Consider the following 546,131-nt stretch of genomic DNA (forward strand, 5'->3'; position numbering starts at 1 on the left):
TAGAGAAGGAAAAACAGATCGCTGGTTTGTTTCTTCCTGCCGCTTAAGAGAGATAAAAATGTCTGGCACTTACAGCCTCTTTCCTCCATTTGGAGACCCCTGGCCTTCCTGCCTGTTACCCTCTCAATATCTGATAAGAGATTAATATCAGAATATATAGAGAACTAAAAACAACAAAAACTTGATTCACAAATGAGAAAAGGACTTGAATAGAGGAATATGTTCCAACAAGAATGTTAGTTTTGTAATTCTAAACATTCAATAAAATATTTTCTCAAATTTTGTAATATGTTTTCCCAATGGGGGAAAAATTTGGACTCCATCCTCAATGTTTATATCCCAGCTGATAATAGCTCTTTTCATTATTGGCTGAACTGTTTAATGGGAATATACAGTCAGTTCCAAATCCCCAACCTGTAGAAGATTCCAGGAAATGGCTCCCAGAGAAAATTAAATGCATCTTGATCCAGGACAGAAACAAGAGATGTGAATTTCAGAGTCTCTGAGTGAGCTGTAGACAACTGGCAGAGTGCCCCTCCCTGGGCATTTGCTAAGTTCTGGTCAGTCCCACTCCACCCCAGCCATATGAGTCATTCTGGACACCCTCTCCAGTCTATCAACTTCAACGGAAGCAGGGTCCTCAGGGTAGGAGGCAGAGGGTCAGATACCGGATGCCAATGAAGACTGTAGAGAGAAATGATTGACATTCAGTCCAAATAATACTAAACCCCTTTGCCTAACACGTGTCTCTCCAAGCCTTGTTACTTTGATGTTTCCCTGGTTTACAGTTTGCACAGAGTCAGAACTCACTCTCCTCCCTTTCATCAGATCTCGCTCATACACCCAGAGAACTGAAACCCCAACTCTGCTATTAAATAATAGCATGACTTACCTGCAGCTTTTCTGTAGAAACAGCAGCAAAGAACAGGAGGCAGCCATCAGATTGGACCCAGATGCCACCCCAAGGCTTAAGAGACAGCATAGTTAGTTAGCACACTTGAGATAAAATGAGTTTTTTTTCCAAGTCCTTTCACGGAATCAGACTTACAGGTTTGGGAGTAATGGCAATAACCAGCCAGTTTTGAAAGTGAAAGAAGAGTGTGAAAAAGTTGCCTTAAAACTCAACATTCAGAAAACTAAGATCATGGCATCTGGTTCCATCACTTCATGGCAAACAGATGGGCAAACAGTGGAAACAGTGGCAGACTTTGTTTCGGGGGGCTCCAAAATCACTCCAAAATCACAGACTTTATTTTGGGGGGCTCCAAAATCAAAAGTGACTGCAGCCATGAAATTAAAAGACATTTGCTCCTTGGAAGAAAAGTTATGACCAACCTAGACAGCATATTAAAAAGCAGAGGCATTACTTTTCCAACAAAGGTCCATCTAGTCAAAGCTATGGTTTTTTCCAGTGATCATATATGGATGTGAGAGTTGGACCATAAAGAAAGCTGAGCGCCAAAGAATTGATGCTTTTGAACTGTGATGTTGGAGAAGACTCTTGAGAGTCCCTTGGACTGCAAGGAGATCCAACCAGTCCATCCTAAAGGAACTCATTCCTGAATATTCATTGGAAAGACTGATGTTGAAGCTGAAACTCCAGTCCTTTGGCCACCTGATGTGAAGAACTGACTCACTGGAAAAGACCCTGATGCTGGGAAAGATTGAAGGCAGGAGAAGGGGAAGACAGAGGATGAGATGGTTCAATGGCATCACTGACTCAATGGACATGAGTTCGAGTAAACTCCAGGAATTGATGATGGACAGGGAAGCCTGGCCTGCTGCAGTCCATGGGGTCTCAAGAGTCGGACAATGACTGAGTGACCGAACTGAACTAAACTTACACACACATATCCATGCCTGAATCTCCTCTCCAGCAGCCACCTCCCCTCACCTCCCTGTTTTCTCTTTGGACTCCTCTATTGATGGGGAGCTCATCAATTCTCTAGGCAGCCTATTCCATATCCTGATACCTCTGACTCCAGAAAAGTCAGCAATTTCCTCGTACTATTTCCCAATCCCCCTCATGGGGCCCATATAGATTGTACCTCACTCCTTAGTGTAACAAGCTTTCCTGCAAGAGGGCAGTCCTGTGACTGTTCAAAGTCACCATTTTGAACTGACCATCATGACAGTTAGATCAGATTCCAGCTCCTTGACTTGGAGGCTATTTAAATTTGGTCTTGTTAGTAAATCAAGGAGGAAAGAGAATTTCCAGACAAAGTCCCTCTCAGAGCACCTCTTCCTCTCCCAGGGGAGCCTCTTGACCCCAGGCCGTTGTCAGTCACTCTTAGGGCTCCTGGGGGAGAATGTGGGATGGAGGTATTTTGGGGGAGAGGGGGCTGGCTTCCCAGGACCACCCTGGACTTTCGAATTCTCTAAAGAGCTTTACATGCACCCATCTGTTCACAATCTACGTCTAAAGCCAGGCTGCTTACAATCTGGAGAAAGGTGCTTGCTTCGGCAGCACATATACTAAAATTGGAACGATACAGAGAAGATTAGCATGGCCCCTGCGCAAGGATGACACGCAAATTCGTGAAGCATTCCATATTTTTCACACCTTATCTTTGACAAAGGAGGCAAGGATATACAATGGAAAAAAGACAACCTCTTTAACAAGTGGTGCTGGGAAAACTGGTCAACCACTTGTAAAAGAATGAAACTAGAACACTTTCTAACACCATACACAAAAATAAACTCAAAATGGATTAAAGATGTAAATGTAAGGCCAGAAACTATAAAACTCCTAGAGGAGAACATAGGCAAAACACTCTCCAACATAAATCACAGCAAGATCCTCTATGACCCACCTCCCAGAATATTGGAAATAAAAGCAAAACTAAACAAATGGGACCTAAGGGAAACTTAAAAGCTTTTGCACTACAAAGGAAACTATAAGTAAGGTGAAAAGACAGCCCTCAGATTGGGAGAAAATAATAGCAAATGAAGAAACAGACAAAGGATTAATCTCAAAAATATACAAGCAACTCCTGGAGCTCAATTCCAGAAAAATAAATGACCCAATCAAAAAATGGGCCAAAGAACTAAACAGACATTTCTCCAAAGAAGACATACAGATGGCTAACAAACACATGAAAAGATGCTCAACATCACTCATTATTAGAGAAATGCAAATCAAAACCACAATGAGGTACCATTACACGCCAGTCAGGATGGCTGCTATCAAAAAGTCTACAAGCAATAAATGCTGGAGAGGGTGTGGAGAAAAGGGAACCCTCTTACACTGTTGGTGGGAATGCAAACTAGTACAGCCACTATGGAAAACAGTGTGGAGATTTCTTAAAAAACTGGAAATAGAACTGCCATTTGACCCAGCAATCCCACTTCTGGGCATACACACTGAGGAAACCAGATCTGAAAGAGACACATGTACCCCAATGTTCATCGCAGCACTGTTTATAATAGCCAGGACATGGAAGCAACCTAGATGCCCATCAGCAGATGAATGGATAAGGAAGCTGTGGTACATATACACCATGGAATATTACTCAGCCATTAAAAAGAATTCATTTGAATCAGTTCTAATGAGATGGATGAAACTGGAGCCAGTTTCATCTTATACAGAGTGAAGTAAGCCAGAAAGATAAAGAACATTACAGCATACTAACACATATATATGGAATTTAGAAAGATGGTAACGATAACCCTATATGCAAAACAGAAAAAGAGACACAGAAATACAGAACAGACTTTTGAACTCTGTGGGAGAAGGTGAGGGTGGAATGTTTCGAAAGAACAGCATGTATACTATCTATGGTGAAACAGATCACCAGCCCAGGTGGGATGCATGAGACAAGTGCTCGGGCCTGGTGCACTGGGAAGACCCAGAGGAATCGGGTGGAGAGGGAGGTGGGAGGGGGGATCGGGATGGGGAATACGTGTAACTCCATGGCTGATTCATATCAATGTATGACAAAACCCACTGAAATGTTGTGAAGTAATTAGCCTCCAACTAATAAAACAAACAAACAAACAAACAAAACAATCTGGAGAAAGAGGCGTGGCCTAGCTGAGGGGCAGTGCCTTCATTGCTTGCCCTCCCATGTGAGCACCACCAGGCTCCGCCCACCATCCCTCTACCCCTGGCTCCTTTCTGCACTGCAACTGAACCAGTAATTTTTTTACAAAAATTTAAAAGTTGAGTAGATAAAGATACTCTGTAAACTACAAACCTGGTAGACTGAGTATAGAAAAAAACAATTCAACTAAAATTTACCAGGCACATTAATATATGAATGATAGTGAGGAGATGGTCTGGTAAACAGGTGGTGATCAGCAAGCCATACATGCTAACTGATGGTCCCTGGGACCAAGATCATGGCACATCAAAATCCAATGTTGGGGGAAAATGGAGCAGCTACAAGAACTGATGACGGGTTTGCACCCACTAACCCAAGGGGTAGTAACTAGGCGGTAACCAGGCACCTCTCGTTCCCTCCTGGAGTCTAGACAGATCAGGACAGGACAGTCCCACAGTAATCCCCCATGAGGTTTTGAGGGACTTGCATGGGCCTGGGGCCCCACGGGGCTCTCTCCCTGGAGTCCTTCCCAGCTTCCCTATTCCACAGTCAAAGAAACGGAAGCCCAGAGACAGTAACCAGAGAAGCTCCCCTGACTCAAGTTGAGGGGACTTTGCAGGCATGAAGCTAGGGATGGTTCTTAATCCTGCCACAGAGATGGGGACAGATGACCAGCCAGGGAGACCACGGTGGGGACAGAAGGGACACAGAAGAGAGACTCAGCATTGGATTGTGGCAGCAGGCAGCTGAGTCACTCCTAGAATCCCAGGGGGCCCCAAGATCTTTGCTCTCCCCAAACCCATTCCTACCAAAAGCAGAGTTCAGCTCCTCTGGGGCCCTTGGGAGTGTTCCAGGGCCCACCTTTCTATGAGGACAGAAACAGCTGAAGCTCCAGTGACCACCAGAGTGAGGCACAACAGACGTCGCAGGACTTCAGGGACCCTTCCTGTCCCCCTTCCTCCCTGCTACCCCCGCCCTCACTGGTACAGGATTCTGACTTTGGAGACCCCTCTAAAATCTCCCCTTGGCCCTCTATGGGCTGAATTGTATCCCCCCAAATTCCTTTGCTGAAGTTCTAACCCCAAATATAATGTGCCTGTACTTTGGGGAGGTAATTAGGGTAGAACGAAGTCAGTGGGGTGGGCCTGAATCCAGTGTGGCTGGACTTCTTATAAGAAAAGGAAGTTTGGACCCAGATGTATATAGAAGGAAGACCATGTGGAGAAACAGGGAGAAGATGACTATCCGCAAGACGTGGAGAGAGACCTCAGAAGAAACAACCCCACCAGCACCTTGAACTTGGACCTCCAGCCTCTAGCAATGTGAGGAAATAAGTATATGTTGTTGTCTAATCGCACCCCTCCACCTCTCTACCGCTGCCTGTAGTACCTTGTGTGTCAGCAAACGAATACAGCCCTCACCTACCATCTGGATCTCACTGTTACAGCGGCATCCACAGGATGACGGGCTTGTTCGACAATGGAAGTGAGCACCGGGTCCATTACAGACAGTGGGGGGGCGGTGGGGGGGGGGTAGGCGGGGAGAGGAGGTGAAACGTCACAGCAGACCTAGGGCGTGGGCTGTTCAAGGCAGTGGGGTCCATGCAGATGAATGGGTCCCTGTGTGCTTAGGTGCACGTGTGTGTGCTCGGCCATTCAGTCATGTCTGACTTTTTGCAGCCCCATGTCCACCAGGCTCCTCTGTCCATGGAATAATCCAGGCAAGAATACTGGAAGTGAAAGTAAAGTTGCTCAGTCGTGTCCGCGGACCCCGTGGACCCCGTGGACCCACCAGGCTCCTCTGTCCATGGGATTCTCCAGGCAAGATACTGGAGTGGGTTGCCATTTCCTTCTCCAGGGGATCTTCCCAACCCAGGGATCAAACCTACATCTCTTGTGTCTCCTGCATTGGCAGATGGATTCTTTACCACTGAGCCACCTGGGAGTCCCTGATGTGCTTGGGAGGGAGTCCCAGAAACCCTTGGCCTTTTCCACTGGCACCTCTGGGGCAGAGGACATTGATTCAGAAGGAAAACTGTAGAACTCACAGCTGGAAGAGAGCTCTGCAAGTCCCAGGCTCACCGCTGACCTCCTGGCAGGCAAGAACAGCAGGCCTCTGGCCCAGGGAGAAACCCAAAGGGAAAGCAACCCAAGTAGATCATGAAATCTGTTCAGGCATTTGAATTAGAAAATGACCGTAAAAAGAGAGGCCAAACACATTGGTAAAGAACCTTCCTATCCTTTCACACAGCTGAGACACACATGTTCTTCCTGACAACTTGGAGGGGGGTTGTTGCACACGAGGTAGTGAAATCACCAGAGTAGGAAGGAACCCAGGCCTGGCATGGACAGTCTGAAGCCTGACTCTGACTGTGGCTCCGTGACCCAGGCAAGCTACTCATCCCCTGTTAGCCCCACTGCAGGCTCTGGCAGCGCCCACCACCCCATGAATGGCAGCAGTGGCTAGTTTCATCGTGGTTCCATAGCAATGCGTTCAGGGAGGCTGAGCAGGCCATGTGGCAAAAGCTCGCCCACTGTCTTACACCCAAGTCACAGACTTGGACACCCTGGTACCACCAAGGAGTCTTGGCCACGTAAACGAGGTATCGGCCTTAAAAATCGCCTTCACAGCCCTATTTCAGGATGGTTACATAAGAAAGGCTCAGAGGGTAGTGGCCTTGGGGTCTAGGACTTGGGTGGGGCTTAGGCGGTTTAAGCAACTCTGAAAGGTTGTCACTAGCTATTGAATAAAAGTGGTCACCCTCAGTTCCCAAGCAGAGACACTAATGTACCATAACATCTCGAATTTATTTGGTGTCTTTCTGCCAAGAAGATCAAAGCACTTGAAAATAATTTCCTCTAAACTTTTCAGAGAAAGAAGCCAGTGGGGGGGAAAACACATTTCACCTATGAGTTCTGTTTGACATCAGTCTCTGAGTCTTCATAATTCTATATGCTCTAACAGGAGACTTTTGCACATCTCCTCAGTGGCATTCTGAGCAGTAAACAGGTGAGGCTGACCCCATTTTACAGATGGGTAAGTGGGAGCCCAGGGAGCCTAAACTGCCTTTCCTCAGTGAGGACTTTCCCATCGTGCACTGCTGCACATTGGTAACTCCGTACACTGTCATGTTTGCTAGTTTCTCCTTCCAGGGACTCCCCTGAATTCTTCCTGTATTCTCAAAGCCTTCTGCACTCTCTTTGTCCCAGGACTCACCTTCTTCAATCCTCTGCACCTCTATCTGCCTTTTGCATTCAGCTTCTTGCTCTTCACATGGCCGTGTCTTTGAACCTGGAAAAACCTTCCCCCAAACCCTGCTGCCCCTCCTCTTAGCCCTGCTGGCCCTTCCTCTCCCTGACAAGTTTCCCCTGGACTGTGGACAGTGGTTGCTTCTATCTTTTCACCACATACTCTTGAGCCCACAGGCAAACTTTCACTTCACTCTTTGCATTGTAGCTGCTCACCAGGCACCATTCTGTCTCCTGAGTCATAATAGCCACCAAACACTGAGGGGCCTACTGCTGCAGGCACTGTGCCATCCATCCTTAAATGCCCTTGAGAGATGGATAATGTTAGCCCAGGCTACTGATGTGGTAATGCAAACATTCAACCTATAGCAGAGTAGACATTCAGAGCAGCCCCCATACTTCTATAGGTTTTACTTCCAGGAATCCCACTAAAGTTCTCATGGTGCAAACTGGAGAAAATTCCCCTTGGAGAAATTTCTGGCATGGGATGGGAAAAGTAACTATTTTGAAATAAGCCTGGAGGGTTATTCATAATAAGGACCTTCCAAGGGCAATTATCCAGTTTTGGTCCCCTGTAGACTTTCTGTCTCATGTAAGGAAAGAATGGAAAAAAGCTTGAGAATTGTTTCTGTAGGTCATAACCCCGGAACTCAGTCCTGCTTAAAAAAAAAAGGTGAATGAGATTTAATCATAGGATTTTAGAACACTTACCAACACATTTCCACCACATCAACAGGCTCCAGGACAATAATAGCAGATCACAACTGAAAAAGCTGCAAGTCACAGGATCTATTTAAGAAAGGGTTCCTAGTCCCTCTTACACTGTTGGTGGGAATGCAAACCAGTACAGTCACTGTGGAGAACAGCGTGGAGATTCCTTAAAAACTGGAAATAGAACTGCCATTTGACACAGCAATCCCACTCCTGGGCATATACACTGAGGAAACCAGATCTGAAAGAGACACATGTACCCCAGTGTTCATCGCAGCACTGTTTATAATAGCCAGGACATGGAAGCAACCTAGATGCCCATCAGCAGACAAATGGATAAGAAAGCTGTGGTACATATACACCATGGAATATTACTCAGCCATTAAAAAGAATTCATTTGAATCAGTTCTAATGAGATGGATGAAACTGGAGCCCATTATACAGAGTGAAGTAAGCCAGAAAGATAAACATCAATACAGTATACTAACACATATATATGGAATTTAGAAAGATGGTAATGATAACCCTATATGCAAAACAGAAAAAGAGACACAGATGTACTGAACAGACTTTTAGACTCTGTAGGAGAAGGCGAGGGTGGGATGTTCAGAGAGAACAGCATTGAAACAAGTATACTATCAAGGTTGAAACTGATCACCAGCCCAGGTTGGATGCATGAGACGGGTGCTCAGGGCTGGTGCACTGGGAAGACCCAGAGGGATGGGATGGAGAGGAAGGTGGGAGGGGGGGATCGGGATGGGGAACACATGTAAATCCGTGGCTGATTCATGTCAATGTATGGCAAATACCTCTACAATATTGTAAAGTAATTAGCCTCTAACAAATAAAAATAAATGGAAAAAAAAATAAAGGTCACAATGTTTAACTTAAAAAAAATAAATAAAATAATATTAAATTAAAAAAAGAAAGGGTTCCTAGGGAAACCCAAAGATAACAGGGGAAGACAAGAAACAAAGAAATTAGAGGAAACAATCTTTGGCACCCAGAATGATCATTCAACACAGCCCAGCTTCTACACAGATTACCATAAAGCCTTGTATTGAAAGCTTAACTACCTCAGTTTCTCTCTTTTTTAAAAGATTTATTTATTTATGACTGTGCAGAGTCTTCATTGCTGCATGTGGGCTTTCTCCAGTTGTGGTAAGTGGGGACTACTCATGGCAGTGCACAGGCTTCTCATTATAGTGGTTTCTCTTATGGAACACGGGTTCTAGGCATGTGGACTTCAGTATTTGCGGTACATGGGCTCAGTAGCTGTGGATCACAGACTCTAGGGCACTGGCTCAGTAGCGTGGTGTATGGGTTTAGTTGTCCCACAGCATATGGGATCTTCCCGATCCAGGGGTTGAACCCATATCTCCTGCGCTGGCAGACAGTTTCTTTACCACTGAGCCTCCAGGGAAGCCCTACCTCAGTTTCTCTTGTCAATGCATCATGTCAGGCTTTCAACAAATATGGTAGATATTAATCCAACTATATCAAGAGTCACTTTAAGTGTGAATGTTCTAAGGATACCAATTAAAAGACAAAAATTGTCAAAGTGAGTTAAAAAAAAAAAGACCTGACTACATGCTGTCTACAAGAAACTCATTTTAAGTATAAAGACAAACACAGATTAAAGGTAAAAAGATAGAAAAAGATACACCGTGGTAACACTAATCAAAGTAAAATTGAAGTGACCATGTTAATCTTAGACACAGAGACTTCTGAACAAGGAAAATTATCAGAGATAAAGAGTTTCATTACATACTGATAAAGGGGTCAAGTTTTTTTTTTTTTTAATGCAGCAAGACATGACAAGCAATTGTAACAAATACACTATACTAATGTAAAATGTTAATTTTAAGGAAAATTCTGTGGCGTGTGTTTATGTGTTACGTGTCTTGGAAGATATATGGAGACTGTACTATCTGCTTAATTTTTCTGTACCTCTAAAACTGCTCTAAAAAACAAGATTTACTAATTTCTAATAGGTAATACACATTGATTTTTTTAACTTGGAAGAATCGGAAAAACAGAAAATAAAAATTCTGAAGACTTTATCATCCAAAGACAACTGATATTGACAATTTGATAAAGTGCTACCAGACTTCTTTGTGTAATCTTTTACTAATAGAAATTTCTTTATATCTATATTATACCCTGTACCTTCGTCTATCTTCTATTATAGCTGTCTGTCTCTTCCACAAGGTCTTAAGTTCTCCAAGGGCAAGAACCACATCTTAATTTTCATATTTCACATGGTTGTTGCCATAAAATCTGGACATAATAGGACTTCAACAAATTTTTATTAAACTGAATTTAATAGAGAAGAATCTTCCCCACACCAAATCTATACTTTCTGGGGAAAAAATTTACAGAATGATTAGGGGGGGAAAAAAAAAAAAAAATATATATATATATATAATGAGAAACTCTTATTTTAGAGTTTACACATTTGGATAGATAGAGATGGGCTGGAGACCTTAACACAACAGAACCAAGGAAAAAGAAACACACAATTTACCTGTGAAGACTTTTGAAGGTATCTCAACACTGTTACACTTTGGTGCTCACATTGCTCAGAGGGCTAAACCTCTGACCATGCTGTCCAGGAACCAGGCTGGGGGACTTGTAAAGAGCATGTGGCTCTTCCAGGCTGGATCTGCAGAGCCCACTGTGAATGTATTTCCTCATGAGAACAAGCACCTGATGGCATTTACAGTGTTAACACCCCCTGTCTGTGCTGGCTTCTGGGCAGGGACCCTATTCCTCTTCAGGGACCTACCTAGACTTGAATAAGCACACAAAACCTGTTGAGTGGATAAAACATTCCACATACAAGATTAGGCCTAGTCCTTAGGGTTTTTTCCTTTTCATAGCATGGCAAATTCTGATTTGATTTTCTCCCTTACATACTCAATATGAAGGATCCTCAAACAAGTAAATGAACCTCCTTCTCCCTCTTAAGTCAGTTTGAAATTTAAATTTCCATTTTCAGAAAAAGTGGTACATTTGTCTGGAAGAATTTTCTTTGATAAACTTCGTAATTCTTTATCTGCTCTTGGAATCCAGTGGAATGACAGATTTTACAAATTATACCTGTCATGATTTCTATCAATTCAGGTGATATGTAAGGGCTGCTGACCAACTCCCCCACACACATGCCAAAAAGAGAGCAAAACCAGAGGATTCTTTGGACCTCAGGTCAAATCATAATGACAGTAATAACTGGTGTTGATATAGTGCTTTATATTCAATTCAACAAAAAGTTGGGTAATTTCATAAATGTTCTCACTTGATTAGTGCCCTAAGGTATTGTCTGGTCCCTGGGCACTTTGTCTGGATTCGAATGAGCCCCGTTCCCAGAATAAACAGAACTCTGCTGACATGTCTCAAAGAATACCTAAATTGTAGCCAGCCTGAGCACAGGCTCCTCCCTAAGAGAATAAAGCTGGAGTGAATCAAAGGGAAAATCGTGTGTTTGTCCACCTCCTGGTTCTGGTACCCAAGATGTAAAGCACCTACTGGTGGGCTGATGGCCATTGTTCCAATCCTCCTCTTTGGGGAGTCCCTGCCTATGGTCCCCCGGCTCTCTGCAGGGAGTAGGGCACTGAATGTTAAGCCCAGAAGTCTTGGTACACGGTGTCCTTGCCAGAAAAGGACAGGAGAGGGGGGCAGGTGGTGGTCTGTGCTTGGATAATAATGAGAATAAGTTCTAATAATTTGTGAGGAATTAATAGAGCAGATCTGATTTATTAACTCCTCATAAGCCCTACAGAAGTAGGTAATCTGCTATATCAGAACATTTCAAATGTATGGTGCTTTACACAGTTAATTTTTCACCTGTTAGTTACAAACCATCAAATGAACACTGAACACCGTGTATAATCCATGGCACCTTGTATATTACCGCACTTGCTCCCCACACGCACCCTATCGCTAGGCCCTGAACTGTCCTCCTTGCGCAGCGAAGGGTACTGAGACTTGGAGATGCAGCATCACTTGATCTCACAGCTAAATGAATGATTCAGGCAGGTGTCCAAAAAGTGCCCCACCCTTCCAAAGTCTGGGCCTTCATTCTGCCTCTTTTGACCCTCACAATAACAGAGCGGATAATCACTGCCCTACAGTTAATGAAATTGAAGGCAGGAAGAGAAAGGGACGACAGAGGATGAGACGGTTGGATGGCATCACCAACTCAATGGACATGAATTTGAGTAAAATCTGGGAGTTTGTGATGGACAGGGAGGCCTGGTGTGCTGTAGTCCATGGGGTCGCAAAGAGTTGGACACGACTGAGCAACTGAACTGAACTGAACAGTTGGGAAGCAGAGTCTCAGCTGAGGCAACAGACTTATTCTGGGTCACCCAGGCATTTGACCTACTGCCCACACAGACCAAGTCCTTCTTCTACATGCTCCAGAACACTGTCAGATTGAACAGCAGGACACCTGGCTCCCTGGTACCTTACAGAGCCTCCATCGGGGCTCTTCTCCTGAAAGTGAAGAGGCAAACTAATCAGATTCAACAAAATCTCCAAGCTGGGTGGGATGACTGCTACCCTGAATATTACAATGTGAATCCAAATCACCTTTGTAGGTTTGAGAAAAGGGCAAGCGTGAACGTTCAATAACAAAGCAGTGTGGGCTAAAGGAACAAACAGGGATCCTGGAGTCAGACCTGGATCTTGAATTCAGCTCCGCCCCTTTGAGCTATTGGACTCTGGGTGAGCTCCTCGCCTTTGAGATCCTGTTTCCCACTTCCCTTCCACAAGTGGGCTTCCCACTTCCACTTCCCTTCCCACTTCCACAAATGGGCTTCCCTTGTGGCTCAGCTGGTAAAGAATCTGCCTGCAATGCAGGAAAGCTGGTTTGATCCCTGGGTTGGGAAGATCCCCTGGAGAAGGGAAAGGCTACCCACTCCAGTATTCTGGCCCAGAAAATTCCATGGACTGTATAGTCCATGGGGTCAAGAGTTGGACACGACTGAGAGACTTTCAGTTTTTTCCCTCTTCCATAAAGTGGGTGTCAGGATATCTTTCTCTTAAAGGGATTAAAATATTTACATAAAATATGCAGAAAAGCCTAGATAAATGTTTGCTTTAATTCCTATTGAGAAAGGTTTTGATTAATGCAACTATAGAGGAAAAAATAGCTCAACAGAAGGGCTGGCTTCATAAAAGAATACCAGAAAAAAAATCAGGTGAAGGCAGTAATGGGTGGTTGGTTTTTTTTTTTTAACTGTTGTATTGATATTTCTTTGGACTCATTTGACACATGAAAATCCAACTCCAACTTGGTGGCTAGAGTGAGGGGATTCTTTCCAATATTCTCAGCTCCTCAGGTCTGGTCAAGGATTAATAATGCATTGTGTTGTGGAGGGTCACAGGTGGGAAACAAAAAGATGATTCAAGATCTGACTCTCAGAGTAACTCTTTTGTTCTCTGAAGGTGTTTGTATATATGTGAGTTGTGTTTCTTGTCCTATTAATCTTGCTAATAGATTGAATTTTATTTGTTAAGGGAGAAAATGGCTTAAAACAAAGCCTCCTTATCCTTACCTGTATAATGTTTGTATTGTGAGACTATGAAATTTCTAGTTTCCTTCTGGCTTGAAGAATCTTCATATGAGTGTGAAACAAATACAAATTTAAAACTGTAGATTTCCACAATGGGGCCAGGGCATTTGGAAGCATCCAATGATCCCTTCTTAGGGTGGTTTACGATCATTCAGTTTCCAAGAGAAGACAAGCTTTTATTTCAAAACTAAACTTTGAAATTTAAAAATAAAGGGAGAGGAGTGGGAGGGGGTGGGAGGTGGGAAGGAGGTTCAAGAGGGAAGGGACATATGTATACCCATTGCGATTCATGTTGATATATGGCAGAAATCAACACAATATTGTAAAGCAATCATCCTCCAATTAAAAGTTAATTAAAAAATAAAAGAAAAGGTTTCCAAGGTCAGAAGGAAAGATTTAAAGTTTTGAAGAGCTCACCAGCATTTCAAGGGTAGCGATAAGCCACAGGAATTTACTTTGCTGTTTTCAGCTCACACACTGCCACCCCCAGCCTCCCCAGGTCTCCTCTCCCGTGACTCTGTGTCAGGCTGGGTGGCCACAGCTCTGGGGTCTGAAACTTCCAGTCTCACTCTCCTCTGTTTCTGTTTGTTTATCTGATCTTCTTCATGCTTCCTCTGTTTTCTCCCAATGTCCATTTGTCCATCTTGCTGATGACTTTTTGGCCCCTGCCCGGTGGTGCTGACCTGAATATAGAAATTTGACTGCTGGCTCACAATTTTTTTTTTTAATGGCTAATGAGTTCTCCAGAGTAGGGTTATCATGGAGTATGAGCCAAGGGAAGAGGTGGAAAGAGAAAGCAGAGGAAGAAATTTAGCATGAAGGTCCTCAGGGATGTTGGAGAACACCCTTCTCAGAGGAACAGGTGAAACTAGGAGGAACCTCTGGGTGCCAGTGACTTGTCTCGGCTTCCCTTGAGAGTCACTCATTCAGAGTCACTACAGTCTGTCACCTTCTGCAAGGAAGGGCAGGCTGGAGCCGGAAGAGCTCAGCTTTGCATCAGGTAGATGGGGCCCAGAATAACACGGTTCTGCTGCTCTGAGTCTCGGGATGCGGATCTCCTTGTCTGCAAGAAACGAGCAGTGCTACTGCCATATGTGGGGTGGTGGAAAGGCTCAAATGTGTTCTAAAAACACCTACCTAGAGACTTCCCTGGTGATCCAGTGGCTAAGACTCTGAGCTCCCAATGCAGGGGGCCCAGGTTTAATCCCTGGTCAGAGAAATAGACCCCATATGCTGCAACGGAGAGTTCACTTGCTGCAACTAAAGATCCCAAATGTGGCAACTAAGACCCAGTGCAGCCAAATAAATAAATATTTAAAAACCAAACAAATAACACCGACTAGACTTTCCTCCCTCCCTTTTTATGATAGTCCTTTGCATGCCAATTATTCAGAAGATTACTATAGGAGACTTCCCTGGTGGTTCAGTGGTTAAGACTTTGCCTTCCAATGCCACATGATGGGGGAGGAGTGGCGGGTGGTGTGTTGATCCCTGGTTGGGGAGCTAAGATCCCACATGCCTCAAGGCCAAAAAACTAGGACATAAAACAGAAACAACATTGCAACACATTCAAGAAAGACTTTAGAAAAGGTCGACATTAAAAAAAAAAAAGTTAGAAAAATAAACAAAAAACTCTTAGAAAAAGAAAAAAGCGTGCTGTTAAGGCAATTTGGAACCCCTAACACATTTTCTCATAAAAGCCAGGAGTCCTGAGTTTTGTGAAGGCCCTGACTCCAGCCTACCTTGCCATTCCCCTCTCTTCCCACCTCCATCCACAAACTTGACTTTTAAGCCATGATGGGATCCTCAGCTGTCTTCCCCTCAGCTTCGCTACCCACAGACTTTTACTCCATCCTGGAATCTCAGACTTCTGCTTAGAAGAATCCAGCAAGTCAATATCCGGGTGAAATTCAAATCCAGCTGATGATCTTTCACCTAAGCTGGTCATGGGAGCTTTACAATCAAAGTCACAACATATTTCCTTTTGTGATTGTTATAATGGTAGCACACTGTTCAGTGTTCAGTAACCACTTTTTGTTGAATAAATGAACAATAATAGCTAAATTTTTTGAGTGTATGCTATATGTTAGGTAGTATACTATGCCTTTTATATGCATTTCCTCATGTAATTATCACAGCAAGGTTAAAAGAATGTATTATGGTCCCCACACTCAGGGCTTCCCAGGTGGCGCTGATCAGTTAAGAACTCCCCTGACAAAGCAGAGACGTTAAAAGATGCAGGTTCTACCCCTGCATCGGGAAGATCCCCTGGAAAAGGGCACGGCAACCCACTCCAGTTTTCTTGCCTGGAAAATCCCATGGACAGAGGAACCTGGCGGGCTGCAGTCTATAGGATCGCACAGAGTCAGATGCGACTGAAGCGATTTAGCACACACACATGGTCCCCACACTCTGGGGAGCTAAGGCTCAGATGGACCAAGCAACTCTCTCAAAGTCAGGTATCCAGAAAGTAGAGCAAATATTCTAACCTAGAAATGTGTGAACCCCAAACCCTGTTTTTCTTCTACTTTCCAAGAGATAGAGCCTAAGTTAAAAATACATAGAACTAAAATCAACAACTAAAATCAATAACCTCATTTTTGGATGTGGCTTTTAGCAATGCCCCAGGCCAACAAATAACCTCTAGGCAGCTCTTTTCTGACCTGGGGGAGCAGGCCCAAGAAAGCAAAGAAAGTAGAAGTCCAAACGTGAGGTCCATTAAATGCTGCAAAGAAAGCTTACTGCCACTAGAGGGCTCCCTCCTCCTTAGGCAAAAAGTGCAGCCTGGCCCGTGCAAGTGGACCCAGCTGCCCTGAGCCCGCTCCACTCCACCTCCCTCAAGTTCAACCCATTTTACCCAAATCCCTGGGACAGCAGCAGAAGTTGGCCAGCCTTAGGGGAATCCCTTGGTACTTCCCCAAGCTGGAGCAGTGGGGGAAGAAGGAGCCATTTGCCCCATGTTTTCACAACCACATTCCATCCTCCTCTGGATTAGAGATGCTTTGAGGTTGTCAGTTGAGGCTTCAATACTTTGGCCACCTGAGGCGAAGAGTCGACTCATTGGGAAATACCCTGATGCTGGGAAAGATTAAGGGCAAGAGGAGAAGTGGGGGTGACAGAGGATGAGATGGTTGGATGGTATCACCTACTCAATGAACATGAGATTTTGGAAACTCCAGGAGATAGTGATGGTCTGGGAAGCCTGGTGTGCTGCAGTCCATGGAATCGCAAATGGTCGGAAATGACTTGGAGACTGAATAACTAACAACTAACAATGTTCAATGCAGGAGGCTGGGGGTAAGGGGGTGGGGTGGGGGTGGGGTGGGGGTGGGAGTTGGTCTCCCTGCATAATTTCAGGATGTGAGAAGGAGCAGAAAAGAAAACCTTCCTCCCAGGAGAAGTGGAGGCTCGGCGGTGGTAATCCAGAAGTGAGGCCCAACTCCCAGCCTGGTGGGCTGCAAGCTCTGAGCCAACAGCAAAGGAGTACAGAGCAAGGGACCCAAGGAGACCTCACTCCGATGGGCTCTCTGGAGGCCGGGCACCCTCAGATTTTGCTGAGATGGGGTCGGGGGGTGGGTGGTGGTTGGTGGGAAGGCCTTTGGGTGTAAAGAAGTACAGTTTTGTTTGAAAATATCCTGCCGGGAGAAACATCTCTTGAGGGCATGGTTGTGCAGCTACAGTCAGGGAACTCTCCCATCTTCACCACTTCTCAGGGGCCCTGCTGGGGAGGGGCTTCTGCAACAGCCCCTTGGGGTTCCCCGGGTTGGAATGAGGACTCAACGCTACATTTTAACACTGTATCAACAGCAACGCATTAAGTGAAAACAGTCAAATTACTGAACTGTATCTAAGCTATTATTACAACTACAGGAAAGAACAGATAGCTGGGTAAAGGGTTGAGAGGCTATCTGGAAGGAGGTAAAGGCCTGGCGATCCTCCCCTCTTTAGACTTGTTGATTTTGTTAGATTATGTGTGTATGTAAAAGTTGAAGAAAAAGGGTGAAGCGAAGGTAAATTGAGTTACAAAACATTTCCAAAGGCTTCATTCACCACGCCCTGGTAGGAGGTTTCAGAAATTGGACGGGCAGCTTGGACCTGAGGGCCCTGGATGGAGAAGCGGTAGCCGAGAGCATGAACTCCGGGTTCGAGGCCCCAGAAGGGACAGAGGCGAACCGAGGTGACCCCGCGTGGCCGATCACATTGTATATGGGAACATTTTTCTGTAACTACATCCCGCCCTCTCCATCCTACAATTCCGCCGGGCGCCCAGGGTAGGACTGGGTCTTGGGGGTAATCAGGCGGCCTTAGCCCGGCCTGCAGAGAAGGGCAGGCCCGGCAGCAGCCAGCAGACGGGGAGAGGCGGCGAGGACATTGTTCCAGCCTCTCGGGTGGGGTCCTGCGGGGGGAGGGGACGCGGTAGCCGTCCCAGGGGACCCGTGCATCAGCGCGTTCAAGCGCCCGGGCTTTGTGAAGTGTCTTGAGTCACCATGGAAATACGAAGGAACGCGGAGAAGGGCGCCCGGGGTCGGCTGGTTCTCGGGCCGCGCCCTTCGTCCCCTCTCGGACCCTGGCCCCGCGGCAGGGCCTGTCGGGAGTTGTAGTCCCCAGGCGGTGGCCGCGCGCGGCGCCGAGGATGCAGGGCGCCGCCGGTCCCCGCCTCCCCCTAACCTGCTAGCGCGAGGTGGGGAGCGCTGGGGAGGAGCTGTCGCTCCCGTGATTGGCGGAGGCCTCCTCCAGCCCCGACCCAAGTCCCCTCCCCCGCTCGCGGCTTCCGACTCCGAAGCCCCCGCGCGCCAAGGCGGCGATCAAGCGAGCGCGCGTGCAGCCGCGCCGCCCAGAGCACCCGCAACGCCGGCGCCGCGGCGAGACAGGAGGAGAACCCACCCACCGACAGAACCCCGCAGCCGCGGCATCCCGGAGGAGTGGGTGATGGCAGGGAGGGCGGTGGGCTTATTCTCCCCGGGCTGGGACGTCCATCTCAGACAGTCTGTTTCTCTGGGAGGAGCACAATAGGGCTGGGGTCGGAGTGCGCCCAGAGAACCGGCTGCTGGGAACGCGGCGGGAGGTGTGGTTTGGAATTCGGGGCAGCCTTCTCGGGCTAAATTGGGACCCGAATCGGTTCCTCTTTGTAAGCCCACAGAGTTCCCGGAGCGCCGAGCGGTACCTTATTCATAGTAGGCGTTTAATAGATGCTCGTGGGATTGCAAAGAACTGGGGTGAGGAGGCTGGCTTGGTGGAAGGCGTTCGCTCCTAGCACACAGTAGACGCCCAGCCTCGTCGAGGTGCAGTGAATGGCTGGAGGGCTGGGCGGGAGCTTCTCTGGCCGTGGGCCCGTCCTGCCCGATACCTTAGATCTGCGTGCGGTCCTCTGCCCGCACGGATCACCGCCAACCCGCCGCCCCACCCCCCGCCCCTAGCATACACACACACACACCCTCTGTCCCTCTCGCCTCCGGGTTGGAGTTTGCCCAGCCTGGACCGGACCCAGCGGTCCGCCTATTAGCCGGCCGCCTCTGGAGGCACCTGTCTGAACCACAAAGGCCGCCTTTCGCTGCCCAGCCCAGAGCGGGCGCCAAGCTGGGTCCCTTCTCCCGAGCCCAGCGCGAGAGCCCTCCCGGGGGCATCGATCTTGGCGGGAGACGCCCCAGGCCGGGGGAGGAGGCAGGAGTCCGAGTTGGAGAGGAGCTGAGATGGAGAGAGGCGGAGGCGAGGCCTCCGTTTGAGCAAAGATGCGAAAGATGGAAGATAGGGATGGGTGGGAGGAGGGGGCACTGAAGACAGGTTTGAGGAAAGAGAAGGGTCTGAGCAGGGAGGGTCGGAACTCGGAGCAGGTGGCGCGTAGCGAGGCTGGGGCTGATGAAGAATGTGGAGGGGAGGAGGGATGCGGGAGGGTGGAGACTGCCTGGGTTAGAGAAGAGTAGACGCTGGGGAGGAGGAGACCCACGCGATGAGAGGGAGGGGTCTCCCTGGGGAGGGAGGTCTCCCGGGAAGGGAGGGGCAGGCAGCTGGGGGTGGGGGGAGGCGGGTCTCGGGCCCAAAGACCCTCAGCCCCGGCGAGGGGCCCGGCGGTCCTGTGGCTGGCTGGGCGTGGCTCTTGGACCCGGCGACAGACTCGGGATGGCGGATCGGGGGCCGAGCCGGCTGTCCCTAAGAGGAGCTTTGTCTCCCAGCTTGACACCAGCCCTTAGGGACTCGTTTAGGGTTTTGTGATAATCCGCAGCGCCACAGGCACACCCTTTTCTTCGCAGAGCTGAAAGGCTTGGTCCAGCGGCAGGTGATGCCAGGGAGGCAGAATGGGGGCCGCCTCCCGCCCGGGAGACCCGGAGAACAATAGCCGGCACTGGTGTCCTCCACACCACGAGCTAGGGCACCCCTAGAGCCCGAGTGTGCGGTTTTCCGGTGCAGAAAACACTCCTGGAGAAATCAAAGGGCACGTGCTCTTCTCTTGGGGTTTGTGTTAGGGCAACAAACCCCGCTGGTAATTCTCTGATGTGAGTCGCGCATCCCCGCCCCCCAGACTGTGGGACCCGCAGACAGACGCCGCCCCTGGCTTTGGTACCTTCTGGCTGCGGCGCCGCCCCCTGCCCCTTGCTGCTGACCAACCGCCGAGACGGTCGGGGTGGGGGAAGACCTGTGGAGGTCGCCTCGGTGCTGAGCGGGCTCCCTGAGTAGCGGGCTTTGTCTGACGAGGCGGACGCGTGTGCTGTGCGTTCTGAGAGGGGGCAATCAGGGCTGGTGCGATTTGTGATAGAATGGAGAGAAGCAGTCGTGGAGATCACCCGCCACGGGTGCAGCTCCTGGACTTAAAGCCGGCAGCTAGGGGACCAATGCTTCCCTTTGCCGGTGACCACACCCAAGTCAGTGTATCCATCCTTTGCAAATTTCACTTGTAGTGTCTGCTGACCTAAGAGAGGGACGACTCTGTGATAGGAGGCGTCTTCTTGCCCATGGGAAAGCAGATGGACAGAAATGGAAACACAAAAAGGAGCTCAACAGAGCTTTCCATGCATTCAGTCTTGCTTGCTGTCTAAGCATCTTTCACACCAGGCTAGCAGCGTCTTAACATGTGAGATGACAGCCAGAAACCAACGTTCAGTTTTACAGGTTTTCGTTGATGATTGTTCAGTTGATATTAAAGGTGATTCTTTAGCATAGACTTATACTTTTAAATGGTCATTCATTTTATTTATTTATTTATTTTAAATGGTCATTCATTTTAAAAAGACAAAACAAACAAAAAGCAAGCCAGAAGCATTTTTATTCCAAGAGTGAAGGAAGAAGCTTGGCTCGATGACAAGCAGACCATCATAGGAAAAATCGCTGTGACATATTTGGCCTGAAGTTGACTGATGAGCCTTTGGGCTCTCATAACCTGGCTTTGAAACCTTAGGATTTTACTCGGGTTGATGTATAACGTGAGGGACTGTGATGTGACTGTCGCCTATTGCCCAGCACATATGGTAGCTGCCAATGTGAATTCTTCCTACCTGGGCTGTACCCAGCAGTAGCAACAGTAGGCTCTGCCCTGATGTTTAAAGGATGATGTTTTGCAGAGGTGCCTCTCAGAATTTACAAAGGACTAGCTGGAATGTTGTTCATTGGATGTATTTAACTAAAATAATAGACCGGTCTATCTCCAGAGTAAGTGAAAACCAGGAATCTCTATATTGGATCCCTGGTGGCTCAAAGAGTAAAGAATCTGTCTGCAATGTGGGAGACTGGGGTTCAGTTCCTGGGTCGGGAACATCCCATGGAGAAGAGAATGGCTACCCACTCCAGTATTCTTGCCAAGAGAATTCCATGGACAGAGGAACCCAGAATAAGTGAAAACCAAGAATCTCTATATTAGAACACCCAAAATCTGGTACTAAAGTTTTTTTTTCTTATGAAAAAACTCCCAATGAGACATATTTTGTTGGCTTGTTCTTCTTGAGAGAATTTTATGGACTTAAGGGTGTAATCCTATTATTTTAGAGCACTGTGTGAACATCCAATCCAGTTTTTTCCTCGTGGGGAGTCAGTTCATAGATAAGGAATATTAGTATGACCGGCCCATTTCTGCAAGGAAGATAGAAAGCAGTATCCTCCTACCTGCCCTGTGAAAATGCCTGGGAGACAGATAAGAGAGGCAGGTGGCTGTAGAAAAGAACCTTATGTCCCTAGAATTCTAGAGTGCCCACATGGGCAGCATGTGAGATCTTAGTATCCTGACCGGGGGTCGAACCAACACCTCCTGCAGTGGAGGCATGGAGTCTTAACCACTGGACCACCAGAGAAGTCCATAGAGTGCCATTCTTAACTCCCATCTCCCTGACTTTGGGAACCTCAGCTAGGTATACAAAAGATGTTTGTGGGACATGAACACTTGGCCGTTTTTGGCATAACCTCTTCAGATTTAAGTCAGGGTAATAGTATTCTAAATACACTGCATGTTTCCACCACTGGAAGCAGTTACCCAGCAAGGCAAGTGTGTACAATTGGCCAAAATCAGGTTTGAGGACTTGGTATAGGCTTCATCTGTGGTACCTCTACCTCCTCCTGTCTTTCTGCCATGGATATCTGAGAATTCTCCCTCTTTGATAACAGCTCCTTTGACAATTCAGCTTCAGGGAATGGAACTGTAAGCCAAAGGCCATCACAACTGTGGATAAATTTCTGGAGTAAATCAGAATTTAGTTTAATATTGAGAGCCAGGGGAGTTGGTACTATTAGAAAAGAGTATGTAAGACCCAGTCTATCTTTCTGGTGTCAAAGCTAACCTAATTCTGATAGAATCTAATCCTGTTCACACATTTTTGATTTCTGAGCTATAAGAAAATATTTCAGAAAAGTATTCTAAAGACTTAATTGACAGTCACCTAGAGAAGAACAATGATACAGGAAACCTTTGTCAATGTGAAAACCTGTAAGGAGAAGTTGGTATAAAATGTAATCAAATGAGAGTAATCAAGTAAGAAGGTATTTGATTTTCTTGTACTGCTAGTGAACAAATAAGAAATAATTTCAAGATCACTTTGTCTTAAATTTTTATATGAAAATGAAAGGTGCAAATACTGTGGTATGACTTTAATGAATGTTGATATTTATGTATAAAAGCAGACACATTATATACTTAAAAGAATTTCATGAAAGAATATTGTATATGGTTTGTTCTACTTCAATTTTGGAAATTTCTTCCATCTAAAATAAATGGACTTAACCATAGCATCCCCGACCCTCTCATGCCCTCTGATCAATCACAGCCCAGTTCTGTGCTGTTCCTTTGCCTCCTCCCACATGGACTCCCTCTTTACAATCCAGACTCAGAGGCAATGTACACAGGAAGGAGAACCTGGCTCTGAGCCAGAAAGCTGGAAGTTGAGTCCCAGCCCCAACACTTGCTGTCTGTCCATCCTTTTTTTTTTTTTTTTAATTTATTTTTTTTAAAGATAGCCCTAGGTTTTACTTCATATCTGTGTCCTCGTAGCTCAGTCATGTCCGACTCTTCATGACCCCATGGACTGTAGCTTACGAGGCTCCTCCGCCCATGGGAATTTCCAGGCAAGAGTACTGGAGTGGGTTGCCATTTCCTTCTCCATGTCTGTCCATCCTTAAACGACTAATTTTTATCTTAAGGACTCAGTTTCTTCATTTATTCAATGAGGTTTATATGAGTTAACATATGTATAGCCTGAGAACAGAGTCTGGCCCCTAGTAAGTTCTCAATAAATGTCAGTTACCACCATCAGCACCATCATCATACTCTCACCCCAGAATGTGTGCCCCTAAAAATATTTTGATTCCTTGTTTAATCTTTCATCCCCAGAGGTCAGGGTAAGCTGCTATAGGGTTATCAATAGTGGGAATAGAAAGAATGATTAGGACTCTGTTCTGAAGGTACCACTCTGTAAATAGTAGGAATAGCTCTGTGTTGACTGTCAGCCTCCTTAAGCACAGCTGTTTTGAGCAGCTGAGGACTTGCAGAGTTAAGAATGTTCCAGAACTGCTCTGACCCAGCTTTGCCAAAACTTTCCTGTGTATAGAGTTGGCCTGGCAACTGCTCCTGCTCCTACATCATCTAAAGAACAATTAGGCATCCTTAACTGGTTGAGACAGCTGTTCTGAGGCTGTTCTGTTGGTGTGGGAAAGAGTGATCATGTTTGGTTGATGGCAAATTCTTGGGAATAAAAATATCTCAAGTTTTCTACCTAAGAAATAAACTCAGCAGCACAGAATTACCCATTTAACAAAAACTTTCAAAGTACTTGCTCTGTGCTACGGGTTGTTCTAGTTGCTATGAGTTGAGTACAGTACTGTTATTATCCCCATTTTACAGATGAAGCAAATGAGAAGTGACAGAGAAAAGCTTTGCACCCACGGGCTCTACTCAGAACCTATATGAGTCAGGGTTCTCCAGAGAAACAGACCAATAAGGATTGGCTTATGAGACTGTGGGAGCTGGCAAGTCTGATGTATGTAGGGCAGGCTAGTGGACTGGAAATTTTCAGGTGGGAGCTAATGTTGCAAGGACCCCATAATGGTTAGTCTTAAAGCAGAATTTCTTCCTCTTCTGGGAGACCTTGGTTTTTCTTTTAAGGTCCTTCAGCTACATTCGACTACATTGTATGAGGCCCACCTACATTACTGGGGAAAATCATAAAGTCAACTGGCATAACCATACCTATAAAATACCCTCCCAGCAACACATATAGATGTGTTTGACTGAATGACTGACTACGATAGCCTAGCCAAGGTGACACACACACACAAAAACTATCACAGGGTCCATGCTTTTTTAAACACTACCCCAAGCTAAGAGCCTTATTTGCAATAAACTAAAGAATTAGCAATGGCCTATTTATCCCACTACAAAATGCTGCCCCTTACCTTGTTGAAAATACAATTTGGATCTCTCTTTTTCACCCATGTAGCTTCTAGCACAAATTGTTGCTCACAGCAAGCATTTAATAGATAATATTTCATTTGACTCAAGTGAGTTTGAGGTTTTACTAATGACTAGATTCTAGATTCTCTTGAATCAAGGCAGGAGAGGTACTGCCCTGGCAGTCCAGTGGATAAGACTCACTTCCCCAGCAGAAGGCACCAGCAGGAGGCACAGGTTCAATCCTCAGTTGGGGAACTAAGATCCTGCATTCAGGACCGGCCAAAAAACAAAACAACAGGAGAGTATCTGCATTCTGAATTAGGCATTGTGTCACTCTTCACCTCCCAACATCTGTCCATTTTCTTTCTTTTTTTTTTACATCTGTCCATTTTCATTGGCTCAGCAAAGAGATTGGGTTCTGTCACTGTTTCCACTCCTTGTGAAAGTGTCTTGTACACAGTAGCAGTGCCTAGGACTCAGTCACACTACCTTCGAGCCCATTCAGTGTCCCCTGACAGGCATTCCCTTTGTTGATTTCAAATCCGCCATGGGCTCCCTCCAGTTTCTCAGGCCTTTGGTTTTTATTCTCCCTGCCTTTGTCTGGCTCTTTTTCCTTCCCTTTGTCATCCCCCAGAGCATGACCCACTATTGATGGAGAAGTCGCCTCCTTTCTCATTTTTAGCACTTTAACCAGATTTATGTCTTTGTGGATCAATACATTCATTCTGTTATAAAATTCAAATGTAGCCCCCGATTTTTTCCTTTACTGCTTTTTTTGTTTCTTTACTGCTCTTTTTCAACAGATGTGAAACTCAACTTTAAGGAAGTTACTCAGAATGTTTTTAAGTTTGGCATGTTGCCGTATATATGGGCCACACACTACATAAAATAGTAGTTTGGGGGGCTGAGCGTGTATTTTTAAAGTATTTTCATTTTTTAAACTTTTTAGTAAAGTGTAACAGATATATAAACCTGGAGTGCTGCAGTCCATGGGGTCGCAAAGAGTTGGACACCGAGCACCTGAACTGAACCGAACAGATATACAGAAAAATATACAAATCATAAGTGTATAGCTGACTGAATTTTCACAAGCTGAACATGGCCATGTAACCTCACCTGATCAAGAAACAGGTTACTAGCACATACCCCAAAGCCCGCCTTCAGTCGCCTCCTAGTCACTACTCTTCCAGCGTCTCTAACCACTATTAACATAGATCAGCTTTGCCTATTTTTGAACTTTTTACAGATGGACACTTATACTGGGTACTCTTTCAGAAGGTGGCTTCTTTTGCTCACTGTTACATTTGCTGCATTTCATATGCTCATTTTCATTGCTATATAGCATTCCATTGTGTAAATGTACCACGATTTACTATGCATTATGTTGTTAATTGGTATTTGGCTAGTTTTTGTTTGATGCTACTGTGAATAGTTTTTTTTGTTTTGTTTTGTTTTTTTTTTTAGTTCTGTGAATAGTTTTATTGTGACTATTCTAGCTCACATCTTTTGGTGAACAAACTTGTGTTTCTCTTGGGTATATATTTAGGAGTAGAATTCGGGTCAAGGATATGCATATGTTATGTTTTAGTAGACTGTGCCAAATAGTAAGACTAATGGTGAACTTTTTTAAAAAAGTCAATCCCAAGGCATGCAATGCTGTGATTAAACTGTTTTTAGAAGCCCTAAATGCTGGCATGATTTTGTGGTTTGATCAGAGATTGGTTTTAAACTCTTACTCTTCAGTAAAAAATAGAACTCTGGCTATGTCTGACTCCACAGTAGCTGAAATGAACATTTAAAAACTAATGGTTGTGCTTGGGCTTGCTACAGCTACTTCTTTACTTCTGTTTCTTAAGGAAAAGCTGAGAATCAGGTTATAGTTGCAGTGTGGGTCCAAAGATCATTTAGGAGATGACTAGTCAGATTTGAACAAGATTAACAAGCGATTTTTATTCTGCTAACTTTTCTTATATTAGGTCAAATTGCAATTTTGAATTGTGTGATTTTGGTGACTTAAAAAATTCCTCAAAAAGTACCAACTTGGAATCAGAAAGTTCAGATTTTTTTAAATTATAACTATTTTTTGGCATTTTTCTGTTTTTCTTTTAATTTTATTTATTTGTTTATCTTATTTATTTGGCTGTGCTGAGTCTTCATTTCTCTAGTTGTGGCTACTCTCTATTTGCTGTGCTCAGGCTTCTCATTGCGGTGGCTTCTCTTGTTGCAGAGCACAGGCTCTAGATGTGCAGGGAGAAAATTCAGATTTCTTACTTGGAAATAAGAATTATAGCATATATCCCATTTTTGTGGGTTTTTAAAAAAGACTTAAACTGCACAATTTGGGGGAGGGGGATGTTCATCTTATTTAGGGTTTCTCTGGTGACTCAGGTGGTAAAAGAATCTTCCTGCAATGCAGGAGACCTGGATTGGATCCCTGGGTTGGGGAGATCCTCTGGAGAAGGGAATGGCTATCCATTCCAGAGTTCCTGCGGGGAGAATTTCATGGATAGAGGAGCCTGGCAGGCTACAGTCCATGGGGTTGCATAGTCAGATACAGCTAAGCAACTAACACTTTCACTTTTCACTAATCTTATTTATTTACTTTTTTCTCTCTTTTTAATTCAAGTATAGTTCATTTACAATGCTGTGTTAGTTTAGTTATACAGTAAAGTGATTCTGATAGATCTCTATCTGAATATATATATATATATATATATATATATAAAACATACATATATATTCTTTTTCAGATTCTTTTCCTTTATGGGTTATTAAAAAATATTGAATATAATTCCCAATGCACATTATTTTTACAATAGGATTATAATGGAAGACATGAACAGTAGCCTCCAGATTATAGGCAAATCCATCTCTTCTCCATAGCCGGTCTTCACTGTTGGCCCAGGAGAGATGGCAATGATAAATGTGGCCAATGCAGATCAAGGGCAGTAGTTTAGGTACAATTAGAGGATGGTGGTAAGAAACCTTTGCCACCAAAGGAGTGTGACAAGGTGGTCATGAACCCCTAACTTGCCTGGTTTTTTACGACACTCATTCACAGCCCAAGTTGTTCCTGAAAAAGAATTTTCTCTTGCCATGTAGCCTGCCATGTTTGATTGGTCCTCATACAAGCAAGTGAGATCAGATTTATCCACTGCTTTAAATATAGATTTACTGCTTAATCTCTAAGTCCCTTAAAGACATGGATATTTTCATATCTCTTTTAATATAAGATTTAGTTTCACACTTTAAAATGTATACTCCTCCAATATTTAATCAGTTATAAAACCACTTATAGACCATTTTGCTGGTACAGCTAGTGAAATGTTTGCTTGTTTCATCCAACTCTCATCCATATATACTCAACATAATTTTTACAGAGTTGTAACCACAACATGAATCCACTATTGTGGATACTGTATTTTGTTCTTTCATTTGACATGAGAAAAAAACTTTTCTGTGTCTCTGCCTAATTTAGAAATGTAAACTTTCAATGACTGCCTATTGTTTCATTGAAATGGGCTATATTTGAGTGTTTACTTATGAATATTTAGATTATGGTCGATTTTTAAATTTTTAGGTAGTGTTTACATCATTGTGAACATCACATACATGATTTTTTATCACCCAGCTGATAATATGTTTTTGAGAATCAAGATTCCCTTTAAAAAAAAAAAAAAGGAGTGATGTGGGAGATGCAATTTTAGTCATAATACTGGATAGTTTTCACATGAGGAGAAATGCATAAATGCATGTTAATTCCTTGAAATGGATAATACATGTCACAGAATTCCCTGATCATAGAATGCCTTCTAATTAGTCTTAGCTGGCAAGTTGTTTATCAAAGAATTTGTGGAAAGGTAGGAATAATGTAAGAATTTGTAGAGGTAATCAATCATTTTACAAACAGTACCTGTAATAATAATTTGGAAGACAAAGGACTCCAAGTAAAGCCAATTTTACTAATAAATTCTATAAAATTGTATTATCTTTTAATAGCAGATAGCACCAAAAGTTGGCCATTGTGGAAGAAATCAAATGGTCACCAAGTTGAGAAGAGATGAAACAGTTGTGAGAGGCATCCAATACTTCGTTAAATTCTAAATATCTGCCAGTAGAGTGCAAATAGCCAGGACCCAGAAATGACTGTTGGAACAGCCTGGCAAGTGAGAGGTTTACTCACAACCCAGTAACTGGACTTAAATTGCACTGAGCTGCTTTGGAGATGGGCTCAAACTTCCTCTCACGTATTTTCGTAGTGCCTGCAAGGAACAGTGCAATTTCCAGGAAGGAGCTTGCACATGGGAGAGAGATGGAGTTTGAATCCTGACTGCTACTCTCTAGACACGAGAGACCTTAGACAAAGTCACCTGATCTTCCCAAGCCTCGGTTACCTTGTGATTTAAAGATCATAGCTTTATGAGGAGGACTCAGGGGAAAATATGCAGGGAGCCTCGGGGTCACATCGTAAGTACTCAGTAAGTGGAGCTAATGTATTCTCCGGATGCTCAAGTTAGGTGCTTTTAGATGCATAAAGATATATAACAATATTGTCAAAGTACATGCTTGTCAAGTGAACAGGCTGGACAGCATGATAACTGGTGCAGAGGGAATAGAGAGCACCTGAGAAGTTCAGCCACAAAGGCTCAGTTCCCTCCTCTGTTCAGTGAGGAGGTGGAGACTAGATCCTATCTGGCAGCTCAGATGTTCTGTTCCAGCCATACTGTGCTGCTACCGAGACCTTCGTGATTCCTTCCCAACTCAAACTGGCAGACTTGCAGCACCATGTATTAAAACGAAAACTGCTTACACCCTTTAACACAGCAATACCGCTTCTGGGAATTTATCCTAAAAATGTATAAGTATATGTGCACAGTGAAATATAGGAAAGGATATTGTTGCAGCATTATTAGTACTAGCAAAAAATAACTTAGACCCAACCTAAATTCTCAAAATTGGAGAGCTAGTTAAATACGTCATGATCCACCCTTACAAAGAAATTTTTTGCCCCTCCATATGTGGGATCTTTGTTCCCTGACCAGGGATCAGACCCATGTCCCCTGTATTGGAAAGGCAGAGTCTGGACTACCAGGAAAGTTCTAAGGCAGATAATTTCTGATCTGATAAAGAACAACCTCTAGTATGTATCACTGAATAGGAAGAAAGCAGGCAGACCAATATTAAATGCATGTTGCCATCTGTGTAAAATGTATGTATATATGGACTTCCATGTGGCTCAAACGGTAAAGAACCTGCCTGCAATGCAGGAGACCAGGGTTCGATCCCTGGGTTGGGAATTTCCTCTGGAGAAGGGAATGGCAATCCACTCCAGTATTCTTGCCTGGAGAATTCCATAGACAGAGAAGCCTGGCGGGCTACAGTCCGTGGGGTCGCAAAGAGTTGGACATGACTGAGCGACTAACACACATGTAAAATATATACATATGGGCTTCCCTGGTAAAGAACGTGCCTGCCAATGCAGGAGTCATAGGTTCAATCCCTGGGTGGGGAACATTCCCTGGAGGAGGGTGTGGCAACCCACTCCAGTATTCTTGCCTGGAAAATCCCATGAAACAGAAAGAACCTGGTGGGCTACAGTCCATGGGGTTGTGAAAGAGTCAGGCGCAACTTAGAGACTAAAAAACCACCACCACCACAGTGGGCCAGGTGTCAGCATAGGGTATTAGGGCTAAAAAGAACCATAGACAACACTTAATCATTTCACAGAGGAAGAACCTCCAGGGCAATTTAAGTCCAGTGAGCTGTGTCAGCGCAGACAGTTTCTGATACTCTTTGGTCTCCAGTGACAGGCTAAGAGACCTCCAGATCCTACTACGGAATGAGTTCCCTTGTGTAGACTGTTTGTTTCATTCTGCTTTGCATTCTGGTTACCTGTGGTCATGTTTTCTCTGTAAGGACCATAAAGGCAGACTTCTGAATCCACACCTTGGTGTGGTCTCTTCCTGTGACTTGCTTTTGACCAAGAGAACACTGTCAACATGATGGGGATATCATGCCATGACTGTTACATGATTTAAGACTCCATCTTGTGAGCAGACTTGCTCTAGAGACATGACTTAATGAGTAAGTGGCTGTGCTGGGAAGGCCCGCTTGGCAAAAATTATGTAGCCTCTGGGAGCTGAGCAGCCTCTAGCTAGAAGGCTGTGTCCATGAGGAAATGAATTCTGTCAACCTGAGTGAGCTTGCAATTAAGTTCTTCCCCGGCAGGCCTCCAGATGAGAGCACAGCCTGTCCAACACCGTGACTGTAGCCTGTGAGGCTCTAAGCCAAGAACTTAGGACTCCTGACCCACAGAAAGTGAGGTAGTAAATAGGCGTTGTTTTAAACCACTACGTTTATGGTAATTTTTAAACAGCATAGAAAAATAATTCACAGCTCTCCTGTATCCCTGTTTCTAGTCCATGTTTTCTTCACCCGTTTTACCTCATATGAACCCACTGCTTTTTTATCATTATCTTTCTGAGTCTTTGCTCCCCGCCACCCCACCACCCCACGCCTCCCTCCCCCACCACATGTGGAATCTTAGTTACCAGACCAAGGATTGAACCCATGCCCCCTGCATTGGAAGGCGGGTTCTTAACCACTGGGCCACCAGGGAAGTCCCTTTTCAGTTTTAATTGTTGACATTTTTTCCTTTCTTTTTTAAAAATTAGACTCTCCCCTCTCCCATTTCCTCTCTCTTTCTCTTCTCCATCTAAATACCACCTCCTCACCCTCACTCATGTTTCATTCTTTATACATTACTGTGTATAAACATATGTGTGCCTGTGTCCTAAGTCATTTCAGTCATGTCCAATCTTTGTGACCCTATGGACTATAGCCCACCAGGCTCCTCTGTCCATGGGATTCTCCAGGAAAGAATACTGAAGCAGGTTGCCGTTTCCTTCTCCAGGGGATCTTCCCGAACCAGGGATCAAACCCCGACTTAGGTCTTCTGCAATGGCAGGCAAGTTCTTTACCACTAGTGCCATCCCGGAAGCCCATATTAATATAATATACCTAGGTGTTTTTCACCTTTGTTCATTTTGCAAGAAGAGGATCCTTTTATGTTTATGTTTATGTGTAGATATCATGGATACATAATTTTTATTGGTAAAATATATCATCTATACAACTTGTCTTATTACATCTTAGAAGAACCTTTAAGACAATTGGTATAGCTCTAACTTTAAAAACTGCATGATATTCTATGGTGTGGATAATATGATATTGTGATATAATAAGAATATTTGGTTGTCATTCCTAGTTGGCACAGAGTTCATAAAACTTAATTTTCTGAGTGATTGGGGTGAGAGGAGTGTCTTGTTATTCATAATAAGCCCCTTTCAACCTTACCTGAGTTTATGCTAATAAGGTAACTGAGGCTGGGAGCTGGTTGTCAAGGGAACCAACTAGGTGATTGATAGCTGGAACTTTCAGTCCCACCCCTCAGCCCTCACCCCACTTCCAGGGAGAGGAAAAGGAGCTAGAGATTGAGTTAATCACCAATGCCCATTGATTTATTCACTCGTGCGTTTGTAATGGAACCTCCGTAAAAACCCAGAGGAGTTTAGAGAACTTCCTTATCGCTGAATGCATTGAGGTGTTGAGAGGGTAGTACACCAGTGAGGGTATGGGAGCTCCAAGTCCCTTCCCCAGATCTGGCCCTGTGTGCGTGTCTTCCATTTGACTGTTCCTAAGTTATATCCAGTGCTCTGTTGTGCTGTGGTTAGTCGCTAAGTCGTGTCTGATTCTTTGTGACCTCATGAGCCTGCAGTCCTAAAGGCTTCTTTGTCCATGGAGATTCTCCAGGCAAGAATACTTAGTTGTAAGTTAAGTGTTTCTCTGAGGTTTGTGAGCTGTTCTGGTGAATTAACAAATTTGAGGAGGGCATTGTGGGAACCCCAGATTCATATTTGGATGGTCGGAAGTACAGGTGACAACCCAGGGGACTGGTGTCTGCAGCTGGAGACAATCTGATGGGACTGAGCCTTAACCTGGGGAGCCTGCACTAACTTCCGGTGGTCGGTGTCAGAAGTGTTGTAAGTAGAGACACAGTTTTCCTTTGGAGAGTACCACAGATTTTTCCTCCATTCCGCACTGGTGGGTATTCAATTTGCTTCTAGTTTTCTAGTTTCACCCTACCAGCCATGCTGCAGTGGACTTTCTGTACATGTCTCCTTGCGTTCTTGTGCTTTTATTTCTATGGATGGAACCCTATGAGTGAAGTTGCTGAGTCAGAGATCTTTTAAAAACTTTAATAGAGGCTTTCAGACTATTTCCCAAAAGCATGTAATAATTTTACATTTCTATCAACAATGTCTGTCCAAGCTCTCCCAGCCTGCACCCTCTGCCCCCAAGTCCTGCCAACATCAGGTATCACCCTGGATTTTTTGCCAATTCTAATGAATGTGAAATGATGTCTTATTGTGGCTTTTATTTACATCTCCTTGATTACTGGTGAGGTTGAACATCTTTTTATATGTTGTTGGTCATTTAGATTTGCTCTTCTATGTTACTTATCCATGTCCTGTGGCTATCTTTCTCTTGGTTGTATTTTGCTTATCAATTTGTAAGACTTATAGCTGTCATATGCATTCCACGTGTTTTCTCAGGCTATTTACTGCTTATTGACTTTATTTCTATATCATTTTTATATCAAATTATCATTTTCTGTAATATCATATTTAAAAATTTTATAAAGTCAGAAATTGACTTTTATGGCTTCTTGGTTTCTAGATTGATGTAAAAGGTCTCCCCTGCTACTGGGTTGTACATGTATTTTCCTGGCCTTCCTTCTAATATTTTTAATTGCTTAATATTTTACATTTAAATTAAAACCAGATGGATTACAGATTTGGATATATGCTGTAAGGTGAGGGAGCCTGCTTAATTTTCTTCCAGACAAATAGCCAATGATGCCAGCCCCATCTATTATCAAGTAAATCATTTTCCCCCTGCTGAACTGAAATATCTCTTTTGTTGGATTTAATTGAAACCTGCTACCAAGCACCTTACTCTGTTCCATTTATCTGTCTCATCATATGCTGATACCATATAGCTTTAATTACAGTAATTTCATATAGTATCTTTTATTATTCCAGTGAAGTCCTTTATCTAACCCATAGTGTTTCTTTTCACAATTTTTTGACTCTACTCAATTCCATTATCCATTTCAAAATAAACCCTTTGGGAATTCTAATAGGAATGTTGCTACATTTATCTATCATTTTGCGGAGAATTGACATTTTATAATATTAGCTTTTCCTGTCTGAGAATATATTTGTTTCATTTTGTTTAGATCCTATTTTATGTACTTTGAGAAGATCTATAGGAGTCTGTGCCTTAGTTTTTTTATTCTTGGTCTCTTTTTGTGTGAATTTGTATTGAGATATAACTTGCATACAATAAAATTCATGGATTTTAAGAGTACAATTCACTGATTATTAGTGTATTTAAAGAGTTACGCCACCATCAGGCAATTTAATTTTAGAAAATTTCTATCACCCCCCAAAAATTCATGCCCATCTGTATTTACTCTCTTTCCCACCCTCAACACTGGGCAGCCTCTGAACAAAATAAATACAAACAAATAAAATACTTTATATTTAGATTTGCCTTTTCTCAACTATTCTCAGTGTTTTTTTTTTTATGCTTAAGTGTTTTCCAATGTTTTTCACTACTGTGAACACAACATTTTTTCTTATTTCTATTTCTAGCTGGCTGGCTACTAGCATAGGAAATAATATTTTACTTTTATTATATTTACCTTGTAATTGGTTATCTTACCAATTTTCTTAGGCTTTCTAGGTATACAGTCATAGTATGTGTGTGAAGTCACATCAGTCGTGTCTGACTCTTTGTGAGCTCTCCAGGTTCCTCTGTCCATGGGATTCTCCAGGCAAGAATACTGGAGTGGGTTGCCATTTCCTTCTCCAGGGGATCTTCCCAACCCAGGGACTGAACCTGCATCTCTTAAGTCCTGTGCATTGGCAGGCAGATTCTTTACCACTAGCGCCACCTGGGTACCACATAGATTGTATGATTCTAGGTATACAATCATAGCATAGCTTACCTCTTTTTCCATGTTTATCTTGAGGGTTTAATTATCTTATTTGCATTTTTTAGGAAATTGCAAACATCATTCAATAATTGTGGTCAGAGAAGGCATCCCTGCTTTTTTCCTGATTGTAATCTATGTGTGTGTTCGTCACTCAGCCATGTCCGACTCTTCAACTCTATGGATTATAGACCACCAGGCTCCTCTGTCTGTGGGATTCTCCAGGCAGGAATAATGAAGTGGGTTTCCATCCCCTCCTCCAGGGGATCTTCCCAATTCAGGGATTGAACCTAGGTCTCCCACACTGCAGGCAGATTCTGTACCATCTGAGCCACGAGGATAATGTTCCTTAATTTTGGAACAATAAGCTGAGGGGAGGGAAGTGGGGAGCATGAACTTTGTTTAGGGATGGCTGGGGATGGGATGACCTAACTAGAGGAGCAATATTTAGATATCTTCCTTACCATTATCAGTTGGAGGATGTCCAATATATATTTGTATTCTCTTTTAGTGTAAGTCAGAGCATCAGATGTAAATTTATAATTGGACTATATCACTTTAACCTTCAAAGAAATGTCATTGCTAAATTAAAATTTAATAGAATTTCCCCAGCCTTTTATTGATGTTTGCTCTATATTAAAAATGGCCATTGGGAAAATATTTCTGCACCTTCTGCAAAACTGCAGTCAAATACCTCTATGCTTATTTTCCTCAGAGTAATCCAATAAATTCCTTCTAGAATTATCTACATAGAGAACAGAACTGCTTTCTCTAAAACATTCTGACTGAAGCCTTCTTTTGACTGTTCCATTAGATAGAGGGGAGCAAGAAATTATTGGGGATTCAAAGTGTCTTTCCTGGTGGGTGAATCAGAGCTGCCCTTTTATTCAATAATAAGAGTTTTCACCTTCCCTCCCAAACCATTTCCCCAGTTACTTGAACTGGCAGGAAGCTTGGCATTAAATATAATTCCTGCTAAATTACATCTCTTCTTTTTCTGAGTTCCCTTTAGCAGTCCTTCTTTTTTAATGTGTTTTGTTGCTTTTAGGGTAACTTTGCTGAGGTGTAATTTATATGCAATGGACACAACCATTTTTAACATTCATTTAAGACATATTTATGTACCTGAGTAATCACTACTACACTTGAAATATGGAATATTTCTATTACCACCCAAAGTTTCCTTATGCCTCTTTTATATATATGTATATGTATATATACACACTTTTGTAGCCATACTGCGTGGCATGTGGGCTCTTAGTTCCACACCAGGGATTGAACCCATGCCCCCTGCGTTGGAAGCAAGGAGTCTAGTCACTGGTCCTCCAGGCAAGTTCCCCCTTGTGTCTCTTTCTGTTCAATCCCCTTCCCCTTTCCTCCCCAACCAGTGATGTGCTATCATTGTAGACCTGTGTTTCTCTACCATGGGAGTGGAGAAGGAAATGGCAGCCCACTCCAGTATTCTTGCCTGGAGAATTCCATGGACAGAGGAGCCAAGCAGGGGGCAGTCCATGGGGTCACAAAGAGTCGAACATGACTGAGTGCCTTACTCACACACTCACTCGCTCACTCACTACTATGGGAGACTTTGCCCCTTTAGGGGCCATATGGCAGTGTCTGGAGACATTTTTAGTTGTCACAGCTGTGCAGGTACCACTGGCATTAGTGGGTAGAGGCCAAGAGTACTGCTGAATATCCTACAATGCACACGGTAGTCCCTATAGCAAACAATTAACCAGCCCCAAATTTCATTTGTGCCAAGACTGAGAAACACTACTAAATCTATAGACTGGGCACACAAATGATAGCCCACTGCTCAAATCTAGTCTCATTGCCTGTGTTCATACAGCCCATAAATTACAAGTGGTTTCTGTATGTACTCCAGTATTAGTACTGCTTTCAATAAGCATGATGTTTTCAAGGTTCACCCATGTTTTATCATGAGTCAATATCTCTTCTCTTTTTATTGCTAAATAATGTTCCTTTGCATGGATTTGTGAAAATAATGCTGCTATAAACATTCTTGTGTAAGTTTTTGTGTGTGTGTGTATGTGTAAGTTTTTATGTGGACATATCTTTTCATTTCTCTTGGGTATAAACTGAGAGTGGAGTTTCTGGGTTGTAGGGTGATTCTTTGTAACTTTTTGAAGAATCACCAGATTGTTTTCTAAAGCAGTGTATCACTTTACATTTCTATTGCAGTGTATGAGGGTTCCAACTGCTCTCCACATCCTTGCCAACACTTGTTATTATCTGTCTTTTTTATTATAATCATTCTAGTGGGTGTGAAGTGGTATTGCACTGTAGTTTTGATTTGCATAGCCTGATGGCTAAATGAACATCTGTTCATGTGTTTATTGGCCATTTATGTATCTTCTTTGGAGAGATATTGATTCAGATCCTTTCCCCATTTTTAAACTGGGTTATGTCTTTTTATTACAGAGTTGTAGCAATTCTTTATATTCAGAATTTTCTTTCATTCTACATAAAAAGTAGTGTTTTCATGATTTGTTTGTCCGTTTACCTCCTAGTAGACACTAGGGTGGTTTCCAGTTTGGGGCTATAATGAAAAAAGTTACTACAAGGATAAGTCTTTGTGTGCACATGTCTTTATATCTCTTGGGCAACTACCTACAAAGTGGGCTTGCTGAGCACTATGTTAACTTTATAAGAAATTGCCAAAATATCTTCCAAAAGAACTGCACCATTTTAAATTTCCACCAGCAATGTACAAGAGCTCCATTTGTTCCATATCCATTCTAACCTTCATATTATTGGTCTTTATAATGGGCAATGATATTTCATCATGGGCTTCCCTGGTAGCTCAGCTGGTAAAGAATCCGCCTGCAATGCGGGAGACTCCGGTTCAATTCCTGGGTCAGAAAGATCTGCTGGAGAAGGGATAGGCTACCCACTCCAGTATTCTTGGGCTTCCTTGGTGGCTCAGCTGGCAAATAATCCGCCTGCAATGTGGGAGACCTGGGTTCTATTCCTGGGTTGGGAAGATCCCCTGGAGAAGGGAAAGGCTACCCACTCCAGTATTCTGACCTGGAGAATTTCATGAATTGTATACAGTCCATGGGGTCGCAAAGAGTTGCAAATAATATAAAAACCTTCATATTATTGGTCTTTTTAATGGGCAATGATATTTCATTATGGTTTTAATTTGCATTTCGCTGATAAACAATGATGCTGACATCTTTTTATGTGCTTATTTGCCATCTGTACCTTCTTTGTGATGTCTTTTCAAACCTTTTGCTCATTAAAATTGTTTTTAATTAATTTGGCCACATCGAGTCTTAGTTGCAGCACATGGGATCTTTGTTGTGGTACACAGACTCAGTTGTGTAGATAGACTTAGTTGTGGCGCATGTGCTCTGGAGCATGAGAGCTCAGTAGTTCCCTCTGGCTTAGTTACCACTGCTGGCAGGGAACCCAGGCACATGGCAGAAAACATCAGGTAGAGCACAGTGACCGGAGTGTGGGCATAGGTGGTGAGAGGAGGCAGTTGGTGGCAGGAGTGTACCAACGGGTGGAGGGGGCCTCAGATGCAGATGAGCAGGCCCCAACTCCCAGATAAGGTGATAGGCAACAAGAAGGATGAATACGCCAACCTACTGGGAATGAGATAGGGGGCCCTTGACCAAGCCAGACTTGGGCACAGGGCATTGAGTACTTAATGTGGAATCTGGGGTTCTGACCTCCAGCAGCAGAAGAGGTGGAGCACACAGTCAGGGCTTGCCCCGAGCCAGGTGTCCTAACTGGGTGCCTTAGCATGTTCAGCTCCAGTCTTTAGTCCCCAGAGGTAGCCAGGGACCGGGAACCTAGGGAATCTGGCCAAGCCTTCTGGGAAGGAAAGGCGGGGGGGGGGGGGGGGGGGGGAATAAATTGTGTTTATAAAGGTAATTGGGCATCTATCATCCATTCCAATCCCTCCTCTTTTCTAGTAGGAGCAGGTGAATAAGAAAAAGAGGAAATGCTGGCATTCAGGGTGAATTAGATGGGCAGACAACCAGACTTCTATTACTCCCATTTATTTGCTTTCAGAGATACAGACTTATTCATCCCTTTTGTTGGCAGTTACTCAGCAGGTGCTCCATAGCCCAACAAGGGCTGAAGGAAAAGCTCATTACCTCTTTTTGTTTAAGTGAATGAAGGTATCTCTACTTTTTCAGACTCAGCCACCAGGAAAAGCTTTTGAACCCCGAACAATCCATCACTCCCTCTCTCCAACTGTTCATTCAAGAAAGGCAGCAGCCAGATGGGCTGGGTTAGAGAGGGTGTTCAGCTCCTATTTTGCAGCCATTTGAAAAGATGCTGTCTTGTCTGGGGCCCAGGTGAAAAGAGTGAAAGAAGGGGGCCATTCGCTATTGCCTGTGGAGGTGGCCCCCATCTGCTCACCTCCCTGAGGATGCTGCCCCTGATGCTGGCTTGTCTTTCAAGATGGGGTGTCTTTCACTGAAATGGGGGACACTGGGAGAGGAGCCAGGTGCCAACAAGAGTGTGATGAGTTTTAGATGCGATGAATTTGAAGGGCCAGTGAGACATCTGAGCAGAGCAATCCCATAAGCCACGAGATACTGTACTGATGAATAGTAGTTGAATAAATGTACAAGAGATGTTGACTTGCTCATGGATTGCCTGCCCTGGCACAGACTTCCTCCGGTGCTACTGCCCCCTTGACCAGGGCTATCATCGATTCCACAGCTAGTTTTTTATTTTAAAAAATTTATAATCAAATAGTACAAAGAGATTGAGTCATGATACAATTCTTTTTCTCTAAGACTGCAGCAGTTAATAGTGTTTTATGCAAAAAACTCATTATGTGTGAGTTTATGTACATATATATGAATATTTTGTGAGATTTCATATATATATATGAAATTTCATTTACATGTAAATACACAAGTAAATAACGTACCATGGTCCTGTTCTATAGCCTACTTTTCTTCACTTAATGTTGGATCATAGACAACCTCCCCTGTCAGTGTTTAGAGATCTACACAGTCCTTTACAATGGCTGCATAGCCTTCTGTTGTGTGAATATGCCGTTATTTATTTAAACAGCCCTCATATTGACAGACCTTCAGCTTGTTCTTAAGATATTTGCTATTATAAAAACAATGCAATGAAATACCCACATAATACATTTTTGTGCAATGGTCCAATTATTTTCTTAGAAGAAGTTTTTGGATGTGGAATGCACATTTCAAGTTTTCATATAGATGTTCAGATTTCCTTCTGGTAAGACTGTACCAATTTGAACTGCTGTCTGAGTGCATGCTTTTCTCATTTGTTCTGGGCATTGTTCTCTCTTATTTATAGTAAGTGAAAAATATGATTTCATTGTTTTAACTCACATTTCTGTGATTATTAATAAAAATTAGCATCATCTGCTTTTTAGCTGTCTGTATTCCCCCCACTCCTGTGGGTTACCTATTCATATCCTTTGCCTATTTTTTTTTATACTGGAATATTTGTCTTTCTCTTAAGATTTATAAGTGCTCTTATGTATTATAGGTATCCTTCATTATATGTTGCAAACATGACATAACCAGCTTTTATTTGTCTTTATCATGATATCTTTTGCTGCAACACCATTTTTCATTATTTTAGTCATATCCATATCAATCTTATGTTTTATAGTTTCTGGCTTTGAATTATCCTAAGAAAAGCTTAACCTATCAAAAAATTTATAAAAGTATCTTTCTGTATTTCTTCTATTTTATACTTTTATTTTTTATGTAAAATGCAAATATAATGATGTCACTTCCTTGCTTGCCATATCAGCAAGTCTTCCTGCTGCCCTCAGCATCTAGTCCACCCTCTTGGCATAGCCCACCAGACGGTGGATGATCCGGGCTTTGCCTCTTCTTCATCCTCATACATCACATATATTGACCATCCCAAATGCACCTCTCTCCTGCTGTTTGGAATATGCGTGCTTGTCTTCTCCCCCACCTTGCTGGTGAACTCCTAACTAGCTATCCAGACTCCCCTCAAGGGCACGTCGTCTGAGAAGCAGTCCTTTATCCCAGGCAGTGTTAAGTGCTTCCTGCCCCCCCACCACCTGGCACTGACACAGCTATCATCTTAACTCATATTGAAATTATCCATTTATGAATTTTTTTTCACTACAGACTTGTGAGCTCTGGGACTGGGGGGTGGGGTTCAGCATCTGGCACTTAATACAGTACTATTTAGCAGGTGCTAAGCCTGCCCCTGTGATGTGATTTGCTTCTTAGCAAGCTCAGTACACCAACAGTGTGAAGGCTGGGGGACCAATTAGAAGTATCCTGGTAACAGTGATGTCCTATCCAGGTAGCTGACAAGGGCTTGGACTCAGGGGGTGTGGTTGGAGAAAAGAGGATAAAAAACAGACTTATTGGGTAGAATGGACACTGAGTAGAGTGTTTTGTTTGCCGTATCTCCTAAAAGTTCAACACACAAGTGATTAAAACTGCTAGTCCATTAGCATGACCCACACCTTTTGACTCTAGTATTTTTCAGTGTAGATTTACCCCCACCCCAATTCCTTTCCATGAAGCTGTGTCATCTGAACTAATCATCCCCTCCAGTCTGTCTAGGGAGGTAGCCTATCATCTCCAAGGGCAAGTGTGACATTGTTTTAATTAAATGCCCTGTGTTAAGAGCCTTCACAGCCCCTGACACATAGTACTATTGTTGCCATTCAGTCACCAAGTCATGTCCGACTCTTCGCAACCCCACGGACTGCTGCATACCAGGCTTCCCTGTCCCTCACCATCTCCCAGAATTTGCCCAAGTTCATGTCCATTGAATCGGTGATTCCATCCAACCTTCTCATCCTCTCTCACCCTCTTCTCCTTCTGCCTTCAATCTTTGCCAGCATCAGCACTCAGTAAATACAAACCCACACTCTGGGCTCCTCCACCTCCTTACCTTGGGTGATTGGGTCAGTGGCCATCCTCTGACTGATCTAAGAGATTCCTAGAGAGAGAGGCTGAAATCACTGTTTATTATTGTGTTTCCACAAAGCACAGGCGTGCCCTGACAGCTGGGCTCCATCTGTCCACAGCTCTCTGCTCCCTCTGTTTGCCCAGGCTGCCATTCTTACTGTCATCCCCACTCTGTTTTCCTTTTCCTCCAGAGACCCAGCATGTGGTCCTTCCCGAGCTCTGCTCCTGCCTCTTCTATTCTGTGAGCATCTTGTAATTAACCTACTGCATCCTCATGCCAAAGTCACCACCACTGTCACTGTTCTCCTAGCCTCCATTTAGCCTGTGACAGGTAAGAAGCAGGAAGACCAGCCCCCACATCATGGTTCTACCTCCCAACTGTATTTGGCATCCTTCTCTGAAGGCTCCAGGGCCCCCCAGACCCTCCAGGGCCCTCAGGTCTCATTCAGAAGCCAGAGCCTCTTGCTCTACACTCTGTGACTTTACACCCTGGCTCTCCAAGCCGCTTCCTCATCCCTGCCTAACCTCTCGGCCCCAAGGCAGTTCCCCAAGTGCCATTCCCAGCCCATCCTTGCTTGCTTCTGCCTCTTGTCATTTTTTTCACCCCAAAGAATGCCTGCTTTGTTCTTCTGCCCCCAGGCTTGCACCAAACACCCTCACAACCATCACAGAACTCTCTTTTGAGACCCTTCCTTGCCATCGCTAGCAGCTGGTTCCTGTGGCTAACACTTCGTACTTGTAAAATGCTTTCCCACCACTATCTCGTATGACCAATCCTCCTGCTTTCCTTCAACTGGCATTTAATGATCCTGCTCTGCATTCCAAGCCCTGGGGAGGATAAAATAAGGTATAGGCTTTGCTTTCAAGGCGCTCTAGTCTAGTCCATTTGAATTCCAACCCAATTTCCTCTGCCATAAAATGGGGATGATAATGTTTAATGACCTCATAGGGTTGTTGTAAGATTTATATGAAATTATGTGTGAGCCTGGCACAAAAAGAGCTTAATAGCGCTGGTGTGGGGGTGGTGCTGATGGCCACTTTACAGCTGGGAAGAGGTTCTTGGAACAGTGAAGGATGTGCCCACAGTGACACAGCTAGAGGGGCAAACCCAAGTTTGGTGCTTGTGGCACTGCTCTACCCAGTCCCCACTCCATCTCTTCTTCATACCCTCCCGGCTTCGTTTGTGTCCCACTCACTCTCAGTTGCTGGTCCCTTAAACAGGTCTCTGAAATAAGGACACAATCAGGTTAATGGGATCACTGCCCCCATCAAGGGGAAGCTGGTCATGTTCACCCCTAGTCCTTTCTTTTACCCCCCTAAGTATGCCCACTTGGCCCAACACGCCTAGTGCACGGTGCTTCCCGCAAGTGCCCAGCTGTTTCACCCATGTGAGCTCGTCTCCAGCAAGGAGTTGGTAAGTTTGCAGTGGCTCACCCACCCTACTGTGCTCATCTCTGCAAAGCTGGGTTCCATTAGTCTCTCATGTCCACAAACACTGATGCGATTTTCTTCTCAGGCTCCAGGAATTCTGGATCGGGGTAGAAATATCCATTTGCCTCATGATGGTGATGAGTCAGGTCCATGAGAAGGCAGCTGGCAGAGCAGGCACGGGAAGGGAGAGCTCATTGATTGAGCGGAAGCACTAGTGGTGTAATTCAATGGCTGGTAAAAACATTGCGTTTGGGAGAGAGGGCTAGAAGCACACTTTAAGCTCAAGATGGAATATCTGACTCCTCTTTAAAGGAGTCAGAGAAAAGAAGTGTATGTCCTTCTGAATCTACTTAAGAGTCAAAATAAAGGAGGAGACTGGTTTGTCCTAAAGCCTGGTCATTTTAGGCTTTAGGTGGCAGAAGGTGGCAGGTTGATGGCAAGACTTCCTAAAAAGAGGAACTTTTTCACCTTATGTCAATCTTTTTCAAGCAATACAGAAGGCTGTTGTTTTAAATTACCATATTTATTTTTCATTATAAAATTAATATGGTATTATATAGAAAATTTGAAAAATTAGAAGGGGAAAATCATCTATAATCCCATAACAAACCTTGTTGTTTATTTTCATCTGGTCTATTTTTTGTATGTATATTTTCATCCAGTTGTAGTAATGCTTGATATATCATTTTTGTGTACCAGCATGCAGTTCAGTATTTTTTTTTAATTTTTAAATATTTTGTGAGATACATCCAGAAGAGCACAGATAATACAAGGACAGTTTAAAGAATAATTTAAATTGTCTTAGTTCCCACCCTAGTAAAAGACTAGAGTATTTATAGCTCTCAAGAAACCTTGTGGTTGTCCCCACACATAGCCCCTTCTCCAGGGGATCTTCCCCACCCAGGGTTAGAACCAGCATCTCTTGCATCTCCTGCATTGGCAGGTGGATTCTTCATCACTAGCACCCCCTGGGAAGGATTCTACTACTATATGCCTATAAATCATTTTTGCCTGTTTTTGGATGTTAAGTGACCGTACTTTATGTGTCTTGCATCTTTCCTTCTTTCCTTCAATTATATTGCTTTCAAGACATTGTATGTGGCCGTGGTTAGTAAGAGAGAAAAGCATTTTTATTTTCCTGTTCTATTTCTTTGCAAAATGCAGACTTTATCGGGTAGCCCAGGTCTGTGATGCTTTTACAGTTGGGAAAACTCATTCCTTTCCTCTGTTTGTGTCTTTCCCCTCCGCCGCCTGAGAATCTTGGTCTCAGTGAGAAATGCACTGCCCCCTTCTTCTGGCCATGGACCTGGCCCTCTCTGCCATTTGGCTGGCGTTCTAGGCAGCAGCCACTCTGTGGGCCACTAACTCCCTTAAGCTGCAGCTGCTGTCCTTCCACGGGAGCTGATGGAATTATTTCTGGGGACTGGGGACAGCTGGCGAGAGCATGGACAGCACAGCAGGGCTGAGGAACCTGCCAGAGAGGGGCGACCAGAGCCGGGAGGGTTGTGGTGGCGGTGGTGACTCTACTGGTCGTGAAGAACCAGGTGTTCTCTGGCTAAAGCCTCAATCAGGAGGCAGGAAGTCATGTCTCCAGTGTGTGCGCCCCTTCCTCTGCCCTTCTTCCAGGGTCCTGGAGCAGCTGGGCTCATGGAAGGGTGATTTTACATATACTTACTGGTGTTTGCTGGTTTCAGCCTCCCAGGATCTCGTATGAGCCTCCTGACCTCAGTGAGTCAGTGGGTGCCTAAAAGGAGCTGGGTTTTTGCCCAAATGCAAAGACTGGCCATGCCAGGCCAGGATGCCCACAGCAGGCACATAGAGAAGCCCGTCCTGGATCAGCAATACATACACTCACATGCGCACTCGGCTCTGCCTTCTAACAACTGCTCGATTCTCGTGGCTAATCTCGTTGAACAAGTGGCCTGCAGCTCCATTTCTTACCACCCTCTCATGGCTAATCCTTTGGAATTTCGTTTTTGCCCTCTTATGCTGCTCATGGTGCTTGCTCAGTAAGCCCACCCCTCCGGGCCAGGCTGGGCTGATGAACCCATGGGATTAAAAGCATTTACTTGATCTTAGCTTGTTAAGGACTCACCCCTGTTGGATTCATATATGCTGTCCCAGAAGCCAGGCCTGCCCCTTGGGCTCCACTCATGGCACCTTCCTGGTCTAAGCTGGTAGTTCACACTTTCTCAGGAGCAAGCCCTTCTTCGGTCACCACATTCATGTCCATCATTTGACAGACTGCTTATTGAAGAGGCTGCCCTGGTGCTGGGCTCTCACCTGTAGTCTTGCCCTGTCCTGCCCTACCTGTCCTGTGCTACCTTCTCTACCACATGGTGACCAAGGTGGAGGCAGTATTCCAGATGCAGATGCTTCATGGTCCCCAGTTACAAACATCCTGTTCCAGCTGGCACCTGCCACCCAGAACCTAGATCCTGCTCAGCCCTTGGGTTATAGAGCCCCTGGGGTGTTAACAACTTCCTGCCTGGCCAATTAGATGCAGAAATAGTGTGTTGCTGCTGGATGAAGGATCCAGTGTGTCTCGGGGGTGGGGGTGTAACATCGGCCACAACCACTCTAGCCTCTGCCCTCCCTGTGCTACCCCTCAGACTCACTAGCTCTTCTTCCTGTCCAGGCCTGGAGGACCCAGCCTCCGGGTCCCCACTAGTCTTTGATGAGCCCCAGATGAGAGATGGAGGACCTGCCCTTTTACTTTTCCCAGTTCTTTTGCCCATGGTTGGCTTCTACTTCCAGAATCCCTCAAAATATTTCGCACAAAACTCTGAGGTGCACACCAGCCGTTTTGAACACTGATACTGGCCTAGGTTGGAGAGGAATCCAGGAGAAGTCCCAGATTTCTGGATGGGTGATGGGAACAGTGCAGTTGGTTTTGAACTGATTGATGCTGCCTTGGGACCACTCAGCAGAATGGTCCAGTGGGCCTTTGGATGATGTTAAAGTGCCCCATGTGTGCATGCTCAGTCACTTCAGGCATGTCCAACTCTTTGTGACCCCATGGACTGCAGCCTGCCAGGCTCCTCTGTCCATGGAGTTTTCTAGGCAGGAATACTCAAGTGGGTTGTTATACCCTCCGGGAATCTTCCTGACCCAGAGATCAAACACACTTCTCCTGAATCTCCTTCATTGCAGGCAGATTCTTTACCCACTGAGCCACCTGGGAAGCCCTAAAATGCCTCACTCCTTTGTTACTAGCATAGTGGAGGTTCTCCGATTTCTGCTTCAAGCAGAGAATTAGGTGGTAAAGGAAGCAGTCAGAAGTAGGTGAAGCGTAACTGCGGGATATGGGAAGAGGTAGTCATGGGGTGGGAACATCTGTGATCTTGTCTTTTTTTTGTTACTTGTCACCTAATTGTTATTAGTCATTAGTTCATACAAATCCACTAGAGGAGTAGTTACCTCCGAGGAAGGGGATGTGAGCTGGGATGAAGGAGGTACCAGGATGAATGGTAATGACGATGCTGAGTTCACTGGGGTTTGTGTCATTATTCTTTATATTAATACCTTACACGTAGGTTATAAAATTGTTTAAAATCTACCCAAGAGTTTATAAAGCCAGTTAAGAATTAGTTATAAAATTACACTGCACTTTAAGATTAGTTAAGAATTGTTTAGTGCTTTACTACATAGAAAGCAATTTACTTTTTAAAAAAATCAAACTTATTAATGTAAACACTTAGCTGTTTCCCACTCACCTCAGACTTCCCTTTTTGGTTTTTGTGCTGTGTTGAACCTTTAATTTGTTCTCATTTTTCAACGCCAAGAGAATCCCCTTTCAGAATCATCCCAGGATGCGCTAAGCACAAACACCCCTCCAGGGATGGCTCTCTCATTAGTCTGTTTCTCTTCCCCATGTGCTGATCAGAAGAAGAAAAATAGCTGCATAGTTTTATTTTCCAACCCCCTGACTTATATTACCTTTTGATCCTATAACAAATGTTATCAGCTTGGAGCAAGGTACCAGCCATCACTGTTCAGTGTGTCCCCCATGACCTGATGGCTTCACCGCCCTTCCAGCTTCCACCCCAGGGTGCTCTTAGGGTCGGCTTAAATGCACAGGACCTTCATGTCACAGGGCAGTTGTGTAACTCTTGCATATTACTGGCTCTCGCAGTGACCAATTGTCTCTAAAGATCACATGGTTTCCTGTGGATTCTACCCAAAGGGGAAATGTGAGTCTTCGACCAATGCCTGTTAAGAGGGAATATACATCTTAAACCAATACCTGTTGGGTTAGTTTCAAGGTCTTCCTGTAAGAAGTGTCCCTTTGCGGTGTGTCTTTTGACTCGGATGTTTGTGCCGAGAGCTGGAGCCACTCATCTTCCACCGGCTGAGCGGCTGGCAGGAGGCAGCTGTGCCGGACAGACTGCCGCTCTCCTCGTCTCACACCTCCCTGCAGGCTCGGGGAACTGTGGAAGGTGTTGACAGAAGCAGGCAATTCCAAACGCAGTGTTGGGGTTGGCATTTCCTTGGCAGGACTTACATTGTGCACGTTCTAGGAGTGTGGGGTGTGTGCATTTCATGAATGAAAAGCAGAGCTGCTGTAACCTTGACTGTCCAGTCAGCAAAGTGCCCCCCCACGCCTCACCCAACCAAGCATTTCTTTGCTGGAGCTGTTCAATGACAAAAACTGCAGGAAGGTGGGCAGTGCAGGAAATTCACTGTCATCCTGCGAGATGGTTGTGGGAGAGCAGATAGCAATAATTGTTACTATTTTAAACACGAAGAGGCTTTCTTAAGAAAGACTTGGCTTCCAGCTCACAGCGTTTTTCCCTCCCCACCCGGAAGTCCCTCTTTCCCCAGCCAACATGTCATCTTAACTCTGACCCACTATTGGTTCAAGAACACAAGGACTAGGAAACTGGGAAGATATGAGCTGTGTACACTTGGGTAAATCTTTGCATGTTGGAGGTATCCACCGTCATTCTGAGGAAGACATCATTGCTTCCCTGAATATACTGTAAGATTCTTAAGATCCCTGATATTTGTAGCAGAACACCACCCCTTTAGTTCTGGACTGGTTCCCTTCGATTCAAGGTCCCTGTAGGTAAAGTCCAGCACTGGAGGGAAAGGCAGGGTCCACTTGATGAATCTGTGTAGCTCTATAATTTTATACCTCTGAATTATTTTTTCTAATAGCATTTAACTATCTGGCATTTTCCCCCATTTCTTCCTGGGAGGACAGAGATGTGATTTGAATGTTTTTGTTTCAATAGAAGAGCTGTATGATCAGTTTTTGGTTAAACCAGTGGGAGTGTAGGATATAGCCAGAAGTCTTTAAAGGAGGTGTATTTATTTTAAGGCCCAGTTGTTACTTAATGATGATTTGACTATAATGTTTATTACTATCTAATGTGGTATCTTAGTCAACTTGAGCTGCTATAATAAGAATACCATAGACTGGGTGCCTTAGGCAACAGAAACTCCTTCCTCACAGCTCTGAAGGCTGAGAAGTCCAAGATCAATGTGCCAGTCCAATTCAGTTCCTGGTGAGAGAGTTTCTTGCTTGTGGACAGTCTTTTCTCCGTGTCTTCGTATGGCAGAAAGAGAGATCTCTTGTGTTTCTTCTTATTAGGAAACTACAAGATTGTCATGACCTAAGTAGCTCCCAAAGACTCCAACTCCAAATACCATCACATTGGGATTAAGGCTTCAACATATGAATGTGGGAGAGGTGAGCCTAAACATTCAGTCCATAATGTGTAATAAACCAGCGGGCCAGACTGGCTCTGTATATAGTTATGGGGCTTCCCAGGTTGGTGCTAGTGGTAAAGAACCCACCTGCCAATGCAGAAGACATAAGAGATGTGGGTTCAATCCCTGGGTCAGGAAGATCCCCTGGAGGAGGGTATGGCAACCCACTCCAGTATTCTTGCCTGGAGAATCCTATGGATAGAGGAGCCTGACAGGCTACAGTCCATAGGGTTGCAAAGAGTCAGGTTTTGGAATAAAATCAGTGACTCAAAGCATCATAAATGAGTAAAACCAATCCTGACCTTTTTTACTATGACCACTGATAGGATGCTCTCTGAATATGCTGCCCCAACTAGAGCAAAAGGAAAGACCATCATGGCCTGTAGTATTTGCACTTTTTAAAAGCATGAGTTTCAACAACTGTGCTCAAATCCTTTCTTTTTGAGGGGACTCTCCTAGGAGGTCCGAGGTATCTCCCCATTCACACACACCCCTTGCTTTGTTATGTACATATACACATAGTACATGCATAGACAGCAGGGACACTGTGGGGAAAGATGCCAGTGTGTCTTTCTTTTAGCAAAGACTAGCAGGGAAAACTCTAGGAATGAGGTGCTAATGAGGTTACTGGAGGAGGTGAGAAGCATAATGAATGTCAACCATCACACAAGTCAACAGCAAGGGGGGACCAGGAGGGATGAGACATCTTGGTGATGCAGACCATTTGGAAATATGGAAATGTGTGGGAGGACACTGGTGTAACAAAAGACATCCCTCCCATCACCAACCTGCTGGTCTCACCCAGTCACAGCTCTGGCATCTGGTACCTGGTGAGAGACACCTAGTCTAAATCAAGTTAGACTTAAGGTCTTTAAGCAAGAAGTGTCCCCTTGACACTTTAAAACTTAGTAATGCAATTATTTGTGTCTCTCTCACTCACTAGACTGAGTTTCTTTTCTTTTTTTTTTTTAATACTTACTATTTATTTATTTGGCTGTGCTGGGTTTTAGTTGTAGCATGTGGGATCTAGTTCCCTGACCAGGGACAGAACTCGAGAGCACGAAGTCTTTGCCACTGGACCACCAGGGAAGTCCCAAGACTGGATTTCTTGAGAGCAAGTCCTGTGTCCTTTCAGAGTTGTCTCCAGTGCTTGACACTGGGAAGGAATGAAGTTATAGAATATTTCCTGCACACAAATATTCATTTTAAAAATATAGTCTCCAAAAACACCTTGGGCAGGGAGTTTAAGCAACCATGCTATATTATTATCCAAACACACCCGTCTAGGACTGGAGTGTTCCAAGGCCTTGGTAACCCCCAAAACACTGAAGATTTTCAGGTAGCTGTGATGACAACACCCCCCAATCTGAAGCTGTAAGTCTGCCGGAGGGTTGGAGGGAGCTGACAGTTCTCTGCCAATCAGACCCATCAGTCGGGCCACTATTTACACTGAAGCCATTATTTACAGGATTGGTTTCTGGTGAGGACTCTTTCTGGCTGGTAGCTGGCTGCCTTCTCGCTGTGTCCTCACATGACCTTTCTTCTGGGCATAAGCACGGTTCACGGGGGTGAGAGTGGGTAGGGGAGAGAGGGAGAGCTCTCTGATATTTCATCTTATGAAGACACTAATTCTATTTGATCAGGGCCCCACCCTTATGACTTCATTTATCCTTAAAAACTTCCCGAAAGGCCCCATCTTCTAATATAGCCACTCTGGAAGTTAGAACTTCAGCACATGAATTTTGGGAGGACACAAACATTCAATTCATAACTGCTCTAAACAGGATGGTCTGGCTTTCAAACCCCACTCTGTTATAAGCCAGCTGTATGACCTTGAAGAAGTTCCTTTAACTTTTCTAAGCATCAGTTTCTTTGTGGTAAAACTGGGGGCAATAATAGTATCTATCTCAGGGCATTGTAAGGATCAAAGAAGATAATGTATATGGTGGGCATTGGGAAGGGTCCAGAATATAGTAGATGTTTGCTAATTGTTAAGATCATTATTAGAATCCTCTAAATTCTGAGAAAGAGCTTCCTCTAAGGTAGTCCTAGGAGTCTAGTCCAGTCCGGAGTTCCAGGACTAAAGCAGGTTTCTGTGAATGGGATCCCCCAACCAGAGAAGCTGCAGGACTCCCCGGATTTGTGGGAGCCCAGCCTCTTCAGAGCCTGGTTAGCCTTCAGGGATTTCCAACGATGAAGTGGAAAAGGATAGGGTGAGTCATGGTGGCAGCCCAAGTGTTCTAGAGAAGGATTTAGTGTTACAGCTGTCGGGAGCAGGTCTTTTTTTCATCTCCTCACATAGAGGATGGCAGAGGGAGGGACTGAGCCCACTGGACATTAGTGAAGGGTCATGTTGGATTCTTTCTGGCTTCTTATAGCTTAAAAAACCTTCTTAACACAACTTTTTAGATTTTAAAAGGTAATACAAGTTTAATGTATAAAATCTGAAAAATATAAAAAAACTGTCAAGAACATAAAAATCATCTGAAACCCTTCTACCCAGAGTAACTCTGATAACCTTCCCTGTAAGTCCCAGACCCTGGAGTTGTATGACCTCTAATGGGTTACCTGTTATTTCAAAACCTCTATTTCCTTCTCTTAAAATAGGTCTAATACTTCCCGCCTTGTTCTTACTTCTTGGGGTTGCTGTGTGAATTAAATTCCAGGCACAAAGTGTTAGCTTACTAAGAGCCTTGTTACTATTGAAGAAGACACCCTTGGCTTATGATGATTCCAGCATCACAGCTCAGACAAGAAAGCCCAGTAAATCATTTTCACATCATTCTTCCAGGGTCTCCACCCTCCAGGTGTGTGCTATGAGTATGTGTTGTGGATTAATAAGCAAATCAATATTCTCATTTACCATGCTGACATAATGACTGTGCAGCAATTTCCCAGCATAAATATTCCTATTTTCCATCTTACTTAAAGTTCTTTTCAAAGGTGAGGATTACATATTTGCACAGAGGGTTGTGCATGTCTTATCACCATTATTTCTTGCTGAGAACTTGCATCTCTCCTTTTGTGGCCACTTCTGGCCTTGGAAGGAAGAGATTGCATCTCTGAAGGCTTTTGAGGCTTCCTTTGGCCAGAAAGGTTTTGTTCATCACCTAAGAACCAAGTTCATTTCCTGATTATTGTGTATTAAATTAAAATTCTAGCTTTCAGATTTTAGGACAAAAGTTCTCCTGACATATGTCAGCTTTATTCCAGCTTCAAACAACGGGCTTATTGCTGTGACAGTCCTGGTCTCCCCGTCCCTCTGGCCTCTCCAATTCCTCCCCACTGCCTCTACCCAGTTCCTTCCACACTAGGGGAGGGATCCCTTCTCCCCAAAGGTCAGAATGATGCCTGGCAGGGACCAGATGTTCATGGGAGACAATGTAAGGAAAGGAGGCTTACTCCCAGCCACCTGTCTTATTTTCCAGCATCTCCCAGCAGCAGACCCCAATGGACCAGCCTCTCCTAACAGCAAGAGGACCTGACAGTCTAAGCTGAATTCAGACTGTAAACTTTCTTGGTGTGGAGATTCCATGCACTCCAGCCTGGTCAATTTGACAAAAAAATAAAACAAACAAACGAAAAATAACTGCCTAACCAAGTGAGTTCAGGAGAGCAGGCTAAGCTCTCCAACTGGCTGACTTATTTCCTTACAAGAGTTATTCCTTCAACAGATTGTAAGACCTTTTCATGCTGGGACACAGGCTTCCTGTACTTTGGCTGGTGGTAGGCAAAATAAAATGATGAGGATGAGAGATAAGAGTGTCACTTTCTTTGCTCTGTTCACAGTGATGTGCTGTATTGGAAGAGGGATGAAAGTTGAGCATTATCCTATATACAGAGTTGCCAAATGTCCCAGACAACACATGTGGAATTGGCCTACTGCTTTAAAGCATTTGATTGTTGGGTGCACAAGTATCAATAGAGGTGGCCATTCATTCATTTTTTTTTTCACAGTTTGAATTTCCTGTACTGGATGCTGGGGGTGAGGACTGGGCAGATACAGTGCTCACTACTATGCCTTTGACTTTGAAGACTTAGTCCAGAGGTGGAGACAGATTCCAGTGCCATGAAGTCAGTGAAGATACAGAGGGAGTCAGGGAAGGCCTCTCAGAAGAGGGGACAATTGATTGGATCCTTAAGAATAAGTTTACTGAGTAAAAATGTTGGCTTTCTTTGAGCCCACAATGACGTTGCAGTGTCATTGTGGGAGGGGGGTATATCTCCCTCTGCTTGGTCAGATTTATATTTTCTAAATCTAAATGAAAATCATTTCTATTCAGATATGGAATGGTCAAGAGAGTTGCCAAAATCGACCTGCATTAAACATGTGTATCAATTAGGGGAGAACTGACATATTTACTGTGTTAAGTCTTCCGATCCATGAACATGGAATGTCTCTCCACTTATTTAGATCTTTGATTTCTTTCACCAGCATTTTGTACTTTTCAGCATTCAAATCCTATATGTATTCTTAGATTTATGCCTAAGTATTTCAATTTTCTTGAGCATCTATGTGTTCATTGCTAGTATATAGAAAAACAATAGCTTTATGTATGTTGATCTTATACCTTGTGACCTTGCTGAATTCACTTATTTGTTCTAGGAGATTTTTTTGTAGATTCTTTGGGATTTTCTGCATAGCCCCTATCACATCACCTGCAAATAAGAACAACTTTTATATTCAATTGATACATCTTTCATTTCATTTTCTTTTGCCATAGTGCTAGCTAGGACTTTCTCTATTGAATAATAGTGGTAAAGGTAGACATCCTTGACTTCTTCCCAGTTTAGCGGGGAAAATGTTCAGTCTTTCGTCGTTAATTCTGATATTAGTTACAGGTTTTTTGTTGATGTTCTTTATCAACTTGAGGAAGTTAACTTCTATTCCCACTTTCCTGAGAGTCTTCATCATGAATGGGTGTTGTATTTTGTCAAGTGCTTTTTCTGCATCAATTGATATGATTGTGTGATTTTTCTTCTTTAGCCTGTTAATACGGTGGATTACACTGATTGATTTTCAAAAATCGAGCAAGCTTTGCATCCCTGGAGGTAATCCCATTTACATGGGTGGGGTTTTTTAATTCTTTTACATACTGCTAAATTCTGTTTGCTGAGGTTTGTTAGAAATTTTTGTATCTACATTCATGAGAGATATCACTTTAGATGTTTTATTTATTTATTTATTTCTGGTACCGTCTTTGTCTATCTTTGGTATCAGGGTAATACTGACTTCATAAAATGACTTGGGAAGGTTTCCTTCCCTATTTTCTGGAAGGGATTGGTGTTAATTCTTTAAGTGTATGATAGAGGTCTGTGGCTTTTGAAAAACGGATTCTGGGGGCACAGCCTGAACCAAATAAAGCTGAATCTTAAGGGATGGAGCTTGAGCATGGATGCTTTTCAAAAGCTCCTCGGATGAGTTTATCAATATGCAGTCAGCTAGGGAGCTTCAGTGTGGTAGTGGACTTCTTGATGCAAACACAGGAGGGTGAACTGCAGCAGAATCCATCTGAAGAATGGCATGAATTAAACAGCTGTGAGGCTTGGAGAATTTGGCCCTCTGAGACACGCCCCAGGAGCCTCCGATATCTCCAGAACCATATATGGTTTAGTGGGGACATTCCTCATGTAAGACCTCTGGGTTTGACTTGGCTAGTTAGTAGCCATAAATTGCTTAATAGCAATTTCAGTTTTCTCATCTGTGAAATGCCACTTCTTGGACTGTTGTAGTAATAAAATGGGAACCCAGGTCTCCCACATTGGAGGTGGATTCTTTACAGTCTGAGCCACCAAGGAAGCCCAAAATTAGATAAGATATACGAAAATTCTTTACAACCCCCACAACATCTTGAGAAGCTGAAAACTGATGTTTCTTTGGGTTCTCAGTTCAGTTCAGTTCAGTTCAGTCGCTCAGTCGCGTCCTATTCTTTGCGACCCCATGAATTGCGTTTGGGTTCTAGCTTTACCTTAACTGCTGCAGTGTCCTGATTCCCAAGTAGTCCTGCTGTGAGGTTAGCGAGAGGCCTGTGACCCCAGCTGGCTGTAGGACCCGTGTCCTCAGGCTATGGAGAAATTTCTTCCCCATCCCTGCTCCCTCACCTCTGCCCATTGATTTTGGGCTCTCACAGGAAGGGGTGGGACCTTGGTGACCATGAAAAGGGACTTTGACCAATGCCCCCCTCTCACCTTTCACAGGAACATGCTTGCCAATTCAGCCAGTGTGCGGATTCTCATCAAGGGAGGCAAGGTCGTGAATGATGACTGCACCCACGAGGCTGATGTCTACATTGAGAATGGCATCATCCAGCAGGTGGGCCGTGAACTCATGATCCCTGGAGGGGCCAAGGTGATTGATGCCACGGGGAAACTGGTGATCCCTGGAGGCATTGACACCAGCACCCACTTCCACCAGACCTTCATGAATGCCACGTGCGTGGACGACTTCTATCATGGGACCAAGGTAATGCTTCTGGGTGCTGAAGGTGCTTCCTCGGTGGCTTCCTCTGTTTCTGGGCCTGCTCTAGGCTAGACTCTCATGAACAGGGTGCTCCCACTGTATCGCTCAAAGAAGAAATTTGGCCTTGAAAGGGGCCACTGTGGCAACTAAAACAGGAAATTTTGGGCTAAATGTCATAGATTTCCATGATTATGGAAAAAGGAGGCATTTAGGCCCATTTTGCCAATCTTATCACTTAAGTGAGGTACCGAGGCCAGGAACTGATTTTATTTTTATGTTCTTACGTCGTGTAGTGCCGATCTAGAGGAAGAGAATTAGTTTTGTTTGTTATTGTGCATGTATGTGGGTGGTGGGGGGAAGGGGGTTGGTCTAATGGACTCCTTTATGTATGATAAGCTAAATTAATTTCCCCCAAGTTGTGAAAAATAGATATGCTTCTTCTAGATGATTTTAATGGTAGAAATTATGAAACAGACATAGTTAGCTATCTTCGATTATCTTTCCTAGCTTGTTATTTTTAAAAACAGCTTGGAAACCACTGGTGGTGGGCCCTCTTTCCAGAGTGAATTATCATGGACAATATTTAAGATTTACTGAGCTGGGCTGGAGCTACTTCAATGCAAAATACAACAATTCAGACCAGTGAAACAAATAAATCAGGACAAATTACGTTTTCTCAAAAGCATCACAAATATGTTTTTTTCATCACTTGTCTGTGCTCCAGAATCCTGTCATTGCTGTCATCTCTGCATTGTAATTATCTGTCACATGCAAGCTTCTTTCTGAAGCTCAGACTATGGGCTCCTTAAGGGCAAGGCCTGACCATATTCTTCTGTGTTTCTAGAGCCTGACCCAGACCTAGAATTAGAGTAGCTGACCAGTAAATGTTGTTGAATGAATAAGTGATTGATATTTATCCACGTGGGTCTCTACATCCAACTGTGCGTCAGATTCACCTATGAAGATTTTTTTCAAATGCAGAATTGAATCAAAATCTCAAGGGCCAGAAGTCCCTGGCCTTGGCAGCAGCCCTTTGTACAGTCTGATCTATAAAGGACTTAGCCACTAATGCTCCCTGGATAAAAGTAGTCCACTGGCCACTGGCCCAGTGGCTACGGTCCTATGTCCTACTTTGGCCCACTGCCACAAATCCCCAGTGGCCCTGTACCCTAAAGTCTCACCTCTGTTCTCTCTGGTGTCCTCAGGGAGCCCCTCTCCCATGCTCAGTGCTCTCTCTGGGATCCATATTCCTGGGGCCTTCAGTGCTCCTCCTGCTGGAGCTCCCCAAACCCACCCTGAAGAGCCAGGTTGGGGCAGGCAGAGGCTGGCCTTGGAGTTGCAACATTGCAGACTAGCCCCACCTCAGGCAGGTGGCCCTGAAGATCTCCCTGAGCATATACCTCCTTCCCAGTCCTGGAACAGAAGATCAGACCCCTGAAGGCTGAGATGTGACGAGTCACAGTGACCATGGCCCAGCCTGTGCTGAGGTGAGGATGATATCCCAGGCCACAGCTGCCCACTGGAGCCAAGCCCAGGAAAGAGAGGTGTTTTGTGAACCCTCCCTAGTTTCTCCTCTGAGAATTACTCTGGGGCCCTGCAGGTGATGCCTGACTCGTGAAATGGGGAGCCCCATCCTCATACACACTAGCAGGGTCCTCTCAAGGGTACCCAGGTGGCAGACAGGGCCTTTCTGAAGTGAGTGAGCACTTTCAACTCATCATATCCATGCACTTGAGCCCTGCCAGGCCAGGCCTGCTTTGTTTGTGGTAAATTTTTAAAATTTTTTTAAGTTTTTTTTGCTGCACTGAGTCTTTGTTGCTGTGTGTGGGCTTTCTCTGTTTTGGCAAGTGGGGGCTACTCTCTGGTTGTGGTGCCCAGGCTTCTCGTTGTGGTGGCTTCTCTTGTTGGGGAGCGTGGGGTCTAGGTGCACAGCTTTCAGGAGTTATGGCATGTGGCAGTTGTGGTGCATGGGCTTAGTTGCCCTGCAGCATGTGGAATCCTCCCGGACCAGGGATCGAACTCATATCCCCTGCATTGGCAGGCAGGTTCTTAACCACTGGACCACCAGAAGCCCTCCAGATATTTTTATTGAAGTATAGCAGACATATAGAGAAGTGCACAGATTCTAAGTACAAAGAATTGTCACAACTGAACACACCCTTGTGAACAGCACCCAAATCAAGAAACCAAACATTGCCAGCACCCAGAATTCCCCCTTGTGTCCCCTTCCCAGTCACTACTCCTCACCAAGGAGAACAACTATCCTGACTTCTAATACCATAGTCTTTTTGTTTTGTAAATAACAGCTTAATTGAGATATACACGCCATACAATTCACCTGTTTAAAGGGCAGATGTCAGTGGTTTTCTGTGTATTCACCATAGGTTGGTTTTGACTGTGCTTTATGTAAATGAACTCAGGCAGTCTGTCCCCTTGTGTTAGCTTCCTTTGCTCAGTATTATTTTTGTGAAATTAACCCATGTTGTTGCACATCATACTTACTTCACTTTCATTGTTTACTAGTATTCTACTGTACAAAAGCCCATGTAGTACCCAACCATTCCACCATCAACAAGGTCATTAGTTTGGGGCTATTACAAATGCTGTGGCTGTGAATGTTGCGTACATGTCATTTAGCAAACGTATGTACATTTCTGCTAGGCATGTTCCTGGGGGTTGAGAGTGCCGGGTCATAGAAGACACACATGTTTAGCTTTAGGAGATGCTGCCAAATCACTTTCCAATCTGGTTGTAACAATTGATACTCCCAGCAGGATTCTAAGAGAGGCCCCAGTACTTATCATCAGCATAACTCTGATCACCACACCAATGCATGCCAGGGTCTATTCCGCAGTGTGTACCAAAAATTGTGTGCAGGGTGCAGCCTTGCTCCAAAATTGTAGCTTGCTGGTTACTGTCCCCCCTCCCCCTCCTTGAGAAATCTTTACTCCAGAGTCAGATGCCATGCTGTCACTGCGCTGCCTACCAGCCTCTGGGAGGGCAGGCTGGCCTTCTTTGTCTTCTTTGCCTCATTGTCATCTGCCAGGGCCTCATTAGCCAGGAGTGATGAGTTTTCCTCTGAGAGCCTGCAGCTCTTTATGGCCGGTGAAGACCTTTGCACGTGCATCTTTGCACAAGGTGGTGGGTAACTTTTGATCTTTTCCAAGCTTCTCATCCATGGAAGCAGCTGCCTCTGGAAAAACATATAAAAGCCCCTGTGTGATTTAAAGGTCCCGCTTCTCCCAGTTCCTGCAGGTTCAGGCACCCCCAATCCATGCCAGGTGTTAGTTATAGGAAATGTAAGGCCTGTAGACCCCAAGCCAGTCTGACTGCTTGTGTCACCTAAACTGGGCCTTTGTTATAACCACCCCCTAAGCAAGATCGGACTTTTTGCATGTTTCTCCTTGTGCCCCAGCTCATATTAAGTGTCTGTTTCATAACACAGCCCCTGACCCAGTCCTCCCCAGACCCCTTCAGGAGACCCTGCCCAGAGTCCTTCCTCAGACATCCCAGCCTCTTAAGACCTGGCTTCCTGCCCTGGTCCTCACTCCCCTCCACTCTTGGATTGCTCCTCCCTTTTGGTACACCAGCAGCTGGATTTTTTGGCTTCCTCTTACCTCTAATTCCTGGCAGTCTCCTAGGGCAAGAAGTGCTCTCAGAGGCAATGCTGATCTCTGGATGTGTAGGTTTAATTATTCATATAGCCTGTGGCACTCAAGCCGAGCCTGTGCACCCTGGTAGATCGTCACTGACCTACTTCGTACCTTCTGAGAAAGGTAGCAGTTGATTCGCTGTAAGCAGCTGGGTTTATAATAGAATAATAGCCCCAAGGAAAAGCTCTCCTGTGTGATTAGCCTATAGAGAAAGAGAGATCAAGTTGCACCTTTTTGTTTTTGTCCGACAGATCTGCAGGGCCTTGAACTCTGCACCCCCTGAGCTATTGCATGCTTGTCAATTTGGCGGCAGCAGCCAGGGCTGGGAAAACAAAACAGTTGAAAGGCTGGCTTTTCTGCGAGCATCTGGGACTCCATTGTACTAGGTCTAAAGGGATTTCTCTAGCACTTCTTTAACAAATGCTTTGCCCGCCTCTGCTTCTGTTAGAGGCTGTGGCAGGCTCTGCCTGGCTCCCCAGCCTCTGCCCCCCCTTGCTCACAGCCCGGTCACTTGATCCTCTTGATCCTCCTGTCCGCCTCCTCCACACCCTCCCCACCTGCAGGCCCCACCCTCTCAGAGGCCCAGGACCCCCTGCTTGTTAAAAATGCCCCCTCTGAAGAAGGAGGTTATCTCCTTGGGGAGCCCAGGACAGGAGGGGAGGGAGGAGAGCCAGTGACACCAATTGTGTTAACAAAGGTGTAGGATTTCACTTGGGTCATAGGGGTCTTTTATTATTATTCTGCTTAGCCTACTTATACATTATATTTACTCTTTTGTGTGAATTTAATATTACATAAGAAGAATGTTAATGCAGGCCATTGGGCTCCACCCCACCAATGGCTCTCCATGGTCCGGTGGGAATATCAGAATCAGGCTTTTTCAACTACAGGCACAGCCCCTTCACTAAGACAGTGATAAAGGGGGCAGCCATGGACAATCGGAAAAAACTTCCTGGATGCCTTTTCTGCCTCTCACTCCTCCAAAGATAAATTAAGAACTACTGTCCAGGCCAATGGTTTTCAACCTTTGAAAGCAAATGACAGTAAAACTACTTGGGGAATTTTTTTTTTAAATATATGTCCAGGCCCCTCCCCTCTGCTGTCCCCCACCCTTCACCCAAGACTAATGAAATCAATGTCTTTAGGTCTGCCTCTTCCCCCATCAGTATGTTTTTTGAAGCATCCTTGATGATTCTAACACTCATGTGTGGATTATTAAGGAACTTTCTCGACTGTTTCGAATGGCATGTTGTCTTGGCTGTTAGCCCTGTTGCCCATCTAACCCTCACCTTATGTGTCAGGCTGATACCTGAATCACCATGGAAAGCCTGAGCCTGCCTCGCCTCACCCTTCCCAGTATTATTTATTTGTTTCTCTCCTTCTAGTTACATTATAGGGTCCCATGATTAGGCTCCCAAACCCTAGCCTGCGGCCTAGAACCCCTGTACTTGCTAAGCGTCCCTTGTGCTGTGTTCTGCCCTCCTGTCTGTACCCCAGGAGGCAGCATCAGTGAGCTGGGAGCTGGCCATGGTCAAGTATTATCACTGGAAGTCCAGCTGGGCCTGTCCCTTTTCTTTGAGGACCCAGAATCTCCCTCTTGTCTGTGCCAGAGCCATCTGGTCACAGAGACTGCCTCCCACAAACTAAAAATCTGCAGCAGCAGGATATCTATTCTTGTAGTCAAACCACAAGGGGAACCAAGTCCTAACTGGACAAGTGCTTGGCCAGCATGGACTCAGCCTAGCTGATGTTCAGTGGCACAGGCTGGAATGGCCTCTCACATCCTGCCCCCAGTGTAGGGTCCTGACCCTCTCCCCTCCTCCCACTGCAGAGGACTAAACCTGTCAGAGTCCTGAGATATGACATGCTAGAACATAAATAAATTCCCTTTGGCGTCCAGCCTGCCAGCATTCTTACCAAGCAGCCCATTTATCCATTGGGCAGACTGTTTTTTACTATTATGCCATTGAAGCTTGCTCCTTTGGAATTAAACCTTTACATGCTGCTCACTTCCTTTCTTCTTGACTCCAGTATTCTGTCCTTTTCTGTTTAATTCTAGCTAAAATGTCTTTCCAGTCTTTTAGCTTTGCAGTAATAGTTCCTGTTTATTGAGATCCAGACTCATACGGTCTTGCTTATTAATTGATGTTCCCAAGTTCACTTTATTCCTCTAAAAAGCTGGAGAGACCTTAGAAATCTACCTTAGAAATCTTAGAAGTCTCCCACCCTGGTATTATAGGGAGAGAGAATGAAGGAGTTGCCCCAAGTCCAAGACGTAGTTGGACCAGGATGTAAGTTTCTTAGTCTGAGGCCCTTTTTACCCTATCAATCAGGGACTCCTGAAACCCCAGATCTAGTCAGTCACCCCTTTCAGACAGCCTAGGACCTCTCTGTGGGCTGCATGCAAATAGTTAACTCGACAGTGTATGGCTCCAAACTTGCCTGGACCAGATAAAGGCATCACAGAACCGACGCATCAGGCAGACCGTGGAGTGAGATTTCTGCCTCTCTGAGATGGTGGCTTTATTAACATGCCACTGTCCCTAGAGGAGTAACATTGATGCCAATGCCTTAGAGCTGACTGTTTTTACCATCTGCAAACAGTCGTTATGAGGATTAAACAATATGATGCATGAAAAATACCGCACCCAGTCTCTGGCTCAGAGGACACGCACGATAAATGTCAGTCCCCAGGCTGTGACTACCTGTTTCCACCCTAGGCCTGGCCTTGGCTCTCTCTGGTCTCTTGGGTTAGTTGCTCCAACCACTTGGGCTTTGCAGTGAGACTGTTCTACTGTCCATGTAGTGCCCATGTTGCCTGTGTCCCCGGTTTAGCCAACAGTGTCATGTCCTGCTTGAGAGCTTGCAGTGGTTCCCTGCTATCTAGTCTGGAATCCTGGATCTTCACCCTGGACGGCTTCCCCATCTGACCTTCCTCTCCATTCAGTCCTCACTCCCAACACGTGCCCATTCACCGGGAAAGGGGTTTTCTTAGCCCTCTCCCCTATGGACATCCCATGCTCTCTACTGCTACCCTTTCCCGCCGATCCACAGATAAACCTTCACCACCTACCAAGCTCATGTCACGTCTTTCCTCCAGCTAATTCAGCTCCAGGAATCCACTTTTTTCTCCCCAGCTGAAATAATGGGTTATCCTGGGGCTTTCTAATTGCTTCCCATGTAATGTTTGTCTCTTAACTGATTTGAAAACTTTGAGGGGCAGAGACCACAATTTATATCTAACTTGTGACTCACCACAGACAAATTTAGCTTTAAACATGGAGTAGATGCTCAAGAAATAGATGAATGTCAGCATAGAGTGGCAGTTGTGAGCACAGACTCAGATAGACACACCGAAGTCTGAGTTTGAATTTCAGCTCCACATTTACTGGCTGTGTGATTTGGACAAGTTAATCTGTGTCTTTGTTTCCTGGAAAGTGGAGATTATGATAATACTTTATCGGTGTTACTACTGGTAAAACATTTAAAATAGTACTTCATAGTTCCCTGGTGGTCCAGTGTTTAGGACTCAGCGCTTTCACTGCCGTGGCCTGGATTCAGTCCCTGGTTGGGGAACTGAGATCCCACAAGCTGCCTGGCCAAAAATAAAAAATGAACAGAATAAAAAATATATTTAAAAGATAGTACTTGGTGTTTACTAAGCACTATATGACTGTTTGTTAGATAGATTCTGCCGATTGAGGACCAACCCCTGGAAAATCCATTTGTACAGTCTCCTCAGGAGCTGTTAGACATCAACTAGGAACTTAAGAAAAACTGGTTTCCATCTGTATAGTCAGGGTTGACTCTGTGTTGTGGATTTCAAATGCAGCCTATATAGTACTGGTAATGACTTTTAGATCATTTTCTCTCTCGTTTCTTTCTCTTAGAAACAGAGACAGCCACTCATAAACTCAGCAGGTAGCAGATGCTATTTAAAGATGTCCTGCTTCCAATCAAATATCTCCTGTTAGGAAAATTAGCTGATGACTTTCATTCTAACATCTACATTAACTGGCAGGCCAACATGTAGGCCAGGTGACCCTTCTTAGAACAAATATGGGAGAGGATATGTATGTATCAAATATGTATGTATGTAACAAATATGTATCGTTTCTTACACATTTTTACATCTAGTTTGGGAAGAAATCTCCTATGGTGACCAAGCAGCTCCTCAATTCCTAGAATAAGAGTGTTTGCAAAGAATTGATCTATACAGAGAGATTGTTGCTTTTTAAAATCTTTGGCTCAAGAATGGAGATAAATGTATCCTTTGTTATTAAACCCACGCATCTTGGAAACCTTTCATACCTCATACAGGTTCTGCTTTTATACTCTCATCCTCTGGGGTTTAAAAAAAGATCAAGAAAAATACATCATGTATTGTATGTATACTTTGGTGATGCTGTAGTACATGAATGCTGTCTTTTTCTTCTTCCTTTTTTCTTTTCTTAAAGCTTGCATATTTTGTAATATTTTAAGAAATATTTAAATATGGTCTTATAGAATGGTTCAAAAATCTCAGTGGGAAATATCTCTTCTCCCAACCCTCACTGAGGTTGCCTCCAATCTGAAGTTGCCATATGTCTATGTTGAAGGTCAGGTGCATGTCTTAGAATGGTCCATTGGCAGGTGGAAATGTGTGTAGACACCACATTTTTCTCCTTGGTTGTTTCTGCCTCGTTTTTCTGTAAGCCTATCCCTGCCGCCAATACCTTTTCCTCTCCTTCAGGTCCTTTTTTATTTCTTGTTAGTTAAAAGTTAGGAGCTATAAGATCCCTAATTAGTGACTATATGAGGATAAAGCTGTAGGCCAACTATTATTAAGAACTTTCTCACTTACCAATGTTTATCTCTTACACTATACACACACTCACACACTTAGACACTCTCACATACTCTCACACAGTATCACACTCACACACTCACTGTCACATACACACATATGAACTCACTCGTACACACTTTCAGAGTTGGAAGTGCCATTGCAGATTAGTGAATTCATCGTCTAATCTATAAATAACTTTCTGCTTTAGATTTCAACTCTCTACAGTGGTCTCAATATTTAAAAATAAAATTAAACTTGATATATGTTGGTGAACTTTGTTCTTGGGAAGAGTATGTATAGAATGAAGAAGATCATGATTGGGTAACCCAGGAAGCCACTTTAAAAAAAAAAGGCGGAGAGACACAGATTCGATTCCCTATCTAAGAAGATCCCACCTGCCACAGGACAACTAAGCTTACTGGCTACAATGATTAAGCCTGTGCTCTAGATCCTGGAAGCCATAACTGCTAAGCCCACGTGCCGCAACTACTGAAACCTGTGTGCCCAAGAGCCCATGCTCCACAACAAGAGAAGCCATCACAATGAGAAGCCCTCACAGTGCAACTATAGAAAGTCCCTGCTCACTGCAACTAGAGAAAAGCCCACCCAGCAACGAATACCCAGCACAGCCATAAATAAATAAAAATTTTAAAAAGAGAACTAATGGAGAATATACCTTGATTCCTTTCCCACTTAAAAAAAATCCGATAGAAAAATTCTTTTTAAAAATTAAAATAATTTTTTTTTATATTTTAAAAGTGTTTAACATTTTTTTCTCCAACAACTTGGTTAAGGTATAGTTGACATACAGTAAGTCACATATGTGTTTTTGGCCATGCCTCGAAGCATGTGGGATCTTATTTCCCCAACCAGGGACAGAACCCATTCCCCTTGCATTAGAACCTCAGAGTCTTAACCACTGGACCACCAGGGAAGTCCCCACACATTTTTAAAATGTATACTTTGATATGTTTTGACATATGTATATACTGTAAAGCCATCACTATTAATATAATAAACATATCCATCACCCCCCAAAAGTTTCTTCATGTCTTTTATAATCCTTTCCTGCTCCAAGTAACTACTGATCTGTTTTTTGTCTCTATAGATTAATTTGCGTTTTTAATATTTATATATAAATGGAATACTACAGTATGTATTTCTTTTTTGGTCTGGTTTCTTTGACTTAGCATTAAGTTTTTGGCTATTACAGATAAAGCTACTGTGAATATCTGTATCCGTATGTTTGTGTCGACACTGGGGCTTCCCTGGTGGCTTAGAGGATAAAGTGTCTGCCTGCAATGCCGGAAACTCGGGTTCGATTCCTGGGTCAGGAAGATCCCCTGGAGAAGGAAACAGCAACCCACTCCAGTACCCTTGCCAGGAAAATCCCGTGGATGGAGAAGCCTGGTAGGCTACAGTCCATGGGGTCGCAAAGAGTCGGACACGACTGAGCGACTTCACTTTCACATTATGCTTACTATTCCTTGTGTAATTACCTAGAAGTGGGAAGCCTAGAATATATGGTCAGTGTACATTTAGCTTTTTAAGAATTGCCAAACTGGTTTCCAAAGTGGCTGTAACATTTTCTGTTCCTTCCACGTTTTGTCATCACTGAGTTATGGTCAGTCTTTCTCGTTTTAGCCTTTCTAACAGATGTGTCAGTGGTAGTTCACTGTAGTTTTAAATTGCATTTCCCTAGTGTTGCATGTCTTTACATGTGCTTGTTTACCCTCTGTCTGTCTTTGGTGAAGCATTTGCGTATTTTCCCTATGTTTTGAGTCATTGGGTCTTTTTTTTATGAAATGTAAAGAATAGGTAAATATTTTTTTTCTTTCTGAGTTTAGTTGCTCAGTCACGTCCTACTCTTTGTGACCCAATGGACACTAGCCCACCAGGCTCTTCTGTCCATGAGGGATTCTCCAGGAAAGAATACTTGAGTTGCCATTTCCTTCTCCAGGGGATCTTCCCAGTTCAGGGATTGAACCCAGGTCTCCCACATTACAGGTGGATTCTTTACTATCTGAGCTACCAGGGAAGCCCAAATATTTTTTTCTTTCTAGTTTTATTGAAATATAGTTGATATAAGCACTGTATGAGTTTAAGATGTATAGAATAATGATTTGATTTATATATGGCATGAAATGATTACCCCCAATAAGTTTTGTAAATATCCATCATCCCATATGTTAATAAATACAAAATAAAAGAAAAATTTTTTTCCTTGTGATGAGAATTCTCAGGGTTTACTCTCTTAACAGCTTTCACTTATAATATTCAGCAGGGTTAGTTATATTTATCATGTTGGACATTACATCCCTGGGCTTCCCAGGTGATGCAGTGGTAAAGAATCCACCTGACGATGAAGGAGACTCAAGAGATGTGAGTTGGCTCCCTAGGTCAGGAAGATACCCTGGAGGAGGAAATGGCAACCCACTCCAGTGGGTTGCCTGGGAAATCCCATGGACAGAGAAGCATGGAGGGCTACAGTTCATGGGGTCACAAAGAGTTGGACACCACTGAGCGACTGAGCACAAATATTTGCACAACATTACAACCCTAGTACTTATTTACCTTATAACTAAAAAATATTGCACGCTTCACAAGTCCGTGTGTCATCCTTGTGTGGGGACCATGCTAATCTCTGTATTGTTTCAAGTTTACTGTTGCTGAAGTGAGCACTGTGTGGCTTCTTTTTTTGTTTGTTTTTAATTGGAGGATAGTTGTTTTACAGACCGTTTCTGCCATACATTAACATGAATCAGCCATAGGTGTACATATGACCCCTCCCTCTTGAACCACCACCACTCCACCTCCCACCTCATGTTTGTCTTCTTTTTATTGGGTTGTCAGAGTTGTTTAAACATTCTAGCTACAAGTCGTTTGTTGGGTATATTTTTTGCAAATATCTTCTCTCAGGCTTTCCTCTTGATTTTCTTAACACTGCCATTGGAAGAGCAAAAGTTTTCATTTTGAAGTCAGTTTATAGATTTTTTCTTTCATGGTTTGATTTTTGTGTTGTAACTGAGAAATTTTTTGCAAAATCCAAGGTCATTAAAATTTCCTTCTATGTTTTCTTTTGGAAGTTTTATAATACTAGCTTTTACATTTAGGTCTGTGATTCATTTTAAGTTAGTTTTTAAATATGATATTCAGTTTTTCACATATGGCTATCCAATTTTTCCAGCATCATTTGTTGAAAAGATCATCCCATGTCAAAAATCAGTTGACCATATAAGTGTGGGTCTATTTTAGCACTCTTTTTTCTATTCTTCTGATCTATTAATCCATCTTTATACCAATATGACATATTATAGTTTTACAAGTCTTGAAAGCCAGTAGTACATTTTCCAACTTGCCCTTTATTATTATTATTGCTTTATTACTTTATTGCCCTTTATAATTATTATTATTACTAATATTTAAACATTTTATTTATTTATTTGGCTGTGTCCAGTCTTCATTACAGCACACAGGATCCTCAAACTTCCTGTGACATGTGGAATCTTTTAGTTGCAGCAGTCGAACTGTTAGTTGGGGCATGTAGGATCTATTTCCCCGAGCAGCAACCAAACCCTCAGGTCTTCTGCACTGAGAATGCGGAGTCAGCCACTGGACCACCAGGGAAGTCCCTGTCCTTTTTCAAAGTTGTTTTGGCTATTCTATCTCCTTGGAAGCAAACTTTTTGGTGCCAGCTGTAAACTAAAAACTTAAGAGAACTGTAAAACTGAGTGCATTAACCAAGCACTTGATAAACATTTTCAGCCCTTAGCATGGTCCCTTTCTAAAAGTAAAGAATTTTCTCTAAATTTTTCTAGTTGTTTGGAGAGAAAAAAATCTGTGATGTGTGTGTGTGTGTGTGCTGAAAGAAACTTAATTGGGTGCTGGGGGTTCAGATGAGGTTCATAAGGATGTTGTCTTCTGTGGTACTTGGCTACATATTGATCTTGATATATTATCTTCACAAGATCCAGATCTTTTTGTACAATAAATTGTGATGATGTCATAGGGAAGAGTTTGCTCTGCTCCTTCTTGCTCCCTCTTTGTCTTACATTTAGAGTCAGCAGAGAAGAGACACAGACTAGACTAGGCTAAAACTTCCACGGGCTGAAGCTCTATCCATTTAGCTGTTGCCACTCTCAACCTTTCTCTCTGTCAGGTTTCCAAGCTGTTTGGTACCCTTGTTATCACCAGGCCTAGGCTGTAGCTCTTTCCTGGTGTGCTGCCCTGACTCTCACTTTGCCAGTCTTAAGAAGCTGCATTTTATTTTATTTTTTATTATTTTTTGGCTGCACTGTGCAGCCCGTGGGATCTTTGTTCCCCAACCAAGGATTGAACCCACATCCCCTGCGTTGGAAGCACGGAGTCTTAACCACTGGACCACCAGGGAAGTCTCCTGCCAGGCTTAAGATAACTAGAGCACATATTTGGGCAAGCAGTCAAGCTCTGAATCTCTAAGTCCCAGACTTAGCAGCCCATCAAAGAGTCTATTTTTCCTGCTGTGTGGAAAATACAATGTTCAGAATGGAGCCTGTGGAGCCTCTGGTGGGTTTGGGGCTCCCAGACCCCCAGCTGGCCCCTGGCAGTGCCTGGCTGTCCGTGGGACCTGCAGCTAAGCTTCCAGCCCGTCCCCTCCAGTAGGGCTAGTCTGAGCTGTCAGTTCAGCAGTTCTGCATTCCTTACACCCTTTTCATGATCTTTAAAGTCTCCCACAGGCAGGCCTTCTTTTCCTTCCTTTCCAGGTAGGGAAGCTGAGTCTCAGGGAGTGAAATACCGTGCCAAGTACAGCCATGGGCCTTGGTACCTCCCCAGCCTTGACCCCAGCCCACACTCCCCAACGTCAGTGACCAGGGTGGGCACTGGGCAGCCTCCGTCAGCAGTTTGACACTGTTATCACTGAAATTTGGGACCAAAATGAAGACTCGCCAACACTGGAGTAAATGAGGGAAGAAGAGCAAATGGGGTTACATGTGGTTTATTTCTGGACTGATGATAAACCCCTCCTCTCCGGCATCTGTGGGCAACCTGGGCTTTTAATAAAGATGGTCATGCCCTGCTTGCCTGTAAACTTCCCCTCTTTGGGTTCGGAAGGGGCTTTGCTAAGGAGGAGGATGACAAAAGGCGTCTCTGGGCTCTATTTTAGAACGGTTTTCCGAGGCCCCTTGCCTTCTCAGAAGCTGGCAGCCACTTTCTCTCTGCCACACAACTCCCTCTGAGAATCGTCTCCCGTCTCCATGGTAACTGCATGTCGGGAGACAGCCTGCTCTGTTCTGTGGCTTTGTATTAAACACAATGAATTTAAATCGGGTGCTCGGCAGTGAAGATACTCATTCTGGATTAGAGAGATGCCTGGAGCTCCTCGTTTCATAATTTTAGAAGTTGGCACAATTCTCAGCTTTCGGCCTTGTAATTCAAGCCCAAGCCCCACCTACCCCTGTTTCTAAACTGCAGTTAGATCCAATTTCACTTGGGCTTTCCTCCATCCTTTGACAGAGGAATCTTGGAGCCCGGGAGCCCCGCAGTCATGTGGGGATCGTGTGAAGGAGACGTGGGACTCCAGAGACAGATGGACACTCATTCCATCTGGCTGCGTGATTTCCTCTGAGCCCGTTTTTCTTACCTATATAATGAGAAGAGTAAGCTCTACCCTACAGAATCATATATTTTTAAAAAATTTTTATTGTGATAAGATATATATATATATATGGGGCTTCCCTGGTGGCACTAGTGATGAAGAATCCGCTTGCAGTGCAGGAGATGCAGAAGACTCAGGTTTGATCCCTGGGTCAGGAAGATCCTCTGGAGGAGGAAACGGCAAGCCACTTCAATATTCCTGCCTGGAGAATTCCATGGACAGAGGAGCCTGGCAGGTCACAGTTCATGAAGCCACAAAGAGTTGGTCTCGACTAAGCACACACACAAGATACATATAAGATTTCTCATTTTAACCATTTTAAGTGTATAATTCAGTGACATTAAGTACATCCACAATGTTGTCACCACAATAATCCATCTCCAGAACTTTTTGATCGTTTCCAACTGAAACTCTGTACTCAGTAAATACTAATTTCCATTCTCCCCACTCCTCCCAGCCCCTGGAAAACACCATTTTACTTTCTATCTCTATGAAGTTGATTACTCCAACTTCATAAAAGTGGGATCGTACAGTTTTTGTCCATTTGTGAATGGCTTATTTCACGGAGCATAATGTCCTCAAGATTGAACCATGTTGTAGCATGAGTCATGATTTCCTTCTTTTTTTAAGGCTGGATAACATCCACTTCCACTTTATGTACATACCACATTTTGTTTATCCATTCATCTGTCGATTGACACTTGGTTGCTTCCGCGTTTTGGCTATTATGAAAAATACTGCTACGAACATGGGTGTACAGATATCTGAGTCCTTGCTTTCAATTATAGAGTCATTTTGAGGACCAAATAAGATAATAAATATTAAGAACATTGCACAAAGCAGGCTGTCAGTAAATGTTCATTTCATTCCTGAAAGTGAGTTCAGCCTGGGTGCTACCTGCCAGGGGTCCAGTGGCTTCTGTGGGAGGGGGGTCACCTTGTGCTAGCAGGCTGCTTCTCTATGCCTGGGACCTGTGAATCTATTGAGCCTGGGGAATTAATATAATTCATTTCAGGATTTAAAGGGCCTGTCTTACCTATGGAAATGTGTGTCGTTTCATGATGAAAACCATACATGTTTTCACATTTCTCCCACCATTTGGTATTCATCTATTCCTGATTACAAAGTGAGAAAATGTTATGGCTGATGTATATAATTCCCTATCTCTGGTCTATTTTAAGTATAGCCTCTGGGCGACCCTAAATCTGTGGTGGGATTGCCGCAGGCTATGAGGCTCTGCCCTTAGTTGCTATTGGTTGGTATCAGATCTATTCTCCATGTTACCCAAGAGTATGAGATTTGGACTAAAAATACCTAGATCCCAGTCTTGTTTCATCTCTCAAAAACTGAGATGGTGGAAACATCTGAACAACCCAGTGTTTGTGAAGATTAGGTGAGGGCAGCCTTCGCTGTGCAGGTGATTCTCCTTGTGCGCTTCTTGGGGGCCAGGTTGCTATCTTGGTCTGCATCCCTCCAGGAGAGTTTCTCTGCTGGGGATTACTCTCTTGCTGCCTGGGGCCCCTCCAGGAATGAGAATCCCAGAGCCGAGGAAGCATCTTTCTCTGCCGGGTCCTCTGAGGTTAGCCTTTCCAGATTCGGCCGGAGCTTCTGCCACCAGCCCTGGAGAGGGCAGGCACCTCTTTGTCTTCAGGAATTTGCAACAGAAGGGAAGGGGGAGCGATGAACAGCCTCCTGACCGGTGCCTGACCCAACTGCTCCCCTCAGCTCAGCTATCGGGTCTGCTCTCTATTGATGGGGCTGAAGGGGGAGGGGATGTGGGATTTCACACTGAATCTTGGAACTTTGTCTCAGCAGGCCTGTTCTTGCTTGCAGCTGGTTGTTTTGTGAGCCCAGGGCCTACCTGGGGAGCAGGAGCCAGGCCGGCTTAAATCAGGCTTCCCGAGCGGATATGCCCACTGTCTTTGAGACCTACAGGTTACCCTGCTCTGCTCACCCCTGAGAGCCTGAGTTTCCTGCGAGGGCGTCTTAACTTCTAGGGCAGCTCACCTCTGCTTGAAGCCAGTGAGCCAGAAAGATGCTTGCTTTGGTGACAGGGTTTTCTTGGCTTCCATAACCCCATGCCAGCCTGCCCTTCCTCCTTCCTCTTGGCTCTCCTCCCCGTGGTCTTATCTTTGTCTAGCTCCTCTCCTCCGTGGTTGCCTCTCGGGATCCTATCCCGGATTGCCTTCTCCTCTTCCCCACCTTCTCTCCCCAGGTGATCTGTTACTGAGGACTCTCACATCTGCAGCTACATCTTAGGCACCTCTGCGCACCTGCCCGAAACTCAGCACATCCACCACAACCCCACTCCTCTACTGGGGACCCCTCCTCCTGGGAATGGCACCCCCATCATCCCAACCCAGAGCCCACTTGCTCAAAACCACAGGACTCCTCAGACCCAGGTCCGCCAGGCTCCAGAGTTCAGGTCACTTCCACCAGAGCCTCCTGCCTCCACACACTATCAGCCAATAGAAACGTATCTTGAACAAATGCAAAAATTCAAATGTCACTCTCAGCCCCAACCTGACTCTGCCCTGGGACCCCTCCCTGGTTTTGGCTGTGCTGGACCTCACCTGGACCCCTTTGTCGGCCGTCCCTGGCCCCTGGGTGCCCACTCCCTTGGCAATCCCAGCCTGCTTTCTCTGTCCCTGCTCCTGACTTCACAGAACTGGCCCCCGAACATGGCATGTTCAGTTCAGCCCTCTCTTGTTGATTCTGTAGTGCATTTCCCATATGCTTTTCTTTTCCTCCATCTTGGCTCAGACCAACACTTCTAATTTTCCCAGAACTTTCCCTCCATTTTACTAAGAAGCCTGGGACCAAGGGCCTGGGCACCCTCAGCTCCCCTCCATGTCACCTTGGATCACCTCCTCGTCTATCGACCTCCCTCTAGAACAGATGGGGAGAGACGTCCTTCCCAGTCTAATAGAAGCGCAACCCTGTTTCCTCATCTGAACAATGGGGATAATACATGGATTTCACAGGACTGTTGTGAAAAACAAGCACAGAGCATGTGCGCAGTGGATATTGGTTATAATTAGCAATTTTCACTTCTGCTCCAGTGTCTCAGTCAGCTCTACCTTAAGATGTCTAAAAACTCTCTTCTTGGAGAAGGAAATGGCAACCCACTCCACTCCAGTACTCTTGCCTGGAGAATCCCATGGACAGAGGAGCCTGGTAGGCTAGCTACAGTTCGTGGGGTGGCAAAGAGTCGGACACAACTGAGCGACTTCACTTTCTTTCTTTTCCATTTGAAATCCTGGCAGTCCAACACATACTTTGCTTACAGCATTTCTCAATCCGATCACTAAATTTTCAGCGAAATACTTGATCTGTATTTTGATTTCATAAAATTTACAATAGAAAAAGTAGCTCCATATACCCAAATTGTTCCAAACACACTTGAAAGTTTTCCCATAGCTGAATGAGGATGGCTTTTAAATTTCAATTAATTTAAAGGAAATAAAATGAAAAATTTTGTTCCCTAGGTAAAAAAAAAAAATAAAAACTCTCTTCTGTCCTAAATTTGGAGGCTCCTCTCCTGATACTGTTTTTTCAGCCATACAGTCATAAAACCTCCCCTGTTATTTACATCACATCCTCTTCTGTCATTAAACCTAGCTGCCGCTTCTTCCGAGAAATGGGTTTCACATATGACCTTCATCCCAATCCCCAAGTTGAGGTTCATCATCTAAGCCCTGCAGTTGAGTTTGCACTGCATAGTTGGAGTCATGTTATGGAGTCTGATTTTCATGTTCTGTCTCTTCCCAGAAGCCTGCTGTGACTACAGACATGTCCAAGGATGGGGGTGACCAGAGTCCTTTCTGTAAATGTGCTCCTAAACCCCCACACTCCCGAAGCCCCTCATCACCACCACCTCCACAACACACTTTGCTGACCGATGGAGTCCAAGGTCACCAAGGTCCACCCACTTTGGTAATAATCAGTCCTGCCTCAACCAAACCAGCCAGGTGTTTTCTCTGTCCTCCAGCAGTGTCCCCAGCTCTGCCCACATCATTTCCTGCCCGCTTCCAGCCTTCAGCCTGCCCATCCTACTGTGTCCTTCCCCTCCCCTTGTCTTTTGTTGAACTTGATGATGCTGTCACCATTGAGGAAAGTTATCTTGTGCTGTTTTGTACTCTCGTTATTTTGAAGTCATTTCTATTAGAAATGAACCTTTTTGTCTTATTTGGTTTGCTAACTATACTTGTTATTTCTCACGTAAACATCTTAAGGTAGTTATATTTCTCACTTCTGGAGCATCTGATACACTTAACATGGTGTACACATTCGTGTTACCCAGAAATTATGCTTAGTGATCATTAACTATAATAGTTATAGTAGTAGTGTAAATCACTCGTATTTACTGGGCTCCTACTATGTGCGGGTACCGTCCTTGGTGCTTTACACACATTATCTCATTTAATTCTCATAGTAATCCCACAAGTGGTGTATTATTACTCCCTTTTACCAATGAGGAAAATGAAGCTCAAAGAGATTAAATAACTTGCCCAAGATTTTATAACCATAAGTGATGGAGCTAAGATATCTGTCTGGTTCTTGTCACTCTACCATTTTGCCTCTTAATACAGCATTAATGTGCTTTTAAATGGCAGGCAGATTAAGTGTGGGAAAATGTTCTTTTCCCAAAGTATATTGCAGGTTGAATGTTGCCTGTCTCCTCTGCTGAAAATTCAGAGAAAGAAGGGTGAGTTTTAGATATGGTAACGGCGGGATAATGCATTTAGATATGGTAATGCCGGGTTATGGGTATGGTCGGGAAGTGGGACTGTGCCCTGGACGAGGCAATAGAGGCTGCAACCCAGAAGGTAGGAGTAAAAAGTGAAAGGAAGTTTAGAAGTGCAATTCATTATAAATGTGCAATTTAGAGAAAACCAGTCAGCTGCAGAATGAACTCAACAGGTCAATTAAAAGGCCTGGGAGCTGTGTGCAGCCGAGGAACAGTGGGTGGCCCCAAGGAGCAATCATGCATTCCTTGGTATCTGGGAGAAAAGGTGTTTCAGGGGAGGGTTTGTGTTGTCTTGTTTGTTTTTCAGAGAAAAGGAGGATTTAATGAAAAGTGTTGGGGAGACTCTAAAAGAAAACAGAAGGGGACGTCCCTAGTAGTCCAGTAGTTAAGGCTCTGCACTTCCACTGTAAAGCACACGGGTTCAATCTCTGGTCGGGAATAGGGTGCAACCAAAAAAGGTAAAAATAAATTTAAAAAAAAGAGGGTGGAGCAGTGGTCAGCATTCCAGTGGCCTGGCAGGGAATTATGGCAGAAAGAGTCATGGTCCTGAGCCCTCAACGTGAGCTGGATGAATTGACAGTAAAGCCAACATAAACTTGTTAAAAGCATGATCTCCCTAGATCAGGTCAGTGTAGCTGATAAAAATTTATCATTTAAAAATTATTAAGAATTTCAACATGACAGCAGGATTAAACCGGGACAGAGCCTGCACAAGCTATATACCCATGGAGCTGGCTTTGGCTGGTGGGTGTATGTTTCAGGATGAAAAATGTGTTTACTGAGTGCCAGGCATGGTCCTAAGTACCATCATACATCATCTCATTTGACAAAATGCTCAGGTCCTTCTTTTGAGTGTCTCTCGAATCCCAAGGAGCACTGCTGCTTAAGAGCTGGGTTTCCAGAGGGCCTGTAAGCAGCCAACAGATATCTGAAGATGAAGGAAGTTATTCAGCACAAGGGAGAAACCACTGAGCTGGTTATTTCTTTTCTCTGTACTTAAAGCAAATATGAGTAAAAGATGGAAGATAATTTCAATGTGAAAAGAAAAGGAAATGGTTCAGCAATTCCAAGAGAAGCAGATCCATTCGAACAAGTGATGACTTTCTCAGTCGTGTTAAGAAATGTTAAAATGTTTGCATTGGTCTTAGTTTACAGAGCATATACAAACACTTGTTATTTGAGGGACTTCCCTGGTGGCCCAGTGGTTGAGAATCCCCCTAGCAATGCAGGGGATACAGGTTTGATCCCTGGTCAGGAAGCTAAGATCCCACATGTCTTGGGGCAAGTAAGACCATGCAGCCAAAAAAAAAAAAAAAAATTGTTATTTGACTCTCAGTGCAGGATTGTTCCCTCTGTGAAATTTGAGTTGCCCTTAATCTGTCCATCTAGATAGTAGCAGATCTAGCTCTTCTGATTCCAATAACCTCCCCCAAATACCCCCCTTTTCTGAGCATTAGTATGAAAATATGATCCAGGAAGTCCTTCCCTCATCCCTAATGAAAAACCCCACAGATAAGCTCAGGCCCAAGTGCCTTCTCAACACCAGGGTACCAAGTCTGTGTCTTGACCTGTTGGTTCTTGGCCTTGGAGTTAGAGAATCAAACTTTTTCCTTTGGGGTGCAGAGTGGAGGGGTAGAGAAAAAAAAAGAAAAACATTGTTACTGGGAACTCAGAAATATGTGATCATACCTGCAGCAATGTAGAAGATGGGAACTCAGCAATATGTGATTACACCTGCATCAATGTAGGAGATGCTAGAGAGTGACCCTCCAGATTTGTCCTGACAAAATCAGGAAAAGTCAAGGCACTATTCTATCCAACTCTGTGATATCAGCAAATCAATTACATATGAAATTTCTTTTCAACTTGCTGAGCAGGTCCACGGTCAGTACAAAGACCCCTGAATGCCCACAGTGGTCTGCCCACAGTGGTCTGTAACTTCTGAAGCATAAAGATGACATTTATAACCACAGGTTTAGGTTGAGTTCAGTATGAGTTCCTGCCAAGTATATGCCTGGAAACTGTGTCATAAAATGGATCACTGTTACGTTGACTGGTTTTTCCTTAGGGGCAAGTGGAAGCTACATGACTGGGCATCAAATCAATCCAGATTTACCCAGCAGTATGTCATCAATATGAAAAATAAAATAATGGCAACCCTTTGAAGTAGTAAAATTCTGTTTCATATCCTGCCAAATGGATGTAATGATGCTGTGTCTGCTGGTTAAACAAATGGTCCTAAAGTCCATATTAACTCAGCAGTGAGAGATGTCATGTCTACATTCACAATAGAAATGAACGCCACATGCACAGTGGGGAATGCTTGGCTGGAAAGTAGTTTATGTAAAAAAAAATAAATAAATAAATAAGGGCTTGGGTTGATAAGTGGGCCATTCTGGTCAGCCACCAGGTTCCAGGAGGCCCTGCTGAGTTAGCTGTTCCATGGTCGAGTCTGGCATGATTAGAGATGCTCATGTGTTGGGAAGCAGCAGTTCCACTTCCTGGCAGCATATACCCTGAATGCGGGGACTGCCCTGCTGTGGGTGAGGATGCGCCAGGACCGTGCATAGCAATGTCCCTGAACTCAGTAATGAATACATGCCCAGAGGAGTGTTCATACAGTGAATTAATTAAAGTAAATGAAATATCTGTACTTAAATGAATCTTAAAGATGTCAAATTAAAAAAGCAAGTTGCAAAAGAACACGGGAGTTATAAAACCATTTGTGTACCTTTTTTTAATTTGCAAAGCAAATACAGTGAAAGCGTAAAACATGGATGGGAGAAGTTTATATCAACCTCAGGGTTGAGGGATGGAAATTTTAAGATGAAGAGCTCCTATTATATTGAAAATATTTTCTTTCATTTTTTTAAATTAAAAAATATGTAAGGTAAATACAGTAAAAAGTTAGCATCTATTAAATCTGAGTAATGGGTTCATGGGTATGTGTTGTATTATGTTCTATACTTTTACTATATGGTTGAAATGTTTCATAACTTTAAAAGAAAGTATTTTAAGCACATAAACATGGCTGACTAACTTTTAAATAGCTTTAGTTTCCCTCAAATTTATTTTTATGTATATTATGAAAGTAATATAGTCTAAGAGAGAAATTTCAGAAAATTAGAAAAAAAATAAATTACTCAGAATCTCATCACCCAAAAACAGTCATTGTTAATGTGTTGGTATATTTCCTTCCATTTTGTTTCTTTGTGTGGGTGTGTGTGTATTTAAACACACTTCTAAAGCATCTTGGGTACACATATTGAATGCTGCCTTTTTCACTCTTTATAGCATCACCCCTGTTCCCTGTTGAGACTTAGCCTCACTGAACATCATTTCTACCGATTTCTAAAGATCTTTCACAGCTTCCTTTTCTTGCATAAACACAGTTCTGAACATTCAGCAGTCACACAGTCACATTTCCTTTTGATTATCGTAAACATCATCCTTCTGAAAGCCTCCGGAACAGGATTGGGTCACGCTCTGCTCTTGATTTCTATAAGGGCTGTTTTGTGTGGGATGACAGTAAAAAGGTCTGTCACATCTGTGATACCACATTCCTGTGAAGACTGAGCTTGTTGGCATTCATCCTGTGGGTGGAAGCTGTGCATATTTTAGAAGTCAGCTCTGTGTGTATCTTGCCTGGGAGGAAACGAGTGCTCATGCATCCAGCATCTGCTCTGGGCTCCAAACCTGCACTTGGAGGAATGTTTACTCCTGTTAAACTTGCTTTGAGGCCTGGGGTAACAGCGTAATGACTATTCCAGCTATTTATGTGCCCTTTGCAGCTTATAGATGCTCTCACATCCATTGCCACCTGACCTTCTCTGAGCAGAGGTAAGGCGCAGAGCAGAGCAGACACACAGGATTACAACCAGTAAATGTGATAGTCAGGACCACTGTTGGATGCTTCTGACTCCTTCCAGAACACTTTTCAGTTACTATCCTTGGACCCAGGCAAGAGGAGTTTCTGCCGTGAGCTCTGGACTCCAGGTGACCTCCAGGCCCAGAGCCCACTGTCCCAAAATCCTGGACCCTCTGGAGCCCTGGAATCCACTGACAAAGGGTCTCAGCACTGCCAGGGCCTATATTAGCCTGTATCTGTCTGCTTGGGGGCCAGACCCACGCTGTGTCCAAGTCCCAGGGCAGCATCTTGCAGGGGTGAGCAGAGCTTAGATCTGCAGCTGCAGGACGGATCCAGGGTTGGGGGTGTGGGCTGGAGGCAGACACAGAGGCTGGAGGCCAACATCTCCTGCAGTGTATCTCAGAACTGCAAGGACTCTGAGAACTGCGAACTCAAGCCTGGCCTTCTCAGTCATTATGAAGTTGTATCGGTTAGAGTAGGTGCCTAGAATATATTCTATGTAACAGTTTGTTAGCTTGATCTGAGCCAATCTAAAGATTCAGCAGGTAGATCTGTTCTACTCTCAGAAACCCACAGATATTAAGAACTGTCTTGGCTCTCTTATTCCACTGTGCTGTTTCCAGGTTCCCTTCTTTTTGATACAAGGCCACAGATGGACGAGGGAGTGCAAAGGAAAACAATCTAGAACCCCAGAAGAAGTAAAACAATTTAGTGTGTAAAATCCCAATATACCAGACACCCCCGTGTCCACACATAAAAGCAAGAAATGCATTTCAGGACAAAATAGACAAATACAACCACCTGCTACAAGGGTGAATCAGCCTGGCACCATCCAGCCAAATCCGAAATAGAAGCCAGCTAGTAAAGCTACAATCTGGTGCTCTTCCCCTTCCTCTATCTCTCTGCCTCCCACATCAGGGTTCCTATGTGTGAACCAAAGAACTAGCACCCTCTATTGGTTGCTTCAAGCTATGAAAGAAGTCAGCCCCCTGCGTCTCCCAGGATAACAGGGGGACAAGTCTCACCCACCCAGCCAGGGTCAGCATGGAAAATCAGTGTTGCAAGAGCTTTCATTTTAATTGTTTGTTGGCCACTGAACTAATATTTTTCAGTTCCTTATTCCCCAGCAATATTTCTGATTTGTGATGAAGGATTTAACTGAAGAGAGAAGCATGAAATCGTCAAGACAGTCTCATTGGGCTGATTCCCTCCCATACAGAAAACAGGGACAAACAACTAAATTCTGAATACTTACACACACATATTAGGACAAAACGTTACAAAGTGATGCTCCTCTTGACTTTCACAGCCATCCAATGAGGAAGCTATTCCTATGGTACAGGTAAAGACTCTGCATCAAAATATTTTTAAAATGATAGGGATAATGTTAGTCACTCAGTCATGTCCAACTCTTTGCAACCCCATGGACTGTAACCCTCCAGACTCCTCTGTCCATGGGATTCTCAAGGCAAGAATACTGGAGTGGATTACCATTCCCTTCTCCAGGGGATCTTCCTGACCCAGGGATCACACCTGGATAATTTTTCACTGATAAATCATACAGGGACCTAAAATGCTATCTCAAACAAATAAATGGAGATAAAGTTAATGTTCTTGGAAAAACTGAAAACAAAGATAACGATTTGAAATGTCTATAAAAACTTTGACCAGAATTGCTTAATGAAATGTCAGAGAATAAAACAAAACAATATATTCAAATTAATATTGTATTCATTATGGTTTACATATATATCTGTAACTAAAATAATATTATTATAACTTCATTATGGTTTACATGTATATCTGTAACTAGGTAATATTACAAATAATATTATAAAATTACCTCATCTATATATTCAGGGCTTCCCTTGTGGCTCAGCTGGTAAAGAATCCACCTGCAATGTGGGAGACCTGGGTTTGATCCCTGGGTTGGGAAGATCCCCTGGAGAAGGGAAAGGCTACCCACTCCAGTATTCTGGCCCGGAGAATTCCATGGACAGTATAGTCCATGGGGCCGCAAAGAGTCGGACACAACTGAGCAACTTTCACTTGACTTCACTCATGTATTCAAGTTGGTCAGAAATCATCTGGGGGGAATTGTCTCATTGGCAAATAGAGGCTGAGGAAACACACTAAGTGGTTTTTCCAAAGCACCGAGCCACAAGCTAAGATGAGGAAGAAGCAGGTTTGTGTGTGGGAGCCACAGTAATGATGTAGGTTATACACTGGCTCCTGTGTGCAACCCGGGAACTCCAGCTCCTCCCAGTTTCCTGAACACTGCAGCACTTGGGCCTCCCTGCCTCCTGTGTGGGAGAGTCAGTGGTTGTCCTGAATGTCCACCTGAGGACCCAGTGTCTTCCCATGCAGCGACTCAGATGTGGGTAGAGATGTAACCAGATGGCTTTTCCCGTCTCCCTCAGGCAGCACTCGTTGGAGGCACCACCATGATCATTGGCCATGTCCTGCCTGACAAGGAGACCTCCCTTGTGGAAGCCTACGAGAAGTGCCGGGGTCTGGCCGACCCCAAGGTTTGCTGTGACTATGCCCTGCACGTGGGGATCACCTGGTGGGCTCCCAAGGTAACAGTGCTGGGTGGAACCCAGAAAGGAGAACCAGTGCTCTTGTTGGCGGAGGGGCCATTTGGTGGGAGCCAGCTGTGGGTGACACTCTCCTACAGTGAGGAATGCCCCTCCCGCCAGCATCCTAACTCCCCCAAATGCTAAAACAAAAAACACTTAAGATTCTCTGTGGCGGGGGCTGTCTTGCTTAATTTAAAAAGCCAGTTTTCCAGCACATACACAGGGAGCACCAGCTCCTTGCTCTGACCACCAGGCTGTCAGCGTGCCCTGACGCTTCACATTAGGTACCACTGACACTGAAGGGGTCGCTGCTGAGTAGCGGGGTCAGCCCCCAGGGTCGAATCATTTTGTGCTGGAAGCAACAGCACTGAGGTCTCAGAAGAGAGGGTCCAGTCCTGGCTCAGTGCCACCTGTTAAGAATGGATCTTACCATCTTACCCAGAAAGAATGGGTGCTTCTTTCCTGCTGGGCCCCAGCTCCTGCTCTAAGCGCCCTGAGGCCACCTCCCACTGGGCCCTGTGTCAGTTCGGCCTCTGTGCCCCTGGCTATCCTGACCTCCGGTTGCCCAGGCCCCAGGGCCAGAGTCCAAGCCCCGCTCCTTGGCTTCCCACTTCCTTGTTCTTCCTGAAAACAGATTCACAGGCATTTAGATTTTGCTTCACTTCTGGAGTTTTTACTGCTTATTGCCCCCGGGGACGCAGACCGAATATTCATTCTTTCATCAGGTGTTCATTAATCACCATGTGCCAGTACTTGAGTGGGTGCCCTGGGATCTTAAAAATAAACAAGTATTAAGAGATTTTACAAAGTTCTCCAGCTGGGGACTCTGACCTAAAGAGCCTGATTCCCTTCTGAGCTGGTAACTAAAAGCCTGACTGCACTTCTGCCCTTGAGTATAAGCCTTGATCGTGAGATTCAGCCAGTCTCGCCCATTACTTCCAAAAGGGTGCTCATGAAAGGCTGCAGAGCCACCCACCTCCCACATGAAGACTCCCCTCCTGGTACCGGGCAGAAGATGCCATCTATACTGAATGTCAACCATCCCTTATCTTAGATGGAGGTTTTGTCCAATTCAGATACCCTCCTGGGTGGGTGACCCCTCCCACCCTGAGCCTCTCTCCCTTCCCTCCCCCAGCAAGGAACTGGAATCAAGGATCCACTCAGATCCTCAACATTAAGGCCAAGCCAGTCATCCCTAAGTCCCCAAAGACTGTGGGGATTTTCATGTATCTAGAATTTTAAATTCTTTTCTATGGTAATCAAAAACTTTTTTCTAATTACAGATTTTAAAAACAGAAAAGAAAGGAAGTTCATAATCCAGTCACCCCCAGTACAATGACTATTGCTATTCTAGCTCATTTCTTTCTGGTCTTTTTTCATACCTGCTTTTTAGATAGTAACTCTTTTGCTTTCAGTATGAGCATTTTCCATTTGGCTGCATGGTCTTCATGACCATCAATGCCATGGCCACCTAGTGTTCTGTCAAGTAGATGAATCACAATTTATTTACCTATTGTCAGACCAATGTTTCTTCCATTTTTTCCCCTAGTATAAATAGTATTGGAATCAATCTCCTTATTCACATAGCTTTATTTCATGTTTGGCTTTGTCCCTAAATTATATTTTTCCCTAGGTCTCTGTATTTTTAGTATTAGTATGCCTTCTCTGTAAAACCCCTTCCATTATGGCGATAGAGGGAACTGACCAAGGTATGAAAGTCATTAGTGCATTTACCAACAAGGCTGATTTGGAGACAGAAACATAGACAAGTTCGTGTGATATGAGAAACATGTCCAGATAGCGTTTCTATATTTGTAGCATGCTGGACAATTTTCAAAGCACTTCCGCATCCATTTGCTCACGTGACCTCACAGCAGCCTGTGGAGTGGGAGGAGAGTGACATACTATGAGGTTACGGGTGGTCATGCGACAACTCCATCCACTGAGCTACCTCTGCTCCACGCCGGGCCAGCATCCGCCAGCCAACCTCTTGATAACCTGTACTCACACGACATTGCCTTTGCGTTTTGCTCTCCAGGTGAAAGTGGAAATGGAGACCCTGGTGAGGGAGAAGGGAGTCAACTCGTTTCAGATGTTCATGACCTACAAGGACTTGTATATGCTTCGGGACAGCGAACTGTACCAAGTGTTTCATGCTTGCAAGGATATTGGAGCCATCGCCCGAGTCCATGCTGAAAATGGGGAGCTCGTGGCTGAGGCAAGGCAGTAGAGAATATTGGGCAAGAGGGGGCGGGGCACCAATTCTCAGGGGAATTCCTGACCACCCGTGACCCATCCTACAGGGTTCAGATAAAACAAATTCTATAAGAAACTCTAAAAGAAAGTGTGAGATGTTAACACCCCAGATGATAGCTCTTTGCCCCAAAATCCAAACTTTTCTAGCGTCTATAAAAAAACAAATCTTCCTTTGTAGTTCAAAAAGATTTCTAAGTCTTGAATGATAATGTCTTCATTCTAATATGATATTTAAATTTGGTTACCACAAAGGAATGTGGAGCATCTCTAAGAAGTATTTTTAATGAGATGTGACATACAGAATAAATAAGAGTCAGCCTTCCACTTTCCTGGACCTCCTCAGAGGAGCAGAGGTATTAGAGAGATCTTCTCACCGGGACCAAGACAGACATGCCCCGTTTTACTCCTGGATCTTAAGTAGGACACTTGGGGTGAAAGCTAATCTAGGCATTTCTAGAAGCTGGAGATTTAACTAGATTTCCAGTGAGGGAATTCTGATTTTTCAGATCAATAAAGAGTGCTTGTGTTTAGTGTACCAGGCCTGCTGGCTGATGACTGAACTGTATTTCTAAGAGGAAAAAAATATTTTCAATCATTATGAAGTCTCAGGGGAGCCCTGTATTAATCCTGCCCTTTTTAGAAGATGAGGATTACAGAAGTGAGAAAAGCAGAAAGCTTATTGACATGGGCTGAGCTGAGCATATTTTATAGTCCCTTGGATTATATTTTTTGTATCTCTCTGATTCTCTCTCAATTTTCTTTCTTTCGCTCTTATTCAGGGAGCAAAGGAAGCACTAGATTTGGGTATCACAGGCCCAGAAGGCATTGAGATCAGCCGTCCAGAGGAGGTGAGAAAGACGTCTGCGTTCTTTGTCAATGTCCTTCCTATAGATTTATAGAATCTTTAGGATGCACGAGACATCAGTGAATACGGGTTGTATGGTATTGCTTTCTCCATGGGTGAAATTCCCATCTGGAAGCTTCCCAAGGAGCAGCCTCCTCCACGCTACAGCTGGGACTTTACTGATGGCTCAGATGGTAAATAATCTGCCTGCAATGTGGGAGACCTGGGTTCGATCCCTGGGTCAGGAAGATCCCCTGGAGAAGGCAATGGCAACTCACTCCAGTATTCTTGCCTGGAGAATTCCATGGACAGAGGAGCCTACCAGGCTTCAGTCCATGGGGTCGCCAAGAGTCGGACAGGAGTGTGCAATTAATACTACTATTACGCTGCTGCTATGCTACAGCTGACCAGGCCTCGAACTTCCCTGGGGAAGACCACTTTGGGGAACAGACCCACCTGGGTTGGGTTCTGATCTCAAGGGTCTGAGAGAGGCCGTGTGAGCATGCCAGGGGTTGCAGTGGCCAAAATCAAATTGGGAGAGAAAAGACAGACTGAAAGAGCCTTCGGATGCTAGAAGAAACTCCAGGCTATAAGCCAGTGAATCAGCATTTGGGGGCTGAGATCCCTTTGAGTGTCTGAGGAAAACTCTGGACTGTTCCCACTAGAAACAAGAGGCACATGTGTGTGCTCTCTCCCTCTTTTCCTATTTGTTGCTGAGAATGGTAACTAAGGCCTGCCCTTCCTCTGCCCTCTGATTTTACCCTTGCATGGTTTTGCAGGATGTTGACACAAATGCCCTCCAGTTCCCATTTTCTGAAGAATTTGACTCTGGAGGACCACATTAGATAAATAATGCATTCTTGCCCTATGGCCCTGTTCAGATATCCCCCAGCACTGGTGAGGGGAAAGCTATTTTCTGTTTCTTCAAAGCCTTAAATGCATAGTGGTGGTTGGATGCCCATGAAGGATTGATGGGGAAGCCTTGAGGGATGAAGAGCTGGAGGCAGGATGTGATGGTTCTACCATCTGACAGGAACTAAGTCAGCTTATACTTGGTCAGCCCACCTTACTCCTGCCCTGGGTCTGTCCCTGTCTGTCCGAGCCCTTGAATGTAGCTCCAATCTGGGCACCTCAGAGTTGGTAAAGACACACCAACTTCAATAAAGGCAATGCACTGAGAGCGCCTGTGAGAACAGGGGTGGGTGGGTGATGGGCACAGGACTGCACTTTGTGGAGTTCTGCCAGGAGAGGAGCAAGGCACTGACTGTAGTGGTAATAAAAGCAAGAATTACCACCATCTTCATCTACTGATTAAAGGGGAGCATCTGGGGAGATTTTGCTCCCCAGGGACATTTGGTGATGTCTAGAGATAATTTGTTATTCAGCCACTCAGTCATGTCCAACTCTTTGCGACCCCATGGACCGCAGCATGTCACACTTTCCTGTCCTACACCATCTCCCAGAGCTTGCTCAAACTTATGTCCATTGAGTCAGTGATGCCATCCAACCATCTTGACCTCTGCCATTCCCTTCTCCTCCTGCCTTCACTCTTTCCTGGCCTCAGGGTCTTTTCCAGTGAGTCAGCTCTTTGCATCAGATGGCTAAAGTATTGGAGCTTCAGATATTTTGGGTTATCCCAACTCAGGGGGAGGATGTTACTGGCATCTAGTAGGTAGAGGTAGGGGCTGCTGCTGAAGAGCCCACAATGTCCATTCAGCCTCCACCACAAAGAATTATCTCACCCAAAATGTCAATAGTGTCAAGATTCAGAAATCCTGATCTAGACTAATTTCCAGCTTAAAATCAATCAGTGTTGCTCCTTTGCTACAGTTCTGAGATGGCTGTGGAGAGAAGGCACCAGAAACCAATGGAGATGTTTTTGTTTGCCCTTGTTTTGTTGCCTTTGAATTAAACCCTGAGTAGTATCCAGCAAAGACACGCCTGGAACACTAAGTCCTGGGGTGCTCTCGGTTTGAACAGAGGTGGCTGGAGCTTGATGCCCCGGCTCAGGGTTTCCTCCCAGACCAGTGCCTGTGGGTTCAGTTAGCCCCTCCGGCTCTGAGTCAGACATTCCAGCACTTTCTACAAGGTGGGGTATCAGGCAGAGGTAAGCTTGCTTGAGGAGATGATGAAGTTTGTTTTCTTCCTTTCCTCTGTTCCTAACAGCTGGAAGCAGAAGCTACTCACCGAGTTATCACCATTGCAAACAGAGTAAGTAGACCCCAGCTCACTCTCAGCCCATTCTCAACTCTGGGGTCAGAAACCAACCCGGACAGTGGAGTCCCAGTCTGCTCTGGGTGCTACCACCAGGTCTGGCTCACAGGACCCCAAATGGACATCGTTTGCTAACCGAACGTTGTTATTCCCATAGCCGTGACAGGAGTGCTCCTTGCCACTGGCTCTCTCTTCCACCCCACTGAGTTTACTGGCACCTGGCTCATTGCTTAAGTGGAAATGACTCCCAAGGGAGGTGGGGCAAGGTGGGGACCACAGAGCCTCATGGCAACTGGAACCTCTTGCTTCTAGAGGAACAAAGTTATTTACTTAGAGATTCACGACTCAGACCTCTAGCTCTCGGCCATTCATGACTTTTTTCTTGGTACAGTTCAGGGTAAGGGGTCACTGATGCAGTGTGGTAGTGGGAACCAGCAAGAGACGTAGGGCCTTGACCAAAGACAGGCTTCCGATCACATGCCAGTCAATCAACCATTCCAATAACTATTTCATTGGAGTGATGTTATCACCCACTCCTTACAGGAGGGTTGTGAGGATCAAAGGAATCATGGAAGGAAAAGCACTTTATACCCAGTAGAACACTGTATCAAGGTCATTTCCTCTCCTGAACTGTTGTTAGAGGGTTCCCTTTGCTCAGATAATCTGAATTACCTTCTCTAAAACACTAGTTTTCTAAGTGCGGTCTCTGGACTAGCTGCATCCACACTGTTTATTAGAAATAGGAACTCAGAAACGCAAATGTTCAGGCTTGTCCAGACCTGCTGAATCAGAAACTGGGGGTGATGCCCAGCAATCCATGTTTTAACAAGCCCACTAATGATTTTAATGGGCACTCACACTTGAGAACTTCTCCTCTGGAAAGGCCTGAGCTACCTCGAAGGCTGTGAGCAGAGAGGGTGAAGGGTGTGGTGTTAGGGACACCAGGGGAACACAAAAGTCAGAGGTCCAGTTGGTCTCAGAATTAGTTGGGAAACTTATACCAAGCACCTCAAATGTCAGGCCAGTTCCTAAATTCTCTATCCTCCTAATTTGATAAGAAGGCACTAGAATAACATTTGGGGAAAGTTTTCCATTAGCCCTTTTTAAGTCTTGAAGCTGGACAAGGACATCATTTTACTGTTATAACAATAATTATGCTAGCAATTACTTCCTGGTGGAAACTTACCCCAGAATAAGGAAAGATCTGAACAACAAAAGGGCAATTCCTCATTTTTTAGCTCAAACATATTCCCAGAGAAGTGAGATGGTGGACCATGGTTGCACAGTTCAGTAGAGGAAAAGCTAATCAGTGTTATAATCCAGGTGTCCATTTGTAAGACTCGTCCTGTCTGATGTAACTGAATCCTGAACCTCTTGTGTAACATTCTTCTCCAGGGTAGGGTACATTCTGTCTGCTGATAAAGCAGCCTTCAGATGGCAGGCATCATAATTTTAGATATGGGACATAATACACAACTGTATCTAGGTCTTCACGTTCATGAACAGGAAATTAGAAGTCCCTCATTTTAAATTGTAAATAGTCTTGGTGTTGGCTGGCAGAAAATGTGAGGTTCAGCACTCGAAATCTTACCCAGATTTTCCCCTTGTGGGCTCTGGTGCCAGGAACCACCTGTCCCCTCCTTGTTTTGTGGGGTTTCTCCAGCCTGCAGCCACCCGGCCCACATTCTGTGCAGAAGACCATCAGCCTAAGAGGGTGCTGAGTGATGCAGGGGGAAGTGCTGGGGCCAGGACTAATCTGATCTGGTCATCTTGATGCCTGTTAAGTTATGGGGTTGATGCTCTCTCCTTCCCACCATGTTTCCTGTGTTTAGACTCACTGTCCCATCTATCTGGTCAACGTGTCCAGCATCTCAGCCGGTGATGTTATTGCAGCTGCTAAGATGCAAGGTGAGTCAGTAGGGTGGGCTGTGCTGTTAGCCCTTGTGTGAAGGGCGCCCAGCAGCTCCATGCACTTTCCCTCCCAGCTCCTGAGGCCAGGCCCTGAGCCTGCCCTGCTCTTCTCTTCCCTGCTGTCTTCCTGCACAGGCCTGGGGTCGGTCCTTTAGAATCAGTGTTTTCCTCTTCACATGTATGCATAACAGCTTTACAGAAGTGTCTGTCACCTGTCCTCAGACTGGTAAAATTTTCCAAGTTTTTTAATTCACTCATTAGTTGGTTTTTTGTTTTTTTGTGTTTTTTTTTTTTTTTTTTTTGGTCTCTTGGGTTTTGCTAGTGGTTGCCTTGGTAGCCAACATAAAATCCTGGATGAGTTCCAGCGGACATTTCAAGGGGAAATGCCTGGGAAGTCCTTGGGGAAATGACAGTGTTGGAGCTGGACATCCCCTTCAGGAACCCAGTGTACCAGCCCTGGGACACCTGTGTGTCTGAGCACCTGGCCACACCTAAAGGCTTTGTCCATGCTTGTACTCTCGGCCCGGCTCGGGGTGCCGATGAGGGGCTGATGTAAAAGATCACAGTCACGGACCTGGGGATATAAATCAGGGCCTTCCAGCCCTCCCGCCACACTGCCTTCCGCATCCCGCCTCCTACCTCTCCTCTAGCTAGACCTCCTCCAGGGTCTCACCTGCGCTGTGGACCCAGCCTTCCACCTCTGTCTCCTGGGACCAGGGAGCACTCTGGCCTTGACCCCAGCTGAGGTCTCCAATGCCCAGCCGAGCTCAGGCTAGTTCCTTCCTTTCTGACTTCAGCTCCTTTCCCTGCCCAGGGAGAGGCTCAGACCAATGCTCCCCCAGGTTCACTGGCCTCCTGGTGATGGTCGGACTCCCCTCTTCTTCCAGGGAAGGTCGTGCTGGCTGAGACCACCACCGCACACGCCACGCTCACAGGCTTACACTACTACCACCAGGACTGGTCCCACGCGGCCGCCTACGTCACGGTGCCTCCCCTGAGACTGGACACCAACACGTCAACCTACCTCATGAGCCTGCTGGCCAAGTAAGGCACCTCGGCTGGACCATGATGCAGCCTTGTGTCATAATTCAGGCCATGCTGGGCACTTGTAGACCTTTAAGGTGATATCGTAGAGGCCCCAAATCCAACCTAAGTTTGGTTTCCTTGTGTCCAGAGGATGAGTTTTGCTTTTGTTACCTTCTCCAAAGCCTCTACCATACCATGGTGCTCCTATGACCACTTGACTGGGAGTGAGAGCTTCTGAGGTGACAAGTAAAGAGTGCGTATAAAACTGTGAACAGTGGCTATTCAGAATTTCAAAGGACCTTGCTATCATACACTGAAGACCACTGGGGAGCTATAGGATGTAGACTCTGACTTATCTGAGAATATTTGTGGATCTTTCTCTTCTTTTTTCCTTCACCTCCCCCTCTCATTGTTTCCTACGTGGTTTACTCTCATTGTGTGTCCCTCCCTTCTTCTGTATTGCTCCCTCCCTTCTTTCCTCTTTTCCTTTTTCTTCCACACCTTCTCCCTCTTTCTCCTTAACCTCTTCCTCCAGATCTTCTTTTCTCCAGTTCCTGTTTTTCCAAAACTGCTTTTACCATTCAATCTGAATCTAGATAATATGCTTCAGTGGATGGTCTGATTCTGGTGGGACACAAATATAGAAAGATTTTGTTTGATTCCAGTACCGGCTTGCAAATTCTTTCTTGCCTCTAGTAACCCTTAGGTAATGGTAAAAGCCATGCTTTTTCTTCCCTTTTGGTTATTAAAGTCCAGTTCAGTTTAAAAGTCAGTCTCCTCTCCTCCTGACTCTCAGCTTGGGGAATTTGGTGGGGATTAGGATTAAAGGAGTGGGGGACACTGCTCCACACCCAAGCATGGCCTATACCCCTGTACTAACTGATGCTGCTTCTTCTCTGGAAGAAGGTGATTGGCTTCTGGGGCCCTCCTTGTGCAGGGTATGTGCCCAGATAACGGCTCTCTTGAGCCACTCTCATGCCGTCCTCTGACACAGAAGATGGAATCCAGCTTGACTTCTTTTAAAAAAGAAATTATTTCTTTGGCTTTGCTGGGTCTTAGTTGCAGCACTTGGTATCTTTGATCTTCCTTATGGCATGTGGCATCTTTAGTGGGACCTAGTACCCTGGCCAGGGATTGAACCCAGGGCCCCTGCTGTGGAAATGCAATGTTTTAGTCACTGGACCACCAGGGGAGTCCCCATCTTTACCTCCTCTAACCTGCCCCTTCCCAGCTTCCCTGTGAACAAGAACTTGGGCCGGCAGCTTAAGCCCCATCACCTTCTGCAGGCCTAGAGAAGGCTTACGCAGCTTTGCCGCTCCCTCTGATGGGATTACAGGCTGCCCGACCCCCATGACCTGGCTCTCCTCACTTAGAGGCTCAGGCAGGCCCACCTACCTATCTTCCAAGCAGGGGCCTGCTCCTGTCGCCTCTGTTCTTCACAGGTGAACCTCTTCAAATGTCCCCTCTTGACTCTGAGGTAGGCTAGTTGGGGGAGAGGGAAAGTACCATTCAACTCATGAAAACAGAAAGAAGGGCAAGACCACAGGACTCTCCATTCTACCAAACACCTCAGTTGTTCTCCCTGTCTTCTGCTTTTAAAGACATGGGGGTGGTGATACACTTCTGCTAGAATGATGTTGGGGGTGTTGAGGGAAGTGACTAGCCCCAGTTGGAGGTGGCTGTCGTTAGCTAATGGGGTATTTATGTCATCCATGTCCTTAGTTTCCAGTCCTGGTTGGTTGACTAACAACTGAAAATTTTCCACTCAACATCTTGCTCTGTTAAGAACCTAAAGAGCACTGTGGGGCTTTCCAAATATACCTGGAGTGCAGGTGGTAGGGTTCTGGGTCCATAGTGGCCCCTGGAGGGGTAGGATATGCTGTGGCACAGTGGCAGTAATTATAGTCTGTCCCATAAATTGCTAAGATTCTGAGCAGTGGCAGCTCTGAGAGTTTTAACCAATTTGAGAAAGTAAAGGGAGAAATGCTAGATCAGCTCTTACTTTTAAAAATGCTTGTTTGGGGGAAAAACCAGCCTCCTTTTCACTATTATCAACACTACAAAAACAAACCAGTATTAAGAACCCATGATAATAGTTTGGGCTCCGTTCCAAGGTCAAAGAATCTTTCGAAATACCTCGCAAGCAAATTTATGGAAAGAACAAAAAGGTAATGAATTCCCCAACTCACCCAAATTACAGTGCCCAAACCCACACAAATTTAAATAGGCAGAGGAAGAAAAGTATTATTAATTGAATAATTTCAAGTTTTTATTTCTAGCTTATTTTGTCAAGTGTATTTAAATTATTCAACTAAATTCTATTCATTTAAAAAGAATTATAATTTCATGTGAATAATTATGAGAATAGTTTGAATCCCTTTTTTAATCAGTGCATATTGTAAACTTGTATAATTTTATAGAATTTGGAGCATATTTTTAACATTTTTAGGAATTCATGATTACTATAATTTTGCTTTAATGACATTTCAGTGATAATTGGTATTATGCAAAGTACTTGATAGGAAACCCACGCACTAATTAACGTATTTCTATAAGAAAATATGAGCTGCTTTATAATGATCTATTTTAGGATATGATCTCTTCAGGTATATCAGGGTAAAAAGTACAATCTGTAGATGTCAGGATTTGTCCTTTATTTAAAATCTGACTTCTTAAAGAGACCAGAAATTCTTTCATTTGAACTTACATATTTTTAAAGTGGGCTTCCCTGGTGGCTCAGACGGTAAAGAGTCCACCTGCAATGCGGGAGACCTGGGTTCGATCCCTGGATTGGAAGATCCCCTGGAGGAGGACATGGCAACCCACTCCAATTTTCTTGCCTGGAGAACCTGCATGGGCAGAGGAGCCTGGCAGGCTTTAGTCCATCAGGTCACAAAGAGTCAGATACGACTCAAAGAGTCGGAGCGACTAAGCACAGGTCAGCACGTTTTTAACAAAAGTTAGTGATGTTTTAAACAGTGATGTTTTAAAGAGTAGGGATGGGTGTGTCATATCTCCCAGATTCCTGGCAGCACTGGGGGGTCCCCAAAAGCCCTTCTGGAATGTGCCCCCCTCATTCACTCCTGCCTAGCAAACACTTAGTCGTGTATGGGTCTTTTATGAAAGGCGAGGGCTCAGTTAGACTTGTCAGTTAAAGCATGGGGTCCATGGGTCCTCAGCCCCTGACTCTGATGAGCATTTTCGGATCTGAGCCCCACCCAGGGGTCTGGAGAACACAGGAGAGAAAGTGAAAACTGAAGATTCTGTTCATCGCTGGCAGGTTCTGTGGGTCTGGGAGAGGTGGGGGTCTCTGGGAACACTAAAAGAAACCATCTGCTCAGTGGAGGAGGCCCTCCTGCAGTCTCTCAGGGGGGCCACAGCAGCATCTTTGGCTCCGGAAGCTGCGAGCCCCTGCCACGGAGGAGCTAAGTCATGTCACTGGATTTTGCCAAGGATAGTAGTCATTTGGGGAAAGCCCTGCCAGGCCCCTAGTGGAGGCAGCCCCATGGGCAGCCTGACCCTGAATGTTGAGAGCCTTAAGAATATGCCTCCTCACCAAGCCAAATAATGCCTTCTGCTCAAAGATTCCCCTCTGAGGATGGCATCTTGGTTGGCCCACATGCACACACAAGGCTTGGTAACTCCTACAAGTTAAACTAGACTCCAGGCAGGGCCCCGGCTGTGCCGTCCCCTCTCCCACCAGGTCCCCAGGTTTGAGCTAGACCCCTCCCTGCCCTCTTAGCGTGTTTCCTCCTGAGCCTGTCCTGGTCTGGGCAATGGAGGCGTCCCTCCCCGCTCCCCTTCACCACCTCTGAGGCCTACAGAGACTCTGAACACGGGCCAGCCATCTGCCTGCCTCCTCAGGCAGAGGGTCTGCCACCGTGTGAACTCTCACCGACATAAGTCTCTGCCCCGAGTTCTGAGCTGGCCCAGGAGGCCCTCAAGAGCCCAGCCATGCCTCGCCCACCACAGCCTCAGCAACTATCTGAGGACCATGGTCACGGATGGCAACGGTGATGATCCACTGCCGTGTCATCGCTGGCTCATCAAGCCAGACTTCTCTTCTATCTTGTCCATCCTCTTCCCACAAAGCTTAACATAGAACTTGAGTATTTCACCAAGCATGTGCTTGTTGCCAGCAGGGCCTGGTGGGGGTTGAGCAGGGAGATGAGAGGGACTTGGTATATGTTTCTGGGGAAGTAAAACTTCTTCCACCCTCACTTTAAACTCTTAAGTTCAATTTTTCTCTGTTCGTTCTCTTAACTCTTAAAGTCAACATCTCAAAGACTACTCTCGGCATTCTGTGCCATGGTCAGCACATATTCCCATTCTGCAGATGTGTAATCTGAGGTTCTCACAGATTAACTCATTAGAGGTCATACAGCTCTGAAGTATCAGAGCGGAGACTGAAACCAGCTTTGCCAGGTTCCCAAGTGAAGGCTTTTTCCCATCACTGTCCTTGCCCTCTGGGACCCTGGCCTCCCCTCCCCTTACTGGTCATGTCCTTCTCTTTACCCAGTGATACTTTGAACATTGTGGCGTCAGATCACCGGCCTTTCACCACGAAGCAGAAAGCTATGGGCAAGGAGGACTTCACCAAGATCCCACACGGTGTGACCGGGGTTCAGGACCGCATGAGCGTCATCTGGGAGAGAGGCGTGGTACGTTCCCAGGACCCCACCCGGCGCTGGGCCACAGAAGAATTTTCACACTTAGGAGGGCTGGGTCAACCACAGCTCCTGTTTCACTCAAAAACAAAACAGAAAAGGTCTTTTTTATTTTCCCAATCAGAAAAGTAAGAAGTCCTAGCATGACAATTTGGAAAATACAGAAAAGTACTAGGAAAAAAACATAATTCCATACCGAGAAATCATTAATATTTTGGTATATTTCTTGCCAAGCTCTATGCATGCAGTGTACATTATTTTAATTACTGGGTTTATCTTGTTTTTTTCATATGACAGTGTATTTTGACTGTCTTCCTATATCAGTAAAAGTTCTTTAAAAACATCTTTGTTAATAACTAAACAAGATTTCCTTCCATGGAAGCACCATATTCAGTTACGGCTTCCCTGATGTTTGGAACTTTCAACTGCTTCAAATTTTTGCACTTACCAATAACACTGCACAGAATTTCTTTGTTCATGAGTGTATGTCAGCATTTCTAATTGTTTCCTGAGGACATATTGCTAGAAATGGATTTCTGGGCCAGGGGATATGAACTTTCTTTAAGGATCTTGGTATCTTTCGTCCAATAGTAAAGACAGAGACTAGGGCTTCATTTGAATACTACCTGTTCTGCCCCTGAAGAATAAGTAGTTTGGTCTTGACCTATCACAGATTAGATGCAGTTTTAGGGGATGAGCCCGAAGAAATTTGAAATACACAAGGCTAAGCCACCAGCTCAGGGAAGACCCTGAGGCAGCTCAGGAATCCCTTTTTAAAATTTATTTATTTATTTGGCTTTGCCGAGTCTTGGATGAGGCACTTGGGATCTTTCATTGTGGCTCACAGGTTTCTCTTTAGTTGGGGTGGACAGGCTTATTTGCTTAGCAGCATGTGGGATATTAGTTCCCCAACCAAGGATCAAACTCATGTCCCCTGCATTGGAGGCGATTCTTAACACCTAGACCACCAGGGAATTTCTAGAAATCCCCTTTGAAGAATGTCCGTGGTGCACTCATGGGTGGGGCTACAAGATGCCTTTCCAGCACAGAATATATGTCCCTTCATGGATCTAGGGAAGCTCCCAATTTATCCATAGTGAGCATATGAGTAGATCTGATTTTACAAACAGGAGGTAGATTTGCCCCAAGAAAGCCACTATTTGGAAGAAGGGCCCACCCACCACTGTTACTAGCAGGAGAGAGGAGGAAATGAGCATGTGGGAACCAAGCCATGCAGATTGTCTCATTCGAGATGATGTCCATGGCATTGTCCTTCTCAGCACCATTGTTCGGACCAACTAAAAGCGCACAACGGTGACAGGGGGTGTGAGGCACACACACAGGACCTTGGTTGACCTGACACTTTGGCCATGTTTCAGGTTGGAGGAAAGATGGATGAGAACCGTTTTGTGGCCGTTACCAGTTCCAATGCAGCCAAGATTCTCAACCTGTATCCCCGAAAGGGCCGCATCATCCCTGGAGCTGATGCCGATGTGGTGGTGTGGGACCCTGAAGCCACCAAGTAAAGCCTGCTACTTGTCTCCAGGGCTGGAGGATGGGGTTTTTAAGGACCTTGTGTTATAGAACTCCAAAGCATCATCTTTGCCCTACTTCTAGCATAGAGCAGGATGTCCCTGAGATGTGTTCAATTCAACAAATACTTGAGGGTTTCCCATGGTCCAAGCACTAGGGATGCGATAGTGAACAAGAAGGTCTGAAGACTTGCTACAGGGCAAGCTCCATGTGCACACACTTTACAGTTTTTCACAGCTGCATCACATCAATGATCTTGTTTACTAATCTCACAGCCCTGAGAAGCACTCAAGGCTAGAGTTCTTACTTCCATTTTACTATTGAAAAAACTTGAAGAAGAAAATGGCAACCCACTCTAGTATTCTTACCTGGAGAATTCCATGAACAGAGGAGCCTGGCAGGCTACAGTCCATGGGATCACAAACAGTCAGACACAATTGAGCAAGTATCACTCACTGAAGAAACCAAGAGCAGAGAGTAGAGGGACTCCCCATATCACATAGCTAATAAGAGGCTGAACCAGACCGATGTCCTGACACTCAGTTCCAGACTCTTCCACCAACCCTCTGCTTCCCTCGTTGAGGGTGTGTGTGCATTCTCTCAAGCACACAGCACTTGACACCCACAGCATTTATGAACACAACTTGAGTGAACAAATGAAATGCATCAGGAATTATCAAGCTGCAGGATACAGGGCATCATCTTTACTCAGAGATTTGACTAGTTTTTTAATACTAAACTTCATTCAGTCACTCAACAAATATCTGTTAAGTGCTACCATTTGCCAAGCACTTTTCTAGATGCACAAGCTAACAGTGAACAAGACAAAAATGTGCTGGGATTTTGAAGGTAAAAGGTTGAACGGCAGAAAAAGTTCTCCCTGTGTGCCACCGCCCAGCCCCTTGCCCAGATCCCTGCCCTGCTTCTCCATTAGGGCACTTGAGAAGTCAGATTCTGCATCCAGCCTGGTGCTGGTCCCTGTTGCTCTTGTGGGTCTGGCTGTTAGTGATTGCTGTTGGCAGAAAGACCCCTAGAGCATAGCCCAGTACGTTAGTCAGCTAGGGCGCTCCCATAACAAAATACCACAAACAGGAGGCTTGAACAATAGAAATTCATTTTCTCACAGTCCTGGAGGCTAGAAGTCCAAGATCAAGGTGTCAGCAGAGCTGATTTCATTCTGAGGCCCTTGGTTTGTAGAGGTCATCTCTTCCCTGTGTCTCTACACGGCACTTCCTCTGTGTATGCACTTCTGACGTCTCGATTTCCTCTTATAAAGACACCCATTTGATTGGATTAGGGCCCACCTGTATGACCTCACTTTAATTAGTTCTTTAAAGGCCTTATCTCTGAATATAATCACCTTCTGAGGTACTGGGGACTGGGACTTCAACAGATAAATTTGTGGTGACGTAATTCATTCTAGCCTTTGGGAGTCCTTCCTTTCCACTGAGCATCATCACCTCTTCCCCTGAGCACCTTCCCTTCCGTTGAGCTGTGACATCTTTACCTCCTCTCATAGCGTTCTCTCCCGCCACTGCCTTCCCACCAGGACCATCTCCGCCAGCACCCAGGTGCAGGGAGGAGACTTCAACCTATACGAGAACATGCGTTGCCACGGCGTCCCGCTGGTCACCATCAGCCGAGGCCGGGTCGTGTATGAGAACGGCGTCTTCATGTGTGCTGAGGGCACCGGCAAGTTCTGTCCCCTGCGATCCTTCCCAGACACTGTCTACAAGAAGCTGGTCCAGAGAGAAAAGGTATGGTGAGGGAGAGGAGAGAATACATGTGGGAAGGGGTTGAAGACCCCTGTTGGTGAATTCTTATATGACTATTGTAAATCTCAAAGATGTTCTCACTCTGTTTTTTTCCACCAGAATCCAATTGCCTGAATAGTCACTTTGGGAACAATCAAAATAGTAGAAAAGGATCGCCTGTAACAGAGTAAAATTTATTGGGAAGGGTCCCCAAGTCCCTTGGAGCTGAGGACACTATGAGGTGCTCACAGCTACTCCTGACACCCAGGCTTCTTGTGGTCCCTCAGGGCAGGGGGCTCCTGGCTTAGCCAGGGTTAGCATATTTGCACTGGAAATCCTGTTTCCCAAAACTCCCCACAATTGCCCTGTGTATGCTGTGGAGGGGGTGGGCTTTGCTGATTCTCCAACATTGAAGGGGTCAAGGCAGGTCTGGAATAGCTCACTGCCATGTGGGGGTAGCCTGAGGTCTTATCTTGAGAATTTCACCCAGTACTTGGATTCCATTAGCACCCTAGCTGTTCAGTGAAGCTTGAGGCTCCTTCCTCATCTCCAGGGATACCGATCGCTGGGGAGAGTTTCACCCCAAAGAACTGGCTCTTCCCTCACTGCTCCGGGATTGACTGTCCAGCCTTATCTTTGAGGGCTGCCCTGGCCTTCCTGATAACTCCAGGTGCTGGGAACCAATAGCAGCCCTGGCCTCATGGTGGAGGACCCAAATCATCAGAAAAGAACAAGTCTGACAAACTGACAGGTGGAAGCATCATGCAGTTTCCCCTCTGGCAGAAAGTACTATCATCATGGTTCAAAATGCTGCTGCCTAGCTATCTCCAGATTCTGTCCAGAAATGGTGGGTGTTCTTAGAAACACCATGACCAATGGCCTAGGAGTCCCAGCCCCAATCCAGGTCTTCTGTCGGGGAGCAGACTTGGACTACCCAAACAAAGCATGACTGTAGTTATCCCAGTATTCAATCTGAAGGCAGACTTAGGATGTCTCAGGTAGGTGAAGGGTCCCATCTCCACTATGCTTCCCAGATAGGGACAGTGGCAGGAGGCTTCAGCCCCACCTCTGGAGGATGTGCCAGAAAGAGGTGCAAAAGCGATCCATTCACACACAAGATTATCTGACAGAGGGTGGCAATGACTTAAAATAAGAAAATGGAAAACGTGTCAGTGATGATGTAGAGAAATCAGAACACTCATTCACTGTAAAATCAATTTAAAATGGTGCAGCCACTTTGGAAAACAGTTTGGTAATTCCCAAAAAGTTATAGAGTTGCCAAAATGACTCAGCAATTCCTTTCTTGGGTATGGACATACTCAAGAGAAATGAAAATATATGTCTGCAAAAAATCTTATCCATGAATGTTGATAGCAGGATTTTTTTCATAATAGCCAGAAAGTGGGAACAACTCAAATGCCCATCAACTATTGAATAAACAAAATGTGATGTTAATATAGCCATACAGTGGAATATTATTCAGCCATGAAGTGGAATGGAGTGCTAATATCTGTATACAACATTGCATGAACCTTAAAAACATTATGCTAAGTGAAAGAATCCAGTCACAAAAGACCACATATTATATGGTTCCATTTGTTGGAAATGTCCAGAAGAAGCAAATCCATTGACAGAAAATAGACTAGCGGTTGCTTAGGGCTGGTCAGAGAGAATGGGAGTGACTGCTCATGGGTATGGGGATTTTTGAGGGGTGATGAAGATATTTTGAATTTACACAGTGGTGATGGTGGCACAATCTTGTGAATTACACTAAACACAACTATACTGTATACTTTTAAATGGTGAGTTTTATGGTATGTGAATTATATCTCAATTCAAAAAAAAAAAATCTGTCAACAGTTCTGTGACTTTCCCAAAAAAAGGACATTTTAGTCAAGAAATAGGGTCAAAAGAGGACAGAGAAAGTGTTTGAAGCCCTTCACAAAGCCAACCTCACAAAAATGTCAGACAGATACCAGTTTGTGCTGCTCTGAGGACCAGCCACAGTGAAAGAGCCCAGCTTCTAGGGCTGACATAAATTTAACTCAGAGTCCCTTTATCCAAAGCACTTATTATAATGACAAAGTAAGGTCCTCAAGAAAAAGCCATCTCTATTTCCTATTCTCCGGTATAGCCCTTATGTAACAGAAGGCAGGGCTTCCCCAATGGCTCAGCAGTAAAGAATCCACCAAAATGCAGGAGATGCAAGAGACACAAGTTCACTCTCTGGGTGGAGAAGATCCCCTGCAGGAGGCAATGACAACTCACTTTGGTATTCTTGCCTGGGACACCTCCATGGGGTCGCAAAGAGTCGGACACAAGTGAGTGACTGAGCAGGCAATAGAATACAGGTATGCGAAAAACCTCATTTCCCCCAAATTATAAATAAGCAGTCCCCATAGAGCAGGGTCCTCAGGGAGAAAGCAGCCCTGGGGTTGGGACTAGGTCACTCACCCAGGGTTCACCGAGTCCATATTCCCACCTACACCACCCAGACCCCAAAATGCAGCCTGGTAAAGGCTAAAACACTCCAAACCAGCTTTGACATTCTGAGGGCTGAGCTCAACTACAGATCTGTTGGAGAATACAAAGGAATATGTAAGCTGAGGAGCATTCCAGAAATCACCCATATCTATTGTTTCTCTCAACAAGGTTTTCAATAAGCATTGAGCAGCAAGGAGATTGAGGTTCTGTCTCTGATGAGTGCCTGGGGTGTAGATTATGTATGCTGCTCCTTCAGATCTTATGCACACACTCCAACACACTTACTCTCACAATACCACTTTAAAATGATAAAGCCCCATAAATGACCTATGCAATAATAACAACTGCTGGTACTTTTGTGTCACTCACCACATGCCAGAGCTTTACGTGTTCTATTTCATTTGATCTCATAACAACTCTGTAGTCTTACAAATCAGAAAACAGGCACAGAAAGTTTACTTAACTTGGATAGGGTCATACAGCTTCCAAGTAACAAAGCTGGGAGTGAAACATAGGCAGTCTGGTTGCAGAATATAGGCTCTTAATTCTACTGCTTTCGTGAGTACAAAATTAACCACTATTGCTAGTGGGGAATTCTAATCTTCAAATCAGCTGTATTTATCTCTATTCCTACAAAGTTGTCAGATCGATCCCAGTAAAAGCTCCAGTACTTTGTCCACCTGATGCGAAAAGCTGACTCATTGGAAAAGAACCAGAGGCTGGGAAAGAGTGAAAGCAAAAGGAGAAGGGGGAGACAGAGGATGAGATGGTTAGATAGCACCACCAACTCAATGGAAATGAATTTGAGCAAACTCCAGAAGAGAGCAGAGGACAGGAAAGCCTGGCATGCTGCAGTCCATGGGGTCGCCAAGAGTCAGACATGACTTAGCGACTGAACAACAACAACAGCTTGAGAGCCTGGCAAGTGAAGGGATCACTACTCCATGTGAGGGATGCTCTCCAAAGCTGAATATTTCCAAAGCCTACCTACTGCCTTGGAAAGCGGTGTCAAGGGGGAGCCAGTGGATATCTCCTTTAGGCACATACCTGCACATGCTCACACATATGCCCTGTTTAGGAAGTACAAGAGGATTCTTTACCCTTGGGCTCAAGATGTAGGAAGGCTTTGTCACATGCAGTAATTTGGGTTCTGAACAGAGTGGCAGTGTCTAGACTCTCATCAGCCATCAGGGAAGCTCTGGTGGTGGTGGTTTTTGGCCCTGATGATTGATCGTGTCCATGCTCTGATGGTATCATCTTTTCACTTTTTCTCCTTCTCTGCCATCACTAGACCTTAAAGGTGAGGGGAGTGGACCGCACGCCCTACCTGGGGGATGTAGCTGTCATTGTGCATCCTGGGAAAAAAGAGATGGGAACGCCGCTGGCAGATACTCCAACCCGGCCTGTCACCCGACATGGGGGCATGAGGGACCTTCATGAATCCAGCTTCAGCCTTTCTGGTAAGAGCAAGGGCCACTTGGCCTAGCACTTAGGTCTCCACCACAGTGGGGTGTAGGGAGATGGGCAGAGGGGCCAGGAGTCCCACCCAGGTGGGGGGCTTACTCCACCTCCTCCCTCTGTCTCCAATCCCCTGCCTGGTGATGAGTGCTGGGTCCCCTGTTAGAGACACACAAATACAGGGGATGGGAAAGGAGGGCTCTCCCGATCCACAGGTACATGCCACTCCACCCGGCCACGGCTCTGCTGGGGCTTGCCCCAAGGTTACTAAGTTCAAATGTTTTCATCTCTTGAAACATCTTGAGGGCCCGGCACTTAGGGTGCCCCTAGGGATGATCAGAGCTCAGAAGGGTTAACTGTGCCACATCGGTCTGCACCCCTGTTTCCCACCCCATCCTCACCAGCCTCTCTGAAAGACATGGTGTTTCCCTTATACCCTTTCCTCCCTCATCTTAGCCTGTTTGCTTCTCTGCCACCTTCTTTTCTTGCCAGGAGTTGTCTTGTATATAATATACCAAACAGAAATGTATGGCTGTGTCTATGCTTAGAGACTTTATTGCTGATGGCTGCATGCCTCCCAGGTGCTCAGTGATAGTTAAAGGTGGGGGTCATTGCGGGCATAAGCCGCAAGCCTCCCTGGAGAACAGGCAGAGAGGCCCGTAAGATGCCCTGGACCTGCAAGCAGCTTTGCTAGAAAGCGTGCTGCTGCTGCTGCTGCTAAGTCGCTTCAGTCGTGTCCGACTCTGTGCGACCCCAGAGACGGTACCCACCAGGTTCCCCCGTCCCTGGGACTCTCCAGGCAAGAACACTGGAGTGGGGTGCCATTTCCTTCTCCACTGGAAAGCGTGAGCCCCACGTAAAATGGGCCAGGGCCTGGTCTTGCTGAGTGGCCTCCAGGACTGGCCCGCGTGCAGACCGAGCCTCTGCTCTGCAGGCTCTGTGCTGGGGCCAGAGGGTGAGAAGACCTAGATCCACATGCCTCCGCACAGAGCATGGCGTCTCCTGGGGCCGGGGAGACACCGCCGCAAACCGGCCTAACCTGAGAGGCAAAGAGCTAAACCCAGGGCTGCCAAGGGGCACAGCTGGGTGGCCGCTGAGCTGCTTTTGTGCCCAACCGTGTGTGAGAGCAGCTCAGGCGGCTCCTGTCTGAGTTGCTGACCGGCCTTTTTTTTTTAGGGGGGTGGGGGTCCTCTCCCCACCCCTCCCCCATCATCTCAGAGCCAATCTCACTACAGAGATAACTTCTCCCTCCCTGAGGGCCACTGTTAAAACTCCCACCAGTGACGGGAGTGCAGTCAGAAAGAGGTCCGCCGTGTGGAGTGTCCGTGGGCGCCCCCGCCTGGCCAATCCAGGAGGTGTCGCTCCCCACGGCTGCCTGGGTCTGGCCCCTCCTGCAGGGGTCAGCACCAAGAGAAGCGGCCAGGCCCCAGAGGCGCCAGTCCCCTCGAGCCCCTGGCTTCTGCTCCCACCCAAGTCCGGGTAGAGCCAAGACTGGACAGAACCGCTCTCGGGTGCAGCAGATACCAGGCAGCCTCTCACCTTCCCTCGCCTCAAACCCTGTCTGCTGTGAGACAGGCGGAAGAATGTTCCATGGCACTCCCTGGGGCACCAGGACTTCTTTTCTAAGCCTCGAGATTTCAAGACGTGGGGGCCTTTGGGGGTGCTGTTCTATGTTTTTCCAAGACAACGGCGCCCCCCGCCCCCCTCTCTTGTTCACTGAGTCATATGTACAAAGGCCCACTTGCTAACAGGCGGCTCCATGGTCTGTGTGCTTGACAAGAGACGATACCTCCAGGGCTGGGAGTGGTGAAGGCAGGTGTAGCAAGGCAGTGAGTTAACTGTGGAGGCTCTCAATCAGGAAGACCTGGGTTCAAGTCCAGGCTCTACATATTCATACACTATGGGACAGGGGGCAAGTTAACTTCCCTGAGCCTCAGTCTTCCCACCTGTAAAATGGGATGGCGTTGTGTTGAGGGTTAAATTAAATCTAAGCATGGGAGGACCTGGTTTTATTACCCAGGGGAACTCACCCTCTGCTTCCTTCCTTCCAGGTTCTCAGATCGATGACCATGTTCCAAAGCGAGCCTCGGCTCGGATCCTCGCTCCCCCCGGAGGCAGGTCAAGCGGCATTTGGTAAAGACACTGCCCAGCCCCCCAAGTGAAGATGCACCAACGCCACCAGCCCCACGCCCTCCGGCCGCAGCTGCAGGGGTGGGGCGGGAGAGGCCGCGCTGGACAGCTCACCACCCGAGGGGCCCCGGGACCCCAGGGCCCTCCCCATGTCTGACACGTGATTCACTGTGCTTCGAGCCAACCCTAACAGGCACTTTGAGATGTGTTCCTCCTGCTGCAGTCCTTTCCTGCCTCGGCCCCCGCGGTCTTCCCTGGGGCCCAGGAAGCCCATACTATGCACAGAGCCCACTTGCATAGAGCCTGGCCCCGCCCCTCCCTCGCACCCGCCCCCTGCTGGCCTTGGGCAACCCCGCCCTTAGTGCCCTGCCCCTGGCTGACCCGCCAGTTGTCCAGAGCACTTTAGCAGATGTGTTTTAAAAGAAAAGGACCCCCTCCCCGATCCCCTTCGGCCCCGTGGTCGTTTTCCCCAAGTCAGACAGGTGTTCGCATCCCAGGCGTGCCCCAGGACCTCCCGTTTCTCCCAATTCAACTCCTGCCCCTGTTTGGGAGTGGCTGGGACACGCTGCACCCTTTGCTGGCTGCCTCCTCCCCGAATCCCGGCAGTCCCAGGCTCAGAAGGGCTGGCCGGCGGGCATGAGGCTGGTGCCAGGCGCGTGTATATGATTTCGTTTTGCACGTTTGGTTTGCGCAGTGGTTTGGTTTGACTTGTTCGTGCATCCTGTGAAAACTGACGGTGCTTTGTGTCACTAGCATAGCATAGAAACAGGAATAGATGTGGACCTAAGAGATGCTGCTTCGCCACCAACCAGACAGCCTAGGGCACCAAGGACAGGGGCCAGAGGGGGATACTGGACTCTCGGGGCCCTTCTCTCTATCTGGAGTCTTCCTGTCCCCCCCTCCCCTCCTGGTTTCCTGCATCCTGAGAGGGTGCCCGGAATGCTGGCCCTAGAGACCTTCAGGAAGCAAGGTGGCCTTTCCCATGTGTGGTCCTGGTCACTCCCAGCACTAACCACCCCCCAGACACACACAACTGCCTGTAGGTATCCCCCTGCTGTACAGAGGCCCAGTTGCTCCTCCTGTGTGATTGGCAAGAGGCCTCATGCCTGCTAAGGGGGGGCAGGGGGTGGCGTGATAGGGGGAGCAGGCTGGCTGTATGCCAGGTAGGAGGCCAGGCCAGTAGGACCTAGCTGTAGCCAACAGTGCTACACAGGGTCTGCAGGCTCCTGTAGTCAGCACCTTGCCTTCACCTGCTTGTGGTCTCCATCTCCTCTCAGCTGGGCCTTCCCTGCCTCCAAAACTCCTGGAGGTTTCCATGGAAACACTGGAGGCTGCCCTTGCTAAGCCTTGTTCCCCCTTGGGGAGTGACGTCACATTGCACCTGGACTGACACGCGGCTCCTAGACTCTTGGGCCGGTGGTCATACCCTGTACATTTCTGCAGTGCTCTTCATGTTTTCAAAGCCCTTTCATGTATGAGCTCTCAATTGCTCCTCACAACCACAAAGCATGCATTATTCTCCCCATTTCTCAGATGTGGCCCAGAAAGCTCAGGCCTTCTGACTCCAGAATGGTCCAGACTGCCCTTTTTAGAACTTGGCTGTCTACCCCAGCGGTGGACAGAAGGAGTGGAGTGACATCTCTTGCAGATCCCCCCTGAGAGTTTAACCAGCTAGATGGCTTACTCCCTCAGTAGGCATTCTGCTTTGTTTTGCACAGGTAGATAGATTTTTCTTGTAAACAAACTAATGCATATTCACTATTTGAGCCAGAACTAGTTACATGCTGGAGGCTTGCCATGTGGTTTGAGCTGCCTCCGCATCCTCACCCCTCCCTTCACGCTCCCCTTCCTCACTTAGGGGCTGAGAGGACCCAGATGGTCACCCAGGAAGCAGAGGCAGCAAAGGCACTCATGGAGAGTGGTAGCCATGGGGACAGTCAGCAGGGATCTGAGCCTGGGAAACTGTGACACTGATCCCTTGGTACAGTGCACATCATCTTTATCCCTTTCAGCCCTTGCTGGGTTATGGGCCTTGGGCAGATGCCAAAGAGCCAAGCAGTGGTGATAGCCAGCGGGCAGAGCATCCCTGCTTGGGCCAGGAAAGCTTTACCTTCTCTGAGTGCCTCCGCCCGAGAGATGCGTGGTCCGTGGCTCTGGGAGACCACCTGTTGGTGTGGTCCGTCAAAGGCCTTCCACTTCATTCACCCCCAACCCTTACATAGACTCACCCTTACCCAGGAGCATCTAGATGAAAATCAGAGGGAGGTTCAAGGAACCAAATGAAAGGTTAGCCCTGTCACCCATTCCCTGCCCCTGTGCTGAGTTCCAGCCAGCCCCATCACCAGCCCCACCGGCTCCTGGTTGGAATGAAAAGGGTCTCTGGTTGCACTGAATGCAGCTCTCAAACTTGGTCTTGTACTTGCTGAATAAATACTGTTGTTCTTGCCTTAGCTGCTCTCTAGGTTTGTGGGGTTAAGTTACCAGAAAATTGTGCTATTGTGTGTGCGTGTGTATGTGTGCGTGTGTGTAGTGCTAGGAGTCCACAGTAGGTCTCGGTCAAGGCAATGCCGAGATGAGGGCTTTTCCAATACTGACCCAGAAACCACTCGGAAACCCAAACCCCCTCCAGCTACCCAGGCGGCGGGCACAGCCTGGGGTCGGGATGGAGCCTCGAACACCCCAGCACCCAAGTGACTTCCTCACTCCTCTGTAAACGTCATGGTGCTAAGATTGTGTCAACCCCAGGACGGCACATGGTCTTGTGCTTTGGCCACCCGATTGAGGCAAACACAAAACAGCCCGACTCGTTGTGTTCTGGTGCAGGTTTGTATTAAACTATAGCTACTTCTCGCTTGGTCTCAGTTGTGTTTCTTCAAAGAAGAGGGCGTTTGGTGGGAGGACCTCTTCTTCCATAGTGGCTGGGGTGAGGCTTGAGCCACTAAAAAAATGGCAAAAAAAACTCAGCTTTTGTTCTTTACTTGTGTTGCATGGCAGATGGCAGTTCACTGGGAGGCCTGAACAGAGTTTGAAGATTAAAAAAACACTGAAAGCTTCCCTGGTGGTCCAGTGGTTAAGACTGTGCACTTCCACTGCAAGAGTCACAGGTTTGACCCCTGGTCAGAGAAGTTCCACATGCCTTGCAGTCTGTTCAAAAAAAAAAAAAAAAAACATGTTGAGAGATGGGAGCCTCAGTATCCCATCAGTCCTTTCTCCTGGTGGGAACAAAACAAAGTTTTTTGGTGCCAAATTTCCCAAGACAATGTTGGGTTGAGTTATCTGAAACAGGAATAATTAGATGAAGATGTTAGATACAAAAGGAGGGCAGGAGAAGGGGTTGGACTAGACTTTCCCCACCCACCATTGGTCATTTATTTTCTTGGCTACCATTTTGGAACACCATAGCCTACTCTTCACATTGGAACCCTTGGCTGTTGGAACCATGGACTCACAAAATCACATTTCAAAGGACTGTATGAGGCCAATGTGTCTCTGAGGAGTTCTCAGGCTGCTCTATGGCTCCACTGAGCCCACTGTGCCTTCAAACCCTTCCCTCTGCATCAAGGCTAACTTGGGCAGAGATTGGGGGTTCTCTGATCAAATACTTTCACACTAAAGAGTGAGTGAAATTATTGCTACCAGTACTATGGGGTCTGGGGTGCATGCTGTCACTTCTTCAGTCATGCCTGACTCTTTGCGACCCTATGGACTGTAGCCCGCCAGGCTCCTCTGTCCATGGGATTCTCCGGGCAAAAATACTGGAGTGGGTTGCCATGCCCTCCTCCAGGGGATCTTCCCGACCCAGGGACCAAACCCACATCTCATATCTCCCGCATTGGCAGGTGGGTTCTTTACCACTAGTGCCACCTGGGAAGCCCACTATGGGGTCGCTTGTACTTATTTCTTAGTCTCCAAAATAAAGCCTTAATGAGGGAATTTTAGGTAGAATGGGGAAATAGTTGGCTACAGGGGCACTTTCACAGCTCTCCTGCAAATAAGGCAGCCCATGACCTAAAGAAACACCCAGAGCACTACAGTTAATAATGAAGTGATCTATGTGTAAAAGTTCTACTGGGGCTTCTGAGCCAGATGGAAACACCATTGTCTGATTTGTGAAGGATGCTGAGTTGCTGGGATGGTACTAAGCCAAAACATCTGTTTCCCCATAACATGGGAGCACACCAGAATGTGATTAAATGCCAAAAATCACTTGTGTAAGTGTTTGAATGAAAAATGGCATGGCTGCACATTTGGCAGACCATGTGCATGGTATCAGGAAGTTCATACAGGAAAAAAATAAAACAAGATACCAGGAAGACACTGGTCTTCTTTGCGGTTGTGGATAAACAAAAGACCACAGATTCAGACTTTAAAATAAGGCTTGGTCCTTTATAGGAATCTGCACTTGAAACCTGAACCAGCCAGCAGTCAAGCAACAGTCACCCTCAAATTCTTAACTCCAATTACAGGCTGACTTTTAGATACAGGTACAACTTAACACTCAGAGCTGCCTTGCAGTTAGTGAAGGGGGAAGAGTCTCATGACACCTGACACAAAGAAGAAACCTCACAATACACCAGGAGGGTAGACATTGTTCTAAGTTAATAAAAGGTTATTTGATAGTTGCTAATAACACACTTGAAAGGGTTCTTAGTGCTTTTCCAGTAAAACGTTAAAGGATCTAACATTTGTTGATACTTGATACATCTTACAAAGATGGAAGCTGAGTTCTTCACTTGCTTGCCTTCGTATGTTTACAAACCACACATTTATACCTAGAGGGATCTGTCTAGGTTTGCCCAAACAGTCCTGTTTTAAGTCTGTTGCCCCCAGAATAATTCTTAACAGTGCCCTCTTTCACTTTCAAATATGTCTTGGTTTGGACAATAAATTGTATGGTCACCTTACATATACCTATACATTAGGCTATTAAAATGCTTGTCATGAGTCAAATGTTTTTCCATCACCGAAAGATGGGGGACAGGGCAAGGAAAATGGGTCCTTTTTCATGAGTGAGGACCAGAGTTTTCTATGACAAGCCCTGAGGCTCCACACAGCCTTGGAGACCTCATGACACCTCAGTGGCTGTGGGTATAGCACAGGGTGAAGGCTTGGGGGCACCTTCCTAAGCTTTTCAGTTTAGCTTATAGACTTTATTATTCCATTAAAGGCTGTAAGCCTACCAAATTTTATCATTTACTTTTAAGGGGGCTTTGATTCAATTCATAAACTTAAATACTTTACTTTACTATATTTTAAACTACATTTAAAATTCTACTTCCTTTCTAAGTACCTTTCCCAAGTATTAATTGATTATTACCAATTTAATATACTGATAAATACAGTGAGCTTAGAGGTTTATTAGATATTTCTCTGCCAAGCATAAACATAGTAAGATTTCAACATAACTCATAAGTCTTAAGTTACACATTTTAAGTTAGTTCTGGGGCGCTCACCCTAATAAGCCAAAATTTCTCTTACAAGTACATAAACTACCCAAATATGTGCAGATTCTCTCTCTTTTTTTTAATTGAAGTATAGTTGATTTACAAAGCTGTTTTAGTTTCAGGTGCACACCACAGTGATGTATGAGTGTCTAGACATCATCAAGACATTTCTAAAGAATGGAACTTCTTCCATTCTAAAGAATGCTTCAAGAGCTAGCAAGAGAAAGGCACTAGCTGTGCACAAGGAATTGGACATTGAATGTCTGTCACCTGGCTTGTCAACAAAATGCTAGAAGATGGAAGATCCTGGAGTATGTTTTCTAACTTTTGAGGGAAAATAATTTCCAACCTAGAATTCTGCACCCAGTCAATCTGTCAACCAAGTATCTGTGAAAAGTCATTTTCAGTTCAGTCGCTCAGTCGTGTCTGATTCTTTGCGACCCCATGGATGGCAGTATGCCAGGCCTCCCTGTTCACCACCAACTCCCGGAGTTTACTCAAACTCATGTCCATTGAGTCGGTAATGCCATCCAACCATCTCATCCTCTGTCATCCCCTTTTCCTCCTGTCTTCAATCATTCCCAGCATCAGGGTCTTTTCAAATGAGTCAGCTCTTCACATCAGGTGGCCAAAATATTGGAGTTTCAGCTTCAACATCACTCCTTCCAATGAACACACAGGACTGATCTGCTTTAAGATGGACTGGTTGGATCTCCTTGCAGCACAAGGGACTCTTAAGAGCCTTCTCCAACACCACAGTTCAAAAGCATCAATTCTACTGTGCTCAGCTTTCTTTATAGTCCTACTCTCACATCCATACATGTCTACTGGAAAAACCATAGCCTTGACTAGACAGACCTTTGTTGGCAAAGTAATATCTCTGCTTTTTAATATGCTGTCTAGGTTGGTCATAACTTTCCTTCCTAGGAGTAAGCGTCTTTTTATTTCATGGCTGCAGTCACCATCTGCAGTGATTTTGGAGCCCAGAAAAATAAAGTCTGCCACTGTTCCACTGTTTCTCCATCTATTTGCCATGAAGTGATGGAACCGGATACCATGATCTTAGTTTTCTGAATGTTGAGCTTTAAGCCAACTTTTTCACTCTCCTCTTTCACTTTCAACAAGAGGCTCTTTAGTTCTTCACTTTCTGCCATAAGGGTGGTGTCATTTGCATATCTGAGATTATTGATATTTCTCCCAGCAATTTTGATTCCAGCTTGTGCTTCATCCAGCCCAGCGTTTCTCATGATGTACTCTGCATATGTTAAATAAGCATGGTGACAATATACAGCCTTGACATACTCCTTTTCCTATTTGGAACCAGTCTGTTGTTCCATGTCCAGTGCTAACTGTTGCTTCCTGACCTGCATACAGATTTCTCAAGAGGCAGGTCAGGGACTTCCCTGGTGGTCCAATGGCTGAGACTCCAAGCTTCCAATACAGAGGGCCCAGGTTCATTCCCTGGTCAGGGAACTAGATCCCACATGCAGCAACTAAGACTTGGTGCACTCAAATAAATAAATTAAACTATCTTTTCAAAAAAAAGAGGCAGGTCAGGTGGTCTTGTATTCCCATCTCTTTCAGAATTTTCCACAGCTTATTGTGATCCACACAGTCAAAGGCTTTGGCATAGTCAATAAAGCAGAAATAGATGTTTTTCTGGAACTCTCTTGCTTTTTCAATGATCCAGAGGATGTTGGCAATTTGACCTCTGGTTCCTCTGCCTTTTCTCTTTTTTTTAATGTAATTTTTATTTTTATTTATTTATTTTTTCATTTATTTTTATTAGTTGGAGGCTAATTACTTTACAATATTGTAGTGGGTTTTGCCATACATTGACATGAATCAGCCATGGATTTACATGTGTTCCCTATTCTGATCCCTCCTCCCTCCTCCCTCCCCATCCCATCCCTCTGCCTTTTCTAAAACCAGCTTGAATATCTGGAAGTTCATGGTTCACGTACTGCTGAAGCCTGACTTGGAGAATTTTGAGCATTAATTTGCTAGTGTGTAAGATGAGTGCAATTGTGTGGTAGTCTGAGCATTCTTTGTCATTGCCTTTCTTAGGCATTTTCAGACAGGCAAGATTGAAAATTTTTACCTTCTTTGTGCCCCTTTTTTTGGAATCTATTTGAGGGTATGTCCCAACATACTAAACTGCAAAAAAAAAAAAAAATCAGAAAGACATGGGCTAAAGGGAATAGGAGATTCAGCATAAGTAAGAGTATCAGAAATGGTGTAGAGGGAAACCCCTGGAAGACAGCTGGGCAGCAGCCTGGAGGACAGTTGGACCTGAGGAAGCAGTCCTGAGTTAAATCCTGACCAGGAAGCTAGAAAAGCCACTGGGGAGACTTCCCTGGTGGTCCAGTGGCTAAGGCTACATGCTCCCAAGGCAGGAGGCCCAGGGATTGATGACTGGCCAGGGAACTATATCTGACATGCCACAACCAAGATCCAGTGCAGCCAAATAAAATAAATAAACTTTTTTTTAAAAGAAAAGCCATTTAGTCCTTTATTTGCTCTTTTGTAATAATATGGTATAAATACTTAGCTGAAAGAGGTTCTCAAAACAACCAGAAATATTGCCTTACTCTTGATAAAAGAGAACTGAAAAAGGAAAGATGATTTGCAAAAAATGCATGGATTATGGATTCTCTGAGTTTAGGGATTCTTTACACACATCTAATTTAACCTCTGCAGAAATTTCTACCACATCCATGACAAATCATCTAGCCTAGGAACCAGGACATTTAGTCCAGGGACAGAGACCTACCTTCCCCAAGCATCCTCTCCTAGTCCCCCAGAGCTCTGTTTGTTCAGTATGACTTCCTTAATTGAAACTGAATTCTGTCTCTTGGCAACTCATGCCTTTTGCCCTAGCTCTTGCCTCTGGAGGCACAGAGAACAAATAGCCACCTCATTCACATACCAGCTCTTTCTCTATGTGCCCTGCAACATGGGCTGCATCCTGCTCACCCACTCGTGTTTCCTCTAAGCCGTTAGTTCTCCAACTTAAGCTTTGCATCAAAGTCACTTCCCTGGAGGTTCAGAGGCTAAGACTCCATGTTTCCAAAGCAGGAGGCCCAGGTTTGATCCTTGGTGGGGAAATTACATCCCTCATGCTTCACCTAAGAGTTTGCACGCTGAAACAAACGTCTAAGATCCCATGTACCACAATTAAGACCCAGCACAGGGGAATACATGTAAATCCATGGCTGATTCATGTAAATGTATGGCAAAAACCACTACAATATTGTAAAGTAATTAGCCTCCAACTAATAAAAATAAATGGAAAAAAAAAAAAAAAAAAGACCCAGCACAGACAGATAAATAATTTTTAAAAACTAATAAAATTTTTAAAAAAGAATCACCTGGAGGACTTATTTAAATGCAGCCCACTGGACCCCACCCCCACAGCTTCTGACTCAGTAGGTCTGCTGTGGGGACAAAGAATTTGTCTTATAAGACAAAGACTCCCTGGAGACTGCAAGGAACAGCCTGGGAGGCAGAGGGCCCTGGAGAAGTACAGCCCTAAGAAGTGATCTCCTTTGGAGAGTGAGTGCCTTCAGTTCCCGGGGGGCCGGAACAGCAGCCATACACTGAAAATGCAGGAAGATATTTGTTACCCTGCTCCTTGATGGACTGTCCTCCTCTTCTACCTTGTCTCTGCCTTGTTTGGCCTTTCTCTGCTTCCCAAGGTTCCGGATCCAAGAAATGGCCCCTGGCCACAGTACTACCCACAACGGCCTCCAGGTGGCGCTTTAAGCTTATCAGTGCCTGCTTCTTTGGTTTAACGTGCCAAGGCTGACCTAACCTAATACGCAGAGAGTGTCTGTACATCATGCGAAATGCTGGGCTGGATGAATCACAAGCTGGAATCAAGATTGCCAGGAAAAATATCAGCAATCTCAGATATGCAGATGATACCACTCTAATGGCAGAAAGTGAAGAGGAGCTAAAGAGGCTCTTGGTGAGGGTGAAAGAAGAGAGTGAAAAAGCTGGCTTAAAACTCAACATTCAAAAAACTAAGATCATGGCATTTAGTCCCATCACTTCATGGCAAATAGAAGGGGGAAAAGTACAAACAGTGACAGATTTTAATTTTGGGGGCTCCAAAATCACTGCAGATGGTGACAGCTATGAAATTAAAAGACGTTTGTTCCTTGGAAGGAAAGCTATGACAAAACTAGACAGCGTATTAAAAAGCAGAGATATCACTTTGCTGACAAAGGTCCATATAGTCAAAGCTGTGGTTTTTCCAGTAGTCAAGTATGGGTGTGAGAGTTGGATTATAAAGAAGGCTGAGCACCGAAGAATTGATGCTTTTGAATTGTGGTGCTGGAGAAGACTCTTGAGAGTCCCTTGGACTTCAGGGAGAACAAACCAGTCATTCCTAAAGGAAATGAACCCTGAATATTCATTGAAAGGACTGATGCTGAAGCTCCAATAATTTAGCCACCTGATGTGAAGAGCCAACTTATTGGAAAAGACCCTGACGCTGGGAAAGACAGGAGAAAGGAGAAAGGGGCAGAAGAGGATGAGATGGTTAGATAGCATTACCAATTCAATGGACATGAATTTGAGCTCTGAGAGATAATGAAAGACAGGGGAGCCTGGATTGCTGCAGTCTATGGCGTCTCAAAGAGTCGGACATGACTTAGTGACTGAACAACAACAAGAAACCTAAGAAAGGCCAATATATCCATGTCACTGTGGCCTCAACCCCAGCCCCCAGAGCAGCCCGGGACTAGGTCAACCTTGAGTGTGAGTGAGGGGCCACAGCAGCCTTCTGCTATCAGGAGAACCCCTGGGGAAGTTGTCCCTTTCAAAACCAATCTCAAGGTTTAGGTTAAAGTTGCAAGTTTTAACAAACAAAAATAAAGGATGCTCAGTTAAATCTGAATTTCAGATAGCAAATCATTTTTAGAAATTTTGCATATAGATATGTCTCAAATAGTGTCTGTGGCATACTTATACTGAAAAATTATTTGTTGTTTGTCTGAAATTCAAATTTAGCTAGGCATCTTATATTCATCTGGCAAGTCTAGGTTTACTTTCATGAGTTTGAGATTTTCTATGTAATACAGGCTTATGGAGTATCTGCCAGGCATGTGTTAGATACAAAAATGAATCAAGTGCAGCTTCTGCATTTAGAGATTAATTTGAGGAAAATATATATTGATAAATAATTATAGTACAGTAGACTTAGGAAGCATGGGATAATAGCCATTTGGGTTTTAGTGTTGGCTTTAGTTCAGGCTCTGCTTCTGATGTTCACTAGCTGTGTGATCTTAGGCAAGTTAGTTCACTTCTCTGGGTCTCTACTGTTTATTGTAAAAATGGAAATGATACCAACCTCAGGGGATGACCAGGGCAGTTATAGGAAATGGTACACATCTCATGCCTGGCTATAGTAGCAGCTAAATAAATGTTAATTTCCCCTTTATAAAAAAGAAATGCTGTGTGAGAGAGAGAGACAAATAAAAGTACCAACAAAGAGCTTTACTTGTTTTGGGAAGGTCTTTACAAAGAATATAGTACTCTTTTTTTTGGCTGCGCTGAGTCTTCGTTGCTGTGTGCAGGCTTTCTCTAGTTGCCATGAACAGGGGCTACTCTCTAGTTATGGTGTACGGACTTCTCATTGTGGTGGCTTCTCTTGTTGCAGATCAAGGTCTCTAGGGTGTGCGGGCTTCAGTAGGTGTGGCACATGGGCTTAGTTGCTCAGAGGCATGTGGAATCCTGCCAGACCAGGGATCAAACTGGTGTCCCCTGTATTGGCAGGCAGATTTTCAACCACTGGGCTACCAGGGAAGTCCACACTTCACTTTTTATATAAAAATAATAACAGATACTGTTTATTGAATGCCCACAACCTGGCAAGCACTGTACCAAGCACCTGATAAACAAGATCCCATTGAATCCTTAAGTTAAGTCTCTGAGGTTTTTACTGTTATTATCCCTACTTTACAGATGAAGAAACTGAGTTAAAGAGCTTGCCATAGAGTTAGTGAGTGATAGATTTAGTATTTCATCAACTCAAGTTCTTGTAGCTTCCAAAGCATGCCCTAATCTCTGTCTAACGCTGCCTTTCCACAACTTGGCCTTTGACATTTGAGGAGGGGATCTCTACAAGGAGAAGCCCAATTTGTGTCCATCGAGCTGCAGAAACAGGGGATCAGATGCAAATGCTGGGGCAGACAGAAGAGTGAGTCCTGGGAGACACATGCAGTTCTATGTTCATTGCAGCACTGTTTACAATAGCCAGGACATGGAAGCAACCTATTAATAAATGTCCATCAACAGATGAATGGATAAAGAAGGTGTAACACATATGTATATATATATATACACACACACACACACATATTGAATAGGAAATGGCAACCCACCCCACTATTCTTGCCTGGACAATTCCACAGACAGAGGATACTGGCAGGTTATAATCCAAGAAGAGTCAGACACAACTGAGTATGCACACACACACACACACACACAATATATATATTACTCAGCCACAGAAAAGAATGAAATAATGCCATTTGCGGCTACATGGATGGACCTAGAGATTATCATACTGAGTGAAGTAAGTCAGACAGAGAAAGAGAAATATCATATGATATTGGTTATACGTGGAATCTAACATATGACACAAATGAACTTCTCTACAACACAGAAATAGAGTTACAGATATAGACAACAAACTTATTGTAACCAGGGGGTAAGTGAGGGAAGGGATAAATTGGGAGATTGGATTGACATATATACACTACTATACACAAAACAGATAACTAATAAGGATCTATTGTATAGCTTCGGATACTCTACTCAACATTCTATAATGGTCTATGTGGGAAAAGAATGGTCTATATGGGAAATGAGTGGATATATGTACATATATAACTGATTCACTTTGCTGTAACTTTCACTTGAAAGTAACACAATGTCATGAATCAACTACACTCCAATTAAAGAAAATTAAGAAAAAAAAACTGTTGGGGCCTGGAGGCCACCTCAGACACATCCAAGTTAATCCAAGCCTTTATCACCCACCTGATCTTCATGGTGGCATTTTCCACAAAAGCAAGGTGACAACTTGCAATCTAAGCCACTGGTCTAAAGGTGCTATTTATTCTGGATGCAGTGGGTCATTAATGTTCACACGAGGTTTGTCTTAAGACCTTTGCAAATTCTAAATTTGTATATTTGACCTTATATGATGTAACAGGATATAACTGAGGGGGAGAATCAAATGACCTTTTGAACCGAATAAGAGTTTGGTTACTATCGATAGTTACCATTTATTGGGTACTTACTGTATTTTGAGTATTGCCGGGCATTTTTTATATGTTATCTCATTTAACCATCACAACTACAAATGAGGAAAACCACGGCCCAAGGTCACATCGAAAAGGAATTATTACACCCAAGGCTTGTGCAGCTCCAGCAGGGAGAAGGATTAGAGTCGCTCTCTAAATAAGGTCACTCCAAGTCTTGTGATTAAAATTCATTCCTTAACAAAATTACACGTTGCTTCCACAAGCCCCTGTACATTTTAAAGCCATGTCAAGGGTATCGTATATCTGGGCATCAGTCCTATTTGAATGCCGTATTCCACTTTTGTGTGCTAAGTTGCTTCAGTCATGTGCGACTCTTTGTGACCCCATGGACTGTAGCACACCAGGCTCCTCTGTCCCTGGGATTCTCCAGGCAAGAATACGGGAGTGGGTTGCCATTTCCTTCTCCAGGGGATCTTCCCGACCCAGAGATCAGAACCGCATCTCTTAACATCTCCTGCATGGGCAGATGGGTTCTTTTCCACTAGAGCTGCCTGGGGAGTGAAAGTGAAAGTGGCTTAGTCATGTCGTACTCTTTGTGACCCCATGGACTGTATAGTACACCTGGGAAGTATCAGAAGAATAATTAACACTGTTGGTAACAATGACCAGCATCACAGCTTCTCTCTGCCCCTACTTCACAACCAGGGCAGGCCTGCAAGTGCCAATCTAAAATCTAGCTCCCCCACCAGCCAGAGTCGACCCACTCTCTCAGACTCCCTCCACCACCTGGCTTCCCCAGTCACCTTGGTCAAAGTACAAAAGGTTAAATTGTTTTTCACTTGCTTGGCTGTTTTCAGTCCCATGTGAAGTGCTGAGAATACAAAGGTAAATAAGATACGGTCTCTGAGAGTGAGGACCTCCAGCAATGAGATTTGTGAACAAGCCTGATAATATAAGGTGATGAGGGGCCATGACAAAGAAAGGACCTGGTACCAAAAAGAACATGTCAGTTGTCTGGACGAGGTCCCTGACAGTGTCACAGAGGAGATGACACTACAGCTGGTCTTGGAGAACGAGTGGGACTTCACAGAATGAAGGGCAAGGGAGATTCCACGTGGGATTGCCCCCATAACACTTGCTTGGCTGTGAAACAGAACTGCTTTCTTGAACAACTACAAGTCCTTGCTCTTTGGGGCTGACATGTATGGTGCGAAGTAGTGAGGTTGAGGGCACCAGAGGAGTGGAAAATGAAGTGGAAATGGTTAGTAGGAGCCAGATTATAATAGAGCTTCTCTACCATGTGAAAAAGTCTGAACTTTTATCCTTCAAGTCAGTGTTTCTCAAACTTTCGACTAATGTACCCCATAAGGCAGATTGAAGAGTTCAGGTTTAGAGGTGTCTTGAGTTCAAACTCTCTTTAAACATCTTATCTTTAAAAGTATGTGATTCTTACATTCTACTTCATCGTATGTCTGTTTTTAAAATATTTTAAGATGTTGTCCCAAATCTGTAAATAAAATTTAAGCTTAAGGAAGACATAACTATTCTACAGCTCCTCGTTCTGTTTCTTTACAAGACTCCCCCATGCCCAGGAGTTGCTTCACCCAGTTTGAGAAGGGCAGCCATACGGATTTAAGCAGAGGAGTTATGTTGATAAGATTTCTCTTCTAGAAAGAGACTTCTAGCAGTGGTGTTGAGGATGGATCGAGGAGGGAGACACTGGAGGCATAAAGACCAGGTGGAGGTTCTGCAGTAACCCAAGCAAGAGATGCTAAAGGTGATGGAGATTAATAAGGGGAACAGAAATGAGAGTCATTTTTAAATGAAATCAGGGCTGCCTTTGTGGTTCAGAAGTTATGACTTCATACTTCCATTGCAGGGGCGCAGGTTCAACACCTGGTCAGAAACTAAGATCCCACATGCAGTGCAGTGCAGCCAAAACAGAATATATATATACACACACACATATATATACCTGTGAAAGTGCTGCACTCAATATGTCAGCAAATTTGGAAAACTCAGCAGTGGTCACAGGACTGGAAAAGGTCAGTTTTCATTCCAATCCCAAAAAAAGGCAATGCGAAAGAATGCTCAAACTACCACACAACTGCACTCATCTCACATGCTAGTAAAGTAATACTCGAAATTCTCCAAGCCAGGTTTTACCAATATGTGAATCGTGAACTTCCAGATGTTCAAACTGGTTTTAGAAAAAGCAGAAGAACCAGAGATCAAATTGCCAACATCTGTTGGATCATTGAAAAAACAAGAGAGTTCCAGAAAAACATCTATTTCTTCTTTATCTACTATGCCAAAGCCTTTGACTGTGTGGATCACAATAAACTGTGGAAAATTCTGAAAGAGATGGGAATACCAGACCACCTGACCTACCTCTTGAGAAATCTGTATGCAGGTCAGGAAGCAACAGGTTATAACTGGACATGGAACAACAGACTGGTTCCAAATAGGAAAAGGAGTATGTCAAAGCTGTATATTGTCACCCTATTTATTTAACTTATATACAGAGTACATCATGAGAAACGCTGGGCTGGATGAAGCACAAGTTGGAATCAAGATTGCCGGGAGAAATATCAATAACCTCAGATATGCAGATGATACCACCCTTATGGCAGAAAGTGAGGAAGAACTAAAGAGTCTCTTGATGAAAGTGAAAGAGGAGAGTGAAAAAGTTGGCTTAAAGCTTAACATTCAGAAAACTAAGATTACGGCATCTGGTCCCATCACTTCATGGCAAGTAGATGGGGAAACAGTGGAAACAGTGGCAGACTTTATTTTTCTGGGCTTCAAAATCACTGCAGATGGTAATTGCAGCCATGAAATTAAAAGACCCTTACTCCTAGGAAGGAAAGTTATGACCAACCTGGACAGCATATTAAAAAGCAGAGACATCACTTTGCCAACAAAGGTCCATCTAGTCAAGGCTATGGTTTTTCCAGTAGACATGTATGGATGTGAGAGTTGGACTATAAAGAAAGCTGAGTGCCGAAGAATTGGTGCTTTTGAACTGTGATGTTGGAGAAGACTCTTGAGAGTCCCTTGGACTGCAAGGAGATCCAACCAGTCCCTCCTAAAGGAGATTAGTCCTGGGTATTCACTGGAAGGACTGATGTTGAAGCTGAAACTCCAATAGTTTGGCCACCTGATGGGAAGAGCTGACTCATTGGAAAAGACCCTGATGCTGGGAAAGATTGAGGGCAGGAGGAGAAGGGGATAACAGAGGATGAGATGGTTGGATGGCATTACCGACTCAATTGACATGAGTTTGAGTAAACTCCGGGAGTTGGTGATGGACAGTGAGGCCTGGCGTGCTGTGGTTCATGGGGTCACAAAGAGTTGGACATGAATGAGCGACTGAGCTGAACTGAACTGATATATACATATATATAATAGAATTAATAGTATTGGAAAATGGTTCTGGTGTAGGAAGTCGGGGAGAAGATGTGGGTTAAGACCACCCTCAGGTTTTTCTTGAATAGTGATGTCATTAACAATAATAGGGAATATAGGGAAGTTGGGGTTTTGAGGGAGGAAGGGTAAATAAGTGTAACTTAAGCCAACTGAGTTTGAGATGACTGTAGGACACAGGGTTGGAGGTGTCTAGAAGGCAATTACATATATAGTTATCACAGCTGGAAGGGCTGATGGGGATGGAGATACAAATTCAGAAGTCACAGGAATAGCTGAAGCCACTCAGGAAGTATGTATAGAGGAAGGAGAAAAGGAAATGAGATGGAAATTCCAAGGGTGGTTAAGGGCAGATTTTGGGAGCAAGGAAGAATGGAAAAAGAAAAGAAACGTCAAAAAGTCAAGAGGACTCAGACGCCCTGGTGAATGGCCAATTCCAGGGCTGAGGGAGGGAAAGTACAAGATGAGCCTGGAACATCTTGTGTCCAAAAGCAAGGGAATGTTCAAAGAATGCTGGGGACAAATCCAAAGGATACAGGAGCCAACTTGAAGTTCCTTCCATTAGACAAATCTGTGACAAATTCAACATCAAAACACATAAGAAGAAAGGATTATAATCCACCAGGGGAAACAAGTCCCTGTCAACACTGATATAAATAAATAAATGGGAGTGGGTCTGAGCCCTAAACCAGAAACTGGCAACGTGTGTCCATTGGATTTCAGAATCGCTAGGAACTAGTAACTGCTGTGTGTGCAGTCTGTTTTTCTTCTTTTTGAAATGATAATGTCCATAGCAATTATCCTATGTCTGTGCCACTAGTATATGCCGGGGACATTAAGGCAGATGATGTTTCTCTTTACTTCACAGGTTTTCAAATCAAGGGGACTGGTACTCAAGGAGTGATACCAAGAATTGGACCTGAAGAGCCAAACCCACACTGAGCCCTGAGTTAGATGATGAGATCCTGGACTTCAAGTTGGTGCTGTCATGGAATGAAACGTAGGGGTCCTGAGGTAAGTGATGAGTGTATTTTGCATTGAGCGGGGTGTTAATTCTTGTCATTAGATGGTAGGGTGTGGCAGATTGCATTTTCCAAAGATGATTCAACAATATCTCTCACCCATATGCTCTTATTATGTGACTTGGATATTGCTTCCATTGAGAGGTAGAGTTTATGTTCCCTTTCTTTATTATTAGATAGATACGGTAGAAATGATGTCTGAGGCTAGGTTATAAGAAGGGATGCAGCTTATCTCTCACTATAATATTCACCCTTGAAACCTACAGCTACCAAATATGTAGTGAGAAAGCTAGCTCCGAGGCAATATGGAGAGGGTTGTCTAGCCAGCCCCCTGTAGTTTAAGTTCCAGCCACCATCTGGACTGTAACCACCCAGCTGAGCCCTTCCTGAATTCCCATCCCACACAAACAGAGATAATGAAACGGTTGTTGTTTTAAACTGCTAAATTAAAGTGATTTGTTTTGCAGCAATGGATAACTGGCACATGGTAAAAATGTGGAGAATCTGGGTGAAGGGTATACAGAAACTGTAGAATGGTCCTTTATGCCATGTGTGATGAATGGGTGGAGTTACTAGAATCACAATCTCTTCTCAGGATTACTCAGGGCCATCTGTACCACCCAAGTCCACACCTACAACCATAGAGATGAGCCGGAACTTCAGAATGGAGAAACAAAATAAACGGAGTCTGAAAATTTCCCCATTGTCTTTGTGGCACCCAGATACCCTTTAGATACAGCTAGGAAAGGCTTCAAGTCTGCAACTCTGTGGCAGAAAAAGTTTTCTCTTTCTAGAACATTTTCCTGTCCTAATGCCCTGATTTGTCCTGGAAATTACCCTCTACAAGAAACCCTCTCCTTTCTGAGAATTGACTTGGATGGGCGGAGACAGTCTTGACTCACCATATATTGTGCCTCTCTCTTTTACTACTCACTTTGTAGTTGGCCGCCTTCTCCTTCTCCCCTGAGTAAATGGACTTAGTCAGAGTGCTTTGACACCCATAGTTCTGGGGTGGAATCTCTGGGAGTTATACAGGGAGACTCAGAAAAGAATGTTTGCCTATCAATTCTTACTTCTGAGTCATTCGAAGAGAATGCAGCATGTCAACAAACCCAGCAGAATCCAATGATCTTCACCAAGAGTGCTCAATTTCAGCTGGGTTAGGAGTGGCAGAATAGTAAGGCATGAAGAGCCTGCACTGATTATAGAGGGTGATGAGAGTCATTGAGGAGGTCAGTACTGTGTGAGAAAAACTATTTAGTGGAAACATTAGGGAGGGTGTAGAAGGGAGACTAGCTACAGGTGAGAAATCAGGAAATAGAGAATGCCAGTTCAATTAATAGATGACTAGAGTTTTGGCACAAAGATGAAGAGCGAAAGGAGTGAGAGAGGAGTGTAATAGTAGCAGTAGAACTTAAAGATCAAATATGTGTAGGACTTCCCTGGTGGTCCAGTGGTTAAGATTCTGCCCTTTCATTGGAGGGGGCATGGATTTGATTCCTAGTTAGGTAAGTTCTGCATGCCACATGGTGTGGCCAAAAAAAAAAAAAGACTAAATATGTATAAAGATAAGGAAAATGTTGATGGAGACTCTGAGGCAGTTAGGCCAGAGAAAGTAAGAAAGAATTTTTAAGTTTTATAATCTTTTGATTCCTTTCACCCATTTATGTGGGGTCAAAGAAGCTCTTTGAAGAGACTTTGAAGAAAACCTTTGTCTTCACTTGATCCAATTCCATAAACACCTACTGTTTGTTTCACATTCAGTGCTAGATGCTGAGGGAGCAGGTGAATAAGACAGAAATACTGCCCACAAAGGGCACACAGTCTGATTGAAGAGACACGTGCAAATGAAGGTCAACACTATAAGATGTGTGTCATGAAAGGAGGTATGTACAAACTAGGTACAGAGGTGATGTTAAGATACCTATGGGAGTCAGGGCTGAGCGAGGGAGACCCAGAAGTAATTTGCACAAGGAGAACCAAGCTGAGGACATCACAAACAGGTGAGCATAGGGAGCCTGGGGCAGAGCACTGGAGGACAATGATAGTAGGTGTGGACAGGAAGAAGGATCTAGAAGAACTGGGGAGATCCACAAAAACTGACCTAGAACAGGGAATTCAGGAACACCAATGAATATATCAAAGAGGGAGCTAGTTATGAGGGGGTAGAATCTAAACCAGCTAGTAGGCAAGATGAAGAAACAGGATTCGTTTTTACAAATGCATTGGGAGAGAGACAATAAGCTTGGTAAAAAAAGAAAAAGAAAAAAAAAAAACTAGTGTGTATAGACGATTTTGCTAGCTCTATTTGGGGGTAAAAGTACTGACTTTCTGATAAGAGACGGAAAGGAATGTTTAACACAAGTAAAGGAAAATTGAATTTGGATATTAGAGTAACACACTGCTATTGAAAAGCATAAACCAAGAGAGGAAAGAAAACCCAACCTTAGCACTCTCGTGTCGCTGAAAAAGAAGAAATATTCTCTTTCTCCTTTGCAGTAGCCGTGAGACAGATAAGAATCCGTCATCTGGCTACTATGGAATCAGGTTTAAGTGCTTGTTCCTTCCGTCCTTAGTTAGGGCGGAGGAATTGTTACCCTGTTGCTAAGGAAAAAGGAAGGGGCTGTTCCCGGTTGCCATGGTGACAAGGCGAGCGCGTTCCCTCGATACCGCCGTAAATTTATGAGATGGTGGCCTCTCCTTGTTGCTGTGGCAACTTAGAAGGGCTGTTCTCGTCGCCCCCACCTCCCCCCCACCCCACCTCCCGTCGCCGTTGCTAAGACAAGGTGGAGGTACTGGCTCTCCTTCCTTCGCCAACCAGTTGCCTTGGAGACGGCGGGTGCCCTGGCCCCGCCCCGCTCGGACTGACAGCGGTGGCCGCATCGCGCCTGCGCAGTGCTCTCTTCCCCCGCAGTCTGTGCGTTGAAGCCGGAGACCGCGGCGGCCTCTACTAGGACCCTCCGCCCCGGAGCCGCCGGCCGGAGCCGCAGTCTCAGCCGCAGCGTCCCCCCCTCCCACCGCCTGTCCCCCTCCCCCGCCGCCTCTACCGGAGCCACCTCGCGCACTGTGAGTCCGGGCCGAGGCGAACGACGCCGTGGGGCTGAGTCAGCGGGAGGCCCGGGCCCGGGCTGGGGGAGGGGAACCGAGCTGCCCCCTTCGCTTCCCGAACCGCGCCCCCGCGCCCCCCAACCGCATCTCCCCCACGCCCGCGCCTCCTTTCCTCCATTCCCCTCTCCCGGGCTCCCCGCGGCCTCGGCGGTCAGGCCTCCCCTTTTCTCCCTCCAGACCCACCTGGGGGGGTTCTTCCCCGCGAGATGCGGCGCTACCGCACCTCCGCTCTGGACAGATTCCCGCCCCCCCCCCCCCCCCAAAAAAAAACACTGCCTCCCGTTCGCCCTTGTCCCTTCTCCTTACTCCTCTTGGGCCTGACATCTCCGGCCTCCCCGGTTTTCCCGTGATATGCCAGAAAAAGAGTGACAAGGGAGAGAGAGAGGGCAGACTTGGGGGAGGGGGGAACGTTGTGCCTGCCCAAACCTCGGGGCCTCAGGTTTCCTACCCACACGCTCCTGCCCTGGCTGGCGTGGGGAGGCAGGTCTGGACAGTTCTCACTAGCTGCTGATTGCGTGTGGGTCTTTCCGGCCCCATCACCGTGATCAGCTACTGTTCAGTGAACACCCGCCGGTGCATGGTGGCCTTCCAGTGGGCTGAGCTCTGGCTTTGGCGGGCGCGGTGGAGAGGGACTGGAGGGAGGGGGGAGAAAGGTTGCGTTTGGGAGCTGAAGTTCCTGCGCTTCCAGTGTGGTGCTGTGAATAAGCATCTTGCAGTACTCTAAAATGCTTTTCCTCACTTCACCGGCCCCCACGCCCCCGCAGTACAACCTTGTGTAATAATGGAAGGTTTGGAAACAGGCCTGATATCCATAGCAAGTGCTTACTGTTTGTATGTTGAAGGGTTGTGGCAGGACTTGATCTTTAATACCTATAACTTCCAAGGGGTAGCCAACTGGGTGAGTGAGTCTGAGTTTTCAGGTAAGGTGCAGAGCTGACAAGGAGGAAGAAAACTGAGGTTTCTCGCTGGTATTGGTCTGAGGCTTGCACCCCCTGCTTGCTGCAGCTGTGAGTCTCTCTGGGGGCTGTCACCTGATAGGGGTTCTAGCATATGTGAACAATTCCCCGGGGTTATGTTTGCTACCCATCCACCTGCCCATCATGCATTCCCTGATCTTGGAACAGAGGAGGAAGCCAAATTGTTTTCTTTTCCAGGAGAAATAGGGCTGAAGTCAGAGTTGGTGCCCATAGCCAAAAGCTCTTAATCAACGTGCCTCAACTCGAAGGCTCCTAACTACTTACTGTGTGTACCTCATTGTCAACTTCCTTTGATTGTTTTTTTTTTTTTTTTTTTGGCTTTCAGATTTTAGTGTACTGTCAGAAACTATGTCTAAATATCAGCCAGTTAAACTGTAGAAGCAGCTCAGGTTTTATTGACTTCAGGCTCAAAAAGAGTAGATGGTTCGGTTCTAAACATCATGCTGAAGGACACACAGATTTGGAGTTTCGGGCTTGCAAACAGTGAGGAATAACAATTTAGCTCCTTGACTTTGCTCAATCATGGCCTATTGGCAGCCTCCTCAGAGCCACTCCCCACCCCCATGCCCATCAGATTAGTTTACAGTAGCAAGGACGGCTGTCGCCCTAGTTTTAAACATAGAGATGAAGTTCAGGAAGACTACTGCCCGCATGTAGCAGTGCAGTTTCTTCTGTTTCAAATGCCAGTCTGGGGTTTGGCGGGATGCACCTGCCTGTGGGCTGATGGGAACCATGGGGCCTGAGCGTTACATTCCTTCTGTGTGGTCCGCTCTCTGTCGCATAGCTCACCGAAATACCCGGGCAGGGCCGGAGCAGACAGCTGTGCTGGAGAGCTGCTCCTCCTGGGTTGAGTGTATTTTGGGAATCAGCGATATTTACTGGGGTGGAGGGTGGTGAACTAAGAAGCAAGAAAATGTGTCAAGGCTAGATAAATCAGGAGGGTGTGAGTAAAATGTTCCCTTTGCAATTTGCCATGGGATAGGACATTTTCAGAGCATCCCAGTGGTTTTTATATGGGTTAATTTGCCTTTGAAATCCATACCAGCATTTTATGAGATAATGATGGAATGCCTTTTAAACTGCTGCTCTTGGGAAACTAAAATACCAGTGTCTTATATGTTGCCTATTCAGTTGTCACTGAGTGTAATTGTTAGGATCAAGGAGAGGGACATGATTTGAACCAAATTAGACCTAAGTCTGTGTGGTCTGTGTTTTACTTTTACAGCACTACATTTCCTTGATTCTAAGACACATTGCCAGTTTACCAGCAGCTTTTAGGTAAATTCATTTAACACTACCAGATCAAAATATATATGTTGAATTTAAGGTACATCCTAATTTTAGGAACATTAAAATATCCGGGAAGTGGCAAGACTTGAAGGAACGATTTGCATGTCTTAGAACCGAGAATGATATTTATAATATTCCTGGGTATGTGATTGTCCTGAGAATGCATGCATTGTGATGAAGGATTTCCGTAAGTCCTTTCTGTAAGCCCACCTACTTTTTGGAGTTATGTGTGTAAGATGATTGACTGAAGTTAGGCATGGCAGTTAGCTGTTGAACAGAAGAAAGTTCCTATGTAGGAATCTAATGCAAGGCCTCCATATAGTATCCTCCAGAAGCTGAGCCAACTAGCTGGCAGCAAACATCTTATGAGCTATACCTGAAATAGTCAAGTAACATCTCTCAGAAGCTGAACAGAAAGCGTAATTTTTCTGAGCCAGAATCATCTGATTTGTTTACAGATACATTTGTAAAGATCCTAAGAAACATGTCCTCTTCCCATAGGACATTAGAAGTAGAGAGGACTTCAGATGATTCAGTATTCTCATTTCCAGATTTTGACATGGGACACCAAGAGTTAGTGATTTGCCTGAGGTCACCCAACTAATATAGAAAGTATGTGAAAACACTTTGTCAACTATATACAGCATGCAAATTAACATTAGTAGTTATTAGTGGCTGAGTCAAGATTAGCACCCAGATTGCCAGTCTAGGGCTATTCTTCAATGCCATGTTACCGCATCCCTCATTTTTAATATTCCAGAGGGTTTTATTTTTTTTTTTTTTATTAGTTGGAGGCTAATTACTTCACAACATTTCAGTGGGTTTTGTCATACATTGATATGAATCAGCCATAGATTTACACGTATTCCCCATCCTGATCCCCCCTCCCACCTCCCTCTCCACCCGATTCCTCTGGGTCTTCCCAGTGCATCAGGCCCGAGCACTTGTCTCATGCATCCCACCTGGGCTGGTGATCTGTTTCACCATAGATAGTATACATGCTGTTCTTTTGAAATATCCCACCCTCACATTCTCCCACAGAGTTCAAAAGTCTGTTCTGTATTTCTGTGTCTCTTTTTCTGTTTTGCATATAGGGTTATCGTTACCATCTTTCTAAATTCCATATATATGTTCCAGAGGGTTTTAATAAAAGTAATTTAGTAGTCTGTAATTAGCCCTGTTGACAAGGGCTTGTTTTATTATCTGAGGCATTGCAGAGCCAGATGAAATTGAATGTCACACTGTCTAATTAAATATTTATTCTTACCACCTTAAAAATAATTTTTCCTCACACATTTCCACTTCAAGAAAGTTTTCCCTTCCTTAAATTTGCATCATTTAACATAAAGCAAATGCAAAGGTGGGTATTCAAAGTCGTCTCAGCTTCTTATCCATGAGGTTACTGCTGTATTCCAGGAAACAAGGTGGAGAGGGCTGAAAGGGGGCAGAGAGGAGGCACAAACTGGATTGTCTTCCAGCTCCCAGAACGTAACCTTCTGTGGTTCCTGGAAGCCATAGAAATTTCTAGTCCCTGGCTTCCCTAGTGGCTCAGTGGTAAAGAACCCACCTCCCAATGCAGGAGATTCTGGTTCAATCCCTGGGTCGGGAAGATCCTCCAGAGAAGGAAATGGCACACTCCAGTACTCTTGCCTGGAAAATCCCATGGACAGAGGAGCCTGGCAGGCTGCAGTCCATGAGGTCACAAAGAGTTGGACATGACTTAGTGATTAAACAACACCATTCTTGAGAAAGCGAGACGGTCTGGCCTCTGGAAGCAGACAAACCTGAGTTCAAGTCCCAGTCCCACCACTTCCTGGCCGTGTAACCTTGGGTGAGTTACAGAACCTGAGTGCCAGTGTTTTCACCTACAAGGCTGAAATGATAACCATCTGTTTTACAGGGTGAGGATTAAATGAAAGGGAGTATGTAGAGTACCTGCTTAATAAAGGATAGCAACCATCCATTTATATTACTAAAGTATAAAATAAAAAATAATGGTTTCAAAATTTTATCAGGACCCAAGTCCATCTTGGACACTCAATTGAGCAACCCCCATCTCCCAGCAGCCCTGTGGGTGTGTTTGACATGCACAGAGGGCTTTATCCTGTGAAGACCTGGCACTTGCAGTGTTATTTCAACTGCCAAAATAGGAGTATATGAACTGCCCCTTTGTCTCCATGTATTCAGCTGACCTGGTTATCTGAAAGGCTGGCAGGGTGGGAGCAGTTGAGGAGGAGAGCACAGACTTGGTGTGTTTGTGTGTGTTGTGGGGGCGGTTAGTCCTCCGTTGGGGAGGCCAGTCTGGGGAGGGATCTTAATTTGAAATGAAAAAGCTGCTGAGCTGTCCCTCGTGAGTAAAGCTCGCAGTGGCCTTCATTCAGTTCCTCTGTTCTCAGAGGCTTTGCTTTCATTAGTAACTGTGCTCTGATCAGCTCTGCATCTGGGAGACATGGAGAGCCAGGGAGAGGAACAATCCCTCTTCGGAGGGAAACCTCCTTGCTAGTGAGGAGAGTAAAGAGAGGTCATTTGGGGTGGCACCAGTTCCAGGTAGAGTCAACCACATAATTAGGGAGCTGGGACAAGCCACTCAGTCTTTTTAAAATTTCTAAAAAATCTCATTTGGAAAGAAAATACTCCTAAATAGGCACCTAAAGACTAAAAATTTAAACACAATAGTTTTTACCTCCAGAAAATGGAATTTGAGAGTGGAGGAGTGAAAAGGAGACTCAAGGGAGAACTTCTTCTTTTTTCATATTTAGTTCTATATGTGAATTCTATCTACATGTGAATTCTCCTTTTTTCATATATAATTCTATATGTGAATTCTATGTATATGTGATTTCTCCTTTTTTCATGTATAATTCTATATGTGAATTGTTATAAGAAGCAGGTATGCTTTTGTATTGAGGGTGGGAGGAGAAGGGAGTGACAGAGGATGAGATGGTTGGGTAGCATCACCAACTCAATGGACATGAGTTTGAGAGATAGTGAAGGACAGGGAAGGAAGCCTGGCATACTGCAGTCCATGGGGTTGCAAGGAGTCGGACACGACTTAGTGACTGAACAATGAACAACAAAATGCTTTTGTGATTTAATGAAGACCAATAGAGTTGGTAGTGGTTGTTTTCCAGCAATCACATTTTGGTGCGCAAGAAGCAGATGCCTTTACTTGGAGTCGGCACTGCTTGGGGCGGATAGGGTTAGACTACTTCCTTCCAACAGGCTGAGCTGTTTGTACCAAACCAGGGTCAGGAAGATCCACTAGAAAAGGGATAGGCTACCCACTCCAGTGTTCTTGGGCTTCCCTGGTGGCTCAGGTGGTAAAAAATCCGCCTGCGATGCAGGAAACGTGGGTTCAATCCTTGAGTTGGGAAGATCCCCTGGAGAAGGGAAAGGCTACCCACTCAAGTATTCTGGCCTGGGGAATTCCATAGATGTTATAGTCCATGGGGTCGCACAGAGTCAGACACGACTGAGCGACTTTCACTTTCAGACTTGTAGGTGAATTCAGGACCTTCCAAAGTGGCTGCTTCCTGGCAGCCCAGTATTCATCACTGACCTCCTACTTCACTGCCTTTTCCTAGTCTTTTCATTCCCTTCTTGAGAATGATCCCTTCCTTCTCTTGAATGGTTGACGTAATCATTGCTATTCTAATATGCTAATTTAACTTTCAACTATTGATGAAAATGACATCTGACTAGATGACCTTTATGAAAAATCCATGCCCCTTATATCCAGAGAAAAACATGATCTGAAAGGATGCTGCTGCTGCTATTGCTGCTAAGTCTCTTCAGTCGTGTCCGACTCTGTGCGACCCCATAGACGGAAGCCCACCAGGCCCCCGCGTCCCTGGGATTTTCCAGGCAAGAACACTGGAGTGGGTTGCCATTTCCTTCTCCAGCGCATGAAAGTGAAAAGTGAAAGTGAAGTCACTCAGTCGTGTCTGACTCTTAGTGACCCATGCAGCCTACCAGGCTCCTCCATCCATGGGATTTTCCAGGCAAGAGTACTGGAGTGGGCTGCCATTGCCTTCTCCAGATCTGAAAGGATATATGTACCCCAGTGTTTACTGCAGCACTGTTTACAATAGGCAAGACATGGAAGCAACCTAAATGTCCATCGACAGAGGAATGGATAAAGACGTGGTACATTTCTACAATGGAATATTACTCAGCTATTAAAAAAAATGAAATAATAACCACTTGCCACAACATGGATAGACCTAGAGACTGTCATACTGAGTGAAGTAAGTCAGATAGAGAAGGAGAAATATTGTATGACATCTTTCATATGTGGAATCTAAAAAATGATACAAATGAACTTACTTACAAAACAGAAAGAGACTCACAGACTTAATATCTTTAACTTATGGTTGCCTGTACACACTGCTGTATTTAAAATGGACAACAAGGACCTACTGCATAAAACATGGAATTCTGCTCAATGTTATGCAGCAGCCTGAATGGGAGAGGAGTTTGGAGGAGGATGGATACATGTATATGTACGGCTGAGTCCCTTTGCTGTTCACCTGAAGCTATCACAACCTTGTTAATTGGCTATACCTCAATACAAAATAAAGGTTTTTTTTTTTTTTAATTTTAAAAAAGAAAAATCCATGCCCCTTACTTAGCATCAAGAGGGCTTGAAGTATAAAGGTGTGCAGCTGAAATGCTGACACCCTCTATTACGGTAGCTGCATTTCAGATCAGATCTGGCCAATAGAGTACAACTTTCCACAGCAATTTTTTAACCACTTCTCCTAGGAATCACTGATAACTGACAGAATTATTAAATACTGTTGAGCTTTAATTTTCTCATAAGTTTCAGTCCTGTTTTCTAGCCAGATGTCCTGTTTATTATAGGAAGATGACACACCTATCATTGGACACGTGCTTTGACTTACTTAACCCAGAGCTAGCATGGGTTGTGCTGAGTAATCCACATTCCATCACCCATCCTTCCCTTTGGCCAAGAGTACAAATTTGTGTGACAGTTGGCCAAGGATGGTTTTTACTCTGTGTAGAGTTGACTGGCCAATACCAGCCTCAGTCTAACATCTTGTTCTTACTAGCATCATGCGCTGCCAACTTTGTTAAATGGGCGTAACATAACACTGGTGTTTTGAGCTTTGGACATGTCATTTGCTGAAAGTAAATAAAGATCTGGTCTATCTAAATATTTTGACTCAATGTAAAATGATTTTTTTCCTGAAACTATTCCCTGTATATAGGAGATACATACCAGTTGTGTGATATGTTTAAAATGACTGAGCAAGAGCACGTCTTCAAATCTGCCCTGTCATTTTGACAGTGTGTATCAAAAGCCTTAAAAGGAACATATGTTTAGATCAGAAATTGCTGTTCTAGGAATATTGCGAAAATCAGAGTTCTATATAAAAGATCCTATAGAATGATTTTTATTAATGCAACATTATTCATTATAATCATTATTAACAATATCAAATGGTTAAAACAACCAAAAGGATCAACAGTCAGGTATTTGGTCAGTTCACCCAGATAGAATATTGCACAGGCATTAAAAATTTCCTGCAATATTTATTGATATCAGAAACTTTGATATAATCAATGAAAAAGGGATGCAAAATTGTGTGTCCAGAATGATACCAATTTTACTTTAAAGGATATGAAAAGGTACTAGAAGGGCATATGCCAGAACCATCAGTGATTATCTTTAAGTAACAGGAATACTTTCTTTTCTGAGTGTTTTTCAGTGTTTTCCAAACTTTTCTGCATTAAGCAGCTATAATTTTTATTACACAGTTTTTAAACCAATAATGTATAGATTCCATGTAGTAGAACAATCTCTAAGAAAATTCCAAGATATTTAATTTTTTACTATTTTGTTTCACTGTGGTTGTGATTAAAGATAAACACTTCTCAAAGGTGTTCCTTTAGATGCTGCTTCATTTCTTCTTTGAGAGAGAGCATACCGGGAGTATGACTGTGTGGGTGTGTGACTAAAAACACAGCCTAGAAACTCCCAAGTTCAACCACCCAAGTGAAATAGTTCCTCTTGACTCAAATGAGAAGTAAAAAAAAAAAAATTATGATAAGAGAATGTCTTACAAAATAGTCTTCTTTGCCTCTTAACTTTTGCTGTTTAAGCTTATCAGGTTTCAATAAAACCCTGTATGGCACAGGGCTCCATTATGGGGGGGCTTTTTCTCCCCAAGTCTTTGCAGATTCTCTGGTGTTGTGGTTCCCCCATGGCTCAAGTGCCTGATTTGAGGCTTTCTCTCTCGCAAGAGCTGGACATGACTTAGCGACTAAACCACCACCAGCACCACTCTTGTTTTGGTGGTTGTATACCTATCTGAACTACCTGTTTTGAAAGACTGTGCCCAGGCCTCCGGCAGCCTCCTCTCTCCCTTTGCCCTTGGCCATATTCTGTTCTGCCATGGCCCTTTTTCTTCCAAGCGTGGAAAAGTTTGGGTGCCCGCCAGTGTCCACCTGACGACAGAAGCCCTCAAGGAGATGGGCTGGGCAAGCCCCTGGAGCTGCTGGCTGTGAAGGGACAGGCTGGCCTGGCAGCTGTCCTCTTGCTCATTTTCCCATCCACGCACACACTGTGCATCATCTTGATGGCCCGTCCAATGGGCCAATTGCTGTCCTCCACCCGTGGTGGTGTCTGCCCACCTCTGAGCACTGGGGAGCCCGGATGTAGACTTGAGGAACCGTGTGGCCTGTCACACAGCTCAGCCTGTATTGTGATATAAAATGTTTTCTTAAGCAGGATCTGCTTCTTCTTCCAAGTGGTTCTGACTCCCAAAACACCCTCCCAGACAGGGTGGAGGCCTGTCGTGCCCTCAGGAATTGTTAATGAGCAAGTCTTTGGGTATGGCTCACTGGAGACGCTCCACCACCTGGAGAGAGTGATTGAGGAAGAAGCATTCATCTTCTCTTGAGGGTGTTATTGTCCTGGTCACCTTGTAATTTCAATGTTGTTTCCTAACTGGTAAGAAATGAAATCTTAGCTTCTCTGAGTCAGCAGGATCCTAGCTGAACTAATGTGTGTTGTGCCATGTGAAAGGGGCAGGTTTTGAACCCGTGGATGAAATTAAATATCCCTTCCTGTATCAGGAGTATCTCCAGTTAGGGTAATACGTACTGTGTAGCTAGATCTTTCTGCAGCACCAGACTCTTGGCAGATGGCCATCAGTCCCTGCAGATTATTGCCACTTATCAGGGATTCAGGTTTAGTCTCTGATCTGTTCTGATTTTAGATGGTAGAGTTCACAGCTGAAAGCTCCCAGTTTGGGCATCCTATTAACACCTTTAAGTGACAGGACCACTGCTAAGTGAAGAGATGTGTTATGCTGGCTCTAAAATAGCAAGGTACAGTGTTTTGAGACTTGATAAGACTTGTATTCCCCAGGAGGTATAGTTTCCAGGTTTATAGGTTATTCATATAAATTTGCATATTGTCATCGCAAGGGCTTATTCTAAGTGTACTCTCAACAAGTATACTTTCTGTTTTGCATTCTGAGTCATTATAGGGTGTAAAAGAAATGAGATTCAGCCCCTGTCCATGAGAGACCACAGTCTGGTTTGGAAGATAAGGTGGATGTGTGGAATGACCAGTGTGCATGACAACACTGGACATCGCTAATACATCTGTGCTGCTTTGTTGTGTAAGACACGGTCTTTGCCCTTAAGGAACTCAGCTAACATTCTGGCGAGAGACTTGGACACAAATTTATATAGATCACTATAACACCAGGGGATGGAAACTCCAGCAGTGATGGGAAGGGGTGCTTTGCTAACCCTGGGCGCAAGAGTGACCCTGAGCCTGTAAGAGCCCTGGAGAGCTTCAGAGAGGGAGGCACATCATTGCTGATGGGCGGGGTTGACAGAGGGTCCCGCCCACCGGAGGACAAATGAGTAAGAGAGTTCAGGCAAAAGAAAAGAACAGAGTATTGTGTTAAGTCACTAGGACTATATATAGAGTCTAAACTCAAAAAGGACTCTGAGAGGAGAACAATCATTGTAAACCAGAGAAATCAGAAAAGACTTCACAGAGGAAGCAGAACCTGAGCTCGTCTTGAAGATGAGCAGGACACCAGAGAGGGCCTTCCACGAGGTAAGGGGCCGTGTCCTGGAAGGACTGGCTGGCTGAGGAGCATAAGTAGGTCACCCTTTTCAGATCGAGTCTGAGAATTTGGACAATACTGGTAACAGTCAGAAATTAGGAAGTTGGAGAGACGATTTGAAGATAAGTTTTGGCTTAGGCACAGAGAGCTAAAGGTGACAATCGGTGACATCCAAGTGGAGTGATCCCAAAAGCCCAGAAGCTGAGGGTGAGGTTGGATGGAGCTGTGGGTGTGCAAGTCAACAACACAGAAACACCGGCTTCCCTGAAAGGTGGGGGGGTGGGGGGGTGGGGGGGTGGGGGGGTGGGTCTCTCCAGGGGTCTTGGGTACAGAGCACAAAGACCAGAGCTCCTGGTAGTAAGCTTTGAGAATTGTCCATAATGAGAGAAAAAGTGAAGCACTGTGGGAAGTAGAAGGCTTCAGCAGCAAGGGCAGAGCACTTCAGGGCTGCTGGTTCAACTAGACTCAAGGCTTTATTCAGATGAAAATCATGGCAAGAGTGTTGTTCCAGTAAAAGCCTGGAGTTGGAAGCCAAGTTGGGTAGGGTGAAGCGGGGACCTGGGTGTAGAGAAAGTAGAGGCGATGGGTGGTCACCAGAGAGCAGCAGAGAAGGGGTGGAAAGCAGTGACCAGAAGCAGCAGGATCAAACTTTGTTTTGTTGTAACTGTATTTTTTTTTTTTTGTAACTGTATTCTTGATCAGCAAACAGATATAAAATTTTAGTCAGCATGTATTTTTTCTGTTTATATAATTTTTCTATATTAAAGTATGCTTCATCTGTAGATTTCTCTGTATCAACATAAACCATATATTTATCACTTCAAATATGCCATTCCTTCTGTGGTATTCCATTACATTGATACCAAAATGTGCTTAATCATCAATCTATTACTGAGCAGTTGGGGTGTTTCCAACATTTTGCAAGTGTAAATATCTCTGCTCTGAACATCACTGTACAGATTACTCTTTTTCTTTTGTGGGCTATTTCTTTAGGGGTATATCCTATAAAGTAGAATTACTGAGGCAAAGCGCATAAACAATGTTTTTTTTTAACTGAGATATAATTGACATAACAACATTATATTGGCTTTGATGACTCAATATTTGTATATGCCTCAAAATTATCACCATGATAAATCTAGTTAGCATCCATCACCACACATAGTTACAGATTTTTTGTTGTGCTCTTTTAAGATCTTCTCTCTTAGCAACTTTCAAATATACAGTACAATATTATTAACTATAGTCACCATGCTGTCCATTATATTCCCCAGCACTTACTTATTTTATAACTGGAAGTTTGTACCTTTTGACCACCTTCACCCAGTTCCCCCACCCCAATTCCCAATCTGGCAACCACCAATCTGTTCTCTGTATCTATGAGTTCAGTGCTTTTCGATCTCACATATAAGCAAGATAACACAGTATGTCTTTTTGTGTGCAGCTTATTTCTCTTAGCATTAAGCCCTCAAGGTCAATCCGTGTTGTAAATGGCAAGATTCCTTTTCTTTTTTAGGGATGAATAATATTCCCATTGTGTATATATACATTTTCATTACCCATTCATCTACTGATGGATTGCTTCCAGAGACTTAGATTGCTTCCATGTTGTTGTTTCAATAGGCTTATTATACATTGTTCTCCATGGTGATCTGACTAACTTAGAATCCTAGTAAGAGTTTGGTATCAACTTAGAATGATTTCTGATAATAAGAAAACCTCAGCATGTTTGATGGTGGAAAGGAAAAGGGGTTATCTGAGGGAAAAAGTCTGACTTCTACTGCAAAAGGACTACCTAGCCAAGTCCCCAAACTCAAGATATTTATTGAAAATGGCTTCAGATGCAATAAAAACATTTTAACATAAAAAAAAACAAAACCCAAGAGAGAAGGGGAGGAAACAGGAGTAATCTTGAGGATACCAGGGCAGAGGTAACTTTGTAGGAGAGGGAAGGGCTCCCTTCCTCTGAGACTGGTAGGAGGAGAGAGTAGGGCTCTTTGTACCCCTGACTTGCAGAGTGAAGTCCAGGGGAGATGGCTGGAGTTCCTGCTAATAAAAGACCTTTTCCGTAGTGAGATAGAGCCAAGGCCACTTGCTGAGGTGGGGGTGAGGTACTGAAGGTCTGAATTAACCACTGTGAGAAATGAGCCTGGGTGTTTGAGAGATGAATGAAAGTCTTGTTGTGCAAGGGTGGGGGCTGAGTTGGACCCATGAATTCCTAATGGGCTAAGTCTCTGAAGTCCTGTAGTCTAGAGAAGCAACAGTAACTAGGGGGGCACAAGGAAGGGGGCGACTTGGCATTCTCAGGGCAAGGTTTCTGGGGAGGCAGAGTTTGAGAGGGCAGTGGAATAGCTGGCCCTGAGGTCAGAGGTGGAGGGAAGCACTGCAAATCGAAGACAGGCGCTGGTCATCAGAGGAATGAGGGGAAGAGTCATTATAGGCTCCAGTGAGAACAGACAGGGGGTATGGAAAATGAGGGATGAGCAGGAAGGAGGTTACTGACAGAAGAAGATTTTAATTTTAAACTTTGGCAAAGGCTGTTTTTACTTTTATATAAATTTTAAGTTTTAGTCTTTTAGGTTTTACATTTAGATCTATGACCAATTTTGACTTAATCTTTGTATATGATGCAACGTATGATCAGTTGCTGTTGCTGTTTTTTGCATAGAAGTATTCAAGTTTTCCAGCACCATTTGTAGTTCCTCACCATCCCATATGGGATCTTAGTTCTCCAACTAGGGATCAAACCCATGCCCCCTGCATTGGAAGGCAGTCTTAACCACTGGGCTGCTGGGGAAGTCCCTGTTTTTACTTTCACTTATTCACCTTTGTAGAATGTTTGGTTTCTCTCTTTTTATTTATTTTTTTGTAGAATGTTTTTGTTTTTTTTTTTTCCTTAACATGGGCACGTATTACCAGCAACTTTTTTTTAACTAATTGAAATCTCTGGAGTAGAGCTGTGCCTCCAAGGTATGGCAGGATTACGCTGAGGTTGATGAAGGAGAAGTAAAGATGGAAGAGCATCACAGAGTCTGGCTTGATAAGGCACCATGAGGTGTCTCTGCTTGTCAGCCATTGCTCCCATGGTCACAGCTTGTCACTACAGAGTGGAGCGGCACCCAACCACCAATCCGTATCCACCCACACAGTTTTAGCATTTAAAACCTGAGCAGGCCAACCTTCCCTAGGTTTAGCAGCCATATTTTTGATGTCCTGTTGTGTGGGCCTGGCTGTTTCCCACTCTGCCCAAGTGTCCTACTCAGCCATTCCTCTCTGACCTCTGTCCATGAAGATGCCTCCTCCAGGCAGGAGGCAACTTGCCAAGAACGTGGTTTTGTGAGCGGGCTGTGGGTTCCACCTCAGCCTCACTCATCCCCTGCCAGGGTGCTTTGTGCAGTGTGCAAACTGTGCGCCTGTAAATCGCAGCCCTGTTTCTCTCTTGCCTGTTTTGAAACTTGGCCTAAGGTCCTTGCCTCATCTGACCCCTCTTCCTTCTCATGTCCTCCTCAGCCATCCACTTTGACCTGACTTTGACTGACACCATTGGCTGTGGCCTGTCACTCGCCAGACTCACATTACCTTCATGCTTCACCAGAAGCCCCTTACACAGCTAACCATGCACAGCCATCACAAGGGCCAAGCAGGGGCCTGAGCAAGGTGGAAACACGTGGAAAGTGAGTGCCAGCATCAACACAGGGCTGTGAAAAAGCCCAGGCCAGTACCTTGTATCCTTTCCAGGGATGAACCTTGCCTGAACGTTCTGAAATATCAATAAGTGATGTTTCGTTAAAGCCAGGACTAAGCAGGAGTATGGCTCCCAGCCAGTCCACCAGGAAGGAACGCACAGTACAGGCCCCAAGCCAGGTGGGGTAGGCACCAAGGTGCATTGTTTTGCATGGAGAATTAAACAGGCTTTTTGTAAACCTGACCCCCTACTGTTGGTCTTCTCTCTTTCCTCCTAGTCAGCCTGGGTCTGAGCAATTCACTCTTGACTCATCGTTAGTAAAGAGGAAGACTTGTTATGACTGAGAGGTGGCCGTACACTTGAGAACTGTGAGCCCGGAAATCAGGAGACCAGGACTTAGAGTTATGTGACCTTGAACAAGGCACATCTCTTCCTTGACCCCCACTTTCCTTTTCTGTTAAGTGAGGAGTCTGCATATGCTGTTCCCTCTGTCCAGAACATTCTTTCGTGGCCTTTTTAGGCTGAGTCTCTGTAACCTCACCATGCCTTGGCCTCAATGGCAATCCCTCAAGGCAGTGTTCTGTGACCTTCAGCCCAGCTCTGCTCCAGTTTGGGGGCCCCATGACAGGGTTTTTCAAGTGGTGGATTTCAACCACTAACTGGTTGTGAGATCAATTTATTGGGTTGTAACCAGCATTTTCCAAATGAAAAGACCAGAAAATATCAGAGGGTATCACTCGTAGTAAGAATTGTTGGATGGAACTTACATTTTATTATCTGTGTCTGTGTGTGTATGTTTGTATATATCAATATATTAGATTGAATTTAAAATGTGTCTTTTATAAGAAGTGAAAAGTCTTTGCTTTCAAAACACCCTAATCTTGTGTTTTTTCTGCAGCGCTTAATGTGATCATAATTACGTAGTTATTTGTGTGATTTCATTACTCCTGGGCTATTTCACTAGATAACAAGCTCGATGAGTCCAGGATCAAGACTGACTGACCCATCCTTGTAAGAACTGGAGATTGTTGAGACCCAACAAATAGTTGCTGAATGAGTGGATTTCTGAGGAGTAGTTTGTTGCTGTCGGTCCTCAGTTCTGTGAGGCATTTCTTAGAAGTGGTAGATCGTGGCTGCAGTAATAAACCAATTACCTTCATCACTGCTGGACAAGAGTGACAGAAAGAGTGGTTCTTGGGTCTCTCAGTCTCCATGTTGAGAAGGAGGGGCACCAGAAACCGAAAAGGCCAAGCTAGCGCCCCTGAGAGAGAGAAGGGAAGAGGAGGGGAAGAGGAGGACAGACACCAGCTCCTTCGGCAGCAAAGCCTCACTCGGGCAGAGATCTCCTTCCAGTAACACAGAGATAGGATCTTCAGAGACTGAAACAACTGCATAGTCTGTGCTCACGTAAAGACAATGGCCACTTCCCTAGTGTAATAAGCTCTCCCAGGGACCCATTTCCCACTCTCCTGGGTAAAGGAGATGAGCGCTCAGCCCAGGAGGGCCTAGTGCCCTCAGGGTAGACTCCAGAATTCCTTTTCTGTCTGCAACACCCCCACCCCACCCACCAACACTTCAGAGAACTGATCTTCTTGAGGCATCTTTCTGCACCTAGCCATTCTCACAACAGGTAGAATGAGTACCCTGCGCCTTCCCAGATGTGACAAGCCTGTGATTGTAGCCCAGAGGACTTCCCATGGCTTGGAAGCAAGACCTAGCCAGACACTGCTTCGGCCCAGAGCTGTTCCAGGATGTGCCAAAGGTCATAACTCAAGCGGACTTTGCTTCTGAGGCCCGCTTGAGGGCGTTGGAAACCCACTGATAACACAGGCCCTGTCTGGAGTGTTTAAGTCCAATTTGCTGCTTTATCTTCAAAGTTCATCATCTGAACTCAGATGGTTCTGGCAGCATCTAGTTGTGTGGAAATTATGTTACTTCCTGCCTGGAGCAGATGACCTCTTTGGGAGGGATGAGGGAATAATAACTAGTTATTTTAGAGTTCTCAGAACTCTTAGCTAAAACATCTTAATTTTGTTTTGACTGCACCGTACAGCATGTGGGATCTTAGTTCCCCAACCAGGGTTTGAACCCATGCCTCCTGCAGTGGAAGCGTGGAGTCTTAACCACTGGACAGCCAGGGAAGTCCCAAAGCATCTTAATTTATACACTGCCTTCAGCTTGGTTTTCTGGAATTGTCAGCCCCTTCTAACAGCCTCTCCAAAGAGGCTGCCTATTGGCCTCTGCAGGAAGATTTCTCAGGTACTTGAACAGCACTTGGTAGTTGAGGGCAGGAGGTGAGTTAAGAGAAATCACCAAGAAGCCTTTGACTGCAGGTTGTCCCTGGGCAGCAGCCACCTCTCACCTCTGGTCCTTTCCCCCTGTTGGGGATTTAGGGCTTGGAAAAGTATCCTTCAAACAGCTACCAAATCCTGGCATTTCTCTGAAAAACACTCTTGAGACTTTTTGTATCACTTGTCTCACTCTCACTCTAATGATCTGTATATCCTAATTTTTATCCATGCGTTAGCTTTTCCATGAATTAAAAAAAATTATTCTAAAAACTCTAGCCCATATTTTCAGCAAAATTTCTAAGAATAATGTACATTTAATGCCTTTAGTGTATAGTAGTCATCAAAAAAATCCTTTCTTGGATAATAAAGGTAAATCAAAATAACCTTTAAAATATTTTAAAATTAAAACATTACAGAAATGCATAAAGTAGAAAGTGGAAGTCTTCCATAACCTTGTCCCCAGAGGAGAAACTGGTGCCACAGGTTTGTTGAATATTCCAACTTTTTTTTTTCCTACACACATACTAATGTATTATTTCTTTCTAAAAACATGGGATTCTACTATTTTTCATTTATTTTTAAAAATGGAAAAATATTGAAAAAATTAAATGTGGTCCTTAAAAGTGCTGTAATTCTACCACTCAAACAGTAGTGGCATCAAGGGGTGGCCAAGGTGGGCTTTAGTACTGCCCCCTTGCAGAGCTGCCCCAGGTGGACCTATCATCCAGATACAACCGTATGTTGGTTCTGCAAACACAGTTTCAAGACCCTGTCTGTCTCCCTCTTCGCACCAGATTACCAGCCCTTAAGCCATTCCACTCACAAAACCTGTTGCTACTACGGCTGTTTACTATGGTGAATGTATTGCCACCTTTCTTCCAGTTTTCATCTACATTAAAATCGTGTCCACTTACAAGGTTTCCAGTAGTCATGTACAAGAACCAAAGCAAGACACACGTGGGAAGCACTTTCCATTATCCCAGCTAACATTTGTATTTAGTTTTGTCCCCAGTAGTGCTGTTTTCAAGACACTGAAATAACATGTCAGGGAACTTTGTTTTAAATCCGTCTCTGGAAGATTCTTTCACTATGCTAGTGGAGGAGATGAAACACAGGGCCAATGACTTGTTTAAGATCAGAATAAAACTCTGGCTGAGCTGGACCTACAGATGTCTAAACGTGTCAGGGTTACTGGTTGAATTGCCTAAATGCACTGAAACACTTGGAGGGGAGTAGAAGGGACATTCCCAGATTCTGCATTCTTCCTTCCCCAGCCTGCTTGTCAGCTGCTTAGTATCGTTTAGATAGATGTGCTTCCGCCCCAAGAGGGGTTAAGATATGTGCTGTTGGAACTCTCTTTCCTGTGGGAAAGCATGATGGCTCTTCCTCAGTCAGTCGGAATTCCCCGTGGACCCTCCTCCCAGCTGCAGCGTTTCACAGTATTCTAGTTCTGAGTTCTCTTCTGTACATCTCATTTCTCCACATTCTGACAGTGTGGATCTGAGCGGGTGAGGCCCGTGTTATAGAAGTAAGGTGCCAGAAGAAGGCTCTAAAGAAGCCCAGTCCACCACCATAGACCAGAGCAATCTCCATAGAGTGGGAGAACAAGAGGGACTCTTCAGCTTAGAGAGTCCAAGTGGGAGGAAATACAGTCGGTCTGCATATTTATTTTCTATCGCTGCTGTAACAATTACCATAAAGGTAGTTACTTAGAACAATGTAAATCTGTTATCTTACAGTTCTAGGGGTCTGAAGTAGATAGAGTGGGCAGAATGCTGACTCCTCAAAAGTCCTAATCCTCAGAACCTGTGAATATTACCTTATGTGACCAAAGGTGTGATTAAGAATCTTGGGGCACTTGCCTGGTGGTCCAGTGGTTAAGAATCCACCTTGCAATGCAAGGGACGCCGGTTAGATCCCTGCTCTGAAAATGTCCCACATGCTGCAGGGCCGCTGAGCCCATGTGCCACAACTGAAAAGTCTGTGCTCTGAAGCCGGGGAGCTACAACTACTGAAGCCCCGCCCCCAGACCTCATGCTCTGCAACAAGAGAAGCCACCACAATGAGAAGCCCAAGTACTGCAACTAGAGAGTAGCCCCAACTCGCAGCAACTAGAGAAGAGCCCACGTGCAGCAGCAAAGACATAGCACAGCCAAAGATTGATTAATTATTTTTAAAAAGAATCTTGGGAAGGGGTGCTTACCCTTGATTATCTGGGTGGGCCCTGGTGGAGTGATGCAGTCACAAGCCAAGGAATGCCTGGAGCCACCAGAAACTAGAAAAGGCAAAGACAGGTTCCCCCTAGGGCCTTCAGAGGGAATGCAGCCCTGCTGACATCTTGATTTTGGACTGCTGGCCTCTAGAACAGTAAGAAAATAAATTTCTCTTCTTTTAAGCTCTCCCGTGTGTGACAGTTTGCTACAGCAGCCTCAGGAAGCTAAAGTCATGGGTTAAAATTGAGGTGTTGGCAAGGCTCTGTTCCTTCTTGGAGGCTCCAGGAGAAAGATCCTGTCCTTGCCTTTCCGGCTTCTTGGGGCTGCCTGTGTATTCCATGGCTTGTAGCCCTGCATCACTCTGACCTGGCTGCCATCATCACATCTTCTCTCTGACCCCTCCCTTCCGCCTTATAAAGACCCTTGTGATAATGTTAGGGCCACCTGGATAATGCAGGCTGATCTTTCCATCACAGAATCCTTAATGATATCTGCAAAGCTCCTTTTGCCATTTAAGGTAACATATCCACAAGTTCCAGGGATTAGGACAGGTACGTTTGGCGGGGCAGCAGCGGTGGGGGGGGGGGGGGGGGGGCGGGGAATGGCAGCGAGGGGGCATCTGCAAATCCCAAGGGGTGTGGATATGAATGGTGGAACTGTTTACCACATCCCTGCGTGTTCAAATTAGATGCTATTCCCTGAAGTGAGAAATGCAGTATCAAAGGAAACACTTCTTTTGCAGAGGTAAACATGGAATGTGTTACCCTCACATTTACAGATGAAAGAGATTCTTTAAGGCATATAATGGATAGATAAATAAATAGTGTTTTTAAAGATGGAGCATGAATGTAAGCTAGGCAAGATGAAGTTCTCCCTTTAAGCTTTTGAGGTGATGATAATGTATGTGTGTGGTGGGGAGAAGGGTCTCCTACAGCATTCGCCTTTGATGCTTATCAAGCCAGCTAGCTGAATGGGTCTGTAAGGGCATTTCATGCAGCCATCAGTCATAGAACTGTTGCTATGGAGACACAGCCTCTTGGAGATGAGCCAAAGGATGAGTCACCAGAAGTATACATGGTAGTGGGTCTAGAGGTAATGGGCCACATGCGTTATGCTGACTTGGGGAGTTCAGTGTACAGGGTGTATGGGAAATGCTCCCAGAAAAGAAGGAAGTGATTCAAGGGGTGTTGGTCAGAAGGGAGAGTGAGAAGCTGTAGATCCACCATCTGAAGCATATTTCCTTCTAGACGTGTCAGAACTCCAGAGAGAGTGACCCAGTTGCTCCTAAAGGCAGATGGAATTACTTGAGTCAGCTTGAATCCTCAAGACCATTGAAAGCAGAGTTCCCATTCTGCTCCTACCTGTCTCTCTGACTCTGAGAAATACTTATTTCTTCCTCAGAAGTAAATAAAACTTCTACTTGGAGAGGATAACAAATCATTAATTATTAATGTTTACTTTCATATCTACAGATGAAAGACTGACTTCAAAGAAGTAGACTTAGGGTGAGGAAAGATAATTAATTCTCAACGTTAACATTATCTACTAAAAAATACTCGAGGCCCATTTTGAAAAAGGTTTTCATGGTTGAATATAAAGTTGGAGAATCTTAAAAGGAGATTTGACAACCAGTAAAGAGATCAGAGAAGAGTCTGTGAGGACAGCAATGTTTGTGTTCCTAACCACTCATTTCTAGGACAAAGCATTAAACAGAGGTGCCCTACATGCTGGTGAAACACGATGAGAAGTTATGGTGAGTGCCTCAGAACCTCGCCAAATAATTAAACAGGCTTAATTCTGCTTCAGCTCCTCTCTTCACAACACAAAGGTCTGAGACTCCAATTAATGAAAATTTCACTTTAAAAAGAAGCAGCTTATTGGATCCATGCTGTGGTTTAGCACGTGAAGCTCAAGATAAGGGACAAAAAGGAACCCATCACTTAGGGCCACCTCTCTATAGACCACTCTACTCTCCTCTCCGAAGCAGGCAGACCTGCTGGGGGCCAGGCTGTGACTGCCAGTGCCGTTGTTCCCGGTATGTCTGTTGGTCCATTGGGCTGAGCAGCACATAAAGAAACACCGCCCACTAAGCTCTGGAGGCTCTGGGCAGCCTCCACTTGGTTGCCATGAGGAGAGAAATGGTTGTCTCTGCTGTGAGCTGGGTGCTATGCAGGATGCTTTCCACACCCTGCCTCGATTAATGAGAAAAGTGATCCAAAATCCATAATTCAGGGGAAAGGACAATAATATTGTGAGCAGAATGAAAGGCAGGTTTGAATTCTGTTCTCAGCTTCAGTGTTGACTCACCATGGTAGGAAAGTGAGGTTCCCAATGCCTCTGTTTATCCTTCTATAAAATTAGGTTATTACCTGTTCCCATCGCCCAACCATGAGGTCAACATTGGGAATACTTTGAACTTCTCAGATGAAAGATGATATAAAACTACACAGCGAAAAGTTGGTGAAGGAGAAGATGTGAGAAGACTGAGATTGAAATGGCCAAGTGAGAGCAAAGTGTAAGGATGCCAGGATTTTCTCACTAGGCAACCATGGAGCCTTTCTGGGCCTTCATCTGCCTTGCTTATCTTGTGAAGGATGGTGTGAATACACACTGTTGTAGAAGGGAAGGCAGACTAGCATCCTGGCAAGAGCAAAGACTAAGGGGTCACGAACCTATTGAGTCTCAATGTAGGAGACAGCATAGCTACAATTTTAAGAAATTCTCAAGATGATTATGATGCCAACCAAAGTTCAGAGAATACCATGTCCTCACCAGACTGCTGAGGGTCCTCAAAGATGCTGCGTATTCCCATACCTCTCAGGCATGCACAGGCTGTCCCCACCTGCTTCCCGCATCACAAGAATCGTTTCTTGGCTTTTCTTACCACAAAATGAACTCCAGCTCGCCTTTCAAGGCCAGATCACCATTTGCCCAAAACTTTTCCTAACCTTTTGAGAGAAATGAATGATTCTTAGGTGCAAAAGACTATGTAACCATGAGAGAATGAGGTGAATCTCTGTGTACTGCATGGGAAAGTAGCCATGATATGTTTAAAGGGAAAAGAAGTCCCAGAATATTTATACTTTCTTTAAACAGTGGAACAAATATGTGTATTCCTAACTTCAGTATCTATATTAAAAGATCTGAAGAATACACATACCTGATACCAGGCAATTTTACCTTTTTATTTTATACCCATGTATATTATTTGAATTTCAATAGCACTTTTTTTACTTTTTCAAATTCAGTAATGATTAAAGTGATTACCAAGAGAGTAATTGCTCAAAGGATCACCGGGGAAGAATGGGTTGATGTTATAGCCCTGTGCATGTCATCATTCTGTGGGGTCTCTCTCAGTGTGAGCTCCTTGGTGGCAGGGGCCTCATCCTGTTCATCTCCCTGTCGGCAGTGCCCCGCACTGGCCCTGACACATGGTGGGTGCACAGGGTGTACTCATTGAATTTAAAAGATCAAAAACAGAGTCTGGGAAGGCTTGGTTGATCAGCCCCAGGACCACACAAGTGAGACTTGATGTCCTGTCTTTCACCACTACCACCAACCCACACATCCTTCCTTTGTGCCAGCTTCCTATAAGAAACTGGTTGTATATAGTTGTTTAATCTCATGATTTGTGGAAATCAGAAGCTGTTATTTGTTATATAATTAAGGGAGAAGAATAAATGAGACATGTCCATATTTATATCTAAAAGCTACAGCAATACATTTTGTCCAGAAAGTGATTTTAAAGTCCTATTTTATGGAAAGCAGGACACTCATTCTCACTGAGTAATGTTCTCAGTTTTTTTTTTTAAATACTAACCTATTCTAAAAGTTATGGATGGATTGTTTGAGGGGAAGAGAAAACAGGTCACTCAAAAGACAGTGGCACTTATTTTGAGCCTTGCTTTAGAATTAAAAATACAAATGTGAGCCACTGCCCTTGCCCCCAAATTCACGTTGTAGTTTTAACACACTCTGCTATGTTCACTTGGTGCATATGGGTGTGATTCCCTGTCCAGTGACATGGCTGGTTGAGGATCAGCTGCTGAGCCCTCTGCCCCCTTCTCAGCCTTACCAACACTGATGCTTGCTAGGTTTAGGAAATAAGGCAGTTCCAGTCTTTTATCCTACTAGTGTAGGCCCAACTTGGTCTTGGCCACTGGTTGGGTCTCAGAGTTCATGCTTAGCAGGAAAGCCAGAACTATAATGGACACCTTAAGAACCATGTTCTCCTAAGTAGAGGGTGAGCTTCTCCCACAAGACAGAGACTTGTTGAGAACACTGACTTTAAGGAATGCTTCCAGGATACCCCAGAATTTGGCTTGAGTCTTAATCTTTACAGGTAGGAGCTGTCCAACATTTCAGCAGACTTTTGCATCTGCTTGCTTTGTTTTGGGTTTTTTTTGTTTGTTTGTTTGTTTTTTTGTTTGTTTTTTTGCTGTACCACACAACTTGTGGGATCTTAGTTCCCTGGCTAGGGATTGAACCCAGGCCCTCAGCAGTGAAAGCTCAGCGTCCTAACCACTGGACCACCAGGAAATTCCCTGCATCTGCCCACTTTGAAAGAAATGTAGTGACAATCTGTTTTGACTGTTTTGTTTTGTGCCCTGTTCTAAGGGAATTGACATAGTTTGGGATCTAGCTTCTCAGGTCCTTAGATCTGATACTTTAAAGATCAGCTCTCCCTTGCTGTATAACAAAGGCAGCCCAGCCCAGTGCTCTGTGATGACCTTGAGAGGTGGGATCGGGGGAGGGGTGGGAGGAAGGCTCAAGAGGGAAGATACACTTATGGCTGATTCACATTGTTGTATGGGAGAAACCCAACACAACATTGTAAAGCAATTGTCCTCCGATTATTAAAACAAATAAAGATCAGCTCTCCTTAAGGTCACTGAGTCCCAAGAAAAGTGATTTATATTTACTTGCTCAGGCACATTTGTACCAGAAAGTAAATTCAATATAGCAAGGGATACACTTCTACCCTATATCATGATACCTTGAAAATCAGAAAAATAATCCGAGCTTGCTTTGTGAATGTGAAATCAGAGCAAGTACAGTTACACAATGTTAAGAAAAGATGTATCATTCACACTGTGGTCAAGCTTGATTAACTCTCCCCTCTCTGCCAGAAGAGACACTGTCCTAGTGACCAGAATGCCAATGCCAACTAAAGAGAGTTCCACTCCTTGGATAAAGTTGAAATTGCAGTAACATAGTTTTATTTTCCAGTCATCTTTTTTTCAGATTCCACAATAACCAGCCCTCTGTTTATAATTACCTTTTCAACCAGATTCTACATGATGATGTGTGGCAGTTTTTCTAAGTTTGTAACTTCTTTTGCATTGTTAAAAGTGCTACCTTGTGACCTCTAAGGAAATGTATTAGTCTTATTTACTTATTTCCAAACCACACTATTCCTCATGCTAGGTAATCTTATCTGTAACATGCAGATATGTGTTAGCAGGGATCAATAGATATTTTATGTAAGGGCCAAAGAGTACATATTTTACACTTTATAGGGTGTACAGTTGAGTGAGTGTGGTTGTCTTCCAATAAAGCTTTGTTTGAAAAAAAAAAAAAAAGGAGCTCTAGCTCTTAAGTGCTGACCCCTGTTTATTAGTCATAATCACAGAGGGGGCTCTTTTTTGTCCTTTCTTGACTTTACTTCAGTCCTCTTTTATCATAAGTATTAGCTTAAGTCTTCAAAAGAGATTTTTACTCTCTGCTTAGAGGACCAGGAGTCCTTAGAAAAATGACTTCTTCCAAGATGGAGGCATGAGAAGTGCAAGTTGAGCCTTGAGCATTTTTTACCACCAGGAACTAAGGAACTTCTCCAAGAATGATGGGGCTATGTCATAGAAGACAGAGAAGCCAGCTGAAGGGGGCTCCCAGTGGCCAATACTGGCACAGTTTGAGCATCAGAATAAATGATAGTAATGTATCATAGCCCATTGAATAAAATAATCTATGAGTTTGTACTGATCTAAAGAAATAAATGAAAAATAAATGGAGGAGGAATGATGGGGTGAATGATGGTGTTAGGAGGAAAACATGGTTCTCACACAGGTTGAGGGGCAAATAAGAATCACTTGGGGAACTTTTCCACGTACCAAGCCTCTTTCTAGAGAGGGGTGTGTGTGTGTTGGAAAAGTTCTGTCTGTGAGACACTGCTGAGCCTTCCCTGTTTGGAGGCCACTGATGTGTGGGCTATACAGAACAATGGGAAGACAGCAGATGGAAGGGTTGTGTCTTGAGTGTGCTTGGCCCATGCATGCCTGCCCATCATGTCTAGTCCTTCAGTCATCCTTATCAGAGTGTTTGATCTTCTTGGCAACTGGTGGGTTCAAAAGTGGAGCTCCTGCCTCTGGGGTCCTTGGGCAACCATAAGAAATAGAGACTGAAGTTCCCCTAACTAGCAGAGACCACTTCCTATAATGTTTCCATTTTAAGCTCTTCACCTGAGGAACAGAAAATATTAGTACCCGGAAGAGGGGCTTCTCTGCTGGTTCAGTGGTAAAGAATCCACCTGTCAATGCAGGAGATTCAGGTTCGATCCCTGGTCTGGGAAAATACCACATGCCGCAGAGCAGCGAACCCCTGTACCACATCTATTGAGCTTGCACTCTAGAGCCCAGCAGCCACAACTACTGAAGCCTGCACACCCTAGAGTCCCTGCTCCACAACTAGAGAAGCCACAGCAATGAGAAGCCTGGGCACTGCAAGTAGAGAGTAGCCCCTGCTCCCTGCAACTGGAGAAAAGCCCACACAGCAACAAAGACCCAGCATGACCAAAATGAATAATTATTTTTTTTTTTAAATAACCTGGGAAAAAAGTAGTGAAGAATTAGTTCTTACTTTCCAGTGAATTTTCAGGAAAAAATTTCAAGCCCTTTAGCAGATAAAGTTGTAAAGTGAGCCTTTAAAACATTTTTATTCTTTTTTGAACAAGTATAGATATGTGGGGCCCAAGATGTAGATCCCTGACTTCAAGGCACATATCTATTTGGAAAGATATTGTGAATAAGCTAAATGACAATATAAAGGATAGATTGATACCTTAAATGCTGTGTGGCAGGCCACATATATACTTAATCACCAAGGGAACTATGTAAACTCATAAAATTCCTTCATATTGAGGGGTAAAGGGTTTGCCAAAGGCTGGAGTTGTCACAGAAGACAGAGTAATGCAGTCAGCATCTATTGGAAAGGATCTTAACAGGCCGCCTGAAAGTAAAACTCACCTAGTTCAGCCTTCAGTCTGGTTCTTGGCCCCCTGGGACATCCCCAGAGGGTATTATCCAGCTTCAGAACTTGCTGTGATGGAACTTTACCCCTTCCTGGAAAAACTATGCTGCCTTTAGCGCCACTGGAAATTTTTTTTTCAGTTGGTCATAATCTATCTTTTTGTACCTCCAACACTTTGGTCAGAATTACATCCCTTGTGCCCACAGAGAAGTCTAATTCTTACTCTTCCCCTGGTAGCTCTTTAGGTCATTACAGAAGGTTCTCGGGTCAGTCTGTGTTTTTCTTTCATCTCTAAACTAAACCCCTAGTTTCTCCATCAGATCTTCACGTGACCTGGATTTGAGTATATTTACTGCATCCACTATGATGGTCACTCTCCTTCAAACCTACCCCTGCTCATGAATGTTACTCTAAATGTTTGCTTCCTGAAACTGAATTCAGTATTCCAGGTGTGGTCTGATAAGCCCAGAGGGGAGCAATATTATCACTTTTTTCATCCTAGAAGAAGGACTTTATAATAAGGTATCTGGCTTCAAAGCAGTTCTGTTCTTACCAGCTCTGTTACCTTGGGCAAGTTACTTAAGCTCTCCTAGCCTCAGTGTAGTTCTGCTAACATCTGAGAACAGGTACTGGGCGCCACATGAGACAATAGGGATACAGAGACTTAATCCTAGCCCTCAAAAAGGTCATGGTGAAGTGGAAGGAAAAGATAAGTACTGTCTGTGTTAGAATGCAGCCGAAGATGGAGAAGCCCTATACAGTCAGCAAAAACAAGACCGGGAGCTGACTGTGGCTCAGATCATGAACTCCTTATTGCCAAATTCAGACTTAAACTGAAGAAAGTAGGGAAAACCACTAGATCATTCAGGTATGACTTAAATCAAATCCCTTATGACTATACAGTGGAAGTGAGAAATAGATGTAAGGGACTAGATCTGATAGACAGAGAGCCTGATGAACTATGGATGGAGGTTCGTGACATTGTATAGGAGACAGGGATCAAGACCATCCCCATGGAAAAGAAATGCAAAAAGGCAAAATGGTTGTCTGAGGAGGGCTTACAAATAGTTGTGAAAAGAAGAGAAGCAAAAAGCAAAGGAGAAAAGGAAAGATATTCCCATTTGAATGCAGAGTTCCAAAGAATAGCAAGGAGAGATAAGAAAGCCTTCCTCAGCGATCAATGCAAAGAAATAGAGGAAAACAACAGAATGGGAAAGACTAGAGATCTCTTCAAGAAAATTAGAGATATCAAGAGAACATTTCAGGCAAAGATGGGTTCAATAAAGGACAGAAATGGTATGGACCTAACAGAAGCAGAAGATATTAAGAAGAGGTGGCAAGAATACACAGAAGAACTGTACAAAAAAGATCTTCATGAGCCAGATAATCACAATGGTGTGATCACTCACCTAGAGCCAGGCATCCCGGAATGTGAAGTCAAGTGGGCCTTAGGAAGCATCACTAGGAACAAAGCTAGTGGAGGTGATGGAATTCCAGTTGAGCTGTTTCAAATCCTGAAAGATGATGCTGTGAAAGTGCTGCACTCAATATGCCAGCAAATTTGGGAAAACTCAGCAGTGGCCACAGGACTGGAAAAGGTCCGTTTTCATTTCAATCCCTAAGAAAGGCAATCCTAAAGAATGCTCAAGCTACCGCACAATTGCACTCATCTCACACGCTAGTAAAGTAATGCTCAAAATTCTCCAAGCCAGGCTTCAGCAATACATGAACCGTGAACTTCCAGATGTTCAAGCTGGTTTTAGAAGAGGCAGAGGAACCAGAGATCAAATTGCCAATATCCGCTGGATGATCGAAAAAGCAAGAGAGTTCCAGAAAAACATCTATTTCTGCTTTATTGTCTACGCCAAAGCCTTCAACTGTGTGGATCACAATAAACTGTGGAAAATTCTGAAAGAGATGGGAATACCAGACCACCTGACCTGCCTCTTGAGAAACCTGTATGCAGGTCAGGAAGCAACAGTTAGAACTGGACATGGGACAACAGACTGGTTCCAAATCGGAAAAGGAGTACGTCAAGCCTGTATATTGTCACCCTGCTTATTTAACTTATATACAGAGTACATCATGAGAAACGCTGGGCTGGAAGAAGCACAAGCTGGAATCAAGATTGCCGGGAGAAATATCAATAGCCTCAGATATGCAGATGACACCACCCTTATGGCAGAGAGTGAAGAGGAACTGAAAAGCGTCTTGATGAAAGTGAAAGAGGAGAGTGAAAAAGTTGGCTTAAAGCTTAACTTTCAGAAAACGAAGATCATGGCATCTGGTCCCATCACCTCATGGGAAATAGATGGGGAGACAGTAGAAACAGTGTCAGACTTTATTTTGGGGGGCTCCAGAATCACTGTGCATTGTGACTGCAGCCATGAAATTAAAAGACGCTTACTCCTTGGAAAGAAAGTTATGACCAACCTAGACAGCATATTAAAAAGCAGAGACATTACTTTGCCAACAAAGGTCCATCTAGTCAAGGCTACGGTTTTTCCAGTGGTCATGTACGGATGTGAGAGTTGGACTGTGAAGAAAGCTGAGCGCCGAAAAACTGATGCTTTTGAACTGTGGTGTTGGAGAAGACTCTTGAGAGTCCCTTGGACTGCAAGGAGATCCAACCAGTCCATCCTAAAGGAGATCAGTCGTGGGTGTTTATTGGAAGGACTGATGCTGAAGCTGAAACTCCAATACTTTGGCCACCTCATGCAAAGAGTTGACTCATTGGAAAAGACCCTGATGCTGGGAGGGATTGGGGGCAGGAGGAGAAGGGGACGACAGAGGATGAGATGGCTGGATGGCATCACCGACTCGATGGGCATGAGTTTGAGTAAACTCCGGGAGTTGGTGATGGACAGGGAGGCCTGGTGTGCTGCTGTCCATGGGGTCGCAAAGAGTCACACACGACTGAGCGACTGAACGGAACTGAACTGAACTGTGTTAGAAGTGCACCAACATGTATTAGAGAAACTCCTGGAAGGCCAACCTAAACTCAGCCCAGCAGAAGAGGGTGAGAATCAGGGAACTGACACTTGAGATGAATCTGGAGGTTAGGCTGGCACTTTCCAAATGAAGATCAGTGGCAAGGAAGGGAAGGCATTTCCAACAGAAGTGTAAACGAATAGCACCGAAGTCTGACTCGGCCTGGTACAGTGCCTTAGAGCTGGAACGTGGTGTGGGAAGGGTGTGTGATGGTGGGAGGCTGGAGAGGCAGACAGGTGTCCATCATGGGGAACGTGCTGAAGGCAATGAAAGACATCAAATCAGGGGTTACTTCAATAGTAGTCTGCAAAGTAGTGGATATGAAGCCCAGAAAATGCAGTTGATGGTACCCTCAGCCCAGTCATACTCTCCATGTTGCGAGGAGTACGTGAGGTAAATAATATGCACAGTAGGGTCAGGGCCATGATGGGCTCAGTCAGTGGGGTCCTCTTCCGCAGCCGCTGCCCCCATTGCCTTTTGTCAGTCCCAGCACGGTGGCAACTCACACGGAGCTGCCATCAGTTCAAACCCCTTATGTGTTTGCACACTTTGTTTGCAGGTCTTTAGGTCCCCTGACACATCATTTGTTTCCATTTGGTTTTTAAATATTTAAATGCAGAACTTCACGTGTATTTTGAATGGTTTAGCCTCTTGGCCATTATCCCATCACAGCAATCTGGGATCCTGACTGTCAGCCGTGGTCGAGGAAGTGGTGGAACATGAGCCTCACTTAAAAGGAAGTCATCTGGGTACAATCAGGACTAGCAGGGCTTCAGTATAAGGGAGATTGGTGGGAAGAGAGCACCAGTGTGAGGCTGAGAGTCTAAGGAATGGAGAATCCAAAGGAAAGAATGAGAGGGAAGGAGTGGAGTGGAATTGTGAGCACCAGCCCAAGAAGTCTGGTTTTTATGCTTCACGCGTAGGTGTGAAGGGCCCCTGGAGGTTTAGCAGGCAGTGAGAGGATTAAAGGGCTTCCCAGGTGCCGCTAGTGGTCAAGAACCTGTCTGCCAGTGCAGAATACATAAGAGATGTGGGCTCGATCCCTGGGTGGGGAAGGTCCCTTGGAGGAGGGCATGGCAACCCACTCCAGGATTCTTGCCTGGAGACTCCCATGGACAAAGGAGCCTGCCGGGCTACAGTCCATAGGGTCGCAAAGAGTCAGACATGACTGAAGAGGCTTAGCACACATGGCACAGAGGGTGATTAAAGTGGTGTTTTTAGAAAGTTTGTCTTGTGATGAGGGGTGAAAAAGTTTAAAGGAGACTAAAGGCAGGAATACCATCAAGTCACAGTTTGGACAACAATGATTTCAGAGAGACTGGAAAGGATGAGATGGATGAGAAAAAGTAAATGGTTTGACAATTTGGCCAGGACGGGAGAGGCTGGATTGGATTCAAGTACATGTTTTTTAATGTGGCATTTCATGGATCCTTGCAGACTTTTTTTTTTTTTTTTTTGCATTTTAGTGTATAACAGATTTAAACTATTAATTAGTTATAATATTTTATTGTGAAACATTTGTTTCCATGTTATCATTAATGTTCCCACTTCAGTTTTAAATACATTTATCAATACTGCAGTTTGGGAAAAAAAAAAATTAGTTTTTCCAAGCTGCTAATCTTATCAATTGTCAGTTCTTAAAAATACTCTGTGAGACTTTAATTTTTTAGATGCAGGTAACACATTTCTACTTACTTAGTTGGAAGACTGATTTTACACTGATATAACTGTGTGAGTGTTTGTGTTTTATCCAGATAACAAAACAATCTTAAAAATGCACTTCAGTGATATCAGGCAAACATTTGCCAGGAGTGTACTGTGAGTCAGGTGTTAAAAGGTTCTTGGGGTTGAAATACATGGTTCCTGCTCAAGGAGCTCACTGCTGAGCAAGGGCAAGAAGCCTGTAAGCAAATAAGTACAGGGCAGGGTTATGTGAAATATGACAGAAGTACAGGTTCAAGGCCTTTCCGGCTCCTCCTGTCCTTGTTTTACCATGGCAGGGGGAGGGAATGGGAAAAGGAACAAGGGAAGAAGAGAAAGGGAAGAGTGAAAACAGGGAGGGAGAAGAGCCAGAAAGGACAGAGATAAGAAAAATAACATACACTTTGTTACACTTTATACTGTACAAAGTACTTTTAGATAAGTTGTCTCATTTGACTCTGCCAAGAAGCTTAGGGGAGAGCAAGAAATGAGATGGGGTTAGGGGATGGGAAGCAAGCCCCTCAGTGAAGAGAAGTGAAAGAAGCGTTGAAAGTGCTCAGAGCCCCTGTGGCCTCGTGGGCTGTCCCTGAGGATGGTGCCCTGCTGGTGGAGGTGGGCCTTAGCGAGCCTGGTTGGAACCCAATGGGGACCTTTCAAAACCAGAGAAACCAGCCTCCAATGAATAAAAATAAATGCAAAAAATAAAAATGTAAAAAAAATAAATAAATAAAGACAGGCTTAGAGCTTTAAAGGACATCAAAAAAAAAAAAAAAAACAAAACAGAGAAACCAGCAAGAAAGGGTAAGAACCACCACTCCAGGAAGCCTGAACCACCCAGACAGTAATAGAAGCTGTAAAATGGTTATTTTGGCAGCTATTGTCAAAGACTTCTTGCTGCCTGACCACAAGTTTCTTCCATTACTTCTCTACCCTGTTTTTTTTTAAATATATATATATTTATCGAGCTTTTTCCTTGCCACAGGAATTATCCATGTTTGTTGTAAAAAATTTAGAAAATCCAGATAAACCCAAAGAAGAAAATCAAAATCCCCTATAAACCCACAATCAGACAGAACCACAATTATTATTTTAGAATACACGCTCACGTTATTCTTCTCTGCCTGTGGGTATACTTCTGCTCTGTAATACTTTCCCCTGATTTAATATATTGTAAACATCTTTCCATGTCTTTCAGTTGGGATTATGTTTGGGTACTGGTAACAGCAAATCCTAAACCAAACCAACAGTGGCTTAAACAAATAATAGGAATATGTTCCTCATATGACAAGAGTCTGAAAGTAGGAGGTCCAGGCTGGTAGAACAATTCAAAGATGTCATCAAGGACAGCCCAGGTCAGTAGCCTGTTGGCTGTTACCTCATGTCTCAGGGTGGCTGTTAGTTGTAGGAGAGGCTGGGAAACAAGTATTTCATTTTTCTGGCCTCTCTAGTCATAGAAAGGCGAGGGGAAAGGGTGTCGGGAGTGAATGCTAAGTCAGCCAGCCAGCGAGCGATGCCAAAGAGTCACTACATATTCTTTTACAGCATCATTGTCCTAAGCAGCTGCATAGTGTAGATGTACCATGATTTGTTTAACAATTCATTGTTATTGATCATTTCACTTGTTTCCAGATTTTCTTTATTATAAAAGCTTTATGTGCTGTGCTTAATCACTCTGTCATGTCCGACTGTCTTTGCAACCCCGTGGACCATGGCCCGCCAGGCTTCTCTGTCCATGGGGATTCTCTAGGCAAGAATACTGGAGTGGGTTGCCATGCCTTCCTCCAGGGGATCTTCCCAACCCAGGGATCGAACCCAGGTCTCCCACATTCAGGTGGATTCTTTACTGTCTGAGCCACCAGAGAAGACCGTAAAAGCTTTATGTATACCCATAATTATTGCTTTTGTGTCAAATTCCTTAATTCTGTAAGTAGAATTAAGGTGGAAAAGTATACAAAAAAATGTGAAGGCTTTTAATACCATTTTTTGGCCAAATTGCCCTTGAAAGAGATTGTACTGAATTCTACTGTCACCACCCGTGTTTAATGGAATACAGTCCCCTGCACTCGCAACAGCAGGTTTTTGTTTGTCACTGAGCTGTTATCCTAGGGCCATCACGTGGATTTAACTTTGTACTAGCCCTGACCAGACTGAAGTGCCCACAGCCTCTGGGGTCCCAGAGCAGGGATGCTGAGAACCTCAGCCAGCCCCTGCCTGGAGGTGCGGATCTGCAGGGCTTCCTGTGCTTCCAGGTGGCAGATGCAGGTCCCTGTCCAGACAAACCCTGCAGAGGACTTGTGATGTTGAGCACGTGCCTCATTCATCTACCTTTATTTTGAAAGTCCTTTCTGCCACTGCGGAGTCGTCATTTGTCCCATCTTAGTTCTAAGTCAAGGCCATCCTGGCTTGCATGGGACTGAGGTGCTTCTGGGGTCTGGCCTCTTTTGAAACAGCCCTCCCCACACCCCCACATCGTGAGGTACCTCAAGTGAGGTGGCCTTCCTGACCTATCTCATCATCTGTAACAAAGAGAAGGCTAAGAAGACCGAATTGGTAGATTCTACCTGTTGGTGATGGAGAGGGGATTTTATTTTATTTTATTTTTTTTTTTTTGGAGGGGGGATTTTAATCATGTGAAGTTGCTTTGGAGACATGCTACAGCTTCCTGGGGAGGCAGCCAGAAAAGTGACTTATCCCCGCACGTCCCTTTGAGATAGTTATTAACTAGTCAACAGTTAACCACTGTGTACAGCCCTCCTCCTCAAATGAGAAGTCATCTAGGGCTGAAAGAAGGATTTCTCTGGCCAGGTCATCTCTGTGCACACCGTAGGTGCTTCAGTATTCATACATGAAAGCAGAGATTCGTGTGTGAACAAATAAATGACTGATGAACCCAAGTGAGTCTGTGCTCAGTGAGACCAGGCCCCACCACCACACTACCACCATCCAGACTAAAAGAAAGAAAACTCCATAATCGTGATTCCAGGAAGGAGATGATAAGGATTCTATTTAGATGGTCCCATCACGACCTTACCTTGACCTCCCGAGAGGTAGCATGCAGAGTGTGAGAAGCACCATCCTAAGGACACTGAGTTCTCTGAGTCCCTCTGAGGGCAAGCTACCTTCAGTTATTACCACCATGAGGGCAAAGAAAGGAAGAGAATGTTGATGTGCACGTGAGGTCTAAAAAAGACCTTTGGCATTACAAGAATAGAAAGCAACCCTGCCTCCCCCTTGAGTGGCCAAAGTTTTGGTTCTTAAATCAAGATCCAGTTTTTCTCCTTCTTGAATTATCCAGCAGTCTCTTCTTTTTCCTAGAGCAGAAACCAATAGACCAAAATGACCTTGTTGAGAACAAGACATGTAAAAGTAGAGCAGCAAAATTCGAAGAAATACTACAGTGAATCAAAGTATGTCGGAGAGAACATAATAGGATTTCACTAGGGATAAGCCTGCCTACTGAGACACGTGTATTTTCAGTGAGCTACAAACACTGTACAGCATGAAGGATCGTCAGATTTAAAGGGCACCCTGAAACCAAGTGGACAAAAGCCCCCACTAGTTTAGCCACTAGGGCCAATTCCCTTAAGAGAGCTGAGTAGGCAGGCCTTGCCACAGTCAAGGGAGTCTGTGGTAGACTTGATGCCTGATGAGTCCCATGAAAGTGACTCATAACACCAACAGTTTGTCCAGATCTCACAAACACAGACAGAAATGTTTATGATAATTAGGTGAGCCCAGAGTGGGAGGCTGCTGAAGGGCTAATTTAACTGACAAAAGACCTCTTCATATTGAGATTCCCAAGGGACTCGCATACCAAGGACATGGTTAAGTTGTAAGTGTGATAATTTCAGAAAAGTTGGAACATTCTAAATGGCCTATAATCAGAAGTAAAGAATTTACCTTCCTGGGATAAATCATGCCTGCATAATGAACTCTACTTTGACAAAATTGTAACTTCTCTTTAAAAAACTTATGCACTTTGAGACTTCCCTGGCAGTCCAGTGGTTAAGATTGTGCTTCCACTGAAGGGGGCATGGGTTCAATCCCTGGTCAGAGAACTAAGATCCCGCATGTCGCAAGGGGTGGCCACACACACACAGACACATACACACAAAACACCTTATGCCCTTTCTGAAAGAAAACAATAGCTAGTTAGAATCAGTCTTAGAGCTTTTCTCATCATTAGGATACAATAAAAGATCAACCACATAAAGAATCACAGGGAAATTTAAGATCCTTGAGGTTGTGTTTGGGGACCTGTGAAAGGTAGGAATAGCTTCAGTAAATCTTTTAGGTATAACAGACTAGGTAAATTGTTGATTTTCCCCCAAAGAGGCAAACAAATATTGACTGTTTTGACTTAAAGGAACACTAAAGAAAGCAGAACATGAATCTGTGACTGTAAAATATGCAACCTCAGGAGGCACTAGAGATAAAGGAAAGAGTATTTGGTTCTGGTCAGGAAATGACTATCCTATTTATGATCCCAAGGTCGTGAGTAAATCTGTATCCCCACTGGGTATATCCTCATTGGGTATTATGAAGACTTACCTGTTCAAGATATGATGAGTCCTTTTTCTGTTATGCTTTTGACTATTTTAGTCTTTCCTTCGCTTCTGATTTAAGAAGATTTTGTGCAAGTTGGGTAGAAATTTAGACAGGTCTTTCTGAACCTTAATGGATTCAGCTCCAGTGATCCTGCAATCAGTTGGATGTTTGAAGCTTTGTTCCCCTTTTGTTTTAAAGCTCCTCTCAATTTTGTTCAAATTAAAGGCTGCCTGAACTGCCACTGTGATCCCCAAGTATCCTTGCTGAAATCATGCATCTAGAAAGATGAGTTCACAGACTTGGGTTATGGTATAAATGCATGTAAAAAGTAGGAGCCTGGCCTTGAGGGGCACAAACTTAGGTTTAAACTGAGACAAACCCATAATTTTTGGAGTAGTTAGTCCAAAGAGTTGCTTGTATACTTGTGTCTTCTTAGCTCCTCCCCAACCTATTGCCTAGGTCTCCCACCTACAAAACCCAGTCAGAGTTGTAGTTTCAGAGGACAGAAAAGTTTGGAGCGATCTCTGCCAAAGCAGAAACCTGTTTGCAGGTCAGGAAGCAACAGTTAGAACTGGACATGGAATAACAGACTGGTTCCAAATAGGAAAAGGAGTAGGTCAAGGCTGTATATTGTCACCCTGCTTGTTTAACTTATATGCAGAGTACGTCATGAGAAATGCTGGGCTGGATGAAGCACAAGCTGGAATCAAGATTGCCTGGAGAAATACCAATAACCTCAGATATGCAGATGACACCACCCTTATGGGAGAAAGTGAAGAAGAACTAAAGAGCCTCTTGATAGAAATGAAAGAGGAGAGTGAAAAAGTTGGCTTAAAGTTCAACATTCAGAAAACAAAGATAATGGCATCCGGTCCCATCTCTTTGTCAGGCGAGTGTATACTCCTCGGTTTTTGCCTCATCACAACAAAGATTTGGAGTGATGAACATTAAAGCCCTTGGCATGTCACAGCTCTCGGGTCTTGGACAGACCGTGTTATAGCTCTTAGACAAATCAGTGTTACAGCTCTGTGTTACAGCTCTATTTTATTTAGATAATAACAGGTAAATCCATCCTCAAAGCATGAGGGTATTCTGACCCAAAGATGTGAAGAGAAGAGTGCCTGATCGTGGGAGAGAGAGAGCTTTGGCTCCTCTTTTTATATGTTTTTCTCTCCCTGGGCCTGTCCTATGTAAATTGGGCCAGCCAGGAGTGTTGTTTGTTCTACCTGAGGTCCTCACTCCGGTCCTTGGACCTTCCTTTGTTCTATTTTTGTGGGCTTTTCCCTTCCAGGTCTTTTAGCCACCGCCATTTTAGACTCCTTTTCCCTATTCTAACTACCTAACAACTTCATGACAAATAGATGTGGAAACAGTGGCTGACTTTGTTTTTCTGGGCTCCAAAATCACTGCAGATGGTAATTGCAGCCATGAAATTAAAAGACACTTACTCCTTGGAAGGAAAGCTATGACCAACCTAGACAGCATATTAAAAAGCAGAGACATTACTTTGCCGACAATGGTCCATCTAGTCAAGGCTATGGTTTTTCCAGTAGTCATGTATGGATGTGAGAGTTGGACTGTAGAGAAATCTGAGTGCCGAAGAATGGATGCTTTTGAACTGTGTGTGGTGTTGGAGAAGGCTCTTAAGAGTCCATTGGACTGCAAGGAGATCCAACCAGTCCATCCTAAGGGAGATCGGTCCTGGGTGTTCATTGGAAGGACTGATGTTGAAACTGAAACTCCAATACTTTGGCCACGTGATGCAAAGAACTGACTCGTTGGAAAAGACCCTGATGCTAGGAAAGATTGAGGGCAGGAGGAGAAGGGGACGACAGAAGATGAGATGGTTGGATGGCATCACCGACTCAATGGACATGGGTTTGGGTAGACTCCAACAGTTGGTGATGGACAGGGAGGCCTGGCATGCTGCAGTTCATGGGGTCACAAAGAGTTGGACATGACTGAGTGACTGAACTGAACTGAACTGCCAAAGCTAGACTGTCATGAACAAAGCAAGAGAAGGCTGAGGAAGGTTCTCATAGGTTTTTTTATAATCATCGAAAACTGGAAACAACCCAGATGTCCTTCAGTGGATGAATGGATAAACCGTGGTATATCTGCACTTGCACCATTATTTAGCATTGTACTTGGACCATACTTTGCGATCCCATGGACTATACAGTCCATGGAATTCTCCAGGCCAGAATACTGGAGTGGGTAAGTGGTACCATAAGTACTCCAGAAGTACTCCTTTCTCCAGGGGTTCTTCCCAACCCAGGGATCAAACCTAGGTCTCCCGCATTACAGACAGATTCTTTACCAGCTGAGCCACCAGGGAAGCCCAAGAATACTGGAGTGGGTAGCCTGTCCCTTCTCCAGCAGATCTTCCCGACCCAGAAACCAAACCAAGGTCTCTTGTATTGCAGGCGGATTCTTTACCAGATGAGATACCAGGGAAGCCCCCATTTCTATAAATTCTTAAAATTATGGAATTATAGAAAATTCCAGAAAATTTATAGAAAGCACATCTCTGGTTGCCAGGGATCAGAGTAGGAGGAGATAGCATGAGGGAGTTTCTTCGAGGTTATGGAACAGTCTGTGTCCTCAGGACATGAATCTATACATGTGATAACATATCTTAGACTGTACAACAACAGCAGCAAAGTAAGAGGGTGTGTAAAAACTCATGAAATCCAAATAAGGTCTGTAACTCAGTAAATAATGTACCAACGTCAGTTTCCTGGCCTTAACAATTGTTATGTAAGATGTTATTGGGGAAGCTGGACGAGGATACATGGGAATTCTTTGTCCTGTTTTGCAGCTGTGAGTCTAAAATCATTTCAAAATAAAGAGTTGACAAAAATTTGGAGGGACACTTGATTTCTACAAGGAGCACTTGGAAATCTCTTCAGTTTTTGCCAGAAAAGATAATATAAGCTAACGCCCCAAGAGTTATACATTTAATGCAGTTTCTAAGCACTGTAATTTCATTTGCTGTATTTTTTATTTGGAAATGATGCTTAACTATTTTAACTATAGTAGTGTTAGGGATATTTTTGCATTGTTACAAATATCTTGTATACGTGGGGGGAAAAAATCCCTTGATGAGCTTTTCCCAGGATGGAATAACTCCCAGTTCTCTTGTGGAGCTCTTGCTTGTAGCTTCTACCACTAACCACATCCTCTTCTGCCTCCAGCACGCATTTTGGGGTAAACTATTCAAAATCTGCTCCGTCTTCCCAGTCTGTTCCTGTTGTATTGACTCTTGTTTGCTTGATAAGCTGCTTCTTCAAGACCCCACTCAAACTATGCTTTTTCTAGAAGCCTTCCCTGACCCAGACAACAGAGTTACTCCAGCAGCATCCTTGCTGCATCTGGGGTTGTAGTGTAATGTGTCGCCCTTTGGTTATTTCGTCCTCTTATCTAGCTCCCAGACTAATCTATGAAATCCTCAAGGACACAGAGTAGGTCCCCTTCCTTCCTATAGGCCTCATGCCAGGCTCAGCGCCTGGAACACACACTCCACAGATGGTGATCAGAGAGTAAGTGAATCGGAGGCTCCGAAAATTCCTTAGTAACCCTGCTTTAATAGAGTAATTTTCAAAACTAAAGCCCAAAAGGGGGTTTGGTTAACCACAGTTAAACAGAACAGTATATTCATATTTAAAACATTCTCCACATGTTCAACTTAGTCAAGACATTATTATATTGAATTTCTTGTTCATTCCCTCATTTCTTTCATGATACCGTGTTGTAAAACTTTAGGAAGACCATGACATTGCTTTCATGAGCCTCCTTAGACAGATATGACCTAGAATTTAAGGATAGGATGTGAATTTTCCAGGTTTTCCTGAGAGAAGCAAGGTATTCACCTCACAAGCTGTCACGTTCTATCAAGTCCACCTGCCGTGCCACAGCAGACCCACCGGCCTTGGTGACAAACACCTGATTTCTCTCCTCTGCATCCTCTCAGGCAAATAATCTGGGGCTTCATAATTGTCCTCAGGTCAAGATTCAGTCCTCACACTCCAGCACAACGACTCAGAGTTTCATCGTTTCTCCCTGCACAATCTAATGACCACTTCTCCATCCAAGGCCTGGTAACTTCATTAAACAGGGCAGGTAACCTCCTCATCGAAACTGGTCACTCCCTTGGCACCAGGGACACCACCTGCCTCTCCCATTTCCTCTCTTGATCACAACCTGTAACATTCCTCTAAGACTTGATCATTGGTCTCATGCTCATTTTTCAAAGGAAAGTAATCGTAAACATGTTTCCCGTGTCCCAAATTTTCCATTTTCTCTTCGCTTCTCTCTAACATCCTACCATCTTTAAAGTCTTAAATTTGGTGCCACTTTCCCCCAGAAGCCATTTAACTACTAAGGCCTCTCTCATCCTCTACACTCTCCTGGAGCACTTAAAAGCCAGATGCACTCGCACAAGTTAGTGCTTCATATTTTCTGGTTTGTGGAATCCTGTGCTGTTTTATGAGTTACTCTTATTTCTTCAACCAAACGAAGGCTCCTTGAGGAGAAGACCCATGACTTAAAATCATCCTGTGTCCTCCTGGTGCCTCGTGGAGGGATTAGCACATTACAGAAATGGTCGATAAACCCTTGCTGAGTGAGCAATGCTGCAGTAGCTTGGAGAGAGGAATATAAAGTAGAAAACCTTTGACATCTCCTTTCCTTTCTCCTAATGCTCAGGAGCCGAGATCAGGGCAAGTCACCCTGCAGTGTGCTGTGCTGTGCTTAGTCACTCAGTCATGTCCGACTCTTTGCGACTCCGTGGACTGTAGCCCACCAGGCTCCTCTGTCCATGGCATTCTCCAGGCAAGAATACTGGAGTGGGTTGCCATGCCCTCCTCCAGGGGATCTTCCCAACCCAGGGATCGAACCCAGGTCTCCCGCATTGCAGGCGGATTCTTTACCGACCAGAGCAGCCCCATCCTGCACTAGCACTGTGCAAAATCGCGTCAGTCTTCCTGCCTCAGTGCCATGGTGTGGGAGGAGCACAGGATTTGGGTGCAGGTGGCCTGGGTTCATGGTCTGGCCTCGCCAGTGGTTGATCTTAAATCTGAGTGAGTCACTTGAACCCAGAGTCATATTTAAAACTGAGATAATAACTAAGGTTTTTTGGAGACAAATGCTATGTAATTCACTAGAGTGGCATTTGTGGTGGGAACATCAAGCACCATGGTAGATCAGGAGAGAAGCTATTTGAAGGCAGACAGGCCTGAAGGTACCCCTCACTGCACATCCTCATTGAGGGGGAATGGCTGTTGCCTGCAGTGGGGGCAGGTAAAGTCTTGAGGGTGTGAACAATGAGGGTCTGCACGAAAGGAAGAGACTCAGATGTTGAACGTTGCCAGGTTTGTTCTGGACATCGTCAGGTAGACCTGCTGGTGGAAAGGTCAGAGTATGAAATAAGCAGCCTGTCCAAAAGGCGAGGAGATGCACATTGTTAGAGCTTGGAGCTGAGGCCACTGGCTGATGAACTCACAAGTGGAGGTGGTGTGCTACGTGAGGGGCAAGTTTTTCTCTAACACCACAAGGGTTGCTGGCCCAATGAGTGGAATTTGATAATAATACTTGCTACAAAAGTATTTTTGTTTTTAATAAAAGGCCAGGAGATAAAACTGGTGGATTGGTTGTGGTGGGGGAAGGGGAGAGGGGCTCTGAGAGCAGAGAAAGGCCTGGGCCTGGGCTGGAGGGAGAGTAGACTGAATGATTCATAGAATCCAGTTTCAGAGGAGAGGAGAACATGCCACTTGGCCAGATGACAACTATCAGCCATACGGTCTGAAGAAACATCCTGTGAAAAGATTAAGTGACATGATTTGAATGTGACCCCAAAGACCAGAGCTGCTTTTGAAGCACGAAGGATCAGGAAGGACACAGCAACCTACTAGGGCTGCAGACACGAATGTTCTCTATCCCACACGTCCCAGCTGCTGCTGCAGCAACCCCCTCCCTCTCTATGTTCAGGCCGCAGGTGGGCTAGTGTACCCCTCCCCTGGGATGTGCACAGAGCTGGACTGACAGCCAGTCCCAACTGGGGCATCCTCCCAACCGGTACCAAGTTCTGTTCTCAGAACCATCCCAGAGCCCTGCTCTGAGTCTGGCAGCTATCTGGGCTTCTTCCCCTATGGCTCAGATGGTAAAGAATCCTCCTGCAATGCGGGAGACCCAAGTTCGATCCTTGGGTCAGGAAGATCCCCTGGAGAAGGGAATGGCAACCCACTCCAGTATTCTTGCCTGGAGAATTCCATGGACAGAGGAACCTGGCGGACCACAGTCCATGGGGTCACAAAGAGTCGGACATGACTGAGGGACTATCACTTCACCTCGTTTCTCTTCCTTATATCAGAGAAAGAGGTCATTTTCAATCTCTTGCTAAGCATACAGGGGCTTCAGGCTGCATTTGGTTGTATGTGGCCAGCAGGTGCAGCCTGTTTTCTCCTCTCCTGCTCCTTGTGGTCAACAGAAAGGAAATATGGCCAGAAAACCACCCTTTCTGAACCCACCTGCCACCTGAAACCCCACACTGCAGTTCAGCTGCTCCCATTCATTCATTCATCCAGCAGTGTTTATTGAGCAGCTGTTGTGTCCAGGGCCCCAGGCTAGTACTAGTGAAGGAAAGGAACGGGGCACCAGGGCGCCAGCATAGCTGCCGAAGAACCACAACCTGAAGCCACACCTGCCCCTGCTCTTCCCCTGCTCAGGTACCGATCGGAGCTCTGTGGGGAGTTTGCCAGGGTCCTGGGAAGAACAACGTGAGTCAGACACATCAATCATCCTCTGCCTGTCATCAAGGTTGCTCAACCCCCAAAGTGGGGAGATGATGAACCTCTGGTTCCCAAAGAGGAGGTATCTCATTAAGCCCACAGCAACACCATGCTCAAGAGAATCATCCTGACCCTTCAGACCTGAAAACTGAGGCTTGGATACTTCAAACTATCATGTTGGCCAAAGAGTTCGTTTGGGTTTTCCGCAACATGTTGCAGAAAACCAGTATGAACTTTTTTGGCCAACTCGATACTTGCTCAAAGTCTTATGGGCAGTGAGTGGCAGATCCCATAGCTGAGCCACATCTACTATTCAACCTGGCTTCCCCACACCCCACAGCTCCAGGAGTATGCTGCTGGTAATCTTGCTCTGATGGCAGATCCCATCATGAAAGTTTGTTGGCTTAAAATGTGAAGTGTTTGTGGAACTTGAAGATCTTCTGTAGAGAGCCATTAGAAAGAAAGGTTTGCCTTTCTACCTGCCCACGGACACGGACCCTACTAATAATGATTAATTTTAGCAAGTGAGGAGTTCTGCGTACTCCCCTCCTGGATTCCCATTAACCCTTTGAGTAATGACCAGATAGAGCAATCTGGCCAGGACTCCCCAGAGGTCACCTTCCCCGGGACAGCAGCTGCAAGGGCAGAGCCCCATTATCCAGACCTGCCTCTTTAGAATTCAGATCACAGTCAGCAGGGCGTGTTCAGAACTCCAGTGACTGGGACCTCAGCAGGGTTCAGGATCTTAGGGAAGAGCTCCATGACCTAAAAGTGCAATAAGAATAGAATCCTGGAGAAGCTCCAGTTCCTACCTGAGCCTTCAGGGTCCAGATCCCTGTCCTGGATCTGCTGGAGTGGGTGTGTTCCCCAGCAGCCCTGGAACTACTCCTTCTGCCCCATCTCTCCTTTTTAAATTCAGCTTCAGGAGGCTGAGCCTCCCCATGAGTCAGGTCCTGGGTCAACAGTGAGAAGAAGGTGATTGGCTGGGTCTGCCAGGGCTTTGTGACCCGCCGGCAGGGCTCCTGCAGGCCCTCAGAACCCTGCCTCCCTGTCTGCACTTATTGCCTACATGCAATCCCAGAATAACTTGGGTGTGTAACCCAGGGGGCAAGGGGTAACAATTTTGCAGACTTTCCAAACAGGTGACTTCAGCCCCCTGGGCCCGGGCAGGAAGGGGTAACCAGATGACAATGGGCATTGCCCCATGTCAGGAGCAGGAAACATTTTGGCAAGCTCCTCAGAGTTCTCTCTCCTCTGATCTCACAGCATCTGTTCCAGTTTTCCTGACTGGTAGGATGGCATCTACAAAGCAGAATGTATGGGAAATCTGGAGTTGGGGAGGGATCGTGTTAGAAGCGCCAGCTTCAGGTAGCCCAGATGGTTGTTCCCAGGCAGAAAGGGCAGAGAAAGGCACAATTCTGTGGTCTGTCTCCTTCCTAGACTGGAATTCCAGGATCTTGGAGGCCTGAAGCTGGATGTGTGTTGGGCGCCTGCTTCTCAGGAATGTGACCTTGGATCTCAGTGTCTGCCCTAATAATGCTGATAATACTGACCAAGTGCTTACCAGGTGCTAGGGTCTGTCCAGCACTTTATACACATGACTCAATTAGTTCTTGAAACAGCTCTGTGAAGTGGGGACTCTCATTGTCCCCATTTTATTGATGAGGAAACTGAGGCCCAAAGTCAAGCAACTAGGAAATGTTAGAGCCAGGATTTAAGCTCAGGTTGTGTGACTGGAGATTTGGTATTCTTAAAGCAACCATTTTGGAGCCTGCTGGAGGCAGGTCCAACACCCACTACAGGACTGAAAGACCCAGTGTGTCCCTCATAGCTGTGGGGAGCAGAAGGAACTGGGAACTGCAAGGAGTTCTGGAGACCAAAGAACTAGAGAAGACTGAGCAGATGACCCCTGGGTTATCTCCAAGACATATTTGTGCAAGGTAGAGCTCCACTGAAGACTTAAAAAGTCAGTTAGATTTAGGCCAGTGATAAGGTTATTAAACATTAGAATGAGCTTTCAGAGTTATGCAGTCTTATTTGTGATTTAGGAATTGCCTAGCTCTAAGTACAGTCTAGGGATCTGGGAAGGAACTGGATGGTCTCTAGATACTCTTTCCAGCCATGGGATGGTCACATTTGGTCTTGATGACCATGTTGGAGGCCTCTGACTACAGAATGACTACATCTGCCTCTCCTGATGAGTGATAACTGTCTTTCCCATTACCAGTGACTGCATCGTGAACCTGCCGGTCCTTGCATAGGAAATGATTTTGCATATCACCAGATTAAACCTCCTCAACTTTTCTTTCCCTTGGTCAAGATCTTGTAGAGCAGATTGTTCCCAAGGCCATGTCCTCAGTCTGATTCTTGAATGGGGTTTCAGGCTGGATGGTGACATGCTACAACCCAGTCAGCTGTTTCTCCTGACAGTCACCATGTGGCAGAGGCCAGGGTAGAAACACAGGGATTGGGGTGGAATAAGACCCGGCTACTGTAGCCCTTGGAACAGAGCCTGCCTCTGTTCTCTCAGGGGAGGTGACCCAGCCCTTGGTTACAGTTGCATTCACTTTTAAGAGTTGTCTCAGATTTTGTCTCAGCTGCAGTGGTGGATAACTGGTTCACTTAGGGCAAGATACCTGGGTGGATGCTTTATATACCTTCACCTCAAGAAGCTGGTCTGGCTTGAGTCTAGGCCCGAGTCAACCCCCAGTACAAAAAGCCATTGGAAGCTGGATCCATTGATGCATTTAACTTATGGCTCTGGGGAATTGGGGGGTTGGTTTAGTTGAGAATCTTAGAGTTGACCCAACGCCCTAGCTAATTCCAGTTCGTTCAGTTCTTAGAGGGCACTTTGGTCAGGAACAAGGATTCCACTCAAGCCTCTGCCCTGATACCACCAGGTTTTGACCCAAACAGGCTTTCTCTTTGAGGGATAGGGTCAAAGTCAGGAGCTCTTCCTTGTCTGAATTGAGCTATGGAGAGGGGAATTTAGGGATGGGAGAAACTTTTAAAGGAGTCTTTGCCAGGACCTGGTGCCACCTGCTGGTCACAGTTTAGCTGTATTTATAGGGCCAAATCTAGGAGAGGAGCATTAAAAGAAGGACATCCCGCCCCCCCCCCCCCCAATCCTGACAAGGAATAAGAGAACTAGGAGATGGGTTTCTTCATGACCCCCAGCAAGTGTGAGTGGAGATCCTTGCAAAGAGCCCTGAGTGCCTTGGATGCGTCCTCCTGAGCCAAAATGAACCCTAAAAAGCTGGGCCAGAGGATAGCATCACCTGAAAGAACCAGAGCCAATCCTGAGTGGAGACAAGGCTCTGTTCCACGTATCAGCTGCCCACCCATACCCACCCCACCCTGCCACCCTACTTCATGTGACCCACCCCCACAATATATAGCCTGTGCTATTGCAGTTCGGGCCACACAATGCATCAGATGAGGACTGTGGTTCTAATACTGGGTTGTGTATCAGGAGTATATTTTAAATTATGTAGACATAAAAGCTGTGTGTGTGTGTGTGTATCACCAAATATATTACAGAGTCAACTCTCCATATTTGTTGGTTCTATACCCACGGATTCAACAACCACAAATGGAAAATATTTGAAAAAAATTTCAGGAAGTTCGAAAAAGTAAAACTTGAATTTACCATGAAACAGCAACTACTTACATAGCATTTACCTTGTATGAGGTATTATATATAATCTAGAGATGATTTAAAGTATACAGTAGGATGTACAGAGGTTATTTGCAAATACCATGTCATTTTGCATAAGGGACTTGAGCACCCATAGATTTTGGTATCCACAGTGGTCCTGGAACAAATCTCCCATAGACACTGAGAGCCAACTATATCACATATAAATATATTTGTATATACTATATATACATACTATATATGAATATGTACTACATTATGTATTGTTGTTGAGTCGCTGAGTCATATCTGACTCTTTGAGACCCCATGGACTATAGCCTGCCAGACTCCTCTGTCCATAGGATTCTCCAGGAAAGAAAACTGGAGTAGGTCAGTTCAATTCAGTTCAATCAGTCGTGTCCGACTCTGCAAGCCTGTGGACTCCAGTACACCAAACTTTGCTGTCCATCACCAACTCCCGGAACTTGCTCAAACTCATGTCTATTGAGTTGGAGATGCCATCCAACCATCGTATCCTCTGTCATCCCCTTCTCCTGCCTTTAATCTTTCTCAGCATCAGGGTATTTCCCAGTGAGTCAGTTCTTTGCATCAGGTGGCCAAAGTACTGGAGTTTCACCTTCAGCATCAGTTCTTCCAGTGAACATTCAGGAATGAGTTCCTTCAGGATTGACTGGTTTGATCTCCTTGCAGTCAAAGGGACTCTCAAGAGTCTTCTCCAACACCACAGCTGAAAAGCATCAATTCTTTGGTGCTCAGCTTTCTTTATAGTCCAACTCTCACATCCATACATGACTACTAGAAAAACCATAGCTTTGACTAGATCGACCTTTGTCGGCAAAGTAATGTCTCTTCTTTTTATATGCTATCTAGGTTGGTCATAGCTTTTCTTCCAAGGAGTAAGTGCCTTTTAATTTCATGGCTGCACTCACCATCTGCAGTGATTTTGGAGCCCAAGAAAATAAAGTTTGTCACTGTTTCCATTGTTCCCCCATCTATTTGCCATGAAGTGATGGGACCAGATACCGTGATCTTCATTTTTTGAATGTTGAGTTTTAAGCCAGCCTATTCTGTCTTCTCTTTCACTTTCATCAAGAGGCTCTTTAGTTCTTCGTTTTCTGCCATAAGGGTGGTGTCATCTGCATATCTGAGGTTATTGATATTTCTCCCAGCAATCTTGATTCCAGCTTGTACTTCATCCAGCCTGGCATTTCTCATGATGTACTCTGCATGTAAGTTAAATAAGCAGGGTGATTTATTTAACTTATATATTAACTGGAGTAGGTAACCATTCCTTTCTCCAAGGGATCTTCCCAACCCAAGGATAGAACCTGGGTCTCCTGCATTGCAGGGAGATTCTTTACCATTTTAGCCACCTATGTATAAATATAATTAATGTATATTCATATAGTGTATTTTATATAGTGTACTATATGTATATTATATAATAATACACATGATATGGCTATATATAATATAGAGATGCTGAGGAACCACAGGAAGGCTGCCCTCAGGTTGGAAGATCTTTGAAGCTCAAATGATTTCAGTCAAAAACTGGAGAACCAGTTTAGACAGGGACCAGTGCCTCTGCTATTTTTCAATAATCAGCACTTGAAAACCATACACAGAGAACAGGAAAAAAAAATCCCTAAATTTGCTCAGGAGCTCCCAGGACCAACCTAAGACCACCCTATGCCTCCCAGAACCACCCCTGACCAGCTCAGACTCTGCCTCAGGAGCCCAGGTCCAGAAGAGCCCCCAAGGCTTCATGGAGAAATGAGTCCTCAACCCTGTGAGAAGCCTTGTCCCCTCTGCATTCAGGTCCCACAGACCTCTGCATACCTGCTCCCCACGAAAACCTGGCAGGGTCTGACCACATTTGGTTCAGTTCAGTTGCTCAGTCGTGTCTGACTCTTTGCGACCCCATGAATCGCAGCACTCTAGGCCTCTCTGTCCATCACCAACTCCCGGAGTTTACTCAAACTTATGTCCATCAAGTCGGTGATGCCATCCAACCATCTCATCCTCTGTCGTCCCCTTCTCCTCCTGCCCCCAATCCCTCCCAGCATCAGGGTCTTTTCCAATGAGTCAACTCTTTGCATGAGGTGGCCAAAGTATTGGAGTTTCAGCTTCAGCATCAGTCCTTCCAATGAACACCCAGGACTGATCTCCTTCAGGATGGACTGGTTGGATCTCCTTGCAGGCAGAGGGACTCTCAAGAGTCTTCTCCAACACCACAGTTCAAAAGCATCAATTTTTTGGCTCTCAGCTTTCTTCACAGTCCAACTCTCACATCCATACATGACCACTGGGAAAACCATAGCCTTGACTAGATGGACCTTTGTTGGCAAAGTAATGTCTCTTCTTTTTAATATGCTATCTAGGTTGGTCATAACTTTCCTTCCAAGGAGTAAGCGTCTTTTAATTTCATGGCTGCAATCACTGTCTGTAGTGATTTTGGAGCCCCCCAAAAATAAAGTCTGACACTGATTCCACTGTTTCCCCATCTATTTCCCATGAAGATCATGGCATCTGGTCCCATCACTTCATGGGAAATAGACCATTCATTTTAGGGTCATTCAAATCCACTCTTCAGCTCTGCACACACTCTTCTTCCTGTCTTCCTGGAGCACCTACTGTTTCCACCACACTTTGGGGCATTTGGTTATATTTTTCTCCTGTATGTTGGTCTCCCCAGTAAGACTATAAACTCTTTCAGCAGGGGGCAGATCTGTTTATTTCTCAGAGTTCCTAATTAAATACTCATCAAAATACAATGCACTTGCCTTGACCCTCCCCACCTGCCTCCCCAATCAAGTCTGGGACCCTCCCCTCCTGCCTCCCCAGTCAGGTCTAGGACCCTCCCCATCTTCCTCCCCAGTCAAGTCTGAGACCTTCCCCACCTGCCTCCCCAATCAAGTCTGAGACCTTCCCTACCTGCCTCCCTAATCAGGTCTGGTGTCCACACACTCCTGCCTTGCCTGCTGAGGTTACTTTAGGTGAGCTCCCTGGAAACCAAGAGGCACTCTCCCAACTCCAATCTCTGTGATTATCGTTCATTGAGAATTGATCTAGAACCCCAAAGTGAATGAAACAGCCTGGTCACTGAGGAGTTTACAGTCAGGTGGAAGGGGCAGACACACAAGTGGTTTCAAGAGAATGGAGTCAATGCCATGACTGAGTGTGCTCAGGGTGACAGAGAGACACAGAGCAGGGCCATGTCTCCCTGCACAGCGGCTCAGAGAATATTTCCTAGAGGAGCTGGAGCCCCAGCTAAGTCCTGAAGGTTGAGTTGGAGAGGGAGGGTCCAGGCCAGAAGGTGTCATATATAAGAGGATATAAGAGGATTCAGAAAGAAGAGAGAAGGTGTCACTCAATCATTCAACAAATTTGCTCAATACCTTCCCTGTGACAGGCCTAGAAACACCACTCCTGGCTTTGAGGTGCTTACTGATGACAGAGGCAGGCATTTCAACAAGTCCAGTGGTTAGTGCAATGGTCAGATTACAGGGTAGTGGTTCAGAACCACTGTGTAAGAGGATACTCAAGTGCAGTCAAAATTACCCTTGGAAATCTCCACAATTGTCAGCTCCTGAGTCCTTGGAAGCTCCCATGACAATAATTTTTGTTTCCCTTGGCTTTCCAGCCCTATCTTGGCCTTCCTTCCCCTAGGCAATGAAGAACAAAGTCTATTTTTAAAAGGAGGAAGGACTAGGAAAATACAGGAGGGTTTCCTGATTTTTTTTTTTTCCCCAAAAAATGTATTGAAATTAAATGTGCATCTAGTGAAGTTCCATTGTCTATACTTGAGTGGGGCTGTGGGGGAGCACAGCCTAGCAGATGCCAACTGAGCCTCCTCTCTAAAGCAGCTTCTCTAATTTGACTGTGTCTGTAGACCCTCTTGGTCAAGTGCAGATTCTGACTCAGTAGGTCGGTTCGGAGGCAAAGCTCAAACACAGGAATTTCTAACTTGAAATCTCTAACAAGCTGATGCCCACACAGCACCAACGGTTCACCAGGGACCACAGTTTGAGAGCCTCTAGAGCAGAGAATGAATGAACTCTGGGGGTGGGACTGTATTCCAGGCAGAAGGTGAGTAGAGAGCTGCCCATGACTCCCAACCAGGGGATCAAAAAAGAAGACAGGGCTGGAGAGGGAGGACCCGTTGATGAGCTTGACAAGTGGTGGGAAGCAGGTGACATTACAAGAACAGATGACCTCTGGACGGGGAAGTGGGGGGTGGGGGGGGCGGTGTATTCTTCCTTCAGGGAGACACTTTGCATATTAAACCTAAAAAATACTCTTCACTCCAGAAATATGTACTCTCCCAATTCTGGGAATATGCAGTCCTGTTTCTCCATTTCTGATAAAAGACCTAGTTACAAGACAGTTTTCCCTCTTAACAGTGCAAGTCAGTAATAAACAGCAACCTACACTTGACCTCTGTGGGGGTAGGGGAGGGGAATGAGGGGAGGGTAAGGACACGCTCACACCCACTGGCCGGAGGAGGGCGCCTCTGCTCAGCTCCAGCTGTAGGTTGCTGGGAACATGGACTCAGGGTTGCCAAAAGAAGCCAGAAATCCCAATTTGCTTGTGTGGAACATCCCAACTTTAAAATCTTGAGTTCAGTTCTGTTCCAGAAAAATCTTGAGTACTAACTCAAAAATGTTTCCAACACTGTGAGTGCGAAACCGTTCAAGTCTGCAAGGCAAGTCCAGCCACTGGGTGTCTCGTGTGTGACCGCTCGTTTGTGTCTCATTTGTGAGCTAGGGGTTGGAGAGACCAGGGCTATTTTCCAGGAGTCTGAGTGCAGCAGTGTCAGCGATGGACTAGAGCAAGGGAGAGCCTGGAGGCTGATGGGCCCCCTAGGAGGCTCTTCCTCACCTTGGCCAGAGAGAATGGATGTGCAGAAACCCCAAGGCAGCAGGAGGCGCAGAAGAGCAGGCACATTGGAGGGCAGAGCTGCCTTGCTGAATCATGGACTTTGAGGATGAGGGGGAGAAGCTATCTGGACTGACCCCACAGGTTTCCAGCATGGGTGATGGAGTGACTGATGGTGACATTCACTGAGATAACAAATACAGAAGCAGAGCATGTATTAAGGGAAGTTTCTGTTTAAGCGAAATTCAGGTGTCTGTGGATGCATCAGCAAGCCACAGGGATATAGAGTTTGAAGTCAGAGCAGATGTGAAGATGAGACAGCTTTCTAGAACCCAAATCTGGTCAAGTACTATCTGCTTAAAATCCTCTAATGGCTTCCCTTGTTTAAACAGACTCCTCCTCATGGTAAACAAAGCCCGGAGCAACCAGCCCCTTCTGGCCTCTTTGTACCACACCCCAACACGAACACTGTTTTCCCTGCCTGCTGAACAACTCAGAGTCCCAGCAATAAGCCATAACTTTGTTCTTGCTAGTCCTGGGGCCTGCACAGCCCTTCCACCCCGTGCCCCCATACAGTCAGAAAATTCCTTCTCCTTTCAGACTGCTCTGAAGTCTTCGCTGACCCCGTCAAGCAGAAAAGGTCACTCCTTTCTTTGTGCCACCCCTGAACTCTGCTTGTCCTGCTCTTCCTGCCCCATCACTCCCTGCTCTGGACATCTGACTGTCTGTAAACTCTTTGGAGGCAGAGACCACGTCTGACTTCACCACTTCTTAGCGCAGGTCCATCCTATAGTGTGTGTGTGTGTGTGTGTGTGTGTGTGTGTGTGTGTATGTGTGTGTGTGCGCGCGCACACGCGTGCACACATGCGCACACAATCAGTCATGTCCAGCTCTTTGCACTCCATGGACTGCAGCACGCCAGGCTTCCTTGTCCTTCACTGTCTCCCAGAGTTTGCTCAAATTCATGTCCATTGAGTCAGTGATGTTATCTAACCATCTCATCCTCTGCTGCCCCCTTCTCCTGTTGCCCTCAATCTTTCCTAGCATCAGGGTCTTTTCTGGTGAGTCAGCTGTTCGCATCAGGGGGCCAAAATATTGGAACTTATGGGGTTGCAAAGAGTTGGACGCAACTGAGTAACAACAAAGTGGTAAAGAATCTGCCTGCCAATACAGGAGACACAAGAGACGCAGGTTCAAGTCCTGGGTCCAAAAGATCCCATAGAGTAGGGAGTGGCACCCCACTCCAGTATTCTTGCCTGGAAAATTCCTTGGAGAGTCAGACCCAACGGAGCACACATACACACCCTGTATAGTATGTGTGTGTGCTCAGTCGTGTCTGACTCTGTGGCCCCATGGACTATAGCCTGCCAGGCTCCTCTGTCTGTAGGATTCTCCACACAAGAATACTAGAATGGGTTGCCATTCCCTTCTCCAGGAGATCTTATAGTAGGTACTCACCAGATGTTCAAGGGTGAGTAAGTACCCCTTCTCCAGGAGGTAAGCTGCTAGTCTGGAGGAAGATGCTCCTCGTTTTTCCAGGGACCCTCCAGCCCCTTCTCTCCTTTAGGCCCAAGAACAGCTCAAGGCCCCCAGGGGCTGACCTTGCCTTTCCTCTTTCTTTGCAGCTGGGGCATGGCCGTCAATGTGTACTCCACATCCGTGACCAGTGAGAATCTGAGTCGCCATGATATGCTTGCGTGGGTCAATGACTCCCTGCACCTCAACTATACCAAGATAGAACAGCTCTGCTCAGGTTGGAGGCTGGGAACGGGGAAGGGGGGTGCGGAGGGGAGGGCAGGGAAGGCGGGAGGCAGAACAGCCTCAGCGGACATTGAGGATTAAGGAGATTAAGGAGACCTGCAGAGCCCTCAACCAGCCAAAGTTCTGGAGTTGAAGGAAGGAAATGGGGGGGGTCTCCATGGGATGGAAAAAGTCCAAAGTGAAGAGCAGCAGAAGTACAGTGCAGGGCTGCAGGAGAGGCAAGCAGTGAACCAGAGGTCACCAGCACCAGGTCCAGCCCAGCCACTCAGGAGGTCCCAGTCTCAGCTCTTCCTGTAGTGCAACCCTGGGCAAGTCACCACCCCTCTTTAGGTCTCAGTTTTCCGGTCCATAAATGGAGATGACATCAGCTGTATAAGTAGGGTTGCTGTTAGGACCGAATGTCATACATGCAGTGTTTGATATGGTGCATGCATGCTAACTCGATTCAGTCATGTCCTACTCTTTGCAACACTGTGGACTGTAGCCCGCCAGGCTCCTCTGTCCGTGGGATTTTCCAGGCAAGAATACTGGAGTGGGTTGCCATGCCCTCTTCCAGGGGATCTTTCCAACCCAGGGATCAAAACTGCATCTCCTGCGGCTCTTGCACTGCAGGCGGATTCCTTAACCCCTGAACCACCAGGGGAAGCCCGTGTTTGATATGGTGCTGGTACCTCATTGTATCATTATATGGTAATTGCTCCCATTCTTGGGAATTCTGGCTGTGCCTATCCTGCAAGTATTAGAGAAAGAAATGGCAACCCACTCCAGTCTTCTTGCCTGGAGAATTCCATGGACAGAGAAGCTTGGTGGGCTGCAGTCCATGGGGTCACAGAGAGTTGGACATGACTAAGTGACTTTCACTTCACTATTCTGCAAGTGAATAGTGGCCCTGGCCCCAGAGAAGGAGAAGAGGAGATGGGGAGGTTCGGGGGAGTAGCCCCAGTGGGCCCAGGAAAGTGAAAGCAAGCTGCCCATGTTTCTCTGCAGGGGCAGCCTACTGCCAGTTCATGGACATGCTCTTCCCTGGCTGTGTGCACTTGAGGAAGGTGAAGTTCCAGGCCAAGCTAGAGCACGAATACATCCACAACTTCAAGGTGCTGCAAGCAGCTTTCAAGAAGATGGGTGTCGACAAAGTAGGTGCCTGCGCTCTGAGGGGCCCCCGAGGAGCTCTGTGACCCCAGGGAAGAAGATGGCCCGCAGCAGGGGCCGCTGGGGTCCTTCCAGCTCTGATGCCACTCTCCACCCTCTGCCTCTCCAGGGGGCATGCTCCCCCAGCTCAAGGCTCAGTGGAAAACCCCACAACATTTGACACCCCAACCTGACCACATTCCCATCCCTTCCTCCTCTCTGGACCCTACACTTGAGCCTCTCAGTGTACTGCTCCTGTTAAGTTCCTCCTCTGTAGGGCCCAAGAAAAGTCTCTTGGCTCACTGCTGCCTCGATGACCCAGGACCCTGGTTCCAGCAACCCCCACCCCACGTGCAGGGAGCAGCACCAAGGGACGTCTCCCCACGCACTTCCTCCTGTGCCCGGAGGAAAGGGCTGTCTCTGGACCCCAGGCCGGGGGCTCTGGAGCCTACCCATCGGCTCTGTCGGCACGGGGCGGGGCGGGGGGAGGGGCCCCGGAGAAGGTGGGGCCACTGCAGCCCCGGGGCTGGCCTTCCTGACAGCAGCGGCCCTCCCTCAAAGGACGGCAGCTGTGCAGCAGCCGGAGGTTAAAGTTCTCTGCTTCTGTGGTCTATTTCAGATCATTCCTGTAGAGAAATTAGTGAAAGGAAAATTCCAAGATAATTTTGAGTTTATTCAGTGGTTTAAGAAATTCTTTGACGCAAACTATGATGGAAAGGATTACAACCCTCTGCTGGCGCGGCAGGGCCAGGACGTGGCACCACCTCCTAACCCAGGTGATCAGATCTTCAACAAATCCAAGAAACTCATTGGCACAGCAGGTAACGTGCCCGAGCTGGGGAGAGGGTGTGGGGGGCCGGGCCGGCGGGGCTCTACAGCCAGGAGCGCCCCCTGGGCCACCGGCCCGCCCGGCCCCCGCCAGCCTAAAGGAGACTGTTATCACGGAGTTCAGATGACGCCGCCTGCTGCCCACTTAGACCAGGGGGAGTCGCAGTGGGAGGAGAGCCCCCGGTGCCAGCCCAGGTGGCCGCTGGTGGTGGGAGGCCCGAGCCACTTCCTCCTGCCGCCCAAGCTAACTCGCTGGCCTTGAGGTGACGGGGCAGCCCATGGCACAGTTCCTGTGTCCAGGTCATCCCGGCCAAGGGCCTGGGGCCGGCACCAAGGAAGACTCCTGCCCTCTGCCCACCTGATTCCCCGGGGATGGGCATTTGCCCAGCTGGACCAAATCTTCCCGCGTTTCCAGAATCTCACAGCTCAAGTCCTCAAGAGACAATCTCTGGAAACGAGGCTTTGTCTGGGTTCTAGAAGAGAAGGGAGAAAAGCCACAGGGCCTCAGGGAGAGGATTGGCCAGGGAAGGGGAGCAGCCCCTCCGCGTCTGAACCCGTCATAGCAGAGCGGCTCCTCCGTGTGCGCTGCCGCCCCCTGGGCCTGCCCCCACTCTCCTGCTTGCTTTGCTTTAGAAGCTCTGTCCTGGGAGCTGCCTTTAGCTGGAAAATAAGCATGACGGCGTGCGGGGGAGGAGCTGGGGCACCCGAATCAGGCCCAGCAGAGGGCACCAAGCCCGTACCAAGGCCCAGGCCACCCACAGGGGCAGGGGAAGGCTTCTGTGGTCTCCTGCAGTCTGGAGACTCTGAAGTCACCCCCAGGGAGGGTGGCTGTGGGCTGGGGCTTCTGTTAGGAAAGACCCAGCAAGAGCCAGACTTGAGGACCTGTGCCCGCTGCTTTTCCTCAGGCCTCAGCTGTCAGTACAAGAGGGCCCTCACCCTTCCAGCCCCACTCCCCAAATTCGCGGTCCCAGTTCCCCTCCCCTCCCCCTCAGTCCAGCTCTCCCTCCCCACACCTTACACTTTCTTTAGCTCCTGTCATCCCTGCTCTCCCAGGCTTGCCAGAGGGCTGCCCAGCTGCTGTGGTGTCGCGTGTGGCCGTGGCTTAAGGCCTAGGTGTAGAGTGGGAGAGGAGGGGAGGGCAAGAGTGCCTGCCTTTCGCATGGGCCTGCCCCGCCATCACACCAGGCTGTCTCGTGCCACGTCTGTGGGCTGTGGGTTCACGCAGCCCCATCTGACTTTCCTCCTCTGGACAGTTCCACAGAGGACATCCCCCACAGGCCCCAAAAATATGCAGACCTCTGGCCGGCTGAGCAACGTGGCTCCCCCCTGTATCCTCCGGAAGAATCCTCCATCAGCCCGAAATGGTGGCCACGAGACCGATGCCCAGATTCTTGAGCTCAACCAGCAAGTGAGTGGGGTGCAATGGGCAGCTGAGAAAGCCAGGCCCCTGGGGCATCAGGGCGGGAAGGGAGGCTGATGCCGGGGTCTCTGCTTGAACACCACTTTCTCCCCCACCCGAGCAGCTACTGGATTTGAAGCTAACGGTGGATGGACTGGAGAAGGAACGTGACTTCTACTTCAGCAAACTTCGAGACATTGAGCTCATCTGCCAGGAACACGAAAGTGAGAACAGCCCCGTCATCTCGGGCATCATTGGCATCCTCTACGCCACCGAGGTGAGTCCTGCCAGGCACCTGATGGGCCTCCCCCATTCCCACCAGACCCTGAGACCAGAAGGGACCATGGGGAGCACGGGCCAGTGAAGGCAGCCGGCTGAAGGCACCAGCCCAAGGTCCCACAGAGCATGCGCCGCGGCAGGGGGCCGGAACCCAGGCCGGCTCCAAGCCATCTGCAGGAGTCTGCAGCTTCGGCCTGCCTGCCTGGCTCAGCATCTCTCTCCCTTCCACCCTCCAGGAAGGATTTGCACCCCCTGAGGACGATGAGATTGAGGAACATCAACAGGAAGACCAGGACGAGTACTGAGGGCGGCCCCAGCCCTGGCTGACTGCACAGCTTCCGTGCCTCCCCACCCCGCTCCCACCCCCACATTACACTCCTTTCCTGACAGCCAGTCGGCCGGTGCTTTATGTCAGTGCCGCGGCATTGGGGAGCCTGGCGAGCAGGGCTTGGGGGGACGGGGCAGGTGAGCAGGCACAGGCCCAGTGGGCGGGACCCCTGCCCACTCCCCACCCCTATTTATTTCCGTTGTCTCTATGCTGTGTCGGCCAACACTCCCCCAGGGTGCCGCAGCCACCCACCCCAGCCAGCCACCCGCTCCCCTGACAGCCAGCAGCTGTATATTTGACAAAGTCATTGGTATATTTTTACTTACTGGATTTTCCTTGCACTTTACCTGTTCTTTTCCCAGGGCTGGCAGCACGGGCTCCGGGGCAGCGCGCCTGGCTTGGCTTCCCTTCCCCCGTTGCCAGGGCCGTGACTGAACTCACCGATTCTTATTTATTTTGTCTTTTGACTTCCCAGTAGTTGAGCGAAAGGCTGATGTCAGGAGCGGGATGGGGGACTGAGGAGGGGGTACCTAAGGCCCTGGTGGTCAGGGAGAGGGAGGGGAGCATGTGAGGGATGAAAACGACCTCCTGGCACCAGGCTCGCCCACCCTTGGCCCCCTGCCCCCAGCACCACAGCCCGGCACTGCCCTGAGGCTCCCAGCCACTCCCCTGCAGCTTGGTTCATACCACACAGACTCTGCCCGGACCTCCTGTACGTCTGCCTTTTCTCTGCCCGCCTTCCCGTCCCCAGCCCTTCGGGCCACCCAGCCTGCATATGTGTTCACTTTTATTTAAATAAACTTGTGTGGTAAAAGTCCATACTATGTCTCCCTCAACTGAGTCACAGCCTGGGTCTCAGTGCTTTTCTCTGAGCGACTCCCTCCCCAGAGGTGATATCCATGGGGCACAGCACCACTGCCATCCTCCCTCAGGCCCAGAAAGCATCACTGGCTTAGCCTCAGAGCCCAGCTCTGACCTAGCCCCCATCTCCCAACGCTGGTACCAGGGCCCTAAGGGAAGGCATGGAGGCCTGAACTCCTGCTCCCTGAAGAGGAACAGAATTCAGGACCATGGCTGTGATGGTGGGCAACCCAGTCAAGCAGCTGTGGGGTGGCAGGGGGGCCTGGCTGAGAGGTGCCTTGTTTCCGTCCCCTTTGGGCCAGTATGACCGCATACTGTCCGCCACCCTTGTCAAAGTCCACACACCCAACATCAGTGATCCATATGGGGACAAGGGCTCACATGACGGAGCTGAGTGGGTTACAAAGAGCAAGGGCTCTAAGCACTGAAGCCCAGGAGGAAAGCAGTGTCCAAGGGGTTCCTTCCACAGAATAGGCTCTCATGGGAGCTGGGAGCTGGAAACTGTCACATCATGTTTGCACAGCCCTGCATTCCTGGTGTGTGCCAGCCAAGGGCCATGATAACCAGTGTCCTGAAGGTCCAACAGGGACCAAGGGCACTTAGCTGAATGTGGGTACCAGGCCCGTTTAAACAGAGCCTTGGTTGCCCTTTAGAACAGCCCCTTATTTACGGGGGAAAGGACTGAGACCTACATGTGACATGATTTGCTCAAGGTGGTAAAAACTTGGGCTAGAATTGAGACCTCCTGACTCACTGTTCTGTGCTCATCCCCAAAGACCACACAGGTGTGACTTCCAGAACTGTCCTCTAGCTTCTGACCAGCCTTGGTAGGTGTTCTTCACCGTCCTGAGTGTGCCCAAGACACTGCCGGGATGTTGTTTCTTCCACGACCATGCTCCAAGACCCTCCTGCCAGACCACCAGCATTTCTCCAGGGACTCCAGTTAGAAACCTGAAATAAGCAAACCATGTCTGTTCATTCCTCATTCACTTCACCTTCTCCATTTGACTCCCACTCCCACATACAGAGACTTCTGAATTTATTCTTATTCCCCTGTTTTTCTCCTCCAAGTTCCTAGCCTGCTTTTATTTCTTTATGACTAAAATTATGACTTTATCTTAGTGATTTTTTTTTATCTTAGTGATTTTTAATTCTTACCATTTTTAATTCTTCTGCCTAATTTTAAAGGCTATTCCAGGTAGATACAGTAAAAGAAGAAGGTAGTTTCTCTGTGATGCCCAGTGTTCATCTTCAGGCTGGGACCTCACCCTGATGGTTAAGTGGGTGTGGTGGGCAGAATAACCCTTCCCTCCAAAGATATCCACATTATAATCCCCAGAACCTGTGGATATGTTAGGTTATTAATACATGGCAAAGGGGAATTAACGTGCAGATGGAATTAAATCACTAATCTGCTGACTTTAAAATAAGGAGGGTATCCTGGATTATCCAGATGGGTCCAGTGTAATTGCCAAGAGTCCATAAAATTGGGATGGGTGGGGCAAGAGATCAGAGTGATGCAATATGAGGAGGACTTGACCCATCACTGCTGGCTTTGAAGATGGAAGGGAGATATGAGCAAAGGAATTTGGTCAGCCTCCAGAGGCTGGGAGAGGTAAGGAAACAGGTTCTCTCCTAGAGTCTCCACAAGGGACCACTGCCCTATAGACACCATATTTTACCCCAGTGAGACCCTGACAGACTTTCACCTTCCAGAGGTGAAAGAAGTTTGTGTTGTGTTAAGCCATTGTTTGTGGCAATTTCTTATAGCAGCAACAGGAAACCAATACAGTAGGTCAACCTGCTTCAATGAGCTCACTGTTCTTGTCCCCACACCAGACACCCACCCATCCTCTTTGACCCAGTCTCTTTTAACTTTTTAAAATTTTGTATTGGGGTATAGCCAATTAACAATGTTGTGATAGTTTCAGGTGAACACTGAAGAAACTCAGCCATCCATATACATGTATCCATTCTCCCCCAAACTCTCCTCCCATTCAGGCTGCCACATAACATTGAGCAGAGTTTCATGTGCTATACAGCAGGTTCTTGTTGGTTATCCATTAAAAATATAGCAGTGTGTACATGTCCATCCCAAACTTGACCCAGTCTTTTGATTCTTCCCTCTTACCCCATGGGTACCTGCCCAAGCCCACCCTTCATGGCTAGTGTCTAAGGTTGCTCTTTGAAGACCTAGAGCTCAAGGATGTAAAGCCACTGCCTCCTCCCCAAACCCTGGAACATTTAAGACAGTGAATTACAATTTTCTGCTTCGTCTGTCTCCCACACAGGTTTCTCGAGTTCCTCTCAAGCAAGTGAGGTGTGTCCTCTAGCTCCCACCTACCACTGTGCTAAGTGCTTATTAGGTAGAGAAAGGGCTTAGGAAATGCTACTGGATAAGTAAGTGAATGACTTCTATCCCCTAGGTGCCAAGGTACAATAGATGACCTGCTGGACTATTCTAAGGATTTACAGCCCTTCCCCACCCTTCTCTATATTTCTACCATGGAACACCCCCTTCTTTGCCTCTATGGAAAGCCCTTTCTGTTTCTCTTCCAAAATCAGTGTCGCTTCTGTGACCATACATGTAACACAGAAGAGGTAGAACAAAGAGAAGACAGTGTCTGAGGAGAGCTAAACCAATTATGTGGAAAAAATGTATTAATGATCATCTCAAATATAGCCCTGGGCAAAAGCACTTCATTTCAGACCCTTTGACCTGAGGCAAAGTCAGCGATGGTCAGGCCTGCAGGGGCTGGAGGGCAGGCAGAAGGAAGCAGCAAGAGGTGGTTATCTCCTACTTTCTGCCTCCAGCCCACCCCATCCTTTACCTGTCCCCACTTACCTTTCCAAAAGTAGGTATGCCATTTTCCTACTGGGTTCCCACGATCTGCAGGATGAAGTCAAAATTTAACAGGCAAAGACCTTGGCATATGGGCTCAGGTCCCTTTCCAACCACATAACCTCCAAAATCCATGAAGCACTGTCACATTGAACTACTTCCAGTCTCCCAGACTTGCCCCGCTGTGTCCCACCTTTGTAGGCCTTTGCTTACATAAGTTCACACATCTGGCCTGTTCTCTCCACTTGCCCTAATCCCCAACCAATGACTATTTGCCCATTCCTCAGGACACATTTCCAATGTCATCTCCTTTAGGAGACCTTCTCTAATCTCCTTCCTAAAGGAATTCATCACTCCCTAAACTATTCATCCTGTGGGAAGTTAAACTCTAGTTCTTACTATAAAGGCTTGCCTGGCCTGTTCCTCAGTATGGCAGGTATGAATCTCATAGTCAAATGTGGGAGTGTGCATGAAATAGCTTCCCATGTGGTACTAGTGGTAAAAAGAACCATCCTGTCAATGCAGGAGACTTAAGAGATGCAGGTTTGATCCCTGGGTTGGGAAGATCCCCTGGAGGAGGGCAATTCACTCCAATATTCTTGCCTGGAGAATCCCATGGACAGAGGAACCTGGCAGGTTACAGTCCATAGGGTCGCATGAAGTCGAATAGGACTGAAAAAAAACTTGGCATGGTAGGGCATATGAAATAGCACATTTCCTTAATCATGATAAATCACTTCTAGTTCACCTTCACTCATACTCCCCTGCTGGGACGCTTCCAGTTTTGAGGTCTCACATGATACAACAAGCATGGCCCGAGGGACCTCCAGAGAGAGGGGATGTCTGAGCAGGTCACCTGCTTAAGTGGTTCCTCAGGTCTTCCATTCTTGATCGCGTCCCTGCCACACCTGGGACTTGGGCCTGACTTACGCGGAGGGAGTCAGAGCCTTTTCTTTCCCACTTGCCTGCAAGGGGAAACCCAGCGCTGGCTGTCCCAGGGCCACAGACTTTTCTCTGCCTCCTTTGGAAGGACTCTCAGCTCTCCACTTCCTGCCCCATCCCACCCCAAACAATGCCTCAAGGCGGGAATCCTCAAGCTCCACCACCCTTCCTTGTTCCTTCAAAATAGCTTTTTTTAAAAATAGCTCGTTAAACTCAAAGTTTAATCATTAGCAACAGAAAAACTAGCACTTTCCTGGAAGGAAGGGAGCATTTTATCTACAAACTCTCCCAGGAGCTGAGAATTATTATTTTCATTCCGTCCTTCTTGCACAGCTAGAACGGAAAGAAAGCCAGAAACAGTTAAATTTTTACCAAGTCACCCAATACTTCCACGTTCAGTTCAGTTCAGTCGCTCAGCCGTGTCCGACTCTTTGCGACCCCATGAACCGCAGCACGCCAGGCCTCCCTGTCCATCACCAACTCCCGGAGTTCACCCAAACTCATGTCCATTGAGTCGGTGATGCCATCCAACCATCTCATCCTCTGTCATCCCCTTCTCCTCCTGCCCTCAATCTTTCCCAGCATCAGGGTCTTTTCCAATGAGTCAGCTTTTCGCATCAGGTGGCCAAACTATTGAAGTTCCAGCTTCAGCATCAGTCCTTCCAATGAACACCCAGGACTGATCTCCTTTAGGATGGACTGGTTGGCTCAATAAAAGTTGTCCGAAAGCAGTAGCCTCTCATCTCAACATCTTTTGCTTGGCTGTTTTTTTTTTTTTTTTTTTTTGGCTGAGAAAGGCTCCTGACGCCGCGCCGACCCCTAGTGTGGAAGAACCCGGCAAACACCAACGACTACAAGTCCCAAGCTGCCTTGCGGGTGGCGTCACGCGCCGCGAGGCCCTGCGAGGAGACGTGGCAGAGCGCGGCGCGTCCGCACCGGACCGGAAAGCTTGGGGAGGCGGCCGTGGCGGGAGGGTCGGAGCCATGGCGGCCAAGACGGCGGGTGGGGGGCAGTGGGAGGTGGTGAAGAAGGGGCGGCGGCCTGGGGCCGGCAGCAGTGGTAAAGGCGGCGGAGGGGACCGCCGGGCGCTCGGGGAGGCGAATGGAGTGTGGAAGTACGACCTGACCCGTGAGTACCCACCCGGCCCGCCGGCCCCTGTAGCCCTCGCCCGGCCCCGGGTCTGCCCCCCACCTCCCCACCCGGGGTGGTAGCGAGCAGCTACCGGGGCCCAGAGGGTCCAAACACCCCTGGGCTCCTGGAGTCGCGAGCTCTCCTGCCGATCGGTACCTTGCCCCTTCAGCCGGCGCTCCCCCGGCGTTTCTCTTGACCCTCACAAGAGGTAGACAGCGCGAGGGAGGTCGCCGTCCTCGCCACTCATTTGAGTAAACTGAGGCCCAGCGAAGTTAGACGCCTTCCCCAAGATCACTTGTTAGAGGGGACCGGGATTCCGGTCTTCGGACGCTCAGCAGACAGCACACACTCCCTGCCAGCTGTTCCCGGGCCCTATAGCCTGGCCTCGCCGGGCAGGTGTCCGAGAGCTGCGGAGGGGCAGTCAGGTTCATCATACACTGGGCCCCCGCCTTAAGTAACCAGCATGTAGGGTGTGGGCGTGGGGACCGGGACGCTCATGAGGCCCGGCAGTGGGAGAAAATGATCCACCACACACATCTCCACACCCATCAAGTGTTATTCCAAGCGGTGCTTGTTTCCTCAAAGCCTCCTGGAGAAGCAGAGAAAGCTTGCCACTTGTTGATTATAGAGTTGTCACATCAGAGCCAAGAGGAACTGGGGTAGAACCAAGATGGGAAAACCGTGATCTCCCAGACTGGTAGCCACTCAACAAAGAAGCCAGCCCTCTTTGTTGGACACCACCCACCCACCCACCCAATTTTCCCATACTCTGATTTCGTAATGAAGAAATGCCTCGTCTCTGAAAAAGCCCATGAACTCAAGAGTTGTGGTAACTGAAAGAAGCCACCAGGAGGGCTCCTTAAGTAGGATGCAAGAAAGGGCTTTGAGGCAGGCTCCTCCCTGGAGATTAATTAAGTGCCAGTGTGTGGGGAGGGACCACTATTTCTGTGAGGCCCTCCTGATTCAGGGCTGCCCCCCTTTCTCTGCCTGTCATTACCCCAGCTCCAATCCAGACGACAAGCACCCTGTATGAGCAGGGCTTTGAGAAAATCATGAAGCGGCAGAATAAGGAGCAGGTTCCACCTCCTGCTGTGGAGCCTAAGAAACCGGGGAACAAGAAGCAGGCTAAGAAGGTGGCGACCCTCACCAACCAGAACCAGAAGCAGGGCCGCTTTCGCAGCCTGGAGGAGGCACTGAAAGCTGTGAGTGTGCCGAGACTTTAGGCAGGGGAAGAATGAGGACCCAAGGAGTAGAGAGGATGAAAGAAGTGGGACAGGGACGGGCTGCTGAGGGACCTGTGGGATGAAGGACACTGCTGACTGAGAGGAGGCCTTCAGGAAAGGATGGAAACACAAAGGGATGCAGTGTCTGCACTTAGGATAGAGAGGGAATGAGTTTATAGAGAACCATAGATTAGTGAGAGGAAAACCTTGAAAATCCAGAGATACACAGAGGGTTTAGAAAAATTGCTTGTGGTTCCTCCCACCAAGGAAGGAGTGATCTTTCACTTTCCATCTTGTCTTCTGTTTTACCCCTTGAACAAGTGAGGGGCCCAAGAGTATTAGTTCTTGAGATCAGCAGTTACAACTGTCTTGTTTTCTAGTTCCTGAAGATCTGGATGCAGCAAAAGTATAGCATTCCACATACTTGCATCGAAAAGCAGAAACCCTTTGTTTTTCCTGCCACCACCTAGTTCAACCATTTCCCCAATTCTGCCCCATTTCTCTACACCCACAACTCACCATGAGGGACCTATGTTCCTGGCAGCTGGACCTGGCAGCTCTGCAGAAGGAACTGGACAAGAGCCAGAGCGTGTTCTCTGGGAACCCATCCGTGTGGTTGAAGGACCTGGCCAGCTATCTCAACTACAAGCTCCAAGTACCTCCAAGTGAACCCACACTTAGCCAGCATCCTCACGGTTAGTTCTCCAGACGAGTTGAAGAAAATTCTGAAAGGGCTGTATGTAAGCACATTACTTAGTAACTGAGCCCCATGCCCCCCACTGCCCTGACTTACCTGGGTGATTTGAGCTGTCCTCAGATTAGCATGGCTTCAAAGTTTCTGGGCCTCATTTAAATAGGGGGGATGCCAGTCACAGTGCAGTGACCTCTGCCTCCACTTACAGTTCTCAGGGAGCAAAGCAGAGGCCTCAGAGCTAGCAGAGGCTTCTGGTGCTAGCTCTCATGTGAGGCCTATCGACCCCAGATTATCCCTACAGCCTGGTGAGCCGGGAGCTGCGTGGCATCATCCGAGGGCTACTGGCGAAGGCTGCAGGATCCCTGGAGCTCTTTTTCGACCACTGTCTATTCACCATGCTACAAGAACTGGATAAGACTCCAGGTGAGAGGGTCCCGTGAGAAATAGGCCAGTCCCATCTTGGGAACCTATCCCCCTTTCCTGCTTCTAGAGTAGCTGAAGAGGTTCTGTTTTAGCAGAGAAACATGCTAATTCCAGCACTCTTGGGAAAGAAGGAGGATGCTAGGACTCCCTGGGCCTGGGTTCTGGGCTCTCAGCTGTTGAAAGGGAGATTACAGGTTTGGGGTGCTGATTAGTACATGTGGATCTGAGAATGTGTATCTCCAGGGGAGTCACTGCATGGTTACCGCATCTGTATCCAGGCCATTCTGCAAGACAAGCCCAAGATTGTCACCACGAACCTAGGCAAGGTGAGCTCAGGGTTGTGATGGGGCCATCGGGAGGCCAGGACTGGGGAGACTGGGCAGAATCGACTCTGTTGAACCCAATTAAGGGATTCGGGAGGTCCTGTAAGACAAGTAGTAATAGCTAACGCCGTTAGCACTATGTATATATATGAGGTAGGTGCTGCTATTCCCATTTCGTAAATGAGAAGATTGAGCCACAGAGGGGCTCAGTTACTTTGTAGAGTTGGTCAACTAGTACGTGATAAGTGTGAGTGAAGACCAGAGCCTGTGCTCTGAGTCACTTCACCACATTACCACACTGCTCCCTTGTCCTCTCCCAGTTGAATTCTGTCTTATTCCTTGGCTTTGGGGGTGCTCCTGGTGCTTTGCCCTTTCCCAACCTGCCTCCCTCACTGGTCTCCCCAGTTCCTGGAACTGCTGAGGTCCCACCAGAGCCGACCAGCCAAGTGTCTGACCATCATGTGGGCCCTGGGTCAAGCGGGTTTTACCAACCTCACTGAGGGACTGAGAGGTAAAAGAAAGAAAGAGGTTTTGGAGCTGGAAGTTCCTCTTTAATGTCCCCAGTGGGTCCAGGCTTGAGGCTTCCTCCCTGACCTTTGTCTCCACAGTGTGGCTGGGGATTATGCTACCTGTGCTGGGCATCAAGTCTCTGTCTCCCTTCGCCATTGCATACCTGGACCGGCTGCTTCTGTGAGTAATGGGGGGTGAAGGGAAGCAGCAGGCCCAGGGTGTTTTTAGGTAGCTATTTCAACAAAATGGAATGCTGTGATCCTGGTTTCCATAGATGTAAAGGAGCATCAGGACCAGTTCCTCCCAAGTCAGAAAGTGTGGTGAAGAAGGAAAGGAAGGGAGCCAGGAAGTGGGGTAGGGGGTGGGGGTGGTTGGGGGGATGGAGTGGAGTTTATGCCCTTTTTCTTAGATGTTCTTAGCTGGGACTGTAGCCAGGGCAGGTGTTCCCCAACAAGCCTGTTTCTTTCCTCCCCAACAGGATGCACCCCAACCTCACCAAGGGCTTTGGCATGATTGGCCCCAAGGACCTCTTCCCGCTTCTGGACTTTGCCTATATGCCCAACAACTCCTTGACTCCCAGGTAGGGCTGTCCCGGGGCACAACCTGCTGTGAAGGACCCCAGCAGAGGGTTAGGACACTATATTTATCCCTTCATCTCCCACCACCCTCTATTGAAGATTATCAACCCTCATGTTCACGGGATCATCAAACCCCTGGAAGAATTACATGGGCCCTCAATGGTGATTGGCCTGTGGGCATTTTCTGGGCAGGGGACCCATGACTCTGAGCAGATTTTCCAAGAAGTCTCTGAGTCTAGAAAGATGCAGAATCATTACAAGGCCCTTCATGACCACCACCTTGGGCAGGGTGTGGACTTTGCGGCAGGTACAAGGGACACAGCACACAAAGCCAGTTAGAGTCTATGCTCAGCTCTCCTCTCAATCCCCTCCACAGCCTGCAGGAGCAGCTGTGTCAGCTGTACCCACGACTGAAGGTGCTGGCATTTGGGGCAAAGCCAGAATCCACGCTACATACCTACTTCCCCTCCTTCCTGTCCAGAGCCACCCCTAGCTGCCCTCCGGAGATGAAGAAAGAGGTGAGGAACTGGTGCGAGGTGCCTTTCTTCTTCCTGGGGTCTGTTGGGAGGTCCCTATCTGCTGACAGGCTCTGCCACTGGGAGCCTGTTTTCTCCCCTCTCTGCCCCCCTCCCCAGCTTGGTCCCAACAGCCAACTGCTGGCTCCCTTATGCTTCACCCTCAGAAGAATGGCACTGAAAAGGCAGCCTATTCAGATCTGACCAGTCTCTCATGGTCCCTTGCAGACAAGTGAATGTTGATCTCAGGAGTCCCTTCCTCCCTTTACAGCCTCTTGGAGATTTTGAGGGTATGGGCACAATTTCTCTACTCTTCAGGGTGGAGTGCTGCCTGGGAGGCCCCACTTGGCACTAACTAGGAGGGGGAGTTAACTCTTAGCACTCCCCACCATAGCCCGGGGCCCAGCAGTCTCTCCCTTCTATCTCCTGTGCAGCTCCTGAGAAGCCTGACTGAGTGCCTGATGGTGGACCCGCTCAGCACCAGCGTCTGGCGGCAGCTTTATCCTAAGCACCTGTCACAGTCCAGGCAGGTTGGGGGGTGGGGGTCACCTGCCTCCAATCCACACAGAGAAACCTTAATTCACTCTTCATGATGTGTCCTGTCCGAAAGCAGAAGGGGGATGTTTGTCACTGTTGTTCAGGCTCATACCTGTGGGAACTTTGCAGAGAGGCTTCCAGGAAGCTGCTCCTCTGTGAGGATGGGGGACAGGGCATGGAGGGTCTTTCAGCCTGAAGGAGCTGGGGCCCATGGACGATGGGAGGGGCCAGGTGGGCCTCCTGATGGGAAAGGATTGTGCTTTCCTCACAGCCTGCTGCTGGAGCACCTGCTCAGGTCCTGGGAGCGGATTCCCAAGAAGGTGAGGAGCTGGGGAGACATGGCAGGCTGAGCCTCGTCTGGGATCTGGGTTCATACCCTCCACCACTGGCCCCACTTTGTGGGAAGGCGCTCCATTAGCACTTTTGGCGTGGAATACAAAGCAGAATGGAAGCTCAGGGTTCCCTCCTGGGCTAAATCTTAACATTCTCAGCCTAGACTTTTCTTACTCTACAGACACAGAAGTCATTGCAAGAAACCATTCAGTCCTTCAAGCTTACCAACCAGGATCTGCTGAGGAAGGGCAGCGGCAGCAATCAGGATGTCGTCACCTGTGACTCGGCCTGCAAGGTGCCAGTGCCCAGCCCACTGCCCTCGCCTCCCACCACCATCCACACACTGTTCTCCTTGCAGTCTCTGCACACCCTGAGTTGGACCTGTATGACATTCCTGTCCCACCTGCCACTGGAGCCCCCACCACCTCTGGAGTAGTGTGAGGGCTGGATCCTCTCTGTGGAAGGCCTAGCTTGAGGCCTGCCTTAGGAGGCCAGAGCCAGCCCCTCTCCCTTCTGACCACTGCTCCCTGCCCCTTCTCCTTCTAGAGTCTGTTGCAGCAGGCTCGGGGCTTCCGGCTGCCCTGGGCACGGCTACTCCTGTTGGTGCTGGTCTTTGCCATAGGTTTCCTGTGCCATGACTTCCGGTCACACAGCTCTTTCCAGGGTAAGCAGGAATTGGCTGGCAAAGGAGATAGCCAGGGGCTTTTTCTGGGGACACGGAGCTGGATATACCACTCCCCACCCCCACACACATTCCAGAACAGACATTTTTCTGACAGATGTGTCTGTGCTTTGCATTGTAGAAATGCTTGCATATTCATGGTCTCATTTGAGTAGTGTTATCTTGTCTTTAATTTCTGAGGAAATTGAGACTCAGAAAGATTTACCAATTAGCATAAGATCACAGCTAGGAAATAGAAAGGCTGACCCTCAAACCCAAGGTTTCCTGATGCCCAAGTCCACGGCTCCACCTGGCTGCACCCTTCTTGCTCCCCTGGCCTGCATCCCTCCCTCCACACGTGCTCCAGAGCAGACTGGAGCCAGCTCTATGACCCTGTGAGCATGTCCAGTTCTGTGCCATGCCTCACTAGGCCTGCTCTGGGGCCTGTAGTGCCTCCCTCCCCGGTCCCTGCCCCGCTCACCTCCCCACTCACCTGAGGCCCCCTCTCCGCAGCCTCCCTTTCTGGCCGGCTGCTTCAGTCATCTGGTGTCTTGCCTGCTGGCCAACAGGCATGCACCAAGATCTACTCCTACAGCCTGCAGGGCTACAGGTGAGAACTCCAGGGGTGGGGGTGGGGGGACCTAGTGGGGAGAGGGAGGCATGGGAGTGAGAGGGCTTGCCTGTTCAGGGTGGTGACGGCATTGACAATCAATGGGAAGCCGGCCAAGGCTTCCCTTGCCCCAGCTGTTCTTAGGCCAGCCTGCTTGGGAGACTCAAGACACCTTCTTCCTCCCTTGTGTCTCCCCTACAGCTGGCTGGAGGAGACATTGCCAGCCTGGGGCTCCCACCTGCTGACCGTGGTGAGGCCTGGCTTGCAGCTGGCCTGGGCCCACACCAATGCCACCATCGGCTTCCTTTCTGCCCACTGTGCCTCACACCTTGCCTGGTTTGGTGACAGCCTTGTCAGCCTCTTCCAGAGGGTAAGCCAGAGACAGGGAGGTCAGAGAAGGCTGCTCTCGCCGGATGGCTGTGTTCTTGGGAAGGTGCAGCCCCACGTGGACTGCCTTCCCTGTCGTTCTAACACATTCATTCTTCATGGTCCAGCTACAGACCCAGCTCCCTGACGCCCTGAACCAGCTGCTCCATTCTCTGAGGGAGCTGCTCCTGTTTCTTTACCACAGCATCCTGCTGCCCACGTGGCACATGCTGCTTGAGGCCCTGGCCCAGATCCAGGAGCACTGCCACGAGGCATGCAGGTGAGGCCCTACCCCAGGGCTCCAGCAGGAGGCCCTGGCCCCAGGCCCTTTCTCCAGGGACATAGCTCCCCTTTTGGTTTTCTCGCTCTGCCCTGCCCCCTGTGCATCCCTTGGGCACTTTGAGATCCATGTTGTGAGTCTGAGCTACAGCTCTTTGACTTGACACAGCTGCACATCACAACTTCCCAACCCCCAAAATGTCTGCTTTCCTCCCAGAGGCGAGGTGACTTGGGACTGCATGAAGACACAGCTGAGTGAGGCTGCCCACTGGACCTGGCTCAGCCTACAGGACACCACAGTGGCTTTCTTGGACTGGGCACTTGCCATGATATCCCAGCAGTAGGCCCTGCCTCCCTGGCCCCTGGGCTCTGGAGCAGACCGTTGGAGACTGCTGGGGCAGAGAGCGGCAGTTCTGCAGGGGCGTCTTTGTTACTTGGTGCCTGAGTTCTGTCTCCTCAGCAAGTCATGGGCTGCCTCTGCCTCAGTTCTTCCGTTTTGGTGGCAACGAGCCCAGAGGTATCTCAGCCTCCGACCCACGACTCCACTGACCACTGCTCTGCCCGACTGCACATGGCTCCCAGCCTCTGTCCTTGGGCCTGGTAGCCTCTCTTGTCTCTGCTCTCCACTTCCTTCTCTCTCATTCTTGAAGCCTCAAACAGCTTATCTTGAAAAGGTGGACTCCAGCAAATGGCTTCTGCATTCTTCTGATAAATGATTCCTGTTCCCAGACCTTAACCACGGCAGAAAAAAGGGACTTCTAGAAGAATCTAGAAGAATGCCATAGTGGGCGGCAGCAACTTTGTCTCTCCCCACAGTCTGGGTGTGGCTGTCCGTGGACATGGAGGCCTGGGTGGAGAGGCCTCTCACCTCAAAATGTTCAACCTAGGTCCTTCAAGGCTCCTACTGCCCCTGCCATCATGGTCCTGCACCCTTGCTCTCTGTCCCCCTTCAGTGCTGGGGGGTCTCAACCTCCGTATTCAGCCCTTCTCCACTGCCCACCCCTGCCATCTATCTGGAGAGCAGAGCCCAGGTCATCATGTGCCTCCAGCCCAGGAAACCATCCAGCAACCTGTTGAGACAGGACACAGTATGTGGTTTGTGGGTATGCCCACTTGGTGGAAATAAAGGACACAGATTTGATTTCTAGTTTTCCTCTGTGCCTCTTCATAAAGAAATTTCTACAGTTGTGGACAAGACGACAAAATGTGAGCTCCTGCACATTCTTTGGCCCTCTGCCCTCCCAAAGGTTGTAGCCTCTGGCCATAGTTGAGCTTCTGGCAAGAAAAGCCTGCTTCCATCATTCTAAAGTTTGGCCTGTCAAGCGTTCTAGACACCCTACTTGCTTGCTATGGTCTTACTTGTCCTTGTGATTCATGTCCCAAGATTGCCTTGGTAGCTTGTGGATTATATGCCTGGAAAAGACGAGGAGAGTGTCCTAGAGGAATTCTTGGCCAGCAATCAGAGGATGTCTCCTTCCTTGACAGGACCTTCATTTACTAATTGGTTCATTTTATAGGCAATGAGTGAAAGATTCAGAACTCTAAGAGACACTTGAGTCAAGGGTTTATCACCCATGTCGCTTTTAATTTTTGACTTGAGACTATAATAAGCTAACTGTACAGGATTTTCTCTCTCACCTCAAGTTTCTTTCCTTGAGTGTTTAAAGAATATAAACAGTACTAGAGGTGCACTGACCACTTCAGCGTCCATGGGCTGAGTTCTGTTTCTATTACAAACACCTGAGATGACTAGCAGGGGTGATGGCCAGCTTGCCACTTTCCTTTTCACAGGCAGCCCTGAGGTGCTGCCTCCATTTTTCAGCCCCAGGATTATAAAGTAGCAAGCATAGCAAAATCTTGACACAAAGTGAGGTCATGAGGACTGTAACATCTCCCTTTCCTTGTTAGGATGTAAATTACCACACTGGGCAGAAGCCTGCTTCTGTAGTAGCAGTCAGCCATGACCATTTTTTCCCAGGAAAAAAAAACCCCACCTCACGAAGGACCAAAGTGTAGGCCTGCTAGCAGGACTGTCCACAGGTCTCCAGACATGTTCCACTGCTTCAGTTCTCTACCTAAAATCAGTTACAGATGGGTTCAATTCTTGAGTGAATCCTAGTAACTGGCCTGAATTCAAGGCAAATTGAAGAAAATGAGCTGGTATGAGCTTGGGTTGGCACCAGTGCAGGGCCAGTAAAATGGTGACACTGCCCTACAATGACATCAAGTCCAACCAAGGCTGCCGGACTGGACTTTCAATCCAGCAACTCAGAATCCCACTTACAAGTGCTTCCTTGGTTTCTAACATGTACACTACTACCTTATTGGGTTAATCTAATTTCTAACATGTAATCCTGGGACGCAACATTTTTCTTTAGCTCAGCTTAACTGGGGTCTCCACAGCCTCTCACAGGGACACTATTGGCACCTCAAGTGGCATTATTTAATAGATACCTGATACTGGAATGGTCAGAATGTTTCCTCTACCCACTGCACCTGCTATCCATGCAAGCTAGATCAGACATGTAGATATTTCACTTTAGCACAACTCTACAGGAATCCAAGCTGAGCCAGTTAGCTGAACCAGTATAGACTGGTGGAGCACACTGACGCTGACAGGCGGGCAGTCACACGACTGGTGTTACTGGAAGTTGACTGACATCTTGAAGGTCACTTCTAGACACTTTACTTTTCACACACAACTGGAGTTCTACAGATAACACATCATGTAACTGAAGGGCAGTTTGAGTCTTATCTCTTACTAGCTTTAGTTACTAGTTTTTGTACGGACTTGCATATTATATCTCAACCCTTCTCTCCATTTTTCTGAGTCTCAATGCATATTTTTGGTTTCCTTTGGCTACTTGTACCCTGTCTACAGCTTCAGCTTTAGAGCAGGGTGGGTGGAGGGGGAGCCTGTCTTACTATGGATAGATAATGTTGCTGGACTCATGCCTGTAGCGTTGCCAGCCTGTTCCCAAATGCCATCATTCTCAGAATGGAGCATTTCCCACAGAGACAGGCATACCTGCTCCGCCCTATTCCAGACTGACCCAGTTGTCAATTATACAGATATTTCAATGGTTGGATGATCTCTGAGCATTTTAATATGTCTTATCTCTCCTGAAGGAGTTTGGATTTAAGTGAACACTTAAAAGTGATGAATTCGTTTTCTAATCGCCTTCCTGGTTCTGCTCCCAAAAGGACTTGAGGGTACAAAGGACCTTGCTTTTCTCTATCTGGTGTTCCATTCTTAACCAGTGGTTTCATTGCCCAGACCTGAGGTATAAGAAACAATTTTCACCATTCAGTGTATGAGCAAATACATATTGAATATTTTACCTATTAGAATTAGGAGTTGAGAAATGTTGGATATGCCTCAGTATAGTATTTTTACTATTTTAGTACACAGTTATTAATTTTAATAGATTTTTTTACAGCAGTTTTAAGTTCACATCAAAATTCAGCAAAAAGCACCATATCGTTGCCCCTGCACTTCAGTTTCCCCACTGTCAACATCAGTGAACCTATACTGACACATCACTATCACCAACACTATCACCTGAAGTCTGTAGTTTACCTTAATGATACTTTGTATGATTTAAATCTTTTTAAATTTATTAAGACATTATCTAATATATGGGCTATCCTAGAGAATATTCCATGTACTCTTGAGAAGAATATGTATTCTGCTGTTGTTGGAGGGAATGGCCTGGTTGGTAGGCTGGTCAAGGCCTCTGATGCCTTATTGAGCTTATAATAAACACATTATTGAATTATGAATTATGAATTCATGATTCACATTATGAATTCACATTATGAATTATTGAATCCAATTACAAATCAGTAAGAAAAGCACTAAGCAACAATAAAAATATGGATGAAAGCTACTTTATAAAAGAAATGCAAATGAACAATAGACTTGGGAGGAAAAGTCCATTTCACTGCCAAAGAGACGCAAATTTAAAATAAGATACCACTTATTTTTGCCTATCATGTTAACAAAAAAAATTTTTTAAGTGATTTACTCAGTGAATGCTATGATAGAAACTGGTATAATGTTTCTAGGAAGTAATTTAGTAACTACTTTACCAAGTAGTTCCACTCCTACGAATATATTCTAGAAGATAGAAAAGTAAACAGAAATGTGAACAAAGATTTACATATAACAACATTTATTGTAGCAGTATTAATCATGAAAAATTTGGATATAAACTGTCCAACAATAAGATGATTATTTCAATAAATTTTGGTAAAAAACAGATGAGAAATGGCTAGTCAAAGGGTGATTTAAAAAACTTTAACGACAGAAAATTGCTTATTATTAATTGAGCTCAATTTATTGAAACATGGGCTACAATAAAAAATACAGAAAATAATTGTTGACAAGGATGTGGTGAAATTGGCACCCTCTTACGTTGGTGGTGGGAATGTAAAATTGTTCAACAGTTGTGGAAAACAGTTTGGCAGTTCCTCAAAGAGTTAAACATACAAATAGCATAAAACTCAGCAATTCCATTCCTGAGTGTACCCAAGACAAATGAAAACATACATCCACACAGAAACTTGTACACAAATGTTTGTAGCACTATTATTCATAAAAGCCAAAAGGTGGGAAAAGACATAAACAGAAGAATGGACACTCAAAACATGAGTGAAAGAAATCAAGCACGAAAGGTCACATATTTTATTGTTTTATGTGAAATCTCCAGAATAAGGTAAATCCGTGGAGACAGAAAGCCAATTAGTCGTTGCCAGGGGTTGGGTGAAATGCGGATGGGAGTACTTACTTTCAGGGTTAACAGGTGTTCTTCCAGAGTGAGAAAAAAAGTTTTTCAACCAGAGAGAGGTGATCATTTGCACAACACTATGAATGTACTAAATATCATGGAATTGTTCATACTTTAAAATAGTTAATTGTATGTTATGTGAATTTTGCTCAAAAACAAAAGCCCCAATGTTACATAATTAAACACATTCTGCTTTCCGACCCTACCTTCCCGCAAGAAAGAGAGTGTGGTAAACACCTCTCCAAGAAAACCACCCCGAGCTAATGCTCTGACACAATGGTAGGTAGCCTTTGCAGCAGCAGAATGAAGTTAAATCAATGGGAAGATGTTAACCTGTTTTGTGGATGCCCACAGGCATCCCGGTGTGCGTTTGGTAACAACACAAACCTCGGATTTAAAGCTAGCCTGTTTCCAAGGCAAACCATTCAATATCATGGTAACCAAGTCTATGCCCCGACCAGCAACGCTGAAGAAGCTGAGGTTGAACAGTTCTATGAAGACCTACAAGACCTTCTAGAATTAACACCCAAAAAAGATGTCCTTTTCCTTATGAAAGAAAGAAAGTGAAAGTGAAGTTGCTCAGTTCTGTCTGACTCTTTGCGACCCCATGGATTGTAGCCTACCAGGCTCCTCCGTCTATGGGATTTTCCAGGCAAGAATACTGGGGTGAGTTGCCATTTCCTTCTCCATCTTTTTCCTTATAGGGGACTGCAATGCAAAAGTAGGAAGTCAAGGGGAGGGAGGTGGGCGGGGGGATCGGGATGGGGAATACATGTAAATCTATGGCTGATTCATGTCAGTGTATGGCAAAAACCACTACAATATGTAAAGTAATTAGCCTCTAACTAATAAAAATAAATGGGGGAAAAAAAAAAGTAGGATGTCAAGAAACATCTGGACTAACAGGCAAATTTGGCCTTGGAGTACAGAATGAAGCAGGGCAAAGGCTCATAGAGTTTTGCCAAGAGAACACACTGGTCATAGCAAACACCGTCTTCCAACAACATAAGAGAAGACTCTACACATGGACATCACCAGATGGTCGACACCAGAATCAGATTGATTATATTCTTGGCAGCCAAAGATGCAGAAGCTCTATACAGTCAGCAAAAACAAGACCAGGAGCTGACTGTGGCTCAGATCATGAACTCCTTATTGCCAAATTCAGACTGAAATTGAAGAAAGTGGAGAAAACCACTAGACCATTCATGTATGACCTAAATCAAATCCCTTATGACTATACAGTGGAAGTGAGAAATAGATTTAAAGGACTAGATCTGATGGAGTGCCTGATGAACTATGGACGGAGGTTCGTGACATTGTACAGGAGACAGGAATCAAGACCATTCCCAAGAAAAAGAAATGCAAAAAAGCAAAATGGGCTGTCTGAGGAGGCCTTACAAATAGCTGTGAAAAGAAGGGAAGCGAAAAGCAAAGGGGAAAAGGAAAGATATACCCATTTGAATGCAGAGTTCCAAAGAATAGCCAGGAGAGATAAGAAAGCCTTCCTCAGCAATCAATGCAAAGAAATAGAGGAAAACAATAGAATGGGAAAGACTAGAGATCTCTTCAAGAAAATTAGAGATACCAAGAGAACATTTTATGCAAAGATGGGCTCAATAAAGGACAGAAATGGTAGGGACCTAACAGAAGCAGAAGATATTAAGAAGAGGTGGCAAGAATACAAAGAAGAACTGTACAAAAAAGATCTTCATGACCCAGATAATCACGATGGTGTGATCACTCACCTAGAGCCAGACATCCCGGAATGTGAAGTCAAGTGGGCCTTAGGAAGCATCACTAGGAACAAAGCTAGTGGAGGTGATAGAATTCCAGTTGAGCTTTTTCAAATCCTAAAAGATGATGCTGTGGAGGTGCTGCACTCAATATGCCAGCAGATCTGGAAAACTCAGCAGTGACCACAGAACTGGAAAAGGTCAGTTTTCATTCCAATCCCAAAGAAAGGCAATGCCAAAGAATGCTCAAGCTACCGCACAATTGCACTCATCTCACACACTAGTAAAGTAATGCTCAAAATTCTCCAAGCCAGGCTTCAGCAATATGTGAACCGTGAACTTCCAGATGTTCAAGCTGGTTTTAGAAAAGGCAGAGTAACCAGAGATCAAATCCGTTGGATCATCGAAAAAGCAAGAGAGTTCCAGAAAAACATCTATTTCTGCTTTATTGACTATGCCAAAGCCTTCAACTGTGTGGATCACAATAAACTGTGGAAAATTCTGAAAGAGATGGGAATACCAGACCACCTGACCTGCCTCTTGAGAAATCTGTATGCAGGTCAGGAAGCAACAGTTAGAACTGGACATGGAACAACAGACTGGTTCCAAATCGGAAAAGGAGTACGTCAAGCCTGTATATTGTCACCCTGCTTATTTAACTTATATGCAGAGTACATCATGAGAAATGCTGGGCTGGAGGAAGCACAAGCTGGAATCAAGATTGCCGGGAGAAATATCAATAACCTCAGATATGCAGATGACACCACCCTTATGGCAGAAAGTGAAGAAGAACTAAAGAGTCTCTTGATGAAAGTGAAAGAGGAGAGTGAAAAAGTTGGCTTAAAGCTCAACATTCAGAAAACGAAGATCATGGCATCTGGTCCCATCACTTCATGGCAAATAGATGGGGAAACAGTGGAAACAGTGGCTGACTTTATTTTTCTGGGCTCCAAAATCACTGCAGATGGTGACTGCAGCCATGAAATTAAAAGACGCTTACTCCTTGGAAGGAAAGTTATGACCAACCTAGATAGCATATTAAAAAGCAGAGACATTACTTTGTCAACAAAGGTCCGACTAGTCAAGGCTATGTTTTTTCCAGTGGTCATGTATGGACATGAGAGTTGGTCTATAAAGAAAGCTGAGCACAGAAGTGTTAGGGGAAGCACACTGATTGAAACCGCCCACCCTGGTCAGGTACCATAGTAACCATTTGCATGAGTTGTTTTATGGCAGGAGATCCTGATAAGGAATACGGAACTAATAGGCCACCACCAGCCGGAAGAGTTCCGGAAAGATCGAGAGGAGACACTACCTGTCCGTCCACTTCCCAGAATCCCTCTTGCTAGCATCCATCTTGGCTGAGCGATGCGTGCGCCACCAGGAAAGACTCTGAATTAGAATGATTGGCCAAAGACCACCCGGAAACTAATCCCATCACCATAAAACCCAAGACTGCGAGCCACGCGGCAGAGCAGTTCTCCTGGGTTCCCTTACCTACTGCTCTCCACTCGGGTGCCCTTTCCCAATAAAATCTCTTGCTTTGTCAGCACGTGTCTCCTCGGACAATTCTTTTCCGAGTGTTAGACAAGAGCCCAACTTTGGGCCCTGGAAGGGGTCCCCCTTCCTACAACAACTGGCCACCACGAAGGGACTCCCCCATTTCTACTGGGGCTGACATCCAGACCGCTCGGGGTACTCCAGGACCAGCTCGCCTGCCGACGGATCTGACCCAGCGGACGCAACTGGGACTCGTTTGTCCCTGGTCTCCTCCTGACGCAGACAACTGGCCAGGGTGCCCCAACCGGGTAAGGAACAAGAGATTTTGTTGACCCTTCTTTTCCCACCCCTCTTTTCAACCTATCCTATTTTTCTAGTCCCCCGGTCCTGGACGCAGGAATCTGGTCAAAGGGCCTCAGCTTAAGCTGAGGATTGGAGACTGATCACCTCCTCTTGGCAGAGAACTCGAATTCTGGTTCTGGTACGGCCGAGTTCCAGTCCTCCCTTCTCTGGAAGCCCAGGGAAAAGTCCCGTAACGCCTGGGTGTCTGCAGGTGGCAGGAGACGTCTGTAAGGCCACCCCTTTTTTCTCTTTCTCTCCCCCACTCCTAGACCTTCTGTCTTGTCCCACTCCTTTTCTCTCAACCTGGCCCTCTTCCCTCTCTTTGAAGACCCAAGTTATTTCCGCTTACTCTGTCTGTCAATACTTGGACCTAAAGTTCTGGGTCTTTGTAAGAGATTTTCAGAGAGGCTACGCCGTCTGCTCCCCATCAACTGTGCTTTCTGTTCCTGGAGAGACGATCGGGCGTTAGAAGCCCTCCATCGGGTGCCCTGTTTCTATAAATTCAGCCATTTAATTGCGCATTTGGCTGAGTGCTTCCACGTAGAAGTGATTGACGGGGTTCAGTATAGTCGCACCTGGTCTTGGGTGAAAATTAACACCCTAGATACATCCTTAGGGGTTAATTTACCTTTTGAGACCAGCCCTACAGCCCCATTGATTGTGCTTACTACCGAACATTTCCTTTGGCGCTTATACAATCAGGCCCTTTGGGACCAGGAGAGAGCTTACAATCTCTCTAGAGTCAGATATAGAGGCATCCGCCCCAGTACTGGTCCCTTGGGAACGAGATATAGGCTATACCATCGCTAAAATGGGAAATAAGCCTAGCTTCCCTCTAGACACCCAGCTCGGTTGTCTTTTGGCCAACTGGGAGGGACACCAACTGGGAGGGTTAAAAAAGAAAAAACTTATCAAATACTGTACTCAGTACTGGCCTACTTACTCCCTGGGAGGAGGGGAAAAATGGCCCCAGTCAGGATCACTTGGACACAACACCATTTTACAGCTCAGTCTATACTGCAAACGTGTGGGTAAATACAAGGAAGTTCCCTATGTTCAGGCCTTTATGGCCCTCTACCAGGATTCTAAAAAAAGAGAAAATATAAGCTTGAAGACTTTGATAAATGCTCTTCCAAAATCCTTTTAGCAAGGCCTGAAACAGAAGATCCCCTTGACCTTCTCTTGACCTCCCCTGCTTCAGCAGAGAGACCACGAGGAAGGGAGGGTCAGACACGCCCGAAAGTCAGGAGCCCTGGCCCGGAAGACATGAGATCAGAAGGGGAGTCACTCCCAGTCGCCTCGGCTCCTCCTCCATATGTCCCCTCCCCCTTGGGGTTACGATCAGAAAGTAAGCTTTGTCCTCTACAAAAAAAAAGGTCATCCTCAGACAAAATCTGCCCCCTAAGAGAGGTACCAGATGGGGAGGGGGGAACTATGCACGTTCATGTTCCGTTCTCTATGCAAGACATTACCCAATGCAAGGAACAATTGGGTTCATATTCCGAGAACCCCCAAAAATTTAAGGATAAATTTGAGCGTCTTAGCCTTAACTTCTCCCTCACCTGGAGGGATATAATGGTCATCCTCACCCGGTGTTGTAATGATGAGGAAAAAGCTCGAATCCTAGATCAGGCTAGAAAAGTGGCTGATGAAAGACAGCGGATAGATGTCAGTCTGGCCCCTGCCGAAGAGGCAATTCCCTCGACAGAGCCAGACTGGGATCCTAATACAAGGGCAGGAAAGGAATCCTTAAGACACCTCATTACTTGCCTACTACAGGAAATGACCCAGGGTGTGCGAAAGGTTGTTAATTATAATAAGATAAAAGAGGTTACACAGAGAGAGAATGAAAATCCAGCTCTTTTTTTGGGCAGACTCACAGAAGCCTTTAAAAACTTTACCGAGACAGATTTAACAAGTATGGAAGGACGAGTCCTGTTGGCCCATTCCTTCATAACCCAGGCAGCCCCAGACATAAGGAGAAAATTACAAAAACTAGGAAAAGGACCAGAGACCCCAATTTCCAATTTGGTGGAGGAGGCAAATAGGGTGTTTTTAAACAGAGACCGGGAGGAGGAAGCAAAAAGGGAGCAAAAAGAAGTCCGAAAAGATAGGAAAATAGAGAGGCAGACCCAGGCCTTGGCCCAACAACAGGCTAAAATCCTGGCCTTGATTCATCCTGCCACTATGCGAGAGTCCCGGGGAGAGCAAGGAAAAAAAAAAGATCTTAACAATCCACCGCGGCTGAGCCGCACCCAATGTGCCTACTGCAGAGAAGATGGACATTGGAAAAGGGAGTGTCCATATCACCCTAAGGGAAGGCGTATGGTGACCCCTACACCTGCTCCCTCTGTGTTAGTTCTGGGCGACCAGGACTGACGGTGCCCAGCGGCTCGAAAAACCCCCGCGAATGGTGAGATCCAGATCACTCCTCTCGACCCTTGGGTGACTCTACAAATAAAAGGTAAGGATGTGAACTTTCTTCTAGACACGGGGGCTGCCTTCTCCGTTCTTCCTTTCCGATTAGGACCTTTAGACTCCCAGACTAAAATGGTGATAGGGGTAGATGGAAAAACCCAAAGCTGAAATTTTACTAAGCCCCTCCATTGTAAGGTGAAAAATTGGCAAGGAACCCACCCCTTCTTATACATCCCTGGTTGCCCTGCTCCCCTACTGGGGAGAGACCTTCTTTGCCGCCTCCAAACCAAAGTGACTTGGGGAAAGGTAGAAGTCGATAATTTTCTTTGCCTAGTGTCTGAATATTTACAGTCAGAGGTAGAAAAGGAAGAGTCTGTCCCTTTCCTAGATGAGGTCAATCCCCAGGTGTGGGATGTCTCCAGCCCTGGTTTAGCCATAAATGTTCCACCGGTAAAGATTTCTCTGAGGCCAAATGCTCCCTACCCCTGGAAAAGACAATATCCCTTAAAACCAGAAGCTCTTGAGGGTCTTAAACCATTAGTTAACAAATACCGAGATACTGGAATTCTAATCAGCTGTGAGTCCCCCTGCAATACTCCAACCTTGCCCGTTAAAAAACCAGATGGATCTTATCGATTCGTCCAGGATCTAAGAGCTGTTAATGAAGCTGTGGTTCCCATCCACCCCATAGTCCCAAACCCGTATACCCTCCTATCCCAAGTCCCAGGAAAAGCCAAGTACTTCTCAGTCTTGGATCTTAAAGATGCTTTCTTTTGCATTCCTCTCCATCCTGAATCCCAAAAACTCTTTGCTTTTGAGTGGCGGGACTTGGAAACGAGGGAGACCATACAACTCTGCTGGACTCGACTACCACAAGGGTTTAGGGATAGCCCTCATATCTTTGGGACTTCCTTGGGGAGAGAACTAAGGGAATTAACTTTAACGAACAGTAGTCTAATACAGTATGTGGATGACTTGCTCATAGCTAGTCCAGATTTTACCAGCTCTCAAATGGACACTATTAAAACTCTAAATTTCCTATATGAAAAGGGTTATCGAGTATCCCCCAAGAAGGCTCAGATTAGCTTAACCCAAGTAAAATACCTTGGATTTATAATTACAGAAGGAAAAAGAATGCTTGACCCCGAGAGGAAATCCCTCATCTTAAATACCCCGTACCCCCAAACAAAAAAACAGCTTAGGGGATTTTTAGGAATGACCGGGTTTTGCAGGATCTGGATTCCTAATTATGGCAATCTGGCCAAACCCCTATATGAAAAGTTAAGGGGGAAAGAGGAAGAGCCACTCGACTGGGATGAGACCTGCAAGGTGGCCTTTAATGCCCTAAAAGAGTCCATCACTACAGCCCCAGCTTTAGGCCTCCCAAACCTGGAGAAGCCTTTTAGACTCTATGTTTCTGAAAGGATAGGAACTGCTCTTGGGATGTTAGGGCAGATGATGGGGCCCGTATTACAACCCGTGGCTTATCTCTCAAAACAACTAGATGAGGTGGCCAGAGGGTGGCCCACTTGCCTCCGGGCAGTAGCAGCCACCGCTCTTATGGTTAAGGAGGCATCTAGGCTGACCCTGGGTCAGCCCACCACAGTGTATACGCCTCACCAGGTGCAAGCAGTCTTGGAAACTAAAGGGGACAGGTGGATGACAGGGGGAAAGATCACCCAATACCAAGCCCTCCTCCTTGACACTCCAGAAATAAGGTTGAGGGTCTGCCAGACTTTAAATCCAGCAACCTTACTGCCAGATCCCCCTACTTCCCCTCTGGATCACCAATGCATACAAATCATAGACGAGTTATACTCTTCTCGCCCGGACCTATCAGAGACACCTTTATCTGACCCAGAGGAAAACTGGTACACAGATGGCAGCAGTTTTGTAGAAAAAGGAGAGAGAAAAGCAGGATATGCAGTAGTGAGCCTAAAAGAAACTAAAGAAAGTGGGTCTCTTCCCCCAGACACCTCAGCCCAGAAAGCTGAACTTTTTGCCCTGACAAGAGCTTTGGAGTTAGGAGAAGGAAAGAGGATTAATGTGTATACGGACTCTAAGTATGCTTTCCTCATTCTGCATGCCCATGCAGCAATTTAGAAAGAAAGAGGGATGCTCAGTGCCCGAAGCTCTCCTATTAAACACAAAGAGCTCATTCTCAGGCTCCTGGAGGCAGTCAAACTTCCTGCAAAATTAGCTGTCATCCACTGCAAGAGTCACCAAAAGGGGCAAGAAAAAGAGGCCCAGGGAAATAGGAAAGCTGATCAAGAGGCAAAACGAGCTGCCAGGAAAGCTACCTCTGCCACTGCTATCTGCCCCCTTTTCCCCAAGGAAACCCTGACTCCAGATTATACCCCAGAGGAGCATTCCCGATATGCTGAGCGGGGGTGGGAGATTGGGTCACATGGGTGGTTTCAGACTGATCAGGCCCAAATAATACTCCCTGATTCTCAGGTTTGGAAAATTACTAACTCCTTACATAAGAGCACCCATTTTGGAAGAGATAATCTAGAAATCTTGCTTAAGTCTATTCTCTACCATCCCCAGTTAGCTAAGGTTGTTAGACAGGTCACACAGAATTGTGATACCTGTCTAAGAAATAATCCAAAAACCAGACCCTTGCCACCTCCTCTAATTAAACCTGTCCAACATCGGGGATCATACCCAGGAGAGGACTGGCAAGTAGATTTTACAGCCATGCCAAAGACCCAAGGGTTTTCTTACTTGCTAGTCTTTATTGACACATTCACAGGATGGATCAAAGCGTTCCCTACTAAGACAGAGAGAGCTACAGAAGTCTGTAAGGCTCTGCTGAAGGAGATAGTGCCTAGGTTTGGGCTGCCTCAGTCACTTCAGAGTGACAATGGGCCCTCATTTACAGCCACGATATCCCAAAACCTAGCCGCATGCTTAGGCATAAAATACCGGCTCCACTCATCCTGGAGGCCTCAAGCTTCAAAAAAGGTAGAGAGAGCCAACCAGACTCTTAAAAGGGCTCTGGCTAAGCTATGCCAAGAAACACATAATAAGTGGACACACATGCTACCCATAGCCCTCATGAGGATACGGACATCCCCCAAACGGCCACTATTGTTAAGTCCTTAATGAAATGATGTATGGACGTCCATTCTTAACTTCTGATTTGTTTTTTGATGAGGATGCCAATACACTCTTAAAACATATAACTGACCTGGGAAGGTTTCAACAAGAACTCCAACGGTATGGAAAACAGATCCTCCCTAAACCACAGGAAGACTTGAAAAATCCCCAGGTAGAGCCAGGGGATCAAGTATTAGTAAAGACCTGGCAAGAAAAAGGGAGTCCAAACCAGCTGTCCGAGAAATGGACAGGGCCATATCAGGTTGTTCTAGTGACCTCAACTGCTGTAAAAGTGAAGGGTCTATCTGCCTGGGTCCACAATTCTAAAGTAAAACCCTATGGCCTACAGGAGGGGGAGACAGAAACTGAGACTCCAAAGCCAGAGGACAGCTATTCCTGTAAACCTGTTAAAGATCTCAGGCTCTTGTTCAAGCGGAACCCCATCAACCCTCCCTCAGATAAGTAAAATGCATCATATAATGTTCTTCCTCTTTCTAATCATATCTCCCTGTATGGCTATTGATCTCTCCCTAAACGAGGCATATACACTTACAAACCACACTGCTTCTCAACTCAACCTAACCAGCCCATGCTGGATCTGCATTAATGGCAGAAGTTGGGGATATGTCCAACCTATCCCAGGGTATCAATGGCCCACCCTTCCAGCCGAGCTACGGGCTGTTACTCAGCGCACCCCATCTGGACGTAGTATGGCCTTTTGGGAAAAAGGGGAAAAAAACTTCATGCCTTGGTACCAGCAACAACTGTCTCTATTTACCCCCTTGATGACATCTGCAATCCCACCTGAGCCCTTATTTTCTCTCTTGACTAACATCCCTCAAGTGACTTTCCCTATCTGTCTAAAAAGCCACTCCCTAACAGGGGTGTCAGTTGAAAATCTAGATGACTCACAATGTGGGGTGACCTTCACTGTTGAAACCGATGGGAAAAACCGGGACCTCGAAATTTCACTAGGGTATTACGATTTAGCCCAAAGTTTGGGAACTAGAGGTTCTGGCAGAACCGACACACTATACCTATCCCCAAACATGAGGCTCTCCTCAGATGCCATTAACCAGTCTCGAAAAATCCATGTTCTGTTCTGGACGACCAAAGAACCACACCCGTTCGTCCTGGTTTCTAAACCGGACGGGCAACTCTGACCCCTGTTATTCCCTTGTAGGGGTACCCACCCCTAAAAACCTAACCCTATGGTGGGAGCCCAAACGAAATACTCTCTACCTTGAGGACAAAACCCAGGATGCCTCACAACACTTAAATCCGTTTCTAAATGCCCTCACTGCTGCCGGTTTTGCAGCAAGTGGGGTGACAGTCTCCTCCCAGCTGCTAAAAGACTGCCCCTGTTCCATTATGCCATGTTCCAGTTGTAAGGCAAATGGAAATCCTGTTCCTCTTTGGCAAACCCATTTTGCTGCCCAACTTAAACCTAGTCATGGTGTCTATTTCATATGTGGGGATAAAGCTTATTTATCCCTACCACCTTTTTGGTCAGGAACTTGCTCCCTAGGGTATGTTACGCCCCACATAGATCTGGCCTGGAGTAATACCTCCTTGCCTCTACCAATATATACCAACCAGAGGATACGTCGTGCGGTAATACTTACCCCTATTTTCCTGGCATTAGGACTGACTGCTGGTTTAACAGGAGTTGCCGTGGGGGGAACTTCTTTACATAAATTTCAGCAGCTTTCTACCGACACTGCTGTATCCATAGAAAAAACAGCGAGGACCCTCCAACGCCTACAATCCCAGTTAGACTCCCTAGCCGCAATGGTCCTACAAGATCGTCGGGCCCTAGACTTATTGACTGCAGGACAGGGAGGCACTTGTCTATATCTAAAAGAAGAATGCTGTTTTTATTATAACCAGTCTTGGCAGGTCCAAGAAGATATCAAGGGGCTTTTGAAACAGGCTACAAAGATCCGGGATTTAAGTTCAACAGGTGTATAAAGTTCTCCTTCTTTCCCTTCTTGGCTCTTACCATTCATGGGTCCAGTGATAACTATCCTATTAGGCCTCCTATTTGGCCCTTATATACTCCAACTCCTTACAAAGTTTATCTCCAGCAGACTCCAGCAGTTCCAGGCCAAATTGATGTTACTACAAGGGTGGGAGCTGGTTTCAAATATAAAACACCCCAACTTAGATCAGGTAGAGAGAGACTTCTGCTCTGCTAGGTAGGCCTACGCCCCGACACAGCAAGAAGAAGTTACAAAAGAAAGAGACCTCCGCCCCAATTCCCAAGAAGCATCTTGAGTATGAAGTCTCTCAGGGGGGAGTTGTTAGGGGAAGCACACTGATTGAAACCGCCCACCCTGGTCAGGTACCATAGTAACCATTTGCATGAGTTGTTTTATGGCAGGAGATCCTGATAAGGAATACGGAACTAATAGGCCACCACCAGCCGGAAGAGTTCCGGAAAGATCGAGAGGAGACACTACCTGTCCGTCCACTTCCCAGAATCCCTCTTGCTAGCATCCATCTTGGCTGAGCGATGCGTGCGCCACCAGGAAAGACTCTGAATTAGAATGATTGGCCAAAGACCACCCGGAAACTAATCCCATCACCATAAAACCCAAGACTGCGAGCCACGCGGCAGAGCAGTTCTCCTGGGTTCCCTTACCTACTGCTCTCCACTCGGGTGCCCTTTCCCAATAAAATCTCTTGCTTTGTCAGCACGTGTCTCCTCGGACAATTCTTTTCCGAGTGTTAGACAAGAGCCCAACTTTGGGCCCTGGAAGGGGGTCCCCCTTCCTACAACAGAAGAATTGATGCTTTTGAACTGTGGTGTTGGAGAAGACTCTTGGGAGTCCCTTGGACTGCAAGGAGATCCAACCAGTCCATCCTAAAGGAGATCAGTCCTGGGTGTTCACTGGAAGGACTGATGTTGAAGCTGAAATTCCAATAGTTTGGCCACCTGATGGGAAGAGCTACCTCATTTGAAAAGACCCTGATGTTGGGAGGGATTGGGGGCAGGAGGAGAAGGGGATAACAGAGGATGAGATGGTTGGATGGCATCACCGACTCAATGGACATGGGTTTGGGTGGACTTCCGGAGTTGGTGATAGACAGGGAGGCCTGGTGTGCTGCGGTTCATGGGGTCGCAGAGTTGGACACGACTGAGCGACTGAACTGAACTGAGCTGAGGGACCCCAAAAATGTCAGAGTCGCCAGGGGCTTGAAACCCTCGTCTGACCTGGATTCGCCCGGGGCGACTGTGACCCGGGGTAACTCAGGCGGTGATCGCAGAGCAGGCAGTGGAGATCGGGTCTCCCCGCACACCCACCCCGCCACACGGCAAAGCCGAGCCGCACACACGAAATGGGTTCTAGGCGCGTTTCTTTGTTTTAAAACCCCGGGAGCTTCGGGTGGGCAAAGGATTGTGGGCTGGCACGTCAGGCCCCTGGAAGGAGACGCAGGTGTGAGGCCGGCAGGGGCGGGGGTCTGGGGGAGGCGAGCTGCCCGACTGCCCGCCGGGCTCCGGGCCGCGTCGGGCTTCGCTAAGCCCTCGGCGTCCCGCGCCGCCCGCCCCTGGGCCGCCCCGCTGGCCTCCAGCAGCTCCGTGGAGCTCCAGCAGCTTTGTATCTTTCTTGCTCTTAGGAGGAAACGATCCCGACAAACATGGATTAATTGACTTGAATGAATGTCCTTCCTATCAGGAGGAAAGTAGGACTATATTGGCGCCCGCGGAGACAGCGGAGGGAAACAAGGAGCGGAAATAACGAACGTAAGCCTTCGGCTTTGCAAACCCGGCTGGCGCCTGGCGAGAGTAGAGCAAGTGGGTATGCTGGTCAGGCTGGAGAAATCAGGAGCAGAAGTCAGGGTCGTGGGCCGGGTCTCTAAGCGTCCGCAGTCCTGTAGAAGCCACCGCGGGTGGAGGGTCGGGGGCTGCCGTTTTGTAAAAATCACGGAAACGGAAGGGACCTGTGTGGTCTGTGTTTCCTTGGTCCAGGTAGGAAAGCGGGTCCTTTGGCAGCGTCCTTTGCTCGCATTTCTGTCTCCAGGTTCCTCTGTTCTGTGCAGCCTGGAAGAACTTCTTTAGAAGGTGGGCTCCTCAAAGCTTTTGAGACCCTAGAGTGTGGCTTTGGTAAGTATTAGAGGGACAGCGGCAGCCGCCACTAACAGCGGGGCCTTCGATAGCTCAGTTGGTAGAGCGGAGGACTGTAGTGAGTGAACTGTGGCAATCCTTAGGTCGCTGGTTCGATTCCGGCTCGAAGGACTTCGTACGATCTTTTTAACCTTCTCTTCCTCGCAAGAGAAAAGCTTACTTAGAAACCCACTGAGTTTGCGCACTGCCTGTGTTCCTTGAAAGATATATGCGGTAAACACTCGAGGTATGGTTATGCTGTCTTGTGGGTTACACGCAAAGGAGTGCTAATCTGTGCTTTTAAATAAGGTTTATTATTGCTTATGTATAATTATTATATGCCTGCTTTTAAAAATCCGGTCCGCGGTCCCACTGCACTCAGTGCTAAGCCAAATGAATTTCCACAACCGCGGAGGGTCCACTGGTCAGCGGACACCGCAGAACAACCTGTAAGGCAAAAGGAAAGCAGCCAAAAGCAGCTGGGGGATTAGCTCAAATGGTAGAGCGCTCGCTTAGCATGCGAGAGGTAGCGGGATCGATGCCCGCATCCTCCACTCGGTTTTTGCCCCATGCATTGGAAGACTTCCCCAACCGCGAGTGGCTGAAGCTTGTGGGTGTTTTGCAATACACAAAGGAGTACGGTAGGCAATAACCAGCTTCACACGCGGCCCTTTTATTTTGCAGGGGAGTCTTTTCCAGGGTCCTTTTTGATCACTGCCTTTTTCTCCTCCCGGTAGCAAGGCCGTTAACCGTCTTCCGAGAAGGCGCGGGTGGAATCCTCCCGCCGCGCCTGCAGGTCGAGCCAGCAAACAGCCCCGGCTCAGGTACCCGCTAAACGTGCGAGGGAACCCCAGTGTGCTGACCAATGGCAGCGCGCCTTACTGGGCGGGTAGCCAGCTGTGCCCGCGGCCAATAGGCGTGAGACTTCTTGTTTCCTGGCAGAGCGGGGTCCCGGCACCGCGGCGCTCGGGTTTTGTTTGGGTCCTGGGTGGAGGGCCCGGGTGCCGGGGCCCAGGTGGCGCCTCGCTAGCGGGAGAGGGAGCGGGATCACCGGCCCGGAGAGAGGTGAGGGGCTCAGCGTGGAGTGCGGGCCCCGGCCCCGCCCCCTTCTCAGCCCTCGACGGCCCGCAGCCCCTCTGGAAGCCCACCCGGCTGGGGTGGCTGGGCCACCCCGCCCCTCGCCCGGCCTGGTCCCGCCCCACCCCCATTCCTGTGGCCTCACCTCTGACCCCTACGCCCTGCCTTGTTAGCCTCAAGTCCGCCCCTACCCATCCCAAGCCAACAAGCCGGGGCAAGCTCGGTCCTGGTGTGAGTGTTCTTCGGAGTCGTGGGTCGAGAAGCCATCCCCCGTCCCCAAGTAGGTCTCTATGGGCCACTTTTGTCTAGAGATACTCAGAATACCCATTACTCACCCACAACTACCAGGGTAGCTTTTTCAGGGGCCTCAGTGCTTAGCGGGGCGGTGTGGAATAGACTTGTACCGTTAGGGGGATTAAGCTGCAGTCTCCATGTGAGCAGGTGGCTTCTGCCCAGTTAACTTTGGCTTGGCATAGGCCACATGTCTAGTTTTATTTCATAATTAATAGGCATGGGGTAATTAAACAAAAAAAAGTACCAGCCCTTCCAGGGCTCAGGGAGCAGCAGCAGAATGCCAGGTCAGTACTTGTGAAAGCAGAGGAGTGGGGAGAGAGAGCTGTCGATCTCAAGTTAGAAACTTGGTTCTCTCCCTTCGGCTCTTCTCCAGAGCAGGGAGCCAGCCTAGGAACCAGAGATCCAGAATGGCCCATCTTTCTAGCTGGCGTTATGTTGTAGTTGGTCTATCATGGCTAGATTTGGGCAGTTGGACCTCTCTATCTTCTCTCATCTTTGGGCTGCAAAGAAGCTTAGAGTCTAGTGTTTCTGGACATACTTAAGTCATTGAGTATTTCATTTTGGAATAGCCACACTGTGGTAAAATAGGGTCCTTTGAGGTCAGTTACAACCCTTAGTGTGGGGACAGAATATTGCTTATTCTTGGTCTTTGCTGAAGGCCACATATACCTTTTTTAAAGGGTAAGAGAGCCTCTTCTTATGGTACTTCCTTAGAGGAGCTCTCATTTACGCAGCGATACCCAAAGAACACGTTTTCATTTTTCTTCCTTCTCCTCCCTACCCCATGTTTTTCCAAGCTCTCAGGGCCTGAGTGGTGCAGGAGGATGCTTTCCCAGCCCCACCATGGAGCTGCGCTGTGGGGGATTGCTGTTCAGTTCTCGCTTTGATTCAGGGAACCTAGCCCATGTGGAGAAGGTGGAATCTGTGTCTAATGACGGGGAAGGAGTAGCAGGTGGGGCCTCAGCCTCCACCAGCAGCATTGCTTCTTCCCCTGACTATGAATTCAATGTGTGGACCCGACCGGACTGTGCTGAAACGGAATTTGAGAATGGGAACAGGTAAGAAGAAAGTAATGGAGGGTGGGAGAAGGAAGAGAGGCGGGCCCCACGTCCCTACTCCTGTTAGCCCTTTGAGAGTTCGTGCCAGCACACCATCCTTCCTCTCCCACCCCATCCCCCTCCTCATTCTCTACCCAGTAGCCCTTTCCCGGTTTGGCTTGCTCCAGTCCCCCCCACCCCCCCCACATAGCCCCTCTCCAACCCTCCTGTGTAGAATGATGTGTCTCTCCTCCTCTGGCCCTCAGGTCATGGTTCTACTTCAGCGTCCGAGGAGGAACTCCAGGGAAACTCATCAAGATCAACATCATGAACATGAACAAGCAAAGCAAGCTGTATTCCCAGGGCATGGCTCCCTTTGTGCGTACACTGCCCACTCGGCCACGCTGGGAACGTATTCGAGACCGGCCTACCTTTGAGGTAAATTTTCCATGAGGAGGAAAGACAGACTTGGGTTCCTCTGGTGCCAGCTGGAGTCTGAGATAAGCCCCTGCCTCGGGAAGCCCAGAAGGAGCTGGTTGTCACAGAGTATTGCAGAGGGAGGGGTGTTGGTAAAAGCGACGAGGGTGTGAGGTCAGCTCCTGGTGGTCAACCAGAGGCTCTTAGTTCTGACACCAGTGGTGTGTTGCCCCTTCCTCTTCCTCCACTGCTCCTCAGATGACAGAGACGCAATTTGTGTTATCCTTCGTTCACCGTTTTGTGGAAGGCCGTGGAGCCACCACCTTCTTCGCCTTCTGCTACCCGTTCTCCTACAGTGACTGCCAAGATTTGCTAAACCAGCTAGACCAGCGCTTTCTGGAGAACAACCCTACCCATAGCAGGTGCCAACCCCATTCTTATTCCTGTCACATAGTCCTGGACCGCAGAGCACCTCTGCTACTCCTGGAACTTGCCCTCAGAGCCCTGACCCCAACTCTCATCTGTCCTTTCCTCTGTACAGCATGTGGGACTTCGGGTACCCCTGACAAATGTTTCTGTGTGATCTTGACATCCCACCATCCACTCATCACCTGCCTACTTCAAGTCTCTTAATATCCCAGCTCCCATCAGTCACCCAGAATTTAGCCAGCACTGCCACTGCTCAGCACACATTTGTTTTTTCCTGCCCCAAGAGAGGCCACCTCTCTGTGTCTATGCAAAGTAGTCTATCTTAGGGCACCATAAACTGGGGAATAAAACCTTAACTTCATCCTGTCCTGTTCCCTGCATTCTGACAGTGTAGACCTGACCCAAATCCTCAGGCTCATTTAACACTGTGAGGGACTAGAAGGCCCCAAAGGTTAGGGTGAAGGACCAGATCCTACAAATCCTGGGCTGGTGACCATGCCCACTGGTTGGTAGGACTTAGGGACTTCTGGCTTAATGACTTTTACACCTCCAGCCCTCTGGATACCATCTATTACCACCGGGAGACCCTCTGCTATTCTCTGGATGGACTTCGTGTAGATCTACTGACGATCAGTTCCTGCCATGGGCTTCGAGAAGATCGAGAGCCCCGTCTAGAGCAGCTATTTCCTGATGCCAGCACCCCCCGACCATTCCGTTTCACAGGCAAGAGAGTGAGTAGAAATAGCATAAAGGTAGCACCCTGGCCTTGGCCCAGCCCTGGGCACCGCTGGTAGGTTGAGCTCATATTATCCCTTGGCCCCGTGGACACGACCTCAGCCTGTGTTCTTAGGCAGGTGTGACAGCTCCTACTCCAGTTGCATACTCAACCAGCTGGAAATCCAATGGCTTTCCAGCAAATGACCTAATAACTGCTTTCCTCTTCACCTCAGATATTCTTCTTAAGCAGTAGGGTACATCCTGGGGAGACTCCATCTAGCTTTGTCTTCAACGGTTTTCTGGACTTCATTCTTCGACCTGACGACCCCCGGGCCCAAACCCTACGTCGCCTGTTTGTCTTTAAGCTGATTCCCATGTTGAACCCCGATGGGGTCGTCCGGGGTCACTACCGGTAAGAAGCATGCCCGGCCACATGGATTGTCCCGTCCCCTCATAACCTGCATCTCAGTGGCAGCTGTTAGCCTCGTATCTAGTGTCTGTGTTCCCAGTCCTCTTGCACCCTAACACAGGCAAGTCCCTGTGATCATCCGGTGAGCCGAGAACAAATATGATCCCATCCAGTGGCACTTTCTAGGGGAGTAAATCCAGCATACCCATAGATCCATCTGGGTAGAGGGAGCTATCTTTTAGATTTCTGTAGGAGGGATAACAGCTGACCAGGGAGAGGGCCAACGTCAGTTCTGTCTTTCCTGTTGCAGCTTCAGCCTCTCATTTCATAAATCAGTTTCCTTTCCATCTGCCATGTGTCTCCTTCGCTGGACCAGCCCTCAAGCCCCTGCTTTGGTCCTTGTCTCCCTACAGCACAGACTCACGTGGAGTGAATCTGAACCGTCAGTACCTGAAGCCTGATGCAGTCCTACACCCGGCCATCTATGGGGCTAAAGCTGTGCTTCTCTACCACCACGTGCACTCCCGTTTGAACTCCCAGAGTCCCTCTGAGCACCAGCACAGTTCCCATCTCCCTCCTGATGCTCCCCTCTCTGACCCTGAGAAAGCCGACAGTCTCCAAAACAGAGCTCATCTTGGGCGCTCATCCAGCGGGGATAAACCTGAGGCATGGACACAGACTGAGGCAGCCGAGCAGAAGCCCAACAGCATGTGGATTATGCCACAGGAGTCAGCTGAGGTGGAGCAACTGGCCCCCGATGCCATCCCCCCCAGAGAGAGCGGTGTTGCTTACTATGTGGACCTGCATGGACATGCTTCCAAAAGGGGCTGCTTCATGTATGGAAACAGCTTTAGTGACGAGAACACCCAGGTGGGAATCTGCAGAACGTCATGTGAGTGTGGGGAGTGTTGCAAGTCAGGAGATGAAGGTCAGGCTATGAATGGAGGGAAGAGGGCCTTCTGGCAGGAAGGCCTGGGGCTAGCAAGAGGCAGCTTATTCTGAGCGAGCTCCAGGGGCCAAGAAGGGTCAGCACCTCATTGTGTTACATCATGACCTCTGAAAGAAGATCAAGCTACTAGCATCATAGGTTTTCTAGAGTTTGGAACACCAGGGGAGAAGGAGAATTTTATATTATCAGAGAGAAGGGCTTAAAAAGAGGTAGAATCATACCTTCCCAACACCTAGAAATATTGTCAAACATTCAGTGAGGATGTAAGCAATGCTGACTACTGCTGATGGTTCTGAAGGTGTCTGTCTGCTGTGTGAAGGCACGTGACCCCACACTAGGCATCTCTTCCTTGCCCCATCCTTTCTTTCTCTCTGTCTCTCCTTCTGAGTTGCCTTTTTCCTCACCCAAACAGGTGGAAAATATGCTGTATCCAAAGCTCATCTCCTTGAACTCAGCCCACTTTGACTTCCAGGGCTGCAATTTCTCAGAGAAGAACATGTATGCCCGAGACCGCAGAGATGGCCAGTCTAAAGAGGGAAGCGGCCGGGTTGCAATCTACAAAGCCTCAGGGATAATCCACAGGTTGGGTGGAAACTGAGATACAGTGGACGAAATAGCTGCCCAAAGAAAACAATAACCCAGTGTAGGGTGTATGAGGGGCAGGGGATGGATGATGTCTTCCCAAAGGACAGATTCACAGTTTGTGGTGTTGTCTTTAAGTCTGGGACAGTACCTTTTGGGGGACCTTTCTTCTGTGATAAAGTGCCAGGGTCAGTTGCTAGTTGCTAGGGATCAGCCCTTTCTATTTGTGCACACTCTACCCCAGCTGATTATCTCATAGACCACCTAGTCTGTCCCCCATGGTTCTGTCCAGATTCTGTCTGATAAAGGTCTCCGTGTCTTAGCTACACACTTGAATGCAACTACAACACTGGACGCTCAGTAAACAGCATCCCTGCCGCCTGCCATGACAATGGGCGTGCCAGCCCCCCTCCCCCGCCGGCCTTCCCCTCCAGATACACTGTGGAACTGTTTGAGCAGGTACGAATGCAGGGGATGAGTGGGGAAAGGGGAACCTCAAAGTCTGGAAAGGCCTTCACCTCTGCCACCTGACTCTCAGGTCCTCTGAGGCAAGGCTCACCATTGTCGCCGTCTCACCTCTCAGCCATGGTGGTGGTTTTCCTCAGTTAATAGGCACCAGGCCTCTGACTGTAAAGGTATCGAGGGGATGAATGGGCACTACTCTGATCCCCAGCCCTGCCATAGAGACTCTCCTAGCACAGCTGAGTCACATTCTTTGCCTGTGAGCTTGTCTTCCCCCTTCTATTGGATTAATTCCCTATTGAGTTCAAAGCACCCCCTCTACAGAGGTCCTGATGATCCCGGTGTCCTGGGGCACATGAATGGAACAGAAAGAACTGTGGGTTATAGAAGAGATCCCAGTGCCTTCTCCTGCTGGTAGAACTCCTGCCTGGGGCCATCCCGAAAGCCCACCTGTCCCTGCTCATAATGGACGAGGGCCCCAGACGGCCAGCAGTCTAGGGGACAGCCCTAAATCCACTTTGCAGTAAAGAGCCTGAGCACCACAGTTGACAGAGTCATTGAGCAGATGTGAGGCCAGCCTCTCCGTCCTTTCCATTGGGCTGTGCACCCCAAGCCAACACAGCACCCGTGAATGGAAACAGCTTCCTGGGTTGGAAGACCAAGACACTGAGCCAAACCGGACTCCCCACAGGTGGGACGAGCCATGGCCATTGCAGCTCTGGACATGGCGGAGTGCAACCCATGGCCCCGGATTGTGCTGTCGGAGCACAGCAGCCTCACAAACCTCCGGGCCTGGATGCTGAAACACGTGCGCAGCAGCCGAGGCCTGAGCACCGCTGTGAGCGTGGGCGTCAGCAAGAGGAGAGGCTCTCGAACTCCACCCAGGAGTAACAAGTAAGACGAGCGACGGGGTGGGGAGAGGCTGGGGCACCGGAACAGGGCTCTAGAGCAAAGAGTTCCAAGGAATTTGTGTGATTCCCAACTTCCAAAAGAACCACATGGTGAATGTTTCTAGGGTGAATTCAGATTAGGAAGGTTAGTGCCTTTTTCGGAGAATGGGATCCTCTTCCCATTTACGGAGCACTACGTACTTCCAAGATGTCGGAAAAGCAGGTTTAGGGGATTCCCTGCTCCAGAGCCCTGCACAAAATCGAGTAGAACTAGGGTGTGGGTCTCACCTTCCCATGGTTGTGAATGTCTGAGGGGCCAGGGAAGTAGCAGGGTGACAACGGGGACCTCACTGGGAGTTAAAGCTGCCCAGGGCCAGCCCACATGGCTCTTAGTATATTCTCAGCAGGAGTGTGCACGTGTGAACAAGGGCCCCCAGGCAGCCTGAGATGCCCCAGGTTAGATTCCTAATCTGTGGACATAGATTCCTCCCTGCCACCTCGGAATGAGTCCCTGAGCCTTTTCACCCCAGAGGTGACGCTGTACTGGGCATCAGACCAGGGAGGACAGTGCAAGACAGCCTCCTGGCCCAGGATTAACTGGTGTCTGCTTCTTGCAGCGGACTGCCTGTTTCCTGCTCTGAAAACACCTTGAGCCGCGCACGAAGTTTTAGTACTGGCACAAGTGCTGGTGGTAGCAGCAGCAGCCAACAAAATTCTCCACAGATGAAGAACTCCCCCAGCTTTCCTTTTCATGGCAGCCGGCCTGTGGGGCTGCCAGGCCTGGGCTCTAGCACCCAAAAGGTCAGCCACCGGGTGCTGGGCCCCGTCAGAGGTAAGCTAGTCTGGGAGCCCCTGCAACAGGTGTTCGGTTGTTTGGGGCATTGCTGGGGGAAGTGAGAGCTTGAAGATGCACACTCAGCCTGGGACCAAGGGGTGAATCAATAAAATTAGTTTGTAGCAGAATCTGTAGCCTCTTCTGCGACCTTGGTGTTCCCTGCGGCATGAGCTCCAGACGGTACATGTGTGGCAGAGGCGGGAGTCCGGGGTCTTCGGTTTCAGCAACTGCTGGGAGGCAGGAAGTGCCCAAGGAAGACTCACTGGCTAGAGCAGGGTCATGCTGAGACACGGAGCCTCCACGTCAAGGACAGGGTCGGTCAGTCTTGGGAGCAGGAAGGATAAGGAGGTTTCCTCACAGTCAGTCTCAGCACCATGCAGAGATGGTGAATCCTACCCAGGGTCTCTACAGCTGAACTTGTTCTTGGCTTCAGAGCCTGTTCAGAAAGTGTTAGAAGGATGCTCGCTTTTCCAAAGAAACATGGAACAACTACAGACAGGTTCTATACTAGGCTCACAGTCCAGCCCCTTCCAGCGGTAGCCACAGTCCCTCAACTGTGCCCCTAGGTTTGGCCAATAAGATCCTACTTGACCAGAAACAGGTGGGCCTTTAGGGAAAAAGAAGAGAAAAGGACTTCAAAGCTGTTCCTTGGGAGTGACCTGGACTGGAGTAGAGCGACTATTGCAGTGGTATTCCTGGAAATAACACTAGATCAGAAATCAACATTGTACATGGATTCTGGGCTGCGGCAGTCTGGCCAGAGTATAGAGGTTTATACACTAGAACTCAGCTTTGCTGGTCTTCAAGCTGCACTTGTCCTTGTCAACACTTCCCAGCTGCTTAGCTTGCAACAAAGCTTTTGGTGCAGAGCAGAAACTTGCCCTGGCGTCAGTGGCTGTGGAAATGACCGCTAATTAGAGCAGCCACAGGAGAGAGAGAGGTGGTCCTCACCAGCTTTGACCAATAAGATGTTGTCCCTGGCAGATCCCATAATTACCTCTGCTTAGGTTCCAAGCCCCACTCAGAGTCTTTCTTCATCGAGAAAGGACACTTGTACACTGTTTTTGAGTATTAAAGCAGTAATAATGCATTATATTTAAATAGCATTAAACAGTGAACAAAATAGTACTGCATATTTATTTCATTTAATCCTTACAAGGACCCTGAAGATAGGTGGTATTTCCATTTTTCTGATGAGGAAGCTGAGGGTGCTGAAGGTTAACTGGCCCAAGGTTGCACAGCTATTAAGTGGCAGTTATTCAAACTTGTGTCTTTTTGCGTTCTGGCATACTTGAGTTTCCTATCTTAAATCTGGATATTTTTTCTTCTTTTAATTTCTTTTTCTCTCAACACATAGGAATATGAGCACCATAAATCTTCCCTGACTACAAAAGGAAACAGTAAAGAGCCTTTTCTAGGTCATCACTGAAGGATTCTGGGCAGTTTTTAGTCAATATTTTATTAACATCTTCCCTGCTCCACCCACCCCCCCCACCCCAATGTAGAGTGCTGTATTAAGCTCCTTGAGTGAGAAACATGTATTCTGTTTCTTTGTTACTTCCCCCAAATAACTAATAGAAAATAGGCACAGTCAGTACAAAGTAACTCCTGGTAGACTGACTGGAAACTTCCTAAGGGACACAGGGCTGTAAACACAGCAGAAAAGTGCACTGTAAGCGGGGAACTCGGGGGCCACTGTTGTGGATAAACACAAGAGTCATCGCCCAAAGGATGATCAGTTGAGAAGTGGTTTTGAGGAATGGGTGTGGTTTATGGTTTAACAAGAACACTCCAGAGATGAGAGTGATAGCCAGGACCAGCGCTATGTGTAGAGAGGATGACAAGCAGGCACACTAGCTGATTCGAAGAGCAAACCCTTCCCTATGGAAATCAGGAAGAAAGGTGGGAGGAAGAAGCCGAAATGTCTTGAAAACAAAAGACATTATGGGTTAACAAGACATATGGCAGTGACTGTGTTTCTTAGGATGGGAACAAAAGATCTGCTTAAGCGAGCTGTCTGTGAACTGTTTATATAGAAATCAGGCAGGGATGGGAGATGGGGTCTTTGCAGTAGTTTATACATGAGGTGATGAGTGCCTGTACCAGGGTCTATGAAGGTATATAATAGAAACAAGTGGAGGGATTCAGTGGTTGTGGAAGAGAAAGACAGAGAGCTTCATGGTTACAAGCTAAAGCAGTATGTCATGATCACATTAAGACATTGTCTAAAGAAGAGTGCTGAGTTTATCTATTTTAGACATGCTTGGATATCATGAGCTAGCTATATGGAGATGGCCTACAGGCAGAAAAGGGCTTCCCTAGTGGCTCAGCTGGTAAAGAATCTGCCCGCAATGCGGGAGACCTGGGTTCGATCCCTGGGTTTGGAAGATCCCCTGGAGAAGGGAATGGTTACCCACTCCAGTATTATAGCCTGCAGAATTCCATGGGGTCGCAAAGAGTCAGACACAACTGAGTGTCTTTCACTTTCACAGGCAGAAAAAGGGCCAAACTGCAGAAAGGTGACATCAAAGTTGTATATGAGTCCTCCACGTACAGGTGCAGGTAAAACCAAGTGAGAAGCTATATTCCCCCAGGTAAAATGAGCTTAGAAGCAGAAAGAGAGCTGGTCTGAGAATCAGGACACCCTGTGGACTTGCATAAATATTTGTAAGAACAAGAAACTCTCTCTGAATTCAAGAGGTCAGGAAGGTTCCTAATAATGCCAAACAGGAATACTGTAAGGTGCTTAAAGAGCAGACCCAGGGATCTTGACTCCTGTGTTCTGAGCATTTGCTGGTGCTCCAGTTTTGCCACTTCCATCTCAAAGTCTCTGATAAGACTCCAGGATGGGAGACTGGCCTTGGCTTGGGATAGGGACCTCTGATGCATACTGTGGTACTGGACTTGGCATCTTCAACTCACCTTGGGAAAACTTCTTCATTTTGTCCTGTGCTGTAGCTTTGTGACATCTCCTGGTTCCACACACCTGGCTCCTGGCCCCTCACCACATCTAGGCATCCTTTGTCTTCCAAGATAAGAAAACCATGACCCTCATCTCTCTGAGATCTAATTAAAAAGCATCTGTAAATACACCTTCCAAATCCCCAAACTAGGATTGCTGAAGGTTGTTTTTAACTTACGAACTTATTTTTAGGAAAATTCCCACTAATGCATAAAAAATGATATCCCATGTAACTGTAGGTTAGTTAATGCCAGTCCTTTATTAGCTAGAACAGAACATGAGGTTGGGCTATCCAGAAAACTTCAGACAAGATTTAGGTATCCTAGTTAGCAGCTCAAGGCAGGGCCTCAAAGAACTAACTAGTCTGGCTGGGTCTGTCCTCAGAGGCTGGGGGATGACATTTTAGAAGCCAAAAAGTAGCCAACTTGAGGTGAATAGAAATGTTGCAGGGGCAGGAGGCTGGAAGAGCCTGAGTAGGCCTTGCCTCCTAGCATTCCCCTGGCTATAGTGCCAGAATCACTGGGGAATAGGTAATGCCATTGCTAAAGTGGGCAGTTAAGTGGTGTGAAAGCGGATGCAGACAGTTCAGAGGAGGACCTGCTGGGTAGAGGGTGGAGAGTAAACAACTATTCCTCCTGTTGGCTATGCATTCATGAAAATAAGGCTGAGGGGCTGGAGGTGGAGAGACACCAGCGAGGTGCCCAGGACACATGACTGAAGGAGGCACTTGCTCTCAGGATCAGGCAAGGACCTGGACCTCCCTAAACTGCACTCAAGGCACTCCCCTTCCAGCCTACACAGCAGGCTACTGCTGTAAAGACCAGGCAGGGACTTGAGAGTAAAACAGGGAGCCTTCAACCATCAGCCTACCATGCCACTCTAATCCATCCCAGCTCTGGCACTTAAAGCTGAGATTACCAGAACTCTTTCCTGGCCTCCATGCTGCCTTGTCTCATCTGGCTGGCAGCTTTTGGTGGAGCACCTCAAGGCCGATGATGAGTAGAGGTTCCTTTGAGAAGTGAGTCAAAGGACATAGGAAGCCTCCAGCTCCATCAGCACTTTTACCTTTTCCCATGAAAACAAAAGTTTCATGTTAAATAGCCGTATGCCCTTAGACTAAAACTTATCTGATGGCAGGAAACATTTCCTAACACATCTGTTCATTCCCTTATCACCTAGCAACACGCTTGGCACTTATTAAATGATTTCCAAATATTTGTTGAACAAATAAAAGGCAAGAAGCTGGGAGGTGAATGGAGGCTTGTCTGCCTATCCACCCCTCAAAGGACATAAATCAGGTCTGTGATCATCCTAGGGATCCAGTGAGACCTGAGTGCTCCTTGGAGGGACAGTTCTAAAAATGTCTGGGGAAAGTGGGGATGATGTTGGACCTAAGCACAGGGTACACAACTGCTCCAGAATTGTGAGCCCTCAGAATATCCATTCTGACTCACACGATGGTGAGGGCAGTCTAGTTCTGCATCTTGGGCCTCTGCCCAGGACTGACCCAGATGGAACCTTGGGGCTGATGACCACGCTGCACCCTCTCGGAACTGGTCACAGATGCACAGCTGGTCCCATCACCACTTGCGCTCAGCCTTAAGCTGCTGTTTCTAGTTTAGAACCAAGAAGAGTTGGAGCTCCTCCCTTTAATTCTTGTCACAATGAGACTGGATAAGCCTGGATGACCCCAGGGCCCAGAAGTCAAAACACGAAAAGCTGGGCTGTGTACTTACGCTGCCAAATTTACAGGCAGGCCCCGCCACATCTTAAGACAGGCTTTTAAGTGATGACGTGCTACCTTTAAATGCCTCCCATTTTTCAGATCAAGCCTCTCCTAAAGCAAACTTGTCTCCTATCCTGAAACTCTCTTTAGTGGCAGGATTCCAGAGATGTATTCTTAATATCTCTCCCTTGATCCCTACATTTCACTTGGCATTTTTTATATCATTTGCCCATTTTGCTTTGTATCTTCTTGAGTGTCACTTGGTTCCTTATCGGAACCTACAAATGTCCCAGAGGCCTTCACTCTCTTGCCTGCACTCTTTTATCCTTTCTTGGGGTAGGGTGAAATTTCATCCCCTAACATGGTTCCAGCATCCTTCTATGTATAGATATTTCTCAGATCATCTATCTCCTGCTGTTTCTCCCTCTGTCATAAAGTTCATTACTTGAAGTGACTCGAGTGTACGGTCACTTGACAGCATCTTGACATCCCTGTGTTTTTTTTTTTTGACATCCCTGTTTTGACTGAAGCCACAAGCAAGGTCTAGGCTCTGCAGTATCTCTGAGTCTCTGGTTGTGGATAATGTTCCAAGTTATTTGACTGCGGCCATGAGTCTCCGGCTTCGGTTGTTTTGTTGGCATCACTGTGCCAACTCTTACTAGCCCCCTAAGGTCTGGTTATTTTTGACTCCTGTCTATGGTCTTATACTCTAATTAGTACCCAGCATCTCAGCAATCTCCTCAAAGCTAGAGTAGCTTCCTTCTGAGATCTCTCCCTTTTTTCTCGTCCTTTTTCATACAAGTATCAGTTTTTTAAAATTTGGTTTGGAAACGTTCCAGAAGTACCCTTGTCACTGCTAGTGTAGTTAAACAAGATAATACTCCTGTTACCTACTTCCTACTTTTTAGATGAGGCTTTTTACATGTAACACATGTTGCTTTGTCAAAAGTCAGCTGGCATCCTGTAACCAGCATCAAATTCCGCTCCACAGAAGTTAATGGCTCATTTGGTTGAGAACATTTGGAACCTGCCGTCCCCCTATGATGAGGACGGACCTGCCATGCCTCAATACCTCCCTGCCGCTTCTCATCACCATCCACCCAACTGGGACCCCGCCTTTCAGAATCTGTAGCAGTGAGGCTCTAGCCACAAAGAAGGGACCAAGAGAGTTGCCCCGTAAGAGTATAACCGTATGCCCTTAGACAGGGACTGCTGAGTCAGCTCATGGTCTGCAGTGGGTGTCTGCTCTCCAGGCAAACAAAATCTTTAAGGTCTTTGTTTTTCCAGGCAGTACTTTACAGGCCCTGAGATACAGTGTTGAAAAAGATCAGGTCCCTACCCTCAAGAAACTCAAAGTTTCAATTAGAATATTAGCTAACATATGTGCCAGGCACTGTTCTAAGTACTTTACATATACTAACATTTAGTTAAGGAGACGGAAACCATAAACAGTTACTTGCCGAGGGAACAAAAAACAACTGAAGAAAAGAGAACAATTAATTTTACTGTTAATGGTCAGGCTTTCATAGAGGTGACATTTGAGATGGGACATATAAGATGTTCAGAGTTCACTGGAAGAAGAAACAGGCATTGCAGAGGAACAGCAGAGCCAGTAGCCACAGAAGCTATAGCAGAGGATCAAGTCAGCATCCTACTGAGGGTGTGTAGACTGGACTGACAGTAGGTGGGGCTTTGAATGCCATGTTCAAACATTTGGACTTTATCCTGTAAAAGACCTTTAGCATCTCCCCCTTGTCTGAGCCAAAATGATTTTTGATCAGGTCTGTATTTTAGAATAATAATTTCTGGCACCTGTGTGAAGGATGGATTATAAAAGGGAATAGACTCAAGCTTGGGAGGCCAGTGGAGAATATTTTTTTAAAAGCCTGGATGAGAGATAAAGATTGTATCTGGACACTGGTAATGGCAAAGGTGAATAAAGGGGGAACTCAAGGCAGTGGGAGAACTGTCCAGGTTTGGGTTAAAAACAAATCTAAATGTGAAGGAGTCGAAAGATGAAACAAAAATTTCTAGCAGATTTTTCACCAAGATAGGGAGAAGGAAAGGAAGCAAAGGGTCATGAGACACTGCTAGGTAGAAACAACCAGTAGATAGTTAGAACTGCAGCTCAGGAAAAAAGGGCGAGAGGGAGACTTAGGAGTTTTGACCACATAGAGCAGGAGAGAAGGATAGAATGGTGAGGGATACTGGCATTTAGGGGCAGGACAAGTAGTTGAAGAGGGGCATTTAGAGGGAAGAGAAAAAGCCAAGCTCAGTAACTTAAGAATGAACTGGTGTGAGTAAGCCAGTTAGCTACAGAGGTGAAGTGGGATGAGGGCTGGATGAACAAGGAAAGCTGGAGTAAGTTATTAGGTCTTTCTACCCATCTTAGATTTACTTCAGAAGAGGGATGCTGGTGTGATAACAAGCTGGAAAACAGGCATCTGCTGACAAGGGAAAGCCAGTGGGGCAGTGGAGTGACAATACCTCACTTATTTGCCTTTTTATCTGCTTGTGTCCCTTCCACTCAGAGCCCCGAAGCCAGGACAGGAGACGGCGGCAGCAGCCAATGACCCATCGCCCTACTTCAAGCAGCCTGGCCCCATCCCCAACTCCTGCTAGTTCTAACCTAGCCTCTTCACACATGGGCTCCTGCCTACTGCCCAACTCACTCAGCATATCAGGTCTGTACTCACTGCCACTGAAATCTGGATTGGTCAACCTCCTTCCTTCCCTACCTCCCAGGGTGTAGGCCAGAGTCCTGACTAGGCTTGGAGAAACCCCTCCAGCTCTGCTGCCATGTGACTTGCACCTCCTTGACTTCATGTTATGCAGGCCACTCCAGACCAGGGCCATCAGTTATCCTCCTGGATTATCCTAAATCCCTAAACTAACATCAATGCCCTTGTATAGGAAGCTGGAATTTTATGAATGTATAATAAAATAAGTTACCACTTACTGACCGTTTACTATGTGGCAGGCACTGCTCTAAGCACATTATCTTATTTAATCTTATTTTTACAGTTGAGGACCCTGAGGACTTTTCCTACCTGCTTTTATTCATACTCCCTGACTCCAGGAGCTGGGCAACATTAGACAAAACTGAAGAATGAAAACAGTATAGGCCTTTTCACCCGTCATCACCACACATGTTATGGGATCGTGTCATTCACATAGAGAGCCTAGACCATCTGCTTTCCTTTTCAGTTCTAGACCCAGCCATGTAACAGACTGGATGGGAATGATTTCTAAGGCTCCAGTCTGACATCTTCTGCCTCCCCTAGAGCCTGCTACTCCCAACCTGTTAACTCTCTTCGGTGGGTAGTCCTGAATCCACCAGTCTTGGTGCTGCTTGATCCTTAAATGCTTACACACACAACTGGGATAACACTAACAAATTCAAAGCAGTTCAGCTTGAGTGGGTTCTAAGTCAAGCTCCAAGTTGCCATTCCACCCCTTGGACCAGACTAGAGTATGCGGTGCTTCTGAACGAGGGGCAGTTTTGCACAACAGTGGACATTTGCCAATGTCTGGAGAAATTTTTGGTTGTTACAGTAAGGAGGAGGCAGGAGAAGAAATGCCATCTGCTGAGTCAAGGCCAGAGATGCTGCTAAACATCCTGAAATACACAAGGCAGCCCCCCACAACAAAGAATAATCCTGTCCAAAATGTCAACAGTACCAGTATTGAGAAACCCAGATGGAAAGAAAGTTACCTCTTCTCCATGGCCCCGTCCTGATCCCAAGTTTCCTTTGTTCCCTAGGGAGCAGCTGCTCATTCCTGTCTTCAGGAGACAAGACAGAGGCCGTCATGGTGATTGGGAAAGGTCTGCTGGGGGCTGGACCTCGGATCCCCTGTATTAGGACCCGACTGCAGGTAACATTTTGGGGTCTTCCCCAGCCCCCAGCTAACAACTCTTGGCAGAGCCCAGCAAGGCGCTGTTCACCTGGGGAGCGGGAGGGAAAATGCCCAGCACTGCTTTACATCCTTGCCCCACAGCCATAACAGGGAGCTGCTCTGATGCCTGAATGCCTGTCTGTCGAGTGCCCCCCGTCCCCTTGAGCCAGGTCTCTTGCTTGCTTCCAATCCCAGCATCCCTGCCAGATATACCCTCACCTCAGCCTGCTAGCTTTGGCTTTGCCTGCCCCTGCCCTTAGCTTCTCCTCTCTTTCTGCCCAGACCTCCCCGAGGAGACTTCCCGCCAGGAGGGGTCCCGGATTCCCCAGGTAACACATCTGGTTGCTGCTCCTAGGACCAGCTGTGCCACCCACTCCGATTCAGTCCAGATCCCCATACTAGACTGACTGAAGTTGGGTATAGGCAGAAGCTGCCTGGATGGGTGAAGCTTAAGCTGCTCTGGCAGGGGCTGAGGCAATGAAGGCTCTGAAGTAGACCTACTAATACTCCAACATCTTCCCACATCGTGCTTTTCTACTCCTCCAGATCTCGGCTGTGGTATAGCCATGAAAAGTTAAATGCTGGGTCCTTTGGCCTCCCCTAGTTAAGTAAAGCTTGGACTGTATAATCATAGACTGAACCAGAGTTTTTTAGCTATTATCCTACCTGACCCTCTCAGCTAGGCATAGTGCCCAAAAACTCAAGGTCCTAGTACCCATGCTGACCCCTATACTACACTCGTACACGTGGAAACTAGAAGGAAACCTAGAAGCAAAAACGTCCATGGAAGAATCCAGCCTCTTAGCCTCCCCCTGTCCACACAGGCTAGGCCCAGGTTGGCCCAGGGCTCACCACCGACTCGCAGAGGGATGAGAGGCTCTTCGGGCCCCACATCCCCTATCCCCCAGACCAAGGAGAGCAGTGAGCCGGAGCTGGGACCCCGCTGCACACCACGGTGAGCACCAGTGTCCAGCCCCTCATTCCACCTCTTATTCCCATTTCTGCCATTCAGGACCATTTTCTTCCTCCCCTTCTCCCTTTGACCCCCTAAAGACTAAATGTACCTCCAATAAGAATCCAGTCGCTGACTTTTTTTCCATCATGCTCTCAGTCTTCACTCCAGCAGACAAGAGAACAATTTCCAGTCAGGGCCTCAGGCACTCCTATCAGACCACTGTGCAGTGCTCAGCCTACCTAGCCTCCCCCATCTTGTCTGTCTCATGTCCCAGCCCCTGGCTAAAAGACCAGAAGAAGGGCAGAGTTTTCAACCCTGATTCCTCTCTTTTCTCTGTTGCAGGCTGCCTCAGGCCGGGCCCCCACGGCCCCGCTCCGCCCCCGCCTTTTCTCCTATTTCCTGTAGTCTGTCTGACTCCCAGTCTCGGATTTGTTATAGTGGGGGGCCCTTGGGCCAAACCGAGGTTTGTTTTGTCCCTAAATCTCCCCCATTCACTGTTTCTCCCCGGGTCTGATGACTTGACCTTCAAGCCCAGGGTATGACTCCACAGTGGGGAACACAGTGACAAATGTGCTAGTCCCCTTTTTCAGCTGCTGATTCCATGTGACAACTCTATGTAACTTCTTAGAACACTCACCACACTGTTCTGAGACACTGCAAAGCATTACCTTGAGACAGGACAAAGCAGGGACCTGCCACCCCTTCCCTCCCTCCACAGCACAAGATTTTGGGACCACAAAAAATATATATATTTTTTTATATTGGGGGGAGGGAGTAGAAAACAAAGTAGCCCCTATACTGGGTCCTATTCAGTGGCAGCTTCTTGTTCCATAGGGTTAAGGAAGACTTTGAGGAAATAAAAGTTGTTTGGAAAAATCCAGGTGTAGTTGCTTTGTATGTTGTGATGGGTAGAAGGGATGAAGTGAAGTGTGAAGGCCCCTCACACCCTCCATCTTGCCTCAGACTATGTCCTGGAACCCTAGAAAAGAGGGGGAAAGACCTGAGGTAAGGAAAATGCTGCAGCTTTCCTCTGGGGCTATCCTTTATAATCAACTCCCATCCAGCCTGTTCCCGCCCTTACAGTTCTCACCCACTGTTACAGGTTGGTTTACAAGCCCTTCATACAACCTCCCCCCATCCCACTCTTATCTATGACTTAGGTCTATAGTAGCCACCCCCAACATAAGCGCCCTGTTCCCCTGAAACAGAATTCTCTATTTCTACAACCCCTCACAAAAAAATTATGCCTAAATAAAGACCTAACAACCTTGGAAAAGTAAGGACTATTTTAAGTGAAGAGCCCAGATCCTCATACTTGGATGGCATCGTCATTACCTTTATTCCTTAGGGTGTCAGTACCTCCTTGCACCCATACTATCAATTTGGAAATTGGGAACCACATGAAGATGGGGACTGAGTTGACAGTACCCACCCCGTTCTAGCAGGGAGCAGTTTAAGGGGGAAGGGGTTAGGGCACTCGCTACTTTGTGTGGATAAAGGGGCCCAGTTCTGGACTGTATCATGCTTGGCCCAACACGTTCCGGTTTGAAGTCTCGAACCCTGCAGGCCCTGGCGCGGCCTTCCGCTCACTCACCAGGGGCTACGCGCTACAGCCCCGGACCGTTACCTGGGGCAGAGAAAGCGCCACTCTCATTCCTGCTTCTTGGGATTGTTGACGGCCACGTAGTGATAGAGAACGACAAGCAGGAAGAGCGACACGCCCAGCATGTTGGCGAAGATGGCGAGCTGCACGTCCGTGATCATGCTGAGGAGAAGAGGAGCGCCTGAGCCGCGGACCAGCGCACTCCTCGCCCAAACCAGGACCCGTCCTTGCCCGCCCTGGTCCAGTCACCGCCTATGGCTAGGGGATCGCGCCTGCGTACCTCTTACCTGATCAGCTGGGCTCGGTTCCGACGCGGTCTGGGGTCTATCTTGAGGTAGGAAACCTGAACCGGAAGTTTGCAGCGCCAATTCGGCCCCAAACCAGGCATTTCCGGTTGTGAGGCTCCGCGGGTAAGGGCTCTCTAGCCTCAGCGTCTCGCCTGCTCCCGCGGCGCGCTCGCGAGGGGCGGGGTCTTGGGTCGGGCCGAAGAGGGAGGGGCTGCCGTGTGGGTCGCGGGGCCGACGCGCGCTCCGGACGCCGCGCGGGGCAGCTGACTGCAGCTGGCGCTTCCCCGAACGCGGTTAGTGGCCCTAGGGCAACCTCGCTGGATCTAAGGAGTGGGCTAGAGTGAGGGTGCGGCGGCGGGGCCGGGCGAGGAGCTCGGCCTGAGCCTAGACGGTGCCCCCCCACTCTCCTGTGCCGGGCCCCCGCGCTGCAGCCCATCCTTCGCTTCCCGGCCCGGCCAGGTGCTTCCTTTGCGCCCTGCCCTCAGGGTCGCCTCCCTGTCACGGGCGGCGGAGAGAGGGATGAGAGGCGGTGTAGAATGGGGACTGGAGTGGGGCGGCCGGGTCCCTCTCCTTGGCGCGCCAGCCTTTCTGCCCCACAGGCGCCAAATAGAACGATCCTGCCTGTGATCTGACCGGTGCCTCCCTTAGTGGGACTCCCTCCCTCCATCCCACCCCAAGAGGTGGGCGTCGGAAATAGGGCGGACCCTCCTGGAATCAAAACCCAAACCGTGGGACTTGGGCCAAGTGGGAAATCACCCCCCGGATGTCAGGGAGGGGGGAAAGGAGGAAGGGCTGGGAGCGGCAAAAGGGGTCGTGTGGGTGGTAAGCAGAGTGGGCCTCCCAGGAGAAAAAAAGATGACAGTGGGTAGATGTCCGAGGGTCTCTCGTGAGGGGAAAGGCAGCCCGGGGCTTTACAACCCTCTGCCCAGCCCAAACCTACTCCCCCTCACTTCTTGCTTTCCCTCGGCTTCACCATAAAAGGGAACGGCACTAAGCCAGGCTGGGGCCGGGGGCTGGGCTGTTGCTCTGGAGCTGTCAGGGGTAATGGAAGCCAGTTGCTTTGCGGTAGAGGGGGGCCAGGGCTCAGGGGACGCCTCTGGTTCTCTGAGCCAAAGAAAACTACAGGAGCTGCTATGGGGCTGGAACAGCTGGGTGAGGGGGCTGACTCGCTCCCTGTGTGCACAACGAGCTAAGGGTGCACTCACTAGCCGGGAATGGGCTTCCCTGACTTGGGACCATCAGCAGTTTGTCTTCCATGCTCCAGCCCGGTGACTCCTAAACTCCATCTCTGCCTTTAGCGGTCTGTATTTCCCCGGCCTCCCCTACCTCATCACCCAGCCCCCACCCAGTATTTCCCAGAAGTTTCCTATTTAGAATCCCAAGCCCATGTTCCCTGCACATAACAAAGTGAAACCCCAGCCGTGTACTCACTCCCTCACGTGTCCCTCAGTGAGCAGTCTGTTCCCATCTCTGCTCTGGGAGAATGAGGGTCTGGGTCTTAAGGGATTACACACATTATGCTTTGCATCTCCTGGAAATTTAAAGCAGATCCAAGTGCAGCCAAACATTTAGATCTACTGTTGAAACAGAACTAGATCCTAGAAAGTACACTTTCTAGACTGTAAAGAACATGAGGGAAGACCTTGGAAGTGCTTCAGCTTCTCAAGGCTGTCCTAAAAAACCAGCTGACCCGGGTGCAAAGTAAACTAGACTCTCAGAGCTGAAGGGGGCCTTCAAGGTCATTTTATGAGGCAGGAAACTGGAGCCCAGAAGGTAATTGATTTGACCAAATTTCTACAAATGGCTAAAGACAGTGTCCCCTGATTCCTGCTCCTCTGTTCCATACTCCCTGTCAGATAGCAGACTCAATAGATTGGCCTACGGTCAGGGACAAGCGGAATAGGATTTGTTTTTTAGAATCATCCAGAAATGTCCTTCACCTCCCAGAACTTCCTGTGCCTAGTTCAGCGAGTCTTAATCAGCCTTGAATGGGTCAGTTGGCTTAGTGCCTGGATGAACTTTTTAACCAAGTTAAAAATGGTCTCCAGGGACTTCCCTGGTGGTCCAGTGGTTAAGAATCTGCCTGCCAGTGTAGGGGACATGGGTTCAATCCCTGGTCTGGTAAGATTTCACATGCTGCAGGGCAACTAAGCCTGCGTGCCACAGTTACTGAGCTTGTGTGCTGCAACTACTGAAGCCCACACACCTAGAACCCGTGCTCCGTAACCGTAAGAAGCCACCACAACGAGAAACCCTCACACCACAACAAAGAGTAACCTTTGCCTACCGCAACTAGAGAAAGCCCGAATGTAGCAACAAAGATCCAATGCAGCCAAAAATACATAAATAAAATAAGAATGGTCTCTATGACTAAGCTATGCATGTGTGCTAAGTCACTTTAGTCGTGTCCAACTCTTTGAGAGGCTATGGACAGTAGCCTGCCAGGCTCCTCTGTCCATGGGGTTCTCCAGGCAAGAATACTGGAGTGGGTTGCCATGCCCTCCTCCAGGAGATCTTCCCTACCAAGGGATCAAACCCACGTCTCTTATGGCTCCTGCATAGGCGGGTTCTCTACCACTAGCACCACCTGGGAAGCCCAGGACTAAGCTAGGAACTAACAAATCTTGAAAAAATCTTGGGTGAAAAAGCATGAGGGAACTGAGTCAGGTGAAGCCTTATCCTGGGGGGAGTTAGGGGAGAGAGAGGATGGGGGGTGACAAAGAGTGGGGAAATGTGGAGCTAGGTCTCTGTGATTAATGTGACATTTTCAAGAAGTCATGGTCAGGATTAGGCTCAGGAGTGAAAAAGCAACAAGACCTGGAAAAGAGGACTGGGTTCTGAGTCCAGGGAGGTTGGCTCCTAAATATGACACCTGTGGGAAGGGTTGGAAGGAAAAGGTAAATGTGTGTAATTGTGCCGGAGTGGACCTTTGCCTAAGAGTCCCCACAAGCTGGAATTCCCCTCTGGATTTGTATGACCCAAGGCCCAGTTCATATTATTCCCCCTTTTTTCCTCCCACCATTCAGTCTTCGGACAGAGGGCGGGTAGCCATAAAACGCTCCCTACTGCCCATGCCCCTGTTTGTCCTGGCCCCGATGTAGGAGCTCACCGCTGTCAGTGATGGTTGACTGAATGAGTTAGTCCCCTGCTGTAGCCAAGATTTCCCATTGGCACTAGACCTTTGGCAATTTCCTATCTTGGAGTGGTTATAAAATAGACCTTGTCCTACTGCCCCAGGGACGCTTAGCCTTTTTTGGTCTCAAGAATTCTCTTGCCAGTCTCTGGAAATTTATGGCTGCCTATCAATACCACCACTGCCGCCACTGCCTTCCCTGAAAACTTAGTCTCCGGTGCAGCCGCTTGTCCAACCCCTCAGGCCTCCCCAGTGAACCCAGGAATTGTCCCCCTGCCCCCCCCCCCGGCAGTGAACACAGAGCCACTGATTTCTTTGCGATCTCATAAACATTCATGTCAGTCCCTAGATTTTGGCTCCTAATTACAGGACTAAACAAAATGCAACCTACTGCCATTATATCTCAAAGCCAGCATTTTTACCTTGACACACTTAAGATACAACAGATTTTTTAACTTGAGGGGTCAGGCAAAGGCATGGGTGACAACTGGGTAGTAACAAGATGGCTGGGATGACTTCAGGTTGCCAGAGGCTGCTGAAGGGGAAGCAAGTTGGCTTCCTACCAGGGCCAGAGCCAGGGCCTAGAACTTATGTGGAGACCAGGGACAAAGCCGCAGCCTTCCAGTGAAAGTGACTTTGAAATCAGGACCTTCCGAGAGATCATTGCCTTCAAGTCTCCCTAGGTTTGGGCCCCTCACCTCTAAGGAACAGCCACAGATTTCCATTTCCAATGGTTCCAGTGTTTGCTTTCACCATCATGTCTTTTTGGCAACATTTCTGCCAGTCATCAGGATCGTATTCTGGGCCATAGGACCCCAGAGGTGCATCATTCAGAGTCACATTGACATGGTGGCACCCATTCTCATGTGTGTGCTAAGTCGCGTCAGTCGTGTCCAACTTTTTGCAACTTCTTGGACTGTAATGCACCAGGCTCCTCTGTCCATGACATTCTCCAGGCAAGAATATTGGAGGGTTGCCATGCCCTCCTCTAGGGGATCTTCCCCACCCAGGGATTGAACCATGTCTCTTATGTCTCTTGCATTTGCAGATGGGTTCTTTACCATCAGCACCACCCGGGAAGCCCTACCCATTCTCATAGTTTCCAACTATTGCCCTGCAAATGATTCTCAGAATCAAGACCCACTTTGCTAACCATCTCCTTTGGATGTTTATTTCCATCAAGATGTGTTGTTGTTGTTCAGTTGCCCAGTCATGTCCGATTCTTTGCGACCCTATGGACTGCAGCATGCCAGGCCTCCCTGTCCCTCACCCCCGGAATTTGCTCAAGTTCATGTTCATTGCATCAGTGATGCTGTCCAGCCAGCTCATCCTCTGAAGCCCTCCTCTCCTTCTGCCCTTGATCTTTCCCAGCATCAGGGACTTTTCCAATGAGTTGTCTGTTCACATCAGATGACCAAAATACTAGAGCTTCAGCTTCAGCATCAGTCCTTCCATTGACTATTCAGGGTTGATCTCCCTTAAGATTGACTGGTTTGACTGGTTTGATCTCCTTGCTATCCAAGGTACTTTCAGGAGTCTTCAGCACCACAGTTCAAAGGCATCAATTCCAAAGAACACCAAAGTGTTCTGCCTTCATTACAGTCCAGCTCTCACAACCATACATGACCACTGGGAAGTTCATAGCCTGGTTACTCTCCTCTTAAACTTGGAATGCCCAAACTAAGATCATCTTTCCTCCCTTCAAACCAGCTCCTCTTCTCAACTTTCCCATCCTGGCTCAAACCCTGGAATCTTCTCCCTTCATCTGGTCCCTCATTCCCCAGGCACTCACCAAGCAGCCACAACCTGCTATCCCAGGCTGGCATCACTTTGCAACGTAGAATTTGGAACGGACCTGAGATGACAGACAGACAGCAGACCCCCAGTGGAGTCAGGGGATTTGTTCAAAGTGATAACACTACTTAGAGGAGAAGCCGGAACCAGCATTCTTGTGCTCTAACACCCAGTCCATTGCTCTTGCTAAGAATATCTTCTTTCTGTGTGTGTATTCGCCCTCATACTAAAAACTTGTAACCCAAACTCTTAACCAGTCTTCTGAGCCTCTCTCTGATTTTTTCCACAATCGACTTTCTGACACAGAGAAGAGCTAACACTTATGTAGCATTTACCACATGTCAGGCACTATTCCAGATGCTTTACATGGATTAACTGAATCCTCACAAACCTAGGAAGGAGGGGAGTACTATTATTCCCATGTTACAGATGAGGAAACTGAGACAGACCGCTTATGCCAACCTGAAATCTCTCCCCTCCCCTTGTCTCTGTGGTTCACTTTTCCCTCCAACACGGATCAGGTTCTCTTTCTTCCAACAGCTCTTCTCTGACTCCCCGCAGCAGTCAGCTGTCCTTCTCCTCCTCTTAAGTGGAGCACAGCATCCATCTCTCTGGCCCCCTGGCCTTCTGTCCGTCCAGCCTGTGTTCGTTCTCTCTTGTGTCCTGTCCCCCAACAGGACCAGCTGCTCCTTACTGAGTCCTTCGTGGGCCTTTGCTCCCTGGGCACCTCGTCAGCACCCACACCCCGCACTCTGGCCTGCTTTCAGTTTAATACTTCTGCCTCTGTCTCCCAAGTGGCCCACCATGCAGGGAGACCTGGACAGAACCCAATGCTGAGGGCCAGATGGTGAGGGGGGCCAGCTGACAGATTCGGACATCTCACGAGGAGCCTGCCGGACAGGCTGGTGGTTGAGTCAACTTCCTTGCCTGCCTCAGAGGCTATCAGACTTGGCTCCAGGGTAGGGAGTGACTTCCTTCAGGCTAAACAGATAGGGCCCAACTCATCTCCCTGCCTCCCCTCCCCCACTCATGGCTTTCACCAAGACAAGCCTGACACCTATGATCACTTGGCCTTTGGAGTATGAAGTCTTTCTCCTCTTGCCCATGTCCTCTCCATTCCTGATAGAAGCTGCTCTCCATTGCCGGACTCCTTTCTTCCTCTGGCTTCTCTGAATTTCCTGCTGACCTCAGTGGAGTCCTTCTCCTTTTGCTCCATGGTCCAGTAGCTTTTGCTCCTCTCCTCTTTCCTCCCAAGCCACTGACCTGGGTACTATTTAGATTCTAATCTGAGCCATGCTCTTGACTTGCTGTGTTACCTTGGACAAGTTACTTTCCCACTCTGGGCCTCAATTGTCACATCTATAAAAGGAGGCAGCTGGACTAGACAGTGAGTGGCGGTTCTGTTGAGCCCCTGCAAGTTCATTCTCCCTTTTACGGCTCTCCTCTCCACCTCTCCTAGGTCTCCTCTCCCAGGGGGGACCCTGCCCTGGCCCCGGGAGAGCTGTGGCTCCAGCTCCCGTTCCCCGTCTAAACGACCAGCCCTGGGCCTCCTCCCCAGCTCTGGCCCCGGCTGTGCTCCATGTGGCCTGTCTGAGAGGCTGGCCCCAAGCCCGGCGGCAACTCCACATTTCTCTGTTTTTCCTTTTTTTTTTCTCTCTCTCTTTCCCGGAGTTAACAAGAAGCAGATGTGGCGCACGATGGTTGGAGAGGTGGGGGGAGGAAGGGGGAGGCTGGACCGCCAGCCAGACAGGGGGGGAAGGGAGGGGAGTGAGGGAGAGAGAGAGAGGCGGGAGGCCAGGGCCCGCCCCACAGCCACTCTTGCGCCTCTGAGCAGCCACAGGGGCAAAGCCCTGTCACCCCCAGGATCTGGTCACTGGGGAAAACCGACAGCAGAGACCAGAGGAGGGCCAGATGGAGCGAGGGGGTGGAGGCCCAGGAGGCGGCATCTGAGAGGGCCAGGGACCAGGCGCAGGAGGCCGGGGTGTGAGGGGGGGCACAGAGAACAAACTCCCCTCAGAAGTGGAGAAGAGGAGAGCGGAAGGAATCGAAGGAGGGACAGACAGGAGCCTGAGGAGGAAAGAGAAGGGGGAGAGGGGTCAGGCCAGGCAGCCAAGGAGGAGGCGTGTGGCTGGGGGCTGCCGGCAGGAAGCTGGGGACAGGACCTGCTGTCCCTCAGAGCAGCGGCATCCCCCCCACCCTCACTCCAGGCAGAGGCGCCAGTGGTCAGGCCAGGATGTGCCTCTGAGGGCCACCGCGGAGCGCCCCCACCATGGCCCCCGGAACCCTCTGGAGCTGCTACCTCTGCTGCCTGCTGACCACCGCTGTGGGGGCAGCCAGCTATCCTCCTCGCGGCTACAGCCTCTACACTGGGAGTGGCGGGGCCCTCAGCTCTGGGGGCACCCAGGCCCAGAGTGCCCCCCGACCTGCCAGCCGCCACAGGTAGGAGTCTGGGTCTCAGCCCAAGGCTGGAGGTAGGTGGGAGGGTGGGTGTCCTGGCCCCTGGCCCCGGATACATTCTTCTGGGCTGTCCACACTAAGGCAAAGGAAGGGGGAAGAGGAAAGCCATCCACCAGGTGCTCTTCGCATGCCCGCCTTCCTTCAGGGCCCCCTGGAGTAGATAGGTACCCCCCCACCCCCATCTAACCTCAGGGGGAATCACTTCCACGTTAGGTGCCCAGGGAAACTATCCTGAGAGCCACGGGCCAGGCCTTCCTGTAACTGGCAGCCCACACCAGCCTGGGAGTCTCAGCAGACCCCTCATCCCATGCTAGGGCTCCCTCAGCCCCATGCAGTAACCCACGCTTCCCACACCACTTCTCTGCTCCTTTCCTTTCTCCAGCGGACATGGACTGGAGGCTGGTTTTGGGGGGGTACAGAGGGGGGCCAAGAGTGTAGAACTGAGAGGCCTAGGGCGGGCAGGGCACATCAATGGCTTATTCTCTCCTTAACCCTGAGCTGGACTCCTGCCTGCTCCGACCACTCCCCTGAGGGGTGAGGAGAAGCCAGGGGATCACCAGGGAACCCGGCCAGCCAGCTCACGCAGGCTACACCAAGCTGGGGGTTGAGACAGAAAGGGACATGAATGAATGCGTGAATTCAGACGCTCCCCAGGCGCCCCAGCCATGAGGATCAACATCCCGTAGTTGTGGTTTTGCCTTCTGGGCCTCCTGTTCCCATCTTGAAAAGTCTTTATCGCCTCCTACTACAGGGAAGGTGTGGGGGGTGGGGGTAGGGGGAGCTGTCCCTGCCAAAGCCCTGGCTCCCCCTGGTCCCTAGAGGCCCTTCATCTTGCGACCCTCCCTTAGCCCCTCTGGTAGCCCCTAGGCCTCCCCATGGGATGTGTGTTTCTGGCGCTGGGACCCAGGTGGGGTTGTGCCTGCAGGAACTGGTGTGCCTATGTGGTGACCCGGACAGTGAGCTGTGTCCTTGAGGATGGAGTGGAGACCTTCATCAAGCCCGACTACCAGCCCTGTGGCTGGGGCCAGCCCCAGTGTTCCCGCAGCATCATGTGAGGATGGGTATTTGGTGGGGGTGGGCTTGGGCCACCAACCTGGGGGATCTGTACAAAGCAGGTAGCCAGGGGCAGGATCAGGGGCTTCGTTGAGAGCCATTTGAGGAGATGCTGAGGCAACTCTTTGGCTGGTGGGATACCGAGGGCAAACTCACTTGGACCACCCTGCCAGCCTTGGGAATGCGTCTTCTGGGCCTGGCCACATTCAAGGAGAGGCGTTCAAAGCTCCAGCACAGGACAAGGGGAGGAAGAATAGGGATTTGGCCTTTGGCCAACCGGCTGACAACTGTCAACTGAGCAAGGCCACATGCTGGTCAGTAAGGGGGACCCAGCCTGAGGGACAGACCTAGCCCACTAACAGCAGCCCATCTCTGAGGACAGGGGCCAGGATCACTGACAGTACAGGAGGAAGGAGTAAGGGGCCTCCCTCTGCCTCTCCCAGGTACCGCAGCTTCCTCCGTCCTCGCTACCGTGTGGCCTACAAAACGGTGACAGATATGGAATGGAGGTGCTGCCAGGGGTACGGGGGTGATGACTGTGCAGAGGGCCCTGCTCCGGCACTGGGCCCCGTACCCACCACACCGCGGCCCCGGCCCCAGCCCGCCCGCCCCAACCTCTCCGGCTCTAGTGCAGGCAGCCACCTGAGTGGACTGGGAGGGGAAGGTGAGTATGGGAGTTGCTGGGGAGAGGAATGGAGACAATGCTGGGAGAAAGCATGGGGCCAGGCTGCTATGGGGAGACCCCTGCTCCAGGACAGGGCTGGGGGCTCGGGGGTGGGGGGTAGTATGGAGAACAGAAGATAGTTAATGAGATCCCTGAGGTTCCTTTCCACACTTGAAAGCAAGAGAGAGAGAGAATGTCTGTGTGTGTGGGTGTGTGTATGTGTGTGTGAGAGAAGAGAGATTGAGTGAGACCCAGAGAAAAGGAAGGCAGAGAAAGAGAATGTGCTCGCATACGCCCACGTGTGGCCAAGATACTTCCTAGTTGGGAACAGCTGCGGGAGGAAGGGGGAATTCCTTGGAGAAGCTTGGTCCAAGGGGATAGACACTTGGGACTACAAGTCCTAGCATGCACTGCAGCTGACTACAGGTCCCAGGCGCCCCAGTGGCCTCTAGAGACTGCAGGTCCCAGAATGCAGCAGTCCCCGTTGCCCAGCACTGCGGATGTGTTGTGTTGCCTGCCAGGGAGATAGCCGTGCTGTAATTATGGAAACAGGAACTGCTGACTGACTCCTCCAACACCCAGCCAGATCCCCTGCAGCTTGCCTTGGAGTTGTGTTTGTCCCTGTGGTGGTGTGGAGAGGGGCCTCCCACATTCACATTTCACTCACCCTGAGGAAGCGATGTATTGTCAGTTCCTTTTTTTCAGCTGCAGAAACAGTTTCCATAAAGTTAAGAGGCATTCTGGATGATGGAACCATATTAAACTTGTAATTCATGGCCCAGTTAATTAACCTCTCTGGTCTTCTATCTCCCAGTCTATCAAATGGGAAGAGCTAATGGGCTTCCCTGATGGCTCAGATGGTAAACAATCTGCCTGCAGTGAGGGAGACCTGGGTTTGATTCCTGCTTTGGGTATTCCTGCTCCAGTATTCTTGCCTGGAGAATCCCATGCACAGAGTAGCCTGGCGAGCTACAGTCCATGGGGTCTCAAAGAATTGGACATGACTAAGTGACTAAAACACACAATGGTATTTGTGCAATGCAGTTGTTATAAAGGGGAAGGGGCCATGGTGCATATTTGACTTAGAGGCATTCAGTGAATGGAGTTTCTTTCCATCTTTTCTTTTTGGGGGTTTTGTTTTGCTTTTTCTTTCTTTCCATCTTTTCTTGCCCAGGTCACCCAGCTAAGGAATGGCCAAATCAGCTGGGACCTCTGCCCTCTTGCTGGAGCTGGGGAGAGAAGGTCCCTAGGAGGTAGGCACTGAACTCTGCGGTCCAGCCCCTCAGCCTTATCCCTCCCCTTTTCTACCAGGTCCTGGGGAGTCCGAGAAGGTCCAGCAGCTGGAAGAGCAGGTGCAGAGCCTGACAAAGGAGCTGCAGGGCCTTCGGGGTGTCCTGCAGGGACTGAGCGGGCGCCTGACCGAAGACGTCCAGAGGGCTGTGGAGACGGCCTTTAATGGGAGGCAGCAGCCGGCAGATGCAGCAGCCCGCCCGGGTGTGCACGAAACCCTCAATGAGATCCAGCAGCAGCTGCAACTCCTGGACAACCGTGTCTCCACCCACGACCAGGAGCTAGGCCATCTGAATAACCATCACAGCGGCAGCGGCAGGGCTCCGGACCCGACCCCGGCCCCTCCCGGCCACAGCGAGGAGCTGCTGCGGGAGCTGGAGCAGCGGCTGCAGGAGTCGTGCTCCGTGTGCCTGGCGGGGCTGGATGGCTTTCGACGGCAGCAGCAGCAAGACAGGGAGCGGCTGCGCGCGCTGGAGAAGCTACTGGCCTCCGTGGAAGAGCGGCAGCGGCACCTTGCGGGGCAGGCCCTGGGCCGCTGGGCCCCTCAGGAATGCTGCCCTCCAGAGCTGGGCCGGCGACTGGCCGAGCTGGAGCGGAGGCTGGATGTTGTGGCTGGCTCAGTGACAGTGCTGAGCGGGCGGCGAGGCACCCACCTGGGAGGAGCATCTGGGCAGGGTGGCCACCCACCAGGCTACACCAGCTTAGCATCCCGCCTCTCCCGCCTGGAGGACCGATTCAACTCTACCTTGGGCCCCTCGGAGGAACAGGAGGAGGGCTGGCTGGGGCGTCCTGGGGGGCTGGGCCACTGGCTGCCTGCTGCCCGGGGCAAACTAGAGAAGCTGGAGGGGCAGCTGGCCAATGTGAGCGGGGAGCTGGGGGGGCGGCTGAATCAGCTGGAAGAGCAGGTGGCAGGGGCAGTGCAGGCATGTGGGCAGCTCTGCTCTGGGGCCCCCGGGGAGCAGGACTCCCAGGTCAGGGAGATCCTCAGTGCCTTGGAGCGCAGGGTGCTGGACAGTGAGGGACAGCTGAGGCTGGTGGGCTCAGACCTGCACAAGCTGGGAGCAGCTGGGGAGGCCCAGCAGACCGCGCTGGAGCAACTGCAAGGGGCGGTGGGCCTGCTCCACGGTCGTGTTGATACGCTGGGCGAGACGGCTGCAGAGTTTGCACTACAGCTGAATCTCACAGCGGCACGGCTGGGCCAACTGGAGGGGCTGCTGCAGGCCCGAGGGGAGGAGGGTTGTGGCGCCTGTGGAGGTGTCCAAGAGGAACTCGGTCGCCTGCGGGATGGTGTGGAGCGCTGCTCCTGCCCGCTGTTACCTCCCCGGGGCCCTGGGGCCGGCCCTGGGGTCGGGGGACCCAGCCGTGGGCCGCTGGATGGCTTCAGTGTGTTTGGGGGCAGCTCAGGCTCAGCCCTCCAGGCCCTGCAAGGAGAGCTCTCTGAGGTCATTCTCACCTTCAGCTCCCTCAATGACTCACTGCATGAGCTGCAGACCACCGTGGAGGGCCAGGGTGCTGATCTGGCTGACCTGGGAGCCACCAAGGACCGAATCATCTCTGAGATCAATAGGCTGCAACAGGAGGCCACAGAGCACGCCACAGAGAGTGAGGAGCGCTTCCGAGGCCTGGAGGAGGGACAGGCACAGGCCGGCCAGTGCCCCAGCCTGGAGGGGCGACTGGGCCGCCTGGAGGGAGTCTGTGAGCGGCTGGACACGGTGGCTGGGGGACTGCAGGGCCTGCGTGAAGGCCTTTCCAGACACGTGGCTGGGCTCTGGGCTGGGCTACGGGAAACCAACAGCACCAGCCAGACACAGGCAGCCTTGCTGGAGAAGCTGCTGGAGGGGCAGGCCGGCCTGGGCAAGCGGCTGGGTACCCTTAATAGCTCCCTGCTGCTGCTGGAGGACCAGCTTCACCAGCTCAGCCTGAAGGACCTCACCGGTGAGCGGGCAAGAGGAGGCACTGGGGCGGGGGCTGGGGGGCAGGACCTTTTTCAAGTCTTCTCTTTCTCCTCCCCTGACCCTACAACAGCCTAGCCTTAACCTCGTTTACTTCCTCTTTGCTCTGCTCTGCATGAATCGCATACCCACCGCTGTCCCTGGGCTTGGCTTGTGCACAAGAGATGACCCAAGGTCCCAGCTCCCCACCCTCCTTGATGGCTCAGACAGGCCTGTGGGTGAAGGTGGGGTGCTGCTCTGCCACCTAGGTACCCAGCATGGGCAGCAAGGGGCCCCATCACCCATCCCTGGATCTACCACCTTCCTTGTCTTTTGGAAACTCATTTTTATGGCTCTCCTTCAACCTAGTTTTGTCACCGTAGGGCCTGCAGGTGAGGCTGGGCCACCAGGGCCTCCTGGGATGCAGGGACCCCCTGGCCCTGCTGGGCCTCCAGGACCTCCAGGCAAGGATGGACAAAAGGGGCCCATGGGGCCACCAGGTGAGCAGGCTGAGATCCTTGCTACATCCAGGGCTCCCATTCCCCTGGGCAACCCTGGGCTTGACTTCCTACTCTGAACTTGACAGAGAAGGGGGAAAAGGGTAGGGAACTGAGGCACCTACATGGCTGGCATTGACTAGGAAAGTAACTAGGAGATAGGATAGTCAGTGTGCTGGCCAGTTGACTGTGGGTGGCCTCCCTGCTGTGTTGAAGACTGTGGCTGAGCCTACAAGGTTAAAGAGAATAGATCCCATCTGTCTCCCCCATTTCTGCTTTGGGGGTCTGCAGAGCACCTGGCACAGTGGGAAAGCAGGTGTTTGCTGAGTGACTCAGCGAGAGCTGCCCTAGTTCTCACTGCTCCCTTTTCTCTCCCCACAGGTCCCCAAGGTGAACAGGGTAAGTTCCCCTCATTCAGTGCTGGAGGGAGGGGACCTGAACCAGGATTTGGAGGACAGAGGGCCTCAGGCAGCCCTGGGGGCTGGAGACTGAGCAGTAGAAGGGGGCTGCACTGAGCATCCACTCTGACACCCTCCCCCCACCCCAGGACCTGAGGGGGCACCAGCAGCCTCCGTGCCCCGGGTAGCCTTTTCAGCTGCCCTGAGCTTGCCCCGGTCTGAACCAGGCACAGTGCCCTTCGACAGAGTCCTGCTCAATGATGGGGGCTACTACGATCCAGAGACTGGTAAGCCTGGAAGTGGGCAGCTGGGCACTGGGGGAATCGGGGAGGCTATGCGGTGACATATCCCCATTCTTGCCCTTTCAGACAAGCTGGATCCTTTCATTCTCTGATTTGGGGAGACCCTGTTCTCGCCTTCATTTATTCCTTCTCACCACAACTTGGATTGAGGGGTGGGTGGGGAGGGGAAGAGCCTATCCTTCCATAGCTCTTTCTGGGGGCCTGCTATTGCCCAGGCACTGTCCTCAAGTGCTGGGGATGCGGAAATGAACAAAAACACCGACTTCCCTGCCGTCTGTGGAGCTCAGGTCCTGGTAGAAAAGACCCAGAGGGCCCCTCCGTAGTACAGTTCTGGAAGGGCTCCCGGACTCCTTCCCGGCCCCTGCCACCTGTCCCCCTCTTCACTGTCACTCTTGTCCCCAGGCGTGTTCACGGCGCCACTGGCCGGGCGCTACTTGCTGAGCGCAGTGCTGACGGGGCACCGGCACGAGAAGGTGGAGGCCGTGCTGTCCCGCTCCAACCTGGGCGTGGCCCGCATAGACTCCGGTGGCTACGAGCCCGAGGGCCTGGAGAATAAGCCGGTGGCCGAGAGCCAGCCTAGCCCGGGCGCCCTAGGCGTGTTCAGCCTCATCCTGCCGCTGCAGGTCGGGGACACGGTCTGCATCGACCTGGTCATGGGGCAGCTGGCGCACTCGGAGGAACCGCTCACCATTTTCAGCGGAGCCCTGCTCTACGGAGACCTGGAGCTCGAACAGGCGTAGACGGCGGGGTGGGGAAGCCGGGGGGACCGGGTCCCACCCGCCCGAAGTGTCTACGCGGCCAAACAGCCAGCCAGGGGCGGGATCCCCGGGGTCTCGCCTGGGACGCGGCGCCGACCCCTGGGGAGCCGCAGCAGAGGCGCCCCGAGCCGAGCGGCGTCCTCCCCATGATTGAAGTGCACCGGGTCGGGGACTCTGGGGTCCCCTCGTCCAGACCGTTGGCTTGATCGCCGTCCCTGCAGGACCCAGACTGCGGAGGGGCCCATCCTGGCACCCTCTGCTCCCCCAACTGGCCTCCAGGTCGAGTCCCTCGGCTCCAGGGCTCTCTCGAGGGGGCTCCGGCCCCCACCGCCATACTAAACTATTCAGGAATAAAGACACTTGGTTTTTCTAAAAAAAAAAAAAAAACTAAACTAAACAAGCCGTCTGCTCTACTATGTGTTCATGGGTCGACAGGAGTACAGAGGGGACGGGGTGAGGGAGCCCCGGACCAGGTTCTCGCCCTCAGCTCCGGCCGGAGTAGCTCTGCCCGCACCTGCTCTGGACGCGCGAGAGCGAAGCGCGTCCGCCGCTTAGAGCCCCAGTCAGGCCCTCCTCCTGGTCGCGCCCTTTCCACCCGAGTCCGCCAGAGGGCGCCGGGACCCGAGACCTCCGCGCCGCTGGGCGGGGTCTCCCGTCACGTGACCTTCGCGGCCCACCTTGCGTGCCCCGGCTGCTCCGCGGCAGAGGCGAGGCCTCGGCCTCGGATTGGCCCGACCTCGGATTGGCCCGACCTCGGGGGCGGGGCGGGGCAGCCGGGACAGCGCGAGTCGCGGCTGGGGATGCTTGCGGGTCAAGCCGCAGCTGCGAGGCCCGACTCAACCCCGCGGGCCTGGGGTCTGGAGAGAGATCTGCTGGTGCGGGAGCGGGCGGGGCATGGGATGCTCTTCTGCTGTACTTTCTCTTGGCGTTCAGGAGGTTGCCTAGTTACGCTTTAGAGAGCTTTGCATCAGCTCAGAGTTCGTCTGACAAGTGAGGAAACTGAGGGCAAGAAGTGGAAGACGTATCATCTCCTGGGCCACGCAGATTGCCAAGGAGAGACCGGGTACCGAGACCTCGGGGTCTGCGCTCCCAGGTCTGCTGGAGTGGGTGGTCGTGGGGAGCAAGGGCCCCGCTCCGTCCCCTGCACCCCACGGCACCCCTCGCCGCCGCCGGAGGCTCCCTGGAGGAGGAGCTCCGAACGCGGAGGAGGAGCCAGACTCTGGGAGCCGGGACACCATTCACCTGGATAGGAGGCAGAACCAGGGAGGAACCCGTCAGCCAGGTGGGCAGAAAGCTCCGGGAGCAGCCTCATGGAAGAGAAACAGATTCTGTGCGTGGGGCTAGTGGTGCTGGACATCATCAATGTGATGGACAAATACCCAGAGGAGGACACGGACAGCAGGTAGGGGCGCCCGGGCCCCTTGGTGACCCCAGGGGCCGCTGCAGCCCCGCGTTGTGCCAGGCGGCCACGACTGCAGGGATGCGAAGCCGGGGCCCCGCAGCGAGGCTGTGAGTCGCCTTGGGAGCTGGTGCCTCATGCCCTCTGCCGGGGACCTGGGGAAAGAATTGAGGCCTTTAGTATTAAGCTCCAGGCTTTGGATAGCATTGTGTTCTCCACTTCGCATTTCCAATCCTGGGACCTGTCAGACACTATTATCTCCATTTTACCAAGTAGACTAAGCAAGTAGAGACCCTGAGAGACACAGTGACTTAACAGAAGGGCATACAGCTAGGAAGGTGCAAAAGCAGTGCCTTCGTTTTTAACGAGACCTGTGCACGTGCCTATCACCAGCATTTACTTCTAATTTATTTACCACTTATAGATCTCATCTGTTTCTTTTAAACAGTGTTTTCAAGGTAGCTTACAAAAAGAAGTATGTGCAGTTAGACGGTTCAAAAACATTGAAAACCATGGTCTTTGAGCTGCTTTGTAGCTCAGGGCTTGCTGGCACTGCAGGCAAATTTGGAGATGCTATGAGTTATGGTCTAGCTGGTTCATGAGCCATACAGACTTTTTTCTTGTGCTGAATTCCAAAAGGAGTTTACCAGAAGTCCTTTTTACAGTACTTGGTGAACAACATAGTGGAAAACACCCTTCATGGTTGTCTGGTGGAAGTTGAAGAGTCATTTGTTGGTTCCTGTATTTACTCTTGATAAGAACCGCACCATTACACTGTCATCCCAAGACACTCCAATGCAGTGGAATCTGGGACTTTCTCTTGGGGTAGTCTAGTGCTCAGAATACAGAGAAGAATTGCCTCTTGGCTCTCAGTTGTCTCAGCCAAGAACTGGACAAAAGGTGCGTTCAAGATTGAGCTCAGAAAGACACTACAGTGCCAGTAACTATGAGGCTCACTGAGGGGAGAGCGCTAGGAGCTCTTCAGGCCTTGGGTCCATAAAGCACTATCACAGGCGTTATTACATGCTTTCCTTAGAGCAGCCCACGGGAAGCATGTGAGGATCAGTCCCGTTCTCTCTTTATAGATGAGGAAGCTAAGGATTTGGAGAAATGAGACAGTTTTTGTAAGAGGTCACATAATTAAGGAGTGGCGGAGCAGTAGTAAAACTCACGTGTCCTAATTCTAGGTCTCCAGCCCTCTACCCTCTCAGGTGCTCCCTGTTGCTTTGCTGCTGCCCATCTCATGGAGGTGACCCTTTGCTTTGGGCTGCTTCGTTTGCCAGACGTTAGAGCCCCTGGCAAAGGGTGAAGGGACAGTGGGGCCTGGGCACAAGGGTGTGCTGCTGTATGGACCTCACCCACCTACCAAGGTCAAGCCGGCCCCAGGACTTGGTACATGGTGAGGGATAGGCTTACTCTCAGGAGAACGGTGAATTCTAGGGCTACAGGTTCTCCACAAACTGTGGGGGACCTCGGGGGAACCCAGAGTGCCTGCTCCACTAGAGCTGAGTCCCAGTCCCTTTAAGCTTGCTTGTCAGGAGGCTGGGACCAGAGCCTGCTAGTCCCCCTGATGGGGGCCAGTTCTGAAGGTGGGCACTAAGCGAGGTGCCTCTCTGAAGGGACCCTTCCCATGTCCTCCACGCCCCCTGCCCTTCAGGGGGTGCCTCCCCATCCCCCAGACCCATGGTTCTGCTCCTCTGCGGAGCAGTTTGCTTGTCTTCAGGGCCTCTCTCCCATGCACCCATCCCATCCAGCCCAGCTCCTGGACTCTATTGTGCCTCCCAGATGGGCAGACCTGAGTGGGGACCCAGGCCTTCCTAGCGTCTCAGCCCCTCCTGTCCCAGGCTCTCTCCCTGGTCAGCGGAGAACTCTCAGGAGGTGCCACCTGGAACTCGGCCAGACCCCTGAGGAATGGCATGGCCTCTCAGAGTCCAAGCCTAAAGGGCCTTCCAGAAAGCATCTTCATGCTCAGCAGAGCGTTTCTGCACAGAAAGCTGGGCGTCCGTGTGACTTTGAAGGGTTTCCACAGAGTAAAGTTATAGCCCCTTTCTCTGAAACCTCCTCAGGCTGGGACCCAGTTAAAAATACAAAGTATTTGGAGTGGTTTGGGGTCAGGAAACCTGAGTTCTGGTATCAGCACTGTGCTTAACTGTTGGTGTGACTCTGAGCAAATCCAGTCCCTCCAGGCTTCTCCTCTCTTCACAGCAGGAAAATTTCTCTAAAGCTCATAGCTTGAGAAATGTTGGATCCTTTACAGATTAGTATCCTTCTTTCTCATGGGATCATGGCCCCCTTTTCCAAAGGCTAAAGGGAACTTGTGTTAAGTTTTGTGTACAAATAGACCTTAGTCTAAAAATTCTACTTCATTTATTTCTCTTAATTAGTGGTTCTTTGGTGCTTGTTCCCCTTATGGTAAGCTACCGCAGTTATTATTGTTATCCTTTTTGAAACTGGAAGAATAGAAATAACAGCCTGCACTGTTTACCTCACAGTATTATTGGAACACAAATGAAAAATCATTCCAGTGCTTTGACTGTATATGCGTGAGTTATCATTTTTGTTGTTGATGATGACAGCCCATCAGGTGTATCCTGACTTAGTTTCCTTTTGTTAGATTTTCAGTAAAGATGGAAAAAAAAACAAAGGAAAATAAAAGGCAACTATGTGCTGGAATGGATGTGTTAACTAACCTTATTGTAGTAATCATTTCACAGTATACACATATATCTTAAACTTACAGAATGTTATATGTCAATTACATCTCAATAAAGCTGAAAAAAAGAAAAACAAAGATGGAGAAACACTTGTCTTCACTCAACAGTCTTTTTTAACTTTTGACAAGTAAAAGTTACCATGCAACCCCCCCTCCTCCCCACCTTCTTAAATAATCATAGTGTCCAGGTTTGCTTCTTGTCTTAATCATTTTAGTCTAAGTTATTAGACTTAAAGCATCCAGGCTGGCCTGGATGCTTTCTGAGGGGGACCTCCTGGCCTTTTCATTCTGGCAGCCCCACCCAGGGCTCAGTCTGCTGGAGCTGCAGGGACCCTCCTTGTGTTTTGCAGGTGCTTGTCCCAGAGATGGCAGCGTGGGGGCAACGCATCCAACTCCTGCACCGTCCTCTCTCTGCTTGGAGCCCCCTGCGCCTTCATGGGCTCGCTGGCCCCAGGCCACGTTGCCGAGTGAGTGGTGGGAGCAGGGAAGGGCGGCCCTCAGGGTGGGGGGAGAAGGAAGCCTTGGCCCTGGGTGGACAGTCTCTGAGAAATGGTTTGTGACCTCCAGAAATGGGTGGTGGTGCGGGGTGGGGGGGGGGCAGTCGGGAAGTGGAGGACCAGCATCCCAGACTCTCCCTGGTGTGGCTTATCTGCTGCTCAGTCATTAATGTTGCTCTTGTTAAGGTTTCATTTTCACAGCCTGTTTCCTTGGCCACTCCCTGAAGCCTGCTTCAGCTTCCCACCTTCTTCCTTGCTTCCAACAGACTGTCTGCGGTGGATGTGACTTTGCCCTTCTCATGTTCCTTGTCCTGCCTGTGCTTGTGGCAGAAGGCAGTTAGGGACATGCTATACCCACCCTCCCTTCGGGATGTCCTGCATCCGTGGTCCCAAGGTCCAGGCCCACAGTTTCTTCCTTAACTGAGGGGGCAGGGCCAGTGTTTGTGTCCCTGTTGTTCACTGAAGCAGTGAGAGCTCCCTGCCCAAGGACACCCCAATGCCACGTGCTAAAACTGGGCCCAGACCCATGCTTCCATCGGCCAGAAGGCTGCCACCCATAGTGGCCCATGCACTTGCTCTGTGTTGGCTGCTGCAGGGCCAAGAGCCCTTTGACCCCTGGCACTGCCGACTCAGCAAGCACTTATCAGGAGGTGAGGCCCACACTTTGCCCACTGTGGGCACAGGGGCAGGCTGCCAGTTTGTTGGCCTGAAAAGTATAGCCCTTTGAACACTGTTAGAGCCCAGCCCCAAGTTGCAGCCAGGTTCCCTTCCCTAGGAACTGGCATGGAGCAAATAATGGGGCTAGAGCCTGCCCTCTGGAGTGGGACAGAGGGACCCAGAGCCAACAGCCACTTACTTGCCAACCCTCTTCAGCAGCTGCCTTTCCTCCCAGCTAGAGCGAGACCAGGCCCCTTGCTCTGGGTGGTGGGCCCGACTTTGAGTAGCAGTCATGCTGATAAGTGTGCCATTCCAAATTCTCCCCACATGCTCAACAAATACTGCGTGAGCACCTACCATATGCCTGGCACTGTGGGGACAAAAAGTTATTTGGCAAACCAAATCATATTTTCCATCCATGCAGTGGAAAAGTGTTAGTCAGTCATGTTCAACTCTGCAACCCCGCAGATGGTAGTCCCCCAGGCTCCTCTGTCCATGGAATTCTCCAGGCAAGAATACTGGAGTAAGTTGCCATGCCATTCTCCAGGGGATCTTCCCCACCCAGGGATTGAACCCAGGCCTCCTGCATTGCAGGCAGATTCTTTACCATCTAAGCCACCTGGGAAAGCTACTGTTTAAAGGATCCTTAAGGTGTAACACAAAGAATAATGCCCTGATATGGTAAACTTTATACCAATCTGTATCGTCCAGCTTTGCTGTTGCTGAAAGTGGGGTCCAGTCATAGGGAGAAAGGCCAGGATGGTGGCTACACTACTGGGTGTAGTTGCCAGCTCCTGATGACAGGACTCTGCATTTCCAAAGAGCTGGGAGGGGTGGGGTGGTCTCCTTGTTCTGCTGGTGCAGTCTTCCCGAGGGACGGCCCCCACAACTCATTCTGATCAGAGGGGATTCTGAGCAGGAGTTCTGGACCCATACTGAGGGGCCTCAGGCACTGGGAGGGATCACCATGCTGTGGAAGGTAAGGGCAGTGAGCGGGCCCCCCGGCCCCCACCAAGGCAGCACCACCTCCGGGCTGTGCATCGTGAAGGCAGGTGTGGAATGAAAGCAATCACATGAGGACGGGAAGGACTTCCAAAAGAGGAGTACGGGGGGATGGGCAAGCAGAGGGAACCAGGAGACAAAGTTCAGTTCAGTTGCTCAGTCGTGTCTGACTCTTTGCGACCCATGGACTGAAGCATGCCAGGCCTCCCTGTCCATCACCAACCCCCGGAGCCTACTGAAATTCATGTCCATTGTGTTGGTGATGCCATCCAACCATCTCATCCTCTGTCATCCCCTTCTCCTCCCACCTTCAATCTTTCCCAGCATCAAGGTCTTTTCAAATGAGTTGGTTCTTCACATCACATGGCTGAAATATTGGAGTTTTAGATTCAGCATCAGTCCTTCCAGTGAATATTCAGGACTGATTTCCTTTAGGATGGGCTGGTTGGGTCTCCTTGCAGTCCAAGGGACTCTCAAGACTCTTCAACACCACAGTTCAAAATCATCCATTCTTCGGCGCTCAGCTTTCTTTATACTCCAACTCTCACATCCATACATGACTACTGGAAAAACCATAGCTTTGACTAGACAGTCCTTTGTTGATAAAGTAATCTCTCTGCTTTTTAATATGCTGTCTAGGTTAGTCATAGCTTTTCTTCCAAGGTGCAAGTATCTTTTAATCTCATGGCTGCAGTCACCATCTGCAGTGATTTTGGAGCCCCCCAAAATAAAGTCTCTCATTATTTCCATTGTTTCCCATCTATTTGCCATGAAGTGATGGGACTGGATGCCATGATGTTAGTTTTCTGAATGTTGAGTTTTAAGCCAACTTTTTCACTCTCCTCCTCTTTCACTTTCTTTTCTCCCCTCGCCCCCTTTTTTCCTCTTTCACTTTCATCAGCAGGCTCTTTAGTTCTTCACTTTCTGCCATAATGGTGGTGTCATCTGCATATCTAAGGCTATTGATATTTCTCCCAACAATCTTGATTCCAGCTTGTGCTTCATCCAGCCCAGCGTTTCTCATGAGGTACTCTGCGTATAAGTTAAATGAGCACAGTGACAATATACAGCCTTGATGTACTCCTTTTCCTATTTGGAACCAGTCTATTGTTCCATGTCCAGTTCTAACTGTTGCTTCTTGACCTGCATACAGATTTCTCAGGAGGCAGGTCAGGTGGTCTTGTATTCCCATCTCTTTCAGAATTTTCCAGTTTGTTGTGATCCACACAGTCAAAGGCTTTGGTGTAGTCAATAAAGCAGAAATAGATGTTTTTCTGGAACTCTCTTGCTTTTTTTGATGATCCAATGGATGTTGGCAATTTGGTTCCTCTGCCTTTTCTAAATTCAGCTTAAACATCTAGAAGTTCACGGTTCACATAACGTTGAAGCTTGGCTTGGAGAATTTTGAGCATTACTTTGCTAGCGTGTGAGATGAGTGCAATCGTGCGGTAGCTTGAGCATTCTTTGGCATTGCCTTTCTTTGGGATTGGAATGAAAACTGACCTTTTCCAGTCCTGTGGCCACTGCTGAGTTATCCAGATTTCCTGGCATATTTAGTGCAGCACTTTCACAGCATCATCTTTTAGGATTTGAAATAGCTCAACTGGAATTCCGGGGAACAAAGTATCACCTTGTAATTATTAATACTGCCTTGCCTTCAACGGTGCAGGCCACAGTGCCCTCACCTGCTTGGTTCAAATAGGGTACATATCCTCAGTCCCCAAATCCACCCCATTTAGTGAAATCTTTCCTGCTTGAATCAGACTGAAGGCCAGGGTCAGTCAGGACCTAAAAGAATGTCCATGAGGATTTTCCACCCTGAGCTCTGGCCATGCTCTCCCACCTCTCCTGCCCGCCCCCCAAGCCTGTGACGAACCCCAGTCCCTTCCTAGCCTCTCTGCTTGCACCCCAGGGTCCCCAGTGGCCCCACCACCTACCCTCTAATCCCCAAACCCCCGCCGAACTGGGCCTCCCCGGGTTACTCCGCCCTGGCAGTTTTGTCCTGGATGACCTTCGCCGCTATTCTGTGGACCTCCGCTACATGGTCTTTCAGACCACGGGCTCCGTCCCCATCTCTACAGTCATCATCAGCGAGGCCAGCGGTAGCCGCACCATCCTACATGCCTACAGGTTTGTACGCCTGTCTGCACCCTGCCAGCTGCTGCTGCCACCATCACTCAGCCCCCAGAGCAGGACCCTCCTCTCCAATGCCTGTGTGCTCCCCACTGGAAGCATCGCTCCCCACTGGAAGGTCTGGAAGCCCCGGGCCACTTGGAGTCTCTAATCTGTGTCTCCTTGCCCTTCCCTTGGCTCTGGCTTCCTCCACCAAGCTTCCTGGTGGCTGACTTCAGGCAGCGGGGCGTGGACGTGTCTCAGGTGGCCTGGCAGAGCAGAGGGGAGACCCCGTGCTCTTGTTGCATCGTCAACAACTCCAATGGCTCCCGTACCATTGTACTCTACGACACGTAAGGCCCCCTGGCCTGGCCCGCCATAGCCCACCAATCAGCCTCCTCACTTGCCACGCAGGCATCCCAGTTGCCTGCCCTTTGTGGCCTCCCTCTTTGTACCGAAATTGTCCCTATGCCATACTGTTCAGTGATTTTGGAATTGTTTTCAATTAGGGGACAAGTGAGGTGGGAAGGGGTGAGCTTTGCTCTGCCTGGAGACTTAGCCTTGGTCAACACCAAGAAAGGGCAGGCAGACCTATACAAAATATAATTTGTGATGTGATTCCTCCATAATTAGCCAATCAGAAGCCTGGGTGTGGGGGTGGGTAAGTCGTTCTGAGAGCAGGGGGATGGGAGATGTGATTCAAACCATCTTGATCCCTGAAGGGGGCACGCTGGAGTTTCCAGGGTTGCCAGCCTGCAGCATGGCACCAGGAGCTGGGGTTTGGGTATTCAAAAAAGATGAGCCACTCCCAAGGGTCCAGCATAATGAGGCTAGACCAAATGCCACATACCATCCACAGCCATTGCTGAAAGAGGGAAGAGGGACATTGGGTCAGCAGATAAGGGCCATCTGATGATTTGCTAACCTGGTAGGGGGGTTCATTTTAGGGTCCCAGGCTGCCAGGGAGAGACATCTCTCCCAGATTCCCTCCTGAAAAATCTCAGAGGTTTAGTTTCCTGAGAACCTAGTGTGTGTGTGCCAGGTACTCTTTTAGGGCTGAGATGGCCCAAGCCCAACTGCCCTGGGGTTCCGGCTGACCCTACCGCCTAGCATAACCACTGGGTCTGGGGGAGGGGCAGTCATTCTAGGACAAGATTTGTAACCAGTGGCCCTGGGCTCTTTGTGTCCCAACGAATGAGTGGGTAGGCATACACACGCTAAAGGCAATCTTCCCATTGGGCAACGCTTGGCCATCTGCCCATTAAGCAACACTCTATAGCAACTTTGATCAGGGACACAATATGGGTATTCACAGGAAGGGAGGGACAGAAGCTCCAAGGAGAACTGTCTGTTGCCTACTGGCCTCGGTCCAGGCATATCCACGCACGTTATCTCCAGCTGCAGCAGGCCTGTTAGGCTAGGGGTCAGCCCCCTTTATCAATGGGGAAGCACCTCGGAAGGGACACAGTTAGGCAGCTAGTTAAATCGAGGGAGGATTCAGTGCAGAACAGGGATGGGAGAACACTGGCTGTGTGTAGGTCTCTGGCTAAGGAAGATCAACGCAGACCCTTCCCAGGTTTCCACACCTAAGTCAGCTAAAAATAAATTCATCCTCAAGCACCAACCTTGATCTCAGGATCATAACATGGAGCTGCCAAACTCAGGACAGTGGTGCTGACACTGCTGGGGCAGCCAGAAGTGAGTAGGACCAGACCTGAGTTCTGGGAAGAATGGGGTCCCCTTTGTAGTTTCCCGGGACACTGCATGCTGGGAGTTGTGCGGGCTGCTGGCAAGAGGAATTCTGGGAATTGTAGTCCCTGGTGCTGTTAGAGCATTTGGGAGATGTGGTCTCCAAAGTATGTAGATTGGCCCCTTACTGGACAAATGCGGTGGATGAATTTGCCTTTAGATAGTATCACAGCCTCAAACACAGGAAGGGGCACTCTAGGAAACTGCCTCCAGTCCCCTGTCTGGATGGAGCTCAGTGGGGTAAGGAGTGGTCTCAAGTTTAGCCTGAAACAGGGTCTGTTCCAGGGCTGAGCCTCAGAGGCGTGTGCTATAGATCCAGCTTCCTGCCATGCTGCAGGCAGTGCCAGGCATAGGGGCCCTAGCAACGAGTTAGAGATCCTGGCTCTGGCTGACCTCACCTTGCACCTTCTCTGTCCTCTGACTCAGGAACCTGCCAGATGTGTCTGCTAAAGACTTTGAGAAGGTTGAGCTGACCCGGTTCAAGTGGATCCACATTGAGGCAAGCCCTGCCCTACCTGTGTTTTGAGGGCCTCGACCTTCCAGCCCCTCTGCATGTTCTGCCTCCTTGGTTTTCAAACCATGGGGTTCCTTAGAGATAAATGAGCCCAGCACTGCCCAACCCATCCCCTCGCCATCCTCATTTATGTTTTCAGGTGGGCAACTGAGGCTCAGAAAGATTCAGTGATGTCCTCAAGATCACACAGCAGGATACAGGAACCAGAAGCGGGAGGCTGGCTCTAGGCAAAGTCTGGTGCTTTCTGTGTTACAGGCTGACCCACCTCCTCCAGACTCAGCCTCTGGCAGGAGCCAGGCCATGGGAGACCTGATCTGTTAACTCTGGGGAAGGCAGGAATGAGAGGCCCCAACCCAGCTCCCAAATAAAGGGAACTAGAGTCTTCATTCCAAGAGAAGTTTTGGAGTCTAGATGGAAGGAGATCTTGAGATCCTGAGTTCTAGTTCTAGCTCTGTCATTTAATTTATTGTAGTCCTTAGGAGAGTCTCTCTCTTTTTTGGTCACACTGTGTGCATATCGGACCTTAGTTCCCTGACTAGGAATTGAACCCATGTCCCTTGCATTGGGAGTGCTGAGTCTTAACCACTAGACTGCCAGGGAAGTCCCAGGAAAGTCTCTTTTATTCTTTAGTCTTCTCATCTGTGAAATGGGAGGGCTGGTTGATAAGGTCTCCAAGGTCCATAACAGCATTGGAATTCTGAGATTTAGGATGAGTTCCAGCCCAGAAGCCCTGGCCCATCTCCCCCTATCACCCATAGTTCCAGCAGGAAGGGAAGGATGAGCCCGGCTGGTCCTGAGCTGCCTGCCCTACCCTGTTCTGCTTCAGGGCCGGAATGCATCAGAGCAGGTGAAGATGCTGCAGCGGATAGAACAGCACAATGCCAGGCAGCCTCCAGAGGGCAAGATCCAGGTGTCCGTGGAGGTGGAGAAGCCGCGTGAGGAGCTGTACCAGCTGTTTGGTTATGGAGATGTGGTAAGTGTCCCCTGCAGCACCCACCCCCCACCCCACACACTCCCCCCAGCTCCCAGCCACATCCAGCTTAATTTGGTTCTTAAATGGAGTCTGAGTATTCCCTTGTCCTGCCTTTCACACATGGTGATGTTGGCAGGTGGGGGCAAAGCAAAGAGACAGACTCCCTGCTTTGGGCTCTTGCACAGACCTCAACAGTAAGCAGCAGTAGAATTTCTCCACGCCAGGGGGCTCATGGGTATGTTCAGAGGGACTGGACAAGGCCAGGACAGCCAGCCACAGGGCCAGCCTCTCCTCAGTGGGCCTCCTGACTTTTCCTCTTATCAAATGACAGGATGGCACCATTCTCCAAGGTGCCCTCCAGCTATGGGTTGGGAGCCACTAGGGGGTGAGGGAGGATGGGAAGGGGACTTGCCCATGTAAACTTGGAACATAAATGGAATCTGGGTGGTAATCCTAGCACCATAGTGAAGCAGGTTGGGCTCTTGGCTGCACATTAAAAAATGTGGATGCCTGAACCCCACCCTCATTTTTTTTTCCCCCAATTTGGTTGATAGAGGTGGAGCCTGAAGTATTTTTTAATAAAACTCCTTGGTGATTCTAATGTGTAGCTGGTGTTAAGAAAGCTCTAGAACCCCCCAGCCCTTTGTTTTAAAGATGAAGAAATCAGAGGGCACAGTTGTATGAGGAAAGCCAAACAAAACAAAACCCCTCCCGAGAGCTGTGATTTAACCCTCTCATGGTAGACTGCACCCCAAGATGGCGCTCAAGACCCGCCCTGGGTTTTCAATTGTGAGGCGATTCGTTGATCTGGGACTTTTGTGTCACAGCTTACATGGCTGCTTTTCCAGCATATCTTGAGCGAGTGAGAAAACCTTTTGTGAGGTACAGCGGGACGCTACCTGAGGGCTTAGGCGGCCATGTTGGAGGAGCAGTGTTATAATATCAATGCCAGGTGGTATGGGACAGCTGGGGCTAGAGCTCAGGTGACCATCAGCCTCTCTTCCACTGCCCACAGGTGTTTGTCAGCAAAGATGTGGCCAAGCACTTCGGGTTCCGGTCAGCAGAGGAGGCCCTGAGGGGCCTGTTTAGCCGCGTGAGGAAGGGGTGAGCTCGCAGAAGTCAGGCCATGCCCCTGTGCGGGTGTGAGGAGTGAGGGAGCCTGGCATCCATGGTCTGCCCCGGGAGGGGGACGAGGCTGGGGCCAGGGCTGGGCTAACAGCTCGCTGAGAGGAGGGTGTCGCAGGGCCACACTGGTCTGTGCCTGGGCGGAGGAGGGCGCCGACGCGCTGGGCCCTGATGGACGGCTGCTCCACTCGGACGCTTTCCCACCGCCCCGCGTGGTGGACACTCTGGGGGCCGGAGACACCTTCAACGCGGCGGTCATCTTCAGCCTGTCCCAGGGTGAGTACCCCAGCAGGAGGCACAGGGCTGGGGCCTGCCCCTGTCCCGAAGACCCAGCTGACCTGGCCACTCATCCCTCTGTCCAGGGAAGAGCATGCAGGAGGCGCTGAGGTTCGGCTGCCAGGTGGCCGGCAAGAAGTGTGGTCTGCAGGGTTTTGATGGCATCGTATGAGTGCCCTGTGGCAGCAGACACCGGCTCACACCCTGCCCCTGGCTGGCGTCACTAGCTTCTGTTGCCTTTTCCTCTGAGGCCAGTATGGCATCAGGCTGCCCTACTTCCTGGGCCGATCCAGGCTGCGGGAGGGCTCCACCTGTGACCTGGCATCTCACTTGGCAGAGTCGCAGAGCAAATAAATCTTCCCAGAGCCAGCTTCCTCCTGGCAGTCTGTGAGTCTTCAATGACTGAGCTGCTCTGGCTGGGGATTCTAGAGGTTTTGATCCAACAATCCTTTGCCCTCTTTTTCTCTATTCCCCAAATTCACCTCTTGTCCAGGCCCAGAGGAGGGCCCGTGGAGACCAGAGCAGCAGGAAGTGAGCCAGGCTTGCCATGAGCTGTGCCCTTGCTGGAGGCCCAGGTCTTCCTGGTGAAGAGCAGCCACCAGTGTGGGTGTCAGTGCCCAGGAGGCAGGGATAGAGGGCCTGACTGACTTGGAGCCTTCCTAGTGGGAGGGGAGACATAACCCCTTGCACCCCAGGGAGTCTTCCCAATAACCACAAGTCACGAGACAAGCTCCTCTGGGCGCTGGTGCTGTCACAAGACTCCAGTGGCCACAAGCATGTCCACGTGGCTGAGCCAACCTGAGAGGCCAGCAGGCAGGGAGCCTACTCTGTGGTTTGGTGGAGCAATCCAAAAATATCTCCCCAGTAACTGCCCCCAAGCCCCACCCTGCAAGTTGCCTTGAAGTCAAGATGGTGCCTCGGCCACAAACGTGACCCAGAATACAGCGGTGCCTTCCCTGGGAGAGACCCAGATGAAGGCATGTGGGAATCAGCAAGTGTCCATATGGGCGTTGGGCAGCAGGGTGAGGCCATAGAATGTGATCAAAGGTGTGGGTTTTAGGGTCAGACAGACCTGAATTCAAATTGGCCACTAGTTAGCTACGTCACCTTAGGAACAGGCTTCCCTGATAGCTCAGTTGGTAAAGAATCTGCCTGCAATGCAGGAGACCCCGGTTCGATTCCTGGGTTGGGAAGATCCCCTGGAGAAGGGAAAAGCACTCCAGTATTCTGGCCTGGAGAATTCCATGGACCGTATGGGGTCGCAAAGAATAGGACACGACTGAGCAACTTTCACTTTCACCTTGGGTATGTTACTGAATTCCATCTTCCCCAATTTCCTCATCTGTCAAATGGAGATCATTCCGCCTGGTCATACAATTATGCTGAGGATGAAATCACAATCTATAAAATGCCCAGCATGATGCCCGGTGTGCACTAGGCACTCTGTAAATGGCAGTTATTATTAATATTTTCGGGGGTGGGGAGCAGATACAGGGTGATGGAGCAGATCTGCCCTGAATATAGGAGGGTGCGTCAGCAGTTGGGCCCTGGGGAGAGGCTGAGCTCCCTTCCCCGGTTGTCTGCAGCTGGCCGTGGCCTAGTGCTGAACTCTTCTGTGTCTCATCTGGGAACACTGGGTAAACTGAATTCCTGCCCTCCCAAGAGGCCTGTTCAGTCCCTGACCCCTGCAGTCTGAGGCCAGGGCACGCTGGGCCAGAGGATCGATGGCCCAGGGGGATGGGTTCATTCAGTTCTTTATTGGTCATCTGGGCCCTAAAGCTGCCCTTCAACTTAGGGTCTCCCTGAACTGCATAGACTGAACTGAACTGCACAAAAAGACCTACCACCTACTGAGGCCAACGAGGGGGCACAGAGGTGGTCGTCATCCTAATATACACACCCTACTCTTAGAGCTTATGTTCCAGCACTGAGACTACTAGTGGTGCAAACCTGTACCCTCAAGGTTTACATCTCACTATTCTCCAGCTGAATAGCATGAACCTCAAGCTCATTTGGGGTGTTCTTAGACCCCAGTGTTTCTCCTAGAAGTTCTTCTGCTCTCCCTCCAGCATCCCCAGTCTCTACCTGTCCCCCAACCTCCCCTCCAGGGCCTGGGGCTTCTCTTAAAGCATCAGCCTGTCCCCCAGCCTCCTGTACAGGCTCCAAGAACTCCCTTCTGGCCTCTGCCTGTCCTCCAGCTGCTTCTCCAGGACTCAGGGCTTCATGTGCTTCTTGTCTCGATGGGCTTTTAGCCAACAGAGGCTGCATCCCAACATCTTGTGGCTCTGAAGGCTCTTTGGGCTCTGTGTGCCTCGGAGCCTCTCCAGGGAAGTTGACAAGCTCTGCAGGGGTCATAAGCCCATCCCCATTCAGGTCCTGAGTCTCCAGCACCTTGTCTACTACGAGGATCACCTGTGGAAGAGTCTGTAGTGACTGGAGATGCTCCCAGGAACCCTGACCCTCCCCCACACACCCTGCATCCCTGCCATGCAGGCTCTGAGCCCTCCTTTTACAGGGGATTCACTAAAAAAATTTAAAAAGTCATGAAGAGAAAAACAAAAGCAGACGTCCCTGGTGGCTCAGTGGTTAAGAATCCCCCTGCCAATGAAGGGGACATGGGTTCAAGCCCTGGTCCAGGAAGATTCCACATGCCTGGGGGTAACTAAGCCCACACACCACAACTACTGAAGCCTGTGCACCCTAGGCAGTGCTCTGCGACAAGAGAAGCCACCGCAATGAGAAACCCAAAGCCCACAACTGGAGAGTAGCCCCTACTTGCCACAACTAGAGAAAGCTCGTCTACAGCAATGAAGACCCAGTGAAGCCAAAAATAAATAAAATTAAAAACCCCAAAGCCCCAAGGAGCTGGGTCTTCTTCATGGAGAAGAATAAGGGCTTACCGGGTTGGTGGTGGGAGAGTCAGAAGCTCCAGGGGCCAGAGCGGCTGTCAACATGGACAGCAGCTCCAGGCCATCCAGCTGTCCACTCTGGTCATAGTCGTGGAGTGCGAAGAGGTAGAGGAGAACTAAGGAAGAGAAGCTGGATCAGAAGAGGCATCAGGGAACAGCTGGATCAGGCAGGAGTCACGGGATGGCCCGATGTCAGTCCCAGCTCTGGTTGTCCTGAGCCTCCCATCCACTGGCCCCATCAGCCCAGCCCCTTACCCTGCTCCCGGCTCATGTGCTCTGGCTCCTCTTCCATCCTCTCTAGTCCCTTTAGGTAGCTCTGTAGAAGTCTGGCAAAAAAGTGGAAAATCAGCCCACTAGATGCTGGTCTGCTGCCCCAGGCCTGGCCTCACCCCAGCCTACTCACCGAAGTTGCTCCTGGCCTGGCTCAAAGGGGTTGGGCAGAGGCAGATGCTGTGCTTCAGGGTCCAACCTGGAGAGGGAGGGAAGGACTGGCCTTGCAAAGAGCCTCCCCAAGGGCCCAGCCTCATAGCCTTCTACTCTCAAGCTCCTGATAGAGATCACCTCCCAGGCCCAAAAGGAGCTGCTTCTCCGGGTCCCCAAAAGCCTTGGGGGGAGCCTCAGGAGCACAACCTTACTCCCCAGATTCTGCCTTTGCAGATTCCTAGCTTAGACGTTAAGTGAAAAATCCCAATAAAATATCTGGTTAGGTGGTGGCTAGAGGAGGCCACATCCAGTAGACACAAGGTGGAGCCCCAGGAAACTGGCACAGTGGGCGGCAGGACAATGTGGATTGTGGCAACTCTTCCTGTGATGTTGGTTGCTAAGGGACAGGTCTCTAGCTGAGCCTGGTGGTACTGCCCAGTTTTATATAGACCCAATGTGCTCCATAATACAAAATGGACTCTTTTCACCCCCCACGTTGAGGCATAGACTTTGGTTTTGAAGTTTCAATCTGCTCAAGGGTTTTTATAACACTTAGGATTCTCTTAGTTCTGGATAGGGATCCCTGTTTGCCCAAGTCACTCCAGATGTGTGATGTCAGAGAACTGTCAGGAGCTGTTACAGCAACTTTTGTCACAGCTGCCAGACCTCGCTGCTCCTCCTGTATCCATCCCCTGACCCCAGCCCACATACCCCCTGCATAGTACTAATACACAAAACCTCAAAGAAGATACTCGAATAAAACAGAAATGATATGCTAAGGATCTCTATTTCTTTGGAGCTTCCACTGTAAGAAGCTCCTGATAAGTGGACTGCAGCCCATTCCCAAGGGCATAACCTCACACCTCATTGGAAACGAGCTCCCAGTTCCAAGTGAATCCAGAAAACAGGCGTCAATGCCCCCTTTGCAGAGGACACTCCGACAAGCACAAGGCAATGGTTGAGGTGGTGGGGATGATACAGAAGTCAAGGAGTGTATGCCCACTCTCCCAGCTCCCAGAGGGGCCCACACCACACGTTCTGAGACTCCCCGTGCTCCCGGCCCATGGCCCTGCCCTCTGAACGCCATTACCTCATGGTGCCGTCCTTGGGAGCGGCCTGACTCAGGGGTAGCAGCAGCAGCAGTAACGTTCTCATCGTCACAGGTAACATCCTTCCTGTAACTGGAAGTAGGAACAGGGGTAGGGAAGCAGAGGGAAGGGGTCTGCCACAGAGCGGGCATTGATGGATTAGACAGCAACGCCTCGCTCTCTGCCTCTGCCTGCCACCCAGGGGACAGGACTCCTGCATAGGGAGGAGCCACACAGGACATCAGCGATCCCCAATAAATCTTATTTCAGATCCAGCACATAAAGGGCATACTGCAGACCTGTGTTGGGAGAAGCCGAGCTGCAGACAGGAGCCTCTCCCTGCACCCACTCCTCTTGCCCTGCCAGCCCCCCAGAGAAGTGCATGCCCAAGTCACTCCAGAATGTGATGTCAGAGAGCTGTCAGGAGCTGTTACAGCAACTTTTGTCACAGCTGCCAGCCCTCACTGCCGCTCCTATAATCACCCTCCACCCCAGCCCGCATACCCCTGCAGAGTATTAATGCACAAAACCTCGAGGAAGATACCCAAATAAAACAGAAACGATGTGCTAATGATCTCTATTTCACAGGTAACATTCACTGGTGGCAGGGGAAGTGCTCGGAGAAGTGCAGTTTAAGCATGTCTGATTTAGTTCAGTCCAATTATTTTACAGGTGGAAACTAGTTCAGAGAGGTTAAGAAAAAGGCCGAACTATACATGCCAAGAGTGGGACTTCCCTGGTGGTCCCGTGGCTAAGACTCTACGCTCCCAGTGCAGGGGGCCTGGGTTCAATCCCTGGTGGGGAAGTAGATCCCATCAAGCCACAACTAAGAGTTTGCATCCTGAAACTAAAAGATCCCACATGCCACAACAAAGACCTGGTGTAGCCAATTAAATAAATATTTTTTAAAAAAGAAATGCAGAGAGTTGCAAAAAGTCTTAAATAAGGAGGGAAACAACTTGTTGGTTTGCATTTATTAAAAACTCACTGAAGAACAAATCAAAAGAAACTCAGACTCTGAAATAGGTCAACGCTCAGGTAGGACTTGAAAATATAACAAATCAGGGTCAATATAACAATGGTCTCAAGAACTGCTATTTACTTAACGCAGTTGGGGAAACCAGATCTCAGTAGAAAGGAAAAAAACAAACACAAAAACATTCTTTTAGGCCTACATTGTGTAGGCCCATTGGCAGCACAACCAATTGATTGAATAAAAATAGTCAAATAGGGGATCAACCAAAGCACAGAGCAAGAAGCTTTCTCATTAGTCCCAGGATCGTGTACATATCATGTGAGTTTCTGAGGAAGCAGAAGCCCTCCAGAGCTGAGGCCTGAAACCTCAAACTCATCTCTAGGAAGACAAATCAACAGGTGCTTGATGGTCTACAGCAGACAATTAGGAACCCTCTGAAATAGTACTCTATACTCTGGCTGGCATTGAATTTTCCTGGAGAAAGGAGGATAGCTTTCAGCAGATTCTCAAGGAGTTCCATGACCCCAAGAAGATTCAAAACCACTGCAAAGGAAGATATCATCTTCCTAAGAGATCTTCCTAGAGTTGGTGAGCATCTGGCCAACAGGTACATGCTTGTGTAGCTATTACACAAATAGAGCTGTCTTGAGCATGGAAGACCACAAGTAGGTGAAGCTGCTGAGAGTCACAGAAACTGTCCCCATTTTTCTATGCATAAGTTGGCCCCAAAAGATACAGTAAGTCTACATGGTTTGTTGGTGTGGCCAAGTAGATGCACAGCTGCCTTAAGGCTGTTCATGGGGACTCCCCTGGTGGTCCAGTAAAGAATCCATCTTCCAATGCAGAGGACGTGGTTTTAATCCCTGGTCCAGGAACTAAGACCCCACATGCTGCAGGGCAACTAAGCTCACATGCCTCAACTACTGAGACCAAGCACAATAGTAGTTCCTTAGTGCTATAGCCAAGACCCAATGTAACCAAAAATAAGTAAATATTTAGATTTAAAAAAAAAATAAGAATGTTCATGAACTTTGGCTGGCAACATAGATCCTTGGGCTTTAGTTGTTGTAGCCAGGAGAGAAGATAGGTCTTGGACCCATCCATGGGGGACAGAATTGAGCTCTCTATACTGCTTGGTGACCTTTAGAGGTCCCGCCACAGGGAACACACCTCAATGAAAGGATGGACTAGAAAAATATCCAGGCTTCCATGTCTGGGAGTATGAGAATAAACAAGTTGCAATGAAAGTAACCACAAAGCTAGATAAAAATAGAAAGTATATTTTTTAATGCATTTAGTTGGCAAGAAAGTAAGAAATACCCAGAGTATAAACGCACAGTGGAAAGAATAATCCCTGGGGGAAAACTGTGCTTGAAGTCAACTTTTGCCTAGAGTATCTGCCAAACCAAGTCAACTGAACTTGAATTATCAGCTGAATGCTTCATGAAATAGCAGAAACCAGAGATAAAGAATGCTTGGGCCCATTCAATGTGAAGAGACTAACAGGAGATTCCTTACATATAGTTGGGATTCAAATAGCTATCCTCTCAAAATGTAATTTATACAAAGAAAAGATTGATTCTTTTTTAAATGCAATGAGTGAGTTAAATAAATTAGACACAGATGATGTAAGGATTAGTGAACTGGAGAATAGATTTAAATAAATGGTACAGAGTACAGTTAATTGAGTCAAAGACATATAAAATATAAAACAAAGCAGCATGGAGGAGATAATAGAGACAATTGGATTAAAAACAGAATTTGAAGAAATAGTAGCTGAGATTATTCTACTATGTTGCAAAACACTAACACTCCCATCCAGGAATCCGAACAATCCCAGGCAGATTAAATAAACAGAAATATACATCTAGAGTTGCTGTTCTGAAAAAACAGAAAGCCAAGAAAAAGAGAAGATCTCAAAAGTACTCAAAGAGAAAAGACAAATCACCTAAAAGGAAGAATAATTAGACTGACAGCTGATTTCACAACAGCAACAGTGATGCCAGAACACAGTAGTATTATATCTCAATGTGTCAAAGAAGGGGGTGGGGAAATTGCCATTCTAGATTTTTATTCTCAGCAAAATTATCTTTTAAGAATGAGATTAAACAAAACATGTTTGATAAATTTTAGATAACAAATTAGAGAATTTACCACCAACAGTTCTCTATTAAAGGAAATTCTAAGAAATATAACTCAGGAAGAAGGAAAATGATCCCAGAAGGAACATTTGGAATGCAAGGAAAAAGGGTGAAAAAGAAATCAGAATGGGACTTCCCTGGTGGTACAGTGGATAGGAATTCGACTGCCAATGCAGGGGACATGGGTTCAATCCCTGGCCTGGGAAGATTCCACATGGAGCAGAGCAACTAAGCCTGTGAACCATAACTATTGAGCCAGCATGCAGCAACTACTGGAGCTCATGCACCTAGAGCCTGTGCTCCTCAACAAGAGAAATCATCACAACAGGAAGCCAGTGCACTACAATGAAGAGTAGCCCTAGCTCGTGCAACTAAGCCCGCTCGTAAAAATAGACCCAGTGCAACCATATGCACACACAAAATCAGAATGTGGGGAAATCTAACAAAGATTGTTAAACAATGATAATTATATTACTGTATGGAGCAAAAAAAGATGGCGTGAGCTACATTATTGGACAACATTAAGATGTAAGGTAAGGACAGTTGTTTGGGAAGAGAGTGGACATAATGATCAACTGTGCATGTAAACAACTATGCAGGTAAAAATTTTCTAATAACCACTAAAAGATAGAAATGAAATATCGGACCTCAAACCAGCAGAAAAAAAAAAAGGAATGGAATTTTAAAAAAATCATTCCAAAGGAAAGCAGGAAAACAGAAAAAAGAGAAACTAAAAATTAATTAAATGATTAAAAAGGAAGACACGTAGAAAGCATAAAATAAGATAGTAAAATAGATCCAAGTATATCAGTAATCAATAATAAACATAAATTGTATAAACTCATCAGTTAATAAATAGAGATTATCAAAATTACATAAAACATACAAATCACATGCAATTTTCAAGAGATTAAGAGATTAACACAGAAAAGTTGAAAGCAAAATGGTGGGTAAAGGATACATAAAGCAATACTAGAGAAAAGAAAACCAACATAGCTTTATCAACATTAGAATAGATGGACCTTAAGGTGAAAAGCATTATTATAGATAAAAGCACATCATTATAAAATGCACTAAAATTTAATCCCCTAGGAAGGTATAATAATTCTGAACCTGTAGGTACCTAATAACAGCCTAAAAACATCTAAAATGATAAATGGCATAACACTACACACTGATTGTTATTTAGTTGCTAAATCATGCCCAACTCTTTGTGACCCCATGGACTGTAGCCTGCCAGGCTCCTCTGTCCATGGGATTTCCCAAGCAAGTATACTGGAGCAGGTTGCCATTTCCTCCTCCAGGGAATTTGTTCAAACCCATAGAATGTACAACACCAAGAATGAACCCTATGGTTGACTGTGGACTTTGGATGATTATGCTATGTCAGTTTAGGTTCTCAATTCATCGTGTACCATTCTGGTGGGGCATAGTGATACTGGACAAGGCTGTGCATGTGTAGGGAGTTATAAGGGAAACGTCTCAGTTTTGCTCTGAACCTAGAACTGCTCTAAAACAAAGTGATTATTAAAAAAAAAACAAAAACTGGCATAAACTCAATCAGAAAAATCTAATCTGCTATTATGGGGGAGAATTTAACATACATCAAACAGTATCTGAAAGATTAAATAGACTAAAACTTAGTAAAAATGTAGACAGACGATTGGATAAAACATTTACTAAACTTGAGCTAATGGACAAATAGAGAACCCAACTCCAGTCACTTAGCAAACGCATATTCTTCTCAACACATGTGGATTATTTATAAAAACTGAAAAGCAGAAGGCCAAAGAATGTGACTCAACAAGTATTAAAGAATGAGTCTCATACTGTTATGAGATTAAAAGCAATTACACTAGGAATCAGTAACAAAAATGATGTAAAAAAATCTCATTTAGGGAATTCTCTGGCAGTCCAGTTGTTAGAACTCTGGGCTTTCACTGCTGAGGGTCTGGGTTCAATCTCTGGTTGGGGAACTAAGATTCCACAAGCTGCATAGTATAGCTTAAAAAAAAAATTCTTACTTATATAAAAACTGTAAAAGGCACACTTAAATATACATCAGAGAAAAATATCATAATGGAAATTTTTCAGTACTTAAAATTGAATAATATTGGAAACATTTACATCAAAGCAAGATACATAGTTAAAACAGTATTAGAGGGGAAATGAATTGACTTAAAAACTTATATTAGAAGAAAGGCTAAAAGCTAATGAGTTAAGCTTCCAACTCAAGAAGCTAGTAAAAGAGAATAAACCCAAAGAAGTTAAAAGAAATGAAATAAAAGATAGAAGAAATTTAAAATATAATAGAAAGGAGTGTGCGTCTATCTGAGTGTGCTAAGTCACTCCAGTCATGTTTGACTTTGAGACTCCATGGACTGGACTATATGTAGCCCGCCAGGCTCTTTTGTTCATGGGATTTTTCAGGCAAGAGTACTGGAGTGGATTGCCATTTCCTTCTACAGAAGATCATCCAAAGCTAAACAACTGTGTTTCTTCAAAAGGAGTAATAAGTTAGAAAACCTCCAACAATTTTCATTAAGAACAAAGAGAAAAGGCACAAATAAACAACATTAGGAATTAAAAGGAGACATACCTGTAGAAATAGAAGAAAGTTGTAAACTTAGCAGATATAGCCATTTTCCTAGAAAAACTTAACATCAAAACTGACATCAAAAGAAATAGTAATTTTTGTTTTGTTTTTTTGCAAATTTTAAAAGTCCTACAACCCTTGAAGAAATTGAATTAGTGAGTATTAACCTATATTGTTTTAGGAGCTATAAACTATAAACTAAAGCTATAAACCTGAACTATTTCTAGAGCAACCTGCCAATTAATTGCCATAAATTGCACTCTGATCCAATAGTATCATCCTGAGGATTACATAAGGAAGAACACAAATAGAAAAGAAATTATAAAGATATTTATAGCTGTGCTTTTAATAGTAGTCAAAGAACTGTAAACAACCTGAATGTGTAACATTTAGACAGGCTAAGCAAATCATATTATGTGACAGAGCCATTAAAAATGATAAGTATTTCTAATTTGTTTTAAAGAGAAAAAATGGACAGATTTGAGTATATTAAAAGTATGAACTTCTGTAATATGAAAGAGACTATGAATCAAGTTCAGAAGACAAGTGATGAAGGACTGGAGGGAACAGGGTTTAAAGCTATTAGGGTTTTCAGGATGGTGCTGTTCACCACCACTCCCAGCAGGGGCTTTGAGACAGAAATCTCCATGGAAACCCCATGGAGACTGAGTGCAAATCCAAGGACTGCAGTATTATGTGAGGGCGAGGATTAGAGAAAAGGCCCTGCCCATAGGGGTTTGTGGTTAGGAAGCAATGGCTTAGTGAGAGTCTAGGTGAGTGGACAGGAGGGCTGCCTCGCCCAATTCTTGGTGCCCAATATGCTGCGCATTTGAAGAGAGGAGGCTGAGGGCTCCAGGCTCTAAGGTGGAAATAGGGGCACAAAATGGTTGAAAGGGCCAGCCTGGCCAGAAGAGGCCAAAAGGAGAATGGTCTCTGGTCTGGATGCGACAGAGGATGCCATGGGAAGCAGCAGCCCAAGTCAAGACCTTTGGTGACAAGGACCAAGGAGGTGAGCCTTCGAAAGGAAGGCAAGTGTCGATATAAGTTTTATAGAATAAGGGCTAGTTTTATTCAATTCTTAAATTTATTGAGCACCTGCTATATGGTAGGCATTAACTTGTAAGTAAGATGATAATATTAGGTAAAACTGCTCATTCCTTTTTCTCCATAATATTTACATATTCATGTAAATTGGAAAAGATACAAATGTTAAAACGACAATTTAAGAGAAAAACAGAAACACAGAATTGCTAAGGAATAGGGGATGTAGCCCAAAGTTTAATGGTATGGGCCCTAACCTCAGGTTGGCCTAAGTTCAAATGCAGACTCTACAACTCACCAACTGTGTGACTTTTGTGTTTTGGAACCTTGATCTGTAACATGAGGATGACGAGAGCATCTCCCAGGGTGTGGTGAAGGTTCAATAAGACAAGATGTGTAAAATGTAGCACCTGGTGATATTATACAATAAGGCATTTTCCTTCCAGAAGTTTTTCTGGACTGCTCTGCAGGGGCTTCACACATACCTACAATTCTGGTCTCCCCACCTGGATATCTTCAAATTGCTTTCTCTTCCCCATCTGTTTACTGTTAGGACCTGGGCCAACAGGAGGCACAGGAATAATTTAAATCCCCCAGAGCTGCCAAAACCTATTATCCAGGCTTAATGCATTATCACCACTAGGAGTTGCCTTTTAAAAGAGGACATTTGGAAACGACAAAGAATGACTGGTGGGAGCCGTTCAGGCATAAAGGAGAAGCACCCATCAGATCCCCCTAATCCAGTCACTCATTAGGCCAACAGTGCTGGTTTGAAAAACGTGTCTACCCTCAGTGAGGGAAGGGGAGGGTGGGATGAGTTGGAAGAGTAGCACTGGCATATATACACTACCATAGCTAAAACAGATAGCTAGTGGGAAGCTGCTGTCTAGCACAGGGAGCTCTCAGCTCGATGCTCCGTGATGACCTAGAGAGGTGGGATGAGGGGGTAGAAGGGAGGCTCAAGAGGGAGGGGATATATGTATATGTATGGCACAGCGGCAAAGAACCTGCCTGACAGCGTAGGAGATGCAATTTCAATCCCTGGCTCGAGAAGACCCCCTAGAGAAGGAAGTGGCAACCCACTCCAGTATTCTTCCTGGAAAATCCCATGGACAGTAGAGCCTGGTGGGCTATATAGTCCATGGGGTTGCAAAACTGTCAGTAACAACTTAGGAACTAAACAACAAATAGCTGATTCACTTCATTGTATGGCAGAAACTAACACAACATTGTAAAGCCATTATACCCCAATAAAAATCAAATAAAATACAGAAAAAAGGAAAGGGGAAAAAAAGAAAAACATATCTACCAAGTCTTTCTTGTGAGAAATAGCTGAAGTCAAATTTGCCTTTCCTTGTATATGATCCAGACTTAGGAACTCACTTATAATGAATAGTGGAAATGATGCCACGTAACCTCCAAGTCTGAGTCATAAAAGGCAACAGGGTTTATGCCTGGTTCTGGTTCTCTCTCTCTCTCCCTCTCTTGACATGCAGATACACCCTGAACCACTGTGGAAGAAGTCCGCTGTGCTGAAAAGACCACGTGGAGGAAGCACATAAGGATAGGGATGCTTGAGAGGTCCTGGTTGTGATTCCTGCAGCTCCCAGCTGCTCACTTCCCACCCAAGGGCCAGGCAGGTGAGAGAGCAAAACTGCAGATGATTCCAAGCCCCAGCCTTCCAGCTATCCCAGCCAACTCTGCCAGAGCAGAACTGAGCTTGTCTTCACAGTCCTGCCCAGAATGTACACTCATAGGCATAGTCAATGCTATTGTTTTCAGCCACTAAGCTTTGAGGTGATTTGTCAGTTGTCATAATGATAGATTGGCTTCTTGGCAGTCACAGAGGACTCCGCTCTCAGAAGGTCCCTGGGCTTAGACTAAGGCTCTGCTGTCTCTGTCTTGAAATTCTCAATCTTTTCTTACACTGGGCCCTGAAAAGGATGACCTGGTCCTGAACCCTGCCCACATGAATTACTCTTATTCTCCTCCTTTTGGTCCTATGTATTTGTCACACACAGTCAACTATTCAGCATGTGCAGTGGACAGGGCTATGGAACCAGCCAGACCTAGGTTCAGATCCCAACTGTACCACAGACTGTCCCCGTGACCTTGGGTAGTTAATTATCCCTCAGTAAACTTATCTGCAGAATGGATATAATAATAATATTTACTTCACAGAGTTCCAGTGAATACTAACTGGATAACAAATTACTCCTTGCACAAGGAGTCTCTTATTCTTGTTCCTGTCTCTGATAGCTTCTCGTTTTAAAGAACCCTTCATAGCCACATCAGTTTCCCTGGTGGCTCAGTCAGTAAAGCATCTACCTGCAATGCAGGAGACCCGGTTCTGTCCCTAGATCGGGAAGATCCCCTGGGGAAGGAAATGGCAACCCATTCCAGTATTCTTGCTTGAATGTTCCATGGAGAAAGGAGCCTGGTGGGCTACAGTCCATGGGGTAGCAAGAGTCAGATTCGAATTAGTGACCAAACCACTACCACACCCACATCAGAGTAATCTTTTGCTGGAACTCCACTGCTTCAAAACCTTCAGTGGCTCCCTATTTCTATTATAGTTCAGTCTTCACCTGAACATTCAAGCCCTTCTCTGATCAGATATCATGTTACCATTTTTAGACATCTTCCAATTTTCCATCATCCTAACATTTTGCTTCAAATAGGTGGATTCAGGAGTCTGTGGAAATACTTTTCACTTTCACCTTGCAGTTCTTTTGCCCAAGCTGTTTCATCCCTTACCTGAAATATCCTGGGCCTTCCTGACAACCTTAACACTGGTTGCAGTCCACTTCAGAAGCAAATAACTGCATGTGGGCTTTCAGTGTCATCTCAGTAATATTCTCCTAAGTCATGCTTCCAAATGTGACATTTTTAGTCCGGGTACCTCACCTCTATGATTTAAAGGAAGCCAGACTAAGGCATGCTTCCCTGGTGGCTCAGTCGGTAAAGAATACACTTGTAATGCAGGTAGACCCAGGTTTGATCCCTGCACTGGGAAGATTCCCTATTGAAAAAATGGCAACCCACTCCAGTATCTTGCCTGGGAAATCTCATGAACAGAGGAGCCTGATGGGCTACAGTCCATGGGGTCACAAAGAGTCAGACACAACTGAGTGACTAAACCACCAGCACCACCAGGCTAAGGCAGCTCAAGTAACATTTAATGAGGTTGGTGTAATGTGATTTCTTCACCCTTTCATATTTCTAACTATTTATTGAAGAGTTGTTTGCCATGTCCTTCTCCAGAGGATCTTCCCGACTCTGGGATCAAACCTGGGTCTCCTGCATTGTGGGCAGATTCTTTACCATTTGAACTACCCAGAAAACCCTTGTGAGCAACAGAAATAAAGCAGTTATTGAAAACTGCCTGTCAAATAAATATGTTCCTAATCATTTTCTATAACTACAGTGTGCTTAAACACAATTTACCCTAATGACCACAGAAAAGCCACCACAATTATTAGAGTTGTTATATAATCCAATAAAGTTATTTACATCACACACACACACACACACACACACACACAGTGACCCTCCAGTATTTGATTTCTTCAAGCCTTTGCATTAGTGCATGGGAGGAAAGCCTGGCCTTGGAGTTGGAACTCTGATCAAATCCAGTCTGTCATAGTACTAACAGTGTGATCTCAGCAGGTGTTGTGGGGCCTTCACTTTAAAAAATGAGGATAGGGACTTCTCTTGCAGTCCAGTGGTTAAAACCTTGTGCTCCCAGTGCAGGGGGCTTGGTTGCCGGGGACTCAGATTTGATCCCTCATTGGGGAACTAATATCCCTCATGCCCCATATGCGTGCTAAGTCACTTCAGTCGTGTCCGACTCTGCCTGACTCTATGGACTGTAGCCGCTAGGCTCCTCTGTCCACGGGATTTCCCAGGCAAGAATACTGGAGTGGGTTGCCACGCCCTCCTCCGGGGGATCTTCCCCACCCAGAGATGGAACTGGTGTCTCCCACGTCTCCTGCATTGCCAGCCAGGTTCTTTACCACTGGCCACCTGGGAAGCCTCTCATGCCTGATAGTGAGGCCTAAAAAATACAAACCAAAAAAAACACACCAACAACAACCAAAAAAATGAGGATAACGATATCTATCTGGAAGGGGCTTGGGGAGGATGCATTGGAAAATGTAGGTAGAGTGATTGGCAGTGAGTATCCTCCCTGAGTATTTCAGAGACTCTAGGATGTGGGAGAGCCTTTTCATTGCTTGACTTTCCATCTAATGCAAAACTACTTGCACAGCACCCTTGTCAATGGCCATCAGCCTCCACTGGACTTCCCAGGACAGGAGCCTGGCACCTCACAGGGCATCCACTCCATTTCCAGCTAATACTGTCGGAAGTTATTTGGAACTCAATCTTCTCCCTTAACTCCTCCCTCCAGAGCCGCCTGTGACTCTAGCGCAACCCCCCAACCCCCACTCCCCGCCTCCCCGCAAGAGAAGAGGCAATGGCTATACAGACCAAGAAGTGCCACACCTGAGAGCTGGGCTCCCCTGCCACTTCCACCAGGGTGATAACCCTCGGCTCCTCCTTCTCCTCCTCTGTCAAATGAGGACGAAACTCCTGCCAGCCTCCCCTCCCCCCGGGGTTGTCAGAGCAACGAATAAGACGAGAAGGGAAAAGCCCTTGGGGGGGATAATGAACTTCACCCTCCCCACCCCCAACCCCGCCCCATCACCGCGAAGGAGCTCAGGTCTCAGTTCTCCCTTTCCAGGCCCTCCCTCTACTCGCTCTCAGGGGTAACCTCGAAGAGGCGCCCAGAGGCAGGAGCCGGCGCTCCTACTGAGTCCGAGCCGCAAGGGATGCGGAGGGACTGCGCCTTCAGCATCCGACCCGGAGCCAGGAGGCCGCCCCCGCCCACGGTCCAGCCCTGCGGCGCGCAGCATCGCCCCGCTGCCAGCTGCGGGGTCCCAGGCCACCCACCGGGCGGGGCTCGCACCCACCTGCGGCGGCACCGGTCCGTCTGGGTCGTCGCTGGAGGCCGTGCGCCGCCGCTGCCGCCGCGCCTCGGCTCCTGCCGCCTGGCCCTCCCCCGGACCGCTCCACGTGGCCGCTCCACGTCGCCCTCCGGGCTGCGGCCGCCGCCCTGGCCCGGGCAGAGTCCGGAGCGCCAGCGCCGCGGGCAGGATCCCCGCCCCGCCCCGCAGACCCTGGCCCACCCCCGGCGAGAGTGTGTGGTGTGTGTATATGTATGTGGGTGAGCGCGCGTGACAGATACAACTAGAGAGGCAGAGAGACAGATGATGAAGCTGATGTGTATAAGAAGCACATTTAACTGGGGGACCACTCCCTGCTGGGACCCAGATGTGTGTGACACCGTAGGGAGGGGGTGTTGTGTGTGGCCGCGTGTCCAGTATGACAGTACTTGAGAGAGTTTGGCCAGTGCATGACTGGCTGACTGCGTGTGTGACAGTACAGGATGTTAATGGTGTGTCTGTTATGGTATCTGTGTGAACTCTTCCTGTTTGTGATGCTCAAGTGACACTTGCAACTGTCGGCTTCCAGTGAAGGTATCATAGTGTGACTGTGACTGCCCATCCCTGAGAGGTCACTCCATCTGAGCCATGGTCGGGGTGAGGAGACCTGGGAAAGTACCATCTTAAGGGCCATGGTTTGCCAGTACAGTGATGCAGTGTGTGGTTGTAGCTTTCCAGTCAAATGGAGTATCCCCAGTTTTCTCACAGTGGCCAGTTCCTCCACGGAGGCTTCAGACAACTTCCTCCCTCACTGAGTCAAGACCTTTTTAGTGAATGACTTCTTATCTCCCTAGAATCTTCAACTTCTCCCTCTCCCAATCAGCTCCTTCTCATCAGAGTCCATTGCAACAACAAACTCACTCTCATCAAAGCCATCTGGTCCTCCTTCCTGTGGTGGACACTGCTGGACACTACCTCCTTTGGTCATGGTATCGTTGATTTTGGCGACACCATTCCTCTCTCTCCAGTCTTTTCTTTTTAGTTTCTTCTTGTGTCATGGAGTTCCTCTGGGCTCTCTCCTCACTCCCCATCTGCTCATGTGTTCTTCCACTCACATAGCTTTCATTACTATCTCTTCTGGGTTGAATTCTGTACCTCAAAAATTCGTATGTTAGAGTTCTAAACCCTAGTACTTCAGAATGTGACTGCATTTAGAAATAGCGTGGTTGCAGATATACCTAATGAATATGGGGTCATACTGGAGTAGGTTGGACCCCTAATCCAATATTTTTTTTCCAATAAAAATGGAAATTTGGACACACATACACAGGCATGTGCACATACACACACACACTCTCTCTCTCTCTCACACACACACACACAAACACACACAGGAAGAACAGCATGTGAAGATTCGGGCAGAAATTAGAGTGAAGCTTCTACATGCCAAGGAATGCTGGAGATTTCCAGGGAACCCCCAGAAGCTAGAAGAGAGGTGTGGAACAGAGTCTTCCTCCTTGCTCTCAGAAGGAACCAATCCTTCTGGCACTTTGATCTTGGATTTCCAGTTTCCAGAACTGTGAGACAATAAATTTCTGTTCTTCAAGATACCAGCTTGCAGCACTTTGTTATGGCCATCCTACAAGTTAATATATCATCTGAATGCTGATAACTACCATATCTCAAATACAATCTCTTAGCCCCAGAACACTTCTGGAGCTGAACAGCCTACTGACTTGTGCCAGGTTTTAAGTTTTAAAGGTGACTGAATGACAGCACAGAGAAGTCAAGCCAATGAAAGAGAAGTTTAATGTTACAGTTCCCTTAGGAAGAAGAGGCACAGCTTACCGAACAAGACCACACAGGGAAGCACCAGAGTTGGTCAGAGCCAGAAAGAAGCAAGGGGAAGGACAGCCCACAGCCTTTATTAAGCTAGAAAAGCAAGACAGGGCAGGGTGAACAGTTTAGGGTTGACTAGCTTGAAAAACTTCAGAGGGCTTTGGGGGCACAGAGGCTGTCCCTAGTTGACGAGTCCCTGGTCCTGGGTTGATTTAGGAAACAGAAAATATTGGTTTGGTGTGTGAGAGTTGGATAAAGGAAGTGGTTCAGAGTATGGCCTCTAGGAATTTTTTTTTTTTTTTAAATCTTTTGGTTGCACCATGTTGCATGTGGGACCTTAGTTCCCCAACCAGGGATCAACCTCTTGCCCTCTCTCGCCCCCAATGGAAACTTGGGAATCTTAACCACTGGGTCACCAGGGAAATCCCAGAGGATAGCCTCTGGATTGCAGGAGGGAGGTGAACAACTCTGGCTGTTAGTTTGGCCTTGTGATTAACTGATGCCAAATAGACAAATTGAGAATCTAAGAAAACACAATTAGAACACCTATCAACACCCCAGCCTCTATGTGTCTGAGTCAGAATACACCATCTTCCTCCTCAAAACTTCCCCTCCCCCCATCCCAGGGTCAAGTCCCATACGCATCCCTGAATCTACATAGTCAGAAAACTGGGGGTCATTCATGATTCCTCCTTCTTCTCCACCTCTAACCTACTACCAAGTCCTATCAATTCTGTCTCCTATCTTAATAATCTTCACTCCTCTCCTGAGCTTCCCCCAGGCCAGGCAGCCACGCTCCATGCCAAAGTTCTGTTAACAGCCTCTAACTGATCTCCTTCTATTCTCATCCTCCTCCAGTCCATTCTCCAAGTAGCCTGAATGTTTCTTCTAAAACATAACTCTGATCATGTCACCCATGCATGCTAAGTCGCTTCAGTTGTGTCTAACTCTTCGTGACCCTTGACTGTAGCCTGCCAGGTTCCTCTGTCCATGGGATTCTCCAGGTTAGAATACTGGAGTAGGGTTACTGTTTCCTTCTCCGGGGGATCTTCCCCATCCAGGGATCGAACCCAGATATCTTATGTCTCCTGTGTTGGCAGGCAGGTTCTTTACCACTAGTACCATTGGGAAGCCCAATCATATCACCCACTAAAACTCTTGGATGGCTTTCCTCCACCCTTAGGATAAGCTCTAGCATCCTTTATGCAGCGGCCCACACCAGATTCCTGACCATCTCATATGTTCCAGCAACACCCAGTTTCTTTTGGTTCCTTTTAGAAGCCTCACATCCAGGCTTTTGTTTGTGCTGTTCCTTCTTTTGGAACAACTACTCTGTCCCCTCCTCCACCTTGCCTTGGAAACTCCTTTTCTTTTTTTAAAAAAAAATTCACCTTAAATGTATTGTTATTTAACATCTGGGTATGCTTTCTCAGATCCATGAAGTCTGGGCACCTTCCCCAGGGCTCCCACAGCAGCTAGTACTTCCCTTATCTAGCAACATACCCTTATTGCAGGGGTTCAACCCTGACTACACATTAGAGTCTTCCAGAAAACCTGTAAGTGATATTAATACCTAGGCTCCTCTCCAGACCAACCATATCAGGTGGGGCCTGGGCACTTCTAGTGTTAGAAACTCACACACAATTCCAATCTTCAGTCAGGATTGAGAGTCATTGCTCTAGTATATTACCTACTTGTTTCCATATCCCAGTGAAGACAGGAGCAGCATCCCAAGCTGGTAGAGTGATGAGTAAATATCTACTTTACATGTGGCCAGCATAGAGTGACACTACGCGTGGCTTTAACGGATGTGAATGTGACACTGTGTGAAACACCACTCATTCAGTAGCTGAACCCTGACTAAGTGACACCGTGTGTGTCCCAGTGTGAATGTGTCCTAGTGCGAGGACCACTGTGAACGGCTGAACACTGGGACTGGAAGGAGTTACCACACGAGTGGCTGCGCCCTTTGTGTGTGACTGATGAATGACTGAGGGACTCTAGCCAGGCTGCCAGCCTCGCCGCGCCGCCAGGGCAGGGTTTGAGGAAAAAGGAACTGGAGCTGCCTCTCACTAAGATGGCGACTGCAGGCGAGGTCGCTAGTCCTCACAAGAGGCTGCACGGCCGGTGACCGTGAAGCGGAAGGAAGAGGCACACAGGCGCGAGACCAGGGCCGCAAGCAGTAAAGCCACTCGCAGGTCAGTCGGGTCAGTTCTACGCAGAGTGGCCGGCGCAGCCCGCCCACCTACTCGACGTCCTAGCACCGCCCCTCGCCACGCCCGCCGCCTGTGGGCGGGGCCCACATCCCCGAACCGCCAGGCAGTGGAGGCCGAACTTGCACAGGCCGTCCAATGGCGTGTAACGGGCGGGGCCCAGCGCGCACCTGCGGGCCCATTAATCGAAGCTCAAGCTCCGGATCCAGTCAAGAACTTGGGAATCGAAACAGCAACACAAGATGCTGAGCTCCTCTCAAAGCCCCCAGGATGACACCTGGACAGAGTCCTTCTCTCTGCTTTTGGGACTTGGCGCTGCCCTCTACTTGGGCTACTACTGGACATGGGTGCCCCAGGTGGGTGCGGGTCCAGAGCTCTCGCCGGCGGGTTTAGGTTACTGGAGTTCAGGGGCCACTTCCAGTCGGGGCTCGAGCCCTTTGTGGGAGCTGGCTTGGTTGGCTGTCCAGGTCCAGGTGAAATTTTGACGCCACAACCCCACCACTACCCCTGCCCTGCGCTCCAGCCAGGCTCAGCTTTGCTATTAACACCGAAGAGAGTTGATTCTTTGTCTGCCTAGATTCTCTGCATTCTCCGCGTACTCCCTACATCCGCTGGGCCTCTCAGGCGTCGGAAGGATGCTGTTGCTTATTATGTGGACCAACGCTTGCGGAAAGGCGGGGTGGAAGGTATCCTGAGGTGACAGAGATACGCACACTGTGGTTTTCTTTTTAGGCAGTCTAGCTGACTTCCTCGTTAGTTGCACTGAATGAAGAAACCAGTCTATGGGGTGGTAACTCTCAACATCACCCCATCAGTAGTAGGACCTTGCTTCTCTTAAGGACTGGCAGAGGTTCTTGCCTATCTCAGCAATACCCTAACTGTCCTTGCTCATTGAGCCCTGTTTTAAGTTCTACGCTCTCCTTGTATAGTGCCATGGAAAAATCTGAAGAGGATGATTTTAATGAACTTGGAGAGTTTATTCTCACTGAAATTTTCATATCTCCCCAATCAAAATCTTTTAATTTTCATTAAACTCAAAGTAGCTGAGTCTAACAAGAAACCTATTGATTGAAGCCATTTAAAAAGATCTATAGGGAAATTTAATGTTACCTAAATGTTCCTATATTTACAGAGCTTTAATCCTATGTATTGTTTATAAAATACTTCTGCCTTAATAAAAGCAATTTTAAAAATTCAAACTTTACAATACCCTATAAACCTTACCTTACATGTCTGATTTGAAAAGTCAGTTATTTCAGAAGAGTTGTCCTCAACTAAACACTTTAGTTTGCTTGCAACCAGCCACAGAGAAATCACGAGACCTCTGCCACTATGTACTACAAGCCCTTCTGTGAGTTCCAAATCCTGGTTAAAATCCAGGGCGTGTCATTCTGGAGGCTCTGAGGACATGCTGTTCGGATTATCCAGCTTGGCAATGGATTGGTATTGATTCGCCAACAGTGATTAATGGCATTTTATTCATTAATTCTCAGGGATAAGTCAGGAAACACTTTACTAGAGTTAAAATGAAACTCACATATATCAAACGTGTGATTTTATTAGCACTTTGTTCTACACCTCTGAGGTGATTGACCAAGTATTTAATAGATTGATAACTCAAAATCTTGGCAACTAGGAAATAATATAGTAAAATAAGTAAGAACACAAGCTCTTGAGTCAGACAGACTTGGGTTTCAATTCCCAACTCTACCACTAACTAGCTTTGGCATATTTTGTGCCCTTTGACACATATTCATACACATTTCCATGGGAGGATCATACATAAGGTTTATAGGGTATTGTGACATGTGGATTTTCAAAGATATCTCAAACAGCTGTTGTGAAGGTTACAGGATATAATCATGTACTGTGCTTAGCACAGTATCTGGCACGTAAGGAGCACTCAACAAATCTTACTAGTATTAGAGATAATATATATTTTTTACATTTTTAAATTGAAGTATAGTTGACTTATTTTGTTGTCTTAGTTTCTGCTGTACAGAAAAGTGATTCAGTTACACAGTATGTATATATATATATATTTTTTTTTTTTAAATATTCTTTTCCATTATGGTTTATCATAGGACATTGAATATAGTTCTCTGTGCTATCCAGTAGGATCTTGTTGTGTATCCATTCTATATATAAAAGCTTATATTTGCTAACCCAACCTCCCACTCAGCTCCCTCCCCCTTGGTGACCACAAATCTGTTCTTTATGTCCATGAGTCTGTTTCTGTTTTGAAGATAGGTTTGTCTGTGTCATATTTTAGATTTCACATATAAGTGATATCACATGGTATTTGTCTCTTTCTGATGTACTTCACTCAGTATGATAATCTGTAGTTGCATCCTTGTTGCTGCAAATGGCATTATTTCATGGGTTTTTATGGCTTAGTAGTATTCCATTATATATAGGTACCATATCTTTTTTATCCATCTGTCAATGGACATTTAGTTTGTTTCTATATCTTGGCTATTATGAATAGTGCTGCTATGAACATATGAACATAGAATGTATCTTTTTGAATTAGAATTTTGTGTGGCTATATGCCCAGGAGTGGAATTGCTGGGTCATATGGTAATCCTAGATTTAGTTTTCTGTGGAACCTCCATACTGTTTTCCATAGTGGCTGTACCAACTTACATTCCCACCAACAGTGTAGGAGGGTTCCCTTTTTTCCACATCCTCGTCAGCATTTATTATTTATACAGCATTTAATGATGGTCATTTTGATTGGTAGTAGTTCACTATACCTCACCGTAGTTTTGATTTGCATTTCTCTATTAGACATGCTTAGCATCTTTTCATGTGCTTATTAGCCATTTGCATTTCTTCTTTGGAGACATGTCTATTTAGGTCTTCTGCCCATTTTTTGATTGGGTTGTCTATTTTTGTTGTTGCTGAGTTGTATGAACTGTTTTTATATCTTGGAAATTAAGCTCTTGTTGGTTGCATTCTTTGCCAAATATTTTTTCTCATTCTATAGGTTGATTTTTCATTTTATGGTTTCCTTTGCTGTGCAAAAGGATGTAAGCTTGATCAAGTCCTATTTGCTTATTTTTATTTCTATTGCCTTGGGTGACTGACCTGAGAAAATATTGGTATGATTTATGCCAGAGAATGTTTTGCCTAATATTATTAATTCCACTTTGCCTTTTGCTTGCTGTGTGACTCTGGGCAAACAACTTAACCTTTGTCATAGTTTCTTCATTTATAGTAAGGTTGGGTTTAGCCTAGTGCTAGCAAATAGCATATAGTGAATCACAGATGTTATTATTCCAGGGCTTAAGAACCAAGGTATGAGTCACAACAGTCATACTACCAACCTGGCCTCTCGAGTTCATCACTTACTTAGCCCCTTTTGACTACAGGAAAAGATAGGAGACTGGTCCTCAAGTCCCCTCAGGCCTGCAACAGAAATGCCATTTCTGTTTTTTGATTCTGAGACCTTTTGTCTTTGTACAGCATACTCCCTGTTTACAAGCCGTCTATGTGACAAGGCCCTCTCATTTACTTGATGTATATCCAGAAGAACCAAGCACAGAGGGGTTGAAAGTTAGGGCTAAGCGCCCACTGACCTCATCTGCCCCCTCATCCTTTGCCTGTTACCTTCCCCTTGGCTGGCAGGAAGGAAGAGAAAATCTCTTTACACTGGGACTATTCCTCCATTAGAGTACAGTCAACAGCAGGGGCTGCTAAGTAAGAAAAAGAGGTTTTGTGGGAAAAAGCAGCCCTTCAGCTGCAAGCACGCACAGTAAGGGATGGGAACATATGACAATGGGGTGCTAAAATTAGGAGGAGCCAGTGTGGCCAGAGATGGTTTTGAGATGAGAGTGTGGATAATTTAACTGCAAGGCAGAAATCACAGGTTGAATGGTACTGCATTTCTTCAGTCTCTGCTCAGGACCCCAACATTTCCTGCAGGAGATCAGCTGGGCAACTTATATGACCTGCTATCTCCAAAATGGGTTTGGGGCATGGATAGGCTGAGTGTGGAAGTTGGTTCAGGGTCAGTTCTGGAGAGGTGACACTCTAGGTCTGGAGTTCCCAGGGCTCTAGTGGGACTCCAGATTGAGGTATGCTAGATTTCTCACCCCCAAATGAGGCAGTGCCCTCCAGGCTGGCCTCTGGGAAGAGGTCTCTCTGGCGTTGGGCACCTCACTGGCTTGGTGCAAATATCAGGGGAGTGAGGCCGGTGGTGTTGTATGGTTACAGAGGCCACAGCTGGTGACTGGGTCCCGATTTCTGGCCTTCCTGGAGCAACACTGTCCAGTCACTCTGGAGACTTTCTATCCTACGCTCTGGTGTTTTGAGGGGCGGCTACAAACCATCTTCAGAGTCTTACTGCAGTCCCGGCTGGTGGTCCCTTACTCGAGGTAAGAGGAACAGATGGGGGTGAACAGGAAGCTGCAAGTATAAGGAAATCTTCATAGGGAATAAAATTATTTGGCTGCCTCAGGTCTTAATTGCGGCACCTGGGATCTTTTGGTGCGGCACACGAACTCTGCAGTTGTGCCAGGCAAGCTCAGGTTGTGGCTTGCAGGCTGAGTACGTGGGCTTCAGTAGTTGTGACATGAAGGCTTAGTTGCTTCATGATACGTGGGATCTTGGTTCCCTGACCAGGGATCGAATCCACGTCCTCTGCACTGGAAGGTGGATTCTTAACCACTGTACCACCAATGAAGTCCCTCATCTACCTCTTTTAAAATGGAGGTAACCTTCACTCCATCTACCTCAGTGTGCTGACGGTAACCAGGGTAGCTATATGGAAGGGCTTATGTACAACCTTGAGGTAATTTAATATTCAATCTTTTATGTCCCCATTATACCTTGTTATGACCTTCAGGTTTTGCACAATGCAAGCCCTCAAATGATGAGCAATTGTGGGAGTTGCTTGGGGAGGGAGAGGAAGGTGTAAAATCTTTTGAAGTACATGGAGTTCTTGATCCTAATAGTATCTTTGTGTGCCCTTTTCTCCAAAACCACAGTGAAGTTCTCGAAACCCCAGATGGAGGCCAGCTCCTCCTAGACTGGGCCAGCCAGTCTAACAGTCAGTACCCTGACCCTAGCACCCAGCCCACTGTATTACTGCTTCCTGGCATCACAGGCAGTAGTCAGGAGACATATATCTTGCACCTAGTTGATCAAGCTTTGAAGGATGGCTACAGGTAAGGATGGGAACAGCCCAGAGGAATTGGGTGATGTCTGATGATAACTTGTAATTGTGTGTCTGTGGTGGGGTGGGATGGGGGCGGTGTCAATTCAGACCCTGCTAGCTCTGGGGAGAAGGTGCCATATGAAGGGCACCTTATGACTGAGGTCTTTCTGAAAGCTACCAAGAGGGGAGAAGAGCCAGTAGGGAGGGTCTGGCTAACATGTACCTGTGTGTGCCACAGGGCTGTTGTATTTAATAACCGGGGCTGCCGCGGGGAAGAACTGCTGGTGAGTACCCTCCTTCCTCTAGTGGTCCTTCACTCCACTCCTTTTGGATATCCTGGGTCCTGCACCTCTACCCAGCTATCTTCCATTTCTTGAGTCCTTTCATTTTTCTGCCTTCTGGCCAAGGCCCCCTTCTCTACCCAATGATCCGGTTTGCCTCAGACCCATAGGGCCTTCTGTGCCAGCAACACTGAAGATCTGGCGACTGTCATCAACCACATAAAGAGTCGCTACCCCCAAGCCCCACTGTTGGCTGTGGGCATCTCTCTTGGAGGGTAAAGACTGCCTCACTTAACCCAAAGGCCCAGTCTTCCTTCTCCCCTTCCCTCCTCCACATCCTCTCCCCCTCTCCAGTCCTGAGTCCCCAATGCAAACCCTTCTTTCATGGCCCGGTCCAACCCTGCAGGATATTAGTGCTGAATCACCTGGCTCGAACGGGACGGGCAGCAGGCCTGGTGGCAGCACTGACTCTGTCTGCGTGCTGGGATTCCTTTGAGACCACCCGCTCCCTGGAGACCCCCATGAACTCACTGCTCTTCAATCACCGCCTCACTGCTGGGCTCTGTCAAGTCATAAGCCGGTAGGGTCCTGACGAGCAGCAAAGGGCAGAGAACAGGGTAGGATGGCACACATGCCAGGTCCTCCCGGTGCTCGGGTCAGCTCTGCATGTGTACTTTTCTCCCTCGAGATAAGACCGAGGGTGGCTCCAGGTCGGGTCCAGGTGCAGAGCCAAACCTCTATTCTTTTGCAGAAACAGAAAGGTGATGGAAAACGTGGTGAATGTTGACTTCGTCCTACAGGTGTAGTCTTCCAGCTATCCCCTCTGCCCCGTATTGTTCTTCCCACATCTTATTCCCTTGTCCTCATCCTAGCCTATCCCGCCTTCCACCACCTGCAGGCCCGCACCATCCGCCAATTTGATGAGCGCTACACAGCTGTGGTCTTTGGCTATCAAGACTGTGCTGCCTACTACCGAGCAGCCAGTCCAAGAACCAAGGTCAATGCCATCCAGATCCCTGTGCTCTGTCTCAACGCAGCTGACGACCCTTTCTCCCCTGTCGATGGTGAGCACCGGGGATCCAGATGCTTTAGGCCCCATGGGAAATGGGCCGTGTGTGAGGTGCAAGTGGAGAGCGCCTGGACTCCCGGCAGAGGCCAGGGCTCCTAACCTCCTCTCCAACTCCCCTCGCCCCAGCCCTTCCCCTACAGGCTGCCCAACACTCTCTCCACGTTGCACTGCTAGTCACAGCCCGGGGTGGCCACATCGGCTTCCTGGAAGGACTGCTTCCCTGGCAGCACTGCTATATGAGCCGCCTCCTGCATCAGTACGCCAAAGCCATCTTCCAGCACCCAGCAGAGTTGCCAGGCCCCAGGTCACCCACCCCTTCAGAGGCAGGCAAGAGCTGACAAGAGTCTTAGTTCAGTCTTCCCTTGTTTATTAAATATCAACTTTTCCTGCCAAATGGGCTGAAGTTCCTTTTCCCTTTCCTCAAGGTTAGGGCAGACTCTCCAGGAACTTACTGCATATGGCCTGGTGGGCTTGGAGCTACCCAGTGGAACCCAAAGATTACTGCCTGGATCTTCATTCTGCTCCTTCCTTCCCTAATAGCAAGTCCCAGGCCAGTGCAGGCCCCCAGCAAATTCCAGGGGCTCATGTGAAGAGCAACTGGACACAAGGCTGTGGGGTACGAGGAGAAAATGATTGTTTCTGCAGGAAGGACAGCACAGCAGAGCCTCCAAGTTCTTGGGCATCTTCACATATTTCTGGAGAAAAAGTTCAAGCTCAACTCTGGAGCCCCTGGTAGACAGAGGGAAGGAGGCAAGTGGTATAGCCTGGCCCTCAGACACCACTGTCCTGGGCAGATCCACAGATGATGAACGCAAGGTTCCCAGGACTCAGGGTTGCACAGGGCCAGAACCAGGCTTTAACTGGGAAGGGCAGGCACTGCCCATCAGTCTCACCCATGGCAACCTCAGCTGTGGACCCAGGTGGAGTGAGCAGTGGGGTCCAGGCCTCTGTTCTGGTCTAGAAGGTGGCAGTGTCCAGGCCCCTGGTTCCCTGGGAGCAGGGAGGCTAAAGGAAACCTGGAAAGGCACTCTGGAGCAGCAGGATGGTCATAACAATAAGCCCAACACACAGCAGCAGCAGCAGCCACACAGGAGCACTTCCTGCAGGAGGGAGAAGGGAAGAATTCAGAAGGCAAAGGGGTGGTGTTGCAGCCCGGAGAAAAGAACCATTCAAGGAGGGGACAGATGACTATAGATAAGTATCCTATTCTCCAGGGGGCAAGTTTCTGCTCCAGCTAAAGGGGGAGTGGTACCCCTACCCCACCTCAAGGACTCACGTCGTGAGGGCAGTAGGTGCAGCTGGCAACGACTGTCCACAGCCACAGAGAACAGGGCAGTTTCATGGGACCCAAGGAGCTCTGGACCACGACCTTTCTCAGGCAGAAAGGCCACATCTGTCACCACAATGCCATGGGCCTCCTTCACATAGTATAGACGCTGGGGACAAGAGGAAAGCTAGTGAGGGAAAGCCCAGTTGGGAAGATTCCTTCTGGAAAACACACCCTCTACCCCGAGACTTTCCCTCTACAGGCTGGGCCCGACACCTTTGTGCACACTCAGTGAAGAAGGCGGCCTAGAATCTCTACCCTAGAGAGCCCTCATGGCTGTGCCCAGGTCCATCCATTACCTGGAGCGAGAAAGCTATGTAGATGGCAACAGAGCCAGTGACTGTGCCCAGGCCCAGAAAAGTGCCCGATTCACTGCAACAAACAAAAAAACACTCACTGTCCTGGAGTCCTGTGCAGCAGCAAGAGCCCCCAGGGACGTGGGCAGCACGTCTCCCCAAGCTGCCCTGGGCACCCTCACACCCAGCCAAGCCACCGCTGTCTCACACCTGACACTAAGGCAGGAGATGACTTCATGGCCACAGGGCCTGGTCCGAAGAGGCAGGAACGTGGAGCCATCCCAGGCTGTGAGGTAGCAGGGAGGGGGCTGGCGCAGACGCTTGTGGGGAATCTGCACTGTGAAGAGTCGCAGACCGGCAGGCTGGTCCGGAACCTGCCCAAACCTGGGGGCCAGGTGAGAGGCTGTTCAGCTCCCGGGGCCTGCCCAGCCCTCCTCAGAGGTCTGTGCCCTCCTGCACCCTGGTCAGGTCTGGGGTAACACCCGACAAGGCTCCGATCCCCTCCCCACCAGCTTCCCCCCGGCCTTTTCCCACTCCCCCGCCACATCTAGGCTGCGCCTCTTTAAGCCACCCTCTGGGGTCTTCACACCTGCAGGCCTGGTAGCGATAAGGCGTGTTAGAAAATGTGGGTCCGTTCTCTTGCCAGTGCAGCTGTGTCACCAGCTGATCCTTCTGCCACACGGAGGCCTTAAGGTCCCAGCCCACAGTTACCAACTATTCAGGGATTAAGATTCCAAGGATGGACAGTTAGGGGGATCCACTTACTGGACAAGCAGCATAATCACCTACTTTCTCCACCCTCTCACCTCCTCACCTTGCCATCAGGCCCCAGAGCTAGGTCTTCAATCTCCCCTTCATGGGCTTTGAACTCCAGAACCTTCTCTAAGGTGGGTACCTGCAGCCAAACCACCACCACAGTCAGCCTAGGTACCTGGCAAGAGTGCAAATGATACCCACTCCTCTTCTTTACTAATGGTCACTCGGTGCAGGCTTTACTCACAAGTTTCCCAGGACCCAGGTTCAGTTTCTCACAATTCTGGCCTTGCTGTTACTGACACTCATCCTCCACCTCCCCAAACCACACCTTCCAGACACGAACGCAGCCATCTGTCCCTCCGGTGGCAAGCAAGGTATTATCATGGTTGAAGCACACAACTTTCTGCAGTGGATCACGGCTGAAGTCTGTCTGCACTTCCTGCAAATTCTCTACGCTGAATTCCACCCCCTCCTGGTGGGTTTCAGCGCCAGACTTCTTCTCTGCTGGGGCTGCCCCTTTCCTTTGTCGAGGCCCCTGCTCCTTGGAACCTGCAACACAAACAGCCTGCCAGGTTCCAGGCTTCTAGAGTAAGTCCTACTGGCCCTTTCCAGTGGCCAACATCAGCTTCTCTCTTGCTACCATAATCCCACCTCCAGTCCCACTTCTTCAGAGACCAAGATGAGCAAGAGTTCACTCATTTAACCCTTTGCCCAAAGCTAGCAGGGAGGCTCTCACCTGCCTTCTCTGCCTTGTTTTTGCCCTTCTGCTGATGGATCTGGAAGCGCAGGAGCTGACAGTGGGCATCCTGCCCTGCAGCAAGGATGTTACCAGCCAGTGCCAGGTTCATGGTGGCCCGTGTCTCTGTGTCATGAGAGTGTAGTAAAGAGGCGCTAAGGCGCCCATTAATCTGCTCCAGTTGCAGAAAGTGCTGTGGGAGAGGGAACCAGGACAAGCAAGGTTCAGAGAGCACCTCAAGGGCAAACTTACATCCTGTAGTCTGAAGCCCCACCCCCTCTGCTACCCGCATTTTCTAGTTTAAAGACTTTTTCCAAACTTTTTTCTTTTTTGAGCCTCACTCATGTGTACTGGTGGAGAAGGCAATGGCACCCACTCCAGTACTCTTGCCTGGAAAATCCCATGGATGGAGGAGTCTGGTAGGCTGCAGTCCATGGGGTCGCTAAGAGTCAGACGCGACTGAGCGACTTCACTTTCACTTTTCACTTTCATGCATTGGAGAAGGAAATGGCAACCCACTCCAGTGTTCTTGCCTGGAGAATCCCAGGGACGGGCGAGGCGAGCCTGGTGGGCTGCCGTCTATGGGGTCGCACAGAGTCGGACACGACTGAAGCGACTTAGCAGCAGCAATGTGTACTGGTCTTCGCTGGTGGCTCAGACGGTAAAGAATCTACTGCAATGCAGGAGACCCAGGTTCGATCCCTGGGTTGGGAAGCTCCCCTGGAGAAAAGAATGGCTACCCACTCCAGTATTCTTGCCTGAAGAATTCCATGGAAAGAGAAGCCTGTCGGTCTACAGTCCATGGGGTAGCAGAGTCGGACACGACTGAGCGACTATCACTTTCACCTTTTTTCCACTTTCTTGCGTACAGCAAGCAAGGCTGGGATTATCACGTCTAGTTTGCAGAACAACATGATAACTCTCAAAACAGTGAAGAATCCTAGCTTATATTTCACTCTCGCCGCTACCAGTGGGCAGACAGACAAGTCTTATGTAGTCTCTCCAAGAAAGCCAGGTTACGACCCCTGGAGTTGATTCCTGAGATCGAATTGAAGCGTTCCTGCCTAGGCAGCGCTGTGTGCAGTTTTCATTTTACCTTAGGAGCCTCTCAATTCACCAGTGAATGGTTTAAGACAAATTCGTGCCGGGACGCCCGGCACGCCGCGGTTCCCACCCGGGAGGGGCAGGGTCCGAAGCGGGGGTGCGGCCCGCTCCCAGACCTCCGGGAATCGCCCTCAGCCCGCTGTGCGACCCGGCCCCAGCGGGCCTGTATACTCACCACCCCATTCTTTATGCCGGTCTTGGCGGCACCTCCTCCGCCCGCAGCGATGAGCAGCCCCGCGCTGGGGTCGACCCGAAGCGCGTACAACGGGAACGGGGCCCGGTACAGCTCTGGCGTCCGGCGCCGACCCATCCCGCTCGCCGCGCGCTTCACTGTCGGCGTCGAGGTCCCCGGGACATGCCGCGCCCGGCCTTCGACTGCTGTCCCGGCCGCTGTGGACCTTGGTCGGGTTGGACTGCAGACCTTTCTCACACCCGCCGAGCTGCCGAAACTCTAACCACACTGTAAGTGTCCCTAACACTGCCCGGGGCAGTCTAACCCGGTCTCGCAGACCCGCAGCGCGCAGGCGCACCTAGCCCGCTCTCCTCGCGCAGGCGCAGAGCCGCCGATACGCGTCAGCACTAGCCGGCCTCGGGCTGGCGGAACCCGGGTGCGTGAATTCCGTTCTTCGCTTTCAGATGACTGCAAACTACGCCATCTTTTTGCGGGGCGGTGGAGGCGGGCCGCCGCTTCACGGAAATGTCTGGCTCAGGGCGGGGGCAGGCTAAAAGATTAAGGGAGGTTAATAAACCTTTAATAAATCCTCGGATCAGGGCTGTCCACACTTAAAGAGTGACATGCAGACTCGTCAAGCGTAGCCCTTATGTTTACCGCCCTGCCCCGAGACAAAGTGATTTATCCAAGGTCACACTCCTGGCTCTTTTGCCTCTTAAACGGAGGCAGCGTGAACTTGAAAGGAAACTTGGCTTCAAATCCCGATGCCACCGCTTCCTAGTATGAGGAAGCTACTATTTACAGTAGCAGAGGAAGTTTGCAGAGGTGGGAGCTGGCCATTCTCAACGTTCCACACCCGCTCCAGGGTTCGTGGGCAGATAGGCAACTTGGCCCCCAGGCAGTTGAAGGTCTCTGCTTAGCACCCCATCCTCCTGAGAGGGCCCTTGAGTTTTTGATCTCCATCCGATGTGGGGATTCCCTGTTTCTCTGCAGTGAACCCTAGGCCTGCCCTTCCCTTCAAGGGAACACCTGCTAGTCCCTGGCGACGTCAGCATGAGTCTTTGTTAATCTGAGGTGCAACCAGAGGAAGGGACCCAGTGGCTTCATCTCTGGGGATGCCATTAACTGTCCTACCAAATTGAGTTAAATGTATGAAGGGCCTGGCGGAGCCTTCTGCATCTCTCAGTTGCTCAGGTCTTGTGGGTCCCTTGACCTCTTCAGATATAGTGCGTGCACTCTCCTTGACCATTCTGTTAACTTTGACTCTCCTGCACCCCTTGTTGGGTTCTGGTCACCCTGAAGGTACAGCCACCCACAGTATCTGCTCAGCAAGACGCAAACACAAGTTTTGCAGGGTCAGGCTTTTTTTTTTTTTTTAATTAGATACACAGAAGGCTGGGTGGGGCCTCAGATGCCCTTGGTCCTCTTCAGCCAGGAGAAAGCAGACTCCACAAGGGGCTCCCCGGGTTCAGGACTGGAGAACACACCTGACCTCCAGCCAGCCAGCCCTTCAGAGTGTCTCGGGGGCTCCCTGAGGTCTGGGGCCGGGCAGGGTTGGTGGGATTCAGAGGAGGTGCTCCAGGGGGCCTCCGTGGCTCTGGAACTAGAGTGGTGACTTTTGGGGAATGGGCCCTGGAGAGGCAGGTCTCTTTGGGGCAGAGGAAGGCCTGGGCTTCAAGTGGACCATAGCCTGTTTTGGTGCCTGAGTTAGAGACTCTGAATGGCGCGTGGAGTTTAGTGACTGGCGGCCTGCAGACCTGAGGCTCCCGTTCTGGGAGAGGGTGCCTAGGCCTAGATCTGCCTGGGCCAGAGCTGCTGGGGCTTGAGCTGCCTGGGCCTGACACCCACTGGCCTGAGCAGCCTTGGCCTGAGGCCCTGCTTCCTCCGGCTTTCTTTTTGGCAGCAGATGTAGGGCCTTGGCCTGGCCCTGAGGCAGGCGGAGGCCAAAGCCAATGCCCATGCGGAGCGGTCCGGATTCCTTGCCCTGGGTACAGGGCAGCAGCTGGGGGAAAGCAAGCAGTCTGGGTCCAGTCCTGTACCTGGGGATGGGGCAAGAGGGGGTGCGGAGCCGGAGACACACCAGGCATACAGGGTACTCCACGACCGGGGCCTTGTCGGTTTGGCCTAGCCACAGGCGCTGCAAAAGCAGTAGCTGCAAGTCGTGGGCGATACGGCGGTGCCCCAGATGGAGCACCAGGGCCTGGGCCAGGGCTCCTGGGTCCTTGAACTCTGCAGGGTCCTTCCCGCTTGCCACGCATACCCCCTCCTCCCCAGGGGACCTGGTTTTCCTGTACTGATGCGAGTGCCATGCCTGGCCGTTAGAGTGGACCCCAAGAGAAGGTGGGCTGGGGCTCGGGGACGTGAGAGTGGAGGTAGGTAGATCTTCGAGGTGGAAAGGCGACTGGCAAGGTGAGCCGGGGAAAGAGGAGTTCTGTGGCTGAGAGGGCGAGGAGGAGTGCGTGAGGGTAGCAGAGGGGAATAGCCGGCGGGAAGGCGAGGAAGAACAGGGAGGGGAAAGAGAGAGGCAATTCTGATGAAAGAAAGTGGGGGAATTTGAAAGAGAAGAAGAGCAGGGATGTAGGACAAAGTCAGAATTTGAGTCAGAAGAGTAGAGATGGGAGCCCGCAGAGTGGGACCATCGGGGAGGAGAGCAAGATGGCTGGGTGGAGCGGAGTGATTGTTGGCGAGACTGAGGTTGTAGGTTATAGAAAAGGGAGTCTGCAGTCTGTGAGGGGCCCTGAGGGGGCCGCCCAGGGGACGCTGTGTTCCGTAGCAGCACCTGGGCCTTGTTTGGAGGCAACATTGCCTTGAATCCGGAAAGGATTGGGGCGCCAAGACCAGAGATCAGAGACCTGGCAGACGCAAGACCAGTATCTCTGAAGCCTGAAGTGGCTGAGAAATCAAAACCTTCTGTGCACAGAATGTGGCTCCAGCCTGGTGTTGGTATGGCTCTAGGTGGCACTCGAAGGAGCCACCCAGCCCTGGAGTACCAGGTTCTCTGAGTGTTCGGGCAGGAGCTTGGCTCTAAATGTGGTCTCTCACTTGTTTGCAGCCGGCCATTGATGAGGGGTGGAGGGCATGGAGGATCTGAACTGCCTCTTGGGAGCTGAGGGGCAGCAACAGTTAACTTGGTGGGCCGCGGGGGAAGACACAGCCCATTGGATCTGTAGAGAAAGAAACAGGGTCCGTAACACAGGGAGACTGGGTCCATTTCTGGCTCTGGCTTATGTACTATGTACAGGCTGGTTTGCCACAATCCTAAATCCATATCACCTCTGGGGTCAGAAGAGCTGGCCAAAAGCTCCAGAGAAGGTGAGACAGAGGAGGAGAGGAGAGGCAAGGGAGGGTAGGGTGGAGAGGCTGGAGTTAGAGGAGGGGAATTGGGAGATGGAGACTGAGATGGAACTAGGAATTGAGGGTATTGTGGTCCTGGGAACTCTTACCAATAAAGATTCCTCTGGGCCGTTTCTCAAGGCACTTCAGTGATGAGGGGACCTTGGAGAGAGGGAAATACAGTCAACAAATGGTAGATATGCCCCTCTCTGCCCCCAGCGTCTGTCACCCTAAACTCACTCTGACTCAGATTTTGGTCTGAGTGTTGCCCTCAGTCCTTCAGCCAGGAGGAGGTCTTCTATTACAGGTTTTCGTTCTCTTAAATCCAAATCGCAGACTCTGCGAGCATCCTGGTTTTGTGGCACTCTGGTGGTCCCAATCCCTGTCTTCCCTAACGCTGATGTCCTCTGACTCAGCCTGGCCCCAACCCAGATGGCTTTTCACACTCAATAGCGGCAGTAGCAGTGGGGCCGGCTGGTGAAAGCCTCTGGGAGACGGAGACTGTGTCTAAGGGGCGGCCTTGCCGCCCCCCTTGGGAGCTGGGAACCCCATTTCCTGGAGCAGTTCTCCCTGGCACCTAGTGCCTATGTCACAAAGGCCGGGTGCTGACATCATAGGCTCTCCTCATCAAGGCTCTAGGACCTTCTCTCAGAGATCATTTGAAGGCTGGCTCTTGACAAAACTGAAGCAAGCACCATTCTTTCGGGCATTCAGTCTCTCCTTCTGGGCCTAGCCCCCACCTCTGCTCTGCGCCCTTGTACTTTACAGCTCCCAACACCTCCTCCAGCCAGGGTTCTCCCCAACTGTATAGCCTCTCTGGGCTGGGCGCTCCCTTCAACTTCCTGTTTTCCTTTGCTTTCTGAGCGTGGTTCATGGTCCACACCTTTCCCTCCTTGGATTTGCTTATATGTTTGCTTTTTTGTTTTTTTATGTTTGCTTTAAAAAAAAATCCTTTGTGTTTTATAATTTTTAGCTTTATCACAGTATAATTCATAAATAAAATTATAATACATTTTAAGTGTATATAGTGATATTTGATACACCGTGAAAGGAATTCTCCCAACTGTTAATGAATACATCCTTTACCTCATATATTTACATCTATATTTGGCAGGGAGATGAAAACAGTTAAGTTCTACTCTCTTTGGATATGCTTATATGGGTTCTTGTTTGTTTGCTTTTTTTTTTTGTTGTTAAATTTTTAGGCCATGCCACATGGCATGTGGGATCTCAGTTCCCCAACCACAGATCAAACCCATGTCCTCTGCATTGGAAGCATGAAGTCTTAACCACTGGACTGCCAGGGACATCCTGCTTATATGCTTTTACATCTATTTTCTTAATGGCTTTACTGAGATATAATTCACATACCATACAGCTCACTCATTTAAAGTGTGTGATTTACTGTTTTTTCGTTATACTCACAGGGTTGTGCAACTATCACCACAATATAATTTTAGACCATTTTTATATCCCTCCCCAAAGAAATTTCATACCCACAGTCACTCATTCCTCCCTCCCCCCAGTTCCTTAAATCTACTTTCTGTTTCTATGGATTTGCATATTTTAGACATTTTATATGAGTGGAATCATACAACATGTGACCTTTTGTGTCTGACTTCTTTCACTTGGCATTATGTTTTCAAGGTTCCTACATGTTGTAGCATGTATCGTTACTTTATTCCTTTTCATCACCAAATAATATTATATGGAAATACCACATTTTGTTTTCCCATTCAGTTTTGTTGGTTTTACTTTTTTTGTCAATTATGAGCAAGGCTGCTGTGAAAATTCTTGTACAAGTTTGTATGGACGTATGTTTTCATTGATCTTGAGTAGATAACAGTGAGTAGAATTGCTGAATCACATGATAAGTCTATATTTAACATTTTGAGAAGCTGCCAAACTATCTTCCAAATTAGTTGTACCATTTTCGAATCCCACCAGCAAAGCACAATGCTTCCAAGTTTTCCTATCTTCACCAACACATGCTATTGTCTTTTTTATTTTAGCAATCCTAGTGGGTGTGAAGTAGTATAATATTAGGATTTTAATTTACGTTTCACTAGTGACTAATGATGGTGAGCATTTTTTATGTGCTTATTGGCTATTTGTTTATCTTCTTAGGAGAAATATCTATTCAAATCTTTGGCCCTTATTTTAATTAGGTTTTTTGTGTTCTTATTGTTGGATTTTTAGTGTTCTTAAGGGAATGGATACCCATTCTAGTATTCTTGCCTGGAGAATTCCATGGTCAGAGGAGCCTGGCGGGCTACACTCCAAGGGATCACAAAGAGTCAGACTGAGCAACTGAATGAGTAACACTGTGTATTTTGGATAAAGAAGTCTCTTATCTGTATATACAAGTCTCTTAGCAGATACATGATTTGCAAATATTTTCTTCTATTCTCTGGATAATCTTTTTAATTTCTTAATGGTCTCCTTTGATTGATGAAATCTTTTAAATTAGAGTCCAATTTATTTATTTTTTTCTTTCCTTGCTTCCTTTTGGTATCTTATCTAAGACATTGCCTAACCCAGGGTCACAAAGATTTATTGTTTTCTTCCAAGACTTTTGCAGATTTACCTGTTAAATTTAGATCTATGATCCACTTGAGTTAATTTTTGTATGTGTTGCAAGGTAGGGGCCCAACTTCAGTCTTTGGCATATGCCAAAGAATTGTCCCAACACTGTTGAAAAGTCTATTCTTTCTCCACTGAATTGTCTTAGTATCCTTGTCAAAAATCTGTTGACCATTGTTCCAGTTCCCTGTTGTTCCTATAACAAGTCACCTCATACTTAGCTTCTTAAAACAACAGAAATATATATCTCACAGTCCTACAGATTAGAAGTCCAACATGAGTTGTTAACTGCGCTAAAGTCAAGATGTTGGCAGAGCTGTATTCCTTTCTGGAGGCTCTCAGGGGAACCCATTTTCTTGTTTCTTCTTCCAGCTTCTAGGGGTTGCCCAAATTCCCTCTCCTCTTCAAAGCCAGCACCATTGTATCTCCATGACCATTCTTTATATATATATATATATATATAATTTTATTTATTTATTTATTTTTGGCTGTGCTGGGTCTTTGTGGCTGCGAGGGCTTTTCTCTAGTTGCGGTAAGCAGGGGCTACTCTCTAGTTGTGTGGGCTTCTCATTGCAGTGGCTTCTTTTGTTGTGGAGCACAGGCTCTAGGGAATGGGGGTTTCAGTAGCTGCGGCATGTGGGCTCAGTAGTTGGTGGCTCCGGGACTCTAGAGCACAAGCTCAATAGTTGTGGCACACAGGCTTAGTTGATCCGTGGCATGTGGGATCTTCCTGGACCAGGGATGGAACCTGTGTCTCCTGCGTTGGTTGGCAGATTCTGTACCATTGAGCCTCCAGGGAAGCCCTCCATGACCCTTCTTCTGACTCTGAACTCCTCCGCCTCTCTTTTCGATTTATAAGTACCTGTGTGATTCCATTGGGACCAACTGGATAATCCAGGATAATCTATTTTAAAATCAGCAGATTAGCAATCTTAATTTCCCCTTCCCAGGTAACCTAACATTTGCACTGGTTATAGGGATTAAAAAACGGACCTTTGGGGAAGGCATTACCCTACCTGCCCAAATCTTGACTAGTTGCCTTGCTAGAATCTGCAGAATGACATTGAATAGAAGTGATGAGAGCAAATATCCTTTTCTTCTCCCTGATTTTGTTGTTCTTTTTAAAGAACCATTTATTTTTTTTCATTTTCTCCATTATTTTTCTATTTCATTTGCTTTTGTTCTGATCCTTATTATGTCTTTTCTTCTACTTGCTTTGAGCTTAGTTTTTTCTTCCCTTTCTGGTTTCCTAAAATGTGATTAGATCATTAGTTTGAAGATTTTTCTTCTTTTTAAAATGTAGACATTTACAGCTATATATTCTCCCTCTTTCCCACTGCTTTAGCTGCATCCCATAAGTTTTAGGGTGTTGTTTTTTTGTTTTCATGAATCTCAAAATAATTTCTACTTTTCCTTTCAATTTCTTCTTTGACTTACTGATTGTTTAGAAGTATGTTGTTTAATTTGTACATATTTGTGAATTTGCTAGATTTATTCTATTACTGATTTCTATTCCATTGTGGTTGGAGAACATACTTTGTGGGATTTTATTTATTTATTTATTTTAAATGTAACAAAGATGAATTTTTTTTAAAGATGAATATTTTTAATGATAAAAGGTATAATTCACAAAGAAGATAGACATCATAAATCATTAGACACCTAACAATAAAGAAACAAAGATACATAAAGCAAAAAATCAGAAGAAATATAAGGGGAAAAAACATACAATCATCCATAGACATATTAATATTTCTCTGAGAATATTTTATAAAGTGCAGAAAAAATAGGAATAACATCTTGAATGATGTTATTAATAATTTAAATAGATTTATATTTAATTAATTTATACTCATCTTATATCCTACACAAATCTGTTTAAAATTTTGTATCTCATACATTGGAGAAGACAATGGCAACCCACTCCAGTACTCTTGCCTGGAAAATCCCAAGGATGGAGGAGCCTGGTAGGCTGCAGTCCATGGGGTCGCTAAGAGTCGGACTTGACTGAGTGACTTCACTTTCACTTTTCACTTTTATGCATTGGAGAAGGAAATGGCAACCCACTCCAGTATTCTTGCCTGGAGAATCCCAGGGACGGCGGAACCTGGTGGGCTGCCACCTGTGGGGTCGCACAGAGTTGGACACGACTGAAGTGACTTAGCAGCAGCAGCAGCAGCAGCAGCATCTCATACATTGTTATTAGATGTCCATAGGACATTTAGAAAAGCTGGCCAAAAGATAAATGTTACAAAATTTCAAAAAGTAGAATTCTTTGTTGTGTATGTGATTCAGTTATACACATACACATATATTATTTTTGAAATTATTTTCCATTATAGGTTATTACAAGGTATTGACTATAGTTCCCTGTGCTATACAGTAAACCTTTGTTGCTTTTTGCATATCTATTTTTGGATTTTTTTTTTTTAGTTTTAAATCCACTATTATCACTCAAGTTCCACATTATTATTACCTAGTAGTAATTAAATTAATGTGATAATCTGTAACCTAACAAAACCTCTGAATGAATTCCTCTCTCCTCCTTTTTTTTTTCCTCCTGTGCAATTCCAAGCAAATGTGTAGTGTGCAGTATTGATTTCCAGTCTCTAAACTCCTTCAAGTCTACTAGTAAACTGAGACACCTGCATCAAGATAGAGTCTATCATAGGATTCCCTGAAGCACAGAATGAAGAGGAGATTGAGCAAACAGGACCCAGGAAGGCACCAATTGAACCAAGACAACTCTGTGTGATAAAATGTGAGAAACAATAAAATACTCCCATGAATGTATTAGTTAAGTGACAACTCCACAAGTAATTCCTTCTGGAGCTGGGTAGACAGTTTCCACAAAAAGCTCAAAAAATGTAGGTATACTGATGTTCAGGAACACTCCCAGGAGAATACAGGTGTACATTGTCACTGCTAGTGTCAGAGGGTCTCCTGAGGAGGTGGGGTCGGCAGTGGCTTGCCGTGGGGACTGGGGCACTGGCAGCAGCCTACTTTGTCAAATTTTTATCTTTTTAAATCAACCGAGGCTAGTTTTATGCCCTAACATATGTTCTGTTCTGGAGAATGTTCCATGAACACTTTGGAATACTGTTTATCTATTGTTGTTGAGTGTTCTTTAATGCCTGTTAAGTTTTTTTATTGCCTGTTATTAGGTTTATTTAGTTTATTGTGTTGCTCGAGTCTTCTATATCCTTATTGATTTTTTTTGCCTAATTGTTGAATGCTGCTGTTTAGTCACTAAGTCGTGTCTGACACTTTTGTGACCCCATGGACTATAGCCTGCCAGGCTCTTCTGTCCATGGGATTTCCCAGGTAAGAATACTGGAATGGGTTGCCATTTCCTTCTCCAGGAGATCTTCCTGACTCAGGGATCAAACCTGCGTCTCCTGCTTGGCAGGTGGATTCTTTACCACTGAGCCACCTGGGAAACTCAATTGTTGAATACTGTAAATTTAAGATAGATTGATAGACCAGGCATGAGCTTTTCCATGAATTTGTCCATGAAAGGAGGGACTGCAGTCTTCAGTGAGGTTCTCAGGACACTTTCCCTCTCAGAAGCAAGCCTTCTTTAGAGAGTTGCCTTCCAGAAGTGGCATATATATGTGTCATCAAGGAGGGCAGTTATATCTGAACTCTCACTTTCCATGATAAGAAATGAGCTCTTGACTCTGCCAGCTGAAACACACAGCCTGAGGTAAGTGCCAGAATGCCAATTTATAAATTTACCCTAAAAAGTAGCTCACATGGACTTGCATATTCTCCCTTTATAGTCTATTTGGGAAGTCAAAATGTAATCAGAATCCACATAATTAATTTACCATGAGAAATCATAGTTGCAGGGATTGACATACTGCTTTCAACATCACTGATTCTCTCAAATCATGTAGACTGAACTGCCTGGGGGTCAGAAAGAGGCTTGATGCATGGTCTCAGAACCAGGAAAGCTGGGCAAACTAATATATCGATTGCCTGATAACACCAAGCTAAGAGGTTAGTTTCATTTATCGCAACAGAAATACTTAAAGTCTGTTGAGCAAAGCATTATCTTTTCTGGCCAGTGCTGGAATGAGTATTATCAGATTTGTCTCTGTGATTCTTCTTTTCTTATTCTTCCAAAGCTGATCGATATATTCTCTCAAACTAGCTGCTATGGAGACTTGCCAAGTGGGAACTGTAATTTGCACTTCTGTGTTCTGACCCTCTGTGAGTTGCTTTTGTAGTTCAGCAACTTGATTTGCCATATCCTTGAGTGCTTGTTTGTATCTAAATAAAGTCTTTAGTTACTTACATAAATTTTCCCACATTACTCTTTTTGTGTATGCACATTTCAGTTATTTACATTTAAAATTTTTTTTACAATGTTGTGTTGGTGTTTTGCCACACAACAATGCAAATCAGCCATAATTATACATTCATCTCTTCCCTCCTAGCCTCCCTCCCCTCCCCCCATCCCATCCCTCCAGGTCATCACAGAGCACCAGACTGGGCTCCCTGTGCTACATAGCACATTGCTCTTATTTCCTACTTTGTAAATGAGTTTTCTAGCCTAGGAATTATAATTATCCCCTTATATATTGATTTCAACAAGACTTTGACAGTACTGTGGTGGAAATACCTGAACCAGCCAGTTGAACCAAAGGCTTGTTTGCCTTTTAGCTTTTCTTGTTCTTTGAAGTAAACAAACAATGCACAGATAAATTCCATTATTAAAAAATCCAAACGATGCATACATATACAGAGTAAAATTTAAAAGTTGGCCTTGATACTCTTTCTATTTCTACTCTCTCCAGGAATGTCCAGTGTTTGTCCTCTACTTATGGATATTTGAGTTTATCAGTTTTATGGATTTATCATAAATATGGATTTATCAATTTTATCAATTTATGGATATTTGAGTTTATCTAGTATTTGAGTTTATCAATTATAATTCAGTATCTCTGCTTATGTATCTCTAATCTATCATTTTCTGAAAGAGATGTGTTAAGTTCGGTTTGGTTCAGTTCAGTCACTCAGTTGTGTCCAACTCTTTGTGACCCCATGGACTGCAGCACACCAGGCCCCCCTGTCCATCACCAACTCCTGGAGCTTGCTCAAACTCATGTCCACTGAGTCAGTGATGCCATCCAACCATCTCATCCTCTGTCATCCCCTTCTCCTCCTGCTTTCAATCTTCCCCAGCATCAGGGTCTTTTCGAGTGAGTCTGTTCTTTACATCAGGTGGCCAAAGTATTGGAGCTTCAGCTTCAGCATCAGTCCTTCCAATGAACACCCAGGACTGATCTCCTTTTGGATTGACTGGTTTGATCTCCTTGCAGTCCAAGGGACTCTCAAGAGTCTTCTCCAACACCACAGTTCAAAAGCATCCATTCTTCAGTGCTCAGCCTTCTTTATGGTCCAATTCTCACATCCATACATGACTACTGGAAAAACCATAGCTTTGACTAGATGGACCTTTGCTGACAAAGTAATGTCTCTGCTTTTTAATATGCTGTCTAGGTTGGTCATAGCTTTTCTTCCAAGGAGCAAGTGTCTTTTAATTTCATGGCTGCAGTCACCATCTGCAATGATTTTGGAGCCCAAGAAAATAAAGTCTGTCATGGTTTCCTGTCTATTTGCCATGAAGTGATGGGACCAGTTGCCACGGTCTTCTTTTTTGAATGTTGAACTTTAAACCAGCTTTTTCACCCTCCTCTTTCACTTTTATCAAGAAACTCTTTAGTTTCTCTTTGCTTTCTGCCATAAGGGTGGTGTTATCTGCATATGTGAGGTTATTGATGTTTCTCCCGGCAATCTTGATTCCAGCTTGTGCTTCATCCAGCCCAGCATTTCTTATGAGATGTATTAAAATCAATTATAACTGTTGATTTATATAGTTCTCCTTGCATTTCTCTCAGTTGTTGCTTTATGTATTTTTGAGGCTGTGTTATTAGATGCGAAGTTATGTTTATGATAATTAAGTCTTCTTGTTCTATTGTTCCTTTTATCATTTAGCAAATCACAGTGAACTTCAAAGACAAACCAACCCAGCTTTCTTTTCCAGAAGTTGGAAAATTACCACTAGGGCAAAATGGAAGAAATGAGAAGAAAGAAAATAAAAATAAGGCTAAAAAGAGTGAAATAGAGACTTCAAAAGAATAGGGATTCATATTCATTAAGATGGCAATTATAAAACAAAACAAGACAGAAAATAAGTGTTGTGGAAGATGTGGAGAAATTAGAACTCTTGTGCACTGCTGGTGGTAATATAAAATGATGCAGCTACTATAATAATCAGTATGGTTGTTCCGCAAAATATTAAAAATAGAATTATCATATGATCCAGCAAGTTCACTTCTGGGTAAATACCCCCCAAAATCAAAAGCAGGATCTCAAAGAGATACTTGTACACTAATGTTCTTAGCAGCATTATTCACAAAAGCCCTAAGATAGAAATAACCCAATGTCTATTGACACATAAATGGATAAACAAGATGTGATAAATGCATACAATGGAATATTGTTTCACAAAAGGACAAATATTGCATGATTCTACTCACATGAAGGACTCAAAGTAGCCAGATTCTCAGAGACAGAAAGTTCAGAGGTGTTGGGAGTAGGGGAAATGGAGAATTATTGTTTAATAAGTATGGAATTTCAGTTTTGCAATATGAGAAATGCTCTGGGGAGGGATGGCAATGATTTTTGCACAACAAAGTGAATATACTTATTGCCACCGAACTGTATACTTAAAAATAGTTAAATGGTACATTTTATAATAATTTTTAAAGATACAGAATATTAAAAAAAAACAAAGGCTGATCTTTGAACAGGTTGATAATATAGGCATATTTTTGGCAACACTGATCAAAAACACAAAAAAGAGTTGTGTGTGGGAATTCCCTGGAGTCCAGTGGTAGGAATCCACACTTCCACTTCAGGGGGCTTGGGTTCAATACCTGCTTGGGGAACTAAGATCTCTCATACTGAGTGGCACCAAGAAAAAAAAGAGTTGGGTGCAAATAAAATACAAAACAAAAATAAATGGGAATATATCTAGAGACATAAGATTGAAAAAGAATAAAAGTGCATTTTTCCTTTGGACTGGAAGTAATCACACTTCCAGGTTGTTTCTATAGCACTTGAGGCACTGAGAGAAATATCAATGACTATTCCAGAAAGAGAGGGAGAAGGCTACTCTTCTTGTCCCTTCGCACCAGTCCCCTGGCCATACAGATAGATTCTGAGCTTACTGAGTACTTCTTTCTCAAAGGGACCTCAAATGTGAATAGTATTCAAGAGGTCATTGTTCCAGGTGTAGATGACAACTCCTGGGAGGTGGAGCTCAAGTTCTTGTTGAAAATGATCCTACTCTATCTATATCCATTTCCTCTCCACATCTCTGTAGACAGAGCCAGTCCCAATGTGAACTGTGAAGGGGCTTCGTCCTCATCCTGAAATAGTGGGGGCTGGTGGTGCTGTGCTGAAACAAAGCCCAGGAGGAGGAGAATCTGTCATCAGTACTAGAGGCCGAGATAGAGCCATTAGGCCCAACTTCCATTAGTTAGACCAGTTCCTGGGACCCTACCTGTTTCCTACTCAAGAAACAGATGTCCCAGACCAACTTCGAAAGAGAATACTTGGTGGCTCAGTGATGAAGAATCCACCTGCCAATACAGGAGACACAGGTTCATTTCCTGATCCAGGAAGATTCCATGTGCCGCGGAGCAAATAAGCCCTGCGCCACAGCTATTGGGCCTGTGCTCTGGAGGCTGTGCTCCACCACAAGAGAAGCCACCACAATGAGATGCTCACGCACAGCAGCTAGAGAGTGGCTCCCACTCGTGGCAACAAGAGAAAAGCCAGTGCAGCAATGAAGATCCAGCACAACCAAAAATAAATAAGTAAATTAAATTACAAAATACTTTAAAAAAGAGAGAGAATGCATGGCAGAAGCTGTGCCTTCACCCATCGTCTGTCTGTGTTCTCCATGAAGCCCATTTGGACCAATGTGGCAGAACCTGCCCTGCCATATCCATGGCCTGATTGTTAGGGACGAAGCCCAAGGCTGGGACAAAGCTGTACTTCACAGAACTGTCCACACAGGTGCATGCAGGTAGTCCTGTACCAGCAGAGATAGCCAGGCACGGTATGGACCTGAGCTGTGCCCTGTAGATGAATCTCAGCCCTCATGCCTTCAAGACAAGCTTGCGGAGGCCCAGTCTGCCTGCTCTGCAGCCTGATAGGAAACTTGTGCAAGATACTGGAGCAATAGAAACATTCCCTGGATTTTGACCTGGGAAACACCACCCCTGTACATCAGGCTTACCCTGTCTTAGTTCACCTTCTGGGGCTTTGTGGACACTGTTTTTCATTGTGTGAGTTTTCCTTTCCTTTCTAGCATCTCTGCTGAGGATGCAAATCTGAGAAGTGAAAGTCTTGAGGTGAGTTGAAAGTCTTGAGTCCTAAGATGAAAGTCTGAGAAGTCCCAGGTTAAACTGGCCATGACTTGGCAGTCCTGAGGACTGAGCATATGGGTAGAAGAGCTCCTTGAGAGTGTATGAATGCACTTGGGCACAAGGAGATCTCTTTCCATGTGCCTGCAGGTATAGTTTTAATTTTTTTCTTCCTTCCTATCTGTGTCCTGACTCAGAAAAGTTGCAGCGAGAGCTCACTCCTTCCCTGATAGGTAAGGTCCTCCAGAAGGAGAGATCATACCATTTACCATCTGCCAAGGGCTTTCATGAGGTCCCTTAGAAGTCTGGCTTTGACATTGACCTGACTGCATTTCAGATGGGCCCTGGATGGAAGCTTTTGGGAGAGGCCTGCCTTAGCCACACCCAAATGCCTTCTGAGAAAGACAATATTGAACTGAAAGTCTGAAAATACTTGCTACTCATTCTATGGGCCACTCCTCATCTCACGGATGGTTAGATTTGGAATGCCCAATTTATCTGTTTATGGCAGTGGAGTTCTCTGTAGGCAGCTTTTCAAAACAGGGCTGAGGGTGTTGAGATGAGCATCCCACTGATTCTTAGCTCATCATTTGAAGGTTGGCATCTGATAACTTTGGAGTAACTACACTTATAACACAAAACAGTTCTGTTATGTCTGAAAAGTATGCAGTTATTGCTTTTTCCATCCATATGCCATTTTTCTGTCCTGAGGGTACAGTGAATAGGTCTTTCAAGATTGGTATGACCTTTGACCCCAAAGAGGATTGCCACAATAGTTTCTGATGACCCTTAGTTTCAATAACAGAGAGGTTCTTGTATAAGGCAAGGTTCTTATGCCCCTGAGAATGTGTATATCTCTCAGGTAAAGCACAGAAATGTTTCATATCAGTCTCATCTTGCGAGCCCTGAACAGGATGGTCAGCCTGTTGGAGTTGTTGGAACTTTAGGTTTTTCCCATTTTCTGAGACAGGTGTTGCTCTTAGACAGTCAAACTGCCTAGTTGGGATCTTATAGTACATAGTGATCTACAACTAGGTTTCGACACTTCACTGTGTATTGTGGAGAGTTTTTTCAGGTCACTATACACTGGTTTGCTTCTTATTACTGCATATCATTCCACACTATGAATATACCTAAATCAATGTCATTACTTCTTTACTGATGGACATTCAAGTCAGTATTACTTCGCCTCTGTTTTCCTTTCTCTGGTTGGCAGAATGTCTGTCTCCCGGTACATCCTCCTTTGTTTCTCTGATCTCTCTGTACTTTCCCGTTACTTATTCTGTCTCTGCTGGCATTTAAGATTGGGGGATAAGGGACTTGCAGTGACTCTGCTGCAGGGAGGGGTGGTAACTCAAGGTCAGGGGTGACTCTGGCAGGCTGGCTATTCCTTCAGCCTGTCCCCTCCTAACCAGCTGTATGGAGGATTTGAGGCAGCTCAGCAAACAACCTGGTCCTTGCCTTCAAAGACCTCGAGTCTCACAGGGAAACAGACATGTGAGTGATCCACCCAAGGCAGAGCAGCATAGGGTGAGGGGCAGCATTCCAAGTCCCACTTGACTTCCTGGGCTTTCATCACCTCCATCACTTGCTCAGTGTTTGACATTGTGCAAGGTATTTCACTTCTGAATACCTCTGTGTTCCCTTCTGTAAAGTGATGACATGAGTCTTTTTTTCTTTTTCTTTTTTTTTGAGTCTTTTTTTCTTAAAAGGTTGGTCTAAGAAATAAGATAATATGTGTGAAGTACTTACCACAGTGCTTGGCCTGTACTGATCTAGAACAGTGAACCATTAGGAAGCTAATCAGGGTGTGACTGTGCATGGAATGGGGTACCAATCAAACAGGGAGATGTGGGTTCTGGGTTCGGTGGGGTTATGCCCAAAGGATGGGTAGCTTTTCCCCTGGCAGAGCTGGAGGGAGGTATTCCAGGGGGACAAAGAGGTAAGAGTTACAGTACTGAGTTGGAAAGAGGAGACATGCTTGGGGTAGGGGGAGGAGGACCTGTGGCCAGAAGGTCATGCTCACAGGCAAAGGTGAGGGAAGGTCCTTTCAGGGATGTACACAACCAGGCTTCTGGCACCGGGAAGGGAGTTCAGGGCCCTTCCATGGACTTGAGCCCCAAAGCTGAAGCAGCAGGTCTATCCCAGGACCACCGGCGGCATCAGGCAGGGCTCCGGGAAGGGTGCTCCTTTCCCACCGTGCTCCTGCCTTGTTCTGCAGGGGCCTCCTCCCAGGGCTTGGCCACTCCCCGCGTCCAGCACCCCCACCCCTCAGCCGGTTGGGAGGCAGTCAGGAGGCTTTCTGCGGGGGCTGTGCCGGGTGGGCGGTTTTCCCAGAGCAAGGAGCTGAGCAGGAATGAGTTGGCGCCAGCTCCCTCAGATATAGACACTGCTGGCTGGATGACCAGCCTGCCCCGCTAGCGAGAGCCTAAGGGCTCCCTTGGGCACTGCGTCCCGGAGCTGGGGACTGTAGCACCACACCTCAGGGGTGTGCATGGCACAGAGGGAGGCCAGAGGGGCACGGGCCATGCCAGGACTGGGCCAGAGCCCAGCCAAGGCCACGCCGAGGTTGTCAGCAGGCACTGAGAGGAAGAGGAACCGCCTGAGCAGGACAGGGCAGGACCTGTGGGAAGAGTCCAGCTGGAGCAACCAAAGATGGAGCCGAGCTGCCCTGAACCCTCGAGGAGCCAGGGCCAGGAGCCTGGCTCGGGGTCGGGTAAGAAAGTCGGGGCCTGAAGAGGGAGCTGCGGGAGGCAGGCATGGGAGGCGCTGCAGTGTCATCTCTGATGGCAGAGTCTCATTCATGGTTACTGTCCTGCTCAAGAGAGGGGACACTGGTCAACTGCTGCTCCAAGGCTCCACGCTTGGGACAAGTCAGAACTGGCCTTCACCAGAGTGCAGCTCAGAGAGCTGGCCCAGCTGACTTCTCGTGAGGAAACTGAGACCCAGAGGAGTGAGGTGTTGCCCAAGGTCCCAGAGCAGCCATAAGCAGCAGGGCCAGTGGGCTTTGCTGTCCTTTCCTCTTTACCACAGCCGCGTCCTCATCTCAGGACCTGGCTGGGCCAGGGTCAGCCCTACAGAGCAGAGCAGGGCAGGGCTGTGCGCTCGCTGTGGACCCGGGGCATCCTGATAAGCAGGATTCAGAGTTAGGTGTTGATGGGGCAAGAGCCGAGGGAGGCCCAGCAGAGGATGGGAAAGAGGCCAGGGCTCGCAGTTCTGAGCCCAGGCGAGGTCTTCTCTCTGTTTCCTCCGCTGTAAAGTGGGGCCGGGTCGAGAGCAGACAAAGAGGGGATGAGGCCCTTGGGTCTCTGCCGATTGGCTTGCTACTACTCTGGCAGGAGACCTTGCCCTAGGATACACCTAGCACCCAGGGGCGATGGGGGTCTGGTCAGATCCACTCACCAGGGGCCTCTGTGCAGAGCGAGGCCAGTCCTGAGAACGCTGCGCGGGAGCGGAGCCGGGTGAGGACGTTGCGCCAGGCCTTTCTGGCCCTGCAGGCCACCCTGCCGGCCGTGCCGCCCGACACCAAGCTGTCCAAGTTGGACGTGCTGGTGCTGGCCACCAGCTACATAGCCCACCTCACCCGCACGCTTGGACAAGAGATGCCCGGCCCTGCCTGGCCGCCTTTCCTGCGTGGACTCCGCTACTTGCACCCTCTCAAGGTAGGTCACAAGCCCGGGGCCTTGGGGAAGGGGGTTTGGGATGGGGAACCCTGAACTCAGGCCCCATCCGTTGGGCACAGCTGACATTGGGACCAGCTGCTTCCTGCTCTCTCAGAGGGAGAGAAGCTGAGGCAGGCTCTTGGGACTGGGCTGACCCTGTGTTTCTCATGGGATGCAGTGGGGATGATGATTAGAAATGACTCCATGAGAATGTGGTTCCTCCAAGGGGAGGGAAATTCTTAAGAGGCCCCAAGACTCTGAGGCACTTGGTGGTCGAGGAGCGAAGTGGGCAGTTTCCAGGGCTGGGGCCTGGGGAAGAAAACCACACTTTAGGGAGATTCCTAGATTCCAGGGCCTTCATGCCACCATACAGGGCCCTGGTGTCCTCTGGACTTCTGTCTCAGGAGGGGTTGGTCTAAGAAAACATCACTTTGGAAGCCACCCAGCCGGGTAGGGGACCAGCAGAGGCTGGGCAGTCAGGGAGGAGGGCGTACTGCATACAGAACTTATCAGTCTGCCACCTACCTTTCCCAAACTTCTATTTTATTATACGTAAAAAGGAAGATAATGTGAGTCTGACTTCGCTTCCAGGGAATGAAATGAGATCATGAAGGAAAAGTATGATTAATAATAATCATCATTGCAATAACAGTTAACATTCTGATAACATTATGTTAAGTTATTCCAGGAGCTGGACTAAGGGCTTTAGAGCATTTTCATCTTTTAATCCACACAAGAACCAAATGAAGGTGTTTTTTTTTTTTTTTTTCCAATTGAGAATTACTTTACAGACAAGGAAAACAAAGCTTAGGGAGGTTAAGTGTCTGAATGCTGTTTGAACCCTAGAGTGTCTGACTTTAGACCCCAGGCTCATAGCCACTAGGCAGGCCGCAGGGGTGGAGGTGGGAGGGGGCGGTGCAGAGTAAGTTGCCGATTGCAGAGTGTAACTGTGATAAAGGGTCATCTTTGCTCTCTGAGGATAGCAACTTTATTTTTATGGAGGATACTTGTCACCATCTCTCTCCCTTAAACAGCATAGTTCTGAAATGTCTTGAGACTTAAGATATTTTTCTTTGATGTAAATACAGCTAAAATGCAAGAATTTGAAACAAAAAGGGGTCACTCAGAAATGCCAGTGGTGGCACCTGGTGCAGAGTCCCTGGGTGGCACAGTCATTCCTTAGCTGTGAGATGGCAGCAAGGGGAGGCAGTTGCATGAAGCGGGTGATGGATAAACATGTTGAAGAATGAATACATGAGAGCCTGGCTAGGGCTAGAACCCTGGCAGCTTGGTGGGGTGGGGTAGCTACCCAGGAGCAGGGGCCCTCAACCACTGGGTCGGGGGGCTGTCAAGAGAAGGGCAGGTCTTAGGGCAGAGTCAACATGGCATTTTCTGGGACTGCCCACGTGCCTGCTGCAAGGATGGACGGGCCTGAGAAGCCTGCTGCTTTTAGAGAGAGTGGGCAGCACTGATGTTTGTGGCCATAGGCACTTGGGTGGGTGCTGGGCGAGAGAGGGGGCAGGACTGTTCAGTGTCAGGAGGAGCCTCTCCCTGCCCCACTTGGCCGCCCTCCCCACCACCCAGCCCCTGGCGGCTGCCCACCTCCTTCCCCACCATGGTGGGGGCAGTTTCCTCTTGTGGCCATTGCTCTCCTCAGACAGGTCCTCCTGTGCCTCTCAGCCAGGCTCAGGTGGTCAGGAGGTGTGAGGCAGGAGTGCGGGTGAGCCCAGGACCATTGTCACAGTGCAGTCGTGGTGGTGGGAGGGGGTAGTCCCAGGGAGGGAGGCTAGGGAAGGCCCAGTTTTGGGTGCCAGGGGCTACAAGGGGCTTTGCTAATGAGCTTGACTCTCGTGCCCTCCCTGTGTCTTGCAGAAGTGGCCAATGCGATCTCGTCTCTACGCCGGAGGCCTGGGGTGCTCTGGCCTTGACTCCACCACAGCCTCCAACTCGGGCCAAAGAACAAAGGAGGCAGAGGCCGGGCCCCAGATCTCTGGAGAGGCAGACGCCCTTCTTCCCACCAGACCACTGTCACCAGCACCCGGTGACAAGTGATCGTCACAGTTGCCCCCTTCTCCTGGACTGCGACTCAAGCCTCGGGACCTGGATTCTCTGCCACTCCTCACCTGTCTTCATTCTGCCTCTCACCCATCGGATCTGATTCAGGCTCAGCTCTGGGCCCCCGCAGAGCAGTGGGCACCTCTGTAATGAGAGTACTCAGGAGGACCAGGAGCAGATAGAGCCTCAGCTTGCCACCCACGGGTGGTGCCCCAGGGGCTCCCTTGTGGCAGTTACAAGGGGAGTGGGCGAGGAAAGGGTTTGATTGAGTTGGAAGTTGAATTTGTGCACTGTCCCTTGCTTTTCTCCCCTGAGGTTCCCACAAACCCTGGGCAATTGCAAGACCACAGGCATACAGGTAGCAGCTGAGGCGGCCGAGGTAGCAGCCGAGGCTGGCAGAGGCTGCAGGGGCTGATGGGAAGACCAGGGGCCAGACTGGCTCTTGGCAGCTGTGAGTGTAAACAGAGCTGAGCCTGGGCCATATAGACAGAGGGGACACTGAAGAAGGAAACATGCTTTGCTATTTGCACTGCAAGATGCTCACTAGACGTCAGAGGCAGGGAGGAATTTAGGAGTCTTGTATCTGCATCCCGGTCTCTCCAGCTGCCCCTCATCACTACATTTTCTCCCTCTCTGGGCCCTGCAGCCTTCCACTCTTTTCTTGATATGAGTTATATTTACAGGTTAAGCCAGAAAGCTTACATTGCTTACATTCCAGGATGCAGAGACATCTGTACATGGTCCTAGCTGCCTGGTTTGAAATTTCATCCCAACACCTTAAGGCCTTATGTATGAAGACTCAATTACATCCTTGAAGGACCTTAGAAGGAGAATGTGTATCTTTTCCAGGGGATAATGACAATCTGCCATTATATTAGACACCTAACCTCCAAGACAAACAAGATAGGCCTGGGTTCACTGGGTTCCTTCCATGATTTTGGCTGAAGGCCTCACTGGCTCATGAATTATTTCCACAGTCTGTCTTCGAATGAGCTCTCTTGGGCCAGCTCCTCCCCACAGGCACTGCCCTCTCAGGCTCTCCCCCTGTCCTGCCATGGGGTGCCAGAAATCAGATAGTGCTTTGATGGAATTTATCTCTGGCCCTGTAGAAGTTGTTAGAGGAAAGATCACAAAGTCTATACATACAGAAAGGAACTTTTCAGATCAGGTGTGGCTTTAGATCAGGCACATGAAGCCCAGACAGAGAAGGAACAACCTTTTTGTTAAACTTCAGTGCCTTGGAGTGGAAAGGCAGGGACCAGGCCAACTAGAGTCCAAACAGGGATGGATAGCCTTAGACAGAAGCCACCGTTGCCACCATGAGAGCAAATGAGATTCTGGCTGGCTGTGAGTGGCCAGGGCTTGAACTCTGGTGTGCGGAGCGGCTATTCCTCCACAGGGCTGGCCAGGACAGCGGGAGAAAGGGGGCTGAGGGAATGACTCAGCAGACTGGGGTGGAGGCAGGAAAAGAGACACAGAACGTCCCAGCCGAGGCTGCGTGAGACGTGGGAGAGCAGCTGGACCGGGGCTGGGAGCCATGGGGAGAAGGCCTCAGCCAAGGCCAGACTCGTAAATCTCCTAAGTCTCCACTGAGGGGCCCGGAGAGCTTGTGCAGAGCCGCTTCTGGGCAGCTGGACGGGGCCAGGCAGGGCAGAGACCAGGTGTGGGTGGGCATAAGCACAACGTTCTTCACAAGACCATAAAAGTCCAGCTTGAATGTTCTATTTTTAAAGCCAAATAGCAGTATCTTCCTTATTGAGTTTGAGCATGATCGGAAGAGGAACAGATGAATTTCTTCATGAGCTGGTAGCATACCATCTCTCTGGGGATGAAGCTGGGAAAGCTGGCTTTGAGGGTGCGTTGGGTCCCTGCCCCCCCCCCCATCCCCCATAGCACAGGGCTTCTTCTGCTAACTCAGGGTTTGGAGCTTGCTCCATCTACCCGGTTTACACTCCAGCCTTTGCCTTGTAATGTCACATCCTTTGAGGGCAGAAGGATTGCATTAACCTGGTAGAGAAGACAAGGAGGGCCAGAGAAGGTTGCAGCTGGTAGGGGCTGGGGAGGGCAAGTGCCATCATGACAAGTTGCTAAGTCTGCCTCGGGATCTTTCCAGGCAAAGCTGCTTTCCTTAGTGCTCTAGACAGGCTTTTGGGCTCCAAAAGCCTTCTCCAGCCAGACAGCACCAAACACAGCTCAGACCAGGAAGCAAAAGGGTGCAAGAGGGCAGGCATTGCCAAGGAAAGGACCAGGGCATGAATGGGAATAACCAGAAGAGATGTCAGGTTGGAGACTTTGACCCACAAATGAACCAGAACCAAGATTAGGCCCCTTTTCCTCTGTAGCAGAAAAAGAAAAATACCCTCTCATTGGGAGACCCTGGGGGCAGGGGGTATGTGGGAAAAAATCTCCAAAAGGAAACAGGAGCCTACGAGTGAGAAGGATGCTGGTCCATTGGGTGTGTGTGTGTGTGTGTGTGTGTTTTACCTCCTGCCCCGTCCCCAGGTGCCCAGGTAGGGGTGGGGCAGTGATGGCCAGGTCAGCGTCTCTGGGACTGATGTGTGATGTGCCTGTGCTTTCTGAGGGGCAGCAGAGTTAGAGGGCAGAGGCTTAGATGTGCTTTGGGAAAAGCAGAGCTGGCCAAGGGATACCAAAGTATTAAGGTGGAGACTGCAGATTTCACTAAACTGAGAACTAAGTGATTAGAAACAGAGAAATCTAGTCTTATCTGAGAAATTCCCTTTCTCTTCCTCTGGACAGAGCCGGGCAAGGATGAATCAGATGGCCCTGATGGATGAGATGCACGTCCTCTGCCTTGTGTGGCCTAACCCTTAAACCCAGGGCCCCTGCAAGCTTGGTATTCGAGAGCAGGGGTTTGTAATCTAAGGCCAGCGAGCCAAATGTAGCCCCAGATTTTGTGCTAAGTCACTTCAGTCGTGTCTGACTCTTTGTGACCTCATGGACTGTAGCCTGCCAGACTCCTCCTGGGATTCTCCAGGCAAGAATACTGGAGTGGGTTGCCATGCCCTCCTCCAGGGGATCGTCCCAACCCAGGGATTGAACCTGAATCTCCTAGACATCTGGGAAGCCCGGATTTTGTAAATAAGTTATTGGAAAACAGACATACCTATTTGTTTACATACAGTCTATGGCTACTTTCCTGATACAATGGCAGGGTTGAATAGCTGCCACAGACAGAAAAGGCCAAAATATTTAAAGTTCCTGTGAAGGAGCTCTAGCCCTTTACAGAAAAAGTTTGCTCTTGATCACAGATATGCAAAGTGTTGGTCTAGGAATGCTGGGGGTCCCTGAGACCCATTCCATGCTCTAAGTGGCCAAAATTATTTTCATAATACAAGAAGTGATTTGCCTTTTTTCACTCCTAGTCTCTCATGAGTATGATGGAATTTTCCAGAAGCCAAATGACATGGGATATTGCAAAAGAAGATGGAACGTAGAAGCAGATAGGAGAATCCAGGTCTCAATTACAATAGACATTAAAGATATTTGCAAAAATGTAAAACAATGCCCCTCTTCTCACTAAATATTTTCCAATATGGAACATAATTATTTTTCATAAAAATGGTATGTATAGTCATATATAGTGGGTTAACTGATGTTATTTTTAAATAAATATTTAAGTCTATTTTCATTTCTAATATAAATATCAATAGAAATTACCCACAGTAAAAGTTTTTCAGAGTCCTACATATTAAAGAATGTAAAGGGATCCTAAGACCAAAAATTCTTAGAATCTCTGCTCTAGAATAGATTGGCAAAAGTCAAGAAAAGCTCTCACCCCAATCTCCTGACCCTGTATGTGACAACTCTACCTTCTGCCTGGGGCAGACACAGTGATTCAATCCTGGCCTTTGAGACAAGGGGCTTGAGGTAATGAGGGGCAGGGTGTGCCTGGCAGAATGTGGACAGAGGGTCCCGAGTCAGGATCACAGTGAGGTCTCCTGGAGGATGAAGGTGGGGCTGATCCCCGGCTGGGCGGGGCCTTCCTCAGGCACGGCCATGGCCTCCTGGTCTCTGCTGCCCCTCAGCATCCCATTGCTCATCTTCTCTGGAAACAGTGGCTTCCAAGGAGACGTCCTGGGGAACATGGGCAAAGGGTGGGGTGAACGTGAGAAGAAGGGGAGGTGGAGGAACCTCCCTTTCCTCTTGCAGGAAGGGTGACCCTGCTGTGATCCCGACTAGAAAGGGGACCAGTGAGGAGCAGCAGGGGTGAAGGGGAGGAGCAGGCCTGGGGTGAGTATGAGGGTGGGAGGAGGGAGAGGACAGGCCAGCAGCTGTGGCCTCTCCGGGCCAAGACCCTTCTGCCCACCAAGCCCCCACTTCCCTGTGGGAAGGAGCCGGCACCTGCTGCCAGACCGTCCAGGCTCAGGCAGATCATCAGAGAATGGGGGCTGGGGGAGAAAGAAAAGGGGGGGACGGAAACCAGAAGGCCCAGCAGTATGAGAGGGAGGGGAGGGGCGATCTGACAACAGAGGAGCTACCTGGCTGCAGGCTCTGCAGGGAAGTCGCTTCTGACAGGACACGGACAGGTGGGCAAGGAGTTTCAGCAACACTGGGTAAATGGTCCGAGGGTCCACAGTCCGGCCCCGCATGCCCTCCTAAAGATAATGTGCTCCTGAGACTCTAGTGTGTACCCAGGGCACACCTGCAGCCCTCTACTCTCCCCCTGCTCTGGGGGCTCTAAGACCCCAGCCCCTGCCCACCTCCTAGAGCTCCGCCAAGAAGCCTGACTGTTCCAGAATACCCAGGAGCCCAGGAGTCCCTGTGCCCTCATTCCATACCCCCATCACCACTGCACAGACTACCTGGCCCCCTGATTCCTCCAGACTTGTGGCCAAGCGTAGATCCCCACGCCCCGGGCAGAAGCGGCCTCCAGAAGAACCACACGGTTCCAGCTTTGATGATGAGAAACCCCAGGAGTGAATATCTATCTCCTCTTGATTGAGCCTGGGTTTCCTACTCCCCCCACCCCCAGGTTGGCTGCTGGAGCTCTTCCCTTCTCTGGGGGCTCTGCCTATCCAGCCTCAGTTTGGGAGAGAAGCCCCCTCCCCACATGCAACATAGCTAGGGGACAGCAGCTGAGCACAGAAAGAAAGGACAGGGACTGTCTCAACTCCCCAGGGCAGGAGCAGCAGGATTAAGTGTTGCCCACAGGAGATGCTGGAAAGATGAAGGAGAAACCAACAGCCACTGGCAAGATCATGGGGACAGAGTGGAAACTAGGACCACTGAATTAGCTGAGAAGCTATGAAGGGGAAAAGCTATGAAGCTATGAGAAGCTGGGTGTTTTTTAGCCTGTAAGAAAATAACAAATTATCAGATTAGGAACACTCCATATTAAGGAGGCTGGAAGGAGAAAAATAAGTTGAGTAAATCAGGCTGGCCTAAATACCAGTAGGTCTATCAAGGTTTCAGTGGTCAGAACCTCTGGGTTGGGTCCAAGTTGGATGAAAATAGGTTCTGTGTCACCCGTCCCAGAAACCACTGCTGGCTGCATGGTGGCAAGCAGAGTCTTGAAGAAAATATAAGTACACTCTCTCTTCAGATGCAAACTTTGATATGGGCTTAGAGAGGGAGCCATGTGAATATAAAAGTGTCAAGATGTGCTGTGCTCTGAGAATAAGGGTAGTAGCGTAAAGCAGAAGCTGAAGCAAAGCTCAGCTCTAATCCCCAGTGTGGGTCCGTGCCAAGCCTGCAGGGAAGGGCTACGTCTCATCACAAAAGGCCTCGGCCCTGACACTGGGAAGGCAGCCACATGTGGCAAGTGCCAGTCAGCAAAGCTCCTCTTCCTTCACCTGCCAGGTCTGGTTTAATGTGCCTCAAACATGTGGTGATACTTCGCCAACTGGCCAAGGAGGTTCCTTCTTGACCAGTCTTACCAGGTGCCTGTTCGCAACAACACGCTGCCAACATCACTTCCCTGGACAGAAGGACAGACCAAGGCAGACCTGTTTCGCTCTCAGAAAGTTGTCATAAAATATGTCAGTAACCCAGAAAGGCAGGCCTCTCGTATGTTCCTGCAAAAATGAATATTTCCTGGTGCCTTTGAAAGGTGGAACTCTACATGAGATTTAAAAAAGTGTTACTAAAAAATTGTGAAATCCTAGGTTGTATTTTGATGACTAACAGGGCCCAAAGCTAACAGCTTTTTATGGGGCTCGTGTTACTTATGTGAGCCATGGGGTGGGCGTTGGGCGAGAAGACTGGATAGCCCTTTTTGAAAGGCAGCGACACTTCTCGAAGAGAACCTTATATTGCAAATCCTCTTAAGAAACCAACTGTTAAAAACACTACCAGTGAAGTGATGGGATATGTTATTAACACCAAGCTTATTTAAGACCTAGAATGAAAAGCAGCTGGTCTCCTGCATATTAAAAGAAGCCAAAAAAAAAAAAAAAAAAAGAGAGAGAGAGAGAGAGAGAATAAGCCAGAGCCATCCATAGCCTCCCAGGAACAGTAAAAATCCTAAGTTGGTCTTCCTAAAGCTCTTTTAGGAAGGAGAAAATGTCTTTTCCGGCTTAAGGAGACACAAAGATTGGCTGGGCTTTCTGCCCACCACCTTTACTACAGGATTTTTTTTCTTTAAAGCATTTCAAAGATGATCTTTGTATAAAGTCAGAACTGGGATTGTTCAGAAGCTGGCTTCTGAATTGTTCACCCGCTGGCTTCTTTACCAGAACTTCTCCACTTAAATTTACATCCCAAGACAAGAAGCTCATCTATTTTAAACAACTCCAAGCTCTTTGTAAATTGAAAAATTGTGGAAGAAGATGGCTCTGATCTTGACAGGAGGGTATTATTTGGGTTGATCAGTTCTTCCATAGCTTTTAGTGTTTTTCCCAACTTAATATGGTCCTGGATGATCATCTCATTACCTGGTGCAATAATTGCTCTTCTTAGGGAACTTTCATTCGATTTGTTCTCAGTTATGGCAACCACACATTTACAGAAGGAATTTCTCCTGAGATACCCTAAGTGAACATGAAGTAACAGCAGGAGAGAGAAAACTTGCGCTTGTAAAAAATCCTTAACTGAAAAAAAAAAAAAAAAAATCCTTAACTGACTGCTGAGAAAGAAATTGTATGCTTTACGGGACTCCTGCATGAGTGCCATATTTTCTAAGAAACATTATTGGACTTCTACTTCTGACATTATGGTAGACTAATGTGCAAGAAATCCCTTCTGGTACAGAACACTCAAAATGATGGATAAAATTTTTTAAATGTTTAAAAATGCATTGCTGGGCTGGCAGAAAAGTAAAGGAAAGGAATAAGAGTATAAAACCAAAATTGGTAGGCCAGCACTGAAACCAGTGTAGCCCTGGTGGTATATGCAGGTTCCTGGTTTTAAGAAGCCAAATCTGGGGACAAGAGACAAAAGACCGGGGTCCATACAAAGTGTGGAGTTGGATCAAGGACTCTGTGATCAACCTGGGATTCCCCAAATGCCAACATCCTTCGTGAGTAAAAGAGAGATGAGAATACTTACCCAAATAGGTCTGGACTTGGGGTGGAGGTGGGGGAGGGAGTCTCCCACAGATTTCCAAACCCTTAAAATTTGGGGGAGAAGCCCAAAGCCCCCTATTTTAAGTGATTTCAATTTAGAAGTATTTCTAAGCACAAGAAAGTACAATTCTTTCCTGGAAGAACATACTTTAAATCAGCCTATGAAGGAGTCCCATGGATAAAAACTTGAGCTCGTAGCAAACAATTATAAAAATCAGAAGGAAACACGGAGCCATAAGCAGTGAGAGCAGAAACCCTGAACTTGCAAGTGGTAGGACCACACTTGCCGTGACCACAGATATTGTAATGTTTAGGTACAGAATACACATTAAATGTGTTTAGTTTATGTATAAAGAAATAAAGAGTATTTTGAAAAGACAAAGGGGGAACAAGAGGCTGTCAAACATGACCAGGCAGAACTGGAGGAAAACACAGAATTTCTAGAAATTAAAAATATAATATTTTAATTAGAAATCTGGTAGATGATTCAAAACTGCTGAAAACAGAACTAATAGGAAAACAGACCTGAAGAAATTACTAGAATTCAGTACGTGTGGACAAAGAGACAGAAAACAGAGAAAAGAAGAATATCAGAAAGTATTTTCATCACCTTAGAATAAGAATGTCCTTAAAAAAGACACAAACAACACTAACTCTAAAGGAAAAGTTTATGCATTATGCTACATGAAATTAGGAACCTCTGTTTGTCATAAGATGCCATTGAGAGAGTGAAAAAGGCAAGTTCACAGACTAGGAGAGAATATTTGCAATATATAGGATTAGAAGAATTGTATCAAGAACTTTTACTTAAAAATCCTATAGTACAATAAGAAAAAGACTGACCACCCAATTGTAAATGGTCTAGAGATGATCAAACACCTTTCTAAAGAGGATATCCAAGTGATTGAAGATGTTTAACCTCAATAGTAATTAGAAACACCCAAACTGAAATCATAATGAGATACCACTACACATTTGCCAAAATGGTTAATACCTGTGTCCAAACAAGTACACACCTAGGTATATACCCCAAAAATGTGAGTGCACAAAGGACATCAAAACTGTACAAGAATGCTCATAGCAGGGATTTCCCTGGTGGTTCAATGGCTAAGACATCATGCTCTCCCTGCAGGGGGCCCAGGTCCAGTCCTTGGTTGGGGAATGCAACTAAGAGTTTTCATGCTGTGATTAAAGATCCTGCATGCCGCAACTAAGACCTGGCACAGCAAAATAAATGAATAAGGAAATTTTCTTAAAAAAGAAAAAGAACGCTCATAGCAGCATTGTTTGTGATAGTCCCACAGTGGAAACTTGTATTCCTTTCTTACTAAGGCTGGACTCCTGCAAACCAGCTGTCACCTTGTTAGGTTCTACGAGTAGGGAGTGCTAGAGGAAACCTGCTAGGCAGGAAGAGAAAAAAAGGGATTTGCTTCTTACAGTTTGCTTCCCATACAAATTGTGAAATTATTTGTTCTAGCTCTGTGAAAAATACCATTGGTAGCTTGATAGAGATTGCTTCCCTCCCCTGAGTGTCATGGCGGCAACCGAAGTTTGGGTTTGCAGCCACCACGGGAGCTTCCTCCTGTTACCACATCTATGTTTCCTGGATTCTTTCCTTTGGCCTTTGCAGTTCTTATAACAAGTTCCCTCTGTTAAAAAGAACTGGTATGGGGACTTCCCTGGTGGTCCAGTGGCTAAGGCTCCATGCTCCCAATGCAGGGGGCCCAGGGTTTGATTCCTGGTCAGGGAAGTAGATCCCACATGCTGCAACTAAGACCTAACACAGTCAAAGAAATACATAAAAACAAGTATTATTTTTAAAATGGTATGGTTTTTATGTTCCTGACTAGACCCTGAATGATACTACAGCCAAGTTTCAATTCTTTTTGGCAAGTTTCAGTTCCGACTTTCCTCCTGACCAGGAATGCATTGAACTCCGCTTTTAAACAGGGAAGCTGAGGGTTGTGACAACTTTCACAGATCCTCAGAGCCTCGCTTGTTGGTTGTCGATGGTGTCTTGACCTGGTCACAGAAATCACACAGAGCCAAAGAGCAGAGTGTCTTGGATGTCTACCACTATGACTGCCTGCCAGGAGGACAGGGAAGGTCACACCAACGCTGTGAACATTCTCTAGCTGCATGTTTTTATCTCCTGTGAGTGTGCATGAGAAAATGGTCTTTCCCAAAGTCTTCACCACCCTCCTCTGATGTTGCTAAGGAAACTGGGTTTGACAGCATCAGACTCCAGACCCTCCCTGCTGTTACTATGGCCACCATTGTGTACTCGCATGTTTAATAACGTCATTGTAAAGGCTGATTCTTTAACCAGATTGTAAACATGTGTGCAGAGCTTGCCCAGCAAACAAACAAGAAAGTTGTGTAATTTGTGAGCAAAATAATGTGAGTTGAGACCTTGATGGGCCATTGTCTTTCAGTGTTTTTCCCCTAGCAGGCTTATACCAACCATTATGAATTATCATGAAGTCACTCCACCCTCTGTTCCCCTCAAAATAACCTCATAGTATGTAATTTTCCTAACCCACTTTAAGTACACATCTCCATAGTTCCCACCATTTAAATCTGTGTCTAAGTAAAACAAGTTGCTTATTCAAAAAAATCTATTTTTATTATACTTTCAGCCAGAATATTCCTGTAAGATTTTCCTATTGCATACAATCTAATTGCCAGTCCTTTGGTTCTGCCCAGAGGTGTTATCCAACATCTTGGAATCTCAACTCCTAACCTCCTCAAGTGCAATTTCCTGGGGCTTCCCTAGTGGTCCAATGGTAAAGAGTCTGCCTTCTAATGCAGGGGACACAGATTTCATCCCTAGTTTGGGAAGATTCCACATGCCAGAGAGCAACTAAGCTCATGTGCCACAACTACCTAGCCTGAGTTCTAGAGACTGTGGTCGGCAGCAAGAGAAGCCACCACATTGAGAAGTCCACACACCATAACAAAGAGTAGCCCCATTTCACCACAACTAGAGAATACCCTCGCACAGCAAGGAAGATCCAGCACATTCAAAAATAAATAAATAAAATTAAAGTCCCTAAAAAAAAAAACAAACCTCTGCACTTCCACTACAGGGGGCACAGTTTCCATCCCTGGTAGGGGAACTTCAACAGTACGTGAACAGTGAACTTCCAGATGGTCAAGCTGGATTTAGAAAAGGCAGAGGAACCAGAGATCAAATTGCCAACATCCACTGGATCATCGAAAAAGCAAGAGAATTCCAGAAATTGACTTCCACATTTATTGACTATGCCAAAGCCTTTGACTGTGTGGATAACAACAAACTGTGGAAAATTCTTCAAGAGATGATAATTCCAGACCACCTGACCTGCCTCCTAAGAAATCTGTATGCAGGTCAAGAAGCAACAGTTAGAATTGGACATGGGAAGAACAGACTGGTTCCAAATCGGGAAAGGAATACATCAAGGCTGTATATTGTCACCCTACTTATTTAACTTATATGCAGAGTACATCATGCAAAATGCTGGACTGGATGAAGCACAAGCTGGAATCAGCATTGCTGGGAGAAATATCAATAACCTCAGATATGCAGATGACACCACATTTATGGCAGAAAGCTAAGAACTAAAGAGCCACCACTACAATATTGTAAAGTAATTAGCCTCCAACTAATAAAAATAAATGGAAAAAAATAAAATTAAATTAAATTTTAAAAAAATAAAAGAACTAAAGAGCCTCTTGATGAAAGTGAAAGAGGAGAGTGAAAGAGTTGGCTTAAAACTCAACATTCAGAAAACTAAGATCATGGCATTTGGTCCCATCACTTCATGGCAAATAGATGGGGAAACAGTGGAAACAGTGACAGACTTTATTTTGGGGGGCTCCAAAATCACTGCAGATGGATGGTGACTGCAGCCATGAAATTAAAAGATGCTTGCTCCTTGGAAGAAAAGTTATGACCAACCTAGACAGCATATTAAAAAGCAGAGACATTACTTTGCCAACAAAGTTCCGTTCAGTCAAAGCTATAGTTTTTCCAGTAGTCATGTATGGATGTGAGAGTTGGACTATAAAGAAAGCTGAGCACTGAAGAATTGATGCTTTTGAACTGTGGTGTTGGAAAAGACTCTTGAGAGTCCTTTGGACAGCAAGGAGATTCAACCAGTCCAACCTAAAGGAAAGAAGTCCTGAATATTCATTGGAAGGACTGATGCTGAAGCTGAAACGCCAATACTTTGGCCACCTGATGTGAAGAACTGACTCATTTGAAAAGACACTGATGCTGGGAAAGATTGAAGGTGGGAGGAGAAGGGGATGACGAGAGGGTTGGATGGCATCACCGACTCAATGGACATGAGTTTGAGTAAACTCTGGGAGTTGGTGATGGGCAGGGAGGCCTGGTGTGCTGCCATCCATGGGGTCGCAGAGTCAGACGCGACTGAGTGACTGAACTGAATTGATTTCTTCAATCTTATTGAGACCTCTGTTTGTTTGTTTTTTACCACCTTCTGTTTTACTAACCATCTTCCCTTTACTATCCTTACTTCCTCTTCATTCATCTCATATTCCATGTTCATTATTATAATCACTCCCTTGCTGCTACCCTTCTCCCTTGCTCCCTCCCCCTCCACTGGTTTTACCTGACAACATCCTGACCCCATACTAACTTCCCACTCCAGGCCTTGCTTGAATAAGGAGTTGGAGATGAAACCACAACTGTGCTCCCTGGCCTCCCTTGAAATTCTCACCATAAATTTCAAATGGGCACTCAGCCTTGCAGCAACCTTCCCACATATGTTTCCTTTCCCACATCCTAACACATTGATTTCCCACTTTTTTTTTTATAGAGGCCTCTCAGCTTGCGTTCACGACATACTCATGAGAAAACAAGAGCAGTCAAGCAGGAAGTCCTCCATCATCATACCCTCAACCACACCTCCCACTTTCCCAGCTGAGCCCACGCTCACGATGGATGAAGCGTGTCCTCTATATAGGCCTGAATCCCACCCCTTCTTGCCCTCCTGAAAGGCCTCACTCTTAAAAGTGTTCCCTCTGTTTCCTTCTGCATCCTTGGTTTTTTTTTTTTTCTCACCCCTGGATCATTTCTCCCATTTTTATCAGCCTATAAATACTCTCTAGTATAGCGTCTCCCACTAAAACACCCTTCCTTGACCCTGTATCCCTATCTGCTACCACATTTCTCTGCCCCACCTCAGAGCAACACTTTTTCAAAGTTCCCTCACTCACTTGCTCCATCGAGGTGTTTATCTCTACTTCTTAAATTGCTCCCCTTTTGCCAAATGTGATGTTCATTTCTATGGCCTTGTCTTGGATTTTGTTTTGTTTTTAGCATCATTTGACCCTTTAGAAAATCCTGTCTTCTTGAAGGGTTCTCTAGATTCCTTAACCAGCTGTTCCTTCTCAGTCTTCCTCCTGGCTCCTCCTCCTCCATTCTAATTATAAATACAAAAGTAGCATGTATTTGAGGGAGAATGGATACATGTGTATGTATGACTGAGTTCCTTTACTGGCCACCTGCAACTATCACAATGCTGTTCATCAGCTATCAGTTCAGTTCAGTTCAGTTGCTCCGTCGTGTCCGACTCTTTGCAACCCCATGAATCACAGCACGCCTGGCCTCCCTGTCCATCACAAACTCCCGGAGTTTACTCACACTCATGCACATCGAGTCGGTGATGCCATCCAGCCATCTCATCCTCTGTCGTCCCCTTCTCCTCCTGACCCCAATCCCTCCCAGTATCAGGGTCTTTTCCAACGAATCAACTCTTCGCATGAGGTGGCCAAAGTACTGGAGTTTCAGCTCCAGCATCAGTCCTTCCAATGAACACCCAGGACTGATCTTCTTTAGGATGGACTGGTTGGATCCCCTTGCAGTCCAAGGGACTCTCAAAAGTCTTCTCCAACACCATAGTTCAAAAGCATCAATTTTTCGGCACTCAGGTTTCTTCACAGTCCAACCCTCACATCCATACATGACCACTGGAAAAACCATAGCCTTGACCAGATGGACCTTTGTTGGCAAAGTAATGTCTCTGTTTTTTAATATGCTATCCAGGTTTGTCATAACTTTCCTTCCAAGGAGTAAGCGTCTTTTAATTTCATGGCTGCAGTCATCGGCTATACTCCAACACAAAATAAAAAGGTTTTTTAAAAGTAGTACGGGTAAAATTAGCAAGGCAAAAGTCATTATAAGTAACGTCAGAAGGCAAATGACAAACTGAACAAGAGTATTTAATAGTTCAGGTCATGGGCATAGTGAAAATATCAGTAATATTCATAGAGCTCCTAGAAATTATTAAGACCAACAACCCAACAGAAAAACAGAAAAAATATAAACAGATCTCTGAAAAGGGAATCAAGCACCCTTTAATATACAAAGAGACAGATACATTCATTACTAATAAAAAGAAATAAAGATTAAAGCTACAATGAAATACCATTTTCAACCATCATACTAACTAAAACCCAAAAGTTTGATAATATGCTCTATGGAAAAACATATATCATCTATTGTAACATTAATGTGAAAAGATCTCTGAGACAGAAATAAATGAAGAAAAAGTACAAAATACTATATATTTTATGCTCCCAGAACATATATGGTTTCTGTTTGTGTCTACATAAGGAAACACACGCACATACCAATGAAAAGCAGTTACTTATTGAAGGGGAAACTGGAGTGGATGGGGATAACGTGGGAGTGAGTGTTTTCTGGGGATGGGGTGCAGCTGCACTGTGAAGCATGCAGGTTTTAGTTCCCTGACTAGGGATTGCACAGTCCTAACTACTGGACCACAAGGAAATTCCCAATAGTGAGTCTTTTAAGGCTATGCATTTTTAAGTTATTTAACTTTTGAATCATGTGAATGTATTTTTGTGTGTGTGTGAATGTATTATTTATTTAAAAAAAAAAGAAATAAAAAACTGTGGTCCAAAGTGTGTCTTAGTGCAATTTTTCCATGCATTGTGTTAGCCGCTTAGTCATGTCCAGCTCTTTGGGATCCCATGGACTGTAACTGGCCAGGCTCCTCTGTCTATGGAATTTTCCAGGCAAGAATACTGGAGTAGGTAGCCATTTCCTTTTCCAGGGGATCTTCCCAACCCAGGGATCGAAGCTGGGTCTCCTGCATTGCAGGCAGATTCTTTACTGTCTGAGCCACCAGGGAAGCTCATTTATTTCTTAAAAAGATAAACAAAGAGCAGTGGTCCAGAGTGTGTCTGGTGAAATTTTTCTATGCATTAGCTTAAGGACTACAAACACATGTCTTTCATCTTCAGAGGGAGTTGGTGTTGCTGCTAAGTCGCTTCAGTCATGTTCGACTTGTGCGATCCCATAGATGGCAGCCCACTAGGCTCCTCTGTCCCTGGGATTCTCCAGGCAAGAATACTGGAATGGGTTGCCATTTCCTTCTCCAATGCATGAAAGTGAAAAATGAAAGTGAAGTTGCTCAGTCATGCCCGACTCTTAGCAACCCCATGGACTGCAGCCTACCAGGTTTCTCCATCCACGGGATTTTCCAGGCAAGAGTCCTGGAGTGGGTTGCCATTGCCTTCTCCTCAGAGGGAGTTAGGACATTATTATTAGCAAACTGTATAGATCTGAGTTGTACTTAAGTCCATAACCATTCCAAGATGGTCATAATGGCTTGAAATGACATTTACTATGACAAGCAAGAGCATCATCAGGCTTATGTTAATCTATTTGAATACATTGGATCTATGACTTGCCTATGTACAGACTCAAATTTTTACTAGGGCACCAGCTAAACTTTTATCTGTTTCAGTTACTACCTTCACCAGCAGCACTGGCATTCCTTGGATAATTTAGTTGCTAGAAAGAAAGCAAATACCCCAATAATAACTAATCTCATTAGTCATTAGGGAAATGCAAGTTGACATTACTTCACATCTACTTAGGATGACCATAATTAAAAAACCAAAAAACAACACAGAAGACGACAAATGTTGGCAAGAAAGTGGGGAAATTGAAACCCTCATATGCTACTGGTGGGAATGCAAAATGATGTAGGCATTGTGAAAAAGAATTTGGGGATTCCTTAAAAAGTTAAACAGAATTACAAAATAACCCAACAGTTCCACTCTTGGTATGTACCCAAAAGAATTGGAAACAAGTGTTATTTATTTGGCTGCACCAGGTTTTAGTTGAGTCAGGCAGGATCTTTTTTTTTTTTTTTCAGTTGTAGCATGCAGAATCTAATTCCCTGATCAAGGGTGGAACTCAGGCCCCCTGCACCCCCTGCTTTGGGAGCACAGAGTTTTAGCTATTGGATCAACAGGGAAGTCCCTGAAGCAAGTGTTTAAATAAAAACTTACACAGCAGACTTCCCTGGTGGTCCAGTAGTTAAGAATTTGCCTTGCAATGCAAGAGACATGACTTCAATCCCTGGTCCGGGAAGATTCCACATGCTGCAGAGAAACAAAGCCCATGCCTCACAACTACTAAACCTGCACTCTAGAACCTCTGCTCTCCATCAAGAGAAGCTACCGCAGGGAGAAGCTCATGCACTGGGATGAAGAGTAGCCCTGGCTCACCCCAACTACAGAAAGCCCACACACAGCAATGAAGACCTAGCACCACCATCCGTAAATAAACTAATTTTTAAAAAAAGCTCATACAGGAGCATTCATAGCAGCCCTATTCATATTAGCCCCAAAGTGGAAACAACCCACATATCCACCAAATGATGAGTGGATGAACAAAATGTGGTATATCTACACAACGGAATGTTCTTTGGCAATAAGAAGGAATGAGGCACTGGTACGTGCTACAACACAAATGAAGTTTGAAAACATTAAGCTAAAGAAGACAAACACAAAAACCACATATTGTATGACATCATTTTTATGCTGCCAACATTAATCACGGAGAAATCTTAGCGAAAATAGAGACCACTTCATCACCTAGAAGCTATGTTGACTATGTGTTGACTGGATGAGCTGTGCAGACCTACATTCAAGAAAGAGATTCTATTGTGAAATTTTTATGTTTTCCTGTTCAATAGCTTCTTGTTCTTTTCATGTAATCATAAAAAGTGTCTTTCACTGTTACTTGTTAGAACTTTCCTGTAGACATTAGGCCTCTCAAAATTTGTATTATATCACTTGTAAAGGGCAACTATCAATCTCCTAGACTTGCTGATGAATTGTCTTATAAAATAGCAGTCAGGGGAAACTCCCTGACAGTCCAGTGATTAGGGTTCCTCACTTTTACAAGCCTCTCAGTGTGCCCCCCTCCAAAACAAAACAAATCACCACTTGGTCTTGGATCTATACCTCAGCCACGTAAGTTTCTGGATTTTGTTGTTTGCCAGAAAGGTGTGTAGTTTTATTTGCTCTTGCCAAAAAATGATTCATAAAATCACTAATAAAGCATATTCATTGTCTTAAAATAGTGTGTTGGGTTTTTTCCTTTTGTAGTGCAATGAGATGCATGGGAAGAACATTTTCCTCTTTGCTGCATGAAATCATGTCTTCATGCATTGTCTGCAAACTACTGCAGCCATCTTGAAACCCCAAGTGGAAGCATCACCTATATGCTGAGGCTGACAAAGCAGAAAGATGGACTGGTTGGTCTTTGGGGATCTGTAATGACCTCATTTAGGCTCTGAGCTGATCTTAGACCACCTAGCCCCTAGACATCTTGTTATGTGAGAAAATGACTGTCCTTAGGGCTGTTCTGTACTTTTATTTTCTTGTGATGTATTGAATATTTGTTTGAAGGGGACTCACAAACAAACCGTCAACAGGGGAACACTTTAATATTTGTTTCTGTTGCCCCCTAGTCAGAGAAGTATGAAATGAAAGGTGGTAAGAATGTGATCAAGATACAAGGATTCTTATTTGAATGTTGGATGTGATACCAAAGGTCAAGTTTGTCAGCTTAAAAGACTCTGTGCTTAACTACTGCTCAGTTTGGAAAGCTGAACCCAGCAGATAGTCATGCAACAGAGCAACATCAGATATGATAACAAGCCAATTATTATTTATGATAAAGACAGAACATCACTTTTTAAAAGTTTTCAAATGCATCCTTATGGCTACTGAGTTCTATATGGCCAATTGTAAAAATATTTTGTGTGTCTGTATCCTGTCATGGGGCTTCCCTGGTGGCTCAGTGGTAAAGATCCCACCTGCCAATGCAGGAGATATGGGTTTGATCCCTGGTTTGGGAAGATCACCTGGAGAAGGAAAAGCAAACCTCTTCAGTATTCTTGGAGAAGGAAAAGGCAACCCACTGTGGTACTCTTGCCCGGAAAATCCCATGGACAGAGAAACCTGGTAGGCTACACTCCATGGGGTCGCAAAGAGTCGGACAAGATAGAACAACTTCACTCTCACTTTCAGTATTGTCTGGGAAATCCCGTGGACCGTAGAGCTTGGAGGGCTATAGTCCATGGGATTGCAAAGACCCGGACACAACTTAGCAACTACACAACAACAATCCTGTCATGACTTCTTATTTTAGAGAAAAACTGATTGGCAGATTTTTTTTTTTTTTTTTACATCAATAGGGTGATTAAAGAGTCCCTAAAGTGCCAGAAAAAAATAATATGGTGCAATGGCTGTTTGGCAGCCCCTGTACAGGATGTTACAACACATTTCCCAAACATTCTGTTGGTGGGAATCTTCCTGGCAACACAGAAGGACAGTGAGTTTGTTTCATGAGAAATGTGTGAACACAGTGGTTGTGGATGACCCGAGAGGCAGAGCAGGGGGTGGAGATTAAAATGAAATGCTGTCATTAGACATTTATGGCAACAGAATTTGGCATCCTTCTCACCGTTCACAATGAGCTATGACAGGCAAGAGAAGTCACACGATCCATCAATTTGTAACATGGAAATCCCTCAGAAGAGAGAGCTGGAGAAGTAGCTCTGAGTTTGTCTATGAACTGACACAAGACTCAGGCTCACCCCCAAGCTGTTCATAAGCAAGACACACCCAGAGAAGCAGGCAAAGCATTAAGAATGAACCTATAACCTATATACATAGATACACATCCGAGTTCCAGACCAACCCCAGAGTAGGACATGAACAGGCAGATCCACACAGTATAGCAAAGTCTTTGAAAGCTGAACTCATGTGAGAATTACTTTTTTAGGAGGTTAGCCAGAACTTGTGGTCTGAATCTCATTGGATAGGTTGCTTGTTAAAACAACAACAGAATAATCAGCATTATTCAGAGGATTTACTAGGACCCAGAACCTCACTTACTAGGTGTTTACCCAAGTGAAATGAAAACCTTTGTTGACAAAAAAACTGAAAAGCTTCTACACCAATGTTTACAGCAGAACCTGGGACCAACTCAACACATGGTGGCACATTTATCAAACAGATGGCAAGTTAGCAATTAAAAGGAAAGAAGTATTGATACTACAACAACACAGATGACTTTGAAATGTATTGTGCTAAATGAAAGAAGCGAGGTTCAAAAGAGTACATAATTCCTCTTAAGTAAAACCCTGGAGGAATTCCCTGGTGGTCCAGTGGCTAAGACTCTGCACTCCCAATGCAGGGGGGTAGATTTGATCCCTGGTCAGGGAACTAGATCCCACATGCCACAACTAAGAGTTACATGCCACAACTAAAAAAAAAATCCTGCATGCCACAATAAAGATGGAAGATCTCCTGTGTCCCAACTAAGACTAGTGCAACCAAATAAAAATAAATAGATATTTTTTTTGATGTAAAAAATGCAAAAATAGAGAGATGAGGAACCACTCTATTGGTTGCACTTTGATTCCTGACCCTTTCCTGTGTTCTGCTGAGCCAACTGATTTCTCTTTATTGGTGCCCTCCACTACCCTTCAGTGCCTGCAGCCCTTCTTTCACCAACTCCCTTCTGTTTAAGTCTCTCCATCTTGCTACATCAGTTATCAATCATCTATCGGCTTTCATTTTGCAATATTATGTTGATATCTCTTAACTCCTGTCATCATTTGTCCTTTCTCTTTAACCTTACGGGTTTATGGGTTTTTGTTGTTGTTGTTTTTGTTTTTTACTGTTATTACAGTGGGGATTTAGAAAGAAACAGGTAAAACATATTCAATCTTTCATGTTTATCCAAGCTCTCCTTTAATCAAGTCCACAACATAAATGTAGTTTAGGAAAAGGATATTACTTTTTTCATGAAAAAAAAAAATGTATACACATAAGAAGTTTATTTCCGGCCAATCTCAGAAAATTTAGGTATTTACCAGACATGCTCCCAGTGAGTATCTCCAGGCAAGCTGTTTTGGGTTTTTGTCTCCCAGGAGAGACACTAAGCATTGTCACACGGTTTCCAGTCTGATAGCCAGAATTTCTGAGCTGCCCGGGTTGCGGGCCAGAGTTCACAGCGGTCTGACAAACCAGTGATCTCACACAGGGCTGTGGGAGCCCGGCAGCTGCTGATAGTGTTAAACTGGTGACTTGCAGAGGAGTTGTGGGTCTGTGTATGTTTTTGAGCAGTCTCCCAGTAGTCACACTTGTAATCAGGACCCAGGAAAGCCTTTTCATTACAGACATCATAATCACCCCCTGGCATAAAAGCATAAAAATAGTGTTGAATTGGCACTGACTCCCATAGGAAATATTCCTGTTCTCTCACATCATTTCTACAGCACCTTGATCTTCAGTCCCAAGTGGTATTTAAAAAGGCAGTGATACTTGTCGTCCACACACTAAACTCCAGGGCTCCGGGAAGCAACGGGGCTGCTGTGTCTTCTTCTTTAGATACCACAGCAACGCTGAAGAACACTGGATGGTTGCTGACCTCTAAAACTTTGACTCTAGTGTAGTGAAAGTTGCTCAGACGTGTCTGACTCTTTGTGACCCCATGGACTATATAGCCCATGGAATTCTCTAGGCGAGAATACTGGAGAGGGTAGCCTTTCCCTTCTCCAGGGATCTTCCCAACCCAGGAATCAAACCCAGGTCTCCCACATTGCAGGCGGATTCTTTACCAGCTGAGCCACCAGGGAAGCCCAAAGCTACTTTGGCTCCTACAAGTGTAAATTACAGATGGTAACTTGCCCTACACACATATTATCTTTAACAAATCTGTCAGTTTGTCTGACCATGCCACCTGACCCTGAAATTTGGGGTTTTATTTTGTAATATTATAAAGCTATAATTTTAGATCTCCCCTGCCCCACCCCACCCCACCCCCCCACACACACACATGAAAACCCTGGGCTGCATAAATCAGGATTTTCTTCTGGCTGGGGGGGAGGGTGTATTTTATCAATGGTATGTGACAAGGTAGAGCTCTCTGGGACTCACTTCTTCAGGGAGTCGGGGGTGGAAACTGTATCAGTTCAGGGAGATTCACATTGTGTTGGGGGATAGGAACAGGCCAAGGGCTTCCCAGCAGCTGAGACCCTCTCTCTCCCTCTTGTTCTCTCACTGGGGATGCCAGTCCAGGTCCACCACCCTGTTGTTGTAGGCAAATTCATTGTCCTACCGGGAAATGAGCTTGACCACGTGGTCATTGAGGGCAATGCCAACCCCAGCATTGAAAGTGGTTGTTGGGAATTCCCTGGCGGTTCAATGGTTAGAGCTCCACATTTCCACTGCAGGGGGCACTAGTTCCATCTCTGGTTTGGGAGCTAAGATCCCACAGACCAAATGGCGCTGCAAAAAAATAAAACAAAAACAAACAACAACAAACCTCATGGGTGTAACTGTTAAAGTCACAGGAGACAACCTGGTCTCCAGCATAGCCAATGGGGCACCATGACGTACTGCTCCCTTTGTACGTGCAGATCTGGACTGTAAACTGTCAAAACCCCATGTATCAAAACCTTATGTAATTGGACTTGGGCTTCCCTGGTGGCTCAGAGGTTAAAGCGTCTGCCTGCAATGTGGGAGACCTGGGTTCTATCCCTGGGTCGGGAAGATCCCCTGGAGAAGGAAATGGCAACCCACTCCAGTATTCTTGCCTGGAGAATCTCATGGACGGAAGAGCCTGGTGGGCTACAGTCCACAGGGTCGCAAAGAGTCGGACACGACTGAGTGACTTAACTTTAGCTTTAATTGGACTTAGACCTCTAGTGGGTGGAACAGTCCTCCAGAATTTCCTGAAAGACCATCTCCCAGGTTATAATCCTCACATTGGTATGAATAAAAATTTCCATTTCTTTCTTAGATGAACTATGGATTAATTTTGCGGGTGACATCAGCATGGCCTAGAGGGCAGGATTACCAGAGATACCCACCAAAGGACCCCTGGCATGCATGCGTGCAAAGTTGTTTCAGTCGTGTCCAACACTTTGCGATCCTGTGGACTGTAGCCAGGCCATCTACTCTGTCCATGGGATTCTCCAGGCAAGAATACTGGAGTGGGTTGCCATGCCCTCCTCCAGGGGTTCTTCCTGACCCAAGGATGAAACCTGTGTCTCTTATGTCTCCTGCTTTGGCAGGCGGGTTCTTTACCACCAGCACCACATGGGAAATGAGGACCCCTGGAGTCCACCCCAAACTGACGCTCAGTACCAGGGCCCATTGAGCCCCACTACCTCTCAGTACTCCTCAGGTGTTCCAGTGAGTTCTCCTGATAACTGAATCTCACTGTTTTTAAGTGATGATCCTAAAAAAATGTTATTCAAGCTGTTTTCACTTATGACTTGGAGTCTTAACGGGCACCAGTACTTGTCCTTAGAGGATTTGAGCAGTAGGCTTAGGGAAAACAGAGATGGCTGGATTTTTGTTAAATACGACTTTAAAAAAAGTCAATATCTGGTCTGAACAAATCATTTGGAAGTGAAATGAGAGACAAATTTTCAGCTCTGAAGAGCAAGGGACATTTGCTCCTTCTGGCCACAAGGTGTCCTCGGTGACTGAGAACCTAGCAGAAGTCGCTGAGGATCAGCCCTCAGGACTGCAGTGGCCCTTCGGGGGAGCCCCACCGAAATCATTAAGGACGTACCAGTACGTCAGTCCTTTGATATCCTTGTGGTGGCCACCCAGTCCTTTGAGGAATTAAAGCCAGTCCTTGTTTTACAAGTCTAATCTTTACAGGATCAGAGGCGTGACTCCAGAAACAATTCCAAGTCCACCAATCTTTGTACCGCTCCCCAAACCTCCCTTGTTTATCTAGGAGGCAAGTAAAAACTTCTGGCCTTCAGGGAACAAAAGTTCCTCCAAGGAGGAATTCATTTGTCTCCTCTTTTTGCTTGTATTTCTGAGTATTTATATAAGCACTTAATTTTCTTTAAGTCAATTACATAGATCTCTTTGTGTATGCTCTTTGCAACCCGTGGACTGTAGCCCACCAGGCTCCTCTGTCCATGGAATTTTCCAGGCAAGAATACTGGAGCGGGAAGCCATTTCCTACTCCAGGGGATCTTTCTGACCCAGAGATCAAACCCAAGTCTCCTGCATTGGCAGGTGGATTCTCTACCACTGAGCCACCTGGGAAGCCCCCTTATCTAGGCCATCTCTTTTAAAATGCAGGTTTCAGAACTATAATTTATTGAAAGAAAAAACAAAAAGGGGATAGGTAATTTGGAACTTGACTTGTCAAGGGCTAATATAAATCTTAAACGTCTTCTGCATAAATACAAGTAAAAAGGAATTAGTCGTTGAAACAGATGACCTTGATTTGTTCCATCAGGCAGAAACCCAGTTTGAATTGCATCTCTTTTGTAACATCTGGATTTTGTATTATCATACCTGAATCACAGCTGAAATTTTGAAATGGGAACTATGGGGTCTCTGTCTGTTTCTGTGTTTGTATGCATTTATATATGTGTGTGTGGTAGATGTGTGACATTGTCAAAACTGGTTTGTAAAAGAACTCTACGTAATTGACTTAAAGGAAATTAAGTGCTTATATAAATACTCAGAAACACAAAAGAAACTAACCCAAATGAATTCCAGGATCACATGATTTAGGATTAATTTTTAATGAATGAAAACACACTTAAGTTTGCTGATTTAATTAACTAAATTAAATGTAAATGTGATAAAGAATTTTTTAGGTGAACTCTTTAGGAATAATTATGCTTTATAGTGTGCCTACTCAAAAACAGTTTCCACTGACCTGGGTAAGAAATTAAAAAATTAAAGAAAACCTGATGGCTTCATAAAACTTAACAGAAGATAAGATCAAGAATTAGTCACATAGGATTGAGTGAACTATTGAATATGGTTGTAATCTGGGGCAGTGTAGGGGATGTTGAAATATTTCTGGTTTTTATTTTTATTTTTATTTTTTTATATTGCTGGTTTTTAATCTGTGATTTCCAGGTATAAAGAACCCTCCCCCTCAAGCAAATTATGACTTACAGCAATTTGGTAAACTACACCTTTGTAAGTAGAATTGAGATATTTTTTTCTTTTCTTTCTACCTGCTCCCTCCAGGAACTGGAGACACAGGTTTGCAGAAACCTTATCAGTTGAATGGCTTCCCTTGTAGCTCAGCTGGTAAAAAATCCACCTGAAACGTGGGAGACCTGAGTTCCATCCCTGGGTTGGGAAGATCTCCTGGAGAAGGGAAAGGCTACCCACTCCAGGATTCTGGCCTGGAGAATTCCATGAACTGTATAGTCCATGGGGTCTCAAAGGGTCAGACACGACTGAGCGACTTTCACACTATCAGATGAACAAGGAAAGCCACCTCCTGCCAGTTGCAAGAATTTCAAGATATTTTGGGACCTTGAGAAGAGAGGAATCCACCCAATTCCATAGATACCTCAAGCAGAATCTGATGGTAGCCCTTGGTGTGGCTTTCCTAACCTTGAGACATCTTCTGAAAGTTCAATTTGAGATTCCTTATAAAAAGGTCCCAGCATAGCCAATTTTTAAAAACCTAAAGGATCAGTTACACTTATGTGAATAATCAGGCCAACTTTACTGAATCAGTTACCCTTATGTAAATAATCGGGCCAACTTCACTGAAGTCAAAATTATTTTTCAGACAAATTAGTCTTCATTTGGTTATATTTGACAGAAGTGAGGGTAACTTTAAAGAGAAAAACATGTGTTTCAGTGAATATTGAAAGTTCTAGTGTTGTCTTTGAGGTTTTTAAAATTTACTGCCTGAGGCTCAGTTCCCCGAAGACTCCTTATTGCTCTTACATTATTGTAAAGTTTAATTGGATTATTCAAAGGACATTCTAACTTTGTCTCTGAAGTTTATCACAGTAATCTATCTCTGGATGAAGAGCAAATATTCCATGACCTACAACTAGGAGATTATGCATAATAACACATCAGATAAAGGACTCTTTACAGTCATGTTGGAAGGGGCTGTATCAGCTCTGCTCTCTTAGTTCAACTCAGTTCAGTTCAGTCTCTCAGTCATGTCCGACTCTTTGTGGCCCCCATGGACCACAGCGCGCCTGGCCTCCCTGTCCATAACCAACTCCCAGAGTTTACTCAAACTCATGTCCATTGAGTCGGTGATGCCATCCAACCATCTCATCCTCTGTCATCTCCTTTTCCTGCCTTCAATCTTTCCCAGCATCAGGGTCTTTTCAAATGAGTCTGCTCTTCCCATCAGGTGACCAATGTATTGGAGTTTCAGCTTCAACATCAGTCCTTCCAGTCAACACCCAGGACTGATCTCCTTTAGGATGGACTGGTTGGATCTCCTTGCAGTCCAAGGGATTCTCAAGAGTCTTCTCCAACATCACAGTTTAAAAGCATCAATTCTTCAGTGCTCAGCTTTCTTTATAGTCCAACTCTCACATCCATACATGACTACTGGATAAACCATAGCCTTGACTAGACGCACCTTTGTTGGCAAAGTAATGTCTCTGCTTTTTAATATGCTGTCTAGGTTGGTCATAACTTTCCTTCCAAGGAGTAAGCCTCTTTTAATTTCATGGCTGCAGTCACCATCTGCAGTGATTTTGAAGCCCCAAAATATAAAGTCAGCCACTGTTTCTACTGTTTCCACATCTATTTGCCATGAAGTGATGGGACCGGATACAATGATCTTCGTTTTCTGAATGTTGAGCTTTAAGCCAATTTTTTCACTCTCCTCTTTCTAAGTGAGCTGCAACTCCTGTTTTTGATACCGGACTACAGCTAAGATTGATCTCAGGGAGGCAGCAGTGCATGGTGGTGTGAAGCGAGATCTCAATTCCCTGCCCAGGAACTGAACTTGGGTAGCCTGGATGAAAACCAGGAATCCTAGCCCACCAGACCAGCAAGGGCTAGAGGCTAGAAGCTATCTTCCCCTGGATTTTTCAGTTTAGTTCAGTCACTCAAGAGTCCGACTCTTTGTGACCCCGTGGACTATAGCACACCAGGCTTCCCTGTCCATCACCAACTCCTGGAGCTTACTCAAACTCATATCCATCGTGTCAGCAATGCCATCCAACCATCTCATCCTCTGTCATCCCCTTCTCTTCCCGCCTTCAACCTTTCCCAGCGTCAGGGTCTTTTCTAATGAGTCAGCTCTTTGCATCAGGTGGCCAAAGTATCAAAGCTTCAGCTTCATCATCACTCCTTTCCTTCCAATGAATATTCGTAAGTTATTTGCCCCCAGTGAAACATGCATTTCTCATGGAGGCAAAAACTGTAAATGCAGGCACAAAGTTTATTATTAGAGACAATAGCACAACAACAAGTGGGAGAGCATGCAGAGAAACTGTTTAGCTAAGATAGAAGCAAGGGTCTACTCAGAGAGAAAGGGTGTGGGCTTCCACTCTAGCGAGGAGGAGCCCAGAAAAGAGGCAGTTAAATCATTTACATAGGGCAGTTCTTCTGGGTCTGTTTCTTCCCTTTGGACAATTATCTGGTTTCTTTTTCCACACTTGACCTACCTTAGGGTCCTCTCCAACATGCACGTGCTATTTTCTTCCAAGATGGATTCTAGCCCAGAGGCCTATGGGATCACATATTAGTATCACAAATTATGGGGTGGTACCTCCTCCATTTCAACCCCCAAGGAGACTTTCTGCTCATGTGAAACATCTCCCTTGTCCAAAGGATGGGAAATATATGAACTCCTGATCCTTTACTTGGAGCTACCTCTCTGGTCCTGCCACGATTGTAGTCTTAAGGTGTTCACAGGAGACAAAGCCTGGCTATTTACCTTGTTTCTGTTGTTACTTCCATTTTGGAGAACAAACAAGAGGCTGGTTGTAAATATCTAATCTGGGACTAACCTATCCCCTGTTTCAGGAAATGAAAACAGGAGGCTAGCTGTAAGTGTTTGCCCTAAGCCCATCTTTTTCTTGCTCCCCAAAACAAGAGGCCAGTTATAAATGCCTAGCCTGAGACCCATCTATCTCCCACCTCAAGACCACCACTACAGACCTGGACAAGAAGGAGGCATCTGACATTGACAGCTGATCTAAGGTGCTGAACCAGGCCTAATTACTTTGACAATTACCCACACTTTTCCTAATGAACCAAATATGTTTCTTCCTTGGACTCAATTATATGTTAGTTTCAAAAATCAATCCAGGGACTTCCCTAGTTGTCTAGTGGTTAAGACTCTGCTTTCTAATGCAAGGGACACAAGTTCAACCCCTGGTTGGGGAACTAAGATCCCATATGCCCCAGGGAAACAAAGCCCGTGTGCTGCAACTACTGAACCTCCACACCACTACTAGAGAAGCCTGCATGCTGCAGCAAAGACCCAGCCAAAAAAAAAAAAAAATCAATTCAGTTGCCAAGGTTGCTTTCTCCTCTTCAAGGCTCTAATTGTATGGCCCTTAGACATTTTATTTTAGAAGAAAGAAACTCTAGTGCTGTGCAAACTACCAGCAGTATCATTAGGTGGAACCCTCTTACCTGGCCAATTAAAGACACCTGTTCTGAACCTGACCATAAACAGCTGCTTTTGACTACCTGCTAAATATTGGCCCACAGTGGATTTATGGAACATGTTTATGAATCTCCTGCATTGCAGACAGATTCTTTATTGCTGAGCCACCAGGAAAGTCCCATAGTAGATCTGTAGCTGTATAAATATAGATATGTTGGCTCTTCTCAGGTTGTTTCCCAAACAATGCACAATTGCTTTCCTTTGGGTTCAAGGCCACCTATGGGTAGCCTTGGAATCAGCCTCTGCCAATCTGCCTTTCATGTAAGCATTCTGGTTCTATCAGTTTTCCAATGGTATGATCATTTGGCTATGATATTTGTTCCTTCAATTGGAATAAAAGATGTCATTACATAGAGAGTTTAACAAAATTTACTCAGCAAGCCTTGAAAGATACAAATAAAGCCAGTTGTTTGCTCAGTGTAGAAGTCTCCATGATGACAAGGGCTTCCCTTGTGGTTCATCTGGTAAAGAATCCCCCTGCAATGCTGGATACCTGGGTTTGATCCCTGGGTTGGGAAGATCCCCTGGAGAAGGGAAAGGCTACCCACTCCAGTATTCTGGCCTGGAGAATTCTAAGGACTGTATGGTCCACGGGGTCGCAGAGAGTCAGACACGACTGAATGACTTTCACGTCACATGAAGACAAAAGTGGTCTGACAAATCACATGGCTCTTAATACTTCAACTGCTTCCCAAGGGAGAACTTGAGATATAATCCGTACTGAATGTTGGGGTTTTATTCCTGATGTGCCTTCTGTTGTAACTCATCTAATGACACATATGAAGAACTCAGATTTCTGCTTTGAATGATCCTCTTCCCAGTTTAAGGGAAATACTAGCAAAATGGTCTGGTTTAGGAGGATCCTGGCTTTTACCTTTAGTGATGACATTGTCACTCCTATTGACAATTTTGACTATAATTTGTGTAATTAAAACTTAAAAAGTAGTTTCCTGCCTTTTGTATCATCTACTTCTACTAAGATAATATCTAAACAATTTGAAGCTATCAATCACATGGCATGGAAACCACTCTAGTATTCTTGCCTGGAGAATCCCATGGACAGAGGAGCCTGGGGGGCTACAGTTCATGGGGTAGCAGTGTAGGACACGACCAAAGCCACTTACACAACACACAGCACATAGTTCTCTACAAATTAATGAACATGTGCAATGCACATGCAAGATAAAATTGGCATGAATCCTATTGGGCAGTTTGGAATTTACTGTTAGTCCTTGCCAGATATCTTGCTAGTACAACCCCCTAAAAGGAAAGAAAGAACTGGGCAATTTAAGACCCAACGTCAAGGGACATGATGGACCCAGAATAGGTAAGCAACCACTGTTTGAACCCAATGGATCAAATATTTGATCAGCTAATGCTTTTTATCAAAAGGTTAATAATTAAAAAGGGGAGGAAATATTGTCTCCCAGGTTAGAATCCTTAAGTTGGCTCGATATTTTCCATTTCTTTCTTAGATCAACTACTAATTCATTTTTAGTCAACACTACTTTTAGGCACTAGCCTTTTCTTCTTGCTAATAGATCTCTGATTTTGTTAAGCTTGGGCTGGCAACGGGCTCGGGAAAGGTGGGGTTATCACCCAGTCCAGTTGCCAGATTTAGCAAATAAAAAGATAAGACATTCAGTTAAAAGTTAATTTTAGACAAACAACCAATAAGCAATCCAATCCCCATGTTCTGAAGATGAACTGTGATTGTTTAAACCAAACATGGCAGTCCCTTTCCCCATCCAGTGATTGGTCTAGGTGGGCATATAAGAGAGTTTGACCAATTGCATTGAGGAAAAGTCTGGGGACTCCTGGGAAAGATTTTCCTCCCTGATTATAAACAGAGAGAAAGAGAGGAGATGTGGGAAGTCCTTCAGGTTTCCTGCCTTCAGTATTCTCCTGTGAAGGAGATGTGGTGCTGGGGACAACAGCAGTTATTTTGTCACTATAGAGGAACAGTCATGAGAAAGCTGGAAAGACTGAGCCAGAGCTCTGATATTGTTGAACTTCTGAATCAGGCAGCTCTGGAATTTTTTTCTTCAGACTTCCTGTTTTGTAAAATAATGAATGTCCTCACTGTTTGAGTGTCATTTAGTTGTGCATTTCTGTTTATGCTGCTGTCAGCATCCTAGATGATTCAGCTGAAATTGTTTCAAATCTCACTCAGCAGGTGTTAAATGTTGGTTCCTAGATAGATTCAGAACTCAGCTAAAAAACTGTATTCCACCCAGGTAAAGTTATTTTATTGTAAGATCTACTGGCCTAGCAGAATTGCATGGGTCTTCCTCAAATTCTTCAAGAATCTTCAAGAATCACAGAAAACCTCCTAACAGATTTCATAGAAGGTAGATGGGAGACAGCGATTGTCACCTCCTGGATGGAGTATTTTTATTAACAGTTCTCCATATGCTCGATGTTACTGACAACTTCACAGAACTGTACTGGCTGCAGGGGGAAGTACCAGCCAGTCAGGCCAATTTTATGAGACAGACAGACATTGTGTGACAGACATTTTACACCTACTATTGTAGGTGTGAAACGGACAACCTTTAGCTCAAAAGAAGTTGAGATGGGTGATCCTGAGATGTTGTTGGCATCCGTGATATCACTTTTGATCACAATGTGGATATTATGCCTTGCTTGTTGGTTTTAGTTCTAAACACTCTAAAATGAAGAAAAATTCTCAAATGTTTAGAAGCCACATTTTTATGTATGGCAAATATTTTTTATTAAAAACAATGCACATGTCATCTATAGACTTCAGACCAATAAGTCTCCCATCCTAGTCTCCTTTTTTCATTATCTGGAAGCAACCATTATTATATCCCTCTTTTGTATACACGGACCATTATACAAATATGTACTTTTTAAATACAAATCGTAGAATATAATACCTATTAATTATATCTTGGAGATCTTCCTGCATCAATACTTTTGAAACTACATTATTCTGTTCAAAAGATGCTGAGGATTAGCAAACAAACAAAAAGAGCTGCAGAGGAGTCTAATGCATGGATGTGCCATAACACGTTAGTGACTCTCCTGTCGATAGATGTTACAATGGACATTTGTCATGTTTTCTAGTTGGCCAGCTCCTTTGGAACGTTCCTCATATTGGAGGAAAAACTCACTCGCCTATCACCTTGGAAGCTCTAATGACCAGTTGCCCCCAGGCCAGTCTCCAAATTAGAAGTGAAGCCAGAAACAAATGTGCTTTCGGCAGGCCATCCATGTTGTGTCCAGTGTGCAGCCTTATAGCCTTATAGCTTTGGCAGCAATAGGAGTTACAGAGCAAATTCCTGATGCAGAAGAGACGTTCGTGGCACGGGTATGAATGACGTTGCAATCGTAGCCTAGTTCCGAGTGGCAACATAAATCACAGCACCTTGTTCTCGGTCACAGCACAATGTTCTGGACCTTTTCCTCATCAGACCATTTCTAAATGTGGTTTGTGGCTTTATTTCTTGAGATTTAATGTCAAGCCTATTCTCTAGCCCTTCCAACAATTATTTTTATAATAAATGACTTTCTGCTCATCAGCCAGAATCCCTTCTACTAGTGACCAAGAAGCCAGTTTGGGACATTTCGTTTTCCTTCTAATCTGTTATTTTTTAGGGAAAGAAAACTTTAATGATAATCCTTCATATATATCTTTGTGCCTGTGTAGGGATAAATATGTGGCATAACATTCTAAAAATGGCATTAGTCTGAGAGAAAATATTTGCAAAAGACACATATGATAAAGGGCTGTTAACCAAAATATACAAAGAACTGTTAAAACGCAACAATAAGAAAACAACCTGGTTGAAAAATAAGCCAAAAATCTTGATACACCTCACCAAAGAAGATGGCCAATAAGCATATGAAAAGATGCTCCACATAATATATCATCAAGGAAATGAAAATTAAAACATTACACACTATTAGAATGGCCAGAATCCAAAACACTGATAACATCAAATGCTGATGAGAATACAGAGTAACAGGAACTCATTCATTGCTGGTGGGAATGCAAAATGGTACAGCTAGAAGACAGGTTAGCAGTTTCTTACAAAACTAAACATACTCTTACCATACAATCTAGCAATTACATGCTTTAGTATGTAACCAACTAGGCTGGAAACTTATGTTTAAAAAAACCTGCACATGGATATTTATAGAAGCTTTATTCATAATTGCCAAAACTTGGAAGCATCCAACATGTCCTTCAGTAAGTGGATGGAGAAATAAACTCTGGTATATTCAACCATTGGAATATTATTCAGCGATAAAAAGAAATGAAGTATCAAGCCATGAAAAGATATGAAGGAACCTTCAAAGCATATTGCTAAGTGAAAGAGACCAATCTGAAACGGCAACATACTGTCTGATTCCAACTATATGACAGTGTTGAAAAGATAAAATTAGGGAGACAGTAAAAAGATCACTGATGGTCAGTGGCTCGGGGGAGGACGGGATGAATAGGGGGAGCACAGAAGATCTTTAGGAAGGTGAAACTATTCTATACAATACAGTAATGGTAAACACACGTCATCATACATTTGTCAAAGCCCATAGAATGTACAACACATAGAGTAAATACCAATGTTAGCTGTGGACTTTAGTTAATCATCAGTTACAACATATGTACCACACTAATATAAGATGTAAGTAGTAGGGGATATGGTATGCTCAGGAAGAGGGGTATGTGGGAAATCTCTGTGTTTTCAAAAAAATTTTTTTGTAAACCTGAAAATAGTCTAAGTAAAATATTAAATCCCCCTTTTTGGGCTCCAAAATCACTGCAGATGGTGATTGCAGCCATGAAATTAAAAGACGCTTATTCCTTGGAAGAAAAGTTATGACCAACCTAGACAGCATATTAAAAAGCAGAGACATTACTTTGCCAACAAAGGTCCATCTAGTCAAGGCTATGGTTTTTCCAGTGGTCATGTATGGATGTGAGAGTTGGACTGTGAAGAAAGCTGAGTGCTGAAAAATTGATGCTTTTGAACTGTGGTGTTGGAGAAGACTCTTGAGAGTCCCTTGGACTGCAAGGAGATCCAACCAGTCCATCCTAAAGGAGATCAGTCCTGGGTGTTCATTGGAAGGACTGATGCTGAAGCTGAAACTCCAATATTTTGGCAAACTCATGTGAAGAGTTGACTCATTGGAAAAGGCCCTGATGCTGGGAAGGATTGGGGGCAGGAGGAGAAGGGGAATGACAGGATGAGATAGCTGGATGGCATCACTGACTCGATGGACATGAGTTTGAGTAAACTCCGGGAGTTGGTGATGGACAGGGAGGCCTGGCATGCTGCAATTCATGGGGTCACAAAGAGTCGGACACGACTGAACTACTGAACTGACTGACTGACTGACAATGAAAAACACTTTATACACACTAGGATAAAAAAGATGAACAATACTATCAACAGAGGAATGGATAAAGAAGATGTGGTACATATATGCAATGGAATACATCCCAGTCATACAGAAGGATGAAATGCCATTGCAACAATGTAGAGGGACCTAGAGATTGTCATACTGAGTGAAATAAGTCAGACAGAGAAAGGGAAATATCACTTACGTGCAGAATCTAAAAAGAAATGATACAAATGAACTTATTTACAAAATACAGACTCACAGACTCATTAAAGAATGAATTTATGGTTGCCAGGGTGATGGGAAGGGGCAGGTCAAGGATGAGGGAAGGCATACTTAGGGAGTTTAAGATCAACATATACACTGCTATATTTAAAGTGAATAACCAACAAAGACCTATTATACAACACAGGGAACTCTGTTTAATGTTATGTGGCAGCCTGGATGAGAGGGGAGTTTGAGGGAGAATGAATACATGTGTATGTATGGCTGAAGTCACTCTGCCGTGCTCCTGAAACTGTCACAACATTGTTAATCAGCTATACTTCAATATAAAATGAAAAGTTTATTTAAAAAAAAAAAGATGGAGAATAGTAAGAAATAGGAACTCTCATACATTTCTAGTAGGAATGTAAAATTTGCAGCCACTTTGGGAAACAGTCTGGTAATTTTTTTTTTTTTTGGTTATTATTTAAAAGGTTACATACAGAATTATCATATTACACAGCAATTCCACTCCTAGGTGTACAATCAAGAGAAATGGAAATATTTATCCACATAAAAGTTTGCACGTGGATGTTGATAGCAACATTATTCATAGCAGCCAAAAAGAGGAAGCAATGCCAATGTTTACCAACTGATGAATGGATAAACAAAATGTGGTATAATCACACAATGAAATATTCACATTCATGTTCAATAGCTTTGTAGTCTCAACTCTTTGCAACCCTGTGGACGATAGCTTGCCAGGCTCCTCTGTTCATAGGACTTTCCCGGCAAGAATACTGGAGTGGGTTGCCATTACCTCCTCCAGAATGAAATATTAATTGACAATAAAAAGTAATGAAGTACTGATAGATGCTATAATATGGATGAATCTTAAAAACATGGTAAGTGAAAGAAGGCAGTTACAAAGGGCCACATATTTGTTGATTCCATGGCAAATCCACAGAGTCAGAAAGTAGACCCCACCCCCACAGTGTCACTGGTGACCTCTAGGGAACACCCCTGCCCGTCCCAGCCAGGGTGTGTCAGCAGAGGAAAGTCTGCCCTTCCCGGGGTGTCTACAGGGGCTCTGACACCTAACAACATGGTGACTGTACGTAATTACAATCAGTATCAAGTACAACTGACAAATACAGGTTTTTGAAAAAAACAGAGCTGATAACTGGTAACTATGCAACCCCACCAGCAGGAGCTAGGTTACTAGCTCTGAAATTTTTATGAATTTCAGCCACTGGTCAGTATGTTTTGCAGAGTAAATAGAGGGTCTTTCTCAGTCACTGAGGTAGTTAAGTAAGCTAGTTAGGATTACCAGTGCACCTCTGTTTGGAAATATTATAAGTTAAATAGGCTCTTTGCATCTAACCCAGCCTGCCACTTTGAAGTTTCAGCATTTACCCAAAGACAGAGCAGAGCCCACTGTAAGCACCATCAACACTCTGGATATCAAGAACCTCTTTTGGACAACTCAGATAGACTGATGCCTTCTTGCAACTGCCTGTCAGAATCAAACAACAGAAATTCACAAAGGAGACTGCATGGAAAGCCACTCGAATCTGGTACTTACATCACACTGGAAAAGACTTTTCTATGCTATTGTCATCCATAACAATCAAATTAATCTATAAATTCATTGCAACCCCAGTCAAATCCTAACAGGACTTTTAAATTGGAATTTAAGAATTATGATTCTCTTCTGAAAGATAAAGTATTCAATGACCGTCAAAAAAATCTGAAAAAGATTATTGCATGGGAATTTGCCCTTAAAATACATGAAAACATAAATATAAAAATACATAAAGCTGGGGCTTTCCTGGTGGCCCAGTGGTAAAGAATCTGCCTGCCAATGCAGGAGACACGGGTTTGATCTCTGGTCTGGGAAGATCCCACACGCCATAGAGCAACTAAGCCTATGTGTCACAACTACTGAAGCCCTCACACCCTAGAGAAGCCACCACAGTCAGAAGCCTGCACATCACAGCTAGAGAGTCACCCCTGCTCACCACAACTAGAGAAAAGCCCGTGCAGCAACAAAGTCCCAGCATAGCCAAAAATAAATTAAAAAATAAAATTATTTTTAAAAATACATAAAGCTATATTAATATTTTAGAAATAGATTTAGCAATATAAAACTAAAGGAATAAAAATAGATCAATGGAATAGAATAAAATGCAGAAACAGATCCATATGAAGCTAACAATACAGGTAATGTTTAAAATCTATGAAGGAAGGGTGGCTTTTTTTTCAATAAATCATGTGACATAATTGGCTATCCACTGAAGGAAAAATAATTTTAGATTGAACCTCCTGGCCCATTACATCAAACACAGATGGTCCAAGTAGTTAAACATTTGTGGTGGAGGTGGGGGCGAATTAAAATATTTTAAAGGATTTTAAACTATATTTTTAATAATATTGGGGTGGAGAAAGCCTTCCTAAGCAAAATACAAAACCCAGAAGCCATAAAAAGCTGCAAGATTTGTCCTCATAAAATATAAAACTTCTATTAAAAGAAATGCTATAATAAAAGTTGGAAGAAATGAGAAAAATGTAGGAGAAAAAAATTGTTGCATTGAATGAATATCCAGAAAATATACAGAATTCTGACAACAATAATTTAAACTAACAGAGGATATGACCAGGAATTTCAGAAAAATGCAAATCAAAGAAGAAGAAGAAAGAGGAGGAAGAAAAGGGAGAACAAGGGGGAGGAAGAGAAGAGAAAAGAAAGAGAAAGAAGAAAAGGAGCTCAAACTCAACAGCAACCAACAAAAGCAAATTAAATGAGATTTATTTGCCCATCAGATTGTTCAAGATTTAAAAGCTTGCTTAAAGCCAGTTTTTGCTATGTAATGCTCAAGTTGCAGTAAGCTTCTAAATGGTTTATAATTTTCAGTAAGATTTGTATTTAATGCAGGTGTTATTTAGAAGTATTTTTAAACTTCCAGATGTACAGGTTTTTAAAAAAATATTTTAGTATTGGTAATGCATGAATTGTTCAAAATCAAAATGTGTAAAAGGTGTCAAAAGATTGCCGGGGTCCAGTCTTGGCAGGATCCAGGGAGTACCCTCAGGATGAACGGCGTCGGCAAGAGAGAGAGAAGACACTTGAGACCAGCCTTGATAGGGCCAAGTCTGCGAGGGAGAGAGAGAGAGAGAGAGAGAGAGAGAGAAATGACCAGACGGGGGTGCAGAGAGTCTGGCAGGGTCTGGCAATGCTTTATTTTTTACCATAGCTTTTATACCCTAAGTTAGTACATTTCTAAGGGGAAGATAGTTTGACATTACATCAGCTTGTTCTTCACGAAACCAGGGTGTTTTCTGCATACTTCTTTGTTTATGAGGGTCTTGTACTTTATCTTCTGGCCTTGGGGCCTATTAACATTTTATCCAAGTCAGGCAAACGTAAACTTATTTTCTGTTTCTGTGGTGACCTTAACTGAAAGGTAGCAGTCTCATAGGGCAACAGTCCAGAGTAGAAGTATAACCTTGTTAATACAAAAATTAATCCTTCTGCAGTTGTCAGTTGCGTTTATCTAAGAAGTTTACCCCACACAGACTCTGCGGCTTCAGTGAGGCAGCCTCTGCCTAGCACTCCTGGCTGACAATTAAAAACCATCTCATTGTTACCACACTAGGGCTAAGCTCTTATTTCTCTAGATCTTTAACTATATTAACAATGGTTTCTATAACACAACCTTAGCACATTAAAAGCAAAAACACAGTAAGCAAAACACAGCAAGCAAACGTCAACCCAATAATCACCTTTAGAATAATTTTTCTTATGTTTTCTAATAGGACTCCTTCACCCCTCAAAAATGCTCTATGTCTATTAGGGCTTTTATATAATCAGGTTCTTTATGCTATTTTATGATTAGGATATTATAAGCAATCATGCATATTAGTACCAAGGGCATAAATGCATTTGGCTAACAAACTACCAGCAAAGGAGTTTAAATTACAACACTCCTTTCACCCTGGATAATCTCACAAAATACCACCACCTGGGAAACATATTGGTTAAAGTTCTAAATTGATTCTTATTTGGGAAGAGATCGGGGAAGGCCTTCTGCCTATGTCATAGAAATTAGGGAGTAGTCTATTGAGGCAGGCATCAGAAAGACAGATATCATCTTTAAGGTGAGCGCCGGGGGCAGCTTTTCGGAATCCCTGAAAACCTGATCTGCCTTGCCTGTCAGGCTTTCTCCTCGTGACCTTGTCATGGATGGGATCTCGCGAGCTGGCCTTTTCGAAACCCCTGAAAACCTGATCTGCCTTGCCCGTCAGGTTTTCTCCCTCATGACCTTGTCATGGGTAGGGTCTCATGTGTTGGTTCCCGGCAAAAGATGAAAGAAAAGGCTCCCTTTCCAGCCCAGTCTCATCATTCCAGCCCCTATCACAGCCTTCATCATTGTTAGTTGCCTCCATAGCTTTCCAGCAATAGTCCGTGTGTCTATCAATAGAAGCATTAACTAATTAAGACAAGTATTAATGTATCATTTTCCTCCTCATTTATCCTACTAAAGGTGGCATTTTATGTATTATTCTGCATCTTGCTTTTCTTCTTAAGAATATATTGAAAATGAGAGCTATGTCTATGACTATCATACATCAGAGTTTTTAATTACTGAGAAATATACCTAGAGCATGTAAGATATATTTGCAATGTTTAGAGTGAATCTTTAAGATAGGCCCACACAGTGAGGAACTAGAATACAGCTAGTATCTACAAAGCCCCTCCCTGATCACATCATCCACCCTTTTCCCTCTAGGTAACCACTCTCCTGGCTTTGGGGGTTAATCATTTCCTTGCTTTTCTTTATGATTTTACCACCTTTGTATGGGTCCATAAAAATGGAACTTTTTTTTCTGCTTTGAACTTTGACAAATGAAAACACAGCATTTTCTTCTGTGACTTTCTTTTTTTTTTAAATCAACACTAGTTTATTAATGTCGGAGAAAGCAATGGCAACCCACTCCAGTACTCTTGCCTGGAAAATCCCACGGACGGAGGAGCCTGGTGGGCTGCAGTCCACCAGATTGCTAAGAGTCGGACACGACTGAGCGACTTCATTTTCACTTTTCACTTTCATGCATTGGAGAAGGAAATGGCAACCCACTCCAGTGTTCTTGCCTTGAGAATCCCAGGGACGGGGGAGCCTGGTGGGCTGCTGTCTATGGGCTTGCACAGTCGGACACAACTGAACCGACTTAGCAGCAGCAGCAGCAGCTTATTAATGTATGTGGTTGTGGTTAATTTTTTGTCGTTGCTGTAAAGCATTCCTGTAACACTGGATGACTGAATGTAACACTAGTTTTTATGAACTTTTAGTATTCAGTTTGAGGTTACTGTGTTGCTGTGAAAGTTCTCTTTTGTCTCCTGGTTTAGAGCAACAATTCTCAAAGTGTGGTCCGTGAACCCCTAGGGGTCCCAGGGACCTTATCAAGGAGTCACTGAAGTTAAAGCTACATTCTTCTATGATAATACTAAGATGTAATGTGCCCTTTCATCTTATTTATAGCTGCCTTTGCTGTGCAAAAGCTTTTAAGTTTATTTAGTTCCCACTTGTTTATTTTTGCTTTTATTTCTGTTACTCTAGGAGGTGGGTCAAAGAGGATCTTGCTGTGATTTATGTCAAAGAGTGTTCTGCCTAGGTTTTCTTCTAAGAGTTTTATATTTTTGGCCTTACATTTAGGTCTTTAATCCATTTTGAGTTTATTTTTGTTTGTGGTGTTAGGAAGTGTTCTAATTTCATTCTTTTGCATGTAGCTGTCCAGATTTCAAAGCACCACTTATTGAAGACGCAGTCTTTTCACCATTGTATATTCTTGCCTCATTTGTCAGAGAAAAACTTAAAAGCTTTTGCTCATCAAAGGAAACTATAAACAAGATGAAAAGACAACCTTCAGAATGGGAGAAAACAATTGCAAATGAAGCAACTGACAAAGGATTAATCTCCAAAATATACAAGCAGTTCATGAAGCTCAATATCAGAAAAACAAACAACCCAATCAAAAAATGCTTGGAAGATCTAAATAGATATTCCTCCAAAGAAGACATACAGATGGTCAACAAACATATGCAAAGATGCTCAACATCGCTCATTATTACAGAAATGCAAATTAAAACTACAATGAGGTGTCACCTCATACCAGTCAGAATGGTCATCATCAAAAAATCTACAAACAATAAATGCTGGAGAAGATGTGGAGAAAAGGGAACCCTCTTGCACTGTTGGCGGGAATGTAAATTTGTACAGCCACTATGCAGATTCCTTAAAAAACTAGGAATAAAACTACCATGGAACTCAGCAATCCACTACTAGGCATGCACCTGAGAAAACCATAATTCAAAAAGACATATGTACCCCAGTGTTCATAGCAGCACAATTAACGATAGCCAGAACATGGAAGCAACCTAGATGTCTATAGACAGATGAATGGATAAAGAAGTTGGGGTACATATATACAATGAAATATTACTCAGCCATAAAAAGGAGTGAATTTGAGTCCGTTGTAGTGGAGTGGATGAACCTAGATCTTGTTATACAAAGTGAAGTAAATCAGAAAGAGGAAAATACATACATTAAGGTATATATATGGAACCTAGAAAAATGACACTGATGAGCCTATTTGCAGGGCAGGAATAGAGAGGCAGACATAGAGAACAGACTTGTGGACACAGTGGAGGAAGGAGAAAGTGATTTGAATTGAGAGAGTAGCACTGACATATATATGCTACCATGTGTAACAGGGATAGCTAGCAGGAAGCAGCTGTATAGCAGAGGGAGCTCAGCTTGGTGCTCCGTGGTGACCAAGAAGGGTAGGGTGGGAGGGGTAGGAGGGAGGCTCAAGAGGGAGGAGATATACCTATAGCTGATTCACGTTGTTAAATAGCAGAAACCAGCACAACATTGTAAAGCAATTATCCTGCAATTAAACTTTCTGTTAAGATTTGTAAAAAATTGAAAAAAAAAGAAAAGATGTAATGTGCCCTTTCTACTCTGTGGACATTCACACTTAGGACACAAAAGCAATAATGAGTAAAACTGTAGCTGCCTTCAGTTTAGTCGCTCAGTTGTGTTCGAGTCTTTGCAACCACACATAGACTGCAGCACGCCAGGCCTCCCTGTCCAACCTAGGAGTTGGTACTCCCACAGTTTATTCAAACTCATGTCCATTGAGTCGGTGATGCCATCCAACCATCTCATCCTCTGTTGTCCCCTTCTCCTTGCGCCTTCAATCATTTCCAGCATCAGAGTCTTTTCAAGAGTTAGTTCTTTGCATCAGGTGACCAAAGGATTGGAGTTTCAGCTTCAACATCAGTCCTTCCATTGAATTTTCAGGACTGATTTCCTTTAGGATAGATTGGTTGGATCTCCTTAAAGTCCAAGGTACTCTCAAGAGTCTTCTCCAATACCACAGTTCAAAAGCATCAATTCTTTGGCACTCAGCTTTCTTTATAGTCCGACTCCCACATCCACACATGACTACTGGAAAGACCATAGCTTTGACTAGATGGACTTTGTTGGCAAAGTAATGCCTGTGCTTTTAAATATGCTGTCTAGGTTGGTCATAACTTTTCTTCCAAGGAACAAGCGTCTTTTAATCTCATGGCTGCAGTCACCATCTGCAGTGATTTTGGAGCCCCCAAAATAAAGTCTGTCACTGTTTCCATTGTTTCCCCATCTATTTCCCGTGAAGTGACAGGACCACATGCCATGATCTTTGTTTTCTGAATGTTGAATTTTAAGCCAACTTTTTCACTCTCTTCTTTTACTTTCATCAAGAGGCTTTTTAGTTCTTCTTCACTTTCTGCATATCTGATTATTGATATTTCTCCTGGCAATCTTGATTCTAGTTTGTGCTTCATCCAGCCCAGCGTTTCTCATGATGTACTCTGCATATAAGTTAAATAAGCAGGGTGACAATATACAGCCTTGACATACTCCTTCCCCTATTTGGAACCAGTCTGTTGTTCCATGTCCAGTTCCAACTGTTGCTTCCTGACCTGCATACAGATTTCTCAGGAGGCAGGTCAGGCGGTCTGGTATTCCCATCTCTTGAAGAATTTTCCACAGTTTGTTGTGATCCACACAGTCAAAGGCTTTGGCATAGTCAATAAAGCAGAAGCAGATGTTTTTCTGGAACTCTCTTGCTTTTTTGATGATCTAACAGATGTTGGCAATTTGATCTCTGGTTTTCTAAATCCTTTCCTAAATGCAGCTTGAACATCTGGAAGTTCACAGTTCACGTATTGCTGAAGCCTGGCTTGGAGAATTTTGAGCATTACTTTGCTAACCTGTGAGATGAGGGCAATTGTGCAGTAGTTTGAGCATTCCTTGGCATTGCCTTTCTTTGGGATTGGAATGAAAACTGACCTTTTCCAGTCCTGTGGCCACACTGAGTTTTCCAGATTTGCTGGCATATTGAGTGCAGCACTTTCACAGCATCATCTTTCAGGATCTGAAATAGCTCAACTAGAATTCCATCACATCCACTAGCTTTGTTCCTAGTGATGCTTCCTAAGTCCTACTTGACTTCACATTCCAGGATGTCTGGCTCTGGGTGAGTGACCATGCCATCATGATTATCTGGGTCATGAAGATCTTTTTTATATAGTTATTCTATGTATTCTTGCCACCTCTTCTTAATATCTTCTTCTGTTAGGTCCATACCATTTCTGTCTTTTATTGAACCCATCTTTGCATGAAAGTTCCCTTGGTAGCTCTAATTTTCTTGGAGAGATCTCTAGTCTTTCCCATTCTATTGTTTTCCTCTATTCCTTTGCGTTGATCACTGAGCAAGGCTTTCTTATCTCTTCTTGCTCTTCTTTGGAACTGTGCATTCAAATGGGTATATCTTTCCTTTTCTCCTTTGCTTTTTGCTTCTCTTCTTTTCATAGCTGTTTGTAAGGTCTCCTCAGACAACCATTTTGCCTTTTTGCATTTCTTTTTCTTGGGGATGGTCTTGATCACTGTCTCCTGTACAATGTCTCGAACTTCTGTCCATAGTTCTTCAGGCACTCTGTCTATCAGATCTAATCCCTTGAATCTATTTGTCATTTCCACTGTATAATCGTAAGGGATTTGATTTAGGTCAAACCTGAATGGTCTAGTTATTTTCTCTACTTTCTTCAAAATAAGTCTGAATTTGGCAATAAGGAGTTCATGATCTGAGCCACAGTCAGCTCCCAGTCTTGTTTTTGCTGATTGTATTGAGCTTCTCCACCTTTGACTGCAAAGAATATAACCAATCTGATTTCAGTGTTGACTATCTGGTGATATCCACGTGTAGAGTCTTCACTTCTGTTGTTGGAAGAGGGTGTTTGCTATGACCAGTGCATTCTCTTGGCAAAACTCTGTTAGCCTTTGCCTTGCGTCATTCTGTACTCCAAGGCCAAATTTGCCCATTAATCCAGGTATTTCTTGACTTCCTACTTTTGAGTTCCAGTCTCCTATAATGAAAAAGACATCTTTTCGGGGTGTTAGTTCTAGAAGGTCTTATAGCCGTCTTTTCCAGTAGTCATGTATGGATGTGAAAGTTGGAATATAAATAAAGCTGAGCACCAAAGAGTTGATGCTTTTGAATTGTGGTGTTGGAGAAGACTCTTCAGAGTCTCTTGGACTGCAAGGAGATCCAACCAGTCCATTCTAAAGGAAATCAGTCCTGCATGTTCATTGGAAGGACTGATGTTGAAGCTGAAACTCCAATATTTTGGCCATCTGATGCGAGGAGCAGACTCACTTGAAAAGACCCTGATGCTGGGAAAGATTGAGGGCAGGAGGAGAAGGGGACGACAGAGGACAACATGGTTGGATGGTATCACCGACTCAATGGAGATGAGTTTGAGTGATGGACAGGGAAGCCTGGCATGCTGTGGTCCATGGGGTCATGAAGAGTCAGATATGACTGAGCGACTGAACTGAACTGAACTGATAGCCACCTTAGCACAAATCAAATCAATGTTCTCAACTATACCTGGAGTCTTTTTTGCCAGTCTGGTAAGTAAGCAAATGTTTCTTGTTTTGGTTTATCTTTTTTTTTTTTTTGCCACATGGCATGTGAGATCTTTGTTCGCCAACCATGGATTGAGGCCCCCTGGAATGGAAGCTCAGAGTCCTAATCACTGGATTGCCAGAGAATTCCCTATTTCAGCTTTAATTGGCAGATCCCTGGTTACTAATAAGGCTGAATTCCTTATGGAATTTGGATTTCCATTTTTGTAAAATTTCAACTCAAATATTTCCCCCATTTTTAATTGGATGATTTGTCTTTCTCATGTCAACTCTTAGACGTTCTTTAAGTGGCTTCCCTGGTGGCTCAGTGGTGAAGAACCTGCGTGACAATTCAGGTAGATACAGGAGACAAGGGTTTGATCCCTGGATCAAAAAGGTCCCCTGGTGAAGGAAATGGCAGCCCACTCCAGTATTCTTGCCTGGGAAATCCCATGGACAGAGGAGCCTGGTGTCAACTACAAATTAGCACTTACCAAGAGCATTGCCAATGACTGAACAACAAATGCATTTGCCATCTGCCTCTATGGAGATTGAACCCCATGCTGCTATAGCTGTTGACCTTAAACATCCTGAGGGAGTTCAGGGTGGAGTGAGGCAGTCTGTACTCCAGACAATCTGGTGGGACAGGTCTTTAGATAGCTGTATGTTTTTAGGAACAGATTTTACAATCTTTATCCTTGCATCTCCTCATATCTAGAGAAGCACTAAATTCCTTCATGGTGACATCAGATCCCCATGACTAAGAAAAAATATTTTGTAAAATGAGTGCTTCATGGTATTGAACTCCCCCTTCACCAAAACCTTGTATATTGACTTTCCCATACTGCCACTTTGGAGCAGTCTCTCAGAGCTATCTGAGATGCTGCCTCCCAGGCTGCAGCCCTCATTTTGCCCCAAAACTTAACTCAGAACTCTCAAGTTGTACATCTTTTTTTAGTTGACACTGGTAAGCTACAGTCCATGGGGTCACAAAAGAGTCAGATTCAACTCAGCAACTAAGTAACAGCATGTGTCACAAATAGATTTTCTCTACTTTTTGTATGTTGTCTTTTTCACTCTTTTAATGGTGTCTTTTATTGGAAAGAGAGAATTTCAGAAAAACATCTGCTTTATTGACTATGCCAAAGCCTTTGACTGTGTGGATCACAACAAACTGTGGAAAATTCTTCAAGAGATGGGAATACCAGACCACCTGACCTGCCTCCTGAGAAATCTGTATGCAGGTCAGGAAGCAACAGTTAGAACTGGACGAGGAACAGCAAACAGACTGGTTCCAAATCGGGAAAGGAGTATGTGTCAAGGCTGTATATTGTCACCCTGCTTAATGCAGAGTACATCGTGAGAAATGCTGGACTGGATGAAGCACAAGCAAGAATCAAGACTGCTGGGAGAAATATCAATAACCTCAGATATGCAGATGACACCACCCTTATGGCAAAAAGTGAAGAAGAACTAAAAAGCCTCTTGATGAAAGTAAAAGAAGAGAGTGAAAAAGTTGGCTTAAAATTCAACATTCAGAAAACAAAGATCATGGCATGTGGTCCTGTCACTTCACGGGAAATAGATGGGGAAACAATGGAAACAGTGACAGACTTTATTTTGGGGGCTCCAAAATCACTGCAGATGGTGACTGCAGCCATGAGATTAAAAGACGCTTGTTCCTTGGAAGAAAAGTTATGACCAACCTAGACAGCATATTTAAAAGCACAGGCATTACTTTGCCAACAAAGTCCATCTAGTCAAAGCTATGGTCTTTCCAGTAGTCATGTGTGGATGTGGGAGTCGGACTATAAAGAAAGCTGAGTGCCAAAGAATTGATGCTTTTGAACTGTGGTATTGGAGAAGACTCTTGAGAGTCCCCTGGACAGCTAGGAGATCCAACCAGTCCATCCTAAAGGAAATCGGTCCTGAATATTCATTGGAAGGACTGATGCTAAGCTGAAACTCCAATACTTTGGCCACCTGATACAAGGAACTGACTGTTTTGAAAAGACCCTGATGCTGGGAAAGATTGAAGGCAGGAGGAGAAGGGGACAACAGAGGATGAGATGGTTGGAGGGCATCACCAACTCAATGGGCAAGAGTTTGTGTAAACTCCGGGAGTTGGTGATGGACAGGGAGGCCTAGTCCATGGGGTCGCAAAGAGTCAAACTGAGCAACTCAACTGAACTAAACTTTATTGGAAGGAAGTTTTTAAGTTTAATGTTGAGTCAATTCCTAAGCAGGTTGATAAGAAGTCCGGGGTCCCCGAGGAGGAAAAAGGGGTCCAGGGCTCTCAAGGAGGATATAGGTGTCTGGAATTTTCAAGGAGGAGGAAAGGACAAATGTCTTTTTTTTTTTTCCCTCTACATTCCTTAGTCTTAGTCACATAAAACATTTTTTTCTTTAAGCTGATGATTACACAACAAACAACTCAGTTTAAACTCTGTACTAAGGATTGTATAACAACAATGTATCCTGCTTGAGGACAGTTTCTCCTTCCTGAAAACCTTCTGGCTAATCCTGTTATCTTAAAATGTAAATTATGGGAGTGGATCTAGTAAGATCTTTACAACCTCGAGACATTCTTTTGATTTACTGTAATAATAATTTAAAAAGCATATAACTCCCTTGACACTCCCCATCCCCCTTCTGATGTCTATTTCAGAAGTTTTCTCTGTCCCTTTTCATACTTGAATAAAACTCTGCTACACAAAAGCTCTTGAGTGATCAAGCTTGTTCCCTGGTCCAGAAGCTAAATCTTCTGCTTCGGAGATCAAGAATCAAATATCTTCAACGGTAAGCAATCAATATGATCAAATTCATCACTCTTTTCCTTTGTCTTGAGATTTTGTGTGACTGCTGACTACAATATTAATTCAAGTATAAAATGAAGTTCTAATAGCAGGCATGCTTATCTTCCTGATCTCAAAGAGAGAGCTTTCAACATTTCATTGCTATATTTTTTTTCTGTTTCCCCCTTTTTCTGTAATTTATTTGTTTTAATTGGAGGCCAATTACTTTACAATATTGTAGTGGTTTTTGCCATACATTGATTGACTTGAATCAGCCGTGGGTGTACATGTGTCCCTCATCCTGAACCCCCCCTCCCACCTCCCTCCTCATCCCATCCCTCTGGGTTGCCCCAGTGCCCCAGCCCTGAGCACCCTGCCTCATGCATCAAACCTGGACTGGTGATCTATTTCACACAGGGTAATATACATGTTTCAGTGCTATTCTCTCAAATCATCCCACCCTTGCCTTCTCCCACCAAGTCCAAAAGTCTGTTCTTTACAATCTTGTCTCTTTTGCTGTCTCTCATATAAGGTCACCGTTACCATCTTTCTAAATTCCATATATATGCATTAACATGTGGTATTGGTGTTTTTCTTTCTGACTTACTTCACCCTGTATAATAGGCTCCAGTTTCATCCACCTCATTAGAACTGATTCAAATGTGTTCTTTTTAATAGCTGAGTAATAGTCCATTGTTTGTATGTACCACAGCTTTCTTATCCTGTTTCCCTTTTTTAAAAAAAAAAAAATGATTCTAGTTAAAAGAATGAATTGAATTATTTTACCTTTAACTTTGATTATACTTTTTAATATTTTGTTGTAGTTTTTTTTTTTCAGGTGCTGTGTCGCTCAGTCATGTCCAACTCTTTGTGACCCCATGGACTGTAGCCCGCAGGCTCCTCTGTCCATGGCATTCTCCAGGCAAGAATACTGGAGTGGGTTGCCATGCCCTCCTCCAGGGGATCTTCCTGACCCAGGGATCAAACCCAGGTCTTCCACATTGCAGGTGGATTCTTTACCATCTGAGCCACCAGAGAAGCCCCCGCCGCCCCACTTTTTGTTTTTTCATAGATATCCTTAATCAGGTTGGGGAAGTCCTTCTAGTACTAAATTTTCTCATAAATGAAGGTTGACCTTTTAAACACCTTTCCTGTATCTTGTGAGATTTTTGCTTTAATCTGTTACTGATAAAGTGAAAAGTGTTAGTTGCTCAGTCATGTCCTACTCTTTGTGACCCCATGGACCGTAGCCTGCCAGGCTCCTCTGTCCATGGGATTTTCCAGGCAAGAATACTAGATCGGTTGCCAATCCTTTCTCCAGGGGATCTTCTCAAGGGGATCTTCCCAACCCAGAGATTAAATTCAATTTTATCTACAATGTAAACTCAATGTAATGATACATTATCTTTTTTATATACACAGCTGAATTCAATTCACTAATATTTTATTTTACATCTATGTGTGAGTAGTAGTGACCTATACTTCTCCTTTCTTATGCTGTCTCTATAGAGTTTTGTATTAGATTGATGTTATTATAAAAGACACATTTTAAATCTCATACTTTTTTTTTGGATTTGCAATCTATTTTAAGTTTTTATTTTATATTGGGGTATAGCCAATTAACAAGCAACGTTGTGATAGTTTCAGGTGAACAGCAAAGGGACTCAGTCATACTCATACTTTAAATGCTTGTTGCTGGTAAATAGAAAATGCATTCAGGAGTTTTCCCTCTCCTGCCGGGGTCCAGCCTCGGCAGGATTCAGGGGGCACCCTCAGGATGAACGGCGTCGGCGAGAGAGAGAGAAGACACGTGAGACCCGCCTTGATAGGGCCAAGTCTGTGAGGGAGAGAGAGAGAAAGAGAGAAAGAGTGAATGACCAGACGGGGGTGTTTGCAGGGTCTGGCAGAGTCTGGCAATGCTTTATTTTTTACCATAGCTCTTATACCCTAAGTTAGTACTGTAAGGTACAGTTCCGGCGAGGCAGAAAAGGAAAGACGACCTCAACAGAAGTAGGTTACCTTTATTTAGGCAAGGAGGGGCGACAGTCCGCCTAACGACCAGGCTGAGCGCTGAAAGGGATCAGGGAGGCTTCATACTTATAGGGAGGTTTGTGGAAGCGATAAGGGAAACGTCAATCAGGCGGGATATTTTGAGTATTCTTTTGTTGAGATGACACTTGTAGTTGGGCAGGGGGTGATAAGGCTTCTGGGCGGGTGTAGGGGGTGGTAGGTTTCCAGACAGGGGGTGATAAGTCCCAGATAGATGCAACTGGCCTGGAGCACCAGGATGGAACTAAAGTTATGCTTTGTTTTCTCCGAAGTTAGATGATTCAGCAAGGGGCCTTTGAGACTGTTGTTCTCTTTTCTAGGCCCAAAAGACTCCTTCAAGTACATTTCTAAGGGGAAGATAGTTTAACACTACGTCCGCTTGTCCTTCAGAAAACCAGGGTGTTTTCTGCATACTTCTTTGTTTATGAGGGTCTTGTACATTATCTTCTGGCCTTGTGGCCTATTAACATTTTATGCAGGTCAGGTGAATGTAAACCTATTTTCTGTTTCTATGGTGATCTTAACTGAAAGGTAGCAGTCTCATAGGGAAATAGTACAGAGTAGAATTATATCCTTGTTAATACAAAAATTAATCCTTCTGCAAAAGTTGTCAGTTGCATTTATCTAAGAAGTTTATCCCATACTGACTCTTTGGTGAGGCAGCTTCTGCCTAGCACTCCTGGCTGACAATTAACAACCATCTCATTGTTACCACACTAGGGCTAAGCTCTTATTTCTCTAGATCTTTAACTATATTAACAATGGTTTCTATAACACAACCTTAGCACATTAAAAGCAAAAACACAGTAAGCAAAACACAGCAAGCAAATCTCAACCCAATAACCACCTATAGAATAATTTTTCTTATGTTTTCTAACAGGACTCTTTTACCCCTTAAAAAGGCTCTATGTCTATTAGGGCTTTTATATAATCAGGTTATTTATGCTATTTTATGATTAGGATATTATAAGCAATCATGCGTATTAGAACCAAGGGCATAAATGCATTTGGCTAACAAACTACCAACAAAGGAGTTTAAATTAAAACACTCCTTTCACCCTGGATAATCTCATAAAATACCACCACCTGGGAAACTTATTGATTAAAGTTCTAAATTGATTCTTATTTGGGAAGAGATGGGGGAAGGCCTTCTGTCTATGTCACAGAAATTAGGGAGTAGTCTATTGAGGCAGGCATCAGAAAGACAGATATCATCTTTAAGGTGAGCGCCGGGGGCAGCTTTTCGAAACCCCTGAAAACCTGATCCGCCTTGCCTGTCAGGTTTTCTCCCTCATGACCTTGTCATGGGTGGGATCTCATGTGCCGGCTCCCGGCATCCTTCTATATCCTGGAATCACTTATATAAATTTAGAATTATTTATTCCTTGAAAGATTAATAAAACTCAACAGCAAAGCAGTGGGAGTCCTGGATTTTTCTCACAATGAGATGCTTTTATTACTTCTGTTTCTGTTTCTTTAGTGGGAATAGGACTATTTAGATATTCTGTTGTCTCCTGAGTCTGTGGTAAGTGATATTTTTCTGGTTATTTGTCCATTTTATTTAAAGTTTCACATTTACTGGCCTAAAGTTGTTCATAATAGCTTCTATTATTTTATTAATAATGCTACAATGTCTGTAATATGTAGTACCTTTTTATTTTATATTTCTGAAATTATTTGTACCTTCTCAATTGTCTTGATCATATTTGCCAGAGTTAGTGAGTTTTATTATTCTTTTCAAAGTCCCAAATTTTGACTTGTTGAGCAGTGTGAAACTGAACTGCAAATCCACAAGAGTTGATATCTGATTTTATAGAGATTTTTTTCACCACACTGCTTGGCTCTAAAGCAGTTTTCTTGCATTCCTGGGCCTTGGGGGAATTAACTCTTTTGCACCCCAGTTTTAGAGAGGAAATGTATCCTTATAGCCCCACATGCTGGACATCTCCTGAGCTAGATGTCTATCAGAGCTGAAGATGTCAAAACTAATGCTCAAATTCACCCAAATCTGCAAATACCACTGGGGACAAAAGCCCAGCTCTCTGGATTCCTGCCCTCACTTGACTCCAGCCCAATAAAGTCTTACCCTTTCTATTCATAGCTGTATGATGATTTTAAGAATTTTTTTAAAAACAGTTTATTCAGTATTATCATCACTTTAAAAGGAACATTGGTCCAGATATTTAACCAGCCTTATCATAAATTTGCATAAATTCAGTAATGCTCTTTGTTTTAAACAATATGAAATATCATTTTGGGTCTGTTTGAATGCTTTCTGCATTGATTCTATTGACAAGCTATCAATGTTTTATTAAATTCTATTGATGTCTGATATTACTACTACTACTTCTGCTTTTATCATTTGCACGGCTGATTTTTTCCCACATCTTTACTTTCAATTATTTCATGCTGTTTCCTTTTAAGTATATCTTTTATAATAGCAAATAGCTGGATTTCTTTTATTATTGCCAAATCTAGAGATCTGTGACTTTTATGTTTTACTTTTTTATATTCATAAATATTAAGTGATATGTTTGAACTTATTTTTACCATATTATTCAGCATTTTTATTTAGAAAATCCACCCTTCCCACCCCCTCCCCACAACACACACACTCTTATTCCACTTGATTATTCAGGGCTTTTTTTTCTTTGTCATTGTTACATTTGATTTTTTTCTTTAATAGTATGGGAGTGATATATCATATTTCTATGATTCTATTCAGTTCAGTCACTCAGTCGTGTCTGACTCTTTGCGACCCCATGAGCCACAGCATGCCACGCCTCCCTGTCCATCACCAACTCCTGGAGTCCACCCAAACCCATGTCCATTGAGTCGGTGATGCCATCCAACCATCTCATCTTCTGTCGTCCCCTTCTCCTCCTGCCCTCAATCTTTCCTAGCATCAGGGTCTTCTCCAATGAATCAGCTCTTCGCATCAGGTGGCCATAGTATTGGAGTTTCAGCTTCAACATCAGTCATACCAATGAACACCCAGGACTGACCTCCTTTAGGATGAACTGATAGGATCTCTTTGCAGCTATCTTTAAACGTTTACCTCATACTATAATTTTTCTATTATCCAATGTGAGTCTACATCCAGTTCTCTAAAAAAGAGAAAAGAAAATCTTAGCTCTTGGAGTTTAGTTCCAGATTATATTGATTGTTTGAAAACTAATCCCTGCTTATTTAGACATAACAATAAATGTTATTGGTTAATTTGGTCATCATTCTAACAGTTGACATCTGTCGACTTTATTTTTTTTTTTTTCTTAAAATCTGTGGACTTTGTTTCCTTGTATATCCAAAAGTATCTTTGTTTCATGTTCACATTTGGATTATATTTTGATTAAGTGCAAAATTCTAGGTTGGTAAAATTGTTTTTCAGATGACAAAACCAGTTTATTGCTTGGGAGCTAGAATCTCTGCCAAATGAATTAGTGATACATTGGTAGTTGGACGGATTTTTCTCTGGCAAAAATGGTCACATGGACTGAAGACCCCATTCTGACCTTGATGCTTCTGTTGTTGTTATGTAGGGTTATGTAAACATGTAAAACACTAGTGCTAGGTTTCATTCCAGCTTTCAGACACAGAATCTGTTTCTTCCCTGCTTCTCACCACCTCTGGCTTCACTACCAGCCCTGCCACGGAGTCATCTGTTTTCTGCTGTCAGATGCAGAGGAGCCAAGGCTGGCTGCTGGAACTGGAGGTTCATAGGTCTTTTGCTTCTCACACTACATGATCCCTTTAGGAAAACAGAAAATCCAGAGGCCTCAGAATCCTCCAGAGGAATTCTGGAGTGGTGGCAGAAGGTGGGAAAGAAACAGATCATGTGTCTGAAAGCTGGGAATGAAATCTAGCACTACACTGTTTTCAGTGGATCACAATACATTTAGTAGATGCATGAAATTCAGTTCACTGTATATTTCCTACTAACAAGAACATGACCCTCCATAACCACAACAGAAGCATCAAATTCAAGAAGGTAATGTTACTTTCAACTAATACTCAGATCGTATTTAATTTTCAGCTATGGTCCCCAAAATTACAAGCCAGTTATTTTATGGAATGTCTCTCAATTTTGTTTTGTCTGATATTTTCTTATGATTAGATTCAGGTTATACATCTCTGACAAGAGAATCACAGAAATGATATGTGTTCTTCCCTTTGCTTCTTGTCAGGTGATGTATGACTGATTTATCCCTTACAGGAGATGTTGATTTTGATTACTTAAGATGGTGTCTGCCAGGTGGCTCCACTACAGTTCTTCTTTTTCCCTTGTAATTAATAAGTATTTGTGAAGAGGTAAGTATTTGAAACTATATAAAGATTCCATACCCTATCTAAACTCTTACTACTTTTATCAGTATGAACTTATGATTTCCTTTTTTCATTTAATAGCTTATCATCCATATTATTTTAATGCTCAGAATGTTCCAGATTTGGCTGGTGCGAGTCCCTTCAAGCTAGCTTCTGTGTCCTTTTCATATGATCTTATCTTTCCTCGATAAGTTCTTTGCTTTCTGGCACATGATGTTCCAAGCCTAGCTGGTACTTTGGTCCCAGCCCTAGAATCAACGATTTCTCCAAGAAGCCTTGGGTTTTTTATTGCTGTTGTCGTTGATGTTTTTAGTGAAGAATGTTATTTAGAATCCAAGGTCTAGGCACAAAGCTCTTGTTGATCCCATGCTACTATGGCCCCCCAAACCCTCAGCAGACATAGCTACATCCATCTCTGTTTTTTCTCCTTCTTTAATATTATTTATTTGGCTGAGTCAAATCTTAGTTGTGGCACACGGGATCGTTGATCTTCATTGCGGCATGTGAACTCTTAGTTGTGGCATGTGGGATCTAGTTCCCTGACCAGGGATTGAACCTGGGCCCCCTGCATTGGGAGCTTGGTGTCTTGGCCACTGGATCACCACAGAAGTCCCCATATCTATTTCTATATTTATGTAGATCTCTTGAAAACCAGGAACACAAGCCAATACCTCCTGTTCCAATTCACCGCAGAGTTCATTCTTGCTTTCTCCCATTCCACGAAACACTCTTCTCCAATAGTGAGAAACATGGCTCATGCTATTGACTGTCACAGCCCTAACAGTTCTCTCACACATATTATGCCTTCCTTATCCTACTCAGGCTGTGAGACTGCAGTGGGCTGGCCCCTATGTGGACTCATCTCCCCACTTGAGCCAACACCCCAGCCCTGGCTGCCTCCATGGCAGATGACCTCCTCACCCTGCTTGGGCTCCCACCTGATGACAGATCTTCCTCCTGTATAGATGCCCTTCTCACAGCACTCAGGCTCTAACAGCCCAGGTTGAGCTGCTCGCATGTGTAGATGCCCTCTTTATTCCGTGTGAGTTGATTCTCCACATAAGACACACACACACTGGATTTGATAAGCCGCGCCAAGCCACCTACCTTGAGGATGCTCTCCTCATGCTGACACCATCACCACCACCCCCTGCCCCCAATCAAGCTGTCCCCCTTATGAGCTCCCACCTCACTCACTCCCTTTGACAACCCACACGTCTTCTTGCCTCTGAGGATGCCTTTCATATTCTCCAACCCTACATCAGGCTTCTGACCCCCATGGACACTCCTCACCCAACAGGGACTTAACACACCACAGCAGGCTTCAGCCCTGCGTGGATACCTCCTCATCCTGCTCAGGGTCTCACATCCAAGCTGGGCCAGTGCTGTGCATGACCTCCCTCCTCTCACTTGAGCTCTGACATCCAAGACAGCCTCCAGCATGAACGCCTAACTTGCTCTGCTTCACATGATGGCATGAGGGCTGAATTATTCAGAGCGAAGGGAAAAGGACAGCTCCAGAAATAGTAACTATACCTAGAGAGCCTTTTTCATGAAATGTTTTAGTAACACAATGCAATGTATGAGTGTACTGGATCATGCTGTGAAACATTTTACTGTGGGTCTCAAGCAAGGTTTGAAGGCCAGTGACCTAGGAAGGTTCTAGAATGATGGTACAGTAGCACCCCATTTAGTACATCATTGTTCTCTGGACTGCTGTCTCGGGACAGACTCTGCCACCTGTGTGCACTCTATCCCAAAGGACACAGCTTCCAGGACAACAGATGTGACTTTGGGAGGCCACTGGGAGTCACAGACCTGGGTTCCAGCCCTGCTTCAGCCAATCACTAGGCAAGCAATCCAATTACCTGACACATGAAAATGCAGACATAGTGTGCACTTCTCCCCCAAAGTATAAAATCGGGTAGTTGTGAAAAGTGCTTTGAAAACTACAATTACAATAACTGGCATTTAAGGAATGCACCAATACTTTACAATCTTGAATCTTCGTGAAACTCACACCTAACAGATGAAGGAACTGAAGCTTAAGGAAGTTAGGTGGATGGATGAACCAGTATTTGAATCCAGATCAGTCCATTAGCTGCTGCTACTGCTAAGTCGCTTCAGTCGTGTCCAACTCTGTGCAACCCCACAGACAGCAGCCCACCAGGCTCCCCCATCCCTGGGATTCTCCAGACAAGAACACTGGAGTGGGTTGCCATTTCCTTCTCCAATGCATGAAAGTGAAAAGTGAAAGTGAAGTGGCTCAGTCTAACTCTTCGCGACCCCATGGACTGCAGCCTACCAGCCTCCTCCGTCCATGGGGTTTTCCAGGCAAGAGTACTGGAGTGAGTTGCCATTGCCTTCTCCACATTAGACTCCACCCTCAGTCATTAAATGGTACTTCTCTGCGTGAAGATAAAAGTTACTGCATTAGAGACAAAGGAACATGTATTGTCATGGAGTTTGAATTACTTATATGGAGAATGAATCTCTTTATTATTCCCTTTTAATATAACTTGTGAAAGTTCTGAGTCCTATAGGGTCCCCCCTTTTCTATGTAAATACAGTTAAAATACAGGAATTTGAGACAAAAAGGGGCCGCTCTGAAAATGCCAATGGTGGGACCTGGTGCAGGGTCCCTGGGTGGCACAGTCATTCCTTAACTGTAAGACAGCCCCAAGGTGAGGCCCTTGCATGAAGTGGGTGATGAATAATATGTTGAAGAATAGATGAAACTCCAATTCCAATTAAAAGTCTTAATTTACCTATTTAAAAAATAACTGTTATATTGGAACTATATGCAACCTTGCTCTGTATTTTACAAGTTTCGTGTAAATGTGTTATCATACTTTCATAATTTAAAAAAATTAAAAAAAAAAAGGAATGAATGAGAGCCTGGCTAGGGCTAGAACCCTGGCAGCTTGGTGGGGTGCGGACACAGGCTGAGCTGTGGCCCTCAGCACCTAGGTGGGGGGCTGTCAAGAGGAGGGCAGTTCTCACGACAAAGTCAACCTGGCGTTTTCTGGGACTGCCCAGATGTGCTTGGGACTGGTCTCTGCTGAGGGGCATGGAGAGCCTGTGCTTCTGGGCAGCTGGATGGGGCCAAGCAGAGATAGAGACCAAGTGTGGGTGGGCATGAGCAGGGTGTTCTTCATAAGACCATAAATATCCACCTTAAAATGTTCTATTTTTAAATGCAAGCTTCTTCCTCCTGCCCCCAAAGTGGAAATTCTCAGAGCAGCAGATTGTTCTGGTCAAGGACAAGTGGGCAGGACAGGGAACAGACTGAGCCACATGGGGAAGAGAAGCAGCAGAGGAAAGTGTGCACGTTCAACCCCATGAACACATTACCCCCTGTAGACATGCACACCAGCCACAGAGATCAGAAACCTTACCACGCCACCCTTGGTCTCCTGCAGGTCTCTCCTCAGCAGGGGAAGACCTGTGCATGGGAGGAGGGGCTTCACCCTCACCAGGGATAGGACTAGGGTGGACAAGAGCAGGTGCAGACAGTACAGGAACCCAGATTCTAGCCCAATGGCAGTTTTTATTCCTTAGGAACAAAGATATGTGGGTAAGAAACTCCAAAAGGAAACAGGAGCATGAATGACCAAATGACACGAGGGTAGCATGGCTCAGGAGTCAGACGGATGGTGCACTCCACAGTGAACCTGGTCATGCCCTGGTTTCTCGGATCAACATCCACCCCATTCCTAAGTGCCCATTGCAAAGGTAGGGGGTGGGGCAGCGAGGTGAAAAGCGTCCCTACTCTACACAAAGGAGGTGAATGTACCTGTGTGTTCCAAGAGGCCTCTCAGGGACACCAAAACCTCCCTCTCAAGAATGGAGGTAGACAGATAAGAATGTCTGGGTAGCACAGACAACCTGAAAGTAGTGTTATAAGGGCCCTGTGTGGCTGACAGAACCTGTGCTCCGATGGGACTGCAAAGGACGCAAGAGCTGGCCAAGGCAGCTCTGCATCAATCTTGCCAGAGTGGGCCCAGCACAGCTATTTCTATTCACCTCAAAGAAGCCTGGCAATGCTGAATCAGAAGCCATTATCCTTTTGCCAGGAGATTCACCTCTATCCCTTTTTCTGGCAGAACTGTACCCCCTGCAAGCCTAGTTCTCTAGAGAACAGATGGGCAAAGAACAAGGAAAAACCTTGTCCTACTCTCACACCTCCTGTGACATGACAACTTCTACTGTAGCACAAACTCCCAAGAACAAGGTCCTTTGGTGTGGGTGAGGTCACTCAGTCTGTGATCCTCCTGCAGAACACCAGGGAACTCATCCCTGTACCGCAGGAGGCCTCTGGGTCTTCGTCCCGAGTCAGGATCACAGTGAGGTCTCCTGGAGGATGAAGGTGGGGCTGATCCCCGGCTGGGCGGGGCCTTCCTCAGGCACGGCCATGGCCTCCTGGTCTCTGCTGCCCCTCAGCATCCCATTGCTCATCTTCTCTGGAAACATAGTGGCTTCCGAGGAGACATCCTGGGGAACATGGGCAAAGGGTGGGGTGAACGTGAGACGAAGGGGAGGTGAAGGAACCTCCCTTTCCTCTTGCAGGAAGGGTGACCCTGCTGTGATCCCGACTAGAAAGGGGACCAGTGAGGAGCAGCAGGGGTGAAGGGGAGGAGCAGGCCTGGGGTGAGTATGAGGGTGGGAGGAGGGAGAGGACAGGCCAGCAGCTGTGGCCTCTCCGGGCCAAGACCCTTCTGCCCACCAAGCCCCCACTTCCCTGTGGGAAGGAGCCGGCACCTGCTGCCAGACCGTCCAGGCTCAGGCAGATCATCAGAGAATGGGGGCTGGGGGAGAAAGAAAAGGTGGGGACGGAAACCAGAAGGCCCAGCAGTATGAGAGGGAGGGGAGGGGCCATCTGACAACAGAGGAGCTACCTGGCTGCAGGCTCTGCAGGGAAGTCGCTTCTGACAGGACACGGGCAGGAGGGCAAGGAGTTTTGGCAACACTGGGTAAATGGTCCGAGGGTCCACGGTCCGGCCCCGCATGCCCCCTGAAGACAAAGTGCTCCTGAGGCTCCTAGTGTATAACCAGAGCACTTCCCAGAGCCATCCACTTTCACTGCTCTGAGCCCCCAGCCCCTGCCCACCTCCTAGAGCTCTGCCAAGAAGTCTGACTGTTCCAGACATCCAGGAGCCCCGGAGCTCAGATCCCAGACCCCTGAGTGCCCTCCCTCAGGCAGTCCTCATTTCTTTGCACCTCCATCCCACGCCTCCTCACCACTGAGCAGACTGACAGCCAGGCCCACCACAATGACAGTGGTGGAGTTGTGAGCGCTGTACCATAAATACGACAGGGAATAGAGCCGCTGTAGCCCTGTGGGCCTGGGGAGAGCAGGCGGTGAGGACAATTAGCAATTCATTGAAGGAGCAACTGACCCTCAGACACCTGGCTCCCCACCCCCACCCCCGCAAGGTCCCAGAGTCCGGGGAACCAACGCCCAGCATTCCCCACCCCACAGGCTTCCAGAGGCCCATCCCTTAGCAAGGACCCTGGAAAACCCCTCAAGAATGAGCTGCTTTCCCCAAGGAGAAAGAATGAGCTCTGACTCACTTGGAGGCAGCAGTCGAGGGTATCAGTGTGGCCATGGTGACAGCAGTCAGATTGCTGGACAGGGAGAAGCTGGACCCATTAGGGGGAGAGGGTGGTCTGCCAGAGCCCATGCTGGTCACTATGCTCCCGATGCCGATCCAGAAGGCCATAGTGAGTCCAGCCAACAGGCCCACAATGGCACCCTGCCCAGGGACATGGCAGTCTCTTGTCACAAGGCCAGCCCCACCAAAGCTTTATACCAGTTTCCAGCACTCCTGGTGAGAGCCCTGCCAAGCCATTCCCCAGGTCCACCCCCACACATGACCCTGGAGCCACGTGGGTCACTCACAGGAGGATTTGCACAAGGAAAGAACATCCCGAGGCAGAAGAGTCCAAGCAGCGGCCCCCCAACCATACCGAAGATGCTGATGGCTGCCTGCAGAGGACAGGGTGAGAAAAAGAAAAGAACAGAGGCTCAGAGACCCCAGCATCATCAATGTGGCAGAGCCCCCACCTCTGCCTCAGAGCCCCACCAGTCAGATTTGTCAGTCTCTTCTCCCTGGAACCACTAGAACGCAGGATCCTAGAGGGCAGAAATAGTTATGGGAATATGCCTGGGGTTCTCCAGATGCTGATCCTTAGACCTCTCTGAGCCAACAACAACCCTGGGGCTTTTGGCTACTAGGGAGTCTGTTCAGATCTACAGGTATAGCCCATCAAAAGGAATTTCTGACACCTGCCCTCTGTGTCACTCCTTTCACAATAGCTGTCTTCTTCCCTTTCTGATTTCAATCTGTTCCTTTTCTCCCCCAACAATTCTGTCCTCTCCAGAGTCATTACCTGCAGCACAGGTCCCATCTGTGAGGAAATATAGGCCATTCCCAGACAAAGTAGCCCATAACCAAAGGCTGGGAAAAAAGAACGGGAGAAATAAGCAGATGTGAGTTAACATAATAAGCAGGGAAAGCAGAGCAAAGCTCCTTCCCTAGTCAAACTACTACCTCTCTGTCCCCGGGAAGGGGGCATATTACCTCAGGACCCAGCTCCAGGTCCCTCCCACCCTGTCCTCACTCCTAGGTGACCAAGACTGCTCCTCAGGAAGTTCCCTGGCACATAAGCAAGGTCAGGGCTTCACTGAGCAAGTGCACTTCAAAGCAGACAGCTGACAGTGCTTAGGGAGTATCTTAGAAAGTACATGGCTGAAAAGATAAGGAAGTATAATCCCACCAATGATTCTGGAAAGCATGGTGGCCCGGACTTCAGAGAAATGAGGGAACCAGGGTCGAATCAAGTCTTCCATTGTAACAGTTGCCAGTGAATTAAAAGCAGAGGATATGGTGCTGGAAGAAGGAAGAGAAAGTCAGGTCCAGAAGGGCAAACCTAACAAGGGACCCTATTGAGGGATGAGTGCCCTGAAGGCAGGAGAGGACGCGTGTAACCCAAACACCACTGACAGCTGGAACCGAGGAAGAGGCCTGGAAGGCAGGGACACCTGGCCTCTTCTGAGTGGGGTTCAGATTTGGTTCAAGTAAATCAATTCCTGGTATAGAAGACTCCTTCACCAAAAAGGGGCCTCGCCTAGGAGAGGACATGCCTGCCCACACAGAGGAGCTGTCCCTTGTCACCCACACACAAACGGGCACAATGAGAGGCTCAGAGGGACCTCCCATCCACTTGTCACCATGTACTCAGAGGGGTCAGCTGTGTCAAGCCTGAAGGGAAAGGTGAAAGAGCCTGAGGGGAGAGATCAAAGTACCTGAGGGAGCCACTGAAGAGGCAGGCGACGAAGAGCCCAGGTAGCCCCGGCAGGCCTCTCAGGAGATCCATCACAAAGTACAAGACGAACTGCAGGCAGAGCAGAAGAGTACAGCTCTCCTCAGAGAAGCCCTTCCCAGGGGGGCGCCGCCCTTCCCTTGCACGTGCCAATCACATGTGCCGACCAGTCTGTGGAGACTGGGCGCCTTGGAAGAGGGCCAGGCACTGAAAGCAACCCCACAGTAAGTGGAGAGGAGAGAAAGCAGGCTCTGGAGAAAGAAGGACACAGCAGCCCGTGCCCCAGCTCTCCCCCAGCCACTGGTGTGACTTGAGCATGCTGGCCACCCCAATGGGCCACCGTTTCTCCTCTACCAGATGAGGCTGTGAGGAGGGATAGAAGAGACCAGCTGTGTGATGGCTCCCCACAGGGCAGGTGGTGCACAGCAGTGAGTCAGTAAAGGGAGGTCCCCACTCCCGTGGGCTGGGCCCTATGATCAGCTGCAGAATTCCAGACAGGAAGGACTTTATATGCAGTGCCCACCCCGGGTGGGGGTCCTCTCTGCAGCCACCCAGACACTCCCTTTGGGGGGGGCCAGGCAGGGGGCAGGGAGGCCATCTCACCTGGTCAGGGGCTGCCTGACTCTGCTGGGTGCTCATAGGATACTCCTGGTAGTACGTAAACATGACCAGGCCAATGAGGCAGCCCATGCTCAGAGACACCTGCTGGCAGGGGAAGACGGCGTAGCAGGAGCTGCAAGAGAGGCCAGTGCCAAGTGGGCAGAGGGTGTTAGCAGGCCCATCCCCATGCCCCAGAAGGCAGGTCCACGTCCTGCCCAGTGGGTGTGGGTGTGCCCTGGCATCCTGCCCCACCCCAACTGCCGCTGCAGAACCAGGCCCCAGTCTCTCCCACATCCAGGGCCCCCCGTCTTCCCAGTCCTGCCCTCACAGCACTGCAGCCTTCTCCGTGCGGGAACTGAGGTAGCGCTGCACCTGCGCCTGGTTCACTCCATACAAGGAGAGCATCATGAAGACACCCCCGAAGGCCAATGTCCAGAACGTGTGACGCACAAACGGGTCCGGATCCAGCCTGCCATAGACACCAACATGTCACTGTGGCCCCAGACTCAGCCTTCCTTGCCCTCCTCTGACATGGGGCAGGGCAGAGAGATGGCTGTCAGGGCCAAGGTGGACTCAAGACAGGGCAGCAGGCTGGGTGGGAAGGGAGCGGTTCCACTCTGCCAACCCACAGCCTCATCCCAGGTACTAGAAACATCCTGACACCTGACCACGCGGGGCAACACTGAGCTTGCCCTCCACTCCTGCAGGCCCAGCCTCCCACTGGCCTCAAGGCTGCACCTCAACTCCCACAGCTCGCCCTCTGCTCACTACCACCCTAGGCGCAGACTCTAAGAGGGGCTCAGCTCCCAGGCACTACAGACCCCAGCCAGGGAAGGGGTGTACTTACTCAATTCCAGAGATAAGGCCGTGCTGGGAAGCCACTTCCCACACGTGCCCCAAACCGCCCACCTTGGCTGACCCCACAATGATAACCGCCAGCTGCCCTAGGAACATGACCAGTGTCTGGAAGACATCTGTCCAGATGACTGCCTTCAGTCCACCCTGCAGGGAGAAGACAGCACCACTGCCATAGACGTCCACGGAGCCACACCACCGGTGAAAGCAGCAGCCAGCCGCCAGCGGTAGACAGCTGCTGACATCCTTCCCATCCTATTCCCTACCATCACATCCCATCCCCCAACATAATCCCATCTCTTTTCATATCACCCTAAAAAGTCATGCCAGAAAAAGAGACACAGAAGTACAGAACAGACTTTTGAACTCTGTGGGAGAAGGTGAGGGTGGGATGTTTCGAAAGAACAGCATGTATATTTTCTATGGTGAAACCGATCACCAGCCCAGGTGGGGTGCATGAGACAAGTGCTCAAGCCTGGTGCACTGAGAAGACCCAGAGGAATCCGGTGGAGAGGGAGGTGGGAGGTGGGATCGGGATGGGGAATACGTGTAACTCTATGGCTGATTCATATCAATGTATGACAAAACCCACTGAAATGTTGTGAAGTAATTAGCCTCCAACTAATAAAAAAATAAAAAAAAGTTAAAAAAAAAAAAGTCATGCCATCTCCTCACCTATATTCTTATCTACTACCCATCTACTTATCTTGTCCCACCTTTTCCTTTCCCCCACCTCCCTCCTCCCCACCCTTCCCCAAGACTGCCTACCAGAGCAGTATAGATGGTACAGACAATGCCCAGGGTCAGCACTGACAGCCAGAGATCAAAGCCAGTCACTGTAAACAGATAAAAGTCACATTCCTATCTCCAGAGGAGGGTTTCCCAGGGATAAACCAGGGAAATGCTGGTAAGATATGAACCATTTGATTATTAAGGATGAAATAAATCATTTACCACAATGGAAAAAAAAAAAAGTTCACAAAACTCCACCAAAAGGTGTTGATTAACCATTCAGACGGGGTCTGATAATGTTGGATTATCTTTCCACCTCTAGTGAAGACCAGCCAAGGGCCCAGATAGAATAATTCTCTGGTAAAGGTTGGGTTCTTTTCTGCACTCTCTCCTCCACCTGCCCCTCCCAAAGGTTTTCCCTAGCCTGCTGTGGCTGGGAGCCAGGAGCTGTGACTCCTCACCTGCATTGAGGGCCAAGGATGGTGCATAGAGGACAACCCCCATATAGATCACCTGTTGGGTATGGAAAGAGAATGTGAAGGGAGGAGCCAATGAGGGAGGCAGAGAGAGAAGAAAAGACAGACCTCAGCTCCAATATCCCAGTGGCCTCCCTTCACCTAGGCTTCCCTCCCTCTCCCTTCTCCCGAAGTTTGGTTTGCCACCACCATGGTTACGTGTGCCAGAACTGGAAGGGATGGAAGCAAGATGCCTCTGGGGGTGAGCAGGAATTTCAGTCTTGCTAGTCTAAGAGCAGGGGAGGCTCCAGTGAGCCTGAATCCCTGTCTCCCTATCCTGCACCAGGCTCAACTTCTATCCTCATTCCACTTACCATCTGAAAGATGAAGGTCACAGTGCCACAAACACGCACAGCTTTACTGAAGCGGAGTTCCAGGTACTAGGTAGGAGTAGATTAAAAACAAAAACAAAAACACATTCCTCCCCACCCCATCCCCAACAAATCACACACAACTTCCTTCAGGAAGCCCAGGAACAGAGGAAATAGCCAACTCATATCCACTCTGGGCCCCCCTCAGCACAGCACCCTTCTCCCCAAACTCCTACCCTGCCCGACCTCACCAGAGTGAACTCCTAGACACACAGTGTATTTACCCCTGGCCTCTCATCAGGCAGAGCTGAGGGGCCCAGACCCCTGTGTGCCTGGTTCCTTCTCTACCCCTGCCCCTGAGGGTCCCATGTGCTCCTCCCTACCTACCTCATAGGCACTGGTGATATGCAGGCGGTAGAAGATGGGGATGAAGACATGTGCTGGGATCAGCAGTCCTAGGAAATAGCAGCAGCCCAGGAACCAATACTGGGTCCCGAATCGGTAGATCTCGGACGGCACACCCAGGATGGCCACAGCTGACTGGAAGGTGGCCAGCAAGGACAGTGCCACAGGAAGGCAGCCCATTTTGCGGTCTGCCAACAGCAACTGGCCGATACTATGTCGGCCCCAGCCACGATAGGCATGGTAGAGCCCAATGGCAAGGGAGAGAACCAGCAGCAGGGCAAAGACCACATAGTCCACCAGGCTGAAGGTGGACGTGACCACGTTGGTGTCTGAGGTTGGAGGGAGGGGTGTGGCGGTGCTCATCCCCACACTCATATTCTCTCTGAGTCTGTGACCTGCGGCCGCTTGCTCTTCCTGGGCTCTGGGCTGCCACTCAGCTGGGCAGTGACAGGCAAGTGGCTACGACCTGACTTCCAACCGCGTCTCACAGTCCTCCTCCGCCACCAAGTGACATTGTCCAGGGTGAACTACAAAGAAACCGGCTCTCAGGCAGGCCTCTCCTGCCTTCATGGCCACCCACCCTTGGGCTTGTGCATTCCACACCCATCAGATTTGCCCAGCCAGGCCCCAGGGCAACCAAAAAGGCCTGGAGGTACTGATGTATGTTGAGTAGGGTGGAGAGGAGAGGGAAGATGCAGCAGATTGAGATAGCCAGGAGGTAACTATTTGGCCAAGACCTTTCTGGGTATACACAACTGTGAAACTTAAGAACCTTCTAATGTCTTCACCCTAGCAGGAAAAGAAAAACCACCTCTAGCCTACTCTCTAGTTTCTTCTCAGAATTCCCTGCCCCATCCCCTGCCGGAAGGCACAGACCCAGTCACTACAATGTACTAAGCCAGCAGAGTCCAGCCTGGCGCCTCCACCCAGCAGGGAAGAAGAAACTTGAGGAAAGAAGAGACTATGGAAACCACGGCCTCCTCTATTCTCCCAGCCTCAGGCCCCACCTTCCATGATCCCCAGTGCTACCTTCCGAACAGCATGCCTTCTCAGCACTTACCACCAGGAAGACCACCTCCATGGCAGCCTCAAATTCCCTTTCAGGCATCCCCAGGCCAACCACTTTGTTCTCCCCAACTTATTTAAAGCCCTGCCAACCACCTCTCAGCTCCTCTACCTGTAACACGGCAGTCAGTAGCAGATCCAGGAAAAGAGGCTGGGTTCAAAAGTGAGAGGCCAACATGCTGGAACCAGGGGTTCAGATTTACAATTTCAGGGGCACTTCAGAGAGAAGCTAGCCAACCAGGGAGCTGGGGCAGGGGTGGGCAAGAGAAACAGTCAGGGAAAGTGGTACTATCCCACTGGAGCAGACACCTACCTTGAGGAGCAATCCCTGCTGTGAAGCAAGTCTGCCTGGAGAAGCTGCGTGTCTGGAGCTGAACGGAGGCTGAGGGCCTGAGGGCCTGGTCTCTAAGGAGCAGAAGTGAGAAGAGCTGAGGGTAGAGTGAAGCTCAGCAGCTATTTGTTCCAGCCCCTTCAGGGAACCAATCACTGCAGTCCAAATGGCCCTATCACCCTACAACCCCCAAACTCCAGCTCAGCCCTAGAGACTCGAGAAGGGGAGAGCAGGGAGCTCACATTCAACGGCATTCTTAGATGGATTAGACTTTTGCTGCAGGTCCCACTTGGCACTGCATGCCAGAAGGAATTGCAAAAGAGTTGCTGAGAGATGGGAAAGTTGCTGTTCTAACTTCTGCACAATAAATACTAATCCTTAGAGAATATATTAAATACCATTATCCTCAGAACAAGGACCAGATCCCAGTATGCCAAATCTTAAAGGAATCTTAAGAGATCACTAGCATTACCCCCTCATTTACCAACAGACCTGTGAATTTAGAAAGCTTAACATGATGACCATTAACATTTTTTGAACACCTGTTATAAAACACAGCACTGTGCTATGTACTTATTAGCAATGATAAATATTAGCAATGATAAATAATATCTATACCTTTCAAAACACCATGTCTCTCAGGTTATACACTTTAAATGAACACTCTTTAGTTCTCTAAGGTTAGACAGCATGATATAAAACAACAGAGAAATGAGAGGATTGTGAGTAGGTGTGACAGGTAATTCACCAGAAGCCCCTCCCTCCCTACTCCCTGAACCAGGGCTGGAGCAGAGTGTTACAAACTGCTGTCAATCATTCCTGGAACAAAGTTTAGGTTTCAACTAATCTAGAGACAGATTAACATAAATCAGTTTTCTGTTCTTGCCCACTAGGAGAAAGATCAGCCTCACTGTCTTCCGGCTCTCCTACCAGGTGTTCTTGGACACATGTTGCCTGCCTGGCAAGATATGGCTTCATGCAGACCAAACCCGAACCTTGAACTTCCTAGGGCCAATGAAGAGGGGAAAACAAGTTGGCAACTCTTGAATCACATGTTCTACTATGTCACCAACATGAGTCCCCAGAACAATGTTCCCAACAGGCCACTCAGGTTTAACCTAAAGATGCCTGGGGCCTTTGCACATTGCAACATCTGAAGTTTTCTCACTCCTCTTCGGCAAGATTTTCATTGCTACGATAGAGGTGATGGGAACTACCAGAGAGTAAGAGGAAATATGTCTGCTGTGTACAAATAACAATGTACAGCGGTAAATGGCTGTATATGTATATAGCTAGGCAGGTAGTTGCAGAAAGGAAGGAAGGTCAAAGTGTAGAATGGAAAACAAGATGTACAGAAATAGAGACCCTCTGCTGCTGGGGTAAACTGGCAGGGCTTCCTGAGAATTCTACTTGCATGAGATGCAGAGAACCCTCCTGGCTGGCTGAAGAAAGAGCCAGGCAAGACAGGAAAAACCTGACCCAGTAACAAAAACTTCACCAGACACGGTTCTAAGAGCAGGACAGGGACCTTCTAACCTTTAAAAAACTCACCTCTCTCTGAGAGGTGCCAAAAGTAACAGAAAAGCTGTTTCACTAAAACTAACACACAGGGCACCAAATAGCAGGCTGTAGGGGGCTCTTTTAAAAAATCCTATACACACAGACAAGAAAGAGAATCATTCCTAACCACCCTAATCACACTCTCACCTTGGTAGCAAAACGAATTGCTTTGACTCCTACAAAAGGCAAATGGGCCACCGGAGGACCAACCTTCCCCAAAAGATGCCTTCAAAATCTGTCCTTGTGTTACACGTATTCCCCATCCCGATCCCCCCTCCCACCGATTCCTCTGGGTCTTCCCAATGCACCAGGCCTGAGCACTTGTCTCATGCATCCCACCTGGGCTGGTGATCTGTTTCACCATAGATAATATACATGCTGTTTTTTCAAAACATCCCACCCTCACCTTCTCCCACAGAATTCAAAAGTCTGTTCTGTACTTCTGTGTCTCTTTTTCTGTTTTGCATATAGGGTTATCGTTACCATCTTTCTAAATTCCATATATATGTGTTAGTATGCTGTAATGTTCTTTATCTATCTGGCTTACTTCACTCTGTATGCTCTATGGCTGATTCATATCAATGTATGACAAAACCCACTGAAATGTTGTGAAGTAATTAGCCTCCAACTAATTAAAAAAAAAAAATCTGTCCTTGTGCCTAGAATCCCGCAGGGTCTGAAAGCCTGTCAGTTCAGTTCAGTCGCTCTAGAGGTCCTCATTAAAACGCTGCTGCTGCGGCTCCTAAGTCGCTTCAGTCGTGTCCGACTCTGCGCGACCCCATAGACGGCAGCCCACCAGGCGCCTCCGTCCATGGGGTTTTCCAGGCCAGAGTATTGGAGTGGGGTGCCATTTCCTTCTCCCATTAAAACGCTAGTAAGTAACTAATGCCTTAGTAAATGTGCCAGCCCTCTGAAAGTAAATGCTTTTAGGAGATTCCAGACACCTGGGGGTAGGTAGAAGGGAAGCCAGGCTAGAAGACGAGCTTTGGTTAGCTTTGATGAGTTTTTGCTGGCCCTAACCACGCGCACACTCAGTCCCTTCCGGCACAGGGCTCCCTCGGCGCCCTTCGGTCGGGGCCTCGTGCCACCACAGGATAGCCCTCATCTTCCCCTTACCTCCAGGGCCCAGCCAAGACTAAGAAGGTCTTGTCGTTCTTCCCGAGATCTGCATCGCTCCTTTTCTGGGAAGACAAAGGAGATGAGGAGTTAGGGGAGCATCTATCCTGCTTCCACCTCCTCGCCAGAGCACCGGACGCCGCGTGGTTTCAGGACTGAGCTGAAAGGGACAGGGTGCCCCGAGCGTCCCCGAGCTCGTCTCCTCCCGACAGGATTTGCCCTTCGCTCCACCATCACCCTTACACTCTTTATTTCCTGACTTCTCTCCTTACCTCCACACGCGAGGTGACACAAGCACTACCACCCCGCCGCCGGCACCTCACCTTCCCCGGACTTCAGTATAGGAGCCGGCCCATCCCGCCCCTCATCTCTCCACTCCTCCCCGTCCCTCCCCGCCCTGACGCCACACTCCGGAGCCTCTGTGCTCCGACCCACCCCCTCACGGACCGCCTTCGACCGGCCCACCTGCCCGATCTCCACACGTGGGTCCGGCCTCCACGGGAGAGCGGGCCAAGTCACGCCAGGCCGGGTGACAGCGCAGTCCCGCCCCCTGCCTGTCCCCGCGCCGCCATGTTTACTGCGGGCAAATGGATTAACCCCGAGTTGCTACAGAGACGCTACCCCGACGTCCGGGCGCATGGAACGCGGCGCTGAGAAAGCGGTGGCAGGGAGGCCTTCGCTTAAGGGGGGAGAAGGGTGTGGTCAGCCCCCTGAAGAGGACTGGGGCGCCCAACAACAAAAAAATGCGCTGACCGCCGCGACTAGTGCTAACCGATCCCTCCTCCCCCGACCCGCCCCGCCACACTAGCCAGGCGGGTCAGGCCACGCCCCGAACAGGGGCGTGACACGGTGGGAGGCGGGGCCGCACGCGCAAGTCTCGCGATCAGTGGAGAAGGTCGGAGAGAGCGAAAAATGGTCCTTTGCGGGCTCGGCAGTCCTGTGAGCTTGGTTCCCTGGGCTGCAGCCCTGCTCTTCGTTCTGAGCGTGGCAAGGGCTTTGGCGCTACCCGAGGTACTGAAGCAGATTAAAGGTTGGGTTGAAAAAGAATTGCTCGCCGGCCCTCGGCTCTCCCCTCTCCTCTGCCTGCCGCATCCTCGATTTCGTCCCTGGGGCCTCCCTAGCCGTAACCCAGCTGGCTCCCACTCCCGAGTACTGAACGCCGCTGTCGCTTTCGCCCTGCTGACGTCCAAAGACGTTTGAAATTTGACCTCTTCTCACCTTAATATTCGAATAACTATAAGTTCTTTCCACGAATGAGTCCTCCGGCCGTTCTGCAAGCTTGCGGCGTTCTAATGCCGCTGCATAGCGTGCGTTGGTAGGACTTTACTTTCTGTAATGCTTGATGAGTTCTTTGTGTACCGGCAGTCCTTTTACACCCGGTCACATGGGGCTGGCAGGTTGAGAAATCATTGGAGAGGGCATTATAAATGTGTTCGAATAGTAATTCTCAGAAATGAGATCCTTCCCTGGATAAGATCCGTACAGAAATTCTCCGGTGCGCTGTTTTGGCGCCTGGTTGCAGGGGAAGAAATATGTCTTTTGGTAAATCTGACATAAAGGCCCTGTGTAAGAGGAATTCTGGAACGTTTACTGGCAGTTAACGTTTAAGCCTCGGTTGTTTTTTGGTTTTTGTTTTTTCCTTGGCTTTTCTTTCTGGAGTTCTAATAGTTTTCTCTCTTCTGCAGATATGCACCCAGTGTCCAGGGAGAGTGCAAAATTTGTCAGAAGTGGCTCTTTATTGCAAGCGGACACCAGAGCTAACGCTGCAAGCCCGCTGCTGCCTGAATGGGGAAGGCACCATCCTGGGGTGAGGGAGGAGAAGACCTCCCTGGGTACTGGAAAAGAGTTCCCAAACCGGATTCTTCAAGGCTTGCCTGATTGGCTTTGGGGATAAATATTCGTACATATTTTTGAGGCATCTAAACCATGCGTCTCAGACTTTTAAATCTGTTTTTGGCAAAGTGAAGAATCTGCCTACAGTCCAGGACACCTGGGTTCAATTCCTGGGTTGTGAAGATCACTCAGAGAAGGAAATGGCAACCCACTCCAGTATTCTTGCCTGGAGAATCCCATGGACAGAGGAGCCTGGCAGGCTACAGTCCATGGGGTTGAAAAGCATGGGACATGTACTGAGTGACTAACACTTTAAACAACCCTGTGGTTCTTCCTGGTTGAAAAATGCATAAAAGTCATAATTTTGAGCATTTTTTAACCTTATTTCTTTTGTTTATTATCAACTCTCTGGCTTATTTACTGTAGTGTCTCCATGAAATGACTCCTTTGTCCTCCAGGACACTATGAAATATGGTTTTCTTCCTCTTCTCATTAATTCATATTTGAGGCAAATTTCTCTTTTTGTCCCCTTACACAGATTACTTCCTTCATTGTTTTCCCCTCACATTCTTGAGAATCCACTTATTCTTACAGCTTCAACCATTATGCAGGTGTCTCCCCAAACTAGATCTCTTTTAATTTCCTTTGATTTTTCTCCAGATATGTGGAGAAAATATAATAGATCCTTATTAAACATTTCCTTTTTCAGAGCACCCTCACTTCAGATTCAGAAAGTCACTTGTCTTGCTTCCATTCTCCTCATTCCCTTATCTATCTAAATACTTATTTATATAGAACTTTCAGAAAACCAGTTTCTTTCCATTATTGCTCTCTGGCTTTAAAATTAAACTTATAATTGTCTGTGGCCCTAGGATAAAGTACAAACCAGGAACTATCACAGACTGGCCCAACCTACCTTTACAACATTACTTTCAATTAGTTGTCCACTCAAACCCTCCAGGAGAGTCTGGCTTCAGCCAGACTCTTCTACCTCCAAAAGCAGGCCACCTTTGTTTCTCTGTTCAAGCCTCTCTCTTTACCTAAACTTGCCTTCCTCCATCAAATTAGGACATATCTGCCCTTTAATTCCAACATCTTTTTGAATACTTTGTACTACTAAATGCCAGAGTAATACCTTTTAATTTTTCACTTCCTCTAATCCTTAGTGTCTGTACCACTCAAGTTAATTTTATATACTGCTCACATTGCAATTTAATGTTTATATATTTTTTATTTTGGGTGATGGTCTTGTTCCCCTAGTGCATTGTAAACAACTTGCAAGCTAAGATACTGAATGTTATTTTTAATTCTCCCAATTTTTGCAGTTAGTAGGCTTAAGTAATATTTGCAGTTAGTAGTCATTAAGTAAATATTAAGGCACTATTCCATTAAGTAAAGGAATAGACAGCAATAGGTATTGAAGAAATGTGACTAGTGCAAATGAGGGACAGAATTTTTAAAAATTTAAGTAGCTACATGTATTAGTGGTTACTTAATTGGACAATGCAGGATTAAAACATCTACCAAAGTGCCTAGTTTGTGGCCCTGACATAGGTGTGCTCAATGAATATTAGCTGTAAAGGGTGTTGTAATAGCTTACCCTGGGTGAAGGAGAAAGATACACAGTTTCACTAATTACTTTATTTCCTCAGGCTGGATCTCCAGAACTGCTCTCTGAAGGACCCTGGTCCAAACTTTCCTCAAGCACATACTGCTATCATCATGTAAGTCATTAGTTATCCTCCTTCCCAAAAGATGATGTTGGCATAGGGTTGATGGGAAAGTCTTTGAGGATGGACTGCTAAAAAGATGTTTGAATATTGTCTACATTTGGACAACTCAGAATAAGAACTGGATTACCATCCAGAAAGATGTGTGAATGGAAGTAAAGTGTTTTCCTAGAGCACAGTGCTAACAGTGTGTGCTTTGCAGAGACCTGCAGGCAAACCCCCTCCAGGGTGACTTGGTCAACACCTTCCATGGCTTTACTCACCTCCAGACTCTGTGAGTAAGAGTGTGGGGTGGGGGAGAGAACCAAAGAGAGGCAGTGCTATGAACTCAGCAACTTTGGTCTGCATATTATGACTGCCTGTGTTGTGTTCAGGATACTGCCACAAGATGTCAACTGTCCTGGAGGTATTAATGCCTGGGATACTGTCACTTTTTATGTAAACAACCAAAGCTGTGAAGGACAAAGGAATATTTGCAACAGCACTGAGGATCCAGGTATGCTGTCTCACCTTCACCCCTCCGGAAACTACCCCTCCTCCCTTGTATTCTCTATTTTAGATCAGGATGGTAAAATTGCCTAAGTGCCTTTTGTTCAGGTTTCCGAAGTGTTCAGTTCAGTCCAGGCGCTCAGTCGTGTCCGACTCTGCGACTCCATGGGCTGCGCTATGCCAGGCTTCCCTGTCTATCACCAACTCCCAGAGCTTGCTCAAACTCATGTCCATTGAGTTGGTGATGCCATCCAACCATCTCATCCTCTGTCACCCCCTTCTTCTCCTGCCTTCAGTCTTTCCCAGCATCAGGCTCTTTTCCAGTGAGTCAGTTCTTTGCATCAGGTGTCCAAAGTATTGGAGCTTCAGCTTCAGGATCAGTCCTACCAATGAACATTGAGGATTGATTTCCTTTAGGATTGGCTGATTTGATTTCCTTGCAGTCCAAGGGACTCTCAAGAGTCTTCTCCAACACCACAGTTCAAAAGCATCAATTCTTTGGTGTTCAGCTTTCTTTTTGGTCCAACTCTCACATCCATACATGAATGACTACTGGAAAAACCATAGCTTTGACTAGACGGACCTTTGTTGGCAAAGTATGTCTCTGCTTTTTAATATGCTGTCTAGGTTTGTCATAGCTCGTAAGTCTTGGAAAGAAAGGTCTTAAAATTATTTTGTTATCATGACAGTGTTCTGATTATCTGTAGTCTTCTTTCCACTGTACCTTTGACCTAGAAATAGTTGAGAGAATCTTAAGCTGAAGGAGATATATGGGAAATATACCTAATGAAATCCAGTGATGTTCTCTGTTTTTCTCTGGCTCTCAGAAATATGTCCTGAGAATGGATCTTGTGTACCTGATGGTCCAGGTCTCTTGCAGTGTGTTTGTGCTGATGGCTTCCATGGCTACAAGTGTATGCGCCAGGTGAGGAATGAGGCCTCCTAATTAGGGATAAAAGTGAAGTCGCTCAGTCGTGGCTGATTCTTTGCGACCTCATGGACTGTAGCCCACCAGGCTCCTCCATCCATGGAATTTTCTAGGCATGAGTACTGGTGTGGGTTGCCATTTCCTTCTCCAGGGGATCTTCCCGACCTGGGGATCGAATCCAGGTCTCCCACATTGCAGGCAGATGCTTTACCATCTGAGCCACCAGGGAATTAGGGATAAGAGATATGCATAGATACCTCTTTAAAAGAAGACCAGCAGCTGATGCAGAGCACCTAGAGAAGGAAACTAGAAGAAAACTGCCCTGGCTGAGGAGACAGATATGCTAGGAAATTACTGGATGTTAGGTTGTAAGCCCTTCATGTAACCCTATATGAAGTTTTTTTTTGGTCTGTTATTCACAGGGCTCCTTCCCATTGTTCATGTTCCTTGGTATTCTGGGATCCACCACCTTATCCATCTCCATCCTTCTTTGGGGGACTCAACGCCGAAAAGCCAAGGCTTCATGAACCACACAGATCTTCCTACTGACCTAAAGATCATCCCCATCTTATCCGAGTCAGGGAGATTTGCTTCCTAGACATCATTCATCTGCGGATCCTCCCAAGGCAGAGGCCTCTGATGGAAGGAAGATGGAAATTTGCACAACCCTGGTGTGTTACTGTAGACATCCAGTCCGGGAGTGGATAGGCATCCAGTCCGGGAGTGGACTAGTACCAATTCACATTTGTGCTGTTGACCATAATAAACAGTTTTTCTTTTTTCTTCTTGTCTCTTGGTTGGGGTGGGAAAGGCTGCTTCGGGGGAGAGCTGGTTTTCACAGGTTTCCCTTACCTTCGCGCTTGGTAAGAGGTGACCCAACCCCCTAGCCGCCCTGGCCCCGCCCCTCACGCTCCCGGCCCCGCCCCTCACGCCGCCAGCTGCTTGCGCCGCCGCAGTCTGCCGCGGTCCAGAGCGCCTGGGCTCCTGCGCGGCTTACACAGCTCTTGGCTCTAGACAGCGGCGCGGCGAGCCACGTGGATCGACTCTGGGCGCGCAGTCCTCTGGTGGTTTTAGCATCGACCGGGGCTTGCTGCGATTTCCCTCTTCTCTGTGATCACCCCGCCTCTGAGCTCCGTTCCCATGGCCGCCCTGGTGTTGGAGGACGGGTCGGTCCTGCGGGGCCAGCCTTTTGGGGCCGCTGTGTCGACTGCCGGGGAAGTGGGTAAGCAAGTCCGGGCTGGCTGCCGACCTCATCTGTCTCTCTGATGCCCCTCTCTGCCCAGCCTGCTCTGCTCAGACCCCGCCATTTTCCCGCCTGTACACCCCCTCCCCCGCCATTCCCTAGCCCGCTTCCCCCCACCTCCCCGTATCCCTACGGCCCAGGGGCATTCTCATCGCTCCGGGCAGTGCTCCGAAGGATGCCCTGCCTAAGCCCCAGCTCTGCCTCTTTCTTGCAGTGTTTCAAACCGGTATGGTCGGCTACCCCGAGGCCCTGACTGACCCTTCCTACAAAGCACAGATCTTAGTGCTGACATACCCCCTGATTGGTAACTACGGCATCCCCCCAGATGAAGTGGATGAGTTTGGGCTCAGCAAGGTAGCCAACACCAATGCTTGTTCTACATTCCTTTTCGAATCAGTAGCTATTAACTGTTAGTGAAGACACTGCCATTCCGCTAGTCATTCTGGAGAAAGCTGATACACACTGAAGTGCTAGACAGGCCCTGTGTGTGACTTGTTAGGTGCCTTGAGAGGCACAAAGTGCTGGACCAAGCCAGAGTCTGAGCTCCGATAAGTTTTTTGTGATGAGAGTTAAGCTTTAAGAGTGTATAATTTAATGGGAAAGAAATTGGAATACAGGGTCACACCCTTCTCAATGATAGTAAGTCCGAGTTTCCCTACCAAACCAATTAAGCTGATTATCATCTAAACCTGCTTTACTTACCTTGCCTCATTTTTTACCACTTTTCAGTAGAGTTCTTAACATGTAGATAAGAAAACAGTGTCCTTCTCAGTGAAGTTTTTCCTGTTCCTCTTCTGTTTGGAAACTAAGTTGCCCTCTGAGAGTTCAAGTAAAAAAAAAAACAAACCAACACAAGTTCATCATAGTCACCTAGCCTCAATGCAGTATTCCTCAAAACTCATTTTATTCTGATACTAGGCTTACTGAGCCTTTAATTCTTCATATGCTTTCACCACTCACCCTGACACTTGGGAGAAGACACTCTAGGTAAAAGACATGCCTGTTATTCCGGAAAGAACCACTCCTCATCACGACCTATGAATTCACTGTGTTCTAGTTTATGATGCATTATCTTGGTTAATTTATGTCAGTCTTCAGCTTTATCAACTCTAGATACAATGTCAAAGTTGAGTTTATACACTTGCAAAGTTGAGGCCCTGACAGAACCAAGATGAGTAAAGCCTCCAGGAGCCACAAACCCACCACTGATGCTTTTGCAGCATATATGCCATAAATGTATGTCCAAGTGCAGATTCGACCATCTAGCCATGGAGGGTTCTGCCAGACTAGCCTTCACATCCCTAAAGAACAGTCTCAACATTCATCTTTCTTAAACCTTCTACCAGTAAGCAGATGTAATTTAAATATGCCACTTCCTCCCCAATAAACAGCCTGTTTCTCTTAGTTATTATAAGCTTATGTATTGAGTAACAAATATGTTACTTTTAAAAATGATAATCCCTTATGGAGGGGGTGTAATAATCATGCCTAATATTCTACCCTGAGCCTTTATTTTTATTGAGTAAGGTGCTATGCCCCTTCCTGTTCTGTACTGTTTTTATCACACTCTGAGAATATGATCTTGGTATCTACACTACCTTAATTTTCTGCTTCCCTGAGTAGCAAATTAACATCCTGAAGACAAGACCTTGTCTATTCGTGCTCATGCTTGCCCCCCAGCATCTGTTATAATACCTGGTGTGAAGTGGGCCCTCTGTAAACTTCATTAACTACTATCATATGTCAGGTATCTGCTCTTGAGTTCAGAATTCTCTGATAAAGAAAAATGAACACATTGGTAATACAATGTAAATAGCAAGACAAGTGGAAGTAAAAGTGAACTTAGATGAATTCTAAGGAGGCACAGCTGCAGTAGGTGAGAATAGGGGTGACTTCATGGAAAAAGAGATTTAAAAAAACGGAGGGAAAAGGAAAATGTCCTTTCAGTTATCACTGTCATATCAGTGCCATCAGCCCCCCAGGTTCAGTGTTTCACGTGGGAGGCAGCATTGGTGATAAAAGGCAGAAGCATGAGGTACTTGGCTTGTTAAAGGAATGACAGGTCATTCACTGTGGCTGAAGTACAGGGTCCATGGCCCTCCAATGGGAAAAGATGGCTCGGGGAGTTATGTGGCCCTGGGCTCCTCACCGTCTCCTCCTTCCATCGACAGTGGTTTGAATCCTCGGGGATCCACGTGGCAGGACTGGTGGTGGGAGAGTGCTGTCCCACGCCCAGCCACTGGAGTGCCACCTGCACTCTGCACGAGTGGCTGCAACAGCGTGGCATACCCGGCCTGCAAGGTATGGTGCAGGCATTGCTGTGTCTGGGGGAACATAGGTACCCAGGTGGAAAGAATTAAGAGAAGTTCTCTGTGGACCCTTGGGACTTGAGTCCAGGCTTGTGATAGAATATACCTGATTTGAAAGGTTTAGACTGGGGGAAGGAACTGAGCTCTCACTCAGATGGGAAATTTCAAGCATGCAAAAGGAGAGAATAAGATAATGAATCCCCAGTTTCCTCAATTGAGGGCTAAACTTATTTCATCACCACTACTGCAACTTCTGGATTATTTTGGAGCAAATCTCAGATATGATATTGTTTCATCTTCCCAGAGTTCAATATCTATGAAAAAAGAACCCCTTGTAAAAACATGATGACAATAACACTGCCATATCTTTAAAAAATTAACAGTAATTCCTTAATATCAAATATCCAGGGAGTGTTTAAAATTTTTCCAGTTTTCTAAATTTTTTTTTTAAACCTGTTTGATAATATTCCTGTATTGTCATTTAGCATGTTCTTTTGTCCCTTGGTATTACCTTCTGTAAACAAATCTGGGGTGGTGGTTCAATTCAAATGTGATACTTGGAGGCAAGAATACTTCATGGTGGGGTCGTTCTGGAAGGACAGCCCAGGATTTTGATGCCCAGAGGACAGCTGTGGGTGACTCAGGCTCTAGAATTGAAGTCTTAACTTCCTGCATGACTGCACTGGGGAAGTTATCTCTCAGTCTGCTGTTTCAACAGGAGTTGACACTCGGGAGCTGACTAAGAAGCTGCGAGAGCAAGGGTCTCTGCTGGGCAAGTTGGTCCAGGATGGGACAGAACCTTCAACCCTGCCCTTCTTGGACCCCAATGCCCGCCCTCTGGTGCCGGAGGTCTCCACTAAGGTATAGAGATAGAGTGAAAGAGTGTTTCATGCTAAGCACAGTAGTTACACTGTGTCCAGACTGGTTGTAAACACTTGAGGGAGAACTGGAAAAGGCCTCTAGAGTACAGGTTGTGTGCATATTATACCTACTGTTCACAGCTGTCAACCATTTACTCCTCAGGTTCCACGGGTATTCAATGCAGGGGGTACCCCTCGGATCCTTGCTTTGGACTGTGGCCTCAAGTACAATCAGGTCCGATGCTTGTGCCAGCGTGGGGCAGAGGTCACTGTGGTACCCTGGGACCACACATTAGACAGTCAAGGTGAGTAGCTTGGGTCTGTACAAAGACCTCAGACAAGCAGCATGGGTGGATGATCTGGCCCTCGGTCCAGCTGCTGAAAGTCAGCATGAGTTGCAGAGAAGAAGGGGGAGAAAAGGGCTTTTGCTCTAACAGTGTGTCTCTCTAGTTGAATTATGGATTTTAATATCATCTTTTCTGCCCACTCCAGAGTATGAGGGTCTCTTCCTGAGTAATGGCCCTGGTGATCCCGCCTCCTATCCCAGCTTGGTATCCACACTGAGCCGTGTTTTATCTGAACCAAACCCCCGACCTATCTTCGGGATCTGTCTGGGACACCAGCTGTTGGCCTTAGCCATTGGGGCCAAGACTTACAAGATGAGGTGGGGACACAAGGGATGGGGAGTCTTGGGAATGAGAATAGAATAGAGTTGGTGTTTATTAGTGTTGAAATTGGACGGGGGCTGGTGAGAATCATGAGATCAGCCAGAGCTGGGTTTGGTGCAGGAGTGAAGGGAGGGTGAGAGGAGCCTGTGACTCAGGATATTTCTGCCTCCAGATACGGGAACCGAGGCCATAACCAGCCATGCTTGCTGGTGGGCTCCGGGCGCTGCTTTCTAACATCCCAGAACCATGGATTTGCTGTGGAAACAGACTCACTGCCAGCAAGCTGGCTTCCTCTCTTCACCAATGCCAATGATCACTCCAACGAAGGCATCGTACATGAGAGCCTGCCCTTCTTCAGGTGAGCCCACATGGTTCTGGCACAATGCCTGGATCTCTGCATCTCTGAATCTCTGAAGCCCACTGAGACTTGAAGATCAAAAAAGAAATCACAGCAGTGGGCCCCAGTCAGCCTTCCCACTACCCACCTTTGAGACCACCAGTGACAATGGCAGTCTTCACAATCCCCTCTCTTCAACAGTGTCCAGTTTCACCCAGAGCATCAAGCTGGCCCTTCAGATATGGAACTTCTTTTTGACATTTTTCTGGAAACTGTGAAAGAAGCTACAGCTGGGAACCCTGGGGGCCAGACAGGTAAGCACTTGAGTAGATATAGGTTGGGGCTCTAAGAACAGGCTCCAGGGTAGGCATAAGATGAATGTGCCTCAGGAAACTGAGAGGTGTTTGGGAGGTTAGGCGGGAGGGGTGGGAAGGCAACCAAGCCAAAGTGATTCATTCATGCTTCTTCCATTCAAAGGAACTCCAGAGTCACAAGTCCGGGTTCCTGGTCCTGCCTCTGCCACTCATTAGAGGCATGACTTGTTCTGGTTTCTTCCGTAAAGTGAGGGGTTAATCTAGATGATCTCTCAGGTCTTATTCAACTCTATGTATTGTCTTTCTTTGCCTCCATAGTTCGAGAGCGGCTGGCTGAGCGCCTCTGTCTCCCTGGGATTCCCACCCCAGGCTCTGGGCTTACAGCACCACGAAAGGTTCTGATTCTGGGCTCAGGGGGCCTCTCCATCGGCCAGGCCGGCGAGTTTGACTACTCAGGCTCTCAGGTAAAGTGCGTCCATTGCTGCCCCTCTGGGTGTGTGGCCTTCAGGATGAATAGGGCTTAGGCATGAACATTGGTTATAGGGAAGAAGTGACCCAAGCAAACTGGGGAATACACAGAAAGATGAGAAGTGAGTTATTAGGGACTGAGAGTCCAGGAAAGGGAGAAGAGGAAGAGAAATGCTGGTCTGAGACCAAAAGTCTTGCTTCTCTAGTCAAGGCTGATATGCCACCTTTATCCCCTTAGGCGATCAAGGCCCTGAAGGAGGAAAACATTCAGACATTGCTGATCAACCCTAACATCGCTACCGTGCAGACCTCACAGGGGCTGGCGGACAAGGTCTATTTCCTCCCCATAACACCTCACTACGTAACCCAGGTATGACTCAGGCGAGGCTGGACTGCAGAGAGGATCCACATGGGCCAGGCGATCCTGTGTCAATTCTGTGATCCGCTCCCTAACCCCAGGGTCTCAGTGCCTGTTACTCCTCCCTCCTCCCCCAGGTGATACGTAATGAGCGCCCAGATGGTGTGTTACTGACTTTTGGGGGCCAAACAGCTCTGAACTGTGGTGTGGAGCTGACCAAGGCTGGGGTGCTCGCTCGGTATGGAGTCCGGGTCCTGGGCACCCCTGTGGAGACCATTGAGTTGACTGAGGATCGGCGTGCCTTCGCCTCCAGGATGGCAGAGATTGGAGAGCACGTGGCCCCCAGCGAGGCAGCGAATTCTCTTGAGCAGGTTCAAGGGCTGGTGGGGGTAGATAGGCGGCGTTTCCTTGACAGCATATTTTCTCTGGACCCAGGAGCCCTCTGCACAACACGCAGTCAAGACCTAATCTGTTTATTCATCTGTGCTCATTGCAGGCCCAGGCAGCTGCTGAGAGACTGGGGTACCCTGTGCTGGTGCGCGCAGCCTATGCCTTGGGTGGCCTGGGCTCTGGCTTTGCCTCTAACAAAGAGGAGCTGTCTGCTCTCGTGGCCCCAGCTTTTGCCCATACCAGCCAAGTGCTGGTAGACAAGTCCCTGAAAGGATGGAAGGAGATTGAGTATGAGGTGGTGAGAGACGCCTATGGCAACTGTGTCACGGTGAGTGATGGGGGAGAGGCAGTCGTGTAAGGCAGCGTGAGCTGTTGTAAGAGCCCTGGCAGGGCTGAGGTCTTTGAGAGTTCGGTGTCCTCACACCCAGGATGAGCGCCTCTCCAGAGGCAATAGGACCCTGGGATGCAGCCTCCTGCCCCTCCTTACTCCGTATGGCAGTGACCTCATGGGCCCCTCCCTTCACAGGTGTGTAACATGGAGAACCTAGACCCGCTGGGTATCCACACCGGGGAGTCCATCGTGGTGGCTCCAAGCCAGACGCTAAATGACAGGGAGTACCAGCTACTGAGGCAGACAGCCATCAAGGTGACTCAGCACCTCGGAATCGTCGGGGAGTGCAACGTGCAGTACGCCCTGAACCCTGAGTCTGAGCAGGTGAGACTCCAGGCCATGGGGCTGATACTCTAGCTGCTGGAGCACCATCTGTAATTTGGGGGCCTCTAGGCCAAGAAGCCTTTTAACCCTCCAGGCCCTGGAGCAGAAGCTAGGATTATTTTTGATAGGATTAGGGCTTTATTGTCCTGCCTTTCTGAGACCTCTCCTTTCTGAGGCCTGCTAGGCCAGTTATCTAGTCACTCTGTCTTTGTTCTTTGGCTTTGCAGTACTACATCATTGAAGTGAATGCCAGGCTCTCTCGCAGCTCTGCCCTAGCCAGTAAGGCCACAGGCTACCCATTGGCCTATGTGGCAGCCAAGCTGGCTTTAGGCATCCCTCTGCCAGAACTCAGGTACAGGCATTGGGAAGAGATGGGGTGGGGGGTGGGGGTGAGATCGTGGGAGTTGGAAAAAATAAAAACGTTTATGGGACAAGGAATAGGAAAAGGACATTGGCCTGGGTGTGGGTAGGAGAACGCTATCTGCAAGCTCACCATTTACATCTCCTGCTCTGTCCTCCTGGCAACCCCATGTGATGGCCCTCAGGAATTCGGTGACAGGCGGAACAGCAGCCTTTGAACCCAGTCTGGATTACTGTGTGGTGAAGATTCCTCGCTGGGACCTCAGCAAGTTCCTCCGCGTCAGCACAAAGATTGGGAGCTGCATGAAGAGCGTGGGTGAGAGACACATCCCAAGAGACCCCTCCCCAGATCACCTCACAGGGTCCCACACGTCCCAAGAACCTAGACTGTCATAGAGTCAGCTCCCTGGCATATCCTTTCAGCTCTTGTATGAGCAACTTCTTGTGAGCGGTTTCTCAGAACTAATAGGGACATTTCCAACTAAGATAGCGGTTCTCCCCAGGGGCGAGGATCCAAGGCATCTGGAAATCCATACACACGCTGCCTCCACTCCCCAGATGGCATGTCAGAAATCTTGGAATGGGGTGATAGCCATCAGACTCTTAACTCTTGTGTTACAAATGAGTAAGCAGGTACCCACAGAAGGAAAGTGTCTGGCTGAGTAGAGGGCAGAGCCAAGAGCTGAAAACTGGATCTGTTGCTAGTTGCATGTTCCTCTGTTACACTGTGTTACCTGTCATGGGTGAGACCAGTTCCATGAAACTCTACTCACAGTGTTTCATAGCATTTTGCCTTTGGCCTCATCCCCAGGCTGTTAAGGCCAGTGACAATTTGTTCTCCATGGTTTTTAAATACCGATGTTTCAAAGAAATGACTGCTGTTTACTGTGAACTCTTCTAAGGCCAAGTCAGTGGCAGCCATGCCAAGTGTATCTCCTCTGGGCACTTCCTGCCATGGTCACTAAATTAAATTTAAAAAAATAATAATAATTAATTGATCTGATGGTGCTGGGTCTTAGTTGCAGCATGCAGGGTCTTTCTTTAGTTGTAGCATGCAAACTCTGTTGCATCACATGGGATCTCTAGTTCCCTAACCAGGGGTCAAACCAAGGCCCCCTGCATTGGGAGCATGGAGTCTTAACTACTGGACCACTGGGGAAATCCCTCAAATGTTTTTCAATACAATGTTTAAGATCAGAGCAAGATGTAAGAGAAATTTCATAGAAACAGAGACAATTAGTAATGAATGGATACGATGGTCAGCCTCTTGGCAGTGTTAAGAATGCTGTAATTGAGTTAGTACGCTTCCTTACAGTGACCCTTTCTTTAAGTTCCCTTAGTTTGTCCTCCACAACATTTCTACTAAAACAAGCATGTGCACGTACCAAGCTGCTACCAGCTAAGGATAATAGCTTTTTACTGTGCTCCAAATTTCCATTAACAGCAATAGTAGCCTTTAAACTTGTAAGTCTAAGCTCAGATATTACTTGATTTTTAGAAATCTTACAAAACTGCCAAGTTGTTCCTTCTGGAGATGAATTTCTGTTATGTGAAAATTATAATAAACATGGGAACGAAGCCATAAATTGTAGCTAAGAGAAGTGGATTGAAAATAGGACAATCAAAAAGATTGATTCCTAGATGAGAGATTTAAGTATTTTACATTTGAGTATTCTTGGAATTTGATCTTCTTTCGTAACTTTTTGTAACTTTTATTATACAAGTAAGATGCGTGAATCATTGAGAAATAAGAAAAGGTAGTTTTACCAAAGAAATCACCTATAATCTTATCACACAGACATAAATTTGGGGATTTATATGATTCTAGGATTTTTCTAGGCTTGCATGTGAGCGCATTGGGTTTCTCTTTTACCCAGGGTAAAAACTTTTATAATATAACCACATTACAAAGAAATTGAACAAAATTGCTCATCCTCTTCCTTAACACTACCAGTACCAGCTTGATGTTTTTGAAAATTTTTTTAAAGAAACATATTAGAATTGTAAATAGAAAAATACATTTGGTAAGAGATATTTGAAGACTCTAGGGTAAATTGTCAGAGGACATGAACAAACTTTATTGATGAGGAAATCAATAAGCAGGGCTGGGTGTAGGGGGGAAGTTTTCTCTTAGTAGTTAGAAGAAATCTAGTTAAAATGAGAGAATTATTTTTCCTTGTTGGCAAAAGTTGTTTTAAATGATTATACACTCTTCTTAAAAGATTGGTTAAATTTATATTGGGTTGGCCAAAAGCTTCATTCAGCATTTTTATAATAGCTTATGGAAAAAGCTAAACAAACATTTTGGCCAACCCAATACTTTGTATTATAAAGCACAAACTTCTACAAAGCAATTAATACTTATCAAGGGCCAGAAAACTTACCTTGCATATTGCCTATGCACTTCTGAAAATATATCCTCAGGAGATAAACTAAATCCCAGACAGCATTACCACCTTATTTACAGTGATGAACACTTCAAAGCTAAATGTCCTTCAGTGAGTGAGCAGTCACTTTATGGTAAATCATACAAGAGTTAAACTGCTGGTAACAAAGTCACACACTAATGTGGGAAAAGCTCACAATGAGGGGAAAAGCAGGATAAATGTTTATGTAAACTATAATCTTGTATAAAACATTTGGAAGAAGTACTCTAGAGTGGTAGTTGGAAATATGATTAACTCTGAGTGGATTCAAAGAGTAATGGGATCATCTTACTACCCAGACTTTTAAAAAGTTTTAAAGGATGAGCCAGATCCCAGATTACATCATCACAATGTGAATAAAGGAAACCAAATAAATGGATAACCATCAGTGATTGGGCCTCTGTGATTGTTCCAGTATCCACATGAAAATGGTAGGGAGAAAAACCTACAAGTGTAAGATAAGATTCTCAATGAAACACCACTGTGGGCTTGAGAACCTCCCAGAGATTTGACAACAATTTTGCTAGAACTACCAACATTCTGGGCATCACCAGTGCCCCCTGGCCCTCAATCCTCACATCATATTCCTCCAGGTGAAGTCATGGGCATTGGGCGTTCTTTTGAGGAGGCCTTCCAGAAGGCTCTGCGCATGGTGGATGAGAACTGCGTGGGCTTTGATCACACGGTCAAGCCTGTCAGTGATATGGTAAGTGGCTCCCCTACCCGTGACAGCACTCAAAATGTACCCTGCTTCTTCTCTGTGTCCCCAGCCCCCAAGCTTGTTACCAGTAATACTAGCACCAGTCACTAGTGGACTTTGCTGTGTTTTCACTTTGCTGAGAATTCTGTGGTTTCATTTCTCTTTATTATGGGGATGTATCATTAGACTTGTTTCTATAGGTGAGGAAGCTGAAGCTTAGCTTGTCTGCCCTCTCCCCATTAGGAGTTGGAGACTCCAACAGACAAGCGCATCTTCGTGGTGGCAGCAGCCCTGTGGGCTGGCTACTCAGTGGATCGCCTTTATGAACTCACTCGCATCGACCGCTGGTTCTTGCACCGGATGAAGCGGATCATAGCACACACCCAGCTGCTGGAGCAACATCGTGGACAACCTTTGCCCCCAGACCTGCTGCATCAGGCCAAGCGCCTTGGCTTCTCAGACAAGCAGATTGCCCTCGCGGTCCTCAGGTCAGGGATGGTGGGAGGACCTCAGGCTGAGAACCTGGGGCAGAGAACCTTTGTACTCCTGAGGGGCCCTCAGGAGGAAAAGTGTGGAGGGGGGATGTTGGAGGCCATTGCCCTTCATCCCTGGGATTTTCCTCTCTGATCCCTCTCTTGGATCTCTGCCCTCTGCTGGGGCCATTCCCCACTCCCATGGTCTATATTTTTGACCCTTCTCCTTTAGCACAGAGCTGGCTGTTCGCAAGCTGCGTCAGGAACTAGGGATCTGCCCAGCAGTGAAGCAAATTGACACAGTTGCAGCTGAGTGGCCGGCCCAGACAAATTACTTGTACCTGACATACTGGGGCACCACCCATGACCTCAGCTTTCGAACACCTCATGTCCTGGTCCTTGGCTCTGGCGTCTACCGTATCGGCTCCAGCGTCGAGTTTGACTGGTGTGCTGTGGGCTGCATCCAGCAGCTCCGAAAGGTCTCCAAGCTCGTCTTTCATATGGTTCCCTCTGCTGTACTGATCAGCTTCCGCAGCCGCCTTCCACCCATACTTGATCCTGGCACTTTCTATTCATTGCTGCGCCTCACATCTATCATAGGGCTTTAATGGGGTTGGGGGTCCCTTAGGCTGTCCTGTGCCCTACATGTGGTTCCTCTCCAGGACTCCGTGTCTACTTTTCCAGTACCTTCCCTCCCGAGGCAGGCGTCCTGTACAGCAATTTCAGAGACAGCCAAGGCAGTACTCTCTGAAGTAGGGACTTGGGCTTCCTTTCCTCATGCTGTCCACCCACCTGATTGCTGAATATCCTTCCCCTCCTATTGCAGATGGGGTATAAGACCATCATGGTGAACTACAACCCAGAGACAGTCAGCACCGACTACGACATGTGTGACCGACTCTACTTTGATGAAATCTCTTTTGAGGTGAGACGGGTTAAGGCTGCCTGTGAGCCTGGGTGGCCCGTCAGGTAGGAGTGGCTGGCAAACCTCAGACTCTTTGGAACTTGTGAGGTTTGAGGAGGTTTGGGTGAAGAATGAAGGGCAGTGAGCAAGAAGGCTCAGGCCCCTGACCCTATCTGTTAACCACCACCTGTTTCTCCTCCTTTACTGCAGGTGGTGATGGACATCTATGAGCTGGAGAACCCTGAAGGTGTGATCCTGTCCATGGGCGGGCAGCTGCCCAACAACATGGCCATGGCTTTGCATCGGCAGCAGTGTCGGGTTCTGGGCACCTCCCCAGAAGCCATTGACTCAGCTGAGAACCGTTTTAAGTTCTCCCGGCTCCTCGACACCATTGGTATCAGCCAGCCTCAGTGGAGGGAGCTCAGTGACCTAGAGGTGGGCTGAGGCCTGGGTGGGGGCTGGAGGCCAGATGGCATCATGGGTGAGTGCGTGCAACACAGCTAAGCTCCCTGTGCCCTTAGTCTGCTCGCCAGTTCTGCCAGACCGTGGGGTACCCCTGTGTCGTGCGCCCCTCCTATGTGCTGAGCGGTGCTGCTATGAACGTGGCCTACACCGATGGGGACTTGGAGCGCTTCTTGAGCAGTGCAGCAGCTGTCTCCAAGGAGCACCCCGTGGTCATCTCCAAGTTCATCCAGGAGGCCAAGGTGGGAGGCTGCAGATGAGTCTCTGAAAGCAGTCTTTCAGCCACGGAGGCAATTCCCCTGTCTCTGATCTGGGAAGGACAGGTTGTGCCAGGGCTCTTAAAAGCAGGGAAGCTTCCTGCAGGGGCAAGTGAGAGAAGGAAATGGCCCTTGCTGTTCACCATCTTGCCCTGTGCACCTTGCCCCACTAGGAGATTGACGTGGATGCTGTGGCTTGTGATGGTGTGGTGGCAGCTATCGCCATCTCTGAACATGTGGAGAATGCAGGTGTGCATTCAGGTGATGCCACACTGGTGACCCCACCGCAGGACATCACTGCCAAAACTCTGGAGCGGATCAAAGCCATTGTGCATGCCGTGGGCCAGGAGCTGCAGGTCACAGGACCCTTCAATCTGCAGCTCATTGCCAAGGTAGTGAGAGGGGGCTACAGAAAGGGACCCGAGGACTGTGGTGCCTTTTTGTTCTGTGCTGGCCACTGTGCTGGGGAACCCTCATTGGGGGAGGAGAGCTGGAGGGGTGGGGTCACATCTCAGGCCCGCAATATTTATGACAGTCAACCTGCCCCCTGTCCTGGGTTGATGACCCACAGAACGATGAATGAGGGGAAGACCTGATTCAGTGGGGTGGTGTCATAAGCCCACTTGCAGAAGGCCTGATCAAACTCTGTCTGCCCAGGACGACCAGCTGAAAGTCATTGAATGCAACGTGCGTGTGTCTCGCTCCTTCCCCTTCGTCTCCAAGACACTAGGTGTGGACCTAGTAGCCTTGGCGACACGGGTCATCATGGGGGAAGAAGTGGAGCCTGTGGGACTCATGACTGGCTCTGGAGTTGTGGGGGTGAAGGTAAGGAAGACTGAAGCCCCAGGTTAGCGGTCAGCAGGGAGGCAGATAGGAGGGAGTTCACCTGCTGCCTGAGCTGTGTGACCATTGCCATATAAAGCGAGCACCTCCTGTGGGCAAGGCCTTGCTGGGTGGTCAGGGCAATAAGATGGCCCTCTTCCCTGAAGAGCGTCCACTCTAGTGATGGGAGGCAAGAGAAGTCAGGTCCCAAACAGCTTGTTTCTAGAATAGCGTGTGATAAACCTGCAGAGTAGAGACCAAAACGAAATGCTCAAGGAGGTGCCACATCCATAGAGGGTGACCGGGGAAGGTTCAAGAAAAGAGGTGGTGTTTGGACTGAGCCTTGGAGTATAGTCAAGATTTGAGATTTGCCGAGCTTGTTGAGGAATATTCCAAGGCCAGGGAGTAGCCTCGTGGAGGCCAAGGGAAGTGCAAGCATGTTTGAGAAGTAGCCAACGATTGGCGGGTTCATGTAGGGCAGCACAGGGAAGGCTCACCCTGTCTGTCTGGAGAAGGCCAAGAGAGGGGATCATTGCCAGCCCTCCTGGTGCAGGGATGTGGGCTGCTCTCACCTCCTGCTCCCTCAGGTGCCCCAGTTCTCATTCTCCCGCCTGGCGGGGGCTGACGTGGTGCTGGGTGTGGAGATGACCAGTACCGGGGAAGTGGCTGGCTTTGGGGAGAGCCGCTGCGAGGCCTACCTTAAGGCCATGCTCAGCACTGGTTTTAAGATCCCCAAGAAGAACATTTTGCTGACCATTGGCAGCTATAAGGTAAGAACCCACACGGGGGGTGGTAGGGTGGAGGGTAGGGTGGGCCCTGAAGAGGTCAGAGGGGGCAGGTACAGATGGCCATGGTTCCCTGGGCCAGGGCTAACTTGAAGTGGAAGACAGGAGAAACACAACCTCATCCTCCCTTCTTCAGAACAAAAGTGAGTTGCTCCCAACTGTGAGGCTGCTGGAGAGCCTGGGCTACAGCCTCTACGCCAGCCTGGGCACCGCTGACTTCTACACAGAGCATGGCGTCAAGGTATGGGGTGCCCCCTCCCCCTCCCACCCAACCCTGCCACTGCCCACCCTGAGATGTGAGAGCACATGGGATTCTCTCCCTGTTTCCCTGCTTTTCATATCATTGTAAAATGAATCATCTGTTCCACGTAGAATAGTAGAGTATACAGAAAACGAGAGAAAAAAATCCCTCGTGATCTCTCCACCACTGTTAACATTCTGGCATATTTCCCTCCGTAATTCCCTCTCTGTGTATTGTGGGAGCTCCATATTGCAGAATCCTTGGTAACCATAATGTAGAGATTTTCCAGTCAAGAAAAATGCTTTGCCTGCAGCAAAGTGAAATGGCCTGGTCCCCCTCCTGTGGGTCCTCAGTTTCTTCCTCATGGGCTCCTGGGCCACCTCCCCCTGCCTTCAGGCTGGCCCCCTGGCCCCCTACCAGGCTTAGGTTGCTCTGGTCTTATCTCTGGGCCACAGGTGACGGCTGTGGACTGGCATTTTGAAGAGGCAGTGGATGGAGAGTGCCCACCACAGCGAAGCATCTTAGAGCAGCTCGCTGAGAAAAACTTTGAGCTCGTGATTAACCTGTCTATGCGTGGGGCCGGGGGCCGGCGTCTTTCTTCCTTTGTCACCAAGGGCTACCGCACGCGGCGCCTGGCCGCTGACTTCTCCGTACCCCTCATCATTGATATCAAGTGCACCAAACTGTTTGTGGAGGTAACTGAGACCCCAGGCACTGGGACTGGGGCAGCCAGTGTCAGCAAGGGAGGAGGCAGAAGTGAGCATGCTCTGGGGCTGGGGAATCTCTGCATGGAGCGGCCTCGCTAGTCATCAAGCTTTGTGGCTGCAAACAGAGAAGATAGATGTAGAGAGGCAGAAGCCTGGTTTATGGGAAAACCCAAGCCCCATCTGCAGCTCCCAGGCTGCCCTTCAATCTTTGCTGACCCTGATTTTTCACCTGTAGGCGCTGGGACAGATCGGACCAGCCCCTCCTTTGAAGGTGCACGTTGACTGCATGACCTCCCAGAAGCTTGTGCGGCTACCTGGTAAGTGCATCTCAGGAGAGAACCTGGCTCCTGGACACCAGTAGGGGCTGCGGTGAAGGACAGCCATGGGGCCCACTCCACCCTGGACTGTTCAGAGTGGGAAGGGCCCAGAATCTTCCTCGCTCTGAGCTCTTTATTCTCCAAACACGATGCCCCTGACTGAGAGCTTCTCCACCTCTCACTGGTGTCAGTCGCTGCTTGTTTTCCTACCTTGATGCCCTTCGAGTCTCTGACTCTCCCTCCAACCTGCTGCCTGTGTGTTCTCCCAGGACTGATCGACGTCCATGTGCACCTGCGGGAACCAGGGGGGACACACAAGGAGGACTTTGCCTCGGGTACAGCTGCTGCCCTCGCCGGGGGTGTCACCATGGTGTGTGCCATGCCTAATACCCGGCCCCCCATCACCGACGCCCCTGCCCTGGCCCTGGCGCAGAAGGTGAGCTCCAGTCCTGCTTCCTGGTGACCACATCCCCCACCTCCCTGTACCCTGCTCCCTCTACCCACTCCCCAGGGGCCAGGCCATGGGAGCCAGACTGGCACAGGTGCTGATGGGCCCTATCTCGAATGTATCCCTTCCAGCTGGCAGAGGCCGGCGCCCGCTGCGACTATGCCTTATTCCTCGGAGCCTCGTCAGAAAATGCAGGGACCCTGGGCACCGTGGCTGGGTCTGCTGCGGGGCTGAAGCTCTACCTCAACGAGACCTTCTCTGAACTGCGGCTGGACAGTGTGGTCCAGTGGATGGAGGTAGGGGGTGGGCGGGGGAGGGGCCAGCCAGCCAGTACCCCTGGTTTGAGGGCCCCCTCACAGCAGGCTTCGGCAGTGTGAGTCAGGAGCCCCGCGAGGGCTCAGGCACTGCAGGGTCCTGGAACCTTCTTCCTGTCCCCAGCACTTCGAGACATGGCCCTCCCACCTCCCCATCGTGGCCCACGCTGAGCGGCAGAGTGTCGCAGCCATCCTCATGGTGGCCCAGCTGACCCAGCGCTCGGTGCACATCTGTCACGTGGCACGGAAGGAGGAGGTGAGAGCCCCAGAGGCGCCCCAGTGGCTTTCCCAGTGACTCCAGGTGATCAGGATGGTCCTTGAAGGCAGGGGCGGCTCAGCATGCCTGCCCCATGATTTTCCAGGAGGGGAGGTTGGCTGTGGGGACTGTGCAGGTCAGGGCCTTGAGGGACGCTCCCCTCCTCGAGGTCTCCCTGCTCTCCCCCAGATCCTGCTGATTAAAGCGGCAAAGGCGCAGGGGCTGCCGGTGACCTGTGAGGTGGCACCCCACCATCTGTTCCTGAGCCGTGATGACCTGGAGCGTCTGGGGCGCGGGAAGGGGGAGGTTCGGCCCGAGCTTGGCTCCCGGGAAGACGTAGAAGCCCTATGGGAGAACATGGCCGTCATCGACTGCTTTGCCTCCGACCACGGTGAGAGGGCCCGGGACGTACCCCCTGGCCCAGGGGATCTGGGTCAGGACCTTGGGCTCCATGGTGCCTGGGCTTGGTCTGGGTGGGACTCCAACCAAGTTCCTGGTCTGTCATAGGCGCTTGATAGGTATTTACTGAGAGAATGAATGAGCAAACAAGGAATGAGAGAATCTGGGTGGAAGGTGTGCGCCCTGAAGATGGCAGCAGTCCCAGCTTCCCTGTCTTCAGATTCCCAGGAAAAGCTAGAGTCAGGGTTGGTAGCGAGGCCCTTCCTGGTGGCGTGTGTGACTCCCCAGGCGTGGAGGCCACTGTTCTGAGGGTGGTGCTCTCTCCCCCAGCCCCCCACACCATGGAGGAGAAGTGTGGGCCCCGGCCTCCCCCCGGCTTCCCAGGGCTGGAGACCATGCTGCCCCTGCTGCTGACGGCAGTGAGCGAGGGCCGGCTCAGCCTGGACGACGTGCTGCAGCGACTGCACCACAACCCTCGGCGCATCTTCCACCTGCCCCCCCAGGAGGACACCTATGTGGAGGTGTGGGGTGGGGCTGGGGACGGGTGGGGCTCTTCTGACCCCCCCTCAGGAGGACATCTATGTGGAGGGGTGGGGCCAGGGGCGGGTGGGCATCTCCAGTCCTGGGAGAGGGTGCACATGGCGCCCGTGTCCAGCATGACCCATGACTCTGGCAGGTGGATCTGGAGCATGAATGGACAGTCCCCAGCCACATGCCCTTCTCCAAGGCCCACTGGACACCCTTTGAAGGGCAGAAGGTGAAGGGCACTGTCCGCCGTGTGGTCCTGCGCGGGGAGGTGGCCTATATTGACGGGCAGGTACGTGTGTGGCCCAGGCCTGGGCAGTCGTGACCTACTGGGTGCCGTTCTCTTCCCACCCCAGCAGGTCTGCATGGTCCCACTACCCCTCCAGGCACAGGTCCCCGGGGCATCTTTTCTGCTTGCCAGCTTCCAACTCTTGCCTGCCTGGCTCACTTGTCCTCCCTGCCTTCTGTCCACAGGTGCTGGTGCCACCGGGCTACGGACAGGACGTCCGCAAGTGGCCACAGGGTGCTGTTCCGCAGCTCACGCCCTCGGCCCCGGCTGCCAGTGAGCTAACCACGGTAATTTTCAGGGCTGGGTGGTGGGCATGGGGGTATAGTCAGGGGCAGTTTATAAACAGCACAAACGTTTTAATTGGTGGTTCAGGGGCAATGGAAGGTTCATCACTTAACAGTTAAAATCCTCACCACCTACCCTGTCTACTGCAAATTAACTCTCAATTTAGGAGGCTTCCTGCGGGAAATACTAATCCATTAACCCAACCAGAGAGAAATCTCGAAGAGGCCATTGGCCCACTCCCACTGGGGGCAGCTCAGTGAGAGAGCAGGTTGAGGGGACATGATGGAGTGGACAGGAGGCAGTTTGGCTTTTCTTGAGGGACTGAACTTGAGGAGGGTCATGTCACTACCTGGTGTTGTCTCTCCAGACCCCGGAGAGGCCCCGCCGCAGCGGCCCAGCACTCCCCGATGGCCGCTTCCACCTACCTCCCCGGATCCACCGAGCCTCCGACCCAGGTTTGCCAGGTAAGAGAAAGATCCTGTGACTCAGAGGGTGGGGCCGCCTGAACCTAGACACGTGTAGGGATAGGTTCCTCTTCCCTGTAGTGTCCCAGGTGGCCCGAGTTTGGGGGTTCTTTGGCCTCAGAGCTATTCCAGTCCCTCCGTCCATTTCCCTTATCCTTCCTACCGCCCCAATCCTCATCTGACCCCCTGTGCCCCCCTGTGCCTAAATCAGCCCACCCAGTGTGAGGTAGGCATCCCTCAGCCTCTTCTCACAGGCCCTTTTTTGTCATGGGCAGCTGTGTTCCTCCGCCCGGGAGCTGGGACCCCATGGGGCAGCAGAGCGTGGGGTAAAATCCAGGTTGTCGGTTGCTGTGGGCCTGGCCGCCCCCCTTGCCTAGGATCCCTTTGCTAGCTGGGAGGGTCCCGGGAGGGCACCGCTGATCACACCCAACAGTCCCTGTGGGAAATCATGGGTCCGTGCCCAGGGCTGCCACCCTTGCCCTCAGCTAACCTCCTGCCGCTACCGTGGTGTGAGCTGGTTTAACACAGACACTGTGATCCAGAGTCCCGGGAAGCCGGGGCTCTTCACACACCCCAGGTGCAGGTTTACATCTGTCTTGTCGCCCTGTTTGTAGCTGAGGAGCCAAAGGAGAAGACCTCCCGGAAGGCAGCTGAGCCAGGTGAGAGACTTCCCTGAGCACATGCTTGCTCACCTTTGGGGACCTCTCTGATCTGGCCTGGGTAGGAGGAGCCCTCTGACCAGACTCTTCTGCCACGCCCCTCACTCTGCAGAGCTGATGGGAACCCTTGATGGCATCTGCTACCCTCCACCACCAGTACCTAGACAGGCGTCACCCCAGAACCTGGGGACCCCTGGCCTGCTGCACCCCCAGACCTCACCCCTGCTGCACTCACTAGTGGGCCAACATATCCTGTCCGTCCAGCAGTTCACCAAGGATCAGGTGCCTGGGGGAGGGAGGAGGGGGCCACCCGGAGCTGTGAGGATCTGGAGAGCTGGGGCCAGGAGCCCTGGGGGCCACACCCTTTCCAGCTGACTCGGGATCTTTCTCAGATGTCTCACCTGTTCAACGTGGCACACACGCTGCGCATGATGGTACAGAAGGAGCGGAGCCTCGACATCCTCAAGGTCAGGGTCAGGGCTGAGGATGCAGGCCCAGTGGGCAGGGCTCCATAAGTAGTCAGAGGGGTCTCCCTCCCCCACCTTGGGTTCCCCCATGGGAGTCCACACCCTCCATAGGTAAGCCCTGCACTGATGGTCCTGCTGCTCTAGGCCGCCTCCGTGGTGGCCCTCTTCTGATCAGTATGCAGCTGACCTGTGAGCCCTGAGTGCCAGTACACGGGCACAGTAACCCAGTCCATTGGTTGATACTGATGTCTTTGTGGGAGAGAACTGGGTATTTCCTCTCCCAGAGAACAAACGTCTCATTCAGACGCTTAACAGAAGCTTTTTGGAGGCAGACCTTTAGCTCACAGGAACACATTGTTGGAGATGCCGGGGCTCCAACAGGTCACAGGGAGGCTTCGGGGAAGGGTTTTCTCGGCACCCCTCTAGCACACATTGATGAAGCAGGCAGCAGCCCACGTGCTCCCCGGAATGGACACAGCTACACACACACACATGCATCTTGCCTCCCAGGGGAAGGTGATGGCCTCCATGTTCTACGAGGTGAGCACGCGGACCAGCAGCTCCTTTGCAGCAGCCATGGCCCGGCTCGGGGGCGCCGTGCTCAGCTTCTCCGAAGCCACGTCCTCCGTCCAGAAGGGCGAGTCCTTGGCTGACTCGGTGCAGACCATGAGCTGCTACGCCGACGTCGTCGTGCTGCGGCACCCCCAGCCCGGGGCGGTGGAGGTGAGGCTGGCCTCTGCGCCAGCGCAGGATCGACTGGGCGGGGCCCACAGACACTTCCTGTAACTGCAGGGCTCAGGTGGGGCCAGATGGGTGAGGGGACCCAGGAGAAGGGGACTGCGGCGGGGAGTGGGGGTCCCTGAGACTCAGAAGAATTAATTCTCCTTCCTTGTCCCCGTGTCACAGCTGGCAGCCAAGCACTGCCGGAGGCCAGTGATCAACGCAGGGGACGGGGTTGGAGAGCACCCTACCCAGGCCTTGCTGGACATCTTCACCATCCGGGAGGAGCTTGGGACGGTCAACGGCATGACAGTAAGGGTGCAGGCGGGGCTCGGAGGCCTGCCCTGGGACAGTCTGGAGAGGGAGGCAGGTGGGAAGCAGTTTCTGCATTTCAGGGCCTGTTGCATCAAGGAGGCCTCCATTCTGGTCCTGAGGCTGAAAGGTTCAAAATGGGAGTGGGGGAGTGCTCAGTCTGGGGCCCTCCTGGTGACAGGCTGCCCCCCACCCCCACCCGCTCCCTGCGCAGATCACGATGGTGGGCGACCTGAAGCATGGCCGCACCGTGCATTCGCTGGCCTGCCTGCTCACCCAGTACCGCGTCAGCCTGCGCTACGTGGCGCCCCCTAGCCTGCGCATGCCCCCTGACGTGCGGGCCTTCGTGGCCTCCCGTGGCACCAAGCAGGTCAGGCCCTGGGAGGCCTCCCGTGGAGGGGTGGGGAGGGACGTGGCTTGGACGGCACCACGCTCACCCGGGCCGGGCCTCACCGTCTAGGAGGAATTTGAGAGCATCGAGGAGGCGCTGCCGGACACCGACGTGCTCTACATGACGCGCATCCAGAAGGAGCGCTTCGGCTCCACCCAGGAGTATGAAGCAGTAAGTGCGAAGCGGGGAGGAGCAGCCTGGGGTGTGGCTGCTGGCATTCCAGACTAGCAGCCCCTCGGTTGTGATAACTGCCTCCCGGGACTGGCGGTGGGGGCCCAGGCTCCGTGTAGCCACCACGGCCCTGAGGTGCTTACGGGGGCTCCTCCCTTCCCACAGTGCTTTGGCCAGTTCATCCTCACTCCGCACATCATGACCCGGGCCAAGAAGAAGATGGTGGTGATGCACCCAATGCCCCGTGTCAATGAGATCAGGTGATCTGGAATCAAGATTGGGGCTGTGCTTGGGGGCATGGGGGCGGGGGCCTGCACTCAGTCCAGTTCAGGCTGTCTTGGGACGGGCAGTAACTCTTCCTTCTCTTGCAGTGTGGAGGTGGACTCAGATCCCCGAGCTGCCTACTTCCGCCAGGCAGAGAACGGCATGTACATCCGCATGGCTCTATTGGCCACTGTGCTGGGCCGCTTCTAGGGCCCTCTGCTCAGGCCCAGCTGCTGGGGATGGGATCTCGTGCCCTCCACAGAGGCTGCACCCTTACTTGCTGCTCTGGGGCATCCAGATAGGCCTTGTGCTCAGATGCACACATGTGGGGACCACGCTTCAGACACTGGACTGGACTGGAGCTATCTAGCATGGAGGTGGGGCCGCAGGGGTTGGGGCCCAATCAGCCGGTCTCCCTTCTTGCACCTCAAATCTGTATAGTTACTTTTCCACTGACTTAATAAAGCAGCTGAGCTGCCTCTGCTTCTTGCTTCCTTGAGTGTATCCTGGCTTTAGCAGAGGATGCTAAGTCCAATACGCAGAGCTTTCTTCTAGAAAATGAGAAGCATTTCTCAAATACAAGAGCACCTTGCTGGGCAAGCCCCTCTTCTGGTCAGGGGAGCAGGCAGGCCCTAATTTTCAGAGTGGTGGCCCTTGGAGGTTCTGGGCAGGAACACACCATTCTCTCGGTGCTGCTGAGGCCTGTGCGCCACTGATCCACATCTGGCCCTCCTTCCTCCATTCAGGTGCATGAGTCATGGGGAATGGAGTGCTGAGCATCTGGGCCCTGATGGTGAGGTTCATTCTCCTCTAGGCCAGCGGTCCCCAACCTTCTTGGCACCAGGGACCACTGATTTCATGGAAGACAATTTTCCTATAGTTGGGGGTGGAGGGGTGGGGACGGTTTCAGGATGATTCAGGCATATTACATTTATTGTGTACTTTAATGCCACCAGTCAAGAAGGTACTGGTCCATGACCAGGAGTCTGGGAGCCCCTGCTGAAAGCCTTTATTCTCCTCTGCTCTGGTCAGTCGTCTCCTCAGGGGCTCAGGTGACCACTGCATCCTCAGAACCTCAGCTGCCATCCCTGGGAGGAGCACCACACACACACACACACACACACACACACCCCAACCTCCAACCCCAGCCCACCCCCACAACCTACTCTCCCTGGGAGACCACCTCGCTGGATTTTTTAGGCTGGACTAGGCCAGGGGCGCTGAGGCACCCTTTGGCTGGGGAACCCTGGGCTAGGTGGGTTGGGGAAGTGTGTGAACTCTTCCAATCCATGAACTTCAGTAGCATTAGAGAAATTTCTGGATCCAACAGGCTCACTTAGCACCCTCTGGGTACAAAGCACCATGTGCAGTAGGAGTATAAGGACAAACAAGGTAGTTATCACCCTCAACTTTGAGGCCTCTTAGATAGTGAGGCATCCAATGACTTCTACAGATTGAATTGGCACATGATGGTCCAAACTGCTCTAATGTTCAGGAAGAACCTGCTTTGGGAAAAGAGCTGTTAGCAAGTTTCAGAGATGGGAAACGGAGACAGAACTCATTTTTTGGAAACTTAGCACAAGCAGGAATTTTTCCACCTTCTCATTTAATCCTATGCTAAACTTCCAACCATTTACAGATGCAGACATGCTTAGAAAAGGTGGCTTGACCAAAGTCATATCGCTTGTAGTCATGTATCAGGACCACTTGACTTCACACCCACTTTTCTAATAAAAAGGAAAAAGTTATTTCAGGCTTCCAGGGCATCCAAAGGCAATAGGAGAGACAAGTCACACAAATCTAAGCTCCCAGAGAATAACTCTAAGGCATGTGTGGCAAGCTGGTTCTCAGAAGAGAGACCAGCCCAACTGTCCTGGAGTCAGAAAGGCCCACAGAGCTGGGGTTCGGGCTGGTTCCTGAGGAGGGGCAAGCTTTGGCAGGTGGATGGGAGGAGAGTGAAGAATCTTACTTTCTTGAATGTAGCAGTGGCAGTTCAGAGAATGTACTGGACCCAGCAGAACCTTTCTGCTCTGTACTGTCAAAAGTTGAGAGTCTGATGAGCCACACTGAGAGGTTTGCAGGTAGATTCCCACAGAAATAGGAGTTTATAGCCATGGGCACTGTTTGAAGAACGAAGGGACTGGATATAACACCATCTGTTTGTCTGGGGCACTGAGCTGTCTCCAGTCCCCCTAATGTTAACCCTTCCCAGGCTCTTTAAACCCCTGACCCTGATGAGTTCTCCCTCGGGTACCTGGAGGACCTGGTTGGTTGGAAAGGAGAGTATCCATTTAGAATGCTTCTACTCCTTTCGAGAACTTCAGTTACTCTTTGTAGGCTATTCGGACAAATCAGAGATTATTTTCCCAAGTACCGGGGACTCTGTCACACACAGATTCCCACGACTCAGTGCAGCTCATCCTCAGTAGAAGCAGTGTTTGCTGCCAAGGGGCACACACATTCCACTCAGCGCTAAGTGGTGGAGGTGTTCAGCTCAAAGCTGAATACACTTCTTTCCCCCTCCAACCAGAAAGAAGCTCTTATGACACTGGGAAATTAAAAGAGGCTATCAGTAAGAAACAAAAACAAACCTTTAAACAGAACACTCATGCTTGAGCCTGTTTCATGTCCATTAAGAAGCAACTTCATGTGCTCCAGGTGATTAGCATTAACAGTAACCATTTAAAAAATGAAGTTTCCTAGTCTCCTTTCCTCCTGAGATTCTTAAGTGATTTGATCTAGTTCTTAAAAAAAAAAAAAAAAAAAAAGTTAACATGGCTCTAGTTATGTGCCAAACACTATTCTAACACTTTACAAATATTAGCATTCCTTTTTACTTACACTTACTCTTGGATGAACTCTCTAAATACATACCTCTGTGAAAAACGAGTCTAACCTAATGTATTCCCTTTTTTCCTTGCAAAATCATTTCCCCCAACTCTTCCCTATTGCAGTGAAGAAGGAAATCCTCTCATAATAGGTATTCCACTTAGACCATCTTCATCCTGTTCCTGCCACTTTTCACTAATGACCTGCAACCCTGGACAAGTCAGTCAGTGCCCCTAAGGCTGCAAGTTGAAAGGGTAGAGTTGGAAGCTCCCAGTGACATGAGGATTGCAAGTTGTAGTGTAGCTTTGGTGAAGTGAAGTGACAGTCGCTCAGCCATATCAGACTCTTTGTGATCCCATGGACTGTAGCCCAACAGGTTTCTCTGCCCATGGAATCTTCCAAGCCAGAATACTGGAATAGGTTGCCATTCCCTTCAGGGGATCTTCCTAACCCAGGGATCAAACCTAGGTCTCCCGCATTGCAAGCAGATTCTTTTCCATCTGAGTCACAGGGGAAGCCCACTGATACACGTCTGTAATTCTGTAACAGTATCCTGTGGACTGTGGGGGACAGTGCTGGTGATGGTGCAGGGCTGAGAAGGAGTGCATTAGAAAGACTAGTCTGGAGGCAGCACCTGGAAGAGACGGGGGTAGGAGCCATTCCATCATCAGGGAATCCAGTTAGGATGTTGTTGCAGCATCTTGGGATTGGGAGAACAGGGATGGGTATAGACAGGGAGCCAGCTTAGAGTGGGGACAGGTGAATTCTGCTTGGGCACAATACTGTTCAGCTGCTGTGGGACATAAATATGGAGATGTCACATCCATAACAAAGCTAGGAAATTGGATTAAGTGTGACAGAGGTCAATAGTGATATTTACATGTGATAACATAACAGCAGGGTTCTCAGGTAGTACAGTGGGAAAGAATTTGCCTTCCAATGCAGGAGTAGCAAGAGATGTAGGTTCAATCCCTGGGTCAGGAAGATTCCCTGGAGTAGGAAATGGCAACCCACTCTAGTATTCTTGCCTGGAAAATTCCATGGACAGAAGAGCCTGGCAGGCTACAGTCCGTGGCGTCACAGAGTGGACATGACTGAGTGCACACACATACGTGAGAACAGGGATGTTACTCACTAATATACCCCAAGCACCAAGCACCTAGTAAAGCATTGAGCACATAGTTGGTGCTTAAGTAACATTTGTTGATGACAGAATCATCAATATAAAGGTAATGAAAACTCTTTAAATATGTGCCTCTGTATTAGTTCACCAAAAGAATGGGTGCAAAAGTAATCAGCTAAAATCTGAATCTCAGAAAGGGTGGAGAAGAACTCAGGAGAAAGCTCTCAGAGAGGCCCAGGATTTCAGGCATGTGAGGCATGCAAAGAGATATGGACAGGATCAGATTCTGCAGGAGACTACAGAGAATGAAATCTGAGGCACAGACTTAATCACAAGAGTTATTACTCTGATGCTCTGTGGGAAGAAGGTGAGACACCAAGTTCATGGGCTTAGTGAGGGACTGGCTTAGAAGCTGAGGTTGTTTGCCAAAGAATAAAAGATGTTGGAATTAGAACCTGAGAGTCTAGAAAAGGTTGGGAAAGTTGTGATGGATCCTCAGGAGATTAATTAATGGGTCATCCCCTTGGGCTCAGGGGGAAGCTAGACACAATGAATTTGTGGTAGGGCTGGGGGAGGCAGTGTCCAGGCTGGGCCATGGCACCCCACCCACCCTGGAGGACCCTTTCTAGAAATATCAATTACTTCCTTCTTGAAGTCACCTGATTAGTTGCCACCACAGGAGAAGGGGGAGATAAGGACTGTTTACCATCCTCTGCCACTCCCTCCTCTTCTCACTGAGAAGGATGAGGTGGTTGGTTGGCATCACCGACTCAATGGACATGAGTTTGAGCAAACTCCTGGAGATGGTGAAGGACCCGGAAGCCTGGAGTACTGCAGTCCATGGGGTTGCAAACAGTTGGACACAACTTAGCTATGGAACAACAACAAAATTGTGCTGCAAATTTGCCCTATGGAGTCAGCCTGTAAGGCATGGGCTTGCTGAGCCAGGGATGGGGGCCTGCCTGGGGACTAAGAGGGCACTTTACTGGCTTTGTATTGACCCCACGCCCAATCCTTCCCCCTCCTTCCATCGATCGTTCATTCCTTCCCAGCAGTTGTTACTGAGAGTCTATGAAGTGCCAGGCTGTGAGCTTGGTGCTGGGAAGATGAACACAAGGAAAGCAGTGCCTTCCCTCAGGGGCTGTTATCAATCTACCAGGCAACCTCAGCCCCTTGCCACCCTTCTCAGAAATCCTGTGCAACCAGGTCCAGATCTCATCCTGCTCTGGTGCAGCAGGTGGGCGAGATGGAAGGGAGCCAGGAGTGATCTCTGGGCAGACTCCAAGGTCAGGGAAAAGGCAAGTTTGCTATTGTTAATGTCTGAAACCTGCTTATTTTGGGAAGCTCTAGCTGTCTTTTATTTCCTGGATTTGGTTCCCTTTCGTTCCTCCCTAGGCTTTTTGGCGACAGTCCTGTTAAAATTTATAGCCTGTCTTGGTTGAGCCAAAGGGAATCAGAGAATGGAAATGGATGCTCTGACTGTTTGGGTCAGAGAAAGTCAGGCAGTAAACCCTGGGACCAGGTGCCATGAGCACGGTACCAGAGGAGAGAGGAAAACTCGAAAGGGGTGCACCTGGAGATCACCTACACAGAGCTTTCATGTTCTAGTCTGGGAAGATTTTTTTTGTTTTGTTTTCCTTTAAGAAAGGAAACCCATCCACACCCAGAGCCTGCAGTCTTCCGCAGGAGCATAGCTCTAGGCTAGGATGGCAGAGGCTGTTGTACTTTTCTCCAATTGTGAGGAGAATTAACTTAGGAATTAACCATAAAATCTTCCAGAAGGATCTGGGTTGTTGTTTGCTTGTTTTAATTTTTATTTTATTTTATTTTTTTTTTTTTACTATTACCTTTGCTTCGGGGGCTTCCTGGGTAGCTCAGACCGTAAACAATCTGTCTGCAATGTGGGAGACCTGGGTTCAATCCCTGGGTCTGGAAGATCCCCTGGAGAAGGGCATAGCAACCCACTCCAATATTCTTGCCTGGAGAATTCCAAGGACATAGAAGCCTGGTGGGCTACAGTCCATGGACTCACAAAGAGTCGGACACCACTGAGCGTCTAATACACACACATTACCTTTGCTACAAATTAAGAAGGTTGCCTATAGCCTAAAATATACAGGATAGTCCTAAGGTTCTGATCTTTAAAAGTTTAACACTTTTCCATTCACACAGAGATAAAAAGTTGTAGAACAGAGAATAATATTTGTCTTGTTGGAGGTTTATAGGAACATTGTGACCAGACCTACCTAAACAGCTGCCAAGAACAAAAGATTTCAGCACCAAGAGGTCTGTAACAACCAACCACGTGTTCTCCCCTTTTAGGACAGAAGAAGCCTGAGGGACTTCTCTGGCAGTCTAGCTGTCAACACAAGGGATAGGCATGGGTCTTATCCCTTCAAGGAGCTAAGACCCCACACCCCATGTGGCACAGCCATAGACAATAAACACAGCCTCAATTCTAACTCCAGAGTGATGGTTCTTTGGGACACCAGTCCACCATCTTCTCAGTCTTCTGCCTTTCTGAAGAAAGTCACTGTTTCCTGACCCAACAATTCATTTCTCAATTTTCTTGGCCTGTTGTGCAGTGAGCCAGTAGGAGCTTGGTAACAGAAGGACTGGGAGTTCTAGCTCATGAGGAGAAGCCAGGAATAGCCCAAGGGTGAGGTGTGAGGGTGGCCCAGGGTGGCTACCATGGCCTCTAGGTTGGTGCCAGGTGCAGAAGTTCAGCCCAGACAAGAGGAGACTTGTCCTCTGAGTGAGCACCACCCACACAAGGGGCTGCAGATGCTATAGCCAGAGGGCAGAGGGAGGAGGGCTGGGGCAGAGGGAGCATGGGGAGTGCAGCTGCAGGCGTGGGACTCAGGCTCTAGCAACACTGGGCCCCTCCTCCTCCCCATGCTCCCCACCCAACTCTCTCTTACCTGACCTGCCAACAGGACCCACTTTGTGGGAGCCTTTGAGACCAGGGCTGCATGTGTAGCCCCAGGCTCTGCTCCACGGGCACTTGGGAACTGCCCAGCACCCTTTGGAAGGTGTTGACCAGGTGCTCAGGGAGATGGTCTGGGGGTTCAGAGCTGGGACAGGGAGGCCCAGGGAGCTCTCACAGTTGGGGAGGAAAAGTCTTTCAAGTATAAAAGAAATTCTGTAGGGAATTCCCTGGTTGACCTAGTGGTTAGAACTTAGCGTTTTCACTACTGGGACCAGATTCCATTCCTGGTTGGGGAACTAAGATCCAGCAAGCCGCATGGTGTGGCAAAAAAAAAAAAAAGCAAACCCAAAAAATCCCCTAAAAAACCATCAAAGGAACTCCCTAAGTGGTTCCCCACAGAGGTGGGGGAATCTGCCAGGAAGAGGGGCAGGGGTCTTCCCAGCATGACTTGAGATCCTGCCAGTCCCTCCAGAATCTTCCGGCTGCCTGGACTGCTACCACAGGCCGCAGGGGGACGATGCTCCCCCTTTTGTTACAGACAGCATGGCTCAAGGCAGCCAGGATGGGCCCACATCTTAGGGAAGTGCCAAAAGGGGCAGCAGGGCCCCTGGAGGAAGGAGGACACCACTTTATCACTCTGAGCTTGCTCTTGGCCACATACAGGCTGCCCTCTGCTCCCTGAGTCCTCAGCCCTTGCCCCTCAGACAGGAAGGCCTGGTCCCGCCTGCGGCCAGCTGGTCCAGCTGCCCCCAGGTGAGTGGTCTGTGAGGAGGGCAGGGCCAGCCCAGCTGCCCCGATCCCGCCCTGCCCCCCACATCCCTCTCATGTCTCTGAAGCAGGAGGCCCTTCAACCCACCGCCTCCCACTCTGGTTTTTCCTTCTAGCTCCTTGACTTCTCTTGAACTCTCCTACAACTGCACTCTGACCCTCCGCCCACCTCCTATTCCTCTGGTTCTCCCTTGTTCCTGGTCCCTCTGGGCCTCCAGAGGGGCCCTCTCCCCTCTCCTCCCCTGGTATTATTAACCAGCCGTGTAAAGAGCTGCCAGGGCTGGGCTGACGGATGGGCCCTCCTCTGCTTTGCTCTTCCACAAGCCTCCCCTTGGTCCCCGCCCCTCCCCGGCCCTTTCTCCTCACCTCTCCCTCCGCCATTCATTTTTATCATCGAGGAAGGACATGGGCCTGCTGGGTAAGCGAGCGGAGAGGTGGGTTGGGGAGATAATCGGGAGGACAGGCAGCTCCTGCAGATAAGGATTTCCTGGACTCCCTTGGGAGTGCCCTACGAATGGGCAAATGCTCCTGATTCTTCTGTCCTTCCCTGTCCTCAACAGAGCAACGCCTGGAGGAGGGGGGTGGAAAGGCAGGGCAGTGTGGAAAACGGCTGGGGACTTATTGCAGCCAGCGCTGAATTTGACTCAACTCTGACCGTGACTAGCTGCATGGGCAGGGTCAGCCTCAGTTTCTCCATCTGTAAAGCACAGATCACACTTTCTGCCTCGCAGTGCCTGGCGCCAAGTATAAGCTCAATAAATGTGGGCTCCTGTCCCCACTATCAGGGTGCCAGATCACCCTTTGCCCTGAAATCCCTCCCCTCATTCTCAGATACCATACAAAAGGTAACCCTTTCCTCCGTGCCCTCTTTATACCAGGCACACTCACACCCACAACGTCACATCACCCCTCTTTTAGTAATTAGGAAAGCTGAAATGCAGCGGGGTTACCAGTGACCAGAGTATGAGCAGAAGACTGAGGCAGAACCAAGGGATCTGAGGGCAGAGTGCCAGGATGGGCGAGCCAGCGGCAGCAGGTTGCTGGGAGGGAGTGGGCAAGAGTTTTGCTGAGAAACTCAACTGGGCGAGAGCTTCCAAGGGCCTGGATGGGAGCGAGCGAGAGCCCAGGCTCTGCACCTGCCCTGGTCACTTGCTGGGTGACCTTGCGGAAGTCCCATTCCCTCTCTGAGCCTCTGTTTCCTCTTCCTCGTTTTGCAGGAATGGATGGGTGGGGAACCGAGATGGATTGCTGCTATGTGAGGTCTGTCCCCTCCCCTGCAAGGGGACACAGCCTGGTATGTATAGGGCAGGGCTGCCGTTTAAGGCTGTTCCTAGTGTAAAAATCTCATCCTCGTTTTCTCCGCTCTTCATTTCCTCCCTCTTCCCCGCCCCCGTCCTGTCACTTGGGGCCTATAGTCAATGAGTCGTAAAATGAGAAAGTATCAGGAACTAGCAAAGCATAGACTGCAGCTGGGGCAGCCTTGGCACCGCGTGTGATGGACTGCCGGCCCATCCTCCCGTGCTCGACTCAGGCCAGCCGGCCGGCAGCGAGCAATTCGCCCAGTCTGGTCCAAGGCCCCCAGCTGGGGAGCAGAGTGCAGAGGCCTATTTTCAATGGATCCAAAGGCCACACCTTAAAATGAGTGATGAAATCTCTGTGTACTGACTTGGAAAGATGCACCCAGAGGGACAGCTGAATCACAGAAGCAGGTTACATATTCTCACTATAAAGTGATCCTTTTATGTTCTTGTAGAAGATGAGAAAATGTGAGTGGACTCCAAACTGTGAATAGCCATTCTCTCTGGGAGTAAGATTTTAGGGGAATCATTCACTTTATACATTTTCCTCTGATAGGTTGTGATTTTGGACTGGGTCACGTGGGTTGTGGGATCTCAGTTCCCCAGCCAGGGATGGAACCGGTGCATCCTGCAGTGTGCATGCAGAGTTCCTAACCACTGGACCATCAGGGAAGACCCTCTTTTGATAGGTTTTTAAAGCAAACGTGTATTGCTTTCCTGACTGTGAAAAATCAAGAGAACTTAATAATAAAGATATTTCCATTGTGAGGGAGAAGCCTTGGAGAAATATGCATGGGCTAATGAAATTGCTCCAGGTCTCTGCTGCAGGTTAGAATTTATATCAACCTGGGATGAAGGCTAGTAGACTCTGGCACTAGAGCCAAAATCAAAGTACAGAGTTTGATTTTTTTTCTTAAAGCGAAAATGAACAATCCCTTAATGAGACTTTTAAGGTCAAATCTGTCAAAATACATGATTCTTAAGGCAAAGGGAGGGTAATGATGAATGAGGTCCTTGGGGTCCCTGGCGTAAACCTGGACTCCAGTTGGTTGCTGGGAGTCAGAGTTGGGGCAGCCAGGACTGGGGGCTGCTCCCCAGCACACAGCTTGAGCACACAGCCAGGTCAGCACTGTGGTCCAATCACTCCTGCACACAGCCATAGCTTCTGGCCCACGAGCCATCCCTGTCAGAATGACTCTCTGGGATCTCCTGGCCCCTCACCATCTGTCTTTCTCCTACAACCAAGCCCAGAATGTGTGGGTGTCCCCCTGTGTCAAGGACTCAGACTCCATGCTGCCAAGTAGGGGAAGGTAGTAAAGAGACTGGTGGGTTTCGGCCTACACAACATTGCAACAGATCTTTGAGGGTGGAGGGGCTGGGAAGGGGGCAGGGGGGCTGTGCAAGGTCACTCTGGCCGAGGGATTCCCTCAGTTCCCAGATGACCAATTCTACGACCCCCTCCCGAGGAGTCAGCACAGGGCTGAGAGGTGCAGTTGACACAAGTTTATTGGCGGAGCTTCGGCGGAGTCTCCCTCTCTCTGGGACAGCCGAGGGCACAGCACCAACAGAAGGATGGACAGACAGAATCCCACATGGACACACGGATGGTGCAGACTCATAAAGATCACAGCACAGCCACGCAAGGCACAGAGACACACAGGCCACAGCACCAAGAAACACACACAGACACAGAACCACAAGGCTAGAATATGTGGACAAAGTGCGGGCTTTGGGGCTCCTGCATAGACAGAGCAAGGGCCACGTGGGGAGGGGGCCCCTGCTGACCTCCCCCAGGCATAGGCACATGGACAGCACACAGACAGGCAGATGCCCCCAGCCAGCCAGGCTGCCACGCAGACACATGAACTGCACAGAAAGGACACTGGGGATTCCCCAGACCATGGGGAGCGGGGACCACAGGACTTCTACTCCCGCGACACTGCCACTGCACTGATTTCCCTGCTCAGCCTGACTCTGGCCCACTCCCCGACACACACACTTTGGTCTTGCCCACTGGGGCTGGGGGGGCAGGTGGCAGGTGGAAGCGGGGGAGAGGGGAAGGGTGCGGGCCCAGCTCCGTCCCTTCTCCGTGAGCAGGGAGGCAGGAGAGTCCAGGGCAGAGCCTGGGCCTGGCAGTGGGGTGAGGCTGGGGCCGGGGCTCAGGCCTGGGGGGGCTCCTGGCAGCGCAGGCACTGGGCCATCTCGGGCTGGTATTGCTCGACCTGCAACGTGCAGCTGGAGAATCCAAACCGGGAGTGGAGCCGGGATGTAGCTTCAGCTAGGACAGCTTCGGGGTCGGCCGCAGAGTCTGCAGGGTAGTGATAAGAAGCAGCGAGCTCCCAAGGGAGTGGGGAGCCAGACCAGGGTCCAGATAAGGATGGGTGAAGGGGGACCCAGGGGTTTTGCATGGCATGAAAGCCAGGATTGAATGGGAGCTTTATTTTCTCTCTGTTGTACAAACAGTGTACAACTGTTCAAAGAAAAGGTTGGGGAGACTCATCCCTAACTGACTAGGCTAACAGGCTAAACTGTTCTTATTTTGCTATTCGCTTCTTCTCTTTGGGTGTCAGTGTACAGCTGTGTATTTCAGCAGCCACACCACCCGATTTTCCACAACGATCCAGATGTCAAATATTCTGTTCCCATTGTCCCTCTAGAGTTACCATCAAATATCCTACAGAGTATAATATTTTTGGCATCCAAATTGCAAGTCTCTGATTGCTTCTTGCATCTGGAAGAAACTCAAAAATCCTTTGTCAGCTTGTGAGTCACCCTATATATTTTAAATAGTTGAATCATAATGTGGCTATAATTTTATATTCAGCTTTCTCTCTTAGCATTATACCATAAACATTTTTCCTAGTTGCCATACAGTCTTCATAATCATCATTTTTAAAAGTTACGTGGAGCGGAGGAGCCACAATTTACCTCGCTATGCCCCATCACTTAGACCTGTGGGTACCAGTGATCTTTTAAAGGGTTGCTGGTGCCCTGTACTACTTTAAAGAGGGTGAAATCTCCCCCAGAACACCCTGTCTAGGGCTCCAACACGCATGAGAGAGAGAGAAAGATACAAAAAGACAAAGCTAGAGGTTGAGAAAGCCAGAGAGACGGGAACAGTCCCAGTAATTCAGACCAGCTTCCTATGTTTGGAGGGTGGGAGGGGAAAGGAGAAATGTTTCTGGGAAGTAACTGGCTGGGGCTAATGTGGACTCACCAATGGCCAGGTGTGCAGAGGCAACGTAGTGTGTGAACGTCAGGGACCACAGGTGCAGCTCATGGGTTGCCCGGACTCCCGGCACCGACAACAAGGTATCCCGCACAGGTTCAAAGCCCACACTTCGGGGAGTCCCTGCAAGTAGCACCCACCACACCTTACTGCCAAAGCTGCTCCTGCCCAGAGGTCAGGACCCCACCTCCCCATCCTGTACCACTCACCCTGTAGATCCCCACAGTTCACCCCACCCCTGAATCCTCCTTCCAGCAATAAGCCTTCTCCCCACACACTCTTCAGAGGAAAGAGGGACGCCTAGTCCTGGAGTGGAGTCAGGGAGGGCCCAGTGCGGAGGATGCAGGGAAGCAGCATCATCAGACTCACCTTCCATGAGGACACGGAGAACATCTCGCAGGGTGGGAGCTGTGGATCCAAGGGCACAGATGGAGAAGAGGAAGGTGCTGATGGGGTCAGCTGCTTTATACTGAGGCTGCAGAGAAAGAGAGCCCTAAGAGCCTGGGAATTAGGAACTTTTCAGGGGAAGATCTAGGGGCACCCTGGACAAACAGGGCCTGAGAGGGGAAAGGGACCATAACCCTGGGCTAGTGGTCCTATGGAGCTGGGAGGGGGAGTAGGGTGGGGATGGGGACCCAGGGAAGGCAGGGCTGGGGTGTAGAGAGGCAAGAGGAAGGTTGGGGCAGACTTGCACACATGGTACCTTGAAGTAAATGAGGATGGAGGCAATCAGCACCCCAAGGCTCTGCAGGAGGTCTCCCAGCACGTGCACAAAGGCCGCCCGGACACTGGTGTTCCCCAGGGGCAAGGACTCCCCGGACCCCTCCTCCAGCGGTGCATACTCTGCCCCCCTAGACCCGTGGCTGTGGGGAGGCCCAGCCTGGTGCAGCACAAAAGCCATTCTGAGGGGGAAGCAGAGCAGCTCAGCCCAGGTGGCCTGCTCCCAGCCTCCTCCACCCACTTCCATGCCCCCTCCTCTCACCTCCCAGGAGCCCTTTCTCCACCTGTTTTCTCCCTATTTTCCCAATCCCCAGAAGAAAGCAATACTGTCCAAGAGAGACAAACAGAGTTGCCTGGAGGGAGGAATACTTGGTACTAGAGATGTAGATTCAGATCTTGGCCCTGCTACTGAAATTGCTACGTGCCCTGGGCAGGCAAGGCCCCTTGTCACCTCTCGTTATTTGTTTTGGCCACACCGCACAGCTTGCAGAATCTCAGCGCCCCGAACGGGTATCAAACCCCAGGCTCTTATCCATGAGAGCTGGAATCCTAACCATTTGACCATCTCTCATTAACTGAATGCCAGGGGTGACACCACCTACCTTGTAGGGGTGGTTGTGTGCTTTAAATGGGACAACATGGATGATGGTCCCCAGCAGAGGGGCCAGTACCCAGCAGGCCTTTAATCAAGTCTATTGACCCTGAATTTTAGGTCTCCACCCCAGCCCCTTCTCAGACATCCCCAAGGCAGCAAGGCGAGAATTGTGTGCATGTGCTGTGGGTCTGCTGGGCAGAGAGAGCCTGCTCTCCCAGCCTGCAGGAGGACCCCTCGCCCCGCCTCCGACATGGTGCCTGCTCCATACTGGAACGTACAGCAGATTGGCACAGACCGCGATGCTGGCGGTCAGCAGCATGGCACCCCCCTCGATGTGGTAGTCGCTGTGCAGCAGGCGGATGAAGGCCAGGTACAGGAGGATGCCAGTGACCATCCAGAGGGAGACCACAGAGGCCAGAGCCCCCAGAGTCTCTGCAGGGGGAGACAAGCTGTCAGAGAACGGCCCAGGACCCTGAGAGGTACCTTCTGACCAGGTCGAAGGGTCCTCAGGCCATGCAGGCACCTTACCTGAGCGGTGCCAGCCAAAGGTCATGGTGCGGGTGGCTGGACGGGTAGAGAGCCAGAGGGAGAAGAGGCTGCCCATCATGCTGCCCACGTCTGCCAACAGGTGGGCCGCGTCAGTCATAATGGCCAGGCTGTGCGCCAAGTACCCACCTGCAAGGGTGAAGTGACGTATCATCTGGTTCCATTAAGCAAATATCATGCTGTGCGTGTGGAGGCATGGAAAAGAGATTGGGGGGGACATATACCAAAATGTGAATGGTGGTTTTTCTCTGGTGATGGGATCACACATCTTCTTTTCACTCATTCGCGTTTTCTAGTTTTTCTACAATAACAGATTATTTTAAAACATTCAGCTGCACCAGGTCTTAGTGGCAGCACGCAGGATCTTCCATCTTTGTTGTGGCATGCGGGATCTTTAGCTGCAACATGTGGGCTCTGGTTCCCTGACAGGGATTGAGCCCAGGGTCCCTGCATTGGGAGCATGGAGTCTTAGCCACTGGACCACCAAGGAAGTCCCAACAATAACATGTTTTAATAAAAAGAAAATAGGCTTTTTAAAGGACCCGTTTGTACTGATAAGCAGTCCTGAGTCCCCCTGTTACTGCCTGTCCCTCACCCTCTCCTACTTCCTGAGTCCTGGGCACCCGGCTCCCCTGTCCCAGTCAACCCCATCTTGTCTGCATCTCCCCCCAGGAACTTAGGCAGGCATCCTGAGGATGGAGTTGGAGGAGATGCTCTCTAACTTACCAACCACCTCCCCAGCCATGAAGACGCAACACACAGCACAGGCGGTGCACAGCTGCCTCTGCGCCTGCATCCTCTCCGGGGTGAGACCCGGCTGTGGCAGCGGGTCCCGGTGGCAGTGGTGGAAGGACATCTCCATGGGTTTGGGCTCCTCAGGGAGGGGCTCAGGGGCCTCTGTGAAGAGACTGAGGCAGGCAACGCAGTTCAGTCTGGGGCCTGGCTCAAGGGCTTGCCTGCTCCTTCCTCACTCCCAGGTCCTGGGTCCCCTAGATTAGCTTCATCAGATGTCCCATCTCTCTCTCCTTTTCCAAGTCCTGGTCAAAACCAGGAGCCTTCTAGACAGAGGGCCACAGGAGAGATGGGGGCTAAACGGACGACTCAGATCGCAGCCTCCCTTTTCCTTTCATATACAGAGCTGTAGAGTCTCACAGCACAAAGGAAAGCACCTTAGAGTCTACCTCTTACTAAGGAATTACACATACGAGGCTCGGAGAGGGAGGGAACTTATGGAGCCCACACAGCTAGTTAGTGGTTGAGCTGAGATTCGACTCCAACCAAATCATTATGATAGGCATTACGAGGAATACAAATGAACTGGGTATCCTTTCTAATCTCTGGGAGCCTTTGGTGAACAAGACAAATGTCTACCTAAGTACTGTGAGATGTTTTAGAAGGTAGCTATTGCCTTAGAGCAGCTTAAACAAAGTGCTATCAGGGCTCAGATAGTGGGATACACTGACTCTAATGAGGACAAACAAAACTCTAATGAGGGAAACAACCGAAGGAGGCCCTGAGAAAGGCCTGGGCAGATGGAGAGGCTTTTGACAAAGAGGAGGTGCATATGCCAGTGAAGGCAGTACGATGGGGAAGTGGTGTGAAAGTGCCGGGTGGGGCTCAGACCTAGCCTCCTTCTGGACCTACCTCCGGGTGCCTCCATTCCTGGTCCTTCCATTTCCCTTTCTAGACATGCAGCTGAATTTGGCCCTTTAAGAGAGGAGTAGAATGTGGGGACCCAAAAAGTCTGAAGTTCTTGGCACGGAGAATTACTGGCCAGATTCCAGAGCTGAGTTGTCATGGGGAGGAGACAGTGCAGACTGCTGTGGCTGGGGTGGCAGCAGCAAGAGCTGGGTTGGGAGTCTGTCATGCATTAGCTGGACCTGTGGGACCATAAGCACCCAGCAGAGGCCGCCTTAACTGCACAGGACTGTAAGCCTCCCTGGATCCGTGGGGGCGGGCCTCACCTCTAGCATCACCTGGGGATGTGAGAGGCTGAGCTCCGACTGACTGAATTTTCGGTCCACTCTGGCCTAATTCTCAACCCTGATACCACCCAACCTAAAGTCCGGGGGGTGGGTGGGTGGGGATGGAGAATAGAAACTTCTACAGCTTACAGTCCTGGGAATTCTATGGAGGTGTGACAAGAAAAACCTTGAGAAGATGAAGGCTCCAGATGACAGAAAGGCAATCCCAGTAGTAAAGTGGGGAGGGGTGCCTGGGGGTCTTCTGGTTGAGGAAAGCTCTGCCAATGGGTGAATTTAGGTGGGAGGGAGGAGAGGGCACATTTGATGCTTCTAGGGAAAAGTGGAGGGCTGGCAGGTAGATTAACTTCTTGGAATCCCCTTCTAAGACTTAGAATCTAGATGGGTATGATACAGGTGTGTTTCCAGAGGAGATAGGAGATGAGGGTGGCTTTGAAATCTGTCCTCATTCTTCAACAAGATATACTGGGCAATGTACATGTACTGAAGCTCAGGCTGGTGGGAGACATGTGTCACAAGTGACTTACTCTGCAAGGAGAAGCTGGGGCCGGAAGGGTTATGAACAAAGGACTTCAGATCACAGGGGAAGGAGTGACCAGCTCTAATGGGAATAAGGAGAACCTCACAGAGGTAAACAATGGGGCTCCAGACATGTGGAATGACAATGACAAGATATGCAGCTTGGAGCTTAAGTGTGAGGAACCAAGGGAAGGACTGAGGAGGAAAGTGATGGGCTCAAAGGGACATAAAGGGAGATGCGCTGATTGATTAGATCTTTCCTGAGCCGTGAGATAAATGACCTTGCTGATGCACTAGTCTGGGAGGAAGAGAGGAGAGGAGAGGAGATGGAGTGGTCCAGAGCAGACCAGGCCGGAGGCTCCCTGCGCAGAATTTTATAGGAGGGGCAGGTAGGGAGGGAAGAACCTCTTTCAGAAAATACTGCAGGATTTGGTGACTAATGGTCATATGAGAATGAGGTGAAACTGGGAGTCAGAGATGCAGGTCTGAAGAGCAAACAGAGGGTGAGTGGCTTTGGGGCAGTGGGCAAGATGCCCTTCCTGGCCCAGGAAGACACAGTGCAGCCAGGCATCAAGGTAGTCAGCCATCAACAGGCTGCTCCCTTTTGTTTGGCATTAACTGGGCACTAAAGACGCCTCATTGTTGGTGTGTGGGTGGTAGTGGGGCTACCTGCTGTTTAGAGAGAAGGAAAGACAATTCTCTCTCCCTGGCCCTCTGAAACCCCAGACAAGCGACAAATAATATTGAGTGGGGTAGAGGGGACAGGTAGAGGGGGGAGACTGTCTTGAAGCAGAGTCAAAAGGGATGTGAAGACATGCTAGGGCCACGGCTGGAGCTCCCACAACTGCCGTCCTCCGCGGGGGGGATTCAGAAGGGGGTCTTCTCTCCCTTCTGCTCATCCACTCGCCCACCCATCCAGGTTTAAGGCCTCCACCCAGGGAAGGAGCGAGAAACACACAGAGGCACCGCATCAGAGACAAAGGGACACGGGTTGGGAGGGAAAAGGAGAGATGAGGAAAGAGAAAAGGCCAGAGACTCTGTCAAATTCCCGAGATAAAAGGACGGTGGGCCACCAGACAAAAAGGCCGGCGGAGGTGACCAGGGAGGGCCCAGCGCGGCCGCTCGGAGGGACAAGGCGGACGGAGCCGGCGGGACGCGGAGGCGGTTCTCCGGCCGCCCCCGGCCCGCTGTCCCGACTGCTCGGCGCGCCTCATTTCACACCTCGCCGCCCCCGGCCCCGTCTGTGCGGAGCCGGGAATACCCCCGCCGCCCAGACCGCACCTGCTCCTTCCTTACCGCCCCCTCGCTTCCCAGCGGCCGCCCGCCCCCCACCCCAGGAGCCGGCAAGACCCGCTGCGGAGCCCGGGCCCATCCTCGGCCCGGTTGTCCACAGCAGGAGGCGGCTCCCCGAACCCGGGCGCTCGGAGGATGGGGCCGGGGGCCTGCAGATGGGACTCCGAGGGGCTGCCACTGCAGGGCCCCCGGAGCAATGGGTACATCGGGGTTCCTGGAGCGGACTCCGGCCCGACGGAGGGGCAGTCGCTAGCGGGGAAGGTCGAGGGACTTGGGGGGAAGGGCCTGGGAGCAGTTTCTCGGGACCGGGAGGAGGGTGGCCGACAGGAGCCAGAGCGAGGTGTCCACCTGCGGGGGCCGGGGTTGGCTGTGCGAGCTGGGGGCGTCTGCGCGGCCAGAGAGGCAGAGCCCGGCCGCCACGAAGCCAAGGGGGTCGCGGTGCGCTGGGAAGGCCAGCCGGCCGAGAGAGACAACGAAATAGACGGAAAGCAGAAGGGTAGCGCCCCTCCTCGGCCGAGGGCCGACCCAGATCGGTCCTACCTCTTCAAACGCAGGCCGCCACCAGCGCCGCCGCGGTCTCGGGGGCCCACCAGGCGAGTGGTCTCCGAGCCCCCCGTGGTGGGAGACGGCTCCATTTCTCCGCGGCCCCCGACCGTCTAGGCCCCACCGAGGGAGGAAGAGGCGTGGCGGGCCCCGCGCCAAGTCTTAGCGACGGGCCGACCCCCAGACTCCCCGCAGGGCCGCGGGGCCACCAGAGTGAAGGCAACTGCGGCGGCTGTGGCGCTGGGATTCCGAACTGCGGCTCCCGCGGCTGCCGGAGCCCCGCCCCGCGTGGGGCGAGCTCCCCAGGCCCCGCCTCCAGGCTCCCCAGCCTCTCCCCCCCACGCCTAAGCCCCGCCTCCGGGGCCCTGTCCCCATAGGCATGGCTCTATTTCCCCGCGCCAGAGCCAGGTGGGGCGGCGGGAGCGCTCTGCGCCCCGACCCTGTTCTAGAGAATGCTAATCTACATAGCCCCGCCCCTAGGCTGACTAGTCCCGCCCTAGCCCCGCCCACCAGTCCTAAACGGAGCTCCTCAAGCTTGGGGGGCTTCCTTGATGGCTCAGATACTAAAGAATCTGCCTGCAAGGCGGGAGACCTGGGTTCGACCCCTTGGTTGGGAAGATTCCCCTGGAGGAGGGAACAGCTATCCACTCCAGTATTCTTGCCTGGAGAATCCCATGGACAGAGGAGCCAGGTAGGCTACAGTACATCGGGTCACAAAGAGTCAGACACTACTGAGCGACTTTCACTTTCAAGTTTGGGGACCTCTCAACCAATCTTTGCCCAAGGAACACCGACTTGTGCAGGTCCACCACAGGGCATCTCAACCCCTCTCTCCGCCATCCGTCACCTCGTGGCCCCACCTCCCCACACACGGAGGCAGAAACAGGTGTGGAGGAGAGAACTAGAAAAAGGACGTGGGGTGAGCAGTGTGGCAAATTAGGGAGAAGTCCAGGGACTCTGGCCCGACACCCCTCTGTGAAGCATGTGAGGTCGGAATTCGCGAGCAAAGTCTGCTGCCAAACACTGTACCGCTCATGATTATTTTTATACAAAGACATGGGGTGACAAAAAGTTTCCAACTCTCCTTCAGTCAGTTATTATCCCTATTTTTTCAGATGAGTAAACTGAGTCCCAGAGGAAGAGGTGTCCAAAGTCATGCGACCAGTGAATAAAGGACCGGAACTGGAGCCGCTTCCTCTCTCCCTCCCGGGTCAGGGTGTCGCACAGGCAAATGGACGAGAGACTGGCCGCAGTTGTGTCGCTCAGAGGCTGGGGTAGCCAGAGGGAAGAGCGCGCCACCTCTCAGTGGTCACAAGCCCCAAGTTCATGGAGGCAGCGCTCAGCTTGCCAGCAGGTGGATTCCTTACTTCCAAAGCTATAGCACCTTCCCAGGCATTACCTCATTTTGCCTCATTTAAACTAAAGCCCAGGGGAAGGAGAGGCTTACAGCGAAGTCGGTGGCTGAGCTGGGAGCTAAAACTTAAAATGCACAATGTTCCCTGCCCCTCACACCTGCCGCCAATGTGGAATGAAAAGGGGATGGTGATGGATTGTGCACTCCAAGCTGGGACACTGTGAAGAGGAGGGTTCGTAGGAGGGGGGCAAAGAGTGAGCATGGATGCGGAAGGTGGAGTGTGGGAGTGGTTAGTTAGCCAAGGCAAGAAACCCATCAAACGCACCCTTCGGAATACACCGGACTTGTGAACACCCGTCAGAATGAATTTAGGGTTCTGGTGATAGACATCTAACCCCAAAATTGTTTTTCCAGACAATGAGACTGCGTGTGCGCTTCCTAAAACGACAACAACAAAACTGGAGTACATGCCAGACTGAGTGGTTGGAAGAGATGGGGTTAACCCGGGAGAGCTTCGCGGAGGAGGTGAGGCTTGAACGGATTAGGCAAACTGGGCGGCGGGCTGGCTGTTCTGGCGGGGGAGAGTGCGGCTCGTGCCAAGGTTTGCGGGCGGCGAGTGCCGAGGGATTGTACAGCGCTGGGAAGCGGTGCGGAACGGAAGCACTAAAGGGTCTGCGCGCGCCCTGGGCGCCTCTCCTCCACCCACGCCCTGCGCGGGGCCCGCGCCAGCCTCTCCACGCACTCGCCTCTCCCCAGCTCTCCGCGCGAGACCCAGCCCACAGTCCACCGCGGCAAGGGAGCGAGGGTGGGGTGGCTTTCTTCCCTCAATCTCTCAGAGAAGCACGGGGCCTCAGCTTCCTCTGTGGGTTATGGGGAGGCAAACTGAATCGGCGCGAAGGGAAGCCACCTGCCAAGGTCACCTTGTTCGTCCGTGTTATAATCAGGGTGCAACTCATGTCCTCACTCAGGTCCCCGGGCACGTCCCGTCTGGCGCCGTCGGGTTTTTTTTTTTTTTTTTGAAGCTCCGCACCGGGCCTGGGACTTGGCCAACTCTGAGACCCTTGGAGAGGGGACGCGGGGGCCACCTTTCCCTCCAGGGCTCGGATGCAGTAACCTCTCCCGGAGCGGCCGGCGCCGGCGAGCTGGAAAATAGGCAGACGCCGCGGGAGCCTGTGCGGGACAGGGGCCCTTAGGCACGCCTCAGCCAATGACGACAACGGGGACGTGATAATAACAACAATGGCTTCCTCTGATTTCCTTTCCTGGGCAGCCCCTGCAAGGCTCAGCCCCATGGACAGCAGCCCCGGATGCCCGGGAGGGGGCGTAGACGCTGGCACGTGCTCACCCGCCACCCGGCAGGGAGCGAGAAGGCAGGAAGGGAAAGAGACGTCGGAGCAGATGGATCACTGGGCTGCCCTTCCCCTCGGCTCCCTGGCCTTGGAACATGCTGCCTGGGGAAGCTGAGTGCAACGGGTTGGGAGAATACCAATAGTTTCTTTTGCTTAGAAATTTATGCAAGAAAAGCTTGGCTTTGAAACAGACAGCTTGCACCTGTTTCTCAAGAAACCATCAAGTGGCCCTGTGAAAATCTTTGCAAAGTGTCCTCTTGAATGCCAGGTCTGAGGAAGACATTCTGCACCTGGACAGGAGATGGGGAGATTGTGCAGGAGTTAGGACAGCTTAGGGCTGGTGCCCTGTATGGAACACTTCATTCAACCTTCACTGCACATTAATTTCCTGCCATGACCCTTGCTCTCCCACCTGGGGATTCCTGGTAAAAAAGATGGATGTGTTTTCTCCCCTTCTGGCTTTGCCTTGATTTCTCTCTCTCTCTTTTTTTTTTTTTTTTTAGGTCTACCACTTTATTGCTACCAACCCATCTCCCTCCACCCTCGTGCACACATGCTCAGTCATGTAATCCCATGGACTTCAGCCCGCCAGGCTCCTCTGTCCATGGACTTTTCCAGGCAAGAATACTGGAGTGGGTTGCCATTTCCTTCTCCATGACATGATTTCTTTTCTGCAGTTTTGGGTTACTGACTTACCCACTCTTGATGCTCTTACTTCTTCCTCAGATACTAATTTTCCCTAAGGTGTGTCCTTAGGCTATTCTTAGTCCCAGAGGAGATGAGTCAGGGAGCCCTGGAGGTTCTCAAAAGAACAGGTCAGTGCCAGCTTCCAGAGCACATGGTGACAGAGCAGCTCAAAAAGGGGGCTTCAGGGGGCCTCAGGCTGGACCAGTTCACATTGGGAGAGAAGGAGAGCAAAGCCCAGTGCTGAGGTCAGCATGTAGGCTGAGCCAGAGATCTCGGGCAAGATTTGGAGTCCAAGCCTTTGGGCAAGGGTTAATGTGTGAAAAGGCCAAGTCAAGCTGAAGGGTATATATAGAGGTGTTACCCCCAGAAAGCTTTTCCTGATCCCCTCACCCCCTGTCCCAGGTGGGTTACCTGCTCTTCCCTGGTGATCTCAAGGCCCCACTGTGCTTAGGTGCTGGGAGCACTCACCACATGATAACAAAATCATTTGTTTGTCTGTCTCTTCACTAGAGCACGAGCTCCCTGAAGACAGGTGTTGTCTTTCTCACCACTGTGTCCCCAGCTTGATACACAGTCCTCCGTAAAGCCATCCCAGAAAGGAAGAGCTGATTGTCAGAGGAAGCAGGATGGAGGAAGCAAGATTTAGTTGGAGATACAGAGGATGAAGGAAGGCTGCAGCTTAAATGTCACCTCCTCAAAGAAGCCTTCCCTGATTCTCCCAAACCAGGCTAGTGCAGGTTATACATTCTCATTGCATACTTCTTTTTCTTCCTTAGCACTTATCATACCATAATTAAATTGTTATTCAGGGATTATTTATTTCTTCACTTGGCTTCCAGGATGCCATAATCTAGTTTTCCTCTTATTTCATTGACTGCTTATTTTCAGTCTTCTTTGCTGGTTCTTCCTCATCTTCCCAACCTTTTAATGTTGGAATAGTCCAGGACTTGGTCACCCCCTTCTCTTACCTTTCTACACTCTGTCCCATGGAGATATCATCCAGTCTACAAGTTCTAAAGACTACCTGGAAACAGCAAGTAAACGATTGTTGAAGCTTGGGGATGGGTACATGGAGGATCATTGGACTATTCTGTTTTTATATGTGTTTGAAACTTTCTATTAAAAACAAACTTGAAAAAATAAGTGGCATCTTACATGATGATTCCCAGATCTCTCTCTCACTTGATCTCTGATCTCATATACCCAGGTCAACTTGACTTCTCCTCTTTAATGTCTAAAAGCATCTCAAGATTCATCTAAAACCAAGCTCATGATCGTCACCCCATCCCAAACGTTCCCTTCTAGCAGACCTCCCCGGGCAGAACATGGGAACTCCATCCTTCCACTTGCACAGACCAGAAACCTTAGAATCATCCTTGACTTCTCTATTTTCACTCCACATCCAATCTGTCAGCAAATCCTGCTCCCATCCTTTTCCAAACCACCATTGTCTGCCTTCTTGATTATTGTAGTAGCCACCTAGTTGTCTTCCTTTTTCTGCTTTTGTTGCCCTGTCGTCTAGCCTCAATCCAGGCTAGGCAACTAGATCTATTTCCTCACTCTCCATCTCACTCAGTATCAGCCAAAGGGCTTCCACTGGCCCACAAAGCCCTATGCAGTCCAGTCCCTCTGATCTCATTTCATACTACTCCCACCTCAATCCCCAGCCACTCTGGCCTTTGTGCAGGTGGGTCCTACAACACACCAGATGTCTTCATCTACACTCTGCCAGATGTCTTCATGACTCACCTGAGGACCTACTTCAGGTCCTGACTTAAATATCACTTTTACAGGCCTTCTCTGCTTTTCTTTTTAAAAATTGTGTTCTTCCCTCAAAAATTTTCCATCTCCACCCCCTGCTTTATGTTTCTCTATAGTGATGATTACTACCCAACATCCTGACTATTTTACTTGTTTACTGTCTATCTCCTCTCACCAGAATTTAAGCTATATGATATCAGAAATTTTTGTCTGTTTTGTATACTGCTATATCCCCAGTACCTAGAAGAGTATCTGGCACCTGATAGCACCTAATAAATATTTGATGAAGATATTAATGAATGTCTATCTTCCACAATAAGCTATAATCTATGAAAACTGATTATCATCGTATCTAAGGTACTAGGCATAGAGCAATGCTATATAGGTATTTGTTGAGTAAGTGAACTGATTAATTAAAAGGACAGTTCATGAGGGGAACTGGTGTGAGGGCAATGCTATAGAGGATAAAAAGAACAGGGAGGGAAAAAAGACTGATGGTTACAGAAGGTTTAGGCAATAGCACACAATGCATTTGGATGGGCAACTTGGTAGCAAATCATAGAGTTAATTGCCATAATTTATAGACTTCTTTTTTTGTTGTTGTTGTTTCTTTTTTTTATTTTGCTTAGAAGAGTTCTTTATTCCTAATCAAAGAAGTTGACACCTGCTCATGTTCACTGCTATCCTTCCTTAATGGGGAAGAACTCTGCCAGTGAATGTAACCTGGACAGCCATTTTAAAATGAAAATGATTTGATTCCTTAGAGGGGCAACAGGATGCATGCTTATGTACAGTGGTAGCTTGGTAGGAAGAGTGGGGCAATATGAGAGGTGAAGGAGAAATCTGACAATATCTTCAATTCTCTTACTTGGTGCTAGATTAAATGAAAGAAGTCATTGTGTAAGCTGTTACCAACTGCCTTTGGAAATTTGGCCCATTTTATTCCAGGCACTGAAAATACAGATGCTACCAAGTGATTCTTATGTTCTTGTGGGGAAAAAAACCTGACTTTTCTTTGATTTTTAAAAGTTCAGTATTGATCTTTCAAAAATGTACTGAAGCTTTTAAAAAGGATTATGGTAAACATTCACATAACTGCTTTATTTGAATGTTAGTATGTACATTCTAAAAATGTTGGGTACTGATTATCCAGTGTATCAATGAATTAGCATTAAATGAAAATTCAGAGCTGTGGATATTACTTGGTCTTTGGTAATTCACAGGGCCCACTCTTAACTCACCTTCTCTTTATTGCCCCCATGTCTCATTGGCTTCTGAGTTAGTCTCTGCTTTCTAATAATTGTCTTAGAACAGTTTTACATATATAGGTTGGTTTCATTTTACCCTTTGTTTCCTGCTGCAGTATTGCAGCCATCCTGGCATATAGACTTCTGTATTTATTTATTTGGCTGCACTAGGTCTTAGTTGCAGTACAAAGAATCTTCGATCTTCATTGGGGCATGCAGGATCTTTTAGTTGTGGCAGGTAGAATCTAGTTTCCTGACCAGGCCCCTGCATTGGGAGCTCAGGGCCCTAGTCAATGGACCACCAGGGAAGTTCCCATTGTCATATTTAAAGGGTTGTTTTGCACCCTGTAGGCTATGAGCAAAGGAGTAGTAATGACTGAGGCACTGCTTTACAAACAAAGATCTGGTAGAAGTATACATCGTGAGACTGGCAGTAGCAAGAACAGTTAGGAGGCTAGAACAGCAGTTAGTGTGACATGGAAACCCTCTAACTGAGGTGCATCAAGGTTGTGGAAGCTGAAAAGAAGAAAAAAATTAGACAGCAATTTTGAAAAAAGAAATGATTAAGAACTGGGCTTCCCAGATGGCTCAGTGGTAAAGAATCTACCTGCCAATGCAGGAGACGTGGGTTTGATCCCTAGTTTGGAAAGATCCAACATGCTTCGGAGCAACTAAACCCGTGGACCACAGCTACTTGAGCCTGTGCTCTAGAGCCTGGAAGCCACAACTACTGAAGCTCGAGGGCCCTAGAACCGGGGCTCTGCAACAAGGGAAGCCTCTTCAACGAGAAGCCCTCACACTGCAACTAGAGAGTAGCCCTGCTCACTGTAACTAGAGAAAAGCCTACACAGCAACGAAGACCCAGCACAGCCAAAAATAAATAAAAATTTTAAAACAAACAAACAGAAAAAAGAAATGAGTAAGAATTTTTGGCCTGAATTTGGGGAAATAATGGTCCACAGCCCACTGATGTTTGGGTTTTGAGCAGCATTATCTTGGAAAGAGTTGTAACATTACTGCAAATGGAGAAAGCAAGAGGAACAACCAATCTGGGGGCAAGGTCATGAGCTCAGGTTGCAGAGTGTGGTTTTGAGGCAATGGGAGACTGGTGTGTGGATGGCTCTAAGGTGAGCTAAAACAGAGCAGTACCAGCTGAGGCCACACCCATAGACTGCATCTCTGAAGTAGAGAGGAAAGCGCAGAAGCAGGAGCTTAAGGACCAAACCATACAGAATACCCACAATCAGGAGATGAAGGGAGAGGAGCCAGCAAAGGGGACAGGAAACTTATTGGAGGTAGAGGAGGAGACTCAGAACAACCCCAGAGTTGAAACAACCCCAGAGTTGAAAAGACATGAAATTGGTAGAGTTGAACAGAAAGAAGTGATTTAAGGCCCAAAGTCACCTCCCTAAATATAGCCTGATATTTTTCACTTCATTCAGTCACACTGACTGAAACTCTGCCAGTTATTCCTTTTGTGTTCATCAGAATTAAGGGGGTGAGGTTCTAATAGTTGCCTGTACACTGAATTACAGGGTTTTAATCAAATTGCTTCCCACCTAACCCTTAGGGATGAGATCATTTTAGGGAGGTGATCGTTTTTATTAGAAACATTTAAAGGAGAGGAAGTGAGAGGGGTAATTTTGGAGTTTTGACTGCTTGGGGAATACTGTGGCACTGTGGGGGATATTTTGGATAGCCAGAGGGCAATGGGTAGAGGAATGAGAAAATAGAGTTCTGAGAGGCTGAGAAAGAATGTAGAAAGGGAATGGAAGGATCCCAATGGCAATTTCCAAATCTTCTTAGAGGAGGATCTTGATTTACCCCTTATTCCCAGAGACAGAATGAAAAGCAATTTCTCTCTTTACAAAATTGGGAGAAGACAGGATAGAAAGTACGACAATGATGATGACGACGATGACATAGCACTTACCACGTGCCAAGCATTGTTCAAATTAAATGTTTAATCTTCCTAACAACCCTAAGAGGCAGACTATTATCTCCATTTTACAGGTAGGGCAGGTGTGCCCTGTTAGTGTGAAAGTGAAAGTGTTAGTCTCTCAGTCATACAACTCTTTGCGACCCCATGGACTGTAGCCCACGAGGCTCCTCTGTCCATGTGCCCTGTTAGCCTGCCCTTATGTCTGCAGAGTCTGGGGCTGCAGGGCAGAGAGCATAGGGGTATAAAGCAGTTTCTCCAGTTGGAAACCCTCCACCTCCCACCATGAGATGTTGGGAGGATAGGAGATGGCCCTGGGGAGGACCAGCAAACAAACTGGGCCAAAGGTGTTTTCAGTCACATGTAGTACATATGCCTTCAACTGGGGGGAGCGAAAGCAGTTCACTTTAACACCATCATGAAAGCAAGTGAATATCAACTACAACTTTGGTCCATTTCTACACCTAGATTTTAAAGTGGGGAGGGAGCTGGTATGTATAAGGAGCCGACATGGTATACGCACTGAACTTGGAGTCAGAAGACAGGTCTAGAACTCACAGATTGACCTTGTACAGGTTAATCCTCTCTGGGCCACACTTCTCTCATTAAAAAATCAAGGCATTGGTTAAGAGTTAAGTCTCTGAGGTCCCTTTCAGCTCAAAATTTGTACAATTCTAGAACCTGGGAATTGGGTATGACAAATTATGATCTCTCTCTCCCACCACATATGTTTGAGAGCGTGATATTTTGGGTATAAATATGCCAATGTGTGCTGTCTGTATGTGTATATTCCAGCTATATGACTAAAACTTCAGTTGTTTGTGGGTAAATAAGGGATGCTTCTTGGTTTTCTCCAGGAAAGACCACATGGCTCTATGAGGTAGTAAATTTCTGAGATCATTGACTCAAGATATGGTGGGAGGGCAAATGATTTCAGAAAAAATTTGAGTCTGTCATCATCCTTTAGCAGTTATTTAAATTGTTTCCATTACTTTTACAACCAAATTTAACTTAGTCTTGATTTCAACCCTGTGAAACAGCCCAGGACTTCACAGAAGAGGGAAGAGACTCAGAGATTGAGTGACTTGTCCAAAATCACACAGCCTTTTAGAGCCAGAGCCAAAACGAAGACCTAGGGCTTCAGACTCCTTTCTTGAGTGTTCTTCCTAGTTCTGTGCTGGGTGTTAGAAGAGACCCCGTGCATAGAAAAGAGAGTCGAAAGGGCTCTGTTTCTAGGGGAGGGCCCCTGGCCAGAGAGTGCCAGACCAGCCTGACTGCTCTGTTCCCATCTCTGCAGCCTGCTGGCTGCCGTGTCATCTCCTTGAGAGCAGAGGGCTTAAAGATAATGGCTATTTCAAGAGCCACAAACTATGATTAGAATTAATTAGAATGTCAGAGGGCAGTGATAAGAAGTAATAACATTCTGGAGCCTCTGACAAGATATGAAAGATGTTTACTAACTCTTCTCTGAACCCAATTTATCCTCTTTCTCAGGCTCGCTTTATAAAGCATGGATGTGATCACACCACCTCCCAGGGTTATGAGGATCAAAGGAGACAATAAGGTAAAAGTGCTTTTGAAAAGATACACAAGTGTGTTTGTTCATTCAATTTAACCAATATTTACTGAGCGTCTACAATATTCCAGAAACTATGTTAAGAACTGGAGGAAAACTAAGACAAACAAGAAACAAGGAGCCCAGAATTGCCATTACTCTCTCTCCTAATGCTTCTGTCTCTTTACCTCTGGTGTGTCTGTCTTTTTGTCTCAGGCTATATGAGGAAAGGCTGACTCTGAGTCCTGTCCAATTCTCCAGCTAAGCGTTTCTGTCACAGGGAATTCTTGCTATGGCCCAAACTCTGGACCTCCATTGGAGCAGCAGAGGGCTCCCTCTGCTATTGCTCATTCAGCAAATCATTCATTCCCTTATTATGAGCAAGCATGGTTCCAGGTGTTGGGGACACAATGGTGAACAAGTGGACAAGGTCCTGCCCTCATGGAGTTCACTGTCTACTGGTGAAGGCAGACCTTAAACAAATAAATATATATTCACAAATGATGGTGAGGGTGTTTTGAGATGGGGAGAGAGAAGTGGAACTCAATTTAGAAGGACTCTCCAAGGAGGCATGAAGCTGAGAGCCACAAAGGATGAGAAGTCAGCCATGCACGTAGCCTGGGGAGGAGTCCTCCACGCAGAGGAGGGGGAAGGAACACAGTGTCTTCAAAGAACTGACAGAAAAGTGGTGCAGTGGAGACCTGAACAAGCAAGACAGTGGTCCTCATGGAGCTGGAGGGAAAGGCAGGGGCCAGACCACACTGGGCCTGTAGACTGAGAGAAGGAGTTCAAGTAAGTACAGTGAACTTCCAGTGCCTTCTGCTCTCTTCCCAGTGCTGGTGAAGAAACGACTCGGGCTGTTCTACTATTTCTGTCATCCCATGACGGTGACAAAAAGCTGGAGGTTAGTTAGAGAACAAACCATCAAAAAATTGCCAACTTTATCAATGTTATGTGCCAGCCTGGATGGGAGGAGAATGGATACACTTACATGTATGGTTGAGTCCCACTGTTGTTCTCCTGAAACTACCACAACACTGTTAGTCAGTTATACCCCAATACAAAATGTTTTTAGTGTTAAAAAAATTTAAACTAAAAAAAATTAACAACAGTAATAAAATAGAATAATACATTGAAACAATATACTATAGTAAAAAAAAAAAAATTGTCAACTTTAGCTCCTTTACTTTGGGTGACTAACCTCTAATCTCATCTAACCCAGAACCTATGAACTGGTGCGTGATACCAAAGGTGCCGGAAGCCAACACACGAGATTCTACCCATGACAAGGTCATGAGGAGAAAACCTGACAGGCAAGGCAGATCAGGTTTTCAGGGATTCCGAAAAGCTGCCTCCGGCGCTCACCTTAAAGATGATATCTGTCTTTCTGATGCTTGCTTCAATAGACTACTCCCTAATTTCTGTGACACAGGCAGAAGGCCTTCCCTGATCTCTTTCCAAATAAGAATCAATTTAGAACTTTAATCAATAAGTTTCCCGGGTGGTGGTATTTTATGAGATTATCCAGGCTGAAAGGAGTGTTTTAATTTAAACTCCTTTGCTGGTATTTTAGTTTGTTTGGCAAATGCATCTATGCCCTTGGTACTAATATGCATGACTGCTTATAATACCCTAATCACAAAACAGCATAAAGAACCTGATCATATAAAGGCCCTAATGGACATAGAGCCCTTCGGGGAGTGAAGAAGCCCTATTAGAAAACACAAGAAAAATTATTCTAAAAGTGGCTATTGGGTTAACATTTGCTTGCTGTGTTTTTGCTCTTAATGTGCTAAGGTTGTGTTATAGAAACCATTGTTAATATAGTTATAGATCTAGAAAAATAAGAGCTTAGCCCTAGTGTGGTAACAATGAGAAGGTTGTTAACTGCCAGTCAGGAGTGCTAGGCAGGGGCTGCCTCACCAAAGTTGCAGAGTCAATGTAGGGTAAACTTCTTAGATAAACGCAACTGACAACTTCTGCAGAAGGATTAATTTTTATATTAACAAGGTTATACTTCTACTCTGTACTGTTGCCCTATGAGACCTTTCAGTTAAGGTCACCATAGAAACAGAAAATAGGTTTACATTCACCTGACCTGCATAAAATGTTAATGGGTCCCAAGGCCAGAAGATAAAGTACAAGACCCTCATAAACAAAGAAGTATGCAGAAAACACCCTGGTTTCGTGAAGAACAAGCTGATGTAATGTTAAACTATCTTCCCCTTAGAGATGTACTAACTTAGGGTATAAAAGCTACGGTAAAAAATAAAGCATTGCCAGACCCTGCCAGACTCTGCTGCACCCCCCATCTGGTCACTCTCTCTCTCTCTCTCTCTCTCTCTCTCTTGCTCCCTCACAGACTTGGCCCTATCAAGGCTGGTCTCAAGTGTCTTCTCTCTCTCTCTCTCTCTCTCGCCAACGCCGTTCATCCTGAGGGTACCCCCTGGATCCTGCCGAGGCTGGACCCCAGCACAAAGGTTTTCATCCCCACCCCTACACTGAACACAGATGTACAGAAATAAATTAATCCAGTGGTCGTTGTGCATGTTGAACATGGACTCTTTAGTTTGCTCAGATGACTCACATCTTTGGTGTGCAACTGAATCCACGTGCAACCGGCACAATGACCACTGGATTAATATCTGTAGAAGAGGAGGTAAATGTGCATAAGCGACAGTAATACAAGGAAGAGATAATAAAAGCCAAAAGACAGGTAACAGAGATAGTACTGAAACAATAAAGTTCTCTCAGTTACACATTACAGGTACCATTGGGTGTTCCTTAGTTACGAAAACCAATATCACGAAGTAGTAAACTACAGGTATGCAAGCCTGTCAGAGATTACAGGAAGTGAGGCCAAGCACCCATAGGTGCCCTCATGCCCTGCAAGTGGCATGTAAATTAGGGAGATAAACTGGTACTTTTGGTAACCTTCTGGAAAGAAAGTTAGTGATACGGATCAAAAGCCTCAAAAAAAATTCGCTTTGACCCAATAATTCCACTTCCAGAAATCTACACTGAAGAAAAAAAAAAAAGATTTTCTTAAAGATTAAAGATAGGAATTTTCATAAGGTCATTATACTATTAATATCAAGATTAGAAACAATTATCCAATCTGGATTATGTTATTATATTATGGTACATCCTCCTAATGTAATAGCATTTAAAGGAAGTTTCTGAAGAATAGGCATGACTTTTGGAAATGTTCAAGACATCATTTTAAAGGAAGATGCAAGGTAAATTACAATACGATAGGATAAATGCTTTTATAGAGGAAGGTGGGAACAATTGAGGAAATGAAGGAAAGCTTCTTAGGAATACTGACATTTGATGTAGGTCTTAAAACATGTGTAGGAGTTTCCCGTGGACTGGAAAAGAAAAAGGACCAAGTGGCGACCTCTGAATTCTGTGAAAGAAGATTAGGAAGGTAATACACTTCTTGAGAAAGGTTCGCAGCAACCACCCAGCTCACACAGCCACGGTCTGCAAGCCCTGTTATCTTTCCTTAAGTGAGTCGATGAGTCATGTTCCGGATCAGGATGAATGAATGATTCCCCCTCCCACGGGAGAAGGGACGCCCCTGGAGGCTGCACCCCCGGGTGGGGCAGAAACTGACACCCCACAGCCTTTGGCCGTGGGCACCGGGCAGATCCCTACGCTCAGTCTTCCGCGAGCGAAATAAGTCCCACCCCAGCCCCCACCAAGACCTACCCGCAGCGCCAAAAAGCGACCCGTAATGTTGACGCGGTGCGCAGGCTCAGTCGGCCACTGGACCGCTGCCGTGTGAAGTTTCACACCTTCATGGAGGTTGCGTGAGGCCTCCCGCCTGAATAGAGCGACTACGAGGTAGATGCCAGGCCGGATGAGGGGTCCACACAGAGCCAGAGGGGACCTGAGGAACCAGAGCATTCCCTTCTGAGCTGTCGCCTTCGTTTTCCCAGACCACGGTCTCCCAGGCTCTCTCCCACTCTCTGGGGTCGCTCCCTGCTACCTGTCTGGTCAGCCCCAACAGCTCCCGGTTTTCACTTCTTCCTTCATCCCTTGAGTCATCTCCCTGTTCTCCCTGAGGGACAGGGGTGGGATGGTTTGAGAGGGGAGGCTAGGAGGTAGAAAGTGTCTGGCCTAGATGCAGGCACTGCCTTCCGGCCTGGTTTCTAGACGCCTGGCTTCTCTTAGGCAGCTCATGGTTTGGTCTGACTTGTTCTTCCCTTGGGGATTGTGGATCTCCAGGATTCCCCACCCAGCCTGTTCCCAGACTGGGATCCTGCTGGGCTTTCAGACCCAACAAGGACTTGGACAGGCTCAGGACTCCTTCTGTACAGTCCTTGTAGCTCTGGACAAAATGGATCTTTTTGCAGGGTTTAGACCTCCTCTTACTTCACCTCTGTAGAATGTGGGGTGTCTGGACTCTGTGTATCTGATGGACACTCGGGAAGCTGAGGAGAAGACGTTTCCTCTGTAAAATCTGAATTCAAATGTCTTGTCACCTGCACTGTCCTGCTAGTCACAGGTGCCACTCGCTGTTGTCTGATATTTGTCCCATGGTAGCCACTTTCCTGCCTCGCCTCTGAAGGTGATGAGTTTCCTGTCACTGGAAGTTAACTTCTCTGTGGCCCCCACCCCTGGAAGTTTTCACAAACCCTTCCCCTCCTTCCACCCAGATCATGGCTCATGTGGACGAGGCCGCCCGCCGGTTGTCCAAGTCTGGGTCAACCCTCTATGCAGTGCTGGAGCTTAAGAAGGGCGCCTCACCTGAAGACGTCAAGAAGGCCTACAGGTTCAGACATCAGCCCCTTATTAAATCTCACAATTCTCCCTTTTAAGCCCTTTTCCTCCTACCTTGCTTTCTGACCCTTTTTAAAAAAAAAAAAATTTATTTATTTGGCTGCATCAGGTCTTTGTTGTGGCATGTAGGATCTTTCATTGTGGCTCTAGAAGGCACTGGCATAGTTGCCCTGTGCCATGCGGGATCTTAGTTCCCTGACCAGGGATCAAACCCACGTCCTCTGCATTGGAAAGCAGATTCTTAACCACTAGATCAACAGGGAAGTCCCCTGACCCAATTTTTAAATCCCCAGACCTCCACTTTGGGGCCAGATGGGGCCATCATCCTCTTTTGTGTGAAGGAATATAGACTTGGGCTGCTTGCTTCCATCCTCTCATGCATTCTTTCTTCACCCTCTAGAGACTTATCCCTGTCATTCATCGTAACCCTCCCACCCCCACCACTCCCATCCTCTGCCCACCCTTCTTTTGGGTATTGCCTGGCTAGGAGACTGGCCTTAAAGTATCATCCAGACAAGAATCCAGGGGACGCTCAAGCAGCAGAAATCTTCAAGGAGATCAACACAGCCCACTCCGTACTGAGTGACCCTAAGAAGCGGAAAATTTATGACCGGCATGGCTCATTGGGGATATATATATACGATCACTTTGGCGAAGAAGGAGTCACATACTATTTTACGATGAATAGTTGTTGGTTCAAGGTACACAATTCCTTCTGGTCCCTTAAAAATAAGGAAGGAGGGGCACCCCTCCACTCTTGGGATGGCTGATTCACCTCTCCTAGAACAAATGCTTCTATTGTCTCATATACTGGGTGCTGGAAGAATTGAGGCGGGGTGGAACTTGAATGGAAATACACAGGAACTGCTGGATTGAAGCCATTCTTTCCCACCTTGCAGACGCTTATCCTCCTGTGTGCTCTGCTCACCTGTTGCTGTTGCTGCTGCTGCTGCTGCTTTTGCTGTGGAACACTGAAGCCACCACCTGAGGAAGCGACTAACAAAAAATATGCGTCAAATGTCCAGCATCAGCCTCCAAGGTCAGGTGAGAACCACAGGCAGGGACTGGGGTGAGAGCTGAATTAGGGTTGTGGGTGAAACCCTGAACTCTCAACTGTGAACCCCCAACTCTCAAGTCAGGATTGGGGCCAAGTGAAGAAAAAGAAGAGGGTACACTTGGTTTCTGAGGGGCTTATGGCAAAAACTGACAGTTTAAATGTAATGTTCGCTTTCCATGACTGTTAAGCTTAATGAATGGGGTGAGCATTAAGGTAAGGAATGGGGTGGGAGACTGTGCCTAGAAAAGGCAGTAGTTGAAGGCAAGTTAGAGGATGCAGTTCTTTGCATTTACTTGAGAGAGAGGTAGTGTCTGAGATTATCCACTGAGGTGTGGGTTGACTGAAATTCACACCAGTGCCATCTAGTGAGAGGCATACATAACTGCAAGGTAACCCTTTTCTCACCAGTGGACTAAAAAAATGGGTTTCCCGGGTGGCTCAGTGGTAAAGAATCTGCCTGCTAAGGCAGGAGACTCAGGTTGATCCCTGGGTCAGGAAGATCCCCTGGAGAAGGAAATGGCAACATACTACAGTATTCTTGCCTGGGAAAGCTCAAGGGCAGAGGAACCTGGTGGGCTACAGTCCATGGGGTCACAAAAGAGTCAGACATAACTTAGCAACTACACAACAGACTAAAAAATTGTTACTAGATGTTAACATATGTGTTTTTCAATCCATCATAGGACGCAGAGAACATTTTAGAAGAGAGGAAGATGGTTCTAGTGATGATAATTAGTAAAAGATGAAGAAGAGTGAGGTATGAAAACTGAAACGCAGCAATAATTAAAGGGTAAGAAAAAAATACACACTAAAAACAATTCAGCTGAGTCTTTAATGGAAAGTTATGTCTTTATAGTGTGGACTACAGGTATTGTATCCTTACCTGTAGGGGGTTTGCTTTAAATTCTGCATGATCATTCCTTCTAGTTAATAAGATGCCATCTTCTCCTGCCCTTAGATGCTGACCCAATGAGGGTGCCTTCTGCTGCCCAGTCCACTGGACTCGGTGAAGAGAGGAGCAAGTAGCCCTGTCCTAACATTGACCCTGATTTGCCCCTTCTACGTGTAAGACTTTCGTCTTCAGAAGCATTGATGGCCTCCATCTCAGTGAGGACGCCATCTTTGTCCTTGATGCTGTCACTGACCCTGGCCATACAGGGTCATCCAGCTGTTTTTCTTTTTAGCTCTAGTCGCAATTTTAACCTGTTAGAGAGCAGCCCTCCTACCCAACCCTTGTGAGGTCTTAGGCAGGGGTGACAGTCTTTTCCTGAACATTGTTTTTCCTGTGCCTTCCTTGGAAAATGAGCCAGTGTCAGCGGTAGTGTCAGCCATTTATGAGACTTCCATCAGGATCCTGAAAACCAAGCAGGATGGATCCCGTCCTGGAGCTGCTGTATCAGGTGACCCGCCTTTGGTGCAACTCTGTGTGCCAGGAACTCTTCATTCAGCCTCATTCCCAAGCGGGTACATCTTTCTGGGGGCTGGCCTCATCTTCTTCTGGTGCCCATGCCCTTGGCATTGCCAGCCTCATCCCGTACCACCATGAGACAACTCAGGAAGAGCATAAGTGCATTTGAGGCTTAGAGGTTGTTGTCCCACCTTTCAATTCTCCCTGGACTGCAGCTGCTAGCACAGCATCCATGAGCATGGGGCCTGTGGGTTGACCGAAGTTCACACAGCAGTGCCTGCCGGCTTCCATCCTTCTGGTCTCATGTTGTACAAGCTGATCACTATATGTTTTGCGCTTAAAATAGGGGCATGAAAAATTCGATAGGGTAAAGACTGAATGATTCCAGGCCCTTCCCCCATGTGTGCCTCATCGCACTATCTGTCTCGTATCCTCATCACACCATTCCCCATCTTCACAGGGTCAGAACCTAGTAACTCTTCAAACTTCTCCTGACTTGGAGAAGGGCTAAGGAATGTCAGTGAATAAAAGAGCTTTTTTTTAATCCAATCCCAGTGTATATGTTGGGCCCCAAAAAGACAAATCATGCCTGGGATAGAGAAGAAGAAGGAGAAAAAGGTAGAGGACTAGTGGGCATATCTGAGATCAGCCTGCCTCAGGGAGCCAGAGATCAGGACATGTGTGGAGCTGGGGCAGAGGCTTCCCAGAGCCTTGTGATGATGACTTTGTCAATGCTCTAAATTCCCCCTGGAGACCGATTCCCGCTGTGCCCAAAATAGGTCCCTGGCATCCAGGTCCTTTCTGCCCAACTCAGCTTCTCTAGATTTCCTAACAAATTAAGAGATGTCCTTGGTGTGGCTCCAGTGATGTGTTGAGGGACCAGAATCCTATGTTTTCTCAGGGATACGCTCATGAGGTCGTTTCAGGCCCTGGCGCACCTGCCAGCTCCAGCCTCCTGGGCTTCTTTTCCTAGGACGGGGGATATAAGAAAGATCTGGGCAAGAACAAAAAAGAGCCTCTCTGTCATCTCTGGTGCCCTTGTTTTGAATCATAGGATTCAGAAGAAGATGGTCAAAGTCACTGACTAAGCCTTGGCGGCAAAAACTTTCATTGTCTCTATCTATAGGTCCAGCAGGATCTCTCCTTTCACCCAGGCCATGTATGGTGCCTGTCACAAGGGCCAGTTCAGATTCTGTGTCACCACCTGGAAGAGGCACCCAGGCCCAAGCATGGGGGTCGGGGGCTCACAGGAGCCCTCTGAGTGAGAGCACCTCTGTTGCCCACCTCGGCTTCCACCACAGCAGTGAAGTTCACCCCACTCTCGCTCTGGGGAGTCACCCGTTCCCGAATGAGTCAGGGTCACTCACTCGGTGACAGCTGTGGCTCGCCTTACAGGAGCTAAATTGGGAGTTGGAATGTCACACACACATGCTCCTTGTTCCCCACCCCCACGTTAAAAACTAATCTCCTCTCTGGGGAGTGAGAGACAAACAGCGCTGCCCACAGAGTGGACAAGAGGGGTTTGGGAAACAAAAGGAGAAATTTCCAGGGACAGAGCCATTCAGGGAGAGAGGAAGAGAAAAAGCTACATGTGCCTGGCCAGGATACAGAGCAGAAACTAAAGCGAGGCAAAGTGTCTGAAAACAGCTATCTAAGGACGAGGCAAATTGTTTTGAGGAAGGGACAGGAGACATAGCAGAGCTGTTTCAGGAGTGAGCAACAGAAGGGAACACAAAGAGTCAGAAGACTGTCGAAAGTACTCGAGGAAGGGTCCAGAGGCAGTGAGAGAAGGCCAAGACCAGGGCCAAGGCCAGGGTAGGCACAATCGCTGAGGGGATGAACTTCACGGTGGGTTTCAAGCCGCTGCTAGGGGATGCACACAGCATGGACAACCTGGAGAAGCAGCTTATTTGCCCCATCTGCCTGGAGATGTTCTCCAAACCGGTGGTGATCCTACCCTGCCAGCACAACCTGTGCCGCAAGTGCGCCAACGATGTCTTCCAGGTGGGCCGGGGCAGGGCCGGGCCGGGGCAGGGCAGGCTGGTGAGAGGCTTCTTTGTCAGGTCACCGCCGAGCACCCAGAAGGTGATGGGAGGAAGGCGCTACGAGGTGGCTGGTGGTGGCTGTCCTGGCTGAAGGGCAGAAGGAGAGCCAGGGGTCCTAGCAGATCCCAAAGTAAGCATGAGTCAGCAGCTGCTCTGCAGGCTGGCGAGCATACAGCCTGTGCATGGACAGCCCTGGGATGCTGGTCTCTACAGAGAAAAGGAGACCCGCATGGAAACTGGACAGGGAAGTGATCCTCTAACGAGGCTGTGGACAGTCTGTGCCAGACTCTGCATTCCAACTTGGAGTTGAGATTTCAAGAACAATGTGGAAAATCTGGAGAAAATAGCAATGAGATAATGAAACATTAAAAAATGAGAAAGGTCCATGATGACAGTGAAATTATTTGTATTTAAAGCCAAAGACTGAGCGCATCCATCTTGGGGGGGTGGGCAGGCAAAGTTAGACAGTGGACAGAACACTGGGAATTCTCCCCCACTAGAGGTGACACCTGTGTCCCTCCCCAGATTGGTGAGTCAAGAGACCTGCTGGTTAAAAGGGATCAAGGTCACTTAAGCAGGGAGAAGGCAGAGAATACATTTTACTTCCCCCAAATGGAACCAATTTTGGCTTGTGTGTGGTCACGGAGCAAAGCATAGCTAATCAAATTCACAGATCTCATTTTAGCTCCTGGTTTCAGAACTAAAAGCCGCACGTATGAGAATGGTTTATATAAATGGGCTTTCTTTCTTGCCCCATGCCCTGGTGTAGGTTCTAATAATCTCTAAAACAGAACAAAGATCAGGGAGAGTGAGGGATAAAGGCACACACACACACACAAACACACATGTCCTTACCAATGAAGTAAAAGCTCAGAATAGACCAGAGCTGGCTGACTTAGTAGGCATGGCAGCGATAAGGAACATCATGAGCACGCAGTCTTCATCTGTATCAGAAATTATGAGGAAACGTGTTGAACACAGTGATTTTTAACTTAACCAAGAGAATGCTCCCCTTTTAAGTTCTTTGGGGGCAGCATGTTTGGGGGAAAATAATTGGCTGGCTGATTCAGGTCATTCTACAGCTGTGCCCACAACCTACCCTTTGTTGCCTGCTGTCTTCCCTGAGCTCCATGGTCTCTCCTGCCATCTTCCCATTGAGGCCTTTTGCCATCTCCTATTCCTCTAAGTCTCCAAACCTGTCATTATTTGGCTCCAGAGAACCTCAGAGCCAGTGGTTTTCCCTCTCTGGGGTCTGATCATCCCGGGCATTCAGTCATGTACAACCCCACCATCTTGGCTTTTTCCTTGGTCTGATTAAGTCTGAACATCCTTCAGGCTGAGATGCCAAGGGGGGAATGACAGAAGGTTTTGCCATCCCGTCTCATGAATTTGTAGTTAAACATTCTTTCATTAGAGCCTGAAATATGTGAAAGCAAACTTTTGAAAGTGAAGGTAACATGTTCTATAAAAAAAAGAGTGGTCAGAATATTAAAGTGCATGGCACACAGTATCACTGGGCAGAGGGACGCAGGGAGGGTCCTATATATGGAAACTAGAAGATGTTTATCCCTGAGTCGGGAAGATCCCCTGGAGAAGGAAATGGCAACCCACTCCAGTATTCTTGCCTGGAAAATCCCATGGACAGAGGAGCCTGGCGGGCTACAGTCCACAGGGTTGCAAGAGTCAGACATGACTTAGCAACTAAACCACCCCCAGAAGATGTTCCAAGTCAGTCTTCTGCATCCAGACACACTGTTTTGGTTCCCTGAAGGTCTGGAATACTGATCTGAGCCCAGAGAGACTTGGGAATTGTTTGGGTCAAACCCTGTGAAGAATATTTGGGAGATAACATGATTCCCAGGGCTTCGGGATGGTTCTGTGGATCTGGACTAATGTGTATCTTTTGAAGTACAGGGCACCCCTAGCCCTCCAAAGAGAAAAGAGTGAAGCAGGTCATTTCCTTGCTGCTTTATTTGGGATGGCCTGGTGGGAGGCTGACCCAGTTTTTTGGCTGCACTTATGTATATACATCTCAGCAGACCTCCCTCTGAAAGATGAGCATATTTAGTTTTTTCACACATTGCCTCCACATTTTGACAACTCTAGGCATAATCAGATACTGTTTTCTAAGTATGGGGACCAGAATAGGACTTCTATATCTTGAAACTACTTAGGAAGAACACACTTAGAACATTGCCTAGAAAGTTAATAGGACTTAGAAAAGTGATACCAGTATATTACACACCCACACACATATTTTTTTCAAACACTATAAGAATGTATATTATGAAAAGTGAATCTTCACCTTCGGCCCTCTCTCATTCCCTTCTCCAGATGGAAATAGCCATTACCAACTTTCTTGGGTACCCTTGCAGAAATTTTCCATGGTTAGGTACACGTTTGTGTGTGTGTGTGTGTGTGTATGCACATATTTAAGCTAAATTTATCCTATATCTGCCTTGGTTTACTCTCTTGGCTGTTGTTCCATAGCCACACATTCCAATATGCATCTTCCTTTTTAATGGCTATATAGTGGTCCATTGTTATGACTGAGTCAGAGTCTATTTTACCCATGCTCTGAAACATTTAGATGATGCTCCATGTTTTGCTCTCCTAAAAAACTACTGTGATAGACAACAAAAAAGAATTTGGAAGGAGAAACTTCCCTGGTGGTCCAATGGCTAAGACTCTGCACTCCCAATGCAAGGGGCCTGCATTTGATCCCTGGTCAGGGAACAAGATCCCACATGCCCCAACTAAGACCCAGCACAACCAAATAATTTTTAAAATACTAAAAAAATAATTTTGAGGGATTGTGACCTTAAAACATCAGGTTATAAGAACTGACTCATTTGAAAAGACCCCGATGCTGGGCAAGGTTGAAGGTGGGAAGAGATGACAGAGGATGAGATGGTTGGATGGCATCACTGACTCAATGGACATGAGTTTGAGTAAACTCCGGGAGTTGGTGCTGAACAGGGAGGCCTGGCGTGCTGCAGTCCATGGAGTCGCAAAGAGTCGGATGCAACTGAGTGACTGAACGGAACATCAGGTTAATAAAAGAGTCAGGAAACAAAATTTTAAAAATTAAAATATTTCTTTGAGGTAATTACTTGCCGGTCCAGTGGTTAGGTCTCCACTCTTTCACTGTTGAGGGCCTGGGTTCAATCCCTGGTTGGGGAATTAAGATCCCATGGCGGGACCAAAAAAAAAAAAAAATTCATTGAAAACGTTGAACAGTATTAAAGGTTTGGGAGGAAATTATCCATAATCCCACCTTCCCCAATGCAATTGTTTTCATGTTTGCATATTATGCTTGTCTCTATACATATTTTTACATAGTTGCCATCACAATTTAACTCATTTTCTTTAGAGCTGTGATACAGTTCTCTTTCTCTCTCCCTCTCTCTCTGAATTTAAACAGAATAAAACACCAAAACACCACATTAACCCCCTTTAATTTCTCTCTTTCTCTTTCCCCACACTTGTACCCACTCAGCTACCAAGCATTTTGGCTAGGGGAAAGCTGTCGGTGTGGGAATTTGACACAAACATTTTCGCATGTGTTTCTGAATTTGTAAACTCTATTCCTTCCTAAACTGCTTTAAAACAGCCTGTGGTTTATTTTTATACCTGCCCCCGCTTCACTGTGGGCACTTGTTTATGAGCTGCAACCTGTTGTAATTTAACAGACAACCAGAAGGCCTTGTGAGAAGGTTGTTCAGAAACAGCTTTTCTGGAGGGTGTCCATTTAGGGAGAGAGTTACAGAGATGGGAATAGCAAGAAAGGGGCCTCCTTCTGTCATAAAGGGCAAACTGGGAAAGAAATGACCTCTTTTATTTCATCCCAAATTCAAGTTCCTTTTTTCTTTCTTTTTTTTTTTTTTTTTTTTAGTATTTAGGTTGCTTTGGGTCTTAGTTGCAGCATGTGAGATCTTTCATTGTGGTGCCCAGGCTCCCCAGTAGTGGTGTGCAGGCTCAGCGGTTGTGGTCTGCAGGGCTTAATTGCTCCATGGCATGTGGAATCTTAGTTCCCCGACCAGGGATCAAACCCTTGATCCCTGCGTTGCAAGGCATATTCTTAACCACTGGACCACCAGGGAAGTCCCCCAAATTCCAGTTCTTTGCAGTCTGATTGTTAGGGCTGCTGTCATCAAGGACAGGCCAGCTGGTGAAAACCCTACACAGCCTTCCTCTTCAGCCACTTCCCCCTGCTGCTGAGGGCCCTGAGATGTCCCCTCCCCAGCCCAGACTTGGGTAGGTCTCTTTTATGGGAAACTGGTTGATTGAAATTTTATGAACTATATTAATCTTATAGCAGGCTTAGGATCTTATTTGAGGGAAGAAACTGGATTTACTGGGAAATAAAATCATAAACCGAGACTCAGCACTCCTGGGCTCTAGTCCTACCAGTTTCTTCCTTAATTGGCCATGACTGTAAAGCAGGTTGTTTCACCTCTTCAAGCCTATTTATACACACACGGATAAAGAGGAGCTTTAAATTGCTGTTTAACATCCTTGTAATTCTCACAATCCAATTTCACAAATTGAAGAAACATCATCATGTATTTCCATTCTTTCAGGACTTTGCATTCAGTTACTAGTGTCCTATCTTGGCTCACTGTTTTTTTGTTTTGTTTTGTTTTGTTTCTTATTTTTCCTGGCTGCACCATTGGCACGTGGGATCTAAGTTCCCTGACCAGGGATCAAACCCACTCTCCCTGTATTGGCAGCATGGCGTCTTAACTGCTGGACCGAGTAGGAAGTCCTGTGGTTCACTCTCCTGCTTACCAGGCCTCTTCTGAGCCAGCCTCCTTTCACAAATCCCTGTGTCATGCTCACTGCTAGGCTCTGTTGGGCAGAGCAAGCCCTCCCATCAAAACCCCTCCCCCACCCACAACTCAGCTTCTGCTGACAATGCCTGGATTCTTCTAAAGGTCTTCAGCTTGCTTCAAATGTGTGGTCTTCTGCCCCTGTTTTCCCACAGTTTCTCTAGTATATTCTGAGGTTCTGTCTCAGAGGACCTGCATGGTCCACTATTCATCATTGGCCAGGCCAACAGTTTAGGGGAGATAGCTGCCAACAACCCTCCTTAAATCCTGGGCCAGTATCCCAAATCAGCATCACTCTGGGTAGCCAGGAAAGATGGAAAACATTCTGAGAGAAGTGTAGATTCAATAGAAGAACTGCATTCACAGAGCATCTTTCTAGATGGAATGTTTCCATTGGATGCTGCAGACCATCACCAAAGAAATACAGCTTAAAAGAGAGACAGCTCATGGCTTCAGCAATGTTTCCCCTACCCAACTCCAACACCCCAATTCCTACCTTCATAATAAATGACAGTGCTCAATTTCTAGATGTTAGTGAAAATAAAGATGTCATTTTTCCCATCAAGGTTCACAGAACCCTTGAATTCTACTCATTTGGGGAGCAGTGGCCCCCAGGTTTAAGTTCTCCAGCGTCACAGGCACCAATGTCTTCCCAAGCACCGGTCTTGAAAGGTCTGAATTTTTTTTTTACTCCCTCCTCTCTCCGGCAGCCTACTCACATCCACGCGATTGGCCAGATTCCATCTCTGGCATCCCTGGTCTTTGCAGGGTTTTTTGTTTCTGAGGGCGAGCCGGTGACGTGCTTGTGCCTTGCTTCTGATCTGTGTGTCTATCTGGCCGGATGGACGCGTGGGAGATCTTACTTCCCTGACCAAGGGCGCCCCCTGCAGTGGAAGCGCAGAGTCTTCACCACTGGACCACCAGGGAAGCCTGGGCCTTTACATCAGAAGCAATGGCCAGTCTTCTCTCCCGTGTATCCAAATCACTTCTGTTAGATTAATATTCACTCTGATTTTGTCTTGCAGTTTAGAAACCTTGCCTACAAAATTAAGTTCAGCTCTTTACCCTTGGATTCAAAACCCTCTAAGGTTTTACAATTTTTTTTAAAAAAGCCCTTCATGGTAAAAATCTACCTTTTCAAGTTTCCTCTGTCCCATGACTCCTCTATCTGTAATTTGGACTCCTATAGTATCTTTGGTTTCCCAAAACTCTTTCTAACAACCATCTCCTGCTTCCTGTCTACCCTGTCTTCAAGTGGTATTTTCTTAAACACTTTCCTTAAACTAACACAGTTCTTTTTTTTTTATTTTTTAGATAAACCCTTTTATTTATTTATGCTTCTCCAGGTTGTTTAAAACAACAAGAACAACCCCCTTAATATAACTGACAGTCCTTCTCCCCTCACCCTTCCTTGGGCTGAGGGGTAGTTAATGGGGAAATGACCCCCAGGGATGAGGTTGACCATAAGAACCCCTTAGGGATGTAACGAAGTGATGGAGCCTGAATACCCTGCAGGAGATAGGGCATCTGTAGTGTATGAACTAGGGAGTAAACTAACATAGGTCTGCTAAGTATCTTTTCTCCTGTTAATGCTTCCGGCATTCTAATGCCCCCTGTTCACTCACGGCAGGATTGAGCATTGTATTTTTAAAAAGTAAACATTTATTTCCCCAAACATGAGGTCTTTGTACAAAATTTCAAAAATATATTTTTTTAAAAAAGAAGGAAGGAATCACCCACAATTCTATCACTCAGTGGAAATTATTGCAAAAATATTTAGTTTTCATTTTATGCGTGTTATAAAGTAATTCATGGTTTATACAAAGAAATTTGGGAAACGTAGATGACTACAAATAAGAAATTTTAAAATCCTATAACTCCCATCACCCATTTCAAAATTTGGATCCTACTGTCTATATAGACTTACATCCTGCTTTTTTCATGAGTCTCTGTCCATGTTAAGAACATGTTAAAGATAGATGCATTGTGATACCATTGTAACTCATTTAGTCTTTACTATTAAATAACTGGGCTTCCCTCGTGGCTCAGGTGGTAAAGAATCTGCCTGCAGTTCAGGAGCCGTGGGTTTGATCCCTGGGTCGGGAAGATCCCCTGGAGGAGGGCATGACAACCCACTCCAGTATTCTTGCCTGGAGAATCCCCATGGACAGAGGAGCCTGGCAGGCTACAGTCTGTGGCGTCAGACACAACTGAAGCAAATAAGCAGCAGCATTAAATAATAAGCATGTTAACTATCTGAAAAAATAGTTTTACTGTTTATTCTGGTTACAAAAATAGTACAGCTGTATTATGAATTTTTTTTTTTCTTTTTGGCTGCTCTGGGGCTTAGTTGCAGCATGTGGGATCTAGTTCCCTGACCAGGGATGGAACCCAGGTCCCCTGCATTAAGATCTTGGAGTCTTAGCCACTGGACCACCAGGGAGCTCCTGTATTATGTAGATTTTAAGCCTCATAAATAATATAAAATTATAGAATGTATAAATCCATCTAAACACACTAGGGCTATTTCAGAGAAGATGGGATTTCAGGAACTATTAATATCAAACAGGAAGAGGGCATTCCAGGGACAGCTAGAGGAAGGCACAAACGAGAGATAGTGGATTCAAAACAGGGACATGGTGACCTGCAAGACGTGAGAGGAGAAGGTTGCTATAAAAACTAACAACTCCCTTCCCCCACACTGGTCAGTATTCTTACCATAAATATATCCATTAAGGCTCATTGCTCAGAGAACATCAGCCTTTGAATGGAGCTACTGCTAAGTACAAATCCTCATTTTAGATCTGAGGAAATTTGAGCCATAAGAGAAATTGTTTTCCCAAGGTCATAAATGGTAAATCCCAAACCATATCTTCAGATCACTGCTACTTTCCCTATATCATCTTGTATTAAATGCTCTCAATTAAAATACAGAGATGCTACCAAGAATGGGGAATAATTTTATCTGCATATCTAGTACAGATGACTTTCTCAAGGTAGTCACTTGGCATTTGCAAACCATTTAGGATGCAAGACACACAAGTTTTGATTATGGGAGGGAGTTAGGAAAGGGTTAGAGCAAATGTCCCAGACTTCATTCTCTGTCATCTTCCTGATTTTTGCCAAAACTGTGTACACCACTTGTACTATGCTTGAGTACTTCTACTTAAAAGAACTCACTTTGGGGACTTCCATGGTGGTTCAGACTCAGAGCTCCCAATGCAGGGGTTCCTTGGTCATGGAACTAGATCTTGCATGTACCAAGAACCTGCATGCCGCAACCAAGATCTGGTACAGCCAAATAAATAATTTTGTAAAAAAGAACTCACTTTTAAAGATGAAATATTTATAATTCTAAATGACAAAATCCATGAAAAATCACCAGTTTTATAGGCTGGTTATTTTATTCTAATATACGTTAAGGTAAACACATAAGAGGGATTACCTGGTATCTCAGTGGTAAAGAATCCACCTGCCAATGGAAGTTCAGTCCCTGGGTTGGGATGATCCCCTGGAGAAGGAAATGCCAACCCACTCCAGAATTCTTGCCTGGAAAAATCCCGTGGACAGAGGAGTCTGTCGGGCTACAGTCCATGGGGTCGCAAAAAGAGTCAGACACGACTTAGCGACTAAACACCAAGCACCTAAGAAATGTTTGTGTCCATCCCCAGGCCGCCTGAAATCTTCATGACTGTTCTCAGTATGTATACCACATTTTAGGAAACAGTGCACACTCGGGTAGCACAGTGAGGGTGTCTGAGCTACATAAGCTAGCAACATGTCATGCCATGAGCTAGAAGACTCCGAAAATCCAAAAGAAAAACTTTACTGTTTATTAGTAGTCAAGTTTAGCCCTAGTACCAAAGGACATATATACACACCACATATACATTTCAGGGTCTACTCTAGCAAAGGAAGTTGGATGTGAGGTTAGGTAGGGGAAACACTGCTGAAACCATTACAAAAAGGAAGAGGTGAGAAAAAAAAAAAAAGGAAGAGGTGCCCTCGAGGTTAGGAGGAAAGCCAACCAGAGGTAGAATATGGCAGGAGGAGTTGAGCTGTGGAACAGGGGAGGACTCCGGAACCCAGGGATGAGTGGCAAAGCTGTGCTCAGCTGTGGCATCTACTCCAGGGAGCAGCGCCAGCCTGTGGCCAGAGAGGAGTAACCCTCCCCCTCGCCTACCCTATGTGCTCTCCAGCTTCCAAGAAAGGTGCTCTTCAAACAAGGGACCGAGGTTGACTGTCTAAGCATTGATTGCTTCTCAAAGGCCCTGGTCCTGGGAGAAAGTTTTAGCCAGGATTAGCCAGTGGGATGAGCCACCAAGGAAATTTCTTTAACAGGTGTGGAAGCGGTGATGAGGTACCGTGCCTCACCAGCCCACCTCAGGTCAATCTCTGGGGTGAGTCCTCACTGTGGGGAATCTGAAGTAGGACCCTTGACCAAGATAACCCAACAAGTCTTGATTACTTGTTCTTCTCTTTTGTAGCACTGTGGTAAAGTACACATAAAATAAATATTTACTATCTTAACCATTCTTAAGTGTGCAGTTCAGTGGCATTAAGAATATTCACATTGTTGTTCAACCATCACCACTGTCCATCTCCAGAACTCTCATCATCCCAAATGGAAACTCCATACCTATTCAATAATAACTCATTTCCCTTCCCCCAACCCCTGGCAACCACCCTTCTATCTCTGTGAGTTTGACCATTCTAGGTACCTCATATAAGAGGGGTCATCCAGTATTTGTCCTTTTGTGACTGGTTCTTCTTTAATGAAGGAGACTATGCTTTCTTCTTAAGTGAACAATGCAAAGAAATAGAGGGAAACAGTAGAATGGGAAAGACTAGAGATCTGTTCAAGAAAATTGGAGATACCAAGGGAACGTTTCATGCAAAGATGGGCACAATAAAGGACAGAAACAGCAAGGACCTAGCAGAAGCAGAAGAGATTAAGAAGAGATGGCAAGAAAACACAGAAGAACTATACAAAAAAGGTCTTAATGCCTGGGATAATCACAATGGTTTGGTCACTCACCTAGAGCCAGACATCCTGGAGTGTGAAGTCAGGTGGGTCTTAGGAAGCATTACCATGAATAAAGCTGGTAGAAGTGATGGAGTTCCAGCTGAGCAATTGAAAATCCTAAAAGATGATGCTGGCACTCAATATGCCAGCAAGTTTGGAAACTTAGCAGTGGCCGCAGGACTGGAAAAGGTCAGCTTTCATTCCAGTCTCAAAGAAAGGTGATGCCAAAGAATGTTCCAAGAACTGCACAGTTCTACTCATTTCACTTACTAGCAAGGTAATGCTCAAAATCCTTCAAGCTAAGCTTCAACAGTACATGAACTGAGAACTTCCAGATATACAAGCTGGATTTAGTAAAGGCAGAGGAACCAGAGATCAAATTGCCAACATCCATTGGACACAGTAAAGCAAGGGAATTACAAAAAAAAATCTACTTCTGCTTCATTGCCTACACTAAAGTCCTTAACCCTGTGGATCACAACAAACTGTGGAAAATTCTTAAAGAGATGGGAATATAAGACCACCTTACCTGCCTCCTGAGAAATCTGTATGCAGGTCAAGAAGCAACAGCTAGAACTGGACATGGAACAATGGACTGGTTCAAAATTGGGAAAGGAGTACATCAAGGCTGCATGTTGTCACCCTGCTTATTTTTATTTGCAGATTATATCATGTGAAATGCTGGACTGGATGAAGCACAAGCTGGAATCAAGATTGCTGGGAGAAATAGCAACAATCTCACATATGCAGATGATGCCACACTAATGGCAGAAAGTGAAGAGGAACTAAACAGCTTCTTGATGAGGGTAAAAGAGGAGAGTGAAAAACTTGGCTTAAAACCCAACATTCAAAAAATGAAGATCATGGCATCCGGTCTCATAACTTCATGGCAAATAGATGGGTGGGAAATGGAAACTGACAGATTTTATTTTCTTGGGCTCCAAAATCACTGCAGATGGTAACTGCAGCCATGAAATTAAAAGACGCTTGCTTCTTGGAAGAAAAGCTATGACAAACCTAGACAGCATATTAAAAGCAGAGACATCACTTTGCTGACAAAGGTATGTTTAGCCAAAGCTATGATTTTTCCACTAGTCATGTATGGATTTGAGAGTTGGAGAATAAAGAAGGCTGAGCACCGAAGAATTGATGCTTTCAAATTGTAGTACTGGAGAAGACTCTTGAAAGTCCCCTGGATAGCAAGGAGATCAAACCAGTCAGTTCTAAAGGAAACCAACCCTGAATATTCATTGGAAGAATTGATGCTGAAACTGAAGCTCCGATACTTTGGTCACCTTATTCGAAGAGCCAACTCATTGGAAAAGACCCTGATGCTGGGAAAGATTGAAGTCAAGGAGGAGAAGGAGGTGGCAGAGGATGAGACGATTACATAACATCACTGACTCAATAGACATGAGTTTGAGCAAACTCCGGGAGATAGTGAAGACAGGGAAGCCCTGGGTGCTGCAGAGAGCCAGACAGAACTTAGTGACTGAACAACAAATGTTTTCTTCATTTCTTTAATTGAAAGTGAATTGTTTGTTGAAGCAGTTCTTCCAGAAGGTAACTTTGTCCCTTGTCATGCTTTCTTTTCCATTTCCTTTTTGTATAATCTTGGCTTGCATCTCCTGTTGGATCTCTTCTGTTTATCAGTCCTCTTTAAATAGGGATAGCTTTATCTGGTACTGAGGGTAAATTCGTCACTCAACCCTGTTGACCTTGGCTTCCTTCCAAAAGCAGACTGGCTCTCTGGATGTTGTCATTGGTTTGTAATCTCTGTTTACCTCTTTGGCTTCTTGGATGAATAGAGGGGTATGACATGGATTAGTAGGCAGTTGAGTGTCTCAGTTTGGTTATGTTGCCTCAGAATATTTTTCACACAAATCTGATGAATTATGATGAATTATCTACCATGGGGGTCTGTGTAGCCATGGGAGGAGGTCTCCTGTGAGATTTGAACTATCTCTCCACAGACAAGAAGGTCACTCTGGTTGCCAGCTTGCACTCTGTGGCACACGGGGTTTTGGTATGATGAGTCATCTTCTGTTTATTTCTGTTGAAATAACTTCAATCCACAGTTGTGCAGTTGACTTTTAAGCTGTCCTCTCTTTCCTATGTGAAATGTTCCTATATGAAAGGATGATGCTTGGTCCTTCATGACTCTTTTACTAAAACACTTCACCTAAGGCTCAGGGAGAAAAATGTTAGCTTTGGGCATCATTCTTCAATGCACCTAAATTTTATTGTATCTGACAATGTAGTATAATGATTATTCAGAGTATAATGACTACTCTGACCCTGAGGTCAGAGTGCCTGAGTTCAGATATTGATTTTGCTACCAACTGGCTGATGACCATGTGCAAATTTATTTAACTTTTCTGGGCTACAATTTCCCATCTTTGAAATGGAGCTAATGATATGAAAATTAAATGAATTAATACAAATAAAAGGATTTAGAGCAAAGCCTGGCATAAACTAAGTGTTCTATAGGTGTTAGACTTGTATATTTCTTACTATATTTCTTGTAGTCCAGGTTAGAGGGTAAATGTTCATCTCCTCCACCATCTTTAAAAAAAATTTATTTATTTATTTATTTATTTGGCTGCTCTGAGTCTTAGATGCAGCACACAGGATCATTCGATCTTTGCTGGGGCATGTGGGATCTAGTTCCCTGACCAGGGATGGAACCTGGGCCCCTGCATTGGGAGCTCAGAGTCTTAGCCACTGGACCACCAGGGAAGGCCCTTTTCCACCGTCTTTACAAGAAATTCTTGAGGGTTAAATTCAAGAATGTGTAGAAAACCCCTAGCACAGTGCTTGGCACATAATAGGTCCTCAAAACATGTGTTGACTGTTAAATAATGAGTATGGAGGAAGGGTCCAGTGAGGGGCAGAGGTTAGCAGAAGCTTTAGGAGTCTGTCTTTGCTCTGGGCCAAGACTATAGAATATGCCCCCTGGACTTCCCTGGTGGTCCAGTGGTTAAGAATCCTCCTGCCAGTGCAAGGGACACAGGTTGGACTCCTGGCCTGGGAAGATTCCACATGCCACAGGGCAACTAGGCCCATGCACCACAACTATTGAGCCTGTGCTCTAGAGCCTTTGAGCTGCAACTACTGAAGCCCACGCACGTACAGCCTGTGCTCCGCAACAAGAGAAGCCATTGAAATGAGAAGACCACACACCACAATGAAGAGTGCTCTGCCCTCTGCAACTAGAGAAAACTCAAGTGCAGCAGTGAAGACCGACACAGCCAAAGATAAAATAAAATAATTTAATTATAAAAAAAGTAATACGCCCCCTTCCTCCCATTCAGACACCGAGCAGATTTAAATGCTTGCCACCAGCCAATCAAAGAGAAGTAAGATTCCAGGAGTTTGCAGGCTTAGAGTTTTTCTAACATCACCTTGCTCACTTGGATTCTAAATACTGAAAGATAATTGTATCAAGCAAACAAAAGGCCAGCGATCTCACACTTTAGCCCAGTCTTTAAGCTAAACTTAACAATATTCATACAATTCCAATTACTAAGAAGGATTTATGTTTATTTACACAAACACAGCCTTGGGATAATCTCAAGCTAATCTTTTTTAGCTTTATGATGGGCTGAAATGTTAACTTCTTATAATTTTCAAGAAATTCAGCCAAGGGCTTCCCTCTGCTGGCCAATGCAGGAGACTCGGGTTCAATCCCTGGTCCAGGAAGATCTTACATGCTTCCGAGCAACTAAGCCTATGCACCACAACTACCGAGCCTGTGCTCTAGGGCCCGGGAGCCACAACTACTAAAGCCCAAGCACTCTAGAGCCTGTGCTCTGTGACGAGAGAGGCTTCTGCAACGAGAAGCCTGTGCATTACAACTAGAGAGTAGCCCCTCTTGCCACAACTAGAGAAAAACCTGCACAGCAACAGAGATCAAGCAAACCCCAAAATAAATAAATAGATTAAAAAAAAAAAATGAAATCCTGCCAAAATGTGATAAGGATTTGGAGAAGTTTATAGAACCCAACTGTGGGAAATACATCTAAACACACAAAGTCACAGGTGACTACCATCTCCATCACTCTCTAGGATTGAGTGTTCTTCCAGCCAATTAGGATTAGGTTCAGCTGTAAAAGACAGAAAACCAAAAATAACAGTGACTTCAAGTAGGTAAAACTCTTTTTCTCTCCAGTGAAGGTAGGCAGTCCAGTTCTACCTCATCAGAGACTCCTTTTATCTTGCCATTCTCGGCATGTGGCTACTGCTTGGCTCTAGATGGCTGCTTCAACCTGCGCCATTTCATCTTCATTCCAGTCAGCAGGAAGGAGAAAAGAGGAGAAGTCGGGCATGCCTTTCACATTAAAGATACTTCCTAGAAATTGCACAAAGCATTTCTATCTACATCCCATGGGCCAGAACACAGTCACCTCGCCACGCCCAGCTGGAAGGGAAGCTTGGTTGCGTGGTCTTTATTCTGTGTGTCTTACTAAAATTCTAGGGTCTCTATTATTGAAGTAGAAGAAGAAGTGAATATTGAGGAACAACAAGCAGTCTCCACCAGTCTTTCACCCCTACTTATCTCCCCAGATTGGTTCTTTCTCTTCCCTGCAGACCAGGCTTCTCTGTTCACAGTGTCTGACCCCTCACACGGCCCATTGTACAGATTTTGGGATGGCCACAATGTCAGCTCTTAGCTCAATTCCACAGGTCTTTTTTCAGTTCAAAAGCTGCACATGGTCTAGTCACCTCAGCCTCTGTGTCTCCATTCCAATTTCCTAGAGAGAAAAACTGGTCCTATTGGGTCAGGTGATCATGTCCTCAATTCTGAGCCAACCCTCTGCGGCCTCAGCCATGGCAAGGCTCTCCCTTTTAGGACAGGATTGAACAGGTCCTCTCAGGGGTGTAAGTGGGAGGAACTGGTGATCCCACCTGGTGAGTCCTCCTTCCAAGCTTCCTCCTGTCATAACACCCAGCCCACTGGATGCAGTTTGTCAGTTTGCTCTTCCTGAGGGCAGGGATAGTCATCTTTTCCCCAGAGCCTAGCAATTACCTGGCACACTCAATTTTTGTGGTAGAGTGAATAATCCAGTCTAGTCCTTAATTGTGCAGAGGTTGAATGCTTGCCCAGACATGGACGGTAGGGCACGACAGGAGCAGCATGGGAACCCAGGAACCCTGATTCCCTGTGCCTGGAGAGATTTCCCTGGATTACCCAGCTCTATGTGTCTGCTCTGTTGTTCAGCATTTGTCTCTGTGCCCCTGCCCAGGGTTGCAAAGAGTCTCCCCCAGACGTGGCCCACGAGAGCCCTAGGCTGGAGGCTATTGGCTACACTGCTCAGAGTCCATTTCCTTTCTCAGTCTTCCTGCTGAGGTCAACAGCTCCAAGCTGGGCCCCTTTGAGGAGGTCTTGCCCTGACAAGGCCTGATCAAGCTAGGCTCTGGATGCAGGGACACTCAAAGGGGTGGGCTGAGTAAGGAGACAAAGATGGGAGAGATTTCCATGGCCACCCACCTGGGGCTGCTCTCAGAGGAGCGCCCAGCCGTAGAAAAGAGTGGGTGGGAACTTCCTTGGCCGTCCAGTGGTTAAGACTATGTGCTCCCAGTGCATGGGACACAGGTTCAATCCCTGCTTGGGGAACTAAGATCCCACATGCCATGCAGCACACCATGGCCAAAAAAAAAAAAAAAAGAGCTGCTGCCTCCCCCTCCATCACTGTCCTACTCCCCAGCCCCTGTGACCTTCCCTCCCGCCCCCTCCAGTTCCCCCATAACTCACTGGGCCTTCCTCTCACGCTCTCTGCACCCACAGGCCTCGAACCCTCTGTGGCAGTCCCGGAGCTCCACCACTGTGTCTTCAGGGGGCCGTTTCCGCTGCCCATCTTGCAGGCACGAGGTGGTCCTGGACCGACATGGCGTCTACGGCCTGCAGCGGAACCTGCTCGTGGAGAACATTATCGACATTTACAAGCAGGAGTCCTCCCGGTGAGCTTTTAGGGTCTCATTTCTCTAAAGTGCAGGGCCTGGGACAAAGCCAGGGAGCCCATCAGGGCCAGCAGGGAGAAGCTGAAACGATCAACCTGCCTCTTCAGTTTAGTGATGAGAGGAGTGGACCTCAGAGGAGGAGGGACTTGCCCCCAGCTCGGTAGGTCACCAGCTCAGGCGGCCTCTGATTCCAGGTCAGCGCTTCCCCCTCTTCACCTGGGAGGGGCTGGCCATCCACCAGCAAGGTCCTTGCCAACCCTCCATGACCTCCCTCCCGTGGGACTTCCCTGCCCCCTGGAATAGAAACTACTCTTGGATCTAGGCCTCCTGCACCCTGGATGTAGCTCTGTTCCTCAAGTGAAGAGGAAGTCACCCGCCTGCCCAGCCACAGCAGCAGCTGTTGGGGCACAGAGGGTGGCAGTGGCTGGTGGAGGCGGAAGGAAAAGTGCTCAGGGGGCCTCACATGCTTGGCCCCCCTGCCTGGCCCCTGACCCCCCCTCCCACCCTGCCCACTCCCCCGCAGTCCACTGCATTCCAAGGCTGAGCAGCACCTCATGTGCGAGGAGCATGAAGACGAGAAGATCAATATCTACTGTCTGAGCTGTGAAGTGCCCACCTGCTCTCTCTGCAAGGTCTTTGGTGCCCACAAGGACTGTGAGGTGGCCCCACTGCCCACCATTTACAAACGCCAGAAGGTATCAAGCAGCAGAGGGAGAAAGTATGGGGTGGCGGGAGTCGGGGGGAGCGGTGGGGATGCAGGATGGGATCTCAAACTGCAGCCTCTTACTCCACTTGACTTCAAAGGCAGGCAGATCAGGGCTGAAGTCCCAGCTCAGAGTGTGACCTTGGGTAAGTCACCTGACCTCTCTGGCCCTGACGTTCTTCCTCACTTGTAAAATGGGAATGAAAGTGCTTACACCTGAGAGTTGTAAGGATCATATGAGAAATGGATGCAGTATGGTGAACTCTCAAGGCCATCTCACTGTCATACAAGTAGATTCTACATAAAACATTTTTTAAAAATTAAGGGACTCCTCTGGAGGTCTGGTGGTTAAGCTTCCAGCGCAGGGGGCACTGGTTCAATCCCTGGTTGGGGAACCAAGATTCCACATGCCATGCAGTATGGTCAAAAAAATAAATTAATCAGTTAATTTTAAAAATAATAATTGAAAAAATAAAATAAAAATTAAATTAGTAGACAGGTAGAAAGTAAAGGAAAAAGAAAAAGAAAAAAAAGAAAGGAAAGGAAAGCTCCAAGTGTGGGTGAGGTAGGGAGAGAAGGTGAGGGAGTGAGACGTGAACAGAACCCTAAATGAAAAGCATGGGAAAGGTAGGATTTCCCCCAGGCAAATTATTACTGAACTAGACAGATGAGATTATGCATACAAACTCCTGAAACTTGGGGGCCCTACAACAAAGACCCCCAAGGATCACAGGATACACTGGAATCCCAGGAATCCCTAGAGTGGTCAGTTGTGCCACCTGGCTTTTGACTAAAGCAAATGCAAATTCTCCCTGGTGGAAAAACCCTCGATTTAGGCCTTGGGTTTTTCTTGGATTAAGATCAACATAAGATGAGCTCACAATTGAAGATAAACAAAGAAACGTACTCATGAGTGAAGTCAGCAGAAACAAAATTTTCAGATTTAGACCCTCAAGAAATTAAGATACTGGTATTATTAAAGAAGGTAAAGTCAGCTTTGTATAAAATGGTTTAAAAATGGAATTTAAAAATAAGCAATAGTAGACTATCAAAAGTGCAGATTTGACAAAGAACCAAACAGAGCTTTTAGAAATGAAAATATAATTGTAGAAAACAAAACATTCAAGGGACGAATTAAATGACAACTTCCTCTCAGTAAGAGAGGACTGGGGAATTCCCTGGCTGTCCAGCGGTTAGCACTCTGTGCTTTTACTCTCAAGGGCCTGAGTTGGGGAACTAAGATGCCACAAGCCACACAGCATGGCCAGGAAAAAAAAATTTTTTTTCACATAAAAAAATTTTAAAAGGGAAAGAGAGGACTGAAAAAATATCTTAGAATATAGCACTGGGAGATGAGGAGGTTGGGAATGAGAAGGTCTAACATATATCTAATCAGAGTCCCAGAATGAGAGAATAAAGAGAATGGAGAAGAGGCAATATTATCTTAACAGATAATCCTTTTCAAAATTGGTGGATGATAAAGCACACAGCCCAGTGCCTGGCATTTGGCGGATATTTGGTGAATGTCTCTTCCTCACTTGGTGGTGGAGGACTTCCTCTCTCCACTTCCTTCCAGAATTTATAGACTGTGCTTCCAAACTTCTTGAATGGTTCCAAACTCTCTAGATCTCTGTCAGAGTTGCCCTGAGGATGCCCTGATGGTGGAGTGGAGGGGACAGTCCTCTCCTGGGTAGCCCTGGACAGGGAGGGAGGGACTTAGCTCCAGACCAGGTCCTCCAGCCCTGAGTGCTGGCCTCTGTGTGTGGCAGAGTGAGCTCAGCGATGGCATCGCGATGCTGGTGGCCGGCAATGACCGTGTGCAAGCAGTGATCACACAGATGGAGGAGGTGTGCCAGACCATTGAGGTGAGCCTGGAAAGGGAGGGAGGGAAAGTTGCTGGGCTCCTGGAGGTGAATCACAAGTGGTAGAATGTGCTTACCCAGGCTGCTAGGTTTGAATCCCAGCTCTGTCCTCCCCTGTGACTGGTCCAGTGACTTGACTTCTCAGTGTTTGGGTTTGCTTGTTTTTAACTACGTAAAAGAGTGATGATGAGAATGATATGATGGCTACCACCATGGAGCTTTTTGAGAATTAAGTGAGATAATACAAATAAAAACCAGAGTCAGAGAATTAGGCAGCAGCACTCATGAAACTCCTTTAAATATATAGTGTTATTTTCTGAGAGAGTAGATCTTAAAAGTTCCCATCACAGGGAAAAATTTTTGTCCACTATGTATGGTGTTGGATATTAATTAGACATATTGTGGTGATCAATTCACAATATATACAAATATTGGATCATTATGTTGTACACCTGAAGCTAATATGTTGTATGTCAATTAAACCTCAACAAAGTATTATTATTACTGAAAAGATCTGGGAACCAGAAGCCCTTGGGTGGAGTCTGGTCTCTGCCACTAATTTGTGGTTGTAATTGACAGGTCACATCTCTTCTTGGCTCTCCGAGACTTCCATTAAGTGGGGAGTGGGACAAGTAGCCTGGTGCTCTCCCAGCTATGAGGTCTCATCCTTATTCCTGGTTTTTCAGGAAAACAGCCGGAGGCAGAAGCAGTTGCTGAACCAGAGGTTTGAGGGCCTCTGTGCGGTGCTGGAGGAGCGGAAGGGTGAGCTGCTGCAGGCGCTGGCCAAGGAGCAGGAGGAGAAGCTGCAGCGAGTCAGGGGCCTCATCCGCCAGTATGGAGACCACCTGGAGGCCTCCTCTAAGCTGGTGGAGTCTGCCATCCAGTCCATGGAGGAGCCGCAAATGGCGCTATACCTGCAGGTGGGCCCTGGGGGGAGGCGGAGGTGGGCGGTGGCAGGCCACCTAATGGCTGCAGTGGGGGCCTTCGCACTGGGAAGCCGGGTTCAAGTCTTATTTCTGGCACCTACTTTTTGGGCAAGTCACCCTCTCTGTCCTTTTTTTTTCCTTAACAAATTGGGACATGCATTCTCCCCCCCCCTCCCCCCCCCCCCCAACCCGCAGGACAGTGGTGGGCATCAGAAATGGGATATTGCCGGAGGTTGGCACAGTGCTTACTCTCACTCTCCTTTCTTCCCTGCAGCAGGCCAAGGAGTTGATCAATAAGTGAGTAGGTGGAGTGGGAAGGGAGAGGAAGGGGTGGGCGGGGACTCCACTGACAAGGGTGGGAAGGGGGTGGTGGTACTGGGAGTCTCCAGCTGAGCCGCTGTGGCTGCTGCAGGGTCGGGACGATGTCGAAGGTGGAGCTGGCCGGCCGGCCAGAGCCGGGCTATGAAAGAATGGATCAATTCACCGTGAGCGTGGAGCATGTGGCCGAAATGCTGAGGACCATCGACTTCCAGCCAGGTGAGGAAGACAGGATGTGAGGAAGCGGTCGGCCGCTAGGACTGGGAGTCCAGACCCTCTGGGTCGGGGAGGGATGGGAGTAAGACGGCCAGAGAATAAGGGACCCCAACTCACCCAGCCTTCTCCTGGCCTAGGCACTTCTGGGGAGGAAGAAGATGAGGAGGTCGCGGTGGAAGGGGAAGAGGGCCACGTAGGACCAGAGGAAGAGCGGACGGATGGGCGGGAAAGTGAGTGTGGACATCGGCGGGGCCTGGCGGGGACCCCCTTCCACCGTCGGGCCATCGTACTCTCCGGGGCATCAGGGATCGCTTGGAACCCCTACTCCCAACCTCAACCAGGAGGGGCGCGCCCCCTAGCGCGCCGGCCGAAGTACAACTTTCTTTAACACTAACCATCTCTCTGGGCTGGTGGGAGACCGGGTTAGGTGGGGCAGTGGAGGAGAAACCCTCCTGCCTGGAGAAACGAGTGAGCTGGGCTTCGGAATTGCCTTGTTTCTTGGGAGCGCCCGCCCACTGAGCTTTCTTTCCCAGGCACAGGCCAGCACTGACTCGCTCCTGTTGCGGATCCTGCGCACCCGGGTCCTGGCGCTCGGATGGTAAACGACCTGAGCAGAGACCACCGCGCCACCCAGCCCGGCGCCCCGCCGCGGGGGAGGGGCTCAATAAAGAGCTAATGCGTCCCGACCCGCAGCTCCTTTCACTGCTCACTCTCTGAGCTTCTGCTTCGGAGACATAGCATCACCATCCATCCCGCCCTCTCCAAATCTGGGACCTCCTGGGAAGCGGGGACGGGTGGGGGTGGCGGGTGAAGCGGAACGAACCCTTTTGGGGCACCTCCTTGATATTAGGCACGGATTCGCGAGCCCAGTGCCAAGAGAAGAGAGTCGGGGGTGGTGCGGCGACACTGGGGCTTGACTTCCTGGGAGATTTGGAGACGATGGGGACCCCAGGACCCTGGCATAAAGCGGTTCTCACGGAGCCCTCCCACAGCATCTGGTTCCCTCTCGCCGGCCTAGGAGACCCCACTTTCCCACGGGTTCACACCCTGCTGTGGCTCCCCGCGCCCCCACAACAGAGGCCAACGGCTCTTCAGCACTTTTATTAAAAACCGGTAACGCGGAGAGTGCTCAGGGTATCCCTAGGCCGCTCTAGCCCCGCAGGACTTGGTCAGTTCCTGTTGCTCACGTCTCAACCCTGAGGTGGAGCATTGGGGGTCGAGATTCTCGGGGCCCCAGACCCGCCGATCACTTGCCCACCGAGTCGAATATGATGCGGTTCTGCTCGGCGCGCTCCCTCTGGCTCTGCGTCCGCGCGAGTTCCAGCAGGGTCCGTAGCAGGTGGAAGGTGAGGTCAATGGACAGGGGAGGGTCGTCCCGTCGCGGCCGCTCGCCTGCGGTCCCGGATTCCCACCGGCCCTGCTCCACCCGGCGGCGCGGGAAGCGCTCCGCCAGCAGCAAGAGGAGCGCACGGGCCCCACCTCCGTGGTTCCGTGTCCCGGGGCTCCAGCGCAGACTCGGATCTCGGACCCCGGCGACCGCCGCCTCCTCCTCCGGGCTCCACTGGCTGCTCCCCGGGCGCAGCTGTGCCAGGAGCAGCAGCGCGGCCACCAACGCCACGCGTCCCGCCGGCCTCATGGTCCCGCCGGCCCTGGACACACAGGCGCAGCGCAGTGTGTGAGGTGCGCCTCGGGCAGCCTCAGGGGACGCCGCTCCCCTTCCCGAGCACATCCAGCGCTCCTGCCCGGCCCCTGCGACTGCCGTCCGGTGCCCACAGCCTTCCCGCCAGCCCCAGCGGTTCCCAGCCCGGTGCCACCCTTTTCTCCCGCCCTGCCTCCCTCTTGGGGTGTCGCGTTGGGTGAGCTGAGCGCTGTCCTGGTGCTGAGGGAGTCTGGGCAGACGCGCAGAGCCACTCACAGTTCGCAGGAGAGCAGAGCCTCTGCACCCTGCAGGATGGAGCTCCAGTCTCTGTCCCTTGGGGAGGGCTGAGGGCGCCTCGGGGAACACGGGGTCTGTCCCGGGACCTACGCCAGCCTTATATAGTGCCAGGACAGCTCCGGCTGACGTCAGCGAGGAACATGCACTGATTGTAGAGCAATGACAGCCGCAACTCTGAGTCCGACCCTACGGCTGCGAGACCCCAAGAGCGCGCCAGAGGACACCAGACTTTGTGTCTCTGGAAATGACACCGGACTCAAGAGAAAGAGAAGCCTTCTGGGGCATAAAGATTGCTCTGGGGGCCACGAGAGTCCTTCACTCACTTAGAACGCCAGGAGGGACTAGGGGGCCGGCCAGTCCCTAGACCAGACTAGTCCAGATCTCCAACCTTCTCTGGCACAGGAAAGGGAGGCAGGACTGTGGTGCTGTCCATGGTGCTGACCTTGTCCTCAGCCTCTGAAAGGGGCCAGAGACCTTGGGGGAAATGCTGTGCTGCTCAGATCCAGTTCCTTGCCCCAGCTATCTGTTCTATAAATGGAGGCAATCAGGATGGCACTCCTGGCATTCAGCTACCACCGTGGTACCCTACCCAAGAGGCAGTTTGAGCTGCCAGGATTCGTGATCTTCTTCCAGCCCCAGGATCTAAATCCTAGGGCTGTCTGACTGACATGCCAAAAAAAGAGGGCCTCTCGACTCGGGGTGCTTTCAGATAACAAAGGCTGGTCCATCTGCTTCTTGGTTTGCCTCAAAGCTGAAGTTTAGCCAAGTTAAATTTTCTCCTGGGAATCACAGCAGGAATATTATTTTATCGCTGACCTCCAGGTTAAGATCACTGAGTAGGAAGTAAGAAAACTTGACTTCTTAGTCTGTTCGAGCTGCTGTAACAAAAAAACCATAAGCTGGGTGGCTTATAAACAACAAGCATTTATTTCTCACAGTTCTTGAGGCTGGGAAGTCCAAGATCACGGTGCAAGTAGGTTTACTGTCTGCTGAGGACCTGCTTCTTGCTGTCTCCTCAGGTGGCCTCTTTTGTAAGCATACGGATCCCACCAGGTCCCTACCCTCATGACCAAATCACTTCCCAAAAGTCTCACCTCTAATACCATCACCTTGGGCATTAGGTTTTCACCATATCAACTTGGGGAGATACAAACATTCAAACAATGATAGCACATGTTCGTGTTTCTACTCTGCCACTAACTCACAGTGTGGACAGGTCGCTTCACTTCTATGGACCTCAGTGTCCTCATCTGTAAAAGAAGATTAGGGTTTGGGGGTCTCCAGACTTCTTTCCAAACCCTGGAAAATGAGACTCCCCAGTCATTTTCTGCTGGATCTTACTCATTGCCTCTGCAGGTTCCAGATTACCTATTTAGAAATATATTTACAGAGGCACCATATAAAGAGTTTGAGGGGATCTCCCCCAAATTGGAGCTACAGTGGGGCTGGGAAGGGTTAAGAAAACAGCTGTCTATGAAGAGTGGGGAAAAGTGGCGTCTGCCAGGATGTGGGTATAATCTAAAGTTGACAAAATGATATGTTTCAACAAATATTTATGGAGTGCCTACTGTGTGGTGGGTTTTCGCCCTTTCAATAGGAGTCAGGTTACATTTTAGAGTGAAATGGGCCATTTCAGGGTGCTAACCCCATTAAGTTCTGACCAGCCACCGAACCCTGTGAAGACCAATGTGCCCGCTTCGAGAAGGTGGTCCGAGGAGGAGGTGGCCCTTCCAGGGTCAAGGTGCATCACTACAAGGTGGAAGTGATGGAGTGAAGCTGACTTAGAGCCGATGTGCCTTCCAGGACAGGTAGGAGTTCCAGATAACAGCAACACACTGGACCACAGCCAACCTAAGCAACAGGGACGGCACCATGAAGAAGAGGAAGTATAAGGAGGAAGCCAGGGGGAGAGGAGGGAAAGTATAGCAGACAAAGAGCGAATATCTCCAAGAATGTCCAGATCTAGGTCTCCTTCCTTCAGCCCCCATGGATGGATGTGTGGCTCAGATGAGAGGACAACCAGCTCAGGTGCTGGTGCTGGCCCAGAGCTCCGTCTCCTGGACAAGAGCCTCAAAGTTAACTGCCCCAAGCAGCCATTTTGCCATGCATGGCTCTTTATCCATACTCCATCCAAGCTACTTCTAAATACACATCTGTCTTGTACAGCTAAGATCTCATCTTCCAAAAATGTGCTGCCTGCCATTTAAAGCAGTACCTCCTTCTATTTTAAATATACTTCACTCTAGTTTCAAAGAGCATTTCCAGGACTCTAAAGTTTGATTTGGTTTACAAGTCTGTATTCCTTTTAGTTATGCTATTCATGTCCATTCTGACCTTGTCTCCTCTGAAGAGTTCCATGATTTCCCGTTCCCAAAGCCCCCTCACCTCCAATAATTTTAACCACTCATCTTGTTTCCACTATATTTATTTTTATTGCGTTTTCAGCCACTACCCTGCTTATGTAGGGTAAAATAATATTTTTCAGTGGAACTAACCTGATCATGTTCCTACTTGACTCTGATCTACATTTCTGCCTAACCTAGGCTGTAGTACTATCCCTACAGTCAGGCCATCAAAGGTAAAGAGCCCAGGTGGGATGGAGACGAGGGTTGTGGAGCAAGATCCTCCCTAGGAAGATGAGAGGTCAGCAGGCAGACGCTCTGGGATGTTCTATAACATAAGAGATTCTGAACAAAGTGCTCAGGAGTCTGAGGAGCTCTGACCAGGGCAGGGTGTTCTGGGTGGGGGCGGGGGGTGGAGTGTTCTAAGGTAGTTCAAGGTTAAAAATGAGGATCACTTTGTCTCCAACTGTTCATAATATGCATCTTCCTTGAAGGGTGGGGTGGGGATCTGGCATACCTGTAATGAAGAGGAACCAGGTAGAAGTTGGCCAACTGCACGGCAGGCCAGAGCTATGAGAGAGAGAAGGGAAAGGTTGGGGGGCTGCTTCCATCACGCGACGCCAGACTCACGGCCTTGCCTGGTCTGACTCCAGCTTCTCCAGGCAGAAACACGTGGCACTGGGTGAGTGCTTCTGATTACAGTGCCCATATGGGTGTGAGGAAGTAATCCTGATGGAGGAATTTCTGTATCAGGAGGACCCCCCAATCCCTGGGCATTTCTGGACTCAAGAAAGCAGAAGAGGCAGCTGAGGTGCCAGCTCTTACATAGTAGTTGGTGATGAGAGCATCAGGAAAATCCTGAGGAGACAAGAGAAGGAACAAGTGAACACTGGCACTTCCGGGCACCTCGGACCTCCCAGTGCTGACTGCCAACTGGCATGAGTATCGCACACAGACTTTGGCTCAGAGAAGACACCCCTGCACCACAGCCCCCTGGCTCCTCTCCTCCAGAGCTGGGCTCTGCCTGCATCTCCACCCCTCCCTGCCTCATTCCTCCGGGTCTGCCAGTTCACCAGCCAGAAAGCATCCCCACACCGGGCCAGCTCACCCGCTGGAGTTTGGCCCAGTTGTCCTGGGCTGACAGTCCATTGAGGGTCCCAACCAGTGGGAGGAAACAGCCCAGAAAACATGGGGCAAAGCCCCCCTAGGGAAGAGAAATTAAAGTGCTGTGAGGACCTAAACCCCCGCCCTCCTGCAACACAGCTCACCCTTCCCAAATCCCTTTTCCTTCTGCTCACCTGATCCAGCAGCATCTTCTTTAGTGCATCCACCTTGGTGGTGCCAGGAATGAGCCGGTCCAAAACTCTGTACCAGCCTCCTACCACAGGGCCCTGAAAGGAACCCCCAGAGAGGTGAGCGGGGATGTGGAGGGGACACCAGGATTTTACATCACAAAGCTGCAACCTCAAATATTAGAAAGCAACCCCCAAGGGGAGCAGACACTCGAGGATGGCTTAGATGTGAGAGGGTCCAATGGAAACCAAAGGATGACAAGGAAATGAGACCACTGTCCAACACACCGGCTGCCCTGCTGTCAGCAAAACTTACCACGAAGCCACAGCCCAAGGAGGCCATGATCAGGGTCCGGCCAGCCTGGTGTGCCCGCAGACCTCGCCTCTCCACCAGCTGCTGTGAGATCACGTCACCCAGGCCCATCAGAGACCCTGTGCGGGGTACACAGGTGTCATCAGGACACCTCCCAGGTACAAGCTGCCATCCCGAGGAGGGAGGTAAGTCTACTGAATGAATAAGGCTCTGGCACTCTAAGGCCAAGGGCTTCAATCTGGGGCAAGTGGCCAGTCCCTTCCCACTGCTTCTAGAATGGTGACACCTCCCCAAGGATGGTGACACTTCATATGTGTCCTGTTAGAAATTGGGCTGAGCAGCCTGGAGCAGGCCAGGGCCAAGAACCCTGCAGTGAGCAGTGAAGAGAAGTTAGCCTCAGAAACCACAGGTAGAGGAAGGAGAATCCGAGGTGCTGGGGGCTGAGAAGTACCGACTGTAGGAACTGGAAAGGCCTTCCAGATATTTTTGTGCAAACCCCTTATTCCAGAGGCTTGGAAATGAAGGCCCAGGAGTTCACAGAGTCATTAGGTGGCAGAGCCAAGAAGAACCAGGTGGCTTGATTTCCTAGATGGTATTCCTTCCAGAATGCTGTACTATGAACAGATCATGTGCAGAATGATAAGGAACGCTGTGGTTTTTTCCTCCTCCGCTGAAGGCAGGACCCTGGCCAATGTCCTTCATCTTGGTTTTGGGAGTTCTCTTTGTGGAGAACAGCAAGAATAACTTTCTAAAGCTGAAGTACTCAAATGATCGCAGGCAGGGGATGACTGGCTGAGCTGCTAAGAGACCCTGCAAGGAAGGGTTTGGTCACCTCCCAGCACAGGCAGGTTGACCCAGACTTCCCATTCACAGTCTCAAACTGAGCTGCCAACAGGCATGAAGGGCATCTCTCCTCAGGTCTTCACACCTGCTTGCCACCTCCCCCCAACTTGCACAGACACCCAGCTCCAAGTAGCACTAGTTGGACACCCACACCCAGAAACCAAGACAGAAATCATCATTGTTTACAGAGCCCCCCCCCAACCCCCGCCCCGTCGGTAATGGTGGGTGATGGTTTCCAGCAAACACACACTTCTAGGGCCACTTGCGAGCAACCGTATGACCTCCAGCTTGCCCGTCCATCTCACTGAGTAATGAGAGCCCCCTCCAGCCCCGCAGCCACCACTTTCCCTGTGCCCTCAATTAGCCCTGGGCAAACACATCCTCATCCTTCAACCCCACTCCTTGGCCCGGAGCTGGTGCTGACGTCTGTGCTGGCTGCATACTCACTGCTCCCCACCCCCCCACCCCACGCACCCCCGGAACAGCCCTGCCCATGCAGCCTCGTCAGAGGCAGCTGAGTAAGGCTGCGAACCGGGGCACCCACAGTGACCGAGGCTGCTGGCCTCAGCTGCTGGGACCCAGAGCACACCTATCAAGGGAGCCCTGCCTCTCCTCTCCCTGAAACTCCTGAAGTGATAGAGGCTCTTCCCAAAACATGGCTAGCAGGGACAGAATCTTAGACATGTTTGTTCTCTTATCCCCCACATCAAGCCTGGCAGGGACTCAGAAAATAACCAAGGAGAAATGTCAAATGGACCACCCCAGACAACAGGACTGCCCTGGGAAGGACACGGAGAATGCTAAGTCTGGCCTGAAGGGTGCACACCGGCTCAAGGTGTGAGAAGCAGTGGGGCTGAAGGTTTCTCCCCCTCCATGCAGTTAGCACTTAGCTCCCTGTCCCCTCTAACAACCTGGGGTCACCAGCTGAACACTCAGGGAAAGGAGGGAGCTGCTGTGGCCATGTGACCCTGAAAAGGCCCAGGGAGGGTGGAACAGAAATAGAGTTGCTGCTTAAATGAAAGGACTAACAGTTTGACATTCTACTTTGGTAAGATGTTTACAGTATACAAAGGACTCTCACACATTTAATCTTCACAAAAGGTCTGGAAGATAGAGGTTACCTCTCCACTGAATGTCTTTGAGAATGAGGTGACTTGGTAAGGAAGGGAGCTGGGGCCTGAACACAGGCCTTCTCTCAAGGGGAAACAGGAGGCCAGGAATTCCCAGCAGAGGCAGAGACCTGGGCTCAGGTGCCAGTAGGCACAGAGAGGCTCCTGTGGCTTCAACTCACAGGAGCTTCCTGCCCAAACAAGGGCCCAAAGGCCCGCATATCAGACATTTCCTGGATTAACACACTTCCTGTCTTCTACTCCCAGAATGTGAACCTCTCTGCTTCCTGTCATCCTGCGGGGAGAGTAAGCAGCAATACCCTTGGGAAGGAAAGAGTCTCAAAGAGATGTGTGTTTTCACTCTTTGTGGCTTACCACAATCACACAACATGCTAAAGGCACAGCAGGAGTGAAAACCAAAGTCCCTGACTTGTAGCCAGGTCCTGGAAGCCTGCAGCCTTGGAGAGAAGTGGATTCCAGGCCCCCAGACCATGACCATCAGGCCTGAGATGTTACCAAGTGAAAGGGCAGCAGCAGGACCGAGGTGGTATAGAGCGTGTGGCCCTGTCTGTTCTGTCCATTTCAGACAGAAGCATGCCCAGTTCCTTCTCTGCATATGGATCATCAGGCCCCCTGGGCCAACAGCAGCTCTAGCGCAGTCTAAGGCTCTGGTCTAAGCCTGAATTTCTGGTCCAAGTGATTGTGTGAGCAGGAAGTGCTGGCATTCGGATTCCTCATCCCACCTTCCCCAACCCAAAATCCAAACAGACCCAAACCACCCTAGGCTCAGGGCATCCTCTTGGACCCATTTGGTTGTTCTGGACCCTCCAGTGCTCTGGCTTTCCTTTCCTTGGACTTGTTTCTGGGGGATTGGAGCTGGAGGCCTGCAGAGACATAATGCCTGAGCCCCAGTGGGGCAGGACAAGGGGCTGCCGGGCAGTGATGCCCCAATGCCAGGCTGGGCACAGAGCCCAGTGGGCAGACGCTGGCGCGGCTGTGACATCATGCCCCTGGGTAGGTGCCAGTTCTCATGCCGTCACTCACCACCAGATTGAGCAGGGTGAGGGGGCAGGGGTTGGAAGCGCCTGCCTCTGAGCACAGATCTATCTGGGACCACCCTCTGCCAGCAAGTGGAAAAACCCCAACTTCCCATGCCCTCTTCCTAGGCACAGGTGGGGGTAAATTATCTACTTCCCCTGTTTTGTTCCTCTCCTGGCTTCTGTGTGTAGAATCTTGGATGCAGGAAACTAAAGTATGAATGGAAAATGAAGAAACTGAGGGGCAGGAAGTTGGAATGAGGAGCAGGAAGGCCTGCTGAGAGGCCTGGGTTAGCAGGTATAGCTACTGGCAGGGGGCCCGAGGGCCATCTCACTTCTCTCCAGAAGTCTCCCACAATTAAATAGCTGCCTAGGGGTAGGGGCTTGGTCTGGCAGAGCCCCGAGGGAGCTGAAGCCCAGCAGTGAGAGGGCAGTGCCCTCCCCCGCCATGGCCTGAGCCCTTCTCGCTGCTAGAAAATAAGACACATGGAGAGTTCCACAGCTTCTCAGGAACCTAAGCCCAGACCAAGCAGGGTTAGCGCCCTGGGGGTGCCCCCTTCTAATGGCAGCTCTACCACCGACCACAAAACCTCACTCATGTCCCTCCTCCCTTATGCCTCGGTTTCCTTCTTAGTCTCAGGGATGGGGCTGAATGGTCTCTTATGTCTGCAGAGCTTGCACATTCAGACTCCAGGGAAACCAGTGTCTGCAGAAGCTTCCACAGCAGCACTAGAGTGGCCTGAGATGGATGGAGCGGGGCCCTGGGCCCACCGGAGGCTGGAAGGGCCCTCAAAAAAGGAGGGGAAAAGGCTGATTCAGACTCTGCCCCAGCTGCCCTGTTCCTGACTATGACTTGGCCCAAACTGGGTGTATCAGACACTTCTTTTGAACCAACTCAGATCTTTTTGATTCAATCATCTCTTTCAGTCATCACTGCAGTTCACCCAATAGGTCCTTGTCCTGAGACAAGGGGCTCACATCTGAGACAGGCTCCATTCCTCGGGCAGAGCTACTGATGTGGGGATGATGCCGGGGCAGTGTGGTAGAGCACAGAACACGGGCATCCATACTCCATGTGGCAAACCTCTGACCAATGTAGGATGGAGCCGGTGGGTAAAGGTTTCTCCTCATCTCCAGAAAAGACTATTCACCCACAGACCCTAAGAGGCATTTCAAAAGAGCCCCTCAGTCAGTTACAAGGGGGTGAGTAGCCATGGGCCCTAAGTAATGTCCATTTGATAAAGCATCCTTATATTGACTGTCCCTTTTCCCCTTCTCCCTCCATGGGATCATTTCCTACCAAACTACCTGCACTGATGCTTCAGACTCTACTTTCTGGAGAACCAAGGTAGATGGCTATCCAAGTCCAATTTTACAGCAAGTGGAACAAACCCAACCCAAACACCACTACAAAAAGAAGAGCTTGTTGTGCTTGGCCTGCCAACACTCAAATAAGGGCCCAACTCTTGGAACCTTTTAAGTTTCTTGAGCATTTTTTGATTTCTAAAGCCTTTTCACAGAGGCAATCCCTAAACTGACTCTGTGAGGTCATATACCTAAATTCAAATTCTAAATGAGGAAACAAAGGCTCAGAGAGGTTTATCGTCTTGTCTTGACTGACAAAGCTACTAAGAGTTATGGCTCAGAGATTCAAATCTTGGTCTTTGAGCTCCAAGTCTGAAATCTCTATTCTGTTTTCCAGTGTGATGAACTATCCCAAGGGACCTTAGGAAATACTGTGCTGGGATCTAAAAACAGCTCAGTGAGCTAAATCCACTACCCCTCTTTATTTGCAGTTTGATTTGAATACACTGAGCAGCAGGGAAGGGAGAGTCTGAAAGGTTTGGGAAAGTCTGAGCAAAGTGTTAACTAGAGGTTGCCTTGGGTTGAGATGTTGGTACAGCCTCAGGAAGATTGGGAGTGAGGAGCCCCAGGGCTCCAGCACCAATAACCAGTAGCCCCAGCTCGGCTACATAGCTGCATTTGGACCTCTTGGAGCTCTAGCTCCTACCTTGATCCGCTGCAGATCCATTGGGGAGGGAAACACAAGGACAGTCCTTCCCCTCCCTATTCCTGATGGCCACGAGGGAGAGAGGGAGAACCTTCCTTCCGGCAGTTAGGGTCCCCGAGGGAATCTGAGGCTGGGCAAAGGGCCCAGCGTGTCAGTTCCCATCACAGCCACCCAGTCCAGCATGAGTCACCACACGCGCAGCCAGGTGAGTCATGCCGGCTGACGGACACTCCGAGGACAGGATGGACGGTAGCTGGGCACAGGAGTCTGGAGAGGGGCCTAGGGAGGGGCAAGACTCCTTGGCCAGTTACTGAATGAAGCTTCTAGTGCTGACGTGGGGCTATTCCAGTAGAAGGACTGCTGTTGTACTCTGGCTTTCAGTAGTCCCCTCATCCCCCACCCCTTTTAACAATCTTCCTCTCAGAAGCCCACGGTCCTCATCAGAATCTTGTTCTCTTCCTCTAAACATAGGCAAGACCTCACCATAACCTTGTGACCCCTGCACTGCCCCGACAGTCACAGGCCTTCCAATCCCTCCCACCATAAAACAAAGCTTCATGACATCTCCTCTCATGGTAGCTAATCTGCAAAATAAAGATGATAATACAGGTAAATCACTGGGTTACCTTTGTGAGGTCACTACTCCATCACTGGATTTACAGTAATAATAAAACCTCGATTAGTATATTGTTTGAGGATACATCCATAGATAGTAAAACTATAAGACAAGCAAAAGAATGATATTAAACAAAATTCAGGAAAGTAATTATCTCTTGGGGTGTATGAATGAGGGACAGGCATTCAAGGGGTCTCAAAGCTGGGTGCAGATTCAGGAGTTTTCAGTTTAGTTTTATTTAAATGGTACACACATATCTTCATCATTCTTTTGTGTGTTAAGATATATTTCCCAATAAGAACAATACTAACAAAAATAAACGGGGTAAGAGTCTGATTCTAGCACTTATTAGGTGTGGGATCTAACATGGACTCAAGTAATCTTAACACACTGACTTTGTGGGGACCCTGTAAGATAATGTGTGTTGAAAGTGCTTTGCACACTGTGAATTGTTAAAGGAGCCTTTGTTACTGTTCGCTTTCTAAGTTAAGGGCTCCTGCGGCTAATGCCTTTGTCCTAAAGGGATGACCCTTCAGGTTTGTGAGGACTTTCAGATCCTATGTTATAGCGAGGTCACCTATGCATACTCCTTTCCTTATGAACAGCCTTGGGGACCCTCCCTCCAAAACAGACTGGGGTGAGAGCCAATCTTTCAAGGAGGTTGAATAGAAGCAAGAAACGAGGTGAGGGAGTGTGTGCAGCAAGCTTCTGCCTCCCAAATCAGTCTGCTTTGGTACCACCTAGGTCCCACAGGACACTCACCAGCTGTCAGGGCCTGTACTTTCCACGGGTGAGCAGTCAGAGCCCGCTGGTAGGCCCGCCAAAGTGCCATTTCCTGCCAAGCCAAGAGGAGAGGGGGGTCACCCCCACTGCCCCTCATCACAGTTAAAGAGACTTTTGTTTCTCCCTTGTGACCACTCCTTCTCCCACCCGCTCTAAAGGGACAGAGGCTTTCTGGACTGCTTCCTGTCACAGGGGTCGCCTTTGACAGTCGGGCAAGAGAAGACTATAGGCGGCTATGGAATCCCCGGGGCTGCCACCCTCCACCCCACTCCCATCCCTGGAGCAGACCTATCTGGTGTCTCCGTCCGGACCACACAGGACACATCTGCTCGGACTTTCATCTAGAGCCTTGTGGGTCCCCAGATTCAGACTCTTAGTTGGTACCAGGCAGCATCCTTCCAGAGCCCAACTCCACACCGGAAATAAGCTCCCTGACTCCCTGAACCTGCAACGGCCCCACGCACCCTAGGCGCTCGCGGGACGCGTCTCTATGAACCGGTGACCGAGGATCTCCAGCTACTCACCTGGGCGCGAGCGCGGCCTCTCCCACGTGACCTGAGCGGGCGGAGGGACTTCCGCCCCAAGTCCCGCCCTGTCCGCCCGGCTGACTGCTAGGCTTTCCCTGCGTCCGGGGCCGAAACAGGAGTGGACCCAGTCTCTGAAACCGCGGAGGATTCCTTCTCGTTCTGCGCCGGGTCTCGTTGCTGAGCCCGCTAGCCCACCAGGGTCCCTCTACCTCCCTCTGCCCCTTCTCTCCTCGGTGTCAGGGCCTCTTTACCTGAATAGACCCTCACCTTTCCCGTGTCCTGGAACTGGCCAAGGTCCAGACGTAGTTCTAGGTCTCAGGAATCAGTTTGGAAACTTGTTAGCCATAATTTTATGTGCGTGTGTTACTTTTTGAAAAATCTAAGTTCTTCACTAGCCTCAGCTGTGAACTCCTGAATGGGTGGAACTGGGTCTTGTTTCGGGTTTGTCGTCCTCCTAGCCAACTAGTTCAAAGTTTTGTCCACAATAGCCTTTAGAAATGCTGTGTAAAGATGACTCTTCCATGGAAAGCATTAGGATTATAGAACCTCAGGTTTAGGCGCTGGTTTCATAACTAAGCGGGCTTGCAGCCTTGGTCATCCCTAGATTTGAAGTTCCTCATCTGTGAAATGGTTTTCACACTGGGCTCCTCAGTTCAGTTCACTCAGTCGTGTCCACTTGTTTGTGACTCCATGGACTGCAGCACGCCAGGCCTCCCTGTCCATCCACCAACTTCCGGAGCTTACTCAAACTCATGGTCACTGAGACGGTGATGCCATCCAACCATCTCATCCTCTGTCAACCCCTTCTCCCGCCTTCAGTCTTTCCCTGCATCGGGGTCTTTTCAAATGAGTCAGTTCTTCGCATCAGGTGGCCAAAGTATTGGAGTTTCAGCTTCAGCATCAGTCCTTCCAATGAATATTCAGGACTGGTTTCCTTTAGGATGGACTGTTTGGATCTCCTTGCAGTCCAAGGGCTCCTCAGTTTTACGGATTTATAGATGTTTGGGGATAGGGGTATCACAGGTTTTCTTTATCTCAACTTTTAAAAATATGTATATGTTTCTAAGGGCTTCCCCTATAGCTCAGTTGGTAAAGAATCAGCCTGCAATGCAGGAGACCCCAGTTTGATTCCTGAGTTGAGAAAATCTGCTGCAGAAGGGATAGGCTACCCACTCCAGCATTCTTGGGCTTCCCTTGTGGCTCAGCTGGTAAAGAATCTGCCTGCAATGCAGGAGACCTGGCTGGGTTCAACCCCTGGGTTGGGAAGATCCCCTGGAGAAGGGAAAGGCTACCCACATAAAAATATGTATGTATTTCTAGAAAACCCACATTTAAACAAAGGGGCCCACAACTACAAGTGTTTGGAAACCAATAGATTAGGTGATTTCCTAATCTCTTTCCAGCTCTAACATTTGTAACAGTTTGTGAATATACTGCAACATTCTTTCTAGGGTATTGGAAACTTTTGCAAGATCCCTGGCAGATGTCAGCCTGGCACCCTTTGCTTAATTATCCCCAGGGAGCTCACACTTCAGGAGGCAGCCTTGTCTGACTCAGGCTCTTTACCTGACTAGCTCCAGTCCCCCATTTACACAATTCCTGTATGTTTAAGGCAGGGAGAATCCTGTAAGAGATACTGGAGAAATGCAGTTAGGAAGCAAGAGAATTCGATGTCACAAACTTTTAACTAAAGGTTTCTATACACAAAACACCATGCTAGAGGAATTTATACTAGTAAATGTAATAGGAGACCAAATGTGCCAAGTTGGAAAGTTGAAGTCAGACTACCACCACTCAGCAGTTCTATGACCTTCTTCAGACTGCGTAAGCTCTCAGAATCTTTATCAAGTGAAATGGGGCAATATTGACTTTTTAGGGTTAAATTAAGTAATATATGTTAAAGTACTTGAAATAGATCAAGTGCCTAACATATATTCATTTAGCATCATTTCCTTCCTCTTGGGAACACATGGGAGAGAATAATTTTTACTGGAGAAATCTGGGAAGCCCTTTGGTGAAGGTGGAATTTGAGTTGGGACCTTGAACAGTGAGTAGTGCTTAGGGAGAGATGGTGGAAAAGGACATTCCAGGAGGAGGGACTAGTAAGAGCAAAGGCACAAAGGAGTGCAGGAACCCATGGATAAGAAACAGTTGTAAGGGGAGTGGCCTGGGGAGTAAAGGGTTTACGGTAGAGAAAGCAAGGGATGAGAGCATTTTCCTGATTTTCTTTTGGAGGCTGAGGAGAGGGCAGAACCAGCAGCATGGGTAGGGCTGCCGATACCAGCCTACAGCCTCAGTGACAAGGGTCCCCAGGCCCCATCTTTCTACCACTGAAAGTGGGATTTCACGATGTAGTGCCAAGGGGCTGCTGTGTAGAATGAACAAAGCAATGCTGCAATGGAAAGCACTTCCCTACCAACCTTCACAAAAACAAACTGGCATAATCTGAGCTAGCACAATAGGATGGTGCAATACTTGGCACTGACTTGAGTTGTGGTCCCTCTGCTGCTAATGGTCTGGGTTGCCTCCAGGTCTGTTTCCTCTTCTGCACAGGGAAGGAATTGAACTACTTGATTCCTTTCCCCCTAAAGGAAATTTTCTGACATATGATAAATTCTTCACTGAAGAGGCAGAAAGTTCTTCCCAGATATTTGGCCAATCAGTCTAGGGTTTTATTCCAAAAAGGCACTGAACTCATCTCCACTCCCTTCAATAGGAGCTGGCTGTGTGCTTTTCTCTACTTCCTGAAGTCATCTGACTCTTCCCCTGCCCCCACAACCAAACCTCAGGTTATACTCATACATTCAAAGACTATTGTTTGCCTAGTTCTCCTTGGCGGCGGGGGTGGTCCATTCTTGCTTAACAGGCAATATTACAGTCACTGAGAGTCTGCAACATCCCACAAGAGGACTCTTAACGATGAGATATAATATACTACTGTGCTTGGATTTTAAATACTTCCTATACAGAGAACTGAAATAAAGTAGCTAAATATGTTTAATAAGTCAACAATGTGACAAAAGGGTCAAAAATCATGACGGGTAAAAGAATGGTTAAAGTAATTGATGATATTTAATCTAGAGAAGAAAAGACTTGGGAAACACATGATAGCTATTTTTAAATACTTAAAAGAGCAATCACAGGGAAGAGTGACTAGATTTCCTAACACCCATGGTAAAATGTATAGAGGTATACTCTTTGACTTGATATAAAGGAAGATTTTAAAAACATGACTGTCTAGGAGTGCTCAAGAAGGGTCAGATGACCAGTGTTTGGGAATATTTCATAAGCAGGAGCAAGTAAGATCTGAGCCACTCTTCTGTTGGCAGGGTGTCTGTGGTGTGTTAGGAAGTCCTATAAGCAGCTTCAGTCCAATGAGTTACCATCACCTGCTCGTGGGCCTGTGTGTTGGGTACTCTAAAGAGGAAGTTAGGAAGGCAGTAATATTGGATCCAGAATATAGTCAGACAGGAGCCTTCATGCAGATACCCTTTCCAGTTCTCCAAACACCCACTCACATGTGGTCTCAAAAACACCCAGTACCTTTACTTAGCTTTACCCACTTCACAATATGCTCAATATGAGCAATTTGACTCCCAAGCCTAGGTCAGGCTGAGTGTTTCTTGTGAGTCATAGTTTTATGCTGAGACTTGAGAGTTTGTGGAGGGAGAACCCCCCTGCCCGCGGGGGGCCATGATGACAAGAGAAGTCTGTGGAAGGAGAGGGATCTAAGGGGTCCTGGGGAGGCAGGTCTAAAGATCCAGGCCTGGCAGCATCACTGTCCAGGAAGGCCCCAGTTCCTATGGCTGTGTGCTCGGAGCCAACTGTTCTCGGCAGACTTCATTCCAAGGGTCCTGTGGGGACCATGACTAAGGACCGGGCAGAAGGCAATGGCTGGTTGGAGGAAAGCCAGGCCCTGAAGAGGGGGAGGCCAGCTGGAACATAGCACTGAAATGGGCTCGGCTTTCAAGCTGCATACGGTGGCCCAGTGGACAGGTGAGTCCACGGACAAAATGGATCCGAACCAGCCCCGACTGCCCTCCAGAGACCAGCCATCCGTAGGAGTCCAGGTTTGGACTGAAACGTACCTGTGAAAAAAAAAGAAAACAAAAGCAATGCTCAGAGTTGGTACTTCAGGGTGAGTACGAGCTGTAAGAGCAAAAAGAAGGGCCTCAATCTGAAAGAACAGGACCATGATGGGGTGAGAAGAAGCAGGATGAGAAGACCGTGAAGGAGGCGTCTGTCATGCTCCAGAGGATGAGCGTGTGGAGCTGTTTCCCTTCCTGTGCCATCTGTTGCCTTTTCCTCTCCGATTACATGGCTCACAGGCCCAGAGTTGGGAGGAGATGAGATGAAGAACAGGAAGATGAGCGGTAAGGTTCCTACCTTGTGAATAGCTTCCAGCTGCAGCCGGTCCAGGCAGAGCCGCGTTTGCCCCTCTCCCTCCTGCATGCGCAGCATCGGTTCTCTGTGGGGCAGACCGTGGAACGAACGCTGGGGAGGAGGGTATGAGAGGAGAGAGAAAGCAAGCAGATACTTAGTTTTGCATCTTTGTGCTGCAACACCTCTGGATCCCCTGCTATACAAGGACTCACGTCTTCTACGTTTTCTAATGCTGCACCCATTCTCCTGGCCTCAATTTACCAAATCTGTGTCTTGAAACAGCAAGTAGTGATGGTTGACCGTTTCAGCGTAAGTTCGAGCCTTGGGAGGGTTGGGGGCCCCAGATGAAGCAGAAGTGTGGTCTTGACCTTCAGGACTGTCCTGATATGGTATCAGATCTGCTTTATATATAGGCTAGAAAGAAGAATGTGAAATTAGGTCCTGTAATACTGAAGACCAGATAAAAGTAAAAGAGAGAAAATTGGTTTGGAGCAGGAAAGACTTTAAGGTAGAAGAAATGGGTATATTTAAACCTACGTTTAGCTACACAAGGGTAGGGGAGATTATGTACAACTCTATGCTAAGACTTCTAGGGAGAATACTGAGGCTGGGAGACTCTTCTGCTACTTGGCAGCACTAATTTGGGAGGTCAGGTGGATTAGGACCCAACAGATGGTGCTATTAAATATTCATATACGTACGAATCTTCGATCTAAAGGTCGCTTGACATTTGTTGGGTTCAGTGCCATATCAGGCAATATAGCTGCAATGAGCTCTCCAGATATATCTCCTGCGGCTATTGTCCCGAGCCAGTCAGATCCTGAAAGACTCTAATAGGAAGAGACAGATATTTGTTGTTCACTCACTCACTCGTTAATTCAGTTCTGTGAACGGGTAACAACTGCACAGTCTGAGGGGGGAGAGACATAGTAGCATAAACAAGCATAAATCATTTTAACATAATCCATATCCTTGATGACAATTACCACACACCTATCTTCTCTTTCTTTCCAAACCTATGGCCTCTTTCTGACCACCACTAGGAACTATTTGCCTATGTACTGAAGGTTTGGAAGAGAGGGGCTCACCCAGACAGTGCCTTTTCGAGGAGCAGTGAAATAGGCCTTGAAACCAAGGTAACCAGCATCAATGTAGTGAATTCCACAGAGTCCATAACTGTAAGAGAAAAAGAAAAGAAAATCTTCCTTTTTCTAAGATTAGACTCATTTCTTCCCCCAGAATCCAGACTCCCTCAGTGAAACAACCCTCCTCTCCCCACAACAATCTGGCACAGTGCACCCCAACCCTGAGGGCCTGTCCCCAGTGCTCATCCTCTCTCCATCCCGCCGTACGAGGCATAGCAGTTGTCCTGAGCCACAGTGACACCATTGTAGGGGAGCAGCCAGGCCAGCTCTGTACTCAAGAAGCGCTTGATAGAGTTTATTGGTTCATAAGGTCGTCGAAGGTCCCAGAATTTGATTTTCCGGTCACTCCCTGCAGAGGCTAGGAAATGACTGTGGGAAGACGGGAGAAGAAGATCAAATCTGAACAACTCTGGAAGTCAGCCTGTCCTCACCTCCCACCTCCACAGCCCCACCCTGTTCAATACCTGTTAGCTTTGCACCACTGAAGAGTACGCACAGCCTGGTCATGGGCTAGGAAACACTGGAAGGGGTAGAGCTTCAAGGAGCCATCAGAGAGCCGTATCCGCTGCAGGGGTGAGTTCGTGGGAAGGTTCCATAAAACCACCATGCCTGAGGGTCAGGACAGAATGTGTAGGTGTTAAAGTCAGGTTATTGCTTCCCTGGTGGCTCAGTGGTAAAGAATCCACCTGCCAATGCAGAAGATGCAGGTGACATGGGTTTGATCCTCTGGAGGAGGAAATGGCAACCCACTCCAGTCTTCTTGCCTGGAAAATCCCATGGACAGAGGAGCTTGGCAGGCTACAGTCCATAGGGTGGGAAAGAGTTGGACACGACTGAGCACAGCACATAATAATCTCTTTTCCTTGCTCTAATCTCTTTCTCTGGCTCCTAGGACCTATGTCTTCTATTCTCAGGTCGGATCCCTTATGATGAAGGGATCATGATTAGCTAGCCAACATTCCCTCCATGATTTAAAGACTCAATCTGATATTTTTAGTTCCACTGCTCATCAACATAAAATACCTTAGTTTGAGATCTACCATTGAAAGATAGGTTGAATGCACCCAGTAAATAAAAGTCAGGGGTTTTTGTTTTTTTTTAAGGATAAACCCTTTAGGACAAGGGTTGGCAAACTATAGCCCGTCGGCCAAACACAGCTTGCTGCCTGTTTTGGTAAGTTAAGTTTGACTGGAACACACCCATTTGTTTCCCTGAGGTCTGTCTGCTTTCACTTTACAATGGCAGAGTTGGATAGTTCCAACAATGGCCAAACAGCCCACAAAGCATAAAATATTCACTGTCTGAACCTGAACAGAAATGTTTGCCAACTCTACTCTAAGGCAAAGAGAACAGGCAAAGAGCCAAAAGCAACATGTAGAGGAATAGAAAACAAATGGACAAATAAACTAACTGGGCTGATCCAAAGCAAGCTGACCAGCCTGGCAGAGGATGAGGTAATTAAAAGTATAACTTTGATCAATGTAAAAGATATCCCTTTTTTTATACAGAAACTCAGTAAATCTAACACCTATGAGCCTTTCTTGAAAAAAACTTGACAGTGAATTACAGCTAAGCAATATAAATAACAGAACCATGGAGGGGAAGCCTGAGATGAAAGGTCTGGTGGAGATAGGCACTCTTTTCAATACAGAGTTAAGATTAAGTAATTCTGGGAATTAAGAGGGCAAAACAGCATCAAGTATCACATACCTTGATAATGTAAGAATAAGACCACCAAAAGGGACACAGGAGATGGTGAGAGGGATGAGAGGAAGCAGGGTAAGAGTGCTAACTTCCTCATCCCCAGCAGAAAGTCTACTGGTGTGCCTAAAAGTGAAACTGTTATTTAAAAACAGTAACAACTGGGACTTCCCTGCTGGTCCAGTGGTTAAGGATTCACTTTGCAATGCTGGGGATTCGGGTTCAACCCCTGGTTGGGGAATTAAGATACCACGTGCCACAGAGCAAGTTAGTTGAGTCCTTGTGGCAGAATTAGAGTCCATGCACCACAAGGAAGGATCCCACATGATGCAACTAAGATCCAATTCAAACAAATAAAAAATTAAAAACAGTAACAACCTAATGATACCAATTACTTAATGTTATTTATAATTTTTTATTCTTTTCCTTTTTAATCTTAAAAGTATCTTTCGGATCCCATTTTTATAGAATTCTTTCTTTCCATCTAATCTTTTTATCTTTATATATGCCATTGAGAACAGCAAGAAATGATGTTTATCTAAATTTTTTTTTCTGAGTGGAAAGTCTAGTGATATTTTTCTCTTCTCTGTATTTTTTCTACACGCACAAATATTTATAACTACATAATGTTGAACACTGAACCAAAAGGGAAACAACCACCATAAAACAAGCATATATAAAAGTTTAAAGAGCAATAGTTCCCTATGTTTTGCTTTGTTTTTTACCATTGTAATATCCAGCAGCCAGGTGGTGGTGGGGCCGGGTGGGCATCCAAGCCAGGCTAAGGCACTGACCACACTCAGAGGGGTCTGAAGCTTGCATAGACCCTACCTGGAGGGTTGCCACACATTGAACCTGCAGGGACAGAGAGACAAGACCAGGGTTAGGGATAACTACTGTCTAGAATGAAGGCTCAAATCAGTGTTTAGTTAGCATGGGGTGGGAGATTTTCCAGAGGTAGGAGGAGACTCACTGTGGAATTGGTAAGGGAGGCTCTAGAAGATGGAGCCTCAGCTAAGGGAGCAGGCTCCTCACTCACCTTATAGATGGCAGGCTTCACTGCATCTGTGAGGAAGAAGAGCAGAAACTGAAGTTCTGGATCCAGATGGCTGGGGTCCCAACCAGGCTGAGCTCACAGACCAGCACCCCTGCGCTCTCAACAATGCCCCTCCTTCTCACTTTTCTCTTGCCACCATCAGTGTGTGAACTTGCCTCTGCCTGCCCCCAGATCCGTCTTTCTTCCTGTTCTACCTGATTGTGCCCTTCCTCCTATAAGAATGGCTAATCTCTCCACTCTGCTCTCTTCTCATCCTCTTTCCTTATCCAGAGCATGGCTCATCTGATCTCCCCCCTTCTGCACTCTCCACTTTCTCTCCCGCTATTGGGTCACTCGCAAACACAGAAGTAAAACATGCCCTCTTGTCTCTGGTTAATCAAATGAATAAACCAAAGCCTTCCTTTACCCCTTATTTTGACCATACCTCGTGGCATGTGAGACCTTAGTTCTCTGACCAGGGATTGAACCTGTCCTCCTTTGCATTGGAAGGGTGGCTTCTTAACCACTGGACTGCAAAGGAACCCTCCCCCTTTACCCGTCATTCACCTCCAGCCACCGCCCTCATTTATTATGATCTCCTTCACAGCCTAACATCCTGAAAGAATTGTCTGTACACTTCTGTCCTCACTTAATTCCCACTCAATCCATGCCTAACACCAGAAACCACTAAATAGGGGATTTCTCAGGGTTCAAACCTAGGGTCCCTTTTCTTTAAACACGCAGTACTGTTGAAAAACAAACAAATTTAATCAAATGGGAGCTGCCTTTCTCTGCCCCTTCCTCTTCATGCTCACCTTCAGCTCCAATTCTCCTTCCCTTCACAACAAAGAGCGTGTTCTTGTGTATGTGTGGTGGTGAGGGCAGGAGAGGTGAGGACAGGGTTGGGGGAGGAAGAGGAGTATGGCAGGAGACAAGCCCCAGGCACCAGCCTCAGCCTGCGGCAGCTCCTCACACAGCCAATTAACTGGGGCAGTGAGAGGGGGAAGACCTGAGAGTACAGGAGAGCACGGAAGTGGGGAGATCAAAGACAATGTGCTCAAAGAGGGCAGTTACGAGACTGCAAAAGAGAGGACCGCGTGCAGGCTGCCAAAGACAGAAGTAAAAGAATGGGGAAGAATGAGGTCAGAAAGGGAGGAGGGACAGGGCAAGGCTCTGCACTGGAGACGCTGGGCCTGGAGGAGTTTCAGGCTGGGGTGGGGGGTGGACAGGCCCCTCTATGCTCTGGCCACAACTCCAGCAGCCCCAGCCTCCTTGCTACGATACTCACCTAGGGGCTGCTGAGCCAGCAGGGCCTCGGGATGGGGCAGACTGAACAGCAGCACCTTCCCATCTGAGCAGGCAAGAGCCAGGAGACCCAGTCGGGGCAGGAGAGGCGCCTAGAGGGTGAGACAGATCTGCACTGAGACTTGCTGCTGGCAGGCATGTCTCAGAAAATGTGTGAGTTTCTGGTCACTGAAAATCTGACGTGGAGTTGCCAAAAAACTCCACCCCCCACTCTCCAACTCTGGGAAGACCCAGGGCCCCTTTGTTCTGGCTGTGGCCAAGGGCCATCCCACAGTCAAGTGGGAAGTACCTTCCGAGGGGTGCCTGGAAGTTCCCATGCTCCACTGGGGCAGAACTTGAGGTCCCAGATGCAGCCATGGTCACAAGCTATCCCGTAGACAAAGTGGGCTCTGTTGCCAAGACTGAGAGAGAGAGCATGTGCAGAGAATGGGTAGGAAGGAAGGGTCTGGAGCTTCCAGAGCCTGTGTTCTCCTTGTCTCAACCCAGTCTGAGCCTTCCCCTGCCCCCAGCCCAGACCCACCCTTATTTCCTCCTCCACCACTCTCCCCTGGCAGTGTCCCAGCCCCACCTCACCAGCTTTCTTGCTGCAAGGTCCCCAGGTCCCAGAGCTGGAGCAGCCCAGGGCCCGAATACAGCTGGCTCAGTGAGTGTGTCTCATTCATGTCAGGGCTGGAGAAAAGAGCCACATACTGCGAGGCTGCTGACCCCTCTGGCACGGGACACCAGTCCAGAGCCCAGAGTGGGCCCCCCGTGAAGAAAGACACATCCAGGCGCTCTGGGTGTGCTGTGATAGAGCTAAATCTAGAGAAAAGGCAAAGATGAAAAAAAGGAGCTAGTAAAAGGCAGTAAGGACTTCAGCAGATGAATGGATAAATAAACTGTGATACATCCGGACAACGGAATATTATTTGGCACTAAAAAGAAATGACCTATCAAGCCATGAAAAGGCATGAAGGAAACTTGAATCCACATTACTAAGTGAAGAAGCCCCCCTGAAAAGGCCACATACTGTCTGATTCCAACTATAAGACATTCTGGAAAAGGTAAAACTATGATGACAGTAAAAAGATCAGTGATAACCAGAGGCTGAGGGTGGGAGAGGTAGGGGATGAACAGGCAGAACACAAGAGTATTTTTAGGGCAGTGAAAATACTCTGTATGATACCATAATGATGTATACCTGTCATTAAACCTTTAACCAAACCCATGAAATGTACAACAGTAACAGTGAACCCAAAGAAAACTATGGACTTTGAGTGACTGTGATGTGTTGGTGCAAGTTCATCAATCAAAACAAATGCGCCACTCTGGTGAGGGATTGTTGATAATGGGGAAGGCCGTGCTTGTCAGGGGAGGGGGGAGGCTGGTGGTGGGGAGAGAGGGAGTATATGGGAACTCTCTGTACCTCCCTCTAAGTTTTGTTGTGAACCTAAAACTGCTCTTAAAAAAAAAAAAAAAAAAAAGGAATGCAGACAGAATGGGAGCGCCACCTGGAGCTCCTGACTTAAGCAAGCACCAGACCATCACTCCCAGTCTACAAGTGAGACCAGTCCTAGCCACCATGTTATCTTCCTCCTTTCCTTCCCGAAGTCTGTCTAGCTCCAGGCTCACCTTCAAAGGTGACAGGCCATGCATTCTGGTTCACTACAGTGTTCACTCTAGGGCCAGTCTGTCCAGGTCTAGCTGAGTAGATGTGACCTTGAAAACTTGTTCCACCCTCAACCTCCCTAGGCTCCCTCAGTCTGGCCAGCAGAGATAAGCGCTGAAGATTAGAAGGGGTGAGCAGATACAAGTATCTCTCCTAGCCTTGGGACCAACTGGACCAGCACTCAGGGAGGAACAGGGCCAATCTCCCAACCCTTTTGACATCCATTTTTCCTACTTCTGTCTCCCAGAATCAGAAAAAAAGAGATGCGATCATCACCTGTTTATTCGGTAGAGGGTGCCATCTTCAGGAAGTCCTTCACGTTGTACAGAAAACAGCGGGGACTTCTCCTCCTGAGGCAGGTAGGGAGCTGCCTCACTGTGGGATGGCAAAGGGAACAACAGTCTAAATGAGGAAAAGTTTCACCTATACTGGGATTCCCATGATCAATCTAGAGTCCTCAGTTACCCTTCTGTCTCCAGGGGTGTCACCTGCTCCTAGATTTCAAAGATACCCCTTCAACTTACAGTTCAGATAACAAGCGCCACTTCCAGGCTAAAGGAATCCATTCCGCAAACTCCCAGTATGAATGCTTCTGATCTCGGCTGGAGAAGCAGAAGTAGCATTAGTGAAGGAGGAGAGAAATTCCAGAGCAGCGCTGCCCCATAACTTTCTGTGAGGATGGGAGCGATCTGTTATCGGTGCTAATCTAACACACGAGCTGCAAGTAGCTATTAGGTACTTAAACGTGGCTAGAGTAAGAGAAACTGGACTTTTAATTATATTTCATTAATTTTAAATGAAATTTAAATGGCTTCATGTGGCTTGTGGCTGCCATATCAGACGGCACAGCTTGAGAGCTTCTGCCTCTGGAGCAGTACCTTTGAGTTACAAGTGTCTTCCCCATGTTCTACCCTGCGGGTGCCTGCCCCCGCTTCTCACAGCCCCACTGCTAGGCTGGGTCCTTGGTTTCCTTTGCTCTCCACCCCTGTCTTTCATCCCCAGCTCCCATTCCCCAAGTCTCACATATCCTTGGTGAGATGAAGGCACTTCCAAACAGGGGCCATGATGTGATTTGGTAAGCCATTGTGAGCCATTCCCCGGACGTGGGGCTTCTGCTTCTGAGGATCGAATTGAAGAAAATATAAGTTAGAGAATTTTACAGGCTAGAGAAAGTTCCCAGGACAGAGCTTTCCTAGCTTTTTCTTCTCCTGGTACTACTTGCTCACTAATTTTTCCCCTATCAGCATCTTAAAAGATTTTGCTCTCTAATTTTTCCCCATCAGCATCTTAAAAGATTTGTATCTTAACCATTACAATGACCTCTCCATCTTTTGCTCTTACTTCTCCAGGAAAACCTGTTCTCTATTTTCTGTTCATCTTCCTTGGTGCGTCTCTACAGCACTTGATTCAGAGCACTCCTATTTGCTTCCTGAAGCTCCTGCCCTGGGGGTAGTCTCTCCTTATTCTTCACCTGCTATACCTTTGTAGTCTCTCCCTCCTTTGATGTTTAGTCACTGATGGTATTTCCTAGAGTTCCTGTCTTCTCAACCCTCACTCAATACATGTACTCCTGGTAATCTCATCCTTTGACTCATGGCTTTGACCTCCATTTTTATGCCTGACTTGCATCTTAGCAAATGAAACCTTTACTCAGTCTCAACTTTTCTACAAAATCTAGACTCATACAATGTAGTGCTGAGCCATATTAGAACTTGAGGCAAAAGTGAATATCACTAGTATACTTCCTGCCTTTATTGAAAATTTTTAAATTTTCTTCATCATAGATTTGTTGCATTAATTTTGACTTTTAAAATGTTGCATTGAGACATTTATCTTTATTAGAGGGTTTTGGTGCTCCCTTAAATGTTGCACCTGGGAGGAGTAAAGCACTGGTCCCGTATATCTGACTGGCAACCAGATGTCTCCAGGAGGATGGCCCTTAACCCACTGGCCCCTCCAACTTGACATGTCAGAAAGTAAACTCATCACTTCGCCTGTCCACCTTCACCCTTCCTGCATACCCCACCCTTTCTGTGTTCCCAAGTTCAGTGTATGAGAGCATCATCAAAGTTGGAAACTCCTACCCTTTCCTCGCCTTCAACGCCCAACTGCTATTAATTCTTTTACATAACTCTTGTATCTGTCTCCTCATCTTTTCTTCCTCCACTGCTTAGTTTAGGCCCTTACCACCTCTCACCTAGAGAACTGAAGCTGTCTTCTCTTGTCAACTGCAAATTAACCTATTTTCCTAACCGATCACGTTCTTTTCCTACCTAAAAACTATTGCTGTATAGAGTTTCTGTTTGGGATGACAGAAGTTTTGGAAATGGATAGTGGTGATGGTTATACTACATTGTGAATGCACTGAATGCCCCTGAATTGTACATTTTAAAACAGTACATTTTGTTACATCTATTTTACTATAATTATACATGTACATACTCTTTGTTGGCTCCTACCAGTTTCATTTCTTTCATCCTTTCTAGCCTAATCCACCCCAATTTAACCCAGGCCCTATGCTGCAGGCCACAACCAATTTCTAAGAAATCATCCTCTCTGGCAAACTTCTGTTGCTTTGAAGACCTAACTCAACTAGCATTTCATTATGAAGTCTAAGCAGTTAACCATCCTTCCTCTATATGCCTAAAGCATTCTGTTCACTCCTGGTGCAGCATTTATTACACTGTAAGCTTTGTAATGGAGGACCCTGTCTTATTCATGACTGTGTTTCCTAGCACAGAGGAGATGCTCAATGTATGAACAAATAATCTTGTTTAGTAACACCCTCAGCTCCCAGAATCTCATCTGTGTTTTAACTTGCTCTTTCTTAACTTTCCCCTGTTTTGGCCATCTTAGTTACTAGGCTAAAGCCTGCATTCTGGGCACCCTGATGATCCTCCCAATAATCCTCCTATTTCCCCCTCCACTTTCTTGTCCACTCAGGTTACCTGAGTAGATCCTCGGGCAGTGCTTCGGGGTGCTGCAGGTTCGGGGTCAGAAGAGTTCTCACTTGGGGCCTCGCTTTCTTCTGCTTCTTCAGCCTCAACCTGGAGAACGAAGTCTTCATCCCGTGTGGTGTTATCCCCTTCTTCACGGAGACAGGCTGCCTGAGGCTGGATTATCTTCGGTTGGGTAGGGCTGCTCACCTGGGGGCCCTCTGGACAGGACACTGGAGCAGGCAGGGCTGTTGAGAGCTCTTCCGCCAGTTCCTGGAGATACAGAAGTGCCCTGCAGGACAGGGCGGAGTCAGAGCCACAGCACAGCCACTTCACCCAGAGCCCACTCTGCCTGACACTTGGCTGATTCTCATCTCACTAGATCCTCCCAGTGACCGTGTGAAATGGCTATTAATTTCCCTTCCCCTTTGACAGATGCAGAAACAGAAATCCAGGAAAGTTAGGTGACTTGGCCAAGATGATTCAGATCACATATGTGGAATCTGAACCCAGGTCTTCTGATTCCAAGTCTGAAGCACTTCATACTCTACCACAGTCAGAAGTCATTGAGGGAAAATGGAAAGAATGGAAGGACACATATATACTGACGTATACAGGGCAGTAAAACTGCAGTGAAGACTTGGAGGAAATAGCGAAAAATGTGATAGGACGAGGTACAGAAAGAAACCTCCCACAGACAGAATTTAACCACAGACAGAAACTGCTGTGGTAAGACTTAGAAGATTGCTCAAGTGCCCAGAACCCAGCACCACCCCTGCTTACCTGACACCTCACCACAGTCCACTCATCTCTTCAGCATCTGCCCCACCCCCACCCCTTCACCCCAGCCCCCCTCCACCAAGCTGTGCCCCACAATCCTTACACTTGGGCAGCCCTTCGGCGGGGTCGTTCCCCAGGAGGGGTCTCAAAGTCCTCAGGGGGCATCTTTGGATGTGGAGACTCTGGCTGATCTAGGCCTTTGGACAACTTCAGCAGTAGCAGATCTGCCTTGGACTTTCGACCTCGTTTCTTAGGCATGGGGGTGGACAGAGGGTTGGATTGATCTAAGAGACCAGGAACCCGAGGGGCTGATGGAGAATTAGGCTGCTGGGGCCTTTTGGGGCCTTTCCGTGTCCTACCACCTCTCTTCGGGCCAGGCTTTGAGGCCCTAGGCTTTGGGACCTTTGACATCTCTGAAGAAAGATCTGTAGAGAAGAATATGGGTCTGTGAGATGGGACCAGAGCTCAAACCTCTTTGGAACAGATTACACCATACCCAGGTTGTAAAGTCCTATGAGCTTGACCTGCTCTCATTCATCTTAAGCTGAGCATGGGGGGCTAAAAGGCTGAATGGTCAAGGGACATACCTTGCTGTTGCAGTCTGGAGAGGCTTTCCTGTTCTGGAAGGAGCCTCCTCTCATCAAGAGAATCCTCATATCCAGGAAAAGGGGTAGGTAATGACATCTCTATGGAAGCCTCCACACTGGTTGTTTCTGAGGAGGCCTTGACGTCAAGCTGGTTTAGCACCTCTTGTCCAGGAGAGTCTACCACAGTCATGTTCCCCACGGGGCCGGCCTCCTCCAGAGCCATATAGCCGACCCCGTAGGTATCCATCAGCACCCCCAAAAATGGCTGCCCCTGCATGCAAGAGACATACAGATGACTAGAAGGAAAAAGCTTCTAGTAAGAGCTCAGATTTTTCCACTTTCCTGTCTTTCTCATCATTGTTCCTCCAATCTCCCCCCACCTTCCCCACCAACCAGAAACCCAAACTCTGGTCATTCATTCATTCAGCAGTAATTCCTAAGCATCTTCTATATAACAGGCACTATTCTAGGAACTGGTAACATAACAATAAGCAAGGCAGACAAGGTGTCTGACCTCATGAAACTGACAATGAACAAACAATAACAAGCTACCATTTAGTAAATGCTTACTATGTGCCAAGTACTATTCTAAGTGCTTTATTCAGGTGATTTAAAGTGAATGAACAATTATTTAACCCCTTTCCCTGAAACCCAATGAAATAAATCACGCCTCTCTTTAAAAAAAAAAAAAGAGAAAAAAAAAATCACCTGTTATGAATGCAGGAAAGGGCCACAAGTTTCTAAAATAAACTATAAAGTATAGCTGCCAGATACTATAAAATTTAGATCAAACTGAAGGAGGACAGGATGACTAGAGCTAACATCCATCTTTGTGAATATTAGTCAAGGTGCAGATTTATTTAAGGATAGGTAATTTCTAGTGTCCTGCTAGCATTCTTTCAGCTGGATGGGGGAGGTGGTAGCCTATGAGACAATTAAGGAACATCCCACTACATTAAGAAACTATTTAGACATTGAATAATAGACTAAAAAATAGTCACGGATCTTCATTTTCTTCAAATCCAAAAAGTCAGCTATGCAACCACAGACCAAAGTAAACTGATAGAGACAAACAAAACACTGACCACCACACCAAAAACCTGAGCAACAGAGAACTCTGCAAGGGGCCAGTTTGCGACCAGAATAACCTACCTGTCTGTGACAAAAGGAAAGAAATAACTCAGATCAAAGAAGGAATCCCTCCATAGATCTGTATAGGTCTTAAGGATGAAGAATTCTTCAGCCTCAGTGCAAAGTGTGTTGATACAAATACCATAAGAAATATCATACAAACTAAAATTTCCAGTTGTCTCTCGAAGAAGAAGATATCCTTATAAACTATAGCAACAGCCAACTCTCTAACTCAGGTGCTAAGGATACATTATAACACCATATGCTAAAGATACAATATAACAATATCAAGGTAAATAGAGGCAATGAGACTACACCTACATAGTTCTCTTTGTTGCTGTTTAGTTGCCAAGTGGTATCCTGTTCTTTGCAACCCCATGGACAGTAGCCCACCAGGCTCCTCTGTCCCTGGGATTTTCCCTTCTTTCCCAGGAAAGACCAGAGTGTGTTGCTATTTCCTTCTCCAGTGGATCTTTCTGACCCAGGGATTGAACCTGCATCTCTAGCATTGGCAGGCAGGTTCTTTACCACTGAGCCACCAGGGAAGCCCACACTGTTCTCTGGTAAACAGCAAACCCTGAGAGAACTACTCCATTCAAAATCAGAAATAAGCAAAAAGGATCCAATGGGACCTATGTATAGTTGCTATAGAAAGAATAAAAAGGACTAAAATGAAAAAGGTGAAAAGTACCGTTTCAAAGAATGTCTCCAGAAAACAAGAAATTTTCCAACAAAAACCTATATACTTTCAAAAAAGCCAGAGGTGTGAAATTGAAGAAATAAGAGATCAAAGAAGAGATAAAACAATGGCAAGGCAAAAAAAAGAGTTGGTAGTCATAAGGAAAGAAACTGAATAAAAGAATAAAATCAAAGAAATGAAAATCAGAGGAGAAGCAAAATGTTGAAACTGCTGAAAAGACAATCAGTGGTATGAAAGGCGTTTGAGAGAAACCATGCAGACTATAAAGAGGTAACGGTGACTAGTGAGAAGATGGTATGGGTGAAAACAGAAAGTGGGGAGCCAATATATGAATAATTGCTATTTCTAAAGAACAGAGAAGAAAAATGGGAACAGAAAAAAATGTTCAAAGACCTAACAAAAGAAAATTTCCTGAAATGAAAAATAGAATGTGTACCTCCCTGAAGTAAAGGAAGATCTCAGCCTAAGGTTATAAGGGCTTATTGTATAAAAAGGACACATAAATCAATAAAGACTCATCAAGAAATATCTGAATGAAGACTAAATTTCTCCTATAAGTGGGGGTGGGAGAGAATCAGGTCGGCCTGGGAGTTCTTAGAAACATTTGATGCCAGAGGATAAAGAAACAAAAGGATCAAGAGAATTTTTAATTATCATTCATGTAAAGGTAACAGGATGACATTCTTAATATACAAGTTTCTAGAAATTACAAAAGTAATCCCCTGAATAGAGGAAGTGTTAGGGGAAAAAAAAGTTTAGGAACAAGTACTTGTCAAACTGAGAAGTGGTTCACAGCTGCTGGTTCAAGAACCACACGGCCTCTCCTCTGCCATGGTGGGGAGTCACAGCTGAATCAAGAAGCCCCTACCATAGGTGATGGCTCCATAAACAAGCTGCCTCTGCAATAATCAGAAAGTGACCAACTGAGGCAGACTCTTCTCTGGCTTGCAGATCCAGAACTGTGTCACAGCCACAATCTGCAATAGCAAAATGCATGCCCTCTGGCCTGCCTCCTTTCTAAACTCAAGTCTAAATTTGAGTTCTTCAAGAGCATATTTGATTTGCAAGACCTAAATTATATTCAGAATCTTGAATGGAAAAATTCCAGGAAATGAAGTTTCTAGCTTTCCAGGCTCTCAAGTGGAGGTTGCTCATTCTCTCGAATCCCCCTTACCCCAGGGTAGAAAGTGGGATCAGTGTTTTCTCAGTTCCTCTCCAGTGCCAATTCTTGACTGAAAAGTCCTCCCCGTCTTGTAAAACCTTTTCCTTCCAAGCCAGTAACATTTGGCTAAATCACTGGTATCCACTCCACTGTCACAGCCTGGACCTTGCCAACATATAAAACCTTTTTTTAACCTCCAAAATCACTAAGACACCCACTATCTGATCAGGACCTCCCATCATTACAGCCAGGTTGCCCAACTATGATCACTATATCTACTCTTCACCATGTTAATTACTCTATCCACTGATCACTCCAGTTTCTCCCTGTGTCAGCCATATCCCATCTAGTTTAGACTCCTTTAATCAGATTCTTGTTGATATTACAAACTTCCTTTCTTTTCATCTGTTTCATAGGCCTGGCAAAACTCAATCCCTGGATGAACCAATCACCTATTGCAACCGCATCTAAGCTGGTTGGGCACCAAAGTCACACTTTCTTTCTGTCAGCTCCCATACCCTCTCCTTTAGTGTCTAATCCCATAGTCTTCAGCAAATGACTAAGTCTTAGATTTCTGAAACAAAAACTAAAAAACTAGCAGTCAAGAATTCATCTTGCAATGCAGGGGCAGGTTCGATCCCTAGTCAAGGAACAAGACTCTATGTGTCACACAGCAACTGAGCCCCCGTGCCACAGAGAATCTGTGCACCACAAGGAAGATTTTGTGTGCTGCAACTAAGACCTGACAGAGTCAAACAAATATTTAAAAAGAAAAAACAACCAAAGCCATACTTCAATTTCCTGTCAAATAACTAACACTCCCTGCTTCTGAGTCCCTCAGCCACTTTCTCAAGTCAAGCTTTCCAGTTGCGTTCTAGCTTCATGCCCCCTCTGGGCCCACCCAAGGGAACTAGAGATGCTTATCCTTTTCCTTTCCCTTGCCTCCTTCTGAATTGGAGCAAACGCCTTCTAAAATTTAACAATTCACTTGTTTCTTGTCTTTACAGCTACTTGGCAGTTTTTTTGCTTATTTGCAAACTCACTGCTTTTGTCCTTCCAAAGTACTTAATTTAGTTTGCTTTCTTTTCTTTTTTAGGTTTGTATAAAACCTCTAGTTGATACAAAATACTTACAAATACGTGTAGAATGTAAATAACAATAAAACACCTGTGTATCTGCCATATTTCAACTCAGTTTTAATAGAAATGTAACTCATACATACTCAAATTTCCTTAAAATTTAAACATGTCACAAATATATAAATATAGTGACAAATCAATTGACATTAAAAATGATGGGAACCAATACAATAACTCTTGGCAAGCACTCAGATCAGCTAGTGAGAGTAATCAGACCTACAGGGAAAAAAAACCTATAGGCTTCGAGAAGTCAGTGTGCCATGGGCATCAGTTTGTATGCTTTATAGAGGAAATGGAGAATGTCAGTTAACAGAGGGAATTAGTTAAATGAAGATCAGTTAAGAGAACTTCTATATGTCTTGAAGATTTCTCCGTATCTGTACACATACACCTATCTATATGTCTTGAAGATTTCTCCGTATCTGTACACATACACCTATCTCATTCTTCTGGGTTACTATGTGGTGTTCCATAGGATTATAGTTTATTTGGATATTTCCCATTTAATGAACAATTGGATTATAATACTATTACAAATACTATTGCAATGAATATTCAAGTATACATCTCTTCAGTAATGAGAAATGATTTTTCTAGAATAATCATCTGAAGTGAAATTACTGGGTTAAAGGGTACACACATTTCAAAATTTGATACAGGTCACCAAGATGAAAATCAATTTATACTCCCACTAACTGTAAAAATGGATATACGCATTTTACTACCCTTGTCAATCTTTGGTTTTTGCCAGTCTGATGGGTGAAAAAATTCCTCCTTGTGTGTGCTTTTAGTCACTCAGTTATGTCGGACTCTTTGCTCTCCCATGGACTATAGCCTGCCAGGTTCCTCTGTCCATGTGGGTTCTCCAGGCAAGAACACTGGAGTGGGTTGCCATGCGCCCCCTCAGGGGATTTTCCTGACCCAGGGACAACCCATGTGAAGTCTCCCTCATTGCAGGCAGATTCTTTACCCACCAGGGAAGCCCATTTATTTGCATTGTCCTGATAATAACTGAGGTTAGCAACTTCTTTTTTATATGTTGGATATCTATGTCTTTTATGAATCGCCCATTTCTATAGGACAAGTTGATCATTTTCTTATTGATCTGTGGAGTTATTTATGTGAATATTTTCTCTCTGTATCTACCTTTTTTTAACTTTACTTATAATGTTTTTTTGCAAAACTAAGGTTAAAATAAATTTTATAAGTTAAATTTCTCAGTCCTCTCCTTTATGGCTTCTCTCTTTGTGGCCACCCTGCCTCACATAGGATCATAGCTGCAGACCAGAGATTGAACCCCTGCCTTCTGCAGTGGAAGTGGAGAGTCCTAACCACTAGACCACCAGGAAATTCCTGTGTCTTTAAAAAGGTGTTTCCTACCCCATTGATAATAACATCAGAATATAAAATATCTTCTTTTATTTTTTTCTAATGATTTTTCTAGTTTTAGCTCTTTAGTCCATCTGGAATTTTTTAGTAAGAGATACGAATATTTACTTATTCCATATCTATTTTCTTTATAAGTTTCATAAGATAGGGACCCTGTCTGTCTGATTCATTATTGTATCCAGAAACTGGTACATTGTAAGTGCAATAATTAACCTTTGTTGATTTAAGGACTAACTTCTCAAGGTACAAGAATCTCTATAAGGATTCACTTCTCAGAGAAGGCAGCAGCAGGGTGTGGTGGTTAATTTCCATTTTTGACTTTACAATACAAATTTTGGACATAAGCAAAAGAGGTTTAGTAAATTTGTACCAGGATTCATAAAATTTTACATCTGCACCCCAAGTTGTCTGGTTCCCACGCTGCTCCAAGGCCGCCAGCCTGATCTCCCCAAGCACAGAAAATGATTAGGTAACACTGTTCTGTAGGTATAGAATTATTTTACACACACTGCATGGTCTAATACATTGTTTCCAAAGTGTTCCTATGGTACAACTGGTGGTCTGCAAGATGACTTCTGATACAAAACTGAACAATTTTATTTGATTAATTACGTTTTTATTTTAACTTGTATTTAAAAAAACTGTAACTAGTCCATGAAATCCATGGACTAGTTAGATCAAGACTAAAGCACTTAAACCTTAAAATTAAATCAATTTAAAGAAAACAAGAAAAGTACTACAGTTGATAAGAAAGGGTGGCAAAAAGGAACGAAGGCACAGGAATGACGTTTGTGTAACAATATACCGCTGGGGCCATGGGGCTTGCACCCTGCACACTTTTAACAAAGTGAGTTTCGCGGGTGAAGCTGAAGTCGCCACCTCTCCCTTCCCCAACAGAAAGCCAAGTTGCTGCGTGATAAAAGGACTAGATTGGGAAACATAACTGGCCCCTGGCTGCGCCAATGGGGTTGCAGCGCGCGGGGCACAACCCCCAGGGTTAGAAGGACCTCGCCGAGGAAGAGGCTGAACACACTACAAGGAGAAGACTGACCCGCCACCTCTCTAGGGGGTGACCGCTTGCCCTTTCTCAGTCCTGGGCGTGGGGTTAGCTTTCACCACTACTAGCCTGTTCGGGAAGTGAGCCGTGAGTTTCCTAAGGCTGAGGACTACAGTAGGTTCGCAGAGTTCGAGGTTTGCAATGTTCGCAGCGCCGGGGCCGGGACACAGGGTAAAATGTTACGGACGCCTCACTGGGAAAGAAGGCGAAACCCGAGGAGATCAGAGATAGGGGCTGCCACCGTGGGTTAGGGAGGTGGGGAGCACGGCGGTTTCCGTAGGAGCTTGGGGGCTGGAGGTCTCGATGCTGAGCAGAGGCGGAAAAGCGGAGCCGGAATTGGTTCCCAATGTCTTAGTGCTACCAAAAAAAGAAGGGGGGCGGGTAGTAATCGTGGGGCCCCTCACACCCCGCTGCGGTACACTCACCCTCACCAAAGTCCTTCCGGAAGTCCAAGTTCGAAGATGGCGCCGCCTGTCTGGTCGCCGTTTTATGACGAAATCTAGTAGCTACTCTTCATTGACGTCCCCCCCCCCCAGTGCACAAGGTAAACACGTGGGCTTGGTCGGGAATTTGTGCCCCAGAACGTTTTCTATTAGACTATGTATTCCATAATGCAGTGCGGCCAGCGTCCCCGAGCCCGTCGCAGCGGGCGCCGCTCCCGGGCCTCCGAGGCGCGGGGGAAGCGGCACGGCCTTATGGGAATTGCAGTGTCCCGAAGGGAAGACTGACGCCTGCGCGGTGACGGCCGTCGCGCCCCCGCGGGTTCCCACGCGGCTTCTATGTGAGCCTCGAGAGTGCGGGCGCCCAGGCCCGAGTGTCGCTCCCGAACGCTGAATCCTGGCTTTGTGTGGAGACTACTTGCCCGTGGCGAGCAGGGCCGGGCAGACCAGAGAGTACTTACCCGCAACCCCCGCGCCGTCGAGCGGAAGCCTGGGAGACAAAGGAATCCGTGCCTCGGGCCGCGGGGGGACGACTCCGGCTTCCGCCCCAGGGCAGCCCCCAGCAGATCCAGCCACTAGTGAAGCCAGGGATGGACCCGAGACCGAAACACAGTGAAGGGGAGGAGCAGAAGAAAAGCCTGGCTTGGAGACGCTCTACTCAAATGATCCTCAGGCTTGGACCCTCCCCTTGGTCGTAGGCCTCTCCCCACTCCCTCCCTGGGTGGTCGGTTGTGGTTGGAGAAAGAATGTAACAAACTTCTGCCGTTTCCTGAGGCATTTAAAGCTGTAAATCACACAGGTCTGCATATACCGAATAGGAGAGTTCAGGATGTAGAAATATGGACAGGAAAGGATGGGGTAAACCAATCTTTTCCCAGATAATCTCATCTATTAAATTCCCTTGGTTACACAAAATGTTTATGAAAAGCAAGGGAGAAGCTAGCCAAGATTTAAAAGCTAGAGCAAGGGGACTCCCATCCCATTCGTCTTAAGTGGCCTAAGACAAGATAAGGCTGTGCTGTGGCTTAGGACAGGCTTTGCGAGAGTGCTGAAGTGGGTGCAGTGGAGGCTGTGGTTCTTCTAATACATATGTTCAATGTTTCCTCTCAATTTCAAGCATTTCTCTCTTCATTAAAAGATTTGTTTCAAGCATTTATTTCTCTAATGAACAAACCTGACTCTTTTCCATTCCTGTTGCCTCAGATTAGATTATCTTTGACTTCAACTATTGCAAAATCTTTCTCATATTAATAATTGTATCTATTTGGGAGATAAGACATTCACATGATTCAAAATTCAAAAGATGCATAGGGTATAGGGAAGAGTCTTTTCCACTTCTCTCTCCAGTCTCCCAGACCACATCTACCTAGGCAGTTTCTTGTTACAGGTTCAAGACATTTTCTGTATTTATACTCATGCAAACAGATACATATCTTTCCCCATTTTAATTCATACAGCATCTTCGCTGTCCTGTGCTTTACTTTTAACTGAGTGTACCTTGGAGACTATTCCATTGCTATATATATAAACCTTCCTTATTGTTAGGATTTCTTGTGCGTGCTCAGTTGTTAAGTCGTGTCCAACTCTTCGAGACCCCATAAACTGTAGCCCACCAGGCTCCTTTGTTCATGGGATTTCTCAGGCAAGAAATACTTGAGTGGGTTTCCCATTTCCTTCTCTAGGGAATCTTCCTGACCCAGGGATAGAACCTGCAGTCTCCTGCATTGGTAAGCAGATTCTTTACCACAGAGTCACCTGGGAAGCCCCTATGATTGCTTAGTATGTAATTATAGGAATGTAGTGTTAGCTCTTGTTTTTATTAATGGGTATCTAGGTGGTTTCCAGTCTTTTGCTATTATAAACAATGCTGCTGTATGTGTTAGTGCCAGTTCATGTGCCTGATACACAAGGAAGCCAAACAAACTGAAACGTGGGAGTTTGGAACAAAAAAAGGTTTACTGCAGGGCCATACAAGGAGCCGAGTGGCTTATTCCTGAAAGCCCTGAATGCCCCAAAAGGTTTCAACTGTGTGCTCATGGTAGTTAACATCTTCCATCTGTTGGAGAGGGAAGATTTTTTACATCTGCAAAACAACTCAGGAAATGTGTATCAAATACTACTATTGAGTTACCTGAGAGGAGCTCAAGCAGAGGATGCAGGGGAAAGCCTGTCTGGGAAGGTCCCATGATGTCCTGCTCTGTTACATATGGCCTTCCCTGTTGGTACAGTGGTTAAGACTCCCTGCTTCCACTGTAGAGGACATGCCTCACAGGGGCCAAAAAGGGGGAAAATAAGATGCTGCTGTAAATAACCTTGTATCTAAGTTACTTCATATGTATAAATTCCTAGAAGCAGAATTGCTGGACCAAAATTTAGGCGCACTTGTGATTTTGATTGATGGACAATCTTTTTTTACTGATCTGTTTCTCCATCTCTAATCTCTACCAGTTAGCTCTGCTTAATTTCGATGATTGAGTGATATGCTCAATATTTTAAAAAATGAATTCATAATGATTTTTATAGAGAAAAAGCAAAAATTCAACTTCTCATTGCATGCCACTGGAAGTAACTAGTGATCAATTCCTGAAAATTGACAATTAAAAAAATTAAGCATTTATCTTGCCTTTCCAGTATGAATTAGTAATTCAGAATAGTAACTGATGACTAATAACTGAAGCTGAATCTCCAATACTTTGGCCACTTGATGCAAAGAACTGACTCATTGGAAAACACCCTGATGCTGGGAAAGATTGAAGGCAGGAGGAAAAGGGGATGACAGACACGGGATGAGATGGTTGGATGGCATCACTGACTCGATGAACATGAGTTTGAGCAAGTTCCAGGAGTTGGTGATGGACAGGGAAGCCTGGCATGCTGCAATCCATGGGGTTGCAGAGTCAGACACGACTTAGAGACTGAAATGAACTGATGAGAGAGTTCTTTATAGAAGATTATCAGCTACTAAGTGTTGAATGATGTAATTAGGAAAAAAAATTTACCATGTTGCATCCTCTAATGAAATAATTCAGGCAACAATCAAAAACGGATCCATTCATCACTGAAAATGGACTAACCAACCTGATGTGAGGCAGTGTGAAACATAATCAGCCTAGTTCCTGGAACAAGTTAAATGTCATGAGAAAAGAAAGGAGGCTGAGGAGACTGCTTTTGATTACAAAAAATTCAGGACATAATAACCACAGATAATGTATGGATGTATTTGGATCCTGATTCAACTGTAAAAAGCCACTTTTGAGACAAGCAAGGAAATTTGATTATGGATTGGACAAAGATAAGCAAAAATTTAACAAGTGTAATAACATGGTAAATTTCCATATTTTTTAGAGATATGCTGATGTTTGGAGGAGTAAAATATAATGACTGGGATTTGCTCTAATGCAACTTCAGCAAGGAAAAAAAAGGGGAAACAGAAAGCATTCATGGGAAATCTTGATAATTTCTGCATTTGGTGAGGGGGATTCTTTATATAGTTCACTGTACTTCTATGCTGCTTGAAATTTTTCAATAAAACACACACATACACACAAAATGGATGACTCTTCTGTGTTTTTAGGCTAACCATAATGGTCAGACTCTCACAATCTGAACCTAATCCAACCTATGTTAACAGCTTTATCACTAATTTTCCACATAAGCCTCCATTCTAGCTTTACCGCATGACTTGACACTTTGGAACTGGCTGATCATTTTAAGGCCTGTTCTGTACTCTTAAGTTATTTCCTCTGCTGATCTGCCTTCTCATCCTTTTTCCAACTGGGAAATTTCTTCTCCTTCAAGGCTTAGCTCAGATGTTAGCTGTGAAGTCTTGCCCAACCTCACTAGATCTCCTGAGTTGCTTCCAATGAACTCTGTTCATCACTACTAGTAGAATTTATCTCATACTGTAGATACAGTCTGTCTTCCTCCATCATGATGAGTACTCCCTAACAGCACATAGCATAAAAATTAAAGGCATAGACTCTAGATCCAGGATGCCTGAGATCGCATGCCAGTTTACTTAGCATTACATTGGGCAAGTAACCTCACCTCTCTGTGCCTCAGTTTTCTCATCTGTAAAATCTTACTTCATAGGATGGTATTAATCTCCTGAATGATAAGAAAGGGCCAACAGTTTCCAACACATGTTAAGTACTGAGTACTAAGAATATAAAATATTAATATATTAATGTGTAACATTAATACAAATATCAATGTATTCATTTAATATTAATATAGTAATAACACTAAATACTAAGAATAGGACTCTTACTTGTCCTTATTATACTGCTCCTCATATCTAGCTCAGTGTCTGGCACATAGATGCTCAACAAATGGTTGATGACTTGGGATAATTTTTGGTCTCCATACTGACCTTCACTTTGGCCCCAAAGCACTGGCATGGACCTAATCACTTGAGAACACTTCCATAAAGGTTTGTCTGAGGTTCGCAGCAGGTGCTAAGAGGGACTGGAGAGTTTGGACTCCTAAGTGGTGGTGATGCTAAAAGAGAGAACAGGCAGCAGAGTCGCTGAGTGTAGGGAGTATGTCATTTATTGGCCCTGTGTTCCGCCACTCACTGGTCACTACTCTTGACTCGTAGAACAACAGGTACAGAACTGCAAGGGATCATCCCCAGCTCTGTGATCACCAGGTCCACCAGTTCTGGGGGGGTCACATCATAGACCAGATTCAACAACCGTAGGGACGAGTGGTTCTGCCAGTTAGCCAGGGCCACATGTTCTCCTCGCTCACACAGCAGATCATCAGGGTCATCTGCAATGGGAGGTGCACCCTTTTATGTACTTTTAAAAAATAAGTTATAGTTCAACCTCCCTTCTCCCTCCCAAATCTTCTCAGGTTCCCGGAACTTCCTCTTCTGCCCACCTGGGCCTCCTTACCTAGCTCATTAGAAACAAAGGCATCAGTCTGCACACGCTCACAGAACTTGTATGTTTCACAGCAGACCAGCACGGGTACATTATGGGCCCGTGCCACCAGGGCCAGCTGTGCCGTCCCTACCCGGGACATCACAGATCCATTCGCCAGGAGAGCATGAGCTCCCAATAGCACCTTAGAAACCTATTTTGAAGAGTAGAAAGAAGGAAAAAAAACATCATGTGTGACCAATGCAGAATAAGGTTTCCAACTCCTACCCAGGATAGCAACATTAAGACAATGAGTAACAAACCGTTATAATGGCCCTTGGAAAACACCTGACCACTGATTCACTGCACCACCCACAGGAAGACTACACTCTGAAGTTACTTTTGTCTGGTTCCCTCCTGGTGGCTGCTAGTTTAATACAAGGTTCCTGTCATAGGTAGACATGCTGTGTAATGTGCTGGAGATGTTCTTCCTATTAGCTATCAACAAGATTATAGAGTTTTAGGATTTCTAGGTAACTGCAATGTTGGGAAAGTAAGATTATGTCTATACTACTGTACCCTTTTACTCCACTTTCGAGTCCCTTTACTCTGCCCTCACCTCTGGGAGCACATAGGAAGCTGCAGGAATCAGCAGGTAGGAGGCAGGGACCCCAGCACGGACCAGAGAACGTAGCGTGTGCTTTCCCTCCAGCCGTGGCCGGCTGTCCACCACTACCACGCGAAATTGCCGGCCCTTAGCCCAAGCCTCCTGAAGAATTTGTGATACCAGAGATGAGCTGGAGCGAAGGGAGAGGAGGATTCAGTTATAAATGTCACTGACTGATGGTCAGCTCATTCCTAAAGGGCAAAGGGGCAGTCCCTTCTTCAGATCATTTCACTTCCCAGTTTTCTCAGTTGTAGGGTCTGGCCCATACCATCCGTATACCAGGATCACATCTCCATTACTGATCTTCTTATAAGCAAAGCGTGAGATTGCCTGAGCTGCAAGCACAATCTTCTCTTTTATATATCTGTCAATAGCTGCTTGTAGTTCTGACTTGGCCTAATGGAGTAAGACACTTAAGGAACAAGAAATGGACATTTTTTCCTTTGATTATTATGCCGGATACTTGAACATGTGTATAACAATGGGACTAAAGGGGGCCCAGATCAGACAGTCCAACCACCTCCTTAACGTCTGCCCAGGCAGACCAGGGAGTTGCCCTTCCTGGGAGTCCCAAATAGGTTTCCAACTCCATCCTCCCATGCATGCCTTGCTCATGCCTCATACTCATCACCTCCTCTTCCCGCTTGGAGCTGCTCACAACCGTGATCTCCTTGTTAAGGAACTTGATGGCGTTGTACATGCTTGCTGACAGGGGACGGCACTGAGTCAGGAAGCTACAACAACAACAACAACATCTTGCATCCGTGCAACGCTTCACAGCTCATAAAGCTTTTATATTTAAAAACATCTTTTGAAAGAGAAGACAGAAAAATTAAAAACAGAGATAGAAGAGCAAGAAAAAGGGTTCAAGAAAAGGACGGAGCAAGGTAAAGAGTGGGAGCAGACGTGCAGTGGTCATCCTCACCTGAAGTAGGGCTTTAGTTTATTCACCAGGTCCCTTGACAATTCTTCATTGGGAGGTGTTGTGTAGTCCTGAATCACCTATATGGTACACAAGTTGATTGGCAAAATGCCCCCTGACAAGTCTCTGAAAGGGGGATAGGGTAAGCTTCTCTGAGGAGAGTCTTCTAGGATGGCATCATTTCATCTTCCCCTTGAAATGACTCTGGCTGAGAGAAGCTGGGGTAGTGTTGGGGAAGGTGAGGCTAGGTCATAAAATGAAGCAGGATGGGACATACCTGCTGCAAGGCACGAAGCAGGGCGATGCACCGGGCATTGGAGCCGCTGACCAGGCCCTGGGAGTACTGCAGGCCGAGCCGCACCATGGCTGGGTGGATCACAGAGGATGGGATGCTGATGGGATGGCGGTGTCACACACTTTGCAAGGGAACTTGAGCACCTACCGCCCACCTGCCCCTGATGAAAATGAACCTCCTTCACTAGCACAGACACCCCCATTTCCTCAAGAGTTCTGCCTTGTGTTCATACTTCTTTCCACAGTTCCAACCCCCAGTTTCCAGTCATTTTGAAAACAGAACTACTAAAACTCCCCAGACTTAAAAGATATGACAGTTTCATAAAATCCTACCTCATAAACTGGGTCAAAGAGTTTTGTCTGCTGTACTGGGGTAGGTGGGAGAAGAGACTGACTTTGGATCCATAATCCTTTCGTGTAGGAACCTTGACAAAACAAGAGGACAGGACCAAGGGCCCAGAGTTTAAAACTGTGGGATGATGCTGGGAAAGAAGAGGACAGTGAGCCCGCTTTGACCCAAATTCTCATCCTTTTCCAAGGTCTCACTTTGCCCCAAGCAACTTTCCTCCCTCTATTCCATCTCCCTAGGCTCTTTTTGGCCATACTCCAAACCCACTTCTTACCTGCTGTCGCTCTGGTTTTTTCACAAGCCTTCTCAGAAGTGTGGGGTCATCAACCTGACTATGCTCAGGTAGACGCTTCACTCCTAGAAGAAAACAATCATATCTTCAAGACACTGTAGGTGATTAAAAAAAATATGCTTTCAGGGCATAAGGGACAACATCAAGAGAAATCTGAGGCGGGGTAGAAAATCGGAGAAAAAACGTAGATGAAGAAACAGGGGTAGGAAGAGGCTGAGGGGAGAACTGTGAACTCTGGGAACCAAGGTAAAAACTGGCAGCTGTTCTCTGGTGGGAAAGCCTGAGCTAATATAGGCAGGCCTTTGAATCAACGGAGATCTTGAAATGAAGGGACAATACCTGAGGGGGTTTCTCCAGCTGTGCTGGGGCAGGCTTGAGGAGGTGGCCCTCCTTGGTCCCCTTTTCTCGCCTGCTTCAGGGCCCGCTCAGCCTCCTGCTTGGCCCGCCGTTCAGCTCGAAGTTCAGCTTTACTCCTACCTGCTGGAACTTTCTCCTTGGTAGTGCCCAACTGACTGTCCGGTCCTGTCAGGTGTTTGGCTGGGCCTCCTAAAGGTAGAAGGAGGAGGTGCCCAAGCCTCTTGGGCAGGTAAATAATAGCTATGCCCCAACCAAAGCCTCTTTTCCTTTTCACTTATTCTAATCAACTTTATCCTGTCTCCCCCTCTTTTCTCCCACCACATCCCTTTACCAGCTTCACACCCCAGCCCTTTGAAAAGCCCCCGCACCTTGACACTGGGCTGCAGATACAGCGGAACCAGTTTCTGCTTCTGCCCCCTTTTCCTCCTTCCGTTTCTTCTTCTGCTGTTTCTTTTCCTTCCGAAGCTGCAGCTTTTCTTCTTGGGTCATCTCCCTCCCCCCTGCCTAAGACACAGACACACAATACTTCTCTTCCCCAATAATTCCAAAAATGAATAAACACTACTGGATACTAATTAGACTCCCACACGGTCCACAATCCTTCCTGAGTCTCACCAGCTCCTTGTTACAAGCTAAGAGCCCACAGGGATCGAAGTTTCTCCTTCAAGTCAGAGTCACACTACCATTAAGGCTGACAAAACTCTGTAAAAATCTGGCTTTACCGAAAAATAAAGTGGAACGAGGATGGAAGCTGGGGCGGAATGAAGTTGATACAGGCTCCTGCGTACCGCCTGACAGGGTAGCTTGTGCGGGCACCCTCACTTACCCCAGACCGAGGAGCAAGCTCCGCCTTCATCCCAGATCCCGAGTCTGCATCAGAAAACAGGGCACAAAGTGAACTAGAGAGGCTCCGGGAAGGTTTGGGGGGACTCGTACTCGGCACAGCTGGTTGCTGGCTCGGCATGACCAGAGCTCGGCTCCGCCACCAGGCGGGAGGTGAGCCTGGGATCCGCGTGGGGACGCAGTGCGCGGCCGGATCAAAGGGAAGCCGGGCGGGGGAAAGAAGCGAGCACGCACTCTTCCCGGAGAAACAAGCCGGTGCGCGGCGCGGAGTGCGTCAGAGGCAGCGCGGCCAGAGTCCGTCGTGGCGCGGGAACCAAATGACGGGGCCCAGAGGGACCCAGGGCCCAGCAATAGCCGTCTGGAGCTCGTTGGCTCACGTACTTATTTGTGCGCCCGGCCCTTCACTCACCCTCGCGAACAGCCACAGCCACGGTAGCCATCACCCTCCGTTCTAGGCTCCGCCCGCCGGGGTCACCGCGACTATAGCGCCCCCTGGGTCGACAGCCGCGGCGCGCAGCCCCAGGCCGACTACAAGCCCCTGCGTGCTCTGGGGCCCCGCCCCCGCCCCGGGCTACGGGTCGCGATAAGGGCCATCTTAATTTTAGGCTCCTAACTCCTTAGACTACAGTTCCCAGGATGCCAGGCGGCGCTGCGTCCCAGAGCGGACGTTCCCAGCCCTTCCCACCGCCGATCTCGCGCCCACCCCACCCCCGAAAATGGCGAGCGAGACTGCGGGGACGCGCTGAGGAGCGGAGGCGAGCGTGCAAAGCCGCTGCGGCCCTCATAGTCCGGAGCCCGGCCGGGCCCTGCTGCAGGGAATATGCACTTTTCCATTCCTGAAACCGAGTCCCGCAGCGGGGACAGCGGCGGCTCCGCCTACGTGGTGAGGAGCGGCCAGAGCCCAATCGGGCAGGGGCGGGGATAACGGGCCGGAGCCTCTCCGAGCGGCCTCCGAGGTCTGGCTGCCACCTTTCAGGCCTGGTCACAGGCCGCCGACTCCCGACGGCCTCGCTGGGAGTTTATATTACGTCTGAGATTCGTCCAGCGGTCGCCCCAGCTCCTGTAGGTCCTTTGTTCGGCCGCATCGCCTCCCTCGGCTGGGCCGCGGCTACTCTGGTGGGCGTCACTGGCCTCTAGGGGAAGAAGACTGCAGCCCGAGCGCCCGAGTTTGCCCCGACTGGTCCTTCTGCTTTGGGACCTGGCTCTGGGGGAGATAGACTGGCAATCCTCGGAAGATCTCGGCGCGTTTCTCAGCGCAGCTGTGCCAGGCCACTTCCTGCCAGGGTTCGCAAGGGGACCGCCCAGACCGCAACCCTAAAATGCTTGCCTGCTTTTGTGTCCTCAGGCCTATAACATTCACGTGAATGGAGTCCTGCACTGTCGGGTGCGCTACAGCCAGCTCCTGGGGCTGCACGAGCAGGTGGGACTGGCACCCCTGCCTTGTGGCAGCGTCAAGCCCTTTCCTCCACCTGGGCACCAGCGTCTCCATTTCCCGCCTCGTCGCTTATCCGTAGGCTGTAGTTCCCTTTTAATCACAGCCGCAGGGGAGGATTTAGTGCTTTATCTGGTCGTGTGACATTTCCGGGGAACTCCCTAGGAAGCTTAATGTCTGCCACTCTTAACCAGCCCTGTCTATACTCACGTTTTCCTTCCTGCTTCTCTGCCCCCGTCTTACACAGCCTGTACACTGCCTGTGCCTGTGCATGGATAGATCGCCCCCCCTTCCCCCTCCGCTGCCAGAGCACTTTCCTTCTGTCAGCTGAGCTGCAACTTGAAATTCTTTTCCCGGTTCATACAAACCATTCATCAGTTTGGGTCTGTGTTCCTTGACGCACCTGAGTGGGTGTAGCTGTTCCAGTTATCTTGTGTCTGTGATGTAATGTTTCTGTTCTCACCAGATTGTGAGCTCTGTATTTAATTCAGTAGAGCCTTGATTCTACTGATTACTAGTTGTGCAACCCTGAGCAAGCTGCCTGATTTCTTTGGGCCTCAGCTACTCCAGCTGAAAAATGGATTCATTGATCTGCAGTGTCCCTTTTAAGTCCTAAGATGCTTCGTGAATATACTTAGCTATTACTTGACTGTGCACATAAACTGTCCTTACAAAGCCCTTTGCTTCCTGTAGGGGGTTCAATGAATACAGCCTTGCTAGATAATGAAGGGGCTCACTAGGCCCTGGCCCTATATAAACCCTTCCCACCCTGTGAAGGGGCTGACTCGCACACTAAGATTGTAAAGGGCATATATCTAGAATAGAGGAATGGCTGCCCTTGCCAAAGGAATCATTTCCTGGGTGACCAGGGTCGGTAGGGGAGCAGGGATTGAGGAAAAGGAAAGGGAGCCCAAGAGAACATTATGAATGTGGATTGCCTCTTGTCACTTACGATGTTTATGTAAAGAGTTGTATCTCTTTCTCCAAATAGCTTCGGAAGGAATATGGGGCGAATGTACTTCCTGCATTTCCCCCAAAGAAGCTTTTCTCTCTGACACCTGCTGAGGTGGAACAGAGGAGAGAGCAGTTAGAGAAGTACATGCAAGCTGGTGAGTGGCTCGAGGGAACAGAGGCTGACTTTGTTGAGGATTATGGGGAGAGAATCAAAACAGCTGATTCTGTAGAAGGCCCTGCTGGGAAACCTCTTGTTTGATCTGTTATTTAATGAGCAAAAGTAAATAACATGCAAGGATGCTCTAGCATCTAGGTACCAGAAAAGCAGTTTTGGCCCTGACATCTATAAGAAATACTAATACGGCACTAAACAGTCTTAAAGCATTTTCAGTTAGTGGGCAGAACTTCATACATTTGTGTCCAATGTGCTTTAGATGAACATTAAGTTCTGTAGACGGTACTTAACTAGATGGTAGCTAAGGGTAGGGCAGGTAAGGAGTTTATGCAGGGGACTTCCCTGGCAATCCAGTGGTTAAGACTGCACTTCCAAGGCTGGGGGTGCCGGTTTGATCCCTGATCGGGAACCCAAGATCCCACATACTGCACGGTCAGTCAAAAAATAAAAATTAAGTTAAAAAAGAAATTATGCAAACAGTGAGTGGGGTGAGGCCAGCTGGGAGATGTGACAGGCCACCATCAGCCAAGGAAAGGGAGCCTACCAAGAAGAGAACTGGAGGGAGCCAAGAGGGAACTGTAAGTTACTAGAACATCAATCTCTTGTCCCCACAGTTCGGCAAGACCCATTGCTTGGGAGCAGTGAGACCTTCAATAGTTTCCTGCGTCGGGCACAGCAGGTGAGGCTTTGGGGGACCAAGATTTAAGGTTGAAGCACCTTCCTGTAGGGCCACATCATTTTAATCAGGTGGGTACAGAGGAGTTATTCTGGCATCTTTCTTCATGGAAGCAGGCTTCTGCTGTACCAGTGAAATCAAGGAAACACAGCTTATAATTAAGCCGCTGCGAATAAAGGCACTGGAAGGACCTAGAAATACATAGTTGGGAAGAGGTCAGAGCTGGACGCCGGGCATGTGGTTAACGGTGCTCCCATTCCATTCCCATGTTTGTTCACAACCAGGAGACACAGCAGGTCCCCACAGAAGAGGTCTCTTTGGAAGTGCTGCTCAGCAACGGGCAGAAAGTTCTGGTCAACGTGCTAACTTCAGATCAGACTGAGGATGTCCTGGAGGTGAGGCACTTGTTCTGCACTGGCATTCCTTCCCCCATGCCCCCTGCACTTCTTCCTGGGCTTGAGGTGATTGGAACCACCCCATTTGATGAGCTGTACTTCCTTCCTTGTCCCCAGGCTGTGGCTGCAAAGCTGGATCTTCCAGATGACTTGATTGGCTACTTCAGTCTATTTCTAGTTCGAGAAAAAGAGGATGGAGCCTTTTCATGTGAGTTTCTCTGGACTCTACAACTTCCCTCTGTTTCGAGTAGTGAATTTGTTTGCCTGTCTCCCCCAAGAATGTGGCAGGCATTTCCCCAGGGCTTCCCTCTTGCTTTCCCTCCCCTGAGTCTGACATTTTCATTTTTTTTTTAAACCCATAGTTGTACGAAAGTTGCAAGAGTTTGAACTGCCTTATGTGTCTGTTACCAGTCTTCGGAGTCAAGAATATAAGATTGTGCTGAGGAAGAGGTCAGGGCTGGGCTGGGAGGAGGGAGAGAGTGCTGGGTTGGATTATGGGGCCATGTGTTGAGACAGAGGGACCTGGGCAAGGGGGTAGTGCTGGGTTTTTCTACCAGGCCTCCCAAGCTTCCTCCGACTGTATCACCCTTCACCCCACAGTTCCAGATTGCTCCCGTTTTGCCCCCCTTTCCTTTCTACCTCTTGCCTTCCCCCAGCTTAGCCCCATTACCCCTTTCCACCCCTTGGCCTCACAGTTATTGGGACTCTGCCTATGACGACGATGTCATGGAGAACCGGGTTGGCCTGAACCTGCTTTATGCTCAGGTGAGCTTGGAGCTGCCTCAGAACCCTTCCCCTGAAAATGGCTCTGGTGTCCTACTTTGCCGAGAAAACTCCTTTTGTGTCTTTACTGCCGGTTCACGGGGAAGTTCCTAGCATGCTCTGAGGGCATCTGGCACAACCTGTACTCTCCCTGCCTTGTAAGCTGATTGGTCAAGAAGACTCACTGCCAAGAGCTGGCTCAGATGTGGGGCTAGGGGTCAGGCTGGACAGAGCTAACTGGACACTTTCTTTGGACCTCTGATTGGGAGCAGCCCCTCACACCATGTCTCCACTGTAGACGGTAGCAGACATTGAGCGTGGATGGATCCTGGTCACCAAGGAGCAGCACCGGCAGCTCAAATCACTGCAGGAGAAGGTCTCCAAGAAGGAGGTGAGCGTTGCCTCCCCGTTTCCCTCCAAGGGGTTGCTTCCTCTGGGCTGTCCTGCTTCCCCTCGTGACTCGCCCACATGGTGACTGGGTTTCAGTTCCTGCGGCTGGCCCAGACACTGCGGCACTACGGCTACCTGCGCTTCGACGCCTGTGTGGCTGACTTCCCCGAGAAGGACTGTCCAGTGGTGGTGAGCGCAGGCAACAGTGAGCTCAGCCTCCAGCTCCGCCTGCCTGGCCAGCAGCTCCGTGAAGGCTCCTTCCGGGTCACCCGCATGCGGTGCTGGCGGGTCACCTCCTCTGTGAGTTGGGGTAGGAAGGGGAGGCCTTTGGGATGGAGGCCTGGCAAGCCTTGAGCTTCGAGAATGGGCTGGAGTAGGTCAAGACACAAGGCACAGCCTCTCGGGCTGAGAATGAACTCAGCCTGATTCCCCTTCCTCTCCAGGTGCCACTGCCCAGTGGAGGCACAAGCAGCCCCGGCCGGGGCCGGGGTGAGGTGCGCCTGGAACTGGCTTTTGAATACCTCATGAGCAAGGACCGGCTACAGTGGGTCACCATCACCAGCCCCCAGGTGTGAGCCCACCCTCAGGCCTCCTCTGGAGCCCATTGCACCGTCTCTCTTAGATACCCAAGTCTAGGGCTTCCAGGACTCCATGTGAGTGGGAGCCCTTGTCCTGGGGTGCTGGGCTCAGGGTGACCACTCTAGTCAGGCTGAGCTCTCCCCTTGCCCTCAGGCTATCATGATGAGTATCTGCTTGCAGTCCATGGTAGATGAACTGATGGTGAAGAAATCTGGCGGCAGTCTCAGGAAGGTACGTGGTGGCTGTGCTCTCCCTGCCTTTTGTCCTAGGGCTGGTGCTTCTGAGAGGGAGGGGAAAGGCTCAGGATTCCTATGGGAGTGATCCTGCCCTTACCGGCGCCTCACGTCTCCATCCCCAGATGCTGCGCCGGCGGGTTGGGGGCACCCTGAGACGCTCAGACAGCCAGCAAGCCGTGAAGTCACCACCATTGCTTGTAAGTACTGCTCCCTGACCAGTGCCCCAGCCCACCCCACCCTTGCCTCATCTCCCCACAAGGTCTCTGATGCCGCTGCCTCATCTTCCCCAGGAGTCACCAGACGCCAGCCGGGAGTCCATGGTCAAACTCTCAGTGAGTTTCCCACGAGGCTTGGTGAGGTTGGTGTTCTTAGGGGATCTCAGGGAGGCTCAAGCGCTCTGACCCCCAACCCTGCCTTTATTCCAGAGCAAGCTGAGTGCTGTGAGCCTGCGGGGGATTGGCACTTCTGGTACAGATGCCAGTGCCAGTGACGTCCACGGCAATTTTGCCTTCGAGGGCATTGGAGACGAGGACCTGTGATCTCCAGCACTCGGATGTCTGCCCTCTGCCCTGGGAGAATGTTCAGAAACTTGCCCTGTGCCTGTATCCCGTCCTGACCCCCAAACAGGGGGCATTTTCCTTTCTCTTGTCCCCTTTTCTCCTCTCAGCCAGGGGCCTCCTAACCCACCTCTCCCTCCACCTCCCCCCCATCCTGGGGCTGGCTACACAAAGGATCACCCAGAGCTGGCCGTCAATGCCAAATTAGCATTTAGTATTTTGCACAAAGTCCACGGGACCATGGCTACCTGCTTGGGGAGGAACCACAGTTCCCTCCAGGCTGCTTCTGGCTTCTCAGGGCCATGAGCCAAGGGGATGGGCAGAGGTCTGTGTACGGTCTGGCCCAGCTCCCCATCATTAAACTCAGCCTGATTGCTGCCTACCTCTGGTTCCCTCTCTGCCCCCGCTCCCCCCATCACAGCACGCACTGCTGTGCTAAGGGTGAGCCTAAGCCGTGCTTGTTGCTGCCAACTCAGCATAGACATGGCTTTGTTAGTGTTTCCTTTATTATAAAGCACTGAAATAAGTTAAATAAACAGGTGCGAGGCTGGACAGTCCCCCAGCCAGTTCCTCCACTGCCCCTGGGAGCAGTGGAGATGAATACAGGGCCCTTCTCACTGAGCTTATGAAGTGCATCAGTCAAGGCAAGGCCCCCTGGTCCATGTGGGTCCCCTGCCCATGGGGTTTGGGCTGATCCATACAGTGCCTAGGTGAGTCAGTGTGGAGCCCCCTGGCCAGCGGGGGAGGAAGGAGAAGGTGGCTTCTGGTCCGTCTGTATAAAACACAGGAGGGTCAGGACTACTGCATGGAGCCCTGGGACAGAAGGACCTAGTTCAGGGTGAGTCTGTATGGAGAGCTCGGCTACTGGTGGCACCCAGGGCTGTTGGGCCCCGAGAGCTCAAAACAGGGGGAGGACTGTGAGGTGGGGCCCAGCCCTCAGAGGCAGAGAGGCCAGGCCCTCCCGCCCCCCCATGGCCATGCACCTTTTGGTGGCGCTTGTAGTTGTCCCAGTGGCCCGTGGTATAGGCGCAGGTGGCACAGCGGAAGGGCTTCTCGCCTGTATGCCGCAGCATGTGGCGTTTGAGGTTCATACTCTGATTGCAGCTGTAGTTGCAAAGGCTACACCGAAAAGGTTTGTCCCCAGAGTGGATCCGACCATGACGTTTGAGGTTGGCCAGGTTACCACAGGCATAGGGGCAGAGGGGGCACTTGTAGGGTTTCTCTCCTGTGTGGACGCGCTGGTGCCGTTTCAGGTTGTCCAGGTGAGCAGAGGCGTAGGGACAACGGGCACAGCGGAAGGGCTTCTCACCGCTGTGCGTCTTCATGTGCCGAGCCAAGTGGTTGGGATAATGAGTGGCAAAGGGGCAGAGGCTGCAGGCGAAGCCTTTGTCACTGGGGCCCTGGGGTCCCCCACTGGCACCACCTCCAGTCTCTCCTTGCATGCAGCGCCCACACGTGGCTGCTCCCAGCCGACTGCCCTCCCCCTCCTCCAGCTCTTGCCCACAGTTCCGGCAGGTCCAAGGGAACAGCAGCTCTGGCAGTGGTTCTGACCCAGTCCCACACAGGCCTTCCCCTTCACCCCGCAGCTGCCCACAGTCCGGCAGGAAGCTGGCACCGCCTGGTGACACATGGAGGCTCAGATCTGGAAGCAGCAGGGCATCTGTGGGGACAGTGAGACCTGGGCTATGAATGCAGGTACCCGCTAAGGCCACCCACCCATGTCCCAGGTTCTTTAGGCCTGGCTTTTTACCTTCGGGTCGCCGAGGCACTGCTCCCTCCTGCTCTGTGGGACTGGGAGGCCGGGCAGGACGTGGAGCACAGCAGCGGAAGCCACAGGTCGGGCAGGGAGGAGTGGGGGGCCCCCCATGGGTGCGCTGATGCCGCCTCAGGTTGCCCAGGCTGCTGCAGGCAAAGGGGCAGTGGGGACAGCGGTAGGGCTTCTCGCCAGTGTGGGTGCGGGTGTGTCGTGTCAGGTTGACGAGCTGGGCTGAGGCGTAGGGGCAGCGGCCACAGCGGAACGGCTTCTCCCCGCTGTGTGTCTGCATGTGCCGCTTCAGGTGGCTCGAGTAGTGGGACACGAAGGCGCAGAGGCGGCATGAGTACAGTAGCCGTGGGGGCAGCGGGGGCCCCCCACCCGGTCCTCCTGCCCCACAACACGGCCCCTCACCTGTGGGCCCCCCACACAGCTGGCAGGCTGGGCCTGGCCTCTCACCCCTGGCCTCCCCTGGACCCCTGGCTGGCTCCTCAACTTCACTCTCCGCACTTAGTGCCCGGCCGCCCCCAGACTCGTCGTCACTCAGCCCGTAGGGAAGCCCAGGCCTGGCCCCCAGAGAGTCTCCTGGTGAGACAGACATGAGAAGAGACATCAACACAGGGCAGAACCAGACTCAAAACTCCCTTTTTTTCACTTGTGGTCTCACCACTTGCTGGGCTCCACCCTTTCTCTTCAATTCAACTAACATTCAGCTAACATTCAACTAACAACTAACATTCAATTCGGCTAACATTCAACTTCAATTCAGCTAAACATTCAACATGAATTAGCTACCGCTGAGCCTGGACTAACCCAGTGATGATAGAGTTGTACATAGGTCCATGGAATGAAAAAAATGTGTGGTTTACAGTGGACCACAGATGGAAATCAATCAACAATTAAGTAATTCTTGGGATAAGCAAAAATACATAAGGCAGAGGCCTGAGACCTTTTTCTAATTCCCCCGTCAGTGAGGACTCAGTTTTTAATTTATAATCAGCTCCATACTATCTCAAGAGACAAAATTTGGAGGGAAGAAGAAACAAAGTAATGCATGTAATACTACTTCTAAGCCTAAAGGATGGATTCCCTTTTGTGTGGATCCCTTCAATGACTTTCAAAAGCATCTTCCAGAAGTGGCATTAAGTGGATAGGTAGTGCAGCAACTTAGGATGGGGTGATGCTAAGATCACAGGGAAGACTGTGGAAGGATATTTGAGGGTAGAAATTAAAACCTCAGTGCAAAAGGAGTTTATGTTACAGGTGAAACGGAGTTAGAAGTACCAAGCATGAATGAGGTTGCTTCCCTAAACCTCTTAAACTCTTAATGAATGGGCTAGGGAGCAAGACAAGGTTATTAAAAGGGCATTTACTTGTAATCAGTTGTTTTCTGTGATTTCTCCACTGTACTATTCATAACATCTTTGAACCAGGCCCTAAAACTTCACCTCAACAAAGTGAAGGACCATCAGACAAATGAAATCTAGCTCAAATCTAAACTTATACTAAACCAGTCGCACTGGCAGTAAAGCATGTTTTGCTCAGAAGCACTAAACCTAACCCGCCTTCTAAAGGCTGGGGTTCCATTGGTCACTTTCTTAAGTGCCCCCAAACCCACCTTCAGAGTCTCTCTCGAAGCCCATGAGCTGGTCGCTGTTGCGGTCACCTTCCTCCTCTTCCTCTTCCTCCTCCTCTTCAAACTCCAGATCCTGGCCTAGTAGCAAATCACTCTCCAGTACCAGGGCCCCGGGTCCTTCGTCGAGGGAGTCTTCGGTATCCACTGAAGAGAGGAGGGGGCTTGTAGATTCTCCCTCAGGAACCGTGCCCATCATCCGCACCTGGGGAGCCAACCCTCGCAGACCGTACTTCCCGCACTCGCAGACCCTCTTGGGTACCTTGATGGGAAGCTAGGAGTCCAGATCGCCCACCCCATCCCTCAGGAGTCGCCCTCCACCCAGACCTGAACCCTCGCCACTGACCCCACCCCCGCTCCTCCCCACCCCACGGTCCCTGACCCCTGACCTTTGACCCCCTCGCATTTCACGGGCTGCGGGTGGCTTTGCTTCCTTCGGGGCATCGTGACCGGCTCCAGCCCGACGCGCCTCCGGCCTGCGGCCGCCCGACCCCGCCCCTCCCAATTCGGCCCGCCCGCCCTTCCTCTCAGGGCCCGCAGGCAGCCCCCATACAGCGGCGCGGGCCCCGGGCAGCCCCCGGCCCTGGCCCCGGCGCCCAGCTCAGGCCGCTCCCGCCGCCGCCGCCGCGTCCATTCATGGAGCCCCCTACCCCCCTACGGAGACCAGCTGGTACCTCCGTACTCGCTTCCGCTTCCGCTGCCGCAGAGCCACACGGGACGCGTAGTCCGTGAAAAGTAGCAGCAGCCAAGGCGTCCACAGTGTGACCAGGAAGTGATTGTGACGAAGGCAAGCGGAAGAGCCAATCAGGAATCAGGTGGAACCTGGCCGGCAAGGAGGGCAGGTCGAACCCTGCCCCTGGCTTTAAACTTAAAGGCCACCAGCCCGATCCTGACTCCTCGCAGGAGGAACAAGGAAATAATTTCTAACTCTAGGAGGGGGTGAGAATGAGCTGCGACGGCAGGCCAGCCTGTCAGCAGCTCAGGGAGTTACAACACCCAGGCCCTTCTCCCAAACTTACACTACTACAGGCAGGCGCGCGCGGATACACCCCCCCCCCCCACACACACACACACCCCCACCCACCCACCCACCCACCCACACCACACACACCACACACACGCGCGAGCGCGCGCCCGCGCAGGAAAGAGCTACATAGATACTACTCTGGTGGGAATAAGTACGATGCCAGGGCACCCTGGGTGAGTGAAGATGGCAGTAGAGAAAAAAGGACACCATGGGCACGATTAGGTTTTGGCCTTTAGTCTGAAAAAGTGTTGATTGAAAGTGTACAACAGAGAGCAGGTGCAAGCGGCTAGGGGCCATGGAGCCGCCAATAAAAAAGAATGTCCTTAAATAAAGTTCACAGAGTAAAAACCAGAACCACCAGTCCTTCCCTCCAACACAACAGAGCACAGGCACAGAACCGGTGATGAGCCCCAAGGAGCAAGGAGGAGGCTGGGGAGGACAGCAGAGGCTCCCAGGCTGCTGTGTGGAGGGAGAGCCCTCTTTGGAATGGGCTGAGCCAAGCCACCCAGCTCCCCCTGCACACCTGATAACCACTGCTAAGGCTAAAGGAAAAAGACAAAACTCAGTCTCAGTCTGGAGGGCTCAGAAAACAGTCTAGGTGGGCAGAGATCTGGACAACCGCTAGTCCCGCTTGGCCTTCTTCTTGTCGCTGTTGCCATTTTCTTCAGCTCCCTCGGTAGACAGCACCTCCTCCAGTTTCCGCTTGCCACTCTCTAGCTGAGGTGCTGCTGTGTTTCGGGGCTTGAAGCAAATGATGATGCAGGTCATGTTGTCACACCCTGTACCGTCCCCAGAAGTGTCTGGTGCCAGGCATTGATCCAGCAGCTACAAAAGGGAAGGGGCAGCTCAGCTGCAGAGTTTGAAAACTTGCTGGGAACCTAAAGTCTTAGAGGGCTGGCCTTGCTGAGACAGGGTGGCAGAAGGAAGGGAACAGGCAACAGGTGCCACAAAACAGGCTACATGCTAGTCCATAAGGCATAAGGAAAAGTCAGGGAAATGAGGGGAAGTCGATCTTTCTAGTCAGAGTTTAGTATGTCAGTATTCCCAGGCTCTAATTTTAACTCAGGCTAAAAGAGAAAATTTTGGATACACAAACCAGACACCCTCTTTCCACCCTGGGACTTACCTCTTCCACAATGGATGACAGTAACCGAAGCTCCCCATTTTCATCGCGCTGGCTGATCTTCGATTGAATAAAGTCTATAACTTCCTGGCTGCTCATCACATTCCTGGGGTCATAAACAACAGTAAGAATCTTTTTTAGTCCCACCAAGGCAGAGTAGAAGAATATGGATAGAGATGACAAATGCCCCATGTGTGCATGCTCAGTTGCTCAAGTGTGTCCAACTCAATGGACCCACCAGGCTCCTCTGTCCATGGCATTCTCCAGGCAAGAATACTAGAGTGGGTTGCCAGTATCTCTTCCAGGGGGATCTTCCCAAACAAGGGATTGAACCTGTCTCCTGCACTGACAGGTGTTTTCTTGACCACTGCGCCACCTGGGAAGCCTGACAGATGCCCCAGGCCAATGTAAACACCCACAGAGACTGTTGTCAGCTCTGCCTTCCCCTTGGGGATCTTGACACCAAGTTACCTATATAGGCTCTAATCTTAGAGCAACCAGAGAAGAGGTTGCTGACTACAGTCATTAGTAAGAAGATATAGAAGCTCAGAGCCCCACATGAGAAGTAACGCTGCAGGGGAAAAAGGGAATTTTAGGGTGTTCTGCCAGTGCTCACCATATGCCATCACAGGCAATGACCATGAACTCATGATCGTCTGTGAGAGTCAGCACCTTGATGTCAGGAAGGGCCGAAATCATTTGTTCCTCTGGTGGCAAGTTCTTGTTTCTCTTGTAAAAGTGGTCTCCTGAAGTAGAGGAATGGTTGGCTGATGAACAAGTAGTCTGAGCACCTCCCACAGATTTGTGCTTGAGGCCAATCAAACCCTGCCGTTCATTTCTCTTCTTTACAAAGCTCCATTATCTCGTGGGATGAAGTGAGTTCTAATTTTTCTGGTTTTAGCCCTATCTTTGGGTTGCCGAACTTTAGGTCAGTCACTAACCTGTCTTTTTCAATACCTATCTCACCTATTTCACAGAGATGTTTAAGGGACAGAGGTAGTAGATACAAAAGTAGTTTGAAAAATAAAAGGGCTATGAAGATTAAAGTTTGCTATAGGCATCTGAACAGAGACCAAGACCCCAGAAGTCTTTCCCATAGTTTCTTGGCCCTTACCAATGGCTCTGGAGAGGTTGAGGCCACCGTTGACTCGCCCATCCATGGTAACCTTGCCTCCAGCATTCTTGATGCGTGCTAGCTCCACTTCATCCTCCGGTTTGTGGTCATAGGACATGTCTAAAGCTTTGCCGGCCTCAGACACCACACAGCGGGAGTCTCCTGCATTGGCTACAATCAACTGCTTCCCTCGTATCAGAGCCACCACCGCTGTTGTACCACTGTCAGAGCCAGGCTTAAAAGGAAGAAAGGGAGGATCACAGGAGCTCCTGGATAACAGTTCTCATCATTCTCCTGTATTTCCTCCTCTCACTAGGACCATCAAGAGGGCTTTAACAGACAGGAGGGTCAAAGATTTAATCTTTCCGGAAATTACAGCATGCTCTCCCCCTTTTCTGAGACGATTCTACCCAAAAGACCTAGTTCCCCTTGTAGAGTAAATCCCCCCATGACCACTGACTTCAGTGTGAAGATAGAAAGGGGACCCTTCTCCCAAAATCACAATCAGAGAATTCACCACACCTAGCTTCTTGGCTTTCTCAGACTCATTGCCCCCCTTTCCCCACACACCTCCTCTTTGCCTTCCATCCCAGGCACCATCATCTCTTCTTCTTCCTCATCCTCTTCAGCCTCCTCAGTGTCATCCTCGTCTTCCTCATTTTCTGCCTCTTCACTGCTGTAGCCATCTTCTTCCTCACTGCATTCCTGCCAGAGGGACGACCCCAGGCTACTGAGGCTGGGGTGACCCCCTTGGCCCTCCCCCTAACTCACACTCAGAACCAAGAGGCCTTTACTGAACACAGATTCTCAAAACACTGGTAGATGCATATATATAATATCCTGATGGAAAAATGTGGTGGAAGGGAGAGAGGGCTAGCATGGATATACTGGTTTCCTGAACTAGGTTCAGTGGTCACTAGCAGGAAACCTTGGGGAAGGCCAGGGCTGCCAAATGCACCTTCCAGCAACATGACCAGAGAATAAGCTGTCCAGAAAAAAAGAAACACCTAACTATCCAAAAGGAACACCATCTTGTTATCTCTCTAGGAGACAGACTCTGAAAGGCTAGAACTAGATCTATTTGTTACAATGTCAACAAAAGAAGAGGTAAGAGGGCACTAATGGTACCTGTGTTAGCAGAGATAATAATTTTCAAAAAGCTTAAACTATATTTGCGGGATGCTGTCAAAATAGGAGACAGAAAAGAGTAGAAAGCAATTATGCACGGCGATCAACCAGGCCCTCTCTACAACTTCAGCATCTGTCTGACCCCATGGGCCCTTACCTCGCTGTCTTCCTCTTCCTCCTCCGCCTCATCTGACTCATCCTCACTGTCCTCAAAGAACTTGGACTTAGCAACTCGAGGCAGCTTGTCGGAGGCTGAAGAGCAGGAAGGCCCAGCCTCACCAGTGGGAGTGCCAGGCTCCCCACCTTGGCCTGCCTCAGTCCCACATTCCGAGTTGGAGGAAAGGCCTGTGTGAGCCTTGGCTGTGGGGCCATTTTCCTCTGTAGAAGTTTCCCTAGATGGGTCCTCAGGTCCTGCCTCCCCATTGAGGCCCTGGGACCCTGGTTCCTCGCCTGTCCCAGCTCCAGATTTGCTGTGGGGAGCACCCTTGTGACAGTTCTGCCCGTAGCGTGTCAGCAGCTCTTCAATAGTCATGGTAGCCTCTTCATGCAGCAGTGCAGCCTCCTCATTGTCCACTGCAGGGGAGATGCTACATCAGCGCCCCATGCCAGACTCCTCCAGGAAGCAGTCCCTTACTACCTCCACAGCCCTGTGACCTGAGTTCCGACTTACTTGCCCACCACCTCCCCTTCTCAAGTAGCTCCTGTCTCTTATCACAACTCAGAAAAACAGAAAAACTGCCCTTTACTTCCTTTTCCTCAAGCAACATCAGCCTCCATATATTTCCTTTGGTCTTTGTGTTTCACTCCCTTCTTAGTCAAAGGAATAGTAGTCCTGTATGTGTCGCCTATCACCTCTCATGTTTTATGGGTAAGTTGGAAACCCTATTCTGACTGAGGACCCAGGAAGTCTACAATGCCAGTCCAGGCCTAGGGCCCAGGCTTAATGACTGGCTGGTATGGCTAACAGCAGTTCCAATCTTTAAAAAAAAGATCACATAAACATTAACAAGGAACCAAAAAGACCCCATCACAATGACAAAAGATAATGTATACAAAAATACAGCTTACAACTACAACACTATGGACTCAACAAAGGTTAATCCTCTCTCTCCTGTTCACTACCACCTGTAGTACAGGGGATTCTTTAACATACAGGGGATTTCCCAGGGCCTGAGGAAGCCATCTTCTCTCAGAGTTGACACGTAATTTATATGCATATTCAAGAATAGGTTCTATAATATGCTGATTTCCTCTCAAACAAGAGGTGCCACACTCACCATCATCTTCATCAGCAACTTTTTCTTTTTCATCCTCATCTTCAGTGGGTCGCCCTGCAATCTGTGCCAGCTCCTTAATGACTTCCTCAGTGGTTAGTTTGGCATCAATAGCCAAGAAGGCATCTTCCAAAGCCTAAATATAAGCAAAATAGTATAAAGCAAATGTAGGAAAAACTATGCAGGTACAAAATGAATTGCCTATACACAATCCTGGGCACAGGGATGGGATGCAAATCAGAGTGATCCACCAAGCTGTGAGATAACTCAGAGACAAACAGTTCAGAGACTTGGGGATCAATAAGACACTCTAAAAAGGACCAAGTAGGAATAAGCTCATTTTAGGTACAGAATTCTTTTAAGAAATTAGGTACAGAATTCTTTAAGAAATACAGTAAGCAGCAGCTGGGTGGCAATCAGAAAAGCCAAGGATTGGTGGGGGGAGAGAAAAAGGGAAAGTCTGCAGAAGTGGAGAACAAACAGTGTGGGAAGACAGACCTTCTGTAGCTTGCCTTCTTTGTAGGCCTTCTGATCTTTGATGATATCAGGAAGATATTTGGCACAGTACAAGGCAACTTCCTCCCCTAGAAGAAAGGTAAAGTGCACAGCTTTGCACACACAGAAAGTGATATAATATCAACACACCAGTGAATCCCAAAGCTTGAGGAGATGAATATCTTAGCACATCTGAAACCTATCTGAACGACAATGTTTTGGGAAGTTCTGACCAAGAAAATGGATTTCACCATCACCTCTCTTGGGGCTATGTTAATACTGCCCATGTGTTTTCTCACCTGTATACTTAGTTTTCAGTGAAAAAGAGACAAATACAGGGAAAGGCTTCTTGTATTAAAACAAGGCCTGGTAAGATTAAGAACAAATCAAATATCCTACTGGGAAGAAGGAATGGCAGAATAGAGAAAAACAGGACTAGGCAGGAAATGGTACCTGAGGACCAGAACTCTGAAAAAGAAAAGAACAAAGGACCTGGAACTGGGGTTCCCAGAATGTTACCAATATGATCTGCTAAAGTTACCTCCATGTCCATCATAGACAGAAAACATGGCTGTCTCACTGTCCAGCTCAGGAATACAGTTGTGAGCATCCTACAAAAAAGAGCATAATTAGCATTTCTCAAGGTCAAAGGATATTCTTCCTTGTGCATTTCAGGTCAGAAGGATCGCCTTCACATCTTAATCTCACTAAACCCTTCCCTGGCTGACCTACATGGCCTAGAAATAAGAAAGGAAGATGGGATGATAAGAACAGCACAAGGGTGGGAGAAAGGAAGCGGGGAGGAAGGAGGGAAGGGAGGGAGAGAGCAAAAGGAAAGGAAGGCGGGAGGGAAGAAAGGAAGAGATGAATCAGGTCACTACCTCTGCAGTCTAGCAGCCTCAGCCTAGGAGATCTCAGTCCAGATGGCAGAATGTTTGGCTGTTGGAACTCTAGACCTGACCCTTTTGGATTTGTGGCAACTATGGGAAGAACCAGAATAAAGGATCTTTAAAGTCACTTCCAGACCCCTTCTATGAATCAGTGAACTTCAAGGAAGAAAATGTTAGGGAGGATAGCAAAAAGTGACAAAGCGACCCAAGAGCCTTACCTACCTGCAAAATTTCAAGGAGAATCCTAAGACAGCCTGAGTGGAAGCATCCCCACCCCACCCCCCACCCCCAGAAAAGCACCACCAAAACGGATTAACCCACCAGGCTAGGTGGAGGATACAGTTACAAAAGAAAATCTTTCCAACAAATAGTTATTAAACTACACTGTGTGCAGTACTTGTTAACTGGAATTTACAATTAAATCAGCCACTTCCCAGGTGGCTCAGTGATAAAGAATCCGCCTGCTGATGAAGGATACGTGGGCTAGATCCCTGGGTCGGGAAGATCCCATGGAGAAGGAAATGGCAACCCACTCCAGTATTCTTGCCTAGATAATCTCATGGACAGAGGAGCATGGAGGGCTATAGTCCATGGGGTCACAAAGAGTCATCCCACCTCCCACCTCCAGCTGGAACTGAGACACCATTTAATTTGGAAGGCACAGCACATCTGAAAAGAAATTTCCAATGGTCTTATAGGTATATTCTCTACAGACAGAAAGGATATAACTATCTATTTATTCTGATTAATTTAGTAAAGTTAATAGTTCCCTTTGTCTTTCAGGTATTTAGTATTTACATTTTTTTAATTATATTGATAGAGGAAATCGGAGTGTATAAGTTCTGCTGTCCCTAAAATAAGACTATGCTGTCATTATACAAGTCTGCTAGAAAATTAAACTTAGGGTTTTAAGATAGGCAAAGAGCACTGAAAAGAAGGTACTCTTTTATTTCCCTCTGATTGTGTCCAGGAGAAAGGGCCCCAGAAGCTAATGGGCATGCTCAGAAGGCTTGTGATGGCCTGTGTGGTCATCAACACAACTGCCTCTTAGCCTCATCCCTAGAGGCTAGAGATCCCAAGAAATCCCTAGAGATCTAGAGAAACCCACACCAGTCATCTTCCTCCTCTCCCCCACTTTACTAATGACTCTACCACCAGCCATGCTGACCTACCATCCCTCTAAGCCAGGGTTTATCATACTGCCCCCTCCTCTCCTTTCACCAACATCTTTCTTGCCTTTTATGATTGTCTCTACAGTGGTTCTCAGACTTTAACGTGCCTAAGAATTCATTCATTCGTTCATTCATTCAAATATTTGAGTATCCATTATGTGCCAAGATGTGCTGGCTGATTAGTTTCAGCAAAACAGCTGTGTCACATTAATGTCGATTTTAGTTCTGTTGATTTTGCAGCTTGGTTTGTTGGCATGGAATTTATGTCCAGGTCTATGTTTGTACACATTGAAGTAACAGTAAATTAAAATCATGTTAGTAAATACTAGAGACCCACAAATATTGCTTTCCTTAAAAAAAAAAAAAAAAATCCATGGGCGATCTCCAAGATATTTTGTTAGATAAAGCAAGCAAAGCGCATAATAATATATTTATTTAGTAAGCCACTTTTTGTGTAAGAGGGAGTACAGGAATAGACATTTGTCTTCTCATACTTTAATATTACAAGGACACACAGAAAACTAATAAAAATAAACTGTGGGAGGGCATGAGGGTGCCAACAGATGAATGGGAGCAAGAGGGAACCATGGGAATGTTTAGCTTTTCGAAAGTAAATTAAATGTCTTTTAATTGCACTTTTTTAGTAGAGGAGCTTAGCACTCTTCCTGTCCACTACTTCCCAGTGGACAAGAGAATCAGCTGGTCTTTCTCTGTCCTACAACACCACTCTAAAATCACAGCCGTAATGAACCCACACCTCTATTTAAAAAAATCTCTTTGACTTCTCATTGCTCCTCACACCTCTTTTGAACCCACACCTCTATTTAAAAAAATCTCTTTGACTTCTCATTGCTCTTCACAAGATCATGTGATTTTGAAGCAGAAGATCTAGCCATCAGTGAACACTGAAAAAATAATTACTCTCTACAGTAATCAAATGGACATTAAAAAAAACAAGGAGGGAGGGAGGTGGGAGGGGGGTTCAGGATGGGGAACACATGTAAATCCATGGCTGATTCATGTCAATGTATGACAAAAACCACTACAATATTGTAAAGTAATCAGCCTCCAACTAATAAAAATAAATGAAAAAAAAAAAAACAAGGAATTATTTTTTTATGCAAATTAAAATGATGAAAAAGATGAACAGTATCCAGTAGTAATAAGAGTGAAGATAAAAACACATTCTCATACTCTGATCAACAGGAATATAAATTAGCAGCTTTCCTGGAAGGCAATTTGGTAATATGTATTAAAATGTGCATGTCTTTTGATCTAGAAATTTGACTTCTAGATTTATCCTATGGGAGTACTAACACAAGGATAAAAAGATACAAAGAATGCTCATTATAGCATTACTTACAATAAAAAAATTATAAAAATCTAAATTTCCATGAATAGATCACAAACAGTACATCTCTCCAACGGAATATATGCAGTTGTTAGAAATGATGAATATGTGTTCATTTAGAAATGAGTTCACAACATATTAAGTGATAAAAAGCAAAACATAAATTATCTGTAAGTAAGAAATCTATAAGATTGCATACCAATCAGTGGAAGGTGAGATTTGGATGATAATTATTTTTACAATATGGAATGACAGTATCTGCATTATTCATATCCTCACAGGGAATTCATGAGGATGATGTAAAATGCATAAAAATTCTTTGGAAATTGGGATGTAGTACATAGGTATATATATATATATTCTGCTCTGAAATGTCGTACCCGGTTCACATTTGTCTTCTCTATCCTTTTTCTCAAAAAGGAATGCCCACAATAAAGATTCATTTTCTGCCTTGAGGTTTCAGTTCCTAGAACTCTCCACATTATGTTCACCTCCACTTTTTGGTAAGGCTTTGGACCTATGTCACTTTGAACTGTTCCACCTGCTCTAAGCACTTCAGTTCCCCACTTGTATCTTCAACCATAGCCTCCCTACCTTTATTTACCCTTGTCTTTCTGTCCCTTTGAGTCAGAGCTAAGCATTTCAACACTGTCTCTTAGCAATCTGGAAAAACTCATCCATCCTTGTATAACCCGACCAACTGCTTTCTTTACCCTTGAATCTGAGCCACTAAGTACTGCTAATCATAAAAATGTCATGAAACCATGTTGACTGCAGTGACTACTTCCATTTAGAATTTTTTTCTCTATTCTACACTGGCTCTTAAATACATGAACCACAGTTAGTCACAAAACTTTTCCACACTACTCAAGTTCTCACGGATATTTTCTGCTCACTCTTGGAAAAAAGGCTTCCCTGGGGGCTCAGCAGTAAAGAATCCGCCTGCCCATGCAGGAGACACAGGTTTGATCTTTGGGTGGGGAAGATCCGTTGAAGAAGGAAATGGCAACCCACTCCAGTATTCTTGCCTGGGAAATTCCATGGAGAGAGGAGTCTAGTGGGTGGGATACAGTCTATGAGGTTGCAAAGAATCAGAGGAGACTTAGCGACTAAACAACAACTTAGGAGATGAACCTTCAGTGAACCCTACTACATTAGATTAATTCCATACAACTTACTGGCAACTAAAGGCACTCAGTAATCATTCCTATCCATCTCCATAACCTAATGTCTTTAATTCATACCATTCCCCAAAAGAAACTACTCTTGGCACTCTTGATACTAGAACACTCTACCCTGGCATAGTAAGCACGCCTACCTCAGTCTTTCCTCCTATTCCTTCTAATATTTTTCCTTCTCTCACTTTTCTCCTCCCCATTTGTTACCATTTATACTGTTTCCTAAAGGTCCAGTTAGTCTCACCACCTCCAAAAGATCTTTCTCAATCACACCAATACTGTGTGATCATTCCCCTTCTGAACTCTCTTAATACTGACTTCCGTACCAGTAATTTGGGATTCAGCATATATTATCTTGTATTGTTATCCAAATCCCACAGGGGAAAAGTGTCGTAGGTCCAAAACATGATGAAAACAGGCTGTTTTACAAATATCTTAGGGATAACTCCTCCTTTGTTTACTACTCTAAACCTAGAGATGTGTCATAACACAATAACCGAAATGATCCGAAAGAAATGATGTAGAATACACAGGTCACCTGAATCAGGACTCTCAGGTCTTGCCTTATTAGATCATTTATCACACAGCCCCTTCTGACCATCTAGACAAACAATGGATCTGTTATTAATAAACTACTGCTTACCTTTCCTGTGGGGTTCCCTAGTGGCTCAGACAGTAAAAAATCCACCTGCATGTGGGAGAGCTGGGTTCGATCCCTGGGTTGGAAAGATCCCCTGGAGAAGGGAATGATTACCCACTCCAGCAGAACTGCCTGGAGAATTCCATGGACAGAGGAGCCTGGCAGGCTACAGTCCACGTGGTTGCATAGAGTCGGACACAACTGAGCAATTTTCACTTTCATTTTTCCTGATGTCAATCTCCTAAGGTTACAAATACATCCATAAGTGCTCCTTTGTTACTGGATCAACCATTTAGATTTCTGATACTTAACTTTATCTAAATCTTTTCAATTCAAGGAAAAAATTTTGAAAGTGGTTGGAAAGAGAACTACATTTTTTATTTTAAAAAGTCATGTGTTACCGTCTGATTTTAAAAATCATATGCACGTATTACCACTGTGTTACAGACTGAATGTTTTATGTCCCCCCGACATTCATATATTGAAACTTCATTGCCAATGTGATGGTATTTAGAGGTGCAGGCTTTGAGAGGCAATTAAGTCATGAGGAAGAAGCTCTCATTCTGAATGAGATTAGAGACACCAGCGGAGTCCTTTGCCTTGTGAGGATACAGCTAAACACAGCCACTGTGAACTAGCACCAAGAGGGCCTTCTCCAGACAACTTGATCTTAATCTTCCCATTAGGGTCTCAAAGAGGTATTGACACACCTATGTTCATAGCAGCATTGTTCACAATAGCCCAAAAGTAGAAAAACTCACATGTTCACCAACAGATGAATGAATTTTAAAAAACGTGGTATATATGGGTCAAGGAATATCATTCAGCTTTAAAAAGGAAATTCTGACACATGATACAACATGGATGAACCTTGAGGACATGATGCTAAGTGAAATAAGCCAGACAGTACTTTGGTATCCAGAGCAGTCAAATTCATAGACAGAAAGTAGAATAGTAGTGGTTGCCAGGGGCCGGGTACAGGACGGGAGGGGGATGGGGAGTAGTTTAGTGGGTATAGAGTTTCAGTTTTGCAAGATGAAAAGAGTTCTGGAGACTGGTTGCACAACAAAGTGAATTTACTTAACACTACTGATCTGTACATTTTAAATGGTTAAGATGGCAAATTTCATCTTATGTGTATTTTACCAAACTTCCTACCAAAAGCCCATGCTCAGATGGCATCACCAATGAGCTCTACCAAATATTTAAAAAATTAGTATGAATTCTTCACAAACTCTTCCCAAATAAAGGACAGGGGATAACATTTCCCAACTCAATTCTGTGAGGCCAATATTATTCTGATACCAAAACCAGACAGACATCACAAGAAAACTATAGGCTTAATATCATTAAGATAGTTCAGTTCAGTCACTCAGTCATATCCGACTCTTTGCAACCCCATGGACTGTGCTTCCCTGTCCATTACCAACTCCCGGAGCTTGCTCAAACTCATGTCCATTGAGTTGGTGATGCCATCCAACCATCTCGTCCTCTGTTATCCCCTTCTCCTCCTGCCTTCAATCTTTCCCAGCATGAGGGTCTTTACTCATGAGTGAGTTCTTTGCATCAGGTGGCCAAAGTATTGGAGCTTCAGCTTCAGCATCAGTCCTTCCAATGAATATTCCAGACTGACTTCCTTTAAGATTGACTGGTTGGATCTCCTTGCAGTCCAAGGGACTCTCGAGAGTCTTCTCCAACACCACAGTTCAAAAACATCAATTCTTTGGCGCTCAACCTTCTTTACGCTCCAACTCTCACATCCATAGATGACTGCTGGAAAAATCGTAGCTTTGACTATACAGACCTTTGTCGGTAAAGTAATGTCTCTGCTTTTAATATGCTGTCTAGGTTTGTCATAGTTTTTCTTCCAAAGAGCAAGTGTTTTTTAAATTTCATGGCTGCAGTCACCATCTGCAGTGATTTTGGAGCCCAAGAAAATAAAGTCTGTCTCTGTTTCCATTGTTTCCCCATCTATTTGCCATGAAGTGATGAGACCAGATGTCATGATCTTAAGTTTTCTGAATATTGAGTTTTAAGCCAGCTTTTTTCACTCTCCTCTTTCACTTTCATCAAGAGGCTCTTTAGATAGCAATACTCATTAACTGATCTACAAATTCATAGTAAACCCTATCAAAATCCCTGGTGCCTTTTGCAGTGAAACGGACAAACTGATCCTAAAGTTCATACAGATATGCAAGGGACTCAAAAAGATGAAATGAAAAAAAAAAAAAAAAAAAAAATAGCTGTAGTACCTAAGACAGTGTGGTACACAGATCAATGGAATGGAGTGAAGAGTCCAGAAATAAACCCTCATATTTATAGTCAGCTGATCTTAAACAATGACGCCAAGATAATTCAAAGAGAGAAAAGAACAGGATCCTAAATAAATGATGCTGGGACAAACACATATCCAGATGCAAAAATATGAAGTCGGACCCCTTCTTTACACCATACACAAAAATTAACTCAAAATGGATCACCTAAATGGACTTCATCAAAATTAAAAACTCTGGTGCCTAAAAGGCCACCAACACGGGCTTCCCTGGTGGTCCAGTGGTTAAGACTGTGCATGCTTCCATGAGGCACAGGTTTGATCCCTAGTCAGGGAACTAAGATCCTGAAGCCCACATGCCACTAAGCATGGCAAAAAAAAAAAAAATACAAAGGATATGAATAGACATTTCTCCAAGAATACCTAAATGGCCAATAAGCTCAAGGAAAGATGTCAAACATCATTAGCCATCAGAGAAATACAATCAAAATCACAATGGAATATCATTTCACACCCATAAGAATGACTATAATCAGGGGAAAAAAGGGCAACAGGTAAAAGGAGGTAGAGAAACTAACACCCTCATATACAGTTGGTAGAAATGTAAACAGAACCACCACTTTGGAAAATAGTTAGGCAGTTCCTCAAAATGTTAAACATGGGAGTTACTATATGACCCAGCAATTCAACTCCTAGGTATACACTCAAAAGAAATAAAACCTATTTCCACACAAAAGTTTGAACATGATTGTTCATAGCATCGTTATTCAAAAAAGTCAAAATGTGGAAATCCCAACATCCATCAACTGATGAATAAACAAAATATGCATACAATGGAAGATAATTCAGCCATAAAAAGGAATGAAGTAGTGATTGATTCAGGCACAACCTGGATGACCCTTGAAATGTATACTTTAAATGGACATGGCACAATAAAGTTGTTAAAAAGAACCTGAATATACATTTTCAGGGACTACTGATATCCTGATATACTCCATCTTTGAACTAAATCTAGAGGGAAACAGAAAACTCCACTGTAACTGGTACTGAGATGACAATGTGTCATTAAACATCAGAGATGCTATTAGTTCAGTTTGAAAGATCTGTGCTTCCAGACAGCACAAATTTAACGGTAGCTAATAACGGCAAGAACTACTGATCTGATCTAATTTCTACACTCAAATTCAAGCCGTACAATTCTAAGTAGATAACCCAATAGAGGGTGGTCAGGGGTTGAGAGTAATATTAATTGCTAGAGGACTGGGCAATAGAAATAATTTATGTAAAATATTATTGAAATCTTGAGAAATACATTCTGACTGTAACTTACAATTGTTTGAAAACTTATAAAGGAATAGTAGAAAACAACTTCTATGTACTCAAGGGCATACATTTGATATCATTTCATACTATCTTTGACTTGTGAAGAAAAGGTACTGCACGCTGATCAAATGAAAAGAATGCCCTTTTATGAAAGTTGCTTAACCATCTCCTAGACAAAGGAATTCTGATCTGGTTCAATAAGTAAAAAGTGCTCTAAGTCACAGAGATGAGACGCTAATCTGAGGATCAAACAATAAATGTTCCTCAGCTTCAGATGCCTGCTCTCCAGTGGAACCCCACAGCATGCCTGTGATATTTCACTTTATATTCCCCCATTAATATAATGATTGAAACTGTCATGCATGTATCTTAAGAACTTTCTGCTCAACATTATGTACATTCAATTCTAGATGACCCACTCTGACCATTAATAAGCCAGCTTCTATATGGCAACAGCTATCCCACTCAAAATTATACATTATGCATTGATACTGCCTTTAAAAGAGGGTAAATATAAGTGTTTATAATATACACATACACCCACATATAAACATATTCATCTTAACTTCCTAATAGGAAACAATCTTGTCACTTCAGAGACCCTGATAACCAAAAACTAAAATTACCCTAGTCTCTTTGACACATGAAACTCAAGAGCCTTTCCATAAATATTTCTCAGGCACCCTTCCACAACATACCTGTTAACTCCCAAAATACAAGCTGGAATCAAGGTTGCAGGGAGTAATATCAATAACCTCAGATATGCAGATGACACTACCCTTATGGCAGAAAGCAAAGAGGAATTAAAGAGCCTCTTGAAGAAGGTGAAAGAAGAGCGTGAAAAAGCTGGCTTAAAACTCATTCACCCTGGAGAAGGAAATGGTAACCCACTCCCAGTATTCTTGCTTGGAAAAGTCAAGGGACAGAGGAGTCTGGCGGGCTACAGTCCATGGGATTACAAGACTGAACATGCATGCATGAGGGTGGAGGGAAATGGGTTGGTAGCAATAAACTGGTAGAACTAAGAAAAAAAAAAAACCCAAAAACTCAACATTCAAAAAACTAAGATCATGGCATCTGGTCCCATCACTTCATGGCAAATAGATGGGGAAACAACGAAGACAGTGACAGACTTTCTTTTCTTGGGCTCCAAAATCACTGCAGACAGTGACTACAGCCATGAAATTAAAAGACGCTTGCTCCTTGGAAGAAAACCAATGACAAACTTAGACAGTATATTAAAAAGCAGAGATATTACTTTGCCACAAAGGTCCGTATAGTCAAAGCTATGATTTTTCCAGTAGTCATGTACAGATGCGAGAGCTGGACAATAAAAAAGGCTGAGTGCCAAAGAATTGATGCTTTCAAACTATGGTGCTGGAGAAGACTCTTGAGAGTCCCCTGGACAGCAAGAAGATCAAAACAGTCAATCCTAAAGGAAATCAACTCCTGAATATTCACTGGAAGGAATGATACTGAAGTTGATGCTCCAATACTTTAGCCACATGATGCGAATGACCAACTCACTGGAAAAGATTCTGATGCTGGGAAGGACTGAAGGCAGAAGAGAAGGGGATGACAGATAATGAGATGGTTGGATGGCATCACTGACTCGATGGAAGTGAGTGTGAGCAAACTCTGGGAGATGATGAAGGACAGGGAAGCCTGGAGTGCTGCAGTCCATGCAGTCGCAAAGAGTTGGACACAACTGAACAACCACCACCACCAGCAGCTTAAGGGTCCCTCCAAATCATGGAGAAGGAAGAAGGGAAGGGAACATCAACTGTAGTAATCTGATTACCCCTCCTCAAAACACCCTGGTTCCACAGCAAGACGGGCTAGAGAGAGGCAGAAAGTATAAAATGCCAGCTACTGGTAGTTGCCATCCTGCCTCAAGGAAAGGGATAAACAGTACTCTCTAAGGCTGAATCTATGCATCAATCAGGATTTTAATAACCTATATTACGTGTGCCGCTATGATAAACTTACCTCAACTAAATCATTAGGACTAAGCAAATAAGGTCAGTAGAATTAATAAACTGGTGGAATTAAGCCCCAAAGGTTAAAAGGAACAGGAGTATACTTTCTGAAAAGCTAAGAGGTAGCTCTTCACTCAAGAGGTTGAAGTCAAAGTTCTTTTCTTGCCATAGCAAAGAAACTATTATACTTTAGGGAGAAAGGAAACAAAGCCAGAAGCAAATGTTATGGATGCAGCAGAACAGGATCCCAAACAGGACTTCAAGAGGATTTGATTAGGTATATTTAACTATTCAAACAAAGGGAAATTCAGAAACAGCATAATAAGATTTTAAAACCCTAAGTGATTATCTCTCAGGAGGAAGATTAGGATTTAAGGAATAGTCTAGCAAGATTTCTACAAACCAAACAGCCTCTCATGAAACACTTATATTCCAATCACCAGAGGAGAAACCAAAAATAAAAGGAAATGCCCTACAGAGAAGCAAACAGTACAGAATCACTGGGCAAATGACTTGGAAAATTGAATATCCAAGCAACTCAATTTATAAAGAAAACTAGAAAGAATATCAGAAAAGTGGGGAAAAAAACCACAGCAGAGAGGAAAAGTGGAAAATACAGAATGAGAAACTTAAGGGAGAAGCCTTACTCTGAGATAGTCACCTCAAATCTTACAGTATTAACAGAAAATGCCATAGAACTGGAACCTCCAAATTACCAACTAACCCAAAAACAAGATTGACATTAAGCCTTTCCTTTCAAAGCTCCATCAAGATATTTTCACCAGCCAGATAATTACATCTTCCAAGCACCCAGCTGAATTGGTAAGCTCCATACAGTGCACCATAAAGAAACATAAATGCTTCATTTCAGGTCGACACAAACGAGAACAGTGTCTCGAACAATTTCCATCCTACAGATTCTTTCCACCAAGACACAGCTATCTTAATCTCTTTGGGCCTCAATTTCTAAACTGTAAAATGTGGGAGCCAAACTTGGTGAGACGAACTATAGGATCCTCTCTGTTTTTCAAGATTTTACGTCTAATGATAAACGTCTGCTAGAGGTATAAAATTTGAGTCTGAGAACAAACCATTTAAGTTTATACTGTCATTCCACAGCTAACCACAGGGAGGAGCGAGGGATTTGAAGAAATTCCCAAGGGAGACAGTATTTGGCTGCTACCTGAAGCCCACCTAGTTTAAGTGCATAAACCCTCCATCCCAGACATAATTAGAGCATTTCCCTGGCTCCTCTGCCTAGACCTCACAATACTCTTCACAAAAACAGGTTTTACACATGTCTTTCTCCCTTTCCTTCCTACCATAGTTTTCTCTATTCTCCTTTGCAGTTTCATATCCATTTGCCCAACACTATTCCTTCTAATCCAGAATTTTTCCATTTTATCAACAGTGCAATTTTCTATAAAAGGATAATAAGTTTTCTGTAGATTAAGATTAAAAAAATTTTTGATTGAAAATCAAGGAAATTATAAACTACAACAAGCACAGGCAAATGACAACTACTAAGTTGTCGAGGCATTCCGAGTAAGAAAAAAATAATTAGGCATAATTCTAAAAGAAATTAGAGTGAGTGACACTATTCAAGTTTTCCAAAGGCTAGGAAATGCCCTGAGGGAAAAAACAAACGAGTGACAATTCTTGGAGGTCAAGTCAAACCTCAGAAATTAACATGTGGTGCCCAGAACCAGGCAACTAGGTAATGTGAATTTGAAACAGGGTATTTGCCTGGCTTCATTTCACTGTCAAACTCCTCGTCCAAAAAGAGCTCTCATACCACATTTTTTCTTAAAGTACAGTCATTCACATCTATCCGCCTCTCCCGGGCAAAAGTCAGTGGATAAATAGTCCCTCTCTTCTTTACTCCTACACTAAACCTCACACCGTTTACGAGCCTGGAAAGCTGGGTTGGCATGAGAGGATGGCGCGAAGGCACGGGGAGGTCGGTCAGTTGGCGGAAGGTGCCTCTCCCCACATGGCTGAGCGCTCGCCGCCAAGCTGGCCACCGTCATACGGTCCCCGAGCACCAGCAAGTCGCTCTTGGCCCCGACCCCGCTCTCGCTGTCGCCTCACAAACTGCCGCTGCGGCCACAGCCTCTCGTTTAGGACCCTCCCCCGGGAATGACCCCATCCCCCCCGCTCCCTTTCTCCGTCGGGTTCCCGCCCTGCAGCCGCCAGCCTACGGGCCCCTCCCGCCTCACCTCCATGGAGACGCGCCAGCCTTGCATGGCGGAGAAACCGTAGGGCAGCGGCAGGCGCGAGGCGCCGACCCCGTCCCCAGAGCACTTCACCGTGTTGGGCTGAGAGAGGTAGGCACCCATGGCGGCGGCTGACCGGTGGCCTCAGGGGTAGGCGAACGAAGCGCGACCCGTGCCGGCGCCGGAGCCGGAGCCCCGGGTGCGCGCGTGGCAAGAACTAGCTGAACTGCGCGGCCGACGCAAGGTGCCGGTGAAAGGCGCGAGGCGGGACAGGAGGCGGTAACGGGACGGGAGCAGAGAGGGAGCGGAAGCGGAAACGGCGCCGCTTCAGACCCCGCCCGGCCGGCGCGGCGCGGCGCGGCGCGGCGCGGCGCTCCGGGCAGTCATTTCCTTAGCAACTCGCCCCGCCCGCGGGGACAACGGCCCGCCCAACCGCCGCTCCCGCGAGATTGGCGGAGTCACGCCCACCAACGGCCGCGGCCTGCCTGGGGCGGCCTGGTAGGTTTCTCTTAACCAGTAGCTCTCACTAACTGTCCCCCGCTGTCCCCCGCCTCCGCTCCCCTAGCTTGGCCTCTCGCGTTTTGTCTGAGGCTCTTTTGTGTGGGACTGGGCACTTCCGGTTCATCCTCTAAAGCGTCAGCTCTCTCACCGCCGCGCCCTCGGACTCCCACACATCCTCCCGATGCGGTTCAATTAGAGTTGACTAGTATTAATGATTTGTTCTGAGCGCATGAAGTACCCTTGTGAGGCCTATGCGAGTAGGATGTGAGATAGTCTTTCTGACCAAGGAAAATGAAGACCTCTCTCTGTGACCCAGTCTGTGCGGGTGGAGAAGAAATGAAAAGGGAGTGGAAGAGCTATTGCTTGAGGTCCTCAGGATGCCCAGACGTGCATTATGCCCCGGGAGAAGGGAAAAATGTTACGGGGTTGCAGGGGTGAAGAAAGTGAACTGCTTTGGGGAGGGTTTTTGAGGAAGCTGCTTGCCTCGTTGGAGAGTGATTTTAAGTAGTAACATTAGATAGGATAGAGAATGGTCGTAAGTGCCAAAATGGGTGGCTTGGACTTAAGTGTTATCCTGGTGGAGCCTTTGGAGATTATTGGTTTAGTCTTGTGTGCAGTGTGGTTTGGAGAGAGAAAGCCTGGAGACTAACCGGTTAAGGGGCTCTTAATCTAAGCGTGAGAGAGAAAGGCTGGGACTAAATTGGTGGCAGTGGGAACAGATAAAAGAGCAAATTAGACCAAAAAAAATGGACAGGATTTAGTAATAGGTTGGATTCAGGGGATGGTAGAGAAAGGAAAAATTCTCAGGATAAACATATTATTTTAAAATACAAAACTAATGGCTTCCTCCTGCTCTTCAGAAAGTTCTAATGCCTTAACATAGTTGACCAGACCTTTCACACTTGATTCAATTATTGCATGTCTCTCCCACTTGCTCTCGTTTCTGCCACGCAGTGCTCCGGCAATATGTCTTAGGGTTTCTCCATGCTTCGTCTTCCTGTGCTTTCACCCATGGAATACACCTCCCCACCCACCCCCATCTTTACTTCCTTTCAGAATTCTTTTCTAATATCCCTACATTAGTTTGGATCCCCACTTGTCTTTTCCTGATAGACTATAAGCCTTCGGGAAGGCAGAAGCTCATGTCAAACTTTTGACATTCTATACCCCAGCATCCCTAGCACACTTCTTATCTGTGCTCAATAGCATTTAAATACTTGTTGAACAAATGAACATAACCAAGGTTTTGACCCTGGATGACAAAAATTGGTGCAGCCATTAACAGAAAATGGTGTGATGGGGAAGTGGGGTAGTGCTAATTTGGGGAGACAACTAGATACGCAAACATCGGAAACCTTGGCTTGAAGTTAAGCTATGAGGGTAGAAGATGTTAATTAGGCCGTTGGTCATCATGAACCTGGATGAGATCTCTTATTTACCAAGGCAGTGTTAAGGGAATGTAAAATTACTCAACCTCTTTTTTTTCTTCTAAGAATGGAATGTGACGTTGTGAAAAGAAAAAAAAAAGCAGTTTTGATAGATAATGCCTGCCTATGTGGTCTTTCACAATTTACTTATTCTGTCTCAGACTCAGTTCCTCATCTGTAAAAGAAATACAGTATCTACTTTTCCAGATTGCTTTAAGGCTAAGAGGAGCTAAATATAAAATGCCAAGTTTGCATAAATGTTGTATTATTAGTCAACCAAAAATCTACCATTTATTAAGTATACATATATACAAGCTAAATATAGAATGGAAATAACATTAAATTATGTTTACAAAAATAGAAGACAGCCTGAAACAAAATGGGAGAAAAACAGATAAGGAAAAATGTGGGAAAGAAAATATGATTAAAAGAAAAAGTAAGGCACTGGGAGGGTAGTGGTCACCCTGAGAGGAGAAATGGGGGAGACTTAGTGGCTCATGGAAGGAGATAGGGAAGAGGCAATGAATATAAAGATTTTCTTCCTTCTTCACCTCCATTTCCCCCCAAACCACCACATTACAATTCTGAGGACACAAAGGTTTCATGCTTTGATAGGGAGCAAAAAAAAATTTTTTTACTAAAAATACTCCAAAACACTGTATTTCCAAATTGATTTACCTGAGTTTGTAAACTGTGAGCCTCAAAAATCTGGCCAATCACACATGGTAGCAGAAGCAGCTTCTGAACATGTACTTTAGGGGCTGGCCTGAATGTAAAAAACATCTCTAAAATATATACCAAGTTCACTCAATAAAAAGGGATTAAAGGCATGGAATTAGTTTTTTGTTGGTAGAAAATAGTTCTAAGAATTTGGCAATTTCTTTATATATTCACAGTATCACAGTATTGCAATTTGACTTATTTTTTAAAATAATAGTTTATTGGGGTTTTGTTTTTGTTTTTCACTTCACTGCCTGTGGGATCTTAGTTCCCCGACCAGGGATGGATTGAAACCTGGCCACAGCACTGAAAGCCCTGAGTTCTTAACCACTGGCTGCTGCTGCTGCTGCTGCTAAGTCACTTCAGTCATGTTCAACTCTGTGGGACCCCATAGATGGCGGCCCACCAGGCTCTCCCATCCCTGGGGCTCTCTAGGCAAGAACACTGGAGCAGGTTGCCATTTCCTTCTCCAGTGCAAGAAAGTGAAAAGTGAAAATGAAGTCGCTCAATCATGTCCGACTCTTAGCGACCCCATGGGCTGCAGCCTACCAGGCTCCTCCATCCATGCGATTTTCCAGGCAACAGTACTGGAATGGGGTGCCTAACCACTGGACTGCCTGGGAATTCTCAACTTTTATATTTAAAATTAGATTGCTTATATTTTCTTGTCCCTCAAATTGGTCAAACATTGAAAATAAACTGACAAATACTTGTCATTTTAAAAACTTTTGTTTGTTTCTGTTAGCCTCTCATGAGCTTCTTTCCAGTTATCTCTCATAAGGAAAGAGAAGAAAGTAGTTTAAGCCAGTTTTTCAGGCATGAGTAATTGTCTACCACTGAGACATATCTGCAGATTTTGAGGGATTTAAAGGACCCCACACACACAATGCCAGGGTTGGGCAACATTGCCTTAAAAGTTAAATGCTAATTTCAGAGTATAATGTGACACTAGTTAAACTGTAAACTTAAACATTAATTCAGGATCACTCAAAAATGTCACATGTTAATCCAGATGATCCAAAATATGCTAACAAGCTTTTATTGTAAACTTAAAGCACAGTTTTTTAAAATTCTTATAGAAGTGCTTGCTTCAACAGTACCTATACTGATGCAGCAATCCCACTCCTGGACATATATCCAGAGAAAACCACAATCTGAAAGGTGACATGTACCCCAATGTTCACTGAAGCACTGTTCACAATAGTCAAGATACAGAAGCAACCTAAATATTCATTGAGAGAGGAATGAATAAAGAAGATGTGGTACATATGCAATGGAATATTACTCAGCCTTTAAAAAGGATGAAATAATGCCATTTGCAGCAACATGATGCTTTTGAACTGTTGTGTTAGAGAAGACTCTTGAGAGTCCCTTGGACTGCAAAGAGATCCAACCAGTCCATCCTAAAGGAGATCAGTCCTGGGTGTTCATTGGTAGGACTGATGTTGAAGCTGAAACTCCAATACTTTGGCCACCTGATGCAAAGAGCTGACTCATTTGAAAAGACACTGATGCTGGGACAGATTGAGGGCAGGAGGAGAAGGGGACGATAGAGGATGAGATGGTTGGATGGCATCACCGACTCAATGGACGTGAGTTTGGGTGGACTCCAGGAGTTGGTGATGGACAGGGAGGCCTGGCGTGCTGCCGTTCATGGGGTCACAAAGAGTCGGACATGACTGAGCGACTGAACTGAACTGATTGGCAGTCAATGGACTACTCCTTGTGTTTCATATCTGTGCCTCTGTGTCTGGACTAAACTGAGCTTTGAGGAATCAAATGAGAAGATATGTATTCATTGGGATGGGGCCATGTGGGGAGACTGAAGAGGTGGTGGTAAAGTTCAAGAGCCACAGTGGTTTGGAGCAGGGACAGCTGGCAAAAGTGATAGTAATTTCCAGGGAGGATCTGTGTCACACTTAAACATTCCTTAGAGATTCCTCAGTATCCTTTAAAGAACTCCTTTGCTCTGTTGGCTACTGAGAACTGAGGACTTACAAGCTGAGTCTGACAGATTGGCCCAAGAGAACTAGAGTATTACTTAGAAAAGTCCTGCTGAAAAAAAAAAAAAGAAAAGTCCTGCTGGTTCTTGTAGTCACCATGAGGACAGAAGTTCTTAACTGAGACTCACATGCAAAGTAACAAATGACCTCACATTTGTAATTTCTTGGTTCTATGATTTGCTAAGAGGCTTCCCAGGTAGCACAGTGGTAAAGAATTCACGTGCCAATGATGCAACAGATGTGGTTCTGATCCCTGGGGGTCAGGAAGATCCCACTGAAGTAGGAAATGGCAACCCACTTCAGTATTCTTGCCTGGAATATTCCATGGACAGGGAAGCCTGGTGTGGGCTACAGTCCATGGGGTCGCAGAGTAGGACATGACTGAGCACATTAACACATATACACCCGGTAGTAATAGGAAACCTGCCAGTTGGAATCCTGCTACCCTCTCCACCAAAATGGCTTTCTCACCACTGGAAGATTGTTCCAACTCCTCCTTTCAAATGGTTCTTTCCTCAGCCTTGATAGTTTCATCATGAGTATGTTTAGCCGAGATCTTGAGAGGCTCCTGCAGAGCTCTGTCGTTCTCTCCGTGTTTATCTCCATGCTTTTAGGCACAAGTACTTCCCTGAAAATGTTAGCCACCTTGGCTTCCCTGAACTCCAAACTGTCTTCCCAATGCAGTGAGATTGTCAGGCTCTGCTTGGGTTTCCTCTTTCTACAAAGTGACCTGAAGTGGGGTTACCAATAAGATTCATTTCATTTGTTTCCCTTCTCTTAGGGATCAGTGTCCTGTGCTGCCTGTTGTCTGATGTCTGAAAACTGTTGCTTCGTATATTTTGTCCAGTTTCCTAGATGATTAAGGCAGGAGGGTAAATGTAGTCCCTGTAATACCATCACGGCCAGAGATGAGAGTTTCCCAAGCAGTTTTAAACTTCTGTTTAAAATCTTTGGGCGTGCTGCCCACATGTAGGATCTTAGTTCCCTGACCAGGGATTGAACCCACACCCCCTGCACTGGCAGCACATAGTCCCAATCATTGGCCACCAGGGAAGTCCCCCAAGCAGTTTTATAAGTTGTCATTTATGTTTTTCAGTGATATTGCATGGGTGGTTTTAAAAAATTTCCTTAATTCTTTCTGGTATATCAAAATGTACTTTGCCCCCACTCTTTAATGATATCTTGTCTGGGGATAAAATTCTAAGTTTATAGGGAAGTCCTTTATCAGTCATCACTGTTGTTTCATAAGTAATCTATTTTGTTTTGTTTTTTCCCCTGTCTTCTCTGGTAGCTTTTTATAATTTTCTCTTTATCTTTAATGTTGTATAAATATTCCTACAATGTGCCACAGCATGTGTTTGTTTTATTAATACTAAAAGCTTATTCTTAAAATTTGGTGACTGATGTCTTTCATCAATACTGAAAAATTTTATCTCTTACATTTTCAACCACTATTTCACCCATCATTCTGCTATTTTCTTCTAGAACTCTCAACATACATGTTGGGGCTTTCCATTTATCTAACCTCTCTCTTAACTATATATCCTTGTGTCTGTGCTATATTCTGGGTAACTTATTCTCTCTATTCAATTATACCCAGTTTAGAGCTTTTGCTAACTTTTTATTTTCACTATCTTGTTTCTCTTAGTCCCAAACAAATCAAGCAAGGAGTCTCTTTCTTTGCTTGCTTTTGGAGAGCGTATTATCACTTTCTTTCCAAGCTTTCTCCAATAATAAACAAGTGTCCTTATCAGATTCTCTAGTCTTTTCATTTGCTCTCTGAAGAATGTTTCTCCTAAAGTCTCTTCTGTCTGAGATGTAAGAAATTTTGTAAAAACAAAGATTAAAATTCAAACTGAAAAGCCAGAGGTTTATGTGAAGGGAAGAAAAATAACACCTATGTTGGAAATCTTTCATTCTTCTTACTGCTAAAAAATGAGGCATATGTCACCAAACTTGGGGTAGAGAATCATAAATCTTACGGTCCAACTTTCTATCTTCTGAGACTGGAGAGTCAGAGAAAAGGAGGGTTCAGTCTTCTTCGGACTGTTCTTCCTTCTCTCTTTTTTTAAATTCATGGCTGTACTGGGTCTTTGTTGTCTTGCATGGGCTTTCTCTATTGCGGAGAGCAATATTTCTCTTATTTCTCTTGTGCAGCAAAAGCTCTAGGCGCTCAGGCTTCAGTAGTTGTAGCATGTACGCTTAGTACTGTGGCACACGGGCTTAGTTGCTCCTTGGCATGTGGAATCTACCCAGACCAGGAGCCTGCATTGGCAGGTGGATTCTTATCCACTGTGCCATCAGGGAAGTCTCTTTCTTCTTTTAACATTTCTGTTCATCCTTTAAAACCCAGGTCAGGCAGATATCACTCTTGTTCTCTGGGAAAACTTATGTACTAGTTTCCTATGACAGCTAAAACAAGTTACCACCACTAACTTGGTGACTTGAAACCCCACAAATGTATTCTCTTACAGTTTTGGAGGTCAGATGGTTGAAACTGGTTTCACTAGTTTAAAGTTAAGGTGTCAGCAGTCCTGGTTCCTTCTAAAGACTCTAGGGAAGAATCTATTTCCTCTCCTTTCCTAGTTTTTGGATGCTGCTTGCATTCCTTGGCATAATAACAATCTCTTGCTTCTGTGGTTACATTTTTTTCTTTTCTGTAGTCAAATTTCCCCCTGCCACTCTCTTTAATGGGCACTCGTGATTATATTTAAGGGCCTACCCTGATAATCCAGGATAATCTCTCCATCTCAAAATGTTTCATTTAATTGCATCTAAAGTAACTTTTGCCATATGAGGTGACATTCACAAATTCCAAGGATTAGGACCTTGGTATCTTTGGGGCCATTATTCAGCCTTCCACAACTTCCCCTGTATTTTCCTTCCGTGAAGTCAAGCAGGTCTTCTCTATTCAGCCTACAGAACTTTATATATACTTCTGTTGTATCTGTTAAGTAGTCACTTTTTTTGTTTACACAGATATCTTCCTAAATACATCTGAGCTCTTTAAGGATAGGAACTTTGTCTTATTCATTTGTCTGCCTAGGATGGTACCTGGCATGTACTCTTACAAGCCAATAGATATTTGCTTAGTTAAATTGAATTTTGTTCTCTGATTCCAGCCAAGTTGTGAGCTGTGGAATAATGAAATCTAGTTTACTAGTGCTAAAAGGGATCTCCAAAGGTCTTTCCTTAAAAGTCTGAATCTGTTTTTTCAGGAAATAATTTTAGATTTAGAAAAGTTCTCTCTATTGCTACAACAAAGGTAAATTAAGTATATGAAAACAAACAAAAGGTTTACATTAGGAGTTTTAGCCCAGAAAAAGTTGTGGAATGACTTGATAAATATTTTTTTCCATTTATTTTTATTAGTTGGAGGCTAATTACATTGATAATTATTTTAAACTCACAACATCCCTGTGAGATAAAATAGGTATTACCTTTCAGCCAGTAAAACATAGAGCAAAATAAATAATAAAGAAACTTGATTTGAACATAATTGAATATAGTTGCAGACATCTAATAGTCACAGATGAATTCTTAATTTAGATGAGCTGGTTTTTTTTTTTTTCTTCTTAATTTCCCAGGGCCCTATGTTTATTTTAGAAGTTGACTCAATTTCTTATGACATGACATGAAGGTGTAGAGCTAAATCATGTTTCCATTTCATAACTTAAATGATGAAGCTCAGAGGCCTAAGTTATGAGGCAATGTCTCCAGGAATCATTCCTGGACAGGAATAAACATGAGCTGGAATGATGGTTACCATCTTTCAGCCTAGTGATGAGCCAGGCTACCTACATCAGAATCACCTGGGCAGATTCTTAGGCATATAGATATGCAAATCCTCCCTGTCCTCTGGATTCAGATTCAGTTGATTTAGGTAGGGTCCTGGGAAGGTGTTTTAAACCACCTTGTGTGTGCTCAGTCTCTTCAGTCGTGTCCAACTCTTTGTGACCCTATGGACTATAATCCACCAGGCTGCTCTGTCCATGGGATTCTCCAGGCAAGCATACTGGAGTGAGGTGCCATTCTCTTCTCCAGGGGATCTTCCCTACCCAGGGATCGAACCCGTATCTCCTGCGTCTCCTGCATTGCAGGTGGATTCTTTACCTGCTGAGCCACCTGGGAAGTCCTGCTTAAACCACCTTAGGTAATTCACAATTATTACAAAATCTAGGTTTATGGTTAAGAGGTCCTACAGAGTGAAAAAGTTGGCTTAAAGCTCAACATTCAGAAAACTAAGATCATGGCATCTGGTCCCATCACTTAGTGGGAAACAGATGGGAAAACAGTGGAAACAGTGTCAGACTTTATTTTGGGGGGCTCCAAAATCACTGCAGATGATAATTGCAGCCATGAAATTAAAAGACACTTACTCCTTGGAAGGAAAGTTATGACCAACCTAGACAGCATATTTAAAAGCAGAGACATTACTTTGTCAACAAAGGTCCGTCTAGTCAAGGCTATGGTTTTTCCAGTAGTCTTGTGTGGATGTGAGAGTTGGACGGTGAAGAAAGCTGAGCGCCGAAGAATTGATGCTTTTGAACTGTGGTGTTGGAGAAGACTCTTGAGAGTCCCTTGGACTGCAAAGAGATCCAACCAGTCCATCCTACAGGAGATCAGTCCTGGGTGTTCATTGGAAGGACTGATGCTCAAGCTGAAACTCCAATACTTTGGCCACCTCATGCGAAGAGTTGACTCATTGGAAAAGACCCTGATGCTGGGAGGAGTTGGGGGCAGGAGGAGAAGGGGACGACAGAGGATGAGATGGCTGGATGGCATCACCAACTTGATGGACATGAGTTTGAATAAACTCTGGCAGTTGGTGATGGACAAGGAGGCTGGCGTGCTGCGATTCATGGGGTCACAAAGAGTCGGACATAACTGAGCGAATGAACTGAACTGAACTGACAGAAGTGTGAGTGCCAACATTGAGGCAAAGGAACATTTCTATACCTTTGATTATGCCTTCATTCTGAAAGAGGCTCTTTTGGAAGAAAGAATCCACATCACATTCCCAGAAGAATGACCAGATTGGAAGTGTGACCGGTGAGTTTCACACTGAGGAAGAAAAGCTTTGAGCAGAAACCCAATTGATTTTCTAATTGCCCTGATCTATGGAAACCAAGATCTGAAAGATTCTGGACAGTTTTATTGAGTTACGATTTTCACATTTTTAAGATTCACTCAGTTAACTCAATGATTTTTTTAAATAAATGTACAGAGTTTTGTAACCATTGTGTCACAATCCAACCTATAGTACACTTAGGAGATGAGGTCAGTAGGTCATTTGGGAAGCTTAGATATGGATAGTCTAGAAGCATTGTCTTTCTTTGTCCCACAATTATTTAATAAATTATTTGTTAAATATTCTTTTTTGAATAAAAAAGACATACATATGGGTACTTCCTTGGTGGTCCAGTGGTTAAGAATCCATTTACCAATATAGGGGACACGGGTTCAATCCCTGGTCCAGGAAGATTCCACATGCCGCAGGGCAGCTAACCCTGTGTACCCCAACTACTGAAGTCCTTGTGTCCTAAAGCCCATGTTCTGCAACAAGAGAAGTCACCACAGTGAGGAGCCCACACACAGCAACAAAGACCCAGTGCAGCCAAAAATAAATAAACTAAAAAAAAAATACATATACTGCAAAGTTCAAAGGCATAAATGGCCATATAAGAAGTTTCCCTCCCACTCTGTCACCCAGCCATCTGGTTTCTGTTCCTAATAAATTAGTTCTTGAGGTGGATTACTAACCTGAAATAAAAACCTTTAGGCAAGTTAAGTCTTTAACTTAAGGGACAGTGGAGCATCCAATATTATCTTGGAGGCTGGGCGCGATAACTGTCATCCTGGTGATATATCAGAAGCTCATCAGTGGACGTAGTTTCTAAAGGATGGTGTAGAGAGAACAAAGACTATAACTTTGGACACACTGATAGATAGGCACATTAATAGTTATGAGGGGGAATTTCCTGGCAATCTAGTAGTTAGCACTTGGTGTGCCCACTGCCAGGACCCCAGGTTTGATCCCTGATCAGGGAACTAAGATCCCCCAAGCCACGTGGTGTGAAACAAATAAAGTGGGAAGAACAGAAAGTAAAGGAGAGAAAAATAGAAGTTGAGAGAGAAATAAATTAGTATTATGAAAAGAGAGGCATTTTAAAAAAAAGAGAGGCATTTTAAGAATGTGCTGTTCAGTGGTCCCATATGCTAAAGAGGTCATGTGAGTGAAAGTCGCTCAGTCCTGTCTGACTGAAATTCTCCAGGATAGAATACTGGTGTGGATAGCCTTTCCCTTCTCCAGGGGATCTTCCCAACCCAGGGACTGAACTCAGGTCTCCCACATTGCAGGTGGATTCTTTACCAGCTGAGCCACAAGGGAAGCCCAAAGAGGTCATGGAGAATGGGAAATGAGAAAGGGGTTTTCAAACAGAGGTTTATAATAAACTGAGTGCAAAATTTCAATAGAGATAAAGGATGGGATTCACATTGTAGAAGATTGAGAAAACAATAGGATTTTCCTAATATACAAAGAGCTCTTAAAAGCCAATAAGAAAAAAAATGATCAACCCAGTTAAAAATACTATGCAAAGAACATATACAGGCAAGAAACTGAAACTGAAATGCTTTTGGGTAGTAAACAAATGAAAACAATGGTATTGGAGCAACTGGACATCCACATACACATGTACATGCAAAAAATTGAATTTAGACCCAGGCTCTATACATGTCACAAAAATTAACTCACAATGGATGACAGTCCTAAATGTGAATTGTAAAACTATAAAACTCCTAGAAGATAACACAGGAGAAAATCTAGATGATCTTGGGTGTGATGAGGCCTTTTTTAGATGAATTGATAAGCTGAACGTCAGTAAAGTTAAAAATTCCTTCTCTGTGAAAGACAGTGTCAAGAGAGTAAGAAGACAACACAAACTAGGAGAAGATATTACTCGGTAAAAACACATATGATAGAGGACTGTTATCCAAAATACACAAAGAACCTTTGGAACTCAACAATAAGAAAACAACTCAACTGAAAAATGGGCCAAAGATCTTAAGAGACACCTTATCAAAGAAAATATACAGATGCCAATTAAGCATATGAAATGATACTCCACATCATATGTCACCAGGGAAATGAAAATTAAAGCAAAGAGATACCACCAAACAACAAAACAACAAAAACCAAGGCAATACTACTACATACCTACTGGAATGGCCAAAAACAGAACAAAAGAAAAATGCTGGTGAGAATGTGGAGCAGTGGGAACTCTCATACATTCCTGGTAGAAGTGCAAAATGGTGCAACCACTTTGGAAGACTGGTGGTTTCTTATAAAACTAAACACACTCTTAATGTATGATCCAGAAATTGCACTCCTTGGTATCTACCCAAGGTAGATGAAAACTTATGCCCACACAAAACCCTGTAAACAGATGTGTATAGGAGCTTATTCATAATTGCCAGAACTTGAAAGAAGCAACGAAGATGTCTTTCAATAGGTACATGGATAAACAAACTATGGTTCGTCCAGACGATAGAATATTATCTAGCACTAAAAGGGAATGTTCTATCAAGCCATAAAAAGAAATGGAGGAAACTTAAAGGTGTTTTACTAAGAGAAAGAAGCTATTCTGAAAAGATTGCATACTGTATGATTCCAACTCTATGACATTTTGGAAAAGGGAAAACTATGGAGACAAGATTAGTGGTTGCCAGGAATGGGTAGGCAGAGCACAGAGTTCTTTTAGGGCAGTAAAAACATTCTGTATGCCCTTACACACTTGTCCAAACCCACAGAATGTACACCACCAAGAACCTTAAGGTTCTATGGGCTTGTGTGATTATGATGGATTCATACTTGATACAACATATACCACTCTGGTGATTTGATAATGGGGAAGCTGTGCAAATGTGGAATTGGGGGTATGTGGGCAATCTCTGTATCTTCTTCTCAATTTTGTTGTAAAGTTGTTCTAAAAAGTTTTGATAGAAGAATGTTTAACTTCACTACTAATTAAGTATATGTGAATCAAAACAGTAAGATATCTGTTTATCCGTTAATATATCACAAAGTTGAAAAGATCGGTAATACCCAATGTTGGTGAGGATGGTGGGAAGCAGGAACCCTAACATACTCTTGGTGGTATTATCATTTGATATCTTTTTGAAGGGCAACTTGGCAATATCTACTCAAAATGTTCTTAGTCTTTGACTTAGCAATTCCATTTTAAGAATGCTGCTGCTGCTGCTGCTGAGTCGCTTCAGTCGTGTCTGACTCTGTGTGACCCCATAGATGGTAGCCCACCAGACTCTTCTGTCCCTGGGATTCTCCAGGCAAGAATACTGGAGTGGGTTGCCATTTTCCTTCTCCAATGCATGCATGCATGCTAAGTCGCTTCAGTCGTGTCCGACTCTGTGCGAACCCATGGACGGTAGTCCACCAGTCTCCTCTGTCCACAGGACTCTCCAGGCAAGAATACTGGAGTGGGTTGCCATTTCCTTCTCCTTTTAAGAATGAGTGAAATCATTTTCACAAGTAGGCAAACGTGTATGTAGCAGAATGTTCATTACAGCTTTATCTAAAATAAGTAATGTTGGAAATAATCTGAAAGTTCCCTGGTAAGTTATTAATCAAACATGGCATATTTGGATAATGGAATACTTTACAATGGTTGAAAAAGTAAAGTAATGCTATATGTGCTGCTGTGAGGGAAAAAGTAAAAAGAGTGAACTGAAAAAGATTATGTGGCATAAGCCTGCTTTTATTTTAAACTATATATATTAATATATACATAGGAAATATACATATGGAGAAATATACATCAAAGTCTTTTTTAATTATTTTGGTGAAGATAAGAGGTTTTCAGTTTCTATAGCAATTAATTCACAACATTCATAGGATAGTTGTATTAAATGATTTAATATGTCATAAGGAATTAAAACAGTGGGATATAGCACATACAAGCTATTATAGTTACTTTACACTATTATTTCTGAAATAGTTTATTACAATAAGTACATATTATTTCTTTAAGCAGAAAAAAATAATAAAAAATAATGTGGTATAAACACGGGCAACATTTGACCATTTTTATTTTGGCAGCATGGCTGCAACATGATGGGAATCTTAATTCCCTGACCAGTATTGGAACACATGCCCCCTGCATTGGAAGGGCAGTTTTAACCCCTGGTCTGGCAGAGAAGCCCCCTTGGGCATTTTAAATATGAATGAAAATGGACTTTCCTGGCAATCCAGTGGTTAAGACTTCAACTTCCACTGCAAGGGCAGTGGGGAATGCAGCTGGGCAAAAAAACAACAAAAAAACCAGGAATGAAAGGTTAAAAACAAATAGGAGCTTAAGGATGCCAATAGGTCCTTTATGCAGATTTGAAAGGAGCTAGTTGAAAGGTAAAGGTAAATGATACTAAGACCCAGACAGGAGATAATGGGACACTGCAATAGTAGTATCAACTGATATTTAATGTTTACTGTAGGCCAGATATTCAGTGCTTTGGAATTTACAAAGTGAAGAGATTAATCTGGATAGGAGGAAGAACATTCTTTCTTTGAGATGAGAACAAAGATTCTTAACCTCAACTCCCTGAAATTATATGCTAAATTTGGTGGGCAAATGCTTTCTTAAA

At 47.0% G+C, this 546,131-nt stretch overlaps 25 protein-coding genes, 4 non-coding genes and 1 pseudogene across 72 annotated transcripts; 18 read left to right on the forward strand and 12 right to left on the reverse strand.

The window, feature by feature from the left end:
• The first annotated feature begins 2,451 nt into the window (after positions 1 to 2,451).
• Positions 2,452 to 2,558, forward strand: LOC133065772 (U6 spliceosomal RNA). The gene has a single exon (XR_009695019.1). It is a non-coding gene; the product is annotated as a U6 spliceosomal RNA (small nuclear RNA).
• A 15,816-nt stretch (positions 2,559 to 18,374) lies between these two features.
• DPYSL5 (dihydropyrimidinase like 5) lies at positions 18,375 to 105,456 on the forward strand. Its single transcript, XM_061154988.1, has 13 exons — positions 18,375 to 18,503; positions 54,788 to 55,052; positions 80,204 to 80,362; positions 82,401 to 82,580; positions 83,398 to 83,466; positions 85,629 to 85,673; positions 87,509 to 87,584; positions 88,475 to 88,631; positions 93,133 to 93,274; positions 94,660 to 94,802; positions 96,363 to 96,570; positions 100,343 to 100,511; positions 102,561 to 105,456. The coding sequence occupies exons 2-13, from the start codon at positions 54,792 to 54,794 to the stop codon at positions 102,644 to 102,646; spliced, it is 1,695 nt and encodes a 564-aa protein (XP_061010971.1). The 5' UTR covers positions 18,375 to 18,503; positions 54,788 to 54,791; the 3' UTR covers positions 102,647 to 105,456.
• On the reverse strand, positions 66,115 to 66,214 carry LOC133065687 (U6 spliceosomal RNA; annotated as a pseudogene).
• A 17,271-nt stretch (positions 105,457 to 122,727) lies between the features above and the next one.
• Positions 122,728 to 179,834, forward strand: MAPRE3 (microtubule associated protein RP/EB family member 3). 2 transcript variants are annotated; one of them, XM_061154989.1, is made up of 7 exons: positions 122,728 to 122,874; positions 174,918 to 175,045; positions 176,041 to 176,186; positions 176,801 to 177,002; positions 178,263 to 178,417; positions 178,533 to 178,685; positions 178,924 to 179,834. In XM_061154989.1, the coding sequence occupies exons 2-7, from the start codon at positions 174,925 to 174,927 to the stop codon at positions 178,990 to 178,992; spliced, it is 846 nt and encodes a 281-aa protein (XP_061010972.1). In that variant the 5' UTR covers positions 122,728 to 122,874; positions 174,918 to 174,924; the 3' UTR covers positions 178,993 to 179,834. The 2 variants fall into 2 exon arrangements, with proteins under 2 accessions (XP_061010972.1, XP_061010973.1); XM_061154990.1 differs by having other exon boundaries at positions 176,801 to 176,957.
• LOC133065700 (small nucleolar RNA SNORA62/SNORA6 family) lies at positions 163,422 to 163,571 on the forward strand. The gene has a single exon (XR_009694962.1). It is a non-coding gene; the product is annotated as a small nucleolar RNA SNORA62/SNORA6 family (small nucleolar RNA).
• A 4,769-nt stretch (positions 179,835 to 184,603) lies between the features above and the next one.
• TMEM214 (transmembrane protein 214) lies at positions 184,604 to 192,984 on the forward strand. The gene is made up of 17 exons (XM_061154991.1): positions 184,604 to 184,788; positions 185,794 to 185,993; positions 186,559 to 186,709; positions 186,997 to 187,131; positions 187,375 to 187,457; positions 187,860 to 187,965; positions 188,063 to 188,144; positions 188,443 to 188,544; positions 188,919 to 189,060; positions 189,492 to 189,583; positions 189,866 to 189,914; positions 190,109 to 190,222; positions 190,474 to 190,591; positions 191,102 to 191,198; positions 191,400 to 191,568; positions 191,693 to 191,844; positions 192,061 to 192,984. Exons 1-17 carry the CDS (start codon positions 184,644 to 184,646, stop codon positions 192,185 to 192,187), a joined length of 2,064 nt encoding a protein of 687 aa, XP_061010974.1. The 5' UTR covers positions 184,604 to 184,643; the 3' UTR covers positions 192,188 to 192,984.
• Positions 192,985 to 199,505: 6,521 nt separating this feature from the next.
• Positions 199,506 to 228,417, forward strand: AGBL5 (AGBL carboxypeptidase 5). Of its 4 annotated transcripts, XM_061154993.1 has the most exons (18): positions 209,398 to 209,479; positions 209,757 to 209,839; positions 210,577 to 210,663; positions 211,090 to 211,196; positions 212,008 to 212,268; positions 212,514 to 212,685; positions 212,923 to 213,086; positions 213,647 to 213,824; positions 214,044 to 214,222; positions 214,633 to 215,089; positions 215,581 to 215,750; positions 216,074 to 216,209; positions 216,904 to 217,106; positions 217,720 to 217,934; positions 225,157 to 225,309; positions 226,389 to 226,501; positions 227,347 to 227,477; positions 227,820 to 228,417. In XM_061154993.1, the coding sequence occupies exons 5-18, from the start codon at positions 212,054 to 212,056 to the stop codon at positions 227,989 to 227,991; spliced, it is 2,658 nt and encodes an 885-aa protein (XP_061010976.1). In that variant the 5' UTR covers positions 209,398 to 209,479; positions 209,757 to 209,839; positions 210,577 to 210,663; positions 211,090 to 211,196; positions 212,008 to 212,053; the 3' UTR covers positions 227,992 to 228,417. The 4 variants fall into 4 exon arrangements, with proteins under 4 accessions (XP_061010978.1, XP_061010976.1, XP_061010977.1 ...); XM_061154995.1 differs by lacking the exons at positions 210,577 to 210,663; positions 211,090 to 211,196 and adding an exon at positions 199,506 to 200,177 and having other exon boundaries at positions 209,353 to 209,839; XM_061154994.1 differs by lacking the exons at positions 209,398 to 209,479; positions 209,757 to 209,839; positions 210,577 to 210,663 and adding an exon at positions 210,686 to 210,904.
• Positions 200,172 to 208,512, forward strand: LOC133064641 (syncytin-2-like). Of its 3 annotated transcripts, XM_061154997.1 has the most exons (3): positions 200,172 to 200,438; positions 202,571 to 202,675; positions 206,081 to 208,495. In XM_061154997.1, exon 3 carries the CDS (start codon positions 206,797 to 206,799, stop codon positions 207,700 to 207,702), a length of 906 nt encoding a protein of 301 aa, XP_061010980.1. In that variant the 5' UTR covers positions 200,172 to 200,438; positions 202,571 to 202,675; positions 206,081 to 206,796; the 3' UTR covers positions 207,703 to 208,495. The 3 variants fall into 3 exon arrangements, with proteins under 3 accessions (XP_061010980.1, XP_061010979.1, XP_061010981.1); XM_061154996.1 differs by having other exon boundaries at positions 200,172 to 202,675; positions 206,081 to 208,512; XM_061154998.1 differs by lacking the exon at positions 202,571 to 202,675.
• TRNAY-GUA (transfer RNA tyrosine (anticodon GUA)) lies at positions 209,883 to 209,971 on the forward strand. The gene is given in 2 exon segments: positions 209,883 to 209,919; positions 209,936 to 209,971. It is a non-coding gene; the product is annotated as a tRNA-Tyr (tRNA).
• On the forward strand, positions 210,321 to 210,393 carry TRNAA-AGC (transfer RNA alanine (anticodon AGC)). Its single transcript has one exon. It is a non-coding gene; the product is annotated as a tRNA-Ala (tRNA).
• On the reverse strand, positions 228,221 to 229,527 carry OST4 (oligosaccharyltransferase complex subunit 4, non-catalytic). 2 transcript variants are annotated; one of them, XR_009694668.1, is made up of 3 exons: positions 229,368 to 229,527; positions 229,072 to 229,242; positions 228,221 to 228,456 (listed from the first exon to the last, which is right to left on the reverse strand). XR_009694668.1 is itself a non-coding variant. In XM_061154999.1 (3 exons), exons 1-2 carry the CDS (start codon positions 229,466 to 229,468, stop codon positions 229,128 to 229,130), a joined length of 216 nt encoding a protein of 71 aa, XP_061010982.1. In that variant the 5' UTR covers positions 229,469 to 229,526; the 3' UTR covers positions 228,221 to 228,456; positions 229,105 to 229,127. The 2 variants fall into 2 exon arrangements, 1 of the variants encoding a protein (XP_061010982.1); XM_061154999.1 differs by having other exon boundaries at positions 229,105 to 229,242; positions 229,368 to 229,526.
• Positions 229,528 to 236,100: 6,573 nt separating this feature from the next.
• EMILIN1 (elastin microfibril interfacer 1) lies at positions 236,101 to 244,014 on the forward strand. Its single transcript, XM_061155000.1, has 8 exons — positions 236,101 to 236,733; positions 237,677 to 237,802; positions 238,248 to 238,468; positions 239,780 to 241,693; positions 242,073 to 242,189; positions 242,568 to 242,585; positions 242,734 to 242,871; positions 243,289 to 244,014. Exons 1-8 carry the CDS (start codon positions 236,564 to 236,566, stop codon positions 243,624 to 243,626), a joined length of 3,042 nt encoding a protein of 1,013 aa, XP_061010983.1. The 5' UTR covers positions 236,101 to 236,563; the 3' UTR covers positions 243,627 to 244,014.
• Positions 244,015 to 244,462: 448 nt separating this feature from the next.
• On the forward strand, positions 244,463 to 261,640 carry KHK (ketohexokinase). 12 transcript variants are annotated; one of them, XM_061155010.1, is made up of 10 exons: positions 244,506 to 245,046; positions 248,107 to 248,223; positions 251,908 to 252,042; positions 252,243 to 252,377; positions 254,200 to 254,272; positions 255,114 to 255,260; positions 256,276 to 256,364; positions 256,504 to 256,661; positions 257,825 to 257,966; positions 259,366 to 259,538. In XM_061155010.1, exons 1-10 carry the CDS (start codon positions 244,955 to 244,957, stop codon positions 259,427 to 259,429), a joined length of 1,152 nt encoding a protein of 383 aa, XP_061010993.1. In that variant the 5' UTR covers positions 244,506 to 244,954; the 3' UTR covers positions 259,430 to 259,538. The 12 variants fall into 12 exon arrangements, with proteins under 12 accessions (XP_061011001.1, XP_061010997.1, XP_061010992.1 ...); XM_061155011.1 differs by having other exon boundaries at positions 244,510 to 245,046; positions 259,370 to 259,523; XM_061155012.1 differs by lacking the exon at positions 259,366 to 259,538 and adding an exon at positions 261,352 to 261,379 and having other exon boundaries at positions 244,511 to 245,046.
• On the reverse strand, positions 258,103 to 288,240 carry PREB (prolactin regulatory element binding). 8 transcript variants are annotated; one of them, XM_061155001.1, is made up of 9 exons: positions 287,739 to 288,224; positions 286,460 to 286,652; positions 286,052 to 286,272; positions 285,782 to 285,862; positions 285,557 to 285,681; positions 285,178 to 285,351; positions 284,971 to 285,043; positions 284,621 to 284,780; positions 283,691 to 284,444 (listed from the first exon to the last, which is right to left on the reverse strand). In XM_061155001.1, exons 1-9 carry the CDS (start codon positions 287,871 to 287,873, stop codon positions 284,350 to 284,352), a joined length of 1,257 nt encoding a protein of 418 aa, XP_061010984.1. In that variant the 5' UTR covers positions 287,874 to 288,224; the 3' UTR covers positions 283,691 to 284,349. The 8 variants fall into 8 exon arrangements, with proteins under 8 accessions (XP_061010986.1, XP_061010991.1, XP_061010990.1 ...); XM_061155002.1 differs by lacking the exon at positions 285,782 to 285,862 and having other exon boundaries at positions 287,739 to 288,226; XM_061155005.1 differs by lacking the exon at positions 284,621 to 284,780 and having other exon boundaries at positions 284,247 to 284,444; positions 287,739 to 288,226.
• ABHD1 (abhydrolase domain containing 1) lies at positions 277,034 to 283,786 on the forward strand. Its single transcript, XM_061155021.1, has 9 exons — positions 277,034 to 277,189; positions 281,052 to 281,212; positions 281,825 to 282,004; positions 282,233 to 282,278; positions 282,438 to 282,550; positions 282,682 to 282,855; positions 283,027 to 283,075; positions 283,174 to 283,339; positions 283,471 to 283,786. Exons 1-9 carry the CDS (start codon positions 277,076 to 277,078, stop codon positions 283,680 to 283,682), a joined length of 1,215 nt encoding a protein of 404 aa, XP_061011004.1. The 5' UTR covers positions 277,034 to 277,075; the 3' UTR covers positions 283,683 to 283,786.
• Positions 288,143 to 290,538, reverse strand: PRR30 (proline rich 30). The gene is made up of 2 exons (XM_061156101.1): positions 289,438 to 290,538; positions 288,143 to 288,268 (listed from the first exon to the last, which is right to left on the reverse strand). Exons 1-2 carry the CDS (start codon positions 290,536 to 290,538, stop codon positions 288,143 to 288,145), a joined length of 1,227 nt encoding a protein of 408 aa, XP_061012084.1.
• Positions 290,539 to 304,419: 13,881 nt separating this feature from the next.
• TCF23 (transcription factor 23) lies at positions 304,420 to 308,433 on the forward strand. Its single transcript, XM_061156219.1, has 3 exons — positions 304,420 to 304,811; positions 305,515 to 305,757; positions 307,630 to 308,433. Exons 1-3 carry the CDS (start codon positions 304,590 to 304,592, stop codon positions 307,807 to 307,809), a joined length of 645 nt encoding a protein of 214 aa, XP_061012202.1. The 5' UTR covers positions 304,420 to 304,589; the 3' UTR covers positions 307,810 to 308,433.
• Positions 308,434 to 363,405: 54,972 nt separating this feature from the next.
• On the reverse strand, positions 363,406 to 376,061 carry SLC5A6 (solute carrier family 5 member 6). Of its 5 annotated transcripts, none has more exons than XM_061155028.1 (18): positions 375,910 to 376,061; positions 374,692 to 374,756; positions 371,998 to 372,087; positions 370,602 to 371,146; positions 370,218 to 370,283; positions 369,850 to 369,901; positions 369,425 to 369,492; positions 368,649 to 368,803; positions 368,130 to 368,270; positions 367,805 to 367,934; positions 367,185 to 367,273; positions 366,656 to 366,768; positions 366,269 to 366,336; positions 365,778 to 365,864; positions 365,450 to 365,631; positions 365,117 to 365,220; positions 364,774 to 364,889; positions 363,406 to 364,369 (listed from the first exon to the last, which is right to left on the reverse strand). In XM_061155028.1, exons 4-18 carry the CDS (start codon positions 370,992 to 370,994, stop codon positions 364,217 to 364,219), a joined length of 1,917 nt encoding a protein of 638 aa, XP_061011011.1. In that variant the 5' UTR covers positions 370,995 to 371,146; positions 371,998 to 372,087; positions 374,692 to 374,756; positions 375,910 to 376,061; the 3' UTR covers positions 363,406 to 364,216. The 5 variants fall into 5 exon arrangements, with proteins under 5 accessions (XP_061011011.1, XP_061011010.1, XP_061011012.1 ...); XM_061155027.1 differs by lacking the exon at positions 375,910 to 376,061 and adding an exon at positions 375,313 to 375,476 and having other exon boundaries at positions 371,998 to 372,089; XM_061155029.1 differs by lacking the exon at positions 375,910 to 376,061 and adding an exon at positions 375,157 to 375,305.
• Positions 375,549 to 380,453, forward strand: ATRAID (all-trans retinoic acid induced differentiation factor). Its single transcript, XM_061155031.1, has 7 exons — positions 375,549 to 375,702; positions 376,377 to 376,498; positions 378,177 to 378,248; positions 378,457 to 378,528; positions 378,629 to 378,750; positions 379,571 to 379,668; positions 380,094 to 380,453. The coding sequence occupies exons 1-7, from the start codon at positions 375,604 to 375,606 to the stop codon at positions 380,196 to 380,198; spliced, it is 690 nt and encodes a 229-aa protein (XP_061011014.1). The 5' UTR covers positions 375,549 to 375,603; the 3' UTR covers positions 380,199 to 380,453.
• A 164-nt stretch (positions 380,454 to 380,617) lies between these two features.
• CAD (carbamoyl-phosphate synthetase 2, aspartate transcarbamylase, and dihydroorotase) lies at positions 380,618 to 402,245 on the forward strand. Of its 4 annotated transcripts, XM_061155022.1 has the most exons (45): positions 380,619 to 380,893; positions 381,129 to 381,268; positions 383,086 to 383,215; positions 383,942 to 384,084; positions 384,247 to 384,388; positions 384,576 to 384,747; positions 384,924 to 385,109; positions 385,290 to 385,402; positions 385,721 to 385,866; positions 386,109 to 386,240; positions 386,366 to 386,599; positions 386,725 to 386,946; positions 387,145 to 387,333; positions 387,561 to 387,685; positions 387,879 to 388,009; positions 390,713 to 390,825; positions 391,063 to 391,307; positions 391,525 to 391,771; positions 392,119 to 392,217; positions 392,407 to 392,631; positions 392,718 to 392,900; positions 393,089 to 393,307; positions 393,573 to 393,740; positions 394,325 to 394,507; positions 394,659 to 394,763; positions 395,219 to 395,458; positions 395,706 to 395,787; positions 396,057 to 396,223; positions 396,367 to 396,531; positions 396,674 to 396,805; positions 396,995 to 397,196; positions 397,535 to 397,725; positions 397,881 to 398,021; positions 398,204 to 398,305; positions 398,671 to 398,767; positions 399,043 to 399,093; positions 399,382 to 399,426; positions 399,539 to 399,708; positions 399,819 to 399,893; positions 400,404 to 400,616; positions 400,800 to 400,925; positions 401,140 to 401,295; positions 401,386 to 401,487; positions 401,653 to 401,747; positions 401,859 to 402,245. In XM_061155022.1, the coding sequence occupies exons 1-45, from the start codon at positions 380,812 to 380,814 to the stop codon at positions 401,959 to 401,961; spliced, it is 6,729 nt and encodes a 2,242-aa protein (XP_061011005.1). In that variant the 5' UTR covers positions 380,619 to 380,811; the 3' UTR covers positions 401,962 to 402,245. The 4 variants fall into 4 exon arrangements, with proteins under 4 accessions (XP_061011008.1, XP_061011005.1, XP_061011006.1 ...); XM_061155023.1 differs by lacking the exon at positions 399,043 to 399,093; XM_061155024.1 differs by lacking the exon at positions 392,718 to 392,900.
• A 9,951-nt stretch (positions 402,246 to 412,196) lies between these two features.
• Positions 412,197 to 420,358, reverse strand: SLC30A3 (solute carrier family 30 member 3). Of its 2 annotated transcripts, none has more exons than XM_061156221.1 (8): positions 420,123 to 420,358; positions 416,515 to 416,696; positions 415,771 to 415,860; positions 415,521 to 415,674; positions 414,631 to 414,829; positions 414,297 to 414,402; positions 413,916 to 414,050; positions 412,197 to 413,006 (listed from the first exon to the last, which is right to left on the reverse strand). In XM_061156221.1, exons 1-8 carry the CDS (start codon positions 420,215 to 420,217, stop codon positions 412,858 to 412,860), a joined length of 1,110 nt encoding a protein of 369 aa, XP_061012204.1. In that variant the 5' UTR covers positions 420,218 to 420,358; the 3' UTR covers positions 412,197 to 412,857. The 2 variants fall into 2 exon arrangements, with proteins under 2 accessions (XP_061012204.1, XP_061012203.1); XM_061156220.1 differs by having other exon boundaries at positions 415,771 to 415,917.
• A 14,326-nt stretch (positions 420,359 to 434,684) lies between these two features.
• On the forward strand, positions 434,685 to 437,007 carry DNAJC5G (DnaJ heat shock protein family (Hsp40) member C5 gamma). Its single transcript, XM_061156223.1, has 5 exons — positions 434,685 to 434,818; positions 435,260 to 435,506; positions 435,705 to 435,849; positions 436,546 to 436,652; positions 436,821 to 437,007. Exons 1-4 carry the CDS (start codon positions 434,685 to 434,687, stop codon positions 436,596 to 436,598), a joined length of 579 nt encoding a protein of 192 aa, XP_061012206.1. The 3' UTR covers positions 436,599 to 436,652; positions 436,821 to 437,007.
• A 2,099-nt stretch (positions 437,008 to 439,106) lies between these two features.
• On the forward strand, positions 439,107 to 459,804 carry TRIM54 (tripartite motif containing 54). Its single transcript, XM_061156224.1, has 9 exons — positions 439,107 to 439,274; positions 454,962 to 455,134; positions 455,658 to 455,829; positions 457,607 to 457,702; positions 458,386 to 458,619; positions 458,900 to 458,922; positions 459,038 to 459,162; positions 459,297 to 459,389; positions 459,693 to 459,804. The coding sequence occupies exons 1-9, from the start codon at positions 439,107 to 439,109 to the stop codon at positions 459,707 to 459,709; spliced, it is 1,101 nt and encodes a 366-aa protein (XP_061012207.1). The 3' UTR covers positions 459,710 to 459,804.
• A 601-nt stretch (positions 459,805 to 460,405) lies between these two features.
• On the reverse strand, positions 460,406 to 460,795 carry UCN (urocortin). Its single transcript, XM_061156225.1, has one exon. The coding sequence runs from the start codon at positions 460,793 to 460,795 to the stop codon at positions 460,406 to 460,408; it is 390 nt and encodes a 129-aa protein (XP_061012208.1).
• Positions 460,796 to 461,999: 1,204 nt separating this feature from the next.
• On the reverse strand, positions 462,000 to 472,075 carry MPV17 (mitochondrial inner membrane protein MPV17). Of its 3 annotated transcripts, none has more exons than XM_061155032.1 (8): positions 471,966 to 472,075; positions 471,421 to 471,493; positions 465,046 to 465,161; positions 464,736 to 464,828; positions 464,546 to 464,641; positions 464,263 to 464,295; positions 463,955 to 464,007; positions 462,000 to 462,946 (listed from the first exon to the last, which is right to left on the reverse strand). In XM_061155032.1, exons 2-8 carry the CDS (start codon positions 471,488 to 471,490, stop codon positions 462,877 to 462,879), a joined length of 531 nt encoding a protein of 176 aa, XP_061011015.1. In that variant the 5' UTR covers positions 471,491 to 471,493; positions 471,966 to 472,075; the 3' UTR covers positions 462,000 to 462,876. The 3 variants fall into 3 exon arrangements, with proteins under 3 accessions (XP_061011015.1, XP_061011017.1, XP_061011016.1); XM_061155034.1 differs by lacking the exon at positions 471,966 to 472,075 and adding an exon at positions 471,906 to 471,941; XM_061155033.1 differs by lacking the exon at positions 471,966 to 472,075 and adding an exon at positions 471,730 to 471,883.
• Positions 472,076 to 474,947: 2,872 nt separating this feature from the next.
• Positions 474,948 to 495,106, reverse strand: GTF3C2 (general transcription factor IIIC subunit 2). 2 transcript variants are annotated; one of them, XM_061155036.1, is made up of 19 exons: positions 494,969 to 495,106; positions 487,490 to 487,760; positions 487,006 to 487,327; positions 486,135 to 486,414; positions 484,210 to 484,304; positions 483,711 to 483,788; positions 483,463 to 483,561; positions 482,112 to 482,339; positions 481,828 to 481,939; positions 481,522 to 481,630; positions 480,237 to 480,262; positions 479,923 to 480,052; positions 477,961 to 478,105; positions 477,704 to 477,865; positions 477,440 to 477,527; positions 477,053 to 477,181; positions 476,613 to 476,765; positions 476,355 to 476,462; positions 474,948 to 476,056 (listed from the first exon to the last, which is right to left on the reverse strand). In XM_061155036.1, exons 2-19 carry the CDS (start codon positions 487,734 to 487,736, stop codon positions 475,838 to 475,840), a joined length of 2,730 nt encoding a protein of 909 aa, XP_061011019.1. In that variant the 5' UTR covers positions 487,737 to 487,760; positions 494,969 to 495,106; the 3' UTR covers positions 474,948 to 475,837. The 2 variants fall into 2 exon arrangements, with proteins under 2 accessions (XP_061011019.1, XP_061011018.1); XM_061155035.1 differs by lacking the exon at positions 494,969 to 495,106 and adding an exon at positions 494,493 to 494,944.
• A 3,930-nt stretch (positions 495,107 to 499,036) lies between these two features.
• EIF2B4 (eukaryotic translation initiation factor 2B subunit delta) lies at positions 499,037 to 503,666 on the reverse strand. 5 transcript variants are annotated; one of them, XM_061155038.1, is made up of 13 exons: positions 503,506 to 503,666; positions 503,080 to 503,123; positions 502,622 to 502,757; positions 502,236 to 502,442; positions 501,879 to 501,961; positions 501,589 to 501,680; positions 501,239 to 501,353; positions 500,965 to 501,041; positions 500,671 to 500,773; positions 500,308 to 500,435; positions 499,992 to 500,169; positions 499,406 to 499,586; positions 499,037 to 499,280 (listed from the first exon to the last, which is right to left on the reverse strand). In XM_061155038.1, exons 1-13 carry the CDS (start codon positions 503,534 to 503,536, stop codon positions 499,081 to 499,083), a joined length of 1,575 nt encoding a protein of 524 aa, XP_061011021.1. In that variant the 5' UTR covers positions 503,537 to 503,666; the 3' UTR covers positions 499,037 to 499,080. The 5 variants fall into 5 exon arrangements, with proteins under 5 accessions (XP_061011021.1, XP_061011022.1, XP_061011020.1 ...); XM_061155039.1 differs by lacking the exon at positions 503,506 to 503,666 and adding an exon at positions 503,331 to 503,496; XM_061155037.1 differs by lacking the exon at positions 503,506 to 503,666 and having other exon boundaries at positions 503,080 to 503,498.
• Positions 503,667 to 503,775: 109 nt separating this feature from the next.
• SNX17 (sorting nexin 17) lies at positions 503,776 to 509,634 on the forward strand. Of its 2 annotated transcripts, XM_061155045.1 has the most exons (15): positions 503,776 to 503,979; positions 504,442 to 504,516; positions 505,520 to 505,637; positions 506,272 to 506,336; positions 506,618 to 506,728; positions 506,846 to 506,936; positions 507,091 to 507,178; positions 507,424 to 507,493; positions 507,789 to 507,881; positions 507,977 to 508,180; positions 508,324 to 508,449; positions 508,613 to 508,690; positions 508,818 to 508,892; positions 508,986 to 509,027; positions 509,121 to 509,634. In XM_061155045.1, exons 1-15 carry the CDS (start codon positions 503,917 to 503,919, stop codon positions 509,232 to 509,234), a joined length of 1,413 nt encoding a protein of 470 aa, XP_061011028.1. In that variant the 5' UTR covers positions 503,776 to 503,916; the 3' UTR covers positions 509,235 to 509,634. The 2 variants fall into 2 exon arrangements, with proteins under 2 accessions (XP_061011028.1, XP_061011029.1); XM_061155046.1 differs by lacking the exon at positions 504,442 to 504,516.
• A 106-nt stretch (positions 509,635 to 509,740) lies between these two features.
• Positions 509,741 to 513,463, reverse strand: ZNF513 (zinc finger protein 513). Of its 3 annotated transcripts, XM_061155043.1 has the most exons (5): positions 513,028 to 513,184; positions 512,624 to 512,785; positions 511,003 to 511,590; positions 510,236 to 510,912; positions 509,741 to 510,024 (listed from the first exon to the last, which is right to left on the reverse strand). In XM_061155043.1, the coding sequence occupies exons 1-5, from the start codon at positions 513,080 to 513,082 to the stop codon at positions 509,968 to 509,970; spliced, it is 1,539 nt and encodes a 512-aa protein (XP_061011026.1). In that variant the 5' UTR covers positions 513,083 to 513,184; the 3' UTR covers positions 509,741 to 509,967. The 3 variants fall into 3 exon arrangements, with proteins under 3 accessions (XP_061011026.1, XP_061011027.1, XP_061011025.1); XM_061155044.1 differs by lacking the exon at positions 513,028 to 513,184 and adding an exon at positions 513,313 to 513,463 and having other exon boundaries at positions 509,741 to 510,912; XM_061155042.1 differs by having other exon boundaries at positions 509,741 to 510,912.
• A 415-nt stretch (positions 513,464 to 513,878) lies between these two features.
• On the reverse strand, positions 513,879 to 532,142 carry PPM1G (protein phosphatase, Mg2+/Mn2+ dependent 1G). Its single transcript, XM_061155047.1, has 10 exons — positions 531,824 to 532,142; positions 519,341 to 519,410; positions 518,803 to 518,888; positions 518,308 to 518,440; positions 517,188 to 517,603; positions 516,473 to 516,607; positions 515,903 to 516,137; positions 515,405 to 515,534; positions 514,792 to 514,894; positions 513,879 to 514,490 (listed from the first exon to the last, which is right to left on the reverse strand). Exons 1-10 carry the CDS (start codon positions 531,941 to 531,943, stop codon positions 514,287 to 514,289), a joined length of 1,632 nt encoding a protein of 543 aa, XP_061011030.1. The 5' UTR covers positions 531,944 to 532,142; the 3' UTR covers positions 513,879 to 514,286.
• Positions 532,143 to 546,131: the final 13,989 nt, after the last annotated feature.

This window comes from Dama dama, chromosome 11 (assembly GCF_033118175.1).
Source record: "Dama dama isolate Ldn47 chromosome 11, ASM3311817v1, whole genome shotgun sequence".
Classification (NCBI taxonomy): Eukaryota; Metazoa; Chordata; class Mammalia; order Artiodactyla; family Cervidae; genus Dama; species Dama dama.

Excerpts from the sequence above, each read along its gene's own strand:
- DPYSL5 (XM_061154988.1), top strand. The coding sequence starts at position 54,792 with ATGCTTGCCAATTCAGCCAGTGTGCGGATTCTCATCAAGGGAGGCAAG. Across the intron at positions 55,053-80,203 it reads ACTTCTATCATGGGACCAAG|GCAGCACTCGTTGGAGGCAC; the intron begins GTAATGCTTCTG and ends CGTCTCCCTCAG. Across the intron at positions 80,363-82,400 it reads TCACCTGGTGGGCTCCCAAG|GTGAAAGTGGAAATGGAGAC; the intron begins GTAACAGTGCTG and ends TTTGCTCTCCAG.
- MAPRE3 (XM_061154989.1), top strand. The coding sequence starts at position 174,925 with ATGGCCGTCAATGTGTACTCCACATCCGTGACCAGTGAGAATCTGAGT. Across the intron at positions 177,003-178,262 it reads GAAACTCATTGGCACAGCAG|TTCCACAGAGGACATCCCCC; the intron begins GTAACGTGCCCG and ends TCCTCTGGACAG. Across the intron at positions 178,686-178,923 it reads GCATCCTCTACGCCACCGAG|GAAGGATTTGCACCCCCTGA; the intron begins GTGAGTCCTGCC and ends TCCACCCTCCAG.
- TMEM214 (XM_061154991.1), top strand. The coding sequence starts at position 184,644 with ATGGCGGCCAAGACGGCGGGTGGGGGGCAGTGGGAGGTGGTGAAGAAG. Across the intron at positions 189,915-190,108 it reads GGGAGCGGATTCCCAAGAAG|ACACAGAAGTCATTGCAAGA; the intron begins GTGAGGAGCTGG and ends CTTACTCTACAG. Across the intron at positions 191,199-191,399 it reads TACAGCCTGCAGGGCTACAG|CTGGCTGGAGGAGACATTGC; the intron begins GTGAGAACTCCA and ends TCTCCCCTACAG.
- LOC133064641 (XM_061154996.1), top strand. The coding sequence starts at position 201,478 with ATGAGATCAGAAGGGGAGTCACTCCCAGTCGCCTCGGCTCCTCCTCCA.
- AGBL5 (XM_061154995.1), top strand. The coding sequence starts at position 212,054 with ATGGAGCTGCGCTGTGGGGGATTGCTGTTCAGTTCTCGCTTTGATTCA. Across the intron at positions 213,087-213,646 it reads AACAACCCTACCCATAGCAG|CCCTCTGGATACCATCTATT; the intron begins GTGCCAACCCCA and ends TTACACCTCCAG. Across the intron at positions 227,478-227,819 it reads GGACCCCGCTGCACACCACG|GCTGCCTCAGGCCGGGCCCC; the intron begins GTGAGCACCAGT and ends TCTCTGTTGCAG.
- OST4 (XM_061154999.1), bottom strand. The coding sequence starts at position 229,468 with ATGCCTGGTTTGGGGCCGAATTGGCGCTGCAAACTTCCGGTTCAGGTT. Across the intron at positions 229,243-229,367 it reads AACCGAGCCCAGCTGATCAG|CATGATCACGGACGTGCAGC; the intron begins GTAAGAGGTACG and ends TCTTCTCCTCAG.
- EMILIN1 (XM_061155000.1), top strand. The coding sequence starts at position 236,564 with ATGGCCCCCGGAACCCTCTGGAGCTGCTACCTCTGCTGCCTGCTGACC. Across the intron at positions 236,734-237,676 it reads CGACCTGCCAGCCGCCACAG|GAACTGGTGTGCCTATGTGG; the intron begins GTAGGAGTCTGG and ends TTGTGCCTGCAG. Across the intron at positions 237,803-238,247 it reads CAGTGTTCCCGCAGCATCAT|GTACCGCAGCTTCCTCCGTC; the intron begins GTGAGGATGGGT and ends TGCCTCTCCCAG.
- KHK (XM_061155009.1), top strand. The coding sequence starts at position 244,955 with ATGGAAGAGAAACAGATTCTGTGCGTGGGGCTAGTGGTGCTGGACATC. Across the intron at positions 252,043-252,242 it reads ACCATCCTACATGCCTACAG|CTTCCTGGTGGCTGACTTCA; the intron begins GTTTGTACGCCT and ends TCCTCCACCAAG. Across the intron at positions 255,261-256,275 it reads TGTTTGGTTATGGAGATGTG|GTGTTTGTCAGCAAAGATGT; the intron begins GTAAGTGTCCCC and ends CACTGCCCACAG.
- ABHD1 (XM_061155021.1), top strand. The coding sequence starts at position 277,076 with ATGCTGAGCTCCTCTCAAAGCCCCCAGGATGACACCTGGACAGAGTCC. Across the intron at positions 282,005-282,232 it reads GCTTTGAAGGATGGCTACAG|GGCTGTTGTATTTAATAACC; the intron begins GTAAGGATGGGA and ends TGTGTGCCACAG. Across the intron at positions 282,856-283,026 it reads CTCTGTCAAGTCATAAGCCG|AAACAGAAAGGTGATGGAAA; the intron begins GTAGGGTCCTGA and ends ATTCTTTTGCAG.
- PREB (XM_061155001.1), bottom strand. The coding sequence starts at position 287,873 with ATGGGTCGGCGCCGGACGCCAGAGCTGTACCGGGCCCCGTTCCCGTTG. Across the intron at positions 286,273-286,459 it reads AAACAAGGCAGAGAAGGCAG|GTTCCAAGGAGCAGGGGCCT; the intron begins GTGAGAGCCTCC and ends TTTGTGTTGCAG. Across the intron at positions 285,682-285,781 it reads CTCTGGGGCCTGATGGCAAG|TTGGTAACTGTGGGCTGGGA; the intron begins GTGAGGAGGTGA and ends ATCCCTGAATAG.
- PRR30 (XM_061156101.1), bottom strand. The coding sequence starts at position 290,538 with ATGTTGCCTCCAAACAAGGCCCAGGTGCTGCTACGGAACACAGCGTCC. Across the intron at positions 288,269-289,437 it reads ATTCAGAGTCTCTAACTCAG|CCAGACATTTCCGTGAAGCG; the intron begins GCACCAAAACAG and ends CCCCGCCCTGAG.
- TCF23 (XM_061156219.1), top strand. The coding sequence starts at position 304,590 with ATGGCACAGAGGGAGGCCAGAGGGGCACGGGCCATGCCAGGACTGGGC. Across the intron at positions 304,812-305,514 it reads GGAGCCTGGCTCGGGGTCGG|AGCGAGGCCAGTCCTGAGAA; the intron begins GTAAGAAAGTCG and ends GCCTCTGTGCAG. Across the intron at positions 305,758-307,629 it reads GCTACTTGCACCCTCTCAAG|AAGTGGCCAATGCGATCTCG; the intron begins GTAGGTCACAAG and ends TGTGTCTTGCAG.
- SLC5A6 (XM_061155028.1), bottom strand. The coding sequence starts at position 370,994 with ATGAGTGTGGGGATGAGCACCGCCACACCCCTCCCTCCAACCTCAGAC. Across the intron at positions 367,274-367,804 it reads GTCAGGCAGCCCCTGACCAG|TTCGTCTTGTACTTTGTGAT; the intron begins GTGAGATGGCCT and ends CTCTGCCTGCAG. Across the intron at positions 364,890-365,116 it reads GGCTGTCAGTCTGCTCAGTG|GGGGCATGCGGGGCCGGACC; the intron begins GTGAGGAGGCGT and ends CTTTGTCTTCAG.
- ATRAID (XM_061155031.1), top strand. The coding sequence starts at position 375,604 with ATGGTCCTTTGCGGGCTCGGCAGTCCTGTGAGCTTGGTTCCCTGGGCT. Across the intron at positions 376,499-378,176 it reads GGGGAAGGCACCATCCTGGG|GCTGGATCTCCAGAACTGCT; the intron begins GTGAGGGAGGAG and ends TTATTTCCTCAG. Across the intron at positions 378,751-379,570 it reads CAACAGCACTGAGGATCCAG|AAATATGTCCTGAGAATGGA; the intron begins GTATGCTGTCTC and ends TCTGGCTCTCAG.
- CAD (XM_061155022.1), top strand. The coding sequence starts at position 380,812 with ATGGCCGCCCTGGTGTTGGAGGACGGGTCGGTCCTGCGGGGCCAGCCT. Across the intron at positions 396,806-396,994 it reads ACGTGGCACGGAAGGAGGAG|ATCCTGCTGATTAAAGCGGC; the intron begins GTGAGAGCCCCA and ends GCTCTCCCCCAG. Across the intron at positions 401,296-401,385 it reads CCTCCCGTGGCACCAAGCAG|GAGGAATTTGAGAGCATCGA; the intron begins GTCAGGCCCTGG and ends CTCACCGTCTAG.
- SLC30A3 (XM_061156220.1), bottom strand. The coding sequence starts at position 420,217 with ATGGAGCCGTCTCCCACCACGGGGGGCTCGGAGACCACTCGCCTGGTG. Across the intron at positions 414,830-415,520 it reads GCGGTCTGTGCCAATCTGCT|AATGGCTTTTGTGCTGCACC; the intron begins GTACGTTCCAGT and ends CTTCCCCCTCAG. Across the intron at positions 414,051-414,296 it reads TCTCCGTGTCCTCATGGAAG|GGACTCCCCGAAGTGTGGGC; the intron begins GTGAGTCTGATG and ends TGCTACTTGCAG.
- DNAJC5G (XM_061156223.1), top strand. The coding sequence starts at position 434,685 with ATGGCTCATGTGGACGAGGCCGCCCGCCGGTTGTCCAAGTCTGGGTCA. Across the intron at positions 434,819-435,259 it reads TTCAGACATCAGCCCCTTAT|TGCCCACCCTTCTTTTGGGT; the intron begins TAAATCTCACAA and ends ACTCCCATCCTC. Across the intron at positions 435,850-436,545 it reads GCATCAGCCTCCAAGGTCAG|GACGCAGAGAACATTTTAGA; the intron begins GTGAGAACCACA and ends AATCCATCATAG.
- TRIM54 (XM_061156224.1), top strand. The coding sequence starts at position 439,107 with ATGAACTTCACGGTGGGTTTCAAGCCGCTGCTAGGGGATGCACACAGC. Across the intron at positions 455,135-455,657 it reads TACAAGCAGGAGTCCTCCCG|TCCACTGCATTCCAAGGCTG; the intron begins GTGAGCTTTTAG and ends ACTCCCCCGCAG. Across the intron at positions 458,620-458,899 it reads AAATGGCGCTATACCTGCAG|CAGGCCAAGGAGTTGATCAA; the intron begins GTGGGCCCTGGG and ends TCTTCCCTGCAG.
- UCN (XM_061156225.1), bottom strand. The coding sequence starts at position 460,795 with ATGAGGCCGGCGGGACGCGTGGCGTTGGTGGCCGCGCTGCTGCTCCTG.
- MPV17 (XM_061155032.1), bottom strand. The coding sequence starts at position 471,490 with ATGGCACTTTGGCGGGCCTACCAGCGGGCTCTGACTGCTCACCCGTGG. Across the intron at positions 464,829-465,045 it reads CCTTGGGCTGTGGCTTCGTG|GGCCCTGTGGTAGGAGGCTG; the intron begins GTAAGTTTTGCT and ends GGTTCCTTTCAG. Across the intron at positions 464,008-464,262 it reads CTCTCATCACCAACTACTAT|CTCTGGCCTGCCGTGCAGTT; the intron begins GTAAGAGCTGGC and ends TCTCTCTCATAG.
- GTF3C2 (XM_061155036.1), bottom strand. The coding sequence starts at position 487,736 with ATGGATACCTACGGGGTCGGCTATATGGCTCTGGAGGAGGCCGGCCCC. Across the intron at positions 481,940-482,111 it reads ACCTTGCAGCAAGAAAGCTG|TCTTGGCAACAGAGCCCACT; the intron begins GTGAGGTGGGGC and ends TCTCTCTCTCAG. Across the intron at positions 478,106-479,922 it reads GGCTGCTGGATATTACAATG|GCATGGTGGTTTTATGGAAC; the intron begins GTAAAAAACAAA and ends CCTGACCCTCAG.
- EIF2B4 (XM_061155037.1), bottom strand. The coding sequence starts at position 503,217 with ATGCCGAGCCAGCAACCAGCTGTGCCGAGTACGAGTCCCCCCAAACCT. Across the intron at positions 501,042-501,238 it reads TGCTTCGTGCCTTGCAGCAG|GTGATTCAGGACTACACAAC; the intron begins GTATGTCCCATC and ends TGTACCATATAG. Across the intron at positions 500,774-500,964 it reads AAACTAAAGCCCTACTTCAG|CTTCCTGACTCAGTGCCGTC; the intron begins GTGAGGATGACC and ends TTGTTGTTGTAG.
- SNX17 (XM_061155045.1), top strand. The coding sequence starts at position 503,917 with ATGCACTTTTCCATTCCTGAAACCGAGTCCCGCAGCGGGGACAGCGGC. Across the intron at positions 506,337-506,617 it reads TCCTGCGTCGGGCACAGCAG|GAGACACAGCAGGTCCCCAC; the intron begins GTGAGGCTTTGG and ends GTTCACAACCAG. Across the intron at positions 508,181-508,323 it reads GCTGGCGGGTCACCTCCTCT|GTGCCACTGCCCAGTGGAGG; the intron begins GTGAGTTGGGGT and ends CTTCCTCTCCAG.
- ZNF513 (XM_061155042.1), bottom strand. The coding sequence starts at position 513,082 with ATGCCCCGAAGGAAGCAAAGCCACCCGCAGCCCGTGAAATGCGAGGGG. Across the intron at positions 511,591-512,623 it reads CTTCGAGAGAGACTCTGAAG|GAGACTCTCTGGGGGCCAGG; the intron begins GTGGGTTTGGGG and ends CTGTCTCACCAG. Across the intron at positions 510,913-511,002 it reads AGTGCCTCGGCGACCCGAAG|ATGCCCTGCTGCTTCCAGAT; the intron begins GTAAAAAGCCAG and ends CTGTCCCCACAG.
- PPM1G (XM_061155047.1), bottom strand. The coding sequence starts at position 531,943 with ATGGGTGCCTACCTCTCTCAGCCCAACACGGTGAAGTGCTCTGGGGAC. Across the intron at positions 517,604-518,307 it reads AGTTGCTGATGAAGATGATG|TGGACAATGAGGAGGCTGCA; the intron begins GTGAGTGTGGCA and ends TCTCCCCTGCAG. Across the intron at positions 516,138-516,472 it reads GGATGGAAGGCAAAGAGGAG|CCTGGCTCTGACAGTGGTAC; the intron begins GTGTGTGGGGAA and ends CTTCCTTTTAAG.